Source organism: Peromyscus leucopus, chromosome 3 (genome assembly GCF_004664715.2).
Source record: "Peromyscus leucopus breed LL Stock chromosome 3, UCI_PerLeu_2.1, whole genome shotgun sequence".
NCBI classification, from domain to species: Eukaryota; Metazoa; Chordata; class Mammalia; order Rodentia; family Cricetidae; genus Peromyscus; species Peromyscus leucopus.
Genome location: NC_051065.1, coordinates 38,924,878 through 39,501,593, shown reverse-complemented (window position 1 = coordinate 39,501,593; position 576,716 = coordinate 38,924,878). Strand labels below are relative to the sequence as shown.

Here is a 576,716-nt window from a genome sequence, read left to right as displayed (position 1 = left end):
CTCATCTCTCAGGTTTCTACCAATAATTAGCACTTTGTAGGAAATCAAACACAAGGGACTGAAGAGCCTAGAGGAAAAACCTCTCCCTTGGAGAGGCTGCTTGCTGTTTGTTTGTGCTGCTGGGGATTGAAGCCAAGGTCTCCTCATGCCATGCAAGCAAACTACCACCGAGGTTCACCCCCAGCCTTTGACATTTTCTTTTGAGAAAATGTTGATGCATCTTTCTATAGGGAGGGCTAAAAGGAAGGACCAGGAAGAAAACATTTAAAAACTTTCCAGCCAGGGATAAATTGAATAAACATTGAGATTCAGCCAGTCCTCGTTTTCTAATCATCTCAAGCAAGCAGCTTGTGGGTTTAGCATGAATTTATAGGTACCTTGCAAAGAGAACCAGACAGCACAGGTATCTCTCTGATTTACATCTGCAGTAGCTGGCCCTATATGCACTTGAGATGATGTGATCATATTCTGCCAAACTGAATGGCTCTTGTGTGAACTCTGTGTGGACTGTTTACTGACTATAAACACATCTGATATTAAACACATCAAAATATGAACACTTCTTCTGTGAGAGTGTAACAGACAGTGTATGAAGCTCTGGCGGTGAGAGCAGAAATGCTGTAGTCAATTGTCCAGGATAACTGGGGCCAGTGTACAAGTTGATTTAAATAGAAGTATTTAAAGGCAAAAAACTGAAATCATAAGTTAAAAGTGTTAAATGCAATGGAGAGTTCTTGAAAGTTTCTGTGGTATATTGCCTTTTAAAGAAAACCCACACCTCAGAATAGAAATTTAATCACAATAACAGAAACTTCCCAGGTCAATTCCTTTCAAATACTGCTGCTTTGCACATACACCGTGCTTTACTGTATCAAGGCAGCCTAGTGCAATGATTACAGATAGTGACACCACTAATACTAGCAAGGTGAACTTCCTCAAGGTTACACACTAACCCTGTGGTCTTGGATAAGCTTCTCCGCACTCTGTGCTACAGTTTCTTCATTTGTAAGGTAGGAAGGAGAATGGTACACACCTCATAGGATCGCCTGAGAGGTAAGTGAGTTAAGTCACAGAAAACACTTCGAGAAGCGTCTGACAAGGAGTGAGGACTACAAGCATTAGCTCTAGGTTCCATATCTTGGCTACTTTTTAATTTGTTATTGATAGTAAACTTTGCATGGTTAAAGTTTATTAGTGTATTTGCCAGTGATAAAAAGACAGGCAACTCATTGACTTGTGGAACCCAGGGAAAGGCCAAACAGTACAACTCATAAAAAAGACCTGGATGCATCTGCTATCCCAGACCTCAGGAAGCAGGACTCAGAAACCCTGTTATACAAGAATGTTGGCCCTGCCCTTTCTGAAGCCAGCCTATTTGTCTAGTTGGAGATGGGGTCACCATGAGGAACTGTCTGCTTCATTTGTTCCTAGACTGGAGCGCTTGGTAAGAGAACCCTGACTTGCAGAAATGCATAAGGAGCAGGAGAGAGAGGGTGGTGTTAACGTTCTCACTGTAAAAAGTCCACCATAGGTGCCTCTATATGAATTCTTGGCCTCAGGCTGAGGGGGCTGTTTGGGGCAGTTGTGGAAACTTTGACAAGTGGGTCCTGGCTGGATGAATTGAGTCACTGTTGTGGTGATATTTCGTTTGTGCACCCCAATAAAGCTTATCTGGAGATCAGAGGAAAAGGCCAGCCGCTATATTAAACATAGAAGTCAGGCAATGATGGCACACACCTTTAATCCTAGCATTCATGGGGATCTCTGTGAGTTCAAGGCCACACTGGGAACAGAGCCAGGTATGGTGGCACACACCGTCGAGCCATGTGTTCCCATGCCAACCTGCCGTGATGGACTGATTCCCTTCAGAGAGCCAATCAGTCTTCCCATGCTTCTTTCCTCACTGTTTGTTCTGTATTTGGTCACGAGGATCAGAAAATTGACCAATACTGCCAAGAAGTAGAGTTTTATACCCCACCATGATGGTGGAGAATGGGAGAGGAAGAATAGATGAAGTTCAAGAGCTACTGGAGTGAAAAGTTGGTATTTACCCCAGCAGGAAGGATGTTTCTTTCTTTTCACATGTCAGAAAGTCCACCCTGTTATGCAATTCAATGGATTCTAGTGTATCCGTAACATTAGGAAAACATCAAACTGCTCATTCTAGATCACCTTACCACTCCCTAAACAAACCCTTTACCAGTTACTTGCTGTTCTTCCCACTATGAGCCCTACAAAACAGCATTCCATTTCCATACATACACATATTCCGGATACTCCACACACAGGGAAACAAATCATATGCAGCCTTTTGTGTGTGGCTTCCTTAGCTTAGCCTAGCAGTTTAAAGGACCATCTCTATTGTAGTAAGTAAGATCAGGACTTCTTTACTTTGAGTAGCTACATAATACTTCATTGACTGGGTCTACTGCATTTTGCTTACTCATGGAGCAGCTGTTGGATGTTTGAGTTGATTTCACTTTTGACTTGTATTAATAATTCTACTATGAACATTCACATGCAATGTTTTTATAGATGTAAGCTTTCAATTTTTTAATATGAACCTAAGAATGGAATTGTTGGGATGTATGGTAGCTACACTTAATTTTGACAAACTGCTGAAGTGCTTTCTGAAGCAATTGAGCACTTTACATATCAGCTAGTTCAAAGCTCTCCACATCCTCACCAATTATTGTAACTATCACCTTTCCCCCTTAGATTCAACCTAATGTATATGGTAGTATGCTGCATGGGTCTCACATTTCCTTGATGACTAATGAAGCTGGGAATTTTCATGTTATTGGTGGTTTGCGTATCTCCATATATTCTGGATATCAGATTCTTTTTAGAGATATGATGTGAAAACTTTCTCCTGTTCTAACACACACACTTTTATTTTGAGGCAGGGTCTCTCTAAGTGGCTTGGGTTGGCATTGAACTAATGACCCTCCCACTTTACACTTCCACAAGTGTTGGGAAATGCAGATACATATCATGATACCTGGTTTCTATTTTCACTTCATTGAAGTTATCTTTTGAAACACAAAGAGTTTTTAGTTTTGATAATATTCAATCAACAAATTTTTGCTTTTGTGATTTATTCCTTTAGTGGCCTATCTCAAAGACTATTGCTTTATTTATGGTCACAACGAGTCTCTATTTTCTTCTAAGAACTTTATAGTTTTATCTAAAATATCTAGGTTCTATTTTGTGTGAATTTTTCTGTATGGTATGTTGTTAGGACCCAGCTTCATTATTTTGAATGTGATTATCCAGTTGTCCTGTCACTGACTGTTTTTATGAATGAACAGTTAAAATTATATTAAAATCAAAACTTAAAAATGTATAACTAATGAATATTGAAAAATAATGAACCAGCAAAAAGGAACATCTTTCCAGGAGAAAGGAAGGGCAGAATGCTGCTGGAGCTGATGCTGAGGGAAGCAACCCAGGAGGTGAATCTGAGAGGTGGAGACTACACTGGAGCTGTCTGCATGGTAGCGAAGAGATGGGCTGGGTGGGGATGAGTCTTTCCTCCCCTTGAATGTCTGTCATTCTGTGGGAAGTCAATGGACCACGTGTTTACTTCTGGGCTTTCAACCCTATGCTATTCATCTGTGTGCCTATACTTACCCTCATGACTGTGGTTTTAGAAGGTGTGAGATGGGAAGTGGACCTTCTCCAACTTTGTCCTCAAAATTGTCTTTAGAGTCAGCTAATGTTTTGGTAAGCATTGTATTGAATTTGTAAATAATTGAATCTTCAATTTGCCTTCTTAGTAGTATCAAGTATTGAGATACACGAACACAAGATGTCTTTCCCTTTAAGTTGCATCAACAGTATTTTCTAGCTTATAATAGCTCAAGTATTTTATTTCATCTGATACTAATGTAAATGGGATTATTTCATTGACTTGTTTTTCAAAGTGTTCACTGGTGGAGAGAAATACAGCTAATTTCTGAAAGTTAGCCTTGGATCCTGAAATCTTACTGACCTTGTTATCTATAATCAATTTGTTTTTATTTCTGTATATAAATTCCCTAGGAATTTGTGTATATAATATGCTATCTGTACATTATAAAATAGAGATAGTTTCATAGTCTGGATGTTCTTTTTTTCTTTTTCTTGTCTAATCTCTATATCAGGAAAGATTATTGACCACATTTTGTACATAGGTAAACTATGGACAATAGCTAAAGGCTTTCATTACTTACATAGCTTGAGTTTTAATTTTGATGATGATTTCTGTAATGCTCAGCTATGCCTTGCACTTCAGTTTCTCATTTGAAAACTTTACAAATTGATCAAAACAAATCAATAAACACATAGCGACAGTTATATTTACTGTGGAAGAAAGGAGCAACACTCTGTGATTAGAAATAATTGCTAAGACATGACTCCCTGAAGAAATTACAATAGAATACAACTTAAACCCTGAGAAAGAAGCTCCCCTCTAAAGGTCTTTGGGCATCTGTGAGGAAAAAGGAGATGGGAGAGCTTGTTCATCTCTACCACTAGACTGAATATCAGGGCCAATCTCTGACCGAGTCATCTGTGAATCCCCAGAGTACATCACCAGGCCTGTACATTACAGGTTCTCAAAAGTAGCTGTTCAATAGATGACTAATTGGGTTTATGGTCAGGTGGTACATGAGGCACCAACAATTCATCTTTTTTCAGCTGCCCTGGTTTCTGACTTCAAATTCATGTGCCACTGAGTGCACTGTAGTTCATTTAGTTTCACAACAACTCAGAATGGGGCCAAGGATCTGAGTACAGCCTGTGTTCTTTCGTTGCCAGACTTCAGAGTCTGGGATTTCCTTTTGGGGGTGTCGAGAAACAATTTCCCCTTATATGACTGAGACAGCATTATGGAGGACTAAGAGGTGAAGTGTGGGGATAGGGGACAAAGTGACAGGCATAGAAGATGCTTACAGAGGCTGGAATGGTTCCGTTTTGATGTTTCATGTAAGCTGAGCCCTTGCCTCAGAAGTCAAATGCTGGGTTTCTGTATATCAGGCTAGTCACTTGCTTCCGAATTTATCTGGACTTTGTGAGTGAACTAGGTGTTCCCACAGTCTTCTTTGGGAGACCTTATTTCTGACCAAGAACATTTCTTTGCTGAGCCTCGTGGTGGCTCTCTTGGTAACCTCTTCTACATCTTTATTGACAAATGTGGCAAAATTTGTCTTGATTATTTCAGTCTAGATATTGATACTTTGCTAGATTAAGATCTCAGGGAAAATTCTGTCTGGTGTACTCCATCCTAGAAAACTCAACACATAGTGTCCTAAACTAAACACTAGTCTCTGCTCTCATCTGTCACCTCCTCCCTCAGAAGCTGAATTCACTGTCAGTGTCTGACTGTAATATACCCATCTTCCTTTTGGGATTTTCTTTTTTTATGGTCTGTTTCTGAAATTCAGTCCCTCACATACCACAAACATTCATCCATATTTCATCTCTTAGCTTCACATCATTTTATTAGTCTTATAGTTATACCTCTCACTTTTAAATCTTTAACCAATTTGGAAATAGCTTTTTCTATAATCAGTATTAGTGAGTTATCTGTAAGTACTCATTCTATTGTTTTTTAGGTATTTATCTCCAGTTTTAGATGAACATATTGCCACTTCTAATAAAGACCACATTCCCATACAGTTAGGTGGGGTTATCAAGTAACACAAAAAAATATGCATGAAGTAACTGGAAAGAGTCTTTAAAATGTAAAATATACTACCTTTCTTCTCTTGATTTTTTTCTATTATAAACCTAGAAATTATGTACAGAGTTTTTGATTGGCAGCCTTCTTGGGCCATTCAGAGGATGGCAGAGCAGAAAGGGCCCACAATTCCACCTTTTCCTATTAATTGTGACAATAACTCTGATATGTGTCAAATTCTTACATATTTGTGAATCTATTGCTGATAATTCTGCAATAGTGTTCTGTTTTATATTACTTCTGCATCAGAAAACATGTGAATTTTATTAAATGCTTTTTTCTGTACTTATCAAAGTGGTCTTTTTTTCTCATTTGACTATACCTGTAAGGTCACTTTAAATACATCAGTTATAAAATTTCTTGCTAGATTTTACTCTAAAGTTTAATCTAAATGTCTATAATGAGTTTCTCCTATATTTATATCTTTTTTATTAAAGCCAATATTAATTATCCAGAGTAAAGATAAATAAAACCTTTGGCATTCCCATGTATGCACATGATGCACTTTGCTCATATTTACTCTACTATTTTTTCTTATCACCCTTTCTCTTTTCTTTCTTTCTTCCTTCCCTTTCCACATTCTAAGTAGCCCCCCTCAAATAATTTTGCTTCTTTTCCCTCCACTAGATTCCATATATGAGAGAAAGAATCTGATTTTTTTCTTTCTAAGTCTGGCTTATTTCTACATGACATCTCCAGTTCTACCCACTTTCCTGCAAAAGGACACATCATTCTCCTTTATGGTTGAGTAGAACATCATGGTGTGTATCCACCATATTTTCTTCATCTCTTCATCTATCATCAGGCTGATTCCAAAATTTGGCTATTGTGAACAGCCTATAAGCCAGTTGGGTGTAATAGCTAGAGAGTTAAAACACAGCTGATAAAGTGCGTGCCTTACAAGCATGAGGACTCCAGTTCCACTCCACAGCCCACATACAATGCGGTGACAGTGGTGCATACTTGTAACTCCAGCCTAAGGGGCAGAAACAACAGGGTCCCTGGGGCTTGCTCACCAGCTCTCCTAACCAAAGTGGTTAGCCTTGGTCAGTAAGAGATCTTGTCCCAAAAAAATAGCTCTGTGCAATGACACCCAAGGCTGTCCTCTGTACAGTGAACAAGTGCGTACCTTAGGTACACACACAGAAAAATCAACCTCAGGGATACAAATGTGTCCTTAGAAAGCTGACTCAGACTCTTGGGGGCATATACCTAGAAGTGATGTGACTGGATCACATTGAACTGACACCCTGGTGCCCATATTTTTTAATGTGGCTTTTTTTTTTTTGGTAATTGGCTTTCTATCATCTATGGGGTAAATTATTATTTTCTCTTTGTGTGTGAATCATGAATGTCTATTTCTGGTCTTACAATAGTTAATGATAATTTAGTAAATTTTTATTCATGCTTATATTGACATCTAAAGATGACATAGATTACATTTCCTCCCTAAGAACTAAGAAGATGCACTAACAACACCTTCTCCTTGATGACTGCTCATATGACCTTTCCTCACCACTATGCTACCCCTGGATAATCGTGACATAATTTTGTCCTTTGTCATGATCCAGTCTAACTAAACAAAAGTCAACTTTCCTGTGCTCTTGTCACATCTCTATTTGTTTGGCTTTCTGTTGGAGGACAGACTGCCAGTGTCTCTGAGAGGTACAGGCACAAGACCATTTGACACATTGATACATTTAAATGATTGATTATTTGGTTTTCAAAGTCAAACGTTTCATTTCAGTTCTTTAAAGAAAGTGTGTCTGTCTTCTTTTTAGTTTTACTCTTCACAAAATCTGATTTTCCTTTCTTTTGATGTCTGAAATTTTCACCAAATTACATTTAGAGTGCCGCCGCTGCCTTTTTCTTCTCCTCCTCTTCCTTTGCATTATTCTTTTGTGTTGTATCCAGCACAATATATCTTTTCCATGAATGTCTTCAGTTCTAGGAAGTCTTCATCTTTTCTCTTGTTCTATTTCATCTTTATCTGAATCTGTGGCTCCTACCAGATGGTTCTCACCTTTCTCTCACAGCTAGATGCTGTTTACTCTTGGCCTCTTTGTCCTTTCATGGAATCTTCAAGGAGGGTCTGTGGTGATATTTTATTTGTGCTGAAATGTGATGATATTTTATTTGTGCTTTAATAAAGCTTGCCTGGAGATCAGGGGAAAAGGCCAGACGTTTTAAGTAAACACAGAAGTCAGGCAGCACACGCCCTTAATTCTATCACTTAGCTAGCAGGCAGGGTCTCTGTGTTCAAGGTCACACTAGGGAACAGAGCCAAGCATGGTGACACATGCCTTTAATCCCAGTACCAACCATAGAGGCCTGGAGGTCTATACAGACAGACAGAAAGTGACAGAACTGTGTAGGAAGAGGAAGTGAGGCAGCTGGGCTAAGAGAGCCAATGAGAGGGCAGAACAGCAAGGCAATAAAGGTGTGAGTAGACAGGAAGTAACTCAAATTTGGAAGCTGCAGAGCTGGTGAGGTAAGGTTGGCTGGTGGCTTTCCCTATCTGCCTGATCTAAGGCTTTCAGCCCTATATTTGGCTCCGTGTTTTTTATTTAATAAGACCATTGTAGAAATTCGTCTACATTTGGCGCCCAATGGCTTAAGTTTCCACCTAAAACCTGAAAATACTAATAATCAATTCTAAATGGAGCCAAAAGCAGGTTCCTGCTTCATGTCTCCTGTGGGCGGCAAGACACTGCAACATGCGGGCTGGAGCTACTCTATGGCGGGTTCCTAGTGTTCTGGCTTGATCTACAGCATGGCGGATTCGCACCGAGTTACACAGAGGTTTCCTCAAGCTGTGCATCATGGTGTGTGGTGGTGGATCTATATCTATATCTATATATATATATCTATATCTATATATATCTATATCTATATATATATATATATATATATATATACACACATACACACACACACACACACACACACACACACACACACACACATATATGAGGTTTCTGGGCTACAAGTTGCTGGATGGAAGCATAGACCCACTGCCTCCCAGAGTCGGCGGTGAGCGTGGTTCCTCCAAAGCTGGTGGTAAACTTACCACTGCCATGTTGGAATGCTTAGGTGGGCGGAGCCAGCAGCCAGGCTACTGCCTTGGTTCTAGCCACACAGTTTACTTCAAGTCTCTCTTGGCCGGAAAAGGATTATAGATTCAAAATAAGACAGATTCAGATATAATAAACCCTAAATAATTTACAATGTATGTAAAAATGTACGTTGGCTTGGAAGAGAGAGGAAAAGAAATATAGACAGTTATATAAAAAAATAAAAAGTTTTAAAAAATAAAGTCTTTAAAAAGAAAGTAAAAGTAATATAAAAAATAAGCCATGTAAAGATGGAAATCACACAGACAGTTTGGATTATATTGTCTTTGGGATTTTTAACTGCAGAGAGACATTTAATTGTAAAAACTGCTGAGTTAAATCAATATGTATATTTTAAAGGGATCTTGATTTCAAAATTTATTTCTATGGATATGTTGCTTTGGAAAAGAGGTTCTCCTTTTGTTTCCACAGAAGATGAGAGCCTGTGGATTGCTTCCAGGCTAATATGGTTTGACCAGCCAAGACCCCCTGAGAGGTCTCTAGATGATCCAACATTCAGAACAGCTTCAAGGCAACTGGCTCAGAGAATATAGCCTCACAGACTACTCCAGTCAGGACTTGACCATAATCCTAAAATTTTCTTTATGTCCCCATAAGACTACCAGTGCTCTTTATCAGCAGGAAGTAGCCTAAAAATCTATGCCCACATTCCCAAAAATGGATTATGAATGTTTATCTTCGTTTAGATTCTTGGTTACAAAATTGTTATTGGTCATAGTCAATATCTTTCTAAAAGAAGAAAGGGGGGATGTGATATGGAAATATAGGATATAGATATGATAGGATAAAAGGGCAGATTGTTGAACCTACTTTTAAAGAGCAACTTGTTTAAAATGTTTTATATTGGTATAGATTTTAGTTTATTGATACAAATATAAAGTTAATTTTGTTATATTGTATGTATATTTCTACTCTTGTTTAAGGTATTATGTTTGTGCAACTCATTTGAAATTGTAATGGATAATTAAGAAATACAGATTAATAATTAGTCTTCTATGATAGTCAAATTTATAATCGTGTTAAGTTTTCTAGGTATACATAGATATAATTCAATTAGGTAGGTAATCTTCAAACACTTCAAAGACCTAAAGAATATGGCATTTAAAATGTTTTAAAAACTTAGACTTTCTGGACAATGAGACATGTCTGCTCCTGGCAGCACTGATTTACTTCAAAGAGAAAGATGGGCATCAAAGACACTCCATATGGAGTTTATCTTCCTCTTGACAAAAATAGCCATTTGGGCAAGAAACTGTTCTTGCCTGCACTGCTTGGCAAAATGTTGTATTGACTGGACATGCAGGACCCATAGGAAGGGGACCATTGAACTTTGCAAGGCAAAATGGTCCTTCAGGTTCCTGCTTCTCAGAAGAAACTTCCAGACATTTTACAGGACACAGAGAGAAGTGACTGAGAGACTCTAGACCTATGGGCTGAGAATGGATGCCCCAACATTACAAAAGAACTTTAGGTGACCGTCCAGGCAGCCAACTGTCTCTGTCATTCTAGATTTTTTGGAAGTTGCTTATAATGCTCTTCCTGCTTACTTAGATAATACTATATCCTTCTGAGGTCTTTGATGTAGTTAAAGACTAGTTATAATTATGGTTTTCCTTGGTTATGATAAAAAGGTAGATATAAAACTTTAGATTCACAAATATAGGATAGATAAAATATTTTCTTTAATTTTACAAAATACAAATAGACTAGATATTGTAACTGTAATTCTTGCTTGAAAACTGTTCTATTATATGTAATTTTACTATGTTGAAGTTAAAACCTTCCTTTTAAATGTAAAGAAAAGGGGAAATGATGGGTGATGGTGCTCTGTATGCTGCAAATATGTTATTCTGATTGGTTGATAAATAAAATGCTGGTTGCCCAGTAGCCAGGCAGGAAGTATAGGCAGGATAAGGAGACAAGGAGAATTCTGGGAAGAGGAAGGCTGAGTGAGTAGACACCAGTCCACCATCCAGGGAGCAGCATGTAATGACACACAGGTAAAGCCACGGAACATGTGGCAACATATAGATGAACAGAAATGGGCTGGATTTAATTGTAAGAGCTAGTCAGTAGTAAGCCTGAGCTAATGGCCACGCAGTTTTAATTAATATAAGCCTCTGTGTGTTTACTTGGGTCTGAGCAGCTGTGGACCTGGTGGGACACAGGAAAACTTTCAATACAAGGGTCCCTTGATGTGTTCTTCAAGCTCACTAATGTGTTCTTGGGCATGCACAATTCTGCTATGTGACCCATTGAGTTCTATTATTCTATCTTGCAAATGTCCTATTGGCTTGGTTTTCAGAATAGCCTTTTTCTGCCTCGCACTTCAAATATTCCTTCTTGTAACTTTGAAATTCATGTACTTGTCTGTTGATTTAACATTTTAATATATTTCTCTAATCCTATTTTTATGAATATTCTATGTTTATCTTTATTTTGTAGTGTTTTAGCTCACAAGATCATCATTATTCATGGTTGGGATCATCTTCTGACTTGATAGTCAGGAAGCCTTCTGAATGCCCCCCAGAAGATCTCTGTAACCTCTTGTACCTGCCCAGTGCTTGAAGGCTGACCTCTACATGCACCATCACAGGTTTCTTTGCCCTTAGTCTTCCTACTGGGCTCAGCCACTAGGAAGCCCTAGGCAGAGACTGTCAACCAGGAAGTGGGTGAGATCAGGAGCACCTGTCCCTTGCTCCTCCTCATGTGCTATCAGACATGCCCTTGTCTCCAGATCAGCATCCCCATCAGCTTTCTGCAAGGGCTTTATCCTTGTGATGTTGATACCACTTCCATCCCACTTTAGATATTGTAACATGCTAGCCACAAATCTGAAAATAGTCTTATAATTCATTTCCTCAAATTGTCCATTTCAATATTTCACTGATTCCCACTGGGATCCTGACTAGTAGATTCAGTTAATAACATCTTCTTGGAGAGAAGAGCAAAAGATTGTCAGGCTCAGGCTGGTGCTTCCCCAAGTGAGGTTAGAAATGAGGAAAACTATACTACATGTTTTGGGGAAGTGCCTCATGATGAAGAGTCCCTTGTATAAAGGAACTCAGATACTCCTTCATCCCCTTCTATATCCTGGAATTCAGGCCCTCTCTCCAGAAGAAGCTCGGATGAGATAGATGCAGGATGTTGTCAGTATTCAGCTATGGAGGAGTCTGAAGAGGAGCAAGATGCCCAAGTGCATGTCAGTCCACCTGCGCTTCCAGCTGCTCTTTACCTCTGCGACTTCACGAGTCTCCAGGATATAGCCTACAAGTCCTGTGGCAGGAAGAGGGGAGGCAGTACTATGCTGAGGACAATGCCAGGAAGATAACAGAACTAGAAGTTGTCCTACCAGTATATCCGTATTTACAACCTGAAACCATAGTTCTTCATCTGCCCTATTCCAAAGATAGTCACTTCTTTTCAAAGAGTTTATTACAAAAATTGTTAAGGTATAAAGCCAGTTCTGAGCTCTTCTTCAGCTTGTCTGGGGTTTGGTTAGGCAAAGAAAAGCATGAGTAGGATTGCTTGGTTCTGTAATTAAACATGGTTGCTCAACAAATATTTGTCTTCAGTTAGCACTGCCAACAATTATTTGCCCAGAACAAACTCCTAACTGCTGTTGTTTAATGGATTGATAATGAACAAGGTCAACTCTCAGAAGTCATTCAGTCTGTCTTCCCTAAGAAAAGAACACTATCTGGATTTTTTTTATCTGCATTCAGGAAGGTTTGTGGCTACCTTCTCAGCTTAGACCTACTTCTTACTTCAGCATTCCAGTGAACATTCTAATGTAGCCACTAGGGGATTGTTGCCCTTTGACAGTTTTTGGCTACTAGTCTATAAGTGTGTGCGTGGAAAAGTTTCAGCCTTAGTTGAAACAATAAAAGAAAAAGTCATTATAAGGAAGGACTCAAGGAACTATTGTATGAATTGTTTATGCTGAAATAACTCACTGTCTTACTCTAACTTTAAGTGATAACTAAAAAGAAAACTGAAAAAGTAAACACAAGGAAGAACTACACAGCAATTACAGTATGTTAGAAAATTTGGGGCAATATACTAGATGTCCTTTTGATAAATTCTGGTGATTGTAGATCCTATACAAAGGAAGTACTTGTAAAAGGCCTTGAGGTTGAATGGAATTAATTAAGACATATTGCAAACATTACTGTTGGGATTTCTTATCTACAAGATACTGTTTATCCTGTTTTAACAACAGTGACATATATCTGGGATAATTAATCTATCTAATCACCATGAGAATAATTAAATAATAACTGGATTTTTTTAAAGTGCAAAAATCATCCTCTCAGCAGTCCTGAGAAATAGGTATTATTGTTATTCATACATTGCAGACAGGAAAGTGAAACTCAAGGTGTCCAAGATTACACAGCTAATAGATGCTTGTGTCGGGACTCACATGCAGGACATGTGGGTCTAACTATATGTATTCCTATTTCCACTTCCCTCTGAGACACTACAAGATGAGGTTAGATCAAATCTGTTTATGTGTGGTGGTATTGTGTTCCCCAAAATATTGTGTACTCTAATAAATTTATCTGGGGTCAGAGAACAGACAGCCACTAAATAGAAAGGCTAGAAAATGGTGGCACTCACACCTTTAATCCTAGCATTCCAGAGATAGAAATCCCTCTGGATCTCTGTGAGTTCAAGGCCACGTTGGAAATAGCCAAGCATGGTGACACACACCTTTAATCCCAGAAAGCCAGCCTTTAATCCCAGGGAGTGGTAGTAGAAATCAGAAAGATATTCTGGGCATGAGGACCAGAAACTAGAAAATTTTGGCTGGTTAAGCATTCAGGCTTTTGAGCAGTAATTCAGCTGAGACCCATTCGGGATGAGGACTCAGAGGCCTCCAGTCTGAGGAGACAAGACCAGCTGAGGATCCGGCGAGGTGAGATAGCTGTGGCTTGTTCTGTCTCTCTGATCTACCAGCATGAACCCCAATAACTCGCCTCAGGTTTGATTTTATTAATAAGAACTCTTAAGATTCCTGCTACATCTGGCGCCCAACGTTTGTGTTACAAATTCATGAAAAAGCTGTTTGCCTGTGGCCTTGTGAGCCCCAGCTCAGGCTTAAGCTACACTCAGCCGGTTGTGGTGGTACACGCCAGTAGGATTTGCTGAAGAAGACAGAGGCAGGAAGATCCCAAGTTTGAGGCCGGCCTAGGAGGTTTGGGAGAAGCTTTGGCCCAGACTAAGCCACAAACAGTGGTGGGACCATGGAAGCAGTGGCTACTGTTCCACGTTGCCAGCTCCTTCTCATCATGTTGGTGACTGCGGTGATGCTGCTACCTGGGATGAAGGGTTTACTGCTGCTGGTTCAGAGAAGAATTGCCAGGACCATCGTGTTACAAGAAAGCATCGACAAAGGTCAGTTTGGAAAAGTTTGGCAAGAAAAATGGTGGAGAGAAATTGCTGTGAAGATTTCCTGTACTAGGGAAGAATGTTCATGGTTCCGAGAGAGACACATTTATCAGACCGTGATTGCTCCAAACCACAGAGGAGGCCAAAAAAAAAAAAAAAAAAAAAAAAAAGTCTGCAGGAAACCATGACCACACCTAACAGTGACTTTGAAATCTTCAAAAAGATGACAGGATCCTACAACAATGATTCCACATGGACTATGATAAAGCCATTAAGCCGATTAACACCATGAAAAAATCGACTTTGGACTACAAACTGGTCAGGACAATTTCGAGAGGACTAGTTGAGATGATCCAGCCTGACAGACTACTCAAACAAGGACTTGAAACAAGCCCTGAACTTTCCTATTATGCAGAGACTGGACAAACGATACAGGACTTGATGATTAACCCCAAAATTTTCTTTTCAAGATTCCCTAAAGATATCTTCACCCCTAGAAAGCAAAAAGAAAAAGAGAATATAGATATGAGATAGATCATCGAATCTACTCTGAGAAAAAAGATAAATAATAGGATAAATAGGTAGATCACTGAATCTACACTGAAGAAAAAGGGGAAGATACAAAAATGACAAAAGGTAGACTACTGAATGTATTATGAAAGAAAAAAGAATATGGATATGATAAGATAAAAAGGGAGATTATGAAATCTACTTTTAAAAAGGAACTACTTGTTTTAAATAAGATAAGTAATGAAAATTTTTTGGTCTGAGTTTTTCAGATGTTACTGGACTAGACATTGTTAATATATATAATGGAGGTTTTATCTGAATCTGTCAAATGTTAATGGACTAGACATCATTAATGTAATTTTTGGCTGTATATATTGTATATACTTATTGGATAGTTTTTCTTGTATTAGTTATAAGCTTTTTTAATTTTAGACAAAAAGAGAGGAAATGTGGTGGTATTGTGTTCCCCAAAATATTGTGTACTCTAATAAATTTATCTGGGGTCAGAGAACAGACAGCCACTAAATAGAAAGGCTAGAAAATGGTGGCACTCACACCTTTAATCCTAGCATTCCAGAGATAGAAATCCCTCTGGATCTCTGTGAGTTTAAGGCCACGTTGGAAATAGCCAAGCATGGTGACACACACCTTTAATCCCAGAAAGCCAGCCTTTAATCCCAGGGAGTGGTAGTAGAAATCAGAAAGATATTCTGGGCGTGAGGACCAGAAACTAGAAGCATTTGGCTGTTTAAGCATTTGGCTGTTTAGGCATGTGGCTGGTTAAGCTTCAGGCTTTCCAGCAGCAGTTCAGCTGAGAGCCATTGGAATGAGGACTCAGAGGCCTCCAGTCTGAGGAGACAAGACCAGCTGAGGATCCGGCAAGGTGAGATAGCTGTGGCTTGTTCTGTCTCTCTGATCTACCAGCATTGACCCCGATAACTGGCCTCGGGTTTGACTTTATTAATAAGAACTTTTAAGATTCCTGCAACATTTATGGGTTGATGGATATGGCTAAGCTACCATACCTCTTGGAAGAAGACCTTGTTTATCATTTCTCATTGTTTCTACAAAATCAGATTTTACAGTAGCTTATGTCATACCACCAATAAATGAAACTGGTGCTCATCAACCCTAAATGTTCATTATAGAAACTTGACATCATTTTTATTCATGTAGAGTTCATTAGCTCAGATTTCTTTAATAGTGCTTTTAGGAAATGAGCAAATGCTTCTAGAAGAGGAAAAATGAAAGTAGTGTACATTTCTTAAGTAGTGAAAAATCATCCCTTCTCTTTTGTAATAGTATCTGGTGTATTTATCCATAAACTCTCCTGCTGTTTTTAGGGAAAATTAATAAAAATACATGTTTTGGAGATGAGATAATATATTCTGGCTGAAACTACATGGAGCTTGGCTTTTGTGGATTTAGTGAACAGAAAATGTGGGGAACTGTGAGACATCAGAGCAGACACCATCCAGTCCACGGAGACAAATGAGCTTTTGTAAGCACAGTGAGAACTGTGGATGGATGGACAGGACTCCTGGAGTCTTGGCTTGTTTGTCAGAGGGTAAACATGGGACCAAAGTTCTGCTTCTGCCAGGATTAATCATTTTCTTCTTTATCTGCATCAAAGTTCTTTGATATAGGAGAACTTCCTTTTTCAGTTGGACTTGTTATATGTTCTGATTTCAATCAATGATAGTAAATATTGACTTTTAAGGTCATTGCTTACCTGACAGAAGAGGGTTATCATGAAAAAAAAATCCCACTTTCAGAATTTTTACTCCTTTCCAAAAGAGAGAGACAGAGAGACAGAAAGACAGAGAGATTGATTTATTTTTTTAAACCTTATTAAGAAAAGAAAGTTTTGGATTTTTTTCATTTTGTTATTTTACAATATTTAAATAATTTTTCTTGTTTCTAATTTGGTTTTTCATTGCAATTGTTGTGAGCATAGAGTTTGAAATAAAAATCCTGAGCTGGTTTGTGGCTGCAACATTGTCTGGTTTCCTAATATTGGGTAAGCTCTCAAATTCTATAAAAAGAGATAATAACAAGATCTGCATTTTATAAAAAATTTAGTTCAGTGCCTGGAACAAAAATCTTCATAAACATTATCTATGCTATTATAATAGTTAAAAATGTATACATATGCAAATTATGGCACAGTTTTGCATAATCTAAAAACTTTGCTACCAAGTACAGAATCTAGATGTAAATGGGCTCAGCAATTTTCTTAAAAGAACAATTCTTTAAAATCCTTAAACAAAGATATTATTTGTACAAGGAAATCTAACTTGTTTTAAATTAGTTAGGCATAGATGCCAGGTCAGCTTGAATTAATAGTCTGAAATAATAAATGTGCATTCACTTCAGGGGTCCACAATACCTAATACACTCACTGCTCCTATCTGGAAGCAGTGAAATATTAGTCCAGTGTTTCAGTTTTCTCTCATGTGAATAGCTAACTGACCCACCTTTCACTCAAATCAAGTGTCTTCATGTGGGTAGGTCCTGTGCTGGATCCTATTCTTTTCTTTCTCTCTATTGGTCAGATCTTGTGTCAACAGTACCTGTGTGATTGTGATGACTTTAGAGCAAGCTTTGATAGTCAGCCATGACTCTTCCAACCCTATCCCTTTCTCCAAAGTTATCTCAACTCTCACAAACCCTTTTATTTCCATAAATTTAGCATCAGTTGATTAATTTGTGCCTTTTCATATCAATTGTAATAAATGTGTTCTAGAAGTTTTCCATTTTACCTAAAATTTCAAATCTATTTTCATAGTTCTGATACCCTCATGTTGCTAGAGTTTTCCTGCCTTGCCCACAGCCAGGACAAATCTCTGTCACCTGCCAGTCCCACAGCTGCTCAGACCCAACCAAGTAAACACAAAGACTTATATTGCTTACAAACTGTATGGCCATTGCAGGCTACTTGCTAACTGTTCTTATAGCTTAAATTAATCCATTTTTACAAATCTATACCTTGCCATTTGGCTTGTGGCTTACTGGCATCTTCACATGCTGCTTGTCATGGCTGCGGCTGGCAGTGTCTCCTCCCCCACCCCTACCCCTGCCCCCTGCCCCGCCTCCCTGTTCTCTCAATTCTCCTGTTAGTCCCGCCTATACTTCCTGCCTGGCCACTGGCCAATCAATGTTTTATTTATTGACCAATCAGAGTAATTTGACATACAGACCATCCCACAGCACCCTCATCTTCTTTTCTTTTTCATCTTTTTTTTTTCTGTCAATAGGCTCTGTGATAGTAGCTTTTGTTTTTCTTGAGACAACGGATTACTTGTATTTCTCTTTAAGTACTACTTTAGTTTCATGACATAAAATGTATTATGCACTATATTTTCATTATTATTCAGTTCAGTGTCTTCTAATTTCCACTATCATTTCTTCTGGGCTATAAGTATTTTTAAGAGATGTGCAAACAGATGGGAATTTTCTAGTTATTTGGGAGGGAGTACTGCTGTTGACGTCTAGTTAATCCCACTGTAGTCAGAGAACATGCTCTCTAATTTTGACCATACGAAGTTTGTTAAAGCAGCATATGGACACATTCACCTTTGATAAATGGTGTCTCAGTTATGTAGGGTAGGGTTCTCTACATATGACAACCAGCCACTTGTGTTCTTCATTGAATATTTAGTATCACTTTTTTTTTTTTTTTTTTTTTTTTTTTTTGGTTTTTCGAGACAGGGTTTCTTGTGTAGCTTTGTGCCTTTCCTGGAACTCACTTGGTAGCCCAGGCTGGCCTTGAACTCACAGAGATCTGCCTGCCTCTGCCTCCCGAGTGCTGGGATTAAAGGTGTGTGGTGCCGCCGCCGCGGCGCCACCACTGCCCAGCTTTTTTTTTTTTTTTTTTTTTTTTTTTTGGTTAGTATCACTTTTTATGATAAGGATTTACTAGCCTCGACTATCTGTTTTGTTCTTGTAAATTTTTGTTTCTCTGCTCACGTTTGCCCTTTGTTCATTTAGTCCCTTTGATGATGTAAAGTTATAGCTGAGAACCATGATCTGCACGGCTGAGGGCTGAAGTGTCATCCCACAGTCTGTGTTTGAACACCTGCTTCTCAGATGACCACACTGTCCTGGGAGGTTGTGGGACCTGCTGGTAGAGGTGAACTCCTGGGGGTGGGCTTTTGAGGTCTATAGCCAGACCCAGCCTCTGCTCTGGTTTTCTATTCCCTAATGGCCACCATGTAAGGAAAAGCAGTTGCACGAGCCCCTTGATGCAGTACTTTCAGGAGCTGTGCCTTCTCCTCTCCAATGAACAGAAATCCCCCGAACCTTGAGCTGCTTCTGTCATGTGCACCATCACAGTAACGAGAAAAGGTCGCTGCACCAGGTGTGAGGGTGCACACTTGAGTGGCAGAAGCCAGCAGATCTCCAGGTTCTATATAGTCAACTGGAACTACATAGAGACTTGTTCTCAAAACTTAAAAAAGAAAAGTTGATTGATACAATGAGACAATAAACAAACATCTAGCCTAAGTTTTCTCATCTTATCAGTAATTGTTCAGCAAACACAGACCTATGTTTGGGATTATGACAGATGTGTAAGCTAAATATGATTGTTGCTTGAATTCACTAACTTGTAGAGTGCTTTCCATACTGCTTTGAATTTCAGCATGTATGTCTTCAGTTGATACTGTTGCCATCAGAAAGCCCTAGGGTGCATCATCAGCTTTGGGACCTGTGGTTGATAGAAGCCGGGGGAGACACAAAGAGAATACTTGTGAAAACCTGCAGGGCTTTGAGAACAGTGTTATCAAAAGTATGAAATGTCCCAATGAAGTGGTCACAAAGGACCTTAAAAAGGCATTATGGGGCACTTCTTATATAACAGAAGACTAGAAAATGTAATTAATGGATGATTTAGCTGGGGAAGTGTCCATGCAGGGGGCTGATATTGCTACATAGGACCTTTTAGTTGCCTGTATAGTAAAGATGGAGAAGAGATGAACCAAATGTAATGTGGTGGGCAGAAAACATGGTGGGTATAAATCTGATCAGATGCCATGATCTCAATCAACCCCAGCGCTGCACCAATCATTAGGATGTATTACAACAAAGAAGGAATTTTACAGGTGTAATTAAAGACCCTAATTAGTAACTTTGAGTTGATCAAAAAATGATTATCCTAGGCAGGCTTGACCTTCACAGTTGAGTCCTTAACAGGGACTATTCACGTTTTATGTGGTGGGGAGCTGGAGAGACAGATGACTTAACTGATGAAGAGCCTGTTTTACAATCGCAAGGACCTGAGTTCAGTCCCCAGTACCCAAGTAAAAGTCCAGACCGTGTGGTATATATTGTAACCCAGAACTGGGAAGGCAGTGTCAGACAAATCTATGGCTCTGCCATCAGCCTAGTGGGTTGGCCAACCCCAGGTCCTAGTGAGAGACCCTGTCTCCAAATAGAGATGGATGGCTACACCCAACATTGACCTCCATGCATGTGCGCGCGCGCGCGCGCACACACACACACACACACACACACACACAAAATACCTGCACATACACACACACACACACCTGCACCCATGCACACACCAGGAAGAGGGGAAGGGATTAGTCCTATTTTATGAAGAGACAGCAAGTGTCTGCATGGCAAGAATGTGAAAGTAATATGTAAGATCTGAGGACAAGAAAGGGTGACAGCGGTTATCGAGTCCAAGCACATACTTTCTGGAGTCAATATCCAGGAACTTGGGAGCAGATCTTTCTTCAGTTGAGTCTGCAGATGGGGCTCCAACTTGCTAACATGCTGCTGGGAAAACCACCCAAGCCACAGCAGATTCCTAATTCACAGGAACTGTCAGAAAAATAAATTTATGTTTTAAACTGCTTTGTTTGTGACATTTTGTTACAATCTTGTATTGCTTAATGGCAAGTGTTCATTCTGAGAACTGCATTGTTATGAGATTTTTGCCATTATGCAAAATCATAGTCTATTTGCATAAACTAAGATGGGTCCCAATGTCAGTAGATTATATAACGTTATAGGATCACTGTTTTATGCACAGTCCATTGCTAAAAAAATTTGCTATGTGCTGTAGAACTGTACAAATACACACACACACACACACACACACACACACACACACACCCCTAACACAGCAATTGTTCAGTTTTAAAACAAAGGAAATACAAGAAGTCATGTTTTTTATGTTTGAAAACAGAAAGCACATCTATTTTCAACCTCTTAAACTTGGTCAAATATTCTTTAGAAAAGCAACAGTTTCTAGGGAGAGTGAGATTCTCAATAGGCACTGCACCCACCAGGCCTGATCTCAGCTTGAGTTCCCTGGTGGAAGAAAAGAACCCATGAGCTGTCCTCTGATCTCTGCATGCACATTGTGACATGTGTGTGCCTGCAAACATATACACACAAAATAAATAAATAAAATAGAAATGGATGTAATGTGATTATATTCATTGATACATATATGAAATTCTCAAGAACAAAGAAACTTAATGAAAGAGGTATTAGTGGTGGCTAACCACTTGGAGCACTTGCCACTCTGGCAGAGGGCCTGGGTTTGGAGCCCAGCCCCCGTATGGCAGCTCACAACCCCTGTAACTCCATTTCCAAGGAATGTGATGCCCTCTTCTGCTGTCCATGGGCACCAGGCACACACATGACATACATACATTCATGAAATACTCACACATACACATGACAAACATTTGTTTTTAAAGAAAAGCTGCTGAGCAAATATTAAACCCAGGACTGAAGAATGATTTATATGGACACTCACTGACTTTCTCAAACAGGGGTAGGTCCTGTAACTACTCACAGCTCCCTGTGAGCACTGGGGCTTCTTAGCTGGGTATTGTCACACAGCATCTTCATAAGGACTCAGAGTTGGGAAGGAGTTTATCTTGATGAGCTGAGGCTGCAACTTTCTTAAAAATCGTTTGTAAAAGGACCAAACTTTAATGCAATTCATTTCAAGTTTACAAAACATTTAAGAAATTTGTACTGATGGAAGTGTTGTCCACAACCAAGAACAATTGACCATTTCCAAGGGGTAGCATTGGATTTCTGTTAAGCCATTTGATGACACGTGCCAGATTTTCCCCCCAGAACAGCTCTGGACCAGTGATTGCTGTCCACTTCCAAACTTTCAAATATCTTCCTGACTTTCTTTCTCTCCTCTCTGAAGGATGGGGTAAAACAAAACAAAACAAAACAAAACAAAACAAAACAAAACAAAACAAAACAAAAGTCAAATAGCTTGTATTTTGCTGCAAAGCTCTGGTTCCAGAAGAATTTATGATACCGTGGAATGGCAAACATTTTACATTGCTCTCCAGATCAATTTTCTGACTTAGGTACTCCTGGCATCTCTACAGACTTCTTCAACCATGAAGGTAGCAAGGGGGAAGGTTTGGGGGAGGAGAGCTGACCAGTTGCCTCCTTCTTATTGACTTTTGTGGTCCCCATTCTCAGGGGACACATGAAGCACATATATGTGAGATGAGCAGTGTGCAAGCATGCATGCATGGCTGTCATGGTGACTGTTTTGAGCACTGACACAGGCTTCACACTTGTTTTATGGTGGGATTAGATATCGCCCAAACCACTAACCACTTAAGCAAACATCTGCTTGCTTTGACGTCTTGGTTGAAATGCAATTCCAAGCAGACATTCAAGCAGTTTTCTTCCTTAACCTTTCTTCTCTGATTTGTACATAATTCTCTTCACTGAAAGAATTTTGGCCTTCTATAGCCAACCCACTTCCCTGACTTAAGAGAAAAATACAGAGAACTCTGTTACCAAATACAGAGGTGTGAGGAAAGAGAAGTGCACTCTGGACACTGTCAAAACAGTTCACAAGCTGTTCCCTCAGCATGGCAGCTGCGCCATGCTTCAGCCGATGAGCAGCCCCAGAGAGCCAGCGCACAGGCAATAAATAGGCTTTTGCATGTCCTTCTCAGCATGGGCTCAGCCTCTGTGCAGATGTAGACAAAAGGAATGAAAAGCAATCCATTACCCAGACACATTTCTCTCAGAGAATGTTCACAAAGGGAAATATGGGCTTATATTTCCCCCTTCTCCAACTCAACCAGAAAATGTGCACTTTCTTAAAATGAAAGTGCCAAGGAAGAGTTGTGTGTATGTGTGTGTGTGTGTGTGTGTGTGTGTGTGTGTGTGTGTGTGTGTTCTTTCTCTGGGGGAAAACCTGCTCATCTTTGGGTTTTCACCACTCATAAATTATCGAGTTATTTCTCACTTATGGCGTAAATATCAGTCTACTTGGTATATGTCCCCACACATCAGCTGAGACTGAGGAGAGCTAAATTTACAAACATTAAATCAATAAGCATGTGTGAATGGGTGAACAGCGTGACATCCCGTAACTGAATAAGGCCAAAGCATTACTGTTAATCATATGTTTTGCAACTTCTAAAGTTTTTTCTTCTAATTTTATAGTGTTGCTAGAAGCCAGATGACTAACTTCCTTCTGTCAGAAGAAGGGAGCAACATACCTCAAAATAGGAAATGAGAAATTACCCCAAGAGATAAAGCCACCATAATGCCAAGTGCCGAAACCACTGGAAGATACTGGATTTGTAAAAAGGGAATGATGCTTGAAGTTCATTTAGCTTCTTGTTATTAATGAGCAGTCCTGGAACAGACAGGACTGCCAGGTGTCTCATGTGAAAATACCAGTTCTACAGATGGAGAGTGGGGAGGTATGCAGAAACAAATGGATAAAAATAGCATTTCCTGTCCCAAGGCTCCCCTAAAATATGTATCCAAAGCACTGAGGACAGATTGACAATCTCCTTTCATTAGGAAGTGTCTTTCTGTAGACACCAAACCCTAGCATGGGAAATCATTTTACTTTAACTAGAAACAAGTGTCATGGCATATAGGCTGAGTGTTTGCCTCAGCTGAACTACCCATGTCCAGAAATTTTTCCCGAGGACTGTATACTGTGTGCACCACTACAAGATGAGAGATGTTTGTGACTACAATGATGTTGCCAACACTGTGTCCTAAAGGCTCCTATGTAAATACAAACAAGGCCATGCAAGGAGGAATCTAAGCTGCCAGGAAACACTCACAGGGTCTCTGTAAATGGAACTGCAGGGGTAGAATGTGGCTGTGTGAAGGGAGAAAGAAATCATACCATTAACTGGAAGACAGGACAAATTACCTGAAGAGAAGTGAGGATCCTGGGTGGACTGATTCATTCCCAGCATATAGACTAGCTCTCCACCCCTATTCTGAATAAGCACTGTGTTGACCCCACCACTCTCTCTACCACCATTACCATGCGTGGAAATACGGCTTTTCTCCACTGGATGAGAACAGGCAAGAACAGACACATACACAAGCCACTCTAGGAAATTTGTATGGGGAACCTAGAAAAACTAGCATGTCTGTTTTTACAAAGGAGTGGATAGTACAGTATATGAATAAGACCAGAGACTTGAAGTGGGAAGTCCACAATAAGGACACTATGTGATCCCCAATAAAAATCAAATGATTTAGGAAAGACAATGAAATAAAAAAAAAGGAATATCAAAATAGATTATGTGAGTATATGAAAATGTCAATACTAATAAAAGAAAAAAACGTAGATTACATTTTCAAAGATAATTGGGAATATATTTAAAGACTATGCCTGTCTTTTAAGGCATGATATGTCTCTGGAAGAATACATTAAACATCTACAACTGCCCGGCCTCCAGGACTGGGAACCAGATGAGAGAGAACGCCATTTTCACCACATATTTCTATCATCTTTTTTCTGGGAGCATGCATCACAGCTAATTTAGTATTAAGCTCTGCCTGTAAATTGAGAACTACTCTTGTGCTCAATAAGGAAAAATAAGAGGAACAATAAGAGAATAAAGAGATATTATAAGGTAAAAATATTATTCATCAATAATAGTTTTGATAACAGAAAATATGCAAAGAAACAAAAAAATACCACTAGTATGGAATTGATTTTTTTTTTTAAAGCCCCGTGTGTTAGCATTCAGGCACCTATACTGGCCTGCCCTTAGGGTCCTGACAGGATATACCTCAGCTGCAGCCATTAAGAGCACCCCCTGTGTGCATTCGCTGTGTTTCCTTAGAAAAGGGGGGCCTTGTACACCTCCCATCTCTGCTCTTCTCCCCAGGGACTGGTCTCTGCCCCCTTCTCTCCCCTCCCCTCAATAAACTTCCCACGTGGGCCCTGTTGTATGGAGTGACTCCTTCCTGCTGCCCTGACGTTCTTTAAAAATACAACATTGTGGGCCTGGAGACATGGTTCGGTATCTAAGAGCACCTGCTATTCTTGCAGAGGACTGGAATTTGGTTCCCAGCATCCACAGGGTGGCTCACAACTGCCTATAACTCCAGTTCCAGGAGATCCGATGCCTTCTCCTGACCAGACCGTAGTCACGCGCGCGCGCGCACACACACACACACACACACACACACACACACACACACACACGCAAGCGGAGCACATAAATACGTGCAGGCAAATACTCATGTTCATAAAAAAACTTTTAAAAAGCAAGAGAGGATGCCGGGCTGTGGTGGCGCACGCCTTTAATCCCAACACTCGGGAGGCAGAGGCAGGCGGATCTCTGCGAGTTCGAGGCCAGCCTGGTCTACAGAGTGAGTTCCAGGAAAGGCGCAAAGCTACACAGAGAAACCCTGTCTCGAAAAACCAAAAAAAAAAAAAAAAAAAAAAAAAAAAAAAAAAAAGCAAGAGAGGAAGTGGAACAAGATGACTGGGTAAGATCCAGTCCATGCAACAAAAACAAACAAACAAAAAACTGCTAAAGAAATCAACAGGAGACCACAGTGCCTGCTTTGAATAAAATCAAATAGAAATTCATACTGAAGAAGACAGAAAAAAAGAAGTTCCCATTCTCCTCCTCCTTCAACCTCAAGCAGACTCCTGCTTCAGGCAGGCAGAAAAAGTAAGTCTAGGCTTTGAGCCTGAACGTCAGGATTATGCCTACTACAATGAACGCCAATGTGCCCTGTGATAGTGGATGCCTGCAGACTGAGGCCCTGACTTTCATCCTTCCACTGACTGACAGCTTTTTCATCCCTCCTCCAACTTCAGCTAGCAAATCAGTCAGCAGGATTCTACCTCCTCAGAACCAGGGCATGAACAAGAGCACAGGGCTTTGTCTTGGAACGCAGTGCCAGGCCTGTCATAGTGTGTCCCAACGTCTGTTAGAAACTGAAGGCCAGAGCTCACAAATGGAGCTTCTCAGTTGCCCTGTCATCATGCAGCAGCCCGTGTGTCAATGGAACAAACTTGTGTTTTGTCTATATTGTTTCCAGCCTTTGAGTGGGTCTGGGGTACACACACTCCTCTTTCTGAAACTGCATGCAGCTCCTAATGGCTATGAGACCCAGGTGTGACTCAGCTTAGCATCAGCCTGAATGAGCAGTAGTGTCTCTACCATCAGCCACTTCAAGTGAGGGTAACATGGCCAGTACAAAACCAGTTCTCATGCACAGGACCCTAGAACCACCACCACCACCCCATGCACACGCCAGACAGAGGCCTGAGTCTTAATGGAATGGATGACTACTTTGGCCTGCATTATGAGCAGCTGTGACATGGACCACAGTGTGCCCCTGAAATTTAACAGGTCTCACAGCTGTGAGACTCAGGCACAAACTTTACCAGGTGAACAAGAAGCTACCTTTACCAACACTACCCTATCCTTGGTAGCATGAACATAGCAGTAGACCCCATTCATTGGGAGTAGGAAAGGATGACAGAGTTCCAAAATCTGCTAGGAACTTAATGCCAGGCTCACGAGACCTAATTCCCATGCATTGACATCATCCCCTCTACCCATGCCTACCTGCAGAGACAGGCTCCATACAGCTCCACACTCAGGGGAGACAAGTGGCTTCAGTCTGTTAGACTTCTTTTTCAGCTACAACAATGTGATCTGTGTTCACAGACCACAAGTGAGCTAGTTCTCTTTTTACAGCTTTTGGACCCATGAGTCTATCTCAGCAGTATACTATCCAGAGCAGGGCTGGCCTTGTTTCTACCCAAATGTTGTGCTGGCCTTGGTGGGTTTTTGACTCTGGGTCACATCTCAGCAGCATTGGCGGCCAAAGATGATAGGAGTCTGAGGCTGAACCACCTACAATGATTCTGTCCATAGATCCTACATTGACCAATCACAGGCCAGTAACCACAGGTGAGGAATCTGGACCTGCCTTGGCTTTAGGGAAAGTCCCTCAAGCCACACACCAAGCTCTTCCCACAAGGACCTCTAGCTGCCAGGATCCACCCACAGAATACTCTAACTGGCCTAACTGCTGGACCCTGCCCCCATCCTACAGAGTAAAAAGCCCAATCTCTGGACATGAAATCCCACCAATCTCCACCCTGGAAAGCTCCACCCTGAAAAGTTCCACCCTCTTCCCAAGAAGCTCTATATAACTCCTCTATTCTGTTCAGTTTGCTGCTGTTTCTCACCAGAGCAGAGGCAGCCACCCTCCTGGTTTTTTCCCCTCCCAATAAATCTCTTGTTGTGTAGTGTGACTTTGTGGTGTTCCTTGGCTTCCAGCTGCCAGGATACATTTCCATCTGAGCTGCAATGCTTACATTTGGTACCGTGACTCAGATAGGCTCTCCTAGTGCCTGTGTTTCCCCTCACAGCCTAAGCTGCACTGGGACCCCAACCCTCATCTCCAGTCTAACCAAAACAGACTCACCTATGGCTCACCATTGCTCAGCACCCCATCCATCAGCAGCAATTAGGTAAACTTCTCCTTTGGTTGGTGTAAATGTTTCCCTGAGTCTGAGGAAGTGACTGTTGAGTGTCTAGCACCCCTCTGGTATGCTTGGAGGTGGAGTACCTCCAGCCATGGTCTTTAAGCTACCGCTGGCCCTCTTCAGCTGACCCCATCTCCCACCCTTGGAGCTGCACCCTGTAGTTTCCTTAAGCCAAATTAGGCTGCTGTGCTCCTTCCTGTCCTCTTCTCCCACCTTCCCCCTGGAGCTGCCCATAATCCCACAGCTTCTTTAGGCCCTTGTGGATTTTGTGACCCCATTCCCAGATGCTTTCCTATGGATAAGACCCTTCTCCTAGAGCTTGGTTTTCTCTCACCTTCTCAATTCTATGGAAGCCCCGCTACCAGGCACCTGAGTCTCTCCACTGGCTTAGCTTGTAACCCCTGTTGAGTGTGGTGATGACCCACTGAATGGCTTGGTCCTTGTTTAGTCCTCCCTGAGTTCTGGAGATTCCCACAACTACAAGCTGCAGTGACATTTTCCTTTTCTCTTATCCTAGGGAAAGTGTCTTCCATATCCTCTTATTCCCCCTTGGGATGCCTCTTATAGAACCTCTAGCCTCTCTACCTGACACCTGATGTAGAGGGCACTACATTTATTCACTTTTGCAATCAAATTTGTCCTCAATACCCCTTAAATAATCAATTTAAAGGGCCACCTAATAGCACCTTAGATCCTAATACTGTGAGCAATTGGGGAAATGGAGAGAGACTTCCCTATTTCCTATTTCTTGGCTCCAAGCCCTGTTTGTTTTTGTTTGGTCTGCCCACCACACACACTGTGTAAATTTCCTGTCTCTTAAGTTGCCATAGATGGATGTATAAGTTTGTTGCAAAGTGGAAGCCAGGAGTGAGACCTAGTAGGAGAGGAAGAAAGCACAGAAGTAGGCCAGCATCAGCGTGCACACACTCTGCACACACTCTTCCTTGGCTGGTGCTTCTCTCAGCTCCCTCCTACAGCATCCTTTGTCGATAGCCAAGACTCAAACCTTTATATCTCTAGGCCTTCTTTGTTCTTAGTTTACTAGATTCAGTTTTACAGGGATTCGGGTGTCTTTTAGGTATGAGTAGATTGCACTCTAGTATTGGAATAGTGATAACCCACAAACTGCAGACTAGCAGCAAATCTGTCTTGGATGTTATCCAGTACTGAAAGAGTGGAAGTGACTGCAGGCCTCTGATAAGTAGCCTTCTTAGAATTTCTGGTAAGATAGGCACAGAAAAGTCACACTAGGGAGACCTAATAAATTCCTAAGCCTTTAATGACCAGACTTACTGCATACCAACAAGTAGAAAGTTCTTTTATGAAGCCATTGCCCTGTCTAATACTTGAAACAGGGTGCCCTACACCAACCAAGTAGTAATCAGTGTGGCAAAACTCTCAGACAAAGAATTTGATACAACTGCTTCAAAGAAGCTCAGTACACTGCTGGAAAAACACAGAAACAACATGGCATTCTAACAGAGAAACTTAACAAGGAGGTAGAAGCATTAAACAATCAAACAGAAAGTCTTGAGCAGAGAAATTTATCCAGGTGAGTTTGAAACGTGATAGGAAACATCAGCAGAAGGCTGCATCAAACAGAAGGAAGAATAATTGAGCTCAAAGCAGCCTATGTGAGCATACATAATTAGAAGACAGAAACAGAATAAGCAGCAGCAACAAGCTTACAGGAACTTTGGAACAATATTAAAAGAGCACATGTTCAGGTCACTTCAGAATGCCAGAGGAGTCAGAAGCTTCTTTGGTGAAATAATCTCAGAAAACCTTCCATGACGCTTTCATTGTGTCCCATGAGTTTGGTTATGTTACACATGTCTTTGATGTTGATGAGTGTCTCTGTATGCTGTAGAAGGATGGATTCTGTTTTCATATCCATTCTGTTAGCCTGTGTCTTTTTATTGGGAAATTGAGTCCATTGATATTGAGAGTTACAAGTGACCAATGATTGTTTGTTATTTTGTTGGTCGTGGTGTTGGTGGCAGTAGTGTGTGTGTGTGTGTGTGTGTGTGTGTGTGTGTGTGTGTGTGTGTGTGTTTCTCTCCTTTTGGTTTTGCTGGTGTAAATTTATTTATTACCTGTGTTTTCATGGGTGTAGCTAATCTCCTTGGGTTGGAATTTTTCTTCTAATACCTTCTGTAGGGCTGGATTTGTGGATAGATTTTGTTTAAATTTGACTTATCATGCAATATTTTATTTTCTCCATCTATGGTGATTGAAAGGTTTGTTGGGCATAGTAGTTTAGGATGGCATTTCTTGTCTCTTAGAGTCTGCAGTACATCTGTCTAGGCCCTTCTGACTTTTAGAGTTTCCTTCAAGAAGTTGAATGCTATGCTAACAAGTCTGCCTTTATATGTTATTTGGCCTTTTCCTCTTGCAGCTTTTAATATTCTTTCTTTCTTCTGTATGTTTAGTGTTTTGATTATTATGTGGCAAGAGGACTTCCTTTTTTGATCCAATCTATTTGGTGTTCTGTAGGCTTCTTGTACCTTTATAGGCATGTCCTTCTTTAGGTTAGGAAAATTTTCTTCTATGATTTTGTTGAATATATTCTCTGGGTTTTTGAGCCAGGATTCCTTTTCTTCTTACTCCTATTATTCTTAGGTATGGTCTTTTCACAGTGTCCAAGATTCCTGGCTCTTTTATGTCAGGAATTTTTTTAGATTTAACACTTTCCTTGACCAATATAGCCACATCTTCTATTGTAGCTTCAACATCTGAGATTCTCTCTTTCATCTCCTGCATTCTGTTGGTGATGCTTCTGTCTATAGTTCCTGTTTGCTTACTTAGATTTTCCATTTTCAGAACTTCCTCAGCTTGTATTTTCTTTACTATTTCTATTTCCATTTTCAGGTCTTGAAGAACAATTTTCTTTGTTTCCTTCAATTATTTGTTTTTTCTTGGCTTTTTTTTTTTTGAGGGATTTATTCAATTCCTGCATTTTTTTGTTTGTCTTTTCCTCAATTTCTTTAATGGATTTATTGATTTCCTCTTTAAGGACATCTACCATCTTCATAATAGGAACAACTTCCTGAACAGAGCACCAATAGCACAGGCAGCAAGACCAACAATCAATAAATGGGACCTCAAGAGCCTGAAACAACTGAAAAGCTTCTGGAAGGCAAAGGACAAAATGGCAGCCTACAGAATGGGAAAAGATCTTCACCACCTACAATCTGTCCTGCCTGCAAAATGTGCTGAGGTAATGGGGGCATAGAACTTGTGGGAGTGACCAACTCATGACTGGCACAACTTGAGGCCCAGACACAAGAGGGAGCCCATGCCTGACACTGTCTCGATGGTCAGGAACTAGAGACTGGACAAAATAGAACCAAGTATGACTGACAACATCAACATCAACAACAACAATCAATGGAGTGATTCCTAATGACAGACCAGTGCCCAGCCCAATTCTCATCAGAGAGGCATCTTCCAGCAACAAACACTAGGTCAAGCAGGCGAACCCCTCAAAAGATGGGGAGGAAGGATTACAGGATCCAGAGGGGTAAAGAACACCAGGAGAACACAGTCCACAGATTCAACTAAGCAAGGCTCATAGGGGCTCACAGAGACTGAAGCAACAGAGAACCTGTATGGGTCTGAGCTAGGTCCTCTGCATATATGTTATGGTTGTGTAGCTTGATGTTCTTGTGGGACTCCCAAGAGTGGGAGTGGGGGTGTCTCTGACTCTTTTGCCTGTGCTTAGGATCCTTTTCCTCCTACTGGGTTGCCTCATCCAGTCTTGATAGCAGGGTTTGTGCCTATTCATATTGTAACTTGTCATGCCATGTTCAGTTAATATCCCTGCTCTTTTTTTTTTTTTTTTTTTTTGATGAGAAATGGAGGAAGAGTGAATATAGGAGAGAGGGAAGGTATAAGGAGGGTCTTGGGGGAGTGGAGGGAGGGGAAACTGTGATTGGGATGTAATGTATGAGAGGAGAATTTTTTTTTTTAAAAAAAAAAAAAAAGCAAAACAAAACAGAAAAACCCTCCCCTGCCTAGAAAGGTTGCCTATGTCCAGGTACAGGAAAATCAAAGACACTAGTCACACTTAATTTAAGGAAGTCTACTCTAAGACAGTTTATAATCAAGCTTTTAAGGTAAAGATGAAGGATCCTCTATGCCTCAACAAAACAATAATACAGGGATATTCCAATTAACCTGACTGCAAACTTGTTAGCAGAAACTTCACAGGCCAGGAGAGCAGGAGTGAGATTTTCACAGCTAGGAAGAAAAACCTGACAGCTGGGAATGTGTGACCCAATAAGGTTATCGCTTTAGAAATGAAGGAAAAATGAAGACATTCCCAAACAAAAGCCTAAAGAGTGTATCTCCACCAGACTTGTTTGCTCTATAAGAAATTCTAAAGTATGTCAAACATCAAGTAAGTTTTAAAACTGAAAGAATTAGGTTGATAAGTGAGAGTATAATCTAAAGTAAAAAAAATTCTACATAGAAAAGGAAGCAAACAATGGAGTGGAAAAAACAACCTATAGGAGGGAAAACATGTTCACATCATATATGTGGCCAGAGTTAGAGTCCAGAATGTATAAGAAATCCCCCAAATTTAAGCACAAAATATGAAAAGCAAAACAAAAACAGATTAACTAATGTGCAATGGCTCTGAAAAGGAATTTCTCAAAAGATCTACAAATTGACAGCAGGAGCATGGAAAAAATGCTCAGAATCACTCACTTATGGTCAAGGAACTCAAAATCAAAGCCATAAGAAGATGCCACCTTATCCCAGTGAAAGGCTGCTATTGAGGAGAATATGCCAGAGACTCTGTCTCTAAAAACAAAGAAACGGGGGGGGGGGAGAAGAAATTAAAAAGAAAGCAAGCCCATAAACAAACAAATTAACAAATACTCATTGAGGATATGGAGAAAATGGAGCCCTTGTATATTAATGATTGAAATGTATGTTAGTTAATAAAAAAATAGTAAAAAAAAAAAAAACTACTTAAGTTCCTTGAAAAATTAAATTTAGAACTTCCAAAAGACCAAGGAATGCTGATAAACATATTTCACAAAGAAACAAAATCAGTTATCTCCAAGGGACGTTTCTACTCCCATGTTTGTTCAAAATGATAGAGAAATGACCAAGAAATGTGACCAGCCAACCATCAACCAATGAACAGATAAAGGAAATGTAGTACATATAGATGATGGAATATTATTCATTCATAAAGTGAATGAGGCCCTGCTATTTGGGACATGATATAAACCAGAAGTCCACAATGTTAAATGAAATCCAGGCACAGACAGAGAAGTACTACATGATCTCATTCATATGTGGAATTTACTTAAAAAACAAAACAAAACAAAACCCAAGATCTCATCATGTAGTTCCTCTGTCAGCATGTAGACCTTACTATGTAGACCAGACTGACTTCAAACACACATCTACAAACACACATCTAGCTCTACCTCACAAGTACTGAGATTAAAGTTATGTGTCTGGCCATCTGTGGAATTTTAAACAGCTTCTACCATAGAAATCGAAGGTAGAATGCTGGTAGCCAGAGGCTGGGAAAAATGATGGGGGTTACATGGGAACAATAAGCCCAACAGGTACTAAGTGCAGTTAGGTGGAGCAGGAAGTTTTGATATGCTGTTGCTTAGCAAAGTTACTATAATAATAAACAGATAATAATGCATGGTACATGTTAAAAAATTAGAGGGAAGAATTTTGAAAGTTTCTACCATTAAGTAATAAGCCTTTGAGGAGATCCGTATGTTTAATCTGATTTAAACATTATGAAACATATACATGGATTGAAATATAACATAATGTCATATTTACATGCAGAAATTAGTGTTTTATTGATTGACCAATAAAATGAAGAAATCAGAGAAAAATAAGGGACATTATTAAAGATACTAGAAGAAAAATTTCCAGAGCTAAAGAGAGACAGATCTCTACACTGGAATTCCCATTGGGGGTGGAGATATAACCCAATGTTGACCTCTTGTTTAGATTTATGAGGTCCTGGGTTTGATCTAAGTACCAACAAAAAGGGAGTTACTTTAAAAAAAAAAAAAACTTTCTACTGTTGTAAAATATAGATTCATGTGACTATAATTATAAAACTATCACTACATATTAGATTCTTACATGTTATGTAAGGATGTAAATTCTATGGCACTAATACTACAGAGAGAAAAAAGCAGATAGGGAGGAGTTGAACCAACAAAAACACGAATTAGAATGTTTTTGGTGAGGGCTGCTCTTAAGAAATTCTAATGTCAAGTGGAGAAAAGGCCCATAAATGGATAAAATCAGGAACTTTCAAACTCCAAAGATAGAGAAAAGATCACAAATACTTTTACAAAAGAAAAAGTACTTTTGAAAAATGAGAGTCAGACTGGTAGTAGAAATGCCTTCAAATATGTAAGGAAATATAAAATACTGTGTGGTCTGGAGATGTGTAGGAAGCTTGTCTACAGAGAAAGACAACAGTGAAGGCTGGGCCCAGAGAGAAGGCAACCATGAGAGGGAGAACCCTGCTGGCTTCATGCTCCCTGCCTGCAGCTCCCTTCTGAGCTACACAGCAATTTTTTCTTTGCCTTGACTCAGTGAACCATCCTCTCTTACAAACCAACCTCCTCTACCCTCCCACCCGCTTCCTCTTTCTTTTCCTCTTACACTTCCGCCTCCTTTCTCAACTCACTTTCTTCCCCTTCCTCCATTTCTCCTTCTTCCTCTTCATCTGCTTACAGTAAACTATCACAGAGAACCTGAAAACTTCATAGCCTGAACCCATCAGACAAATCTCCATAGTTGGGATGACTGACTTGTAGCCTGAGTTGGTTTACACGTTGTTAGTTCCCGGGCAGTGGCCAGCATGCCTCAGCACCGCCCCACCCCCACAGGCTTAAGTCATCACCTGTCACCAGGTGTCTTTCCACCATGTCACACTGCACCTCTTAAAAGTGCCTGTCAGTCACAGTTCCTCATCTTGCTCCTGTCTGTCTGCCTCTCTCATGTCCCCACTCCAATAAGGCCTTTCCTCTTTTATTCTCCCCTTCCCCGATAGACCCCTTGTACTGATGCTGTCGCAGCGGCCTGTTCTCTCAGGGGTACACCTTGGCAGGGCCTGCTCTCTCGGGGGCCTGCCCTCTCGGGGGCCTGTCCTCTCGGGGGCCTGCTCTCTTGGTGGCACACCTTGGCAGGGCCTCCCGGAAGCACCCACTCCGCTGCTTTTTGTCCTTTTACACATGATCTCAAACCAAGTTCTAAACTGAGAGACAAGAATCGACTTTGCTTCCCACTGATGTTAAATCGAGTGATGTGACTTAGAATCTGACCATTTCATCACAGGTAAGTTGTAGCCTCCACCCAAAAAGGGAGAGCTGTAACCCCTATGCTTACCTTTGAAAGAAAGGAAACCACATGACGTGTTGTCTGCAACCAAGCAGATTCCGGAGAGAAAGAAGAGAATAAGGTACACAGTCACCGTGCCGGTTCTTAGAAATACTCATCTGGTAAACAGTTGTCCCTTTGCTAGGAATGAGAGAAGGATGTGAGGAGGCATCAGTGCTATGAGAAGAGGCATTCCTCTGCAAGGACTGGGACCTGCGCTGGGGAAATGGCCCTCTGTGGACCCTAAGCCAGGTGGAATTGCTGGTCCGCTACTGTTTTATTTTTCATGCACCCAATGCAGCAGTAAGTCTGCCAGTGTGGAAAAATAATGGAACAGTATCAGGAACATTGTTTAAAACAGAGATTTCTCTGTCTAGAGTAGGTCTAGGAAGTTGACACATATTCTTGACCAAGACTTCTCTGTTTCTCTTTTGTGAATTATAGGCAATAATCTTATCTATACCACAGGTATTTACAACCTTGACAATAATGCAATCAATTCCAGGTCACCAAATGCAGCTCCTGGCTAGGGATTTTTTTTTTGCTAAGGAATGCTTCATTGTGTTTTGTCCATTGTGGCTAAGATAATGTGACAGATGCCTTCTTTAATAACAATGAGGTTCCTGTAGAAGTCATTCTCCATGAGCCGAGAGTACACGATGGAATCTTGTTAAAAGCTTGAGTTCTTCTGTCCTTCTCTTCCAGTCACTCAACATACACTGAAATTGAATCCAAGAAGTTAATGTGATCCACTCCCCCTGAAGAAAAATGGATCAAAGAATGTCAGCTGTGTATCGCATAATAATGGTACAGTCAACAATGAACAAAAATGTAAGATGTGGTCTTATAAGACTGTGGTGCCTAGTGACATCATAGTTGTCTTTGTTTGTGCAGAAGTAATCCATGATGCTTGCACAATGATGAAATCATCTAAGAATGTCTTTTTTGGAATGTATCCCTGTTGTTTGTCAGAGAATTACTGCTTTTGACATTGAAGCTCTTACAGGAAACATGACTTTGCCACAGACTAGGGGCTATTGGGAGAGGTATAAGAAATAAAGATGCATGTATACTAGAGTTAGATATTATTCTCCAGCCAAGATAATGTGGCACAAATGTTTATTTTGCAGATCATTCTACCTAATCGAAGTGTAGGCTCATCTTTACATAAAGCAGGCAAGAACATCATTTCTAAAAGCGATGCTATAGAGTGAATACAGATCTCTCCCTCCTCCCTTTAATAAGACAAAGAACTTTCCTGGCATGTCCAATTTAGTAGTGAAAATGAGATTTGTCTTTAGTGGTGAGAAATCTCAATGCCATCTGATAATTGTGGTTTGCATTATTCAGAGTAATTAATTGCGATAGACAATCCCAAATCTCTGGGGTTTAACACAATAAGAGTTTGTTTCTCATTCTCATCACAGCCCAATATTGGCCAGGAGAGCTCTATCTACCATGACATCTGGAACACACAGTCTCCAAGGCTGCCTCTATTGGGAGGTAGAATGATGGAAGTGCATACCAGTTCCAACTTGCCTCAGCCTGGAAGAGAGACAAAGACCATTGGTAAACTTAGTAATCAGCCCTAACCTAACCGAAAGAGTAAGCAGGAAGTGGACAATGAAGATATAAGCTCATTTCAGGGGGAAAAGGAAGTATCCAAAATAAGCACTGCTTTCTTTGTAATTGTTACAGGCACCACCGCAGAGAGAGCACAGGAGTATTTTGTCTGTTGCTGCCACAGTAGGTAAGAATGACTCTTAGCCTGTATTCCAAATGAACAGCACTTTATTTTTAGCAAGGCAGTCCTACTGCATGCAGATTCTACACTTTAAACTCTTACTATCCATGATCCAAGTGGACAATCAATGTGCCTAAACTAATATTCAGAGATTCTGGAGCACTTTTCTTTTCTCTTTGCTAAACCTGTTAGGGAAATCTGATTTTGAATGTAGGTGACTTATTTACAATAAGTCTTTTAATTTCAGAGACTCACTAGCTGGGATTATTTTTTTGATTCTACTTTTATCAGCAGGCATTGGAAAACCATTGATAATACCTCTTAAAAGATCATCGTACACCATTGTTTAAGAAATCTTTGAAGATTTCCGAGTTGAGACAGATGGTGCCCCTCAGCAGTAACATAATCAATACACACCAGTTTGTTGATCTTCTCCATGAATCATAAATCCCCAGGATTGACTGAGGGAGCCTGTGCAAACCTTCCCAAGTCCATCAGATGTGCCATGATGTAGCCAAAGAAGCAAGTTACCCTATTGTAGGAAGCCTGTATTATATTGGCAATGGAACCACAATGTACACACTTTATTGTACTTGCAGATAGAAGAAAAGCTCTCAGAAAAAGGGTGCCAAGAAGTTGTTAGTTCTCAAGTTTTGTACTTGAAGTTGTACTCATTGCTTTACCCATAACACCTGAAGATGGACTTGTCCTGTTATGTTCCTTTTTCTTTTAAGAAAAGCATTGCCTCCATATTATCATAAAAGAATTTGTTTAAAAAACAGCAACATGGGTAGATCACTGCTTTAGAAATACTATGGCTGCTTTCCTATTTGTTTTCAGGGCAGTCAATGGCACCAAGACCACTAATGTGCAGGAGTGTGTGCACGTGTATGTGTGTGCATATAATTATATTTATATAAATGTATAATTTTAGCTTTTACTCAGATTTACACTTAACTGAAGAATTTTAAATTATGTTTTTGCATATATATATGCAAAAACATAATTTTATATATATATATATATATGGATGTGATGTTCTTGATCATGCAATATATTTGCATATGTATGGGCACATATGTATGCAGGTGTGAGTGTGTGCGTGTGTGCGTGTGTGTGTGTGTGTGTGTGTGTGTGTGTGTGTGTGTGTGTGTGTAGCTGGAGAAGAGAATTGGGGGAAGAGAATGGCAGGAGGAGAGACCACAGCTGCCACCAGGACAAGGAAGATGTAAGGTACCAGTAAGCCACGAGCCATGTGACAAAGTATAGATTAAATAGAAATGGGCTGAATATAAAAATAAAAGCTAGACAATGATAGGCCTGAGCTAATGGCCAAGCAGTTTAAATAATGTAAGAGTCTGTGTGTTTATTTTATAAGTGGGCTCCGGGACTGGCGGGACTTGGTGGGAGCTGGAGAGAAATTCTACAGCTACAAATGGTGCCCAACGGGTTGTCAAGAGTTTCCACCTAAAACCTGAGAAAAAAGATTCTAAAACGGAGCTAAAAAACAGTTCCTAGTTGTCTCTCTCAAGTTAGTGGCAGCCTGCATGTTTGACATGCAGTATGGCGGGAATGAGGCCTCTGCAAGTGGCACATTTTACGCTGCCTGGTGGATTTAGCCTTTGCTAGTACAAAACAAAAAAAAAAGAGGTTTCTGGGCTACATGCTGCTTTACATAGACCCACTATTTCTGAGAGTTGATGGCTCCCAGAGCTAGCAGAAAACGTACTACCGCCATGTTGGGAAGCTAAAGTGGGCAAAGCCAGCAGCCACAACAGCCACAGAATTGTTTCAGTCTTAGAATGCTACAGTTTAAAGCAATAGGTTCACAATAAGACTGATTCAGATGGAATAGTTTACAATGTATATAAAAATGTACATAGGCTTGAAAGAAAGAAAAAAGGAATATATACAGTTAATAAACAAATAGATAGTTTTTAAAAATAAAGTCTTTAAAGAGACAGTAAAGGTAATATAAAAAATAAGCCACGTAAAAATAGCTATCACACAGAGAATCTGGATTATGTTCTCTTTGATATTTGTAACTAAAGAAAAACATTTGATTGTAAAAGCTGTTGAGTTATTCCAAAATGTATATTTTAAAGGTACCTTGACTTCAAAATTTGGATATAAGGATATGTTGCCTTGGGAAAGAGGCTCTGCTTTTGTTTCCACAGAAAGCAAGAGGCTATGGATTTGTTCCAGATTAAGATACATCAGGTTTGACCAGCTAAGACCTCCTGAAAGGTCTCCAATGACACCAAGGCCCAGATGATCAACATTCAGAACCATTTCAAGGCAACTGGCTCAGATGATATACCCTCACGGACTACTCCATAATCTTAAAATTTTCTTTGTATCCCCATAAGATACAGTGCCCCCTTCCAGCAGGAAGTAGTAAGAGAAACTATGCCCAAATTCCCAAATATACCAATCTGGCTTTAGAGATGGAATTGGCTCACTCCTTCTCTAAACCCAGACATATTGCTAAAAGAAAAGGTTAAGAGATTCTTATGTCCCAAATCAGAAGAGCCCTCTGGTGTGGGACAGAGAAAAACCAATATTTTTATTTAAAACAGGTTGATTATAAATACAATCTCAGTCTCCCAAGTTCTGAGATTGTAGACTACACAGATTCTTGAGTTCGAACTTACAATAGTTTTTTATTTTATGTCTTTTTTTTTTTCAGAGCTGAGGACCAAACCCAGGGCCTTGTGCTTGCTAAATCCCCAACCCCTCTTTTTTTATTTTAATGAAGAAAGGCTGAACATTAAGAAATTAACATTCAATTTATCAAGTTAGCAAAAAGAGAAAATAGGAGTCTAAATGAAAGGAAATAGAAAAATAATATGTCAGCTGTAGTACTGAGACTAACTCCCAAAAGACAAGAAACAAAAGAAAACCCCCACAGCTTCTAATCACATCATGCTTGTCCTCCTTCCCCTCTTCCTCCTCCTCCTCCTCCTCCTCCTCCTTCGTCTTCTTTTTTTTTTTTTTTTGAGACAGAGTTTCTCTGTGTAGTTTTGGTGCCTATCCTGGATCTGACTGAGACAGGAGGATTGCTGTAAATTTGAGGCCAGCCTAGGTGACAGAGTGAGACCCTGACTCAAGAAACAAAACAATAAGCTAGGCATGGTGACACATGCCTTAAACTCCAGAACTTAGGAGGCAAAGGCAGAAGATCTCTATAAGTTTAAGGCTAGCCTGGTCTACAAAGTGAGTTCAAGGCCATCCAGGGCTACATGACAAAACTATGCCTCAAAACAAAATGACAAAACAAATAAAAAATAATACAACAAAACAAAACAATAAATAAATACAATCTCTTTCTAAAAAGGGGGGATATGATATAGATATAATAGGATAAAAAGGTAAATTGCTAAACCTATTTTAAAGAGCAACAACTTGTTTAAAATGTTTTACATTGGTATAGATTTTAGTTTATTGATACAAACTTAAAGTTAATTTTATTATACTGTATGTATATTTCTACTCTTGTTTAAGGTGTTGTTTGTACAGCTCATTTAAAATTGTAATAGATAACTAAAAATAGATTAATAATTAGTCTTCTATGATAATCATACTCATAGCCATGTTAGTTAAGTCTTCTAGGTATAGATAGATATATTTCAGATAGATAGGTAATCTTCAAATACTTCAAAGACCTACAGAATATGGCATTTAAAATATTTTAAAAATTTAGACTTTCTGGACAGTGAGACATGTCTGCTCCTGACAGCACCAATTTACTTCAGAGAGGAGGATGGGCATCAAAGACACTCCATATGGAGTTTCTCTTCACCTTGGCAAAGATAGCCATTTGGGCAAGAAACTGTTCTTGCCTGGACTGCTTGATCAACTGGGCATACAAGACCCATAGAAAGGTGACCACTGAACTTTGCTTGACAGAATGGTCATTCAAGTTCCTGCTTCACAGAGGAAACTGCCAAACATTCTACAGGACACTGAAAAAAGTAACCAAGAGACTCTAGCCCTGTTGGCTATACACAATGCCCCAACTTTACAAAGGAACATTAGGTGACTGTCCTGACTGCCAACTGTCTCTGTCTACCTTGCAAGACTCCCGAAAGTTGCTTACATCCTTCTCCCATTTCTCAGGTAATATTATATCCTTCTGAGGTCTTTGATGTAGTTAAAGCTAGATACAATTTTCCTTAGTTATGATAAAAGATAAGTTAGATATGAAACCTTAGACTCACAAATATAAGATAGATAGGATATCTTCTTTAATTTTGCCAAATAGACTAGTTATTAAAAATAAACTAGATATTATAACTGTAATTCTTGCTTGATAATTGTTTTGTTATCTGTAATTTTACTATGTAAAAGTTAAAACCTTCCTTTAAAAAAAAAAGAAAAGGGGAAGTGCTGTGGGATGTTCTGTATGGCATAATAATAATAACATTGTGTGTGCCTGTATTTCAGCTGTAACCATCTTATGGTTTTAAGAAAGGGTTAAAACTTACAAAAACAACTATTTGGCAAATGTGTTGCTCTGATTGGTTAATAAATAAAACACTGATTGGCCAGTAGCCAGACAGGAAGTATAGGCAGGACTAACAGAGAGGAGAATTGAGGGAAGAGGAAGGCAGGAGGGAGACTGGAGCTGCCACCAGGACAAGGAAGATGTAAGGTACCAGTAAGCCACGAACCACGTGACAAAGTATAGATTAATAGAAATGAGCTAAATATAAGAGTAAGAGCTAGATAATGATAGACCTGAGCTAATGGTCAAGCAGTTTAAATAATATAAGCGTCTGTGTGTTTATTTTATAAGTGGGCTACGGGACTGCCAAGACTTGGCAGGACTCGAAGAGAAAAACTCATGCTACATGTGTGCCTGTGTTTGTGTATTTGGAAGTCAAACATAGCCATCAGGTGTCTTTCTCAATTGCTCTCCACATATTTACTGAGGCAGGGTCTCCTAGTAAAGCCAAGGCTTGCCAGCTCTGCTAGTCCAGCTAGCCAGTTGGGGACATCTCCTGTCTCTGTTTCCTAAGCACTGGAGTTGGAGGTGGGCCACCATACCTGCCAGGCATTTATGTGAGTGCTGGGATGTAAGTCAGTTCCTTGTGCTTGCTTACATAGCAAGTTCTTTTTTCTTTTCTTTTTTTTTTTTTTTTTTTCAGGCTAACTTCTGGTTTGTTTTTTTTTTTTTTTTTGAACCTTTTTTTAATTAAGAAAATTTTTTCATTCATTTACACACCAATCTAAGATCCCTCTCTTCCTCCCCCACCAGCCTCTCCTTCCCAACCTACTCCCCTCTCCAACCCACAAGAAGGCAAGGCCTCCCATGGGGAGCCATATCCAGTAGAAGCAATTCCAAGCCCTTCCCGCTGCCTCAAGGCTGCTCGAGGTGTCCCATCACAGGTATTGGACTCCAAACAGCCTGCTCATGCACCAGAGATGGAGTCTGATCCTACTGCCAGGGGGCCTCCCAAGCAGATCAAACTACACAACTGCCTCACCATGCAGAGGGCCTAGTCCAGTCCCATGTAGGCTCTACAGCCATTGATCCAACTTTCATAAGTTCCCACTAGTTTGGTTTTATCATCCCTGCCTGTTTCCCCATCATGATCCTCATGCACTTGCTCATAGAATCCCTCTTTACTTTGACTGGACTCTTGGAGCTCTGTTTGGTGATTGGCTGTGGATCTCTGCATCTGCTTCCATCAGTCATTGGAGAAAAGTTCTGTGATGACAGTCAGGGTATGTACAGGTCTGCTCTCTGGGGCAAGCCAGTTCAGTTCAGGCACCCTCTCCACTATTGCTAGTAGCCCAGGTTGTGGTCATCCTTGGAGATTCCTGGCAACTTCCCTAGCACCAGGTTTCTCTCTATACCCATGATATCTCTATCATGGTGTCTCTTTCATTGTTTTTCCCCTCCCTCCCTGTTCCAGCTCAACGATCCTATTCCCTTATGCTCTCATTCCCTATCCCCTACCCTCCATTGCCCACCCCTCATCCTCAGTATACTCATGGAGATCTCATGTATTTCCCCTTCCCATGGTGATCCATGAGTCCCTCTTTGGGTCTTCCCTGTTAGTTAGCTTCTCTGGAGTTGTAGGTTCTTCTATATCTATTATTCTTAGGGTTGGCCTTTTTATGGTGTCCCAGATTTCTTAACATTTTGTGTTATGACTTTTTTGGCTTTGGTGTTTTCTTTGACTGACTTGCTCTATTGTATCCTCTACACTAGAGATTCTATCTTCCATCTCTTGTATTATTTTGGTTATGCTTGCATCTGTGTTTCCTGTTATTTTACTCAGATTTTCTATTTCCAGCATTTCCTCTGTTTGTGTCTTCTTCATTGTTTCTATTTCAACTTTGAGATCTTGAACTGTTTCCTTCACATGTTTAATTGCTTTTTCATGGTTTTCTTGGCTTTCTTTAAGGAATTTATTGATTTCTTCCAATTTTTTGTTTATCTTTTCCTCAATTTCTTTATTGACTTTTTCCAATTTTTTGTTTGTCTTTTCTTCAATTTCTTTAAGGGAATTTTTCATTTTTTTTAAAGGCCTCTAGCATCTTCATGAAACTATATTTAAGGTTACTTTTTTCTGCTTCTTCTACATTGTGATGTTAGGTCTTGCTGTTGTAGGAGGGCAGGGTTCTGGTGATTCCATATTGCTCTTTATGTTGTTGTATATATTTGTGAACTGATATCTGCCCATCCCTTCCTTTAACAGGTGTAAGAGATGCCTGTGTCTGAGCAAGCTGCTATTGGTCCACTCTGTGCTTGCTGCGTCTATGTCTTGGGGGCCCCTCTGAGTCCAATCTTAGTTCTTGGTCTAATTGGAGCTGGCAGATTCTGTATCTCAGGGAGCTACTCTTGCCCCAGTCTGAGCTAGCAGATTCCATGTCTCAGGAAGCCTCTCTTGGTCCAATGGGAGCTGGCAGATTCCTTGTCTCAGGAAGTTACTGGGGTGGCAGGCAGATGGGTTTTGGGATAGGTTGTGGGTATTGTAGATTGCAGGGTCTGATAGGGGGTTATGGTTGGGGAGCCTGGGTGCAAGAGTTTTTCCTGCTTGTCAGCAACTACGGCAGAGTTGGGTGGGGTTTCTGGGGACTGGCTTTGCCCCAGGTCCTGGGTTCTAGAGGTAGGACTCTCTTGGTGGGAGAGGAGTCACTCACCTCTTTGTCCAATAGGAGCTGGTGGATTCCTTGTCTCAGGAAGTTACTGGGGTTGCAGGCAGATGGGTTTTGGGGTAGGGTGTGGGTCTTGGAGATTGCAGGGTCTGATGAGGGTTTTAGTTGGGGAGCCTGGTCGCAGGAGTTTTCCTTGCTTGCCAGCAACTGGGGCAGAGTTGGGTGGGGGTTCCCAGGGCCTGGCTGTGTCACAGGGCCTGAGTCCTAGAGCACATAGCAAGTTCTTTATCCATTGAACAATCTTCCCAGGCCCAATTTTAAACTTAAATTTAATAGAGAAAAGGTGACAGTTTTGTGCTATATCAGTTGAAGAATTTAGAATACCATTAAGTTCCTATAGATCATCTGCATTTTAAGAAACTTTTCAAGGGGTTGGAGAGATGACTCAGAGGCTAAGAGCACTGACTGCCCTTCCAGAGGACTGGAGTTCAATTCCCGGCAACCACATGGTGGCTTACAACCATATATAATGATATCTGGCACCCTCTTCTGCAGAAATACATGCAGACAGAACACTGTATACATAATAAATAAATAAATCTTTTTAAAAATGAAAAAAGAAATAAAAGAAAGTTTTCAAAAATTTATTTCAGCCTTCTAACTGAGTGTGATGCTTTGTCTCTGAACTTTCATTTTTTCAACTATGAAAGAAAGAAAATGAGATTATGTACCTCACCTGTATTGCTGTATTGAATAATTAGATTGTCTTCATAAAGAATTTAACGTCAACTTGCAATTAAAGTTAATATTTACTTTGCACGCAATGAGACTGTTGACACAGGTGCTGTCCATGGTTCTGAGATGTGCACCATGACAGTGCAAACAGTGTGAGTGCTCTGGTCGGGTCAGTCAAGGAGCTGATGATCTTCCGTTAAGTCAGGCTCTGTACAAAGCTTTACTTAGTTCCTAGACAGCTTTTCTTAACTTAAATTATCCTGTCTACCTTTTGCCTCCGGGCTTTTCTCATTCTCCTACTTCTGTAAATCTTATTCTTACTCCATGGCTTGCTGTGTAGCTGTGTGGTTGGCCCCTGGACTCCTCCTCCTTCTCTGGCTACTCCTTCCTTTTACTCCTCCATTTCTTTTCTCCTCTTTTTTTTCCAGATTTCTCCTATATATTCTCTCTGCCTGCCAGCCCTGCCTGTCCTTTCTCCTGCCTTGCTATTGGCCATTTAAATCTTTATTAAATCAGGTGTTTTACACAGGCAAAGTAACACGGCTTCACAGAGTTAAATGCAACATAAACAATAGTAACACATCTTAAAATAATATTCTGCTACAGTTAGTGTTTTCTATTTGGAGTGCTTCTGAATTATATCATGAAACAGGTATAATTCCATTTGACTGTTGTGGGAATGATGGCAATAATATAAAATGTAGCTATACTATATACAATTGTTTATGCCAGCATGTCAAACCCAGGATTCTATCAGCTATATTGATAGTAAGGGGGATGAAAAGTCAAGAATTGAGCAGATCATGATGCAGTCAGCCAACCAAAAGCAAGGACTCAAGCGAGTGCTCCAGTTATGTAGCGCCAACGGTATGTGAAGCCAAAATGAAGAGTTTAAGAATCAAGATGGGCCAGGAATATGGTTCAGTGGCACAGCATGCGTTCAGCATATGTGTGGCTATGGACTGACTCCCCAGCACCCAAAATAAAGAGTCCAGATAATTCCATCTGGGTGAAGACACAGGGAGAAGAATGATAATAGGAAGTAATGAAGACCCTGCATGGCAAAGGAAGGGTGGTTTGGAAAACAGGAGGTGGAGGCTGGTTCCTCTTTCTTTAAGCTCCCTTTGATTAAGCACACGGGTAGGCTGCCTCCACTTAGTGACAAGGATGGAAACACTGCTGTTTTAATCACTTCAATGGTAAAGATCAATCACTTGCTCTCTCCCAATCAAAGTTTTTATCATGTCTGAACATAGCAGAATAAACTCATGCTAGCACAAGAAGAGTAAAGTGAGATGGCATAAAGCACCATGCATTGTCCAAGACACTGGAAGTACTTGATGTATGTGGCAGTGTGAATAGGAACAGCCCCTACAGACTCATTTGTGAATACTTGGTCACTAGACAGAGGTGCTAATAGGAGGTGAGGTCTTGTTGGAGTAGGTGTGGCCTTGTTGGAGGAAGTGTATCACTGGGGTGGGCTTTGAGGTCTGAAGTTCAAGCCTGGGTTGGTGTATCTCTTTCTTCCTGCTGCCTGTCTATCCAGATGTAGAACTCTCAGCTCCTTCTCCAGCACCATGTCTACCTGCACACTGCCATGCTCCCCACCATAACGATAATGGAGTAAGCCTTTGAACTGTAAACTAGTCCCAATGAAATGTTTTCCTTTATAAGAGTTGCCATGGTCATGGTGTCTCTTCATAACAATAAAACCCTAACTAAGGCAATATATAACAGTGGCTTCATACTTGAATCACAAATGGTCTTCAGTTCTTTTCCTGGCTTTACCATAGCCCCAATTACATCAAAGTTCTAGGGGGAAGTCAGACATTGGGAATTGAAGAACTTTTCCTGATCCTTCAATGTCAAAATCCACTAAGTTAGATCAATATCTATCCCCTCTTCTCCAATTTCACTGTCTAAACACAAAAATTTAAATGTCCATGAAAGGGAACTCACTATTGGAATCTATTTAATCTGATAGATACCATGTCTATATTACATTCAATTATTAACTTACTATACTATTATAATATCCAATAGTTGATAAGCTGTTAATTAACAAACAATAGCCAAGATTTTTTCAGATATTATACCTATGTCCTATAATTTTATTTTATGTTTTACTCACCTTTTATGAGAATAAAAACAGGTAAGATATTATATCTAGCTTACTGCTTTTTCCTAGAGCCTGGAGTGGTGAGTGGCATACACAAGTGTTTGCTAAATGAATAAATAAATAAACAGTTTTCTAACCAAGAAGATAACTTATTTTCATCTTATACTCATACATGCTCACTTTGCCTAAAATGGTATCATCCCAATTGATCACTACCCTATCAGGTCAACTACAAATGCAAACAATGCTGTACCAGCAAACTGATTATTTAAATGACAGATAAATTTCCATAAAAACACAAACTCTCAAAGGTGACTCAAAAATAATAGAAAGCATAAAGAGACATCTTACAAGACACTGAACTAGTAATATTAAAACTTCCCACAGGAAAAATCAAGCTTAGATGTTTCATTTTGTTTTCTTTTGTTTTTCAGTCAACTCTATAAAGCAATCATTCACACATTTCACAGACTTTCAAAATTAGAAGTAGGGAGCACAGATTTATGGAGCCAGTGTTATCCTGAAGCAAACCCAGATAATCAGAAGAAACTATACACTAATGATCCTCAACAAAATAATGGTGAACTGAGTTCATATAAAAGGATTATATAATTTGACCAAATCGGTGTGACTTGAGAAAATCAAGCTGGTGCAACATACAAAGGCATTTAATATAGAAATATATACTATAGTAACCTTATATAAAGGATATAAACATAATATTGCATATTACTATATATAATAATCAGTTATTGTCTATTGTGGTTGGTTTTAATATCAGCTTGCCACAAATTAAAATCCCTTGACTAGGAGACCTCAGCTGAAGAAATGTTCTGATCACCTTGACTGACTTGAGAAGATCCGCCCTAATTGCAGGTGACACCCATTGGCAGCAATCCAGATTCAAAGGGCACAGCAGAAGGAAGGCTGTTTCTCCCTTTGCTCACTGGCCTTCCCTCTTGCTCTGGGTTAATTTGGCCTGTTCCTACCCGCTGACTCCTTCACTGCTATCAGGACCAAGTTCTCACCATGGACTAGGGACTTTTGGCTCTGCAGGAATCATCTGGGCTCTGGTACCAGATTGGTACTGCTGAGGCATCCCACCTTGTAGACTGAGCTACTGCCGGTTGCTGGGCTCTATCCAGTAAGAGAGCTTCATCATGGACTACTCCAACCGTTGAAGCACCCAGCCTCAAAGACCAAATAACTACTATGTTCTCAGCTCTCAGATGCGACTCTGATGTTACTATTTTAAAGACTGACTTAATAGTAATTCTTTAATGTATATCTTCATCCCACCAGTTCTAGGGAGCCCTGACTAACACAATATTATATAGTAAATGACAGCCTAAGAATAGCCCCACAAGAGCAGATGTCCATCACACAACAAATGCAGGGACAGCATCTGGTAAGTCCCAAACCTTTCCATGACAAACGTGTTTTCACACATTGGATGTCACCTGTACAGACAGCCTGATGTGGCAATTTTTGCTTGCATTAGTAAACAGATACATTTGGGGTGAGGCTGGGCATAGTGCCACTTAGAAGAAAGGAAAATGATTTAATTCAGCCCTGATACCCTATAACGTCTAAATGCCATGTCTATCTGGTAAGTATCCCACAGAAATATCCAAAGACAAGGATTCTTGAGTTGGCATGGTCTGGTCTTCTACCTAGAGTCCATTTCCAGAGATTTGATGTAGCCACCTAGTGGGAATTAATTATATGGTACTAAGACCCACATTATGAAGGTCTTACGTTTTTCTCTAAATAAGGACATGAAAGATGGAAAGAGGGAATTAAGGGAGGGATGGCAGAATCCTCTGCTCTCACATTTTATTTTAGCTAATTAATTAGGTATGGTATATTCTATGTGTATATGTGCATGCCCATGTGTGCCCATGTGGTGGTTAAAAGGATCTTTTAACACTCTCCACCTTATTACGTTGAAACAATGTTTCTCATTGAACAAGAAACTCACAATTTAGGCCAGGCTAGCCAGTCAGCAAGGTCCTGGAACCTGTCTGTCTCTGCCCTGCGAATAACACTGTTATAGGAACAGGCAGGTAGTCAGGCCTCATTTTTGTTTTGTTTTATTTTCGTTTTCCAGGATCTCATTATGTAGCCCTGGCCAGCTTGGAATTTAGTTTTTAAACCATGCTGACCTTGAACTCACAGAGACCTGTTTGCTTCTACCTCCTGCATGCTAAAATTAAAGAAGTGTGCCGTCACCACAGCCCATGCTGGTTTCTTCTGTGGGTTTCCACTCTGGGATCCTCATGCTTACACAGGCAGGGTTCACACCCACTGGGCCATTTCCACAGCTCTGCCCACTTGCAAATTTGCAAATTTTTCATTGTCAAACTATTCAGATATTACAAAGATTCAGATGTGTATCTAAAAGCAAAAGGTTTCTAGTTGTGTGGTGTGGTGTGTGTGTGTGTGTGTGTGTGTGTGTGTGTGTGTGTGTGTGTGTGTGTAACTAGTTATTTATGGGATAAAATAACTCTGTGCCAATATAATTTAGTATTTGGAAGGACCAGGATTCTTTGTTATTACTTTAATGCCCAGAGAAGTGCTTTGTTCAGAGTACACTGAAGGACACATACATCTTTTGAGTGTCAAATATCATATGCCTGCATCTTTCCCAGTCCCTTACCTGTCATTACGTGAAACTTTTATGACCGTTTGCAGACAAAGGCCAACAGCACAGAGAGGAACAAAGAAAAGCTCAGTAAAGAGCAGATCAGCAGTTTAAAGTCAGCTGAGAAATTCAACTCTGAGGCTTCAGAATGAATGGCAAAGAGTGTGGATTTGGGTGTCATTGAAACATGTGAGTCATAAATATGAGCTTCAAGATCCTTGGTTCCTGCTCTTGCTATTGCTGACTCTGCATCGGCCAGTAAGTGCACTACAGAATCTCATGGCCAGCATTTCATCTATGATTGTTTCTTTACCTGCAGAACCAATCTTCTACATCGTACCCTTCTTTTATATATAATATTTATATCAAATATCACTAATGAAAATAATTAGAAAAGCAAATAATAGCTATCAATTGCCAGTCTAAATAAAGATGGCTTATTGAAATATAAAAAAGACCTATGATTTCTCCATAGCAATAACAATCTGCATCTGTGGAAGACTCTAGTCTGCTCAAAGAATAATTGTATATACTTTAATTACTTCTTTAATCCTTTTAGAAACCCCTGGAGTCCTGTATTGCATCTATAAAATTTGGGGAATAATAATTTTACATCACAGAATTGTTTGAACAAGTCCGGGCACATGGAAGTACTCAGTAGATATGAGCTTTATTAACTAGTAAATAATCTGTTTTTTCTCACACCTTAGCACCTTGTGGGCTTGTTTTTAGCTCCTTTTCTGGCTCTGCCACCCTTTTTCATGACATCATAAAAGCCACATGCCACATGTTAGTATGCCCCACTTTGAATGGGAGATTTGGATGCATTTCAGCCAATGAAGTGCATCCTCCCGCCAGCCTTTCTTGGACACTTCTCAGCTGTCTCACCTCTCCTCCCTGCTGCTGTTCACACCGTGCTTTCCTTAACAACATTCTTGATATCTGGATTAGACCTGTTAACTCATGTCTCTGTGGGCAGCAGAGCCATCTTTACATCGTCGCAGTGATGTATGCTTTGGGGGTAACCTTCAGGCTTGAGTCCTAGCTCAGCAGTTGCTGATGATGAGTCTGGAGTCATTCACCAGCCATAGCTTCAGTCTCCCCATTTGTGATATGGAAATAATGAACATTTATGTCTTTTGGATTTATTTCATTTTTTAGCTGTTACATTTTCTTTTTAATAATATTTTTATTAATTATCTGAAAATTTCATACAAAGTATTTTAATCATATTCACCCAAATCCGCCTGTAACTTCTTCCCTATCCACCTCCACCCTCCACCTCCCTACTGCCCCAACTCCATGCCCTTTTTTGTATAATAACCCATCAACTTCAGTCTGTGCTGTCCGTATATATACTCCTGGGTGTGGGTCCATCCAGAGAAGTGAAGTGTGGTTGACCTACTAGGGGCCATACTCTTAAAGAAAACTGACCTCCATTCCCCAGAAGCTACAGAGTGTTCATAGCTCCTCAGTGAGGGGTGAGGAGTCAGGAGCCCCTCCCTTCACACTGGACACTGGCTGGCTTGGTCTACTTTGGTCACTCCACTCTGCCCATTCTCAGTGCTTCAGTCAGTCGTGATTGTCTGCACGACCTACCACCCACTGCACAACTCTGCTAAGTGGGCACAGTGCACTGGGTTTACTTTTAAATGATACAATGAATAGAAAAGGTTTACTCCTGTTCCCAACACAGCAGAAAGTGTGTAGAGACAATGCTAGTAGAGATTGCTGTTTTTAGTAATAACAGCATTTGCCTTCCTAACGTCTAGCCCACTCCCTGAAATTAGTCTGAACTCATAATGATTCCACACTTCCCGTGACAGTGACTTGTTTAGAATTAGCAATTAGCAGCACACCCCCGCCCCCCGCAAGTTCTTCCAGACAGAGGGGAAAGTTGGCTGGGGAGCTGTGGGAAAGACTTTCTTATTCCCAGGAAAGAGCTGTAAAAAAGAACTATGGTCCTTAGAGATGTGGATTGTTTCATTGTCCTCTCTGCTACTGTCATACAACAGAAGTTTATATGTTTGACAAAATGCATGTTTGAAAAAATTTTAAGCTAGACATCTTTTTTCAGCTTGGTGATCTCAACTGCAGAACTGTAAAGACATAATGTAGGGTCATTAATGAGAGTCTGCAGTGTGTCAGTGCTAAGTCTCCCATAAATGTCCGTGGTTTGACAGTCACACTGTGCACTGCCTTTTCTTTGTCTGGCATTCTACAGGACTTGTTCATGTCTTGTTGCTAGTTTGTGGTTAACAAAATCATCTATCTATTCAATAAATGAGATTAATACAAATTAATACCAATTTGCAAATGGCACTTGAAAGGTAGTCCCAGAATTCAGAGTGTAGCTTTTAGACATTTTAAATGAAATGGATGCCTTCATGGATTATGTCTGCAAACACCAGATCTGCTGTACTGGGTAACTTTTAACAACACAAGTGTTGTTTTGTTTTATTTTCAGTTCTAGAGCATATGAGTCCAATATAAGGATACCATGATTGATTTCTGGTGAAGGCCTGCTTCTGGAGGTCGACGTCTTACCATATCTCCAGATGCTGGAAAGAGGCTAGGACGCTCCAAGCACCGTGAACACCTGCTTCTGGAGATTGACAATGTCTCACCATATTCTTGAATGCTGGAAAGAGGCTAGGACGCTCCCAGTCATTTCTCTCAGAAGTGCACCAACCCCAGTGACCCAGTGATACTGTCTTGATTCAGGGAAGAGTTTTGGCACATGCATTGTGGAGAGATTCAATCCATAACAATGTGATGCAGGCAAGAAGAAATAGGGTTTCTATTTTTAATATAAAACCTAATAGTTTTAAGAATCATAAATATAAATGTCAAGGTATATAAAATACCATTTTTATTCATCTCCCCTCCTACCCATTTGTCTCCCAAAGTCCAAAGTTTCCCTTCTTTTTTCACGACTTTCAATCTAGATTCTACATATAAGAGGAAAGATGTAATACTCATCTTTCTGAGTCTGGCTTATTTTGCTTAAAATGTTAATCTCCAGTTTCCCATATTTTCCTACAGATAATGTAATTTCTTTCTTCGTTAGTACTGAATAATGCTGTTGTATATGTATACCATATCTTCTTCATCCATTCGCCTGCTAATTGAATACAATAACATGTATATACAGATATTCCATTGTTTGCTGACTTACATTCCTTCAGGTAAATATCAAGGAATAGTATAGCTAGATCATGTAGTAGTTATATATTCAGTATTTGGGGAAACATCCATATTGATTTCCATGCTTGCTAGACTAATTCACATTTCCAGCAATAGTGTACAAGGCTTTCTCCCCTTGCCCTCTGCCACCTGCATCTTTACCAGTCTTTGTTATCATTTATTTTCTTGATAATGGCCATTCTGACTGATGTGAGAATGTCAGTGTTGTTTACATTTGAGTTTTGGAAAGGGGATCCTGGAATAGACATTTCTCCATAAGTTATGCTTGCTGCTCCCACTCCTGGAACGGTTCCTGTCCATCAAATCCCTATAAGCCTTGCCTCAGGTATCAGCTCTCTTAGAGAGATATCTCAGACTGATTTGAGCACCTCTGTGACTCCATGTTATCTGGGCAAGTTTTAACCTAGTTCATACTGTTCTGAAATTCTTCGTCCATGCCTACCCTTCTGAGTTCTGAACTCCTCATTGCAAAGATGTTGGGATCTACTTGGCACCCTTGACATGAAACATCAGACTCAGAAGAATGCAAATAAATACCTGTTCAATGTGTATTTAATAGAACTGACAAAGATGGCTAATGCAAGGATGAATAACAGAAAAATAATCAAGAACAACCAGATGTGCCAGTGGGCAGTGGCTTTGATTTTGCTTCTTCTGCATTTTCAATAGTCGTTGCTGTGGTCCTGAGAGTAAGGAGGCCAGTCAGGCATCTGAAACCAGAAGAAATCTCCCTTCCTTCCCGTTATTTTCCCAGCTCCCCTGTCAAGGCATTGAAAAAGTAACAAATGAACATCCAAGGCGAGATGTTTCAGGCCTTTTTTTTTTTTTTTTTTTTTTTTTTTGGAAACACACCGTCTAGGGCTTTGCTCAGATTTTCTGTGAGAAAGGCCTCGAGAGGGATCACTGACCTGGAACTTCTTGACATTCTCTAGGCAATTTGAACACAGAGTAGCATTTGAGAACCGTGCCTTGACTGTTAAAGGAAAGAGTAAAATCATGAGCTATCCATTGACACTGAGTGCTCCTGGGAAATCAAGCCACTTCTCTGTCTACTGTAGACTTACCTATAAATTGGTGCTGGGAGTCATTCTTTCTGATGGTTTACCTGTAACTGAAACTGTTGACTGATGACTGCAGAGTCAGGCTTTGCTCCAAGTGTCCACTAATGCTAGAAGTCAGGGAGCTCCCAGGCTTGTGTTCCTGCCAGCTCTTACCAGCTGAAGAGCTTGGAAGAGCTAAATGTCAAACACCCAGAACTTTTACAATCTGGTTGTAAAACTTATTTGCTTGAAATGGGCCCAGGTTGAGAATATTTATTACCACAAAATTGGCAAATGCCACAAATTGGGGCTTCACCTCCAACAGTCTCTAGAGAGTTGCTGTCCAAAACAAGGTTGCCCCAGGCCATTCAAGTCAACCTCTCCATCCCAGCCAGCCTAGAGAATACTGATAAAGAAAAATGCTTGTCTTTCTTATATTCTCAATTTTAAGGAATGCAACCCAACTTTTCAGTTAGGGACTGGCAGAGAGTGAGATGTCTTGAAAACACATTTGGGGACATGGAACATGGAGTGGACTCGAGCAGACTCATACATCCCCACAGAGTCCTTTGCAGTGCTTCTCATTGTTCTTCCTTGTCGTCTTCAATGGTGAAGGCTGATACAGTTTTTTACTGATCAGCATATATGCATGTACACATAATCTCATATTTCCTTTATAAGACTCTTTAGATACTGAAGTTTGTGGTCTATATGAATTGAGGTCTTTGTAAATAAAATTAAATTTTGTATACATACATACATATAATTTTACATTCTAGGGAACTAGTGAATGCATTTTGAATGATGGAATAAATCCTTCTAATAGGTGAAAAATTATTACTTGTGTTGATTTTTTTAATTAATACTATTAAAAACTACTTAAAAATTAAATTGTGTGTTTAGCAGTTTTATTTAATTAGTCAAAATAGGCAATGAAATTTTAACCAGCCCCCCACCCTGTGTGTGTGTGTGTGTGTGTGTGTGTGTGTGTGTGTGTGTCTTCCCTTCCTTCCCTCTCTCCTTGATGGTGTTAGAGATCTAATCCAGGGCCTCTTGCAAACAACTTACTGCTGAGCTATGCTCTCTCAACCAACCCCTTTAAAGCCCTGATTTTATATCCGGTCAAGAGTGAAATAAATAGATATGGAGACTTCCCAGATGCTGTAGCAATGATCCTACATACGCCTTTTCATCCATTAGGTAAACAATGTTGAGGTTTTATCTGATGTTACATGTAACTAGCTTACAAACTCAACAAAGCAAAATGAATTTTAAAAGGTTATTTAAAAAGAAATGGTGAGTTAGTTTTTTGCTTACTGTGACACTTCTTTGGGGAAGGATGGCTCAACCACAAAAAGACAGTATATGAAACAGCAACAAGACTTTTCACAGCAATGCTTTTCAAAGTGTGACCCACAATCCCAGAGTCTGAAGACCTTTTCAGAAAGTCTTCAAGATCAAAACTCATTTAAAAAAACATCGTGTTGTGTCTGTCTCTTCACCAATGTTTATGTTTGCCTTGTTAGTGCAAAGATGCCTTAGTACAAGCCAAGTTGTACTAGTCATCATGGAGTTCACCATCATGCACTTGGAGTTCACCAAAACCTAGGGCCATTTCAGAATGTCCCTAGTGAAGCAGTAAAAATGATTAGCTCTGTGAAGATCATGAGGATTCAGTCTGTGAGAAACATAATGTGCTTGCAAGGCACTGGAACCCAAAGGTTGTCTCAAGCAGAGAATTGCTCCATTCCAAGCTAAGCTATTTTGATGGGATCTTAGTTTAATCTGACAGAAAAAGTAGCATATAAAATACGTCCTTTGAAGCCTGTCACAAGGGAAAACTGGAGATGTTTGTTCCAAATGATAGAGTTTGAGCTTTCAAGTGAAAATTAAAATTTTGAAAAGTTCATATTTGCCAACATGAACTTGGCAGATTATCAATACTTACCTGCAAAATTGAAAAGTGAAATATACAATAAGTTGGGAGATTTTTGCAATCCAGCAAAACTTCATTTTTCCAAATGACTATTATGGGGTAGGTTTATAGAATGAATAAAAGATTATTTAAAATAAAAATTAGACCAATGAATTTCAATGTGGTAAGACAGGACGAATTCATAGATGTGGTTTCAAGTTCTGCATTGTAAACTGACCTTCAACTAACCTGCATTCATTGGGTTTGGCTGTAGTATCAAAAGCAATACCACAATTACATAAAAAGAAATTAAGCCGGGCGGTGGTGGTGCACGCCTTTAATCCCAGCACTCGGGAGGCAGAGCCAGGTGGATCTCTGTGAGTTCGAGGCCAGCCTGGGCTACCAAGTGAGTTCCAGGAGAGGCACAAAGCTACACAGAGAAACCCTGTCTCGAAAAACCAATATATATATATATATATATATATATATATATATATATATATATGGAGAGAGAGAGAGAGAGAGAGAGAGAGAGAGAGAGAGAGAGATTAAAACTGTCTTCCTTTTCCAAATAATGTTTGAGGCCCAATTATCTCTTTATACTTTAGCCCAAAGTAGCAAACTGAAATAGATGGGATGCAGACACAGATATGAGAATCTAGTCATTTTCATTAACCCAGATGCTAATAGACTTGCAAAAGGAAAAATTATATTGCTAAACTTATTTGTTTTAGAAAAATAGTTACTTTCACTAGCAATGTTTTATTTAATATGTAGTAGATTCATATTTCTTTTTCAAAGATTTGTTTATGTTTATTTTGTATGTATAGGTGTTTGGCTTTGCATATATGTCTGTGTACCATGTATGTGCCTGGTGTTCTTGGAAGCCAGAAGAGGGTATCAGATCTCCTGGAACTGGAGTTACAGAATGCTGTTCATGTGGGTACTAGGACTTGAACCTGGTTCCTCTGCAAGAACAACCAGTGCTTTTAGACACTGAACAACCTCTCGAGCCCCAGATTTATAATTTTTGAGTGATCTCATAGGAATATCTTTACTTAAATATATGCATGTATACAATACATATTAATATATTAGTCTAAAAAAACAAAAATTACCATGAAGTTTAATTGGTCTCTAACAGTGAGTTGTTTGACTCCCTGTCTTTGAGCTCTCAACTGGATTTTAAGATGTGAATTTGAAAGCATAGTTCACAAGCTGCTTGTGTGAAGATCATTGAAAATAGAATTCATGGTAATCCCCACTTCTCTGTGGCTTCAGTTCCCCTGGGTTGAAACATGCTTCAAAAACATCCCATGGAAAATTCCAGAAGTAAACAATTTATGTTCTGAATCAAACACCATTCTGAGTAGCAGTATAAAATCCCACGCTGACCCACCCCATCTGACCGGAGGTCTTCCTCTCTGGGGTTGCTGCTTGCCTGGCAGGCATATGGCCAGGTTGCTCATATGCTCATGCATATGAGATCGACAGTTGAGCAGTGTGTGAATACCAGTTTGGTGCTATCGGTGGTTTTCAGCACTCACTGTGTATCTCAGAACCATATAACTTCAGATAAAGGGAGATTAGTCTACAAATATAGAAGAAATAAATATTCATGGATCCTCTCCACATTCCTGAATGAAATAGGGCAGCATGGAGGTGCCAGAAAATCTTCCAATTTGTACTAAGCAAGACATGCAGGATCCTGCGCTGGTCGGAGGCCTGAAACCTATGTCCAAACTGGCTACACAGTCATTCAAAACTCGACATGCTTCTTGGAGCCTTAGTCTCCTGCACCATTTACTGAGTCCATGAGCTTTCCACTGTGAATGATGACTGAGAGAATTTCAGATAAGTAGTCTTGAAAACATCCCATGTGTTATCATTTCTCATGCATTAAATGAATGACTACCAGGTACAGTAACACATGGTTTTAATCCCAGTACTTGGGAGGTAGAGGTAGGAGGATCTCTGTATGAGTTCGAGGCCAGTCAAGACTACAGAGTGAGACCCTGCCTCAAAAACAAAACAAAAATGACTAAAGTATATATGGCCACGGTATCCTTAACCCTTAAAACTAGTTCTAAGAGCAGTCTTTTAAAAATACACTTAGATTGATCTATTATCTATCAGTTAAAAAAAAAAAACTCACTGAAGATACTTTTGTCCTTAATGAGTATTAACTGAGTTCTGAACCCAAAGTGTATTTTCTCAAAAGAGTAATACCTGAAAAATAAGATAAAAGGAAAACATTAAAAGAACAAATGTAGACTCACCCCCCAAATAAATAACAGTTTACAACTCACATAAAATGAAGCTGTGGGTTAGGGGCCCCTGAGACATGAAAGCGTTTTAAACTGAGAGATGATCTTCCTGCTTGGGCACTGTGGCAGGAAAGAGATATACAGCCCTTGAATGTTCCAATAAGCCCCAAAGTCCTATACTCCATTCCCTCAAACTCCCTGGAGGCAAGGGCCAACTCAACATTCATAATGCTCACTCATAAGCAGTTCTCTCAGAGTTTTAAATCATAAAAGCAAAACCTTCAATCTGTTATTCACACAGATACTTTGAACTGCTGTTGTGCCTCTGCTCTTCTTAGGAAACAGCAGGGCTTGCTTTCCTACGTTTACTCTCGGTGACAGATTTAAGTCATCCAGTAATCCTGATAAGAAACTGCTGTGTGTTTTTTCTTTCCGCTACAGATGCTGTCCATTGTTCAAGAAAAGGCAATTACCCAGTTAAAAGGGAACATGGATGAGCTGGGGATATAGCTCAGTACTTGCCTAGGATCGGGGTTTGATCATTCCAGAGCTCATATTGAAATAAGCAAGGGATGATGATACAATTTTAATCCCAGGGCTGGGAAGGCAAAGATAGGTGGATCCCTGGTCTCAATGGTTAGCCAGAATGACCTACTTGGTGAATCTCAGGCCAAGGAGAGGCTCTGTCTCAAAAAATTAAGATGGCACCTAAGAATAACACTCAAGCGTGTTCTATGAACTTCATATGCATGAGCACATATGAATATGCACTCCACATGCACACCTGCATGCACCCCACACATACACCTGCATGCATATTCCCACAAGTGCACCTACAAACAAACACATACATAAACAAAAAGGGAATATGGATAATATTAATAGGTCATAATTATTGGATTTGCAGTGACTCCAGCAGTTTGAAGAGGGACATGCACTAACATATATTTTTACCATAAAGACAGCATCACAGGGTTTTTACCATAAAGACAGCATCACAGGGAAATGAAAATTTGTGCTTGGATCCAGTCTCATGACCAAGCCTACCCAGGACTTGGGTTCTCACAGCTATTCCATCCTGTTTTCTTGCCCACAGAACCAAAAGAAAGAATAATGATCCCAAAGAAGAGAGGAGGGGAAGCCCTTGAGTAAAATATTTAAAGACCAGTGACATTCTTCAGAAAATTAGTTTAATATTTGATAATATGTCTAGCTTTTATTAAAAGCTTACTTGATTGACTTAACATCTAGTTTAACTTGTTGTATCTTCATTTGCAAAGGGTAAACACTGCCTTTGTGTGTTCCCTTTGCAACTGCATCCACTGGTCAGGGCTCAAGGCAAGCTCTTGGGATTCTGCAGTAGGATGGAGCTGCGCAAAAACAACAGAGAGGCCTTGGGCAGTGGGGCTCTGGCCATGCTAGAAGAGACCTGAGTAGATGATCAGAGCCTGTTGTTTACAGCAGGCTGAAGAGGTCTGAGAATGCAAGAACAAATAGACTCCTGGGCTTTCCAGGGCAACCGGCTTAGCCTATTGGTAAGTTTCAAGCCAGTGAGAGACCCTAGATAGATTGCATCTGAAGAACACTATCTGGCTTTCATGTACACATGCACACACAACTGTACCCTTTGCACACACATGAACACGTGCACATACCATTCATACATACATATACACATACAATGACCTTTGAGCTCATTCTATATTCTTTACTCTTGAGCACCACTGTAGCTCTTGAAGACAATACATTTTCTTATCTTAACATTTGAGAGGAAAAGAGGTGTAAAGAAACTAAGAGAATTGTGCTTTAGGATTCATTATAAGTGAACACATGCTGGATGCTCTTAAATGACAGTGTTTTTCTATTCCCTCTCACCCTCACACTTCAAAGCAGAGACTGAAGCCACAGTTGCTCATTTCTCTCTTTGTGTGCATTCTCCAGCTCTTCCCCAGTGAGGTCCTTCTAGTGCCTGTATTCCAAATACTGACATTTCTTTTCAGACTAAAACTTCCTTGAATCATGTGGGAACTGTGTGACCGTGGACTTGAGATGAACAGAAAGAATGTGCTGCAAAAAGCTGACAAAATAATCTAAGCAATGTAGCTCAAGGGAATGTCTCCAGCTAAGGGAAGGGAAGGGAAGCTCAATGTTCTGGCAAGTGTGCCTTAGCTCCTTTCAGGGGACATCCTTCATTATTATTAAGCTTCATCTCAGGGAATGGAAGAACTCTATGGGGGATTGCCAGTCAAAAATTCATAAAACAGTTGGACTATATAATATCTGAGTACAGAGGAACTTTTGCCTAAAATTGAACACACAGTAAACAATCACTGTATACTTGGTGATGTGGTGATTGAGCTCAAAAGCATTCAGCTAAAATATCTACATGGTTGTAACTTAATTTATTTGTAAAATGAGTGGTGTTTTTTCGGTGGGGTTTTTGCATTCATTTTCATCTACACTGTTTCTCGGCTACACTGATTGGCATTTCCAAACTGCTAAAGGACAAAACACAAATCCTTAAAAGCACAATGTGTGATCTAGACCTGGACAAAACCACAACACCTGCCCTCCTAAAGCAGATGATCCAGAATCTGTGTCTTGTCCAGGGAGATTAATATAAAATGTTAGGCAAAGTGCTTCCATCAATGAGAGTTGCTTTTTTCTTTTATTGAAAATAGATTCTTTTTCATATAATATATCCTGGTTACAGTTTCCTCTCCCTCTACTCCAAGTTCCCCATACCTCCCCTCTCATCTGAATACATCCCCGTGGTAGTTTGAATCCTATTGTTCCCCATAATCTCACAGGGAGTAGCACTATTAAGAGGTGTGGCTTGGCTGGAGTGGGTATGGCCTTATTGGAAGAAGTGTGTCACTGTGGGGGTGGGCTTTGAGGTTTCCTGTGCTCAGGATACCGCCCAGTGTCTGAGTCAACTTCCTGCTGCCTACAAGATGTAGGACTCTCAGCTACTAATCCAACACCACATCTGGCTGCATGTCATCATGCTCCCCACCATGATGATAATGGACTGAACCTCTGAAACTGTAAGCAATCCCCCTCAATTAAATGTTTTCCTTTATAAGAGTTACCATGGTCATGGAGTGTAGTGGGTAGCCATTACAGCTTTGCTCTGGAAGTTCCAACCCCCACTGAGGCTTGGGTAACTGTCACACCTACAAGGCGGGGCCAAGGGAGGGCCCTGAAGACCCGAGATCCAGATGCATCGGCTCTGTTGGTTCCTGAACCCTGGACTCTGGAGGTAGACTGAGCAGAGTTCTCCAGAGAACACTGCCGGATTGCACTATACCTTTCCCAGACTCTGTAAACTATTCATTCACTTGTAAGTTACCCCACAAAATAAACCTCCCTTTTAACTACGTGGAGTGGCCTTAATAATTTCACCAATAATGGAGTCTTTTCATAGTACTAGAAACCCCAAGACAACCCTCTTTCTGCCTCTCATTAGAAAACAAATAAGCTTCTAAGGGATAATAATAAAATAAGATAAAACAGCAAAGACATATGAATAGGACAAAACAAACAGAAGTAAAAGAGCCCAAGAAAAGGCACAAGAAACAGATGTAGATGCAGAGACCCACTCCTTCACAGAGCCTGTGCATTCTGCCTCAGTCTCTGTGAGTCCATATGTGTGTCAGTCCTGTTGTGTTTAGAAGGCAGTTGCTTGGTGCCCTCCATCCCATCTGGATCTTACACTCTTTCTACTCATTCTTCTATAGGGTTTCCTGAGCTCCATGGAGGGACTTGATGAAGACATTCCCGTCAGGGCTAAATGTTCCAAGGTCTCACACTCTCTGCATATTGCCTGGCTGTGAGTCTCTGTATTTGTTCCCTGATGTGGGAGGAAGCCTTTCTGATGGTGGATGAGCAAGGTAGTTAGCTATAAGTATAGCAAAATGTCACTAGGAGTCATCTTATGGCTACATTCCTTTAATAGAACAATAGTATTAGGTTTTACCCTATGTCCTTGGGCTATCTAGTCTCAGGTTCTTGGTCACTCAATCAATGTCAGGTATGGGTTTCATCTCATGGAATGGGCTTTAAATCAAATCAGATATTGATTGGTATTGGTTACTCCCACAAGCTTTGTGCCTCTATTCCACAATCAAATCTTATGGGCAGGACATTATTGTTGATCTGAGGGTTTGTGGCTATGTTGATGTTTATGTTTCTCCTTTGGTCATGTGAAGAACACCTTCTGGTATCAAGAACACTAGAACTTCACTATGGGTGAAGGCTCTATGTAGGTACCAGCTCAACTCTGTGTTTAATGACTTGTGTAGGTATTGTTTTCAACAATAGGGCCTTACCATCAGTTTATGGAATGCAAACTTTAGCCTTGGCAACAGCTAGGGTTGTTTGGGGGTGGGTTTCCCATGGGACCCCTTTGAGCAACAATTTAATTAGATGTCACTCATTTTCAGTATTGGAAGCTTTATTTGTTAGCAAGAGATGTCCAGTTGGAGCGCTGTTGTAGGATATTTGATCACACTGTGTGGAGATGCATCTCTTTTCTTCTTTGCCTGCCTAAGGTACCTTCTGATTGATTTAATAAAGAGTTGAATGGCCAATAGCTAGGCAAGAGAGGATAGGAGGAACTTCTGGGCAGAGATAGGAACTTTGGGAGGAATCAGAGGTGTGAGGAATTCTTCATCCATACTTGGAGGAAGTTGGATGTAAGGTATAAGGAGAGGTAAGGGACCACATCACAGAACATAGATTAATTTAATGGGTTAATTTACATTTTAAGAGCTGGTTGGGAAGAAGCCTAAACTAAGGCCAAGTTTCCATAGTTAATAAAAATTATCCATGTTATTATTTGGAAGCTGGCAGTTGCCCAAACACCCAGTCCCAAATAACCAACTCAGAGGTTCCTTATAAATGCTTGGCCAATAACTCAGGCTTGTTACTAGATAACTCTTACACTTAAATTAACTCATAATTCTTATCTATGTTTAGCCACATGGCTTGGCACCTTTTCTCAGTATGACATTCTCATTTTGTTTCTCTGTGTTTGCTGACAAATCTCTGACTCTGCCCTTCCTTTTTTCAGAATTCTCCTAGTCTGGGTCTCATGCTCAATCTCTTCCTACCTAGCTATTAGCCAATAAGCTTTATTATTAACTATGAACATAATCCACAGCATTTCCCTTTTTTGTCTAATTAAAGGAAGGATTTAACCTTAACATAGTAAAATTATATACAATAAAAACAATTATCAAGTAAAAATTATAGTTACAATGTATATTTGTATTTGGCAAAATTAAAGAAAATACTCTATCATCTATCTTATCTTTGTGAGTCCAAAGTTTTGTATCTAATTTATCTTTTATCATAACTGGGAAAACTATAATTATAACTATCTAGTCTACAACTCCACTAAAGACCCTAGGAGGATGAAATCCTAATGACAAGGACATCAGGCTGCCTGGACAGTCACCCAAAGTTCCTCTGTAAAGTTGGGTTATCCCAGTCTGGCCTACAGGTCTAGAATGTCTGACAGACTTTCCTGTGAAGAAGGGAATTCTGAAGGACTGTCCTACGTTGGCAAATTTTGGCAGTCTCATTTCCTGCATCCTACTGGTCCAGTTTGGACAGTAACTGTCAGTAATTGAGGGAAGGGCAGTTTCTTTTCCCAAATGGCTAGCTTTTGCCATAAAGAAAACAAACTCCATATGGAGGTTCTTGGATGCCCATCATACTTTTTGAAGTAATTAGTGTTGCCAGGAGCAGACATGTCTCACTGTCAAGGAAAGCCTAAGTTCTTAAAACATTTTAAATGCCATGTTCTGTAGGTCTTTGAAATTTTGGAGATTACCTACCTATCTGAAATATATCTCTGTATGACCTTGAAAACCTAACTAACATGACTGTAAGTTTGCTATTATAGTTGACTATTAATCACTATTTCTTAATTGTATACTGTATTTTTAAGTGAGCTACATAAACATAATATCCTAAACAAGAGTAGAAATAAACATATAGTATAACAAAATTAACTTTAAATTTGTATCAATAAACCAAAAATCTATACCAATGTAAAATTGTTTTTTGGATTAAAATAGATTCAATAATCTATCCTTTTATCCAATGATTTCTATATCCTCCTTTTCTTTTCAGAACAAGATTCTTGAATCTAATCTCCTTTATTTAGCTTTTTTCCTGACCATTATCCATAACAACTTGTAACCAACCCCCCAAATTATGACAAACATTTATAATTTATTTTTAGGAATGTGGGCATAGTTCTCTAGACTATTTCCTGTTGATTGGGGGTACTAATAATCTTTAGGGGACCCTTAGAAAATTTCAGATTATGGTCAAGTCCTGACTGGAGTATTGTGTGAGGATAAATCATCTCAGCCAGCAGCCTTAAAGCTGTTCTAGATGCAGAACTCAGAGGAAATCGCAACAGAGGTCCTGAGACATTGGATCATCTGGGCCATCCATTCCCATCAGAGATTTTTCAGGGGTCTTACTTGATCAAACATGATTTTTCTTAATGCAGAATGAATCCAGAGCCTCTTATTTTCTGTGAAAATAAAAGCAGAACCTCTTCCCAAAGTAACATATTTTACTTAAATTTTGAAGTCAAAACATATTTAAAATATATAGGTTGGTTTAATCCAGCGGCTTTCATAATCAAATGTCTCTCAGCAGTTATCATGTTTTCATTAGCTGTCAAAAAATTTAAAGACAACATAATAGCATACAGTATCCAGACTCTCTGTGCAATTCCCATCTTTACATAGCTTATTATATTTTTCTTACTCTATTTCTTTTTTAAGGACTTTCTCTACTCTTTTTCTTTTCTCTCCCAAGCCTACATATATGTTTAAACACACTGTAATCCATTTAGAGGTTTTTGTTTGTTTGTTTGAATCTGTCTTTACTGCATTATCTCTATCTTTTGCTGACCACATGAGCCTTTAAATTGCTAAGTGGCCTGGCTAGGACCAAAGCAGCTGGCTTTGCCCTGCTCCTTGGTTCCTTGAGAGGCTAGTCTTATTGTGGAGGCTTGTTTACCACCAGCTCTGGAAGCCATGTTTACCACCCAAATTCTAGGAAGTTTCTGGGTCCACAATGCCACTGAACAGCATGCCACCTGCTGCTCATAAACTCCATTTAAGTGTTTGGCAGCAGGGCCTCTTAAAAGAGCTGCCCATTTTTGCTGCTAATGCTGAGTCAGGAAGTCGTCTCTTAAAAGAGTCATACCTCTGCTCACAGCCAGCAAACAAAGCCCATCAGCGAAAATGCAGCTACCAAGAAGCCATACTTGTCTCTGTTTTTGTGTGTCTAGAACCCCCTTCTAAGCCTTTTTTTTTTTTTCAGGTTTTACATGGAAGTTCTAGCCCCACATTGGAACGCCATATGTAATCGGGAGTTTTTGACCTGACCGCCCAGTCCCAAATAATTGATTCAGAGATTTAATATTACTTATAAATGCTCTGCCAAAGCTGTAGTGTACCAACACTGTTACAGCTTTGACCTGGAAGTGCCACCCCCATTGAGGCTTCAGTAACTGTCACGCTTACAAGGCAGAGCCAAGAGAGGACCCTGAAGATCCGAGATCCGGATGGGCCAGCTCTATTGGTTCCTGGATCCTGGATGCTGGAGGTAGACCAAGCAAAGTTCTCCAGAGAACACCGCCGGACTGCACTTCACCTTTCCCAGACCCTGTTACCTATCCCTTCACTTGTAAGCTACCCCACAAAATAAACCTCGCTTTTAACTACGTGGAGTGGCCTTAATATTTAAACAAATAAATAGCTCAGGCTTGTTACTAGCTAACTCTTATACCTAAATTAACCTATAATTCTTACCTATGTTTAGCCACCTGGCTTAGTACCTTTTCTCAGTATGACATTCTCATCTTGTTTCTCTGAATTTGCTGGCAACTCTCTGACTCCATACTCAATCTCTTCATGCCCAGCTATCAGCCAATCAGCTTTATTATTAACAATGAGCATAATCTGCAGCAGGCAGTTGAAAGAAAGACTAGCTACAGAGCTCCGTCTCCCCATTATTTGGCAATTTCATTTAGATTACCTTCATATATATGTATATTTTAGAAAGCTTCTAATGTATTAAGTTTCTATATTACCCCTCAAATGGCCCTTAATTTTACCTGTCTCTCCCATATTCCCTCCCTTATCCCCTTTTTATCCCTCACTCCCTACTATTCTCCTATTCCAGTCCCACCTCATCCACCTATAATTCTCTGTTTCCCTGTCCTAGGGAGATCTAGCTGCTCTTTCCAAGTTCCTTACTCTATACCTAACTACTGTGGTTATACAGATTGTAGTTATCATTGACTTAATAACTAATATCAAGCCATCACTTGTCTTATTGATTTTATCCATTCTGACAATTGTAAGATGAAATCTCAAAGTAGTTTTGATTTGCATTTCTCTGATGGCTAACATTTTAAAAGTGTTTCTCAGCCATTTGAGTTTCCTCTTTTCAGAATTCTATTTAGATATGTACCCTATTTTTAATTGGGTTATTTGATTTCTTGATATCGAGGTTTTTCAGTTCTTTATGTACTTTGGATATTAGTCCTCTATGGATATGCAGTTTTAAAAAATATTTTCCCATTCTATAGGCTTGATGCTCCGTCTGAATTTTGGTGTCCTTTGCTGTGTTCTCAGTTTCAGGAGGTCCCATTTATTAATTGTTGGTCTCAGTGTCTGTGCTAACAGTGCTCTTTTCAGAAGTCTTTCTGTGCCAATGAGTTCAAGGCTATTTCCCACCTTCTCTTCCACTGGGCCCAGTGTATCTGTTTTTATGTTAAGGTATTTGATCCATTTGGAGAAGAGTTTTGTGAAGGGTGATGAATGTGAATCTGTTTGGATTCTTCTATATGCAGCCATCCAGTTTGACCAGCACTGTTATTGAAGATTCATTAGTGAGTTGCTCAGTTTCTATGAGTTTATTTTCACATCCATTCTGTTAGTCTGTGACTTTTTGTTGGGGAATCAAGAACACTGATGTTGAGAGATATCAATGAGTAGTGTTTGTTGACTCCTATTATTTTGTTTTGGTGGTTTGTGTGTTTTTCTCACCTCTTTTGATTGCTCAAGAAAACTCCTGTGTTTTCTTGAGTATGGTTAACCTCTTCAGACGGAAGTTTTTCTTCTACTGCTTTCAGTAGAGCTAGATTCATAGACGGTTACTGCTTAAATTGACTTTATAATGGAATGTCTTTTTTTCTCCATATATTGTGACTGAAAGTTTTGCTGTATATAAGGGTCTGAGCTGGGAGCTGTGGTCTCATAGTTCAGGCCTTTCTGGCTTTTAGGGTCTCTATTGAGAAGTCAGATGTTATTCTAATAGGTCTGCCTTTATATGTTACTTGGTCTTTTTCACTTTCAGCTTTTAATATTCTTTCTTTGTTCTCTATGTTTAGTGTTTTGATTATTATGTGCTAAGGGGAATTTCTTTTCTGTTCTAGCCTACTTGGTGTTCTATATGCTTCTTGTGCCTTTATCGGCATGTCCTTCTTGAGGGTAGGAAATTTTTCTCCTTTGATTTTTGTTAAAAAATATTTTCTGGACCTTTGAGCTTAGTTTCTTCTCTTTTCTCTATTTTTATTATTCATACATTTGGTCTTTTCATAGTGTCCCAGGTTTTCTGAATGTTTTAAAATCTAATGTTTATCCACTTCTTCTATCTTATCTTTAACGCCTGAGATTCTCTTCTATTTCTTGTATTTTGTTGGTAAAGCTTGCCTCTGAGGTTTCTATTCAAGTTCCTAAATTTTTCATTTCCAGATTTCCCTCAGTTTGAATTTCCTTTATTGATTCTCTTTCCACTTTCAAGTCTGGAACTGTTTTATTCATTTCCTTCCTCTCTTTGTGTTTTCACAGTTTTCTTTAAGGGATTTATTCATTTCTAATTTAAAGACCTCTTTCATAGTCATAAAGGTTGTTCTGTGCTTCAGCTATGTTGGATACTATGTAGTAGGGTTGCTGGACTCTAGCGGAGACATAGTGGTCTGGTTTTTCTTAATTGTGTCTTTATGCTGTTGTCTAGACCTCTGGGTTTGGGATAATTGTAGTGCTAGATTATGATATCTGTTTTTGTCTTTGTTTGGTGTATGCTTTGTTCCTTGGTTTCAAGCCTGTCAAAAGCAATAGTTTTTGTTGTGTCTTCAGCAATGTGACCTATGTTTTGCCACTCCGATGTAAATATAGCTTTTCTTTTTTAAAATAAATGCAGGAGAAAATTATTTGCTGTCTGCTAGACCTAAGCAAGGAGTCATTTGCCTTATTGCAACTAGCAACCATGCTCCTGGCTGCCAAGATAACTTGATGGAAGAAACAGTCTGTGAGATAGAAATCTATGGTCCCTGGTCTTTTGTGAATTGCTAACTCAACCAAATCTGCAGCCATCCTACCCAGTAACTTTTGTTCTATGAGAACGTTTTATTATTGCTTAAGTCAGCTTGATAACATTTTAATTGATATTAGGAAGGAAACAAATGGAAATAATGAATTTATAAGGTCTTTTCAAGTTCAAGGACATTGTATTGGACAGAATACTTAATAAGAAAATTGACTCAGTCCATCTATAAAGGGGTGTGCAATGTGCCTATTTGGGGTTCAGGTTTATGCTGGTTAGTTTGTTGTTGTTGTTATTGTTTTTGCCAATTTGACACAAGCTAGAGTCATCTAAGAAGAGGGAATCTGAATTGAGAAAATGCTTCTTTGAGATTATCTATGGCAATCTATGTGGCATTTTCATGATTAAAGATTTTTGTAGGAGGGCCCAGCCTACTGTGGGAAGTACTACCCCTGGGTAGGGAGTCCTGAGTTGTATGACAAAACAAAGCAAGAAATCCATGGGGAACAAGCCAGTAAGCAATGTGCCTCTGTTCTCTCTACTTCATTCAGTTCCTGCCTCCAGATTCTCGCCTCGAGGCACTGCCCTAACTGCCCTTCATGATGACTATGTAAGTCAAACCAACCCTTTCTTCCCCAAGTTGGCTTTGGTCAGTGTTGTCACAGCAACAGAAACCAAACTAGGTCAAATTGTAGCCAATATATAATTTCTGAGTTGGGTAGTTGATGTCTCTCAATTCATTTCCATGAACTCCTGTCCTCCCAGCTTCACTTCCCCTTGTATACTTTCAACAAGGAGTTCAATGGAGCTCAGTGTAGAGTGCTTTCCTAGCAAGGCTCTGGATTTGATCCCCAAACACAAAAACAAGGAAGCAAACGTTAATAAGTAAAACAGTGGCAGAAACTTGTAAATAAAACCAGATCATCATGCTCACTTTTATTTAACTGTCCATTGGTGTGACATTACTATTATAGTCTCAAAGATCCCTGTTTATTTCAACAGAAGAGTTGCAAGCCTATCAGTTTAATTTTACACTGTGATCTTTATGTGGTCCTCTACCCATGAGAAATAACTGTATTATAATGGGAAGATTAATGATAGTTGAGTAGTTTACATTTCAAATTAATAATGTTGCAAAGTTTTCAGGAATGAGGGAAGGGGTGTCCACAAAAGGGAAATTTGAGAATTAGTCACAAAAGTAAACTTTTTTTTTCTTCTGAATCAGGGTTTCTCTGTATAACTCTGGCTGTCCCAGAACTAGCTATGTAGACCAGGCTGGCCTCAAACTTATAGAGATCTGCCTGCCTCTGCCTCCTGAACACTATGATTAAAGGTGTGTGCCACCATTACCCAGACTGTGTTTGTTTTTAAATAACATTCTAGAAACAAATTAATAGAAGCACACTTGGGATCATTTGCATCTTATAATTAAAACTGGTCCACAGCTCCACAGCCTGAGTTATGTGCCTGCTTCCGATAGAGTCAATGCCAAGAGATACTTCTAGAGTTGCTGCCAGGCAATGGTGGGCTTGACACACTAAGGACCTCTCGCCCAGGAAGGCCAAATGACCTTTCACTAGGCTGTGTGAACTGGGTGTCCCAGTAGTCTAATTAGAGGGAAATAGAAAGAGAATTGAGTCATCAAGTTGTATTATTCCAAACTTGAATGAACTTTGATCTTAGCAATCAGTTCCATACTGATGCTCAAGTGGGACTTAATTTCAAACAACACAATTCACTGCATAAAATTAGAGTGTCAGCTTGGTTTGTTTTTGCAGCTTTGTTTATGCTTAATAAAATATATCCATCTGAAATAGATGAATGTACAAAAGCTTTACATGTCTTAGTATTTATTTATTTAAGTATACATTTAATAATGTCTCAGCTTTATTCCTCACCAAGAACAAGTTACATGTGTCTTGTTTCATGTTCCTTGGTTTCTTAATAAAAGGCGGTAATCATGTTATGAACTTAAGTAGATTTAGTGATGATTAAATAATTTGATGTATGTTGTGCACTCAGAAAAGCTCTCAGAATTATAGTAAGTGCCCAAGATTATATCTACTTCTATACTATTACTAGTATTACAAATAAAGTATTACAAATCAAGATTCATGGGAATGTTTCCCCTTTGAAAGGTCCAGTAGTGCTTGATGTAGATCTTTCTTTTCTAAGTCACTGTTAGAAGCTTGGTGGTCAGTCTTTGGCCTCTCAAAAACAAGGGCCCAGGTATTATAATGAGTCTTTTGGGGCTTATTTTTAAGTGCTTATTATGCCCCTAATCCATATTGTCCTTTCTTCTTTGTTCATACCCTTAACTTAAAATCTCTTGTTTAATTTTATGTGTTTTTTAGAACTATCCCAAGTCCATTTGGGAACAGAAGGTATTATATATATAAAAATCAACCAAAGTTCATGTTCTCTGTTGGTCTGTATGAAAGCAAGGCATTTCAAAGACAACAAGGCTGACTAGACATGTTACCTCACATGGGGGAAATCTCAGAACTCATTCCCTGGACCGCGAGGTATTCTTTCAGAAATAGAGGTATAATCCCATTGATGACAGCTAGTTCTGCCCATTCTAGAAATATTGTAGTGTTTGCTTAAGTTCTGTTAAACAAAATCATCACTCCAATGTAGCACTTTCTTCATGTTTCTAAAAATCTGTTGGACAATTAGTTCATTTAGGAGACTTAACATTTGTCTCTTTTAAATTTAGATTTCCAAGTTTCTGGTAGTTTACTTTTTGACAGAAGGAAGGACATGCACCTGTGGTAAGGAGGCCTGTTATCCTTGTCCAGAGAACAGAGTATTCTTTGTGATGGCAGCCATGCAGTTCCTGTTTCCTGATCTTTCTGCTCCATTTTTTGGGGCCAGGTTTGTACTTCAAGCATTTTGTACTCAGAGAAATGGATCCCCCGCAGGAGAGCTTTTGCTGCCGATTAGGATTTGTTAAGTGAGATGAGAAATAACATGATTCATCTCAGGTGTTGAAATTTGCTACTTATAGTCACTGGGAAAAATACCTGTCCGTGTATTCAGAATTCTTACTTTTAAAGCAATTAGCACTTCACATCAGAAGTTGAGATGAGAGAGAGAGAGAAAGGAAGTGATAACTCCACCTACAGTCTCATCCATATCCATAAGAATGATTACTCTCCAATTATAATTTCCTATCAACCCGACCTTCAACTTCCATCTATTTTTTTCTCCCAGCTGTATTTCTTTAATGTACACTTACCAAGAGAAAAACAGGACCTTCATATAATTGCTTTTATTTTTACTGGTTCATAGTTCTAATTTTTATTTTTTTAAATTTTACTTGAAATTATAATTATACCATTCCCCTTCTATTTCTTCCCTCCAACCCCTCCTATGTACCCCCTACTTTCTCTCAAAGAATTGTTGTGTGTGTATCTGTGTGTCAGTGTGTGTCCATGTGTCAGTGTGTGTGTGTGTGTGTGTGTGTGTGTGTGTGTGTGTCCTGAAGAATGCTGAAAGTGGGAGAAGCCTGCCTCAGGGAAGAGCCCCCACTGGCTCTCTAAGATCACATGGTCAGTCTTTAGATCAGACATATTCAAATAGCATTGTGCAGACCAGGAAGATTGCGTCTGCATCTAACTTGTGCTGTTATTGCTTTGCCAGAGTCTCTAACTAGTGATCCTTCTGCTCCACCTCCCCTGCTGGAATGACAGGCCGGCTCTAATTGCAACTTCCAGGTAGTTCTTCTGCTCCTACACATCCAGCCAGTTCAGATATTATAGCCTTGACTTCTGTAAGTGAACGATTTCTCCTTTTTATTAACTTTTGTCATCTCTACCTGCTGGTTGGTTATGGTCTATCAGTGCAACATTTGTTCTTACCATCTTAGCATCTGCAGCTTTGTGTAATCAAGGTCTACTGTCTGCAGCAGCATACAGTTAGATGGTTACAAATGGCTTGTCACAGTATAGCACTTTTACAATACAGTTACTAACACTGAATTTCTTGGAGACTGGCATTCAATAATTTTGGCATATAAAAGTTTGAACTGGGGGTTGGGACAATGACTCCATGATTAATGAGCACTTGCAGTTCTGGCAGAGGACCTAGGCTTGGTTTCCAACATCGGCATGGTAGCTTACAGCAGTCCCTGACTCCAGTCCTAGGGGATCAGGTGCCCTCTTATGGCCTCTACAGGCACTGGGCACACACTCAATTCACATACATCATACATACAGGCACTGTCTTAGTCAGGTTTCTATTGCTGTGCAGAGACACCATGACCATGGCAATTCTTATAAAGGAAAACATTTATTTGGATGACTCACTTAGAGTTCAGAGGGTCAGTCCATTATCATCATGGAAAGGATTATGGTGGTGTGCAGGCAGACATGGTGCTGGCTACATCTTGATCAGAAGGCAACAGGAAATGGACTGTCTGTCACACTGAGTGAAGCTTGAGCAAAAGACCTCAAAGCCTGTCCCCACAGTAATACGCTTTCTCCAATAAAGCCACACATCCTAATAGTGCCACTCCTTATGAGCTTATGGGGGACAATTATATTCACACTACCACAGGCACAGATGCAATGTACATACACACATACATACAGACAAAACACTCATACATATAAAATAAAAAAAAAATCTTTAAAAATAAGCTTTTGTTGGCCAGACAAGATGTTAGAGGTATTTTCCACCAAGCCTTGTGGCCTATTTTAGATTCTCCACATTCACGTGGTGGAGGGAGAGGACCTATTCTCACATGTTGTCCTCTTACTTCCACGTGTGCCCTGTGGCACACTTGCACACACACATTTTTCCTCTGATCTGTGAATCAGCTTAATATAAAATGACACGTGCTGAGTTGATCCGAATATTATTAATAGAGGTATCTGGATGTGTTTTCTATCTGCTTCCCTCCATATTTACTAGATTATTATCCCAGTACTACATACGCCCGTAGAAGCAAGGCTTTTAAATCCAAAACTGACATTCTCTAATAGAGATAGACAGCATTTGAAAAGCATTAGGCAGACCAAGTTAACAGGGTCATGTGGCTTGTTTTGAGAAGACTTTCTTACTACCCCCAATGCCTTCTTTCAAATAGATTGAATCTTCCCAGAAAAGAAGTGCAGAGTCATTCACTAGAATTTTTTTCCTTAAAATGTGACATTTTAAATCACTTTAAATCACTAGAGTAAGTTTAACAGATTTAAAAATATATATCCTGTTCAAAAAACTTTTCAAGTAGGGCGGTGGTGATGCACACCTTTAAGCCCAGTATTCAGCAGGCAGAGCCAGGAGGATCTTTGTGAGTTCAAGGCCAGCATGGTCTACAGAGTGAGTTCTAGGACAGCCAGAGGTAAACAGAGAAACCCTGCTTCTAAAGACTATATATATTATATATATATATATATATATATATATATATATATATATGCATGCAGTTTTCTTCTACCTTTACTCAATATCCTTTCCATATCTGTGTATCTCCTGGAAGTGCTCTTTGCATATGCAAACATTTACTTGTAGTTCAGTGTTTTTATACAGGATACTCTATGTCTGTCTATCTGCCCATGTTGGGGAGAGGCAGGACAAATCTTTCCCTCTATCCAGCCCTGCTTTATTTCATTTCCAGAGTAAACCAGTATCAATATCAATAGCCTTTCATTGCTCAAATTATGACAGAAATTATATTTTTCTGAGTTTTCAAAATGGGAGGAGATCCTATACTTTATTTGGCAATTATCTTTTGCTATACAATATATGGACCCCTCAAAATACAAACTATGAAGCTTACTCTTTTTTTCTTTTGAACAACTAATATTACAGAGAATAGATATACTACTAATAATTTCTACTAAAATACCATCTCATTTCTGATAATATTGCGACAAATACTCTTGTATGAATTTTACATTTCTGTAGTCTTACTTTAAGAGCTTGTCAAAGATGCCACTCTTTGCTTTCTGAGTTTCCCAACATGGGACGTCTTCAGCAAGATGGCTATCTAGAGATTTCCAGGTGTGGCATGTACATGCAGCTACGTCACATGTCTTGGAAAGCAATCAGGTTTGGCGTTACTTGTAATTTGCCTGCTGCTTTTATTTGTGAAATGAAGTTTGTAGTTTTCTCTACATGACTAGCCTATTGTACTTGTATTGTATATATTAAATAAACTCTGCCATCCTCTGCTGTCTACTAGACTGCCTGTTTTTCTTCCATTCTCCAAGTGATTTCATTACTTGCTTACCTGTTCTAATTGTTTTTGTGATGATAGCATTATAGTAGGTTTAATTTAATATTTGATTGGCTAGTCCCATATCAAGAGGCCTTTATCAATAGGGTATTCTTAGTAATTCTCCGATACTTTAAATTATCCTTTCAAATGTTATTCAGCATATATATCATTAAGTTGTGTTTATCACTAATTTGTATATAAATATTTTACACACATGAATATGTGTCTATATGCGTGTGTGTGTGTGTGTGTGTGTGTGTGTGTGTGTGTGTGTGCATGCATGAGCAGGTGTGCATGAGTATATGTGTGTGCCTGACTGGATATGTATAGTTGTGTGTGTGCATGTGGAAGCTAAAGGACACAAGTACCTATTAATAGCTTAATAATATTATTAAGGATATTAATATTGATATTGGATGATCTCCTCAGGAATGTCATCTACCTCCTTTGAGACAGAGGGATAAACTGGCTGGTCAGAGAGGCCCAAGGATTCTCATGTTACTACCTCTGTAGTCCTGGTATTGATTTCAAGTGCAGACCAGCATAGTTGGCTTCTTTTCCATGAGTTCTGAGGGTTGAACTCAGGTCATGTGTACATGGCATGCTCTTTCCGAACAGAGCTGTCTCCTAGCCCTTTCTCAATATTTCCATGTTCCCTTTTACATGTGTGACCAGGTATTGCTCTTTTAGAACATGCATACATTGCTTTCTTTTGCCTTCATCAGGCTTCTTTTTCTTCCTCACTTACTCTTCTCCATCGTCGTCGTTGTCTTCTTTGAAGCAGCTTTGTTTCTGATAGCTTTTCAGATAGAAGTATTCAGAGGTGAAATGGTGAGGTGCGGAGGAGGGCCATTGCCTAGGAAGGCTCGGTTCAGCTCCATGTCACATTGTATCCATCCTAAGTACTTTGGGGTTTAGATAGAGTCAGTTGTTTTCCAGGTAACATCCCCAGGGGCAGGCTGGCACAGTACTGGAATGGCAAGACACTTCAATTACATGCCAGCTCTAATAGATGGACACTGTTGCCTGTTTTTCCTTGTGAAGAATGATTCTGAAAACATTTCTGACAGTAGATTTAATATTAGATTTGAATTTGGTTTGGGCTGTTATTTACTAGCTGTCTCTAGCACATCCTAGGCGTTCAACTAGTAATCACTCGCATGAACCTCTATTGAGTCCTTTGAAGTTCACTGAACCTGACTATCTGTATCTATAGAATGAAATGGTAATAACAGCTCTGTGCCTTTACTGTGAAGATGAAATGAAATGAGTGCCTTTGCATACAAATGTTTTCTCAGCAACAGAATGCTACAACAATGTAAAGTGTAACATGGAACTGAAGATTTCACCACTGAACTGCAAAGTGATACATTGCACACTTCCTGCACTTCTGTTTCTCTGTTTTGTTTCCTTTTTAATAGTTTAATGTTAAATACTGAGTGAGAGACGCTTCAGCAGCACCAACCATTCACTGGACTTTGGGGCAGCACATGGGTTTGTCTAAACAGTCCATCAACCTCAATTTTGTATATATTTTCTAGTTTAGTGGTTAGGTCAAGTAGCATATATGGTGATATTTTATTTGTACTGAAATGTGATTTTATTTGTATGTTAATAAATAAAGCTGCCTGGGGGTCAGAGCTAATATCAAGCCATAGCAAAGCTGGGCATTGGTGGTGCGCGCCTTTAATCCCAGCTCTTGGGAGGCAGAGCTAGGCGGATCTCTGTGTGTTCAAGGATACAGCCATCATGGAGACACATACCTTTAATCTCAATACCAACCATAGAAGACCGGAAGGTCTGTACAGACGGGCAGTGACGAGGAGGTCCTGTGGTTGGGTTTACAACCAATGAACAGGCAGAACAGAAAGTCTATATAAAGACAAACACACAGGAAGTAGGTCTCTTAGCTGAAGAGGATAGCTGCAGCAGTGAAGGGTAAGGCTCTTAGCTCTGACCTCTTGGGCTTTCATCTTTGCATTGGCTCTATGTTTCTTATTTAACAAAATAGTTACTTCTACATTTGGCGCCCAACATGGCAAGAATCCAATAAAAACTGCTTGGCTTGGCTTGGCGGCAGGTCCAGTTTCCCGCCTGGGTGGCCTGGCTCCCTAGCTCGGGCCCAGGTCAGCTTAGGTCTCAGGCCGGACTGACCCCAAGTGGTTACCCACAGCTGGAGTTACTTGCTTAAAGCTGGTGCTACAAACAGCCTGCCTGTAAAGCCAATGCACATGGTCGGAGCTTAAGGAAGCTGGAGCCCAGGCTTGACTCGGCTCAAGTGGGAACATGTGGCTGATTTAAGCTTTTAGCCAGAACTTGTGGCTATGCTTTCTTGCACTCTCTTGCTCTCTCTCTGGATTCACACCTTGGACACTAGGTTTTGAAATTCTCTCAGATTTCTACTGTGCTATGAAGATTTGGTAAGTCAATTAAGATATCAGATATTTTAAAGGAAACTATTTAAAAGAGAATTTTTTTCCACATTTAAAAAAAATGGGTTTATGTGTACATTGGAATAAAATTGGGCTTTCTTTGAAATTTTAGGCAGTCTGACAATGGAACAACTATATGAGAAGATTAATGTTGATCAAATTATGCACTTTATTACTTTTCTTATCCTCATTTTACTATTTAAAAAGATAGTCAATTTAAGTGCCAGGATAAAAGTTTTAGAAAAACATGTTATACCTGTTAAAATGAATTATAGAGAAATTCAAATTCAGACTGAAAAAATTAACAGTGAAGTTGTTTCAAGATTGGATCATAAGGTTAGAGAAAGAAAGCCTGTTTTCATACAATCACCCTTAATTTATCCGGTAACCGTACAGCAGTTACATGATCAAGTGAATACACAAAATGTTTGGGCTCCAATTGAAATGTTAGATTTATAAAGATTTAAGGAGGCAATAGTATCTTATGGCATTCATTCCCCATATGTAAAGCAAATGTTAAACACCTGGTCAACTTATAATAGGATTATACCACAGGACTGGCGGGAGCTGGCACATGCTGTTCTGGAACCCAGACAAAGGCTCCAGTGGCAAATGTGGTTCAAGGATGAAGCTAAAAACATAGAAAAACAATGGAGGAATAAAGGAATACAAGTCTGCCAGGATCCGCTTGTTGGAGAAGGCCAATATGCTGCAGTACAAACACAATATTTATATGATACCCAAACCTTAATTCTATGTCGAATGGTGGCCTTGAATGCATGGGACAGAGTTGAAGAACCAGGAAAAAAACTGAGTCATTTACAAAGGTTATACAGGGCCCAAAAGAATCTTTCACAGATTTTTTTTACAAAGACTGGCTTCAGCAGTAAAGAGAATTGTCCCGGATTCAGAAGCTAGTCAGATAATAATTGAATCTTTGGCCTTTGAGAACGTGAATGCAGCATGCAAAATAATAATCAGGCCATTAAAGGCAAGATCTGCACCCTTGGAAGATTGGATTAGAGACATGGTTAATGTTGAGGCTCATGACCATGTTGATAAGTGGGTAGGAGAAGCAATTTCAAAAGGTTTGAGAAATGTTAGATGTTTTGGATGTGGAAAGCAAGGACATTTGAAAAGGGACTGTAAACAGGTCATTCCTAGAAACAATGTTTCTTCAAGAAACAATGGCAACAGAATGCCCCTTCCTTCTGGAGTATGCAGAAGGTGTGGTAAGGGAAAACACTGGAACAACAAATAACGAATGTAGATCAACAAGGGACAGGCAAGGTAATCCTTTGCCTTGGGCTTCAGGAAACTCCCAGAGGGGCCTCAGGCAGGCCCCCACAGCAAATCCAGTTCAAACCTTTCCTGTAGTCATAGAGGAAACCCCTACTCAGAGCAATTAAATAAGCAAATGCCTATTGGAATAAATCATGCTGGTAGGGATGATGAAACAGAGAGAATAGAAAATTCAGGAAAAAAACATAAAGAAAAAATTTTGGCAAACTTTTATTAATGAACAAAGACCAAAATTAACAATAAAATAAATGGTGTTTTGTTGTCTGGTCTGGTAGACACAAGTGCAGACATTACCATAATTGTACCAGAATTTTGGCATCCAACTTGGCCTCTTCAGGAGGTAAACGTTCAACTGTTAGGAACTGGGACATTATCTCAAGTGAAACAGAGTGCAAAATGGCTAAAATGTATAGGTCCAGAAGGACAGAGAGGAAAATTAAAAGCATATGTGGCTAACATAGCTATGAACCTGTGGAGTCAAGACTTGTTGCAACAATGGAATACTCAGATTAACATCCCTCCAATCTCAGAAACAAAACATAAACTAGCACGTGTTTCTGAGAGAAATATTAGAAGATATTATTCTAATGAATGGTCACCAGCCATCCATATTATACAAGAACAGGGCACAACAACTGATGATCTTCCTAAGACACCAACAGCTCTACCTTTAAAATGGTTAACAGATAAGCCTGTATGGGTTCAGCAATGGCCTTTAACAACAGAGAAACTCCAGGTTTTAGAAGAGCTGGTAGAAGACTAGTTAAATGTTCAGCATATTGAAGAATCAACCAGTCCTTGGAATTCTCCTGTATTTGTTATTAAAAAGAAATCTAGTAAATGGAGAATGTAACAGACCTTAGAGCAATTAACAAAGTAATTCAGCCAATGGGCTCTCTACATTCTGGAATTCCTTTGCTTACTCTGTTACCAAAAGGATGGCCTCTCATAGTTATAGATTTAAAAGACTGTTTCTTTTCAATACCCTTACAAGAAAAAGACAGAGAAAGATTTGCCTTCACGGTGCCTACTTACAATAATTCTCAACCGGTTAAAAGATTTCAATGGAGAGTCCTCCCACAGGGAATGTGGAATAGCCCAACCTTGTGCCAATATTTTGTACAACAGCCATTGGAAATGATACATAAAAAATATTTCTAAATTTATAATTTATCATTATATGGATGATATTTTACTAGCTGACTCAAATGCAGATACTTTAGAAAGAATGTTTGAAGAAGTAAAGAAAATTTTGCCTTGCTGGGAATTACAAATTGCTCCTGAAAAGATACAGAGAGGAGATTCTATTAATTATTTAGGTTATAAAATAGAGCTACAAAAAATTAGACCCCAAAATGTGGAAATTAGGAGAGATTGGCTACAGACTCTTTATGGCTTTCAAAGATAATTTGGAGACATTTCTCATCTATGAACTATTGTTGGGGTAAAAAAATGATGAACTGAATAGTTTGTTCAAAACCTTAGAAGGTGACAAGGACTTAAATAGTCCAAGAGAATTATCACCTGAAGCTGAGAAAGAATTGGCCTTGGTAGAAAAGAAAGTACATGAAGGGCACGTGGATCATATTGATCCAAAGCAGGATTGCATTTTGGTTATTTTACCTTCTAGGCATTCTCCTACAGGAATATTAATGCAGAGGGAAGATATTATATTGGAATGGGTATTTTTACTAAATAAACCAAATAAAAAATTAAAAACTTATGTGGAAAAAAAAATCTCTGATTTGATTTGGAAAGGAAAATTGAGACTTCATCAATTAGCAGGAATAGACCAAGCAGAAATTGTTGTACCTTTAACTAAGGAGGACATTGAAAAATTATGGACAGAAAGTGAACCTTGGCAAAGAGCTTGCAGTAATTTTTTGGGAGAAATTAACAGCAAATAACAGCGATAGAATTGATCTTATAAAGAGTGTTGATTCGATCTTGCCTTGAATTGTACAGGAAAAACCTATATCTGGAGTTCTTACATTTTATACAGATGCCAACAAACAAGGAAAGGTGGGTTACAAATCAGAAAATTTAAGTAAAGTGGTTCAAAGTCCTTATAATTCAGTTCAAAAATCGGAACTGTATGCTATTCTGTTGGTATTAATGGATTTTTCAGAACCTCTCAATATAGCAACTGACTCTCAGTATGCTGAAAGAGTGGTATTACATATTGAGACTGAAGAATTTATCCCTGATGCTTCAGAATTAACTTCACTATTTATTCAATTACAAGATACAATCAGGAAAAGGAATCATCCTTTACATATAACTCACATCTGATCCCATACTGGTCTGCCAGGCCCTCTAGCAAAAGGCAATGATGAGATTGATAAATTATTGGTAGGAAATGTGCTGGAGGCCTCAGAATTTCATAAAAAACATCATGTCAATAGTAAAGGTTTTAAAAAATATTTTTTCCATAACCTGGCAACAAGCCAAAGAAATAATAAAGAAATGTCCTACTTGTTCCTTCTACAATCAAACACCATTACCAGCAGGATGTAACCCAAAGGGTACTGGGAGGAATGAAATCTGGAAGATGGATATGTTTCACTTTGCAGAATTTGGAAAATTGAAATATGTACACCATACCATTGATACTTATTCAGGATTTCAATGGGCAACTGCTTTGAGTTCTGAAAAAGCTGATTCTATAATCACTCATTTGCTAGAAGTTATGGCCATCATGGGTATAGCTGTACAAATTAAAACTGACAATGCTCCAGCATATGTCTCTGTTAAAATGAAACAGTTTTTTGCTTATTATAATATAAATCATATTACAGGCATACCACATAATCCTACAGGTCAAGCAGTTATAGAGAGATCAAACAGAACTCTAAAGGATATGCTAAAGAAACAGAAAGGGGTAACAAAAAACCCCACAAATAGCCTGCATAATTCTCTATTAACTATGAATTTTCTCAATTCTAATGAGAAAGGAACAACAGCTAAAGAGAGACATTGGATAATAGAAAAAAAACTACAGAATTAAATCAGCCTATATACTTTAAGGATGTGCTGACCTCAGAATGGAATCCAGGATATGTGTTATGTTAGGGATGAGGTTTTGCTTTTGTTCCGACAGGAGAAGATAAGCTGTGGGTACCATCAAAATTGATAAAGGTTCGATTTGAACAAGAGAGACCTCTTAATTAGAGGAGGTGATAGTTCATCAACCAGCATGACCATTCAATTTAAGACTAACTCATACCATTAACACATGCCTTTTTATTTAATCAGATAATAACTAGTTGAAACGGAACATCCCCAAAATTAGTCTTGGGGAAAGGTTTTTGTTTTTGTCTTTTAGGAGAATGAAGGCTAAGGAATCTGAAGAACACTGGACAAATGAGACAACTGATGAAAAAAGACAAATCATCTATCCCAGGAAACAGAGTAAAATGGCCTATTGGTATATCTTCTATAAAATGTTATGTCTTCCTAAATGTTTGTTTCTGCTCTTCTCTAAAGACATTTAACACTATTGGTCTTCTTGTAGTCCCAGTTCAATTAAAATTTAAAGCTGACTTTGGAGTTGGAGAATGGCTCTCTCCTTCTTTAAACTCAAGCATGTTGTTAAAAGGAAAATGCAAACTCCCTGTATCATGCCAGAAGAAAAGAGCCATCTTCTGCTATGGGACAGGAGAAAAACCAAATTAACTAAGGGAATATTCTATTACTAATCCCAACTCTTTTATTCTTTAAACTTTTCTTAAAGTATGAATTTTATATCAAAATTTACAAGATTTATATATATTTATATACATTTTAAACTTTGTTAAGATATGAATGGTAACCGGGCGGTGGTGGCGCATGCCTTTAATCCCAGCACTCGGGAGGCAGAGCCAGGCAGATCTCTGTGAGTTCGAGGCCAGCCTGGGCTACCAAGTGAGTTCCAGGAAAGGCACAAAGCTACACAGAGAAACCCTGTCTCAAAAACAAAAACAAAAACAAACAAAAAAAAAGATATGAATGGTCATATAGAGTACTAACTAATTCTAGAAAAAGGCTTCAATTAGCTGCATATATATGTCTTTGTGTTCGAGTCTCTTATCAGTTTTCTGCAGGAAATCACGGCCAGGCCTAATATCAACTGAAGTCTCCAGGAAGAAAATGGGGCCCCACAACAACAACAATTACACGTGGACAATAATAATATCACTAAGCTGACAAACATCATCTATAGATCAGCTTTGAACTACAAAGTGCTCAGAGCAATTTTGAGAGGGCTAGCTGAGATGATCCCTTTTCAAAGACTACTTGAATAAGGACTTAAGATAAGCCCTGAACTTTGGCATTATACACAAACTGGATAACGAAGGATATAGTTGCCTTTCCTAGAATTTGACAAATAACCTAAAATTTTTTTTTTCAGGATAAAGATACCTTCACCCATACCCAGTAGGAAGCAATTTTAAGAATATGATGCCCACATTCCCAAAGAGGTGGTGTGGGGCTGGTGGTTTTTTGGTCTTTTAATGGGTTTTGGGTCTGGGATAATTTTCATTGTTTAGGGGGGTTGGTTACAAGTTGTTGTCAAGGGTTAGAAAAAGGGCTAAGCAAAGGAGATTAGATTTAAGGTTCTTGTTTAAAAGAAAAAGAAAGAGACAATTAATAGTTTTAAATACATTGGATTGGATTGTTTTATATAATATACAAATTATATATATTGAAATTGATATTGTTAGAAAATACTATATGTATATTTCTAATTGTACTTATACTGTTCATTTAACAATGTAATGCAATTTTCTGATCCTTGAATGTTATTAATAGCAACTATTAGGATATAAAGAAATGAAAGTTAGTAGTTAAACATTATAATAGAACTTGTAGTCATATTAGTATGTTTTCAAGATTGAGCAGATATATTTTAGATAGACAGGTCATTTTCAAACCCTTCAGAGATCTACAGAATATGGCATTTAAAATGTTTTAATAACTTAGAAATTTTTTCTTTTTGTTATGACTATATGACATGTCGGCTCCTGGCAGTACCAATCTACTTCAGACAGTATATGGGCATTGAAGAAAATGCATATGGAGCATTTTGGCAAAAGTTAGTCACTGGACAACAATATATCCTCAAATCAACTGCTGACAACAGGACAAAATGGACAGACTGGACAGAAACAAAGGACTACTGATTGTTGCAAAACCAAGTGTGGTTATGGCTTTATCAAAAGGCATCTTCTGAGGCCAGGACCATATGGCACCATCCCTGAAGTGGCCTTCACAATCTGGAAAAGGTACAGTGCCCTTTTCTTTGAAGGCAGCTGAACAGGCAGTGGGCTGATTGCTTCTGATGTGCAGTGGAACGACAGCTGAAATAGTTATTCTTGAAGAATAACTAAACTCACACCTCTCAATAGTAGACTGGCATTTAGTAGAAGGATATGGAGAAGAACAGGATGCTGAGATGAAGCCACACACACACATAGCCAAGAAGAATGGACAGCTGAATTAAAAAAACATCAACAATTTCCAGAATTTAAAATCCTGAATCATGACAGGACACTAGTGGAATTCAGGTGTTTCTGATATATGGACTTCTCTCACCCAATGTGAGGGTGACCTTGTGTACATCCTACTTCACAAATGTGTCTGTCAGATACGCTAAGCCTATAGGCTGAAGATGATGTCCCAACACTGTGGAGAAACCTCAGGTGACTGTCCAGGCAGCTGGCTGTTTGTGTCAACTCACATTTTTTTTTTTTTGGAGGCTGCTTGCATGCACTTCTTGTTTTTACTTTTTATTAGGTAATATTATTTCCTTCTTGAGTCTCTGAGGGAGTTGAAGATTAGTTAGTTATAGTTGAAGATTAGTTGGTTATAGATGAAGATTAGTTAGGATAGAAAGTGAATTAGGTACATTTTGGACTTACCAAAATAGGATAGATAATGGAATTATTTTTTCTGAATTTGTCAAATACAAATGGACTAGACATTGTTTAGGTATTTATTACTTGTATATATTGTATATAGTTATTATACTTTTGTATATAGTTTTTCTTATGTTAGTTATAACCTTTTTCCTTTCTTCTTTTTATTAAAATAGAAAAGGGAAAATATGGTGATATTTTATTTGTACTGAAATGTGATTTTATTTGTATGTTAATAAATAAAGTTGCCTGGGGGTCAGAGCTAATATCAAGCCATAGCAGAGTGGGGCATTGGTGGCGAGCACCTTTAATCCCAGCTCTTGGGAGGCAGAGCTAGGCAGATTTCTGTATGTTCAAGGATACAGCCATCATGGAGACACATGCCTTTAATCTCAATACCAACCATAGAAGACCTGGAGGTCTGTACAGACAGGCAGTGATGAGGAGGTCATGTGGTTGGGTTTGCAACCAATGAAAAGGTAGAACAAAAGTCTATAAAGACAAACACACCAGAAGTAGGTCTCTTGGCTGAAGAGGACAGCTGAAGCAGTGAAGGGTAAGGTTTTTAGCTCTGACCTCTTGGGCTTTCATCTTTGCATTGGCACTGTGCTTCTTATTTAATAAGACGGTTACTTCTACAAGCATATATGACCATAAAATTATGTTTGACATTTTAAAATTTCATCTCCAAGCAGGGTGTCGTGGTGCTGTTGCACCTAGCCTATTGTGCACCATGAGGAACAACACTTACGTGTTCCAAAGATTTTAATAACTCACCACATAAGGGGGTCATTGATTGATCAGGGCTGCAGAACAAGGACTTAGGAGGCTTTTTCCTCCTGACAGCCCTGATCAAAGGGGCAGAAGTGGGATTTATAAACACAAAAATCACAAACACTTGTTGCAGTTACAGTTACAGTTACAATTTTCACCAATCAGGATTTGGAGATTAGGGCTTCCTTGAATGTTCCATCATTGTCAACCAGTAGACATGCAAGCCTTTCAGTCCAACCAATCAGATTCATTTGTTCTGTCTGTTGTTAGGAACAGTCACAATGGTTCTAGATGCATAAGGTCTATGCCTATGCTTTAGGGAGGAGGAAGGTCAGCTTTTGGGGACCTGGGAACCTGAATTTTAGTTCACCCTACAGATAAAATGGAGTCTGAAGTAAAAATGGCAGTAGTCAGACCAAGGTGCTTTTGCCTGCTCCCTTCGGTGCATGCCAAATCCCAGTACTTGGGAAGCAGAAGCAGATGGATTTCTATGAGTTTGAGGCCAGCCTGGTCTAGCTGGTGAGCTCCAGGCCAGCCAGTCTGCAATAGTGAGACTGTCTCAAAGAATCGTTGCTAGGCTAGTAAGTAACAATTATTCTCATTAGATCTCTGAAACATGATTTTCTTCTCTCTTAAGTTCAAATTTTCTTCTTTATTTCTAAGTTGACAATAACTAGACCCTATCATTTTGACTTCAAGTTCATCAAACTGCCAGAAAATGATGTCTAAAATACCTGCAACTAAATAAATTGCTGCAGATCAACAAATCATGTCTGCTATAATCAATAGTACATATTACATGATGCAATCACTAAGCCATAGTCTTCATTATATTGAGAGTTTATATTTGAGTTTCTATCTTAAAGAATATGCCATATATGTACTTTTTAACTCTCCGTGAATCAATTGTGAGGTATCTATCTATCTATCTATCTATCTATCTATCTATCTATCTATCATAGCTATTTATCATCTATCTCTACCATCTGTCTATCATCTATTTATCTATATAGCTAAACATCAGAGAGAACACATATATGCATAGAAAGAGATTAGGACAATTAGTTGTTGCAATAAATATATATAACAAATATTAGCAAACTTAAAATATGGTGGAAAGGGTAGCAGATAAGTAAGGTGAAAAAAATCTAGAGATCTAATATAAAACATAAGGACTACAGGCAATAAGAATATTATATGTGCTGTATAGGATTCATACTAGTATATGTATGTCCCCCCAAACAAAAATAGAAATGGATAACTGTATAGACTGATATATACTTTAATAACCTTCCTCACTATGGTAACTTTTATTGTCTATATACATCCCATAATAGCATATTGTATACCTAAATAGTAGTAAAACTTATTTTTAACAACAATACAACTTACTTGGTAAAAGACTTCATATTAATTTTCATACATTTAATTTGGGCGGCTGGGAATGTGACTCAGTGAGTAGAATACTTGCCTATCGTACATGAAGCAGTGGGTTTGATCACCAGCTATGCATAAGGTGAGCATAGTGTGCATATCTGTAATTCAAACACCCCAGAGAACTTACGGTCAGCTATACAGGGAATACAGGCGATCCTAATGAGAGAGGGGGTGGGGGGACTCTAGTCTAGTTTATCCTTCAGCTGGAGCACTAGCCTATTGAAGGTCATTTTGAGGTCGACAATATTTTTCAGTGGTGACATCCTTCACAGCCCTCTCTTCTGTTGGAAACTGTCATTTCCTCCTTTTTATTTCCTTTTCCTTTGACCTGGAAATCACAGGGCAGTCTGTGGTGCCACACCTTTATCAGTCACCCACTGGTGACTCACTCTGAAATCCAGTGAGAAATATTGTCGCATAAGCCCAGAACTGACTTCCCAGAAGGCACTGCTTAGTGACATACAAAATTTAGGATTTGCCCCTGAAAGAAAAGCTCCTGACTCCACATAATCAACCAGCCTTTTAGTCATGGATCAACTTGTCCACCCAGGTCAAAGGGCTGCATCCCTGCATAGAGGGATGTGGTCCCTTCACTGGGAAATCTTAGTCCTTGAGACTTCTAACTGAGAAGCATTTCTCACTTCGAGCCACATGGAGTTCAAACTGTTTTGGGAGAAAATCCTCTCCATGGTATTTGCATGGCTGTTCATCTACCAAGGGTGAAGGATGCAGGGTGGCTAGACTGTGTTCTCAAGAAGAGAAAATGAGTAGCCATCCTTTTATGACATGGATAGTTAACTGTAGGAGTATTTCTGAGCACTATTTGAGAACTATACATTAGAAGACCATGAAATGTATTTTCTCTTTGCCAGCTTTCACTGGCACACACCAAAGGCCTATGATAACTCACACTGAACAGAAAATATCTTTATAATATCTACAAATTGCTATAAATATCTTTGACTTGAATTTCACCTTCACTGAAAAGACAAGCAGTTTCATTGCGTATGCATTAAATTGTAAATTATTTTTTAAATGAAAGATTTTTGTGATTGTCAATATTTCAAACACACTATGGAGTAAAGTTGTGTAGACTAAATATTCACAAGTTGAATTAGTAAATGAAGACCATGCAGGCAGTTGTTGTATGAATTAAATTAGGGAAATTCCAAGAAAGGAAGAATAATGCCATAAATAATTCTGTGAGTCTTATTAAAAATAATGTAATGTAAAAGTCCATTGACAAAAATCTAGATTATGCTTGAGAAATCAGAAGCTTTAACAGTTACAAAACTGGTCACTGCTAGGACAAAGTTGTATGCATTTGCTGCTTATGCTGCATGTTCTTGTGAAAAATAATAATTGTGACAATTTTAAAGGCTTCAATTTATCCAAACTACCATTTGTATAATTCATAAAGTACTAGCTCATTGTATTTTAAAATAAATTATAGCTGTAATTTCCAATAATTAACTTACATTTATTAGATTCATGAATTGCATTAAGACCATATATTGAATTTTTGCATTTATGAGTTCTCATGAAACAACACTCAAAGTGCTTTAAATAGTCCAAACACATGAGGGCTAACTGTGCATGCACAGGACTGGGGTTTTGTTAGAGGGTTGAAAACAATGCAAAACCTACATGCCATCAAACCATTTGTACCACTCAATTATTTATAAAACCACCTGGCTTTCAACACATTCAACCACAGACCCAAGCTAATTTACATCTTCACGCTGAAGCTCTAGTACTAGCCGTATTGTGAAAACCTTCTCTAGCAATTTAATGTCAAACTTGATATATTTAGCATATTCCTATGAGTTATATAAATGATAGTGAATTGGCTAACTTGAGGTTTTAAAATTACTTCTTGCAATAGTTCCTGTGACATTGGCAGGAAGTGTGTAATGCTATGTTTTAACAGTGACCAATTTTATAAAATTTTCAATGTTATATTTCTTTAAATTTTAAGGTAAATTTTGTAAATGGCCTTTTACTTATTTAATCCTTTAATATTAACAAATTTCTCATTAATCTGGGGGAAAGAGATATGATGCCAAATCATGTAATTCTGAAAGCTTATCATTTTGAGCCATGTCCATATTATAGCCATTAACTAAAAAATAAAGACAAAAATATCCATTGTATCTACTGTGTGAAAAATAAAATCTCGTAATATCATAGGCATGGAAGTTGCTTATTATTTCACATTTAGTACTTTGTTTGAAACTGACCCATGTCCCATTTAAGATCAAAGTTCATGCAACTGGCAAGTAATGGTGGCTTTATTGTGTGTCTCTGATGTGTGACGTACACAAAAAAGGAATTCATACAGATAAATTGTTTGGAATGAACAAATTCCCTCTAATCCTTAAAGACTTTCTCAAATTCAAATGAAGGCAAAGAATGAGAAAAATAAATTACTAGAGGTAGACAATTTTATCCCCTCCTCCAACCCCCCAAAAAAGGGCACAAATTCCTAGTTCTTGAACATTTTTATGCCTTTCAGGTTGAGTTTCATGGTGTAAGACCCACACATCCACTAAATGTGACAGACTTTTATCAGTGTGCTGAACAGGCCTGTGTGGCCAGACTTAAACATTAACTCTGATATGCTGTATTTGGAGGAAAGGGCAATAACTCACAATTAGAAAGCCATGTTCCCTGTAACCTGCACATAGTCAGATTACCTCCATGCACACCTGTGTGCCACACATGGGTCCAGCCTGTGATGAGGGCAGCAAGTTGGATGCTTCACAATATGAGCTCAAAAGGGAAGCTCACTTTAGAACAAGAAAAGCCATTTATCTACATGTTTCCTTCCCACCTGCCTTTCCAGGGCAGGGGATGAACCAGGCAGACACGACAGAGGTTTCTTTCTCTCTTCTACCACTCCCATCAGGAGAAAGAACTTGTCCACATGGCCTCTGGGAGCCACAGGAGAGCTGCCCAGGCAGAAGGATTTACTATTGGAATCAGCATGGTTAATGGGATGCACTTCTGGTTGAATGCATAAGTCGTTTACTTAGTAGAAACCTTGAAAAGTTGCCTGCCTGTCTGGGGGAACTTGAGTTGTATTGGCACACAGCCACTCACATGTGCCTGTTCCAGCCCCTGGGATAGTTGCAATGAGAGCTGTGTCAGGTGGTTGCTGTGCTTTGAAAGTTTTTGTCCCTCCAGGTTCCTGTTGTCAACAGTGTCCAGGAGAGAGCTAATGGAAAGGGTTTAGGTCATAAGGGCAGAGAGCCCAGAATGGATCAGTGAGAAGAGTTTTGCTATCTCCAGTCTTCTGCTGTGTGTGAACAGGAATCCCCTCCACAGGATGTAACATTCAAGGCACAATCTAGGAAGTAAAGACCAGGACCTCCCAAGCACCACATACCAGTGCCTTGGTCTTGAACTTGTCAGTACACATAAACACCTGTTATAAATTATACGATTATACAAAATATTCTATGGCTTTATAAATCAGATTAATTTGGTAAAACCCAAAATACTTACCATATGATCCTTTATAAGGAAAGTTTCCTAGGTCCTAACCTAATCTCCAGCCTATAGCCATCTCCAAGGAAAATAACATCCTACTAGGATGTTTTGAGACAAAGTTAATTATAATTACATGAGTAAAACCTCAGTGGAAATGTGACAATTTCTCTGTAGGCACTTTCACCAGGTGTTCAAGAGCTCCCTGAATCTTTAGCTGTAACTTCCCATTCGAGTAAGCCTGCTTTAGTTGGCTGGACGCCCTGTTTGCATAGGCCTCTGTTGATGACACTTTGGTTGTCCCTTACTCCTACTCTACTCTCTTGTAGCTGAGGGAGTCCTCCTCCCTGAGACTGAGCCCAGGTCTCCCCAAGACATTTCTTATTTGCTGAGACATTTTCTAGCATCATTGTCACTGTATCTGACTGTTTTCCAGATCATGATCCTCCAAGTACCAGAACCATGACATTCATGTTCTCAAGATATTTATCATACCAGAGTCACATATTTCTACCATTCAGTTTTATGTATGTTTATTCCACTCAGTTATAACTCAATCATTTTGTATCACCATGGCTTGGCACGGTACTTGGCATATTACAACTGAACTATATTTAATTAATTCATTACATACAGTATAACTGCTCATAAGCAGGGAGATTTTTACAAGGAAATATCTCAGAAGATTTCTTTGGACAAAGTGGGCAGATCTCTCCAACCACCCCCCACTCTGTGTATGTGTGTGTGTGTTACAGAAAACTTACTTTCTAAGCACTGCTAATCTGAAATTGAACTCCAAAATAATTGTTTTTGTAGTGAAAAGTCTGCAACAAGGTCATGTGCTCTGCAAGCGCCTATTGTGTTTTCTATAATCTCAGGTGTAGTAAGACATAGATAATGTGGGTAGTGTTTTCTCAGAGTGAAATGTTACTGAATAATTTTCCCATTACATCAGTATACACAGCATTGAATCCAACAATATTAAACAAATCCTTCTTTTTTATTTAACTATACTAGAAGGCTTTCAGGAAAATATATTATTCATATATAATTTTATTATGGAAGTAGCATGCTGAGGATCCAAACAGAAAACACTATTAACACTGTTGTTTTAGAGAGCATGGGGATCCTGGCCTCTGTTTTACAGTGCTCCAGACCTTTTACTAAATAAAACTAAAATTCATTAAGCTGAGTATATTGCTCAGTGTCAGAGTTCCTGTTTATAATTTATCCTGGATTTGGTCACCACCAAATAATAATAATTAATAATAATAATAATAAAATAATAATAATGATAATAATAACCAAAAGCAAATTAAAATGTATCTTGTCTCGAATGTCACTTGTGAAAACAAGCCTGTCTCAGCTCACCAATGCTGTCAGACTTTATCAGATAGTCTGCACTGACAGAGGACAGGCGTAGGCTGTTTCCAGTGGGAGTCGAGGGAGGGACACACACACTCTCAGTCGGCAGTGTGGACGATTGTTGCTGGCTCTGCGTGGCATTCCCACCTTTCTTTTGGTATACTTCCTTCAGAAGGCCCACCCTCCTCCTACGTGGGCTTAGATGCATGGGTCTCTGCAGTGGGCTGTAGGAGAGATGCCCCAGACTGGGACAATCACACTTCTATTATAGCAACTGGTTTGAGCTTTGACCTGTGACTCTTGGCCAGCCCAATCAGATTCAGTCATCTCATGATAAAACAAGCCTGGACTGGCTAGGAGCCATGTTGCCAGGGTCTGCCCAAGACCTATGTCATTTTAGGAAAGAAAAATAAGTAGTAGAGGATGGAGAGTCTGGCAGCATTCTTTCAGCTGTTATATGGCTAAAACTTTCCCTGAGCTTTTCAGTATTCATAATCAGTAAACAGCCTTTTCATCAAAATAAACTGAGCTAAGGTATGCTTAGCTATAACCAAAAGGTTTTGTCAATTCTAATCTACAAATAATATTGTAAAGAATTTTAAAAATTACCTGGAAATCATGTCTGTGAAAATTCCAAAGAGCTCAAGTTAATAGAAAAGTGAAAGAAACATAAAGAGAATTAATGTAGAGATATTAAATATCTGTAAGAGGATTTGAGGCAGCTTTAAAATTTAACCAAACCACCATAGAAAAATTCAACTCACTTGAGAATAAGATGTGAGAGATGATATCATATTTCCTTTTCAGTATTAATTCTATAATTTGACTATTGTATAGCATTTCAGACATGCTCAATAACATTTTGAATATATAATTAACACTAAAGTGGGAATATAATTTTTCATTACACAATTTAAGAGCTAATTTATTATGACAATTTCTTATTATGAAACAGTGTACATGTATGAAAATGTATTAGAAACATTACATTTATAATTCAATACATAAAAACAACATATAGCAACAAATACCAGTGGACCTACCCAGCTAATCTGTCTATTTAAAACATATATCAATATATACTTAAATCTCCTGTATCTTTCCTTAAAATATCTTTCCCCTTCCTACAGATAATTAACATTTTGAATTTGTTATTCTTATACATTTCTTCCTACTCTACTTTATACCTGTGAATGCTTAAATAACAAATAGTATTATTTGGCGTCTACTTAAGCTTGATTTTGGTTGTAAGTCCAGCCTTTAATGGCTGAGACATCTATCCAGCCCAATAAAGGTATATTTTCTTATACTGAGCTTGCTTGTTAAGCTAAATGTTAAATTTGTGAGAGTAGTTCATTTGAGTGGCTCTTTATTCCCATTCACTCTAGAACACTCTAGTGGAATGTTCTATTTCAAGTTCTTCACAGGTTGAGAACCTGGCTTGGGTTAAAGAATTCCCTCAAGTTATGAGGCTGCCCACTAACCATGTTAGTCATGAAGAGCGAGCATAGATGCTTCAAGCTTGTGTATGATGAATGATTCAGGGAACACCAAACACAGTCTAAGCTCATCATAGTTTTGTAAATATTAATTGCTAATTTTGTTTCTATATCTTATTTTAAAGGTTCATAGAAACATATTATATTGTAACATTTCAATATGTTGATAATGTCCACATTTCAATATGATTTCTTTATTGTGAATCCTAAATATTTTTATTAGAAGTTATTAAAAATATCTAAGCATTAACCTAAGAGGAACCCCAGGATCTCATCAGTCCACAAAAGAGGTTTGCCACACAGGCAATTTTGAGAATCTCTGCTCCACACCACCTACTTCTTAGTATCTGCCTGCCTGAGAAAAAAACGAGTGTGTACATCTTATATAGAGCTCCATGGAAATGTTCCTGGCAATGTCACTCATAATCACAAAGATATGGATGATGCACCATACATGAGGATACTGCTTTAGCAATGAAGTAACCTGATCTGTGGATGTGGCTCAGTGCTCAGAAACTCAATATATGTGCATAGCATGTGTGAGGCCCTGTGTTTTACTTCTTGCACTAGAAAACATGCAAATTAAAACACCCAAATTAACTACTGACACTCTACAGCATGAATGAACTTCAAAATATTGTGCTAAGCAAAAAGCTAAATATAAACCTAAAAATGTTGTGATTCTGTTTACATGAAATGTTCAGAAAAGTCATATAAAATATCATGAAATGATGCATAATAATGATATGTACATTGTCCTTCCAATGAATATGTTGGAAAATTTGTCACCTGAATTTTTTCTTTAATTTTTTTCTACATTGTTAGCAATCCTGTGAATCATTTTGTCTGGAACTCTCAGACTTTTCGAACTGTGACTTGGGACATTGAGGGAACAGGAGACTTCATTGTGTGAGCTGGTAACAGTGGGATTTCAGGCTTGTGACTTTATTATACAGGCAATTCTATTTGAGTTAAATTACATGTATTTCAGGTTATATATAAAATACAACATAGCTGCAGCTTTGAAAACACATTGTTTCATGCATTCCTCACAGAGGAGAACTAACATCTTGAAATATTTTTGTTCAGTTGTTGCAGTTTTTCTATAATTGCCATAACTCAAGCTGGCCTGGAACTCTTTATGTGGCCAGGGCTCTCCTGGATCTATGTCATCCTCTGAGATACTAGGATTACAGGAATTTGTCACAAGGCTGAATGACATTTGGAAGTGTAAGAAGGGGTGAATCATTTCCCACTGATCAGTTTTGACTAAAAACTTTGCACCTTGCTGCCCTCCACAAACGGCCTACTTCTGGAGCTATCCCTCTCAGGATTCATTACAAGATGTGACCCCCATCTGACCCTACATGTCATGACTCCAGTTAGATCAACACAGTGGACAAGAAAGTCCTTCCTGAAATCATTTGTTAACAACTTAAGCAGCCACCAATTTAATACAAACCATGTTAATACCCACTAAACTAAAACATGGTTACTGTCCAAATCAACCTCTGTTTAGCTATGTTCAAAAAGTTGACAGTCACTCTCATGCAGTCTACAGAGAGATAAATGTGATGGAGGTGCCAGGAAAAATAGAAAGGGTAATGGTTTCTAAATATACGACTTATTTTTCCAATTTTTAAAACTTATTACCATGTGAGCTGGTTTCCAGGTTCTGAGAATCATGGAAGAGGCTTATGAATGTAAGTCTGTGGGGAGACACGATCTGATTTTATTGTTTTATGTCATTAACCAACAGCTTCGGAACATGCATTGAAAAGCCCACTCTTGCTGGGCGGCGGCGGCGGCAGCGCACACCTTTAATCCCAGCACTCGGGAGGCAGAGCCAGGCGGATCTCTGTGAGTTCGAGGCCAGCCTGGACAACCAAGTGAGCTCCATGAAAGGCGCAAAGCTACACAGAGAAACCCAGTCTCGAAAAAACCAAAAAAAAAAAAAAAAAAAAAAAGAAAGAAATTTTCTACTCACTCCACATACTATCCACAGATCCCCCCTCCTCTCTCCTCCCACCCCCCCAGCCCTCTTTCCCAAGCCACCCTGCATCCCCACATCCCCCAAATCGAGGTCTCCAATGGGGAGTCAGCAGAGCCCAGCATATTGAGCCTAGGCAGGTCCAAGCCCCTTCCCACTGCACCAAGGCTGTGCAAGGTGTCACACCATAGGCACCAGATTCCAGAAGCCTGCCCATAGACCAGGGACAGATCCCGATCCCCCTGCCTGGGTGCCTCCCCAACAGTTCGAGCCAAACAACCATCTTCCGTATCCAGAGGGCCTAGTCCAGTCCCATGGGGGCTCCACCGCCACCAGTCCACAGTTCATGGGCTTCCACTAGTGTGGCTGGTCATCTCTGCACGTCCTCCCATCATGATCTCGACTTCCCTGGCCTGCAGTATCTCTCCTCTCTTTCATCAATTGAATTCCCAGAGTTCAGCCTGGTGCCTGACTCTGGATCTCTGTATCTGCCTCCATCAGTCACTGGACAAAGGAACCAGAATTTCTTAAACCATAGTTTTAAAGTTGGGTGAGATGGTTCCCATGATGTCACTACCATCTGTCAATATTAAAATCAATGTGGGAAGTTTTTTTTTTCCTAGTTCATTCTTTCACAGAGGGTCTAGAGATTTGGGGATGGGCCACAGCTTTTTGCATGCATCTCCTATCATGCCTTGTAACCTTTGGTATCATCATAGACAGATACTTTCATAAAGTATAAACACAGAATACCACTTGGGAGTTACCCTGAGCTTCTAAACACCCCATTTCTGTACATATCTCTGGGCCAGTACTGGAGTGTCGAGGCTGATCTGCAAAGCCACTTTGAGGAGCACAGTCCTATCACCCTCCCCACCTGGGGCCTGAGCTTTATCTCCTGTCCCATGCCCCACACGGCCACCAAAGAGGACGTGCAAGGACTACAGAAATGGTAGATGTATCAAAGTGCTGGGTGAGCTGCATACTTTGTTATCTATGGATTCCTGGTTTTACTTCATATTTGACATGTAAGGACCTTTTTTTAAAAAAAAAGCAGTTCTGCTCCACTACTGTATTGAAATAGATTCCTTCCCCAACAGTCCAGCTCTCCCTCTCTCAATTGGAGTGGATATATATTGGTTTCACCAAAAGTTACATGGAAGAGTATTTTAAACCACAGTGTTTATATCTGAACAACAGCCAAAACTTAAACATATTTCTAAGATGAAAATAACTCAAAACTATATTAATAATGAATGGTGATTTTGTCTATGAGATATATTCATAAAAGTGAATAATCCTTTGCTACATTTAACAACATATTCTCACAGCCATGATATTTGAGCCAGAGGTACCAGATATAAAATTAAATATAATGTATAATGCCATTTATATAACATTTTAAAATAGGCAAAAAAATCGTTCTGAACACCTTGCTGAGACTCCAGTCCATGCCTTGGGCAAGAGCAATTGCTCAAAGGGCCATGGAGACTTTTGCCTAAAACTGTGTGGCTGCAGTTTACTCAAGAGTACTCCATGACAGTGTTCTGTACCTCAGAGTCAATCACTTAAAATAATTATCCGTATGGGTGTTTGTATCTGTGTCTATGTCTGTGCATCATGTGCATGCCTGGTACCTACAGAGGCAAGAAGAGAGTGTTGAATCTCCTGGGACTTGAGTTACAGCCAGATATGAGTATCGTGTAGGTGCTAGGAACTGAGCTCTGGTCTTCTGGAAGAGTGGCCAGTGCCCTTAGCCACGGAGCCATCTCTCTAAAGTGAATGAGTAGGTCATATTTTATACTTACGTTTCTTTCACACTTCAGTGATATGTTTATTTTCCACTTTATTCACTTAAATAAAAAAAAAAGAAAGACTTAAAAAACAGCTTCCCTAACTGCCACAATTTGCCGTCATCAGTGATGGCAAACACATCTGTCCCTGTTATTTCTGTCTCCAATCCATCACTGAATCTGTTCTGAAGGCCTATAGATGTGAGTCCTGACGCTCATCAGCTTCGTTCCCCTTGTGTTCTCTGCAAAGCGTGAACTTTCCTTGCCTCTCCTTGACATCTACTGGCGTAATGGGGATGATCTTTTAGGTGCACACATCGACTGTGACAAGTAGGTAGTGGCTTCCGTGGCTTCCTGCCTCACCATTGTTTTAGGGTAGAGACCACAATCTTCACAGAGCGATGGCTGCTGCCTGCATCGGTAGCTGCACCCACGTGTTTGTTCGCCAGGAGCTCTGTTTCCTCTTCCACCATGATTCTTTCTTGCACAAAGATGCTTCGGCCTGAGAGCTCTTTTCTTCTTTCTGAAGTCAGCTCCTTGCACATCTTAGTGTCAGTCTCTTCCTCAACCAAACCAATGCTGTCCTCTTTGTTCCTGCTACTTTTTACTTCCCAAGAGCATGTATCAATTTTATGATTCCATAATTGATCATAGTAATTGGTATTTGTCTCTCCCACTGAAAGGTAACTTCCATGGGGCAGGAATGCATTTCCCCTGAGCCTAGCAAAGGGCTTTGCATACCATAGTTTTTCAATTATCATGTGTTGAACTAATGAATGAGTCAATGTACTTTTATAGCATGTTAGAAACTGCGCTGTAAATTAGATTAAATCATTTACTTTTGATATATATTTAAAAACCGGTGAGAAGCCTGAAACCTCTCTAACTCTTTGGCATTCAGCCTTCTGTCCCTTACTACATTATGATCACATGACCCTGAGTGTTCCCATCACTAGGTGCTCTGATCTGCTGCTTCAGCCCGCAGCAGCCTTCCTGTTTCTTGCTGCTTTTCCTGAGCCTTTACTGTCCAAGCACAATGCTGCTTCAGGGCCTTTGGACTCTGGTTTCCTGGCCTCACCGTTCTTCCCACATGTTCACATGGCCCTTCCACATGAACAAGTTTCAGCTCCCCATTCATGCTCTCAGAGACGCTTCTCTTGGCCACTCGGTGGAGAGCAGTCCCTTCGCCCTATAAACTAAACTATGCACTCCTGTTTTGCTTCACCCCTCTCCCAACACTAGTTCTCTGTGGGCTGGCACCTAACTCTATCTGCTGCTCTCAGCACGGCGCCCAGCACTTTGGTATATAGGAAGAATTTGGCAAGTATAATTGAATGACTGAACATTCGCTTTTCTCTTCTGTATGTGACAGTTCTATCTGATAGTCTGCAAGTCTGCACTAATTCAACACCTAGCCATATGTATCTGTGGGTTACTTAAAAAGTCATTAATATGACTGAAGAATTCAAATTTTAATTTAGTCAGCTACTAAACTACCATAATGGCGGCCGCGGCTATAGCAACCCAACCTAGGTTGGAGGAAGAGGAAGTTCTCCCAGGTCTGCCCCAAGCCGCGGTGGCCATGTTTTTCCTTCTGCCTAAGGCTGTAGACAGTAATAGGCCAGCAGCCACTGGGGTCAGCTTTCGCCTGATTTGGGACAAGCTATTAACAATTCTAATTTCTCCCTTGTGAAACGGGCGAATTTTGCTTCTTCCGGTAGTGAGGTGGTGGTGGTAGAATTCCATTAGGTCAAGGATCTGCAGCCTGTAGCCTGCATGGCACAGAGCTCCAGTCTAATATTATTATTAGGTGTGTGTGTGTGTGTGTGTGTGTGTGTGTGTGTGTGTGTGTGTGTGTGTGTGTGTGTTATACAGCTGTTGAACTTCGGGGGGATTTGAAGTATAGGAGACCAACAGGCAGTTAGGCTCTTTCTGCCGAAACTATGCTTGGGTAAGAGGAAGAAAAAATCGCCTTCTGACACCCCCCTCCCAAACTCGGGCTTGACTATCCTTTCGATATTACAGTTTCCGGGTTTCTGTACAAGCAGGCTTGCTTATCCCAGCTTGATGGTGAGCCGGGGACGGTGGAGAAATGCTTTAAACCCTGGCAGCGCTGTCCTCCGGTTTCCGGATGCTGCAGGGCTCTTGCCAGCCGTGCTCCGTGAAAAACCTGCTTCTGAATGATTTCACTTCTCCGCAGTTCTGCGTGCGACAGCTCATTACCACCCGCTTCATCGCTGCTGCCAGCCACTCCTCTGCATGCCTTCCCCTCCCCCACCCCAGCACAGTGGTCATACATGGCTTGTAAAGAAATAAACTTGGACTTAAAATTCACTGCCCCCATGTCCGCCCTAGGAGTCCGGTAGCAAAGCGTCACAGCAGAGTCTGGCGAAGCGCGCCTGTCCGGTCCCCACGGCCAAGCAGCCCGACAATCTGGCCCCGCACCACTCCAGGTGGCAACCCCACGGTCTCCCTGTCAGCCTGGCTGCAGATGAGGACCCGGGCGGGGGGCAGCGTCGGGGCTGCGAGGCCTGGCTGGGAAGGGCGCGCGGAGCACCGTCGCGGTTCTGGGCTACGCGCGGGCGGGTCATAGGGACAAGTGCTGGCCGCAGGGGCTGCGGGGCGGCGGGCCTCGAGGGGCGCGGGGAGCAGCCAGCGCAGACAAAGAACGGCGCGGTCCCCGCGGCCCTCGGCTTCCCCGCGCATCCTCGCAGAAGGGCAGCTGCGGGCCCAGGGCTTCGCCTCCCCGGGCAGCCCGTCAGCCTGTCCGTCCGTGGTGACTTGTCGTTTTGCAGCGACAGAGCAGCCCTGCCCTTCCGGACCGAGCGGGACGAGGGCAGGGGATGCGTGTGAGCCGGGCGCAGCCCGAGGTGCCAGCGGAGCCCGAGGGGCGGGGACGGGAGCGGGGGCGGGGGCGCGGCTGGGACACGTGTGGCGACGGCGGGGGGGGGGGGGGAGGGGGCGGCGCCCGGGGCTTTAAGAAGGTGTGGAGGGGGCGGGCGCTTTCCCAGGCCCGGCCGAGGGGCGTCGCGCACACAGGCGGCGGCGCTGGGAGGCGGACGACAAGCTCTCCGCGCCCGCGACTCCGGCCCCGCGCTCTCGCTCCCGAGGCCCAAAGTAACTTCGGGAGCCGCGGTCTCCCGCCAACTTCCCCGCGGGCTCGATTGCCCGGAGCCGCTCGGCTCGAGCCCGCGGCCGGCTCGCCTTCCCTGCGCGTGGCTCTTCCGTGCGGGTGGCTCCAAAACTGAATGAGAGAGCGCGCGGGGCGCGCGGCGGCACGGAGCGCGGCGGCATGGAGCGCGGCTGCTGGGCGCCGCGGACTCTGGTCCTGGCCATGCTGCTGGTGGCGACACTGAGGGCGCACGCGGCCACCGGCTACTACCCGCGCTTCTCGCCCTTCTTTTTCCTGTGCACCCACCACGGGGAGCTGGAAGGGGATGGGGAGCAGGGCGAGGTGCTCATTTCCCTGCATATTGCGGGCAACCCCACCTACTACGTACCGGGACAGGAATACCATGGTAGGTACCACGGCACCCCTATGCGCCACCGTGGCCCGCGAACGCATCTTTCCATCCTCTTCCTTCTTTCCAGGGACCAGCCAGTCAGGGACCAGGACAACCCCCTACCACAGCGGGATACGCTGCCTGGGGAGACAGAACGAAGTTAGTGGAGAATGGAGTCCTGAGTTGGGATTTCAACAGTCCCCTGACACATCTTGGAATGAACTGGCGCTTATGTGACATGCCACACAAGCCCTGGGTACTGCTGCCTTTCCCCCTCACTCCCAGTTCCTGCAGCTGCCGAACCTGCGCATCTTATTTTCTTAACTCCAGTACTTGGATACCAGACTTTTGTCCCTTTCTGAGTCCCCTCTGGTGGGTCCCCAAGTGGCGCTGGGGTTGTCATTGGGCTTTTCAGGCCAGCTGCCAAGAGATTGGAGCGCTCTGGTCTGTGGCTGCCCATGCTGCCCACCAGCCCGAAAGTTCCCGCTGCTCTGCAGCCAGGAGTCCCTCGCGATCTACTGAGTGTGAGGCAGACCTCAAGAAACAGCGGCTGTTTCCAGCCCTTTATTCTTTCAAAGGGTCTTTTAAAATACCAGTAATTGATCATTTCTCTCATTCCTTTCGTCCTTTTAGCTCTGGTTAGCTGTTAGCATTGTCTGGGTGATTCTTACTAATGACTTGTATCCACACAGCTTTAACTCCCTGGTAGGGCTGCATGCCACTCGCCAAAAGCGGATCCCTCTCCAAAGGGATCATTATGCAGCCCTTCATCGAGGTTAAACATTACTCAAAAATAAAATTTAGCTACAAGAAGAATAATTTAATGTAGTGCATATATTTTTAAATCAAGTGGAATGTGAGGGAAATAAAAATATGTTTACTTTCTGTATTCATACTGAGACTTCTTCAACAATGATAGAAACCATTAAATAGGAAAATTTCCACAAAATATTTATACCTAATGAAATAGAAACTATTGTTGGGTGAACTCATGCCATCCATAGATGCTGTCTCTGATAGGCTACAGGTGTTGACATAGCAGAAGGTTATCTATGGGCGGCTGGCATTTTACATGGATTTGCATGTGAATACACAGGAGTTTTTTGTTTCAGAAAACCTTCCTATCTGCCCCCAAACACTTAGTCTAAATACATTCACCCTAGATATTTAAAACAGTGCTTTAACAACTTTCTTGTGGTGTGGTGGCTGTCTGTGGAATTTTATGAAATTAATTTCTGTAACTAGTCTCTTTAACAAACGGGCTTATTTGTATGTGCTCTTCTTCCGAGGATTATCTGGCGATTTTTCTGGGGTCGTGGAAATCTTTGAAGTGGAAGGAACATCCAATATGATGACAACCCAGACCTGACCCACAGACTGAGATTGTTGTCACTTGGTGTGACCCTAGGCAGAGGTGCTAGCTAGCCTTCTAGCTGAGAGAGTGGTAGGTCAGTGAATGAAGGCTGACCTAGAAGGTGCCACTGTCCAGTTGTGTTGGAAGCCTCTGATGACAAAGCAGTATTATCCCACACTACACAGATCCTTTGTACTGTCCCAGTCAAGAAAGCTTGAATAAAAATAAATATAAATAAATAAAAATTAAAAAATAAAAATTAAAAAAAAGCTTGAATAAGAATGCCATCTGTAGCTTTGGTTTGCTATAAAGTTAGCAGATAAACCTGAGATTGACTGTGATCACATCACTAAGCCAGGAAAGGGGTGATGTATTACTTCTAATTAGGCATTGTAGAAACAGGTCCCAGATACCCTCTTTTATGCCACCAGAAAGGGTGGAGAGATTTTATTATGTACCTTGAAAGGTCAAATTATTATAGAGAATAATGGCATTTTAAATTCACATTAAATATTATATCAAAGTTTTAGATTTGGGAACTAGCGATATAGCTCCAGGCCTTCTAATAGTTTTTCCTATAAAATGTTCTACAGGTAGGACAAATGTTTAAAACTGAAGTAATACTTACATAAGCCTTTAAATTTTAAACTTCTGGAAATGAAAAAATTATAGCATCTGTAAGAATTGACTCGCCATAGGAAAACACAATACGTTTGTGGCTGACTCATTTTGATGCATGTTGGAAGCAGAAGGTCATTTGGCCAAAAAGCCTTCTGATGTGAGGAAATCTGTAAAATACTGGCTTGAGGATTTCTTTCTAGCCTTCTAAATCTTTTAAATGCAGCACTTACATTGGGGAAAAAACTGGGTTTTCTTGGATTTCCACCGAGATCAGCGATTTGGATGAATGGTGTTTGGGTGGAGAGGTGGTAGTTTTGAGGTTTTTCCCCAAAGACTGCATTAAGACAGAGCTGCTGTGTAGAACGGTACCAATCATATACCATCAGTGGAGGCTTGTGTTGGCTGACAGTGTGTAATACAAATTATCTATTCTTGTATGAAATATGTGTATTTACAGATTTCTGTTGAAAATCTTTGATGTAACAAAGGCAGCAGTACAGTGCTGAAGAAGTTGATGCCTGTGGCAGAACTGTCAAGATTTGTAACGTTAAGTAGTAAGCCTGCCTATTTGAAGTCATGGAGCTTATTTAGTGAGTTTTCAACTCGTAACACACAGGTGGCATTAGGTATCTCCTTTCCCATCTTCCTATGTGTTTGTAAATTCTGTTATACGAGATTCTTGATGGCATTGTTAGTCATGACCAACTACGATGTCTTTTCATGAATACACCACAATGCATGGTTCAGCAAAAAGGCACCACATACTTCATGTTGGTTTAGAAAGATCTCAGAATTAGAATGATTTTGCTTTCTAGAATTTATTTTTGAGGGAGTACAAGTCCAAAATTATGTCCAGTTTCTCAATGGGATTTCCAGACTTCAAAGGAAATGAGAGCCTAGGTGGTCCAGTCACATAGCCTTTCTCTTCCCCACCACGCCCAGCTATGCTCTGTTTTTTCCCGGGAGCAGTGCAGTTCGGTGAGATGTGTGAAGGCTGAGCTGAAGTCTGCACCCTGCTCCCTGGTGGAAATACCTCTTCCTCACACACACCCTTAGGTGCATAATTACCGTGTGTCTGTAACCCTCTTCCTGTCATCCAGTCAGTTTATAGAGAATTGTAAATGTTAAATTCTCCCAGTTTTAATTAAGACTTTACAAAGATTTTCTTCCCTTTTTGCTTGGGACAACTAATATCTCTGGGGAAACAGATAATATGCTTTGGGACAGAAAGCCTTTTAAACACCCGTGAATTCATGTCAAATAAGAACCTGCCCACCATATAACTGATATTACTCAACCACCTTGGGAAGAAGAGGCCAGGCATACTATAAGAGTATCGCACACCAAAGCCAAGCATAGGTAAATGAGTCTGTCCCAATATTTCAGGACAACTGACCAGGATATGTAAATAGACTAGAATCCCTACTATTTGGTAGCATAAACCAGAGGAAGTATTTCATTTATCCATGAGGAATAGGCTCAGAAATACCGACTGAGGGGAAAACAAGGATCAGAATTTACCTCAAGTAGAATCAAATGGGTGATGTGGCTGGCGGTGAAAAGGAAAGGGAGAATTTTATTTCGTTTACTTGTCCCAGCAGCACTATCAGTAATTTTGTGATTCCATATTTCCATTCCATCATTTTTCACAAGTGATATTGTGGGGAAGGCTGGAGAATTAATTTCCTAATGCCCAGCCAGAACATTCCTTTTAAAAGGTATAATCAGGATGAAGTATTAAGGGTTCTTTGTTGTAATAATTAAAGTTATTACTTTAGTGGATATACGTGCTTTACAATCAACTGGTTGGTATTTAAAAATTTCTCTTCAAAGAAAGCATAATGTAGTGGCCTTTCAAATACAGAAATACAATCTTTTTTAGACACATATTTTGAAAACACTCCCAGGCTTCATTCCTTTTAAGGGAATGATTTTATTTGAATGAAAGTAATTGGGGTTGCTAATGTAACTACTATTGATTGGTGTATGGCTATTTTTCCTTGTTATGTTTTGGAGTCCGGAGTCAGCATGTTTTAACTGTTAAACTCATTAATCACATGCAGTTTCTAGTGAAATGTACCTGTGTACTGTGCACATATGTCTGTGAAAAGTGGGCATTTTAAAGAATTCGGATCTACTTGCCACACATTTTATCTTATTCCCTATTTTTTTACACATATTTTATTGACATAGTTACGATTTCTTTCTGAAATCATGTCAATCTTGCTTTGTGTAATTTATATTTTGTGTGTTTTAATTCCAATCTTAAGCTTTAAACAACAGGTATTTGCAATGATAATCTAAAACATCTCATTTGGATGGAACTTGAGTTCCTTCATAGCACCACAGTACTAGAAATTATTTATTTAGAATAATTCCCTTCATTTTTGTGAATATTTATTTTGAATGACTATTTTATTTAGATGTTAAAAAATAAAATATAGTTGTGCTTCTATAGTCATGAACTGCCTTACTCCAGTAAAATTTTCTTTTTATTTTTAAAGAGGATAATGTATATTTTAACAGGTTTCTAAAGTAACTATTAGTAGATTTCAAAGTTTTCATTGACTGATTTAGTTAAAAGAAAACATTTAAGAGTGATTTTTAAATTTGTTTTCACACTTGGATTGGCTTCATAGGATGATCTGTGAGCCTCATTAATTACTTATAAAGATTACACATTAGGCCACAATTTTATTCTGATAATTTATAATGCTACATTGAATAATTATTAATTATAATTAATTGTCTTCAGTCTTCCCAAGTATTTCCTTCAGAGAAGCTCCACATCTGAAAATTACGAACTGAGTGGCCAGTACTTTGTGAACATTTAATTTAAAACATTTGCAAAGTCCCTCGTGTCTTGTAGAAGCAGAAAAATTGGGGTTCTACAGAACTCAGGAGAAGAAAGAGGGTGCATCAAGACTGACTCACAGCACTCACATCAGGGGGCTCATAACTCCACCTCCAGAGGACTCTGACACCCCTGGTGTCTGGAAGCACCTGTACCCACCCACACACAGACACATAATTTAAAATAAAATCTTTTTAAAAAACAAAGATTCTTCATGACTATAGTAAGATCACTTTGAGCAGAGAGAAGAGGCTTTGACTTATGTCACTGTATTGACATAAAGCATATAAAAAGAAAATAAATGTATCTAAATTTTAATTTAAATGAAAACATTAATCTATCATCTCCTGATTAATGAAGTAAGCAAACCGAAATATACTTTCAGGCTCACCATTTTAAACAAAAACAAATTGTAGAACACATTTTCAGAAATTGGGATTGATTTTTAAATACCAAGGTCTTGCTCAGCAGTTAAGGGTCTAGATTGCTCTTGCAGAGAGCCTGCCTGAGTTCAGTTCACAGCACTCACATCAGGGGGCTCATAACTCCACCTCCAGAGGACTCTGACACCCCTGGTGTCTGGAAGCACCTGTACCCACCCACACACAGACACATAATTTAAAATAAAATCTTTTTAAAAAACAAAGATTCTTCATGATTTTAAAAGAAGAAATCTATATGCAAGACATTCCCCATGAAGTCACCTGTCTTTGGGAAGTAGCTTGGAGAGCAGTTTTATTTTTACTCTAAGTACCCCCCATGCCCAGATCATTGAGTTTTTTGAAGGGGTTGACTGCTCTGCATACTGGTTGATTAATTATTTTTTAAAATATGTGCTTCTTGAAAACTATATACATTTTTTTCTTTAAAATCTAAATCTCATAGGATTCAACCATAGAAAATAGTTTGAAGGTTGTATGTATAAAAAGTACAAATGTTGGTTTAAGGTATGAGGTTTGGCCCAGAAACATTTAAAACTCTAGTTATCCTTTAATGCCGAATGAGTTTTCTTTAGACAAACAAAGCTTTATTTTAAAAAATCCTATTGATTAAAGGATTACTTTTTATCTGCTATGCTGACAGGTTTGAAACAGCACTAATCGAGACTACTGTCCACAAGCTGAGGGACCCGAGAAGTCATGAAACTCGTCAAGAAGTGCCCTGTCCTCCATCCTGTCCACTTCCTGCCAGCTTTCCCCTGGCTTCTCTCCTCAGTTTCCGATGGCCTTGCTACTTCCCCATTATAGCCTCCTGCTTTCCTTTTCTTCTTTCTTTTTTCTCCATCATAACTGTTTTTCTTAGTTCTTTTGTCTTTTGATGCTTCAAATTTCCCCTTGTAACTGCTCCTTTTGCATGCTCTAAGTATATGCGAATGATGTCATGACATTTACATCATATATTATAGTCACTGATTATTTGCAATAACTAAAGTGGGTATGTAGGTTTATATAATGCTACCTTAGAATATCAAATTTTCTATTTTTATGACATTTACTTGCCCATTATGGTGCAATTTTTTAAACAGTAGGTTATTTCCAGTAGAAAAGCAACTGCTTTTTATACTATAAAATCTTTCAGACTCTGGGAGGTGGTGGCACACACTTTTGATCTTAGCATTCAAGGAGGCAGAGGCAGGTGGATCTCTGTGAGTTCAAGGCCAGCCTGGTCTACAGAGTGAGTTGCAGGACAGTCAGAGCTGTTATACAGAGAAACCCTGTCACAAAACAAAACAAAACAACAAAAAAACAAAAATAAAAAGAACAAAAAAAATCTTTCAGTTTGCAAGCCTGTAGTTATTTAATTCTGAGTTACCTGTTCTCACTCTGGTCAACCTGTAGAATATGAGGAGAAAGCAGACACCCTAGTACTGACTCACACCCAGCCCTGTTTCTAATGTAGGAGTAAGTCTAGTCATATTTCAGAGTTGTAGTCATTATAAAAGTGTAGCAAGATCCTGACACACAGTAGGTATGACTGAAAGCACTTTGGTCATCTGACATGATGACCCTCTATGAGATAAGAATTGTTCACCCATGCCTGTCCAATTTTGTTTTGCCAATGTGTGGCACCCCTTAAGGGAAATAATAGATTGAGCATATTGAGGGTAGTCACAAAAGTCAAAAGAAAATCTACTCTTCACCAAATGAGAAAGTGCTTCCCATCCCAAATTAATACATGACTTCCCTACAGTTAAAAGGAAGCTGAATATATAGCCTTGATCCAACCCAAACTTTTGTTGGTTTAGCCAATTCCTAACTAAAACCTTACTATTCCTGAATTATCCTTTTTAGTGGCTATAACACTCTAGATATGTGTATGTGGCTTGGTCATAGTCTGGGGAGGCTGAGAGGATAAAGACATCAGTTTAATGTATTTTATCAAATTCTATTTTATAACCTATTAAATTATGTAAAATAATTAAAAATGTAATTCTATTTCTGCTGAATTAGAACCGAAAGATACTGATTTTGACAGTAGATTCAGAGTTGTTAGATCAAAGATTGACTGAGAAACTTAAGTTCACAGTTGTCTGGTGGTAATTGGAAGGGTAGTACATTTACAATAAAAAATACACTAGTCAGGGAGGCATTGGCTCTTCAGTATATTCTTACTTGACTGTAGCAAGACTTACTTGACTGTAGCAAGATATGGATGACAAGTAATTATTAGGTTGTAGGGAAGTATGGAGTTAGATGGTCTCAATGTCAGATTCTATGATTTACCAGCTACTTAACCCAACTCCTGTCAGCAGGTCTGGGTGGTATCATCTTCTCTAGACTGTATTGGAGTAAGAGTGCCCTGATTTTAGACTTTGTAATCCTCATTTGGTGGTATACATTTATTGTTTTCACTAAAACTCCCCTTCATGTTGTTCAGGTGAATTTTGTGTTCAGTCAAATATGTCTCTCAAGTCTCTCTGAAGTATGGTCTAGTTCACTGATAGGAAATAGAAGTGGGATCTCTAGGAAGTGCTTGGTAAAATTGGCGAAAGGAATCTTTAAAATGACTCAACAGCATTACCTATTTCTCCTAGTGAAGTATGGATGCAGCAATCTTATCACATGGCCGTGTGCTAACAATGCTCACATGCTGATATTTGTACCAGCCCTGAAATAATGTTTAGGTTTCAGTATTGTAAGAAAGTACTCTTCTTTTACCTGTTGGTTGTGCTCCTTGTATTAAACTCTGAATGGCCTGATCCTCCATCGATACACTTTCAGAATATCCCTTAAAATATACTATTTATGCAAGTTTCAAAGACTTACATTTTATGTTAATGTCACTTATACTTTGGGAAAGTAACCTCTGCTTGACCCCCAATTTCTGGAATTTTTTTATATACCAACAGTTTATGTTGCTAGTTTCTTTCACTGAACTCTATTTCCTGGTATTCCTATCTCTCTAAAGTGCAGTGTCACCATATGTAAATCCTGTTGACACTTAAAACACAGTAGATTGTGACATGGTTGTAAATGTGAGTTCTGCCCCAACTTTAACCTTGTTTGTTATGGATGGCTTAGCCTCTAGGACCAAATCCAAGCCTGTCATTTCTCTAGTTTGTTCCATATTGACAGAGGAAACAGACATCCCTGCCCTACCTTCAGGAACATGCAGTCTCCCATTCGGTTCAGGCACCTTTGTTGTGAGTGCTGAGATATCCTATTGATAAGATTCAGTTCTTTTTACACTTCCTTTTCCTGTATAAACACTTCCTGCATTTTCATACTGCAAAACATGATCTGTTGTGTGCACTGGTTGTGATGGGAACTATAAGGAAATTAGTTGGTCCTCAGTTCCTAGAAAAAAATAAAAAGGGCTGAAGAGTTGGCTCAGCGATTAAGAGTACTGTGCTCACAGGGAACATGAGTTCAGCTTTTGCCAGTTACATTTTAACTGCTCAAAACTGAATGTAACCCCAGCTCCATGGGATAGCACACTTCTGGTCTCCAGACACGCATACTCATTACTTGTGTGCATATGCTCACAAGTACACACATACACATATACACAATTAAAAATAAAATAAATATTTTTAAAAAATGGATTTCCATTCCCATTCTAGGCACTGATACTTTCTGGAAAAATAAATAAAGAACTCAAGAGACTTTTGAATAATTAATAACAATACCAATAATAACTTATAACAACACTAATACTATAATATAATATAAACAACTAACAGTACCAGTTAATATGTGCCAGACACCCCATCTAAATGCCTTATGTATGTTAGTTCATGTATTTTACTATAGCATCTTGAAGTAGATACTTATATGTCCCTTTTATGGATGCAGAAACTGAGTCTCTGAGGAGTAAGTATTCTGTATATGACTTATATGCTGTTATTGACAGTTCTTAGTCCATTCTGCCCCAGAACCTATACTTTTATGCATTTAATTTTAGAAATGATGTTTATTTTATGAAAAGAGAAATAACAGAAGTAGTTAACAGTCATTTCAAGAAACAGAAAATAAAAAAAAAAACTGGAAACAAAGTTTGTTACTTTGAAGTTAGTAAATGAAGAATGCACAATCTACGCGGAAAGCTGACACCCTTGTTAAATAGACTGGACAGAAACTGTCTTCAGATAAAGCCTCGGAGAGATGCAGCTGGTATGTGTGTCCCCCAAGAGTTAATGTGCCTTCAAAATGTGCTGATAGAAAGTACAAAAAAAGTCCATTTTTGTTTACATTTATTTTTGACACTTTGAAATTGTAACTTTTAGTAAGACTTTTTAATAAGTATGATTGTGGTTTTTGTTTTTTTTTTTTGTTTTTGTTTTTTGCTTCACCAGTAGGATCTTAATATCTAAAGAATGTTAAATATTTTGATATTAGAGACAGACATTTAAGGGAATTTTGGTTGAAATTTATTTGTGATATATTCCTTTCTTTAGGAATTTGTGTTAAATGTTACCCACTTGCAGCAGACTGAGTGGCATGCCACACATCAGGGTCCTTGTTGGCAACACTTGACATTGGTTCTGCCATGACAGCCTTTCATCAAAGTCCAGATGACAGATTGATAGGAAAAAAAAAAACAGTGAAACAGCATTTGTTTTGTACTTAACGTTGCAGTTATTTTTCATACATGAATCTCTTTATCCTTGTCTCCAAAAGTCTCACCTCCTGACTGAAGGCAGAGCTCAACTCCAGGGTTGAGGTGGGCATGGGAGAGGACCGCAAAGCTGTGTCTGGTGATCAGAATCTGACCTTGCCTCAGACTTCCATTAATATGCAAATGTCCTGGTCATCGAGCCTAGCAGTTTATCCAAAGGGTTTGATGTCAGGCTTGGATTTTTTATAAGTCAACTCAAAGGGTAAGGGCCTGATTCGGTCTCGGGTTTCCTCTTGTGGAACACACAGGTTGTCGGAGGGCCTGGGGTCCATTCCTGTGTTCCCCAGGAGAGAAAAATTTACCTCCTTCAACTTCAACAACTCTGTAATAGCCTTTATTAAAATACCATAAAAACACGGAAGCATTCTGTGTTTAGGCACCTTTTCTCAAGGCTGACAAGCTCGGTTATGTCTCCTTCTGGCATTTTCTGAAGATTTGTGCTGAGCAGCAGCTCAGAATGCCATCCACGAGCTTCCTGGGAGGTGGGAAAGGAAGTCACAACATGGCTCATCAAGAGTTCTGACCTGTTATTACAAGGGTTAACCTCTTCAGAATGTTCCCTTCAAATAAGAATGGCTTATTCCAGACTGTTGACGCACTCTCAGACAATTTGTTGTGAAATATTTTAAACATGTAGGAAACTACAGTAAAAGAAACATTCAAAATTGGTGTCACTAATGAGTACCCAGAGGGTAGCCATCTGCATTTGTTGAAACAAAATACAAATATGGTTGACAGCAAACTCTTCCCATTGGTTAAAATATTCAGTGCCCCTAGAGTTGATCTGCCCAGCTTCGTTCTGCTCTTCCTTGCTCATTCTACCCCCGATAACCAGTCATTCCCAAATGTTTCTGCAATATGATGAACAGCATGGAGCCCTATCAACACGTAAGAGCAGGGAATCTTGAACAAGGTGCAGGATCAGTTGGCAACATGTAGAAACAACCAATGGAAAACTGTATAGGTTTGTAAAAGAGTATCTTGTGTATAATATGAAAGGTCCTGGAGGACATGATACTAATTGGAATAAGCTGGGAGACAAATGTGGAATTCAAAATGTTGAACTCAGAAGTAGAATGCAGCTGGGGTTACCTGAGGCAGGGTCGGGGCTCAGCTGACAATCAGATAGGAATAATTCAAGAGCTCTGCTTATATTGACAGAGGAGATAACACACACCTGAAATCTAGTGGTGGAGGGTGGGGCACAAAACTGACGGAAGAGGTCTGAGTGTCGAAAATCAGCATGGGCTGAATAGTAAGACCATATCCAAAAGAAATAAACAAGATTACTGCACACATAATTACCGTAGCTCGTAATATAGTGTATATATGCAGTGAAGTTTAAAATATGTCAATGTCTGAGACGAGCTTGTTGGCAGGACACTTGCTGCAGATGTGTAGGCCCGGAGCTTGGTTGCTGGCTACACAACAAACACCATTCACAAAAAAACGAAAAACAACTCAGAAAGGGCCTTCATGATTTTGGCTAATTTAAGACAAATAACTGTTCAGTAAGAAGGAAAAAAAAAAAAAACCGTGAAAGAGTTAGCACCAGAACGTACAGGTAGTATTAAGCATTTATTTTGCAAATATGATAATGTATCTAAACGTTTCTTGTGAAATTAGCCTAATTTAAAATTTTGTGACTTTTATCAGCTACCATAGGGAGGAAAGGATGCCAGACTGCTCTACCAGAAGCAGATTTCAAATGTGGCTAACATTGAATTAACAAACGGAAGGTAGGTGGTGTCTGGAAGGGAAGTCATGATACTGTCTCAAAGGTCCGGTAGGGAGCGTTGCTGAAGGCCTCTGACAGCAGCAAACAGGTCAGGCTTCCCACAGTCGATGTGAATCTTCTCCATCCTTTCATCTGCCATGGAATCCTACATTCAAATTCCTGGGATCACAAATCACAGTGTGCTCCCTGGGGCAGGGCAAAGGTGTCCTCTTGTTACACATAAGGATCTAGCCTAAGGGAAATGTAGCTGCCTTTGCAGTGTTGTGAAGATGTCTGGGTCTCCTGGATGTTGATTGTGGAGTTGGGATGCTTGTCTGCCTGCAGGAGCCCTGCTTCCTTCTCCTGCCCACTGTTCTTCACTAGACCACCAGGGGTCTTGCTCTCAGGTTCCTTCCTGGGAGTATAAAGGCCTTTGAGAACGCACATGGCTCTCTCTTCAGTATCACTATCAGAAACCCACCTCTGTATTCACTTGCAAATGTCAAAAGACTTCTCTCAGGACCAAAGCAGAACTTGTCACAGTGGATCTGACACTTTCTCAATGGACTTCTTAGATGTCACAGGCTCTGACTTTCTTCCTGCCTACCTGGCTGCAGTGTCTGGGGGCCAGGATTCTCTTTTCTGCTTTCTTTATCTACCCATTCTCTCCAGGACGCCATCTCTCCTAGTGCTGTAAGTGCCATCTACACATTGTTTACTCCAAACAAGTCCTCTGCCTACTGTTTGTTACTGTGACTTAATGTCTGCACTTGGCTGACTGCCCAGAGCTTCCTGCATCTCTCTTTCATGACATACCTTCACAGGCTCTTTCTGGAGTCTCCCCAACCCTCCAAACGTCAGCTTGCTCTCTGGAGATGTTCATTCCCCCAATCATTGTCCAATGCCCCACATCTGACCCCCCTCAAAGGCTTCCTGGTTGTATATTACAACCCTCAGAGTCTGCCCTTACTCTGCCACCTCTCATCTGGCTACCACAACCAGCTTCTTCTCACCCTCCTTGCCTCTGGCTTGTGCTCCATGGGGTATCTAGCTAGGACCAGGCTGATGCTGTTCTTTGCTGCATACTGTCTACCAGGTTACCTCGGACAGCCCTATACCTTTGCCTTCTTACCCAGCATTCCATTCAGTTTGCCATTTTACCAGCACAATTGCCAGAATTTGAATAATAAATTATAAGGTAATTTTATCTATATCTTTTGTTCCTCCTATCTCCTAGAGAAAAAGATAAAAAGCCCTTTGCATGATGTGACCTACAGGACTTGCAGTTCTGTTTAGCATGCACATCCCAGGATAACCTCACATTAGTTCTTTGTAATTCCAGCCGTAGTTAGCTGTCACCCTGGTGAGACCTCCCCTGGCCACACTACACAGAGCTGCAGTCTCCTTCTTCCTAGTGGCCATGTTTCCATTGGCTGCTTTATTTCTCTTTGCTAGACATGTCCTTGAACAAAAGTCATGTGTAGGATTCCTTTAAGAGTTATAATTGCCAGTGATAATTCCAAAAAGTAATTAAAAAGATCTTTTATGAAGATGGATTTGGATGTACAGTTTCTGCTTTGGCTGTTTGAATGGACGACATCAATGTTTAACAGATTTGAAAAGCCTATTTCCACTTTCCCATCCTCCGTAGGACAAAGTTCTCATGACTTCTGTGAGACTACGCAAGACTATTTATAGTAGCTGTTGGACTGGCTTCGTTTTAACTATATGTTAGTATATCCCAAATGTTCTCATAGCAATTAGTAACTACAATTATTAATAGAAACCATAATGGATTTTAAGTCCTTCTTCCCAGAAGCTTCTTCTCTGTGCTGTACCATAAATAAATCTGAAGCAATCTTCATGAATGGGTAGATAGCTTTTATTTAAATTTTTATCTGAATAGGAATAAATAATGAAAGGCAAACTAAAATAGTTTCAACAGATATGCAACAACCTTATATAAAACACATAAAAATAACAACCTAGAAGCTGTACTAAAAGTTCATCCTCTAAGGAAAATCTTTTTGACTAGAGATAATTGTCTAGAGTGATGAGCAGCTGAGATGTGTGTTCTATGCTTTTGCATCAATGAATTAACCCCTTGGTCCCTAAGCTTTGTGGCTTTGAGCCAGTGACTCTTGCCTTATCTGTTAAATCCTTTGCTTATTTTTCATTTTAAGAAATTATTTGATAGTTTCATCCATTTCTGTGATGAATTTTAGCTGATTTCACCATCTAGTCCCCTCTCTCTTCCATCCTATGCCCCTGCTGCAATGTCTCTTTTTAATGTGTCTCCCTCCAGCTCGAATCCTCCCATTGTGGGTGCGTGCACGTGTGTGTGTGTGTGTGTGTGTGTGTGTGTGTGCACGTGACAGAGAGAGAGAGAAGAGAGAGAGAGAGAGAGAGAGAGAGAGAGACTGAGCTTAGTTAGCTTCTTGCTCAAGTGTTGGTGGACCGTTATTTTCTGGACCAAGGGCTGCATACACCACTGAAGAAAATGTCACCCCTCGCCCAACAGTCATTATCTGCCAATAGGATCAGAGAGGGGGATGGGGCCTTATGAGTTCCTCCACTATGCTTTTAAGTATTGATTTTAATAACTTGCAGGTAATGTTAGCAATCCTTTGTGATATATTCTGTAAGTATTTCACCAGTTTTCCTATATGGATTTATTTTTATATAATCAGGGGAACATGGACTTGTCTTATATGTGTTTCTGCTTAGATAGGGTAATAGATGTACATTGTTACTTCGTTAATGTTGGACTCATAGTCAAAAGCACAGTGACTCAGCCTGAATGTGCCGCCTCTGTAATGTGTCACAGCCTTGCTGTTCTTAGAGCACTGGACAGAGCTACAGCTCCATCTTGGGAGTCCATTTACACATTGAAATCATCAAAGGAACCCCCAGGAGACAAGTGGTAGCAAAAAGATTGTGAAAATGATACTTGTTTACAGTTTTATAATCTTTATAACATTGAAGTCAGAATCCTCTGTTTACTGTGTTGGAAAAGAATGTTCTATGTATTGCACAAAGAAGCACTCAAACAAAACAAAAGGAAACACAATTTCCCTCTGCAAAAAGGGTGTGTTGCTGCCCACACTGAGCCAGCAAGTACATGAGACAGGAAGTTCACTTAGGTTTTCTTCTAACACAGGTGGTGACTGTGTCTCCCACTGATGGGAGTTGGAACTCAATCTGCCATTTGGCTGCTTAGTAATTGGTGTGAAGGAAATGAAGGAAATGGGGAGGGACCATCAGCTCCTGTTCATCATATTTTGGGAACACAGCAGGACCTCTGTATAAACAAAGCTTCACTGAGTGGGAGAGTCTAAAAGTTTTAAGTTCCTTTATGTAAGTTTTTCAAGATGGGAGAGATATGGAATATTGGCCCTTGACAGGCTAGCCACCTTTGATAGAACTTTTTGTTTTTTTTTTTTTTTTTTGGTTTTTTTTTTGGTTTTTCGAGACAGGGTTTCTCTGTGTAGCTTTGCGCCTTTCCTGGAACTCACTTGGTAGCCCAGGCTGGCCTTCAACTCACAGAGATCCGCCTGGCTCTGCTTCCTGAGTGCTGGGATTAAAGGCGTGCGCCACCACCGCCCGGCTTGTATATGAACTTAAAAGAGGAGGCAGCTTTGTTTGGCCTCAGTCGGGAATGTATGTGTTGGGACCTCAATTTTATTTTGTCCACAGATGACTAAGAAAGGACCATGGGATTTGATTTGATGCTGGAATTCTAAGTAAATTTACAAACCAGAAGCTTGTTCATAAGAATGGACAGTACATTCCACTGTGAAAATCACACAGGCCGAGTCCTCTTCCTTTCAAGTGATAACTTCTTCTAGTCCCCCCTTTTTATATGTGAAGTGTCACGGGGAGGTGGTGACAGACAAGGCCATGTGTATTGTAGTGCGCTTATTTTGGTCTTGTGTTTTCTGACTTCAGTTTTATAAAGACTACTGAAAGGTTCTCATATCCTTTCTCCTTTTTCAGAGGACCTAACTTAATAGCATATAAATATTTAAAACACATGAAATAAAACTGTCTAACATAAGTATATTTTATTAACATTAGTATACATAGTAAGGGGCTCATTATAGTTCCATACACATATAGAGTGTGTAATGTGTTTGGACCTTGCTTGCCTTTCCTTGCCCCTCTCTCCCACGGATCTCCTTCACCCCCTAACTAGTCCTCCTGTTGTTCTCAAGTGTTTGTGTTTGTGTCTGTGTGACCTAATGAGTTTTCTTAGGGTTGACCACATGAACATGGGTGGGCTTCATTTACTGGGACGAGGACATTTTACCTGTACCACAGAAGAAAATGTCTTGTTCTTCTCCAGCTACCACCAACTGCCAGTAGATCCTGAAGTAGGGGTGGGGTCTCATGAGCCCCCCCTCCACAGTAGATTGTTGATGTGACACAGCGTTACACAAGTCTTGTGAGATCACCCCAGCTGCTGAGTCATGAGTGCAGCTGCCACGCCCAGAAGACAGCACTCCACAACACCACACGCTTCTCTTCTCTTCTTTGTAAAATTCGTTTGTTTTGATATGTATGGGTGTTTTGAGCACCACTTGCCTGCAGGGCTCATGGAGGCCAGAAGAGGATATCAGGTCCCCTGGGTCTAGAATTGCAGATGGTTGAGAGCAGCCGTGTGAGCCTGGGGATTGAATGTGGATCCTTGTGCTCTTTACCATTGAGCCTTCTCTCCAGCCCCTGGCCTTATATTCTTTCTGCCCCATCTGTGATGTTCCCTGGCTACGAGGGGTTGGTATAGATGTCCATTCAGGGATTAGTACTCAGCAGTCACTGATTCTCAGCACTTACCAATTATGAGTCTCTATACTAAGCACTGCCCACTACAGAGAGAGCTTCTCTGACCAGAGCTACCAGCAGCTCTAATCTACACAGAGAAAATAAATGTTTGTAGAAGGCAGTTTGGCAGGAACAAGCCTGTTTAGCCTAACAGCAGTGGTAGCTCCCCACTAAGCAGCCTCCCTTATGCTGTGAGTAGCAGGAGCCACTGACAGCCTCTGTTCACTGGAGAGTTGTGTCCTGAAAATCTGTTTTAGTTTCAAGCTGAACAGTCACCTGGGGCCTCACTCCTGGTCCATCTTGGGGGTCTGGTGGGTGAAGAGCATAGGAGTTGCCTTAGAAAGTACAACTAGTTCACAGGTCTCTACATTACCCCTCACTCCAGTTCCACGGGAAGGGACTAATGTGGTCAGGTGGCCCTGACTCCAGTTCCACAGGAAGGGACTGATGTGGACAGGTGGCCCTGACTCCAGTTCCACGGGAAGGGACTGATGTGGACAGGTGGCCCTGACTCCAGTTCCACGGGAAGGGACTGATGTGGACAGGTGGCCCTGACTCCAGTTCCACGGGAAGGGACTGATGTGGACAGGTGGCCCTGACTCCAGTTCCACGGGAAGGGACTGATGTGGACAGGTGGCCCTGACTCCAGTTCCACGGGAAGGGACTGATGTGGACAGGTGGCCCTGACTCCAGTTCCACGGGAAGGGACTGATGTGGACAGGTGGCCCTGACTCCAGTTCCACGGGAAGGGACTGATGTGGACAGGTGGCCCTGACTCCAGTTCCACGGGAAGGGACTGATGTGGACAGGTGGCCCTGACTCCAGTTCCACGGGAAGGGACTGATGTGGACAGGTGGCCCTGACTCCAGTTCCACGGGAAGGGACTGATGTGAACATGTGCACAGGGTAATGAGACTTGAAGAGGGAGAGCAGAGCTGGAGAACTAGTGAGAGCAGGGAGGCGGCCTGGGCAAGAGAAGGCTTTGTGTTTCGTCCAGATGGGTTGGAATTCTGCTCCACCACACTATGCTTTCCACCTGTGCGACAGCACCCATCTCTTAGTGTGAGTGGAGGACATCCATTCCACATGGCATATGCTCCATGAATGGGAATTGTTACCAGAGCACTGCCAACAAGGTGGCTTTGAAACTACAGGACACAGGACTGAATTGGGCTTGGGTGCTTGGGTGTGGGTACAGAAGAGACTCCAGGTAGAAGTAGTTAGTGGCAGTTTGGAAGAACAACCGTTTTGGAAACACATGAAGGTTCCCGTGGGAAGGTTCTGGATTCATTTTGCTGTATTATTTTCCTGGGGGAAAAGATGTGTAAGTTACTATAGGACAACCTTTTAATAGTGGGTGGCTTCTTTTGTTCATTTAATGCCTGTATCTGGGAATGAAGGACGCCAAGAAGCCTGGTTTCTGGACAGTTACAGTTGCCAGTACTTTCCTAGTGCACTTATTTCTAATCCTGGCTAGTCTAGCTGGTGGTACAAAACACAACCACTACACCCTAGCCATTCAGCTGGGTGCTACAACACCACAATGCCTTTTAAAAGTATATATTTTGTATCTTTAATGTTACAGTCTGTGCAAAAATTAAATTAATTTTTCTTCATAAGTTCTCAGTGTAAGATCGTAAGGTTATAGAAATAATTCAAATTCTAAGAATAGGAAAAGAACAAAGACCGTGGTTTGGCTAAGTTTTTACTATGCCCTTATTTAAACAATTTAGAATTTTAATTTAGGGGTATAAAATAAAATCTTTTCTAAATATTGAACACCGTTGACACAAATGCTCTAGATTTCCAGATTTAATTGAAACAAAGGGCTCTGCTGTGTCAGTAGCAGAAGAGAAAAAGGATTGCACTGATCCAAGCAGCTAATCATGGAAATACACAAATAAATGGGTTATCACTACTGATACTGACATTAATTTCCTATGCCCAATGGCCTATTTAGAATAGACTCCTAGCTTCTAAGATACAAAGGTTTCAAGGACTGAAGTATATCACACACGTTTAAAACATACAAAAATGATGGTTTTATTATATTGTTTCCATCGGAAAATTGTGGTTTTTATGAGGGTGATGCTGTAACATCCTGACTTATTTATTCAAATTGTCATTTTAAAAGGCCACACAATAATGTATTTTCTACTGCATATGTTGATGAAATTGCTCAGGGCAACCATTTCCTTCTTGAGGACAAAGGCACTTCATTTGTTTTGAGTTCTTTTCAGACCATATTGAGATGTATTAATGCATTCCCTTTCTTTGATGCACTTGTGCTATGGATATATTGTGAGCACCACTTTTAAAAATCTGTATTATTTTGATTTAAAAATACACATTATAATGTTTGAAAATTCTTGGCCCCAAGGTATACACAAGAAACAAAAGTTCTCTGGGCCCAAGTTTAGCACAGTGAATTCCCATGAAAATGTGTTTGGAGCAACACTTTTTTATACAATATAGTGTCATGCAGTTTTCAGTATTGTTTTATAGAAATTATTTTATTTGTTATTCATGAATGTATAAGGCAGTAATAATATTTGTGTACCTATGTGTATGTGAGGTGTGTGTGTGTGTGTATGTGAGGTGTGTGTGTGTGTGTGTGTGTGTGTGTGTTTGTGTGTGTGTATGTTCTTGTGTGTGGATATGCAGGTGGAGGCCAGAAGACATTGGGTATCTTCCCTTATTGCTTTCCACCTTACATCTTGAGATAGATCTTTAGTTTTCTTACTAAACTGGTAGATTACAGATTTCACTATATTGTCTGTCAGGGAGCTCTGGAGATCCTATCTCTACTCTCATGGCACTGAAATCATGGGCTCTTGCCACTGGGCCTAGCATGAGTTCTGGGGATGCAAACTCAGATTTTCTTGCTTGAGCAGCAGACATTTTACCCACTGATCCATCTCCTTAGTCCCAAGATGATATTCAAATATAGATGTTTTACACAGAACATAGTATGAAGAAGCGACTCCCCAAGGTCACAGTGCTAAGCAAAATTTAAAACAGAGGAGCCTGGGTTTGCAATCCTGAGTTACCTTTGCTGTGTCAGCCTCAAATAATCAATCGATCAATCAATCAAACAATCAAAGAATGTGCCATCAGCAGCGTATTATATGTTTGTATTTCTTTGCCTTTGAGCTTCTAAGACTGCCATTCCTGCTAGGCATGAGTCATCTGGTGAACCATGTATTTCCTTTTCTTTTAGGCATTTTCTTGCCAATTTCTTTTTGTTTATTAGCGCCACAAAATATAAATTACTGAAAATGGGGTCAGAGGACCTTAGTTCATCAGCCTTTTGATTTCTAAGCTCCACATTAGCTGCTCCACAGATAAAGCTGAGACAGGTCAGCCTCTCTCTGGGATGGTCAGTGGCCAACCAAAGCTTTAAAATTGGTTTTGAGTTTCTTAAACTTTAAAGCTTGCAAAAAATACAATGTTTGAGGGGAGAAGCTTGTTTTCATTAGGACCTGTTTTCTCTCACAGTTGTCCTTGCTTACCATAGCCAAGTGCGAAGCCTAAGGGGCTTGCTTTCTGACCGGTGTGTTTAAACGCCTGTTCATTAGCACTAGTTGAAACCGGCATCATGGACAGTCTCTTGAAGAGTGTCATCTGTGCTGATGGTTTCACAGGGTCCTGTGAGACCAAGAGTTCTGACTTGTGAACGGAGTAGAGCTGTCATTTATCTCAGTGAAAAACAGCCAGGAAAAGAGGTACAAAAGGGTAATCAGGAACTAACTTTAAGGGAATTGTTGAACACATATGCTAAAAATCTTGTCTTTGGCATAATTCAAGCCCTATGCCAAACCTACAAAGGATTCATGAAGTCTTAGCACAGAAGTTGGTGACCAGGAAACACATATGTGCTATAAACTGGAAGTCTATCGTGACTGCGCTCTAGAATAAGAGAATGTTGGTTGAGTATAAGTGCACTATTGGGCACTTATATTGGGCACTTAATATGCACCATCATGCCTTAGTGAATACTTGTGTGAATACTGTGAGACAGGTGTTTTTCTGCCCAGTGGAGAGGACAGGATTGTAAAGAGCTTCATCTCTGTGTGGACTTTGTTGGCAGAGTGAGAAGTTGAGCATCAGCAGCTCTCCAGAGCCTCATACTCATGTTCAGCCTGTGAACACATTGTATTCCTTGTGTACAGGTGAGGGAGGCAGATTTGGGAGAGGCAGGTTCACATCCAGGAATCTTAAGTCGAAGGTTGGCTCTGGAGGATGCTGCCCTCCTGCTTCCAGTACTCAGGGATGACTGTGCCCTATATTACCATCCTCCAGGCCACCTCTAATGCCTTTTAAAATCCTCTATTAAGGTATTTATTGTGCTTTTATGAGGATTTTCTGCAGATTTAATGTGTTTCCTGTGTCACACAGACATGTGATTGTTACTTAGCCAACAATACATGAAGATTCGAAGTCTAAAAGCCCCCATCTGAAAACATCCAAATACATGTAAACCTAATACAGGTGTGTATGCATGTGAGGGGAGGGGGTCAAGGGCATTCAGGAAGCTGGACCCCCAAATGGAGATAAGCAGAAGTCACAGCAAGGTCCTGCTCTTCAGTGTGTGTGTGTGTGTGTGTGTGTGTGTGTGTGTATGAGAGAGACAGAGACAGAGGGAGACAGAGAGACAGGGGAGGGGAGAGAGATCGATTGAGATTCAGTTCAAACAGATTGACTACATCAAGTAATTTGAACTCCCTAGGAATATCTCTACTCTCTTTATATTACAATCATGCAATGCAGCTTTATTAGACATACAATGTTGTCTTATGAATGTTACATATAAGTTAATACAACAAAAACCAACCGTACTGAGATTGAGGTGACCCCTTAGAATTAGATAACACTTTATTGTAATTAAAAGTCAGAGGACATACTTTTTTTTTTTTTTTTTTTTTTTTGGTTTTTCGAGACAGGGTTTCTCTGTGTAGCTTTGCGCCTTTCCTGGAGCTCACTTGGTAGCCCAGGCTGGCCTTGAACTCACAGAGATCCGCCTGGCTCTGCCTCCCGAGTGCTGGGATTAAAGGCGTGCGCCACCAACGTCCGGCTTTCTTTTCTTTCTTTTTTTTTTTTTTTTTTTAGGACATACTTTTTTAGCTTCAACCCCACAGGTAAGTGTTATGACACCAGCCATTTTTTTTGTTCAGCAAACTATATATAAAAGAATAACTTGTTTTCCTTCACAGATTCATTATTTCCTGGAGTTCTGAGACAAGTTGAAAAGTCTTCTCTCACTTGAGACCTTTCAGCTGTGGTTTCTGTGGTCTGTTTTCTGATGAGAACGGCGTAATGAGCGTGAGCGAGCCCTCGTGTCCCAGGTGGCGTCTTCGCGGCGCCTGTCCTTTGTCCTTCCGTAGCTCCTAAGTGTTCCTTCTGCTTCGTGGTGAGAGTCTCAGTTCCTCTTATCCAGGCTCATACTTCCGATCCCAAATATGAAAGAGTAATTTTTGTTTGACTTAGAAAGGTGCGGTGGGGTCTGGACTGGTATTTTGTAAAGACACCAAAATACCAGTCCAGACCCCACCGCACCTTCCTGTTTTCCTTGGACTGTCGTTTTTAAGCGCATGCTGTGGAGTTGCTAGCCGTCCTTCGCTAACTCCCTAGTGGCTCCATTCTTTATCATCTGCCTGGAACAACAGACCTGTCTTTAACCTAGCCACCTCCTTTTCAAGGCTATATTGAAATCTTAGCACCTCAAAAGCCTTTTTAAACCAATGATAACAGCCCCTTTGGGGAGAAGACGTAAATGTGGGTTTTTTTAGTTATAGTGTATCTTCATATCATAACTATACTTCTATTCAAAGATTATAGTTTATCAGTGTGATCTCTAATTTAAAAGTTTGAAACCAAGCCACAAAGAGATTATATATATATATATATACATATATATACATATATGTAATATATATATATATATATATATATATATATATATATTCACTGTGTACATTTGAATTATACCTAGAAATCTTCTGTAAACAAGTCCTTCTTTGTCACATTAACTGAACACACATTTTTCTGGTCAGATTCTTTAATTTTTAATTTTGTTTTTGTTTTTGTTTTTCAAGACAGGGTTTCTTTATGTAGTTTTGGTGCCTGTCCTGGATCTCATTCTGTAGCCCAGGCTGGCTTTGAACTCACAGAGGCCACAGAGGCCTGGCTCTGCCTCCTGAGTGCTGGGATTAAAGGCGTGCTAATTTTTAATTTTTATTTTATTTATTTTTTATACTTCTCTCATACATTACATCCCAACAGCAGTTTCCCTCCCTCCACACCTCCAGTCCTAGATCCACTCCTCCTCCATTCCCTTAAAAAACAAACCAGACCTCCCAGGGATATCAACTGAACGTGACATAACAGATTACAATAAGACTAGGCACAGTCTCTCCCATCAGGGCTGGACAAAATAACCTAGTAGGCAGAGAAGGGTACAAAGCTCAGGCAAAGGAATCAGAGATTCCCCTGCTCTCACTGTTAGGAGTCCCTCAAGAACACACAGGTACACAACTGTAGGTCTACGCAGAGGTCCTGGCTCAGATGTGTGCAGGCTCTGTGATTGCTACTTCAGCCTCTGTGAGCCCCCATGAGCCCTGATTAATTGATTCTGTGGACTGTGTTTATGTGGTGTCCTCCACCCCGCTGGCTGCTACAACCCTTCCTCTCCCTCTTCTTCCGGGTTCCCCTGGCTCTACCTAGTATTTGGCTGTGGGTCTGTTCCTATCAGTTTCTGGATGAAACCTCTCTGATGATAATTGGGCGAGGCACCCATCTATGATTATAGCAGAATATCATTAGGAATCATTTCATTGACTTTTTTTTTTTTCCAGTCATGTTTGGTTCTATTTTGGGTTGGTCTCTGGGCTGTCCAGTCTCTGGTTACTGGCCATCCAGGAGCTCCCTCTCATGGCATGGGCCTCAGGTTGGACTGTTGGGGGATTTATTAAGGCAACTCCATGTAGATAAAAAGAAGATTGATTTTGGGATAACTTACAGCCAGTAAAGGGGTTGATTACAGGATCCGGGAAAGATGAGATTTAGTCCAGCCGGGTTCTCTGGAGAACTCTGTCTGCTTGGTCTACCATCCAGCATCCAGGATCACAAGGAACCAAGAGAGCCAGCACATCCAGATCTCGGGTCTTAAGGGCTCCCATCTCGGTCCCACCTCAGGGGCAGGTCATAGGTAGGCATTGTAATTACTGGAAGCCTCACTAGGGGTAGTACTTCCAAGTCAAGGCTAGAACAGCTACCCACTACATCTCCCCCTTTTGTCTAAATAAGGAAGTTCTAACCTAATACAAAACTGTATACAATAGGAATGATTATAAAATATTGTCCAGGAGGAATAAGGGATAGTGACCTAGATAAGATAAGATACAACCAACACGAACAACATCAAACAAGAAACACATACTAAAATCCAGAGAAGTCTGGAACATAGGTAAATGGCATGTTACAGAGATCATTCCAAAAGGTGTCCTATCCTAAAGAACCTAAATCTAATACTTAATATGTTCTAGCTAAAATACAAGAAGACTGTAACTATAACTGTTAGTCTTCAATCCCATCAAAGACTTGAGGAGGAATATAATAATACCCGAGAAACGGGAGAAGGATGAAAGCAACTTTGGGGAGTCTTTTGAGAGTAGAAAGAGACAGCTGACAGCCTGGACAATCACCTGAAGTTTCTCAGCATCATTGGTGCATTCAAATTGGCTACAGGCCTAGAGTATCTGTCAGACCATTTTACTGTCAACAGTTGAGGCAAGGGCAGTTCTTTGCCCAGTAGGCCATTTTGTGCCAAGGTGAAGACAAACTTCCAAAAGGAAATGTCTCAGAAGCCAAACATTCTCTCGGGATCAGATTGGTGCTGCCAGGAACAATTGTGTCTCACATTAACAGAATTTCAAGTTATCAAAACATTTAAATGCCATATTCCCCAGGTCTATGAAGTGTTTGAAGACTATCTATCCATCCGACATATGTTTCTGTAAGTGTGGCTAACCTAACTAACATAATGATAGAGATGACAAGCGTAGGTGACTATAAATCTATAAGTCTTATCTACCTAAATAACCTAAGGACTAAGACTTCACGTAAACAGGGTAAAACAGTCTGTAAGCAAATGTACAGCAAAAGGACAATGACTTCAAAATTGTGACAATACACAAAATAGCTAAAGCAGAGGTACGAATGTATAGTGCAATATGACAATAATCCTAAATATATATCAATATACCAAATATCCTAAGCAGAGGTAGAACATACATACAGTATGACAAATATGTTAGGGATTTAGCTCAGTGGTAGAGTGCTTGCCTAGCAAGCGCAAGGCCCTGAGTTTGGTCCTCAGCTCTGAAAAAAAAAAAAAAACCAAAATAATTTTACATTTGTATCAATATACAAAACATTTCAAATAAGAGTGGAAATATATGTATATTATAACAAATATGGTTCTGTATTTGTATCAATATACAAATTATCTGGAATAAGAATATAGAAATAGTTTACATTTGTATCAATATACAAGAATCCATAACAGTGCAATTTATCTAAGGCTGATATCTACTAAATGAGTTTACTAGTATATACGATAATCTACCTTAATATCCTATACCTATCCATTACCCTTTTTTCTTTTCTTAAGGGGAATACCAAGTCCAATGTTTTCTTCCATCTCCAACTCTGTAACCATTATCCATAACCCCCAGAAACATGAAACCTTTAGGAAAAGGGGGCATCGTCTCCTTAGAATTGCTTCCTGCTGTTCAGAGGGCAATAGTATCTCTGTGGGGTTCCATAGGAAAGCTCAGATAGTTAAGTCTCAGTTGAACTAACTGTAGATTCTGCAGCCAGTCTCAGAACTCTGCTCAGTCTACCATCCAACATCCAGGATCACAAGGAACCAAGAGAGCCAGCACATCCAGGGGCAGGTCATCGGTAGGTGTGGCAGTTACCGGAAGCCTCACTAGGGGTAGTACTTCCAGGTCAAGGCTGGAACAGCTACCCACTACATTTGACCAGTCATGGGTTGGCCACTCCCACAAGTTCTGTACCACCACTGCCCAGCACATCTTGCTGGCAGGACAGATTGTAGGTTGATTGTGCCTAGGTTAATGTCTCAGTCCCACCCGCTGGGAAATTTTTCTGGTTATAGAAGATGGACAGTTCAGGCTCCATTCCCCCATTACTGGGAGACCTCACTAGAGTCACTCTCTCATAGATTCCATGGAGTTTCCACTGCACTAAGTTTCTACATCACCCCCAAGTGCACCTCATTCCAGTTGTCTCTCCCTCGCTCCATCCCTGCCCCTGGGTTTGAGCTCTCCTGTTCCCATCCCCACCCACCCACAGTCCACCTGAAAAATCAGTTCTTTTTCCCTTCCCAGGGAGATACTTGAGTCTCCCCTCCTCTTGGAGCCCTCTCTTGTATAATATCAGAGGGACCAGCCTTAATATTATACATCCCAGGGGCTCAGGAGAGAGAACTACTAACAGCAAGGACTATTTTCAGGAAATAGAATCTCAGTACACCGAGCTCTATAGTCTACTTGCTTTAATTCCTCTGGCATAACATCCTGTATACACAGTGTCAGTTCTGTTCTTGTGCCTAGCTCCTTTCTTGCCTGATTTCTCTCTACACATATCTATTGCTCCATCTAGGTTCTATCTTAATTCTCTTGTCTCAATTCTGCCTCATCTAGGTCCTTTTCAGCTTGTTCTTACCTAGCTAGTACTTCCCCATCTGGCTCTTCCTCATCTTCCAACTCATTCCTCTAGTACTCTCTTCTAGCTCTTCAATCTAGTTCTTCCCCATCTCAGTTTGTTCCTCTCAAGTTCTTACCCATCTAGTTCTTCCATTCTCTTTTCTCCCTTGGCCCTCCACCCCGCCATGCCCTGGAAGTCCTGGTATATATACACTTACAAGCAGTATTCCCTTAGCAGTGAAAAGCCAGGCTTCCAGGGTCAAAAGGAGGGGTGATAAGAATCACAGAGAGAGGCAATAACCATTAATTATCATTTGCAACCCCAAAGGGAAGTGACCAATGGGGAAAAGAATTAACTAAAGGCCAAATTCGGGTAATATCTAAGAAGAGGGATCTTATGTGCTCAACTATAACCTCAAACGTGATTGGTAGAAAATGTTAAGAATCTATAAGTTGCTAGGTCCATGGGAGAAAATAAAACTGCCTTCTATTTTCCTGTGGCTCCTATCTGTCCAAGCTATCTGCCGTTTTTCTGCAGGGTAGGGGAAAGTGTGATCAGTTGCTAGGCAACCTGTGTACAGCTAGATGCCTCTGGTGATAGTTAAAGGGAGATCTGGAACTAGAGGTAAGGTTTGGGAAAGGAGGAAGTAAAGCTTAATTGGCATATCTGTCAGGCCTTCTCAAACAGGTAGCCTGGATGCTTAAGTCTGTTCTTAGAGAGTACAGAGGTATCTCTGATAAGGTACTTTCCTCCATCTGGGGATGGACCTGGCTGGATGCTGCCAATGACGATTATTACAGGGAGGCTTGAACTGGGGTTCTGGCTGTGCATAGCTGTCAGTGCACAAGGTTATCTAAATATTCCTAGAAGTGATTATTAGGTAAGGAGTTAGAGGTCTATAAAGTTAGTAAGGCTGTAAGGAAGGAGGGTCCGAGCTAAATTGTGTAAAGCTATTACTTAACGTCCACCTGACCTAGGTAGTGTCTCCTTGTGGAATTAAGTCAGGAGACTTGCATGTGGGCTGTTATCACTCTTAGTCCTTGAGAGTGGCTTAAGGGAGATATCTGATTCCAGAGAAAGCCTTTCCTGAGCCTGTTCTCCAAATACCTTGAATGTGTATGTCCAAATAGTGATCAGTCCACACTGTTAGCCCTTCTTAGGGAAAAGTCAACTGGGAAAACTATGAAGGCACACATGATTTTCAGAATACAGCTGATATATAACAAGCCAAGTAACACCAAAAGCTCCTTGAAATTTGGCTTCCTCTTGAGGAAATCCTTGATTCCTTCCAGGTAGTGACTTTGCCATAACCAGCTGAGTTCTTATGATATATTTCTGCAGCCCACAGCAACCCTTCTTGTTACTTAGCCTCTCTGGGTCTGTGGATTGTAGCATGATTATCCTTTACTTAACAGCTAATATCCACTTATAAGTGAATACATACCATGTTTGTCTTTCTGGGTCTGTATTGCTTCACTCAGGATGAAGCAATCCATTTGCCTTCCAATATCATGATGTCATTTTTTTTTAACAGCTGATTAATACTCCATTGTGTAAATGTACCACAACTTCTTTATCCATTCTTCAGTTGAAAGACATCTAGGTTGTTTCCAGTTTCTGGCTATTATGAATAAAGCTGCTATGAATATAGTTGAGCAAGTGTCCTTGTGGTAGGATGTAGCATCCTTTGTGTATATGCCCAGGAGTGGCATAGCTGAGCCTTGAGATAGATAGAGTCCCAATTTTCTGAGAAACCTCCATGTATGGGTGGGGACCCCTTAAGACCTGAGAGGAGTATGTGCTTGCTCTGTTCTATACCTCAATGTCTTGGATGTTGGTGCTTTGGATCAAGGCAGAGCTCTCCTGAGAACCACATTGGACCATGCCATACCCTCCTGGATTCCTCAACCAACTCCTTTATGCTTGTTGTGAGTTAACCCCAAATAGATTCCTTTGATTATCAAATAGACTCTGTGGAATTTTCCCATTATCACCATATTGATTTCCAAAGGGGCTGTACAAGTTTGTGGTCCCACCAGCAATGGAGGAGTGTTCCCTTTGCTCCACATCCTCTCCAGCATGAGCTGTCACTTGTAGTTTTTGTCTTAGTCATTCTGACAGTTGTGAAATGGAATCTCAGTCATTTTGATTTGCATTTCCCTGATAGTTAAGGATGTTGAACATTTCATGAAGTGTTTCTCATCCACTTGAAATTCTTCTGTTGAGAATTCTCTGTTTTGACCTGTACCCCATTTTTAAATTGGATTATTTGGCTTGTTGATGTCTAGTTTCTTAAGTCCTTTATATATTATGGAGATCTGTCAGATGGGATTGGTGAAGGTCTTTTCCTGTTCTATAGACTGACGTTTTGTCCTATTGATGGTGTCCTCCACCTTACAGAAGCTTTTCAGTTTCATAAGGTCCCATTTATTAACTGTTGATCTCAGTGTCTGCGCTATTAGTATCCTGTTCACAAACTTGTCTCCTGTGCCAGTGTGTTTAGACTACTCTACATTTTCTCTTCTTTCAGGTTCAGTGTATCTGATTTTATGTTGAGGTCTTTGATCTACTTGTACTTTAGTTTTATGCAGGGTGATTGTAGGTGGAAGATTTCCTGTGTCCCGGCCTGCTGGAGGTTGGGACAGATTACTCCTACTTGCGTCTCCTAAGTAAACACACAGAGACTTATATTAATTATAACTGCATGGCCATGGCTCAAGCCTTTTGCTATCTAGCTCTTCTATCTTAAATTAGCCCATAACTATTAATCTATATATTGCCACATGTTCCATGGCTTTACCTGTGCCCATTACATGTTGCTCTTTAGGCAGCTCACTGGCATCTCTCTCTGCTTTCTTCCTGTCTCTTTAGTTAGAATTTCTTGCCTAACCTTATTCTGCCTCATCATTGGTCAAACAGCTTTATTTATGAACCAATCAGAGCAACACATATTCACAGCATACAAAAAGACATCCATAGCTAGAGTTTTCCTGCCAGGCCCACGATCAGGACAAATCTCTCTCACTCGCCAGTCCCACAGCCGCTCAGACCCAACCAAGTAAACACACAGAGACTTATATTGCTTACAAACTGTATGGTCATGGCAGGCTTCTTGCTATCTACTTCTTCTATCTTAAACGAACCCATTTCTATTAGTCTATACTTTGCCACGTGGCTCGTGGCTTACTGGTACCTTATATCTCACTTGCCATGGCAGCAGCTGGCAGCATCTCTCTGCCTCAGCCTTCCACCTCCCAGAATTCTCCTCTCTCCTTGTCCTGCCTGTAGACATCCACAGCAGGTTATAGATATGGATCTATTTACGTTCTTCTACATGCTGACTTTTAGTTAGACCAGCATCATTTTTTGAAGATGCCTTCTTTTTTACATTGTATATTTCTGGCTTCTTCATAAAAAATCAGATGTCCATAGGTGTGTGAATTTACATCTGGGTCTTAAATTTGACTCCATTGATCAATCTATCTGTTTTTATGCCAATACATGTGGTTTTTATTACTATAGCTCTGTATAGCTTGAAATCAGGGATGGTGATACCTCTGGATGTTCTTTTATTGTACAGGATTGTTTTAGCAGTCTGGTTTTTTTTTTGTTTTTTTGTTTTGTTTTTTTTGAAGCTGAGTATTGTCCTTTTAAAGTCTGTAAAGAATCGTGTTGGAATTTTGATGGGGATTGTGTGGAATCTGTAGATTGCTTTTGGTAAGATTGCTATTTTTACTATGTTAATCCTACAGACCCATGAGATGGGAGATCTTTCAGTTTTCTGATATCTTCTTCAATTTCTTTCTTTCAAAGACTTGAAGTTCTTGTCACACAGATTTTCATTTGCTTGGTTAGAGTTACCCCAAGATATTTTATATTATTCATAGCTATTGTGAAGGGTATTGTTCCCTGATTTCTTTCTCAGCTAGTTTGTTATTTGTGTATAAGAGGGCTACTGATTTTTTTTTTTTGTTTTTAGTTTATTTTGTATCTAGCTACTTCACTAAAGGTGTTTGTCTGTTGTAGAAGTTCCCTGGTAGAACTTTTGGGGTAACGTACATATACGAGCATATCATCTGCAAATAAAGATACTTTGACTTCTTCCTTTCCAATTTGTATCCCTCTTGATCTCCCTCAGTTGTCTTAGAACTTCAATTACTATATTGAATAGATATGGAAAGAGTGGACAACCTTGTCTTGTTCCTGATTTTAGTGGAATTGCTTTGAGTTTCTCTCCACTTAATTTGATGTTGGCTATAGGCTTGCTGTAAGTTGCCTTCATTGTGTTTAGGTATGTCACTTGTATCCCTGATCTCTCTAGGACTTATCATAAATGGGTGTTGGATTTTTGTCAAAGGCTTTTTCGTCATATAATGAGATGATCATGTGGTTTTTCTTTCAGTTTGTTTATATGATGGATTATATTGACAGATTTTTATATATTGAACCATCCTACATCCCTGGGATGAAGCCTACTTGAACATAGATGATCTTTTTGATGTGTTCTTGGATTCAGTTTGCCAGTATTTTTATATCTATATTCATAAGGGAAATTGGTCTGTAATTCTCTTTCTTTATGTGGTTTGGGTATCAGGGTGACTGTGGCCTCATAAAATGAATTTGACAATGTTCCTTCTGTTTCTTTGTGTGTGTGTGTGTGTGTGTGTGTGTGTGTGTGTGTGTGTGTGTGTGTGTAATAATTTGGGGAGTATTTTCCTTGAAAATCTGGTAGACTTCTGCCATAAAACTGTCTGCCCCGGGGTTTTTTTTTTTTTTGGTTGGGAGACTTTTCATGACTGCCTCTATTTCTTTAAGGGCTATAGGTCTATTTAAATTGTTTATATGATTTTCATTTAATTTTGGCAAGCAATATCTATTGAGAAAATTACCCATTTCTTTTAGATTTTCCAGTTTTGTGGTGTACAAGGTTTTAAGGTATGACCTAATGATTCTTTTGATTTCCTCAGTGTCTGTTGTTATACTCCCTTTTTTGTTTCTGATTTTGTTAATTTGGATATTCTTTCTTTGTCTTTTAGTTAGTTTGGATAAGGATCTATCTTGTCTATCTTGTTGATTTTCTCAAAGAACCAACTCTTTGTTTCAATGATTCTTTTTTGTTGTTATTGTTCCTTTTGTTTTAATTTTTTTTATTTCAGCCTTCAGTTTGATTTTTCCTGCTGCCTATTCTTTTTGGGAGAGCTTGCTTCTTTTTGTTCCAGAGCTTTCAGGTGTGCTGTTGGTAGTATGAGATCTCTTCAATTTCTTTAAGTGCTATGAACTTTCCTCCTGGTACCACTTTCATTGTGTCCCATAAGTTTGTGCATTCATTTTCACTGCATTCAAGGAAGTCTTTAATTTCTTTATTTCTGCCTTGACCCAGCAGTCATTCAGTAGAGAGGTTTTCAGTTTCCATGTAGGCTTTCTCTTGTTTCCTTTATTGTTGAAAGTTAGCTTTAAGCCGTGGTGGTCTGATAGGATGCAGGGGGTTATTTCAATTTTCTTGTGTGTGTTGAGACTTGCTTTGTGACCAACTTGGTCAGTTTTGGAGAAGGTTCCATGAGCTGCTGAGAAGAAGGTACATTCTTTTCTGTTTGGGTGAAATGTTCTGTAGATATCTACTAGGTCTTTTTGGTTCATAATGTCTGTTAGCTCCAGTATTTCTCTGTTTAGTTTTGTCTGGACAACATGTTCATTGGTGAAAGTGAGGTAGTGAAGTCTCCCACTATCGATGTGTAAGGGCTGATGTATGATTTAAGTTCTAGTAGTGTTCCTTTTATAAACATGGATGCTCTTGTGTTTGGGACAGAGAATTGAAAAATTATCTTGGTGGATTTTTTCTTTGATGAGTATGAAATGTCCTTCCTCATCTTTTTTTGATTAAGTTTGGTTTTAAGTCTGTTTCAATAGATATTAGGATGAATACACAAGCTACTTTCCTATGTTCATTTGATTGGGAATTTTTTTTTTCTAACTCTTTACTCTGAGGTAATGTCTATCTTTGATGTTGAGGTGTGTTTCTTGTATGCAGTAGAAGGATGGATTTTTGCATCCATTGTTAGCCAAAGTCTTTTTTATTGGGGAATTGAGTCTATATTGAGAGATATAAATGACCAATGGTTGTCAATTCCTGTTATTTTGCTGTTGTTGGTAGTTGTTGTTTGAATCTTAGATGGTCTTTTAATTAAAAAAAAAAAAAAAAAAAAAAACCCAAAGCCAGATATCAGGGTGAAAGCTGAAAGATCGGAGAAGCAGAATAGCCAGCCACTAGTTCTTACCTCTACGAAATCCTCAGCCTCAAGAGAAAGAGTTCTTGTTTCCTTAGGCCTTATATATACCTTTCTCTGCCCTGCCATATTACTTCCTGGGATTAAAGGCATGTGTGCTTCCCAAGCAAAGGCATGCAAAAAGATATCAAGTACTGAGATTAAAGGTGTATGCCACTACTGCCTGGCTCTGTTTTCTCCCCTAAACTGGATCAATCTCATGTAACCAGGTGTGGCCTTGAACTCACAGAGATCCAGGTGGATCTCTGCCTCCCAAGTGATAAAATTAAAGCTGTGTGCCACCACTGCCTGACCTCTATGTCTAATCTAGTGGCTGGTTCTATCCTCTGATCCACAATATATCACCACAGGTAGTGTGTGTGTTAACTTCTTTTGGTTTTCCTAGTGTGGAATTATTTATTTTCTGTGTTTTCATGTGTGTATTTTACCTCCTTAGGTTGGAATTTTCCTTCTAGTACCTTCCATATGGCTGTATTTTCGGATACATGTTGTTTAAATTGGACTTTATCATGGAATATCTTGTTTTCTCTATCCACGATGATTGAAAGTTTTGCTGGGTATAGAAGTCTGGGCTGGAATATATGTTCTCTTAGAGTCTGCAGCCCATCTGTCCAGATCCTTTTTGTTTTTAGAATCTCTATTGAGAAGTAGGATGTAATTCTTTTTTCTTTCTTTCATTTTTATTTAACATAATTTTTTCATTGAATATTTGGGAATTTTACATCTTGCACCACCCACCTCCCAGTACCTTCATACCCACCCCTTTAGGGTCCCTCAAAATAAAATTAAAAAAAAAAATCAAACCAAACCAAAATAAGCAAGCAAACAAAAACAAACAAACAAAAAATGAAAAAACAACACAAAACAAACCTCTTCACTCCTCCATCTTTCCCGCCTGTCTAACACTAACACCTCATTCATCCTGGTGGCATCAGGAGCTGCAGTGGACCATGCAGTATAATACCCTTTTGTCCAATCAGCTTTACTTGCAAATGTTCATTGCAATGAGTCGCTGGTCTGGGTCAAGGCCTCTGGTTTCTGGCACACTATCATCACTGGACCCTCACTGAAAGAATGCTAGGGCCACCCCATGTCAGGAGGTCCTTTGGGTATAGTTCCACAGGACCCGTCCCTTCACAAACTGGGTGTTGTAGTCGGAAGATTCTCTTGTCCCTTAAATTAACCCATAATTCTTATCTATGTTTAGCCATATGGTTTGGTACCTCTTCTCAGCCTGCCTTGTCATCTGGCCTCCTCTGTGTCTGGCTGGTGACTCCTCACTCTGCCTTTCCTCTTTCCAGCATTCTCCTAGTCTGCTCGCCCTGCCTATACTCCTGCCTGGTTACTGGCCAATCAGTGTTTTATTAAACCAGTGTGCAAGAGCATTATCCCACAGCAGAGTCTTGTTGGCATCTACCTTTAATCCCAGCCCTTGGGAGGCAGAAATGGGACGATCTCTGAGTTTTAGGCCAATATGGTCTACAGAGGGAGTTCCAGAGAAGAGAGAAGCCCTTTCTTGAAAAACAAACAAACAAACAAACAAACAGGAAAAATGGGCCAGATGTAATTATAATAGGTCTGCCTTTATATGTTACTTGGCTTTTTCCCTTGCAGCTTTTAATATTCTTTCCTTATTCCGTATGTTTAGTGTTTTGATTATTATGTGGCAAGGGGACTTTCTTTTATGGTCCAATCTACTTGGTGTTCTGTAAGATTCTTGTACCTTTATAGGCATGTCCTTCTTTAGGTTGGGAAAATTTTCTTCTATGATTTTGTTGAAAATATTTCCCGGGCCTTTGAGTTGGATTTCTTCTCATTCTTCTATTCCTATTATTCTTAGGTTTGGTCTTTTCATATTGTCCCAGATTTCATGGATGTTTTGTGTCAGGAATTTTTTACATTTAAGGTTTTCTTTGGCTGATGAATCTATTTCTTCTGTTGTATCATCAACACCTGAGCTTCTTTCTTCCAATGATGTTTGAATCTGTAGAGAATTCCCTCAGTTTGTGTTTTCTTTATTGCTTCTGTTTCCATTTTCAAGTATTGAGCAGTTTTATTCATTCCCTTTATCTGTTTTGTTGTTGTTGTTTTGACTTTCTTTTAGGGATATATTTATTACCTCCAATTTTTGGTTGGTCTTTTCCTCGATTACTTTAAGGGTTTTATTCATTTCCTCTTTAAGGACCTGTATCATCTTCATAAAGTTGGTTTTAAGGTCATTTTCTTGTGTTGTAGCTGCATTGGAATGTTCAGTGCTTGATGCTGTTTGGTTGCTGGGCTCTGGAAGCAACATACTGCCCCTGATGTTGTTGACTGTGTTCTTTCCCTCGAGTTTAGGCAACTGGATTTGGGGTGATTATAGGTGCTGATTTCTGAGTTTGTCTTTGTTGTATGGGTGTTTTAGTCCTTGGTTTCTGTTTCCTCTTTTGTCTTCTGGCCAGAGAGACCTGTGGTTGAGATGATGGTCTCCACTTAAATTCATGGATGGAGTTCTGGTGGCCAGCAGGGATGTGGTGGCAGGGAGAAGTGGGGTGATTGGGGTTGGGCTGGGCAGGCACTGAGTGAGGATAGTGTTCGGGAGGGCAGACTCCCTGCTGTTCTGGTGGCCACTGAGGCCTCTGGTCAAGCAGGGGGCCTTCACCAGAGCTGGGGACAGGATATGGTGACAAGGAGGGGCAGGGCGGTTGTGGTAGGGTGGGTAGGAACTGAGATGTGGGGACAGTTTGCCAGTGGGAGGCCAACTTGGAGTTCTATTGGATGGCATGGTGTCTGGTCCAGCAGGAAGCCTTGCTGGAGTTGGGGGCTGCTGGGATATGGTGATGAGGAGGGAAGGGCAGGTTGGGGTAGGGAGGGATGGGGCTGACCCGGGGTTCTGGCTGTGGGCTTGGCCTCTGGTGGAGCAGGGGGCTTTGGGTCAGATTTTTAAGTTGGTTTTTATCATGGCTTTTTCTTTCTTCTATGAGAGATCAATTCAAACACTTTTCACATTTAAATCAGTTTTACTTTGGAGTAGCTGAGTTTGACAGTGTCTGTTGTACAGCTAAGGGGAACGCTGATGACAGATACAAGCTCAGTGAATAGCACTGATGTTGCAAATGCATCTTCGAATGTGCCTGATCACATGCAGTGCAGTGCTTCATGATCCTTGAGGGATGTAGATACAGAGTGAGTAGTGGATGAACTGACCTGAGCAAATCTTGAAACAATAATCCTAAACATGTTACAGGAGAAACTCTGTAAGAAGTAGTCTAAAACGCATAGTTGAACTCAGACAAATTAAAGGAAATCTTTAGGTGCCAGAGAGAGGAATAGCTGAAAGATTTAGCAGTTTGAAACAATGGTAGTGCTAGGGTTCTGGAGAAGTCCCACAAAAGATCATCATCTTCATATACAATTGGAAAGAGTGTTTATTATCTCGAGAAAGTTTCCAGCATGATGGGGCCACCCATCCCACACAAAGGCAAAATGGCCATGACCCTGAGAGGAACTTGTAGGGTCATTTTAAGCACAGCCAAGGGGAGGCCCTAGAGCGTTAGGTCACTTTAGGTATCATTGGCTTAAGCAAGTGGCAATAATATTAGTATGCTCTAATTGGCTAGGGCTAGCCAGGGGCTATTAAGGCTACAGCTATTCCATTTTTGGGGCAGGCCTGGACAAGTCCCAGGCTTTGTCCTTATGTTTTTATTACCTTGAGCTTGCTGACTGTGGCTCAGGCCTGGTCTGGCATGATACTGCATGAACCAGGCCTCCTCCTTTTCCTTTGCTGTTGGGGTATTGGAGACTGATTATTCCTGGCTCTCTCAGAAACTGCTTGCTCAGTCTCAGAAACTGAAATTGAGGCCTGGTCTCTGAGAGAAGACTGAGCAGCCTGTTAGGGCATCTGCTTGGTCCTCTCAGGTAGCTAGTGTGGCCCACTAATGTGCTCAAAGTCTAAGAATGTTAATTTCTGGGCTGAAGTTTAAGGCCCCCTATGCCCAAATGGCAGACCTGAGCTCTTAGCACAAGGCTTCAAACAGCATGGGGGCTTTCTTGCCACTGCATGAGAATCAGAAAGTCCTTACCTTTCAAATTTGCTTTGCCATAAGGAAAAGGGATCTTTTCTTTGTTCTTAGACTGGAAAAAACCTGAGGCAAACAGAAGCTACATTGTTACATGTAGGGTCCTGACCAAGCCTTGCTCATGGCTAGAAACCTGAGCTAAGAAAGCAGCAACAGCAACACAACCCTGCATTTATCTGGAGTTCCAGAAGAAAGAGAGTAACAAAGAAAATAGATGTCACAGTCAAAGGACAGAGCATTTTCTAGGAGTCCCCAAGAATTAAAGTACAAACTGAATGTCACTGAATTAATTCAGATAGTTTGTGTGATGGTTAATATTGATGTCAGCTTGGCAGCTTCTATAACCCCAAAGAAGAGAAACCACTGGAGATGTTTGTGAAGGAGCTCTAGACTGGATTAACTGACGGAGGACTCAATCTAAAATGTGTGCAGTACTGGACTACAGGATGGAGTCCAAGCTGTGCATAAAAAGGAGGAAGCTAGTGAGCATCAGCAGTCACACTCGCTGCCTCCTGACCACAGACACAGGCAACCAGCCACTTCGTGACTTTGTCTTCTCCAACATGAAGATGTCTCATAAACTCTAGGCCAAATTAAACCTTCTTTCCTTGAGTTCGCTTGGCCAAGTACCTTGTCAAAGCAATGAGGACAAGAATTAATATGGTACAGACTCACCATGAACCACCAAGTCAGATCCATTCTTCTGCCACTGGAGAAAAGAGTTTTGAATTAGAAAGTGATTTGATTAGTTTGCTTACTTTAACTTTCTAGAGAATTCTAGAGAATGAAATCTAATAGATGTTCATAGCACCGTATTAAAATGTCTCATGGAGGTGCCATAGGGTTATGTGAGACTTCGAGCTAGTAAACATTTTGGATGCCATTGAATGTTCTGTGTTACAGTGAGTTAAAACCAGGCTTAGAAAAATTGGTTGTGTTACTCAGGGTCTCATCTAGGAATATGTAAGGCTGGTATCCAGGCTTCTTGCCAAGTAGTTATTTAACACTGAATTAAATTATAAGCTATTCAAAGAGTACAGTTGATCCATTTGAATCAACTTCTGTGATATACAAATGCCAGGCCCGAGCTTCCTTTTCTGTTTTCCATGAGAAGATGGTGTGACATGGCTAAGCTCTTGACATTTTCTTTAGGTGAAGAAACTTTAAATATTTTATATTACTCTTTTTGGTTGTGTTTCTGATATTCTCTAAATTAATTTTCTTTAAAAAATGAGCATAAGTTGTATATAGTAGTGTAAGCCTGTAATCCAGATACTCAGGAGGATTGCAAGTTCCAGCCTCCCCCCTGCCCTAAAACTTATCAAAACTGTCTCCAAATTTATGTAAAAAGAGATCTGAGAATATACAGCTCTGTGATACTTTGCCTAGAATGTACAAGACCCCCTATTGAGCCCCTAATAACACACACACACACACACACCATGCATAAATATATAGGAAAACATTTACTTTTTTCCATGTGTTTAAAATATTGAAGTTAACCTGTATATAGATTAATGATTTCTCATTTCTGTTTTAGTGTCCATAATACAAGTTTTTATCAAGATTTAAGCAATTTGATAATGCAATTATAAAATCTGTTTGCAATGTATTAATTTTATGTCTAACACCCATCTTATAAATTCCATGTGAGAGCATAGTCTCACAAGTATTTGGAATTTTTGGTTTTTCATGTGTTTTTTTTTTTCTGCATTAGTGTTACTAAAGTCTCATTTGAGGGGTCTACAATGGGGGAATGGCTAGAAAGGACACATGAGGAAAATCAGTTGAAGTTAGTTTTCAGTAATGAAAGGTGGGGTAAGTTCTCCCCCTTCCCTCTCTCACACTCCATTCTCTTCCACGGTGTCTTGTGGCTGTCACCATAGCATGTTTGTGGCTTTATTTAACCACTAGAGAAGACAGGGTTAGGATAGGAACTAAAGCCAGTGAGTTTGATCATTTGTTTTAGCTAAACATTTCACCACAAACTGCTAGCTGAGATTACATTCCCACTTGGTATTTAGATTGGCATATTTAATGTTCTTTGTATAAAAGTGTATATGTGTATGTGTGTGTGTGTGTGTGTGTGTGTGTGTGTGTGTGTGTGTGCTTCCCCTACAATTGCCTCAAAATATCAGCACTGCCAAATTTTTTTTAAGAGCATATCTGACTGTTTTTAGTGAATCTGTGGAGAAGACTTAAGTCTTCATTCTTTACATTTTCTAAAGTTATTCTGAGTCCTTTTGTACTAGGGCATAGAGTGCAGTATACTGAGGGCATGGATTGTCCTTGCTATGGGGAGTTGTAGATGGGGCAGTATGTTAGCTTTTTTGATGGGTGATGGTGTTCTGCATGTGTGAATGTGTTGCTCCCATTGTTTGATAAATAAAATGCTGATTGACCAGTAGCCAGGCAGGAGTATAGGAGGGATAAAAAGACAAGAAGAATTCTGGGAAGAGGAAGGCTGAGTCAGGAGTCACCAACCAGATACAGAGAAAGCAAGATGTGAAGGCAGAACTGAGAAAAGCCACCAAGCCATGTGGCTAAACATAAATAAGAATTATGGGTTAATTTAAGTGTAAGAACTAGTCAATAGTTAGTCTGAGCTAATGGCCAAGCAGTTTTAATTAATATAAGCTTCTGAATGATTATTTTATAAGTGTCTGTGGGGTCTGTGGGCAGGGCCAGAGAAAACTTCAGCTACACGTTTTCAATAAACTGTTTAGGATCCAATCAAGAATTGGTCTCCAGAAGCTTGTTTTTGGCATTAAGTTCATCACTGTTGGTTCTGATATTGGAACAAACCCCTTTCTAGTCAGCAGGAGTCTTGGAACTTGGAGCTGCCCACAAGATGGGAAAGAAAGGGAGGAGTCTGGCATGGGTAGTTAGTCCTCACCAGTAACAATGGGAGGTGAAGGCAATAGTGGTTGTGACATCATTTCATTGTAAAGGGCTATGGCCATCTAGTAGGGTTATACAGCAGAACAAACACAAAATCAAACCTTGTGATAATGTTAGAGGTCATTAATATGCCAGATACTGTTTTTCCCATTGATGGAATTAAGAACAAAAAGCAAGAGGCATGCTATTAGAATATTTCTCTGATCCTTCTACACCAGAGTTACAGAATAGGACTGTTTGCCTCTTCATGTTTAAACACTCAACAGAAGAGGTTCCCAAACTCCTGACTATGAGCAGCTGCCAAGGTACCTCAGCACTTCTCTCCCTGTTGCTTTTGACGGGCAATGCTGAGACACTAGCTCTTTAGACCTGCACTTATTTCTAATGCACTTGAACGAATTCCAGTGACATATTTCAGTTTCCCTACGGTATCAAGTTTCTAAGGAGAGAGAAAAAGAGAGAGTTGGGAATTTATATGAACATATCCATTGAAATACATTTTAGTTGGAAACTGGAAATTAAAGTCATTAGTTCATGATTAAGTAACAGAGATGGTAACATTTAAAAATTAATTGAAGTACATTTATTTGAAATTGTTATACAGTACATTTCCATATCTCCAAAATCAACAATTAAAGGAAGGTCGAGGATTTGTGGCACATGCCAGTAGCCTGCAGTCTGCAATTCCAGAGCACAAGAGGCTGAGGCAGGAAAGTCACTGGAGGTCAAGCCAGCTGGGGCCTTATAGTAAGACCTGGTCTCCATGAACAACAAAATCCATGAATCCCAAACACGAAGAATCAGAGTTGCTAATATACTTCAGTTTCCTGCTCACTGATTCTTTTCTCTTTTTGTTTTTCTGAAACAGGATCTTACTCTCCTATCTCAGCATTTTAGTTTCATTTCTGTTGCTGTGATAAAGCATTCTGGAAGAGCAGGTTAGGGGGAAAAGGGTTTATTTGAGCTCAGAGTTCCAGGTTACCCCCTATCACTGCAGGGAAGTTATCAGAGGCTTGAAGCAGCCAGTCACATTCACACCTAAGAACAAAGGTAATGAATTAATTCATGCTTATGCTCAGAGTACTGTTTCCACTCTGATATAGTTCAGGATCTTTTTGCCCAGGGAATGATGCCATCCACAGCAGAACGTCTTTCCACCATAACTCATTTAATCAGTATACTCCCTCACAGACATGCTCATCTTGATTGAGGTAGTCCTCCCTTAAGACTCTCTCCTGAGGTGATTCTAGACTGTCAAGTTGGCAACTGACACTAACCATCACACCCAAGTACTGTTATTATGGGCATATCCCACCACACCTCCCCCTCACTGATTTTTGCATTTTTTCTTCCTTAAATTTCATTAGATAACATAAAAACAAAAATGGATCAAAACAAAACCACTGGTATTGAACAAACTCTAAAATGCAATAAATATCAACAACAGTCAACAAAATTACTGTCCTGAGCATTAACTTGACAAAAGTCACAGTGGGAATGTGGATTGCTCAAATAAAAATTATCTGAAAAAAAAAAAAAAAAGAGTGCTTAGCCAAAATTTTAGGTCAATGGTGGCATACACCTTTAATCCCAGCACTCAAGGCAGAGGCAGGAGGATCTCTGTGAGTTCAAGGCCAGCCTGGTCTACAAATTGAGTAGGACAGTCAGAGCTGTTACACAGAGAAATTCTGTCTCAAAAAAAAAAAAAAAAAAAGAAAGAAAGACAAAATTATCTGGATATGTGAATATAAGTGCATTAGACTTTTAAAATATGCTTTATTAATTATTTGAGAATTTCATATATTTATATAATTTATTTTGACCACATTTACCCTCATCCCACCCATTAATCACCCCAGGGTCATTCTCCACCTTCCTGCCCACCCCCAACTTCATCTCCTATAGGCAGAGTTTTCTTGTGTCCGAGCAGCTGCTTCCCAAATAACCAACACAGAGACTTAATATTAATTATAAATGCTCGGCCAGTAGCTCAGGCTTGTTACTACCTAATTCTTACCTTTAAATTAATCCATATTTCTTATCTATGCTCTGCCATGTGGCTTATGGCTTGTTACATCATTTTCTATACATTCTGTCTCTTGGTCTGGCTGGTGTCTCCTTTTACTTCACCCTTCTTTCCAGCATTCTCAATTTGGCTCTCCTGACTAACCTTATTCTGTTCAGCTATTAGCCAGTTATCTTGTTTATTAAATCAGTTATAGCGACATATATTCACACAGTGCAAAGGAATATTCTACAATATCCTCTTTTAATAAAACAATTCACTGAGTCCTATACCGATGGGTATGGGCCCATCCACCAGAGCAAGCTTAACCTACCAAGGGACATACACCTAAATAAAGCTGACTGACTCTCCATACCACAGAAGCCATCATTTGTTAATAGCTCTCCAGTTAGGGATGGAGACTCATGAGTCCTTCCAGGCTAGAATGTTGACTGGTTTGATGTACAAGTCTTGTGCAGACAGCCACATCTGCTGTAGTTCATGAGTGCAGCATTCTCTTGAGTTCTTCTGCTTTGTAGACGTCATATATATTTTTTCATATAAAATAGATCTCTAAACTTAGGGCTTTAAAGTCAAGAAGGCCTAAAAATAGAAACTTCTGAGAGCTGAGTCACATAAACAAAAAAAAGTATTAAGGACTATGTGAACATAGCAAAAGGTTTGATTTAATTTGGGAAGACTTGATCAAAGTCGAGCCAGTGTGTGGGAGAGCAACTGTACAGCAGGCCCCTGTGGGAGAAATGTGGATGAAGACTTCCATTTAGCCAAATACTGTTCATTAAGGCTGTGAATTATAGATACTTGTAATATCTGATGTCATCATTTCAGAAAGACAAGAGAATTATGAGATTTAAAATGCACACAAGATTTGTTTTCCTTCAAAACATGTTTACTTTTTAAAATATTATTCCTAATGTCTAATTTTACTTACAATTTAACACCAATATATTAATATTTATATTATTTGCTTACTGTTAAAAAAGGTTGCTTCTTGCTATACCAGCAGAATCTATTGGTGTAAGTACATTGATTGCTGCTGATCTTCACAGATAACTGAGGAATCCATTAATTAAAAATAACAATAAAACCCATCTATAGTTATATTGATACATAATCCTCTTGTGATAATATTTTGATATATATATATATACACAAAGTTTATTTTCAGTGATATTTCTGTATTCTCTTTGATACAGAAAAGAGATTAGATCATCATATACTATACACTACCATAAAGCAAATGTTTCATTGTAACTGTCCTTAGAGAACCCGAGTCATGAGCTGGTTGTGGCAATGCACAGATATATCTCATCACTTGGGAAGTTATGACAGAATCAAAAGTCCTATACTTGGCTGCAGAGTTAAACCCTGTATCAGCAAAACAAACTCCTCCAAATAAGTTTTTAAAAGACTTTTAAGAGGAAAGGACTCAGAAATTGCAGAAATTTTTGGATAGCAGGAAATATTAGGAAACATGTAAGAAGTTGGGTGTGGTAGCAACTGCTAGTAAACTCATACAGGAAGACAGAGGCAGGGAGATGTTGGGAGCTTGCTAACCAGCCACTTTAGCCAATTGGAGAGTTCCAGTTTCAAAAAGAGAATCCATCTCAAAGAATATGGTGTGTTGTGGTTGGTTTTTAACTCTTTTGTGGGGCCCACCACCCAGCTCCCAAATAAATCACATGGAAGCTTATTCTTAATTATAAATGCATGGCCTTAACTTGACTTGTTTCTTGCTAGCTTTCCATAACTTAGATTATCCTGTCTATCTTTTTCCTTTGAGCTTTTCCCGTCCTCTTACTTCTATAAATCTTGCTATTGCTCATTGGCTTGCTGTGTACTTGGATGGTCGGCCTTTGATGTCCTCCTCCTTCTCTGGCTACTTCTTTTTCTCCTCCCAGATTTCTCCTTCTATATATTCTCTCTGCCTGCCAGCCCCACCTATTTCCCCTGCCTTGCTAGCTCTTTATTAGACCATCAGCTGTTTCACACAGGCACAGTAACACAGCTTCACAGAGTTAAACAAATGCAACATAAACAAAAGAAACACACCTTAAAATAATATTCTACAACAATGGTAGAGAGCCACTGAGGAAGATATGCTGGTGGAGAGCCACATGGGGACAATGACCTTTGAGTTTACACACACCACCACCACCACCACATCCTAAAATTAAAAATAACAAACCTCTAATGAATGAATTTGATCTTCTTTGGAGGTGAACCTCTGGGGATTAGGATTGAAGGTAGAATCTGCCTGAATGGGGTCATTGTCCACTGTTCTTTCAGAAGATACTAGACAGTGTCATTTCCTTCCTCCTCTCTCATCGGCAGAGATAGTGATGCCCTTCTGGAGATTTCCTAACTCTCCATAGCTAAAAGAAATAAGGTATTTCAGTCTTATAGGCTGATAATAAGTGCTAACTCACTAAAATGATCAGACACCCATCATATATGAGGAAGGAGAATAAGAACAGCCTGGAACATAACCTGTCATTATTAGTGTACAGAACGAGTGGTTTGACATTTAACTAACACATTCAAGGCATTTCACTTTCCTGCTCTGTGCTTTGCACACACCCTGTATTTAGTGTTTAGCTCTACAATGCATGGCTGATGCCCAGAAGTTTGCTTTTGTACTTTGGTGCCACAATAACAAACACAGCAACTTCCTATAACCCTCTGGGCTCATATGCTTTAGAGAAAACCATGTCCATCCAGGCAGCTGCGTAACACCGTAAGTAGATACAAACAGCAGAAAGCCATCCCACGGTTGTGAAGATTAACATTTAAGAGCAAACTCACAGTCTAGGAAGTTCACCAGATGGTTCTCCTCCTTGCATCTGCACATGTTGGAAGCTAGCTGACCAAGGTTTCTTTCATATGGGCAGCAGTCCTACTCATGAGCTATGAGAGAAAAGGCATATAGAATAATACAGCTATGAATGTTTTATAAAGTGGCCTCAGAGAATTGGTCCATATTTATGCAAATGCTTAAGCTTTAAAATAAATGCTAAACACTTTCAGGCACCAGGCAAATGTGTGGTTTTGCCATTTCCTCTATCAAGTTATCTAAAGGTATTTCCCAATACTTCCAACCACCAGAAGAAAATTATGGGACTTATGAAATGTGGTATTATCAATGTTCTTGCAAGGCACTAGCATTAAATATTAAACATTTAAATGAGGAAACACTGATTAATTCATAGTATTCTGAGCAGCTTATAAATGTTTAATACTCATATTTTGCCTTGATTGGATATTATTTAGCTGAAACCACGGTCACTGTAGAAGTATTCTGTTATTATTTATAATTGCAAGCCCACTGTATAAAAAGATTCTATGGCAGATATTATTCTGAACCTCATGCTACTTTTGGTTAATTATTTCATATGATATAACAAAATGAAAAATCATCAACAATACCCATGAAACATTTTGAACCTTAATTGTCTCAGAAGGTGAGGGTTAAGTTTGCATAACTTCCACGAAGTGAACGCACCTTGATGTTGAGTTGTCCCTGGTTTTAGTTTTGGGTGGTCTGTTATTTATTCAGTAGATACTATTTAGCATCAGCTATGTACATGGCCCTGAAGAAACAGTAAATAGGAAACAGGGGGGTCAGGGTCACTGTTTCACAGTGTTCTGAGGGCCTACTGGATTTAGAAGTTGCAATTATCTCACTGTTATTTTCTCATTTATGGTCAGTGCTAACCACGGCTGCAAATTTCAGATATTCAGTGACTTTTTTACATTGAGGGGTGGGGAAGGAAGAATTCCCGAGGAAGAGATATTATGGTGTGTCTTACAAGCAGAGTGACTACAGGCCAGAAGCTGGAAGTGTATTCTTGGCAGAAAGGACCACACTAGACTTTGGGGACTGTCAGTCCAAAGGAGCGTGTTAACCTGAATCAGTTTTGAAGTCAAAATGACATTCCAGATAAGAGATTGTGCTCTCTCTATAGTGGGATTAGCCCTTGGCCAGTGTCTAAGAACCCCAGAGAATAGGTGGTGTAACCTCACTATAAAAACAGACCGAGGAATTTACACTCCGTGTAGTAAGGCCCTCCCATGTGGCTACCTTCTCACCTTGTGGCTGACTTCCATACTGGCTTACTTCAGAGGTAATGGCCCTCCTAAGCTTCCACCTGTGAATCAATAATAAACTTATTTTGAAAACAAAACAAAACAAAAAACAAACAAACAAAACTAGCAGAAAAAGACTTCTGATAATAAGATTTCTTTTTCAACTTTAAATTTTCTGTGGAGGGGGTGGAAGGATATGCATTCCGTGAGGCACATGTTGGGAGTCAGAGGTCAACTTGCTAGAGTTGGTTTTCTTTCATTAGGTTATTTTCAGGGACCAAACTGTGAAAAAGCCCAAAGCAGCAGAGAAAGCACACTTAGGTTCTGGTCCACATTGGAAACAAAACCACACAAGAGAACAAGAGGCAAGAGTTAAGTTTTCTGCATCAGGGTACAGTCTGATGGGCCCATGCAACAGGGCCTCATGGCAACGAACAGGGGCTACACTATGGGGGAGGGGCCTGGGAGGGAATTGCACTGTTAAAGAGATAATTATTCCTTCTACTTCTTGATCATAGCTTAAGGCGAACTCGCTTTTCTGAGAGGGGCTCCCTTGGATTAACTCTTAAGGGAGCAGACAATGTTGTGTCTCTCTAACTAGAGGTCTAACTTCTCAAAGGGCCTCTTCTGTAAGTGCCACTCTAGGACACTGTGGGTGTCTAAACCATCTGTAATCTCTGAAAAGTGTTTCTGGTTACAGGAAAGTAGGCTATAAGTACGCAAACATCTAGGTTTCCTAAACATCAATTATCTTGATTGTTACTTTCAGTTCATGTTTTACTTGATCAAGAACTACATACATGAGCACTGTATCTATATCACTCCAACCTACTTGTGTGCCCCCATTCATGATATCTTCTTTAATTATTGTTGTCACACAGTAAATAAATTAATAAATTAGATGTAATAATAAAAAGACAAATTTTAGAGGAGATGATAATACATGCACATAATTTTAGCACTCGAATTGAATCCTTAAGATGACTTTAAACTGAGGCCAGCCTGGGCTAGAGTGAGACTTTGTCTTAAAAACCTGTGGGTAAAGAAATATGTATAGAGTAAATGTTTAATTTTGTATTAAAAGTTTTAAGAGGTTAAGAAAATGGGCTGAGGGTGCATCATCAGGACATATCCTTGCATGAATACAGTTGCATAATTGTTTTGTCGAGGTTGGGAATCCTGAAGGACTGTCTCATGTCAATCTGTTTTGTCCTCTAGTGCTTGTCTCTGGTTTTCAGGAGGTCCCCAGCACCCTGGGTCTCGATATTTGACAGTATAATTCAAGGGTTCTTTCTATTTGTGGCTTGTCTTCTTTCTCAGTGAGCAAAGCTCTCCATATGATCCCTCCTCTAACTTTAGTTGGAGGATGAACTGGAGGTAGTGCCAAGGTAGATACTTAACAAATAACAATCAAGATAACTGAATTACAAGGCTGTCCATGGCTTTAAAACAGAAGCAACCAAACCTGAATTCTTCGGAGCTGAGATTGTAGTCTTCTCAGGAAACACAGATGGCAGGCTCTGCAAAGGTGGATAGTAGTCAGGCTGGAGGTCAGTCTTACCATCTCCAAGAAACAAGCATAGAGCCATTTCTAACCCCCAGAATCTTGCTGCTGTTGTGGCCTTTGGTGGTGCATCAGATTCTGAAAAACTCTAGTTGAATTGCTGTTCAGCCCCTGTGTCTTGCCACCATGGGAGCCATCACACCCCACAATCTAGGAGCCGGCGACTCTGTCTCTGATAGAGTTTCATCAGTCAGGAGTCCATCTTCAAGAGATGGTAGTGTAACTGCTACACTTGACTTCCTAAGTCTTCATGTCCCCCAGTAATGTCCCCACACCCTTTCCTTCTTTACTGATAGTGAGATATAAGGGAGCTCTCTAATGGCTGTGCTGTATTCCAATGTAATGTATTATATATGCAACTTAACTTACTCTTGATTTGAACTAGACTTGGCTGATACTGGACTTCTGGTCCTATTCTTTAAGCCCCTGGCAGATAGCAGCTGCAGTATTTCTCCCTAGAATTGCCAGAGCGTAATTCTTCCTCTGTTACCCAGGCTACCATGCTCCGACAACTCTATAGTATAGAGTTGTATACTATAGTATAGTAGTATAGTAGAAACAGATATCATTATGGATTACTCATTTATTTATTAGTGAAAAATGCCACTGCTACCCTTCCTATATGGCCCAGTGTACAGTCCCACAGTTTATCTCCACTTTCCTCTAGTAAGTTTCTGGAGGCAGTTGGTCCATTCTGGAAGTTCAAGGGCCTAGGCAAACACAAGTCCCATTGTAGCCACCAAATCTGCAGGAATATGTTCTTGACAGAATGTGCAGCTCAAACCCTAAGGCAGTTTAAATAGGTCCAATATTATCTTACGATCTAAAAAGACTTGAATTTCAGATAACTGTCTGTAAGGGCTAAAGGGAAACTAGTAATGTCTAATTTATTGCTTAAAGTCTTTTAGAATTCCTTAGCACTTAGTTTGGCTAATATACTCACTTCTCAGAAGTATTTTCTCTTCAAATTTGCATACTTAGCTCCAGTGTAGCCTCAAGGAGGTCTCCTTTAATTCCCATTCTCATGCTGCTTCCCTTCATTAAATCTCATGAGCAGAGCTTTGCATAGTTAGTCCAAGAGGCTGGTGATGAGTATGGAAGTTTGCCTCTAACTCAAGGCAGATAGCACAGTTTTAATCCAGGTTGTGCCTCAGCGCCCTGTTTGATCTCTAACTCACTCTCCACCCCTTTCACACTCCTTATGACAGAGTTAAACCTGCCTTCCTTCTACCAAGAGCGACTTCTTTCTAATGGGGGAAATTAGATTCACATTGATGGGATGTTTTAAAAGGTTGGTTTTTTGTTTTTTGTTTTTTGTTTTTTTGACAAGATTTTACTGTGTGGCCAAAACAGACCTGGAGCTCACTGTTTAGTCTAGACTGGCTGGAATTTATGAACCCTTGTTTCTGTCTTCCAAAAGCTGGGGTTACAGGTATGTACCACCATTTCTGGCTTTTGGTCTTCTCTGTCATAGATAGTGTACTGTGATCACTTTAGGAGAAAGTCATTGTGATCTTTGAGTCATGTTAGGGGTGCAGTTATTGCCGCTTCCATCTGCACAATGAGAATAAAGTGAAGTGTGTTTGATGTTTGAGTCTTGAAATAATTCCATTTGCACTTCTGTAAATTAAGACACAAAGTAGTAGTTCTCTAACGGCAATGATTTGGAATACCTAGTAAACATTCAGATTCCATGGGTCTTCTTTCCTTCCGCTTCCACTTCTTGCCTACAAATCTTGTTTTCTTAGATCGTTGGTAAGGTTAAAAACCGGTAGTCTCTAAATGTCCTAAGTGGGCTTAGGAGATGTGTCTTTCATTATACTAAGTGAAACATGGGAAGGTGAATGTCATATAATCTTACTTGTGGGTGACATATCCCAGGGCCAGTGAGGAGATGCTAACAAAGAATACAGAGTCATTTAGAGATGTCCCTTCCTGGCAGTGTTCTGACCTCTGAAACATTATTAACACTTTGTTTTGATTATAACATTTAAATTTAAGAGATTATTTGCTCTCCTTTTAAAAATTAATGTATTTTTAGCAATTTTAAAAAGCAATATGTGATTATATTCTTTCTCCTACAACTCCCACCAGAACCATCCTACCTCCCTACACACACACACCATTTTCCTCTGTCTCTCTCAACAGAAGAAGAAAATGAAAACTAAAAAAGCTTTAAAAAGCAATAAGACAAACATAACAAAATGTGGAGTCCATTTTGTGGTAGCTAACTGCTCCGCAACATGAGCATACCATGGAGTGTATTTATCTCCCTAGTGATGATACTCTATTGGAGAAAAATGATTTCCCTTTCCTAGCAGGTATTAATTGCGAAAAGGGTCTTTGCTTACCAGCGAAGTAGTAGATGAACATCGTACATATACACCTTAAATTGAATGAGCAGGTATCACATTTATAATGGAAGATTTTAGTTTAGCTTCAATAGTGAGAACTAATTTTCATGTGGCTAGGTAAGGTTAGAAACTGAGACTGAATGAAATCAGTAACATGAAATCTAAATATGTAGATATACTATAGAGAAAGAAATAGCTTTAGATACAACTTTGACTTACAAATTTGAATGCAGAATGGAAAGTACCCAGCTTCTTTAAAAGGAAAGAAAGCCCCGCCTCCTCGGTGGCTTTTTGACAGTCTATGGCCGGCCTGTGTGCTAGGCACTGCTGTGTTGCTGTGAGGAGACTCCCGAGGAAGGCAACTCAGAAACGACAGCATTTAACTGGGGCTTGCTTACAGTTGCAGAGGCTTAGTCCATTGTCATCATGGGTGTATGGAATGGGGGAGCAAGACAAGCATGCAGGCAGACCCTGAAGTAATAGCTGAGAGCTACATCTTGATCTATAGCAGCAGGAAGAGAGAGACTGCCCTGTGACACACTTCCTCCAACAAGGCCACACTTCCTATTCCCTCTAATCCTTTCACATACTTCCACTTCCTGGTGACTAAGCATCAAATATATGAGCCAATGGGGTGGGGGATTCTTATTCAAACCACCACTCTTAATGAGTTCAAGTTTATATAAAGTTTATATAAAGTGCTTTCACTATTATTTAGAGGAAAGGAGGGCTGGAATTTCTCTTTTCTTTTCTTTAGTGACATGAAAACTCTCCTAAGGTAACAGTTTTCTCTGAGGAAATGATATGTCTTTAAAGAAATTCCATCAGTGTAGTTTGGGCCTGATGACCTCAGGGCAGGATATCAAGAAAAGTAGCCAAGAGCGCGGTATCATCTATGAAGGAAGAATTGGCCCATTAATTCTTCTTGAGTAGAACCAACTCAGGTCCTCCTTGGCATTTTGAAAAAGGAGGTTATTCTTCACATAACAATGCTGTTTCTTTGCTTAGATTGGTCTAGAGTATTCTTCCTGTGTTAGATAATAGGAGGAGATTACCATGAACAAAAAGTGTCCACAACTGAAATCCTAGACAGTGACTTCAGTAACAAAACCACTAGAAACCGGTTTCAGAATTCATTTCTGGCCCATTTGTCAGGAAATATACTTAACTGAGTCAGGAAGCAGTTGTTTTAATTAACAATTTGGCTACCAAAGGTCAAGATTTGGTTATCTTATCAGAAATCAGAGTTCATTTCTTAGACGATGTCTAGACAAACTCGGTAGAACGCTGTAAAGAATGAGAGATCAAGGGTCCACATCGGGACAGAAATGTGGAAATTAGAGCTGGTGAATAAATGCTAATAAGTAGGGCTCAGAGAGTTGGCACAGTAGTACTCTATTTTCAAGTTTGTGCTTTCATTGATGGCTTCTAACAACCTCACTCTAAGTATGGATTGAAGCCCTGCCCAATGGTAACTTCAAAGTTTGATAACAGATTGTACATAAAACACATGCCAGATGATAATCTGAAACAATCAACATTTTTTAAATCTAATTACTAAATTATTATATCCCCAACTTCACCGAGGAGGAGAGTAAAATTCAGAGTTCATGGCATTCTAGATAACACAGCCAATAGAGAGATCAGCTGGGTCTCAAAGCCTGGCATTCTAGATGACACAGCCAATAGAGAGCAGCTGGACCTTGAAGCATGGCAATCTAGATGACAGCCAATAGAGAGTGCAGCTGGGTCTTGAAGCATTCTTGCCTTCTAGATAGTCTCCCCTCTGCTTAGTAATTTATGAGGTATCACTGGGAAAATTACAATCATTCTTTTTCATGTTTCTTTTCTTTTGAGTGAGTTTCTACAAAATTGACCTTCAAATGTTTAATTTATATAGCCTATATACATGAAAATGATATAAATATACAGTTTGTTGAGTGGTTACAAACTGACCACTGTAGATGAATTTCTAAAGGTCTTATTAAATAAACACAGAGCCAAATATGGGGGTGAAAGCCTTAGAAATCAGGGAAATAGGGAAAGCCACCAGCCAACCTTACCTCACCAACTCTGCAGCTTCCAAATGCGAGTTACTTCCTGTCTACCCACGCCTTTATTGCCTTGCTGTTCTGCCTTCTCATTGGCTGTCTTAGCCCAGCTACCTCACTTTCTCTTCCTACACAGCTCTGTCACTTTCTCTTTGTCTGTACAGACCTCCAGGTTTCTATGGTTGGTACTGGGATTAAAGGTGTGTGTCACCATGCTTGGCTCTGTTCCCTAGTGTGGCCTTAAACACACAGAGACCCTGCCTGTTAAGTGATAGTATTAAGAGCGTGTACTGCCTGATTTCTGTGTTTACTATAGTGGCTGGCTTTCCTCTGATCTCCAGGCAAGCTTTATTAAAGCACAAATAAAATATCACCACATTTCAGCACAAATAAAATATCACCACGGAACACATCTGTGTAACAATAAATACAGTTTTTAAAAGTTTTGGATTCAGTTGTTATGAAGAGTTTGCTTCTTGCTCTTCTCATTTAACATGACAGTCAGGTGTTGGTCATGTTAATATTTAATACTACTCCCCCAAAACGTGTTTCAATGACTGCCTGATAGAGCCTCAAGTTGGTACACAACAACCTGTGTAAACTTTACTGGACATTCAACATTTAGGGTTTTCTAATTTCTCATTTTTATAAATAGCATGGAGGTTATAATATTGGGCATAAATCTCTGAGTGTGCTTTGTTTTCTTAGGATACATTTCTGAAGTGTAATTACTAGGTCAAAAAGCATGAATATTTTAAGGCTTTTGACAGATTAACAAATTATTCCAAACAGTTCTACCATCCACCAGTATCCTTGAGTATGCATATCCCTACGCTAGAGCTTCATGATTCAGAGAGAGAGAGAGAGAAACAGAGACAGAGACAGATGAGAGACAGAGAGATCTTTTCAACTTCAATGGGATTACCTGATTTTTCTTCAATTATTAGCAAGGTTGACATTCTTCATGTTTATTTGGCTGCTAATATATTTTTCTATTTTATATAGGAATTAATGTAGAGCCACAAATTATTCCCTATTTTCTTTGGAAGATAAAGCTTCCTGAAGATGTCATTTTGCCTCAGAAAAAATGTGGATAGTTATGAGATAAGCTTTCCCTTCACAATTACCTTTCCAAAGTATTCATGGTTGACAAGAATGTGTTCCATTTCCTCAGCACTGCTCTAGAAGAGTGAGATGATATTCGAGTCTTGACATGCTTCTTTATAAACAGGTTCCAAGTGGCTGTCTCACAGCTCTCTGGGGTCTTATGCAAACACTTACTTCTTGAAGAGTCTCGAAGTACTTTTATTGAATCTAAAAAAGATTATGTTGGAAAACGGTGTTTACATAGGTAAAACAACACATCCATATTGTTCAATTATGACTAGGAATTCCTACTGACATTTTCTTTATATAGAATAAAATTATGAAGATTTTTCACTTTTTGAGAAAGAAAAAATGTGAGATTTAAGGAAAATTGCACATACAATTAAAATGTTACATGCCAAAATATTTACAATTGGCTTTCAGTTCATAGAAAAGTTTTGATTAGGGTTAGCTTTTAGGCTTTAAAGATTTATTAAACTTTTTGAAAATATGAGAGAAATAAACTATAAGAAGATTTGAGAACTTTAGGAGCCACTTTTTCTTCCTTAAGCAGCTTTTGTTTGAAGGTTGTGAATTTTAATGTGATAACAGAGAATTCATTCACAGACTGAGGGCTTGTGGGATGGAGTGGGAGATCTATAGCTCCTTGCCAAATGGCTCTCCATGTGCCTCTACCCTGATCCGGGTTGCTGAGCAGCTGGAGGGCTGGCAAATTGTCCTGTGTTTCATGTAATGTGGACAAATAACCTACAGTTCTGAGCTATTAGGACCAGAGAATTTTAGCATATTCATTTTAATCCCTATGTTAGGATTCTGATCTCCAGCTGTTATAAGCATTAAGCCATTCTTTCCTCTTTGGGAACTAAATTTACCAGGATAGTCCCTGTAGCTTAGAGTATGTAGATCCTAACTTGGAGCTTTAGCTGTTCTTACTCTTTGCTGTACATTTTGATGTCTACTAAATCAAGTTCTTACTAGTTATTTCTTATGAACAACTATTTTCCATGAAGTAAAGCCATGAATGAGTTCAGCTTTCCCTGTATTCCCCCTTCTCCCTCTTCCATCTCCCACCCGACTTGATCCTCCAATTCCAGTACTCATCTATAACTATTGATTCTATTTCCTTTTCCTACCTCAGTCCCTGTGAGTTCATGTGTGTCGATCCTGTTGTTTTTAGACGGCCCTGTTTCCTTGACGTCCTTCATCCTCTCTGGCTCTCACACTCTTTCTGCCTCCCCTCTCTTAGGGTTCCCTGAGCCCTGGAGGGAGGGAATTGATGGAGACATCACATTTAGGGCTGAATGTTCCAAGGGCTCTCACTTGCTGCCTATTGTCTGGCTGTGGATCTCTGTATTTGTTCCTATCTTCTGTAGGAGGAAGCTTCTCTGATGATGGATGATCAAGACACTGATCTATGAGTATAGCAGAATGTCATCAGGAGTCATTTCCCTGCTATGTTCCCTTAGTAGAACAGAAGTATTTGGTTTTAACCTAAGTCCCTGGGTCACCTAAGCAGGGTCACATGTGGGTTCCGTTCATGGAGTAGCATATCTTGCAGGCAGGGCACCATTTTAGATCAAAGGGTTTCTGTTTGGGTTGGTGTTTATGTTTCTCCTTTGGTAGCAGAGTACTTTCCTATACCAACAATGCTAAAATGTAGGGGTGAAAGCTTTATATAGTCACCAAGGCAACTTCTTCATGTTCAAGTGTTGTGTAGGTGTTATCGTCAGCCTTGCTGTCAGTTTGAAGAGAGAAACTTATAGTCTTGGCAACAGCCTGGGTTGTTTGGAGAGTCCCCATGGAACCTCTTTGACCAACAACTCAATTAGTTGTCACACATTTCTGGTACAGGAAGCTTTGTTTTGTTACAAGAGATGTCCAGTTGGGGATCTGTCTCCCCCATTATTTGGTGATTTCATTTAAAGTGCCTTAATATATGTGTATTTTAGGATACCTCTACTGTATTAGGTTTCCATGCTACCCTTCAAATTGCCCTTAATTTCAGCTTTCCCTATATTCCCCCTTCTCCCACTCTTCAATCTCCCACCCGACTTGATCCTCCAATTCCAGTACTCCCATCCATCTATAACTATTGATTCTATTTCCTTTTCCTAGTGAGATCTCCCTTACCCGCCCCCAACCCCAAGTCCCTTACTCTGTATCTAACCTCTCTGTTTCTACAGATTGTAGCTTGGTTATTAGCTTAACAGCTAATATTCACATGTGAGCAAATATATGCCATATTTGTCTTTTGGGGTCTGGGTTACCTCACTCAGGATGACGTTTTTCTAGTTCCATCCATTTACCTGAAAATTTTGTTTTTCTGATGGCTGAGTAATATTCCATTGTGTAACTGTACCACATTTTCTTTATCCATTCATCTGTTGAGGAGCTTCTAGGTTGTTTCCAATGATCAGAAATGGACATGGTTGAGCAAGTGTCTCTGTGGTAGGACGAAGCACCCTTTGGGTATATGCCCAAGAATGATATATCTGGATATTGAGTTAGATTGATTCCTGTCTTCCTGAGGAGCCACCACACAGATTTCCATAGTGGCTGCACAAGTTTTCATTCTCACCAACAATGGATGAGTGTTCCTCTTACTCTATCTACATCCTCACCAGAATGAGCTTTCTCTGGTGTTACTGATCTTTGCCATTTTGAGAGGAAGTCTCAAAATAGTTTTGATTCACATTTTCCTGATAGCATAGGATGTAGAACATTTCTTTAAGTGTTTGTCAGCTATTTGAGTTTTCTGTTTGGGAATTCTGTTTAGATCTGTACCCCATTTTTAAATTGTGTTATTTGTTTTCTTGATTTCCAAGTTTTTTGAGTTCTTTATATATTTTGTATGTTAGTCCTCTATTGGATGTATAGTTGATAAAAATCTTCTTCCATTCTGTAGGCTGCTGCTTAGTCCTAATGACAGTATTCTTGCTGTGCAGAAGATTTTCAGTTTCATAAAGTCCCATTTATTAGTTATCAGTCTTAGTGTTTGTGCCAACTATGTTCTGTTGAGAAAGTCTTTTCCTGTGCCATTGAGTTCAAGGCTATTCCCCACTTTCTCTTCTATCAGGTTCAGTGTATCTGGTTTTATGTTGAGGTCTTTGGTCCATTTCGAGTTGAGTTTTTGCAGAGTGATAAATATGGATCAATTTTCATTCTTCTACATGCAGCCATCCAGTTTCACCAGCACCATTTGTTGAAGATGCTGTCTTTTTTTTTGGTGTGTATTTCTGGCTTATTTTAAAAAATCAGGTGTCCATATATATATGAATTTATGACTGGGTCTTGAATTTGATTCCACTGATCAACCTTTCTGTACACATTTTTTAGATTGCTTTTATTATGTGTATGCCATCTCTTTGCAAAAGTAGGTTATGCCTAATGGCAACAAGTATGTACAGAGATATATCCATAAGTAAGACAAAGTAAAGATGAAATTGATGTAAGAAACCACAATATAAAATGGACAAAATCTTAAAAGAAGCTTGCAGTAGAGCATAGGAGTCAAATTATTAAAAATTGAAATGTAAGATTGTTAAAGACTGAAAATTAGAACATACTAAAATTTTAAAACATTGATTAGTTAGCAGACACTTGGAATTTTAAGCAAGAATATAGTTATAAACAGAATGAACCAACAGAAACTTAGAAAAACCTATGCAGAAGAAATAGAATTTTATCAGGAAGAGGTAAGGTAGAAGTGTGTGTGTGTGTGTGTGTGTGTGTGTGTGTGTGTGTGTGTGTGTGTGAGAGAGAGAGAGAGAGAGAGAGAGAGAGAGAGAGAGAGAGAGAGGAGAGAAAGACAGAGAGAGAAAGAGACAGAGAGAGGTAGAAGAGGACGGAAGGGAAGGGAGGGAGGGAGGGGCAGAGATTGTACAAATGTAAGAATGTAAGAGATCTCTGTTTAGCTGGTCTCAATTCTGTGATGAGAAGAAAAGAATGTTGGTCAGAATAGACATTGAAGGTGTGTGTTGTTCAAAGATAAGGTGAACAGTAGTCTAGAGTTTGGGGCCATTGTTTGTAATTTTTTCTGTATCCAAATAATAAAGAGTTGAAATAAGAGATTATTCAACTGAGGCATGAGTGGAGAGGAAATGTAGTAAAAAGAGTCCTCCGATCAATGTGTGGGGAGTCAGAGTAGAGAGAACGTTGAAAGACTGGTTACAAAGACATAGAAGCAATTCACGAGAGGGAGATAGTGTGAGAGAGAAACAGATTTGAGGTGTGGGAAGCATTTATGTATTAAGAGAAACAGTGGCCCGGCTGGGAGCAGGCGAGGCAGAAGCAGGCGAGGCAGAAGGACGCCGGGAGAAGAGAAACGCAAGAGTTCTACTTCTTAGGTTTTTGTGCCTGCTTGTTGGCTACACCGTTTGGGGACATTGAGAAAGTATCATATTAGAAGTGGAAGAATAGAATTTTTATGCTCCATGAGGCCACAGGAAGTCTCATACATTTTTCCCCCTCATCTGGCACATTGTAGGAACTCAGAAATAATTGTTCTAGAAATAAGTTATGATTTATTGCCGGGCTGTGGTGGCGCACACTTTTAATCCCAGCACTCGGGAGGCAGAACCAGGCAGATCTCTGTGAGTTCGAGTCCAGCCTGGTCTACAGAGTGAGATCCAGAACAGGCACCAAAACTACACAGAGAAACCCTGTCTCAGGAAAAAAAGAGGAAATAAATTATGATCAAATAGAACTTTAGAAGAGAAACATTAGAGATCAATTTATGTGTAGTTAATTCAAAAAGTCATAGTAAAGAAGTACAGGTATTTATTATATACATGTAAGAAAATGTCATAATTAACCCATTATTTTGTGCAATTAATATACACTAATTAAAAAAAAAAAGTACTAAGGGCCTAGGATAGAGCCTTAAATAAATAAGAGCTTATGGAGGGGTTGTTCGAAAAGGATGAAAAGGCATCTCATTCTGCAGGAGAAAACAAAAGCTGAGGGTCATGGGTAGAGGCTAAAGGAAGGGGGTCACAGTGATACATGAGAGCCGGTAAGATAACATAAGGATGACATTGGATTTGAAAGCTAAACTTCCTCATGAGTTTAGTGAGAGTTGTACTGTGGACTTGTCTGACCCAGAAACTATAATAACATGATTTCAAGAGTGGATAAAAGGTGAAGAAAAAAGGGATGATCTGGAGGCAAATGGTGTGTACAGTTAGACCAACCAAAGTGCAAGAAATTCAGGAAACCAGAGCATACTTTGACATAACTAAGATGCAGAGAAAATTCATTGGCTTATTTCAAATGTTTGCTGAGAACATTTTAATGCTGGAGAAGTAGCCTATAGATGGCTTTTAATGTATGTATTCACTGTGAAAGATATCTACAGCTCTGTATTTTAGCTACAAACTGCATATGTTAAAACTCAATTAAATATATAGTGAAAATTCTGTTCCATGTAGGGTCCTTCCCAATGTAGCTGCTTCTTCAGAGATTGTTATCTTGTCCAGGAGCAGGTAAGGTGAACATTTTTTTTTCACTGCCACCCGGAAGAATATACATTTTGATTAATGGAATTCCTAAATCACTGAAGTGTCTTTTTTCTGCTTCTGTTGGTTATCCTGGATCCTGAGCCACAGTATATATGCTGCCTCCACTACCAAGCAGATTAATAGGAGTGCAGGCTACCCACCAGTGCTGTTGCCTAGCAACAGGAGGGGATGCTGATTATCTGTTAAGTTTTGGCCACAACATAGTGTAGCTCCAGGAGGCTTGAGCACAGTGGCTCCATGGACCTTTTCCATCATCACTGGGTGCTTTGGTTGTAAGGTTGTGGGTCTGATGATGTTTGGAAGATGAATTTGGAAGAGAAGTGGTGGGATATAGGATACGATCATCTGGATATATAGATAAGCATTGACAAATGGGATTAGGTTTTTGGCTACATCTTAAGCTTCAAGAATAATGGGCTTCTGGCAAAGGATAACAGACAAAATAGATCCCATAAAGACAAGAAATAATGTGCTTGGAAGAAACATGGTTCTCACTGAATATGAGGAAGTAGGGGACAAATACCAGATAATCTACAGAAGGAAAGATTAGACAGAGAACACACTATGTATGAAGTATATAAGGAACCACAGAGGGAAAGATACAAGGAATAAACATGGAATTGTAATATGAGACAAAGATTTATCTCCTAACTTCTACTGGTATTTGGAGGTGTTGTGCAAGGTTGATTAGGTTGTGGTTGTCAGCTGTCCTAGAAGATTTGAGACAAATTCTGCAATGTCATAGGATGGATGAATAGTAACCCTTAGAAAATGAGGGTTTTCTTTTTTTTTTAATTAGTGTATATTAATTGCACAAAATAATGGGTTAATTATGACATTTTCTTACATGGAGCAGTGGGCAGGGACCAAGCTGTTGAACCTTAGGTATGAGTCTTAGTTCCCTTGCAGGAGCCATTTTCTCCCCTACAGTTCTATCTCTCCACAGAGCAAGTAGGAAAGAAAACCCACAAAATGGTTCAGTCAGGAGGGAAACAATGCATCTATTTGGGACTGGTTGTCAAAATCTGGGCTCATGGGCAGCCCAATTGGAAGAGGAATACCCTTTGGCTATGAGAAGCTTAACTTAGGTGCACCTCCTGTTGCAAGGAGGAGGGCCTACTTCCAGCCAGCTTCAGGCAAACTCAGCTTATGGGGAATTCTGCTTGTCTCAGAGGTGGGATAGACTGTGTAGTTGGAATATAGAATGGAAGGAGAGTGTTTTAGGTATATTAGAACCTTCGCATATTTAGTCTACTCATGAAAGCCCCATTAAAGTTTCAAGAATTTTGCAAGCCAGTTGTTCAAAAGTGAGTATGAAAATTTAAAGTATGGAAAATTCATATTTAATTATATTAAAACAAAGGTAATACATGCAAATGCCTCATAAGTTGCTAGTTGTTTTATATATATCTTATGCTTTCTGTATAGTAAGGAGAAATACTCTAGGGTGGGATAATGAGGCTGTTGTCCTTCTTCCTAGGGTAGTGTCCAGTGAGGCGACAGTTGGAAGCTTGAAATGAACCACAGTAGGAGTTGGTAGTGTTTACAAATTCCACAAACCAGAGCCTTGTGCCCAGAAGGGCAGCTGTCACACATTGCCAGTGTGCCCTGCCCAGCCCCCTCCAGCCTTGCCATTTTGTTATGCTCCAACCTGCTTTTCAGTGCCAGTGTCTGCATCTCTGTGCCAGAGGACTTCTGGAAGGCCACACTGCTGCTCCCGCATGCTCTAAGCTTGAGTTAGCTTTTTCTAGGAACTGCCGTGAGCAGGGTGGATGGGTGTGTATGCCCCAGATTTCTTGATCCTTGAGTGGGATGATTGTGGTTTTTTTTTTTTTTTTTTTTTTTTTTTTTTTGGTTTTCCGAGACAGGGTTTCTCTGTGTAGCTTTGCGCCTTTCCTGGAACTCACTTGGTAGCCCAGGCTGGCCTGGAACTCACAGAGATCCTCCTGGCTCTGCCTCCCGAGTGCTGGGATTAAAGGCGTGCGCCACCACCGCCCGGCCAAGGGATGATTGTGTTTTATACTTTCCCCAGTTTGTTCACAAGATGGCATTTCTTCTGTCTGCTCTGATATTTGTTGTTGGCTGTCCTCTTTTCCTTGTGTCACTTTCTCTGCTTCTAAGGTGGTTTCCCTTTCCCTTGTTTCCAGTCTGTCTCTAGAGAGTTGTGTGAAGGCAGGAGAGCAGTGAGCTCGAACACCTGCTTTCTTTCAGCCCTCAGGCATGTGAATGGTTGTGTCCTTTTCTAAGCTTACAGTGACACATTTTCATGTTCTGTGCTTTTCCTGTCATTTCTCATATACAGCGGGCCTCAGATGTAGTGTCAAAGTCTGTGGTGCACATCATAAAGAACACATGACTGCTAGATAGCTATGTTCAGGCATGGGCTGTGTGCTGTCGCTGCGTGTTCAGTGCTAGTGAACTACCATATGTTCAGTAGTGTGTCTTTAAACTGAAATTGGTATAAACCAAAGTTATGTACTAACAAATGAGTGAAAATATCACCTGAAGCTCACTTGAAGCTAATCCTAGATGTCAGTCAGACTCTTAAATTGCTACAACAGAATTCTCCAGAAAGCAAGCGAACAAACGTTGACTCTGCTTCACAGTGTTAGCAGGCTCCATCCACATCCGCTATGATGGGAAGGCTATGGTTGAGCTGAAGTTCATGTCATGATGGCCATTAAGCACAGAATGAAGGACGATAGGAAGGGTCAGGGTGAGGAACCCTACCCCTGCCAGCAATCTGTGCCCTGCTGCTTTTTACCACCCTCCAATGGTATCACAGTATGAATCCATCAAGGGGTCAATTCATTAGTTAGGTCAGAGTTCTTATGATGATCTAATTTACCTTGGAAATGTCCTCATAGAGGTGCACTTTGCCAGTCAACACATTTCTTCAATCCAGTGGATAGCAAAAACTAACCATCATTCCTTGACAACTTTAAAATGCAACTACTATAAATAATGTGAGTCCATTGTATGCTGTGGGGGGTTAATGAAGACCCCAGCCAGTCAACTCTTGTTTTTACCTCTATCAAGAAAATTACTCAAAAACATCAAAATCAAAAACATCACACGCTGAAGCTAAGCAGATGCAAGTCTACACATCTCAACATCCTACTATACAGCTTATTTGCATGCTTCTATAGTAAAGTTTATTTGAAAAATAGGCAACAATGAAAAAGGAAGTTATTGAGGTCAGGTGTGCAGTACCACTGTGGAGAAATGTGAACACTGGGTGTGACAGCTCCATTCTCCAGCCATGGTGCTGAAATGTTTACATGAGTTCCTGGAGCACTAGGGCTCCATTTCATGGGTAACACATGTATTACGGAAAAAGTTTCCAGAAATTACAGGTTAATTTTTTTTTTTTTTTTTTTTGTCTTTTTGAGACAATGTCGTGTACAAGCTAGACTACTTCAAACTTGCTATAAACAGAGAAAGGCCTTGAACTCCTCATCTTTCTGCCTTGGCTTCCCAAATGCTGGGATTATAGGCATGTAATCCTCCACACCTGATACCATAGACTATTTCATTTGATGTTCTGTTATAAATTCTAGAAATTCTAATGACCTACTAGTCAACAAAAAAGAGAGGTACAGCTGGCATTCATCAAGGACGCTCCACATGATATGCTAATTTAACTTCATTTCTTCATCTCCAGTATTTTTATTATGTAGTGCAGGGTAATTGTCTTCATGGTATACTAGCTTCAAGGAAATATGTAGCTTCTTTTTTATGTTAGTAGTTTCACGACATACAGTTATCTCCTTTACCAAGGATGTCGGCGTGGGGCTCTGACTTTGCTCTGGAGTGTTCACCCCCAATCCTTTGCAACCTTGGTTTCTCTCCCTCATTCTGAATTTGTTCAGTCCTCACCACTGGCATATGTGAGGTCTCCTAAGAACAGGTATCCCGTTACTTCCCCATCTTCTAAGTGTTCTTGTGTTGTTTACACCATAAGGCAACTGCAGAATAATAAAAAGCAAAGTGGCATTTTACTGGAGCAAATTTCTTAATGTAGCTTCAGTTCAATCTTGTTATGACTTCCAGTCCTATGGATAGTTGGCATTAGAAACTCTGTTTCCCAGGAGCTGTCACTGGGGCCTTTTCAGACTGCTGTTGCTGCTCCACCCTGAGACCACCTGCCTGACAACTGTCTGGATGGACATTGTTGAAACATGCAGACTCCTTGGTCTTATTCCAATTATACAGAATCCTGGAGGGGTGGGATCTAAGGACTGTGATTTAACAGGCTTCTCAAATAATAGGAAGTTCAACTTATGAAAGTAAGTTAATCTTTGGGAGACTTTAGTTGGTCAATGTTTCTATCAAATTCTCATTTTTTTTTTTTTTTGGCTTCAGAATGTTTTCATTTGTCAGGTTGGCAAATGTAGAATAAGTACATCTTATAGTTTAACTGATATTTAAAAATATGTTTAGAGCTACATTTTAAGCCTTTATGTATACAAATAGTTATAACCAATATATCTGTTTATAAAAATGTATTTCTATGTTAGCTTGCCTTTCAATCCAACTCTGCTTTTCTAGGCTAAGTCTTTAACTTAAAATTTAGGTCAGTTTTTTTTAAAGAAAAATTAAAAGTTAAAACCAAATATGTGCTAAGGCTAGATTAAGATTTACTTAGAAAATCTGCACTGAACCCGAGGCTAACCATATTCTGAGAAGCGATTACTCAGTTGTTGGCAAAGATCTCTGATGGAACCAGTCTTCAATAACTGATCACTCCCCACCTTTCCAGAGTCCTTGGCCCAAGACATTTCCTGATTATTCACACTTGGAATTTTTCTTTACTCTTATCCTTGAAAAAAATAGACCATAGCTGTATTGAAGATGCAATTTGTCCTTAGCTGCAAGGGATTTGTTGTTTTTTCAAAAGAGATTTTTAAGCTTAGCTGCAAGAGATTTGTTGCTTTTTAAAAAGAGATTTTTATTACTCATCAGACCAAGTGTCACATTGTGAAATACAAAGTGCAGCATTTTTCATTGTACCCACATTATATATAATTACATTTTAATGTTACATGAATTATCTATGCATTTATTCCTTCTTCTGAAAATTACTAAATAGCTCTCAGAGGCTGTCTATCAATGTGTCATGTAAACGATTTTTAATTTAATTTTTTTGAAAATCATTTACTTGTAGTATATTAAAAGTGCAACTAGCCATGTTGCACTTTCAATACTAATATTGAAACATTCTCTTTTATACCATTTGCTTAACATTATTCTGTTAATTTCAGTATTAGCAAATATCAATTTGGGATTTTATTAAGTGAGTTTTGAAACATGGATTAGGGATTCTACTAAAAGTGGATTAGAGCATCACTCAGATGTGACTTTTGTAACTGTGCAGATGGCTTACCATTGTACCCTGCTGCCAAGAGTGGCACTTTACAAATATTTGTTTAATAAATGAATGAGTTGAGTAACAAACACAATCTGATTATAAAGTAAGTGGGATGCTTTTAAAATTTGCCTTCTACAACAAATCAGTTACTGTTGTGACTTTGAGAATCAATTTAATTTTCTATATGTCATATGTATTATTTACTCAGTAAATATTTAATGTCTTCTTTGGTCGTTAGCTTATAATTAGCTGAAGTACATTAAAATAAACCAAGAAAGAATATTGTAGAAAAACCTTTAATAAAACTTTGTAATGTTTTATAACTACATTAATTTGAACTGCATCTATAATGAATTATATCAATCATTGGTTATTAATACCACTTGGTCATTTTATGCCATAACTGGTATGTGGCATTCACTGTAGTAGCAGCTGTATCATTTCACATATTTCTGAGTAAGTGCACAGTTGTTGCAAATGTGAAAACACTTTAAATATTAGAAATGGTGTAAACACATATGTTGAGCAAGTTGCACTAACAAGAATGGCTTTGTGAGTTGGAACACGAGTTCAAACACTCTTTAGTTATCTTTGCTTGAAACCACATTCAGAGAGACAGAAGAGATGCTTATTAAAAGAACATTACCTAAGAAGATAGAATAAAAATGGCATGATTGCCTCTTTGTGACTATTGTCAGAGCTTTAAACATCTGATCATAGAAAAACATCACACGTATTTGTTCTCTTTTGGTACAACTTATACACTTACCTGCACATCGCTTAGGAGATTGCTAGATTTATTTTTACTTATTTTTCTCAGCCTAGAAAATCTTGGTTGACATCAATGACTCAAAAGAAATACATTCCTACAACTTCTATTGAAGATTGGGGCCAGTAAGTTTCCCCAAATGTTTTCTTTTAAGGTGAATCTTTGCTTAAATTTTACTAAGTCATGATGTTTAAAGATAAGAAGTTCTTTGCTTTAAAAAAGCAAGAACAAAAGGATAAAAAATGCTGAAAACCTGAACACCACATTCCTATTCACATGACTTTAATAATTTATTGAGTGCAGGGCCAACAATATGAAATTTTCATGTATGAGCATCAACCAACCTCATATAAAAGCACCATGAAAAATAAGGTCAGAGATAAATCACAAATGCCAGTGATTCTTGGCTACAATTTTTTAAATTATAGTTAAAACTGTTATTTATAAAGCAAGAGTATTTTTGTATTTAGAAACTAAACAATGCTATCATTATATTTAGAATTAAAAAAATCAGAATTGTAATAGTCAAATATAAATGTCAACCATAAAATCATCTCTGTTCTTCTTTAGGTGCAAGTAAAAGACATATTTCTTCTTTATATTTGAGATCTAGTGGTCTCAAATCTAGTGATTAAGGAATTTATGTATGGGATAGACTGCATAATCTGTAGATTTCAAAAATATTGTTTGGGTCCTCAATGCAGGTTCTTCATTCTGATGTGTGTCTCCCTGTGTGCAGATGGAATCTCATTGGAGTAATGCTTTTTACCCCAAGGTTAAGTTAATGTTTTGAGAAATTGTGTGTGTGTGTGTGTGTGTGTGTGTGTGTGTGTGTGTGTGTGTGTGTGTTGGGTAGGAAGATTTCCAGACATTCTTAGCTAAAAATTTGCACTCTTTTTTAGCTAAGAACAACTTAAAGAAAGAAATATCTTTCTTACTGATGGTGCTGGAAGATGAGATACACAGAGTACATGTAGTTCATCTGAATCTGTAATAAATGCATTGCAGTTGACCTCCCAGAGGTGCTGGCTCCCTTTTCCAGCCTATAAAGGGCACTTCCCATGCCCTAGAAAGCATTTTAATATATCATTAAGTGTTGCAGATGACAGGTCTTATCATCTGCCACAATTCCTGGATCATCTCTGGCTTCTCCTTTCTGGTGGAGACAAAGTTGTAAGGATGTTGACAAAGCATTGTTCCTCTCCTGTTTGGAAGCATACTGACCCAGGTGTAGCACAAATTGTTAGGAGGTCTTATTAATAAAAACAAACCTGGAGCCAGATATTGGGGTGAACGCTGAAAGATCAGAGAGAGAACAAGTCATAGCCAACCTCACCTGGCCAACTTCTCAGTTGATCCTGTTTCCTTAGACTGGAAGCCTCTCAGTCCTCATCCAGAATGAATCTCAGCTAAACTGTTTCTCAAATGCCTAAAAGCTTAGCCAGCCAAATGCTTCTAGTTTTTGGTCTTCACGCCTTATATATCTTTATGCTTTCTGCCATCACTCCCTGGGATTACAGGTTCACTTCCAGGGATTAAAGGCGTGAGTCACCATGCCTGGCTGTTTCTAGTGTGGCCTTGAACTCAGAGATCCAGGCAGATCTCTGCCTCTGGAATGCTAGGATTACAGGCGTGTGTGCCACCATTTTCGGGCCTCTATATCTAGTGGCTCTTCTGTTCTCTGACCCCAGATAAGTTTATTAGGGTGCACAATATTTTGGGGAACACAATACCACCACACCCAGGGCTCTTGGGCTTTATTGTTTTGGTTCTCCACACTGCACTTACTGCTCCCCAGAGGCCATTCCTATTCCTTCCTTTGTTCCCCAAGAAACAGTACAGATCTATCTGAAATGAAAAACAGGAGTAATAAAGTAATAAATGGCCATAATAATAATTGGTGTAGCAGGTATGGGGTGAGGTGCATTCTGAAGAATAGCCTTCTGGGTCATATTCTTGGACATACACTTCTATGCCTAGGGCTTGGTAGCAACACTGTCCACTGCCTTCCAAAGAAGTTCAAGCCCAGCCTCCCTCTTAGTCACAAGGGAAATGGCCTGCTGTGTTTACGTCGAAGATGGGAAGCATGGCTTCCACTTCTGAAAGATACCTTATATGTCAGTTAAAGCATTCTACTTAGCTCACCCACCCACTTGCTATCAGCTTTCTCATTGGTAAAATAATAGTGCTTATCTCTAAGGGACACTGAAAAGATCAAAAGCTTAGACTAGCATTTGGCATGCAGTACTACCAATATCATTTAGCTGTTGTTATTATTAAGAAAGTGACTGTTAAATGTGAATACAAGCCCACCTTTAGAGGTGGTCTAGATTAGCAGTGTGGAAGGAGGAAACAGTGAATATGGTACACTTCATGGTGCTTCTCCAAAGAAGGATGGGCAGGAGCTTGCTCTAGGTAGACAGTCACTCTTCCACCGTGCCCCTTTTATTTGGTGTTGGGAAGTGGGTAAGACAGGAGTCATCTCACTCTGTTCTTCGCATAAGCTGACCAGAGATCATTTCCTCTTGGTTCATTATTTAATTTTTAAATTAAAAATTTAAATGTGTATAGGTGTTTTGCCTCGTGTATGTCTGTGTACCACGCACACCTGGTGTCTGCGGAGCCCTGTAGAGGGTGTCGGTTCCCTTGAACTGGAGTTATAGCTGGCTGTGATCGACCACATGAGTGCTGAAGAGCAAATCCAGGTCCTCTGGAGTAACAGCCCGTGCTGTTAACTGCTGAGCCACCTCTTCAGCCCCTGGTTCCTTCCTTAAGAGCCCTGGGTTCAGTTCACCACTATGAAGTCACAGCTTCCCTCAGCGAACTTGACTCCAGTAATTTTATATATTTACCAGAATTTTAATTTATATAATTTAGTAATGTATTATCATTTTCTGCTGTTAGGTTAGTATTGAAATGGCTGACTTATTTGAAACTATTGAAGGAAGCCATGTGAAAAATGGAATTATGGGAAGTAGTTCAAGGGTCAGGTTCTTACAGAGCTTTCAAATGGCAGTTACATTGTGATCTTAGTTGCCCTGACACTCAGGTCTGGTGGCACTTTAAAGAAAAATCAGTAATTGAACACATGATGTCGATGATATTTTGCACAAATAAACTCAGTTTGTTTCATTTTCAGAGAAATATGCTTGTTCCTCAGGCTTTTTAATCTGCTCTGTATTCAAAAGGCAAACAAGGTTCTGTTCATAAGGCAAAATGCTGCAGTGATATTTTCAATATTGATAGTACTGCATTCTGTTGGTGTTTTCTGGCTGTGAAATACATTGAGATGAGAACATCACCACTAATATTTAAATATTAATTTCAACATTTCTGCCATTTCCCCTTCTTTGATGTTTGTCATCTTGAGAAAACCAGAAACATCACCCCAAAGAGTGTGTGCTTCCTAGCTGCCCACGCTAAAGGTCTTTTGTATAGTGCGGTGATGGAATGAACTTGACATGAGCAGAGTTTAATGGACTTAGAGCATTTGTGGCCCAGACACTTTGGGGTAACATGCAAACAGCATCCAGCATCTAAATTTATGTTCTTAAAGACTTCCATCTCATAATGATTTTCTGCAAGATTGGTATTAGGTTCTTACTGGGAATATTTAATAGAAGCTATAATAGATAATAACTGGCTCTATAATTTGTCATTTTGAGACAGAGCTGCTCTCTGAGCCACTGATAAGGACTGGATTGTGTCTCTACATCATGTTTTCATTTTGCTGCCACAGCCCAGCATCCATATTCATAGTCTCCGGGCGCTGAGCTCACTGGCCGCGCCACACAGATGTAGATGAGGCACGTATCACCTTCTCAGGCCTTTGATCGTGTCTTATTTTATCTAATGGCATGAAAACTTTAGAATGAAGAAAATGGTATAAAATATCTTAGAGACAAAATTATCACAAGATTAGTGTGGCATGTACATAAAATATGTACCTATATTCACATACGAGGTACTTGTGAACATAAGAAATACTACCATGTTTAATGCTAAATTCTACTGAAATTTTCTCAGATACTCAGTATTGTGATTAATTGCTGAATTACATTTTCATGAAAAACCCTTTAAACCTTCATATTTTATATATTCATATGAATAATACTTTTTTCTAAATTAGTTAGACTTCAATTTCAATTACTCTGGCTACATTGTTTTGCTCTATTCTGCCAATATATCTTATGTTGTGACATGTGTCTCTATGAATCCAACAAAACCGGGTTGGAGCTCTCCTGCAGTTTCTGGGACCTTAGGGTTCTTGGGGAGGCTGAGAAAGCTTTCCCCAGGAAATCAGACAGACATCCCGAGGTAGATGGCTTCTAGCTCACACCTACAGAATGACTGATATTTGAACAAAAGGTTACAGGAAAGTCAGGCTAGGTGAGAGTGCCTTTAATAGCATTAAAGATAGGATGCACAAAGCCCATTCTGGTGAGATTGGATCCAAGGGTATTTCCGCTGAAATTTCCCTGGTGGAACTGATTATGGCATTCACCTGAAGGTCTTTGGAACCACAGTTCAAATGTAGGGTTCTAATTCTGGATAAGAGGAAGCTTGAGGTGTGGAACAAAGGGCAATGCTATCTACTAAGGCACATTGGCTTTCTGATTATGGATGATAATACACTCATTATTTCAGCCCTAAAAATACTAGCAAGTTCAAGATTCTACCTAAAATCCATAATGTAGTTAATTTGTCTATACTGAAGGTACCTAGTGCTGTTCACAACACCTTAATGTTATGAAAAATACAAAAATTGGCTGCAAGGAGATAGGTATTACCTAGGAAACAGTTTTCCAATTTTTATCATGAAAATCTGTAAGACTGCAAGTATCAGTAGATCCTGTGGCAAAATAGATTAAGGGGGTATGTAGCTAGAGTTCTTCTGCCTTGCCCACAGTCAGGAAAAATCTCTATCACCTGCCAGTCCCACAGCCGCTCAGACCCGACCAAGTAAACACAGAGACTTATATTGCTTACAAACTGTATGGCCGTGGCAGGCTTCTTGATAACTGTTCTTATAGCTTGAATTAATCCATTTCCACAAATCTATACCCTGCCATGCAGCTTGTGACTTACCGGCGTCTTCACATGCTTCTTGTCATGGTGGCAGCTGGCAGTGACTCCCTTTTCCTTCCTGTTCTCTTAATTCTCCTCTCTGTTAGTCCCACCTATACTTCCTGCCTAGCCACTGGCCCATTAGTGTTTTATTTATTGACCAATCCGAGTAATTTGACATACAGACCATCCCACAGCAGGGGTAGGTGCTTAAAGCCATGAATTATTAGTTAAGCTTTTTTTAAAAATTGAATTTAATGTCTGAAAGGGTAATGGGTAGTCCTATCTTGTAGTGTGTTTGATTAGGTATCTGTTAGACGTGTATAGTCTAATAATAGTTTATTGTTAATATAATCCAAATATTAAATTGTTGTAGAATTTTTCCCTATCCTAATGTGTCCTAAGTTGTATCTCTTAATTATAACTTTTACTTATACAAAGATGTTTCATCCATAAATAGTTTTAAAGAGAACATTTTATAATAATACTTGTGGAACATTTTAAACTATGTAATTCGGGATGGCAACATTCTGAATCAGTATCAGAAAATTAGCAAAATTTCTCTAGTGGTTATTAGTATTGGTGTCTTTCACCTTCTGAAAATGGATTATCTGTATCTATACAGCACACATACTCTCAAAGTGACTCCTATATAGTTTTTTATTTTAAAACAGTAGTTATTTCTGCCTTTTATTAGTCATCTTCATCAATGGATCAAATATTATGAGACCTATGACTGTTGTAAATTTTTGTGTTAACTCGTAGAGATTGAAATAAATTTTCATTCACAAATGCTAGCTTCAGTTTCTTCTATCATGAGCCAAATCAATACTCCATGTAATAAGTGTTTCCGGTCACTCATCGGGAGCCACTTTTAGGCTTTCAAGATTATTCTCTTGTTTAGTTAGTGGCAGGTGTGGCTGCAAATGATGAGCTAAGATTAAAGAAATGAAAATAGATCTTGAGTGGTTTGTCCCAGAAAATTCAAAGAGAGTGGAGTCAAGTGAGGAGGGTCCACGAGCACTAGCACTGGACTGACAGATGTAACCTGAGGCAAAGGGGTGGGGAGTCTAAGGGGCAAGGAGGGAGCGAGGCCTTGGTAAAAACTGCCCCTTGAAAAGGTGGAAGTGTGGACTCGGGAACAGCAGGGATGGAAGGAGGCTGTGTCCAGAGTGGCCTCAAAGCAGATACAGTGCTTTATTAACGTGTTTTCTTTTTAGGATATCCTGGCAGGTTAACTAGGGGTTTTAAGCAGAGACAATTCTTGTGAAAAAGAAAGAGAGGCAGGTGAAGGGTGCTCACTGCCTGTGTGGCCTCTAGTCTCCAGTCCATGAGGACATGTGGGCTGCAGGCCTCCTGAAATTTTTGCATGAGAATAGGAAATCCAAGCTGGAGGCAGTGTTGATGCTGGTTTTGTTTTTTAAAGAATGTTAGCATTTAATGAACCTTCTTGTGTGGCTTCAAAACCTTGACACGGGCATATCCAACACTGCTATCTCTTCAGCTCTTCTACTGACGAATTCGGTCCTCAAGATCACAGGCTGCTTCGGGAGCTCCCTGTTCCCTGGAATTCAGCAGTAGCCTGACTGCACCACATCAGTGATGGGAGCAGCTCCAGTCTTGTTTTTTGCAGTATGAACCCGTGTCTGCTCGCAAACCACTGTCCACAGTTTATCCAGGTTGACAGTTGGGCAGAAACTCTGGTTCTGCTTTATGTGGTAATGTTCACTCCAGCTTCCTGAAAGTTCCCAGCTGGTGTTTGTTGAAGCCAGTCCTGCGGTGATGTATGCCCCCAGCATTTTCTTTGACTCCTGAATGCTCATGATGCTCACGGCTGGGTCCATGGCTGCGGATCACGTGGCACCATAGTTTCTGTGTCTTCTTCACAGAAGTCAGAGCGATTAATTTCTGTAGTAATGGTTACTAGTGTGTCTGCAGTGGGGTAGAGTGACGCATTGATCAGAAAGAGAGGTCTGAAGTTCTATGAGAGTTGGGGCAACATTTCTTTCTTAAAAATAAAAATGAATAAATAATAAGGGGAAGAGATAGAGGGGGGCACAATGCACATGTGACGCAGCGTCTCATCTGCTCAAAGACGGGGAGATGGAGGCTTGTTGTACACTGTCAGCAGAGTAGCTTTTTTTTTTCTTCCAAAAACGAATTTTCCCTCTAAAAAAATACTTTAAAATCTCATGTCTAGCAAACAGAGATTATAATCAACTTGTTTTAAACAAGAGACTATTTTCTCTTAGATGGCCATGTAAACATTCTGCACATGAGAACTTACATGTCAACCTGCATTTTTTTAGTTTTACAAACGTTTTTGGCTGGTCTTCTGGTTAGCTTCTCTCTGCATTGCTCTGTCTTGTGTTCTGGAAAACATTTTACTTATTTAAAGAGCCAGCTTTTCTCTGTCTTTTTTTCCCCATGTGTATTTTCCAAATGGAATTCAGCTGACCTAAATCCTAAAGTGTAGAATTTATAGCATGGTTCTCAGGAAAGAACCTGAAGAGGAGACAACCCAACATTATTTTTTGTGAATGGGCTAGTCACTATTCATTCAGTAAGTATTTATCCAGCTCTTAAAAGTGTCATGACTTTATCTAGACACTCAAGATGTTTTACTGAACAAAACACCAGAAGTGCTTACTTTGGTGGTTACATTGTTCTATAGAACAAGACTTATAATAAATGTAATTAAAATACTATGAGTAGCTACATCAATACACTTTGTTACACAATGATAATTACAGAAAAAAGAAGAGAAATGTAGACTCAGTTAAGGGAGGCTGGGAATGTGGGGGGAGATGGGCAGGGTTGTCTGCAGTTTCAGATAGCAGTCAAGACAGGGTGGCATTTGAGTTGAAACTTGAAGGGGGTGAGGGAATTGGCCCTTCAGTTTCTGGAGGGAAGGAATCTCTGGCGGTGGAGATGGTTGGTGCCATGACTTCTGAACCAGGAAGCTGGGGTGCTAGGATGGAGCAAGACAGCAAGGATGACAATGCGGAGGAAATCCAGGAAGAACAAGTAGTACTTTGTAGGCCACTTCTTCTGAGGTGAGGGGACACTGTAAGGACAGTGGCATGATCCATCAGATGTGTGCTGTTAAAGAATCCTACTGATCTGAAAACAATCTGTAGAGGTCAGAGGAGAACTAAGAAGGCCAGGCTACTGAAATAACAAAACAATCCCTGGAAGAGACAGTGGCTATTCAAAGCAGCAAGATGTGTGGCCAGATCTGGAGTGTGATTTGGGATGATTTAAAACAGAGCTGGCAGGATTTGTTGGAGGACTGTGTGAGGGATATGGAAGGAGCTTGATTCCAAAGGGGGCTGAACTATTTGAAGTCTGAATAAGCAGAGGCTGGTATTGCCAACAACTGAGCAGTGGGAGGAGGTAGGTGTTGAGTGTTGGTTACGTGGAGGGTGAGATCTTGAGATGCCTCTTGGATATCCAAGTGGGGATGCCAAGCAGCAGCTTGTTGTGTGTCTAGAGTTGAGAAAGAGGCCTGAACTGGGGATAGAAATTTGGCAGTAGTCAGCTTATGGATAGCATTTAAAAAAAAAAAAAACTAAGGAACAGGGACTTGTGTTTCTCAATAGCTCCATTTCTTTCGCTTGGTGTTTAGAAGTGATTTATCAAATTTAAACACACCTAGAAGTGCCAAATAATGGGTATTTGCCAGATCTCAGCATGGATGGGGACTTGTACCTGCCTGGGTTGGCAAGGGAATGAAGAAAAAGCTGGGTGGACAGGGCACTGGGACGGAGCAGCCCCAGCCCCCTGGAAGCTCAGTGTGTTTATTGTATACAGTTGAACAGGGAGGCTAGACTGTTGTGCACAGCTGAACAGGGAGGTGGGGGAGACACATTCAGACAGACAGGGAGGACAGGGTTCATGGCGTAGAGCTGGATCAAGCAGACAGGTTTAGCTAGCCTAAGTAGGAGCAGCCTGTAAGGAGCAGTCTTCAGGCTGTAAATACTCTGGGGAGAAAGCTACAGCAGACAATTTTCTGCAAACACTGTGAACATCTGCACTTGGTTCCTGGAGGACGGCGTGGTCATCCCTCTGAGCCTCACCCGAAGAATGCTTTTTCCCACAGGTCCTTGACAAGACCTTACCCCTGTGAATAACACACATTCACTTAGGACTTCACTCACTCAGGACTTTCTCCACTCCCTACAGGTATCTACATCTCTACCAAGAAAATAGGACCAAATGAATCCCAGACTGTCTGGGCAGTTCAAAAATGCAGACCTATCAGGCTGTAAAGGACGATGCAATACATGAAGCTGCCAGTGAATTGGTCCATCACTTGTCATCGTGGGAAGGGACTTTTGTTTTAGTGGGTGGGCACGCTCCTTTGGGACCAGTGTTAAATTTCTGAGAACACCAGAGAAAAGAACTGTCACCCATGTCAGCCTTTCTCCAAGAGTTTTCACATGTGTTTTACACAAGCTCTGAGTAGATAATGGAAGACTCATGGAGGGAGGCAGATATATAAGCTGGAGATGCTGCTTGGCGTGAGGTCACTTGCTCACAGCTCTGATTCAGTGGGAATGTCCAGAGATGGAGCAGTGGTGGGAGGGTAGATAAAGGGTCTTTGCTGGCCGCAGACCATTGATGTGGACTATCCAGGAACCAGATGTTCACAGACTACTGAAAATGTAGATGCCAGGAGCTCTGTGGAGAATTCTGTTCTCAGTGAGAAAAGGCAAGGCCGTGGTCAGGGCTTGGGAGAGAGAAAGGAAGGGGAACTGCCTTGTGATTATTTACTACATGCATAGTATTGTCTTTAGAAGTTAGAGATTCATAGTGGACACCGTGGCTTTTAATTCTCCCAGTATACTTCAGTGTCTTCTTTTTCATAAATGAGACATAGAAGACACTCCAGTCATTTACCAGTCAGTGTGGAGAGAGCTAAAGCTCAAATTCAGGTTTGCCTTCAATAGCAAACAAATATCCTTGTGGTTTCAGTGTCTTGGAACCAGGAACTGGAGCCAAAGTATAATGGAGTATAGTAGAGCCCATTCCAGCCAGATCTAGATGCATTAGAATTAATTACTGCCTCTATGATTGCAGGGACATAGAGTGAGGGCAAGTAGGGAGATAAGGGTCCCAGGAGTCACTGCCGATTAGGTGTCACTGTGAAGGACACTTAGGACAATGTTAAAATCTGATGAGGAATAAGGGTATCCTGACAGGAAGGAACTTTCCCCAAAACCTCCTAAAGCCAGGGCACACAAAAATGATTGAAAAAAATTGATCTTGGTCAAGAGAGCCGAGTCTGTAATCTCAGCTCCGTGGGAAAGTGAGGGAGCATCATAAATTCAAGGGTAATCTGGGAACCTTAATGAGATCCTGTGTCAAAATGTAAACAGAAGGCTGGCGGTATGGCTTGGTGCTTTTAAGAGTACAGGCCTAACATGCTGGGGGGCCTAGGTCAGTCCCCTAACATGCTGGGGGGCCTAGGTCAGTCCCCTAACATGCTGGGGGCCTAGGTCAGTCCCCTAACATGCTGGGGGACCTAGCTCAGTCCCCTACCAAACTGTCTCTCCCTGTCTCTGTCTCTCTCTGCCTCTTTCTCCCTTCCCCTCTCACTGAACTCACTGATACAGAGGAAATCAGCTTCCACAGAATCAACCATGGGCTTTGTGCTGAGCTAAACAGACTCCGAGACCCTGGGGTTAGGATATTATTCTGCAGATGAGGAAATTTAGACAGAGAGATGAAGCAGTTTTCCTAAGCCCACGCAGGCATGTGGTAGCAGAGGAGGGCGTGATACCTGGGCCTGGTCCCTTACCTTCCTTTGCTCAGGAGTCATCCCCTCCATAGTCTTTCACTCTTTACAACAACTTTACTGACTGCTGAGGTTTTGGCTTTATTTTTCCTTCATGCATGTGCACAACCCAGTGAAAGAGCTATAAAATACTGGCCAGTGTGCCTGCCACTTTGGGATCTGTAGAGAACAGAAAAACAAAAACAAAACAAAAAAACAAACAGGAGAGAAATGAAATAAACAGTGCTGTGTCAATGTTTACTTTGAACACAACCTAAAAATCTCAGTTTTAGGGAGGAAAATCTCAATTGAAGAAGGATTCAGGCCAGGTTGGGTATGTCTCTATGGTTGTCTTGATAGCTAGTGGACTTAATCCCCAGTGCGTGGTGCCCTGAATTGTGCAAGACTGGAGAAAGCTAGCTGGACAGGCACAGACAGGCAGGTAATGGCATGGACACAGCTGTTTCCCTCTTCACTCCTGACTGTGGGTGTGATGTGGTTAACTGCTTGAGTTCCTGCCTTACCTACCCCAAAATGGAATGATGGGCTGCCACTTGGAGTTGAAAGCCTTCCCCTTGCTGCTGCTTGTCAGGGTGTCCTGTCCCAGCGACAAAAGTAAAAGTAGATTAAGAATCAGAAACATTTGGTGTCAGCCCTGGCTGCTGTCCCAGATACTGCTCATGTTTATGCTGGGGTAATAACAGTACTGCCCTCACACACGCTCTGACAGTTAAATAAGATGCATGTAGATTGCTGAGCTAAGAGCCCAGATGAGTGATTTATATTTCAGCACTGAAACATACTATTATTTTTTATTAGGAGATGGAAAGGCAATGTATTCGAACACCCAGTGCCATTTGGGAGATGGCGTGATGTGAGGCTATTTTATTATACACGTGTCTTGTTTGATGCTGTATGATATGAATGTTTCAGACCATTTATTTCTACTCACTGGATGTCCTGGAGTTTCATTTAAACCATCTCATCAGAGTTAACGTGACTGGCCATTCTCCTTATTGCCATCCAGTGGAATGACAGCCTTGATCTGTGCACTACCAAAATAATGTCATTACCTCCCTCTGCTGCTTCTTCCAAATGCCATCATTTTTATCTTATCAAAGATAGGCAAGAAAGCACCATCATAGCAAGGAGGAGGTCGTGATCTGTTTTTAGGGTGGGGACCAAGACGCAATTTTAAGAGGCCTAACACAGAGATTGTGACAAACAAATTGATTTAATCTAGCCTTCAGAGGAACGTTCAGCTTTGTGGCTGTGAAATCGTGTGGACCACTCTAGTAGACTTTGTTCTGAAACATAAAGCACACAGTTGTCCCTTTCTTGTTCACAAGAGGAGCAGACTGACTCATGCAGATTAGTGTGCTTTGCTGAGAAACTTCAGGGACCCTACGACAAGCAGCACAACACATTTCTTTGCTCCTCATTCAGCCAACGAGAGATTATTTCCACAGTATGGAATAATGTTTTTAAAAAATGTTTTCTCAGAATGCCAGAACTCCAGCCATGCTTTGATAGCCTTCAGGGGTGGGAGTAGAGATGGGGGAGGAGATCTATTTGATGGTACATTATTTTCAGATTTTTAATTTAGCTAGAAAATATGTAAATAAATGCAAAAAGGTAGGACTATGAACTAAATTTAGTGCCAGCAATTATTATAAACATTGAAGTTGTGAGGTTTTATGTTTCCTCTGTAGTTTGTGTGTGTGTGTGTATGTATGTGTGTGTTTATGTGTATGTGCATGCACATATGTACATGTCCACTACAGATAGAGCAAAAATAACTGGTTAATTGGTCCATGACTACACCTAATACTCCAGAGTGTATCTGATCACTCTCACTGTACTAACTGAAGTTTCTTTTCCCCTCCTGTATCTTAGTTGCTATCTCAACAAGCACCTTCTTTGACGGCTTGCTGGTGACGGGCCTGTATACCTCTACAAGTGTCCAGTCTTCTCAGAGCATTGGCGGCTCCAGTGCCTTTGGATTTGGTAAGCTATCCTGTTAGAAGAAACCAGTTATGTCATCTTTTTTGTTCTGGAAATACCAGTTTTAAAAGTCTTCAGCTTTTGTTACTAAAGAGAAAATAATATAAAATTGTTTGTGTATGTGTATGCTTAAAATCAGGTGTGTTGAACTGTTGGAAGTACCCAACTAACCATGGTCTTGGGAGACAATTTTCCTTTTCTACATTTCTTCCTTTCTCTTTCTCCTCTCGTTCTTTCTTCCTCTTTTTCTTCTTTAGTTTTGAGCATACATGGCTTCTTCACGTCTATTTATTATGCTTTATTCTCACTCACTCTGCTCTCTCATTGTTCTCTCTCATGCTCCTCCAGTCTTCCAGTAGGTTCCCTTTTCTCCCCCATTTAGTTCTCCCTTCTAATTTCTTACCATGTACATCCCATTACTGTCTATTTCCAACCTCCTTTAAGGTGTTTTCTTCACACCTCCTGATCTACTTTCTAGTTTCATGGTCTATAAATAAACACACAATTTTAAATCTAGGTTCTACATATTTGTGAAACATACTGTTACTTTTTTAAACCTGGCTTGTTTCACTATAATGCCTTTTAGTTGCATCCATTTTCCCAGATAGGTTTGTGATTTCATTTTATAGCTGCATAAAATTGCATTGTGTGTATGTACTACTCTCTTTTTTTCATTCAGCTGTTGATGGACATCTAGACTGGTTCTGTTTCCTGTGTTGTGAACAGGGCAGCCATCACCATGGATGCACAAGTTTCTCTGTGGTGTGCTAACTCAGAGCTACTCTGGGATATACCCGAGTGAATATATGACAGCTCTGTTTCAGGGTCTTGAGGGACCTCCATGCTGATTTCTATTGTAGCTTCATGTGTTTACTTCCCACCAGAATCAAATGATGGTTACCATCTCCTAACATCCTCACCAAGGAATGACAGCCTTTCTGTCCTCCTCTCTATCATGGTTATTCTTGGTCCTGTGGGGTTTGTGTAAATTTTTGAGTTTTTCACTCAGTTTGATGGCATTTACTTCGACATCCATGCATCATTCAGTTTTCAGACATAGCTATTCCAATTTGGTGGTAAGTGAAAAGTTTCACACTGTTGAATAAGAAAGCATTGCATAAACTAAACTCATCAGTACTTGTTAAAATAACTTAACTCTATGGGTATTTATGAAAGAATGTCACTTAATACTTAAATTACTTAAGTAAAATGTTTGTCCTTAAATCAGAGATCTGGCAGAAGGCTACATTAATCACAGAGGATTCTCCATTTGGAAATCTCCCATTTGCCCATATGCTGCAGTATGCCAACCTGGGATTAAATAGACACTACAGAACATCAAAAATGCATATTTAATATCTGTTTATGTAAGACCCCAAATCATTGCTTTTATGCTAAAATTGTAAAACTATAAAGAGCTTCCTCCAAAAGCTACCATGTACTCATGTTATTAATTACATAAATATTTTCCCCTGCAAAAGCTCATGTCCAGAGCATCAGAGCTGGTGCCCCATCAATACTTTGTCTACCAAGATAAGGTTTTTGGCCTCAGAGTTTAAAGGAACTGGTAGGCACTTCACTGTCATGCTTGGTTGTTTGACATTGGGAATGATCCCATGGAAAATTTTGATCTGCTAATATCGACTTCTAACGCTAAAACTCAGGAGGAAACTTTCTTCTCAGGTATAAATAGTCCACTTATTTAGCCCCATCCTTTTTGTGCTCCTCAGAGATGAAGTGTCTAGCTATAATCATATTTATAATATTTGTGCATAAATGTTACCACTTTATTATAGCAGAACTGAACCATGTGGCTGCCCAATTTAGCTGATAAAAATTCAAGACATCCAGTTCAATGTGGATTTTAGATTAATTTTTATTTTATATATGCAATATTTATATTCCAGGCTCTACCCTAGTACAGTCCGGTTTCAAAAGCTCTGGAGTTATGGTTTGGTAACTTTTAACGCTCTTTAGATGTTCTAATTATTTTTTAAATTAATTAATTAAAATGCTTTTGTTGCCCCAGTTAGCTTTTTTGGTTACTTTTCCTGTTGCTCTTACAATCGCAACTCCAGGGAGGAAGGGTTGATTTTGGATTGTGATTGGAGGGTTCAGCTCGCCATGGAGGAAGTGCTAGTGGCAGGAGCCTGAGGTACCTGATGTGGCATCAACAGTAAGGAAACAGAGAATGAGGAATGTGTGTGCTCAGCTGGTATTCTCCTTTTAATGTAGTTGGGAATGACGCTGCCCACTTTACCTAGTCAGGATAGTGCCTCACAAGTATGTCCAGAGGCTTGTCTCCGAGGATGCTAGGTTCCATCAAGTTGATAATGTTAAACACCCCAGTCACCCAGGTTGGCCTTGAGTCCCTACAGTGCTCCTGTCTCAGCCTCCCAAGCACTGGGAGTGCAGAGTGAGTCACTGCGCTGGCCTCTTGTGACTTTATCCAGGATGGAGACACTGCTGGATCTTCTGCTATTCAGCATCAGCATCGCCTACAATACATCTGCACAGTTCTAAGATTACTCCAGATGGGGTGAATCAGAAACTGGGGTGTGAGTGGACAGGGGAACCCAATCCTCATTTTAAAAAACTAGTGTCTTGGGTGATTTGATGTCTATTTCCACTAATGCAGTGGATGCACAGGTAGTAGTTAAATGCCCATATATAATGTAATAGCACGAAGAGGAAACTGATGGGATATGAAATCTAAGAAAATTTCTGTTATGGAGTAGTTTAGAGGTTATGGTGGGAAGAGAATGAAGTGACGTGGTTCATTCTTTGATGAAGAACAAAAGAGTTGCTGAATACACAGTTTGTCATTAGACTCTGGCTGTTTTGATGGAATTTTAAGCATGGTTTGCTTGGCATTTCCAACATATAGGATTAGTGTGTGGTATGCTTAACCAGCTGTGACAAACAAGGGGAAGGAAAGCATATAGCATATGAGCTTAAATAGATTTTGGATACTCTTTTTTCCTACTTAGAGTTAATTTTAATTGTATTAATTACAATAAAGTTGCAGCTACTCTCCTGAATATCAAATGCATATAAGAACAGTCCAAGTAAGGCCATAATTATTCTTCAGATACCATTGTAGAAACGTAATTTTACCAACATAACTACAGCCTTTCATGCAAAACAAGAATTCTTTAAATAAAATGCATGCCTTGCTGACCAAAAATAGACAAATGCCTAATAGCCAGAAATACATTAAAACAATAGCTACGCAAAGATGGCATTGTGCACGGCGATGCGTGCTTTGAAATGCCTCATTTTGCTTGTCAGTGTAAGAAAACACTCTGCCCCGGGGAAGTGTGACGCTTAATTATGGATTTCTCTTTGTGTATCCCAGGGAAAAAATAAGAAAAGCTCCTTCCCCTTGTCTTTGGCTTTGAATTCTATCTAGCTCAATCATGTAAATCTTCAAGGCTTATTGTGGTTGCTCAGTGAAGGGGGATTTGAATATCCTTTCATATAAATTGTTCCTTTGCCAGAGCTGAACTCCATTTTACTCAATATTTAATATTCTGGCTCTAAAACTGGAGATTTGATTCAGTTTTTGATATTCTCGCTCTTAGATCTGAGAATCAGGTTGACATAGCAGATGCATGGTGACTACACTTGCAGTTAAGTCCCTGTAAACTTACCTGATCGGCCATCACATCTACCATGTTAGCAGTTGTGTGATCAAATGTTGGGAGTTCCGGGTAGCTTTCATTTATCTCTTTTTGGGTAGTACTAGTCATTTAAGCTATAAAACTTTTAAAATGTCAGGATTTGATGAAATTGAAGCTTGTTCGGAGACTTTAGTGAACAGATCCTAAAGTGTGTGTGTGTGTGTGTGTGTGTGTGTGTGTAGTGTGTGTGTGGGGGGGCGCTTTAGTGAACAGATCCTGAAATATGTGTGTTGGAGAGGACTTTAGTGAACAGATCCTGAAGTATGTTCTTTTTTACTTTTTTTTTTCTCTTAAGCATTCTTTGAATCACATTTTAATGGCTATTAGTAGATGGTTGTAAATTAGCTCCAATACTACCTTTAAAATATTAGCATGAAAAGTTTTTAACTTTATTGTTTGACTTTTTAAAAATATTATTTGACACCAAGGTATATTTACAAAATATCTGTTTTAAGACAGATCTATTAATACATGGGTCTCAGGTTCATAAAAAATATGTGCTTCATCAATGGATTTAGATTTCATGCCAAGGTTTCATTGCTACAATGCAAATTTTTGTTACTGCTTTGTTTTATTGACACTAAAAATAAAGACAGAAGGGCCTGTTAAGCTAACTTTCGGTTATGCTTCATAATAGAACTAAGTAGAACTGTTACAACTTTACAAGTTTCACTTAGAAGCCCTTGTTCCTCCAACCATTTGATGAAGTCAGTCAGTCCTAGCTGGTCTGTCTGGGTCTGTAAACCACACACATTGTGGATACAGGCTCATATTTAGGGCTTATTATTTATCTATACAAACAAACTGCCACAAGCAATTTCATTAGGTAGGGCCCCATGTGGTGGTCACAGTCACTTGCTAGCCTAAATTAAGTTAATGCTTTATACCTAAAGATCTGGTTAAATGTATTTTGTCTGTGTCTTCGTAGAGAGATGTGAAATAAATGTAATATGTACATCGTTGTGTAACTGAAAGCATGACCTTTATTGGGTCTGGTAAATGATCTGTAATTAACAAGAAAACTCTAGGTTAATTAAACAAATTACTCTAGTCAGTAGGACAAGGAGCAGAACTGACAAGGCATAGTACCACCATTAATTTTTCCTATTTGTTGGGTATTAATCCAAGCATGGCTTTATTCATTACCTTTGGGTATGCTAGCGGCTATTGCCATCATCAAGAAAATCTTATCTGGTTAGTATTTGACATATACAAAGAATTCAGAGATATTTCCTGACTCCTAAGTAACTTGAAAATCACTTACTATAGGGTGGGTGTGAGGAACTTAAAGTGGAGTGATTCGTCAACACCTTGCCAGTGCAGATGAGTAAAGGGCACAAGGCCTGAGCTGAGGTGGAGGAGCAGGAAAAGCAGTCCCCTGTCGTAGCTTACTACGTGATCTCTGGTGTGGGGCAACTCAGCTTCCCTACTTGTTTTTTGCTAACTTAGGTGACATATTCACCTTCTACAAACCTAGGTGTTTATATTTGAAAAATCAGAATAACAAAGTGGCCCACCTCACAAAATTATTTTATAGGTTAAATGAGATCATCCATTCCAGTGCCTGGTATATATTATATGCTCAAAGTAGGCATTCTTTAAAGCTTATTAAAAGTGAGAATTATTTCTGAGAAAGGCAGTAGATGTTCACTCTAAATGGATGTTTCCTTACTTGAAGAGTTTGGAGCAGGAGTGTACCTCAAGGAGAGCCAGGCTCACCCCAGCTGTCAATGTACAGGTGGGAAAGGAAGGCTCAGAAGCCCAACTGGTATGTGTGACACAAGGCGGAGCAAGCCTGAGGACTAAAGCCAGGTGTTGTGGCATCATGACCAGTTCTCAGAGGCTCTTAGAATAGAATTCAGGAGGGGCAAGATGGCTCAGTGGGTTAGTTCCAGCCCCAGGACTCACATGTGGAAAGGGACAACTGAGTTCACAAACTGTCCTCTGAGTACCACACATACTATAGCACGTGCCTTCCCCCAAATAAGGAAATCATGTTTGTAGCAATAGAAACAAGAATCCACACACTCTATAGGTATCATTTTAAAGTGTACATTTCATTGCTTTCCAGTGTCTCTACAAGATTTTACACTTGATTCCACCATCTGGAGTCCAGAATAATCCAAAAGGAACAGACCCCCGTCACTCTCCAGTTCCTCCACCTTTGTCTCCAGCAGCTACTCTGCCTTCTGTACATGTGGTTTTCTTGCTTTAGATGGTTATTATAAGTGGAACTATGTAGTACATGGCCTTTTTTGCTTAGTCTGTTTTCAAAGTTCATGTTGCTGTCGAGCATTCATTTTTATGATGACCAATATTCTATTATATGCATATTTTGTCTTCTATATAGTGTGTGAATATGTGGAAGTTACCAGCTACCAGAGAGGTGTGAATTTAGAAAAAAAATATTTAAAGGAATCACAAAACAGTAGGGTCATCAGAATCCTTTAGTACTTATCAGTCGCTGTACAGCCCCCATAGATTAAAATTAATTAGCATGTCTGATGACTCTGACCTGAGAATAATTAAACTTGCAAGACTCATTTATCGTCTCCTCTCCCCTCCTGCCATTTGTTAGGCCATTGTAGTATGTTTTTGCCTCAGCCCTGTGGCCTCAATGTACACTGTGGAATAAACAAGCAAGGCTCATCCAATCAAGCTCATTAGCACAGGGATTTGAACCCAAGACTCATTAGCCACAGTGCAGCTCTGCATGAGCTGGAAAAGGGGGCGTGCGCACTGTTTGGATGAATACCCTGTCGCTTCTCTGGACCTCCGTTCCAGTTCACTCACTCTTCTGAGTCATTATAACACACTTCCTCTCCTCCTTGACTGCTTTCCTCTGCTAACCCTTTCTTCTCTGACTTCTATTGTCCCCTCCAACAGTACCTCGGGTTCACGTATGTAAAGCTGACAGGCTGCGGAGATGGTGCAATCAGCCCACGGCTTACCTTGTAAACCTGTGGACCTGGGTTCCGTCTCCAGAACCCAAATTAAAAAGCTGGGTGCAGTGGCACGTGCTTGCGATCCCAGTGCTGGAGAGCTGCAGATGGGGGATCCCTGGGTCTCACTGGTCAGCCAGATTGGCCCACTTGGCAAGCTGAAGGCCAGCAGGAGACCTGTCTCAAAAAATAAAGTAGACAGTTCCTGGGGAACAGTACCCAAGGCTGTCTCCTGGCTACCTTGCACACACAAATCAGAATAAGTGCAAACAAACAAAGGCACAACCTTTTAGGAGTTAAGGAGACAATTCAGTCCCATGTATATGCAGAGGCATGTGGGTATGCAGAAGGAGGAAGTCGCTGTCTTTAAGTTTCAGGGGATTCCTAAGTTTGCATAGAAACCTGTATACACAGGCATACACACATCTACAATGACAGATATATAACTCATCACTTGCCTGGCTGCCACTGTGCTCTCTCCTTTCTGTCCTAGAGCTGGTGGGCATCAGCACTCTCAGGCACAGTGACTGGTTGTCATTTGTAGAAGAAAAAGAAACAATGAACTTCCTGAGCCCTTCAGTCCAGCCTCATATTTTGGGATAGGCCAGAATCAATATTGCATTGTACTTAAGTTCTTACTTCATCCCTTATCTCCTTCCAGAAATGACAACTCTGTAGTTCTTTAGAAATATATTATAAAATTATTATTTTTAAATTGAGTGTATACGTGTGTGGGTGTGAGGTGTATGGTGTGTATGAGTGTAAGCATGCATACACATGCCACAGTGCCTGTATGGAGGGCAGAGAACATCTAAGGTGTTGGCTCTTAATTTCTACCTTTTTGGAGGCAGGGTCTCTTTGTTGTTTGCTCCTGGGCATGCCAGGCCTATGAATGCTTTAGGCTCCCTTGACTTTGTCTCCCATCTCCCTGTGCACACTGGGATTACAGTCCTGCATCCTCACATCATCTCCCTGTGTACACACTGGGGTTACAGTCCTGCATCCTCACATCATCTCCCTGTGTACACACTGAGATTACAGTCCTGCATCCTCACATCATCTCCCTGTGTACACACTGGGGTTACAGTCCTGCATCCTCACATCATCTCCTGCACACTGCAGTCCTGCATCCTCACATCATCTCCCTGTGCACACACTGAGATTACAGTCCTGCATCCTCACATCATCTCCCTGTGCACACTGAGATTACAGTCCTGCATCCTCACATCATCTCCCTGTGCACACTGAGATTACAGTCCTGTATCCTCACATCATCTCCCTGTGTACACACGGGGTTACAGTCCTGCATCCTCACATCATCTCCCTGTGTACACACTGAGATTACAGTCCTGCATCCTCACATCATCTCCCTGTGTACACACTGAGATTACAGTCCTGCATCCTCACATCATCTCCCTGTGTACACACTGAGATTACAGTCCTGCATCCTCACATCATCTCCCTGTGTACACACTGAGATTACAGTCCTGCATCCTCACATCATCTCCCTGTGTACACACTGGGGTTACAGTCCTGCATCCTCACATCATCTCCCTGTGTACACACTGAGATTACAGTCCTGCATCCTCACATCATCTCCCTGTGCACACTGAGATTACAGTCCTGCATCCTCACATCATCTCCCTGTGCACACTGAGATTACAGTCCTGCATCCTCACATCATCTCCCTGTGTACACACTGAGATTACAGTCCTGCATCCTCACATCATCTCCCTGTACACACACTGGGGTTACAGTCCTGCATCCTCACATCATCTCCCTGTGTACACACTGGGGTTACAGTCCTGCATCCTCACATCATCTCCCTGTGTACACACTGAGATTACAGTCCTGCATCCTCACATCATCTCCCTGTACACACTGAGATTACAGTCCTGCATCCTCACATCATCTCCCTGTGCACACACTGGGATTACAGTCCTGCATCCTCACATCATCTCCCTGTGTACACACTGAGATTACAGTCCTGCATCCTCACATCATCTCCCTGTGCACACACTGGGGTTACAGTCCTGCATCCTCACATCATCTCCCTGTGTACACACTGAGATTACAGTCCTGCATCCTCACATCATCTCCCTGTGTACACACTGGGGTTACAGGCCTGCATCCTCATGTCATGGGTTCTGGGGGTTAAAACTGAGATTATCATGCCCAGCAAGCACTTTCCCCACCAAGCCATCTCCACAACCCCTATTCTAAGGTTATAGTAGGTGGGGTGAATTTCGAAGGAACATTTTTCATATAAAGGTACAGTTCCTGGCTTTAACTTCAGTACCTTTCTCATGTTTTGGCTCATACAGTTGACACTGAAAATGTTAAGAAGTAAGATACTTATTTTCTTCTTTTAGGCAAAAAGCTATATTCTAGATAGGATTTATCAATTTCCTGGTTCCCTAATAGTTTGGATATTCTGTTATTATTCATGTTTATTAATCCCTAATACTTTGGATATCCTATAGACTCCATAAGAATTTTGCTCTGATAACATGAGTACCTGGAAATCATTGGAGGAATGTTGAAATGTAGCCCTGTGTACTGGCTGGTTTTGTGTGTCAGCTTGACACAAGCTAGAGTCATCGGAGAGGACGGAGCCTCAGCTGAGGAAATGCCTCCGTGAGATCCAGATGTGAGACATTTTCTCAATTAGTTATTAATGGAGGAGGGCTCAGCCCATGGTGGGTGGTGCCATCCCTGGGCTGCTGGTCCTGGGTTCTATAAGAAGCAGGCTGAGCAAGACATGGGGAGCAAGCCAGTAAGCAGCTCCCCTCCATGGCCTCTGCATCAGCTCCTGCCTCCAGGATCCTGCCCTGTTTGAGTTCTTGTCCTGACATCCTTCAGTGGTGAACAGCAATGCTGAAGTATAAGCCAAATAAACCCTTTCCTCCCCAACTTGCAGTATGATCATGGTGTTTTGTCACAGCAATAGAAACCCTAACTAAGATACTCTGAGATGAATAATTCTTCTAGGTCTCCGTTTCTGCTCAAATGAATATGCTCAATATTGGAGTGAATGAATTTCTTATGAATAGAACCAAGAAATACACATTTTACAGCAGGTTATGGTAGAGATTGTTGCTATGTAAGTTATGATTTTTACATTTTAATTGTGTCTACTAGTGTTAAAATTTTGTGAGGTGTGTCTTTCTCATGGCATGCTCAACCCTGGTTTCTGTTAAAGACACCACTTTCAAGGCCCTGTGATAGCATGAGGGATGGGCAAGAACAGGACAGTGGATTGTCTGGGTGCTTTCTTATGTGCCAGCATTTTTAAGAATTCTGAAAAATAAAGTTCAGTAAAATTAAACATTATTTCTCCTATGAAAGCAAAATTGATATAGTTTTTTTTCCTTCTAAAATAATAAATAGTTTAAAACACTGAAGAATCTTGGTATTTTGCAATAAGAGAACCTTATTTCCACAGGGATGTGTCAGTTTTAACAGGAGGCAGGCTCTAAGTACTGCTTCAGGGGACAGATGTAGAGGGCTGACTTGGCCCTTGCTGCCCACCTGTAATGAAGTATTTGCTCTGGAGACTCTCCCCTCTCTCGTAAATGTGTTTGTGTTTATGTTAACAGTGAATTATTTACTATTCTAGTTGATGGTGGAGTCAGAATGGAGCCTAAAAATGAGGCAGACTAGTCTCATGCAATAGCCAACTTTATTTAGAACATCAAACAATTTATACTCTGAGGGTTAAGAATCACACGAGTAAAGTGTACTATCACAAGGACAAGCCACCTATGGCAAAAACATGTTTTTCCACAGAAGCATATAAACATTTAATTGAATCCATTACACCTAGGAGGAGCACATACCACATTCCAAGAATAATTCTATGCTTTGAAGAAACCGAGGTCTTGTTTCCTTGGAGTTTTCTCACAAGCATTCAGAATTCTCCTATGACTCCATTCTTGGCCCATGTTCTGACTTAGGTAAATGACTTAAATATACTCAGATAAATTTGGCTACTTCTTTCCTGGCAGTTAAATCTAAGAAAAGTAGATTTTATTATGTGTAGCTAGAGTTTTCCTGCCTGGCCCACAGTCAGGATAAATCTTTGTCACCCGCCAGTCCCACAGCCGCTCACACCCAACCAAGTAAACACAGAGACTTATATTGCTTACAAACTGTATGGCCATGGCAGGCTTCTTGCTAACTGTTCTTATAGCTTAAATTAATCCATTTCCATAAATCTATACCCTGCCACACGGCTTGTGGCTTACTGGCATCTTCACATGCTGCTTGTCAGGGTGGCGGCTGGCAGTGATTCCTTCTGCCTTCCTGTTCTTTTATTTCTCCTCTCTGTTAGTCCCGCCTATACTTCCTGCCTAGCCACTGGCCATCAGTGTTTTATTTATTGACCAATCAGAGCAACTTGACATACAGACCTTCCCCCAGCACAGCCAAGTGCAGACCATCTCAGACACCTGCACTCAGGCCCGTGGTCCTAATCATCCTCTATGTGGACCTGCTGGGTAAAGCCACGAGGAACCCGAGAACGGGCTTCTACAGGACATACAGAACATCCCACAGCAATTATGCTGTTAATCCCTAGAAATAATTCTAGAATTGTCTTTGAAATAAATATGCAGGTGTGTGAAATTAAAACCCCAGCATGAACTAGGGAGTATTTCTGGATGCAGCTCTAGAATTTGAAAATAGAGGAGTGCAACGAAGTCACCTCACCAAAGGAGGTGCTTCCTGCTGTCTCCCGGTTAGCAGTTTTTATCCATCCCTCTTGTGTTCGATTTTGCATTTAGCCAAACAGAATAGACATGCAGGCTGTTCTCTGAGGAGAACACAGAGCTAAATTACTGTTTTCAGAACTTGGAGTGTCTAAGTGGAGAGATACTTTTTAATGTGGGAGTTGCCATTTTGGAAAACAGAATAGCAGAGATTGTTAATATCTTGGTTAAAGTTCAGATGGTGCCGCCCTGCCTACTTCTCTTCCTACATGTTTTCATACATCAGAACCATGTTGTTGCTATTATCTAGTTAATTGTGCTATTCCTGGTTCCCTTGCAGCAACGTTTCTCTCCACATAAATTCTAGTAAATAGCAAATTAAAGGTGGAATAAATGTGACTGTCAGAAATGGCATCCAGAAAGGTGTTTTGTTGATGCTTCATCTTCGTTATAAAGTAATTATTTCCATCATGAGAAGAATCCTTTTAATCCTGAATGACTAGCTGACATTTCTAACAGTAAAACAGAAGCAGAAAAATTTGTTACTAATAAAAGAAGAATTCAGCTGGGCTTTTGGTTTCCTCTGGAAAGAAAAGACTGTGACCAGGCCTAGAAAAGTTCTGAGGCTGACGAACTTGACCCCCTGCCTGGTCCTGTTCCTTTTCTTCCTTCTTGTCTCCTTTTCAGTGAGACACTGTGGTCTGTCATCTCTTAGAATGGACTTTAAAATGCTGTGTAAACAGCAGCTTTTCCCACATGGAGCTTCTTGCAACCATCGATGTCTTGTAATATATCCATAGGCCCTGTGTGGGGATAAGGTGATTACTGCTCTTAAGAGCCGTATTCTAGCTTAATAACTTAAGCAGTATTCTTTTAATATGTTTTTGTCTTGAAAAATAATCACAAAATGTAAAATTCACTATTTTGTACCTCATTGAGTTATTCTTGATATAGCAGTTTTTATGTAACCACCACCACTAGTTTGCAGATAGTTCTTCAGCATCCCAACCCCCAGTCCTTGGAAACCACTGGACTACTTTGTATCTGAATTTGCCCAGTCTGGACACTCATGTAAATTCATGCAGATGTAGTTTTTCATGAGTAATTGATTCACATGTTTTTAAGGTTCATCTACAATGACACTTATTTAAGAACTTTATTTTTACTTATGACTGAATGATATTCCATTCCTGGATATTCCATATTTATTTATCTATCCAGTCTGTTAATGGATAGTTTAGCTTTTATGAATAATAATCATGTGAACCTTCATGCACAAATATTTGTTGTGTGAATGTAATGTTTTGAATCCTCTTGGGTATATGGCTGGGATTGAACTGCTGGGTCATACAGTAATTCTGCTTTAGTTTAAAAAAGTGTCCAGCTGTTTTGTATATCAACTGCATCTTGCTTATTTTTTTAAAAATGGAACTGTCCAGTTGTTGCCTATAGCAACTGCATCTCCTTACATTTCCACCAGTAGTGTATGTGTGCAAGTTGCAGCTTGCTCACGTCCTTGCTAGCACTTGCTGTTTTCTGGGTTTTAGTTTGATGTTCTCTTTAGTCACTGCAGTCTTTGTAGGTATGGACTAGATCTTGCTGTGGTTGGTTTCATTTTGGTAATATGTGAAGCTCAACCTCTCACATGCTTGAGGTCATTTGTGTGTCTTTGGAGGAAGTCTATTCTAGAACCAATTTTTGATTGGTCCTTTTGCTAACTTATGTCAGCATGAGCTTCTTTTATCTCCAGAAATAAATCTTCTTATGTCATAAAGAAACAGTTTTTCATGCAACAATGTGCAAAGAACAGTTTTAAGGAAAAATACATTGTGATGAATTGTTTTAGTCCTTCAGTATAAAGGATGACTGTGGTTGATATATTGTGCACTCCAATAAACTTATCTGGGGGTCAGAGAACAGAACAGCCACTATATTAAACATAGAGGTCAGACAGTGATGGCATACACCCTTAATCCTAGCATTCCAGGGGCAGAGATCCATCTGGATCTCTGTGAGTTCAAGGCCACACTGGAAACAGAGCCAGGTCTGGTGGCACACACCTTAATCCCAGGATTTGAGATCTCATGTCTTGCTTGGGAAAGACATATGCCTTTAATCCCAGGAAGTGATGGCAGGAAGCAGAAAGGTATATAAGGTGTGAGGACCAGGAACTAGAGCTTTTTAAGCTTTTAGGCTTTTGAGCAGCAGTTCAGCTGAGATCCATTCCAGTGAGGACTCAGAGGCTTTTAGTCTGAGGAAACAGGATCAGATGAGGAGTTGTCGAGGCGAGGTTGGCTGTGGCTTGCTCTGTTTCTCTGACCTTTCAGCTTTCACCCTGATATCTGGCACCGGGTTTTTTATTTAATAAGACCTCTTTAGATTCGTGTTACAGATACTCAATATTAGAATGTTAAATACTTTTTTCTCTGTTTTATGCATCCTGAACAGTCAAGAACTGTGCATATAATTTAAAAAATTAAAAACCACAGAGGTAAACAGTTGAAAGTAGATATAGAGAGGCTTTTAGCCTTTACACAACCAAATGAGCAGCCAGTGCCCAGTACAGCAGAAAAATCTTGAAAGCACAGATTATTTACAAAGACAAATACTCAACACATTCAAGCAAATATTCAGATTTCTAACAAAAATGCATAATTAAAATTGTATTAGATATAATTTTAAAACTACCATGGATGATTAAAATTATGTGTATTTCACATGAACATCAATGCTAGAAAACAGATGTTTCTGCTGGTCTGAGTATCTTGATTTCATTATCTAAAAAAGAAATATAAAGAGTTTTTAAGTGTGTGAATGTAGTGTGTGTGTGTGTGTGTGTGTGTGTGTGTGTGTGTGTGCATACATGATTGTAGGTGCCCATGGTGACCAGAAGAGAGCATCAGATCCCCCTGGAGCTGCCTGCTATGGCTGCTGGGAACAGAACTTTGGTCATTTTCAAGTGCAATAAATGCTTTTATCTAATGGGCTCTCTATTCAAATCCAGAGAAAAGCAATTTAGATCATGTAAATATTTTGTTAGAATGTTCAAGTACTATGACACAGTTCTTTTGCTGTGAGGTATCTATTATAAATTCAAGCAAAATGAAAAATATTGATGATTTTATTGTTTATCAAGGCGTTATTATGATGCGAAATTTGAAAGTGCACAATAACAGGATGACAAAATAAGTACTAAGGAAAAAAGAACAGTGCACTGGCATGGAATTTTTGGTTTTTAATAATAGCTAATTGAATGAGGAAATGTTTTAAAATATAACTGAAATAAAAATACAAACACACAAGATTCCAAATATATAAAAATGATGACTGTTTGAAAACCTGGAAATATTAGTGATGTTGAATTGATCATTGGACATTGTATACATGTGTCAAATTAAACTGTACCCCCTGAAGATGCACAAATCTGAGTTAAGAAAACACGTGAGCGTATGGGAGTTCACTCTGCTTCAACAAATACTTGCAAACTCCCTCTGCAGTCACCCACCAAAAAGCTGGAGAAGACTCAGCCTGATGTGATCAGAACTGGTGTGGCAGCTAAAATAAACTGACTAGACATGCTTTGTTTATTTTTTATGAATAATTAAACGTTAGTTTAATTCACTTGTTTAAAGTGATCAATCCAGTGAGGATGGATGGGCTGATGGGAGTTTTCTTGCAGGCTTTTATAGTGAAGTGGAGGTTAGGCAATAAATTTAAAATGTCAGTTTTCAAATGTCCGCCGAGTGTTCTTTAAACATAAGTGTTCTCACTGGCTCCATGGTTGCTTTGTGTTGTTGTACTTAGCCACACTTCAAGTTCTGACTTTAAAATAGAGCTAGAAAGGTGTAGTCAGACTTGTGCAGTCTGAAGCAATGTTCTCAATCTTTCTAATGCCGCAGCCCCAACTGTGAAATTATTTTCATTGCTACTTCATCATTGTGATTTTGCTACTGTTATGAATTGCAATGTAAATGTCTAATATGAGATTCCTGTGGGGGTTGTTGAGAACTTCTGGAGTACAGGATCTTAGACTTCATGATTTTTAGTTTGTGATTTTAACAGTTTCCTTTTCCATTGTACTTTAAAAACATCATTTCTTTTTTATGTGTATGTTTTGCATGCATATCCTTGTTCATATGCAGTAGATGGACATATGTGTGCAGTTGTGCTAAATGTATTTCTTAAGCTTCCTTTCATCAAGCGAGTCTGGAATATTCTGTTTAGTCTGTATGCAAACAATTTTTAGGGATATACATTTTCCACCAGTTCATTCCCTAAAGTTACATTAATAGAGAAGAAAATATTTAAATTAAATAAACAAGAGTTGAAGAATGAACCACATTAACAAATATACTAGCTCCCACCACTGGGCACAGATTGAACAGAAAGGCCTTAGAACCTATCCCTCGTGTACAAGGCTGATTTTTGTACACTTGAGGCCAACTGAATGGATAAAATAAATTATCTTTCTTAGTTATAGTCCCATGCTTATGTGTGAGTACTAGTCTAAGAAGCTGATATTTTTTTAATTTTATGCATATGGGTGTTTTGCCTGCATGTGGGTCTGTGCACTGCTTGCATGATGACCATGAGGCCAGAAGGAAACACTGGATCCTCTGGGACTGGAGCTACAGAAAGTTGTGAGCATCATGTGGATGTTGGGAATTGAACCTGGGTCCTCTAGAAGACAGCTAACTAGTACTCCTAACTGATGAATTGAACTTGGGTCCACTAGAAGACAGCTAACTAGTACTCCTAACTGACGAGCTGTTTCTCTTTATTTTAGGAGTAATTTAAGGTATCAAAGTTTGATTGAAGCCATACCAGTTTACATTTTTGACATTTTGTTATGAAAAAAATTACACATCACAGTTAAAGAAATTTATAGTAAACAAACATTATGTGGAGTTTATATGTAGTGGTATGCACATATCTGATAGATATGAGCTGTAACTGTAGACAAAGGATAATGTAAATTCATATCAAAGTAAGTATTAACATAATCTGAGAAAGTTCTCTCATGCCCTTCTCTCATTGGTTCCCACATCCCTTCCCAGAGGCAGTTGCTGTTTTGATTTTATTCTACTGTGGATTAGTGTTTCTTTTTGTAGTTGGAAGTTTTCCTGTGTTCTGCCTGGTCTGCAGTCAGGACAAATCCTTCTTACCCTCCAGTCCTGCAACCACTCAGACCCAAGTAAACACACAGAGGCTTATATTATTTACAAGCTATATGGCCTAATGGCTCAGGCTTTGCACTAGTTAACTCTTACATCTTAAATTAACCCATTTCTATAAATCTATACTTTGCCATGTGGCTCATGGCTCGTGGCTTACATCTTGCTTCTAATGGTGGCAGCTGGCAGCATCTCCTCTGTTCTGTCTTCTTCCTTCTTCCCTCTCTCTCTCCCACCCATAATTCCTGCCCTGCTACTGGCCAATCAGCATTTTGTTTATCAACCAATCAGAACAACACACATTCACAGCACACAGAACGACATCACCAATTATTTCCCCTTTTCTTTCTATTTAAAAGGAAGGTTTTAATTTCAACACAGCAAAATTACATATAACAAAACAATTATTGAGCAAGAATTATAGTTATCTAGTCTATTTGTATTTGGCAAAATTAAAGAAGATATCCTATCTATCCCATATTTGTGTGTCTAAGGTCTCATATCTAATTTATCTTTTATCATAACCAAGGCAAATTATAACTATCTAGTCTTCAACTACATCAAAGACCTCAGAAGGATAGAATATTATCTAAGTAAACAGGAAGAGCATTGTAAGCAACTTCCAAAAATCTAGAATGACAGAGACAGTTGCCTGCCTGGACAGTCATTGAAAGTTCCTCTGTAATGTTGGGGCATCCATCTTCAGCCCACAGGTCTAGAGTCTCTCAGTTTCTTCTTCCTGTATCCTGTAGAATGTCTGGCAGTCTTCTCTGTGAAGCAGGAACCTGAAGGACCATCTTGCCTTGCAAAGTTCAGTGGTCACCTTCCTATGGATCCTACATGTCCAGTTTATACAACATATTATCAAGCAGTTGACACAAGGGCACTTTTTCTCCCAGTGGCTAACTTTTGCCACAAAGAAAGCAAACTCCATAATGAGTTCCTTCTTCAATGCTCATTATCTTCTCTGAAGTAGATTGGTTCTGCCAGAAGCAGACACGTCTCAATGTCTAGGAATTCAAAATTCTTAAAACATTTTATATACCATCTTCTGTATGTCTTTGAAGTGTTTGAAGATTACCTATCTATCTGAAATATATCTATGTATACCTAGAAAACTTAACTAATATGACTATAAGTTTGATTATCAAGGATGACTAATAATTAATCATTTCTTAATTATACATTACAATTTTAAATGAGCTGCACAAACATAATACCTTAAACAAGAGTAGAAATATACATACAATATAACAAAATTAACTTTAAATTTGTATCAATAAACTAAAATCTATATCAGTCTAAAACATTTTAAACAAGTTGCTCTTTAAAAGTAGGTTCAAGAATCCACCCTTTTATCCTACCATATCTATATCCTATATTTCCATGTTATATCTCCCTTTCTTTTTTTAGAAAGAGATTGATATGAGCAATAACGATTTGTAACCAACAACTTAAACAAAGATAAACATCCATAATCCATTTTTTGGGACTGTGGGCATAGTTTTCTAGGCTACTTTCTGCTGATAAAGGGTACTATATTCTTATGGGGATCCTGAGAAAATTAAGAATTATGGTCAAGTCCTGACTGAAATAGTCTGTGAGGCTGCATTGTCTGAGCCAGATAGAGAGGGAGAAAGGAAGAAGACAGAGCAGGGAGATGCTCCAGCTGCCACCACGAGAAACAAGATATAAAGGTACCGGTAATCCACAAGCCACATGGCAAAGTATAGATTTATAGAAATGGGTCAATTTAAGATGTAAGAGTTAACTAGTGCAAAGCCTGAGCCATTAGGCCATATCACTTGTAAATAATATAAGCCTCTGTGTGTTTACTTGGGTCTGAGTGGTTGCAGGACTGGAGGGTGAGAAGGATTTGTCCTGACCACGGGCTAGGCACGACACAGGAAAACTTTCAGCTACATCTTTTGGCACTTTAAATAAGTACATTCATTCAGTATGCACTTTTCTACATGACTCTTAGTCATTTGCTTTTGAGACCTCTCCATGTTGCATTTAGCAGTAGTTTGTAGTATTCTGTTGTTGGGTAGTCTTTTTGTTTGTTTTTATATTCTTGTATTGGGTACCTAGACCTGCTTTAGTTTTTGGTTGTTATGTATGCAGCTACTGTGAACCTTCTTACACAATTTTTGGTTGATATTGATTTAATTGTATTGAATATTTGTAGGCATTGCTAGATTTTATTTTATAAGAAATTGTTAGCCAGGCGGTGGTGGCGCACGCCTTTAATCCCAGCACTCGGGAGGCAGAGCCAGGCGGATCTCTGTGAGTTCGAGGCCAGCTTGGGCTACCAAGTGAGCTCCAGGAAAGGCACAAAGCTACACAGAGAAACCCTGTGTCCAAAAATCAAAAAAAAAAAAAAAAGAAATTGTTAGATGTTTACTCTAGAAGAGCTGTATCTGTCTACGCTCACTAACAGCAAGTCAGAACTGTGCTTGTTCTGTGTTTGGTATTGTCAGTGTTTTAATTTTGCTTAATTTGGTGAGCAGATGTTAGTATCTCATTTTTTGGGAGAATTCTTTTCCTGTCAGACAAATCTCTACCTTCTCCATACAAGGCCACAACAACAAACCTACAGATCCCACAAAGCCTAACTTAGGGAATCAGTGAGTTTTTAGGATTTACTTACAGAACTTGGGTAAGAGGCTACTTATAGGGAATGCAAGACCCTAAAGCAACCTCACCAGAAAGTTTTCACCCAGCATGGATGATGAATTTCCCACTGCCACATAGATGATGTTTTCTTCAGTTTGCCTCCCTAACCTGCATACTTGGTTTACTCTAGCACCGCTTGAGGCTACACACAGTTAGGGAAGAATTGCAAACAAATGGCTTGAGGAGCAGCTGGAGTCTCACTTGAGAGTCTGATGACCCCATCCACTCCCTCTCTGAAGGAAAATCAACAGCCAACAGGTGGGATATTGTTGGGCTTGCAAGCAGGCACAACTGATCTGGTGAAGGTGACCAATGTTCTGCTTTAGAACACTCATTGAGATCTTAGCTTGCAGTTTCCAACCAACTAAAGATGTTGAGCACCTTTTCAAGTGCTTCTTGGCAATTTCTGTCAAATGTTCACTTCTTGTGTCTTTTGGATAAGTGGAGAATTAAAAGAATGTGCATTTATTTTCTGCAAGTTTTGGATGTCCCACACAGGTATTGGCATGGCCCTACTCAACAGGAGAAGCTTGAGTATTATTTCCTATCGTGAACTACATGGGTCCAGCCCCTTGATAGTCCCCTCCCAGGGTCCGGGAAGAATCTACAACCAGCTAACAATTAATCTTTGATGAAAAGAAATGAATCTATGTACACGAAACTCCTTAGTCCATACACTTTATTATTTTGTGTCGGTTCTCTCTCTCTACAAGCATATACTCTGCTCTCATTTTTAGCTCCTTTCTTGGCTGATTTCTTCTTACATTATCTGTTGTCCCCTCTAAGTTCTATCTTAATTCCTTCTTTTAGTTCTACCCCTTCTAGGTTCTCATCCATCTAGTTCTTTCCCATATCAGTCCTCTCCCATCTCCTTCTCTCTTATCTTGTTCTTCCCCATCTGGCTCTTCCTCATCTTCCATCTCATTCCTCTAGTACTCTCTTCTAGCCCTTCAATCTAGTTCTTCCCCATCTCAGTTTGTTCCCCTCAAGTTGTTACCCATCTAGTTCTTCCATTCTCTTCCCCCCACCCCCACCCCGCCATGCCCTGGAAGTCCTGGTATATATACACTTACAAGCAGTATTCCCTTAGCAGTGAAAAGCCAGGCTTCCAGGGTCAAAAGGAGGGGTGATAAGAATCACAGAGAGAGGCAATAACCGTTAATTATCATTTGCAACCCCAAAGGGAAGTGACCAATGGGGAAAAGAATTAACTAAAGGCCAAATTCGGGTAATATCTAAGAAGAGGGCTCTTATGTGCTCAACTATAACCTCAAACGTAATTGGTAGAAAATGTTAAGAATCTATAAGTTGCTAGGTCCATGGGAGAAAATAAAACTGCCTTCTATTTTCCTGTGACTCCTATCTGTCCAAGCTATCTGCCGTTTTTCTGCAGGGTAGGGGAAAGTGTGATCAGTTGCTAGGCAACCTGTGTACAGCTAGATGCCTCTGGTGATAGTTAAAGGGAGATCTGGAACTAGAGGTAAGGTTTGGGAAAGGAGGAAGTAAAGCTTAATTGGCATATCTGTCAGGCCTTCTCAAACAGGTAGCCTGGATGCTTAAGTCTGTTCTTAGAGAGTACAGAGGTATCTCTGATAAGGTACTTTCCTCCATCTGGGGATGGACCTGGCCTGATGCTGCCAATGACGATTATTACAGGGAGGCTTGAACTGGGGTTCTGGCTGTGCATAGCTGTCAGCGCACAAGGTTATCTAAATATTCCTAGAAGTGATTATTAGGTAAGGAGTTAGAGGTCTATAAAGTTAGTAAGGCTGTAAGGAAGGAGGGTCCGAGCTAAATTGTGTAAAGCTATTATTTAACGTCCACCTGACCTAGGTAGTGTCTCCTTGTGGAATTAAGTCAGGAGACTTGCATGTGGGCTGTTATCACTCTTAGTCCTTGAGAGTGGTTAAGGGAGATATCTGATTCCAGAGAAAGCCTTTCCTGAGCCTGTTCTCCAAATACCTGGAATGTGAATGTCCAGAGAGTGATCAGTCCACACTGTTAGCCCTTCTTAGGGAAAAGTCAATTGGGAAAACTATGAAGGCACACATGATTTTCATAACATAATACAGCTGATATATAACAACCCAAATAACACCAAAAGCTCCTTGGAATTTGGCTTCCTCTGGAGGAATTTTTTGATCCCTCCAGGTAGTGACTTTGCCATAACTAGCTGAGTCCTTAGGATATATTCCTGTGGCCCACAGCAATTTCCCAGCTCTTTTCCTTCTCAGCATTCTTGACTGGCACTCTAGGATGTGCACCCTTCCCAGACTATTCTCTTCACACAGGGTCTGTCTGTTCTCTCCTGTAAAGATGACTCCTATAGCATAGTGGCCTGCTTTGGGACATTTCCTTGTGTAATTACAGCATACTCTGTCTATATGTGCCCCACCCTCTTGTGCTGGTCCCCTTCCTCTTTCAAAATAGTCTTCTTTTCTACTTTCATGCCCTTGGAAAAAAAGCTTTTGACTCCACATAGGAGAGAAAACATAATATGTTTCTTTCTGGGTCTATTGTGCTTAAAATGGTGATGTTCAAAATCCATCCATCTTTCTGCAAATTATAAAGTCTAATTCTGCTTTATGGCCGCATAATTCTCCATTTTTTAACTTATTTATCCATGATTGCCATTTGGTTCTACTTTTAAAAATAAGTGTTTAAAACTATTGAGTTACAATATTTTTAATATACCCTGGTGTCCTAGTTGGATTTAGCTATAAAGGACACAGACCTAGAGTTACCTGGGAAGAGGGAACTTAAATAGAAGAATTGCCACAACCAAATTGGACTATGGTCATGTCTGTGAGGCATTTTCTTAAATGCTAATTGAAGTAGGAGAACCCAGGCAACTGTGGGTAGTGCCAACCCTAGCAAATGGGGCCTGGGCTATGTAAGAAAGGTGTCTGAACGTTAGCCTGGAAGTAAACCAGCAAGCAACATTTATTTCTGTGGTTCTGCTTCAGCTTCCTGCCTTGAGTTCTTGCTTGGGCTCCCCTGCATTATGGGCTGTAACCTGTGAAGTGAGAGAAATTCCCCTCTTCTGTAAATTGATTCTTGCTTTGGTGCTTGTCACAACAACAGAAACCAAATGAGAACAGCTGCTGCTGGTCTAGCGTGCTTAGTTTGGCAATATAGTTTTCTCTGTATGCTTACCTATCCTTTGTCTCAACAGTGTCTTAAGATTTGTAGAAGTTTTAATTTTCTCAGTTCTAACCTCCCAGTTTCTTTCATAGTTGTTACTGTGTATGTCCTGTCCATGAAGCCATTGCCTATCCCAGTGTCCATCATTTTTGTTGTTAACATGTGCCCTGGATGATGTGGCCTGACTGTTGAAATGGAGTTAACTTCAATTATCACAACCTTTGGGTGAGAAAAGAACCAGGGACTGGGTCTTGTGTGCAGTATTGCTGTAGGTTTCTTCTTAAGCATTCTTGTCTAAGTAAAAACACACAATCAGGACCCTTTCCATGCTGTGGCATTAGGTGTGTACATTTAAAAGATTTTCATCCCACATGTGTAAGCTTCTAACTTTAGTGCCACTTTATAAACTGAAATTGCTTCGGACCCCAGGACTACTCTGTGGTGAGCCAAATGGGCTTCAGGACACTTGCTTTCCACCAGAGCCTCATGCCAGAAGCCAAACAGATGGCAAACTAGGCAGAGATGACCCTCGGCGCTCTCATTAGAGCAGTTGGGGAGATTTTAATGGGCCCCCGTTTGCCTTGTGCTGTATTTAATACCCATTGAACTGCCACTCCCCCCTCCCCATTACAAGTCAACAACCACCGTGTATATTTGAATAAGGATTATCAAACACAATTTGCCCAGAAGATGTACAACCCTCTAATGCTAATTAGCCAAGTTTAAATAATCACAGAGTTCTGCTATAATTGGAAAGAAACACTGTTTTGCTTGCCAGTGCATAATCACTAATTAACAAGAAGATAAAATATCCATGCAGCAGTCATATCTAGAAGACTCTGTTAACAGTTAATTAACAGATGAGTTGGTGCCAAGTTGATGTTGGTCGGAAAGTTCACAGATGAAGTTCTGTTCCATAAATATATAAATATGCACACTTCATAAGGATGATGCTGTTGAGCCAGAGCAGAGCATGGGTGGGGTAAGCCTTCGTGGTTTTGGCTTAGCCTTCCTATGGTTAAGGTCATGGCCACTACATTAAAGAAACAGTGCTTATTTGGTTCTGTGTACTTCAGACAACAACTGCTGGTTGCTGCACTGTTGTTTACAAACAAGATTTGAAGTTTGGTTAATTTGCTTTTCTCTTGATCCTAATAATTTCCTGGAATTTCTTAGCCTTAAACTTTCCCCATGAAATTGGACCATGACCTCTGCATTTTTCTGTTTATTATAATCGGGTTTGAGTGCGTAAAATGGATAACTCAAGATCCACAAAAGAGAACGTGAAAGCTTGACTGCTTTTCTTTCTTTCTTTTGTTGTTAATTCAGGGGAGCAAGGGTTACTAAGATGTTGTTCTTCAAAAGTATTTGAGAACAGACATTAACCCTTTGTTTATAAGAGAGAGATTCTCATATAGCCCAGGCTGGCCTCAACCTTGCTGTGATGCTGAAGAGTCCCTCAAACTTCTGATCCTCCTGCCTCCACTCCCAAGGGCTGGGATGACAAGTCTGTACCACCACGACCTGCACAAGACATTTTAAAAAGTTAATATTATAACTGGAGTAGCAGACCTTTATGCTTTAATAACATCTCTTTAACTTTCTATTTATGCTAATGATGAATTTGCATTATTATATACTGTTTGAACATGTGAAAGTTTTAAAAGTTGCCTTAGGTTAGGAAGTCTTTCAGTTTCTGGGCAAAAACTAAAACTTCACTTCTGTCTATACTACTCATTCAAAATGTTTCTACCGTGAAGACTACTCTACAGGTCAAAGCTTTTGGATTTAGAAGCTTTGGAACAGGAGAGAGGGCAAATACACGGCAAACTGCGGTTTTGTTGACTGGCTTGGTAACGAACATGTTTATCAGTTTCTTTTGCAATAAAGGAAAATACATAAGGAAAAGGCTGTAGCTGGAACATTTTGATAATTATAAACACATTTAACACATGGAGAGTTCCGGGGGAATTATTGAGGTAGTGGCCTTAGTAAATCATAATGTATTCTTTTATAGTCCCTTCTCAGCTATATCTGAGGATAGTTTTGTTTTGTTTTGGTTTTTTTTTTTTTTTAAATTATAACATGCAAAGATGTGGAGGTCAGAGGACTACAGGACATTGGTTCTCTCCTTCTACCAGGTGGGTTCAGGGGGATTGAACTCAGGCAGTCAAGCTTAGCAGCAAGTGCCTTTTCCCATTGAGCTGTCTCAAAGCCCCTGCATAGAGTTTCTTTAAAGGATTAATGAAGGAGAATCCTACCCTGTGATGGCTTCACTTCCTGCTCTTATTCACTCCTCTGACTAATGTTGGGAATCACTCAACCAGTTCACCAGTTCATTACACATCCTTCCATCTTAGTGATTCCTGGTTTTAGAGGACTCTGTGCTGCTCTGCCATGACTGCTTCAACACGCCAGGCGTTGGTTCGTGAACTCTGTGACTTTGTGAGTGTGTGTGTTTGTTGGCTTGTGGCTGCAGAGAAGTAGGGATACCCTCCGCCCTGCACAGTGACATTAAAGCCCTCATGTCATCAAGTCCTTCCCACACTGAGTGTTGGTATGCGTTCACGTTCAGATGCCTGTGTGGGTCAGATCTTAGTCATGTAAGATTTCACCTTCTTCAAGAACAAGCCATGCATTAATTTGGCCACAGAACAGGTTGCACTGAAGTGCAATTCCAGCATGTCCCGGTGCAGCTTTGGATTCAGCCGCTGATTCTATGCAGTAAGGATGTATGAACACTAAGAAGGTAGCTAGCCGGCTAACTGGTAGATCTGGAGATAGACACAGGAGAGTGAAGCACCTCAGCCTGGGTGTCCAGATTCCTGGAATTCTAACCCTCTGGGTTCAACTGAAGCATTCTGTACCTTTTTGGGATCTCACAGCAGGCTCTTGCTTGCTGCATGTTGCACCCAGATATTCCATCTTCCCATAGCGGAATAGAAAGGAGACACCTTAATTTCTTTCTCTGTTCCCCTGTGGTATCTTTTTCTCCTCTCTCTACCCATGAATGGGTTGTGTACCAAGTTCCTTCTGACTTGTCTGTAACCCCCTTCTATATGACTGACCAGTCATAGAAACCTGTCCCCAATTATCTCTTCTCTTCCAAAGTTCTTCTTGTTGGGCTCAGAACCAAAGACACCTTTGCCTAAGCCTTGCTTCCTTGTGATCTGTCCAAACACAGGTTACTGACGACTCACAAGGCTGTTCTGAAATGCATTATTTCCTACCAGCCTGCCCTTCTAGAAGTGGCAGTGCCATGGGAAGACACAGTAATTTTAATTTTAAACTAGATGCCTAATTTATGTGCCCGGGCATGAAAAACAACAGAGACAAAATGAATTATGAAAATTTGGGGGGTTGACATTTAATCTTGCTTAAAACAGGGACTTACTCTGTACCCCTGACCTCAGAGACATCTGAGATCCTTCTGCCTTAACCTCCCAAATGCTGGGCCTGAATTAGTCTTGAACAGCTATGGATCGAAACCACGTGAAAAAGTTGTATTGTGTTTATTATTTGTTATTATTAGTGATTGTGTGTGCATGCACATGTGCCATGAGTTTATATGGAGGTCAGAGGAGTTTGAGGGAGTCGCATCTCTCTGTCTGCATGGTCTTGGGATTGAGCTCAGGTCATCGTTTTGACTGGCAGCAAGTGTCTTTGCCTGCCAAGCCATCCTGCTAGCTCCTTCAAACCATTTTTAAAGTAATTTGTAATCTAACCTAAACTTTTAAAAAGTTTGGTTCCAGAAATCTAAAAAATTCTAATAACAAATTCCATCATGAATAACAGAAATATGTTAATGCAATTTTAATATAGGAAAAACAGATTATTTCTGAGGTGTGTGTATAGGCCTTTCTCCCCAGAGTCTGAGCATTAGGCCACTTCCTGGGATAGAAGGAGACTCTGGTCAGCAAGGAGGAACTGATGTAAGTGGTGCTCTGTTCACAAGGAAGGTAGAGGGGTGTTTCCATTGGAGATGACTTTCCTGGCGCGTGTGGAACATTTGTAACAGATGTAATCAAAGAAAAGGAGGCATCAACTAGACCATGGGGTCATAGACGGGTCTGAGAAAGGAGAGCCTGGAGGGCTGGAGTGAGGAAAGGGATATAATTCTACTTAAACTAAAAACAATAGGAAATAAAATTCTAAAAGTATATTAGAATATTTGAAGAATGTTTTAAACCATGGAATATGGCTTTATGCTTCCTAGTCATGATTTTTCTTTTTAAATATTTTGAGATGTATTGTGAATTCCATATTTTAGAATTCAGAAATATATATATTTATTTAAATTTATAGATTAAATAGATATTAAATTATATATATTTAGATTTATAAAGTAAATTTAACATTTAAAAGTTTAAAAAAAAAACCTAAAAAATAACCCTAGTAGAAATTGCTTGTGATCTTCTTAGTGTGGTTCTGTTGTCCTCATACACATCTGGAAATTGGATCTATTGAACCAGATGTGGGGAAATATCACCTGCTAAGGGTGCACAGTCAGGGGAAGTGTTTGTTGTCGGAATGCACTCTGCATGCAGGGTACTTTCTCCTCTGTGACTCACCCAGTTATCACAGGCCTCCCGTGTAGTAGAGCGATCCGAGATTCAGTGTGACCATACAGGAAATCAGATGTTTGTGGAATGTGTGACAGACAGGAAGTGGGGCAGATAGTGAGGACTCAAAGAACAGGAGCAGGTGGTCAGAGCTGGGAAGGAGGAGCTAGTGCTTCCGGGTGTAAATTCTAGATGAAGAACTGGCCAGCCTCTCCTTTGAAGTATCGATAAGGAGCTAAGGAAGATGTGGCAGGAGAGCGATCGATCCTCTAAGTGTGATGCACACTTAGGTGTGATAAGAGTTGGCTGAGCCAATGTGGAGTTCTTATGGACCCATTGGACATTAATCGTGTGCCTCATGAGGAACATGAAATACCACAGTCAGCTCAGGAAGACAAGGACCACATCCTAACCAGCATAGTTGTGTGATATGCTGTAATTTACAAATCACTGTCATGCTGGAATTCCACTTAATGCAAGCTGTAAGGTCTAAATGGTACACAGTCTTGTTTTTTTTTTTTTTTTTTTTTTTTTTTTTCGAGACAGGGTTTCTCTGCGTAGCTTTGCGCCTTTCCTGGAGCTCACTTGGTAGCCCAGGCTGGCCTCGAACTCACAGAGATCCGCCTGGCTCTGCCTCCCGAGTGCTGGGATTAAAGGCGTGCGCCACCACCACCCGGCAGTCTTGTTTTTAAACAAAACAGGGTATGTGTTCCTACTCAAGTGTAATGGCTGAGGAAGATTCTAGGAGATAAATAACAGAGGCTATGAGTTTCCTCTCTAGCAAAGTGAATTAAAGAATTCTGTGTACAATTGCTGCTATCCTCTTTTGGACTCAGAAACAATGGAGCACAAGAGTCATATTGTATTTTATATTGCTCAGCTCTCTAAATATAGGCTTGATTGCTCAAATGCCACAAGGGCCTTGGTGTCTCCCTGTGATACCATCGCATGATGTAGGACATACCAAGGACAGCCATTTTCTGTCTGATAGACACATTAGAAGTACAGTAGAAAATGGCAGTCTTACGTAACTAGATAGAGCACTTAACATAGTTATCAGAGCTGGAGAGATGGCTCAGTGGTTAAGAAAGAGCACTGTTTGCCTCTGTAGAGGATGCTGCTTCAATTCCCAGCATCCACATGGTGGCTCACAACCATCTGTAATAGCAATTTTCAGGGGACCCTAAGTCCTCTTCTGAGTTCTGCAGATACTAGGCATGCACGTGGTACACATACATAATCCAGGCAACACACTAATGCATGTAAAGTAAAGATAAAATAGTTCTCAGTATTTGAGCAGAGCCAGGACACAGGTGTTCTGCACACTGATAGAGCCCTGAGGTACATGAGCAGCAGAGCATGGAACCCATTGCCAGAGGTGCCATGTACAGAAGGACATTACAGAACAGAGGAATGCATTAACAAACGGTCACAAAACTGAAGAAAGAACTGCATTAGCAGCAACCGTTTGGCCAGAATTCAGAGAGTCTCTACCACAGGCTCCAGCCACTTATACTGGACTGTCCTGTTTTTAGACAGCTCAGCTATATTCTCTACCTGCTTGGAGGAGACTGGGAATGTTTGCAGTGCCGACTTGAGTCAAGGTTTACCAGTGCTGCCTGGAAGAGCGTACTGTTCCTCTCTAAAATGGGGTATGGGGGTCTTTGTAATTAGTGACAGGAAGCCTGCCATCTGTCAGAATCTTTGCTATTCTCATTTGTAGTTTCTTTTCCCTTCTCCCCTTCCCTTCTTAATGGAAAGAATAATACATACGTCTTGAGAGGACTTTCTACCTCCACCCAAGCCTGGTTCTGTTAGCAGTGACAGACATTAGAGCGCCTCCATTTCTAGGCCTGCAACAGCCCTTCCTCATTAAACCCTCTGACTCTTAGAAGTGTAACGTTTTACAGAGCTTTTTGTACTTTCCAGGAGTCTTGTACTTTAGCTCTCATGTTCCACATTATGTTCATGATTTCGTGCTCAGGCCAGGGTGGCAGAGGTCCAGTCTTGTGCTGGTGCTCTTGTTGGTGGAACTGGCTGTTTTCTTGCTATGAGCATTCCATGTAGCTCAAGAGTGGTTGGCCAAGCTGATGTCCTCCTAATGGTGTTAGATCAGAGATGTTTTTACTTGTCTGAGCTCAGGTAAAGATTGTCTTTACCTTCCAAAGTGCTGTGGGATTGTAGTCTGAGAACAATTTAAAAACGGCAGGAATTGCCCATGCCCTGACTTTATCACCCAGGATAAGGAGAAACTTGTATAATTGGCCAGTTCAGCTTCTGTCTTTTCTCTTATTAGAAACAGAACTGGATGATAAGATGTCAGAGCAAGGGGCTGTTTGTACTTGGTATGCTAGGGTCATGGATTAAAGGTCTATGGCCAGCAGACCAAACGGGGATGTCAGGATACTCCCAGGATGGGAAAAGACCAGGATGAGGATGGTGGGTCAATAGGACGCGTACAGCGCCTTCAGAGTGGCACGGATTGCACTTCACACAAAGCCTCCTGGGAGTGGTGCTGGGCGTGGGTCCTATGCGAGGAGAGTTCAGGGCTTTCCCAGCTGCAGGGTCATAGGACTTCACCCTTCCTGAGCATAATGGCTCTACAGAAGCCAACAATAGGCTGGTAGCTCTAAGGATATCTTTTTTCAAAAACTTAACTATACTTTGAAGTCATCTGCTTCACAAGATGTTAAATAAATGGTTTTTTGGAGACATGTTAAAAACCTGGATGGAATTAGGCAATACCAAATGTTGTTGTAAGTATATGACCACCAAGGGAATGCAAAGGCTAAGGCAGTTTTGTTTCAGCTTTGGGAACTTTCTGTGGTTTTCAGTAGCTAGGCGCAGATTCTTGGTCTCAGCCCCATCAATGGGAAGAGGTTGATGAACATGTCAAGAGCCCTTGACACTTGTCTAGCTTTAATTCGTGCATGTGTGTTTGTGTGTACACATATGCCTATGTGTCCGGAGGGTGACATTGAGAGTCTTCCTCCATTACTCTCCATTGTATTTTTAAAACATATTTTATGTTCATTTATTTGTGTGTTTCATGGTGCACACCCGGAAGTCAGAGGACAGCTTGCAGGACTCAGTTCTTTCCTTCCTCTGTGGGTCCCATGGATAGAACTCTTGTTGTTAAGCTTGGCAACAAGCATCCTACTAGCTCAACCTCTCACTGGCCGTGTTATATTTATTGTTTTGTTTTATTTTATTGGGGGTGTGCCCGGGTCTCCCACTGAAGCTGAGCATGAAGATTTGGCGTGCCTAGCTGGCTAGTGAGCCCCAGGCATTCACTTGTTCCCACTTGCCTAGCACTGGGATTGCTCTACAAACGGCTTTTACATGGTCTCTGGGCATCCAGACTCAGGGCCTCATGCTTGTACAGCAACTGAGCAGCCTCCTCGGCCTGTGTGTGTTCTTAAGTGATGTGGTACAGGAGCGTTCTGATTCACGTGCCAGTCTGTAGAGTCTGGGGAAAGAACACGTGATGGAACTGTCATGATGCCCCGGATACCTGGATGCAGTAGAAAACCCCACAGAATAGAAGAAGGATATGGAAAATCCTGGCAGTTCATGGCCAGTGACTGTGTTCTCCAGTAACTTTTGGTATATACAAATATCATTGACGCATGCCTTGTCGAGCTTTCTCTAGAGCTAGTGGGCTAGTTAACGTCTACTCAGTCTTCCATTTGTATGCCCACTTGTAATGAAAGGTGAACACAGTTTTCCCAGAATGCTGCTGATGATGTCAAAGGTGAGGGTCTAGAAGAACCTTCATAGTTCTTCATAGTCTTGTCAGTAAATCTAGCTACCCACCTCCCTTACCACCAAAGACATGACAACATATTCTAATTAAAGCAAGCATGGACTACCTCCTCCCAAGTGACACTCCTTGAATGTCCTCGTCTAGACTGTGTTGATCTCATGTCTGACCACAGAAGTCCCTTATTCAGCCAACAGCCAGCTCTTAGTGTTCCATCCTTCTGCACATCCCATCTGTCCAGCCAGAGTAGACCACAGAGCCTAACTGGGCCACACCCACAATTCATTTTCCTTTTTACTTTTTGTTGCACAGGACCCTCAGTCTTCTCACAGCATTTTGGATATTCATTATATATAATTTCTCTTCTGCATGTCTCCTTTGGATTTGATATCATTCATTGTACCAGGAACAGGCTCCCTTCTCTTCCCTTTAGGTTGTCTTAGTCTGTTTTGGTTGCCCAACAACTACCTGGTTTGGGGGTTGAAAAGGAAGAAGTTTATTTAGCTCATGGTTCTGGAGGCCAGGAAGCCCAAGGGCGGGCACTAACATCTTTTTGACTCTTGGCAAGGGTCTCGAGATACTTGGGTTCAGAGCAGAAAGCTGCAGAGCTAGGGGAGATAATAAGAGAGGGCTGAGGACAGGGGAGTTACCAGAGGCGGCCGATTGTAAAGAAAACAGTTTTGACTTGTTTGTTTGTTTCTTCTTGCCCACTTATTTCATCTTGATTTTAGAGAGCATGCTGGCCACCCAGGGTCCCTTTATAACAGAGTACTCTCACGGGAACCAGTGAAGTCCAGCAGGAAAGAGCTTATTTCCTCTCTGACTTCCATCACATCTCAACTCTGACATTGGATTTCTGGTGGTGACAAGCCATATTCAAACTGTAGCACAGCTGAAATGTCTAGGCAGGCTGCTTCTGTTGTCCTAGCCGACTCAGCACAGGGGATCCAATCCATCCCTACTTCTTGGAATTTGTGTCAAAGGTCAGGCTTGGGGTGCCAAATGCTGAAGGTGAAAAGCAAGTGGATTCTCAATTCCTTCTATCCAGCTCTTCAGCTGCTGCCTTGTGTTGGTGGCCTGATTTCTCTTTGACAACCAAATCAAAACGTTTGAGCCCAGGAGGTTCTGGTGCAGCTCTTCTGTTCCTTGTTAAAGGCTCCTAGGCAGTACTCTGGATACAGACATTTGAACAAAGTGGAAAGTCGCCTTGGGCTGGTCCCTGTATTTCCTTCAGGATGTTTTTATGTACTTTATTTGTATTCAGTTTCATGAATTTATTGGTTCCTATATGTATTTTCCCCTGTCCACTTTATATTTCCAGTACATTGCTAGCAAACAAGTTCAAAGGTGGCAGCTGCCTAACATTATATGCTCCATTGCACCTAGTATGAAGGCAGATACATTGTGGGTGTAGGATTATCAGTACTATACATGCATCCTTACAGAGGCTGAAAAATTATGATGTTTCATTAGGGACTGATAAGTCTCTGGTGACCTTAATTGTTATCACAATTGTTGGTTCACAAACAGCTATGCTTATCTCATAGCTGTTTCCTAGATAAGATTGTAACATTATGGGATTTGCTTAATTAGAATTACTTTTTCTGGTCTGAATATCAAAATGACTTTCATGTTTCACAAAACAAATAAGTCACCACAGCTTAAAATCAAGATGTGCATTAATTTGTACATGAAAGATAATCCCCCAATTGAAAAAGGCTAATTGGGGTTAGCTTCTGTTAGCAAAGAATCATGAATGGCTTTGATAGATGTTTTAGCATACGGATAAAACCCTTTTGCAAACTTCCTGTGATGGAGACTGTCTGTAGTCGATATCCTTTCAAGAATTTGACGAATAGCAGAGAAATCTTATCATGCCTAAATGTTTCTCCATTTCCTTGTGATATGGATAATGAGTTCCCTGGTCCATTAAAGAAAGCTGATGGCAAGCATACCACTGAAACAGTTTGGACATGTTTCCTCCCTTCCTTCCCCTCCCCACTTACTTCATGGAGTTTTAAGAGCAACACAAACAAGAGAAGTTGCTTTCTAATTGCATTGTCATCTCCCACCGAGTCTCTTGGTGCTGCTCATGACTAAAACTCATCAGCTGAGGCTCTAATATTTAGGTACTTTGCAAAATTTATTTTAACATCTATCTACTTTCATCCTTAGAAATACAATTTCTTTATTGAAAAGAACAATGGCCATTGAAACAATCATTCTTTTCTTCTTATTTAAAGGCCTGGTTAATATGACATTGCATCTTTTATTGAAAAAAGTTCACTGAGTTTGGGTGGGATGCGTTGTAGATATGTAACTATATGGTTCTCAAATCAAAATTTTAGTTTAAGACATTTAGAAAGCTGTTATGACAATACAGAAACACGAATAACAAAACATGGAATTAAGATGAGGATAAGAACATTTTAAAGAGATAAGTGCAGAATCATCAAACCAGTTGGTGGGAACTAGAGAAGAGGGGAAAGTGGGAAGATGAAGGGAGGACTCAGGATAACAGAGATTTGGAAAATGACCAGTAATGCTAACAGAGTCACCATGGTAACTATACCAGGGCTTGGCTCAGAGTAAATGTGCAATTAGGGATAGGAGAAGTGGGCACATTTAAAAGAAAACACTGTGGTAGGATGGAAAGGTAAGGCTGTGAACACAGACAGAGATCAGAAGTCAAGTTTAGGTTGGGAGGCCCTCTGGCTCTTTTATGTTGTTTCCCTTGATTCCACTTTTGGAGTTCTCTATTGTAGGATATTGGTATGCTGTGTGAAAATGTATTACTGTGATTGGTGTAATAAAAAGCTGACAGACCAATAGCTGGGCAAGAGGTATAGGTGGGACTTCTGGGCAGAGAGAGAACTCTGGGAAGAAGGCACAGCATGGAGAGATAAGGTAATGAGCCATGTGACAGAATGGAGATTAATAGAAATGGGTTAATTTAAGTTATAAGAGCTAGTTATATAGCTAGGAACAAGTCTAAGCTATTGGCCAAGCTTTCATAATTAATAATAAGTCTCCATGTCATTTGGGAGCTGGCTGGTGGGACAGAGAAAGACTTATTACAGTATTCTATGCTTTGGTTCATAGAAAAATATTTAAAGTAAGTCAAAGTTTGTTTAGAGAGCCATTATTGATGGATTGGATGATTGGTTGGTTCATTGATTTATTAATTGATCTATTTGTGAGATCATCACAAACAAGGGAATGTGTTGCTTTGAATACAATATTCTATGAAACATGGTTCTGCCTTTACAAAGTTCAACATCCAGTGCATCATAGTGTGCTTAGCATGTCTGTTGGTGTCTAATAAACCACTGAAAAGTTGCTTAAAACAGTATTGGTTATTTAAGTGACCATGGGTCTATAATTTGCCATGGTTTCATGAGAAAGCTTATCTCTATTCTCTAAGGCATTTGCTAAGGAGAAATATCCAAGAGGACTTATTCTCTAATAACTCTGATGCCTCTGCTGAGATAGCTGGAGTATATATAGCTAATGCTTGAGTTGATTCTGAAGGACAAATACAGATGACAAGTAGGTGGTGGAGGAGAAAGAACATAGAGAATGTCCCACGGAAGACTAAGACACAGGATATAGCATGACATATTCCTGGGATGTGGAGTAGGTCAGTGGCATTTAGAGTCAAGGGAGAGAGGGACAGAAATAGAAGTATGTGATTAGAAGCATGTGATTCATTGCAGGAATGATGTTTATAGAAATTATCAGGGGCCAGATCACAAAGGGTCATGTTTATTGATTCAGAAAGCACCCAAAGTCCTTTCTCCTTTGAGTAAGATATTGACAGCTAAGGATGTTGAGAAGTTTACAGGACATGAGAAGGATCAGAGAGAGGGCTGCTACAGCAATCAAAGGTGTGGAATGAGTTCTAAGCAGTGCAGGGCCAACAGGGTTCAATAGTTTGTGGTGAGGAAAGATAAGGAAAGAAAGGTGTCCATTGAGTTCAGCATGAGGAATGATAGATAATGACCTTGGTAAGATCAGTGTAAATAGAAGCAGGGACCAATTGATGGTGGATTGAACACAATAGGAAGTGACGTATTAGAAGAAAAGGGAACAGTTGGTAGGATATTGAGGCAAACTGGTTGTTCTGTTCATGGTGGAGAGGCCTTGGCATAGTTAAAATAGCCATTAGACAGAACTCCATATGTTCTGAACACTAAGGAATTATAAGTATCTGAAATGACAGAAATGATCATTACATGCCATACATGTATTGAAATGTCACACGGTGCCCCATAAATAAATAAAGCTACTGTGTATTGCAACCAAAAATAGAAGCCAAGTCTAACACATACAAGTCTGATAACCCATAATCTCAGCATTTGGGATGTGGAAGCTGGAGGATTTGAAGTTCAGGATCCTCCTTGGTTAAACAGTGAGTATAAGGCTGGCCATGGTCACATGGAACCCCATATAAAAATAAGTAAAGAAATAACAAATTTTAAGAATAACTGATAAATAATGAGCAAAATATATTCATTGCTGTGGTGGTTTGAAAGAAAATGACAACCAAAGGGAGTCCTCACGTTCAGCTCCTCTGCGTGCCCAGTTATCCTGTTCTCATAGTTTTAGGAGACTCTTATGCTTTTGACCTGGTCATCCTCCTCTGTCCCTTTTTCCTCCATCTATATTCCTCCAGGCTCCTTACCCCTGGCCCTGATAAACTCTACAAGAGATCTGCTTTACCCTTTACTGAACCTCTGTCTTCCTTTCTTCTCTCCGGCCGCGCGGTTCTGTGTCCTCTGTTCCAGCCTCACCCTTCACTCCTCCTCTCCTCTCTGCCCATCCAGTTCCGTGTCTGTCTCTGGAATTCCACTCCAGTCCTCACTGCACCTGGTTATGTAAAAGCCCTATTGTCCTCAGTCAGTCTCTCTGCCATGCCCCTAGGCATGGAGGAAGGAGATGGTCTGAGCTTCATTTGCATAAGAAGCAAAGCTATTCATCTCCAGCCAGCTTGTCTCCTAGGCTCAGTGGGGGAGTTAGTTACCTAGAAGTTCAGCAGGTCTGAGGAGTTGAACTGTTTGCCAAATGGTCTGGGAATATTTGGGCATGCAAGAATTTCATAGCAGAAGACAGCTGAAATACTAAAAGCTGGATAACACCAAATATTCATAATAAATGGCTTGCCTTTTGATAGACCCTTGGCCAGTCAAAGTATAGATTTAATATACAGCTGAATCTCTTTAATATATTCTTGCGCCCTGCAAGAGGAATGAGTCATAATCTCTCTCACATATGAGCTAAAAGTAAAAGTGTAGCTAAAAATAGTTTTATAAATATGTGAGTTTCTTTTCAGTTTTAAACGTCTACTCTATGTTTTAAACCTTTTACAAGTCTTTTAGTTAGAAATTACACTTCAATGTGCAACTTTTCCTTACCAGAACATGTTATGCCACCTTCCTGATGTGAGGGCAGATGCTAAAGTCACCTGTTTCTTAGGTCAGCTGCCTGTCATCCAGCAAAAGCACAGATGAAGACAAATAGTCTCAGCTTTGGTTTCCATTAGTAAAAAATATCCTGTTTCTGCAGCTTTTCCTTCCAGTGAAGAGTGGAGTCGGTGTCTCATTTAAGCACGCTGTAGCATTAGCTTGTGAAAAGTGCTTACAAAGTGATTTTCTGTTCTCCACCCCCCCCCCCAACATTGCAAAGGTATGTGGGTGAGAAAAGTGGCTCCAGGGAAAGGGAATTAATGGCTGGAATGGGGCCATCTGTGAGATGATATGTGGGGAAGGTAGGTATTTAGAGAGATGTCTCATTTTTCCTACCCATGTCTCAGTTGTCAAATACTGAACATTAAAAACACATCCAAAATAAAATTGGTCCATGGGAAAGACAGCAATCAAGATTATCAAAACCTCAGAAAACGATGAGTTATCCCACCTAGTCCCAGCACCTATGAGAAGGTGCAAAATGATGAAAAAGCCCATGTCAGTGTAGGGAAGGGGATTCCTGTCATGGGAACTCACGTGTTGCAGGAAGCATAGTTGTTTGTGTTTGACAGGTCATACCCTTCCCAGAATGAAAATGAGACAAGTACCTTGGCACTGGATGGCTGCATATAGTGTGTTATCCTTCCAGGGCATGGTAACAGTGTGGTTGGGTTCTGTCACTGTGGTGGACAGTCTCAATGACCCTTGATGAAAACATCAGAGGATAAAGAACTAAGAGATGCTCCTCCCCACCTTTACTAACTGCAGTTGCCTCTGTTTAGCGTGTAAAATATAAGTGAAAGGAATAGTAACAATATCACTAGAGGTAGCTAATACTGATACTTGTTTTTAAGTACTTGTGTGTATTGTCTCTATTCTATAAAACATACTAACAAAGAGAAATACTTTAATTTCTGTGGAAATTAAAATGAATTGGTTTTTTTTTTTTTTTTTTGTGTGTGTGTGTGTGTGTGCTTTCTTTTTTTCCCTTTATTAAGATTTCTTTTTTTCCCTTTATTAAGAAATTTTCTTTGGTTCATAGTTCATGTGTTTCCATTCATTTGGCTATTTTTTTTTCAATAATTGAGTAAAACCGAAATTTATTATAAGCCACAGTCATCCTAGGGACCTCCATGCTATATATATAGCCTCCATGGTTCTATGGGTTGTGGTCTGATAAAATCCACTTATGAGTGAGTACATACCATGACTGTCTTTCTGGGTTTGTGTTACCTCACTCAGGATGATTTTTTCTAGTTCCATCCATTTGCCTGCAAATTTCATGATATGTAGAACTGAATGGTATTGTAAAATAAAAAAATAAAATTTTTTAAAATAAGAAAAATAAATAAATAAATTTAAAAAAAGAAAAAGAAATTTTCTACTCACTCCACATACCATCCACAGATCCCCCCTCCTCCCTCCTCCTATCCCCAGCCCTCTTTCCCAAGCCACCCTGCATCCCCACATCCCTCAAATCAAGGTCTCCCATGGGGAGTCAGCAGAGCCCAGCACATTGAGCCTAGGCAGGTTCAAGCCCCTTCCCACTGCACCAAGGCTGTGCAAGGCGTTACACCACAGGCACTGGATTCCCAAAAGCCTGCCCATGCACAGGGACAGATCCCAAACCCCCTGCCTGGGTGCCCCCCAAACAGTTTGAGCCAAACAACCGTCTTCCGTATCCAGAGGGCCTAGTCCAGTCTGATGGAGTCTCCACAGCCACCAGTCCATAGTTCATGGGCTTCCACTAGTGTGGCCAGTCATCTCTGAATGTCCTCCCATTATGATCTCAATTTCCCTCTCCTGCAGAATCTCTCCTCTCTCTGATCAATTGGATTCCTGGAGCTCAGCCTGGTACCTGGCTGTGGATCTCTGTATCTGCCTCCATCAGTCACTGGACAAAGTCCATCAGTCACTGGCTCTATGATGACAGCTAGGTTATTTGCTAGGCCGGTCACCAGAGTAGACCAGTCCAGGCACTTCTGGACCACTGCCAGCAGACCAAAGTGCGGTCAACCTTGTGGATTCCTGAGAGCCTCCCCAGCACCCTGCCTCTTCCTAGTCCCATGATGTCCTCATCTATCATGGTATCTTCCTCCCTGCCCTCCCACTCTGTCCTTGTTCCAGCTTGACCCTCCCATTTCCCTATGTTCTCATCCCCCACTCCTTGCCCTCAGCCACCACCCCCCCCACACACACACCCAGTCCACTCATGTAGATCTCATCCACTTCTCCTTCAGAGGGTCATCCATGTGTCCCTCCTAGGGTCTTTCCCTGTTAGCTAGCCTCTCTGGAGTTGTGGGTTACAGTCTGGCCATCCCTTCCCTCACATCTAGTATCCACTTATGAGTGAGTACATACTATATTTGTCCTTCTGAGTCTGGGTTACCTCACTCAAGATAATATTTTTTAGTTCCCTCCATTTGGCTGCAAATTTCATGATATCATTGTTTTTTACTGCTGAGTAGTACTCCATTGTGTATATGTGCCACATTTTCTTTATCTATTCTTCAGTTGAGGGGCATCTAGATTGTTTCCAGGTTCTGGCTATTATGAATAATGCTGCTATGAACATAGTTAAGCATGTGTCCTTGTGGTAAGACTGCGCATTCATTGGGTATATGCCCAAGAGTGGTATAACTGGGTCTTGAGGAAGACTTATTCTTAATTTTCTGAGAAATGGCCATACTGATTTTCAGAGTAGTTGTACAAGTTTGCATTCCCACCAACAGTGGAGGAGTGTTCCCCTTGCTCCACATCCTCTCCAACATTGACTGTCATTGGTGTTTTTGATGATAGCCATTCTGACACGTGTAAGATGGTATCTCAGAGTTGTTTTGATTTGCATTTCCCTGATGACTAAGGATGTTGAGCAATTCCTTAAATGCCTTTCAGCCATTTGAGATTCTTCTGTTGAGAATTCTCTGTTCAGCTCTGTAGCCTATTTTTTAATTGGATTATTCAGTATTTTGAAGTCTAGCTTTTTGTGTTCTTTATATGTTATGGAGATCAGCCCTCTATCAGATGTGGGGTTGATGAAGATCTTTTCCCATTCTGTAGGCTGTCATTTGGACTTATTGACCATGTCCTTTGCTCTACAAAAGCTTCTCAGTTTCAGGAGGTCCCATTTATTAATTGTCACTCTCAGTGTCTGTACTACTGGTGCTCTATTTAGGAAGTGGTCTCCTGTGCCAGTGTGTTCCGGACTACTTCTTTCTTTCTTTTCTATCAAGTTCAATGTAACTGGATTTATGTTGAGGTCTTTGATCCACTTGGACTTGAGTTTTATGCATGGCGACAGATATGGATCTATTTGCAATCTTCTGCATGTTGATATCCAGTTATGCCAGCACCATTTGTTGAAGATCATTTCTTTTTTCCATGGTATAGTTTTGGCTTTTTTGTCAAAATCATATGTTCAAGGTGTGTGGATTAATGTCAGGGTCTTCAGTTCGATTCCATTTGTCCACATGTCAGTTTTTATGCCAGTACTAAGCTGGTTTTGTTACTATAGCTCTATAGTAGAGCTAGAGATCAGGGATCGTGATTCCTCCAGAGGTTGCTTTATTATACAGGATTCTTTTAGCTATCCTAGATTTTTTGTTTTCCCGTATAAAGTTAAGTATTGTTCTTTCCAAGTCTGTGAAGAATTGTGTTGGGATTTTGATGGGGAATGCATTGAATCTGTATATTGTTTTTGGTAAGATTGCTATTTTTACTATGTTGATTCTACTTATCCATGAGCATGGTAGATCTTTCCATTTTCTGATATCTTCTTCGATTTCTTTCTTCAGAGACTTAAAGTTCTTATCATACAGGTCTTCCACTTGCTTAGTTAGAGTTACCTCAAGGTATTTTATATTATTTGTGGCTATTGTAAAGTGTGATGTTTCTCTGATTTCTTTCTCAGCCCATTTATCGTTTGTATATAGGAGGGCTACTGACTTTTTTGAGTTAATCTTGTATCCTTCTACCTTACTGAAGGAGTTTATCAGCTGTAGGAGTTTCCTGGTAGAATTTTTGGGGTCACTTATATATACTATCGTATTGTCTGTAAATAATGAAAGTTTGACTTCTTCCTTTCCAATTTGTATCTCCTTGATCTCCCTTTGTTGTCTTATTGCTGTAGCTAGAACTTCAAGTAATATGTTGAATAAGTATGGGGAGAGTGGAGAGCCTTGTCTTGTGCCTGATTTTAGTGAAATTGCTTTGAGTTTCTCTCCGTTTAATTTGATGTTGGCTGTTGGCTTGCTGTAAATTGTCTTTATTATGTTTAGGTATGTTCCTTGTATTCCTGATCTCTCTAGAACCTTTATCATGAAGGGGTGTTGGATTTTGTCAAACTCTTTTTCAGCATCCAGTGAGATGATCATGTGGTTTTTTTCTTTTCTTTTCTCCCCCCCCCCCCCACAAAACAGGGTTTCTCTGTGTAGCTTTGTGCCTTTTTCCTGGATCTCTCTCTGTAGACCAGGTTGGCCCTCAAGTTCCAAAGATCCACCTGCCTTTATGGTTGTTTTCTTTCAGTTTGTTTATATGGTGTATTACATTAACAGATTTTCGTATGTTGAACCATCCTTATATCCCTGGGATGAAGCCTACTTGATCATGGTGGATAATTTTTTTGATGTGTTTCTAGATTCGGTTAACCAGTATTTTATTGAGTATTTTTACATCAATGTTCATGAGGAAGATTGGTCTGTAATTCTCTTTCTTTGTTGATTCTTTGTGTGGTTTGGGTGTCAGGGTGACTGTAGCCTCATAAAAATAATTTGGTAATGTTCCTTCTGTTTCTATTGTGTGGAACAATTTGAAGAGTATTGGTATTAGTTCTTTGAAAATCTGTTAGAATTCTGCCCTGAATTCATCTGGTCCTGGGCTTTTTTTGGTTGGGAGACTTTTAATGTCTGTTTCTATTTCCTTAGGGGTTGATGATCTGTTTAAATAGTTTATCTGGTCTTGATTTAAATCTGGTATGGGGTATCTATTTAGAAAATTGTCCATTTCTTTCAGATTTTCCAATTTTGTGGAGTACAGGTTTTGAAGTATGGCCTGATGATTCTCTGGATTTCCTCATTGTCTGTTGTTATGTCTCTCTTTTCATTTCTGATTTTGTTAATTTGGATGCTCGCTCTCTGCCTTTTGGTTAATTTGGATAAGGGTTTATCTATCTTGTTGATTTTCTCAAAAAACCAACTCTTTGTTTCATTGATTCTTTGTATTGTTCTCTTTGTTTCTATTTTATTGATTTCAGGCCTCAGTTTGATTATTTCCTGGCATCTATTCCTCCTGGGTGAGTTTGTTTCTTCCTGTTCTAAGGCTTTCAGGTGTGCTGTTAAGTCACTAGTGTGATATTTCTCCAACTTCTTTATGCAGACATTTAGTGCTATAAATTTCCTCTTAGCACTGCTTTCATAGTGTCCCATAAGTTTGGGTATGTTGTACATTCATTTTTATTGTATTCTAGAAAATCTTTAATTTCTTTCTTTATGTCTTCCTTGACCCATTGGTGATTCAATTGAACATTTTTCAGTTTCCATGAGATTGTAGGCTTTCTGTAATTTTTGTTGTTGTTGAAATCTAACTTTAAGTCATGGTGGTCTGATAAGATACAGGAAGCTATTTCAATTTTTTTGTATCCGTTGAGATTTGGTTTGTGACCAAGCATGTGGTCGATTTTGGAGAAGGTTCTATGGGGTACTCAAAAGAAGGTATATTCTTTTGTGTTAGGGTGGAATATTCTGTAGATATTTATTAAATCAATTTGAGTCATAATGTCTGTTAGTTCCCTTATTTCTCTGTTAAGTTTCTGTCTGGAAGACCTGTCCATTGGTGGGAGTGGAGTGTTGAAGTCTCCCACTACTAGTGTATGGGGTTTGATGTCCGATTTAAACTTTAGGAATAATTTCTTTTACAAAGGTCAGTGCTCTTGTATTTGGGACATAAATATTCAGAATTGAGACTTCATCTTGTTGGATTTTCCCTCTGATAAATATGTAGTGTCCTTCCCGATCTCTTTTGATTGATTTTAGTTTGAAGTTTATTTTATTAGATATTAGGATAGCTACACCAGCTTGCTTCTTAAACCCATTTGATTGGAAAGTCTTTTCCCAGCCTTTTATTCTGAGGTAGTGTCTGTCTTTGAAGTTGAGGTGTGTTTCTTGTATGTAGAAAATGGATGGATCTTGTTTTCATATCCATTCTGTTAGCCTGTGTCTTTTTATAGGTGAATTGCAACCATTGATATTGATGGATATTAGTGACCAGTTATTGTTAATTCCTGGTTTTTTTTGGTGGTAGTGCTGTATGTTTCCCTTCTTTTGTTGTTATGTATTTGTTGTTATGGGACTATCTATTGCCTGTGTTTTCATGGGTGTATCTAACTTCCTTAGGTTGGATTTTTTTTCCTTCAAGTGCTTTTCTATAGGACTGGATTTGTGGAAAGATATTGTTTAAATCTGGTCTTATCATGGAATATTTTGTTTACTCCGTCTATGTTGATTGAGAATTTTGCTGGATATAATAGTCTGGGTTGGCATCCATGGTCTCTTAGTGTCTGCATAATGTCTGTCCAGGACCTTCTGGCTTTTAGAGTCTTCATTGAGAAGTCAGGTGTTATTCTTTTGGGTCTGCCTTTATATGTTACTTGCCCTTTTTCCTTTGCAGCTCTTAATATTTTTTCTTTATTCTGTATGTTTAGTGGTTTGATTATTATGTGGCAAGGGGACTTTTTTTTTTTTTTAATCCAGTCTATTTGGTGTTCTGTAGCCTTCTTATATCTTTATGGGCATTTCCTTCTTTAGGTTGGGAAAGTTTTCTTCTAAGATTTTGTTGAATATATGTTCTGTGCCTTTGAGTTGGTATTCTCCTTCTTCTATCCCTATTATTCTTAGGTTTGGTCTTTTCATGGTGTCCCAAATTTCCTGGACATTTTGGGTCATGGCTTTGTTGGCTTTAGTGTTTTCTTTGACTGATGAATCTATTTCCTCAACTGTATCTTCAATGCCAGAGATCTGCTCTTCCATCCGTTGCATTCTCCTGGTTATACTTGCATCTATAGTTCCTGTTCATTTACTCATTTTCTACTTCCAGCATTACTCCATTTGTATCTTCTTTATTGTCTCCATTTCAATTTTGAAAACTTGAACTGTTTCCCTCACTTGTTTAATTGCTTTCTCTTGGCTTTCAAGGGATTTACTGATTTCGTCACATCGTCACATTTTTTATTTGACTTTTCCTCAATTTCTTTTTTTTTTTTTTTTTTTTTTTTTTTTGGTTTTTCGAGACAGGGTTTCTCTGTATAGCTTTGCGCCTTTCCTGGAACTCGCTTTGGAGACCAGGCTGGCCTCAAACTCACAGAGATCCGCCTGGCTCTGCCTCCCGAGTGCTGGGATTAAAGGCGTGCGCCACCACCGCCCGGCATTTTTTTTTTTTTTTTTTGGTTTTCCTCAATTTCTTTAAGGGAGTTTTTCATTTCCTCTTTTAAGGTCTCTAATATCTTCTTAAAGTCATTTTTTGTGGTAGATATCTCCTGTTTCTTCTGTGTTGGGATGTTCAGGTCTTGTTGATGTAGGTTCTGATGGAGCCATATTGGTTTTATGTTGCTGACTATTTTTGCACTGGTGTCTACCCATCTCTTTCTCCACTTGGTGCAAGCGGTGTCTGTGTCTGAGGGAGCCTCTCTTGGTCTGATTGATACTCTTGAGTCAGGGGGAGCTCTTGGTCTAGTCGATGCTGATGGACTCTTTGTCTCAGGGAGCAGCTCTTAGTCCAATTGGCGCTAGTGGGCTCTTTCTCTCAGTTCAGTCGCATGCTGGCAGGCTTTGTATCAGGGAACAGTTGCAGTTTCTGAGGAAAATGAATTATTTGAGTGATGTACTCCACATCTCAGAGGCAGTAAACTAACCTTGTTGTTCTTCATCTCATCATCGCAAGAGAGCCATCTTCACTTTTGAAGAGGATGTTGTTTGATAAAGTTTTGTAGATTCCTTGAGTTCAAGCTTATTTAGACATCATTAACTGCATTCCTAAATCTCAGCCTTGGGTGTATTTTGTTAGTAAAAGCCTGAATTTTATCTGGATTTCAAATATAGTGTCTAAAATAAAAACAACCCTGGATCTGCCTGATTGTTGGGAAAGAGAAATAATAGAAAATCACTCTTGAATTGATCTGCAGTCAGAAGTATACTTTATGTTGGGAGACAAAAATTGACATTTTTTTTTTTTCCGAGACAGGGTTTCTCTGTGTAGCTTTGCACCTTTCCTGGAACTCACTTGGTAGACCAGGCTGGCCTCAAACTCACAGAGACCCGCCTGGCTCTGCCTCCCGAGTGCTGGGATTAAAGGTGTGCGCCACCACCGCCCGGCTAAATTGACATATTTTTAAAAGGATGTTGGGAATTTACTTGAAGACAGGAAAACAAATTTGATACTATTTATTTGTTGAATGCTAGTGTTTAAATACCTCATCCCAATCCTGGGCACAAACGGCTGTATTCTTTTGATATATGTGTTGAAAGTGACTCTTTTCTTCTTATCAGTTGTGGTCCAGAGAAGGATTGCCAAATGATATAGGTTTTCGACCTGAGTGTAAGATCCTCACTTTGACAGGGAAGACATCAGGAATAATAATGAGCCAGAGAAGTTATGATCCTCACATGAATGTGTCGGATATGCAACAGGAAATAGCTCAGAAGATTTGTGGCTCGAGACACGTCTAGGAATGAGCTGTTGAAGCCTGAAAATAAATGAGATCACACTACAGGGAAAAGGAGAAGAGACGCCCCCTGGGTATCAGTAACCTGAGGCTTACTGATACCCAGGGGGCAGCAGATGGATTTGAAAATGACTGGAGAAGAGGCAAGGGACAGAGAGGGGGCACTGGGTGAACAGGCACCCCAGAGCAAGGGAAGAGAACATCTCAGAAAGAGGTGGAGTTAGCAAGTTGGAGCGGTGGAGAGATTGAAACAAATGAAGTCTGAAAAGTGCTTACAGATTTAGCAACCTGAAGGTTGTTGATATCCTAGTTAGATAATCCACCTAGAAAACAGTAAGTGGAACTAACTGATTTTTAAATTAAAATTTAAAGCCTGAAATAATAGACTTTAACTAAAAATATATTATGAGTTCTAATATCTGATTTGATTATTTTTCATATTTTGAGTCAATTTTTAAAAAGCATTATCATTGTATGCTATTTATTTGGAAATTGTTTATAGTTGAACATTTTAGATGAAGATTAGTAGGTCACCTATTCATACTGAAAATAAAACCAGCCATGCATCAGGCTTTATTCTATTAACATTCCATGTAATTATAATAAGAATGATTACTAATGTCAATAGAAGGTACAAAAGTAGTAAGACCTTAATGATAGTAATAACTTACATTTGATAGCATTTTCTACTTCTATGTACATTCAAAGATACAATTTGATGAATACCTTTAGAGGGAGAGGTAGAACAGTGACTAGGGAAAACAGTACTTTTGGTACTCAGGGCTTTAAATAACATAGTAAATCCCCAAATAACACTGTGTCTTTATTCTTTGTGAGTTCTCCTTTGTGTAGAGCTTTTCACAGCTTGCTGTAGTGGACACCCCCACATATACCTTGGTTATTTTGTTTGTTTGTTTTTTAGGGTAAAGCAAACATATTTGGAAGTTTAAAATGATGTAACAACTTAAAATCAATTTGCTTGATGAAATGCATTTCTTCTCTTCTTTCTGTAGGTTAGTCCTAGAGAGATGCCAGTAATGGTCAGTTGTTAGGCAAAGCAAAGAGGTGAGGCTAGAGCTGTCAGTCCCTTGGGAGTATGTACTCAAATAGCAGCACCATAAGCACTGTGGGATTTCATTTGCAGTTTTCTTTTGAATGCTGACTCAAGAATTTGAGCTGCAAAGTGGCTTTTATGTGATATTATGTTGATTCTTGCAGCTTGTCTCTTGCATACTTAACATATGAATTATGCCCCCAGTCTCTTGAGTCTCTTTGGAATCATCCTACTCCAAGGAAATTTCATTTAACAAGTCCTGGAGTGACTTTCATTCATTAATTATGGAAGAGGGATTCAGGGTTTTGAGCTTTAACTGGTTGCAATTTTTGACATTTCTAGACTATGACCAGAAGAAATCCCAAGTCTTCTGTATGTTCTTTTCAGAGATGGTCAGTTAAGAAGTAAATCTTGGGTTCATAGCTGTTTTGTAGCTTTTAACAAAGCATTTGTGTTTGTTTAGGTTGTGATTAATATCTAGCATCTTTTTGGTGTGATAGCATTAAATCTTTGTTGTTGTTGTTTAAAAAAAAATTTGATAGCAGCTTTGTTACTGGGCAAAAAGGTCATGAGACACGACAAAATCTAGTAGCAGAGCTTTATTAGGAGGAGGGGAGGGGGACGGAAGAGAGTAACCAGGCCTGGGAGGGAGACACGCGTGCAGAAAGAGAGAGAGAGTGGGGGAGGAGAGAACAGAGAGCAGAGAGTGGAGTCTGTGCCCAGCTTTCTAAGGATTCCCATGCACGCAGGTGGGCCTACGGAGCTACGCCACGCATGCGCTGATTTCGTGGCCATGCTGCCATCACGCAGCGCACTGATGACGTAAGACATAAGCCCCCTTACTTAGCTACCGAACTGCACATGTGCGGTCATGCAACCGGAGGAGCGGCAGAATCCTAACATTTGTACTAACCCATATTCACTGCTGCAACAGTATTTCAAAATGCAGTCTGCTGAGACCCCTAGAATTTATTGTTAAAATATTTTTAAGTACCATGGTCAGAGGTGTATGAATAATTAGTATTACATGTTGTTAGACTAATTTCTAATAATAGGAAAATGGAGGTAACATTTCTGAAAAAGTGCTAGCATTTAAAGCCTCTGATAGAAATGGCTGAATATACCATCAAGTAAGGCCAACCTCTGGTAGAAATGGCTGGATTGAGTAATGCCAAACTGCATATCAGCAGTCCATTTCCTTCTCATTGGAAATGATGATAGATTCTTCATGACAGTAACTGCTAATGTGTTTACCTTTCTCATTATCTTCTCAGCCATATTAATGCTAAGATTTGCTCATGATTATGAGATGATTCCAGTGTCTTGAAACTACTTGTATATCCAGCTAAGATATCAAGAAATTCAGAAGGACTTTGTCTTGAGAATCGGTGCCTGGCTTTGAAGGTCTTGATAGGGAGAATAGGATGGTAGTTTGGATGTTGAATCTGGCCCTAGTCCACAGCCCCATCACTTCACTGGCTTTGTACAGATGTGTCCTGAAAAAGCTTTTTTAAGACAAATGTTACAGAAGTTTAAGGTGATCAGCCAATAGTTGAATTGCCTAGAAGGCATAAAATAATCAAAACTCTTCATAGGAAAGTAAGACAATACAGATCCTTGCATTTTGTAATTACGAATGATGACAAAATACAGTGTAATGGAACCTATAGTCAAAAAGCCTAAGTAGTCAATAGAAACCCATTGGAGATGACCCAGACATTGAATTTAATGAAGATATTAAAGCAGCTGCTATAAATATATACATGGATCTAAAGAAAAATCTGTCCAAATCATTAAGTAAAAACACTATCAGTGAGTTTAACACATATCTTGAGAAATGGGAACTATAATAAAGGAGGCAGGACCAAGGAGGAAGCATGATCCTGCCCAGCACCATGATGTACTGAATGGGGCAAAGAGGCCCACAGGTAGGCCTGGGGCAGTCTACCCTAGGCACTGTTATGGTGAGCAAATGGATGGTGTGTTATGGGAGACAGACAGAAACAGAATAGTTCATGCCCTGTGGACAGAGGCATATCTGAAGAGGTGAAAATGGTGAGGAGCAGGCTGATGTGGGTGTCTTGATTGCTAACCAGGGCCATGGTGATGCCTGGGTCCCATATCTGGGCTCATGGCCCTGATGCAGCCTCAGCTTGTGTTGATGTCCATGGCTCCTGATATCACTGAAGGCCAAGAGGATAGGGCTGCACAGAGTTGGCCCTACTCTTTCGCGGGCTGCACACTAGGGAGAACTGGTCCTGCCCCTCACCTGCTAAAGCACCCAGGAAAGAGGACCCTACGCCTCACCTGGGCAGCACAATAGAGCTGACCCTGTTTGCAGGGGCATGAGTGAGCTGGACCTGAGGGCCCGAGAATGGGAGAGCAAGTCACACCTGCCATGTGGTGATGGAAAGATGCCTCTCCTTACCCTTGCCACCTGCAACAGGTGGGGCACCTGATTCAACCCTTCACCAGCTGCAGCACTCAGGAGAACAGGCTCTGCGCCTCACCTGGGCACCACAGTAGAGTTGTCCCTGGGGTCAGGGGTGCAGGTAAGCCTGCCCTGAGGGCGTGAGAGGGGCATAGCTGGTACTACCTCCCTCATCTGTGGTGTAGTGGTGGGGGCAAGGGGAAGATGCTCTCTTCTTTGCCCCTACCATCTCCAGCTGATGAGGGAGCTGACTCTGTTGGTGGGGGTGGGGGTGAGCATGAGAGATCTGGCTCCACCCCTCATCTGCCATGTGGCAGCATGTGGGGTAGAGATGCTCCCCATCTACACCTAAGGTGGGTGGAAGAGCTGGCCTAGAGTTGCTCCTGCCCCGCACCAGCTGCAGCATTCAGGAGAGCAGGCCCTGCACCTGACTTTTGCAGCACAGTAGAGCCGACCCTACTAAGGGAAATGTGGGTGAGATAGTCTCAGCTGTGAGCATGGGAGAGCTGTCCCCACTACTTGTCTGTCAGCCCCTCTCCCTTCCTTGCCACCCGTGACAGATGGGAGCTGATGCTCCCCCTTACCAGCTGCAGCACTGGGAAAAGTGGGCCCTGCGCCGGGGCGTGTGTGTGTGTGTGTGTGTGTGTGTGTGTGTGTGTGTGTGTGTGTGTGTGTGTGTTTTCAGGTGAACCAGCAGAGAATTTGAGCATGGGAGATCTGGCCCCACCCCTTATCTGCCATATGGTGGTGTGTGTCGGGGGAAGATGCTCTCCCCTCGCCCATGCTGCCTGTGGCAGGTGGGAGAGCTGGCCCTGAGGTCATGAGAAGGAGAGCTGTCCCTGCCCCTCACCATCAGCAGCACTCAGGAGTGTGGGTGAGCCAACCCTGAGGGCATGAAAGTAGGTGAACTGGCCCCTTCCATTGTTCATTGCTGCCATGGATTAACTTGCCAGAGCAATGCTGGAGAGCTCACCCTGGTGGTGAGGACAGGGAACAGCTGGCAGGTTGACCAACCCTGAAACTACCCAAGCCCAGAACCAGAGTTATGGGTTGACCCACCCCTAAATCCACCCCATCTGTGATCTGCTGGAGCATGTGAAGGGGCTGGTCCTGCAGATCCAAAGCTGCAGGATCTCTATGACTCAAAGAAACAACAGGATAACCAAGAGGAGTCCCAGTGAGGGCCCAGCATCAATAGTGTAGCAGAAGCCAGAGGCCTTGAACCAGACCAATGAGTCTTTGCAGTGAACACTTGCAAGTAAAGATGTATAAACAAAGGGGTTTACTGTGTGACTCACTGTGTCACACTACAGCTTCCATGATGAGATTGATTTTTCCTTTTCTTTTTTTCTCTTAAATTTTATTTTATTTTTTTAAATTTTTGTGGCCGAGAGTGGTGTTTGCAAGGACAGAGGGTGGATATGAAGGGACAGGGAAATGAGTGAGATTGAGATGCATGATGTTAAAGACACAAAGAGTAAGTAGGAAGATAAAAAAATAAAGGAAGCAGATGGAAATTCTACAGCTGAAACCTGTAGGAGCTGAAGTGAATGTTTCCCTGGAAGCTCTCAGTATGCTAGATATGACATGTAACACACACAAATCTTAAATGATCTTACTAATAAAAAACACAGAACCAGATATTGGGTGAAAGCTGAAAGATCAAAGAAGCAGAAAGAAGCCACAGCCAACCTCATCTTGCCAACTTCTCAGCCAATTCTGTTTCCTCAGACTGAAAGCCTCTGAGTCCTCACCTGGAAAGGTCTTAGCTGAACTGCTTAAAAGCTTCTAGTTCCTGGTCCTCAGCCTCAAGAGAGCTACTTCCTGCATACTCACACCTAAATGCCTTTCTGTATCCTGCCATATTACTTCTTTTCTCTGTCTAGCTACATCACTTCCTCTCTTTGCCCAGCTCTATCACTTCCTGTCTGTCTGAACAGACCTCCAGACCTCTATGGTTAGTGCTGGGATTAAAGGTGTGTACCATCACACCTGGCTCTTTTCCCAGTGTGGCCTTGAACTCACAAGAGATCCAGACAGATCTCTGCCTCCCAAGTGATAGGATTAAAGGTACGTGTGCCACCACTGTCTGGCCTCTATGTCTAATTTAGTGACTGTTCTGTTCTCTGACCCCCAGATAAGTTTATTGGGGTGCACAATATATCAACCACAATGACATAAGAAATGGCCAGTAAACTTTAGGACAGAATAATAAGAGTTATCTAATTTGCAGACTAAATAGCATGTAGTTTGAGGAAAATCTTTAGGGGTCTGAGGGAGAGTGGTGAATGACAAGAAGAGATTGAGAGTTAGACATAAAATACTTTTTTGAAAATAATGACCCTAGGCCAGGTGGTGATGGTGCATGTCTTTAATCCCAACACTTAGGAGGCAGAGGCAGGCAGATCTCTTGAGTTTGAGGCCAGCCTGGTCTACATAGTGTGTTCCAGGACAGCCAGGGCTACACAGAGAAACCTTGTCTTGAAAGAACAAGATATTATTATTATTATTATTATTATTATTATTATTGACCTTTAATTCCCTCAATTTAATGAAGATCATTAATTTGCAAACCCAAGAAGCTTAGCAGATTGCAAGTAAAGGAAGTTTATACATAGACATACAGTGGTCATCTAGAAACCAAAAGCAAAATAGATTCTCAAAGCAGCTCAAAGGAAATGCATACATGCAAAACATGGCTGTATCTTTCCTGTCAAAAGCAATGGAAGGTAGGAGATTCGATGAGACCTCTGAGAAGGAAGAAACCTGTGCAAGCAGCATCTGTGTCCAGAATAACTGTCTTCAAAATGTAATTTTAAAAGGTACTTTGAGATAAAAGAAAACTGAAACAAATGATCATTATTACATCTGTAATACAGGGGATTCTAAGAGATAATTTCCAGATAAAGGGGAATAATTAGTAGCTGGAAATCTAGACCTGTATGAGGAAGGTCTAAGGAAATACATATGGGGAGGCTGTAGCTCAGTGACAGTGCTTGCCAAGCAAGAAGAAAATTGTCAGATCAATAGCATGTGGTGGAGATGGGCAGAGGAAAAGAAGAAAAGGAAGGGAGTAAAGAGAAGAGGAGGCAAAAAAATCACTGAATATGCTATAAAAGTAAATGAATATAAAATTTGTTCCTGGGTTGCAGGAAATCTTATGCTCATACAATTAATTCATCATGTAATTATAGCATATATAGATAAAATTTTAAATAAATAAATGTTAGTACTCTGATCAAAGTTCAACACATAACACAAATGCATATGGCTATTGATATTTATAGATATGTATGTATAAAGAAGAAAACAATAAATATAAAATATAAGCTTAAATTATTTATTGCATTTAATTGTGCCTAGCTATTTATACTTCTTGCTCCACAACTTTAAGGTCTACACATTACAAAATATATAGTGTTATTAGTACTTCCAAACCTCTATACATAGAAAGGGCATGTAAAAAGTAGTTAATTTAAACCCAACAATATAAAAATCACATTAAATATAAATACATTAGCGACTTCCATTAAAAAGGCATAGATTATTAGAGTGATCTAAAAATCAAGACCTAAATATATTCTGTCACAAGAGGTATAATTTACACAGAGAAAATAAATATAAGCTGTAAGTACAAGGATGGGAAAAGGCGTATCATATAAATAACATGCATAAGAAGCTAATGAGATTATATTAATATGACAAAATGCCAAGGCAAAGATAATGACAAAAGATAAAAGAAAAGCTGAGTGAGCAGAAGACAGGCAAGCCAATGAGAGGAAGTATTGATCATAAGGAACATGAATGGACTACTCAGCAGAACCTCAAAATTCATAAAGAAAAACCTAGAATAAGAAAAAACCTGAACCAGAGATTTTTAAGTTTAACTGAATTCCATCATATGTCAGGCAAATGTGGAAATAGCTGTTAATGCTCTATGTTGTCCGGGTAGGACTGTCAGGCTTTTTCTGAAAATGTAAGGATAGTGACTTAGAAACAGGCTTTATTCTGGTTTCTGTACATTTTTAGTAACAAATTTAGTACAGTCTGTTTGGTTTATTTTGATGTGAAGGTATGTTTAGGATAACATTGCATTGTCTTTTAAATCTTTTTGTATTATACTCAAGTGGTATTTGTAAATTGTAAAATTACTGACATGGACCTTAAATCTTTCTTTGGATAGTCAATGATTCTACCAAACGTTGAGTTTGACCGTCTTAAGGGTGACTTTTCAGTTGGTTACTGATTTCGACTTCACCGATTAGAAAGAGCTCCTTGTGCTTCAGGCTACAGATGCAGGCTGTCTTCCCTGCTCCCTGTATTGTAGTCTACAGATGCGGGTTGTCTCCCTGCTCCCTGTATTGTTGGCTACAGATGCAGGCTGTGCTCCCTGTTTGTGTCCCTGTGGGGCACCATCCCACTTATGCGTGAAGGTGGCTTCAGGGTGCCTTTGGGGAGGGCCGTTTTTTTCCTCTCAAAACAGAGCTTTGAATTTTGTCAGGCACTTGGACAGAGCGGGAGGGCTCTTGGCGCCAGGAGGAAAAAAGGCTTTGAAAGGGGAGGAGGGAGGACATAGCAGATGGATTTGGCTGACTTCACCGTTTTGCCCAGGGTTGACTCTGGTTTAGAATATGAATTAGGTAGCTGGTGATTGGTACACATTTTGGTAGATCGTTTTCCCCTTGTCCTGCTTCTCTGTGAAATAAAATCAAGAGTATATCTACTTCTTTGTTATTAAATACACATCATAGCTGCCTCTTGCCAAGGGGAGACTAAATTTTAGGATGACACAGGAAAATTTTCCAACTCAGGAGCACCTTGGTGACTTTCTATATAACATTAACTGTTGATGTAACCAACAATCTTATTAAATAAGAAATACAGAAACAATGTAAAAGAGAAAGCCGAGAGGTCAGAGCTCAGAGCTAAAATCTCACCCTTCCTCCTGCGGTGTCCCAGCTTCCCGAAAGAGAGCTATATCCTGTCTGTTTGTCTTTTTATAGTATTTTGTTCTGCCTTCTCATTGGTTGTAAACCCAAACATGTGACTGCCTCGTCACTGTCTGAATGTACAGCCCCCTAGGTCTTAAAGGCATATGTCTCCAATGCTGGCTGTATCCTTGAACACACAGAGATCTATGGGATTAAAGGCGTGTGCCACCACCGCCACACTCTTGCTATGGCTCTAATAGCTCTGATCCCCGGGCAACTTTATTTATTAACATACAATCAAAATCACATTTCAGTACAATTAGATTACCACCACAATTAACAGGTAAGAATTGTAGGCCACAGATTTACTTGAGTGTTTCAGTTGAAGAAATACTGATATTCCCTATAGGGTTTTGGGTTATTCCTACTTAAATTTTTATTCTTTCCTTATTTAATTATAGTAGTTGCATAGTCAGCTCAGTACATGGATCTAGCACATTTTAAATGGCCTATAATATATATTCAAAAACAAAAAGTAGCACAGAGTCTTCATACTTTCTTGCCCAGAGGACACATAACAAACCTGTGTGTGTGTTTGTTCTTTTTCAGCAAGGCAATATAATGAACTAATCTTTCTCTTAAAGGCTGACATTTTGGGGGACTATTACCAAACTGGGAAATAGAAATGATCTGGTTTGTCGAATTTCTCTTTTTAAATGAAGGTAATGCCTCATAGTTTAAAACCACCATGTGCTGCAGTGAGAGCATATAACTAACATTTATTTCCTAACAAGATCCACACAGCAGTGTTCAGTTAAGTTCTTCAAGCAAACATTAGCTGCCACGTCTTCAGCTACTGCCATGGTTAAGTAGCACCTATTCAGTTTGGGTCCTGAGTCTGTGGCAGTTTCGTGTCCTTATCAGGTCCCATTGTTCTATATACTTTGTTTTAAGCTAGTCTATTTTGTGTATCCCCTAGTTTTATTTGACCATGACATTGACATACCGGGCAACTTAAGCCTCATAAGAATTCCTTCTCTAGATACTTAGAGGCATCCTCTGGTTCTTTGCCCAATAGGATGTGTTGGGGGTGGGATGAGGCCATGCAGACATCACAGGAAGCAGATATCACAGGAAGCAGACAAAATGATCCATAGGTAAATGTGAAGGGAACCTTAGAGTTTCTACTTATATGTTTCTTTTATCATTATCTTATCTTTTATGGTTTCTATTTTGAAGTATATTTTATGTTTTTGTGTAATGAGTGCACTCTTTTATAGTATACATGTACTAGGGTACATGGTTAGCTAGTTTGCTGATCACTGTATTTCCCAAAGCCTGTGAAGCCTACAAATGCCTTTATGTTTATTTAAAATATGAAAAATTTAAAAAATTAACTGCTTAGTAAAATATTCATTTTGGTTATATAAAGGATTTACTAGGGTCTAAATAATTTTTGGAATAAAATTGCAGAACTCTTGCAAGTCTTTAAAAACTGCAATTTCTACAACAAAAGAAAGTAACAGCTGTGGATGTGGCTGTCCCTGCCCCCTCCCCCTGTTCTGAGTTTAAGAGAAGCTTGCAGCTTTGTGTTGAATGAGATGTGAGCTGTTGGCTGTGATAAGCTCCTTTGGCTTCATTTTGAGACAGGGTCTCACTCTGGCCCCAAACTCATGGTGACCCTCCTGATTCAGCTCCTGAATAGCATCATTATAGGCATGAGCCACCATGTTCAAGTAAGGCATCTATATGAGGCCATACTGGGTTGAGGTTAAAGTCAGTCTAGACCCAGTTTGTTGAGTTTGCGTTTGTTGTTGTTTTATCATGAACGGGTGTTGAATTTTGCTGCTTACCTTTTTATATGTCTGTTATGGTGAGGATGTTTTCACTGGTTTTGTTGGTATGTTGAACAACCTATGCATCTGGAAATAAATCTCACTTGGCCAAGGTGAATAATCCACTTAATATGTTCTTAAATTTCCTTACTGTATTTTGTATGTAACTTGCTGAGGGACACTGGCCTGTAGATTTCTTCTTTTGTCTGGGTTTGGTGTCAAGCTAAGCTGGACTCATAAAATAAGCTTGGACATGTTCCCTCTTCAGTTTCTCTGAAAGAGTTTGGGAAAGGTGAGTGTGTGTGACATGTGACTTAGCTAATATCTCTCTCTCTCTCTCTCTCTCTCTCTCTCTCTCTCTCTCTCTCTCTCTCTCTCTCTCTCTTCTTTGTTCTTTCAAGACAGGTTTCTCTGTGTTGTTTTGGAGCCTGTCATAGAACTCGATCTGTAGCCCAGGCTGGCCTCGAACTCACAGAGATCCACCTGTCTCTGCCTTCCAGGTCCTGGGATTAAAGGCGTGTGCCGCCACCACTGCCGCCACCGCCATCACCACCACCCGCCTTAGCTAGGGTTTCTATTGCTGTGAAGAAACAACATGACAAAAAAGCAGCTTGAGGAGGAAAGGGTTTATTTGACTTCCACTTCCATATCCCTGTTCATCATTGAAGGAAGTCAGGACAAGAACCTGGAGGCAAGAGCTGATGCATAGATCATGGAGGATGCTGCTTACTGGCTTGTTTCCCATGGCTTGCTCAGCCTACATTCCCACAAGCTCAGGGATGGCACCACTCACAATGGGCTGGGACCTCCACCATCAATCAATAATTAAGAAAATGCCCCACAGGCTTACCTACAACACCCTCTTAGGAAGACATTTCCTTAACCGAGGTTCCCTCCTCTCAAATGACTTTAGCTTGTGTCAAGTTGACATAAAACTAGCCAGCGCAGTATGTCTTCTGTGTGTTGTTGTAATTCACCCATGAAGCATCTGGTTCTGAGCTGTTTGAGATTATCAATGACCCCTCCCTTCCTCCCTCCATCCATCCTTCCCTTTCTTTCTTCCTACTGGATGTTCAAGTTACATATTTATTCATGATTTGGGCTGATTGTTTGTATGTATCTAGGAATTCATTTATTTTTGGTCATTCAGTTTGTTGGTGTCTAATGCTTTATGAACATTCTCATTTTTTAAAAAAATGTACTTAATTTAAAATTTCAACTCAGTTTTTGTTGACTTTTTATATTTCTATTTTTGCTTTTATTTCTTTCCTTCTGATGGTTTTAGCTTGGTTTGTACTTTTGCTATTATTTACTTAAAATAAGTAATTTACTTAAGGAAATCTGTCTCCTGGACCAATACAGGAATACCTGGAGGGCATCAAGCTAAGCAAAAATAAGACAGTCTTGGAAGGACAGAGCTTACATAATTACTAGTATAGGCAGAATCTAAAATATCCAAGCTCATGGATCCAGAGAATCAAGTGGTGGTGGTTCCAGGATGGGGCCAGGTGGAACTGCTCTCCATGGGTATGAAGTTTGGGGGATGTAAGATGAGTAAGTTCTAGGGATCTGACCTCCATCACTTGCAACCTATAACAGCACCATATTACATAGTTAATATTACTACACTAGACTTAATGTTTTCTCAAAATAGTAGACATCATGGTGGATGTCCTTATTGTGGTATAAGTGCATTCTCCCAATGCCACATGAGTCTGGGCCTCAGATGACACTAGACTGAGACCTTGGGCTGGTTTCTTTGAGTTGCAGCATGTATGTGTTTTAAGTTAGGGGAATTCAACTACACTGGAGAGAGAAGAAAGAATAAAATGAAATGGTATGAATGGTTCTTCCCACATATGCGTCAGAGCACACAGGCACACATCTGCGTGAAGGACAAACTTTATGACAAATACATTATATTTCAATAAAGTTATTTAAAAGCAAAAAGATGACTAATGAGAAGGCTTAATGAGATGGCTTGGTGAGTAAAGGTACGTGGTACCAAGCCTGATGACCAGAGTTCAATCCCAGGAGCTCTATGGTTGGAGGAGAGAGCAATTCCTGCATGCCATGGTATATGTGGACACACACAAACAAATGAGTAGATAAATCTCAAGATATTTTAAAGACAGAAAATAGAAACATGGAGGAAAGACATTTTGAATTTGAGGGATGCCCATATTATGCTGGCACCTTAGCATTAGTTTCAGTTGTCATGCTTGGTTGAAGTAAATTCATTGCATGTTCTGTAATATTTGTAGGAAATTGGCCTGTAGATCAGAGGTAGAGTGCAAGGCCATGGCCTTGTGGCATTACATGGAGATGCTCATATTTCTTCATAGTACTACATCTTAAGTCCCATATTTGCTTATCAATCTCTATTGTTGGGGCTTTTAGGTTTTAGTTTCTTGTCTTCTTTCTGTAAGTAAATAGTGCTTATAAAGTAGTTACTAAATTTATCAAAAGAGACTGTTGAACTCTATCTTCTCCTTCTGGTCCAGTGAATATTATATATATTATACCTGTATCTAGTGGCCTAAGAGCAGACTTTGAGATCCAGCTTTCCAGTGGGAAAACAGGCCCTGCTCTGCAGGGCTTGCCAGTTTCTGTGGTGTAAGGCTTCCCACTGTGGCCAAGTTCAAGTTGCCAATGTGATGCTACTGATTCTGACATAGGAAGAGATGTGTGTGCTTGGCCTTCAATGACCAGGATGGGCCGCCCCCGCTGTCCTGTGGAGCTGTTTCATAGAGCTGTTGTGAAGATTTACTGTGGGCAAAGTAAGGTCATAGAGTAAGCCTCCGAACTTGTAGTCCTTACTGGATTCATTTCTCTGGTCCTCCCGCCTCACCTAAGAGTTCCTTAAGTCCCTTATTATGCATTTGCCAGCGTCTAAACATTTAGAGCTCAGCACTCTCAGAGGACCCATAAAACAGTGTGGCTCTATTCACTGCCATACTACACATAATAATTGACTGGCTACACATTGTAATTAAATAAAAGCTTAAATACCTTGAGTCCTTAGGGAGCACAGTGTAGAAGTATTAATGTATTTGCTTTTCACAGACTGCATGATAGGATGAATATTAAGTGTTTTGCAAGTTTAGTATAAAGTTATTTGGAAGGTTTTTCTAGTCTTGTCATCATTCATTGCCTACTGCTATTGCTAGAAACATCTGGGGAATATTAAATTTTTCCATTTATCGTTATGATATAATGAATGACATATGCCCAATTCAGTTTATTACACCTAGGCATGCATATTTAAAGCCAATAAAACAAGTGATTGCATGAATGCCTTTGGAGGATGGAGTTTAATCATTTATTTACGTAGATTTGATATTTTGTTTGCAGGAATTTGAGGAATGTTTATTGCTGTCATTGCACACATTTAAGAACTTGAAGTGCACTTGGTCTCCTGTGCTGGTGTCTGGCCCTCAGTGTGGTGCCTGTGCAATCTGTCTTCATTGTGTGAGCTAACATTTCTTGAAACCTCTGTCACCATATCCTAGGTTCTGACTGCTCAAATTTGGGACAAGTTTCCTATGTATTTGATATGATAGCAAAGTTACCCTAGGTTTTATGAATAGTTCAAGTTGCTTTGTTATGGGAAATAGAAATACATTAAATGTACTATTTGTCAGTTGTTAAAAAATATACAATCAACTTGAATTATATTTAATCATGGTATCAAATGTGACATGCATAGAGATTCCATGTGAGCAGAATATCCTCATGAAGAAACTGACACTGTCACCAATTGCGTCAACCCCAATCCTGCAGTCAGTGTGCAAAGTATTCATCATTTACTCCTGAAAACAACAATTTAATATCAGTTATCTTCTCTACTTTAAAGAAAAAAGTTTTAAAGGGAACAAGAATTTCCTGCACTTTTCAATGCCTGTCTTTGACAGTCATGAAATTTGAAACTATCAAATGGAGGTTTTCCCTCCAGTCCCTTTTCTGTATCCTCTGCGGAAGCCTGTGCTCAGCTTCACTGTATATAATAAAATGTAGAAAGCTCTCCCCATTCAGGGCTAGCATTCATTGCTAAAGCCAGTTAGCTACCACAATCATTAGTAAATAAGATGTTCAGCCCATTACCAAGATCTGCTGTGATAAAGCATAATAGCTACCAGGGTATTGCTGCCTTAGTGTTTCTTATAACCATAGTGATAAAAACAAGGTGTACCACCAACAGCTCCATGTAGAGACAGGGAAGGCTCTCTGACAAGCTAGCCATCGTATGCCAATGATATATATATTATGGCAAGCTAGTTATCATATGCCTACATATGTACATCTATGTATACATACATACGTACATACATATACACACATATATATATATGGCAAGCTAGTTATCATATACATATATATATGTGTGTATTATACAATGACAAGCCAGTTATCATATGTCAATATTGTACATATATAAAATGGCATGTGCTGATATGATATATATCATGATACATATGAAATAATGATATATATATATATATAATGATATATACAATGACAAACCAGTTATATGTCAATCTTATATAATGACAAACCAGTCATCACATGCCAATATTTTATATATGTATATATGAGAAGCCAGTCATCATATGCCAATTTTATAAACATATAGATCTATAATGACAAGCCAGTCATCATATGTCAATAGATAGATAGATAGATAGATAGATAGATAGATAGATAGATAGATAGATAGATAATGAGAAGCCAGTTATCATATGCTGTATTACTGATGTTTATGATTTGTGAGTAAACAGTTTGAACCCCCTACCGAAGCAAACTTTCTAGTACCCCTGTGAAAATGTTGTAGGTATAGAGAATCTAAATAACCACACTAAGGTCACTCTGTCTTGTAAAGAGGCAGAGATAGAAGCTACCAAGGTTCCAGTCCAGTTGTATACTCTATAGACAATGTTGAAAACCAACCAGGTACGTACATAATGCATATCATGCCGAGTTAACGACAGGTAACATAGAAGGATGTTTGAGCATTTGCCAAAGATCACTGACAAGAGCAGTTAGATCAAATGTTACTGCGTTGTCAGTATGTTAGAAATGCCATGGAAGCTATTGCTAGACATAAATATAAAACATTAAATAAAAAGCTCAGCAAATCCCTAAAGAAGTAGCTGTTCCCTCTTTGCCCCCTGGTGCCTGGCTAGAGTGGAACAATGGCTAGTATGTTTTCTTCCTCTTGTTACTTCAAAGCCTATTTTCCACCCTGGATCTTTCTGATGAGTGTGCTGTTTTGTTCTCTGCTTGTGGGTTCTCTGAAGAGCCCAGGAATCAACCATAAATCATTCACTCAGTGTTTTGGCAGTGTGGCCATACCTCCTACCTGTGTGTATGAATACACATGCATGTGGGGAAGTGTGCCTGTCTGTGTATTTGCTACCCAGAAGTCAGGCTTGGGTGTTATTTCTCAGGCACCATCTACCTTATCTTTTGAGATAATCCTGCTCTGCTTTCAAAACATGTCTCAAAATTTATATAATAGTTTATTAAACTCACAAAATAGTTTATATTTTCATGATGCATACAGTCACTTGCTTTGGTCTTTTTAATATTTGTGCCTTTTTAATAACTGGCCTCCCATTGTCTAAAAATATATCATTAATCCTTATTGGCAGAAGTCCAGCATCCTGTCCAGCCAGACCAACTTGTAACTCGTTGACAAGTTTCAGACACCTCCTGACACTTTCTCTAACACTCCCTGGACAGGCACAGTGGAGAAATCTGGTCAAAGCCTTTTACTCTCTTCCTCCAATCATTGTTATTTTTTTTTTTTATCTCCTTATTGACTCTGAAGAGTAAAGTGAGAACCTAACAGTCTGTCATGAAATTTCTTAATCCTTGAATTCATCTCTGGCCTGCTGCAGACCTTCAGGTAGCTGTAGCCACACCTTTCCTGTAACTGTGTTCCTTTCCTAGTAACATTTCTTTTCAGGGAAGGGAGCTTAGTGGTTCTATTTGTTTTTATTTTTGTTTGCTTGTGATGCTTGTATAATTATGTTTTATTTTGTTCTTCTAAATTAACAGATAAAGCTAAATGTATTAGAATTTCTGAGCATGTATATGTTTACTTTTACTTTGCAAATTATATTTATACTAATATTCTAACATATACTACTTATAAATTTGATATTAAAATTAAAAATATCTAGTATTTCATTTCCAATCATAAAAGAATATATATGTATATATACATACACATATACATATATATATATATACATATATATAAAACTTTTTGTTAACGTGGGTGATTGTCTTCTCTATTGTATACTATAAAATAATCCATAGTCTAAGCTTAAATTTATTTTTATCAAAGACTATCTAGAAGTTATGTTAACTATATGTCTTAGTTACTTTTCAGTTGCTATGACAAACACCATGCCCAACTTATAGAAGAAGAAAGTATTCATTGGGGCTTAGGTAGAGTGAGGCCATGGCCATCATCATGGGGATCATGGCAGCAAACAATGAGACGGTTCTGGAACAATAGCTGTAAGCTTACTTCTTATGCACAGGTAGGAGGCAGAGAGAGCTAACTGGGAGTGACAAGTACTTAGGAAACCTCAAAGCCTGCCCCAATGACACATCTCCTCTAACAAGGCCACACCTTCTAATCCTTCTAAAACAGTTATACCAACTAGGTACTCAAAAATATGAGTCTATTGGGGCCCTTCTCTGTAGATGTAACCAACCGTCTTATTAAATAAGAAACACAGAACTAATGTAAAGAAGAAAGCCAAGAGGTCAGAGCTAAGAGCCTTACCCTGCAGCTAGCCTCTTCAGCCAAGAGACCTCTCCGAAAGAGACCTACTTCCTGTGTGTTTATCTTTATATAGTCTTTCTGTTCTGCCTTCTCATTGGTTGTAAACCCAAACACATGACTGCCTCCTCACTGCCTGTCTGTAGAGACTTCCAGGTCTTCTATGGTTGGGATTGAGATTAAAGGCGTGTGTCTCCAATGCTGGCTGTATTCTTGAACACACAGGGATCTACCTAGCTCTGTCTACCAAGTGCTGGGATTAAAGGCGTGCACCACCACCGCCAGGCTCTTGCTATGGCTCTAATAGCTCTGACCCCCGGGCAACTTTATTTATTAATATACAATTAAAATCACATTTCAGTACAAATAAAATACCACCGTACTTCTCATTCAAATCACCATGTTTTAACAATAATAAAAGAGGTATAATACATGATTGTAAAATTACATTAAAGATAAAATGTTGATAAAGCTTAAAAGGAGCCATATTGTTAAAAAAAATGATCATTTGGATTAATCGAGTGAGAAATAAACTTTAAAAAACAGTCATTATTAAAAGAAAATGAAAAATTCTTGATATGACATGGCTATTGTAATCATGAACTAACAGCATCTGTGGTTATCTGCCCAGACCTACACAAGATCATGCTAGCCAGAGGTTTGATGGACAGGGTGGATGATCTCCAGGCCCTGTCCCATTACAGAGAGCTGCTATCAGTGGGTAGTTGCAGGTGGGAAGGAGAACCGTTCCTTCTGAGGATTTAATGACGGGTAGGTTTCCCATGCTCCAGTCAGTGGCTCTACTCCCACTCACATATGAGTAGGCAGTATTAACTGGACTTATTGGGTTATTAAAAAACATAAAGTAGGGTGGGGTTGTTGGATAGAACATGGGAGGTATTAGAATGAGGAAATGGAGTAGATATGATCATATTTAATTGTACAGAGTATAGATTTTCAAAAAATTAAAGAAAATGAAAGATGTAAGGGAGAAAAAAAACCCAATGTATCTTTAACAAATAACTTGCCTTTAAAAATGGAGGAGGAGTGGATCTGGGGGAGAAAGAAGGTGGGGGGGTGTTACTGGGATGAGTCAAAGGAGGGGAACTGTGGTCAGGTTATATTAAATACAAAACAAAAAGAAAATTGACACTGCCAGGTTCCAAGTGACTGCATATTCAAATAATTCCCGAAGCACTTGAAGTCAAATCATTATTCTCTGTGTGACTTCAGTTCATAGATTAGTGCAGTTTTTAAAACGATATATGCTCCATTCCTATTTTCCTAATCTATCTTAAATCTAGGGACTAAGAATATATTTGTAGTCATTTAGATACAAAGGATATGAAATACATGTTTCTGAGATTCAGTATTCTAATCATTGCCTTAGTAGAGGATGAATTTTAATAAAACTTAAATAGAAGTAGTATATATCATGTGAAAAATGATTTTTCTTAAAGGTAGCATTGCCTTATTCAGGAAATACTTGGGTACTGTGGGCCTAGAAAACATGAGAACACTGAAAGATGAATGAAGTCCATTTTTTAATCAAGCTTCATTCATTGTTATTGCTTTCTTGCTCAGTTCTAGGATTGAACCCAGGGCTACCTGTCCATGTTAGTTAAGTGCTCTATCATGACCTATATCCCCAGCACTACTAATACATTTTTCTGGTACATAATCTGCTACTATGATGTATAATACTAAGTATTATAATACTAAGTAAACTTTATTATAATACATATTTTAAACTATACTTCTTAGTATTGTATGTGACCTAATGTTCTACTAATCTAATAATCTTTAATTTATGCATAGTTCTATATGAAAATAAAGATGAGGTACTAAATGAAGTACTTTCACTAGGAAAAATGATTTCCTAAGTCATTAGGAAATTGATAGGAATATTGGTTCCTGAAAATAATTTTAATGATGTAGTAATCACCCAGCATTTATGCAGCACTTAACTGCATGCAAGGCATTGTTCTAAACACTTTATATGTTAACTTTGTACCTAATTAAGCAAGTAGTGTTGCTTTACATGTAAGTTTCCTGAAACACATAATTACCATACAATTTAACAAAGACATAGTGTGTAGAAAAAGAGAAATGCAAACTGAGGATGTTTGGCTTGAGAATCTTATCCTTACTTCCGTGTGTCTTTGGCTGCTCTAAAGTAGATGGTCTATAAACACACAACACAATGAAGGAAACAAAAACAGACTACAGAGTTTGGCTAGTCACTTACCAAATAATGATTGAGTGGTGGTGTTCAAAATCAGTAAGACCACATCATTTCTCTTAAGAACCAGCGTAACAAGGAAGTGAACTATGGTAGAATTTGTATTTAGAGGATGCTGTAGCAATATACATCTGATTTTGCTGTGGTAGCAAATGAGCCTGAATCTCATCTTGACTTGAATGCCATGTGAACCAGATGATACTAGGTGAGTTATTCTCCATGCTGCTCCTCAACAGCTGAGGCTGTTTTCAAACTGTGGCCATCTATGCCTCAGCATTGTCATGAAAGCAAAAGAAGAAAGGAATATAGATGTCTCCTATCTTCTGCTTTCTGCTTCATCTAGGAAGTGGTGCATTGCAGTTCTGCTCAGGTTCTGTTGATGAATGGCTGTAAAAACCTTGAAAAGCTTGAAGACTGTTAACCGGGTAGAGGCAATGGTGAATAAGGATGATTGACTACCTTTAATACAGGGCCCCATCCTACAAGTTCCACTTTGTCCAATTTTAACCACATTTGTCCTTCCTTTCTAGGGTGGAAGCATGTAGCCTGGTTTCCCCCATCAGACTCCTCTCATGAGAATTGGATAGTGAAGTGTGCAGTATGAGGGAGACCTGGGGGACAAGTGTCAATATTCTTTAGTAGCTGGGGACTCTCATTCTGGGAAAGAGCTGGTGGAGGTTCTGCTACTTCCCAGGTCTGGGCAGCCACTGGTGTTGGTTTTACATTGAGCTCTTCCCATGGTTTGTTTCATGGTTTTGTGCTCTCTTGCAGTTCAAGTTTATCTGGCCCTTCTGGAGTAACTGGATCCTGTTTATAGGATTCCTTCAATTAGATTGAGTTCTGTGGTTCATAAGTGAGAATGTCATTGTACACAGGGCCTTGTTTAGGTAACATATTTTATACAAATTTTCATAGGAACACCCAGAAAAGAATATTTTTAAAAGCATCTTGATTGCTTCTCAGCCTTTAGCTAAGATCAAGTGTAAAATGCTTCTCAAGGGATTGTACCTATACAGAGGAGGAGAAAGGGTGGATGCAGACAGCACTTCCCAGGTAGGGCAGTGACAACATGCTGGTCACAACAGAAGAGAAAAGGAGTCACTGTGCCTTGGAGATAGGCATTTAAAGATGGAATGCCATGGGGTTGTTTAACAAAGATAAAATGTTTGATAGAATGGTTTGTTGTAGAGCTGGTACTATGTGGTAGCAGTTATAGGTTATTTAGAATTAGCCTTGCTAGGGACACTTTTAGGCCAGCCAGTCTGAAGGCACAGTTAAGATCATCAAGTCCTGCTTCCACGTGCAGAGACTTTCTGGGTCCAACAATGGTTACACTGCCTCTTATTTACCATCTTGGCTCAAAATTGATGCTTAGCTTGAGTGAGCTGCAGCTTGTTTAAAGGAGAGTTTTATGTGAGTCTAATAGAGACAAAGACTGAAATACAGTTTTCAGTTCTGCAAATTAAAGTTTCACCTCTTCTTGAGCACTAGCCTAGTGGCTATATGCAACTTGGCATATAAAGATGACAACTGATTCATGTAATCATTTCTATATTTCATTGATTAGATCTTATTATCCATGTTACTAGATTTGGAGAGTTTATATAACTTGCTTAAGGTCATTTCACCAAAAAGTGACAGGGCAAAAGTCAATCAATGGACTGATGTGAAAAGCTCACCACTCTGAGCTTCTAGAAAATGGGGGGCCGGGCGGTGGTGGCACACGCCTTTAATCCCAGCACTCGGGAGGCAGAGCCAGGCGGATCTCTGTGAGTTCAAGGCCAGCCTGGGCTACCAAGTGAGTTCCAGGAAAGGCACAAAGCTACACAGAGAAACCCTGTCTTGAAAAACCAAAAAAAAAAAAAAAAAAAAAAAAGTATTATTTCTCAGGGTTTCTAATGAACAAAGGGGCTAGTCTTTGTAAAAAGAATAAAACGTAAAAACTTTGTATCCTTAAGATACAAAGCAAAAAATAAAAATAAAACAAACCAGTAAATATTCACTGTTACTGTTTTTCTGATGACCTCATACTTTTCTAATTTTGAAATCAGGAAGTGCAGAGATATGAAGATGTCAGTTATAAGTCTTGTATTGTTGGAGCTGCCATGTGGATCCGATGGACGTTCCTTTGAGAGTGAAGAGGGCAAACTTGAGAGAGTTGAAGGAGGCTCCTTCATGGTGTTGATCCACCATGCTGCAGTCTCAAGCTTGCTGCTCTGTTGAGCCCTCAGTCTGGCTTCGGTTTATAATTCAGCACACCTCCTCTTTTTTATTTCTTTGGCCTATACTATACAATATAACTCTTTACCTAGGTAAAAACTTCTTAACTAGTGGTTAAGTTGTGACTCAATCATAAATAAGATGAGGTCAGAGGACTAAGTTGGCACTGGGTAGTAAGATGAAGTATTATTCTGGACAGGTAGCTAGTGTGATGTGGTTAGAGTGGTGCCTGTTGGGCAGGCAGCATATCCTAGCTGTCCACAAGCACACAGCTGTTCAGGAAAGAGCCTATTTGGTATTAGGAAAGAAGGCAGCAGAGACCTTTGTTGCTCCAGCAGATCAGTGTCAGTTAAGAAGTGTACATTCCACTAGCTCTTTGGAAAGGATGTTGATCTGCAAACTCAGTATCTGTAAACATCTAAGCGTAACTGGTTGGCTTTGCTCCACAGGGGAGCAACTGTGACTTAAAGCTGTCACAGACTTGGGATCTGCTCCAGAATGAGGTACTACCATGTAAGCCTGTAGGAAGGGGGCCAACAGACAAGGTGAGACAGAAGCTGAACCCAGGCTCAGATGCCCTTTACTAGCTCTGCTCTTCTTGACAAGGCACTCACGCTCACTGTGTCATGGTTCCGGAACTCTAAGATGGAAATGATAATAATAGCTAGCATATATAGAACTGTGGGTCAAACAGTCGTTTCATCTGCACAGACGTCCGGTCATTCTCCCCACCCCACCCCCATTTTCTTGTTGAAGAACAAAGAGACTGAGTGACTCTCCTAAGAATCCCTAGTTCTTTGGTGGTCCCATAGATCTGTACGTGAACAGTTGCTTTCAGGGTCTGTGTGCTCAGCTTGACCTTTTCCCTACTGCCCCTCCAGTAAAAACAAGGTAATAATGTATTCCAAAAGACTCAGAGAAGACAGTAACTGGCAGTGCTGGGAGGAACAGACTCAACCTGGGGACCCTGGTGAATGAGGAAAGGACCAAGCTGATTTAGAGTAGGCTCTGTTCACATAACTGATAAAAGGAGTGGAAACTGTACTTCCGTAGGTATTGTTAACATGTTCATCACCATACAATTCCAGAATGATTTTATAATTTTTTTGTTTCTTGGGCTGAAATATGAAAGCAAAAGTCTCCAATGCTTTAGAAAATGAGCAAGCACAGTGCACACCCCTGAGTCTGAGTGTGTACTGTCTGCCTCCCCTTCCAACCTGCAGCTTCACAGATAAATGTGAGCACAGTGCACACCCCTGAGTCTGAATGTGTACTGTTCGCCTCCCCTTCCAACCTGTATCTTCACAGATAAATGGCAGCAAGGGTGTTTGGGGAAGTTCTTGGATTGCTTTCCAGTATATAAAATCCTGTCATGTTTTGTTGAAGTGTTTTGTATATCAAACCAGCAAAGATTGCAAACAAGCCAAATTCTGTAAGCAATCAGCGTTGAGTTTTCAGGTAATAGGTTATAGGATGACTGAAAGGAACTCCCTAATTCATTTTCTCCTTTCCTTTAAAGAGCAGGACTAACTTCCCAACCTAGATTTTCAGAACAGTATTTCATTAACTGATGAAACATTTTACATAATGAGCACAGGATGAAAACAAAGGAGAAATAGAAATAATCAACTTATGTATTCAGGCATTTCCGTCTTATACTTCTTAAGTAGTTATAAGACAATAACTGTAGTGGGTAGCCATTCCAGCTTGGTTCTGGAAGTTCCAACCCCCATTGAGACTCTGGCAACTGTCACGCCTACGAGGCGGGGCGAAGGGAGGCGCCTGGGGACCCGAGAGCGGGATGGGCCAGCGCTCGCTCTGGGCGCTCTCTCGGTGCCGGGACGCTGACCAGTGCAGATTGACTGTGCAGAGCTCCGGAGAACACCGCTGGACTGCGTTACACCTTCCCCAGACCCTGCGACCTACCCATTACTTAATTTGTGAGTTACGCCATTAAATAAATATCCTTTTAACTACGTGGAGTGGCCAAAATAATTTCTCCAATATTCCAGAACCAAGCTGGAATGGCTACCCACTACAAATAACTTTACTGAACTTCGTGACAAAACATTCTACTAAGTGTTCCTAAAGTCTTAGAAATAGCAAAATAACACTTTCAGTATTTTATCAGTTTGATTGGCAGCTACATTTTTCATATATGATTCTGAAGCCCTTTGTTTCATGATTCCCATGCACAGAAGTTTTCATCTGAATTGCACAAAAAAACAAACCAGGACATGTCCTTGGCTCTTGATGCTTGCTAACTATGGAAACTACACAGACTCGAGTAACCCATATTTTTAATCCATGAAGCCTAACATGAATTTAATTTTCTCACAAGATTGTTATTTTGGGTACTAAAATCTTCAGTGTGGTTTTTGGAAGTGAATAAGCTGTATCTTGTGAGACTATGCACACTTTATTTTAGACACGAGGGCTCATAGAACTCTTAGTTACAGTTTTGAGGACCCCATGGTATGCACACTAAAAGACAGAGAAGTATTCCTTGGGGGAAAATGGGTTCATACAAGGTTTAGTCACAGACTTAAAATAACTGAAGACACATCAGGGAAAATGACATCCCAGATTGCACAGAAGTGTGTGTCACTGCCTTAAAAAGGGATCATGGAGGCAAGTTTAGAATAATTAAAGACATCATGAAGTGAGCCTTGCAAAGGTGTGATACGGATAAAGGAAACTGCTGTGGGTTACTTTCCTACCACAACTTTCATAAGAAGACAAATACTGGATAATTTAAACTAGGAATCTAATGGTTTGTCTGACAAGGAACTGAAACACCCGTACTCCATAGAAGGAATGTGTATGCTAAAGTTGTACTGATAGCTGATGTAGAAATTATAAGTAGTCTATGAATATTCTGTTTTTCAGATATGTGTATAAAACATCTAAAAGTAAAGGGTTTTAATGTCATGGGAATCAAGACAGTTACCTTATCTTGTAGAACTTCAGAATTTGTGTGGTAAACTAGTGTCCTTGTCCCATGTCAGATCAGGAGACCCACACATGTTTATTTTTACTGAGAGCCAAGCTTTCTTTAAAGTATTTACTCAAGGGAAGAGATTCTATGTGAAATGTTTTGTTTGATAGTTTCTATATAAAAACCACTTATTAAATACATGACACACATATGCTTTATTTTCTCCCATTTTCTTAAGAAATACAGCATAATTAGGCTCTTCTATTTTAGATCTTTTCCCTTTACAAGTATGATTAAAAACTCAACATGCCATGATTTCCTGAATGCAGCAGGAAAAAACTGTAAATTTAAATTTATTATCATATTCAGATTTCAGATATCTCAAGAATAAGATTCCAGCTCGCATACATGAATTATATGTCTGTTGTGACACAGAGGCACAGAGGAGACCGTGTTGGATACTGTGAACTGTGTTTTGTGGGACAGTGGAAGCTGTCCTGACTGCTGTCCTTCCCTTCTTGTCAGCAGGTCTGCATTTGTGCAAAATCCTCTTTCTGTTCATTCAAATTGTCCTGGGAACACTCTGGAGCCAGAGGAGGTCTTAGTGCTCAAGACCAGCAGTGCACAGATGTCAGCATGATGCTTGACGGGGGCACCCGACAGGGGCTCCACATCTGTATGTGCACAGCTCATAAGAAAGGGAAATTGCAGCTTTCCCTCCAAGACTGACCACTACTGTTTCTGACTGCAGCAAATGCTCTGGTTGGACTCCAGGCTCCTTCGCTTACTGTCTTATGGCCATGAACAAATTTTCTCAGTGACCTAACTGGTAAAATAGTGTCGGTATCATGGTCCCAGGTCATAGAAGTGTTTCTGCTGACATGCATTTTCACTATTTTGTACATGTGAATCACATTTATAGTTTGAATTTGCATTTTTATCAGTACCATCCAGTTAGCACTTATTTTCTAGCTGGTTCAGTTATAACATTAGTTTATTACACCTTTCTCACTCGAGTCATCTCGGGGTAGTCTGTCACTTCCACTTAGTTTATGTACTTTCATATGGCTTAGCACAATGTTTGGTGCCAAATAGGGTTTCTGTGAATATTAGATTTTCCCCTCTGATTTTTAGTTAAGTAAATATATTTCTAATGGTTGTAGCTCTGTGCAGTTCTGGACAGGTAGATATAGGTAGAACCCTGGAACTTGCTGGCCCATCTCAAAGGAGGTAGACAGCCTTCTAGAGGGATGGCACCCAAGGTTGTCCTTCTGCCTCCATATACATCATATATACCAAATCACATGCATCCACACACATGCACAGACACAAGGGTCCAGAAAACATGCATGGGATCATTTTAGGAGTAGTGGACAAGAATATAGATATTTTACATTATTACAAAGGCCATTTGGATACTTTTAAACTGTATTGAAATTTTGATGGTGTAAATAGTTTTAACCCTAAGCTCAGAATTGTAGATTATGTTAATAGTAATAATAATATTAATGTTATAATTATTGTATATAATTATATAATGTTCACTATTGTATTAGAATTTATAGCAACATATAATTATGGTATTATACTATAATTACTTAATAATAATGTTAATAATAATTTTCAATGCAAGTTATTAGCTACAAATAATAGTTGATAGGTGAGATTTTAAAAATCTCTGCATTCAGGTTAGAGGTGACACTGAACAGTCAGGTTAGAGAGCTACTGTCTTAGACAGCTAGATTGCAAGAACATCATTCTGTAGAATAGTCACCTAGGACAGCCAGCTTACTAATTTCAGTCAAGTAATATGTGACCTATACACTGACTCACTCTCTAAGAGCTTTGAGGAATGAGGAGATCCTTGGCCATGAATCCTATTACCAAGGCTTTGAAATCTTAGCCTGTTCCATTCATTTCCTCTCCCACATGATTATAGCTGGAACTTTTGCTGTACTTTGTGGCCAGACCGACTCTTACAGATGTGTCATTGGGTCCCTGCCTGACTGGGCGGGGAGTGGCAGTTCCTGATTCATGGCCCTTGAATCTCATATTCTCGTAACCTTGTGGTTTCTCTGGCTTGATGAATTTTGTCTAAGATGCAGCTTTAAAAAATTGAAATGAGAAAAGAACATAATTTTTATATTGCAAAACTAGCCTGTTTCTTCTATTTCTTAGATCAGTTGTAACCTATTCTGTCCAACTTTCTACTGAGAAGATTCTGTTTCATTTGTTAAAGAAATGCACATGTTGTGCTTTCTAGTCTTAATTCTAAAGTTATTTGTGTATTTAAACAGAATATACATATTGAATATGCAAATGGTGAGATACCATGCTGTATGCTTGGATGCAAAGATTGAGATGGAGTCTCTCAATAGACCCTGTGGGGTGAAAGTCACATGTTACAATGGAAGTTACAGGTGGACTGCTGTAACATGTAGGAGAGGCACCTACCCGAACATGGTGCTGGGACAGTGTGGGGAGGGAAGTCTTTGAGGGTGAGGGTGGTCGGTATATCATTAAGCCTGACATGCTGACTTCTCTTCTGGTGTTAAAAAAGCTGATTGATCCTTCCCTTGAAGAGGACATAGGAGTGATTCTATCTGAGATCAGAGGACATATACTTCTCTGTATGGTGACCAGCACTCAGAGCGCAGGCCCAGTGGACACTTCAGGGAGAATGAGAGGCCAGATTATGCTGAACTTAAGAATGGATGCTGAGAGCTGCATGTGTCTGGAGTCTGATGGAAGCTATGAAAGGGAAGCAAGCAGGAGATTGACACAATCATGTGTTACCCTTCTGAGAACTCATTTTGGTAGAACAGGGAGAGAGATGGGGCAGAGAACCTGTAAGGAGCTATTGTGGAATCCCAGGAAGAAACAATGACACCAAGTCCAATTAAGCAATGAGAACATCACACACCAAAATAAAACGTAGAAGTGCTGAATCTGTAATCAGGAAGATGAATTACTAGAAAGAAATGTGTCTTTGTTTTTAATCAAGAATTGAGAAACTTTTAAAAGCATGGCCAAAGTAAAATTAAATAAAATATCGACTATTCACATTGTGTCAGGTGCTAGAAGAATATGAATTAGTAGATCTGATTTTTTTTAAGGAACAAAAGATGTAGTGAAGGACAAGAAGCAGAACATTCCAGATGCCTTGTAGTATGTTGGGGTTAAGTAAAAGACTCAGCAGAAGCCTGGGGAAGAACATCCTGGGATTTCCTGGAGGTGAAAAGAGGCTAGTACATCCTGATGTAGGGTTTTCAAGGTGAAAGAGAACAATTTTAATTAGAGGGCATAGTTTGTGTTAACCTAGGTGAAGGAACCACTTGATATTTGAAGCAGGCAATGTGCAAGGTGGTGGGAAAGACTCGGAGGCTGGCTGTGCGAGGCCGAAGTTGAGAGAGAGAGAGAGAGAGAGAGAGAGAGAGAGAGAGAGAGAGAGAGAGAGAGAGAGAGAGAGAGAGATCCATCCAGAGAGAGAGAGAGAGAGAGAGGTTCATCCAGAGAGGGGGGGGGCGGTCCATCCAGAGAGAGAGAGGTTCATCCAGAGAGAGAGAGAGAGAGGTCCATCCAGAGAGAGAGAGAGGTCCATCCAGAGAGAGAGAGAGAGAGAGAGAGAGAGGTTCATCCAGAGAGAGAGAGAGAGGTCCATCCAGAGGAGCTGAACCTCGCCCTGTGTATCAGCCATCCAGCAGGAATTTCACCCTTGGAGGAAGTGTTCTGTTCTTTGCTGCCCAATAGGCAGCCACTAGATACCTGTGGCTGCCTCATCAGCAACTGGAGAACTGACTTCTTTATTTTATCTACTTTTAATCAAGTTACTTTAGCCATTTTAGATGGCACAGGTCTAGACAATGTGAATAGAATGAGATGTTTGTGGGGAAATACTTAGAATTCTGTTGTACAATTGTGGAAGGCAGGAAGAAAACTGGTGCTTGTCATAAGCAGAGTCAGCTAGCTGCAACATGAGGCATTGTCTTAAGTGTTGTTTGTTGTGAGAATTAAACACACTTCATGTTTTACCTATGATCTCTAAACTTTTTATATCCATTTACCAAAGTAGTCATAGTAGGTTTACCTCCAGGGACTGTGAGCTCCCCTAGCCATGAATTCTTGGTTGTATTGGCAGTACCAATATGTTTCCTCCTGTCTCACAACAAATTTAGGCATTTATGATGTAAGGGGCCAGAATTTCCTTTTTTTTTTTTTTTTTTTTTTTGATTGGAGAGATTTGCTTAATACCACAAATCCAATAAATAAGAGAAATTTGAAACTTAGTTTCCTATTCTTGGCAATGTTTTAGTTTTCAGCTAATATGTGTGTTTTTTAGATAACTTTAAACTCATAGGAAAATTAAGTTTTAAAAGTACACACATAGCCCTTGCCTCCACCCATGAAAACCCTCTTGCTGACATCCTGCCCTACAGTGGCTCATTCATCAAAATCAATGACCCTGTACCTGACAGATCATTATCACTCAGAGTCCATGACATTTATTAGGGTCCACTCTGGGTATTTTATGTTCTATGAGTTTTGAGCATTTACATAACAAGATGGATCCATTGTTGAAGCACTGTGTAGAACTGCCCTTCCGCCCTTAGACCCCCATGTTCTGCCTTCCCCTTTGTCCCTCTCCAGGCCCTGGGGAGCACTCGTCTTTGAATTGTTTCTGTAGTTTGCGTTTTTCTAATGTGATGTCTAGCTGGAATCAGAAATCCTGTAACCTTTTCGGATTGGCTGCTTTCACATTGTACTATACATATTTCACTTTTCTTTATACACTTTCATAGTTTGTTCATTATTTTAGCTAAATCATAGTTAATTTAATCACCCATCTCCTGAAAGAACTTCTAGTTACTTCTGAGTGTTCGCAATTATTAACAAAACTGCTTTAAAACACTTGGTTTTTGTATGTGCGTGAATGCAAGTTTTCATTTCATATGGATGAATGGTAAAGAAAACCACTCTTATGTGTTATGGTAATAGTATTTTCAGTTCTATGAGAAAATTGTCTCCTCAAAGGGCTGAAGAGTTTGTGTCCTCACCAGCAATGGGAGAAAGAGCTCAGTACATACCTGCACCAGCAAGCAGTATTGTCCGTGGTGGAATTTGGGCTGCTGTGACAGCAGATAGTTGCTATGTTCTTGTTTTGATTTGCAGTTTGCAGTGGTGTATGGTGTTGAACATTTTTGTATGTTAATTGCCATACGTATTTTCTTTGGTACAGAATATCTTCAGGTATTTTGTCTATTTTCTAAATAAGTTGTTTCCATATTGTTGAGTTTTTCATCAGTATTTTTATTTGTGTTAAAATTAAGAGAACTGTTTTGTTAAGAAGGATCAAAGACATCCATAAAATATCATGCCTTGGTGGGTAGGAAGGACTGTTTCATTTTGTTTTCTTTATAACATCCCTCTCTTTCTGTCTTACAGGGATCATGTCTGACCACCAGTTTGGTAACCAGTTTATGTGCAGTGTAGTTGCCTCTCATGTGAGTCACCTGCCTACAACCAACCTCAGCTTTGTCTGGATTGCCCCTCCAGCGGGCACAGGCTGTGTGAATTTCATGTAAGTACCTAGTGTGTGTGTGACAAATGTGAGGAGTTACACAGAGTAACTATTTAGTTACATTGTGTCAGTAGGTTTGACTTTAATTAAACTATTGATTGTAGTGTTAAAAGAAGCCAAAGCTGGTTTTTAAAGTAGTCAGTCTTCAATTAATTTTTTGTTTTTTGTTTTTTGTTTTTCAAGACAGGATTTCTCTGTGTAACAGCTCTGGTTGTTCTGAAACTTGCTCTGTAGACCAGGCTGGCCTTGAACTCACAGAGATCTGCCTGCCTCTGTCTCTGAGTGCTGGGATCAAAGGTGTGTGCCACCATCATCCAGCATTTCAACTAAAGTTTTATCTTAAATATTTATTTATAAGCTCCATATTTATTCAGTTCCAGCTGACAACAATGCTTAATAAACTAGAGCAGGTAAGAGGAGGAGAAGAATGGCATGGTGAGAAGTTATTAAAGGGCACAGGATGTCACTGAAGACGGGTGTTACCTAGTGCAAGGATGCAGCAGTGTGAAAAACGCAGCTAATGTGTTTCCTCTGGCTGCAGGGAATGTAGTCCAAGCCTGTTTGCTCTGTGTTTGGGTAGAACATCATGGTAGCAGGAACAGGTAGCATGGAAGATTATACAACTATTGAAGAAGTTGGGGTAATAGAGAGAGAGTAGGAGATAATGGGGATATGAGAATGAATGTCTGTCTTTAGCTAGCTTCTACCTCCTAAAGTTTCTACAACTTTTCTACATAGTGCCACTTTCTGGGGACCATGCCTTCAATCATAAGCCTATAGGAGACATTTTAAATAAAAATCATAACTGTAAGACAGTGTGACTTAAATACTGCCATCATTAAAAGTAAGTATATGGTCTGGGTGTGGTGGCACATGCTTTATCTCTGTGATCTCAAGGCCAGTCTGATCTACATAGTGAGTTCCATGACAGCCCAGGCTATGTAGAGAGACCCTGTTTCAAAAAACGTTTTGTGTAATTTTATATATATATATATATATATATATATATATATATATGTATTATATATGCTAATTAACACCATTTAGTTATTCTGTAATATAAACACATAGAAAAACCAAATTGCACCCCAATATCAATACAGTTCCTATTTGCCAATTTAGAAGCAAAGCTAAAAGTAGAGTGATGTGCTGTGGGATGTTCTGTATGGCAAATGTGTTGCTCTGATTGGTTAGTAAATAAAACACTGATTGGCCAGTAGTCAGGCAGGAGGAAGTATAGGCAGGACAAGGAGGAAAAGAATTCTGGGAAGTAGAAGACTGAGTCAGAGACACTGCCAGCCGCCACCATGACAAGCCACATGTGAATATGCCAGTAAGCCATGAGCCACGTAGCAAGGTATGGATTTATGGAAATGGATTAATTTAAGCTATAAGAACAGTTAGCAAGAAGCCTGCCACGGCCATACAGTTTGTAAGCAATGTAAGTCTCTGTGTTTACTTGGTCGGGTCTGAGCGGCTGTGGGACTGGCGAGTGACAAAGATTTGTCCTGACTGTGGGCCAGGCAGGAAAACTCCAGCTGCAGTGATGCCCCTGAACGTTAGGTGCAGGAACTGTGCTGTGGTGCATGTGTTGCTGCTGGGCACCCTGTGATCAGTTGTTCTCTGCAGTTTGACAGTTGTAGTTTTATGTAATGGTTTCCATCTACTGCTAAGAGAACTATCTTTGATGATAGGTGAGAACTATGCTGTCAGTGGGTATAAGGACAATTTTAGAGTACAGTTCAGAATTACAATGGCTTAGTAAAGTGGCAGGGATATGGTCTCCTGTAAGATCTGTATCCTCACTGGCCCTGGCTGGGTTTACAGCACCAAGCATGACTGCCCTCCTGTTGAGTGGGCTCTAAGTCCAGTTTGACAGCTGTTGGTTGCAGCCAAGACATGTACGCCACTATTGCACCTGCAGGCATATCTTGCCATGCTGGTCATTGTTGTGGTTCATAAACATCGCAGCTAGATAGGACTATTGATTGTTTCCTTCTTTTTGCAGTTTGCATAGGTCCTATATGAGGTGGAAAGATTGTAAGAGCCAGAGGAACAGGAATCCGTCTGCTGTGGGATTGTGTTTCCTAAAAATGGCAGGGAAGCTTAACCCATGATACCTCAGCAGTATGGCTGCCTAGATAAGATCTGAACAATGACAACATGAATAGACATGCTAAAATGGGAGGGTAAAAAATCTCACAGGGCCCTCCCTCTCCATAGACAACACCTAAGCAACAGGAAGGGGAATGTTAGAAAATAAAATGGAAGCAAATACAAACAATGCTTCAAGGCTTAGCATACTGCTTGGAAAATGATTGCAAATTTAGCTTTGAGCTTTCTGACCAAAAATGTGTGTTTAAAAACTGCTAAGTGAGTTAGCTACTTTTGTATAGCTATGACCAGAGTATCTGGGAGAACAACTCACACAGGGAGGAGTTTCCCAGGAGGGAAAGAGAAAATATGATAGCGGGTGATCTGAGGTGGTGCTGAGTCAGGTACGATTTTGAACCTAAGGTTCTCTCATGGAGATAGAGTGGAAGTTCTTCATAACAGGACAGACACCACACTGGTGACGGCACCTCCTCTCCTACCCAGCAGCCACCGTTCCTCGTCCTTCCTGTCTGACTTTTACTCATGTCCCTCACTGCATTTTGTTTTTATTTCTAACATATGGTCTTGTTCATTTAATTATCTTCTTACCACTAGAATTCAAGTTCCTTGAAGGCAAGAATCTTTGTTTCTTTAGTGATTTGCTCCAACAGTCTAGAATAGTTCTTGGCACACAGTAGTAACTCACTGAATATTTGGCAAATGCAATAACTCAGAGACAGAACCAGCTGTTCAGTGGCAGTCAGGCAGAACAGAGGTAGAGGATATCATTGATGTTTCTCTTCTAACCTCATGCTTAGGCAGCAAAATCCATAAAATTAGTATATACCAAAATTTACCACTAACTCTCCCCCTGACAGCAACGGGTCAGTGTTGGGTCTCCCGTGGCCACCCCTGGTACTGACCACATGCTCTTCCTGCCACTCTGATGGGTGTGACCCAGCTGACAATATCACAGCCATCCCATGCAGTCAGGTGACTTTTGGTCCCATTGCCTTCTTCCGAGGGAAGCTCTTGTATTTGAACCTTTTTCTGTAGTACCTCCTTCAGGGTCACTGCAGAAGTTGCATACCTGGTCAGCCCACTTCTCCACACTCTGTCCTGCACTGTGGACAGTCTCAGGTACAGTGATGACTCGCTGAGCTTTGGAGACCCTGAGCTGCTCTTCTGAGGCCTCTGGTGAGAACCTGCAGCCCTTTCTCAGGCTTGCTGTTGTCTTCTTTTTTAGCTCCAGGTGAGCACAGCATAGGAGAGCTTCCTGAAGCCTCTTTCGTCCTGCTTTTCTCTCTCCCTGGGCTGTTTTCCCCCAAGTCTAATTGCTGACACATTCCTCAAGACTTGTTCAAAACCTTTTCCAATCGAGGGGAGCAGTTTTTGTTATTGTTTTGTTGTTTGTATGTGTGTATGTGGTAGTTGGTACAGTGTCTGAGTTATGTGATCTCAAGTTACATGATCTCCAGTGTCACAGTTTATTTTAGCTCAGTAATGATCCCTGCCTCTTGCAGCATGCATATATAACTTCTTACTTCCAAATAAGAATTGCTTTCTTTTTTTTAATTTATTTTTTTATTTTCCGGAGCTGAGGACTGAACCCAGGGCCTTGCGCTTGCTAGGCAAGTGCTCTACCACTGAGCTAAATCCTCAACCCAAGAACTGCTTTCTTAAAAGGCATAACATACAGTGATGGAAGCAGTATAAAACTGACTACTTAAATAAACTTAGGTTTTCTTTTATGTTTTTTTTTTCATAGTGAGGCTTGAACCTATAGCTTTGACCATGCTATCCAACTTCTCTACTGTGAGTTATAATAAATCCCCAAATTTAAGTTTTCAATTGAATCTATTTAAAAATATTAAAATATGATTTTTGAATATTTTTATCACTGTGACCAAATACTTGACAAAAAGCGACTTATGGGAACAGGATTTATTTTGGCTCAAAGCTTGAGAGAATAATGCCCATCATGGCAGGAAGTGCCCATCATGGCAGGAAGTACCCATCATGGCCAGTAATACCCATCATAGTGAGGAATGCCCATCATGGCCAGGATGTGCTCATCATGGAGAGGAAGCACCCATCATAGCAGGGAAGTGCCCATCATGATGAGGATGTGCCTATCATGGTGGGAAAGCCCATCGTGGTTGGAAAAGTGTCCATCATGGAGAAGTGCCTATCATAATGTGGAATGCCCATCATGGCAAGGATGTGCCCATCATGGTGAGGATGTGCCTATCATGGTAAGGATGTGCCCATCATGGTGAGGATGTGCCCATTACAGTGAGGATGTGCCCATTACAGTGAGGATGTGCACATTACAGCAAGGATGTGCCCATCATAGTGAGGAAGTGCCCATCATGGAAAGGAAGTGGCCATCATGGCGAGGATGTACACATCATGAAGTTCATGCCAATGGGAACTGTGGCTCGGTCAAGAATCAGAGAAAGTTCAGTCTTTCCCACTTTTCCCTTCTCATCCATCCCAGCCATGGGATGGTGCTGCCCACATTCAGTGTAGGTCCTTCCTCCTTAGTTAAAGTTCTCCAAAAACTCTCTCAAAGATTTGCCAAAATGTGGCTCCTACGTGATTCCAAATCCAGCCAGTTTGCCAATAGAGATCACACATCACAAATTATTTTATGATCTCACTGTTCCTAAAATGTGAAATTTTGTTTCTTCTTAGTTTTTTAAGTCTTATCTCTGTTTTCTTAACAGTCTTTCAGAAAAAATCCATTTGTTCAGAATAAATTTTTTGACTGAAAAGAAATGCAGTCACTCTCAAAAATAGTTTCAAGTAAAATTTGATAATACAGTTTGCACTTTCTAGGATTCTCCATAAGCAATTACTTCGTAGAGTATCTGTCCTTGGTGCATGAGATTCTCTCATTGATCTCATTCCCTGTCACTTGTGAGAAACACAGGAAAGGGAGACTGAACACGGACTGTTGAAGCAGTCTGTTTGCATTTTCCTACCTATATTCTATATATATGTATACAGACGCATACTATATATATGTATATATGTACACTGATGCATAAATAATTAGTATGTTTCCAGCAATGCTAGAAGGTTGTTAATATTTAAATGTTGGCAATATTCAATATTAATTTTAAATACCAAACAAAACTAAAACTGTATAATAACCTATGGTATTTGAAGGTAAATACACTATGCATTCTGTTTTTCAATTAGCCTTGAAATTAGAGCTTTGATTTGTGAAGGTGGGAGAATTCTTTTTCTGCTTTTTACTTAATTGACATACAATGTTAATACTTCTTTGTAAGGTACCATTATAGTTCAGTCACATGTATATAATGTGTAAAGATCAAACCAAAGTAATTAACAATTATATCCTCAAAGATTATCTTTCTCCTGTTTTCATTTTTTGCCTATTCCTGACTTCGTGTGTGTGTGTGTGTGTGTGTGTGTGTGTGTGTGTGTGTGTGTGTGTGTTGTATATAAGGAAGCCAACCTCCAGTTTCATTCTTCATCATCTGTCCACATTGTTTTGTTTTGTTTGTTTGAGACACTGTCGTCTCTCACTGGAACCTGAGGCTCATCAGTTAGTTCAGGCTAACTCATGGATAAGCCTCAGGGAACCACCTGTGTTTGCCTTCCAGTTCTGGGACTACAAACCAGCATAACCATGCCTCAATTTTTATGACTTTCCATGGGTGGTAGGGAACCAAACATATGTCCTGGTGCCTGTGTGGTGAGCATTTCACCTTGGGGCCATGTCCCCAGCCCCCATTTCTGACTCTTTTAAATGCACTTTTATTAGTCAACTATATATCCTTGCTGTATAGGTTTAAGGGTTTTTAAAATAGATTTTCAATTTTAAAATGACCTTTACTTACTTATTTGTAGGAGTGATAGGGGCATGCACATGCCACACCCCATGTGTGGAGGTCAGAGAATAATTTGTATGTGAGTGAGATTAAAACTAAGATCATCAAGCTTGGTGGCTAGCACCTTTCCTCGCTAAGCCATCTTGCCAGCCCTAAATATATCTTTAGGTATTTAAAGTCATAGGTTCCCATTCTACTTTCTTCCTTTTGTGGTTTTATTGTATTACTTAATGTCTTATAACAGATGGAATGCTAGCTTTGAAGACATTCAATAACTAGTATCTAACTTAGCATGTACATAGTCTTTGTAAGACTGATTGAATGGATTGTACACTCAATTTTTTAGTCTCAGCATAGCCAATCTATGGTTTTTTTGTTTGTTTGTTTGTTTGTTTGTTTAGTTTTAAACAACCAAGTCACTCACATTGAAACCTTTAAAATAATTCTGTACCAAGAATTAGATACATTTGAACTGAAATTCAAGACAATTCTATAATATGTTATGTGTACCTTTCCAATAAGTAAGAAATAGCTTTCTGTTTGAAAAAAAACCAAACACTTACAAATGCAGCATGCGGGCTGCATTTAGTGCCTTTCTTGTTAAAAAATAATGAAGTTGGAGACAGAGGTGAGGGCACCCTGAGGATAAAGGGTAGGCTGTACTGATGCATATAGACAAAAAGCTACCTTTAGTTTAACATCACTGTTTGCCACCTATTGGTAACACTGTATAAATAATGTTGCCTCACAGTCTCCTCACATTTGTGTGTTATGGCTGTACTGCTTATCTCTAATTTTATACTGGATCATAGTCTTCAGTGACTAGTAAGACTCAACTAAAAAGAGAGGGTAAGAGAGAGGAGGAGAGGGGAGAGCACGGGTGGACAGGAAGGAAGGATGCAAGGATGAAGCAAGAGAGTGAAGGAGGAAGGAAGAAGCAAAGAAGAAATCTTCAGACCATTTAAGCTTAAAATTATTGCAAAAGACATCAAGGAAATAATAATGCATGCCATTCATTAAATGGTTTTTATATTTCAATCCAATAATTCTCATAAAAATGGTACCCACTTTGGAGAATTACTGTCTCAGTTTATAGATGAGGACATTGAAGTATAGAAATGTTAAATAACTAGCCTTAAGTAACTCTGTGAGCAAAACAACCTGAGGAAAAAAAGTAATTTCTCCCCAAATGATCACTTTCCTGTTTTATTATAGAAAATAATTATACTTAAGCCATTTAAGTCAGATAGAGTTTGCAGAGTAGCATCGGAATATTTCCCACGTGGCCAGCAGGTGTTTCCTACTCTGTTTGACATGTGTACTGATAAGATGAGCAGCACAATCACCCAGTTCATCCAAATACCAAGAGACACAAAAACTGAAGACAAAATGAACTGAGGTATTTTCTATTTAAGATAAACTTGGGTCAGCAAAGAAGGACCAGGGAGGAACCATACTTGAACATTGATATTCCCAAGGAAATAACTTCTAGAGGGTTGTTTTTAAAGTACTCTAAACAAGAAGCAAAATTTTCATTTGAAAAATTGAAGACTAGCAGCTTCTGAATACCTGGAGCATTGCTTTCAGTGCAGCCCTGATGCTTTTAATTTTTGATGGGAGCCATTCCAGCCTGCCTGGAGAATCTCTCGAGAAAAACGGTTATTGGTTGCCTATTTATTTCCACCCATCAAAAGGAAATCCCACAATTATATTTGCTTTGTTACTTAAACATCTGAAATAAGTCAGGGACCCTGCATGTACCTGTCTGCTGGGAGTTCATTTGTGCCACAAACAAGGGTGTCAGCAGTTGATATGTATGGATTCTACTTGGATCTCAAGACTGCATGCAGTTTGCTGCAAAAAAATAAATTACTTCTCCTGTAAGTTTGAAATGATTATATCCCTACTGTGAGATAAAACTAGAATGCTGGTTTTTGAATAAGGAATTTCATCTGTAAATCACAATTCTTTTTTTTTCCCTGATGGTCTGATTTTCTTTTTTTATACACATCCTCCAATTTGAGACAATTATTTTAGTGCTGCTCAAAAATGTACCTGTGAATGACAGGATAAAAAGTATATTATTCATCTGTGGCAGGAAATGTTGGGAGCCTGGCTGCAGTTCTCGCCTCCCGCCGGCCCTGCTTTTTATCAGAGTTGCACAGACAATTAGGTAGGACGAGGTGACAGTCTAGAATGTGCTCTTAGAGATCAGCACCTTGGCAAATGAGGTCAGGGTGGTTCTTGTGTTTTAATTTTTAATTGAGAAGAGTATGGTTGAGAATAATATATACATCAAACTCCAAGAAGCGTTGAAGAAACCAATTGTTACATTAACGATGTGACATATTTTAAAAGTTTCGAAACACTTGAAGGTGAAAACAACTGTCTTCACTTTTCTTTTCTCTGTTTCTTTGTTTCTTCACCCAGAAATTCACAAGGTAAGCTTGGTTGATTCTCTTAGGATAATCTCCGGGGGTCTCCTCAGGACTGCCTTCTTTGCATCACTCATGAGACTGCCAGAGAAGTAGCAGCTGCCTCTCAGTGCAGGAGATAGATCTGTGGCTGTGGAACTCTACCCCAGGATGAATAGCTGTGCTAGAGAATTTGTTCCTTCCTGAAAATACCTGCTTTTCAGACAGTTGGGAAAGTCTGTGGCAAAGCCCACTTCTCCTTGCTTGGCTTCCCTTGATGAGATGAGGATGCTGAGAGCACTTAGAGGGTTTGGAGCCAGAGCCCCCCTCTCAGCAGAGGCCTGTGGCTGACACATGTCACCAGGAACCTCCTGTCTGTAGAAGGAGACAGTCAAAGTCTGTGCAGCTTCCCAGGTCACAGTGAGAAACGCCTCTGACACTAATAGAAATGCCCTATGTGATGTTTGTGGGGATGTTTAGGTTAATTCTCTATTTTTAGAATTTATTTAGCCAGTTTTAGAAGCCCCTAGTGAATTTTCACCCCAAAGTTTAACATATTTAAAATTAGCAATGACAATGATGTTGGAGAAACAGGTAAATAACTTTTCCCCATGGCAGCAGCCACTCAGTGATTGGCCAGTGTCTGGAGGGTTGGGTCATACAGCAAGCACCACTGTTATGTTTGAACTCTACTTTTAGTCCAATATCAGAATATTAAATCATGGGTACAAATGGCAAATAAAAAATTTAATCCCTCCATATAAAAATTGAAATAATTTTGTCTTTTATAACTTACTTGATATGCACATATTAGTATATATGGGCACCTACATACTCAACCATATGCACATACATATATTTTAGAGTTGTTTGGAATTATACTTTCTAGCATAGTAACTACAAGCTATGTACAACTGTTTGAATGAAGTTAATTCATAAAATTTAAAATGTAGTTCCTCAGTACTACCAGCTACATTTCACAGCCTCACTCACAGCATGTAGCCAATAACTGTTGTGACTCTTGTTGACTGGCACAGATACACACCATTTTAGCCCTTGCAGGAAGTTCCCTTGTATGAAACAGGTTTAGAGAATCTGCTGGATCATATTCTCCTGTGGCATTACCTTGACATTTATGGAAAGTAACCATGCATTTCAAAGTACAATAGGAGTTCTACACAATCTGTTCTTACTAGGTGTGAACTAGGTGATCAAATGAGCTAGATCAAGTTCACTCTTGTGAACTTGACTTGCCAAGCTTTAACCTCACTAATCAAGGTGGTTTTTCCTGAAAAGCTTGTTACCTAATTGCTCATTTTAGGTTCATTTGCCAGTATGCACTTTCCATGGTCTTAAACATGGCTGTGTCATGGTAGCTGAGTGTGATGGGTGAGCAGTACCTTCGGGTGCCCCTCTCCTCTTCTTTTCTACTTCTCTCCCATTCTGCCAATCCTCTCCCACCTCTGCCACATACTTTAGACCCTACACCTTCTAGAATGTGTTCTTCCCCATGGAAACTTACTCTCATGTGTCTATTGTTTAAAATGAGCTCATTTGGAGGCCTAATTATTATGAATATAAGAGCAATAATGGGATTTAGCGTGCTATTTGATGGTGATGGTGATGAGAAGAGTAATATTATATTAACAGTAAAATACCATCTTCCATGTGCTGGCATGTGCATGTCAGGCATCCTAAGCTCCCTCACACTTCCCAAGCCAGGAGTTCCTAAAGGGATTGCACAATAAATTTGACTCAAATTTTAACATTTTACCCACCATCCTATACTACCATCTTATAGCACATTGAAAATGGGATTCATGAAGACAACATAGTAACCTGGGAGATGCTTGGAATGTGGAGTGAAAAAATCCTAGAGAAATGTGTTGCTATGATTAATTTCCAACACATTACAGTTGAGTTTGTAGAGGACTTCTGGCATCATGGAAAACTAAGCTGACACAGCAGGAATTTTTCCTGCTACAATCATGTAGAAATTGGAGCTAAGACAGCAAACTTTGAGATCTTCAAGAATGGCAGGATCAGATTCCGGAGAAAAGAGAAATGGCTGGGTTGACTTAAGGGGCAGAAGCTGAGGCTGTCATGTTCTACTGATATTTGAATGTAGACTTAGGCCCCAAGTTTGGCTTTCTACCCTGTGTAGACCCGGAACTGTGAGAGCCCCTTTAATGATGGTATGAAGTAAGAAAGGATGAGAGCTGAAAATAGGTCCTCCATATGAAGCATCCATTTTCTAAAACACAGAGAAAAAAGTTTTTTATCTTCTTGGAGTCATCCATAAAGATAAGTTACTTATAAGATGCTAACCCCTCAGCATGTGAAGAGTTGCTCTGATGGTTAATATTGACTATCAGCCTAACAGGACCTACTGTCACCGAGGAGGTGCAATTCTGGCATGCATAGGAGGGATTATCCTGATGAGGTTAATTGAGGTGGAAAAGCCACCCTCAGATTTGGTGGCTCCATTCCCTGGGGTAGATCCTGGTCACCAGCATCCACTACTCTCTTCCTCCTGACCATAGTTGTGAAGTGATAAAAGGTTCCAAATGTCTGCACTGACTTTCCTACCACAGTGGGTTGTATCTTGAACTATGAACCAAAAATCGGCCCTTTCTCCTTTGAGTTGCTTTTTTCAGGGTCTTTTTCTTTCTTTTATGCATATGGGTGTTTTGCCTGCTGTGCATGCCTGTGCACCACATGCATGCAGTGCCCTTCAAGGCTAGAAGAGGATGGCAGAGCCTCTGGAATGGAAGTGATAGAGGAGATGACTGTCATGTAGGTACTTGGAACCAAACCTGGGTCTTCTGGAAGAGCAGCCATTGTTCTTAACTTCTAAGCCATCTCTCTAACCCCTTCTTAGACTATTTTGTCAGCAACAGGAAAAAAGACTAATATGGCAGACAGTAGTTTTATATCAATTGCATGCTGTCAAATACCATGTTAAGAAATTAACATCCAGTATAAATGTTAGAAGGAGGTAATACAAAGAGTGAGAAGAAGCATCCTTAAGGAGATAGTGGAGGCGAATTTTTAGGACTAAGGAAAAGTAAAACGTTTTTTTTCTACCTAAGCAAGATAAAGTAAATTAGCGGTGATACAACTGATAATGAGCCTTCAGAATATTACAACCAAAAATACCAAAGGCAACTAGAAAAGAGGTGTATTACCTGTAAATTCAGCTGGACAGTGGTCTTCTCATCTGAAACAAAGGAAAAATATCTTCAAAGTAGTAAAGGAAAACAACCATTATCCTGGGGTTCTGTGCCTGAAGTGTGGGAAATATGAAAGCAAAATAAATATATTTTCAAAACTATAGTTTAAAGAGTTTTGCTGTACAGACCATTCTGAAGCAAGATTTTTAGAGAATATGTGTTAGTAAAAGATAAATCCAGAAGAAAGGTGGAAATGCAACACTTCATGACATGAGGCACACATGAGGAGAAAAACTATTTGGTGTTTGTCTAGAATTTAAAGAATAAAATGTGGAAATAATTGAAGAGATACACATTGACAATTACTTTAATTACTGTAGTTGGACCTTTTTGTCAAAACCATTGGCTCCCCAATAATGACATGGAGATTTATTATTAGTTATGAAAGCTTGGCCAATAGCTTAGGCTTGTTTCTAACTAGCTCTTATAACTTAAATTAACCCATATCTTTTCATCTATGTGTTGCCACATGACTCATGGATTTTACCTCTCCTCCTGCATGTCTGTTCCTCCTGATTCAGGCTGGTGACTCTGCCTTTCTTCTTCCCAACATCCTCTATGCCTGGAAATCCTGCTTAGCTATTGTCCATTCAACTTTTTATTAAACCAGTCAGTGACACATCTTCACAGTGTACAAAAGGATTATTCCACAACAAATTGTTTTAATTTTAAAGCAATGAATAATCAAACTACAATGCAGCATAGTGTTTGAATTTGAAAAAGGAAGAAAATAAAGTATTAAATGCTCTTAAGTTAACTTAAAAGATTATAGCCTTAGTTAAAGATATAAAGATTAAAAATGAATATGAAATTAGAACTTTCAAAGCAAGGAGACTGGGAAAGGATTAAACATCATGTAACCAATCCAATACAATAAATGAAAAAGGCAAATTTAAAAATTATGGAAATATAAAATGTAGCAGATCCCTGAAAAAGCCTGAGTCTGTCAATAACTACAATGACCATAAACAGGTAAAAATTTCCATTTGAAAATAACTTTCAGGATGTCATTTCAAAAATGTAGCAATATGTTGCTTCTTAAAGTCAAACCTAAGCACAAAGCTACAAAAACAGAGATAAAAAGAAGGCATACCAGGCAAATACTATACAAAAGTAATGAAGCATTGCTACATTAACGGGAAAAGCGTAAAAATGTGTTATTAAGGCTAAAGATAACTGCTTAAGAACAAAATAGTTTTCCTGTAAACAGAGCTAAAGCAAACATTTAAAACTGAAAAGTACCTTTTATTTAGCAGGGTGCTGAGTACATATTTTCAATATTTAAATTTCAAATAGCATTATAAAATTCTTTAGAATATGTTTGTTGAAAAGATGAAAGAAAAAAAGTTTTGGAGAAGACACAGACAAAAGGGAATTCTTATAAATGCCTGATGGGAATTTAATTACCAACTGTCATGGAAAATATTTTGGAGTTTCCTAAAAAACTCTAATTTTTAGAATCCCCAACCATATACCCCAGCCCACCTGCTTGTGGTTGCATATTCACAGGTAATAAAGTCAACATGTTGAAGTAATGTCTATACCCTGGTGTTTATTATAGCATTCTTCACAATCTCCAAGATGTGGAAGTAACTTATATCTACCAACAGATAAGATCATGTGATATGCATGCACACTGGACTGCTATCCCGTTATTTGTAATGGGTTATGTTTATGGAGGGAAATGTACTAAGTGCAGTAAGTCAGGCTCAGACAGAAGCAGCACATGATCTCACTTATATGTACATTTTTAAAAAGTTGAACTCTGAATTTCTGAGTAAGTAAGGATCGTTATCAGAGGGTACAGATGGGCTTGGGTGTGGAGGGAAGAGTTTTTGGGTTTTTTTTTTTTTTTTTTATCAAATGACCAAAAATTTCAAATAAAAGAAATAGGTTTTGTGATCTATTGTACAGAAAGCTGGATAAACACAGATAATAATAGTATTATACATTTCAAAATAAGTGAATTTTCAGTGCTTTGCCATAGAACATGAGTAAGCAATTATTAACTCACTTTACTCAATCATGCAATATCATAAATCTATATCAAGACCTCACAATCTGCCACACAAGTGAATATAATGTAGTTTATCAAGCCAATGTAATATTAATTGGGATTAACTATTGTAACTATTCATTGAATGGGTATGTGAATGCATGGCATATCAGAAGATTATGCATTCATGGTTTTTCCTCCAGGCATGCACTGGGAACAGCAGGTTACCTAATATGTTAGTTGTTTTTGGGCAGTATTAATTTGGTCATTTGATAAAAATCTCTCAGCAGTTTAAATTTTCTGATTTATAGTTTTCTCTAACAATTCCAAGGACATTGCATAGATTATTTTAAGTATTAATTCTGATATTTAAACATTCTAGAATACAGCTGTATTTATTTAGTAAACTGACTGAATTTTTGAATGCTACTTGAACTAATGTAAAATTTAAAGTTAATGTTGTTGACTGTGTTTTTAAGCTGAATGGTCCAAGTCCATGGAATCATTTATTGCTTTACTGAAGATTTATTTTTAAAATTTTTGAGGAACTACATGTGTAAAACACAATTTCTGAACTTATATTTAAATAATAATGTCAGTATATGCTTAAAGTCCTTTCATTTATGAAATAAACATCAAACAAAAACACCCCCTTATAACACTGAGGTATACTTAGTCACTGACACTGGTAAGTCCTAGGCTGGAATCATGTGTAAGGGAGAACATCTCCATTAGTGTTTATGGATGGGATTATGAAGAATGCTTTCATGATCTTGGCTTCATATTTCAAAGAGCAACATTCCAAAATTTTTAGGAAAGGCTGATGGTGAAAAGGCTTCTAATTAGAACGGTACACTGTAGTTGCAAGGAAGCTAAAATGATAGGTCCCTTAATCAGACCCCTGTTCTAACTTAAGCAAATATGTTGAAAGTCTCTAAAGCTCAGCCACATAAGCCCTTCTTCTCAATCCGCCTGAAGGCATTAATGCTCAGATGGAGACTGCATCCTTATTTGCTAAGAGCAGAGATGGTTACAAAAGAGCTTTTCTCACTCCAAGGATAAAAGCTGGAGTATACTTTAATTTTGGTGACTGCCTGGCTCATCTCAGCACCATAATACTGATTTGGCTCAAACCCAAAAAGTAGCAAGTCAGTACTTACATGTCTATGGATCAAAATTAGATGAAAAATTGCTGTTTCTCATCTCCAAAGCTATTTGCTGCACATTTTATAACTCTCAAGATGCCTTTTGTAATATGTGATAACAGAGCCAACCACAGCATCTGCCTAGGAAGAGATTACTTTAATTATGGACTCAATGTCCTATTTTCTGCAAGTGATCCCCAGAGACGGGCTTCCCGCCGAAGGAGAGCTGCAAGGATACACATAAAGCCCGACATCAGCCCCAAAAACGTAGCTAACATGCGACAAGGGCACCCATAAACTACCTTCATTTCCTAGTCTGTGCTGTGATGGAGGAGTCCAGAGTGATAGGTTTTTAATTATTCTAGCATCTGCTGTTATGACTCCACATGGTAAGGGCAAGGTGAGCTTATCAGGGAACAAAACCTCAGAGGATTCTGCACAGGAAACGGACTGTATTAAACAGTGTTGGCATCATTCAAAAATCACTCTGTTTTTTTGTTTTTATGTGTGATTTTTTTCTTAACAAAGAAACAAAACACTTTAATTTCTAATAATTCTTAAATCATGATGTTGGATATAACATACTTTCCTTTCATGTTTTCTTTCCAAGCTGAAAAAAAATGTATGTTTCATTAGTTTGCTTGAGTATTGTTAGAAAACAAAGCTAAGGGGTTTACCCGTCAGTCCAGTTCTGGTTAACATATTGAATGCCTTGTTACTGAGACTCCTTTGCCATCAGAATAATGAATTTCATTTAGAATCAATGTGGATAGCCTGTGTTTGTCCATGAACATTCTTAATAACATTCCACTGACTCAACATGGTTGCTTAAAGAAAATTGTTACCTTATTTTTATTCATCACAGGACAAACAGGCTCATGGGGAGTCTTCAAAAGCATAGCCTGCACCCACTTCCAGGTTACATGGGATCCCATCTGACTTCTCAAAAAGTATAACTGAAAACAATGTATATTTGACATTTTTTAAAGGCTGAAGATTACAGAAGACTAACTATGGGAATTAAGTTTAAACTTAAAAAGAAAAAGAAAAAAAAAAGGCATTTACGCCAGGATTTGGCATGGAATCATTTTGTGGATTTTGTGTGTGTAAGAAAGAAATTAACCCTTACCCCCCCGCCCAAAAAAACCCTTTGCCTACAATCACATTAGTTAAAAATGTCTAATATTTAAAGAAGTTTTATAGTGACATTATCTTTTGGCTTAGAAATAAAATATTATTTTATGCTTCAATAGGGAAATTGAAATCAATATAAGGGAATTTTAAATGTAATCTAAAGCACTGAAATAAATATTTATACTTTCTTATATGCCCCATACACTGGAGAAAAAATTTTAAAATATGTTGAAACAGATAATTAGACAGAAATTTTTGTACTGCATAAATTTTGTAGATGGACCATTGAATCTACATTAAATACATACCAGTGCCCCTGAGAAGGAGAAAGGTCAGCATTCGATTCCATTTAGCTCCGTGTGATAGGAATGAAAGCCATTCCTAGCTGTTGGGAACAACCACACTACATCATCAGCCACAGGAAAATAACTCAGAATTCTTTCACAGTACTGCTGGCTTTGGAGCTACACATTTCTCTACTTTATGCCACAGACTCCAGACTTGCTGTGCAGCTGAGCACCCCACACTAAGGGGAGGACTGCAGTGTGTTGCTGCCACTCTTTAAGGACAAGGGAAATCAGTTTTCTCTGAATATTTGTTCTGTAATTTCAATCCTATGTTACATGTGATAGCTTCCAATTAAACTTTGGCCCATCCTGTTGTTGGGCTTAGGTGGTATCCAGAAAGGCCTGACCTTGTAAAAATGAGGAAACTGGGTTCTAGAGACAGGAGCTCACCATCATGAGCTCCATGACAACCTTCCACAGTACAGCCCAGGCTTCTCCTTTCCTGCTCACCACCTGCTGTAGACCCTGTCCTCTGTTCCCCAGGTCCTCACTATTTCCAGGCAGTAGGCTGAACCTATATGTTAGAAACAACTAAACAGCCACATTGTCACAGACTGGTATTGGATAACTGATTAAGATGGTGGCATTTCACTTGGATTTTTTACTCTCCCATGACCTTGTATTCTGGGTTTTCTGCAACAAGTTCAAGTTGAAGTAACTATATCTTCCTGTTACACTATCACTTGCACTTTATGTTTGAGATTTCTTTCTGTGCTTGTGGGGTAAAGCTTAGGATTTTCTGAAGTCATCTAGAAAATTGGCTCATATAGAAAATCCCACTGATGAAATACTGTCATATATAAACATACTGACTTTAAAAATAGCAAGTACCCTGCCCTCAAAGTACAGTGGTGCAGAAATGGTCTCCTGCTGATTGACTCACTGTCTCTATTTCCATCTGAAGATACAGTTGCTTGTATTTTTAGCCTTTATTCTTCAAACTTAGTTAAGAGAAAATCATGGTGAATTGTTTAAGTATACTCTTGGATGTATTTTTCTCAATTCTCATTCAATTTATTACAAGACATGAAATTGGCAAGATTGTGGGCATTATTAGTCAATAGGAACAAAAGATTGCCTAAGGATCATCAGAGAAAATATGCCCTGTATTTAAGAGAAAGCATTTCCAGTGGCCTTCCAGGAAAACCACTGTCACATACATTCATGTCTTCATCACTGACATGAAATAGAGCAAAGAGCTTGTTAATTAAGTTCTCAGGTGATGTTAAGTGGAGAGATATTTGTTACACAGTATTCATGAGGAATCACACAAAATTCGAAATGTCCCTGGAGATTGTTAGAGGGGATAGGAAATAAAAATGTAAGCAAATGTGAGAGGAAGCAATTTGAAACACTGATATTATTAGCTGGAATTAGAGAGCAATAACAGTAGAAGAGTCTGAGGTGACAGTAAGTAGGAAATCAGATAAACACTTGAAATGTAATATAGCTCAAACACTACAGTATGTAGGACCTTTGTAGTGAGGTTCCGTAGAGGGAAATTGGGTTACCACTGATTCGTCCATGATACAAGTAAGTCCTCATTTGTGCACCTCTCCTTCTGTTGTCTGGGATACTGGGTTTCGTTTTCTGAAGTTCACGTTTGGTTAACTTGGATATTCATACATATTAAATTTTCAATAGCTCTGATGGTTAATTCTTAATACTAGACAGTCACACTTTAGGAAGAAAAAGAAAAGATTATTGCGCTCTATTGATATATGGTATGTCAGATAATCCTTATATTTACCCCAGGCGAAATATGGAGCACCAAGCCTTTATGCTCAACTCTTTGCGCGCTTTTCTTTAGCTATAAGGTCCAGTTCTCCATTCACTACCTATCTCGCTGTTGAACTCGACTGGATATAGCATTGCACCATGGGCATTTGTCTGTTCTGTGCGTGACTGCCATTTATACGGCTCCTTCTACATTCATTGGTAATTCACGCTAGGCGCAGTAGTGTGTCCTCCATCTCTGCATTTTGTAGGATCCCATTGGCCCTATGGGTATGTGTGGATCACGGACGGCATACTGGCTGGAGTCAAGTCTAGAGGCAAGAGTACGATGTGGGCATGGGACACCTGGAGTGATGTGTGATAATGTAGGTCCACTTTCCCTCATTTAGGGTGTGTGCAAGTATGTGATGCGCCTAGGTGACTCGTGTGTACATGAACTCAGATTTGGTTTATTATATCCAGTGTGATTTCGAGAGCATTGCCAGTGTCCCTACATATTAGATGGTTTTAGGAGAACTGATGACTGAAAGATTATGCGCCTGCCTTGGAGCAATGGGGAGACTTATGTATGTAAGGATATAAAACACTGTCTCCATCTTACGATCATGACAGATTAGAGCATGACTCGCACCATTGTCACAAGGGTTGCTTTCGTTTGCTGGGGCTCCTTTTCTCTCCAGATGCCTGTCTCCGACTGACACATCCAGGTGCGGGACGACTAGAATTGAACACCCAGCTTTCATATCGCAATAAGTGTTTTTTTTTGTGGCTGCAGTAAATGTGTAGTGTAGCTCTGTGATCGAAGTCGGCATCATATCGCTGAAGATTACTGATCTATGGCTTCAGGCTTTTGTGGCATTGGTTCTCGAGACCTCGAATAAAAGCATTCGGACCTTGTACAACTCCTTAAGGCTCTCCCATTCTAGACAGTATCTCTCAATATGAGGTGAGGGTGCTTAGAGAGATGTGTTTCCTTACTTTCTCTGGAATGGAGGTGGTCAGTCATTCTGTGGAGGTCTAGTGTAACATTGGTAGTGTTGTGGTGGTCAGTTTATTAATATCACTATAAGAAAGTCGATGAAGTGAATTATTCAGCTGAACACATGAATGCCAATAGAGTGTATAGTGCACACGTCCAGTAGCATGAGTCTAATATGCCTGTGTTATCGCCTCAAGACATCAAGCTACTCTGGTTCCCCTCCTAGGTTTCAGACCTACCTGTTTGTGGAGTAGTCAGTGGGTTCTATTTTACAGTCTTGGCTTTCCTTCAGTGGTGCGGGTACACTTACACACGTGTTAGTTTAGAAGCGTGTTTTGTAGAGCACATATAAGATTAAGGTAAAAATAACATGTTATCTTGCTGTACTCTTTAGTGTATGCGCTTCTAGTTCCTCACATTCGTCATGGAGCTGTTTGTGTCACAGCAAGCATAGGAACCCTAACTAAGGACTAGCTTCTTTCATGTAAGTGATCTGGAACTCTGCTGCCTTCCTCTTGAGACCATGAGACTGGTATACTCGTCTGTTATTCTCGCATTGAACGTGTTATGCGCTAAGAAATCCTGATATGTGATGATATAGGATTGGTTGGTTAGGTGCTTATGCGAGTATGCCACGCTCTGGCGTCTGCTTGTATCTGTAGTTTTGTATTTCTATGAGGTTAATATATCGTTACAGGACGAACATAAATCCTAGTGACTGTGTGTAGTTTTAATTCCTATATAGACTGCATGCCTGATTACTAACATCTCTCAGATGTGATGGGCTTTGTGGTTGTTGTATAGTAAGGCTGGAGAGTCCATATCAAAATTTGTGTGTTTGTATGCTGTTTGAAGTACCGTCTAGTGATTGCACTCGAAGAGGTCCATCGTGGTTGTGAGCTCTTTATATACCACACCGGTCAAAAATAAATAAATTCCTCTCGTGCTACTTTCGTCGCTCTTTCCCTCTCTGGCAGGATCAAATGCAGATCTTATATTTATTTTAATTATCATGTGACTCATTCAGACTCCGTTGGGCTCTATTCGTCCACACCTCTATAAAGAGGTGATCTGTTATATAGTCTTCTTGGCTCGCTCCAGACAAAACAGTAAGTTCAACTCGGAAGCCTCTCAGACTATTACCTCCGTTCAATCTCTCCTGCTCTCTTTCTCATAGACAGTGAGAAAGTCATATGGTGAACTAATGTTGTGTTCTATAACATATCTCCACTTAGAAGTTCTCATATATGAGATTCTGTAACGTTGCGTCAGACCCGATGAGTTCTGTTTCAGGACATTCTTGGCCATTGGCTTGTTTAAAGACTTTAGTGATATCACCAGGCCTCCACTACGTAAGTCAAAAAGATGTTGTCTCTATATATATGGAACTCTCTGTATTTAAGCAATTCTTTCCCAGAACATTATCTTTTCTTATATACCCCCACATCTTATTTCTATTGTATGTTGGAGTAGAGATTCTCCCGAAGATCTATTGTGTCACTTCCCCCTCATAATCACACCTTAATCTTATACTCGGCAAGTATCCCTAGACTAACACCATTCCACCTTGGGCCTACTCTCCCTCTAATATAACAAGACTATCAAAAACTTAATACATCCTGACAGCGGTTCCGCAAGTTGTGGTCTCACTCTTTCTTGTTTGGAAGTAAACAAACTATCACAACGGTACCAAGGATATTAAGAGAAAATGTATTTTACTAAATAGCCTATCCAATGTCTAGCGCACCCACTATTAGAGTAAGGAGTGAACTTAGAGTCCACTTCCCCTGCGCGCTCTTAGAGACATCACCACCTCACCAGCTAGATCAGTTTCAGCTGTCGAGGAGCTGCTACTTCAGGGCTCCCTTATGACAATGTTATAAAACCCTCTCTTTCTCATAATAGTGGCTCATTTCTTTGACCAACACTGTGTTCTCTCGCGCAATACGCCTGATCTGTGGTGCTATGGAAGATGGGGTTGTGGTGTATGTTTTTCTCGTGGTATGCTTGGTGTGTGAGTTGAGTGCTGCCTGCGCGAGCATCAAGACTGCCACAGAGAGGGGTGCTTGGTGTTAATGTCTTCTTCAGTGTTCGAAGTACGCTGGTCGTTATCTCGCCAGTCATGATTACTCCTATGCCTGGCCATCAGTGACAGGCCATGTGCCTGTCGTGCTCGCTAATGTCACTGCCACAGCGCTAGCCCAGCTCCTGATGGACCACATGACACAATGCTCACAACATCGCGGACTGATGACCATGCACCTATAAACTCGCCATAATGGAGAGAAATGATCTCTCACGCAGAACGGTATTGAACACGCCGCGTGGCGCACACAAAAGAATGACCCCTTATGTCTCCTCATACTCACTGAGCGATTCCTAGCTTTGGACCTATGATCAACGTGCTCGGAGCCAGGTGAATGGTTGTGAGGTTGCAGCACTTGCCGTGAGGAGAAGCTTTTTCTTCAGAGGCCTAGGTTATTTATGGCGACACTTCCTGCAACGTGGGAGAGAGAGCATGTGGAGCGCTACTTCTCGAGCTCTCTATCCGACTGTGTTCGTGACGCGTCTGGTTGCGTGCGCGCTCGCGCTCCGCGCGCTCGCTCATACTTCGCGTGTGGTGCTTGCGGTTAAGATTGCAGTAATTGTGATGTTCATAACGCTTGGGGCAAAGTGGGCACAGTGATATATGATAGTGTGAGAGCAGAGGGCCCAGGACATGTCAGCCAAGGAAGCAGAGTGGGAATTTGATTGTTGCTGGAACAGGGGTTGCCTTGAGGGGGGAAATGCAAGAGGTGGTGGTCACACCGTGGACTGAAGTAGTTCCTTTTGAGCTTAACTGCGGAGTAGTAATTTATTACTTTAGAGACCGTTCCAATACATAAGCTGCATATCGTCTCCTTTAATCACACCTACTCCATCTCCTTCCACTTCATGGTATTACTGATAGAGTGTGAGATACTAGCTGGGCTCAATAGCTGCTCAACGCATGAGCTGGCCTAGAAGAGAGAGTGTAAAAGCTCTGAATTCTTACCGTAGAGTATAATGAAACTTGTAATTCTCGCAAGTGTCACTCAATGTTTGTGCTTCTGATCTTCACACTGCCAGATGACTCGCATGGGCTCTCGCGTTCTCTCACGTTCTATTCTGTGTGTTGCAACTCTCATAGCTCACCATGTATACTGGACTCCTTCACTATGACCTTCGAGTAAATGATCTTGAAATTCTTGGATCTCTCTTTCTATATCCTGGTTACTGATTCAATGTATGTTTCGTAGACATGGGAGAACCAAAGACAATTTTAAAACCATATCGGGTGTGTGTGATTTGGGTTGGATGCCAGGATTCAATCGGTTCGGTGCAGTGTTAGTGAGGTCTTATCGATACGACTTACCATTGCGGACAGTCTGGTCATTGTCAGTTCCCTTAGTCGACTACTCAGTCTTCTGGTTTCATATGGTCGCACGACCTATCACACTATCGGAGAGCAGAACATAGGCATATGAGGACTGTAAGATCTCAAAGGTGACTCAATAAAGTAATACCCACAAAGCAGTTTCTCTATAGCATCACAAGTCAAAACTCCGGCACATGAGTCCCATTCTCTCTCTTGTGGTGTTTTTTAAACTACTCAGTACGTCCTAACTTCCGCTGAGTTGTCTAGTCCCCGTGTTGTCCGTCGGCGCGCGTATCATCATAAGTCCAGTAGGTATATAGTATAATATCACAAGTGAGGACTCACCATGCGCGATTAACATATATATATTTTCCTTTTTTGTGTGGTTATCCTACATGGCGCGCGACTCTATCCTCTTATGTCTTTAGGACCAGTTGCAGCACTTTGTTCAGAGTTCAAGATGGCGTATTCGCGGGTTTAATGGAAGCTTACTCATGGCTGATCGGTCTTGCCTACTCAACATTACCTTCATGGGTTCTCGTTTTTATCCCTCCTCACTCGTGCTCTATTACAGAACCTGTTAGTCCTGTGATCGGCTGCCACGATCTCTGATTATAGGTCTTACTTATATGTGCCGACGACATTCGTCTGCTTTGGTGGTCTAGACAACCCCCAGCCAACTGTCTTGCCTGATAGTTCATCTCCCTCTCCCTCTGTCATACCCTCTACAATCTTAATACTCCTTCGCCTCATTATGGTAACCTTCATCTCCAGGAGTCTCTCGATAACGTGCCCAGTCGCATTGACTGCGATGGAAGTGAGAGGAAGGACTTATTTTTACCATTTGGGATGTGGATGTGGTTCCAGAGGTCTCTCCCTCCCCGGGCTGAACATTGATTGTTCACCAGTTATAGCTAAGGTAGATACTTGATATTTTTTTCCTACTCCTTGCTGGCTTATCTTATTTATGAATTAGGTGTGCAATCCATGCATGATACAGGGAAAGCAGTAAAAAAATCTTCCTATACCTTTAAAGATGCTTTATAAACTTGTACCTGATGGGCTAATATTAGAAGGTATCCCTGTGACATAATCCCAAGTAACCGGATGACTGGACTATTGCATGAAAGTCACTTATGAGATAGAAGATCTGCATTCCTTTGTTTATTACATTAGCTCTAGTACATGTTTAAAATAGACAAAAATTAGTTCGAGACCAAAGGATTACTCTCGCACATGGTGTAATAGTTCTAGGGGTAGAGTCTAATGTGACAACCAATTTTAGCCTTGTGATGTGAGATTCAGGCTTTATAAGTATATAGTTTAGTTTAATACACACTAATATCTAGTCTTTTGTGTGTCTTACTTTGTAGTATTTGCTTCTCTTCAGTGTGAGCTCATGTATGCATTACATGGATGCACTGAGATAGATGCTGTAAGAGGGTCCTTGTATATGAATGAGTATTATCGTATCTCATCCTATTAATAACATCCTTTTGTTTATAGTATTATATAAGCACTTTCACCTCATCTTCGTTCTATTATTGCTGACTCCTTATATTGTAGTGACACAGAGTGGGCAGACTGGTAAGACAATGTAAAAAATCAAGTGTTTATTAGAAAGAGGCTTATAATTTCTAAAATATAATTTTTAGTTAAAAACATAAGTTCAACATATCCAAAGCTCTTAAAACAGTAAAAAAACTAATGGTTTAACCTCTTCCATTTTTGAATGAAGAATATGACCCATATGTATTGTTTAAAGGCGCGGCGAAGGTAATTACCCGCGGTGAGATGTTTGTGAAATGATAGGGCCTATGAAAGCTTTAAATATGATACAACTACCAAAAATATCTATTGTACTTTTCCAGAGGTTTTAATCATATGAAAATAACATTATAATCACTGAGAGAGAGAAAGCGGTCACACTGCTGGAGGAGCAGGACTATGACTTCAAAGCCAGGTAGGGTACACGGGGGGTGGACTATTAAAAAGCATTGAAAGTGCTAAGTCGTGAATTCTGACAAATTTCATTTCACTGTTTCTCATAAGCATAAGCAAAAATTCAAAAGCACATATGGCTATACATTAGAAATTGCATAGCTTTGAGAGAAAATAAATTTTAAATAAGCTAGAAGATGCGTCCGGATGGCGGCTTCAATCTGTCCGACAGTCTTTCAAGAGACTTAAAAAATTGTACCTGCATAGAACCGAACAAGAAGGACTATTTCCTTTCCGCTTGCAGCTTTTCTTCCATTTTTAGCTGGTTAAAAAATATATAAAAAACAAATATATAACTGATGAAATATATAAAAATATAATACACATAATAAAAGGCTGATCCACCATCGACCTCATAGGGTACGGATAAGCCAGGCTGTTGTCTTCATACCTAATGCCATTCACTAAGAGTCTCGTCAACTGAGACCTCAAAGAAGATGGGTCATATTGTTTCACTTTACCATCTTGGAATCCCTGACCACTTCAATCCTCAAGGTCGCGGAAGTCGTGTTGAGAAATATATATTGTGGCTTTGACGCTTCATTCACAAACGCGCGTGAATATCATTTAATCGATGAATTAGAGTATATGGTAAATAATACATCGTGGAAAAAGCAATTCTATAGTGTATTCCTGGGTGAATCAAATATTACAACCAGTATGCGGTGGTCGATAGTATAACATATATAGATCTCACATATCTCTTGCAATAGTCTGCGCAAAATGCTTGAGTGATTGTGTGTTACTAGATATACTACGCAAGAGAATCTGCATAGAGAAAAAATGCCATACAAGGCTAATCTTGATAGAGAACGTAGACACATATAATTGTCTTTCTAACTCACTTTCTGCAGCTCATATTTAAGATTTAGGAGTTTAATTTGTACAGGAGACCTATATCCCTATTTTATTGTTCTTCTGTTACCCTATTTTCTTGAGCAGTTGATAAGATTGTAACATGTAATATGAACCTATTTCTTCATCGCTGGTCTAAAAGGTCACCTCGGCTTCCTAGTTTTATGTACTCATATACACCATGTGGAACGACCCTCTATATGATGTTGCAGAAACAGGTCCTATGAGTGTACTACACGGTGATATACTTACACCCATATTTTAAAGGAACTATCTATTTTCAACAGCTGGAAATTACTCTCGCCTAGTAGCTTGCACATCTCTACAGTGAGCTAAGTAATCCATTGACAGATTGGGCCTCGCTTGCTTTGACAATGCTTGTGGGGTGAAGATATGAATTCACCTTGACAGCCTCGAGTGCCCCGCATAGTGTAACATGGCTATCCTAATATTTTCTAATTTGATGCAGGTGACGATGTCAGAACCTCTGGGACTTCCCATTACACAGATGGACATGAACAAGGTTTCCTTTTTCATACAGACTCTCACTTACTTTCAGTGTCATCTACCATCTATTTTCAGTGATAGACAAACATATCTCTCCCAGTCGCACAGCATAACTTCATAGGACCAAAATATCTATTGAGATTTACTCCTCTTTACATAATGGGAGCGCATTCTAGTATAAATCAGAGTGTCCCCGCGCAAGTAGTTGAGACATATTAAATTCAACAAGAGGATCTGTGGTTGCATGCGTCGTCCTTTAGCCTCAGAACTGTGAACGCTCAGACTATTTAATTGCTCAGTCCACTAATATACCACCAACTAGTGCACCGCACAAGATAAAGAAGTGAGTGAAGAATAACAATATTAGAAAAAATGCGGAATAGTTGGTAAGAATTTTAAATTCCATCTAATAAGTAGGAGTTATTACATAAGAAGGAGTTTCTGAATTCACGGACTCCATCTTCTTCTATCGACTAGGATGTGTGATGAAAGGTTATAATTCTCTCATGTCACAGGAGAGTCTAATTTAAAATATACATGCGTATTGAGATACATTTTATAACAAGTGGAGAAGAGCTCGAGAAAGCTTCCATTGGATGAGAGTATTTAATAACCTATTGAGAATTATTCTAGTGGGATTAAATTTTCACCCTTTATAAAGAAATTTTGCCGGTTGATCTTGTGAAGATAGCCTTGGCGCGAACCCAACTCTGCAAGGCGGATTCCCTGTAACTTCGCCGCTCATGGATCTAGTGTTGGAGTACGGCAAGTAGATGAGGAAAGGACATTAGATGGCAGTGTTGTTCCCTGAGATCAGAACAACAGCCCTGCTGAAGTGTGCTCCGGTGATTCGTGTTACTAAGGAGAAGATCAGGGCAAGCTTCGCGTCAAGTTATGGTACATCTAGGGGTGCAAATTGATGCGCTTACAGCCATTATAATGCTGCAGGAGTGCCTGCGAGATTCTATAAGCCTTGTGGAGTTGTCCCATGAGCCTTGAGATTCTGGTGTGAGCGCATATCTGGACACAAAGCTGCTAGCAACCTTGATAACAGGTTGTTCAGTGGCGCCTGCCCGCCTCCCACTTGGAGAGATCAGCATGAGGCCGTAACTAGCGGAACCCAGTGAAAACCAGTTTACCGGGATCTGTCAATTATCATACTTAGGTGCATAGGTAGTCTCTCAGCAAGACTGACGCACTGTTGAACCAGTAAATACGACTCCGAGGTAAAGCCACCTCAAGAGCTATCGTGTCCCAGTCTCACTCGCGTTCGTTCTAGTCTCTCGTCTCATGAATTGGTTGTATTGATATATCATTCACTCAACGTCACCCACACCTCTTATATCACTTTCCAGCACAATCCCATTTCTAAAGAGTCCAAATTATTATGTTTGTAATCGCAGGCTCTGAGAATCCCCATCGTCTCAACATGATGCTATGGGTTGCATTCTCATATTATGCATAAAGAATACATGGAACGTTTTATCTGAAGACATCAAGTCGAATATAGAATGACAGTGGTGAAGTGTGAAGGAGAGGGTAAAATGGCTGCATTAAGTTAAGCCCTAAGAGATATAGGTTGAAGATATTGTTGAGAGTGTATTGTGTTTGTTGTGTTTTGAGCGATTATTGAGATGTGTATTATCAATAGCAAGAGGCGCTGATCATTTCTTCTGAGCAGCCCTGTGCGCATATGGATTGGTAACACAATGGTAAAATCTTCAACTACATTAGTCATGTAGCCATACATTTGTGAGCCTTTTTGAGTCGTGTGGAATCTGAGACGAGAGCTAATTTTAGCACTGTGTGAACTAACCAAAACCTCGGACTCAATGGCGCTCTTCTAAAACATGAGACAGTCGATTGACTCTATTCTTGAGCCATATAATAAGTAGACTCCGACGTGTGGAACTTCACGGAGTGTCAGGTGGTTGGTGGTTCCTTGGTGTGTACCCGAATAGGTTAAGCTAATTCTTAGAGTGCATTTTCCTTGAATGGTATACGCGCGCTCTTTACATCTTCTGCCTCATTATGTAGTTCAAGTGACGTCGTCACTCCTATGGTGATCTCCATTATACTCTATAAGCGCACTCGTGTTGAATGAACAAACTTGGTTCTTTGGACTGTGTGTGGACTAGCTTCAGATGTCCACGTGTTTTATTTCTGGGATGGTGAAATACGATCTCTTAATTGGCTGATTTATTATTACTCTCTTGTTCTCCCCATCCCTGTCTCCCCTCCTGTCTGGGCCGTCACTATCAAAATCCTTCTCAAATCTCCCACATGTCTCAGCTCTGCTCCTGAATAGTATTAATAACCCCTCATATATATACTTGCTTAATTTATTATGTTTCATCCATGTATTTATCAACCCTCTATTTTCTGGTGATATACTTCTTTATGTTACTCATAATAAATCAGATAACTAATAAACTTTCTCTGTGCAACATTTATTCCTCTATTTCTAGAGCCCATCTTTTCTTTAATCAGGTTCTTTGGTGTGTGAATTTCTTCAAGAGAACCTCGCTATTGAAAAATCCAGATTATATCAAGAATAAGACCCATTTACTAGCAGAATTGTGATTTCTCTTTAAGAGAATTAAATAAAGTGAATACACAATATCAAATATTTTATATCATAGCCCACTGAGTCTACGCCTCATTTCATCTTATAACTGCCAGCTACTCTCCCAATTGAGCTAGTTATAAGAGGTTCTAGGTGTGCTAATTAGGTTACTTTGTAATGAAAGTTCCCAGGAGTCCTTCAGTGCATGATGTACCATTAGTGTGTTCTACGTAGCGAATATATGATATCATAGAGGAAAGGCGCCTCTCTCCGCCTCTCTTCTAATGTTCAGAGTGGTTTGAAGTGTGTGTTCAAATTCTAGTCTCTCATACTTTTTGGTTACTAGAAGGAAACGTGAGACTTTTTAAGGATTGCACAGACATGATATAATGACTTGATTCTTTTTGAATAAGACTCGTCGTCTTCTCACCCTAGAGGCTCGGCCGCTTAGTCAGCGGGATTTTGGGGTATTTATTCAAGTTCCGTCATCCTTCTGACTGATGGAAGATTTTCCTGTCATGTCGTGATCTATCTTCTTGCACTCTTTTTTCCTGTCAACCTCCATGTGTGCCACTCCGCTGAATACAATGTCTGCGTCGCCGCATTCCACCCTCCTTTGAACAGGGAAAAACTACCAACTTCCGCTGTGAAGCACGCACTCCGCTGTATATATTGTATATTATACATTTTTTCTTGGCGTTCTCAGATTCAGACAGGAACACTAGTTACTTGTTTTTGACTTCATGTAGAGTTAGATTATAATGCCAACCTTTGATGAATATAATACAAAGGAGATATTGGTCACTTCCTAGACTAATACAACATTTATTGAGTGACCTAGTGAGTGCCAATCCTACAGCGCACAGCAGAACGAGACAGTGACAACTGGCCTGGCGTTGAGACTTCTGAGACCTCAAAGCTTAGCCTCCTAGGTTGCAACACAGTTTTCTCTCCAACAATACCACATCGCTACTCCCAACAGGCTACACCATCACCAATAGTGTCCATTCCCTATGGCTATGGATCCCATTTTTTATTCAATACACCAACGACTTCCATGTGGAAAGTCAAAAAATATTTTACCGATATAATAAAAGAAGTGTGTAATCTTGTGGCATGTAGGAGTATAGGAAAAAGGCCCTCTTATCAGGTGAACAGAGTAGCGGAGCAAACTAGTAGAGTGGAGAACACCGGCAGCGCGCGAGGAAAATAGGCGAGTTCAAGGTCGTGTTACTCATACGATAGATGTACTCGAGTAGTGTGAGTCACAACGTGATGTTAGATTAAATCAACACTCGTCTGTCCTCTCTCTCTCTCACTGTGTTAGCGTCTCTCTCTCAACTTCAGTTAGCTCTCTCGCTCGCACTCTCTCATGGGTACTCCTGACCCTGCTCCCCCAAAAAATGCAATCTGTAGATTAAAGTGGCTATCCGAAGGGGCAAGCTCGCTGAAGACTATTCTTTTGTTCAGGTCTCTCCAATATTAACGCGACATGAAAGAGTGATTCTGTTGCATTCGTGGTACTCAGTGGTTATGAGCGCTGGTTCGAGTGGGTTTCATTATTAAGATAGAATTCATGACTTTTATTATCATCAAATAGATCACGAGTGCAATAAGTGGATGACAGACTCCACTAATACTGCCTCGTCAGTCTGACACTAGAGGCGTGAGGTAAACACAGGGTGGACTCGTACTCTATTGTCACAAGGCTCAGCCTATGCACTCATTTATGAAGATTCCGTTTTTGCTCTTATAGATGGCAAAAAGGTATGTATATTACACCTTAAGAGACTCTCAAGTTCGCTCTGAAAGAAACTAAGAGCTCTAAGACAGAATACGGTGTGTGGATTGCCTCTACGTCATGCAGTGTCATAAGCTAAAATGGGGCATAGCATATTGCTCATCCATCTCTCTCCACGCCTCCACAAGGTTCAGGGACCACCATGCAAGAGAGGTATAAAGGTAGTAAGAGCCAGAGCTTGGGGAGCACCAAGGCAAAACAGTTTCTTCTAACCGTGACAGGTCTGCTTTACTCATGGACTCACTGCAGCTGTGGTTGCTTGCACAAGACTTGCGCAAAACCAACCCTTGATCTTGTCAATATCCCCGCTGAGGGTAGGGGGATCATAAGCCTCCATCCCTAGCTGAGGGACTATTGACAATTGATGGCTTCTAGGAGAGGGAGAGTCAGTTTTCTTTAACTGTGTGGCCCTCGTTGGTTGACCACACTCCAGTGGATGGGTCCATACCCATGAACAGCACAAATTAGATTCAGTGGGTTATCTATATGTAAAAAAAAAAAAAAAAAAAAAAAAGAGGATATGAAATTAGGAGGGGTGGGAGATGGGAGTGGAGCTAGAGGAGTTGGGGAGGGGATGGCTAGGATGAAAATACATTGTATACATATATGACATTCTCAAATTATTAATAAATATATATATTTAAACTAGCTATATCAGAAAGCCAAAGATGTACAGACAAAATATTTGATCCTATAAGCCACTTTTTCTTCTGATGCTTCTTTTTCAACAAAAGGTCTCAGTGTAACCCAGGTTGGTCTGGAGTTTGCTATCCTCCTACCTCAGCTAGAGAAGTGGTGGGATTTTAAGTGTGTGCTACTGTTCTAAAATGGTTAGTTATTGTGTAGATTAGGGCCACATTTCAACTTCCTATTAACATAGAGGCTGGGGCTCCATGAATGTTTTTATTGTGATTGCAAATTGTAGTGCTCTTATTAGATGATGATAATCATGGGAAGCATGAAGACAGCTGCCCAGATCCCACACTAGAGAAGGCTGGTAAATTCTGAACCCTCCCGGATGTCAGGACTGAAGAACTGCTCTTCTTCCCTGTATTTAGGGTTGGTTTGTATTGACCTTTTTGGTACCACCCATGACTACAACAAGTATATTGTCATAAGAATCCACTTATTTAGTCCTTACAGTAATAAGTGAACCCCATCTACATGGGAACAAACTGAAGCTTAAAGACATTTATTTCTCTAAGATCATAATATTATAAAATGTTCAACTAAGATTTTATTGCAGAGTTTATGTTTTTTACTGTAGCACTTGGAAATCTCAGCATTTCATTGTAGGCTGGAATCATGGCTTAGCATTGAAAAGCTCTCTATTGTTATAGAGGAACTGGGTTTGGTTCCCAGCACTCATACAATAGTTTACAATTGTCTGTAACTCCAGTTCTAGGGGATCCAATGCCCTCTTCTGACCTCGGAGGACACCAGGTGCACATTTGATACATATACATACATATAAGCAAAACAGTCACACACATAAATAAATCTAAAAGCAAAAAACCAAAACCAAAACCAAAACAGTAATGCCCTCGAGTTCCCATCAGAGCAAGAGCAGCTTAGGAGAAGGAGCCGCAGAAGGAAGAACTGTTCGAAACTTGCTGAGCAGTGGCTGAATGTTGTATCCAGAGCTGTGTAATCAGAGATGCCTCACAGGCCATTACTCTCACAAGTGAGCTAGAAGGCTAAAGAACAAAACATTGGCTGGCTAAGGCAAGAATCGCTGTGCATGTAGGACCCACAGACAAAGATTTTAACCCGTGACTTATTAGTATAATTAATGATTTGTTGTTTTCTTGCAAATGAAAATGAGTTTGTCAGATGTAGTAATTGAGGGAGCTAATTACACATAGCTGCACAGGCCTGCCTCAGGCAGAACTGGGTGTCTTTTGGCTTTCATCTGTAGCCTCCTTTCTTGGCAGCACTTCCGTCCCTTTATAACCCCGTCTAGACCTCATATGCCCAGATTGTCATGCTTCCCTTATCATTCCCTTGCAGAAAAAAAATCAGTGTAATGAATGAGTTCACAGTAGGGTTGATTGGTAATTTAATAAACTTCATGGTCTGGAAATTTTTGTATTTACAAAAGGGATTTCACTAAATATGATGTGGTATTCTGGACTGGAGACTGAGGTGGAGCGGCATCATCAGAAAAGCTGGCAAAATTGGAATGATGGTTGCTTGGTGTTAAATGAACCATGATTGTGTTCGTGTCAATATTAGAATCTGGATGAAGGGTATATGGGACTCTTTTGTACGGTCTTGGTAACATTTCTATATATATCTAAAATCATCTAAAAATAAAGTATTTACTGCATAGAATGGATCTTATAAAGATGCCAAGTAATATTCAGAAATAAATTATGAAATTTAAAATATAGAAATCATACTACAGAAGGTAAGGCCATTTCTGCAGCTTTTCACACATTTATTTGCTAAATACTCTTGGTCAGTAAAACATTAGCTATCACATTCTTGAGTCCTGTGGTCTTTGCACGTTAGGAAGTATGTCTAGGTTAAAGGTATTGTATCTATTCTTCCAAGTGCAATAAATGACTACTGAGTATTGGATGGGTCGGTGTCTTTGTATTGAAGTTGCAAAATAAGCACAGCCATTTTCTCCTCATGGAGAGGGGTGACTGATTCTGAAAGTCTGAATTAAGCAAGCATGCACTGATGATCTGGGAAATGAGTAAGAAAGACCAGGGTCACTAAATTGCCACTGTTTGAAACACCAGAAGAATAAAACTCATCTGGGTTTTAAATACTCATATAGGCTTTGTTCTCTATGTAATGGTAGTGTGATGGGCCATCAGTATTTTTTCTGTGACATAATTTAAAGGGATACATGCTTGAATACATAACATTCAGCCCAGTAACCGTAAGAATTTACTGTGTATAACTCTAACAATGTGAAAACTGGGTGAGTATTGAAAAGTCACAATTTTCCTTTTGGAATAGATTGGCTAGTTAGCAATTTGTCAGATGAGATGTAATAGAAGCTTGTTCTATTATTTATATAAAATGATTGGTTTGGCAGTTTCTACAACAATAAACCATAATGAACTACAGAAAATGAATGTGATTCTTTTAACCTTATACAAAAAGGTAGAATGTTTACAGGAAGGCAGAAGTTGACATTCCAAGAGCTCAAGCTGTACTGGACAGTCTTCCTTGTAGAAAGTAGTTGACATAGCACGTGTTCACTGGGACACAATGTGATGCCTGGCCTTTATTTTCTTACTAGCTGTCCAGGGCTGGAGCTCATAATAATTTTTAAAAAAAATTAAATAAAATTTTCTACCACTTAACTTGTGTGCATGTGTGTGTGTGTGTGTGTGTGTGTGTAGGCTAACTTTGTCTTCCCCAGTCATTCTGCACAGCAGCAGCAGCAGCATCGTCATTGTTTTTGTTGGTTTTATTTGAGACAGGGTCTCTCAGTGAACCTGGAATTCACCTGGTAAGCTAGACTGGCTGGCCAGTGAGGTCTAGGGGTCAGCCTGCCTCTGCCTCCCCAGTGCTGGGATTGCAGGTGTATACTGACACTCCTGGCTTTTGGCATGGGTGCTGGGCATCTGAACTCAGGTCTTCTTACTTGTACAGCCATCTGAGCCATCTTCCAGCTCCTGTGACTTTACATTGGACCATATTGCCATCTGCTTTTGTCTATAGTAAAGGATTGCTTTTTGTAGAAAACTTCCTGAGAGGAGATGATTGGGTGTTTGCCAGAACAGGGTCCAGAAATGGAGTCACACAAGGGAATTCTGAGTGGCGTGAGAAAACAAGAGTCTTATGACCTCATTTCTTCAAAAACCATGGAATTAATCTTGGAATATGCTTCCGTGCTCCTTCCAGGTGAAAGAGTGAGTTCACTTCAGATTATTCATCACTGCTGACTATTGTTACTTGTTTATGTGCCTCTGTGGAAAAGCATGAGTGTTTTTTTTTTTTTTTTTTTTTTTTTTTTTTTTTTTTTTTTTTTTTTTTTTTTTTTTGCCTCGTGTGGTTTGTCTGGCACATGCAGCTTTTCCTTGTGATTATACACTTCACTCATGTGACTCTTCTTAACCCTCAGAGAGTAAATTGTCTGAGGCTCTGAATAAAATTGGCTATGGCATGAGACTTTAGTTCACCTCATTTTTTAGGTTCCATTCTCCCAGATTCTACCACCTTCAGAGTGAAACAGGTATCCATACCTTCCCGCAAAGGGGAAAGAAGACTTCAGGGGTTCTCAGGCTTCTAGTCTTTATTTTCCGATCAGTTGACCCAGACTTTAGATTAGGATTTTGATTTTGAGGTTTGGCAGGTTACCTTCTAACTCTGTCAATCCCCATTTAGCCACACTAGGTTTTCTTTAACAATATTCTGCTCAATTCCAGGAAAGACCTTTTAAATAACACTATATACTTGAACTTTTACTACCCTAAGAACTGTGTTAGCCACACAAACGAAATGTTCACAGAAAATGTTCTGACAAGACAACTTCCCCAAAGCTGAGGCTTTAGAGCCAGTGAGGGCTTTTTATACAGATGTTAAACCATGCTTTTCCTTCCTTACCAAAGCAACTAGGAAACTATGTATAAGTGTTCTTTGAAAACTGATTTCATTAGTAAAGCTGATTGGCCTTATGGGATATTATTTATGATTAAGCGTTTAGACATGAACTAAAATTGAAATATTTCTTATATATCAAAGTGTTTAGTACTTAGTTTTATAAACAGTAGGTTCAGTCTCATTACTGTAATTTTGCTATGGGCTGAGTCATAAATACATATATTAGTGTCCTTAACCTCAGGAATTTGATGCTGTTCAGAAACAGTTTTTGTTAGCATACCTATTATCTAGTAGTAAAAGGCTAGAGAAACTACTTAGTGGTCCAAGGAGAGTTCCCTACAGCAAGGGATTAGCCAGATCACTGACAGTATTGCCAATGTTGAGAAGTTGCTTCTATACCAGCCTGTAAATAAATGCCTCTCCCAAAGACACTTTAAAAAATGCATCATTTCTGGAACTCTGAGGCTTGCCAGAGAATCCTGCTTCATTAAAAAGCTGTTCTTTAGCTGGGAAGGTGGCCCAGCTGGGAGAGGCACTTGTGCCAAACCTAACAACCTGAGTTCAGTCCCCACAACCCACATGGTGGATTGCAGCAAGTTTTCTTCTGACCTCCATACACGTTATGACATACATTTACCTCTCTGCCCCTCCCCCTCCTACACATGCAAATAAGTAAATGTAAAAAATATTTAATTAGATGTACATGGAATTTGTATCTACAAAAGAAAGTGAAAATTTGAAATAAATGGGACCACAAAGATCTGTTTTAATCTTTAGTTAGGAAAAGGAAGAGAACAACCAGCTGGCTGGTAGTAATGATGCTACAGAACATAAGATGTTACTGAAGAGCCAGGACAGTATACTCTGGCTCAGAGTAAACATACAGTGCTTTACTTCTTAGGGTATAGATGTCAAAATGTATAACACTTAATTTTGAAAACAGTATGTTAAGTGTAGATACTGTAATTTTGGTATGGGTGGAGGTCCTACAAAACGGTAGTTCTCTAGCTGTGCTCTGAGGAGTATCAAGTACACCGGATCTCATTGAGGATGGGCCTGTTCATCTCTACATTTAAATACATTTCCATTCCTAGACTCACTAGTCTAGATTATTTAGTCTGAAGATATATTATTAAAACATGAAAAGTACTTCTGCCTAGCAACTGTTGACTTACTTCACCCACAATAACCGTCTTCACTCTTACTGGCCTTTACCCCCTCCTTTTTTCAAAGCTTTCCATGCAAAAGCATGTGGTCTGCATTGCCCTTAAGGAATTTCATATTTTCCTCCCTGGTGCAACTGTCTGTTTTGCATTAGGTTACTACCTTAGTTAGTGTTTCTGTTGCTGCAATGAAACACTATGAGCAAAAAGCAAGTTGCAGAGAAAAAGGTTTATTTGGCTTACACTTCCATATTGCTGTTCATTATTGAAGGAAGTCAGGACAGGAACTCAAACAGGGCAGGATCCTGGAGGCAGGAGCTAATGGCCATGGAGGGGTGCTACTTACTGGCTTGCCTCACATGGCTTGCTCAGCCTCCTTTCTTATAGAACTCAGAACCACCAGCCTACAGGTGGCACCACCCACCATGAGCTGGGTCCTCCCCCATTGATCACTAACCGAGAAGATGCCTTACTGCAGGATCTCATGGAGACATTTCCTCAGCTGAGGCTTCCTCCTCTCTAATGACTCTAGCTTGTGTCAAGTTGACACAGACTAGCCAGTACAGCTGCTAACAGCTCTTACCAGATATTTGCTGACATTTGGATTGCTCCAAAATCGGGCTGGCCAGGAGCAGAGCCAGCGATATCTTCTCCATACTCTCCCAACATGGCAGCCCTGCAGCTTGCTTGAAACAGTGAGGAGCCTGAGTTTATTCTGCTTCTAGTAGTCCAAAGTAAATGTATCTGTGGGAGAAAACAGACAAAAAAATCAGCCTTCACCCAGAAAAACACCTTAAGCATTCTTCTTGGATAATTCAGTGTTATAATTTATCAAAAACAGTACTTCCAACTGCTCTTGGGTGTACTTGGAAGAGTTGTAGTCTTGCCTGAGCAGGGCTAAAGTTCCTCTCTACTCATGCTGACTAATTTCAGGGGACTTTCAATTCATCATTACATCAATAATTTAACATATTTTCTTTCATCTAAATGTGTCCTGGGGCAGGTACGAGATAACTTATATACCGTAAGAAGAAAGAGTTCTTTCTTGCAGTGCTCAAAGTTACATATGATCTGCAGAAATTAAACTTTAGCTTAATTGAAATTTGGTTGTAATTTGAGATTTTATAGCTTCCTTGGGCCACCTGCTGCAAATTTTAATGAACCATTGAAGGATTACAGTATTTACAAATGCCAATTTAGTTCTGTTCTCTGATATTGCAAACATCACAACACTTCTTTTCGTTTAATGTTGGCCTCACAAAGTTGCAGATATCCCCCAACATACCTGTCCACCTTCCAGAATGTTTGCACTTTGATTTTTTGTTAATGCGTGTTATATGTACACACTGGAGGGGTGTGGTGCGCTTGATGATGCTTGAGCACAAAGGTCAGAGGAGGACTGAGCCTGTGATTAGGCTGGTGGCCATCAATCCCTGTGACCCTCCTGGTTTTAGGTGTGTGTGCAGTTGTACGTGGCTGCTTCCCTAGGTGCTGGCCATGTGTGCTCAGGTCCTCACACTGGAACAGCAGGTGGTCTTATCTGTTGAGCCATTTCCTTAACTCTAGCTTTTTTTTAAAAAAAAAAAAAAAAAAAAAAAAAAAAAAAAAAAAAAAAAAAGATTTATTTATTTATTATGTATACAGTATTCTGCCTGCATGTGTCCCTGCAGACCAGAAGAGGGCGCCAGATCTCATTACAGATGGTTGTGAGCCACCATGTGGGTGCTGGGAATTGAACTCAGGACCTTTGGAAGAGCAGCCAGTGCTCTTAACCGCTGAGCCATCTCTCCAGCCCCTAGCTTTTGTTTTTAATAACAACTTCATTTAGATATAATTAACATATCTCAATGTCAACTCTTTAACAAATGATTAAGTTTTCTTTATTATAACCACAAAATTATGTAGTCTTTATTAAAATTTTCAAAATATCTTTTCTCACCCCAAAAGATACCTTGTACACATTAGCGGTCACTTCCACTTCTCTTTCTCTGTATTTTCTGAACCCAATAACTGACCTCCTCTCTGTACATTTGCCTATTCTGGACATTTCATATAAATGGAGTCACACAATGTGTAGCCTTTTATAACTAACTTTTTTCATTCAGTATATGTTCATGGCCTCTCAACATTATAACATGAAAATTAAGTACTTTGTTCCTATTTATGGTTGAATAATATTCCATTTTATGGATATGCCACATCTTATTTAGCCATTCATCTGTTGGTGAACATTTGTTTCTACTTTTGTCAACTATTTGTGACACTCCTCAAAATATTTGTGTACACATTTTTTTTTTTGTCTGAACATAACAATTTTAAGTTGTATGTGTGTGTGTCCCCAAACATGTGTGTCTGTTTCCATGTGGAGGTCAGAGGTTAATGATAGGTACCACCCTTTTTCACTGTCTGCCTTCTATTTTAAGACAGAATCCCCCTCTCAACTTAGTTCACTCCTTAGGAAAGACTGGCTGGCTACCAAGCCCCTGGGAGTCTCCTAGCCCTGTGCCCGACCTTCAGAGTGTACGTGAGTACTGTCGTAGTTGGCCTTTTGTGTGGGTGCTAACAATCGGCACTCGGGGTCCTCTGTTTATGCGGCAAGCACTTTATCATGCCTTCACCGCAGGCTCAGTGGCTCTGTTTTTCTTTACCTCAATGCCACACTGATTTATTTACCGTAACTTCGTGGTCAGTTTTGAGTTCAGGAAGTACAAGTTCACGAATTCTCTTCTTTGTGGAAATCATTCTGATTCTTCAGAGTCCTTTGCATTTATACTAGAATTCGGGACCTGTTTGTCAATTTGAGGGTTTTTTGAGATGCATTGCACTTAGCTTGTAGATCCATTTGGATATTATTACCATTGCACTTCTTGTTATTACCAATGCACTTCTCATGTTACCGTGACAACTTAAAGAAGCAAGGACTTGTTTTGGCTCCCGTCTAAGAGCACAGTCCTTTCTGGTGGAGGGGGCATGGTGGCGGGAACATGGGCCAGCAGGTCACATGGCCCCTGAGTCAGGAAGAGGGAGGAGTGGATTATGGGCCCGGTTTGCTTTCTTCCTTCTTCCTTTGTGTTCATCCAGGACTCCAGCTCGTAAGACTGGCTTCACAAAAAATGGAAAGTATGTCTCCTTCTGTTATCCAAAAGATGTCATTGATTGTGTAAAGGTCATTATTTATCCAGAGTGTTTTGGAATTCACCAATGAAGTGATCTGGGCTTAAGATTTTATTGTGCAAGTTTTGGGATTTTGATGTGTGTATGTGCCTGTTGGTGACTGCACATGTGCACTGTAGTATGTGGAAAGAGCTTATATACAGAAGCATGTTTCTCTGCCAGACAAGTGGGTTTTTTTTATTAATTACTTGAGAATGTCATATAATGCATTTGATCATATTCATCCCTGAGCCCTCCCCTCAACTCCTTCCAGAAACTCCCTCTTATCCCTATTCCCTCAAAATGTTGTCATCCCTTTCCCCCCATAGGAGCATTACCCTTAGAGAAAATTGACCTTTCTTTCCTTGAATCCATCAACTCTCAATAGCTGCTCAACTAGGGCTGGCACTTATCGGCTCCCACTCCTACCCTCCATGATGGAATGTGGACTGGATTGATCTGTGGTGTTGAGAGGACAGCATCGTTGTGAGTTCGTGAATGCAGCTATGCTGTCCTGTCCAGAAGACACTGACATTAAGTGTGCATGTATGTTGAAGCTGGAGGTTGATGTGGATTTCTTCCTCAATCATTTTCTACCTTCGTTTTTGAGACCGAATCTCTTGATGAGCCTGGAGCTCACTCAGTAGTTAGGGGACCTGCCTGTCTCTGTCCCTCATTGCTGGGGTTACAGATATATCCCCCCATGCCCAGATTTTATGTGGGAGCTGGAGACACAAACCTAATTCCTGTTTGTATGTTTGCAAGTGCTGTATTGACTGAAACATCTTCCAAGTCCCCATTTATTTTTTTAACTTTAAATTGCAAAGTCAATCTCTTTTACTTAAAGAACTATTTACATTTTTTAACTTCTTGGATAAATTTAAGCACTGTCTATCTTTCTAGGGAAGATATATATTTCATTCTAGCTCTCTGGTTTTCTGTAAAAAGACTTTATGCTCCCTTGTATGCCTTATTTCTTTGGCGTTAGAGATAATGCCCCAAGGCCCTTCTTCCTTGTAACGCCCAGGCCATTCTGAGGTACACAGTGGGTTCCCATTCACTGCAGAATCAAGGAGTGTATTGTGTGTATTTTGTTGGTGTTGTTGACCAGTGATCGCTTCACTATCTTGACTCTGGGTTGTTTTTCTTGCTACACTTTTCTCCATTACTTCCTGAGAAAATGTACATATGAGATGCTTTATTCCTTCCCTCTGAGGGACAGATGTGCTGGAGCCACACTGAAATTAAAGTGCTATTTTCTAAAAAAGCGTGCTGGCTTCCGGGTGACAGATGCCACACCTGGGGATGTTGTATTTGATTTTGAAAGGTGCCTTTTTCTTTTCCTGGAAGTTCTTGGATCTTCCCTTTATCCTTGTTGGCTTTCAACTTTCTGACCATTTTATAATGAACAGAATGTGTCTGCCTCACTTCCCCTGCCAGGTTGTTTCTGACCATCTTCCTCCCTTCAGCCCCAGGGCTCAGTTCTATCCCTTTCTGACTTAGTGTTTCTGGAACAGTAGCTCAGGGTTGTTAGTAGTTTCCTAACATTTGTTTCATTTTACCCATACAAACACTTCACTTATGTCTATTCTCAGATTGTCATAATTACTCCCTGGCACACCTAGTCAACTTGTATTTAACAACTAAAAGTAAGTATTATACCCATATTTGAAAGTTTCACTGAGTATTTTCATACTGTTTTTATATGATCAAGTCAGAAGCCATTAAAAAACAGTCTCAAATCCATGATTATTCTATTTATATAACTGATTTTATGTGAAAACTTGTCAATACTTCATTATTTGAGCTGTATAGATACTTCAGAAAAGCAGCTTTACAGATACTAAACAATAATATAAAATCCCATAGTAAATATTAAAAATAAATTCAAATTCCACAAAGTGCTCATATACCAAAATAAATTCTAAGTGGACAGAAGAAACTTTAAAATAAAATGGTTGCAAATATATATTTAGCTGAGTTGAGAATGAGAAAGTACTTCTAAGCATGAAAATCTTGCAGCAATATTAAGAGGGATTTGAAACATTTTATTACTTGAAAACTTAAAACATTTTTTTCAAATTTTAAAATTGTTTTATTTCATTTGTTGTGTGTGTTTCTGTGTGATGTTTGTGTTATGGGTGTGCACCTGTGGAGGTCAGAGCACAACATATGGGAGTCAGTTCTCTTCCTCTGCCATGTGGGGTCCGGGAGTTAAACTCAGGTCACGGGACTTGAGGAAAGTGCCTTTACTTGCTAAGCCATCTCACCTATCCCTAAAACTTTTTCTTAAAAAATAAAAGTATAAGGACAACAAAAGACCAATAATAAACTTCATTAGAAATATTAGCAACAAATATAGCAGTGACTAATAGCCTAAGCCCTTAAGGAATTCTCATAAATGTGTTAGGAAACCATGAAATTCTGTAGCACAAGTATGGACATGGGTAGTTTTCAGAGCTGTACAATATAACCCCAAACTCCCCAAATGTCCCCACTAACATCCAGAGGTTGGAAATTAGAAGTAACACAATGCCACTTGACTGGAAAGGGACGGCCTGGTAGGGGTACTGGAGATGAGCACTCTCCTGTTTCCTGGGTCAGTGATGAAGAGCACTTGCTGCTCTTCCAGAGGGCCTGAGTTTGGATCCCAGCAGCCCTGTCTGGCAGCTCACAGCCACTTGTAATTCAGCTCCAGAGAATCCAGTGCCCTCTCTTAGACTTCGTGGACACCCACATGAGACACTCACCCAGACACACACATACACTCAAATGGAAATGATCTGTTTTTTAAACTGAGAGAGAATGGTACACTTTTCCAGATAGGTTGTTATGTGAACTGTGACTCCCAGCTTAGTGAGCTTGGGCTGCTGTTCATAGCTGGGTAGCACATGCAGGAGATTTGGTTCCTCGAGGCCTTCTTGTGACAGCTGCCTCTCCCATATGCACCCATGCTGTCTTGTGCCACCTAGAGCTTTGGTGCCTCTTACTCTTCTTTTTACCTCCTCTGCTTTAGTAATATTTGTATGTCATAATTGTACATATTTGGGTATAAACTGATTATATAGCCCATACATACCATGTGGAGTAAGTAAAGCAAGCTAGTTAAGATATTTATCACCTAAATACTTAGCACTTCTCTGTGGTGAGCACATTTGAACCCTCTTCTCAACAGTTTTGTAGTGATGATTTGCTCACTCCCTGTGCTGTGCAGTAGATTTTTGTTTTAAATTTCACCGCCTTTCCTGACTCTGGTACCTTTTGGTGCTCATCACCCATACCTCCCCCAGACTCTGTGACCACCATCCTGATTTGCTCTTTGTGCTTATGCATTATAGTTATTACAAATGTGATAACAGAAATTCTCTGTGCTTGGTTTATTTCACTTCACATAAAGTTCTTCAATTCCATTCCTCTTATCACAAATGGCAAGATATCTTTCTATAAGGCCAAAATTACATCCTGTTGTGTGTATATGTGTATCATATGTTCTTTATTCCATCATCAATTTCAGAACATTTAATTTCTTCTTTGCTATTAGGGCTTATGAACATGGAAAAGCAAACATCTCTTCAACAAACTGATTTCAGATTTTCTGAATTAAATACCAGCAGTGGTATAGCTGGATCATAGGATGGTTTATATTTATTTTTTAACAACTTCCATTCTGTTGTGTGCTATGGCTATGATTTTATATCCCTATCAATTCTGAGCAAAGCTTCTCTTTTCTCCAAGATTGTATCAACTCCTGTTATTTTTGTGTTTTAAGAAATTGTCATTCTAGCAGGCACAAAGTGCCATTTCATTGTGGTTTTATCTAACATGCATGAAGTGTCGTTTCATGGTGCTTTTAATTTGCATTTCCCGATGATTATTGATCAGCTCCCATTTGAAAACAACTGCCTAGGAAATTATTCATGCAGATTTAGACACCAGTGCACAAAGAGGCCACTACAGCTGTAGTGTATGCAGCATAGGAAGGCTACATCTCAAGTGAGTAGCAGAACTTGGCATCATCTTGTGTTCTATTAAGGGCCATGGAGGTTTGCATCATAGTCTAATGAGCCCATGACCCCAGACAATGTGGAGTGGGACTTGAGTCCCTGTTTCTAGTCCCTGAAAGGATCCTGCTTGAGGATTTGAGGTTGAAACCTAAGTTGTAATGGAGGCCTCAATATGTTGGAGATGGCAGGACCATGACACGTCACTGAAGAAAGCTACAGACATGGGGTGGAGCCACTCCGAAGGTGGCTATGTGTGCTGCCAGTAGCAGAACCCAGATGAGTCCATCACAAGTCTCAGATGCCAGGCGTGCTGTTGTAGGGTTTGCTGTTTTCCCTGCTGGGCTACTTGCTTTGCTTTTGTTTCCATGCTCTCCTTCCTTCCTTCCTTTTGGAATGGGAATGTTTTTCTATGGTTTATAGGGGCTCACAGTTAAAAAGTTTGTCTTGAGTGGCAGGATCGACTTTAAACCTTTTAACATTGTCCAGGCTGGTGAAGACCATTGGGACTTTCAAGATCGACTAATGAATTCAGCATCATGAGTTGAAAATGAGGCCTTAGGGGAAAGGAGAATGATGTTATGATTTAAAGTGATGTGTTTGAGTGTCAAGTTGAGTTGTAATGTTTAATCTTCATTGTTAACTTGACTGGATTTGGAATCACCATGGAGGCACACCTCTTGGCATGTCTGTGAGAACATTTCCAAAATGTTTAACCAAAGAAGGAAAACCCATATCCTGTGACAGGATTTCTATCCAAGAATTCAGTGTTCTGATTTGACCAGCAAGGCTAGAAATTGCACTCTGTATTAGAACTTCCCTTGGCTTTGACTTTGCCATAAAGCATTTAACAGTCTTGCCTTTTCACTCTTTTAATATCCAAAATAGGTTTGCTATTTTGGTGTGTGTGTGTGTGTGTGTGTGTGTGTGTGTGTGTGTGTGTGTGTTTAAATTCTCTTTCAACTTAGTATCAGTATTTTCTGAAATAACTAGTTAGAATATCATTACCATAATTACTTATATGTTTATTGAAATTTTCATAGGATTGATCCACCCTGAAGAATAAGAAGTATGTACTTTTCAATTCTGTATCACAAAGCAAACACTTGAGTAAGGTCAATATAACCCTTGACCCATGGTGCAAATCCCTGTCTTCCCATTACAAATCCGCTGTTTAAACTTTAGGAACTATCCAGCTTGAGCTGGAGGTGCAGCTCAAGTGTGGTGTGTGCTTGCCTATGACTAGCATAGCTCTAAGTTCCATCCCCAGCACCGCACGAAGCTAAGTATGGCAGCAATGCCTATTATCCTAGCAGTTTCCAGGTACAAACAAGAGGACCAGAAGTTAAAAGACCATCCTCAGCTATGTAGTCCAGGCTGTAATACACAAGATCCTGTCAGTTTATTTTGTAGATTAAGAAAAGGAGACTCAACCAGGCAGTGGTGGTGCACACCTTTAGTCCCAGCACTGGAGAGGCAGAAGCAGGCAGATCTCTGTGAGTCCGAGGCCAGCCTGGTCTATAGAGCAAGTTCTAGGACAGCCAGAGCTACATAGAGAAACCCTTTCTCTAAAAGCAAACAAAAAAAAAAAAGAGATGCACAGAAGCTAAATGACAGGGCCTGGATCATGCCAATAATGAACAGGAGACCTAATATAAAAGCCCTGCTTCCTGTGTGAAGCTGGAACTCTTTATCATGCTTGGAGGTGAGAGCACAATACTTTGCATGGCTGTTTCAATACAAAATTATCTTTTGTTTCATGTACTTAAATTATTACTAATTTAATTATTAAAATATCTATATGTAGTATTTACTTAAATTGTTGCATAAATTCTTTGTTCTTTATCTTGCTAAAAAAAAATTATACCTTACTTGAAAATAAGACATTTGGTGATATCTAAGGGCAGACAGACACTGTAATTACTGAATAATAGTGGGAATCCCTGCAGGTGCCACACAGGGAAGTGAGCCCTGAGAAGAGATGAGAATGAAAACCCCATGCAGATAGACTTTGTCAACCTGGATCAGACTTCAGGGAGTCTAATGTCAGGGAATTCATTGTTAGCATCTTTAAACCAGAATACAATTCGGGAAAATGTTTCCAGGCAACAAGCAGTCTAATTCCAGGTGCACAATAATGCTTAAGGTGTGACTATGTAGAAACTCTTTTATAAAGTATGTGTGACCTTGAGGGTGGGTTCTATAGCTAAAAGGCCTAGAATCTAGTGTGGTCTCTGACTATAGCATAGAGGTCAGCAGGCCATAAAGTACGTGTGACATCTCCACTAAGGATGGGTAATGGTCTACGGGGGAAGAGTCTGGGATAATCATTCTGGGGAATGTGGGTGAGGTCTGCCTCTATAGCAAAAGGATCACCATGTTGTTAACAAAATTCACTCTCAGCTCTCTGGATGGAATGCAGGTATTTGATTTTTATCTCCTCCCTTGAGGAGATACTCCTGTGTGATTAACATTCCTGGTGCTCTTAGAACTTCTCTGTGAGTACAGGGACCTCTGTGTCCCCAACAGATAATCACCATCATACTGAAATCTCTTGTTTTCTAGGACAAAAGCATTTAGCTCTTTGACAGAAGGTAACAATGCTATGGTTATCAACAAAAGACCAATGGAAATTTGAAAGGAAAATATTATGAAATACAGTGTACATCTACAACCCCAGCACTGAAGAGGCTACAGGAGAAGGCTCTTGAGTTTGAGTCTAGCCTGGGCTATGTAGCAAGACAGTGATTTTAAAAGAACTAGATGCTGGGCAGTGGGGGTGCATACTAATCCCAGTATTTGGGAGGCAGAGGTAGGTGGAGTTCTATGAGTTAGAGGCCAGCTACAGAGCGAGTTCCAGGACAGCCAGGGCAACACAGAGAAACTCTGTCTTGAAAAATCAAAGAAAAAGAAGGAGGTAGAAAAGCGACTCAATGGTTAAGAGTGCTTACCGTTCCTGCAGAGGACTGGAATCCTCTGCAGTTTCCTCATGCCCACATCAGATGGCTTACAATACGTAACTCCAGTTCCAGGAGATCTGATACCTTTGGCCTGTGTGGACACCCGCACCTTTGTGGTGCAAATGAACACATGTAGGCACACATACATATACACTAATAAAAAATGCACCAGTCCTTTGAAGAATCGGCGTAAGTCAGTACCCTCAAATTAGAAAGCACTGTAATCTGAAGATGACACTATTTTTTTTCAATTTGCTTTCTTTGAGATATTTTGTCAAACACAGTTGACCCCCATTCTATATGCTCTCTGAACTGTGTCTTGGCAGTAGTTTAACATTCTGATATTACAAGAGGGTAGCTTTACATAGCTGATTAATGACTATCCTTTCCAGCGGTGAAGGAATAAGTCACTGTAGCCCCTCCTGGGTGCAACAGCAGAGAAGGGAGGAAGCAGCCACCATTGTCCTCAGGTGTAAGATGGAGCAGCTGCTGCTGTCCTTCCCGTTTATGTGAGCAAGTTGGATCATTCCATACATAAACAATCATATAAATATGATTTATTTCATAAATAAATAACAATCATATTAAACCTCTTTAGCATCCGTTCTTTGGTAATTATTGGATGGTAATAATGCACATAGAGAGCAAATTTTGAAGTGAAAAATATAGTTTTGACTTCCTTCTATGTTCAAGTCATGTGAATGGCTTCTTGATTAGGGTATTTTTAAATTAGTGATCCCCCCCCCTCCAGAAGCTTGAACTCTTTTGAGAGACTTAAGTGTCTAAAGAGTGAATATTAATATCTTTAAGTGACAGTAGTTATTTCAAGTTATCTCTCTTCACATATGGAGTGTGAAAGCCAGATGCTTAAAGAAGTGGTCCAGCGTCTGACAGCACATACTTGGCAGTGTGTGGTGTTTAAAACTGGCCCTTCTCAGTGTAACCAGAGCCTTAGCCCTGCACAGGAAGTACACACATTTAGTGCTCACATGCCGCGGCCCGCAGCTACTCCAGGAGTTCAGTTAAGATGATACTGCCTCACATAACTGCACGAGCTATTTTTAAAAACTGAATGTGGTGATTATAATGAACTTCTTCATTTGGGGAATCTATAGAATTTGTCAGATGATAAAATTGAACAGCCAAACATGATTTTAAAGTTACTAATTTAATGGGGACTCTTGTTGGCAGGCTTGCTTTAGAGATCTATATGTCTCCTGAGAATGTAAGTACTCATTAAAAACATTTTGAGAAAATTGGTCTATACTCCAGAACACTGAACAATGAGGATATTTTCTGATATCATCTGAAAAAATTACTGTTAATTACAGAAAATTAAGCACAAATAGTACCAACATAGTTATTAGCACCACAGATTTGATGAGTTTTTCTCCAAAAGGAACTATAAATTATATAACATAACAATTATGATAGTGAATAAGACTTGTCACTGTATCCCATGGGTATCTACTCTTAAAAATATGGGGTATATATTCCTGAAAACATATTGTGGGTTAAAAATTGGAGATCTGCCTCTCAGAGTCTTTTAATATTTCTTGAATGTGTGTGTGTGTATGCACATCCATATTATAATACATACATTTCCATGGATTATTTAAAATCAGACTATCATGAATAATTTTGTAGATCTAAACATGTTCTGCATAGGCCTGACATCACCAGCACTGGCGGCCTGTGGAGGACAGGGCAGTCATCTCCTGGGATGAAGCAATGAGGCGTGTGTGCTCGCCACCTGTGTCTCTGCTTATTGCAGACCTTGAAACTCCTCCTGTATGGTGGGACATATCTATGTGACAGTCATCTGAGTGTCCTAAAGGTTTATAAAAGGAATGGCACCCGTCATTATTGTCTGTCTGCCTGCATGTGTGCTGTGGCTGAGAATAGAGAATAGGTAGGTGTTAATGTTAGTGTTGATTTGTTTGTTGTTTTCCAGGCATGCTCTCACAGTGTAGCCCAGATTAGCCTCCAACTCACTGTGTAACTCAAGATTGCCTGCCTGATTTTGTGGCATTCATATGCTTTGGCTTTCTGAGTGCTAGGAGTACTGGTATACAATGCCACACCAGAGCTGGTATTTTAAAGAACAAATTTCCTATAGTTGCTGGTTTTGTGGTCAAGATTCTAACTAGAACCAGAAAATAAGGTAGTTTATCCATAAGATTAAACTAAAAGGATTGAAGTAGAGCCCAAGCCAGAGCAGATATGACTTCAAAGGACAGACCCTGAAAGCAGGCACTCCCTCAGCAAGGGACAGAAAGCTGCCACTTGTCATTTGAGTTGGGTTAGTGAAAATGTAATATGGTGCTTAGAGAATTCACCACTGGAGTTCTGACATCATCTCCAGTTTTGTGACATTTGTAATCATGCACTAGTTCCATGTCTCAGGAAAATGAGAAGAATTTTACAATCTTCACAGAGTTGTTGTCAGGGTTGAGTTGATTTAGGTAGAGCCTAGAACAGTGCTTAGCAGTTGGCAAATTTTAATTCTTAATGGATGTTACAATAATAACTATGGTATATACCAGCTACGCTGTTATTGCTATAGCTATTGCTTTTCCTAAAGAACTTGGGATAATTGCATGGAGCACATGGCATGCAGTGCTCCTTGAGACAGCTTTTAATTACTGAGCCATTTCCTCAGACAGCAGTAACTAATGAGAACCTACTCAGTCCTGGTACTCTAGTTGCATGGATCAGTGCCCAAGCACTTCCTGGTGCCTCTCCCTCCTGTGGCTTCCAGGGAGACTCCTGCAGGAACCACAAACCTGAAGTCAGGTCCCATCTGCCTCGAACAGGCAGTGTGGCCTGCAGTAAGTCTTCAGGTTCCTTATTTCTGTGCTGTTGAGAGCTGGAATAGCCCAGTGGCTTTCCAAAGGCCTCAGGAAGATGTAGGGAATGGATTATGCAGAGCATGTGGAAGAGGGGCTAATTCTTCAAAAGCAGGAAGTTCAGGTTTCCTTCTTGGAATTCCATATGCATTTGGTGAATGAAAACCACTGCTAAGTAAGCTTTGGCTTCTTTGGAGTAAATACCCAGGAGAGGTATAGCTGGGCCATATGTTAGGTCTGCTTTTAGTTTTGTGAGGAATATCTGTGGTGACTGCCACAGAAGCTGGACTGGTTACTATTCCCACAAGTAGTGTGCACACCATAGTGTCTACAACCTCACCAGCATCTACTAACCTGGATGGGTAAGATGGAATCACAATGTAGTTTTCACTTGCATTTCTCTGGACAGTGGTACTGAGTGGATTTCGTATTTCTTGACTACTAGTATTTTTAAGAATTGTTCATCCATTTCATTAGCCCATTTGTTAATCTGAGTTATTTAATTTTTCAGGGTGGGTGTGGGTGTGGGTGGGTGGGTGTGTTCTTTATCAAAGAGATCCTTGCACATCAATGTTTTATTCATGAGGCATTATTCACAGCAGCTAAGCTATGAATCCAACCTAGGTGTTCATCAACAGAAAAATGGCTAAGGAAAAGACCATTTATAAACACAATGGAATTCTTCCCACACATACAAAAGAGTGAAGTTACAATGTTTGCAGGAAAACAGACATGATAGAAGATATTCACACTAAATGAATTAAGTCAGTCTCAGAAAATAACAAATACTTCATCTTTTAATTTCAAGTCCTAGACTGTGGGAAAATAAAACCTTATATGTATAGAATACATGAAAACAGAAGCAAAACTACCCGTGGAACAAAGGAGGTCAGAGGGAGCTGGGGTGAGAAAGAGGGGGCGTAGGGCCTGGGAAAAATAGACCTAAAGTACCTTATATTTTTGTATGGAAATTGCCTTTGTAACCAGGTTTTTGTTTTGTTTTGCTTTTTATTTTACATCCCAGTTGCAGTTTAATGAGTTTTTTTAAAGACAAATTATGTTTTTTTTTTTTTAAAAAAAAAAAAAACTTTTAAAAAATAGAAGTTTTGCCTAGATGAACTCAAAGGTTCCCTCAGCTGCAGCTACTCTATATGTGCTAAAACGTTTGGTTTCACTGAACCAAAGATGCCGAAATAAACCTATGGATAAAGGCATTAAATCCCACATCCGAGGACGCTGGGTAGCTGGAGGCATAGGATGGAGTACCAAGGCTCTGCTTTTTCACACTCGAGACAGAGGTAAGGGCAACTTCTGTTGTGGGCATCTCATCTCAGCGCTCTGACACGTCCTGTTTGTGCAGAGCTGATGCTAATTCATTCAGTGGACAAAAAGCACAATTATAATAGGAACATCACCTGCTAACAACAGTTCTCTTAAGCACTATATGCTGTAGAGGTTCTCTTGCTGGTTAGTGATTTCTGAAAATATCCATTTCAAATTAAATGTTTACAGTTATGGTGCAGTGTTACTGTTAGAAGTAGATGGGAAATCGATCTCAGAAGCACTTGGTTCAATTGATATGGAGAATGGGTGAGGTAAAAAGTCACCACTTTTTCTCTGGACAGAAAACCTGTACTGATTAATGACTCCATAGGATATGTTTATAACTTGGAATAGCCAAATGTTTAGGCCTCATTTCAATTTTCTGAAAGTAAAGAAAACATGTATGTTTATAAATACATACACACACAAATACACACAGAAAAATGACATCTCTTTATATGCCATTTTGATAATGATTAGTATATAACAAGAACTTGACTCCTTTTGTAAGCTTCACATATGCTATTAGTTGCAGACTACCCACAAGCTTTCTCACCATTTCTGTCTCCTCTACATTCAAGGCTGCCTCTATTGTGCCATTGTGTGTATGTGTGCTAATTAAGGTATACTTTTCATAGTTGCACTGCTATAGAATGTTAGTGTGGAGCCATATTACCTATTAACACTTCAGCATGGACTGTTCCCTCATTATTTTCAGATAGTTGAAACTTGATTAGTGGCACTAGGGCACAAGAACAATTCCATGGAGAACAGAAATCAGAAAGGCCCACAGCATGAAGTGAAAAGGTTCATCCACATGGAGCCAGGCGGTCCTACTGAATCCAGCGTAGATTGGGATATTGACCAAAGGGTGTCCTATGGAGGAGTAATGAGAAGACCAAGGTTTGCACTCTCAGGAGTTAACCAGTGTGTTGTCTATAATCCATCTCCAGCAGATGTCGGCAGAATCAAATTATTTTTGTCCTAGGGTGATTTGGGCAATAGTAAAGATTTAATGTTAATATGTTTTTAGATAGTAAATGTATTTTGTATGGCTTATTTTCTAAAATCAAGTTTCTCAAGGGAACATGATTTTCAGTTCTAATTTCATTTAAATAATTTATTTCACCTCAAAATAATTCTTTTGAAGGGAAAACAGCTCACATATAGAGAACAAGTAATTCTTCCTTTAATAAGGCATTTCCAATTATAGCCATGGAATAACAAATCTGCCATGAGGATGCTGGTTTTTTTTTTTTTTTTTTCAGTGTTCCATATGCATAGTTCTGATTAGGAGGGGAGATGTATATCTCCTGCAAATGTGAATTACACCCAGTGGGTGGGGGGAAAAGGTGTATTTTATCCTGACAAATTTTTTTATTATTATAGAAGCTCAAAATAGCCCTCATTTTTGGAAAACATTATTTTAAAAATAATTTTTTGCCTTATAAAAATAATTTTTTGCCTTAATTCTCTATGCTATGGTGACCATTATTTCAAAAATCTAAAAGCACTTTCAGAGAATCTACCAAACTTATTAAGTGTCCTTCCTTTACTTCTACCCTGCTTTGCTCACGCCTGCTATTTCCAAAAGAAGCCTGCAGATGTTACATTGTCTTCCTAAAGACCTGCAGATGTTACAATGTCTTCCTAAAGTAAGATGTTACAGTGTCTTCCTAAAGTAAGACCTGAAGATCTTACAGTGTCTTCCTAAAGTAAGACCTGCAGATGTTACAATGTCTTCACAAAGTAAGACCTGAGGATGTTCCAGTGTCTTCATAAAGTAAGACCTGCAGGTAACAGTTGGCCCTGGGGACTAGACTTAAGCCTTCATTCTGTTGTTTACTTGCACTATTCGTTTAAAAATTGTATCTGCAGATTTCAACTTATTTTTAAGAATACTTTAATATCACATATAGTATTAAAAATAATCTTTTCCTACTCAATTTCCAGGGCTACTGCGACACACAGGGGCCAGGTGATTTTCAAAGATGCGTTAGCCCAGCAGCTATGTGAGCAAGGAGGTAAGAGCATGTCTGCCTTGTTTATGTTAGTTGTGTCTAAATTATTCATGGCAGATCCTATGTCTTGTACACTGAGCTGGCATTTCATTAATGTTGCTTTATCATGATGTTTTAAAATTGAATTATTGACCACTTCATATTCCTGCTAATTGTTTATTAGTAAAGATTGACTTCTGAACATATTTACTGTCAGCAAAAAAAACAAAAAAAAAAAATGTGTCCTATTTTCATAATATTTCCTCCTGAGTCACTTTTAGTTGTCCTAGAAGTGACAAATTTTAGTAGTAATTGTAAAATTGTAAATCCATCCCCTTTAAATTTCTAGTCATATGTGTTTCTTATTATTACTTTACACTATAATATCTATGTGGTATTATCATGAGTTGCACATATATCTATGTATTTAGATAGACATAATCAGTAGGATTTTACCTAAGTAATGTAATATTTGATAAGTTGTTACTGTCAAACTTCTTTTTTTTATGAAGGAGAATTAAAGTTTATTAAAGACATTTTTAAGCACCAGGTTAAAATAAAAAAAAAGGCACTTGGAAAGAAGAGCATGGGTGTGGGCTTCTCAGAGAACAGTCACAGTGATAGTTGCCATTGTTGAGGTTTTGGTGGCTTCTGAAGTTACATTTTTTTTATTTTATTTTACACCACCATTCAGTTCCACATAATAGCCACAGATTCCCCTGTTCTCCCCCACTCGTCCCCTCCCCCTCCCCCCAGCCCACCCCCCATTCATTACTGTCAAACTTCTATTTGCTTACAACTTCTTCACTCAGAAAATTTCCCTCTATAATTTCAAAAACCTATTGTCAGTATTGTTTGGTTAACTTGACTATTCTTCTATAACTTTCAAGAATGCAGACATTAAAAATATGCCTTAATAGGCAAACTCAGGAATTCTATCATAATATAAATATTTTTCCACATTATGAAAATATTCAGAATACCATAAGGCAGGGAACATCAACATCATGAAAAATATATATTGCCAAAAAAGGTAAATCCAATTCACATTTACCAGCCTCTAAAAATTAAATTCTCTTAAGCTGTACAAGTTTAAGTCTGTTATTTTATCATTGGGTTGGACTATTTAAAATAAAATTAAAAGCTTAGAAAATTAATGGGAAAAATCCTCAGTGAATGAGAGCAAAAGCCATCTTATATCATAGTATAGCACGTGCACACAATTGACATCTGGTCGATACGGTGTTGTTAAAAACAGAGCCCAGGCCCGAAGGCTAGCACTGAGCTCTTCAGTAGCACATAATCCACAGAAACCGTATTGGCGCAACCAAGATAAGGCAGTAAGCCTAAGGAGAAGGTGGCTTCCTGCTGTCAGGAAAATAGCTGGTGCTGTAAACCATGTATTTATTTTGGTTCTTTCTACTTTTAATTAAAACATTATTTCCTCAAATAAAATAACATAATTTTGCAGGTAATGACTTTTTATGCATTACACAAAGAATGCCTAATATATTTATGAAAGGAAAAATAACCTTCCCTATATACCACAACACACGGCCTTTCATCTATGATGTATTTTAGTTTGTTGGTCCTAATTAAATTAAGCAATTCAAACAAAGCAATTTTGTTTTGTAAAGCATGGGACCAGGAACATTTTAAGATCATATTGTGAGCTAAAAATATTGAGAAAGTAGAAGTATCTGAGGACAGGATGCCAGCAGGTCAGCAGCCTTGGTCACTTTCCTTGGAAGACTTCTGCAAATGCAGTCCCAGGAGCACCAGAAAACTACCTAGACTCACATCCCCACCTCACTTACCCTCCTCTTAGTCCTACCTTAAAACCACCTGAGTAAGCCTCATCCCATAAGCCCAGTGCGACATGCACCCCAAAACTATCCCTTTTTCCTTGCCGGGATTAACCTTTTATGTCTTTTGTTCTGGCTGACTGGAGCTTTCAGATACACATGGGGAGGGGGGAGGAGGAGGGAGAGAGAGAGAGAGAGAGAGAGAGAGAGAGAGAGAGAGAGAGAGGAGGGAGAATGGCTTGGCAGTAATGAAGTTGTGATGTTTCTATCTCCATCCATTATGGTCACAGGGTGGCCTTGTCTGAAGCTGATGTCTGTAAGATTGTTTATGTTCCACAAGAGAGCACCAAGGCCCTGCTGCAAGGGCTAGACCAGCTGCTAGATGCCAGGGCTGTTCTCTCTCAAGGCTGAGGAGAGAAAGCTAGTGAGCAGTCATTTACTTTTGGGTTTCAGGCTTTACAAGTCCTTTGCAATCAGGGAGGTGTGGTTGGAACTGTGCCACTATGTCAGTGGATGTGACCTTCTCCTTTAGAGGAGGCTCAGCAGTCACATGGGAAGGCTCCTACTGGAGCAGAGACTCAAGCAAGGTCAGCCTATGAGATGACATGTACGAGCTATTCCGTAAGGGAGAATGTGATGATTCTTTCTTCTTAAGCTTGCCTGCGTTTTCTAAAATTTTACAATGAAATTATATTATTTGAGTTATAAGAAAATAACAGAAATTCTCCCTACCCCCAAATTACAAAGATGAGGTTTACCTTTTGAAGAGGGAGGGGCACTTCTGCTGAGCAGGTGGACTGAATTATTTTTCAAGAACTGGAAAGAAATACAGAGTACATGTGTCGCTCCTGTACAATGACTGCCCTGACTCTCCACGTGTCTTAATTACCTTCTGAGTGTTCATTTTCCCCACCTGGAAGCCTCTGGAAAGAGGAATCATGCCTTGATTTCTTTTTCTTTAACACATAATATGCTTGTCTTAAGGTCTACACTTAATAAATGGTGAAGAATCAGCGTAAGGTTTTCCTATTGGAAACTCACTGCCTCTCCTGAGAAGCCTTTCCCATGGAGCACTGTGGGGCAGGCTGGCAGTCACAAAACAGTATTCCTGATCTTGTTGCAAATGTAAGTTCTGTCTATTAAAAATCTGTAAGTTAGGACTGGGGAGATGGCTCAGTCAGTCGTGTGCCTACCCTGTAAGCACGAGGACCTAAGTTCAGATCCCAATGCTCACACAATAACCCAGGCACAACATGCATCTGCAGCTCCAGCCCTGGGGTGGTTTGGAATCAGCCAGCCTAACTGAATCAGCTTCAAGTTCAGAGAGAGATCCTGCCTCAAAAATAAGGTGGAGAATGGTCGAAAAGACACCTGCCACTGGCTCCTGGCCACTATACCCATGTATACACATATACACATGTGCATGCATACCCACATGCATGTGTACACACTCACATGAACATAAACATATACATACATATAACATATTCATCATACACACAAATAAATTTAAAAATTGTTCACAGATTTTTCATTTCATCTCCAATGAATTGCCTTAGATCGCACCTTAGTATCTTTATATCATCGTCTGTTCTGAGATTCTAGAAGTAACAGTAAACACTCTGAGGATGGGTTCTTCTGACAATCGTGGTCCAGACGACAGGCAAGAGTATCCTCATCTTTACCCTGGAGATACTGCTGTACTGCTTCTGCTGTTTGGGGTGTGTGTGCGTGTATATGAGGGTGTATACTCACCCATGTTCATTCACTGGCAATAAAAAAGAACAGAAATAGCTAACAGTCCTCTAGGATTATTGAATGTCTACTGTGGGTACCAGCTTTGCTAGGTTAAGTCGTGAGGTGTGTCAAGGAACAGAGCATAGTTGGGTAGGAGGCAAGGGAGAAGGTGACTACAGTTTTACACAGGGTGGCCCCAGATCAGGTAGGTTTCATGAGAAGGTAATACTGGAGCAAAAATTTAGCATGTGCCTTTCCAAGAGACTGCCCAAAATATCACTAAGGTTTTAAATACAAAAATGGTGGTGAAGTACTGTTTGGGGTACTCAAAGTAAAGAAGAAAATTCAAAATAAGCTAAAAACTTGGAAGGAAGTGGAAGAGACCAGTCCACCACAAGGATTATTATTGGACAATCGAGAAAGATGGAATCATTAAATTCATGCTTGCTCCATAGCCTAGGTGTCCTAAGCTTGCCTGATCCTCCTGCATCCACCATCCAAATGCGTGATTGCAGGCTTGTGCCACCACATCTGGTTCCACGAAAATTTCTGATTTTAAAAATTAAATTTTGAAAATTCACATGAATTACATGCACCTCAATAAAAACAGGCACCATTGCCAATATCCTCTGAAAACTCAAGGAAAAAATCTTATTCTTTAGAGGCTTATAAATCAAGTGTCCAGTGTGAAGCTGATGTGAGTAGGTCAGCATGGCTGCCACTGGACCAAATGTGTACACAAATCATGGCCAAGGATGGAGCAGGGAGAATAACAGTGTTAGTGTATGTCCACTGGCCTCTGGGCTTTTTGGCATACCTTCTTTAAACACGCACATAGATTATTTAGCAAGGCTAAGTGCCAGACTTGTGCTCTGCAGTACCCCATATAAAGGTGCATGCCATTTATAAATCACGCTGGGATCCTCTGTTGTTGACTTGATAGCAGTGGCTAAAACTGAAAATGCTTTCTAGCAGGAAAAAAAGGGACAGATCTGCTTTCCACCATGTGGAGATGCTTGCTATGGACCCTGGGCTCTGGTCATAGGTTCTATTGTTTCATCCAGACCTCAAATTCTTTCCTTTTTTTTAAATCATTTGTATTAAGGATTGTGAAATTGTAAACTGTGAGATAGAAAGGATGTAAAAGTTGAATAATCAGACCCATAAAGTAGACAAGGTATAAAATTTAGAAGTGTTTCTCAAAAGCCTTAAATGTACCTATCAGAGTGGGGTATATCTCAGTGGTAGAGCTAATAGTGGTGGTCAGCATAAGGCCCTGGGGTCAATTCATGCAATGCAATCAATCAATCAGTAAGTAATATTTTAAATATCATTTGTAGGGCACATCTACCAGAGTCTGCCCTCAGTGATACCCTTGTTATTCAATATTTTAAATTAGTAAGTATTTTTCCCAATAACCTAAACTGCAAAATCTTCATTAAACCAGCCTTCTTTCACAATATTAGTCAGAGTTGTGTTTTACATTGCCTACTTTCATTGTTGTAAAGAAAACTGATTCACTTGAGTGTTCCCAGTGTTAAAGATTTGCATGTCAAAAACATCTGTTTCCCCATGGCTGTTCTGTAGCTTGAATTTTATTGTAGCAGCTACAACTTCTGTTCCTGGCATCCCCAGGCTTGTGATTTAGACACAAAGAGAGCTGGATAGGAGGCTGGGGAAGCCATCCAGGAGCTGCAGTCCTGCTTCAGGGTCTGAGAAAGTACCCAGTATAGGAAAGAACTGAGGCCCCCCTGGGGCTCTGACAGAGACAGTGTCCCTGAGTAACCCAAGGCTGGCAAGATTAAGAGGAATGGCAGAGCTGGCTCACATGGTCACAGTAAAATTTCTTGCTGGTCCCTGGGTGGGTCTGTCTACTTTTTACGTTCCCTGGAAAGGGGTGTTTTAGATGGATGCTATTTTTTCAAGTTGATTGAACAAGGGTGTAAACAGCCTTCTTTGCAGTTCTGGGGGCTGTATATACTCCCACTTGACAGCTTTATCTGGTCTGGAGTCAAAACACCAAGATTTATGCTTGAAAGGAACTTGACATTGGCTGCCTCTGAATGCCCATAGAGCCAGCTTTCCACTCAAACTGCTATATAATCTGCTTGACTCCCTCATATTTTAAAGGACAGAAGCTAGATTTGAGTATATATAATTACTTGGGAGCGAAATTGCTGCCAACACACATCAATCATATTTTCATTTTTCCTTGTGAAATATTATTTCATACAACTTGTTAATTCATTCTTATTTTGATATATGTATGAAAATATACTCATGTCATATAACAAATTAATATAGGTCTTCATAAGTTTTTAAGTATTGGAACATATTCATATTAATTGGCATATATTGTGCTCTGTCCTCAGTAGGCATATGTGGGACTGTACCAGACCCAAGGGAGTTGTGTGACAATGTGAGAGAGTCATGCCCTGCTCTTAGATGGTTTGTAGCATATTGATACTAGTCCAACCCACAACTGAAAAACTAAACTATGCATATAGAAAAACAATCAGTGGAAGGCTGTTCTCCAGTCTCTTCGGAGGCCCTTGCTTAACAGTCCTGTTTTTTTTTCTCATAGCTTCAATGTCTTACTTTTCAAAAGTGATGTTTAAAGTACATAGGCCATCGCTCTTGGGGACAGGAATTTCATCTTTGTGTGCATCCTCTGACAGCGTTTCTCCCTCCCACTCCAGCTTCTTGAAAGAACACCAAGTGTCCTCGGGGTTCACTCCGAACCCTCCTGCCTGGCACCACAGGGACCTGACACCCGCAAGGAACCAGCCAGTCCAGGGTCCTGCTTGATTTGCCTCCTCTCTGTTTCTTCATTATTCCTCCACCACACAGTGTCGGTGCTGGGGCCGCGGGGTTGGGGGGGGGGCGGGTTATGGGAAATCCTGAACTTCTTATCACATTGGAGTGACCTCACACCTCTGGTTTTCATCTCTGGAACTCTATCCATTTGTTCGGTGCTGACTCAGTAAGACAAAGCAGTTGAGAGCATGGAACGTGGATCTCTCTGCATTTGTGTTTCTGTTCTGCTACTGTGTAGCTATGAAGCTTTCCCTCGTGTCAATATCCTTGTCACTGGAGTAGGAAGAATTACAGTTCTTGTTTTCAAGTCATCCCATCTCATTCCTGAGGCCTGGTCTTGTAGGTCATCGAAAAGGAAAAGAGTGGAGGGGTTAAATGCTGCCGAGGTCTGTGTGGCATGATGGCTGGCGCCTTGGGGAGCATTGTCCTTCTTAATTGTTTTAGTCACTTCTCTGGTCACTGTGACAAAACGGCCTACAAAAGAATCTTGAGGACGCCCTTGGTTTCACTGACAGTTGGAGGTGACAGACCGTCACAGTGGGAAGAGGACAGCAGGAATATGCCGCAGCTGATCACCTCATACCCACCATCACAAAGCAGGGAGATGAATGCCATGTCCAGCCCACTTTTTCATTTGTGGATAGTCTAGGGACCCCAGCCTGTGGAATGGTGCCACCTGCGTTAAGGTTAGGTCTTCCCACTTAAATTAAGCCCATCTAGAAGCTCCTTCACAGAATGACACTCCATGGATTGAGTCTCATCAAGATGACAGTAACAATGAACCATCACAGAGGATGACATTCAGATGCCATTTTACTGCCTTCCACTCAGTTCTAACCTGGACTTTGCTTTCCTTGGACTCTGCCTCTTTTTATCGCAGTATCACCCCAAGCGTTAAACAGAAGCCCAGGGAACATCTTTTGCTCACCCTTGTCTGTCTTCCGTGCTTATACCAGTGTGTTTAAGATAACTTATTAGTCTTAGTATTTCCTAAAACAGCCTTTGTTTTTTCTGTAACTACCAGCACATTTTTGGTTCAGTAGTTCCAGTTATTCCTCGACACAAACTGCCTTCGTCATGTGAGTGGTTCCAGTAGCCAGCCTAGTCTGGCTTTCAAGGCCCTCTGTAGACTGCCCTGTGTCTCTTTCCCTCCATTCTCTTCTTCCTCTTCCTCTCTACTGCCTTCTAGTCGCCCTTGCCTTTCTCCTGGCTGTTGTTTAAATCCTGATCACATGTTCTGGGCCTTCAGGTTAACGTACTACTGACTTTTCTCTCTTCCATGAATGAACTATATTTTTTGAGTTCTCAAAGGTCTAGAATTTTTTAATTATACAGCAACATTTTAAAATAATTTACTAACAACTCCTATGGCATATTACTTTATATTCTTATTTTTCACTCAAAAATTTTATTCACATCATGACCAATGTTTTGAAAGCTATGTGACTGTTTCTCCAAAAATGTGTGTGCATAAGGATGGTAGGACAGTGAGTCCAAGGGTTAGTCATTCCGTCCTGTTATTGATAGCTCATAAAAGAATCACTTACCTGAAAGAGTTCTCTAAGTCATAAGATATAGTTTTGGTCTGATCCTATTCAATTTATTTTAGGATATGAAAAAAGGATAAGCTGCTGTAGAACACAAATCAAATTGAAGTGGGGGTGAGAGAGGGATAGAAGAGAAAAATAATTGCTAATACTGCTGGATTCTGTGTATAATTTAGCGCTTTAAATATTAAGTAATCTTTTATATTGATCATAACTATTTCCTGAATACAGGGAGAACTATTTTCATTCTAAATTTATAACATTTTTGGAAGTTTAATTATCATACTTGAAGGTCAAATGGTGCTTTATTGCAATAAAATACAAAAAGTAATAAAGAAATTATTCCTGGGGAGATGAAAGTCTCCGATCATAGCTCATTAAATACTAACTTCACAGACCATGTCTAATTTGTCATATTTAGCTTTGAAAATTTAATACATTAGAATTTCAAATTAGGTGAAAAGATACATGAGACAAAACTACCTAGGGCCTTTGAATTCCAAAATGATTTAGGATGTAAAGTTCTGGTAGCCTAATGCCTAAATTTGTGTAAATTACCTATCTGTGTGTGTGTGTGTGTGTGTGTGTGTGTGTGTGTGTGTGTGTGTGTGTGTGTGAATATATATTGCTCACCTGATTCAAAAATGGTCTTAAGCACTCAGTGATGTTAACAGACAGCTCAATTTCAGATTTCTTTTTTTCTTCTCAAACATTGAGGACTTCATTGTGCTGAGTACTTCACTCAATGAATTGGCTGGAATTTATTAGTGCTGCAGTGTTTTGAGTCCCGTGTTGACTTAAATCTTTCCTCTAAAACAAGCCATTGACTGGTAACACCTTTGTCAAGAGGGGATTAAGTACAATCTCGTTTTCCCTAGTATGCCTAGGCTACTGGGACTGTGTGAGATTTTGGTAGGCCCAAGCTTTAAAAGAGTATGAGCAAATTTCAATTCTTGATTTTCACTCTGCATTAAGTGGCTCAGTTTTCTTTCCCTCCTTTTGAGTGGCCATAATTCCCTAATGGATACCTAGTACAGAGCTTCCTCCTAACTCTAATTCAGCCTTGTCCAATGGAAATATGTCAGCTTATGTGTAATTTTAAATCTACAGTGGCCACATGCAAGAAACAAAAATAAAATAGTTAATTTATTTAACGCAGAGAAAATGTAAAATATTAAACATTTCAATATAACATAGACAATATAAAATTGTTAGTAAGATATTTTATATTATTTTTTCTTGTGCTAAGACTTGAAATCTGGAATATATTATATATGTGGAATGCATTTAAATATTAAATATCTGGCTTATTTAAGATTTTATAAATTTGCAGTTAGAAGTAGCATTATATGTCTGCCTGTCCTTAACTTCTTAAAAGTCTTCAAAAACTGGATTGAGTATCCAAAATGCTCATTTTCCTTTATATTCACATATTGACACAATTTGTTCATTTTTATGAGAGTTTATCTAATGTTGGCGCAAAGCATGCGTATATGTCAATACTGTGTACAAATAAATTCTTTTATTTTTAGCAATCTAGTATTGTGAATATGTAACTTAGAGTGATACTGTACAAAATGAAAAGCAACTGTAGTATTATTTAATATAACAGAAAGAAGCCATGATTGATATCTAAGGTTTTGCAGACAGTTTAGATAACACTGGGACTTACAAGTTAAAATCTAACATTCTTTCACATACAGAAATGTGCAACATCAATACATTTCTAGTTTATTTTATTTTTTTGCATGTGTGAGTGGTATATGCTGGGATGTGGTGGCCAGAGACCCACAGTGGTCCTTCCTCGCCCCTCGCCTTATTTTGTAAGATAAGGTCTCTCACTGAACCTGGAGCTCACTCTTTCTGCTGCACTGGCTGTTCAGTGAGTACCTGGGGCTGCTGACCTCTGCCCTCTAGTGCTGGGATTACAGATGTGCACCACCACATGTGGCTTTTCCTAGGGCTGCTGGGGAGCCTAACTCAGATTCCCATGCTTGTTCAGCAAGCGCTTGACCCACTGAGCCATTTTCCTAGCCCTATACATTCTAGTTTTCAAGGCCATTGTCATAGAACACACCTGTAAACCCAACATTTGATCGCTGTAAGTTTGAGACCGGGGTGGGCTACATAGTGAGCACCAGGCCACCTTGGACTATAGAGTGAGACCCTGCACACCAGAAACAAATTCAGTTTCAACACAGATTCTTCCACTTCTCCAGCTAGCTTGCAAGTCAACTATTCCTTTCTTGGAAGCTTTCTGCTCAGCCTATTCATATGCAGTGTGACATGGGAGAACATGCATCAGTGTGCCATAGTCTGTCTTTGATTTTTGGATATTTGGCAAATATTCCTTTTGTTTGGAGAAAAACCTTCATTCAGAGAGTTAATTCATTGAGCCATTGTGGGACCCCTGCAACTTGGTCAATAAGTATCAACATAAAACACAAAATCTTTAAATGTGTTATGTTCCATTTTGTAAGAGTTCCACAAATGGCTTTAACAAATTTAATCATGGTACTCTCCATAGAATCTACTGTGTGCACATGTGCATGTGTGTGTGTGGTTTTTTTTTCAAGATATGGTTTCACTATGTAACCCTGGCTGTCCTGGAACTTGCTTTGTAGACAGATTGGCCTAGAACTCAGATCCACCTGCCTCTGCTTCCTGAGCACTGGGATTAAAGGCATGCACCACCATGCCCAGCTTAGAATCTACTTTTTAAAAGCACACACAAATATATTCAGTATATTACATGTTAAGCTGAAGCAATATGACACTCACCAGTCTCATTTTAAAATATTGTTAATTCTGGATTCTTAGTCTAGCATAACTAAGCCACTGCCCATTGTGAGAGAAATTGATTTTTCATGTCTAGTTGAAATTATTCTTTGAAAGTTAGAAAATACTTTTGAGTACATGTATTATGACTCCTACACTTAGATAGTGAATTGACATTTCCTCAGATTTGGAAATCATTGTGGCATGGTGGAAATGACTGTTAGCAATTTGAACTGGGCAGGGTCCTATGAGACAGGGTTTCTATGTAGCCCCGTCTGTCCTGGAACTCACTCTGTAGATCAGGCTAGCCTCAGAGTCACAGAGATCCGCCTGCTCTGCCTCCTGAATGATGGGACTAAAGGTGTGTGCCACCATACCTGGCTTAGCATTTCTTTTCTTAGTCCTGCAGAGTAAAAAGTCCCTTATCGTGTGATGTATTTCATGTGAGCTCGGTTCTGTTGCTGCATTTGTGGTTGCTTGTCACTGATTTTGCTTCTATCACAAACCAGTCATCATTCTCTGTTCTTCTTTTGTTCCAGCTCCCACAGAAGCGAGTGCTCAGTCTCACCTTGGTAAGTATATAAGACTCTGATGCCATTAGCTTAGTACTTGGTCACCTTGCCCCCTCCCCTTCTGGCTATATGGGCACATGCTGTGGAGTGGAAACTTCCAACTCTCTGGTTCTCTGACCTTCACTGGGGTCACCTAGACTCAGGTTCCAATGGTGCTGGAGCAGAGGGCCTCCCAGGGAAGCCAGATTTCATTACAGATGGTTGTGAGCCACCATGTTGTTGCTGGGAATTGAACTCAGGACCTCTGGAAGAGCAGTTGGTGCTCTTAACCTCTGAGCCATCTCTCCAGCCCAGCACCCTCATTCTTAAAATCCTGTTCAGTGCGACCTTATGGCTGAGTGTCCAGAAGCTGAGTTTCTCCAGAGCACCTGCCCATCATATCAGAGTACAGAGGCAGGAGCCTCAGGTGTGGACAGAGTGGGCTCATTTTAAACTTACGATTTCTGCTTAAGTTCTTAGGTTGAAGTGGGCAACCATTCAGTCATTTCTTCTGATCTAGAAGGAGCTTTTAAGTGGTTACTTTCTTTAAAAAAGGAACCCATGGTTTCTAGCAGTGCCATGTACTCTGTGGCCCCAACTCTTCAAGGCAAGGCAATGGGATGGTTAAAAGCACAGATTCTGGAGTCAAACTGCCTATGTTTATCCTGTCTTCGTCATTTGCTATAAGTTATGACATTGATCAAGTAACCTGTCTGTGCCCACATGTAAAATAGAATCGATAACAGTAACTACCTCACTGGTTGGTATGTAGATTAAGTGAAATTTCAAATTATATAGTAAAAGGTATCCTAGTATCTGGTAATAAATAAATATAAAATGTGTTTATTCACTAAAGCTAACCTAGGGGATTGTCTCTAGAAAACAAGTAACCATTAAGAGTTAAATTTGTCATGTTGTGCCAGTGAAGACTTATTTTAAAAAGCAATTTCCTACCCTTCGTAATTTAATAAGAGTGAAAGGAATCCTCTTTGCTAGTCCCAGTACTTCCAGGCATCTCTTACTGTGGGGCCTCAGATAGGTCCATTATTTGTCTCTTGGGCTTTTCCTTTCAACCTACAAACCCAATTAATTTATTTTTCTCTTTGGAAAATCTGCCTTGAGAAGCTCTGCTTTTATGTAATGCTACAGCTTGGGGCTCCTCTTGGCAACTGAACATAACTGCTTAGAAGCATGCCTTCTGGCAGCCACGACAGGCTGGTGACCCACAGTGGTGCAGTGGTGTCTTGGCCAAACTGTGACCTGAGAGAGCTGTACCCTGTAGGCATGTCAGACACCACATCCAAGTGCTCAGAGGGATCATTAAGTCACCCCCATGCTCAGAGCCATCACTAGGTTCTCTCCAGTGGATAGCCACTTTCTCCCTGTTCTCATGCCTCAGGCTTCGAGGAGGAACAGCCAGTCCTCCTAAGTACATGCTGATTTGCGGGTTTCCATGACTTCATTATATGCTTGCCTGCTGTCAGGGGGTGCAGACTGCCATAGGTAGGATGTCACCAAAGAGAATTTGAAATTATCTTCCCTGATATTTGGAAGAGATTTTAATTACCCAGTGAGTTCAGAGAATTGTGTGACTGAGCCCCTAAAAGCAGAAAATATCAACTTTGAAAAACATAAAATTTGTTAAAGGGTCTCTGTTAGTCACATGATATGATTTTAATTTTTCTGAAAACTAACTACATCAAACAAAATTGTAAGGAAAAGACCCAGAGGATTCCTGTTAGCCAAAACTTCCTGCACAAGCCCCAAAAATCTGATGAGAATGTTGTTAAAGCAGTCATTAATTTCTCCTTTTGCACTTTGAACACACTTACATCATAGCTGGCTATGGAATCATTTTTTTCCTTTGCCCACCCTCTTTCCAGAATAAGTAGGCACTCTACAGTTTTTGAAGATGTTCTTTGGCTGCCCCAAATCCTAATGCTTAAAAATAAGTGTTGAATACAACTGCAAGGTAGTGCTACTACTATATTTACCACCGTGGCTGGCACCCTAGCATTCTCCCTGATTTTTATTTTTTTTTATTTTATTTATTTTTATTTTTATTTTTTTTGGTTTTTCGAGACAGGGTTTCTCTGTGTAGCTGTGTTCCTTTCCTGGAACTCACTTGGTAGCCCAGGCTGGCCTCGAACTCACAGAGATCCGCCTGGCTCTGCCTCCCGAGTGCTGGGATTAAAGGCGTGCGCCACCACCGCCCGGCTCTCCCTGATTTTTAAATTGACTCTGTAGTTTTATGTATAGATAATATTTTCAGTGCAACTCGGATGGTTAGTAATTCAGCTAAGTTAGCAATTCAAAGCATACTAAATGAATAATGAGTGAATGTGGGGAGTTCTAAAAATCAAGCCCGGGCAATAGGGCTGACCAGAAGGACAAGAGAAAATGCCTCAGAAGACTAAATGGTAGCTGTTTTTGGCTACAGTAAATAGCCAGAATTCTCCATCCTATTCTTCCATGCCTTAGTGAGCAGAAACAGGTTTGCCCAGGCTGTATCTTGGTAGACATGATATGGGTCAGGAATGAGTGACGAGCTCTGTGTAGCCTCTTTGGTCTTCCTGCCTGTGACCACTCAGTTTCTTTTTGGGAACTCTGGGTTGCAGACTTCAAGAAGTGTAAACAGCAAGGCCTTCATCCTCAGCATTTACTGACAGAGAAACTATAACTAACTGCTTATTTAAAAGTCAGTTTTAATTTAAAGTATGGCTATGTTTCGTAGATGCAGCATGTTAACACACATAATAGCTAAATTCCCCTCCATAGTGTAAAATTCTTCTCTAAATTCTTTCTCTCATAGCTGAAATACACAGTGACAGTGTGATCCTACGGGATGACTTTGACTCCTACCACCAACTGGAATTAAATCCTAATATATGGTAAGTTACAGGAATGGGTTGTATTTTGATTGGAGAAATGATGCTGAGTTCATTTAAAGAAAAAATTTTCTCCCTCAAGGGTCAGTTACCGAAAATTCACCCGCTCTTGAGCACTAATGTGTTAATGAGAGCCATTAACTATGGCACAGACGGGTACACGAGCTGCAGTGTCCATTTGTTTCGTCTTTAAAATTGAATGTAGGTGTTCTTCCAACCCCCGAGTGTGGTTGGGTGGATATTTAGTTTTATAAAAGTTTCATGTTTTATTCTAGTTTATTTTTCTGTTGCTGTAATAAACACCATGGTCAGAAGGAAGCTGGAGGAGGAAAGGGCTTATTGAAGCTCACACTTCCAGGTTCGTCACTGAGGGAACTCAGGTTAGGAACCTGGGATGGGACCTGAAGCAGAGACCGTGGAGGAACACTTCTGACCAGCTTGCTTCCATGATCCTGCTCAGCAGCTTTAAATAGTGAGGCTGCCTGCCTAGGGGTGTCCAACATCGGGCTGGGCTCTAATACATCAGTTAACAATCAGAGCTGCCCACAGGTCAATGTGATGGAGACAGTTCTTCAAGTAAGGTCCCTCTTCCCAGCTGTGTCACATGATAAGATTAGCCATCACGTATATACAGTATCATGCTGGAATGTTTCTAATAATTATTGCTGAGTAGAAGAAGGAAGATGTCTTATCTGAAATGATAAATGGTTTCATCATAAATTGTAATAATCTCTCGTATTAGCTCTCCTCATTACCTACACCCCAGTCTTGCTTTAGAAGGCTTTTAAGTATAAATTCCAGGGATTTTTGAGAACAACAAAATAATGAACTCCGATTCAGTCTTTAGAAAATTTTGTATATAGTTTGAAATCTAAATGTGTTGGCTGTGTGTTACATTTTTTGCTGACCTTAGAATAGGTCTGTCAATCCAGATCTTTTTGGAAGACTCTCTGAATTTTGGGCTTTTTGTTATGTTGTATATGATTGTGCAAATAAAAAGGAGTTCAAAAAATGATAAACTTCGAACATGGAATGAAAGCCCAAGCAATAACAATACTCAAGATTAGAAAGCAGATGACCCTGTTACCTCTGAATGTCAGCATATGAAATCACTCTGCTGTTTTGTTTATTTTTACTGTTTTAACAAATATTTTAGTGGCACAATCAGTTAGCATGTTGTACTCACACAAATACTTAGCAGTAATTATTTAAATGGGATTTCTTTTAGAAGTTGCATTTCTTTCAAGTAGATAATAGTTCAATGATGATGTAGAGACACATCATTGAGAAGTTAAACATCGTGGACAGGGATACTTAAATGTAATAGTATAGGACCCAGAAGAGGATTCTCTGGGGAAAATCCTAATATAAATGTCTTGAAATAAATAGAAATTTGTATTAAGAAGAGGCAAAAAGCAACAAAAAAAATATTTTAAGTAACTTTGTCTGACCAAGAAAACTTCTTCCTTTTCTCTTGACATTTATCTCTCTGCATTCCACTAATATAGATGTTAGCAGATGATTTGTTTATTTCAAGGAAAGTTCATTTCTGTCAAGTTAGCTCATCGTCTTCAGTTTTCTTGACAAATACAAACTGTGACTTTTATGCGAGTCAAAATCTGTTGTTTTTTAAATCAATGAAATGTGATTGATTTTACTTCAACCATTTTCATGATTAATTGGGTATGATCTTTCCTGGCCGAAATTATGGATTTTATGTCTCTTTTACTTATGCTACCGTTTTTTCCACGTTTTGACACTTCCCCTTTTAACCTTAGAACCAGCACTCTAGCGGCCATGCTTCTGAGCAAGCTCACCCCTGCTTCCTGTTGCAGCCCCTTCACTCGGCTCCTTTAAGAAAACATGGGCCATGGCGCTCCTATTTGAGAAGGCATTTTATGAAACTAGAAATGGCAGTCTCTGAGATTAGGCCAGTCTGGTTTAACTTCTGAACATGTAGCTTGCTAACTCAGCACCCTGAGAAAAATAAAGAGCTCCCTTCTTTCTGGGACCCCCATTTCTTGCAGCAAAAATGAGGCATTGAGAAGTGAGGGAGTTCTGCTACCACGCCCAGGCATGACAGGTGTGCGTAAAAGTTTCTTCCTCTCCCAATTCATGCTCCTCTCCTCCCTCTCCCCTTTCTTCTCCCCCCCTCCTCCACTTCTTTTTTCCTTGCTTTCCTTCCTATCCATCTGCCATATCCTCCTCCCACACTCCTCTTCTTTCTGTGATGGTGTTTCTACAATGGACTATATTTCTTCTAAACCCAGACACCAGTCTTAAAGATGACCTTAATCCATTTACTTGAGTCCTTCCGTCTTCTGTATCACATTTGCATAAAAACAAACATCAAATTAAATATACCTACGTTGCATTATCTGTGGATGCAATGAAAATGGAGTGATAATGTGCAGAATCACAGGTAAGGACAAAGAGTATCTCCAGGCAGCTAGGACCCCTTAAAAATAAACATAAGCTCCATAAGCTCAGAACCAAAACCCGGTAAACTCAGATATTCTAGTTTGTGTGTGTGTGTGTGTGTGTGTGTGTGTGTGTGTGTGTGTGTGTGCGTGTGTGTGTGTGTGTGCTTGCACGCGTGCATATGTGTTTATACCTGTAATGAGAATGTATATGTGTGTGAAGGTCAGAACAACCATGGATATTGGTCCTCACTCTCTCTCTTGTTTGAGATGGGGTCTCTGTTGTTCCTTGAGGAGTGTACCAGAGATCGAGCCCGTGAGCTTCTGTGAGTTCTCTTCCCTAGTGTCTTGCTAACTCAGATTACACTGACTGTGTAGTCTGTGATTACAGACATACACCACTGTGCCCTGCTTTAGGTGGGCTCTGGGGATTTGAACTCGGGTCCTCATGCTTGCTTGGCAGGTGCTTTACTCACTGAGCCATCTGTTAGTGCCCCTTAAGGTTTTTAAGAAAGTGGCAAAGCCTCACCTTGATGTGAAGCCTTCTGGCTGGTTTTCACTCTCATGAATTCTGTTTACTCGGTTCACATTTGTCATGACTTTTGTCCTTTATGATATTGTCTTTGAGTCTCTTTCTGTCACAAAGCAATCCAAAATCTGCTGGAATCCTGGTGATCACATGGGAAGGATCGTCCCCATGCCATCTCTGAGTCTGTGCTCATACCACACACACCAGAGAGGAGCAAAGTGCTGGGTACGACACTTAGGGCCACATTCCCACAACTAAATACCTCACTAAATAATCTTCCCGAAAAGAAAGATGTGACACTTATATCAGTGTGGTCCTCCATGTGGTTCTGGAAGCTTCATGAGCATTGTTCAACTTGTAATTCCTATGGAAGTTATCAGAAAAATCAGAAATAAACTGCAGCTGTAGCTGTATGATCTGTATGGACAATCCAAAAAAGAGAGACACGAAGAAATCACAGCTGTACCTGTGTAATCTTAGATCCATTCTAAAGTGCAGTCATTCACTTATTTGCTCCTATTACTTTCTTCTAATATCCATTTTCCATTCTACTTCATGCAGTTTTTTACTGTCTCGTTTGATGTCTTATTACAGACAACTATACATGAGCTACGAAGAATAAAAGCGATATTCCCGTTATCGTGAATAAAGGGATAGTGCTCTGCCAAGTGTTTGATGACAATGACGTGGAATCAGGAAACTGTGCGCAGTTTAGAGATTTGACTTAAGACATGACCATTTCATTTGGTGAGAAGATCTGTGAATAAAAGAATATAAACAATAATGAGGCCTTTCCCTCTCTGTTAGAATTCTGTTCTTTCCCTGGGGCTGCAGACTGTGGAAGGAGTTTCTCTGTCCTTCTAGAAATTATTTGTGCAAACACAAGTGTAATTATGAATTTCATTCACAAACTTAGAACCAGGAAGGCACAGCTTGCTTTATTCTTCTGTAGCCCCACTTAATCACTTTTCTTTTCGCCCGTTCGGCCTTAATTTTGTTCAATTCTGGCTTGCCCTCTGCCACTTGTCTAGATTGTAGCTAAGTCTCAGGAGTCATATTAGTGCAATGGCACATGATAAGTAGGGATGCCCCTGGTGCCCAGACGTGTTTCTGTAGATGCCCTCCAAGTCCTCCATGGCCAGCTCTAGTCCTTGATACTCACAGAGAGCTTTCTTCCTGGCCTAATCGCTCCTCCAGGACAGTTGCTGCTTCTATTCCTCTATAAGGGCTTGGGAGCTGCTCTTTGTTTCTTAACTAGGGAAGAGGAGGCACTATACCTCCAAGATGCCTTACTGCACTCAGCTGTGCTGATGTGCAGCCTTTGTCCTTCTGCCCGCCCTGGGGTACATTGCTTCTGTGTCCCAGGACTTCCTCTGGGCCCTTTATCTCTCCCCATCCCACCTACTTCTGGTTGCTTTGTTTGAGAGTTAAATTAGGAACAAAGAGAGCAAGCAGGCAGATAGAATGGTTGCTCAGACTTAAGAGAGACCCACTCTCGCTTGGCCCATATGGTGGGCCACATGCAGGCCTACTTCTGAAGGACAGCAATGCCCTCAACAATTCTCAAGTGTCACTGAACCTGAGGGGGTGACAGGGAGCCTTGATAGAGCAACAGGAGCCCATTAATGCTGCTGATGGTTCCCTGTCAGCAAGTGTGCTCAGCACAGCTGCATTGCTGGTGACAGAGGGATCCACAATGCGCTCACCGTGCAGAAACAACCCTCTGAACCCTGTCCCCACAAAAGAGTGGAAATTTCATGACTAAATTTAAATCTAGAGGAAGATTAGGAACCACGACTCTGAAGGGCTGTGGATTAGCTCAGAGGTAAGACATTTACTTCGCATGCACAAGGGTTTAGATTTGAATCCCTGTATCTCCAGAAACCACTAGTATACTTCATCTCATTAACACTTGGGTAACTAACTACTACTTCACATTGGTGTGTGTAGGGTACTTTTTTTTTTCCTTTTATTTTATTTTACAATACCATTCAGTTCTACATATCAGCCACGGATTCCCTTGTTCTCCCACCTCCTGCACCTCTTCCCTTCCCCCCAGCCCACCCTCTATTCCCACCTCCAGGGCAAAGCCTCCCTCAAGGCCTGAGATCAACCTGGTAGACTCAGTCCAGGCAGGTCCAGTCCCTTCCTCCCAAACTGAGCCAAGCGACCCTGCATAAGCCCTAGATTTCAAACAGCCAACTCATGCAATGAGAACAGGACCCGGTCCCACTGCCTAGATGCCTCCCAAACAGATCATGTGACATCATTATTATGAAGCAATGATGATCTTGAGAAAATATATGTTACATAGATGTGCCAAAATAGAGATATATGCATTTCGGTTGCATAAATTTATCCCAATTAAAAAAACTCACCAAGCTTTGGTGAGATGGCTCAGCAGGTAACAGTGACTGCCATGCAAGCCTGATGATCTGCATTTTCTCCCCAAAACCCAGGCAGGGTGGGAGAAAATGACTGCAGACTTGTCTCCACACTTGCACTGTGGTTTGCACATCTACACACAATAATAATAAAATAAGAACAGAAGAAAGCAAAATAAAAGTAATAAATAAAGTATATTTCTAACTTACAATGAGAGAGAAATAAGGAGGGAGAGAAAAAGGGAAACAAAAATAAATGAATTTCTAAAAATGATTAAGTTGAGTTACAAGTGTGTTTTTCCCCAGGCGATTTTAAGTCAAGGAGACATCTTTGTTTTCCTGAAGTTATCCCTTTAATGCTTGTTTTCTGAAGATCGCAGATGGCGTCTGGGGCTGTAATACCCTGGATGCTCTGGTGGGAAGTACAGGGCTACTCAGGAACCCAATGATAGATGGTAACCAGAGGACTGCAGGTTTCCCCTCCAGCACAGCAACAGAGCAGCAGTGACAGCAAACGTGTCCTGCGCCTGGGCTGTGAGAATCCTGTCAGCTGTTACACTCCAGAAAATCCCAAAATATACAGCTGAAAGATTCCAGACTCTGCTATGGCTGCATTCTCTTGAAATTACTAATTTGTCAAAGCAATTAATATCAGATAGAACAAAAAAGGATGATTTTGTATAGTATCATACTTTTCCACTGAGAAAATTATTGTCTAAAGAAAGAGTATAAAACACTGGTCTTTGGCTGAGATGAGTCATTCTAGTGGAAGCTGCATCAGTAGGCACTCAGCCAGCACGCAGGAAAGGCTGGACATGTGGCTGCTGCACTTTGTAGTTCACCAGCATGTAGGAGACCCCATCACACCATAAATAACGAAACAAGAGGCCTCCGCCATTCAGTGAGCAGGTGTGAGAAGTACAAGTGGAGTTTCACGATAATCAGGGGAGAAAAAAAGGGAAATTTGGTACAATTGTCTTATTCAGGTTTGCTTGACATTTTACTCTGTGTTCAGCAGTCCCAAGGGCAGTGAGGCTGAAAGACAGTGGGGCTTGTAGGGAGAATAAACCCTATATGTAGCTTTTACAGGATAGGTGACGCAAAGAGATTGTGAACAGATGAGAAACGGAAGAAAATACATTCTACGGTGACACACCCTTGCCAGAACCTCTGTTGTACTTGCTGAAGAATTATAATTCTATTTTTGGACACAAAGTACAGTACTCTGCTCTTATGTGAGTCTTTTGCAACTTTTCCTGTTATTCTCTCTCTTGTTTAGTCTCCATTTTTTTCATTAATAACCTTTTCCTTTTATTACAAAACTCTGTCTCATCTTCTGCATTTAATCCCTTTCCCTTATTATTTTTTGTTGTGATGTAATTGCTCAGGGACAGTCTTTATCTACAGTAGAAAGGTGAACCAGGAAGGTACCCCACTAATGCAAGAAGGTAAAATCTGGAGACTATTCCTTCCTTCTTTAGTCTGTGTTTGAGATGACAGAAACAAGAGCTCACTCAATGGAATTAAATGTCAAGTACATTTGAAGCAAGTGAGAAAATATTTCTTCAAGCAGTATGTTGTAGAATTCGCCATAGTAGGAGATGAGAACACCGTGTGCAGTAGTACGTTTTTAGAGGGTTATTTTTAACCTATTTGTCATGTGCCTGTTAATGAAGAAGAGATCAGATTTTTCAACTCCCTAGTGAAATCGGAAGACTTCTCTTACCTTCCACAGTGAGAAGTAATGAGAAAGAATGAGCTATAAATGGAGTTTGTCATGTTCACATTTGAGGCATGTTAGCTCCTTAGGAAAAAAGCATGATATACTTGAAGGTGAGATTATTCTTAGCGAGTGAATGTACCTTGCTGTTTTTCTAAAACATTCTACATTTACAATGAGTACTGAATGGTTTTTGAAATTTAAAAAGCTTGATTTAAAAAAAAGCTTAATTTTTAATTACTTCAAAATGGTTGCATAAATAGTTCCCAAATAAATGGCCATACTCTCTTTAGTACAAAACATCGCTATTTTACAAAATAAAATTGCATGTGGTAGCACGTGCCTGTAATTCCAGCACTTAGGAGGCTGAGGCAGGAGAGTTGCCATGAGTTCAAGGCCAGTCCAGCCGAAAGAGTGAGTGCTATACTCATGAGAGATACATAGCAAGACATTGTCTCAAAAAGCAAGTCAAATACAAGAAAATAAAATATGGTCAAAGGCTGTGGAGGCTTCACAGAAAGCCCCAGACTCTGGATTGTTTAAGGCCCTTGATTTGTGGAGCCACACATCAGCTTCTGTCAGCACCTGGTGATCTGCACTGGGGCAGAGGCACATTATCTTTGGATCAAAGGGTTATAAGAATAATTTTCTTTTCTTTTTCCAGTTTTAAAGAACCTTTGTGAACAAGACAAATAATAAAATTATTTTAACATATTTGTACAAAAATGCTGGTGAATAGACAATTCTGGCTCACTGAATAGCAAGCACACTGTTTCTTGTGGGGTGGAGAATAGAATTGACCTCTTCAGAAGTAATAAATTATGGATAGATAATGTGTTGTCCTAGGTCTTGAGGACAAAGGCCATGTATCTCAAATGAGAATCTGATGATAAGTGATTGTCAGTTTCCAGGTGACTAACTCGTTTCAGAAGAGTGTCTGACTAAAGGCTGGTTGAGTTCATTCTGATCTGATAGAGGAATGAGTCACGTTACTTGACAACTCAAGGAAATAATATTTCAATTACTTATTTATTGTTATCGGGATGATGTCACCACCAACCATCCATAAATCTGCAATTGTACAAAAGAACCCAGCTTTCTCATTAATCCTCCCCCTCTTTCCTGTGTCCCAAGGGCCTGCTAGTCACTGCAGTGTGTGTGGGTCTCTGTCTCCAGAGCCACATGGCACTCCTGATTCTTCTGGGCCTGATGAATGGATTAAAACCAGAACAAATGATATAATTATACTTTTAGAAGTGTGCTCTCTACTCAAATACACATCATATAAAATTTTTGTTTCAATATAAAAACATAAATACGTAAATAGGATAGAAAAATGCAAGCTTCACTCTCACCGGGTCAAGTACAGTGAGGGCAAAACCCCCTTCCAAGGGCTTCTTCATCTTTCATGATGCAGCTTTGAGCCTAAATAGTTTTGTTGAACAACCTTCATAGTTACTGATTGTTTTATATTTGATTGTAAAAGAAAGAAGAGAGAGGAGGAGGAAGAGAATGAAAATATAAACATAAAATAGGTTTTGATTAGTTATTTATCCCAGGATTTCTAGCAGCCAAAGTCTCATTGAACTTAATTCTTATATACACCAGTCCTGTGAATTCATTCGGTGTTTTTCTATGAAATCCACTTCATTGTCTTATTTTTATAGGATTTTTTTTTAGTGAAAGCAAATCTCTTTATCTTACAAATAAAAAAAAATAACTTTAAGAACAGTCATTACAGAATTTCAAAGTAAGCTATGGCAGTAAAAAAAATGACAAGCATTCTTTGCAGCACACACTTCTTTTATAGAACTGGAGTTCTTTTCTCTTACTGGCTGTAATCAGGGGCAGCTGTGGATTCTGGTCCTGTTTCACTGTTTATCAAATGCTGGTAACAATACCCAGTGATGTTTCAGGTCCCTCTAATGTGATGATCTGTGAACTCTAAGAGGAGGCTCATGTGGAACCTAATAAATAGGCCCAGAGAGGGTTTAATAAATTTCAATCTCACATCATCTTTGAAAATTACATGCATTTCCATTAAAATGTGTTCTGATCATATTGTTCTTGATGGGTATATTTTGACGTGAACAGTTCATAATGTACCACAGTGTCTGTTCAATTCTTATGTGCAGCTTTTTCAAGCTGGGGAAGTAAGAAAAAGGAGAAAGCGTCCCTTGAATTAGAGAAATGTCCTATATTTTTGCCATGGGAGGTCACATTCCTTTTTAAATTGAGAAACAAAAGCCTGTTTAACTGGGATTATGTAAAACTTCCTCCTCCCACACATCTGGAAGACTATGCTGCCTGACTCTACAAAGCCTGATTTTCCTCAGAAGGAGCTCACAGGGAGAAACCGGTTATGAGGCCATCAGTTCAAATGTCAAAGCAAACAGCACCTTTCATTTCCCCTATGAGCCTCAGTAAAGTTGGGCTACTTGTCACCAAATTTAATTCCAGTTCTTGGAAACCGGCTGAACTGTTCCACTAAAGAAGAAGAAAATTCCAGGCATCCAGAGGTTTTGTTGTTGTTGTTGAGATAGGAGCCTAGGAAGAAGGAACACATAGCACTTAGGAATTGTTTTGAAATCCTTAGTTAGCCAGGAATTATTTTATGTGGTTAATTACATCTGTAGAGTTTTAAAATCTGCCTTTTCCTTCAGACGTGGATCACAATTATCTTCTGAGAAACTCTAAGTTTCCTTTGTTCTGTTCTGTCTGGTTTCCCTCAGAATTGTTCCCTCTTCTTGAACTGATGGCTTTTCTTGCCCTTTGTGGTAATAGGCTTCTTATGTGGACATTGTACAATGTACAATGATAGAAAAGAAATGTTAGAAAGGTCATGTGATGCATTGACTATCAGGAATTTCACATTCACAGGCTGCACAGGATGTTTAGTAACAATTAGGGAAAGAAACCCCACTGCCAGGAAAACATGGAAAATTTAAAGAGTTAGAGTTGAGGGAAAGTTATTCTGAAGGACCATGATGATAGTCTGAGCTCAGAAGCCAGACTCAGGACAACTGAAGTGCTCCCCAGGGGTACAGTGTTGGACCCCTCCTCTGTGTGTGTACCCTTCCTAGACCCCCTGCCCATAAAAATATATACGCTTATGATTTCAACCAGATCCTAAGCTGCCATTTCTGGGAGTCTGGCTCGTCATCTCCAGTTGTCACTGCAGCTAGAGAACATCAGTTTGCAGTGTAGTCGTTCCCTCAGTTTGTGCTGCCCAGAGAGAGAGGAACTAGTCACATGAGACCGTTGAGCATCAGAAGTATGGCTTGTCTGAATTAAGATAATTACAACTTGAGGGCTACTATGAATAAAAGACTATCAACTATGCTATTAATAATTTTCATGTTAATTACATGTGAAAACATAATTTGAATATATTAAATCAAATAAAACATCTTGAAGATTCATTTGTTTCTTTAATTTGGGCCTTACTTCTTCTTTGGTTTGATTTTGCCATGCTAGGAGTTGAGTCTAAGACTCTGAACTTGCCAGGCAAATGCCCAGCTACCAAGCTACCTTCCCTGCCCTGTTTCTCTAGCTTATAAGGCAGCTATTAGGAAGTGGAAAATTACGTTCTTTTATGTATTCATGAGGGTAGAGAGGCATACTGTGGCATACATGTGGAGTAAAAGGAAGCTGCATGAACAAGTCCTCTCCTTCCATCATGTAGGCCTCAGGGATCACACGCAGGCTTGGTGGCAGCAGCCTTTCCCATCTGAGCCCTCTGTCCTGCCAGCTGGAAGGCAGTTATATGGCCCCTGTGTCTGTCTTACTGGGTTTACTTTAGTAGTCCTAGTCTATTGGGCCTCCAGTCCATCATCTGTACAGTGATTTTCCTGCAAGTTGGATTTGTCTCGTGGCTTTGACTTTGTAAACAGAACAGTTGGGGTCTGACATAGTTCTGTAAATTACTAGTTATGTTACCTGGACAATGGTGTCTCTAAATTCCAGTTTTAGCATCTCTAAATAAGAATAAAAAGATTGGAGGGCAATAGTTTTAGGTGACTGATGGTTTGTTCGTAGACTGCCTAGCACAGAGCCTGTCAGTCTCCCTGTCAGTCATTTCTGAAACCCTCTACTTTCTGCGATTTGCCATCTTTCTGTGTGTACCAGTTTGATTCCAGCCATACTAACCCACTGAACTAACAGCTCAGTTTATGGATCACAAGTTCTGCAAATTCTTTTCCCTACACACATTGGCCTTTCTTACTTGCTTAGTTTCTAGTTCTCACTTAGAACCAGTTCAGAGGCTACCTTCTCCAGAAACTCTTACTTACCCAGTTTTGAAATGTTTCCACCACAGTCCGTGTATATTTCCATTTTAAGGACAGAGTAACTGTAGAAAAGGTTTAAATTGTAACTCTTCAACTGTGTAACCTTGAATGAGTGTCCTTTCCTCTCTGAAGGTCATTATTCTTTTAGTAAAAATGAAGACAATAACCTGTGACCTCCAAGAGAGTGTCACACACTTTTGGTGCACTTTAGGGCACTCGAGTATATAAAACAATGCAACAGCTAGCTATCATTGCACGGATACCCTCTATCAGAACTGCTTATTGACTCTTCTGCCTTTCCATCTAGAGTATAAATGCTGGAAGAAGTAGCATTGAAGATCAGTCAGCCATTGCTAAAGCTAAGCACAGTGTGTTAAAGTTAAGACTTCTAAGTCCTGTACATGGTGGTATTAAACAGAAGAATGCAGTAATAAATGATAAAAGAATAAACTACTTGCAGCTCAGAGAAGGGTTAGACCTGACCACCTAGAGGGATAGGCATTCAGGGTAAATTAAAATAAATTGTGTTGACAAATGCAGTCAGACTGTGAGAAAATCAAGCAAAGGACATTTAAAAGACTTTGACAGGAAGCCCACTGATTTAACCCATCAATCCCTGGGGAAGGCTTTGTTCCTCCAGGTAGCAACCCTGTGAGTGACAGCTGGCACTTGGAAATCTTCAAGCAAGCGTCTAAACAGGGTAGCATGCCTTTAATGTTTTTTGAGTTCTGGGGATATGAAGCACAGTGTTGAACAGTGTCCAGAAAGAAGAGCTGCACCCCGGCTGCTTCCTCTCCCCCTGTGTTTTCATTACCCCCATTATTCTACAAACCAGGGCTGGTCCTCCAGATGCTTCACACCTCCTGTCTAATCACCGATCTCTAACTCCAGCTGTTAGGCTGTCTACATCAGGGAGGTCTAGAATGCATGCTCTATTCAGATGTTGTTTTCCTTATATATGGTTGATTCGGAAGTCCTGGTGAACACATAGAGCTAAAATGATTACTACAGAAATTCAAATAGCCAACCTCAGATTTATATAAATAATAATATTTTTTAGTGATGGTCCTAGAGCAGTGTTCTCAACCTGTGGGTCTCAACCCTTGTGGGGATTGAATGACTCTTTCATAAGCGTCAACCTAAGACCATCAGAATTTACATTACAGTTCATAACAGTAGCAAAATTACAGTTATGAAGTAACAACAGAGGAATTTTATGGTTGGGGTCACTACAACATGAGGAACTGTATTAAAGAGTTCCAAAATTAGGAAGGTTGAGAAACACTGTCCGGGAGCTGATGGCAGATTGCAATTATGAATTCTGAATATTCTCTTATTATTTTCTCTGTCATGTTTCATGTTTCTCTCAAGCTATTTCATAATGACAAAGATTAAATAATTCTCATCTATCACTAATATAAGAAGCCCATTCCATATCAATGAAAAAAAATCTCAATTTTTTAAAATTTAATATATATCAGATCCCCTGGGACCGGAATTACAGATGACCACCAGCTGCCATGACGGTGCTCTTAACTGCTGAGTCATCTCTCCAGCCCTTCCCCCAATCTAAATTTTATGCTGTTCCTTTTAATTAGAAATACAATAAGAAGAAATTTATATAACATCCTCTGTACCAGGGGGAAGGGAGTCAGATATACCAGTTTTGTAGCTACCAAAAAGGGTAGAAATTCACAAGAAATTAATAGTGATAATAATTTCACTAATAATAATAAGGTAATACCTCATGCATATGATGTGCCAAGCAGTATTATGAGATTAATTTTAGGACTTCTGATCTTAAGAATACTTCTGCTTATGAAATTGTGTTGCATTCAGTTATCCATTCAACCAGTACTTATTAGTACTACATACAGTAAATGAACATGCCAAAAATAGATACAAGCTGTTGACTTCCTTCTAATATCAAAGACGCTTTATGAGACTTTTGTGGCACAGTAATCAAGAAAGGATTCCAACTTCCTGCTAAGATTTACAATACAATGAATGACACCGTAAATCCTCATTAGAAATTCCTTTCTGCTTCTTTGAAAAAATCTAGAGATAATTGTATTGCTGATCTTCTAGTGTGGGCACAGCTGGAGAGGCTGGCATGGCAGCCCTTTGCTCTAGACAGTAGAACCAATAAGAAGTCCTGAGATTCATTTGCCATGTTTATACTTCTGTGCTTCTGCTTCTTGCCCTCGGGGGCTGCTCAGCTCTCTCTCCACACTGTCTTGCTGTCTGGATGGGAGTTGCTGTCCCCTCCCTGAAAGCATAAACCAGCAAGAGGGTAACAGTGTCTGCCGAGCAGAGGGCAGAGTGCCCTTTCTAGAGCTAACCTTTGTCACCTGGAATGGGAAGGTCTTTGAAAACGTTCTCTCTGCATCTCATAAAGCTCTCATGTGGTTTGAGGACCAGATTGGGGGGGAGGGGAAGATCTTTCTTCCTGCATGTTAGATGTGTAATAATTGTAGGTGGACATGTTACAGTGTAGAGCATTATAAATGTTACTGAACATATCCTAAGTCAAATACTTTCAGTTTCTACTAGAGAGACATGAAAAATATACTTTGATCCTGTCTTACATTTTTATTAACCACCTCATTTTATAGTGATAAACTATAACTGATAATGTAAGTCAGTATCCAAAACTTACTTGTATTAGAATCTGTGTATATTCCTTAGTCATATGTAGATTTCATTTGATTCCATTATTTTTAGCATAGTGGAATGTAAAATGTAAGTTTGCTTGAGAATAGTGATTTAAAACACTTATACTGACCATAATACAAGCTGTCTATTTGTGAGACACATTTCTGTTTTAGAGATGTAGATTTTTAGTTTATTGTGTAAGTGTATGTTACTTTATTTTTAACACTTGAAATTGCTCTTGTATTGGGCCTATTGGACTTCAATATCTTATCTATAACTATTGGTAATACCATATCCCATTATTAAGGCCTGTTATCAGACTGCTTCTGCACTATCAGTTTCTAGATACTCTCATTTAATTGTCACAGTGGCTAGTTGAGGTCAGTACTGTTATCGTCATTTTATTCATGAGGTAATTGAAACTTTGGGAGAGTTAAGGAATTTCCTGCCACTACAAGTTACTGAAAGAACTAAGGTTTATTCTCAAGCCTTTCTGGCTCTGTGTCTTTGGAAGCTTGTCAGTATCCAGTATACCATGACTGCCTATGCAGTGACAATTTGAGCCAAGTAACAATAACTATCATGCATTTCCTTATCAGAGCAAGAAACCAACTTGTACTGCTCAGTTCTCAGACTGAGAATGCATTCTGTGTCCCTGCAGGGCTGAGTGTAGCAACTGTGAGACTGGAGAGCAGTGTGGCACGATCATGCATGGCAATGCTGTCACCTTCTGCGAGCCATATGGTCCCCGAGAGTTGGTAAGTATGTGCTAGTGAACCAGCCATTTCATTGCGGTGCTTACTCTGCTTTTTGTCAACAAAAGCTTCTCTTACGTTCTAAGAGTTCAGATGAAAATTTGAAGTATTATTTGTACTATTATCGATGTCTCAAAATTGGGAGAGGTAGTTTTATGCTCATTTTCAAATATAAAAATGAGGGTTCTGTGATAAAAACTGGCAGCATCAGTATGTCTCACTCAACTTGATTGGTTACTATAACTAGATGAATTAAAATACAGATATGATTGTGTATATCACATGTACATAATACATGTCATAGATAAGCAAATTGTAACTAAGTTCTTATATAAAGACTTGCTCTTACTATTATTATTTTCTCTTTGCAAGTCAAGAGTTTCTTATGACATTACTTTAAAACTTTGGTTCCTAACAATAGATGAACTTTGATGGGTTTCTTTTTTAAAGAATTCGCTGAATAACTGAGTTTGTTTTTAATGTCATTCATGCCAAACGACACCAGAGTAGGCTACTGTCAATTACAGTGTTAGCCATTGCTTGAGAAGGTAAATTCTGGAACTATATGTGCAATGAGCATTCTAAATCAAAAACAGAGCAACCACTGACCATCATCATCCGGCTCGTGGGCCTTTTATTTTGACTGGGTCCTCCTTTCTGACATGATGACTGCATTCATTTTACGTCCTTGAAAAGGATATCAAAGCATTGTTATATCAGGTCCTGGCTCAGTCACTCTGCCATGTTCTGACATGTTCCTTGTGATCCCTGGTGCCTGGCCGCTCTGCTCCCTGGTGCCTGGCCGCTCTGCTCCCTGGTGCCTGGCCGCTCTGGTCCCTGGTGCCTGGCCGCTCTGCTCCCTGGTGCCTGGCCACTCTGCTCCCTGGTGCCTGGCCACTCTGCTCCCTGGTGCCTGGCCACTGCTCCCTGGTGCCTGGCCGCTCTGCTCCCTGGTGCCTGGCCGCTCTGCTCCCTGGTGCCTGGCCACTCTGCTCCCTGGTGCCTGGCCACTGCTCCCTGGTGCCTGGATGCTCTGCTCCCTGGTGCCTGGATGCTCTGCTCCCTGGTGCCTGGCCGCTCTGCTCCCTGGTGCCTGGCCGCTCTGCTCCCTGGTGCCTGGCCGCTCTGCTCCCTGGTGCCTGGCCACTGCTCCCTGGTGCCTGGCCACTCTGCTCCCTGGTGCCTGGCCGCTCTGCTCCCTGGTGCCTGGCCGCTCTGCTCCCTGGTGCCTGGCCACTCTGCTCCCTGGTGCCTGGCCACTGCTCCCTGGTGCCTGGATGCTCTGCTCCCTGGTGCCTGGATGCTCTGCTCCCTGGTGCCTGGCCACTGCTCCCTGGTGCCTGGCCGCTCTGCTCCCTGGTGCCTGGCCGCTCTGCTCCCTGGTGCCTGGCCACTCTGCTCCCTGGTGCCTGGCCACTGCTCCCTGGTGCCTGGATGCTCTGCTCCCTGGTGCCTGGATGCTCTGCTCCCTGGTGCCTGGCCACTGCTCCCTGGTGCCTGGATGCTCTGCTCCCTGGTGCCTGGCCGCTCTGCTCCCTGGTGCCTGGCCGCTCTGCTCCCTGGTGCCTGGCCACTCTGCTCCCTGGTGCCTGGCCACTGCTCCCTGGTGCCTGGCCGCTCTGCTCCCTGGTGCCTGGCCGCTCTGCTCCCTGGTGCCTGGCCACTGCTCCCTGGTGCCTGGCCGCTCTGCTCCCTGGTGCCTGGATGCTCTGCTCCCTGGTGCCTGGATGCTCTGCTCCCTGGTGCCTGGCCGCTCTGCTCCCTGGTGCCTGGCCGCTCTGCTCCCTGGTGCCTGGCCGCTCTGCTCCCTGGTGCCTGGCCGCTCTGCTCCCTGGTGCCTGGCCGCTCTGCTCCCTGGTGCCTGGCCGCTCTGCTCCCTGGTGCCTGGCCGCTCTGCTCCCTGGTGCCTGGCCACTGCTCCCTAACAGCCCCTTCTCCTTCTCCCCCTACAGCTTCCTTTTCACTTTCATTTCAAAGTCACTAACTTTAAGAGTTGCCAAAAAGATTAGCTTCCATAGTAAAGAGGGAGAAAAGCCCTGTGTATATAAACAACTAAAAGATTTAGTTATCATGATGTGCAACCCAATTAACTTTGCAGCATGTTCTTACTTCATTCTGCTTGAATACCCTTCTAGTGGTAATACATATATTTAACCTATTAAGGATATGAGCTTCAGAACATTGATAAATGGAATTTCCAGTTGAAACTAGATCACAAACAGAATTAATTAGATGTAAATTAAAATAATAGGTACTTATAATTCAAGTCTCACAAGGTGTTATAATACCTGCAGATAAATGTGACTCTGGTAGTGAAATTCTTTCTGAAAAATAAAATAAATTTGCCAGTACACTTTAAATAATATACCATGATTGAATTAATTATCTATAAACCTTAAAATAAAATTAATTTATCATAGTTAATTGAGCTGAGAATAACTGCCTATTTGAGGAGATGCTCCATTCAGTAATATTTCTGAAAATATTGGCAATGGGAAATAAAAGTATCTTGTATTATAATGCCAGAATTCATATTTCTGTAAATTCCTATATTGAGTAAAAACTGAAATATCTAGTTTATTTGATCAGACATGAATTTAATCCTGATTGTTTCTCTATAGTCCCATATGTTCATTATTAGATTGATATCCCAGTTGGTTAGTTTTGAGTTGTGTATGTGAGATTAATCTTCACTCACATATTAACCCTGTAATCTCAGCACAAAGGCAGAGAGGCAGAGGGATGGTGAGGCCTGCCTGTCTCAAAATGTCTAATAAGATAGAAGAGTGGTTTGCAGCTTTGTATTCCCATCCTAAGTATTTCCTGAAAATGAACATGTTCTGCAGGTTCAAAGCAATAGAACTGACAGTAACAACTTCTATTTAGTTTTCAGTAAGTTTTATACTGCTTTAGTCTCCTCGAGGCCAAAGTATGTGTAGTATCCATGTCATGCTCATAGAAAGCAGTCCAATCAAATGAAAAGTGAGAGATTCAGTTGTCAGTATCATATTTACTAAAATTCGAACGTTTTCATGGAACTCCAAAACTGAATCCAGTCGAAGCTGTTGTACATGAGGACTGATATGAACCCTGAAACACTGCTTATTAAATGATGGACTTGCTTGTTTTTCATAATCCAGTTCCTATGGATTTATGAAATGAAGAACCACAAGCCAAGGTCTTGGTCGGTAAAGGCTTTTGCTTTGGATCTACTGAAAAAGCCGCCCGTGTCCCCGAAGTCCTGGTACGGGCTCTAGGTCTGAGGTCCCAGGGCTGGTCAGGCTGCCCTACCCAAGGAGGAACCCAGCAGCAGACACATAGGTGGTGGAGAACCAGGGAAGGCATTTGCTACAATGTGACTAACACAGGCTAGATGTCCAGGGTCCTAAGAACTGCCTTCTGGGGCTCCAGGACCCGACAGGAGATGATGGCAGGGTGTGGCCAACATAGTCAGGTCATCTTGATCTCAGGTCTGGTGGTGTGGGTTCTGCTGGCACTGAGGGAGCTGCAATGTCTTCCTGGAGCCATTTTGATCCTGTTATAAAATGTTTGCCTGCAAAGCTCCTTGCTCCTGGTATTTGAGATAAGATAGAAATAAATTTAGAGCTGAACAAACAAAAACAATCCAAAGGAGCAAAATGGAGTTGTTGGGATGGTGAGTGTGGCCTCCTTCAGAAGGCTGAAAGGAGAGAGCAAAAGACAGTAAGTACAAAAGGACCCACTCGTAAACCTGCATTCTTCAGACTTAAATTGTCATGTCATTAACACCTAGGGTCACTTGGAAATGGTGTCTGTGATCATCTCTGCATTCTGAGAACCTCTGTTTCCATCACTGAGTTCTGTGGTATCCTCAGACACTCGGTTAACTATTCAAGTCTCAGGTTTTAGGTGGTGATGCTGAACTTCATTTATTTCGCTAATGTAAATGAAGATAAAGAGAAGTGTATTCTCAGAACTTGGGATGAGTTATGTTGCTCGCTTTTTTGAAGTACGTATTTGCTCACAGTGCTGTGGGATCTGAAACAGGCCCTCACACATGCTGGGCAAGCACTCTAATGCTGAGCTGCGTCTCATTCCTACTGTGTCTTTCTAAAAAAGATTTTTCCTCCCACAGCTGAAATGTGTTTTAATAACAGTGGTAAGCTGGCCTAAAAGACTATTAAATTCAGAAAGATGGAGGGCATAATAAACAGCCTTAGCCTACGGTGAATTATCAAGGTTTGTTTAAATTGTCAATCTGTTTGCTATAGTTTGAAACATACTTAGTTGTTTAAGAGCACTGAGATTTGGTGAAAAAAATCCCATAACACATTCATAATTACTATATTATTTATCTAAACCTCATAGGAAGCCCTTTTGTTTCCATAATGTTAGACATAAAGGCTTAATAATGTAAAATTACACATTTGAAATCACTATTAATAACTTATAAAACCCAAATCACAAATACAGATAAGTGGATTTTATCTTTTTTCCTTATTTTCATCTGTCCCAATATTTTTTGTGTACTGTAGTGTTTGTGTGAGAGCTCGTGTGTGTGTGTGTGTGTGTGTGTGTGTGTGTGTGTGTGTGTGTGTGAAGGCCAGAGGTCCTCAATTGTTCTCCACCTTATTTTTGGAGACATGGTCTCTTGCTGATCTGGGAGCTAGCCAATTCAGGTAAAATGACTGGCTGGCAAGCTCTAGGGATCTACTTGTCTCTGCCCTGCCCCTCCCCCAGCTTCTGGGTTATACAGCTAGCCCCTTCATGCTGACGCTCTTAGACGGGTCCCGGGGATCTGAACTTGGGTCCTCACGCTGTGCAGCAGACACTTGATTAGCCTGGCTTATGTCCAAGGCCCTCCTATTGTTTTTGTAGCTGAAAGTTTTACTGATGTTAGGGGTACACAGTAATGAAATCAGCATCAAATGTCACAGGAGTCCTCAGCCTTCCCTGTGAAGGAAAGAATATAGAATCAATGACTATTCGAAAGCCAGGGTCGACTCATTAGCCCTTGAAACTTGGCAGTGTTTCAAGCAGTAACTTGCTACTCAGTAGCAAAGGTCACAGCTGTGTGACTTGGTCAGACAGGTGACCCAGCATCATTTATTATGTCACCAGGACAAGTATTAGGATTCTCTAGGATGCTCTGGGCACTAGCAGTGGTAATAACCATCATTTATATATAATATAATCATTTTCATTTACATAATATCACTATTTCAAGGAAACGGTTTCATGATTCATCTGGGAATCTATTCAGTTACATGAAATCATTCAATTTATGTGAAATTAAAAGAAAATTTCTCTGTTGGTAGTGTACCTCTTTAGATTTTAATATGAAATTATCCAGGTGGAAACCCATGAGGGCAGATAGTTAAACTTACTTTAAAAGCTATGGGGGGAAAGCAGATTTCTTTTCTAAGTACTTTATTGTCCATATTTCTCTGATATCTCTGCTGGGAGGAAGGAGACAGGAGCCTGAGGTCTGGACATGACAGGCAGACTCACATTAAAGACAGCTAGAATTCCCTGCTTCCGTCCACCCAGGGATTCGTGTTTGGCATTCAGTAGGAGCTCACACTGACTCTGGCTGAAGGCATTATGTAATTTCCCTTGCCAGCCCCTCTTACCTTTGCCGCCTACCCCCGGGAGTTTACAGTCACGTGTTTAAAGAGGTGTTTGAAGGTATCGGGTCATAGAAGAAGGGAAAGCAAGGCAGCATACTGTGCCTGCTTACTGAGCAAGCCTTCACACATTTGCTGTTGCGAGAGTGAAGGCTTGTGAGGCATCCAAACCTCAGTGTACAGTGTTCGGGAGCTCAGCAAAATGAGAACTTAGATTGCATCTCATTAGAGCTGTGTGCCTGCTCCAAAGAATAAATAAATAAATAACTTTATACATAATCATACATGTGTCACTCCTCTTTCCAGAGTGGAGAAGTTTGTCAGTGAGTTCTTTGTGACACCACAATTAAAGAGAAATGTGGGGAGGCTCTTCCCAGGCCCTTGTTCATAATATGACCCCCTCCCCTCCTTCCCTCTCACTTCCTCTCTTCCCTCTACCTCTCCCCTCCCTCTTTAATCTTAAGAAATATTCATAGGTTGTACAATTCTTTTACAAAGTTGTAAAATCATTACCATAATCAGTTTTAGAATATCTTATTATCTCCCTCTCAAAGATTATGGCATTTAAATTAGCTATTTTAGTTCTGTTGACTTAAAAAACTTTTGGTTACATGTATCTGCGTTGTGTGCATAGGAACAGGGTATGGGGGTGCCACAGTACACACGTAAAGTCAAAGGACACCTTGCTACAATCAGTTCCATCAACCAGGTCCCTGGGCCTGAACTCAGCTCAAATGATCAAGTGTCTTTAACCACTGAAGCATATCACTGCCCCTCTGGTTACTCTTAAAAATCATCTTTTTCTAGTCTTTTACTCTTAATTTATGTCTCATTTTTTGTTTGGTCACCTTTTTATGAGACTCTTTGGCTCCCAGGCTGGTGGTGAGGTAGAGGGAGGTGATGGGCTGCATGTAGTTCTTTCAAAAGCCCTTCTGGAAAGTCCCTTCAGTGGCACCCTGAGAATCTTACTATCCAAGCTCAAGTCGGGGTCTCTCACAGTTTGCTCCCCAAAGGGGACTAAGGAATCTGTCTATGCTGCTGGCATACTGGTGAGCTTGAGGAGCAGCCGGGAAAGGGAAACCTTTGCAGCTGGATCTTTCTTGCTCTCTTGCTCCCAAAGCCTTTCTCCCCCCAAGCTTGTCTTCCTCTCACATTCCTTGTCTGATTTTTGTGTTTTCTTTCTAGACCACCACATGCCTAAACACAACAACAGCATCTGTCCTGCAGTTTTCCATTGGTAAGTGTCTCTCAGCAATTGTAGCATTTTACATAGAAATATACAACTGGCCCAGGCACTCTTAGGATTGGTAAGAGTAAGTCTTTGTAGCAAATAATTTAAAAAGTGAAATTTAATATCTTAGGATATTACACTTCATTCTCACTCTGTGCCAGGAGTGAATGGTATTAAAAGTACTGCAGATAATCTATAACATTTTAAAGACTTTATTACATTCCATTTATTTATGGTATATATATACACGTGTGTGTAAACCTTCCACAGATGGATGTGGTTCACAACTTACATATGGAGGTCAGAAGACAACTTGATGGAGTTGATTTTCTTTTTTCACCATGTGGATTTTGGTGATCAAACTCAATTTTCAGGATTGGCAGCATCACCTTTACCCCCGAGTGGACTTCACAGCCCTGAAATATTTTTATAAAAGATTACATATGGATTTTGAATGTATTGGGTTACTCTATTGTGGCAGAAATGCCTTCCTTGTCATGTCTGCTCAGATTAAGATAAACATACATGTGCTCAATTTTCTGAGCTCTGATGGGTAGTAGAAGAGATACTATTAGTAGCCGAAGGAAACTAAGATTTTATGTTTGACATAAATAACCTAAGTTTAATTTTGGTGTAATTAATGAAAAAATTACTGTATCTGAAAATATTTCTTCTAAGGGCTTCTTATGAAAAGTGAAAGTTCCTACCCAAAATATTTAGTAACAATCTGCCTTTTAATGAAATGGTAGTGCTTTTGCTATCTATTCCATTCTTTTTAAAATTTTATAAATATGTGCATGTATATATACACATGTGTGTGAATCAATAAGCAACATGCATACATTTCCAAAGAAAATGCTCTAGAAAAAGAGTCTGCCTTCTCAATGAGACCCTGGTTTATCTCTGATCTGCTGCAGAGTTTGCTGACATCTGATAGCCATAGGCAGTGTTCTTTAGTCTCCACCATCTGGACTGTCCATCTTTGGAGATCAGCCTCTGACAGAAGGACCCTCTTCCTCAGCAGCAACCATTCCACAGTGCATGGCCATGTCGACAGCCAGGAGCCCACTGTGGTTGACTTTCTAGTATACACGTGTTACCCTTCCATTGGCCAGCCTCATTTCAGCTTGTGTAGGTGTACGAGACTGCCTCATTAGAGTTTGGATTACTTCTCACATTAATAGTATAGCCCACAACATTCTACAGACAAATTAAAAGCACATATTTATTTTTAAAAAAAAAATGCTAGTGAAGATGAGAAATAGTGAGTTTTTAACTTTTTTTTTCAATCTGTTAGCATGCCCATCCTAAGTTTCATTATCAAAATGAAATATAGTTCTTTTTATGGTTGTAGTTTGACAATAACAAATTTTTTAAACTATAGCCTGGCAGGTATCTTCATGAATCTTAACTAAAATTAATGTATTCTATTTATTAAACCATTAAAAAGTCAAAATAAAAAGAAATTACAGTTTCTGGTTTATCTGTATTGGGGGTGTATTAGTCAGGGTTCTGTAGAGTCACAGAACTTATAGAATTAGTATGTATATATATGTGTGTGTGTGTGTGTGTGTGTGTGTGTGTGTGTGTGTGTGTACATATGGGCAATTTATTGGAATGACTCACAGGCTGTAGTCCTGCTAATCCAACAATGGCTAGCTGTGAATGGAAAGTTTAAGAATCCAGAATTTGCTCAGTCCCAACAGGCTAGGTGTCTCATCTGGTCTTCTGTATATGCTGAAATCCCAAAGAAGTAGGCTCTAATGCCAGTGAAGGAATGGATGTGCTACCGAGGTGAGGACAAGCAGGCAAAAAAAAGAGCCCTTCCTTCTTCCATTGTCTTTATTTAGGCTTCTAGCAGAAGGTGTGGTCCACATTAAGGGTGTGCCTTTCACCTCAAGATCTGAATCAAAGGCGTGTGTCTTTCAGCCTTAAGGCCCAAATCAAAGGCGTATATCTTTTCATCTCAAAGGTCCTGATAAAGGTGAATTCACTTCAAAACAAACAGAACATCCCTCACAGGTATACCCTACCAGGTAGTTCATTCCAGACATAGTCAAGTTGACACCCAAGAATAGCCATCACATCGAGTATTCTTTTTGTTAAAAGTAAACATGAATTTCAAATATTATGTTCAGGCAATGAAGGACCACAAAGGAATCCATAATTCCACTAGATTTTTCATTTTAATCAAGGGAGATAAGATCTAGTATCAATTAACTTATTCTTCATTATAGGAAGGAAAAAAGTCTACTTTTATGAATAACAGATATGAATTGATTCTCTATTTCCTTCACTTTTCAGTCAGACCAACAGCTTTGTAGTATCAGTCTAATAGAACTGATGAAAAGGATCAAGCAGGGAGAGTTAGGGAGTTGGCTAGAGAGTGCAAGGTTTAGTAGATGACATTCAGAACACAGGATAACTCCAGGCCAAGGTCTTTGGGTTAGACATAGCATCTGACTTCGCCCAGACTTTGATTTTCCTACATGTTCACCAAGTAGCTTGTATAATTTAGAGCAAAGATTTGAATCCTGGCTCTGATATTATGATACAGAGTAACAGAACTGAAGAGAAATGGGTCTGTGAGAAAGAAAGAGAGATTCACGTTTATAACCTACAAAGTATGTTTTTAAAATCTTTCTGGGTGAAGGTTTTAAAATAAAAAATGAAATTGTAATGTAGCATTGGGGAAGAAACAATATATTTAGTTAGAGAAATTTTAACTTATTGCTTAGAAACTTCATTGGGAAATTTATTTACCACATGTTGAGGCTAGAAGTTTTCAGGTGTAAAGAAGGGTTAAAACAATGTAATAACAAACCAATACCTACATTGTGTATGATGTTGTATGGTAAATATAAACATTATATGCTGTGGATATCACTCTATATAAATAAAACACTGATGGCCAGTGACCAGACAGGAAGTATAGGCGGGACAAGGAGAGAGGAGAATTGGGGAAACAGGAAGAAGGAAGGGGAGACACTGCAGCCACCGCCAGGACAAGCAACATGTAAAGATGCCAGTAAGCCACAAGCCACGTGGCAAGGTATAGATTTATAGAAATCTCTTAATTTAAGATATAAGAACAGTTAGCAAAAAGCCTGCCACGGCCATACAGTTTATAAGTAATATAAGCGTCTGAGTGATTATTTTATACGTGGATTGTGGGACTGCGGGGCTTGGTAGAACCTGGAGAGAAGCTCTCCAGCAACAATTATAGTTGGAATGATTTCCAGAAATGGCTTTATGTATCTCATGAGCATTCATTTATATGGATGTTTATGAGGTAGAAGGCAGTGGCACCATTCTGTTGACAGGGATGCATGAGGGCTGCATCTAAGCATGAACATAAATCCTAAATGTGTCATAAATGTGTGGATTCATTTCTAACTTTACAGCCCGTAGTAATGAAATATCACAACAGCAACTGAAGTTTAATAACTATTTCAGCTATACCCACCTCCAAAGTTATGCAGAGTCAGTTGTGCATTGTGAGTCCAGCATTTCTTTATATATCTTGGTATTCTCCAAATCCACACTATTAATGTACTTATAGTCAGTTTCAGTGCCACTACTTCAGAAGGCACATCACATGTTCAGTGTTTATTGTATAGAATCATTCAGATTATATATAGGTAATTTATAAAGAATTTCATTATTATTTATGAGGTCAATGATGAATTATATTCATAATTAGCAATGTTTTCATATTGTCCTTGTAAACATTTCCAGTTATGTTACAAATATAATCCAAAGGAGTACCAAGTGCCTTGGAGACCTGTATACAGAAATTGCTTACATTACTAAGGAATGTCTTATTAAAGTTCCTTCAAATATGTGTAATGTGGATAAATATTACAGGCATACTTAAAATGGTATATTTATATTATTCATGTATCTTCATGCATATAAATAAACATATGCACATAAATAAATAGATATGCAAACACTCCTAAATAGAAGATTTTGAGCATTAAGAGCATTCTGAAAGCCAGTTTTGCAAGCTAAAATTTCTTACATTATCAGTAGCTAAGCCATTTTAAAAAGTGTCCTGAAATACTCTAAGAACTTTTCATTTTTCCATTCCAATGAAAGATCTTGTTTCCATTTCTGTGCTGAGGCATCGATTTGCTGCAGTCCTCACTTGATTCATTAGATTCCACTTGTGGAATTTATGGTTATCGCCTTAGGGGCATTTACCCATTTCCCTTAGATTTCCTCTGGGATAGGAAGAGAAATTTGAGCTGATGCCCTTGCGAACCATTATCGTACAGATTTCTCCAAACTGTGTTCCTAGACAGAATTCTGCTTCTGAGGGAAATGCTGGTGGTTCTTTGTATCTGTCGTTCATTTAACAGAGTTTTACTGAGTATTTGCCCCTTGTTGTCTTGAGCTAACTTTAGTTATAGTAAAAGAAAAAGTGAGAAGACAGTATTTTTACAGGAGTCAGCTAGCGTAGTGGGAGGCACTTGATTTGCAACAAGAGCTCTCCAATGCCAGATTGTTACAGTAGTGGGTGACAATTCCAGGTTGTTACAGTAGTAAGTGTGTACAGATTCAGGATCGGGGCACAGTCAGTCCTTATGGTGGTATAATTCAAAGGCAGAGGTTGTGGGGAGCTTTCTAACTAGAAAAATCCTGAGAGTCAACAACCAGAGTCCCTACCAGGTCAGAAGAAGGCACAATAGGCGATGAGTTGAACACAGGCAAGGAGAGAAACTAGAGTACCCTCCTAAAGCGGGACTGGCTTGGGCAGATGTGAGCAAAGTCAGGTAAATTTGGGTATAACCAAAGAGCTAGTTCATCTACACTGCAGATTTTAATGTTTATTAGAGGGCTAACCGAGAATTTTTAGTCAGTTAATTGAATTTATTTAAAATGACATAATTCCACCACTCGGGAGGCTAAGGCATGAGGATTGAGAGTTCAGGGCAGGCTGACACACGGAGCAAATTCAAGGCCAGCCTGTGCTACATAGTCAGATCCTGTCTCAAGAAAAACCATAAATTTTTTTAATGGCATAGTTTTAACAGAGGTCTGCAAAAGGGCCTCTTAAACAATAAAATATAATTGTCCTGGTTATCTTCAACTGTCAACTTGACACAGCCCCAAATTATCTGAGGGAGTCTCAGTTTGGGGATTGCCCCAATAAGATTTGTCTATGACATGTCTGTGGGTCATTTTCTTGCTCGCTGGTTCATATAGGAAAGCTTGCAGTAGTGTGGGCAGTACCATCCCTTGATGCATAAGGAAGCTAGCTGAGGTCCCAGAGAGCTAGTAAGTCAGTGAACAGAGCAGCTTCTCCGTGGCTTCTGCTTCATTTCCTGCCTGACTTCCTCAAGGATGGATTGTGACCCAGAAGGGAAAGCCAAGTGAAACCCTCTCCTCCCCACATTACTTCTGGCCATTGTATTATCACACCAGAACTCAAACTAGGACAATAAAAAAGGGAGTTCTTTAAGAAATTTGTTTTTATAGCTGTGTTAAGACTGAACTTAACATTTGCTTGATAGAAACTTGCATTGAGCCACTGTATGAATATACTTATTCACTTCTACCCAGTTCTTTCTTTAGATGAATAGGAATCAATTTGCCAAATAAGAATTAAGGTAAATAGACACCATAAAGAGCAACTAGTGTAGGATGGGGAGGTAGTTGGCTCAGTGGATAAAGCACTTGCCATCTAAGTGTAAGGACCAGACATGTATCTAAAAAGCTGAACAGGTATGCAGCCACTCGTAATCCCAGAAGGCAGAGGTAGGGGATCCCCGTGGCTAGTTGGTTACTTAGACTAGCACGAATCAGCACATTCTGATGTGAAATGCACTGGAAAGTGAACATGGAAGACTCTTGGCATCAACTTCAAGCCTCACCTACATATATGTGAATATACACACATACACTCACATGTATACACACCCACCCCAAAAACAAAAACAAACAAAACTGATGGCAGGACTTGGGCAAATCTGTCTTAGCATTGTGATATCTTAGATCCAGAGCTGGGACTCACAAATAGAAATTTACTACCAGAGTGACAAGTAGTCTTTCCAGTGACATCAAGGTGAGTGCTAAATCGGTGTGATTCAGGCTTTCGTGACAAAAGTGGCTTCAGAGAAATTATCTGAGGATGTCCATCAATGGAGATGATCCTAAAGAAAACTAAGAATCACCAGTAAATTTTGCTTCTACTGACAGAAATAGGCAGAAATATATACTCATGTACTCTGCAGAATGGAGTTATTGAGCAATTTTAGAATATCTAGCTTGTTAATAATTCATAAAATTGATTACCTTTTAAATTTGGCTTTATTTATAGATGTCTGGGCTTTTGGGGGTTTTTTTGTTTGTTTTTATTGGATGGTTGTATGTCTGTTGGTTATTTGATTTTATTTTGAGGAGTTGTGTATGTGTGTGTTTATATTGGGAGAGAGAGAGCATGTGTGTGTGTGTGTGTGTGTGTTATATTAGGGTGTTATTTGTGTGTTTGTATTTTTTATATTGGAGGGATGTGATCCTCTGTGTTTTTGTATTCCTTTTTTGTTTGCTTTAATAATCATAAAGCAGTGAAAGATCATTAGATCAATATAAGCTTTATGTTTAGATATGAAGATATGAAAGAATTCTTGAGCCTGAATTTCTTTCTTTCTGTACTACACATGCCAAAGGATCTTTGAGATAAACAAGAGCTGCCTGCTTTGTATGAACATGCTTTGAAAACTAAACACAGGAATAATCCCAAGTTTGAGGTGCTCTTCCCTGAACTGGAAATTTATGAAAAAGAAATGTGGCTTCATTTTTTATTAAATAAAGAAATAAAATGCCACTTGTGTGAGAGATTATAGTTCGTGTAGCATAGAGAAGCTGCTCATCTTTCCCTTGAGCCCAATTCATAAATGTCTTAATTACTCAGAACTTGATTCAGTAGATAAATTTTCTCAGTTCTTTTAGAGCAGGTAATTCAGAGGGAGGAGAAACTGAGCCCTCCATACCTTTGTGTGAATCACTGCTCATTTCCTCCATGAACTTACTGAAATTATATACTATATTTCATATTAGAGGCATGTGCATTTCAATGCAAGACTTGCTCTCCTTGCTAAGTAAGACCTTCAAGAATTCTGACTGAATAGTGAAACCTCATCTGAGACAGGAAATCTGAATCATACCAATGACATCTCTGGTGACCTGAGCTCAAAACAAATATCAGTAAAATGTGGAATTTTAGAAAATTTTAATGGCAAAATTAATTTAATGCCATACTTTATGAAATTCAATACATGCTTTGTTTGATTATAAAATTATTGAGTATAAACTATATTAAAACTACATTTAAAACTTTATTTTCATGTCTCTAAGGATCTATGTCCACACACAAAACCTAAATATGTGTATATAATACTTCTGAAGAGAATAAATATATCTATAGGATAAATATATATAGAATAAATTTGTATATGTATATTTATAGAACAAATAGTATGTATAGACTACTTCTGGATTGAATTGATAACTGTGTGAAGCTGATTTTGTCCCAGGATATCCTGTCTTTCATCGCAAGAGTGGCCTGTGCCTCTATAGGGCTTCTATGTCTTAAAAGACTAATTTAAGTTAAAAACATACATGGTTCATTTTGAAATATACTTATATATTTTAAATTCTTTTCACACCAAAGAATTAAATGTTATTTTTAAAAGAGACTATTTTATCAGTTAAAATACTGCAGTAAAATTACACTAAGTATGCATTTCTGGGAAATTTTTAGATTAATTTTTAATTACTAAAACCAGTAACTAAATAAAAGATAAACCTCATATAAATTAAAGTATTCTATTGGAAGGTAAAGATATGTCCTTTCTCTTGAAATATTCACTGTGTCACTCATCCAGTGATCATCTAATACCAGCAATTTATTCATAACTACATTCTGCTAGTATTTATCAGGGTTTTTCCTCACAGAAGGAGCACATAAGTAGATGTAGAATGAGAAGTTGATCATCAGTATAGACAGTATTCTCTCCAGTACCACTCCTCTGAAAACTCATTCTGCTGCCCCAGCCTGATGGCTCTGGACCTCCAAGTCCTCTGAATTTCTTTTGTGATATCTGCTTCACTCTGCCTTGACTGGCCATTTCTATACATCTTCTTTACCTTCCATTGCTTTGATAACCATCAAGGACTAGGGAATGTGCATCTCTTTGTGGCTTTAGATACATGTGAACTAGATTGAGTTTAATTCATGGGTGTAGAAAGTGACTTAGTGGTATTCCACATTTGTGCTTAGTATCATTCCTGACTTCTGTGGAAATGGAATAGGCTAAGGGAAATCCAAGAACAATTCAGATCTTACTGTGAACCAGTGATTTCAAGTTCCTTGTTGATTAATCAAGAGCACTTGATAAAGGACCCTTCTATCACAGAGGGAAGCTCTTCAGGAAGTTTGCTATATATGATGTACTGCACCTGTAATCACTACAATAACTAAGAACATTATCAAACCAAATATATGCATCAAAAGATCCCATACTACCCCTTAAATACATATAGTTATGTCAACAAGAAAATAAAACTTCTTTGAAAGTTGATTACCAAATAGTTTGGGCAAGGAGAGTTTCTTTGTGAAAAGAAAGCAAGTTGGACAGTACGCAACAATGATGGCAAAGCGATTCAGAGCAGAAGAAAGCCAAAGAGGCCTGCCTGGCAGGAAATCTTGGCAAACCTGACACAGTTTACATTTCCTGTCCAGGAGTTCCCCCAACATTGTCTCTGGCAAAAGCTCTTTTATGTGGCATAAAAGGGAACTGGAAAAGGATTGGTACCTGGAAGCGATTGAGGGAGGTCACAGCATTTGCCACATACACAAATTGCAAGAGAATCGATGTGTCTTTTCCTGTGATAGGTGTGGCAGTGACGATGGAGAAAATAGGGATAGGACTGAAAGGGAGAGAGGCACAAAGGGGGTGACAGCTGTTCATTTTATATCCTGTGGTCACTGTCCATCTGCCATAAACTAGAAGATGTCCTCTAACAAGGTTTCAGCCAGGAAGATGACTAAGGAACAAGATATGAATAAGTCACACACGGTCACATTTCTTTGCAAAGTCCACAGATCCTGTTCACTGATAGATTCAACCCCAAGCAGAAATCATTGCTCCTTGGTATCCTCATTTAAACAATAAACAGATGAAACAGAAAATGGAAAACACTTGCATTGAAAGCATGGTGTTTCTACATTTGGGGCATTTAAAAGAAGCATGTTTTTAATACCTACAAAGTATCCTTGAGGTGCCATTAATTTAAATATTTTACTTTTTCTCCTATTGCTTAATATCTATTTGAGTAAATGCTTAAAATGAATCTTCCTGTGTGCAACAATCCTTTCTACATTATCCTGTTTCCTCAATTATAAATATAAATTATAAATATAACTGTACTTATAAATTATAAATATGCCATTTTCTCCAGGGTATTTTTAGTGGGCAAAATGCAATGTGGACATTAAACCCTAGATTTCCATACTTAAATAATTATTAATTGATAACTCAATGCTAACCAAATATTATAGACATACTCATTTCTCTAAATTGACAACTTCTATTAATAAAATAATGTTGTATCAAATTTATTAACTTTGGTTGTCCTATTTTACCAAAATTGAGTTCATGTGTTCTTGACAGGTCCAAGAGTAGTTCCAAGATTTACCTTTGTGTAGAATGGAACTCTTTTTAATTAAAGTGATTATCTGTGGGGTCCTTTCAGCCACAATTCCCATCTATGTCATTTGAACTTAGAAGCCCCAGGACATTTCCTGCCTGGACTGCCACAAAAAATTATCTGATAGAGTGAGCATTCTTTCCTACTCAGCTTTTTACCCATGAATCAAAATGCTGCCTCTTTGGCCCCAGCCCCTGAACTTCAGTGAGGCACAAGCTGCCAGCTTTTCATGCAGGCACAGCATGGAAAGATCAAGCCTGCCCTCCATGAAATTCAGGAGCAGCCCTGCATTGGAGGATGTGTAACACCATCAGACATGCGATCTGCAGCTAAGAGCATACCTACTGGAAACCAGGTAGACTGCTGGCTCGGCAAGGACCATCTTCTTTCTGAAGCCATTCCTTTGCACATATTTTAATTCATGATCTAAGAATCTGGTAAAATGACATACTTAAGACAAAACTCGCATCTTTCCTGGTAGATTTTCCCACTTGCCTGAAATAGTACATTCATCCCATGGTATTCTGTGGTAGCTGATATGCAGTAAAATAGTAAGAATAATAAAAACAATTTACTTTGAGGTATTAGACAAGAAGCTAGATTGCTACTAGAGAAAAGCTAATTATATTTTTATATAAGTTCTATAAATTATATCAGTATGTAACATTATAATAGTGTAGGTTTTGTAGTAGGAAAGGAACAAAACAACATGAAAACTAAGAAATACTAAACTGACCTGAAAATGACAATATTTTATGTTTAAAACTGGGGGTCATAGTATAGTTACAGATTGTAGGTTAGTACTTTTAGACTTGACTTATTAAGATATCACTCCTATAGTAATAGTAGGTTAGTTTGGTATAATAATAAATGAACCAGTGCTCCTAGAATGTTTATTGCAGGCTCTGTAAAGATGGAAATAAAACTTTAAGTATAAGATAGCCATTTTCTACACTATTATTGTTAAAGGATGAATAAACCTGAACAGCTGCCTCCAGTGACATTCATGGCACTATCAAACAATGGATCGTGTACCTAATGGTGGTCTTGACTCGGCAGAATTATTTTAAAGAAAAAATCACAAAGTAGCAAATAAGCTCTTACTATTTTTTTTTTTTTGATGCTTTGGGGGATACTGTGATGGTACCCCTACCCTCACCCACACAGTATATCATTAAAAAAAGCACTCATGGCTTTAAAAATAAAAAAGCATAAGATATAATTGACAATTATTTTGCCAATGGGTTCATGCTGCCCATCATATTTTCCAATTTCAGTTTAGAGTGAGGCAAGTCTCTTCATTGATCACTGCAGCTGAGTGTAGTAGGCGACTTCTGGGAGTGACACTGTCTAGCCTTTTAAAAGCTTTCCTCAAAGTTGCTCATTCATCTCTTTCTCTCCAATCTCAAGCAAATGGCCCTGCCCTCCATTTACTCATCTTGAAAGATACAGGGGCATGTTGATCCTGCGAAGATTTGCTCCAATCATAGCAAGGAGCCCTAAGCAGCCAGACTGCAGGCATGCCATAACTTTATGATGTTTTTACACCTAATGCTGTTATTTACATGCAGCGCCTAGAGCCTGCTCATTTCAGGGGGTGAATGAGTGATGGCAGCAGGATAAGAGTCCTCCACAGGGCCCTGTTCAGACACTCCTCGAGCCTGCAGAATTTATGGCCCCACTCTGTTATCCAGAGGCATGATTTCGCCAGTGTTCTTCCCCATCTATCAATTCTGTGAGATGGTCCTCTCCTCCTTCTGAGGCTCTGGGCTGCATTTTAAAAGGCAGATTGTTTTTAAAGCAGAGCTTTGGTGGGGAGGAGGCTGCTCTCTGCAACCACTGCTGGTCCCCAAGAGGACAATAACTCCCTCTATTGTGTTCTGCTCTGATCTGGTTTTCTTTGCAAAGTTCTGGGATTAGTGGGAAAAGACATAACCATGTAAAAAACTACCCAGGCCTTGAGAGACGAAATGCCAATTGATTTATCCTGTTACTATAAAAGGGGGAAGAAATAGAGAGAGCTGCCAGAGATAGGCGCTCACAATCCCTAATCTACAATTTCATGTTATGAAAAAAGAAACCTACAGGAAAAGCACAAGCCAGGTTTGTTTTTTAATATATAAGGTGGCAAACCTGGCATGACTTAAATTCATTTGCCAGCAAGACTTGACTTGAGTGATTTAAAGCTATTTATAGCCTTTACTTCTATGACAAGTGAATATGCACACATTTCACTGCAGAAATATCAATGTACTTGATTAGAAAGTATTGCCTCAGCTTTACTTGGGGTGTGCCATAGTGTATGGTATATGCACCATGTTTCCTTTCTGAAATCTGTAAATTTAATAAATAAACTATTTGAAATCTATTATCCACTAAACCTCATGGGATTAAGAACCTATATAGTTCTCTTCCCAAGGAAGGAGTAATTCATCAATGTTCATTAGAGGTTACTGATATTTCTGACTTTAGATGGCCTTGATTTTACACCAAAAGCTTGTACAAGTTGTTTATTTTATGTCAGCTGCCAAGACAGCTAGAAAGAAATGAAAGTTTTTTAAATTAATTTTTAAAAGTTTCTGGCTCCAGGAGACATTTACAGTCTTCTCCATGTGTGTACAGGATAGTGAATGAGCTACTGAACAGTGAGCAATCCTGTGTTGTGCTTCAAATAGACTAGACTTGACTTGCACTTATAATTGCAGTTTGTTCATGTACTAGTGTATTCTTGAGAATATCAACTCTACAACAGCTCTGTGGAGTCCCCAGTGGATCAGATTATCAGAGAAGTACTCCAGTGAGCAGGTCCTGGAAATATCAACTCTACAACAGCTCTGTGGAGTCCCCAGTGGATCAGATTAGCACAGAAGCACTTCAGTGAGCAGGTCCTGGGAATTGCTGGTCCTCTTCAAGTTGTATTAAACTTCTGGGGCTCATGAGACTTTATCCAGGTTCAGCTCCAAAAGTGAATATTTCTTATGTAAGCAAACAACTGCTTAAATGTAATTTCTTTAATTTCAACTGAATGGTAATGTGATCCATTTTCTTATCAGAATATTTTAATTCAGTAATAGAAAAAAGAATTTCAGAAAATTTTAAGTTCTTTCTCATATATTTCTGTACACCTATTTATTTTAAATTGGCAAATAGATTATATGCATTTGCTATGTACAGCGTGTTGATTTGAAGTATCTATATAAACACACATAGTGGTGCACACATTTAACCCTAATGCTTGGGAGGCAGAGGCAGGTTGATGTCAGTAATTTCTAGGACAACCAGAGCTACATATTGAGACCCTGTCTCAAAAACAATCAATCAAACAACAATAAACATATCTACAGTACAGATTCTTCACATTCCAGGATGACCGGATCTAGCCACACACATCCCCATTCTCTTTCTATTGTCAAAATACATTTTTCACTGGATCGTGCTATGCTCAGAAAAATAGAAGAAAAAGTTGGGGATGTGGATTGCTGCCCTCTGGTACAAGGGCTCTTAGACATGCATGAAACTCAGGAATAAAAATGTTGTGTTTGTTCTCTGTAGTAGGGGTTCACAGTTTGTACATTTAATTTACAGTTTAGAGGGGCATGGCAAGGGTTTCTCTAAGGAAAAAAATGTAAAACTGTAGAATTAAAATCAGGTACAAGTATAATTATGTATTTAGAATGAAAAATTAGAACCAGTTTCAGATTTTTAGGAAGTAGCAGTTCTACAGACATTACAAAATCAAGAAATAAAAACCTCTCTGATAATTTTTTGGTGGCCTCATCATGTTGATCCATGTCCATTGGCTGCATGCTCTTAAGATATTTTATAATATAACAATCAATTTTGTAATACTTTTTATTAAGAGCACAGAGAGGTAATTCTGTCTCTAGTTTTTGATGCTTAATATTTTATCATACCTATTGCTTTTTAATAATGCCATTTAAATTTGGAGGATAATTATTAAACAAGAAAAAGTCTCATTTAGATTTCAGGGTATTTTTAACTTTCTCTGTGCAGTGACTAATCTTAAGCTAATATTTGAATTGACGTCATTCATTAACCAATGTGTCATCATTGTCTTTGAGTCATGGTGCTGTGTGCGTCAGCACAGTGGGCCGTAGGAGTTTCTGATAGCTCTTTTCATACTGGGAATAACTATACTCTAAAATAGATGCAAACTACAGAAGAATGTCAGAGCAACCCACAATAAATGTATCTTCAAATCAGTTTTTCCTTACATAAATCCCCAATGCAACCATGCTTGCCATCACTACTGGCTGTCATGAGGCGTGGCGTGAGGGAGCAGTAAGAATGCAGACAGCAAAGATTTTAGAATACTATTATGCAACACATTGCTAGAGCCCTCAGAAGGGCCTTGGAAGGTGCCAATACATGCAAGACAGCTTAATGGTAAATGCATTTCTGTCAATACTAAACATGCTAGAATTACATGCTGTATTTATATATGTTGCATTAACTCATGTGTCTGTATTTACATTTTGATAAATTATTTCACTTCTTTTTATTCTCCTGTTAGTTGCCTCTGCTTTTCCTTTTAAGTTTCCATTGCATCTTTAAGGCACTTCTATATCATAGTCATCTACAGGAACCATGAAGATTTCTACAAACTGCTACATTTGGTGACCCGATTCCTAATAAGTGGTACACATTAATGTGGGTTTTGAAGTTAAGGATCTTCTTTTACATTCAGAATATTCTACAACATGAGACTTTATAATACATATATAATGACATACATTTTGATGTTGGTATAAAAACATGGGGAGGTGATGTCCATGCCAAATGTTCCCTCTACCCACCCTTGAGTAAGTACGCCCCTGGCAACACTTTGTAAAAGAAAAGTGTTTGTCTCCTTGATTGCTTAAATGTTTTGCCACTGTGTTTTAACATCTTAGAATTGGGAGTAAAGAATGAGCCACAAGTTAGCCAGGAATGCATTTTGTCAGGAAACATGGTTATTATGTTGACTGTCTTAGTTAAGGTGACCTACACAAGAAATGTAGAACTGGTTGCTGTATCGTTATTTTACCTTTATCTTTTATTTTATTTAATTGTTGATTTATGTCACCAAAGACAATGTTAAAACAAGAACAGAGATGCAACATTGGCAATTCATGTGCCGTTGTAAACAGATTGTCTTGGTACAGGTTTAATAGACATCATTGTGCTGTCCTGGCACCTTCGAGAGTTTCCATCTCCATTCTGGTAGATGGAGGCGGTACCTCTCAATTCCCTGTCCTGCAAAAAGAGGAGCTCCATCGGAGCCAATGGTGATGCAGTGCAACAAAGGAATTAAATCCGGGGTCAGTGCAGGCAAAGGTTTCTGAGAGTTCATTCAGCAAAGGCCTGAAGTGTGTGAAGGAGCCCAACAGAAGGCATGGCCAGTTAGGAGCCATACATACAGCTCTCTGGCTGCAGTAGAACCTGCATGAATGTGGTCAATAAAGAGTGCTTTACCTCTTAGGAGAGAGAAGCTGGTCTGGGATCTGTTTTTCTTGAATGACAGCTGAAGTCAAGGGAAATAAGACTGGATAAGAGTGAAGAATTCTGAGTCCACACATAACCCTGACATTAGCGCTACTTTTTATAGTTTGTTGACTCATTAATTAAGTGATTGCTTATCCCGTGGCCTGGCTTCCATTAACAAAGGCAGAAAGGCAGAAAATTTCTTGTCCATTTCTTCTAAATCATAATAGGGACAATACTATTTACATTAGACCAGGGCTAAGGGCTCACAATTAATTTTAGTTACAACTTTTAACTGAGTAAAGTGATTCAGACCAAGCTTACTATAAAATATTTTTAGAATTACAGTGATGTGGAGTTGGGGTGTAGCTCAGTGGTAGATTTCCAAGTCACCATTAGAAGTCATTCATTAGGCTACAAGTGCAATTAACCTGAAATCCGATATTTAATTTTGATGTCTGTATCATACCAGGTTAACAGCTTCTTAAAGTAATTTCTTTCAGTTTTGATAATATAATTATATCATTTCCCCCTTCCGCTTCCTTCCTCCAGACCCTTTCAATACCTCTTCTTGCTCTTTTTCAAATTCATGGCCTATTTTTCTATCAATTGTTGTTACATGGGAAGGGGCAGTATTCCTAAATACATAAGGACAACCTGCTCAGTCTGTATAATGATATCTGTATGTATGTTTTGAGGGTTGACCATTTGGTATTGGATAAATGATTGGTGTGCTCTTCCTGAGGAAGACTATTTCTCCTGCTCTCCGCATTCATTAGTTGCCTATAGTTTTTGTGTAGAGTGGAGCATCATGGGCTTTCCCCCATCCACATTAGCATGTCTATTGCTGTTGTCTTTGTTGGCTCAGTTTTCACATAATTAAAATGATCTAAGTTGGAAGCTGGGGAGATGGATCCCTTGATGAAGTGCTTGCCTTCTAAGCACTGAGGACATGAGTTTGATTCCTCAGAACATGTTAACAACAAAACAAAAGGCAGACATGGTGGTGCACATTTGCTTCAATCCTAGCACCGGGGAGGGGAAGCAGACAGATACCTGGGACTTAATGGCTAGCCATCGAGCTGCAGGTCAGCAAGAGACCTTGTCTGAATAACCAGATGGACAGTTCCTGAGGCTGACAGCTGAGGTTATCCTCTGGGCCTCCACACAACGATTGTGCTGTGTGTGTACACACATGCACACATACACAAACAAAAATTATCTGAGCTGGAAATTTTTTGTATGTTGCTCCTTTTTATGGAACATAGCAATTTATAAAGTCTTTTTGAAATAGCTGCTCATGGGTTTTTAAAACAAATGACTAATCAAGAAAATTAAACTTTTGTGTTTGTTCTGAGAGCCCAGTTAGGAGACCACCACAGGGGTCTGGGTGAAAGATCCTGTCCTCTAAGGAGGTGTTGGTGGAGTAAAAACAATGGCATAGAAGAGTCCACAGAATTGGGTGGCTATGAGAATAGAAAAGAGGAGAAATGGACAGGGAATATGAGATAATGTCCATCCAACAGTGTCTGTCTTCTCAAAACAGGCTGCCATACACTTGGTCTAGGGGCTAACCAAAGAGAAGTGAGATTATGACCATGATGGTGTGTAAGGTGCTTGAGTATTTGTATTTTTCTCTCTTTATCAATAGCAAAGCAATAACAGTCTTAAGTCATGATCCTAAGTAGAAATAAAGGCACAGAAACCACTCTCAACATGCTCTGGTCATGTGAGGCATGTTCAGACATTGGGATATGGTTTAAAAGAAAAGGAAATGAAATGGCAATGGGTGCTTTGTGTACCAAGAGTATCATGAAGTGGGTTTTGATCTTCCTGGTTCTGATTCCTATGTACTGGCTGTTATGCAACCAAGTTAAGTGGGGGTGCATAGTGTAGTGCCTAGAAATGGGGGTGCATAGCATAGTGCCTAAAAGTTCACAGCTCTTTTCCTGGGGTGTGGATTTTTATTTCTTGGTGGGTATTGTGAAAATTTGAATAGAACAGATTTTCTGTTAATCTTTGCTTCTGAGGACTGTACAGTCCAAATTTTAACTCAGTTCCAGCAGCTATATAGACTTTATGACTTCGTATCTCTTGTGTCCTGATTTGTCTACTGTCCTAATCTTAGCACATCTCCTTTTCTTTTCTTATTTTAAGTAGATTCAATTGCTAATATATTTACCTGCCTTACTAACAGGCAGATAGGTTACTGTCTTGGAGTCATCTACATTTATTTTGTGTGTGAACTTAAAGCATTTTCACTGTAGAGCAGGGAAAAACTCATCAGGCAAGAATTTACAAGTGGTGGCTCACAGAGGCAGAGCAAGATTGTGGTTGTGACCCTCCCATAATTGTTGCCCAACAGATAGCCAAGTTAAATCTATTCATGTACCAAACTGTCTCTACAAAAGCTAAGGAAATATGGTAAGAGACCGTAATGTCTCCTTTAGTGTGACAAAACAAGTTATTGCAGAATATAGGAAGAAGATGGTTTCTGCAACACCTTCCTCTAAAGTCACAAGCAACCCAGTCTAGAGCGTGATGCACCTCTGCCCTGTGAGGGAAGGGGCTGAAGATGAAGTCCAGGCCTTAGGGTGAGACCTAGTACTAGGTCCACCTTGGTAAAGCCCAGTGGTAAAGTGCCCACATCCTGTGCCAGGTGGCTGGGCTTAGTGGGAAGTTTACAGATAACAATGCTAGGTGTCTCTCCTCCCCTCCTCTAACATCAGGTAGACTCCACCCACTGGTGGGAAGGCCCTGTAAGCTAGCATGGGGTATATTTCCCAGCCCAGTACCAGACCTGAGGTTTCCAGGCTCAAGCAAGAACTCACAGGCAGAGCCTCTAAAAGGCTTGGCACTGGGCAGACTCCTGGATCTCAATGGGACAAGCCAATTTCTTAGACCGTTTCCAGCCATGGAGTATACCTGAGGTACATTCATCCTTCCCTGAGATGGTGCAGATCCTTGAACCTTCAAGATGAAGGTGTAGCCCAGTTTAGTACAAGCCAAAGAACTGTTTCCAACATTGGGAAGCAAATGACCATGTCAGTCCTCACTGACAGGGATTTAGAACCGTCCCAATGTCAACCTGCATGGGACAAACCTTGTGTTTCAGCTTCTGTCATCCCCAGCTGTGGTACCAGGCTTAGTGCACCCCTGAACAGGTGCAAACCCCGAGTTGTGAGACTCAGGAGTGACTAGCTAGTGTCGGGCTTGGTAACCAAGGATCTTTCTTCATCAGCACCACCCCAACATTGGACAGCGTGGTGGAATAATTCAGGACTATTCATTGCGGGTAGGACAGGACAGGAAACAGGAGACCGTGCCCTGGAACACAGTCCTTGGCTGAGGAAGTTTAACACTGAGCAGAGCCCAAAAGCCCTAACTCCCAAGGTCTGCCTGTGGATGGAGACTCTGGAACAACTTGAGTCAGGAGAAGATACGTGGCTTCAACCCATGCTACAGCTAGCATTTCCTCTTGTTCCTGTTGTTTGCTGTTTCTGTTCTTTTGTTGTTGTCTCTGTCAGCAAAGATGTCTATTGGAGATTGAACCCAGGGCCTCATGGGTGCCATGCAAACACTCTCCAAGCCATAGCCCATTTCTATTATCATGTTAAATTGCCATCATTTCAAAATAGCTTGTTACAATCAAAATGTGTTCTTTGTAAGCTTCACAGTCATCACAAAGCAAAGATTCCTCTTAGCCTCACAAAATAATAAGCAAGAAATCAAACAAAACACCCTGCAGAGTAATTCACCCAACCACAGGAAACTGTACAAGCCAGAGTCAGAAACTGTAGGGGATGTACTATGACTCTTGGATAAAAGGTAATTAAATTTAATTTTATCTCAGGAACAGATATGATCAAGTATTTCTTCCTTTTTCTAGGATAAATGAATTTTTGAAATGGAGTCTTAAAATGTTGATGAATAGGTTAAGTAGTGTGGACTGAGAACAGCTTTCTGGATGTCTGAGTTCCCTCCTCAGCCTTCACAGCAGTTCTGTGAAGTAGGCTGCCATTAGTTTTCCCAGTTTGCAATAATGGAAACCAGGGCACAGAAGTATCAAGTGTCTTTCCTGAAGTCACACAGCTGAGAGATGTGAAAGTAAAGATTATAGGCGTGACAACCTGACTCAGCTACCTGATCTCCCAACCCCTAACCCTGACCTACACAGAGCAACTTGTAGAAGATTTATCAGAGGCAATTGCACTCTAAAACATGGGAAACCAATGCTTCTGATTTTGATTTACTACATATTAGATGTCTACTGGAGATGGCTAGTAGCCCTTGGATCTCTTGAGAGAAAATCTCTTGAGAGATACAAACCTAGATATATCAGTTACTTTTCTCATTGCTGTGAAAATAATACTTGACAAAAGCAAGTTAAGGAAGCATTTGCTTTGCCTTGTGGTCTCAAGTCCAGTTCACTCCATCAGGGAGGGCGTGGTGGCAGGAGTGTGAGGCAGCTGGTTACGGTGCATCACGATCAGGAGCAGAGATGAATGCCGGCGCTCCATCACTCACGTTCCCCTTTTTATTCTGTAGAAACCTCAGCTCATGGAATGGCGTCACCCACCCACATTTGGTGTGGGTCTTCCTGCTTCACTTAATCCAACCTAGACATTTCTTCCAGAAAGGCCGAGAGGTTTGTCTGATAGGTAATTCTAGATCCTGCTTGTCCAATTGACAAAGAGTACTAGCCATCACACTAGGTCATTATGGTATAGATTTTAATAAAGGCCTGAGAAGTAGGTAATAGAACCTAAGGGGGTAAATGTAGAGAAAGAAAGGATTAAAGCAGTATGGGTCTACTAGGAAATAGAATGGTAGTCACCAAAACCTGAGAGTAGGGATGGCGGGCGAGGTAAAGAGAAACACTAGGCAAAGAGTACAGTCTCAGTTGGGGGAAAAAAGGCAGGATAGCCAGAGAAATACAGAAAATATGAATATATAAGGCAATGTGGAATGTGTAGACTTGTATGTAAAAAAAAAAAAAAAGACATTGCCATCACATGTTCTGTCTCAATATATAAATCCTATATCTGAGAACAGGATGTTAAATTTAAATGCTGAGAAGCTATAAAGACAATCCAGTGTTCTTGTACATAACTTGAGGTTTTTTTAAGTAGCACAGATACAAAGAGACAGTGGCCCATCTCAGAACATCTCAATGAAGGGTAAAGGGCTGCTTCTTGCTGGACAGTTTCAAGGTAGTATCCAGCACTTTTAGCACACACACAAAAGAGATGACTTGTATTACACTGCAGTGCAGATGTGTCCTAAATCAGAGGTGAAGTACTGGTAGAATATCTGTCATTTAACACTACAGTCGTGAGTGCTCATTGTGGTGTAAACAACAGTTGCTGGCTGTTTGTCTTCATCAATTTAAAATTGAGAACTGCCAGCTGAGACAGCTAGACAGAGGATTAATAAAGTCCCTTTACATAAAATATATGGTCCCACCTCAACCACTGGGCACGATGGCCAACTGCAGCACTATGTGGTGACCAAATTTCTTGGGTTCTGTGGCATCCTCAGTAAATTTGAGAAGTTCATTAATTTTGTTTATTGACACTAAAGTTTATCACTCTGTGAGTAAAACTGAAAGTGACAGATTGTTTTATAGGCCGAGGAGAGCCACGGAAAATGCTGAAGCTTTTGTTGCTGCTGTTGCTGTTTCTGAGTCAAGGTCTCACTATGTGGCCCTGGCTCTCCTCCAACTCTTGATATAGACCAGGCTGGCCTCCAACTCAAAGAGACCCACCTGCCTCTGCTTCCTGAGTACTGGGATTAAAGGCGTGTGCCTAGCCTTTGAACTTTAGACCCATTTTACCCAACATTGTCTCTTAGATCATAGTTGCTACCATGGTTTTCAGTGATCTTCCTTCCATTATCCAATCTTTAATTTCTTGCACAGTTGCTATTTTAGAGTGAGTGATTGCAATTACAGTGGTCTGGTGTAGGAGAAATGGATCTGCAAATGAGGATATTTTGCATTTGACACTTATGGTCTGATCTTACAGTTCAGACTTGTCAATTTGACATCTTCAATGTGAGAGGGAAATACAGAGGTACCTGTTTCAGATGCATGAGGCTTGCAGAAGCAATAATTGAATATCACGTCAGGGTACAGAAGTTCAGAAGTAGCATTAAGCACCAGAGTATGCAAGAATGCAGTAAAGAGTTACCAACTCCTCTCTCCCACTCGAGGGCTAAGCAACCATCTTGAGTCTGGGAAAGAACAAATCTCACAATACTGACTGAAATCTATGTGAGAATAGACATGGGGGGGGGCGACTTCAGTCTCAGCAATTTATGTAAAGAATGGTTTTTATACGTGTAGCAACTTCATTCTGAGTGGATATGGGATGGGATTTCTCCACTGGCCTGGTGCTACTTGGAAGGGTGACTCAGGAATAGCCTCTGAGTATGGCAGCTCTCCAAAGACGAACACTTCTCCAGAAGGTGCTCCCACTGGCTGGCGGTCCTCATCTCAGTTCCTTGGCAGGCCACTTGTACCCTGAACCCAAGTTGTGGTCTCCCAGGTGTCCACCCTTCCATTAGAATCTTGATGCACTTCTCTTCAGAGTACCTGTTTGATTTCTTGATGCTGCTGAGGATTGCAGAAAGGACTGGGGAATTGGGGTTATAAACTGCAGGAAAACTCATTCACTTACAGAAAGAACACCAGTCAGTACTGGTGAGGACAGTGAGGCTGGAAGTGGAAGGGGGGGCTAATCACAAGTACAGAAACCTGGTGAGAGATAATGAGGACCCCTTGACAATGGTGACATGGACATGGATTAAAGAACTCATTTTAGATAGGAGAGAATTTTTTTCATTTTTTTATTAAGAAATTTTCTACTCACCCTACATATCACCCACAGATCCCACCTCCTCCCTCTTCCTACCCCCCAGCCCTCCCTCCCAAGCCACCCCACATCCCCACATCCCCCAAATCAAGGTCTCCCATGGGGAGTCAGCAGAGCCCAGTGCACCAAGCTGAGGCAGGTCCAAGCCCCTCCTTGCCCCACCAAGGCTGCACAAGGTGCCACACCGCAGGCACTGGGCTCCAAAAAGCCTGCCCATGCACCAGGGATGGATCCTGATCCCCCCGCCCAGGTGTCCCCCAAGCAGTTCGGGCTAAACAACTGTCTCCTGTATCCAGAGAGCCTAGTCCAGTCTCATGGGGGCTCCACAGCCACCAGTCCACAGTTCATGGGCCTCCACTAGTGTGGCCAGTCATCTCTGCATGTCTTCCCATCGTTACCTCAATGTCTCCCGCCTGCCGTATCCATCCTCTCTCCCATCGATTCCTGGAGCTCAGCCTGGTGCCCTGCAGTGGATCCCTGCATCCGCCTCCATCAGTCACTGGACAAAGGCTCTATGATGACAGTTAGGGTATTCACTAGACCGGTCACCAGAGTAGATCAGTCCAGGCACCCCTTTGATCACTGCCAGCAGTCCAAGGTGAGGTCATCCCTGTGGATTCTTGAGAGCTTCCCCGGCACCCTGCCTCTTCCCACTCCCATGATGTCCTCATCTGTCACAGTATCTCCTTCCCTGCTCTCCCACTCCGTCCCTGCTCCAACTTGACCCTCCCATTTCCCTATGTTCTCACCCCCCATTCCTTGCCCTCTACCAGATAGGAGAGAATTTTAGGATCCAGTGGCAAGGAAAAGTGAGTTCCCTGCCATAGTCAGGAGTCAAATGTCTCTGTTTCATAGTTATGCCATAAGTTTAATCTCAAAACATTGAAATGGTAGCATAAGAAACCCGACAGAAATAATGATTGTTATCAGGCTGCCTTGGATATCTATTTGGTATGTGTCAACATTCTTTCTATGTTTGATTTATAAACAATTTGCAGGATTTTGCATTCTGTATGTAACTTTTGGGTTATTATTCTTTCTTTCTCAAGGATTCACCCAGTCATTTACTTTTAAGCACTAGGGCACACAAAACACAAAAGAAGCATGCAAATAGCATCTAAATCTTCAGGCTAGTTTGGAATTTCCCTGAAATACCATTCTCTGCCAGACCTCATTCTGGTTTGTGCTAAAGTTTGTCCCACAAATCCTGGCAGCTTCCATTTCCAGCCTCACAGTTTGATATTTATTTTAATCAGCTGTTCGTGAAAGGTGGAATTTAGCAACAATTACAGTGACATAAGGTGGGTTTCTGAGTAGATCAGGGTAGCCGAGTGGCTTTCTGTTAGATACTCTTTTCTTTCATCCTCTTTCACCTACATTTCAGCTGTAAGAATAAATCTAAGAAGACTGGTGTTTGGCCTTTCAGCACATTGCCAGCTTTGGCAATTGTAAACTGACTGGTTTTGTACTAAACACCACTGAAATGAAATAAATTAGTCTGCCGAAAGCTTGGCACCCCTGACTACTGCAAATATAAAACCACCAACAGATGCTATTTGCTGAAATGGAGGCTCTTCTAGCAGATGGATGAAAGTTAAACACAAATTGCACTGTTTCTTTTCCTTTTGGTTCATTTGTTTTTATTGCAATATAAAAATTCTGCTATATTAGTTACAGTAAACTTGTAGCAAATGCTTCATGGCTGTTTTGGGATTTCTGAGATCTTTGAAATTACACTCAGACCATTCTTCATTATATGAACTCATTGAAAATGGAGAATCAAATTCTTCATCAGTTCTAAAACTTCCTTTGGTATTCATACTCCAATATTGAAAACAATAATGAGAAGTAAGCACCAAATGCTCACAATGGAATGTCATGCCTCTGTCTTAGATATCAGGAACTAGGCTGTGATAAAGTCACACCTATCACATCTCCAATAGTCATTAGGCATTTAGAACTAGAAAGTTTTTACAGTATCTTATTTCCTTGTATACTGTTACATCATTTAGATAGCCCATAAACAAAGAGAATGGTGACTCTGTTCTCCAATTCAATGACTCATATACCATTTAAAGTAATCACTAGCAATTGATATCAATTCTCAAAAGCAATAATGGCATTATTAATCATTCAAAAAATTTAGATATTTCTTGCCACAGACCTGTTTTCTAATGTAATTTAAATAGTTCATATTCTCTAGAGAAATCTGAAATTTATCTTTTGTACCTTCCTTCTGGTTTCAAAGATTATTTATTAAATCATATTTATGATAATAGAACACAAGAAATTTCAACATTGTAGAAGTAGTAGAATAAACACAAATATTTTTAAATATTTATAGGAAGGATCCTTTGTAATTGCGTTGTTTTTAATCTTCAGAATCATTGGTATTCTTATTTACAGGGTCAGGATCGTGCCGATTTAGTTACTCCGACCCCAGCATCATTGTGTCATACGCCAAGAACAGCTCTGCCGACTGGATGCAACTGGAGAAAATCAGGTTTGTTACCATTAAAGTATTTGCATCCTATATGTTGTGAGTAGACTACATTCCTCTGCTTGCTGCACTCCACCCCTGACATTTTTCTTTGAAGTACTTAAGTCATGAGTATACATATTATGGCCTGTCCTACTTGAGGGAGATGTCGCTAGAAATGTAATCTTCCCATTCATAACTTCCTACTGTTAGTACTCCTTATACCAAACTGTTTGGGGTTGCAGCACATTTTGGACTATAACTTTTGAGAGAGCATCCTTTCCCACATAACATCACCAGCTGTGGCAGGCAGGAGGTGAGCTGACTTTGGCCTGGCATACAGACCCGAGAGGAGGTCCAGAGACTGCCTGCCTGCATCCGTTTCTTCCACGGTGATATGGGTTCATAGCTACTAGGCCTTTTGCATCTCATGTAGTTCTGCCACTTAACTTCTTATGTCCCTCAAGCGCATCTTTACATCCTGTATTTTCCTTCCTTCGAGAGTTCTCCAATAAGAAAATGAAGTAGGAGACTCCAGGTGGAAGGAACGCTCTGATGTTGGAAAGATTTGATGGTGTTAAAAAGTCCCCGATTGTGTTTATTACTGCCATCGAGTTTAAGCCATGAAATACATTTCAAAGTGGATAATTAATTGCAGGAATAATATGCAAAAGAAAACAATGAGACTGGCATGTTGCCTGCTGTGCTGGGGGCCTTAGCCCCACATTTGTATTAAAATGATTATGGTGGCCAGGTTAGTTCTTCAATTGAAGAAAAATTTAAGTAGAATATTTCCCAACAGTTTTGAGACATTTGTTTTCTATCAGCTCTTTTCTTTAAGTTAAAAGAATGATAATCTGTTTAGGGAAGCAGAAGAAATATTAGGTTGATAATCTTTAATACTTACCAATTTGTACAAGGCTTCTAGAGTATATTAAAAAATAAAACCCACATATCTAAGCTCTAATCTTACAAAACTGAGGAAGGTAATTCTAAGTTAGGATTTTAATAAATTATTTCCTCTATGAATGGATAAAATATAATTTATGGATGGTTACTGTATGCTGAGCTCTAACATGCTGTGTCAACTTTATGATAACATTTGCTCTTCTTTCTAATTTGTAGAATTTTGAAAATGCATTCATATTAGATACTTAGGCATCTAAATGGCTGTAAGCAAACCAATATACATATAGAAATTTTACCTATATCCCCACAACTTTTCTTCTACTATCTTATATCATGACCTAAATAAATTATAATGTATATTTGTTGCTGGAAAAGAGCTATATGCTTCTGAAGTGATAAATGATGAAACTACACATTTGATTGCACATATGAAGATTACATTCAGCTGAGTACAATAATTTTTTTCATGAAATGGCACTTTCAATTTTAGGCTGTGTACCAAGCCACCATGCTCATGTATGCAAATTCTCCTTACCACTGGGGATCAGCATGAAAGTTTTTTCTAACCACTATCTTCAACTGAAGTATATTCTCTTCATCAGTTTAAATTCTTTTGAAGCTAAAAAAAAATAATACTCACCATGAAATATTGTAAAAGAGAATTGAATTGATTACCCCCAAAGGTGAGAAACACCATCTATAACCACAGTGACAATTCTGAAGATATATATGTGCTTCACTGGTGAGTGAAAAATATGGTTTTTTTCTCCAGCCCTTCCCAAACTGATTTATAGCAAGCCCAGCCTACCACTAGTTTGCATTTTAGCACCATTTTTAATCTCAGCTAAAACGACCATTTTTACAGCAGCAGATTTTTACTTTGGTAGAATAAAATGATTAATAAAACTTTTATTATATAGCAGAGATAGATCCTAATAGATGTGATATAAAGGTCTTATTAAATTATATCTTTTTCAAAGATTGACCAAATACAATTGTAAATAATTATAAGTGAATACAGTCATTAGATGTAAAAAATGTATCTGATGACTAAAAAAATAACAATTATAAAGACTAATCTGTCGTATATATGTGTGTATATGTATTTAAACATATCATATGCAGTGACCTCTATTCAATGCATAATTTCAAAACATCAATATTAATTTCTGTTTTTCTTTTCAAGTGAATGATTTTAAACAGAACATCTACCATTGATTTTAAATAGAACATCTACCATGTGCCGGAACTCTTCTCGATACAATTTCATTCTTTTTGTGTAATCATAGCAGCTGGGCCACTGCCCCTGCCCTTGCTCCCTTCTTGGCTTATTTGAACACACTTAGTACTTTCTTTGTGTCAAATATAAAACCCTCAAAGACCTTAAGTATATGCCCTGTTACCACTTAGTAGGAAAGCTGTAGCAAGCAGCAGAAACTGAGGGTTGGACCATGGGCTTATATTTAATCTACGGTGAACATTGCATGCTCACGGTAAGGCAGTGATCCTAACTGTGCGTGACCTCCTCTTTGCACCATGTTTTCCAGAGCCCCTTCCAATCTCAGCACAATTATCCACATCCTCTACCTTCCTGAGGAAGCCAAAGGAGAGAACGTGCAGTTCCAGTGGAAGCAGGACAGCCTGGATGTAGGTGAGGTGTACGAAGCCTGCTGGGCCTTGGATAACATCCTGGTCATCAATGCAGCCCACAGACAAGTCATTCTGGAAGACAGTCTCGACCCAGTGGACACAGGCAACTGGCTCTTCTTCCCTGGAGCAACGGTCAAGGTTTGAGTGCTTTCATTTCTTCTTCCTTTAGAAACCCAAAGCTCACTGAACAGTCATTTCAAGATAACTTTTTCCCAAGACAACTCTGAGTATTAACTAACATTCTTCTATCTCATATATTGCCATTTAAGGTTGTGATATTTTGTAAAAAATGTTTGTTTACTCATTCATTTAACAATTGTTTGAGAACTCAGACTGGGCTTGAACCCTGAGAAGATAATCATAAAAGGGCAAATACACTTCTCCTATTTTGTGGCTATCATTTTAGTGGAAGCAGATAGACACATAGCTGTGCAAATACAGAACAGACTAGTTGTCATTTGCTGGGAAAGCTTAGAGTTCTGAGGCAGCATTAAGTCCAGGTGTGGGGATTTGGAAGGTTACCCAGAAAATAGGGAAGGCAAGCAGATGCTGCAGGGTGGTAGGGTGGTTGGAAGGTGGCAGGTGGGAGGAGGACTAGCATGCCAGGAATTGGAGATCTCATGTGTAGAGGTCTGAGCTGGGTTATTGTGTCTTCCACACATTTGTGTGTTGCAAGATGATCATATTGGGCTAGAAAGTAGAGACCTTGTCATATCATAAGGATGAAGCACTTGTGAATGGGGATTAGTGTCCCTGTGAAAGAGAACTCTTTGGCCCTCAGCATGTGAAGCCAGCAAGACTGAGGGAGAATGTGTAGGCACTTACTAAGTCTTCCAGAGCTCTGCTCACAGCCCCTGACTTCCCATATTGTTAGAAATAGATGTTCCTATTTCAGTTTTCCAGGCTATAATGGTTTGTCATAGCAGCCCCAAACTAAGACAGAGTCTAGGTCAGCAGTTCTCAATCTGTGGATCACAAGCCCTATCAGATATCTTGCATATTAGATATTTACATTAGTATTCATAACAATAACAAAATTACACTTATGAAGAAGCAACAAAATACTTTTATGGTTGTGGGTCACCACAACATGAAGAACTGTATTAAAGGGTCAGCATTAGGAAAGTTGAGAATCATTGGTCTTGGTGGTGAGTGCATAAAGCAAAAACCCTTAAATGGAGTTCAAAATAGCTCTCCAGTATTTCTTGAGACTTGTAGTAAGTAGTTCTAGTGTATGGCAAGTGAGAAGACCTTGAAGATCTGCTAGCTGCTGTAGTATTGGAACTCTATCTGAAGATCGTATCTACTGGGGTACTTTAAATAAGAGTCAATCATATTTGGTACCTGAAATTGCTCTTCTAAAAGAGTACACTGAATGAAAGGAATACATGGAAAGACCAAATAGGCTGCTTACAAATCATTCAATGGGAGATCTTGTTAGGCAGAAGAAGTGTAGACATAGTCCAGATTTTGTAACAAGTGAATGTTCCCTCCTCAGGTTGGGAACTGATAAAGAAAATAAAGGGATGGTAGGTGTGAAGGGCAAGGTTTGGGCAGCAAGATGGACAAGGGTTACTCACTGAAACAGAAATATAGGAGGAACAGGTTCACAGGAAGGTTAAGGGTTACTTGAGTTTGGACACATAACTCTTGATGTTCTTAGAGCCAAGCAGCAAATGGTTGGCAAGAGATCAGAGGCATGGGTCAAAAGTTAGGAAGGTGCAATGTTGGTAGTTGTCACCGATGAGTGGGATAGCAATCATGAACTTGCCTGATGAGAGTCTGTGATAAAAGAAAACAATATGAAAAATGTTATTAGGCCTTCAACTGTGTCCCACATATCGCTAACGTGTAGACATAAATTACAAATTCAGGTTACAGATATTTTTGTTTTTTAGCTGTGGCTTACTGATGCAAAACAATCCTGTGCTAGGTGGAAGAAAGGTCACAAGAAGGAAAACTAAGAGAATATGAAGACTTAAAATATTTTACTTGTTTGTGTATGTAATATAGGAAATTAACCTAGGACCTTATGCATGCTAGGCAAATATTCTACCACTAAGCTATATCCTCAATTCTCTTCTTACTATTTGGGCTAGAGGTACAAGGTCTCACCAAGTTGCCCAGGTTGGCCTTGAACTCACCATATTGTCCATATAGGTCTCAAACTTATGGTGCCTCTGCCCTCTGCCACCTCTGGCTCTTCTTCTTCTTAGGTATCCAGGATTAGAGGCCTGTACCACAAGGTACAGCTTGCTTGCCCCCTTTTAATAATTTATTTCAGGAAGCTGAGTTTGAGTTTGGTGCCTTAGACTACTTTGCTTGATATTTATGTCAGTTGAACAATACATTGAGAGTTGAAATATCAGTTGATTGTTTTATCGGGGTTTTTTTTTATTCTGGTTATGGCTTTTAAGGCAGGAAAATCAAACAATATCATTATTTGATAATTATAATATTTGAAACAAGAGTCTTTGTAGAAACACTTGTTTTTAAGATTTTACAATTATGTTGATTATATCCTATTTTTAGCATCTACCCAAAGGAATCTGACCTCAATGAATAAATATTCATTATCAAAAATAAAAAAAATAATAATTTGTTTCAGTACTATACAAGAAAAAGGATTGTAAATTATTTAGTGAAATCTCAACACAAAAATTCTCCTTCTTCCTCAAGTGATCAAAACTTGTAGTCATTTTGGCTCAAGGTGATAAGTTTACACCTGTCTTGGAAATAGGCACCCCTCAGCTCAGTTCACAAAACCATCCCGCTAGCCTCCTTACTGAAAATCTAACACAGTTCAAAGCTGCTTTCCCTTAGAAAGAGTTTGCCTAGTCTTTTGCATAGAGAACTTTGTCATGATACTCTATGGGATATTGTCTGCCACTGTGTTGAAGAGGGCTCTCTGCTGTCTTCATCTACACTAACAAGCAGGTACTGAACCCTTTTCCAGCAGCATCATTTATCATCTGACTCTCATCCTCTCTACTAAACGATTGCGTTTATGCCTTGTATTACCAACTATTATACTAATCTAATTAGCTGTTTGGTTTCTTAATGTGTGCTTTGGTTCTACCCATGGTAGAAATGAATTAGGTCTGCTTTTGCTTCAGTAGAAAATTTAATTAAATTAAAACTTTGAGTAGAAAATGCTTTTTTTTTTTTCCTCTTTGGTCTTTTGTCCCACTCATAAGCTTACTAACCACACAACTGAGAATTGCCAAGAGACCTTGGTCTACTAAGAAAAAAATGTCCTGTGGTAATGATTTATTTCATTGTCTTTAAGCCACCTGCCAGATAGAAGTTCTTCTCTGATGTCTCTTTTGAAAACTTGAAGTAAATGCCATAGTCGAATCTAAGAATTTGTCCTTTTAACTTATTTGAATGACCACTCTTTTTATTTTGTTTGAAATATCTCAAAATGAAAACTGTTGTTGGTTGTTTTTACTCTTTCTCTTTTCGGGGCCTGCCTCCCAGCTCCCAAAAAATAACACACAGAGGCTTATTCTTAAGTATAAATGCCCAGCCTTAGCTTGGCTTGTTGCTAGCCAGCTTTCCTTAACTTTAAATTATTCCATCTAGCTTTTACCTCAGGCTTTTACCTTTCTCTGGCTACTTCTTTTTTCCCCTAGATTTTAGATTCTGTATATCAGCTCTGCCTGCCAACCCTGCCTTTACTTTCTTCTGCCTTGGTATTGGACATTTAGCTCTTTATTAGACCATCAGTGTTTCAGACAGACACACTAACACAGCTTCATAGAGTTAAATGAATGTAACATAAAAGTAACATACCTTAAAATAATATTCCACAATATTCCCCCTTTTTATCTAAATAAAAAAAAGGGCCGGGCGGTGGTGGCGCACGCCTTTAATCCCAGCACTCGGGAGGCAGAGCCAGGCGGATCGCTGTGAGTTCGAGGCCAGCCTGGGCTACCAAGTGAGCTCCAGGAAAGGCGCAAAACTACGCAGAGAAACCCTGTCTCGAAAAACCAAAAAAAAAAAAAAAAAAAAAAAAAAAAGGTTTTAACTTTAACATAGTATAACTACATACAACAAAAACAGTAATCAAGTAAGAATTAATTTACAATATTCAGTTCATTTATGTTTAGCAAATTCAGAGAAAGCACTCCACCATCCATCCATCTTAGTAACTCCAAAGTTTTACACCCAATCCACTTTCTATCATAACTAAGGAAAACTGCAACTATAACTATCTAGTCTTCAACTCCATCAAAGACCCAGAAGTATGTAATATTATCTAACAACAGAGACATTTGGCTGCCTAGACAGTCACCCAAAGTTCTTCTGCAAGGTTGGGGCATCCATCTTCAGTAGTCTACAGACCCAGAATATCTGGCAAACTTTTCAGTGAAGCAGGAAGTTTGAAAGACTGTCCCACCTATATTGACAAAGTTCATTAGTCACTTTCCTCTGTGTCCTGCAGAATGTCTGGCAGTTTCTTCTGTGGAGCAGTAATTTTGAAGGACTGTCCTGCCTTGTTTTGGCAAAGTTCAACAGTATTTTTCCTGTGTCCTGCATGTCCAGTCTACATAGCACATTTTGAGCAGTCAAAGGCAAGAGCAGTTTCTTTGCCTAGTGGCTACCCTTGCCACAATGAAAGCAAACTCCATAAGGAGTTTCTCAATGCCCATCATCTCTGAAGTAAATTTGTGCTGCCAGGAGCAGATGTGTCTCATTGTTGTGAAAAACCTTATTATAACAAAATATTTTAAATACCATAATTCTATAGGTCTTTGAAGTATTTTAAGACCATCTATCTAAAGTATATTTCAATATGATCCTGAAAACATACCTAACATATCTGCTAATTTGATTGTTATAAATATCCACTAACCTGTGTTTCCTGATTATCCTATATAGTTTATAATAATAGATTTCAAAAACTGGAGTGTCACCCTACATTTCCAAATGAACTGCATAGGCACAATACCTCAAACAAAAATGGAAACATACATACAATATGTTGTAACAAAAATAACCTTAAATTAATGTACAAAATCCATTAAACAAGAGTAGGAACATTTATACAGCATAACAAAAATATCTTTAATTTGTATCAATATTCTATATTCCCCTAAATGATAACAAACATCCATAACCCACCAAATAACCAAAAGCCACCCACACCCCCCAACTCTTGGGAATGTGGGCGTAGTTTTTTTCTAAACTGCTTCCTGCTGGCTGTGGGCAAAGGCATCTTTGTGGGTCCCTACGAAAATTTTGAGGTAATGACCAAGTCCTGGGAAGACAAGGAGTTACATTTGTTAATAAATATCACCTGTCAAGATTCAGGAGGTCTTCCCTGATCAAACCTTGTCCATATTAATCCTGAAGAATCCACAACCTCTCATCTCCTGTGGGAACAAAACTCCTAAGCATTTCTTATTTCCATTTGAAAAATACATTTTTTACTTCTTTTTTAAAGTTAAGACAGCTCTAAAGTATCTAGATTGGTTCAATTTTGCAGTCCTGCTCACAAGCCCATGACTGTCCACAGCTGTCTCTTGCCCATCAGCCTTCAAAAAATTCAAAATCAAAATAATACTATACAGAATTCAGACTCTCTGTGTATTCCCCATCTTTACATGGCTTTTTTCTTTTACTTTCTCTTTTAAGACTTTATTTTATAAACTGTTCATTTTTCCTATGACTATACCCTTTTTCTTAAGCCTATGCACATTGTTAAACACACTGTACCCTGTTTAGAGGGTTTTTTTTTTCCATCTGGACCTTTTTTTTACTGTGTATCATTTAGCCTTTTTTTACTTCATGAGCAAACTTGAGACTGCTAAGCAGCATGGACCTCTGCCCATGACTTTGGTGGCTGGCTCTGCCCACTTGTTGGATTGTGAAAGTCAGGCCTAAAACCTGTGGCCTCATCGGAGGTTCATGACCAGGAACTGCATTTAACCTTCCTAGAGCTCTAGAATGTTGATGCTTGCACTGTGACAGACATTTTTTTCTTAGTTTTTTTGTTCTTACCTAACATACTGGCTGCTCACTGTCTAGCAGAAACTCTTAAAGGAGCCATATTTTTTTAAGTTTTCTCAGGCACTATGGAAATTCAAGCCCAATGTTGGGCACAAAAATGTTGTTGGTTGTTTTTACACTTTCTCTTTTGGGGGTCTGTCACCCAGATCCCAAATAAATCACACACGGAGTCTTATTCTTACTTATGAATGCCAGGCCTTAGCCAGCTTTCCTTAACTTTAAATTATCCCATCTAGCTTTTGCTGTGGCTTTTTCCCTTTCTCTATTTCTGTAAACCTTTCATTATTTCTTTTTTTATTTTTTATTTTATTTTACAATACAATTTAGTTCTACATATCAGCCACAGATTCCCTTGTTCTCCCCCCTCCCGCCCCTTCCCCTTCCCTCTAGCCCACCCCTCATTATGCTATATAGCTGGGTGACTGGCCCCTGATGTCCTCCTTCTCTGGCTACTTCTTTTTTTCCCCAGATTTATCCTTCTATATATTCTCCCTGCCTGCCAGCCCTGCCTATTTCTCTCTCCTGCCTCGCTATTGGACATTCAGCTCTTTATTAGACCATCAGATGTTTCAGACAAAGTAACACAGAGTTAAATGCAACATAAACAAAAGTAACACACCTTAAAATAATATTCTACAACAGAAAACTTTTTCTTTGACTAGATGATCCAGAATACTAAAATAAAAGTTGTTTTTTGAAACTATATGAAATTTACTTATCAAATATTAACTCTTTCCTTAGTGGCTTCTGAGATGAACACAGAAGACAATAAAACTACTTAGAAAACATGTCAGTGCGCCTGTAGGTTATGAGAGTGTTTGAAATGTTGCTGTATTTTGGCTTTTAATTGTAAGGATTACATGGGTTTGCTCAACCTACTTTGTCTTTTTATGTTTATTAAATATTACTAAGGTAGTTACATTTTAACTATGTCAAAAAAAAAAACCCTCCCATGATTAAGAGGGGGGAAAAGTGTGTGTTGGGCGTATGTGCACATGTGTGTGCATGTCTGCATGTGTGTACATGTGTGTGCGTGTGTGCATGTCTATAAAATTCTCTTAAATGCAAATGTTGATAAAGTAAAACAGTTATAGATAATACACAGTTGTGACAACTAAATTGTCCAGCTGCTGATCTCAAAGACAATGTTTAAGGTAATGGGTCAAAAAAGAAAGAGAAAAACGAGTCATTGTCACTCACAGTAAGTATTTCTCTCATCTTCTCCAGATGTTTCAATTTCTCTGGAAATATTTACTATTTCATCTGAACTGTCATTGTTTATCCCAAGTAGAGCAAAGTGCCAAAGACTAGACAGCTTAAGGAGTCCCATGATCCAGGGAACTGTAGGTATACCTCACCAGCTTAAATCTCCTCTGGGCTGGTAGAACACTGACGTTCTTGGTCTTTAATAATTAATGTGAACTGCATCCATAAGAATACAGCTTTTACTGGAGAACCCTGTCTCATGTTTTATGTGTTTGTCAAGTAGTGTGAGGTATTGAACCTGTAATCTACATCCCCAGCTCTTTGCTGCAGGTTTTGATTTGGTAAACGGAAGTAGATGGTAAAAAATCTCCCAGTTGGCCACATATGTTTCTCTTTCATCCTTTTGTGCCCACAGCCCTGCCTGCTGCATCTTCCAGGCTTTTCCCAGAAAATGTTCCCACATAAAAGGAAAGGTGTGCCACATTCTGTTGTGCTTCTAATTACCATCATTATTTTTCATTTCCCACGAATCCCGAAGCAGCCCTTTGTTCGCTACCAAGTACACGAAGCTTTAAATGCCAGTAAATACTCTGGTGCATTTGCTAAAGCTCCTCAGAGTGGTACCTCCTTAGCAACCACGACACAGGAGCAGATGTGTACTGAGCACAGGAAAAGCCTAAGGCCACTTGCTATTACATCACCTGTTTCACCTGCTGGCAACGGTGATTCTGTCTTCTTTCACAGAATGAGACTTTTAACTTCTGTATGTTAGAAACAAAAGATTGAGTGTCAGTTTATACTATTCTAAAGTGGGTTATGGTATCAGTTCATCAATACAGTTGTTAGGATGGGCCTGTCTGGCAGCTGTGGGTGCTCACATGACACATGTAAGAGTCAGAGGGACCACCTGGTGAGAGGGAATGAGTAATCTCAAGGCAACTTCTGAGCACCAGCTGTGAGTGACTTTGGTCTAATCAAGGATTAAAGGACATGAACCAAATATTTTTGCTCTTCCCATTTAAAACTATCAAGTTTCAGGATTTTATGCCGGGTAAGGTTCTCACACTCAGGAATGATACTTGCAGTATTGTGAAAACTGTGTGGATCCTTGACAATAACGGATGAAAATAACAACAGTAGCATAACTGTAGCTATGATAAATGGTAATTAAGACAGCAGTTGTACTGGTAGTATTTCATGAAGGCTTGTACTACAGGCACTGTGAGGAAGACCTGACATCAGCTTTGTGTCAGTGCTGATCAGCACTGGGAGACCGGGAGGACACTGACAGCGCAGTGTTCAGTCTGCTTACCCACTCCTGAAATGTCTCAACAAATCCATCAGGCTCATCTGTTTCCACCTTTTCAAATATGCATCTTGCAATTTGAGAAGATTCTTAGTTTTAGACTCAAAGGAATGTGTTTCGTGTACGTCTGCAGGGTCAGCCCAGAGCTGCCACAGCTGCATGCTTCCCATCCTGTGCCATCAGAGAGGAGGGCTGCAAACGTCAGCGAGTTACTACTCCCAGGAGAATCATGGATAAACGAGCTAGAAAGAGCTACGCTTGAATCAGAAATTCTTCTATTCTCCCCATTCTTTAATACAACCCCATGAAGAAGATTTTCCGAATGAATTAATACGCCATGAACATGTGCTGGTCAAGCAGATGTTTCACTCTGTTGTCTCTTTGCTCACACTTTTGATGGCAGGCACAACTTTTATCTTGAAAGTATAAATCATCCATGGCTTCTCGCTGTCTTGTGTTTGTGCATGTGTGCATGTGTGTGTGCACACGCTCATGCATGTACACAGGCATGTATGTGTGCATGTGAAAAAGATGAGCAGAAGGAAGTAGAGTACTTTGTTCACTATCCGTTATAAGTGTTTCTCTCTGCTCAGCGAGCCTGGTTCCTCTGACCTTGCGGGGACGTAAGTCACTGGTTTCTGTCAGTGCTGCTGGAATGGACCTACAGATTAAAAGCTGACATAGCTGCTGTCCCATGTGCTTCTCGTTTTTAGGAAACCTTTCCATTCTGGTTGCCCTACCTGCTGATCTTTTTCTATTTATTACCCAGTTGCCTAGAGTTCTAGATCACCCCTTGTATGTGTTTATGTCAAGTTGTGTTGAGAGGTAACTCAACGCTACCTGCCACTGATGCTGTTAGAATGATTGCCCTTGGGAAGAGCTATGATTTGAACACATGCATTTGAAAAGGAACTCTTTTAAGAAGCAGTTTATTGGAATTTTCAAGTTCACACCAAGGATTTGGAGTTACATTCAGTCACAAGCTTTGGAAGAGGCGTGTCATTGTCTCTTCTGTCACCTGACTTCTGTTTGCCTCTTTGCCACATCCATCTTTGATAATAAGGCGGTGGCGACACTTTACTCGTAGAATGAACACAAAAGGGCCTAAGGAAGACAACAGCCAGTAGGAAAGTCAACAGACCATTAAAGAGAGCCATTAAATCAGAACAAGAGAGTTTGTTTATTTTCTTATTGCTCTCATGCATAGTGAATTTAACAGACTTGTTGCTCCATTGGACGGAAGGCAAGTCCCCAAACCAGGATTGTATCTTCACTGCCAATGTCTGCTGTCGCCCCTCGAAGGCTGTTATTAATTGTCACAAATAGCTGAATCATCAGTGGAGAAGAAAAATTATGTTCAAATTAAGAAAAAAAATGTAAATGAATTTGGCTGAGAATTGTTAAACCTTAATGAAAGTTGAGGCTCGTGAGGAAAACTAAAGTCTGACAGTGGTGAAAGGGAGAAGCCAAGTCATTTTTGAACCTGCCTTCCGGGAACAAACCCCTGAAGAGCGAGGCCTGCTTGACGCAGGTGCCCAGCACGTCTTCCAGGTACCACTCCACTCAGTACCCTGGAAAGATGGCTCAACAGCTGACTTCACAATTTTGTTTTCTTTCAAGGTAAAGGACAAATAGGAAGCAATGAGATTTGCTTGGCAAAAATATGCTTTGCAGATCGCTCTTCTTCAGACTGTCCAGCATGACTGTGGGACTTGTGTACTGAGTTTCTAATGAGGATAAACCTGAGCACAGTGAGACTCGTGGCCAGCCATGTTCCCATGTCTTATTCCATTAGGAGTCTGAATGATAACTGTGATTTCCTGGCTAGATTCCAGCTTGGTTAATTGCATGCTGTCTACCCAGATTCCCTCTGCTTGGGGAACTCTTCATCTGGATTGTGCTGCTCTTATTATTGTGTTTCCCCCAAGAGGTGGATACATATTATAAAATGCGCCAGAATATAATTTGTTAAGCTAATAAGAGTACTTTGGGGATGAAGGGTTAAGTGTGGAAGTGTGCTTTTCACAATCTCCCCCTAGTGAGGTCTATTTGTATAGTAATTAACATGGAATAGCATCAGTGAAATATGGACATGAGCCAGGTCACCATAACAAAAGTGTAATGTAGGAACAACTAATTTTGATAAATTCTACAGCAGATAACCATTCAGACAAATCCCCTGAGCCAGATGTGCCTTTTGCTTTTGTCTTGTTTTATTTGCAATTAAAACTGATATTTTTAATCTCTGATAAAGATGGCACAGTATTCAATAAGTAAAGCTTATTTTTTCTGTATGGTAACATTTCCATCATCTTTGTGTGTGTTACATCTCCTAACAAAATAACTTTCATGGTAGCATTCTTTGAAGTAAGGCTTCTTAAGCAAATGACTAAAGATATGGAACAAAAATAAAGGGAAAAGTAGTTTTTATGATTTCCTAATATTGCTATCTTTAAACATATTCCCTATGGCCTCTTATCTATTCCTTATCCCCATTTCCAAGACGAGGAAGCAGAGGCTCCAACATGTCAAAAGGCTTTGACTTTGAAGCCAAGTACAGTTTCATTGTGAGACGTGCCTCTTGCATGCCAAGCTGTGCCCTCCATCTGATGTCTGCATATTGGGCCTTAATTTGAGAAGGCAAGTATGAAAACCCAACACTGAAATCAAGCTGATCACCAAAGACAAGGCTCACAACTGTCCTGTGGAGGTTCGCGTGGTTATTCCTCCTCTCTGTCACCATTTCAATTTCAGAGTTGATACTATTGCAAAGTAATTATACACTTGTCATAAAATATACTATAAATTGGGATCTTTGTAAATCCTACTATAGTGTGGTTCAAATGTGAATGTTTAATGATCCCAGAAAATGAGGGAAAAAAAACAGTCTTTGGGCTCCCTGAAATCCCTTCACCACAGTTGAATCTACTGTGTCAACTGAATAAAACACAGGGCAGCCCTCTTGCACCTGGACTGCACTCACAGCCAAATTTTCAGGTTTGGAACTGGCATTAAATTACCTACAATTGAATGTGTGGAAAATAATAGAAATTTATTTTGTCTCAAGAGAAAACTGTTCTCTTCCTATTAGGGGTTTTCTTTTTCTTTTTATAGTGGATGTCTGTACCTTTAAAGACCACGGAGCCAGGATGTAGGAAATATGTGATAAAAATATAACATATACAAAGGGCTTCAGAACACAATATGTAGGCAAATGGCCAGTCCACTTCAACCACCACACAGCACATCTTACTTTCATCAGGAAGTTCACATGCCAGTGTATTTTATTTCCAGCCAGACACTGGCTAATTTATGGCTCTGCCAACAATGCCATTTTAATTAATTTTATTCATCTTATTTCTCTTTCCTGTGCTCCTCATATCTCATCTGTTTGCATTGCCTAAATTTTAATTAAAAATCTTCTCCTCTCTAAGGAGCAATCTGAAGTGGCAAAAAATAATCACTTAAAATATTACAGTCATTAAAAAATTGGCTGTGGTGGAAGCCAAGCATTTTCAATTTTCCTACAAATGATGTTTTAGCTTCCTTTTAAAGTGCACTTTGTATCTGAATTGTCTGCCACCAGCCAGCTTGGCCATCAGAAATGGTCTTCCAGCTGGGTGGGCTGAGTGACAGCTCCTTAATGGAGGAAATGGATGGCTCTCGGCTCATGTGGAGGGAAAAACACACCAGGCAGGTTTCTTTCCATCTGCTGCTAGCCCTCTACAAGCTGGCATTGCCCAAATGTCCAGTGTACTCCTTTCAGCAAAAACGGTGCCATCAAGAAGTAAATTGTGAGGCTGTAGATTCCTAAAAGAATCATCAGGGTCGTTAGGCCCTAGAGAGAAAGTACTAAGAGTCGCTCCATGTTCTTTTTTTCTGAAAGCCTAATTAAACAATGGTAGAGGTGATTTAAGTACCTTTTACAAGTGCAGAGGTGAAGTCATTAGCATTTGCAGCAGAGCAGAGGGAGCAAGCTTAGGGAATGCTAGCCTGAATTGAGGAATTTTCACTGATGTTTCCTGCTGATGCCTTTTTGAATGGCAAATTCTTGTCACTTAGTTACACTGTGTTCTGCTTGTCAAATAAAGGACATTCATTTAGTGGCAAAGCAGAGAAATGCTTTTATTATTTTTTTGGCTGAAGAAAACACATAAAGACATAGGGATATGAAAATTATAGATTCATTGCTACTTAAGTATATATGATTTACCAATGCTAAAATAATGAAACAAGTAATTAATGTAATAACTGATGGCACATAGGAAGGCCCAAAAACAGAAAAATAGAACTAGCCATAGAATTTATGCCTTATTTAGCCCAAATAGATGAGCTAACTTATTATTAGTTATTAAATGTCAGCTCAACTACTTGGCATTTTGTTGTTGTTGTTGAAGTTGTTTAGGTTTGTAATTGTTAATGCACAAAAGTGAAATGAGTTTGAATTGGTGCTAAACAAAAGCAGCTGGGTATTAAAATGGAGAACAATTTTTTGGAACTTCATAATTTCAATACTTGTTTCACTTGGATTTTTAGCATACTGGATTTTGATGTCATTCAATGAAAGTTCATCTGTGAAGAAAGGTGGTGTTGGTCATTTCATATTCTTGATTTTCATCTGTTAGGAGATTATTTGGTGATCTTCCAAAATGTTGAAGGCTTTTTAAATGCAATTGATGGTTTTTATCTGCTGTAATAATGTGTGAATGTTTGTAGTATTTTTTTACTATATTGTATCATGGAACCTATTCTTGTATAATTTTCTAAAGGTCTTAATTTGATCTGAGGAATTTTGATAATTTTTATAATGAGAAACAAAAATATATTTAAATTTCTTCTGTTTCTCAATCAGCTACTACTAAGACTGTAAAATATGATAGTACATATCTTTTAAAAGTGTATATTCAGAAATAGATATTATTGGCACTTAGAATTTAAAAAGATATGCTGTCAATCCCTGAGTTTCTCATAACATATCAAGAGAGCAGATATTGTTGACTCCATTCTGCTGTGGGGTGTTCTGTATGTTGTGAATGTGTTGCTCTGATTGGTTGATAAATAAAATGCTGATTGGCCAGTAGCTAGGCAGGAAGTATAGGCGGGACAAGCAGACAAGGAGAATTCTGGGAAGGGGAAGGCTGAGTCAGGAGATGCCAGCCTGCCGTCCAGGAAGCAGCATGTAATGGCACACAGGTAAAGCCACAGAACATGTAGCAACATACTGATTAACAGAAATGGGCTGAGTTTGTGTAAGAGCTAGTCAGTGGTTAGCCTGAGCTAATGGCTCAGCAGTTTTAATTAATATAAGCCTCTGTGTGTTTATTTGGGTCTGAGCAACTGTAGGCCTGGGCAGGACCAGAAAAAAACCCAGCTACACCATTCTTCACCCTGAAAAGCTGAGGCCTAATGGGCAAAATGGCTTGTGCCAGCCCTTAGCCATCAGGTAGAAAAAAATGTGCTTTATTGTGCCTTCTCATCCCAACCTCCAGAGTCCCTGAGGATGGATGCAGCACCTGAGTTTTCGTTCTGTATCAGCTTGATTGTTTTTGGTTTCCAGTGGTTTGCTTTTCCCAGCTTTGATTTCCTTGGTTCATGTTAAGTGCTTCATTAATAAGTCAGACTGGAGGGAGACGTTCACATAGCCCCTAAGCAAGCAGACCCTGGATTCTCCTGCAGAGGCTGAGAAGCCCTCTGGAAGCCCAGGAACTGTCGCCTATGGGATGCATCTAGACTTCCTTTGTTAGTTTGGAACCATGATGATTTCAAAACATTGGGTTCCAAGCATTCAAAGTCCTATAATCAATTTCAAGATCCTTGAATGAGAATACAACACTAGCCTGGTACTGCACCCAGTACTCATATATGCAAGGCCTGCAGATGACCAACTTCTTAGAGTGTAGGGGACTCAATAGGTCTATTGCTCTCAAGTAACTCAGGAATTCACCTCTTGGAACAACCACAAAGACACTGGGCTCACTTGAGAGGAGAATCAGGTAACCAAGTTTACTATTTAAACCTAACAGGATGTTTCCAAGGCCAAGCCTCGAAGCTGGCATACAGAGAGCTCTCCTGTGTCTATCTGGTATTGAGTATTGGTTAGAAGAGCTCTAAAGAAATTTTAAAACAGTATAAAAAAAATGACACCCTTCTGTCTCTCACAGAAACTTCTTGAAGACAGATTAGTTTTATAGCCTACTAATATGAATATTTGTTGATAATGACTTAAGTGACAATTAATTTATTCATATTGCTATTTTTCATACTTGTCATGGTGAACATTATTTGTGTTTCACATGGTGGCAAGAGTGTGTTTTCAGTGAGAAAGTGTGTACTAGACACTGACTTTCAGTAGTTACACAGTTGTAAATGATATGTTTAGCTACTGAAAAATCCTTTGAAACATGTTTTCATTTTTCTGTTACACCAGTTTATTTTGTGAAAGTAGTTAGCAATAAGCTACCAAATTTTATAATGATTTTAGTTTTATATTAAAACTGTCTCAAATATACTTGTGCATCAAGTATATTAATAATGTTTAGAAGGACAGAACTAAATTACATAGTTTTAAAATATTAACAAAAATTTATGAAGTAAATGAAACCAACATTTAAATAATTAAATGGATGCCTAGCCAGAAATGACAAAGGCTATTATTAGGTGAACCATTCTTTAATTATAAAAACATCTCATTCAAATTATATTTCTTTTCACATGTGAAGGTATTTTACGTGTGCCATTTCCTTGAATATTGCCATTTCCACTGATGTCTGAGTCTGTGTATTAGTTTCAGATACCCATAGGCCACAGTGGATTGGGGTTCTGACCGTGAAGAAAGTCATGAAGGCCCACACCTGGGACTCAGTGGGTGATTTTGGGGAAATAACCTTTGCTGTGCTTGTTAGCATTGGTTCTCTTTCAGGTGGGCATGGTGGGGAAATCTTTAAAATTTATCTTCATTTGACAATTTCCATTTACTGTCATTTGAACTAAGTTCTACCTTTTGATTGATATGTCCATGCTAGTGATTGTATAAAGTGAGTTCAGTTTAACATCCATTGCATGTAACAAGAGTCCCAAGCAGTCAGTGCTTGCCATGTGGAAGTATTAGCTAAAATGATGGCAGGGCCCAGAAGACATGCGTGTGTCTTCTGCTGTGGACGGCTCCCTAAGGATCATGTGCTGCTGCTCTCTTGAACTTCTGAAAACCATTTACTATTCCACTTCAGTAGCAAATCTATTCCACCCCTGTTGGTTTTACCAGCTCTAACCAGTTCAGTTTCTAGAAGACCACTGAGAAAGCAATGTGTCAGAGTTCCTGGTGTAGCTGTCTATGACCTTGGTAGCCAGGCTCCCGTCTAATTGTCAGACTGGGCTAACATAACATCTTTGTAGCTTTTTGGTTGGTTGGTTGGTTTTGGTTTTTTTATTTTTTAAAAATAAAATATAATTAAATTATTTACCTTTTTTCCCTCCAATCCTTCCCATGCAATACCCTCTACCTTGCCCAAGATTTCATGACCTCTTTTTCTCTGTTATTTTACACATGCACACCTAAATATATAAATATTTATAGTAGGCTCAGTCCATCTTATATTGTTATATTGTTCATATGTAGGTGATTTCAGGCTGACCACTTGGTGTTCAATAACCAACTGCGGCTCTTACCTACAGAAGACTAACTTTCTCCACTCTCAGCATTCCTTGGTTGCTGGTAGTTCTTTGTCCAGACTTTGGGTCTTGTGTGATTTTTTTCCCCTTCCAATAACTTGACTGTTGGCATTGTCCTTATTCAGGTCTTGGTTATACACCTGTGCTGTTGAGACTCCATGGGTCTCACAACAGACATCCTGTTCTGGCTCTTACAATCTTTCCAACCCTTTGAAGATGCTCCCTGTGCCTTAGGTGCAAGAGTTGTGTTGTAGATGGATCAGCTGGGGCTGGCACCACATGATGGCTTGTTCTCTGCATTTTGATCAGCTGTGGTTTTCTGTGATGGTCTCTGTCTACTGCAAAGAGAAGCTTCTCTGACGAGGGATGAGAGCTACATTTGTCTGTGGGTCTAAGGACTCATATTTAGAATACAGCTCAGAATTATGCTGGTATAGTAAAGTGGGGATTACAGCTTTGTTTTGATGTATATATTTGTCACCCAACATAGATCTCTATCTGTCCTTTAAAGCAGATGAAGGTCTGCTCATCTGTAAAGTCTGCTTGTCTGGGTACCCCTAGAGGTGATTATGACCAGCTCTTATACACTTTTATACACTAATATGCTGCCTACCATTGAGTCCTATATCTGATATTTAATATTTCTCAACTAAACTACGATTATTTTTGTTGTTGTTGTTGGTTGGTTGTGCTGATAATTGAACAAAATTCTTCACATGTGGCCAGCAACTATTCTATCAATAATTACATCTCTAGTGATTTATGTGAATACACATACATACACATCACACACACACACACACACACATATATGCACATACATCACACACACACACACACACACACATATATGCACATACATCACACACACACACACATACACATGCATCACATATACGCACACACAAATGAAATAATTTTAAAATAAAAAATCATCGCCATGGCATTACTTCTTTCATACAATGAGCTGTTTAACATGTTTTGAATGCCTACATGCCAGTTGCTGTGTTGAGACCTGGTGAAATGTCCCTGCTCTGTAGAGCCATTGGCATAATGGGTATTTTTGTCCAGTTGTTTTTCTTCATCTCTACCTCATTTTAAGAGTATTAAAGATTAAATGAATGTTTGCCCTTAAACATGTTAGCATTTCCCTTTATGATTTATTACCAAAAAGCCATAATAAAAGCTTCTAATTTTGAGAAGGAGGCATTCAGTTTACTTAGCTCTAGATTTTCATCTTGTCTTTGACCATTTACATCAAGCTGAAAAACATATGCTGAAAAATAAATCACAAGAAATTATTTTTCCTTTCACAAGTGTTTTGTCAAAGAGTAACAGAGTTTGTGGTTTCCAAGCCACTCACTGGAAACGTGCACTTCTCAGTTCTGGTCAGAAACTTTTACTGAAAATATGGCTAAGAATATATGACCTGTCAGGGATGACTGTGACCTTTTCAGTATCCCATGCTTTCATTAGCTGGCTATTCTACTCATATTCCACTTACAGACAAATTGCGAAAGCCTTGAATGGCAAGTTAGAACTATATGGAATATTGAAAAGGTCACTGTGATTTAGCCTATAACCACAGAATTGAAAATACATGACAAGTCATTATCAGACTTAATTCTCACAACAAGGGCTGTGGTAAAGATGGGATATTATTCCAATTAAAATATTCTTGTCTCATACTAAAGGCTGAAATGGCAAAGCTCAAATGCCCTCATGACTCCTTTTGTGTGATGACTTAATAAGTTAGAAAGAGATTATAATTGAATTAAGCAAGGCGAAAAGGAGGTAACAAGCCCTTTTGATTTGCGAGTCCATCGTAGAGGGAATAATGTAATGACTTTCCTGAAAACTCTAATTATACATAAGTAAAACAGATACAAAACCAATTCAACAGCCACCCCATGCTCTCTTTTTTTATCTACAGCATAGCTGTCAGTCAGATGGGAACTCCATTTATTTCCATGGAAATGAAGGCAGCGAGTTCAATTTTGCCACCACCCGGGATGTAGATCTTTCTACAGAGGATATTCAAGAGCAGTGGTCAGAAGAATTTGAGAGCCAGCCCACAGGGTGAGTAATTGTTATCTCCCATGCTGTGTATACCACCTACCTTAACTCCAGTAGACACGTTTTAAATGCATATCGTCAAATAGCAAAAGCATGCTGAAATCAGCACTGATGATTTTTATCACAGACAAGCCAAAAGGGGGACACTTATCCTGAGTCTCTATTAAGTAACAAGGTACTTTTATGCATACTTAAAAAGTTGTGATTGCAAATACCTCATGACTTCATATATAGCTCATATTATTTAGCTTTTACTTGGAGAAAAAAATTTTCAATATTAGAAATCAAAGTATTTCCACCACAATTGTATTGAGATTTTTCAGTTTTCCTCCTGGCGACTGAGACTTACAGATACTACTACCTGATTTTCATTGAAATGTGGCTTTGACCCATAAAAAAGCTACTTGGGGAATATAATTTATCTTTGGAAGACACATAAAAGAGGTATTTGGGACTGGGGTTCAAGGATGGGCAGCCAGAAGCACTGAGGGTGTTTGGCAGTCGGTGTTTTCTTGATGTTTTGTCTGATCTGCCTTATTCTGGGACCTTCCTGCCTAAGATCACTTACTAGGTGAGTGATGCTCTCAGAAGTTCCAGTTTTTCTGGGGATATAGCTCAGTAAATGAAAATGTTTGTCATGAAAGTGTGAGGACCTGAGCCACCCATGTAGAGTGAGCATCTGCACCCAGGGCGTTTGTGAGAGAATGGGAAAGCCCTGGGAGCTTGTCTGGCCAGTGGAGAGGAAACAGCAGAGGCCGTCTTAAACAAGATAGGTGAGGCCTGATGCCCGAGCTTGTCCTCTGACCTCTGTGTGTGACCATGGCACATCCATACCCCTGTTCACTCACACCCACACCCACACACATGCACATGCAGAGAGGCCCAACAGGGAGACAAACTTTGAGTTCAAAGTCATCAGGAGGCTGGGGAAGAAGGATCCTGAGTTCAAAGCCAGCCTAGGCTTTGTAGCAAGATCCCATCTTAAGATAAAAAGCTCAACTGACGAAAGTCCAGAGTCAGAGAGGCAAAGGGTATTCATAGGAAAGATGTTCTAGAGATTTCCCACCTGGACTTTCCTTTCATGTTAACTGTGTGAGGAGCTGGTTATCTATAGCAGATTGACCCATGGGCATGTCTGTGGGGGGGTGGGGGATCATCTTGATTGTTGATTGATAGAGAAAATCTTTGCCTAGTTGTGGGTAGCAGCATTCCAGGCCAAGGTCCTAAGAGCTGAGCAAGCTAGCTGTATGGAAACAAGGAGGCTTGCGTGCACTTATTTGCCCTGCTCTTAACTGTGGAGTAATATGACGAGCTGTTTGAGTTCTGCCTTAACTCCCTTTAATGGCGGTCTGTAACCTAGAGTTGTAAACCAGATAAACTTTCTTTCCCCTAAGTTGCTTTTGGTCAAGATATTTTAATTGCAGCAACGGAAATAAATGAAAAATAATAGAACAGAAATTGACTTTATATCAAAAGATACCAAACCTACATTAGAACATGTAATAATCCAGAAACAAAGCTGAGATATATATACATGATTACAGATCAAGCATTTCAGTCTAATAAAAATACTAATGTTGTAAGAGTTTTTGGCTAAAACCAAAACATCATCATCACAAACAAAAAGGCTAAAAGGAGACTTATGAGGTTGACATTAAGGTTTTTTTTTTTTTTTTTTTTTTTTTGGTTTTTCGAGACAGGGTTTCTCTGTGTAGCTTTGCGCCTTTCCTGGAGCTCACTTGGTAGCCCAGGCTGGCCTCGAACTCACAGAGATCCGCCTGCCTCTGCCTCCCGAGTGCTGGGATTAAAGGCGTGCGCCACCACCGCCCGGCGCTTTTTTTTTTTTTTTTTTTTTTTTTTTTTTTTTTTTCTGAGACAGGGTTTCTCTGTGCAGCTTTGTGCCTTTCCTGGATCTCTCTCTGTAGACCAGGCTGGCCTTGAACCCACAAAGATCTGCCTGCCTCTGCCTCCCGAGTGCTGGGATTAAAGGCGTGCGCCACCACCGCCCGGCCGACATTAAGTTTTGAAGTGTGAAAGGATCATGAGAAGAGAACCCAGGCTTTTCTATATCTGGAGTGAAAATTCTGGTTTAATGAACTTGCCAGATGTGGTTTTATTGGTCTATCAAAGAATGCTGATATAATTATTTTTATCAGAGCTTCAGGGGAGAAAAACTTTTAACAAAGTCAAATTGATGTGTGGAGCATTTATATGTAGCGTGAGAAGTGACAGAGAAAAGCATTAGGTTATGTCGCTTGTCTGCAAGTTTATTGCTTGTTTGTCTCAGTCTTCCGGTAAACCACTGCCATCCAGAAACACAATTTGCCATTAGACGGTCACCTTCTAGAGGTAGCAGGCAGATGGTAAGTCCTCCATTCACAGAGTGACCAGTTGAATGGATTGTATTCTGAGAACTTGGAAAAAAATCCTAATTAAATATTAATAGAGATATACATTCATACGTTTTACCTGTTTTCCTTCCATAAGAATTAGAGAGTAAAAGAATATACTATCCTAATAAATAGTATATTATAGTTATTTTTGTACACATGGCCAGGGTGGAAAGAAAATGCCAGTCACTGTGGCAGTGCTTTTGGAAACCATTTCTCCAGTTTCTCATGTTTTCCTACTATTAGAATCTGAGCATTTGATCTCCTATCACAAGGCTGTGAGCATGTGCTTGCACGTCACTGGTCTGTCCCAGCACTGATGGGCATTTTCTTTTAGGAGAATGTTAAAGCTTTAGTTTTGTTTGTTTGTTTGTTTGTTTCTAAAGAAGACACATCTGTTACTTCAGGGGGGAGATGCTCCAATAGATACACTGATAATTTATGTGTGTCTTTCTGAACTTTACCTTAACCTTACAGACACATCATTTAATTAACAGCTACAGTGTCTCACCTAGCTAAGACTGTCTGTAGGTGGGAAAGAGCTTGGTAGAATGACACATTGTTACAAAATGTAATTTTTATATATGCCTTGTAGTCTTGTATGTTTGTACTATTTAATTATCTTTTGAAGACATATTTTGTCACCAGTATGTCCATGACACAGCAGAATCTGCAAATTAATGACTATTAAAATTTTAATCAATATAGCACGCTCCATCTTCACCACCTGTCCCAAATCCTTACTCTAAGTCCTTGAAAATTACAGAAAATGAGAAAATGAATCTCTGATGAATGATAAAACAAGAAGGTATCTCACTAGGTAGGCCAGAAATTTTGGAAGACTTGGGGGAGAGAGGCTGTGGGGATGGGCATGAACCTAGGATCTGAGAGGTGAGAGAAGGAGGCTACTATGGTCCAAAATGCTCATTGAGTAAGACACCATATATGGCATTTCAGCTTTGCTCCTGGTATGGGTACTGGGTTAGGGTGGGGCTCTGAGTCACTGCTGTAGGGACTATTGAATGACTTCAAATGCAAGCTCCTGTTTCCAGGAAGGAACAATGAAAGTGGACATCTGGAAATGAGCTTCAGAGCAGTGAATGTCCATGGTAATCCTCATCCATAGTGCCTCACCTACCACACAGCTCCATGGTGATCCTCACCCATGGTGCCTTACCTACCACACAGCTCCACGGTGATCCTCACCCATGGTGCCTTACCTACCACACAGCTCCATGGTGATCCTCACCCATGGTGCCTTACCTACCACACAGCTCCATGGTGATCCTCACCCATAGTGCCTTACCTACTGGGCAGCTCCATGGTAATCCTCACTCCTGGTACCTTTACCTACTGGGCAGCTCCATGGTGATCCTCACCTGTGGTGCCCTACCTGGCGTTTTCACACTGACAAAGTACAGAAAGCAGTTTCAAAAAATGATGTAGTTCAGTGATTCCCAACTGTGGCTCATGGCCCCTAGAAATTACTAGATATCTCCCAATTATAAATATATGTCTAAGGACAATATATGTTCAAGGACAAATTACTAAACTGGGTATTTTAATCTTGAGTCTTTGCATCACACACAAGATGAAGGAATGTAGAGGTTGGGGAAGTGGCTCACTTGATAGAGTTCTTGCCAAACATGAGTGAATGCTGAAGGCTGATCCCCAGTGTCCACGTTAAAAAGCCAGGCATGGTGCCATGCACTTGTGATCCCAGTGTTGGGGGGAAGGGTTGGAGATAAGAGAATCCCTGGACCTTGCTGACCAGTTACCCTCACCCAGTCAGCAAGCTCCAGGTCAGTGAAAGACCCAGTCTCCTGAAAACAAAATGGATGGCTCCTGAGGAACAGCACTCAAGTTTGATCCAACCTACATATACACATGTGCACACACAGGTGCATGTGTGTACATGTGAACACAGGAGCATGCACACACATGGGAGTAATATGTCATATATACTGAAATGGTATTTTTAACCTGAAAACATTAACACTTCGAATACAGTTTGACAACATGGCTATTGAACAAAACAGTAGTAGTCTCCCCGGCCCCAGGCCTATGAATTCCCTAGCCATGGATTTTAACCATGTTTACAGTGCCAGGCATAGTCCTTCATATGCAGCAGGCTTTAGCACAGTGTTGCCACTCTGTGTGGTAGGCTGGTGGTGTGGCACACGGGGTTGAGCGCTGGCTTAGAGCATCGCTATCCCAGCGCTATGAAAGGGAGCCAGCTGGTAGAGTGTTGGTCTGTTTGGTTTCTCTGTGCCCTGCAACCAGTGGGTGGTATCATCAGCAGTCATCGTACCACCCAGTTATGATAATCAACCAAGAGAAGTCGTGATACATGACACATAAATGCTCGAACATGGTAAAAATTAGCTGTTATTCACCCATGCTTACTGTCAGTAATATGATATTGCCAAAATGATGCTCAAAAATTATATTTGTATTATTTAATTAAATATGAAAGAAACACAAAGTAAATAGACCAATAAATTAAGTCTTTCTCAAAATATACAAGTAAAATATGTCACTGAGAAAAAAATACTTAATAGCCTGATGAGATGGCTCAGCAAATAAAGAACATTCATGATATGCTCAGTCACAGGAGTTCCACCCCCAGAACACACAGTGGAAGGCCCTCCACACAGGCTGTCCTCTGACCCACACACATATGCATCACACACACACACACACACACACACACACACACACACATAAATGTAAAAATTAATTAATTTAGATGATAGCTGGATTTGTTTAGAAGTCATATAAGATGCTCAGAGAGCACTGGACAATCAGTTACAAGCTGCTTAAGGGCATTGCTTCCCACCTTACCTTTCCTTTGGTCTACATCCTAATACTGCTTTCTTAATAATAGAATGGTTTTATATTAAAAATTAAGAAACAGTAATTTTAAAATGTCTAAAATGTACACTAAAACTGTTCTTCACATAAATTCTAAGGCAGTGCAGAAGACCTACAGAAAAATAAAACACAGATTTTTTCTGCTAAATATCTCTTCATTTGTAGTGGTTTTAGTAATAATGTGTTATATACCATAACAACCATGATTGTTACTCTGATGATTGTAGTAAAAAAAGAATAAAACATTCATTATAGTTTTAAAAAACCTTTTGAACTGCATTTATCCTATTTTAAAACAAAACAAACAAAATGGTGTTATGTTTACAGGAGAAAATGAAGCTAATTTACTGAGACTCTGGAATGTCTGAGTTAGTGTATGCTTTTCTCTAAGCAGACTCCAGTCTAGGCCATGTTATTGTTGTAGAAAACTCTGTGTCTTCTAACCATTGTGAAACTAGCATTCCAAATTAGTGCTATTCTGGTCATGTATGCTTAAACATGATGCATGTAATAAAAACCAGAAACAAAATTGAATGTGAGTAAAACATGGGGAAGCAGTTGAAGAGGAGAATCTTTGAAATGCAGGGCATGCTGCGAAACCTTCATCTAGGGCTCACCACTTACCTTCTCCTATGATGTAATGATAGAGGGGAAATCCATAAATGCAGTGAAGATGGGAAGACTCATTGAAGCCTCAGTACACACCTTGCTAGACTTCAGAGGACCCCTGCTGGAGATAAACCTCATGAATATAAATTAATGTGGAAGGGTCTCCACCAGTGCCACATCCCTTATTAAATATCAGAGACTAGATCCCAAATAGGAGCCTTACCAATGAAATGAACTTTTTCAATCTCAGAAAATTCATATGAGGTTTAGAAAACATATAAATTTGGTAAATACAGACTCAGCCAGCCTTTGTTCTGTGTCCAAGCACACACCTAACGTTTCTAATCTGTAGGTGCTTTAACTCATCCTGAAGAATGTAATAAAACAAGTTTTCACACATAACATGAAATGTTCCATTCCTTTAGTGCCCTGTATGCCAGTATTGGTGGAGGAACAACTGGCTGACATGGTAAACTTTTCCTTTGGTTTCCTCTGAAAAGTCTGTTTGCTAAAGAAAACATATGAAATCAAAATCCAAAGCCCCCTCATGTGGATTCCCGCTCCGCACTGTTAAACCTTGGCAGCGCTCATCAGCGGCTGTTCCCCTCATAAACTAAAAGGCACTGTGTGAATCATGTTCTCCCTGTTACATCTCAACTCAAATTTTAAAACAACATATTGATACATTAAAAAGAACCTTTTAGTCAGTAACTATATTAATCATTTCAAAAAGATTATCTACCAATTTATTTAACCAAACCCCCTGCTGATAGACAAGGAATGCTGTAACAAACATTCTTGTATTTATTTAAGTGTTTATGGATGATAAATCCCTAAAATGGAAAAGGAAAATTAGAGATTCAGATACATATGAGCACTTGTACATCTGTGTGTATTGTGTGATTTCAGTTGGCAAGCTTCCCTCAGAGACTGTATCGTTCTGGAAATTACCGAGGTATGAGCTGATTAAAAGACAGTTAATCCTAACAAAGCATCCTAAATCAGCTGATAAGGCCACTAGCCTTCCTGCTAAGAAACCTCTTTAGATTGTTTTTGCTCATTAGACTACGTGTCTTTGTGACACAAAAGATAGTCTTGTTTTAAAGCTATAAATTAAATATTATTGTGACCTTAGTATTTCTGAAGAACAAAGTTGCCTTAGGCATTGTATTGATTTGAAACTTTTTTCCTTCCCTCAGCATCACCTCTGACTATCCGTAATAAATAATAGATTCAAATGTATTTATAATAAATAAGATAGGGCTTTTTATTTTTATAATTAGTCATAAAGGGGTAAATATAAAGTGGTGTGTTGTAGAGAGCTCGTCCCTAGGCAGACGCTCCTTCAGCTGCAGTTCACAGGGAACAGAACTGCAGTTCTTCAGGGAGAGCCATTTAAAGCACAGAGGATCAATACTCCTGTTGAGGGAACTTGCCATACCATCCAAGAAACTGCTAAGACTGTACAACTCCTCGGGTAGCCACTGCTGGGCTCACAGATTGGGTTATAATTTCATTTCATGCAATTATTACAGTAAGAAAAAAATCAGGACTGTGTCACTTTTTAACTGGAAATGACCGCAGTTTGGGGACCACACCGCTGGAGCCTGAGTCCAGCGAGCTCACACTTTCTCCCAGAAGGCCTTGGTAGCACTATATTCCACCATGAGCACTTTGCCTCTGAACATCTTTGAGCTGGTTTATACAAATTCATGAAAGAATGAACGTATGCTCTAACAGGCTCCTACTGAATTTTTAATAAATGCAGGCTAATTTATTCAAAGCAACAAGACTTTTATAAAAGGTCTAATTTGTAAAACTTGAGAAAAGCACATTGCTTTCATCTTTCTGTTCAAAATAGGCTGAATTGTTTGTGCCATTTGATTATAAATATTTGACTACCAAAAGAGATTGATTTCACTTTAGTTATCTTACAACTAACTGTTTTAGTAAGAAAAATAAAAACTAATTTATGGTAAATTGGGAAAGATTGAGTTTAAAATAAAAATTGAAAGTACACATATAGTCTGAATTATTGTCTGTGGTTAACATTGTGAAAATAACTCATGTAGATTATTCTAGAAAAGTAATTAATTTACAACAAATAGCTAAGGAAAAGTAGCTACTGAACACATCTCTTACATTAATAGAAGAGTCTTTTAGTCTAAGACAATTCCATCTTTTTCAATTCAACTTTTCACTTAAAACTACTCTAAAGCAGACAGTGTATTTAAAGAGTTGTCTTCTGCATCATTTATAATTTAAACTCGCTATGTGGATCAGCAGGCTGAGTGGTTTAATTGGGATAAATGGAGCAAGTAAAAGACCAATGAGCCAGTGTGGAGTCTTCATGTATACATCACAAGCGGCTCCTGGTTAGTTTACAAGTGAATCATTATTATGAAGAGCTATTTCAAAAAGTTACTTGTGCTCCTTGAAAGGTTGACATAACTTTCTAACACATGCAGAGAGAGGGAGGGGTGGTTCCTAAGATATAAGTCTGTTATAAAATAGAATGGGGCCAGAAAGATGGCTCAGCATCATTTGCTGCCCAGGCTGACCACCTGAGTTTGATCACCAGAGAGCTCACATGATAGCTATCTTTTGACCTCCACACATGTGCCATGACATGCATGTGCACACAACTGATCAATAAATAAGCCCGAAGAGTTACATGACTCATCCTGGCACAGTTGGAAGTATAACTATAGAGATGGCCACAAACTGAGAACTAGGCAGTTAGCCTGAAGCAAACTGCTTAACATGTATACCCTACTTCTCAAATTTTTGACAAGTTATTATGTGAATAATAAAAGGCCAAAAATAAGTACTAGAGAAATGAGTATCTAAATAACTCAATGAATATTTAAAATCATCCACAAATTTAAGAGATTAAGCTTCCATAAAATAAGCCATAAAGTCTATAAAGTTACATGTATAATTATACATAATTTTTTATTGTAGTTTGATTTTTTTTAATACAAGTCTCACTATATAGCCAGGGCTGGCTTAGAATTCACTATATAGCCCAGGCTGACCTCACACTCATAGTCATCCTACCTTAGACTCCCAAGTTCTGGGATTTCAAGCATGTGTCCTTTGCCAAGTGATGTAATACACTTTTTAATAATTCAAATATTACTTTCAAAGTCTGTTGCCAGTTTGTGGTTCTGTGGTTGTATACTATGTTTGTTTGATGTTAGTGAAAATCATTTCTCTGAGTAGTCTTTGCTTTGGAAACAGTGAAACAGTCAATTATACTTGAGGAACTTTGCAAAAGGAATTAAGTTATCATGTTCTTTTTAACTAGGATGCATCAACATTTTATCTGAAACAGCTATCATTCTATGTATTTCCAGCAGTTTGTTTACTTTATAAAATTTAATGAAATTGATGTCCCTCTGTGGAGAGATGAGGTTGCTGCTTAAGCACGTTGCTTAGAGATGGTTTTCAACATCTCTTAAGTGTTGGTAGGAGAAATTATGGTAGATAATCATAATTTCCTAGAAGGGAACATGTCATACCTTAGGATAAGCAGTTAGTACTCAACAACTAGTAAGCTTTGCTTTTTGATTTACAAAACTGTCTCCTTTTAATAATATAATCAGTTTAGTTTTGACAGAGATAGACATTTGGACTAATAGCACCAGAACCCAATGAAACTCACATGTAGAGTAGAGTATTATGTGACTAAGTGATATTTTAGTCATTTTGGAACAGAATTGTTAATGGTGCTAGAATAGCTTGTTATCTATATATGAAAAGTAAAGTTGGATCTCAACTTTATTCCTCACCTTAAAATCGATTTCAAATAAATTAAATTTATGTAAATGTGAAAAGTATAATTTTAAACTTTAAAAAGAAAGTATAAGGGAATACCACTATAACCTCAGGGCAAGGATTTATTAAATAGAACAGAAGATACAACTGAGATAAAAGATGAATTCTGCTATTAAAACTTTTTTATATGAGCATATGTATGTGGTCTGTGTTTATGCTTATGTGTGGGGACACGTGTATAACACATATGTGTGGAAGCCAGAGGCTGACCTCAGGTTGCTCTCCACTTTATTTGCTGGATCAGAATTTCTTACTAAACCTAAAGATCTCCAGTTAGCAAATTCATCTAGCCAGCTTGCCCTTGGGAGCCCCTCTCTGTACCTCCCAAGCACTACATACAGATGGGCATCCACACCTCCAAGCTTTTATGTGGGTAGTGGTCCTCCTGCATCTGAACTCTGGTCCTCATGATTATGTGGGTAGTGGTCCTCTGCATCTGAACTCTGGTCCTCATGATTATGTGGGTAGTGGTCCTCTGCATCTGAACTCTGGTCCTCATGATTATGTGGGTAGTGGTCCTCCTGCATCTGAACTCTGGTCCTCATGATTATGTGGGTAGTGGTCCTCTGCATCTGAACTCTGGTCCTCATGATTATGTGGGTAGTGGTCCTCCTGCATCTGAACTCTGGTCCTCAAGATTTTGTGGGTAGTGGTCCTCCTGCCTCTGAACTCTGGTCCTCATGATTATGTGAGTAGTGGTCCTCCTGCCTCTGAACTCTGGTCCTCATGATTATGTGGGTAGTGGTCCTCTGCATCTGAACTCTGGTCCTCATGATTATGTGGGTAGTGGTCCTCTGCATCTGAACTCTGGTCCTCATGATTATGTGGGTAGTGGTCCTCTGCATCTGAACTCTGGTCCTCATGATTATGTGGGTAGTGGTCCTCCTGCATCTGAACTCTAGTCCTCATGATTATGTGGGTAGTGGTCCTCCTGCCTCTGAACTCTGGTCCTCATGATTATGTGGGTAGTGGTCCTCCTGCCTCTGAACTCTGGTCCTCATGATTATGTGGGTAGTGGTCCTCCTGCATCTGAACTCTGGTCCTCATGATTATGTGGGTAGTGGTCCTCCTGCCTCTGAACTCTGGTCCTCATGATTATGTGGGTAGTGGTCCTCCTGCCTCTGAACTCTGGTCCTCATGATTATGTGGGTAGTGGTCCTCTGCATCTGAACTCTGGTCCTCATGATTATGTGGGTACTGGTCCTCCTGCATCTGAACTCTGGTCCTCATGATTATGTGGGTAGTGGGTCCTCCTGCATCTGAACTCTGGTCCTCATGATTTTGTGGGTAGTGGTCCTCCTGCATCTGAACTCTGGTTTTCATGCTTATGTTCCAGTTGCTTTATCCTTTGAACCATCTCCCCAGCCCTGTCTATTAAAACTTTTAATAAGCAAAATTACATAAACAAAATAAAAATTATATATATATATATATATATATATATATATATATATATATATCCAAGAAAAATTACAGTCTAGAAAAAACTAAATATTTCAGATCACAAGGAAGTGAGAGAAGAGTGAGACTGTAATGGAAAATAGACAGAGGAGAGGAACAACTTCGAGAACATAACTTCAGCTGGCCAATCATAAACATGATAGGATGTCCAAACTCATTAGTAGTCATGGACATGCAAAAGTTAGATAAAAATCTCCCTCCCATCTACCAGGCTAAAATTTAAAGGCTTAACAAAACCCAAAGATGGCACAAGCTTGTTTAGAAACAGAAATCTTACATCTTCCTGATAGCAACATAACTTTATCCAACTAGTTTGAAGATTGGTGAAGTATTATCCATTCTACTTACACACACACACACACACACACACACACACACACACACACACACACACACCTTCTCTCACATTTTTTCTCAGCTGAAAGTTTTGTGGAAGCTCAGAACACAGACAATTATCAGAGTTGCTGTTTTCTCGGTTATCTTAAGGTGCACAAAAGTTATGCCACTGCACGTGCAAAAAAGCAAATACCAATGCACAATTGCCATGTGTACCATGTAGGATTAGACCCCATGTCTCTCATAGACATTACTAAAGGATGGCTGCTAGGGGAGGTCTGTCCATGTGTGTGAACATTTAATACAGGACCTTCCACACAGTATCTCTAGTAATAACCAGAAAAATGTAAATGGCCTAAATGTCTATCATAAGTTTTTGGTCATTGTCCTAAAAAGTCTCTTGGCTTCTATTATAGCTGGAAATATATTGTGAGGTTTCTGCTTTAGGCACTCCTCAGACAGACTTGCAAGGAGGAGAAGATCAGGGAAGAGATGTTTGGAAGCAAAGATGTGCAAATGCTATCTTGACCCACTCATTTAATCCTATAAATCTTGAAGACATTGAAGCCTTCATCCAGAGCCAGGTTGATGGAGAAGCTAATGCCCAGGTGGTCATGCAGGGGTGGGTCTAAAGTGATGATCTTTTGGCAGAAAACTAAACCCCGAGTCTTCAAACTTAAATATGGTTCTCAAATTAGTCATTGTAGTTTCAGGCTTTAAGATAGACATAGGGAGTTTGTGAATGAAGGGACAGATCGCCAATCTGAAGATAGGAATGAGGGAGGCCAGGGTTAGGAGAGACCAAAGGGAGTATAAATTGTCTCACATGATGGGGCAAGGCAAGGCTATCAAAGGCAAGGAAAGTGAAGATGGTCCAAGTAAGCACTGGGTTATGCTTCATACACTCTTTCGATACTGAATTCTTTAATGTCTCCATCATTACTGAGCTTCTGCTGGACATTGGCCCTGAACTAGATATAAGAACATAGAAGTAAGGCAGCTGCCTAGGAGTTAGCGTGTCAGGGATGAAGAGGAACATATAAACAAAATGTACATGATATCACAAAAGATCAAATATGAGATGTGGTAAGGCTGTCTATGGGAAGCTATGTAGACAAAATAAGTGAGTCTAGGAAATGCTATGTAGAGGACATGTTAGGGAAAGACTGTTCATCAGATAGTAAAGGCATGGAGGCCTGACAGAAGTGATTGTAGCAACTTTAAATTCCTGTTATATAGCCAGGGCATTTGGCACAAGACAGGAAGAAACATGTAACATCCATAGAGATAAGGTCAGAAATGTGTTCTTGGGTCAGACCAATCATGACCACATATTCTGCATTAAGGAGTTTGAAGTTTGTCTAGACAGCCATAGGAAGCCATTGAAAAAAAAAAAAGCAGAGACATAAACACATTTTCATATTTGAAAAAAATTACCCTGGGTGTTTATGGAATAGTATCTGAACTTCTGTTCCTCTATTCCAATGAGTTATTCAAATGCATTGTCTACTCTTCATAGCACACACCCTTATGAAGACCTGGTGATATCTGTACTGTTGATAGTGTCAGGGTTATACCCAGTTCTCAGCCTATACTCTTAGGATTGATCAACTCCTAATCCAATCTATTGCTAAAGAAAGAAATAAACTCTAGGGTCCAATTACATGTACTGAATATAGTGCCTATCTTTTGTTGGCTGTCCTTAACATCTGTATATTTTAGTTTCCATTTAAAATCAGGATGTCTTTACTGTTTTACAGAGTTCTGTGAAGATGATATTAGGTTAGTGTGTGAAGTCCCTAGAAAGGGTCTAGCACATTAGTTGGCACTCAATAGAAGTCAACTGTATTAATGCTCTTCTGCACTCCAAGAACCTGCTTGGCAAGACCTAGTGTATACCTCAGCTCCTTACGGAAAACTCACTGGACTTTTCCAGGCACATATGGCTTTTCATTCAAATACACATATGTAATACTTACATATAATACATATATAATATATTCTTAATATACAGACTGTAATCAGAAGTTTTCCTGTTTCCCGCCTGGTTCCACAGCCACTTGGACCCAAGTTAACACACAGAGACTTATATTACTTAAAAACTGTATGGCCTAATGGCTCAGGCTTCTTGCTAGCTAGCTCTTACAACTTAACTCAGCCGATTTCTATTAATCTATGCATTGCCACGTAGCTTTGTGACTCACCGCTACTTGTACAATTTACTTCTCCTGGTAGCAGCTCACAGAGTCTGTGCCGCTCTCCTTTCTTCTCCTCTCTCCAGTTAGAATGTCCCGCCTAACCTTATTCTGCCTCGCCATTGGCCAAACACCGTTCTTTATCAACCAATGAGAGCAACACATATTTACATTGTACAAACATCCCACAGCAAGAGACACCATACAAGCGTTTGTGATACAGTTCAAGGGTGAACTGTCTTCCCTGGTTGACTCTTGCCTCAGTGTTAATTTGGTTCTATAACTTAAAAGTAAGAATTTTAAGAATAAAGACATTCTGTGGGAGATGGGGGGTCAATTGGAGTAGAAGGAAGAGGGTGGATTTGATCATTATGCATTATATCCATATATGATATCTTCAAACCGTTAAAAAAGAATAAATACTTTCTTGTACTAGAATATGGCTGTAGTCACAGAAGAGGCAAAAGTAAACACTGTTGACTAAAGTTGATAAGTAGAAGTGTAACTGAACAGTATGGGTTTCAGGTTTATGCATTGCCCAGAATCTGCAGTGCCATATCTTTACACAGATTTATCCATCACTGAATAAAAAAATTCTATATGAAGTTGGATTTGGTGTTACCACTCTTAATGATTCTTCTTCTTCTTTTTTTATTTAGATGGGACATCTTAGGAGCTGTTGTTGGTACAGAATGTGGAACCATAGAATCGGGTCTATCACTGGTGTTTCTCAAAGATGGAGAGAGGAAGCTATGTACTCCCTACATGGATACAACCGGTTATGGGAACCTGAGGTTCTATTTCGTTATGGGTAGGTACAGACCAGTGCTTTTTCCTACAGAAATAATATTGCTTGTTATTTATCATATATCATGAAAATTCGTGGAATCTGAGCTCTCATGACAAAATAAAGATCTGTGGTACCCACCCCTGCCTCAGTACTTACTTTAAAATAGTTTGTGCATTTAAATATCTAGACTTCATTTCCTTTAAATAATATTCCAACTGTCTCTCACTTTATTAAAAGTAATTTCTAGAAAATATTAGTAAACAAAGTTGTAATAAATAATTAATATGCCAATCTAGTTTGTTTGTCTATCTTTACCCTCCTGATAAAATGTATTTGAAATTAGAATTTCAATAGTAAATCAACCCATCTTGTTGGTGCCATCTTGTAAAGAAAGGCATTCTTGACATACCATGACTAAGGACAAGATGCCATGCCTTCCTCTCACCTCCCTTCCTTAGTCTCAGCGACATGGTGCATGAAATAACAATTAGTGAAAAAAGAGACCATGAATTTGAAGGAGAGTGGAGAGGGGTATGTGGGAAGGTTTGGAGGAAGGAGTTGGAAGGAAGAAATGTCTTAATTACAATCTCGAAAATAAAGATTCATTTTTTAAAAGAGACAATGGTAAGGGAGCAAAGAACAAAGTGGTCCTTTGTCCACAGCCAGAGACCTCACCACTCATCAAGGAGAGCCATTCATTTACAGGAGCATCTTGTTATTACCCAACACTGCTGTTCTGGGAAGCAGAGGAGGAAATGGTGTATAGTACTCCATCATGTTTTATAATATTCTCTAATTTCCAATAAGTTGAAAAACACATAGAAAGTATTCATAAAACATGCTCATTATAGGTTATAGGTAGAACAAATAAATAAAGTTGGAAAAATAAGCATAGGTTAATTAGGGGCTTGAAATTTGTGGCACCTGGTTTTAAAGGAGGCAGGTATGCAGAAGAATTTGTATTAGCCATGTTAAGTCTGGGATTTCTAGAATACCACAAAGATAGAAATTCTGTCCATAGTTTCGAGCACATTTGAAATCACTCATACTCCTTCTCCACGAATGAGCACTGAATAAAGGAAATGGGCTTTGGGCTAAACTTTGAATGTTGAGCTAATTTCCCCAGAGCTACTAATAGTCCAAGACATGAAAAACAAGGAAATTTTTCCCAGTGGAGGGAGAAGGAACTAGAGACTGTAGAAGAGCATAGAGAGGAGAAAGGAGGCGGGGGGGGGGGGCTCCCATGGGATTACAGGGGATCTGCTGTATGGAAAATGCCATGGAGGGGGACATCAACCAGGCTAAAGGCTGAGAAGCCATGGTGGCTTTGGGGAGGGCACGCCCATGTAGAGACAAGAACGCCATCATGCTAGAATTAATTAGGAAGGTTCATGTCACTGAAACAGGGCCACGCCTGCAAGAATTTCATCAGAGATAAGCAAAACTGGAGTCAAGATCTTGAGGAAGCAGACTCAAGAGAAGCTGGTTTTCAGGAAAAGATAAAGCAGGGCAGGATAGGAGACAGTAGGGTGAGTCGGAGATGGAGAGGAGAAAGCTAGACCCGTAAAAAGATTCTCCAAATGTAGTAGCTGGGAAGAAAACAAAAGCAATGTGAGAGGGGACTTAGGATGAGTTTATAAGTAACCTCTCACTTGGTGTGTGCTCTGGAAAATGAATGGCTAGTTTTTATCAGTTCTAGATCTCATTTCCTCTCAAGCAATTTATGATGTGTTCAATCCTTGGTTCATATCAGTTTTAATGACTATCACTTATGTAAAACTTGTACAACTTTCAGAATTCAGTTAAACCCCCCTTTCCCTTATTTATCTGTTCACTTATTCAGCAAACATTATTGAGGATTAGTATCCAGTACAGTGGTTTAGAGCTGAACTTCAGTGAACAAGACAAAATAACCTAGTAAATACCATTCATTTTTACTATCTTTTTATTGTTTCTCTAAAAATGTTTATTGCATATTTAGTTTGTTCTCAGATCTTTTAGTTCACACTGTCTTTTTCTTTTGGATTTTTTACTACAGTATATCACCACAATACAGTTAGGGCTAATTATCCTTCTTATGAGGAGTCTTCCCATATGCTGTGATCTCTGTGGATGTGTGAAACCACAGGTCCTAAAGTGCCTTTTCTATATGCTGTTTTCTTCTATACATACATGCCTATGATGAAGTCTGACAAGTAAGCTATACATTAGGCATAGTAAAAGACTAACTAGAAGAATTAATGGTAAAATAAAACAATGGGTTCGCTCAGAGGGTCAAGTGCTTGCCTTAAAAGCATGAGAATTTGAGTTTGGATCATAAAAAGCCAAGGGCAGCAGTGAGCTCGCATAATCCAGCACTGTTGACAGAGATGAAGGATCTCTAGGGATTGCTGAGCAGCCAGTCCAGATAATTGGCAAGTTCCAGCTTTAGCCAGAGACCCTGCCTCAAAAAATAAGGTTAAGAGCAATAGACAAAGATGCCCAAGATTGATTTTTGGTCATGGAAACATGAATGTGTGTGCATACACACACACACACACACACACACACACACACACACACACGCACACACGCACACACGTGCACACACACACGTGCACACACACACGTGCACACACACTCCTCCATGCATTCACATACAAGTATAATAACTGTTTTAAAAGCGAAGTATCTGATGAATATTAGTAATTTCATGTCATGCTTGACTCTCGGTAATGCACACTAACTACTGTATATTTGTCTTGTTTTTTTCTCATTAAATAATAAACTGAAGTCAAGATATATTTCCCCTCCTAGTTTAGTACCCTGAAAATAGTAAAATCCAGCAAAATCAGTTTCCTCACACAGTGTCTATAAAGCTATTTAAAGCACCGTTTGGGTATTCTGAAACTGACCATCCATCCAGCTTTTATTAAAATCTTTCTGTACTTTAATTGCTCTACAGGATGCCTCCTGAGCCCTTCTTTCTACCACGCATCAAAGCTTCATAAGCTAAGCAAGATTTCATTTCTTCCTGGAGGAGTTACTGTCACTGAACTTCACGGGACTGACAGATTGCCCTCAGAGGGTTCTCTCAGATAGACTCTGTCATCATCTTAACATCTTGACTCCTCTCAGATTTCCTTTTCCATTCTGTTCTCTGTGAGCATCCCACATGTGTTTCTTCTTAGAACAGCAGCTGCTATTCACTACCATCCTTAAAAGAGCAGAGAAGATGCTGGGAACAGTTAATGAAGTTGCAGAGAATTGGTCATTTGGGCTTGTGCCTTTGGATGTGGTACACTAAAATCATACAATGTGACTTTTTACATTTTCAGTTCCTTCTTGGTTATTTTTAAATGTGTATCCAATGGTTAATAGAAAAAAATGTTTTTCTAAAGGAGAATTTTGTTTTCGTATGGATCTTTTCCTCAGGCACCAGCATTTACAATAACTTTAATAACTGCTTTATTACACTGACATAATGAAATGCTAAAATAAATGATACCAGTATCAAAATCATAATATTATCTATAGGTTGTTGGCCTATAATAAACATCTGTTGGATGTCCACATTATCACTATATATACCTTCCCTATCAGTTCAGATTACATAACTCAGTATATATTAATTGTGTGATAATTTTAAAAGGCACATTGTATGTAGCATGCCAAATTCTAAGGCTTTACAAATACGAGCATCCACAGTTTCCCTGTGTGATGTTAATGCAGGGTTGAAGTCAAACAGAATGGCATCAGATGCAGATTTACATGGAGGCTATTGTAGAACCTCTCCCGGACTCGGTCCCATCAGCAAAGTGATAAGTGTACTTAATCCTTCAAAACTGTTGTTATGAATTGGAAACACATAATATTGTATTTAATTTTTCCTGATATATAACATGTAGTAAATACTGAATTAAGAGTAGGTATTATTGCTCTTATTCATACTCTAGTTGTCTAGTTAAAGACAAAACCAGTTCAGATAGTAACCTCAATACTCTATGGAACTAAAAAGTTACAAATTGGGAAGAAAATTAGTTACCAGACAAATTTCTTTCTTCACTAGTAGCTGAAGTGTAACTTCAGTGTCTAAAGCTAGAATATATAGAATATAACACTCCCTAAAACTGTTCGGCCAATGTGGACACAGATTTCCTACAGCACCATCGATAACTCACTGGAATCCCATATGCCCAGAACTACTCTAGGGACCCAGCAGAAGGACAAGGGCGTATGCTAAACTTCCTCTTCCCTGGCTTAGCTGCGTACTCCAGCAGCAAGCTCATTCGTAGAACCTTCCAGTCCTCTGCTGTTTGTCTTATAGACACTAACTTCTCAATGAGCAAACCAGCTTCTTGTTGCTTCTACCAATGTTGCTCAAATGTGTCAAATACCTTATAGAATGAACTTAGGAGACAGGATTTGTACAGTACAATTCTAATAGATCACTTCTAAAGCCAAACGTGCCTGTTAAGGTGTTTGTTTGGGATATTGAAAATGGTTGCTCTTAGATGAAAGAACAATGTTTCATAAATGATACAGCTTCCTCATTGGGATGGGCTCTGCATGTGGCCTTAATGGGGTAACTATAGTGAACTGCTGATATTTGTAGATTCAGATAACGAATTTCCTTAAGGGCCCCAAAAGTGTGACTTGGAGACTCAGAAAAGGCCTATGGGCCAGTCACAGTTCTCATTAACAGGCTATGAAAATGTAATGGCTAATGTGATGAATTTCAGAAATGCTTCTGCATGCCTTTACTCTTATGTGGCTATGCTGTTATGAATGGCAGTGTATGGAGCTTCTAGTTCCCCATATCTGCTTTTAAAACCAGATGAGGCAGACAGTTGATAGAAGCCAGAAAGACCAAGGATTATTAATAATGTATAATAGAGGAGAAAAGACAGAACATGTACTCAGACTATGCTATCATCAGGAGCCTCTCACCCACCTTTCCATTCTAATGGTATATCACTTTGTGTGACCATAAAGTAGAGTGATAGAGAGCAAACTATACCATATACCTTTCACTAATCAAATGAAGCACAAAAAATATAAATGTAAAAGTTAACAAATATACATACTTAGAATACAAATATATCTGCTAAAATACCATCCATGATCATTGAAACATCTTCATAACACCATTTCAGAAACATTTGATACAGGGAGTCACCAAACTTATTTTCATATAAATGGACTTAAAGGCAAAAATCACTTAATCATCTCAAAAATAAAGAAAAGGCCCTTGACAAAATGGAACATGATTTCATGATAAGAGTCCTAGAGAGTAGGACTAGAGAAAACATACCACAGCATAATAAAGGCCATGTATGACAGACCCACATCAGCATCTTCCCGAATGGAGAAAGTCTTCATTAAAATCCGGACCAGGACAGTGCTGTCCAGCATCCCCGCTGTGCTTCAGGGCAGCACTCAAAGCACCGGCTGCAGCTAAAGGGGAGAGAAGGAAATCAGGGTACAAATGGGGAAGGAAGAGGCCAAATTATTTCTATTTACAGATAATATGATATTATACATAAATGCCCCCAAATTTCTACCAGAAAACCATAAACAATCAACAATTTCAGGAAAGAGACAGGGTACAAAATCAACTTACAAAATCAGTTGATTTTCTGTACACCAACCACAAACACACTGAGAAAAAGATCGTGGACACACTCACAGTAGCCTCAAGGACAGTAAGTCGTAGAATAAATGTTACCAAGGAGGTGAAAGACCTCTGCAATGGAAACTTTAAATCTGTGAAGAAGAGGTTGAGGAAGACATTAGAAAGTGAAAAGACTTCCATGCTCATGTGTTGGTAGAATTAATATTACAAAACTATCATTCTATCAAAAGCCATTTAGAGATTCAATGCAATCCCAATCAAAATGCCCAGAGCATTCTTCAGAGAAATAGAAAAAAAATCCTAGAATTTGTTTGGAACCACAAAATAGACCTCATAGCCAGTACAATCTTGAGCAAAAAGAACAATGCTGGGACGATTAGCATTCCGAATTTCAAGATGTATTATAGAGCCACAATAATAAAACAGTGTGGTAATGGCAGCCATTTAAAGGTCATGATGAGCAGGTTCTCCAGGGACTGGGGAGATGGCAAGCCCAGGTATGATGACTCATGCATGTAACCCCAGCACTGTGGAATTAAGAGACTGACAGAGCCTCGAGACCTGCAAGCCAGCCAGCTCAGTGAAAGACCAGCAGAAGGTGACACATGAGGTTGTCCTCTGGCCTGCACACATAAGAACAGCAACACCTACACATACGTTCCCACACACCAAAAGGGCACACGTGCATGAGCGCGCGCGCGCGCGCGCGCGCGCACACACACACACACACACACACACACGCGCGCGCAAATCTTAATTGGGTTGAATCATAGCCATGTAGTACTACTCAACACACACTGTTATTTGAGTAATTCCATTAAACAAAGAGTAATATTGGCCTTTCCATGTCAAGTCTTTGATCTGGAACATGGCTCTCTGAGCTACCTCCATCAATTAACTCCTTGGGTCCCATTGTCTTTGTGTAAAAGTATCCTTAAGTGACATATAATACTTTAATTGTTTCTTGCTCTGATTTATAACACTGTGTTTGATATTTGGGATGCAAATTGGTTCTAACCCTAAATTTTTTTTTCATGCAGGAGGAGTCTGTGACCCTGGAGATTCTCATGAAAATGACATTATTTTATATGCAAAGATTGAAGGAAGAAAAGAGCACTTCACACTGGATACCCTTTCCTATTCCTCCTATAAGGTACAGATGAGGACCGTTGTGCCAGATGAGCCTCCTCATAACTTTCAGGTTGAAGCCACATCCATAAAGAACATGCTGGGCACAGAGGACTCGTCTCTTTGCTTGCCACCCCAGGAAATTACTAGATTTTTTTTTTAAAGTGACTTGAGAATTTTAACATTCATTTTTATTTCTGATACAAATGAAAACTCAGAATTTGTCAGGAAGAACAAAACACAGAAACAATAACGCAAAACCCAAACCTCTGACTGACAGTTATTCCTGTCCCTGAGAAAGCTGTAAAAGTGACTCTAATTATGCGGCTTCACAGCCTTGCTTTTAGACATAATGAGTAGAGTCCCGCATTGGAAATCTCCAGACAGAAGGCATCGCAGGAGTTCAGATGACTGTTACCCTTACATTTTTCTTTGCTAATTAGAGCTACAGGATTGCCCTTTTCCCTTTGCTCTCTGGATATAGGACAGGTGTTATTTCTGGTTATTTACAAACATCTTGAAAATTATGTGAGATGCTTGTCATGGGTGTGAATTTTTTTCATTATATCAATATGTGCTGGTCTCACACCACACTCATTAGTAGTTTTCTTTCCACATTGATAGCACTGTGGGTACATTACAGAATTTGAGGGCTAGGGAGAAGCCTCCATCGATAAAGTACTTGCTCTGTAAGCAGTAGTACCTAAGTTCGGACCCCAGAACCCAAGTGAAAAGTTGGGCATACTGATGCATACCAGCAGTCCAGATGCTGGTGAGGTGGAAACAGGATCTCTGGAGCTTGGCCAGCCAGTCTAGCTGAATTGGCAAACTCCAGATTCAGTGAGAGATGTTGTCCCCAAGGGGGAAAAAGTGAGGAGCAATAGTTGAGGAAGACACCTGACTTGAACTGTGGCCTCATGTACAAATTTGTACACTCACCCATATAAACACATACACACAAAATAAACACATAAACAACATAGGGAGCAATCAGAGAAAAATATTCACGTTCAACATTCAATTGTAAACTGATTGCACTTGGAGTATCATTGTGAACTACTTTTCTAGCAATTATTGGTGGATTTTACCTGCTCTGGTCTTGTGAATTCTTCACGCCATACACATAGACATAAATTATTACATATTGATCTATTGTCTATGGCTGTTTCTGTTTTGAGTCTTATTTTCAAAGTTCCTAGCTGAGAAAAATATTTATATTATACAAAACTGCTTTTGAAAGCACTAACAAAGCTGGACGGTGGTGGTGCACACATTTAATCCCAGCACTCAGGAGGCAGAGCCAGGCGGATCTCTGTGAGTTCGAGGCCAGCCTGGACTACAGAGTGAGTTCCAGGAAAAGGCGCAAAGCTACACAGAGAAACCCTTTCTCAAAAAAAGAAAGAAAGAAAGAAAGAAAGAAAGAAAGAAAGAAAGAAAGAAAGAAAGAAAGAAAGAAAGAAAGAAAGAAGAAAGAAAGAAAGAAGGCACTAACGATAAAGTCAAATAATTATTCAACTGCCTTAGTGCTGTGCTAAGGTAGACAAAGTGGATACACATTGTTAATATTCTGATCCCGCCCCTTGGTGCCTCCCTGCCTGTAAAAGGAAAAACTCTGCCCTTTCCTCTCCCCTCCTCTGCTTTTCCCACGAGGTTCACACCCCTTGCCCTTCTGCCTCTCTCTATTTCCCACCAAATAAAACTCTTTACTGAGGGCTGTCTGCATGGCATCTCTGTCTCTCACCCGCCGTGGGGCACCTTGGCTCTACCCACCAGGACCTCCCGCATACAATATCGTAACACGCATACTTGATCAGTCACACACATGGAACCCCACTGTTCACACAGGAGGAATTTTAAGTGATTGAAATGAGTTGCCCTTGAAGATAGAATCTTCCACATGAAAAACAAATATAGCACAACAGTCATTGCCTAAAGCTCAATGAATTACAGTTATGTATTCAGTGATTGCTACATAGAATCTAAGAATTCACATCAACTAAACAGGAAGGATTGTAAATAATTTGAGTTTCCTTTTTCTGGAAGGTTCCATCTTTGCTTTCTGTCGTCATCAACCCTGAAATTCAGACACCTGCTACCAAATTTTGTCTCAGGCAAAAGAACCACCAAGGGCATAATCGGAATGTCTGGGCTGTAGACTTCTTCCATGTGCTTCCTGTTCTGCCTTCTACAATGTCTCACATGATACAGTTTTCTATTAATCTGGGGTGTGGAACGCATCAGCCTGGAAACAGGTAGGAAGCACACTTTAGTCCTGGTCCATTGGGAAATGAGCATGTGTGCACTTGGCCAATGAATTAGAGAGAATTTGTCAGTAGATTTCTGTATGGGTTTTTAATACAATGTGTATTAACAAAATATAGATTCCCTCCTCACTAAAAAAGTTATTCGATTAATAAACAGGATGGATGTGACTGGGTAGATTTTTTGGTGAAAATAGCTTCATTCTGAGAGCTTGATATAAGGTATCATGGGTGTTTGCACATGCCGTGGCAGCACCCATTATAACAGACTGACGAGAGAGAAAAGGTAACTGAAGACAAGATCGACCTCTTGGTGGCTAGTGACCCCAAATAATAGGTATGGAAGTCAATTAGCACTTCAAGGGCTATGACTTCCCCGTTTCACTTGCGTAAGTGTTGCTCAGATTCTCTGTAAGAATTTTTCTGGTCTCACATGCACAGGATGAAGTGGCAGTGTGTGAGACATGGTAATTGCCTTGCTATCTATCAAGTTCAAAACACAAACCCAGGTCACTGTGTGTTGTCCTTCAAATATAGCTTTTATGGCAGCAATCCAACCACTTGCCCTTTGAAGGCTGGTCAGACTCTAGTGAGACACAGCACAGTCCCATACTCGTTGACTTATTTAAGGTATTTAGCTAGAAATAAAAAGAATCATTTGAGATCTCCTTATCCCCCTTTTGTTGTGGTTTCTCTGCTATTACTAGTGTCAGCTTGGAGTTTTCCACCAACCATGGGCGTTCCTGGACGCTGCTCCACACTGAGTGCTTGCCTGAGATCTGTGCGGGTCCCCACCTCCCACATAGCACTGTCTACTCCTCTGAAAACTACAGTGGGTGAGTAAACACGCTCCAAGGTTCCATTAAAAGGTTGAATTCGCCGGGCGTGGTGGCGCACGCCTTTAATCCCAGCACTCGGGAGGCAGAGCCAGGTGGATCTCTGTGAGTTCGAGGCCAGCCTGGGCTACCAAGTGAGTTCCAGGAAAAGGCGAAAAGCTACACAGAGAAACCCTGTCTCGGAAAAAAAAAAAAAGGTTGAATCCATATTGTGCAATAAAAAACAGTGAGTAATTTGAAGAGTAGGCATTTTATATAATAGTTAAACAAACTGACTTCTTAAGAGTGGTATTATGAAAATAAATGCACAAATATTTTTGCTAAATCCTAGCATGACCACACTTTATGAGATCAGTTATCCTTTATGTGTGATACTTGTGTTATGGACTATATGCCTCATGGTTATTGCTTTTTAAAAGATATTGTATTGCCAAAATACAGACTTAAAATGAGTAAAAGAAAGATAACTTTTTAAGTTAGACCTGGGTCAGATCTTACTCTGCTATGTGTAATGGTGGTCAGTTTCACTTTCCACGTAATTTAAGGTCCACCACACACCCTTTTGTGGACTAGTATAAAATTAAAGACGACTCTGTAAAACTTTGCCAGCTTACAGAATAAGCACTCGTTACACAGTAAAATATTTACGAGGCCGGCAAAATGAAGACACAGACTGCACAGGTGAGGGTAAATACCTCCTTAATTGTGGTGTTCGTGCACGCGCACAGAAGCAGGAAACTCACAGGCGTGTAAGTTAATTCAGAAGATGGGCACACAGCTGCAAGGCTGATGCTGAGCTAAATTTCTTGCAGGTGGAACCGAGTCACGATTCCCCTCCCCAACGCGGCACTCACCCGAGACACCAGGATTCGCTGGAGACAAACAGGAGTAATCCTCGGGAACATGTGGGCAATTGATAATGGTTCGTGTCTGCGCCTGTCACAATCACAGGCCATTGATGTAGACTCTTCCTGGGCTTTTGTCAGTCAGCGCACACATCCCATTTCTAAGTCATGGTCTTGCGATTCATTAACCAGCCTTTCTTCCCTTCCTCCTTTGCATTCCGTTAGAAGCCCGCGGATGCACAATCAGAAAAAATAGGCTGTGTAGTCAGCAATATTAGATGCTGAAATGTTTCAACATACGTAATTTTAAAATGCTTAAATCCCTAAAATTCAAATTCACAGTTGATGACAAAGGATAGCCTAACATTTTCTTGAATTTTATGCAAAATTAGCATAAGTACCATGCTGCATGTATTAAAATAAGACCCATTCTTCTTAATAACTTCCATAACATCTGGGTCGCTTATCTTCTGGTTCCAGACATTACACAGAGAGGTGAACATTGTCTCTAAGATACTCGAGAAACCTACCCTGTTTTCATAAAATGGCATGAAAGAAATATTTGGATATCCATAAAAACTGTTGACTGGAGAAAATAATCTCTCAAAATATCTACCTTGATAGAAACATCATATTCGTTGCCACCTATGTCTAATATCTAAATAGATAAGAACAAATTTATATAATTTCACTTCTTCAGCATAATATAAATGCACTGAGAGCATAAATTTCTTTACTATAATTTCTCAACCAAGTTTTTCACTAGAAGATAAAACACTAAAAAACTTGGAACTTCAGATCCATGAGCCTTTACCTTATGAGTCCTGAAATTTCAGGCATGAACCACCACAACAAACTTACATAGTGTCAGGGATCAAACCCAGGGTTTCATTCATGCTAGGTAGGTACTCCATGAACGGAACCACATCTGTGGACCAACAAACAATTTTCGAACACAGACGAGCATACTTTTTGAATATAAGAAAGGAATAAGCCAGACAACTTAAAATGGTTCACAAACCTTCTCAATCTTGATCCTCGTGGATCCTTTAAGACTACACACATCCCTTCATGGATCTGTCCTCTGCCTTAGACTTCTATCATAAAGTACCAGGGACAGCACAAACACTACAGGAGCAGAATCTGAGCAGCCATGTGATGATAAAGTAAATTAAGCTATACATATATATATATGTACACCGAACAATGTGAACACTAAAATAATACATGTAATCATGCACATGAACACAAACATAGGGCTAGGCACATAAAATAAAGAAAAAACGCTATAGGATGCATTGTATATGAAAAGCATTAATCATGAGAAGAAAATTGGATGAAGCTTTGACCAGGAAACAAGCTCACCTACCATCCACTGAAGTGATCTGACATTACTAGGATCTATGTTTCCTACTAGGGACCTCTCAGCTGATAACTAGGAGAGAAAAATTGGTGGAAGGAGAAAGATTTATTTGGTGCTGTCTCTTGAGAAAATAAAGACTCTATTCTTAAAAAAAAAAAAACCAAAAAAAAAAAAACCAAAAAACTGTTGACTGGACTGTCGATCATTTCCACACAATTTAAAAGCCAGTATCACTGTGCTACAGTGTACATGTATGTGTGCAGTTAAGAGGCAATATTTTAAGCCATTAAGTTACATGGCTTTTACATTGTTATTAAACACCAATAGTGTTTGCTTGCTTATTTTGTCTTAACTTCTAGATAGATTTGTAGGACATATAAATTTGAGTAAAAGTTTATACTACAAGGAAGAAGAAGGGACCTGGAGAGGAAGACACAAAGGAATAGAAGGAAGGCAGAATGTCAGTGCTTAGGCAATTTAACATACCCCCTGACTTGCTTTCTCCTATTTTATAAAACCATAGTTTAATGCTGATTTTCCATGAAACTAGTGTTCTCTTTCTTTCTTTGAATAATTTAAACTCTGAGAAACTAATTGCATAAGGTTCTTAAATTGAAGATAACTCCCAGGCAAGATAGCTTACCCATATGCCAACATGAAGTCTATGTGATCTATATAAGCCCATGATATTAAACCTAGTATATAAACTAAACTATCTGAGGTTTAATTTGTTAAAATAAAGTTTCTCCACTGGTAGAATATTTGCATAGTATTTTAATTACCACAGCTGCTAATGGGCTCCAGGGTACGTGCCTACTGGGCACTAGGATATGAATAGATTTTTCCTAGTGTCATTCTATTTAAGAGTTCTATAATGAATCTTTATTACTTTTAATAATCACAAAAGAAGTTGAAAAACTAGTAATAAAGTGAAGGGCAACTATGAGGAAATTAAGAGTATAATGAAACATATGTGTGCCTATGTGCAAGTGGCCCCAGTTTCCTAAAGAACAAGCAATCCCAGCATGGTTTGGGTCAGGGAGTGTTTACTGACCACTGCTGACCACCCAGCACCATGTCTGAGTCTCATGGGAAAGTGCACATGGTGCGTGGCGGAGACACAGTGAGGAAAGATTCCCTTCAGTTCCGCCATGTATGAACCTCTCCAAGAACAGGCTCCGGCCCCAGAGTGTTCACAGGATAGGAAGAGGACCCACATGTCTCCCAGAAAGAACACCCCTGCCATCTCTCCCATTTAACTATCAAACCCTAGAATTACATCAAGGAAATCTAGAGAAAATGTGGAGAATTGTGTCAAAGGAGATACATGGAGAAAAACATTAGCACAATTTCACAATTTCATTGAGCACTTCAGAAATAATCCTGAAAATATTGACAAAATGGAAAATCCTAGGGTAGGCTGTTTTTGTCTTTTTTTACTTCTCTATGTTGATGAAATAATGAAGTCAGGAGAGGATGATAATTGAGTGTAATTTTACTGTCTTTGAAAGCCTTATGCTATTGATGATTTTGTTTCAATGAAGGCTTTTCAATCTATGATGTGGTGTTGAGGCCCCAGGCAGCATCCGGAGTAACTGCCTGTTCTGTCCCTCAGCACATGGTAGATAGTGGAGCCTTCTGGAAGACAGGGCAGGAGAGCAGTGGTGGCTATGGTGATTACAGCCGCATGATGCAACACTTCCTGAACATGGCACAGCTACTCTTTTCTCTGAGAAAGGTCATCATCCCACTTTATAGAATGGAGACAGTGAGGCTTAGTCAGGATAAATCATTCACCCAAAGTTTTCCCGGCAAAACTAGAATGTAAACCCATGATTAGCTGATACCTACAGCCAACACTTTTAACCAGTGTGCTATCTAATCACTTCTAAGTAGGCAGTTTCCTTCAGCAAGAGATGTTTGCATTGCAACTCCTTAGATTTTTCTGCACATACTAATTGGGTACAGGGATTATATGCTCCTGGGAGTTGAGGCCACAGCAAAATTTATTTTAAAGTAAATTGTTGGAGTATTTTGATGTGACTATAGGACAGAAAAGAATGTGATAATTTTTCATGCCTAAAACTGAGTACTGTAAACCCTTAGCAACCACTGCATCTCTGCTCCTAATTGGTTTTCTCCCATTATACTATTGGTTATTGATTATGCTCAGTATAAAATTCTTATATCTTTATTTGTATTAAAGTCTTACTACCTCAGATACAACCTTGTAGGCCTTTTCACTATGCAGAAGATTAGATTTTGAGTCTACTATCACATTGTCAGTCAATTCAGCATTTAGTGGGGAGACTATACATTATGGAGAAAGCTTTGCTCAACAACAGATTCTTTTTTGTTTGTCTGTTTTGTTTTTGTTTTTTGAGACAGGGTTTCTCTTGTAGTCTTGGTGTCTGTCCTGGATCTTGCTCTGTAGACCAGGCTGGCCTCCAACTTACAGAGATCTGTCTAGCTCTGCCTCCCGAGTGCTGGGATTAAAGGCGTGTCCCACCACCACCCAGCTCAACAATAGATTCTTTTTTTTTTTTTTTTTTTGGTTTTTCGAGACAGGGTTTCTCTGTGTAGCTTTGAGCCTTTCCTGGAACTCGCTTTGGAGACCAGGCTGGCCTCGAACTCACAGAGATCCACCTGCCTCTGCCTCCCGAGTGCTGGGACTAAAGGTGTACGCCACCACCACCCGGCTTTTTTTTTTTTTTTTTTTTTTGGAACAATAGATTCTTAATGTTGTTCCATATTTCCAGGGAAGAAGAACTAATATTTAGAAATATATAATGCTCATCTATGATATTGTATATTTTCTCTCAGGTAAGAATAGAAATTATAGTTGTGGTCTCTCCTCTTTGTGATGCATCAAATAGATCTTTTATTTCTCCCCGAAGGAGATACACATTACAGGACATCCAAAGCACAAGCACTAGCAATCTGTCTGTAATTGTTGGGGCAGAAGACATTGCAGTAAGGAATATAAATTACACAGCCCTGTTCCTGTGAGTACAAGCATTAAAATCTTCGAAGAATTATTTATGGAAATTAAAACAGATCCAGCATATTGTGACTAAGTGTTCACACTGCCTCCTGGCTCCCTGCATGTCGCCTCAGATACACACAACAGGCCGTGTTTCATGGTCATTGCTTTCTAAAATTATATTGGTAATTATGTCAACACCTTTTACATGACTTCTTTCTCCCTATAGTTTATATAGGTCCATCGTGTCTCAAATTCTGTTCTGGCAGAGGACAATGCACTCGACATGGTTGCAAGTAAGCATTTAAAAATTATGTTTGGTTGTCCCTTTATATATACACATTATGTATATATACATATATTGAGGCCATAAGCCATTTAAGTGTATTTAATATTCTTTTTTAGAATTTGAGTTATTCTTTAAAAACTAAAATCAGGTTACTCGATGTGGAATCAGTGTGTGTGTGTGTGTGTGTGTGTGTGTGTGTGTGTGTGTGGTGTGATATGTGTATGTGAGGATGATGTATATGTAAGGTGTATGTGCATGTGTTGAGCAAGGGAGTATATGCAAAAACAGGAGAAGATATAGAGTGTCCTCATTCTATTACTGTCTTGTCTGTCTCATTCCTTTGAGATGGGGTCTCTCACTGAACCTAGGACTAGGCTAGCAGCCAGCAAGCCCCGGGGCCTTCTGTCTCTGCCTTCCACATCCCCTGGATTGTAGTCATGCATGGACCACACCTGGCTCCTACATGTGCTCCAGCAACTGGACTCGGGTCCTCATGCTCATACAACAAGCCCCCTTACCCACTGGTCCATCTCCCCAGTCCTCAAAATGAGATTTAAATGTAACTTAAATTAAAGTTACAATTTAAATTATGTAAATTTGTAAAATTGGTTGATAAATTTATATTGGGCTAAGTTGTAAAAGCTGTAGTATCCCTCATGTAAATTTGTAACAAATCCAAATCCCTCATAGCTGGATTGTTAGCTTTTCTGTGCATTTTACAGAACAATGGTGCTGACTATGAAATATTAAGTAATATACTAATAGGGTAATATCCAGTTGCCACCAGTGAGTTGTGTTATATTAATCCCAAGAACAGTCACATTTATTATGTCATTTCTGTATTAATATTTAATTCTAGATCTTTTGTAAATTCCTGAAGCCACAGGCCATCTTTGTCATAGAGATAAGTTCTCAACACCTCAAAAATAATTAATTATTTAACTAATTAATGAATAGACAATTTACAAGAGAACTTTGAACCTGCATGTATAGAAATTATGAGACAATTGTAAACACTAGGATTAATGTGTCAGGTTAATTTCTAAAGCTGTATTTTATTGGATTCAATTAATAAAGAGATCACTCTGTACAATTAAATATTTTGTGAAGTATGTGAGGAATTGAAAATTTTCTATTTATACTTTAAAACTAAATATGAACATCCAATGTTTTTTATTGGAAGAGTCTTGTGTGCACCCAGAGGTGTGTGAGTTTTCAACTCTGTGTATGTTTGCACGCATGTGTGTAGAAGTCAGAGGACATATTGGGGTGTCATTCCTTAGGGACCATTCACCTTCATTTTCAAAACCAGGTCTGTCTCTCTCTCTCTCTCTCTCTCTCTCTCTCTCTCTCTGTTTCTGTCTGTGTGTATATCTGTCTGTTTGTCTTTGTCTGTCTGACTCTGTGTCTGTCTGTGTGTGTTTGTCTCTATCTCTGTCTCTCTCTATCTCTGTCTCTCTCCCTCTTCCTCCCCTGTCCTTGGGTTTGAGGCTTCCCAGCTAGGCTACACATGCAAGCCCCATGTATATGGGGATCCTCCTGTCTCTGCCTCCCAAAGACTAGGATTTAAAATGAGCACCATGATGCCCAGTTTTCATGTGGGTGCTGGGACCACACTCGGGTTCTTGTGCTTGTGAAGCGCACGCTTTGCCAAGGGAGCCACCCTAACTTTTGAGATACACTCCTGCCTCCGAGTTGCTCATTAACTCTTTAAAACACCGGCTGTTTTCCTCAAATTGCTGTTTTTTTTCTATTATCTATAATGAGGTCATCTTTTTTTTAATGCATTTCACATGAGAAATTAACACAAGAGAAATTTAAATTGCAGGTCTATGCTTTTAGAAACTTTTTTTACATCAAAAATTATCAGGAATAAACATCTTCTCTTTCTCAAGTTTTACTGAGTAGTTTGACAATTGGAAAATTGATTTTCTCCATATTCTGGTGATATTTTATATAATAGTGATTACCTTAGTTCTTCTGTGGGTAGGCTAAATTTAACTACTGCCTCTTTTTCTGTGAATATACGGTTTATTGAGTTGGAACAAAAATTACACAGAAAAGAAATTTATATTCAGTGTATTCTTTGGAAGCAAATCTTGAACTGGGGGCTTCCCCACTTAGCTCTAATCATCATTATCATTATTTTCTTCCCCACAACACTTTCTGGCTTTTGTTCACCTTGAGGCTGAATTTCTAAACTGAGGTTCACTTACCTAGGGAGCCCAACCCTGTTGCAGACCCTAGTGAGAAGGGACTATGGTTCACTTCAGGAGTATTACCCGTGTATCTCAACAGTGGAAGGTTTTTTCTGACATACAGAGTGGATATGTGGCCACGTTTGGAGGTAGGTAGATGAACCAATAGTGGTCATGTTAGGAGTCTGATAGTTCCTGTCACTCCTAAGCTGCCAGTGTGATTGTTGGATAGCAAAGAATCTGCTGATTGTCTTTAAGCACAAATGGAGTCTCTGTTGGGATTCTGTCCCAGTTAGACAATCTTTTTAAAAGTAGACTTTCAGAACTATTTTATGGGAAGAGACTCCAATGTGCTCTGCATCTAAATGGCCACCCCTTTGTCCCAATCCAGTTGGAAGAGAACATAGTTAAGATGCACAAAGGTATATTTACCCTGAGATGCACTCTGCTAGACTTATTGGGAAACAAATTCCAATTGCTTGCCATGGTAAATCACACTTACACTTCTTGTGCGTCCAACTTAGCTGATGTTTTCTAGTCTGTTTGGAAATTGCTTGGTGACTCAGAGGATGAATGTATCCATGAAATAACATGTGTAGAAGCTGAGGCTCATTAACATGAGCAGTAGATAGACATTTTCTGTCCTTCATTTTTCCCTAAAGCTGTTTGTGTTGCCAAGAAAACCCTTGAACTTCATGCTGTATTAGTGCTCAGCATTTTAGGGCTGAGCTTCTTTGTTACCTGACAAAAATGGTATACTTGCAACACCAGAAAATACAATGTACATCAAATTTGGCTTTTTATTTCCACTTGATCTCACATTCTGTAGACCTTGTAGAAGGCCATTGTAGGCCTTGATTTCAGAAACACTGCCAGAGAGCATTCTCTGAGTTGAGCCATAACATCTACAAATTAGGACACTACTGTGTGGGAAGGTTGTTTCAGATGTCAGGAAGTTTAAAGGCTTTAGTAAAAATGCACCTTCACCAAAGACACTGATTTCATTTTATAAGTCAAAACTATACTAAAGCTAACTAAAGTATACAAAAAGTTTCCTACATTCAAATAATAATTCAGCTATGATAAAGAAGTTTACTTATTGCTAGAAGATGGAGAGGGTACAGCAGATGAGGGGGTCCCTGCAGGTGTCACACAGGGAAGCAAACCCCGTAAAAAGATGAGAATGAAAACCCGGTGCAGATAAACTTTGTCAACATGGATCAGACTTCAGGGAGTCTAATGCCAGGGAATTCATTGTCAGCATCTTTAAACCAGAGTACAATTTGGAAAAATGTTTCCAGGCAACAAACAATCCAATTTCAGGTGCACAATAATGCATAAGGTGTGACTATGTAGAAACTCTTGTATAAAGTATGTGTGACCATGAGGGTGGGTTCTATAGCTAAAAGGCCTAGAATCTAGTGTGGTCTCTGACTATAGCATAGAGGTCAACAAGCCATAAAGTACGTGTGACATCTCCACTAAGGATGGGTAATGGTCTAGGGGGGAAGAGTCTGGGATAATCATTTTGGGGAATGTGGGTGAGGTCTGCCTCTATAGCAAAAGGTGGGTGAGCAGATAGCAAGAAGGTCACCAGGTCGTTAACAAAATCCACCCCCCTCCCCAGCCTTCTAGGCAAGAAAACAGGTATTGTATCTCCTCCATTGAGAAAAGGACCCTGTGTGTTTAACATTCCTGGTTTTCCTTGCTGCTTCTCTGTGAGTGCAAGGACCTTTGTGCCCCCCAGCAGGCCACCTGGCATAAACACAGCTCATTCTCACTGGGCAGTCAGGCATTAGAGAGACAAGTTGCTCTTTCTTGAACCACTACTAAATTGGGAGCCATTGAGAAGCAGCAGTTCTACTGAGGACTTGCATCTAGGTCAGAGGTGTGCAGTTTCCCTTTATAATGCCAGACTAGGTATGAGATGCTTAAGGAAATACTTGTTTTCAAAGCCTCAAAATATGTAAAATAATTCATTTCACAATGTTACATTTACCTTTGTTCTTGGAGGAAACCCATTCTAGATATTTTATAAGAAGTGTTTTATGTTGTTTCATAAAGTTTATGAGCATTATGAATAAAATCATATGTGCTTACAAGGATTTTAAGTTGTCAATGTGTGCAGATTTGGGCTCATTTTAGATAAGTGCTAACACTGGTCAGAAGTAAATGCTGAATTGTTTTAATTGTAGCTTGTTACAGTAGGGCCCTTCAGAGATTAAATTCTCCTAGAATATGTACAGTCAATTGGCCCCTATCAAATTTTCAGATTTAGTATTCTCCAAAGACCAGTGAGGCTTGTTTACTGTTCACTCAATCCCTGGTCTCTGGCACCCAGACACACCAACAAGCTCATGAACGTCCAAAGGATGGACTGTCAAGCTCAACAAGCTCTGAAGGACCCACAGCTTAAGACTCACCTCCAGTTCATTTCTTTCAGGTGTGACCCAGGATTTTCTGGCCCAGCTTGTGAGATGGCATCCCAGACATTCCCAATGTTTATTTCTGAAAGCTTTGGCAGCTCCAGGCTTTCCTCTTACCATAACTTTTACTCTATCCGTGGTGCTGAAGTCAGCTTTGGTTGTGGTGTCTTAGCCAGTGGTAAGGCCCTGGTTTTCAACAAAGATGGGAGGCGGCAGCTAATCACATCCTTTCTGGACAGCTCACAGTCTCGGTGAGTGTGAATTGATTTTCAGTTGTGCTTTTTTCTTTTACCAGGTAGATTTATCTTCTCATCTTTAAATAGGCTAGAAGGATGCTTAGTTTATTTAGAATTAATTTACTCTAGTTTTTAGTAAACTAGAAGATTCACCAGTGACTTTGAGCTACTAATGACTGACAGTTTTTTAAAAAATATGAGATGTTCACATCAAAACTGTGTTCTTAAGCCAAAGGCTGGTTAATTATTCATGTAGTTTATTTATTTGACAGCTTGCAGGGGCTGATTAGATTTACTCTGCATTGTCCCTTCCCCCAATGCCTGATAAATAATGCAGAAAAGGAATGATTGGCATTTTAAGTGTGTGTACACAAGTACATAGTATACAAATAGGCAAGAATATAGATTTATTTTATGGATACAGCTGTATATATAAAATACATACAAACCTCTTCACTTATTTTTACATCTCACAGTATAGTCACTTATACTTATATTTTATAAAACAGTGACTATAAACCTACAACTTTTGAGAAGTTCATTGAAATGTGTTTGAAATTCTTTGAAAACAAAACCTGTTTATCAATAAGAATGTTAATGTGCTGACTAATTATGAATGACTTCTGTCTAGGTTTCTCCAGTTCACACTGCGGCTGGGGAGCAGGTCTGTTCTGAGCACGTGCAGGGCCCCTGACCAGCCTGGGGAAGGAGTTCTACTGCATTATTCTTATGACAATGGGATAACATGGAAACTTCTGGAGCACTATTCATATCTCAGCTATCACGAGCCCAGGTATGTCAGGATACATTGACAAAGATGGGTAGTGTAGTATTTCCTTCCTGGGATGAATCACAATTCAGTTTTACAATTTTGCAGATGGCCAAATTGTATAAGACTGCATATTCTTCTGTTATAATGAACAATTGGTAAACCATATTTTTTAGTCTATGTGTTCCAATGATTTCGATACTTCAAAGAAACATGTTCTTATATTTTGAAATGTGCATCTAAGGAAACTACTTTGGTGTTTAGGAAAGAAATATGACCAGTAGTGCTATGCTTAATATAATATAAGCTATTAAAAATATTTTTATATGATGCTTATTTATAAATACTGTTAATATTTGATAACATTTTGTTATAATAAATTACACATAAACATTATGATAATTCATTAAATCTGATAACCAATTGTGTTTTAAGTTTTTCACACACTAAAATTAAGTAGTAAGCACAAGTAAATTTTTCTGGCATGTGCTGAGTCCCCGACAATGGCATGTATATAATACATGTACATTGTTAATTAATAATAATAATTAATACAATGTAAATGATATAAATATAATCATTTCCTTCAGCCACTTTTATTTCTCTGCTTTTGTATGTTTTATGGCTATATAACATCCTTCAGTGTTGACAGAATGGTACCCACAAATGTTTCAGAGACATTCCACCCTGCTAGAATATACATGAGCTTTGACATGAAAATCCTCTAGAAAGAACAAAAGAGGAAAGGAAGGGAAGCCTTAAAGTAAGGTGTCAGTATGCATACGGTCAGAGGTGAACCTTGTGTCTCACCCACAGTCATGGACAGAGCGCTCACACTGCTTCCTTTCTGGGAAGTACCTTTCTCCTGGGATATGAGGAGGCAGGCTTCGGTCCTCAGAGTTTGCCCTGGCACCATGGACCAATAATGCATGCGACATGTTTTACAATTTTGCCAGGGGCCACTCCCAATTTTAATCATTTGCAAATAAGATGACACCTTTGTATATACAGTGAAGTAGTGTGCAACAGAGACAATCAATCACTGTTTGTAACTGAAATGTTACACACTTTGACAAATTTTAAATGTCCCAGCTGTGTTGGATACTTTCTTCATACATGTAAAAATGTACAGCTAAAGTCTCTTCATCCCTCAGAGATACACAAGTCCTATGAAAATGTCCCAGGGACTCTCCATAGTTAATATGAACCAATCAATTAAATAAGAAACATGATAAAATCATGAAGAAAACATCATCCTAAGTGAATTTGACCTAATGACCAGCTTTTTTCTGAAAAGGATGGACAGCTTCAAAATTCAATAATCATCTATATAATGAAATTTCATTAATCTTTGTTGACATGAAAAATAATGACATATTCAATGTGCAAAGGTGTGTTTAATTTGCCCACCAAATGGGAGCAACATTCTTCTTCTAAACAGAATCAAAGCGGTTCTTCAGTATTAGGAATGTGTATATCTGAGAAATTGAGATCAGACGAAAGGTTTTCTTTTTCAGAAGAATGTGGCAGTGCCAGCAAAACACTCGTTTTCTACATACGAAAATCTAACCGCAAGACTCCTTTCCCTCTCTCTCTCCCTCACAAATATTAATAAAAGCTGACATGGCAGAAGTGGAATTTGATATATTCCAGGTGCTAAATTATATTCTTCATAATAAATAATACAAACCATGAAAATTTTTCATAAAATTAAATATATCTTGATGCCTTTAGCCATTTAGTCTATTTTATTCAGTATAAATTGCTTCCTGTAAGGTGCTTTGCATTCTATATTATCTCTTAACATCATAGTTGTTCAGAAATGAAAATGGGCCATATGCTGAGCTTCTAGCTGGCTCACCACTATGATTCATTCAAAAATAAAGGAACTATCTGTTTATGTATAAAATCTGAAAGCTCATAATATGTCTAATCTGAAATAAAATCTTGTGAACTAATTGGTACTTTTATTAGTGTAAAATATTATAATTCTGTTAAACCCTAATTTTGTTTCACCTTGTTTCTTACTTATAAGTGTTTGTATATTCTAAAATTACTTAAAAAATCAAATCTTGGCCAATTTTTATGCCTTGATTATTTATTGAGTTTGATTCCTTATTTCAAGTTACCCAATTCTGTAATATATAATTATAATACATAATTATCAGACTTTAAAAAAATAATTTCATGGCCAGGCAGTGATAGTACATACCTTTAATCCTGGCTCTTGGGAGGCAGAGTCAGGCAGACCTCTGAGTTTAGGGCCAGCCTGGTCTACAAAGGATAGCCAAAACTACACAGAGAAACCTTGTCTCAAAAAACAAATTCACGAAGCCTGGGGGAGGTGGCTCAGTGGATACAAGGTTGACTCCCCAGAACCCACATCAAGGCTGGTCAAGTATGGCAAGTGAGTGCAGCTCCAGTGCTTGCAAGGCAAAGCTTAGATTATCTGAGTCATGCTGGCTAGTGAGACCAGCAGAACTCATCTCCAGGTTCAGCTAGAGACTGCCTCAACAAATACAATGAGAACTGATCAATCAAGCAGGTCACCCAACGTGAACTTCTGGCTTCTACACGCCTGTGCATTCATCTGCACACATATACAAACACACACACAGGCCAAAAAGAAAGAAAAATGATACACCACCACCCACAGATGAGCAATTGAAGCAAAAGTTTAACTTAAGTCTCTGTATTCTCACTGAGTAATATTTTAATCCAAGTTTCCATAGCTATTCCAACCAGCTGCTCTAATATGTAAAGAGCCATGACGTCATTAAAATCCCCCACCCTCTTGGCAGATGTGATGTGAAGTAGAAGACCAAGGATCAAGAACCAAGGTTTCCAGGTCTTCCAGCCATTTAGCTTCTGCTTAACCCCAAAAGGGCTGCTTGGCCTCCCTCTCCCTCCCTCTGTCAGTACTCACTGGGGACATGCACTGTCACCATGTGTCAGCGACTGCTTTACATACTGACATGTGGATGAAGGATGGACAAAAAGGTTTCTAGCCCTGGCCATGATGTTTCAGTCCTAAAGTCACATGTGCAGATGTTGAGACACATAAGGCACATAAAGCAGCTTTCCCTCTGGTTACAGAGTCATCAGCCATTAGCTGACAGCACAGGACCCTGACCCAAGAGTCTAACTATAGACCAAGAATTGTAGCTCCTCAGTTATGAAAATATTGACCTCTTTGATTACTGTTATGTGCATATACATAAAATATTCTATTTTTAGCTATTTTTTTAAACTCATTTCTGTTCATCAGAGAGCTTGACTGCATTTTAAATTATTAAAATAGAAAGAAATTATAATTTTCTAATAATATGATGCTAATCAAAATAAATTAAGTCAATGCCTGATATTTGCATTATTTCAACCAGTTGAAATATATTTCAATTATTTAGTTTCATTACACATATTATGAATAAATATTTGTGCCTGTATAATAAATACTATTAGAAAAATAAAAGTGAAAACTATCAAAAATGCTTAACTTAGCTATCTACTTATATTAACTGTCATCTAATTAGTTCTATTAATAAGAAGGTTATCAGATTATAAAAATTTTGAAACCGTGAATGTATTTAGATATGTCTTTCTAGTTTAAGTTTTATAAATTTATTCTTCTGTGTTTCTGTATTGATTTTCCATTTTTTTTAAATGTGTTTTCTTATGTTTTAGAAAACCCCACCCAACTGTGACTGTTTATATAACCAGTGGTGGCACTCATATTCTTCTCCCCATATATTTCTATACAAGCTGTTAAGGGAAAAATAGATACTAATTTTCAGTAGATAAACCACATTTCCAAGCTATAGTTTTAACATTTTTTTGCATGAAAAAATGAGAAACAGTCTCATTTCTCAGTAAAGCTAGGCTTGGACAATGAAATTTTAAATACTTCAAGTTATCTATATAGTCACTTGGCCTAAAAGTGAGTGAAGTTTTTCTTTTTCTTCACTCACTGAAAAGAAGCCTCCTCAGACCCTCCAGCATGCGGTAACTGCAAGCATCTCTCCTGGAGTTTAACTGTGTCGATGGAGACAAATGTTCCCTTTGCTGCTCCTTTCCCATCTCACCAGTGTGTGGGTGTGAGCAGCATGGTCCTGTGATTTATGGAGCTTTCAAGCCAATGTCATTGCAGAGGCAATTAAAGTGTGGTTTCTGCTGCTGTTACAATAATTGCTCCTTGAAATTAGATATTATTCTTAATTTTCACCACTTGTCAAATACAGGTTTGTTGTTATGATGTTGGGGCACAGCTACTGACCTATGTTCACAATGGTAAACTCAGAGGACCAAGAGAGCACCATGCTCCCGTCTGCCTCACAACTATAATGTGTCACAAGCTACTCATAATCAACACTTTGCCACTTTAACAACTATGTTTTAATGAGTTACTTTCTTTGAGAGCCCATGAATGAAAATGAATCACATTTTTTGATATGTTTAGAAGAAATTGTTGGAGAGGTGCAACAAACCAAACATCTCAGAAGAGGGTATGTGACAGAATCATTGTTAGTACCATGCTTCAAGGTCAACTGTCCGGACTAATTTTTTTTTAGTATATCCAATCTTGGAGATTAGAGTTTTAAATAATTCAATTTATTCTACTACTGATTTGGCTTGGAAGTGAGGTTTGTAGTATAAATATTTATAAATTAAGACAGCAAGATATCTGAATTTTAACTCTTTCTCTTTAGAATAATCTCTGTAGAACTACCTGATGATGCGAGACAGTTTGGAATCCAGTTCAGATGGTGGCAGCCACACCATTCTTCCCAAGGAGAAGATGTGTGGGCTATTGATGAGATTGTCATGACCTCTGTCCTGTTCAACAGCATCAGTCTTGACTTTACCAATCTTGTGGAAGTCACTCAGTCTCTGGGATTCTACCTTGGAAACGTTCAGCCATACTGTGGCCATGACTGGACACTTTGGTAAGGATTATTATTACAATTTGCATTAATAAGCAGAGCACATGGATGAACTATTAGTTCATTCTGCACTTAGTCTATTGAAAAATATTGACTGAACATGGTACATTAAAAAGTTAGTACTGGGGCAAGAGAGATGGCTCAGAGGTTAAGAGCACTGGGTGCTCTTCCAAGAGGTCCTGAGTTCAATTCCCAGCACCTACATGGTGGCTCACAACCATCTGTAATGGTACCCAATGCCCTCTTCTTCTGTGCAGATATACATATAGACAGCACTCATATACATAAAATACATTAAAAAATCTTTTATTTAAAGTTGGTGCTATATTTATGTCTTCAAAATGAGGACAAAAAAACATAAAATTCACAGATTTGAATAAATATAACATTTCATATTAATTAATTTAAGATTTTTGTCTCCAAAAATTATATATAAAAACACTCAAAAATAGTAATAATTAAAGTGATCACAATAGTATTCCTTCATTGAGGACTATGATGATCATACTCTGTGTGATATTACATTAGTGACTGGTTTATTAAAATTTCTTACAAGAAGTTCAATTTTCATGCTGTCATATGAAAAGTTCCAGAAGCTTGTCAACCCTGATTTATTGACTTACATGTTCTTTTTAATCCTTTTTCTCATCTAGTTAATGACACCAGTGGAGGTTCAATATTGAGGGATATCCTAATTAAGATAGTCATTGTTTTTAGATTCTCCTTCCAATGGTCACTTACAGATTTAATTATATAACAAACAGTAAGTAAATAATTTTAAGTATAATTAGTACTTCATTAACACCACGAAAGATAATCCAACAGTGACTAACAGTGTGAGTAGCTGGTGACTTGACAGGGAATCCCCACGGTCCCTCAGAAGAGACGACCTTAGAGCCTGTCAAAGCAGTGCATGACTGAAATCCTGGCATTTGAAAAGTGGGAGCATGGGGATCAAGTTCAAGATCATCCTCAGCTATACAGGGGGTTTCGGGCCAGCCTAGGCTACTTACATGAGATGGGGGCAGAGGGTTCAGAGACAGAGATTACCTTTGGGAATTTGAGAAAGCAGACATGATTTATCTCACTGACTGGAAAGTTGAAAAACAAGGAAATTTCAGACATGTGGAAATCCACAGGAAGAGAAATCCATCTATGAGAAATTCTGTGGAAAAGAGTGCTAAGACAAGAATTACTGAGGGCAGTGGTGTTGGAACCCACGTGTTGAGAAGATGAACGTGTATCAAGAATGAAAGCCAAGATATGTTCAGAGAACCCAAGAAATTCCCAGATTAAGACTTAGGTCTAAATGATCCCACAGCCTTCGCCACTGCGCCCACTGCCCCTCTCTAGATTCTTTTTAAACTGTAAGCATGACCAAGGAATCACTTCCTAAGAGACTTTTAATTTCTATTGAGTCATGATCAGGCCCATTTAATTTCCTCCACATGAGTCATGCTGAATGCTAATCATTGCTATTGCCTCCAGAGAGTGTATCATAAATGACCCATCAGGAACCTTATCATAATTAGAGGGAAATTTTACACACCAGTGCACAGAAAATTACCTTTGATTGGAACTGTGCATGTACAGTCACATCTGACACACAGCAGGCTAAAATTCTAGCATTGAAGTGACAGCTAATGGAATGGAAATACAGCTGGTCACTTTTGCTACAAGCATGTCAGACTAGACACAGTGAAATTTCTACTCAAACAACTAGAGATTGTTAAACCACGTGTTCTATTTGATAGCCTCAGGTGACCTGTGTGTGTGTGTGTGTGTGTGTGTGTGTGTGTGTGTGTGTGTGTGTGTGTATGTGTGTTTCTCATTTCTCGGCCTATAGTTCCAAAAACTCAAATAAAAGAGGAAAAATGAACAAGAAGATATGAAATACAGACTAAAATGAAATGTAATAGAATTTGATGCTTCTGAAGTTTGAGTGGCCTGAATTAACAGTTACTCAGATTGGTCATGTATCATAAAACATGTGAGACACAAGATTGTGTAGTAAGATATTTTTTTCAGCACTTAGCTATAACAAAGAGTCATATCATGAATGCAAGTCCTGTATCATGTTTATTTTCATAAATAGTTAACATCTGCTCAAATTAACTCCAGAGTTGCTGAGCATTTTAACTCAACATTTGAGTTGAATGCAAGATAACCACAGTTTAATTTTTGTGCTTTGATCAAATCCTGTGAACAATATCCTTTCACACAAGTCGGATGAACATTCTTAACTCACCACTGCTTTCATTTGTGGAGATTCATTTACTTTATGAAAATACAATCATATTAATTCCAGAAAACCAGAAGAAAATAAAAATAATTGTGCTATCCCCATGGGCACCCTGAGCAGCCCTGTAGGAGTTTTATTAACAGCAGCATGTGAGCAATGCAACTTGACTTTCTGATGCTCTCCAAAGCAAACCGGAGTTCTCTTGGTCGTGAGACATCAGAGGAGATACTCTGGCAGTGATAATGAGACTAGAGAAACACATTAACCATTTTTAAAAGGACATGAAAAACTGTTTACTGTTCATTAAATTGAAGCAACATGGAAGGTCTCAAACTGCTCCCATTTTCTTGGTCAATGAGTTAGAATAAAACTCTTTTTAATGACACTGTTTCTCTATTCTGCTGTTGAGAAAGACATTGTCTAAAATTGGATGCAAGCTTGTTTGGCACTGTTTTTCAGAAATACTTAATTACAATATAGAAATTTGGGAGATGATATTGCAAACTATGTATTATTCTCCCCCAGTCCTTAACAGTAGTGATCATTTTTTCATTTAGCATCTTTTGAGCGTGTTATCTTATTAAGTAAAAATTCTTTAAATGCATTTGAAAGCATAGCCTCTACCCTGCAGTGACCTTGTTTCTCTCAAGGGAAATGTAGACACCGTCTGTACTGAAAGACTGGTGTTAAATTAATGATTGTTGGCTCTTCCCAGCTGTGTGTTCATTTGGTTCTCATTTTAGACTCGTGACTTTCCATGAGCATGGATTGTTGTTACCAAGGCTGTTCTCCAGGGAAAATGTGGACAATTGCTTTTTCATTATAACTATAGTTAATATGCTGTAAATCACTTAGATTATGCCATTCTAAACCACTTTTTTTTTCAGTAGGGAAAGAAATTGCTTCTCATTCTTGGCAATGCTTTCCTTCTATTCATTAAATCAGAATCTGTATCTGCTTTCATTTTTTAAAATAATTTTGAAATCTCTTACAAATATTTTTTAAATCTTTTCCATTGAGATAGAATCACATCACTCACCCTAACCTCTCTTCCTTCCAGCCCCTCCCAGCTACCCTCTCTCAAATGCTTCTCATGACCCTGTTGAAGTTGACAGCCTCTTTTTCTTTGATTACTATTGTTACTTACATACATGTATGTATGTATATGTACAAATATGTCAATATAAACTGCTGGGTCCATTTTATTGTATATATATATGGTTTCAAAGCTGACCGCTCTGCATTGGACAGCCAATAAAGTAGCTGGTCCCTTGAAAGCCTGACTCTCCTTCTCCCTAGAGTCATTTTTTTTTTGCCTGGAGTTTTTGTTTAGGAGGGGACCCCATGAAAATTCCCACCTACCACATAGCATTTCCATCAATAATACTATTTTTCTGGTCCTGTTTATGTAGATATTCCTAGGGGAGGCTGTTCCACAGCAAACTTCCTGGTGTTCTGGATCTTTTTTTTTTTTTTTTTTTTTTTTTTTTTTGGTTTTTCGAGACAGGGTTTCTCTGTGTAGCTTTGCGCCTTTCCTGGAGCTCACTTGGTAGCCCAGGCTGGCCTCGAACTCACAGAGATCCGCCTGGCTCTGCCTCCCGAGTGCTGGGATTAAAGGCGTGCGCCACCAACGCCCGGCGTGTTCTGGATCTTACAATCTTTCTGTCCCCTCTTCCATGATGTATCCTGGGCCACCATGCAGGAGCCATAGATGTATCTGTTGGATCTGGGCTCCCCATGATCTGTTGATCTCTGCATCATGTGTAGTTGTGGTTCTCTGTGATGGTCTCCATATGCTGTGGTGGCTTCTCTGATGAGGGGTGATAGCTACACTTATCTGTGGGTGTGAGGATAGGGTTTAGACAGATAGGAATTATTCCGGTCACACAAAGTGGCAGTATTAGTCTTTTCTACCTTCCATGACTGCACTAGCCCCAAAAAGCTGGCTGGGTTTCTAGTATCAGGCATGATTTCCCTCCTGTTGAGTGGGTTTTAAGTCCAACTATACAGCTGTTGATTGCCACTGACATTTGATTGGCACTTACTGCAGTTTTATGTATATCTTGCCATCTGGTCCTTTCTGTGGTTCCTAGTGTTGCAGCTGGGCAGAACTGTTTCTTTCCATCCTTTTGCAGCTTGAGTAATACTTTCTGGAACCATGGGAGTTAGACCACAGAAAAGAGGCTTTCAGGTCGGTCAGATCCTGCTTGAGTCATAGGAAGCCTGTGTCATAGAGGCACACCCTCAACCCCTGAGAAGCAACCAAGGCCTACATAGATAATCTATGCTGTTGGAGGAACTCATAAACTACACTGAGCAACCATTTGAAGGGAAGTGGTTGCATGATGCTGGAGTTTTTGTTAGACTGTGGTTCTTGTGGGGAACACAGTGTATACACACACACACACACACACACACACACACATACATGCATACACACACACACTATATAAATATATATATGTGTGTATATATATATATATATATAGCTAAATACAAAATAATGATTCCTTAAAGCTTTATCAAATGACCTTGATGTTATTTGTTCCTTGTCCCCCCTCTTCCTCCTTTACTGACCTCTCCCTCCCCCTCCCCAGTTGGAATCCCCTCCACATCACTCCATATCCCACCTTATGTCACCTGCACCCTACTCTCCCCCTCCGAAGGCACCCCCAGCTATGGTCCCTTTATACTTGACTGTTGTCTGTGGTTATTCCATGTCATATATTCATATCTGAGGATCTGGAGCTAGGAACCACAGATAGGAGAGACCATGCAGCCTTTGTCTTTCTGGGTCTGGGTTACCTTGGTCAATAGTCACATCTTAGGGTCACAGTGGAACTATCTGAGGTTTGCAAAGATTGCTCCTGACTGACACATTAGTGATAATATCAAAGGATATTAGCATCCCTTTGTCCCAGCTAATGAGCTGGCTCGATATACTGAGTGCAAAGACATTGTTCCCATATAGTTTTAGTTTAGCACATGTACAGATGTGATTGAATGGTTGCTGTAGCGTATAGGGGTTGGTATAGTAGAAGTAGAGACTTTGAAGTTATACAAGTGAATTCAGATTCTGACACTGCTGCTTGGAAATTTGGAAACTCAAGGCAGGGAGGTTTTAATTAATGAGGAATTTTGAGAATCTATTTTGATTGAACATTGATTTAAGAAAGTTGCACTGAAGCAACTCATGAAAATTAGGATTACCAAAGTCTCATTATGAAATAATGTAAAAGCAGACATTTCTGACTTCTCACCTTGTCTTTGCCCTGCAGCACATCCATAACCTAATGACTTCTAACCCCAGCCACTGACCTATCACCTGACCTCATTCCAGTAGGAGCCCTTAATAATGAGTTAGGAATCAAGCATACAGTGAGATCACCCATGGGCACATTCTACTGAACCTTCTAGAAGATGACATTCTAATTGTCTCGTTTATTTATATTTTATTAAGAAATATTTTTATTCATTTTCCATCCAACCACAGGTCCCCTCTCTTCCCTCCTCCCACTCCCCTCTAACTCCCCCCCAACCCACCCCTTCACTCCCTCCTCCAAAAAAGGTAAGGTCTCCCATGGAGAGTCAGCAAAGCCTGGTGCATTCAGTTGAGGCAGCTCCAAGCCCTTCCCCCTGCCTCCAGGCTGTGCAAGGTGTCCCACCATAGGTAGTGGGCTCCAAAAAGCCAGTTCATGCACCAGGGATAGATCCTGATCCTACTGCCAGGGACCCCTTAAGCAGACCAAGATACACAACTGCTCTAATTGCCTCATTTTTATATCACCAAACATAATCCCCACATCAAAATAGTAACACCAGAAATTCCGAGACTATATTTAGTTTTTCTGAGCTTCAGCTTTTCAACTATAAAATGAGAGCGATAATATCTGTGAAGATTAGGTGGGAGCACACAGGAAAGTCCGTGCCACATTCTGTCTCTGGCTGTGTCACCACTGTCTGACTGAATGGAGGAACCTGTCTGTATGCTGTGCTCATGTCCAGAGTGTGAGAAGCATTCTTGGATTTCAAAGATGAATAGACATAATTTTGCCTGGTTAATGTGAACAAGCATGTGTTTAAAGAGAGCAAAGTAAATGTTTTAAGTAAGATTTTACATATATAGACTAGATTAGATCTGAAAGGGGAGAGGTATACAAAAGAAAGGTTAGTGAGCATACTTAATGTTCTCAGTATTTTTATATCAATCACCTCTATCACTACCATGTGTGTTATCATAGACGAGATCCAAGGCGAGTGCTGAGTGGTTGGGTTACCAGGAACCCAGACTTATCCTCACTGTGACTAAAAAGAGGACATCTGCAGTGCAAAGATAAAGTACTGTGCCTGATAATAATTAAAGCAAAAGTTAACACAAGTTAAGAAAATCTGTCATTTGCCAATCATTAGTGGTACTTAAAGAAAAATAGATTTAATTAAAACAAGAATTAAGACTATTCATGACTTAAAGAAATGTTTATAGGCTTTAAAGATCCAGTGAACTCATTCTCTTCATTGTGACTAATGTTACTTTATTTTTAATTGAACCTTTCTTTTTCTTTATATAAGGAAATCATGAACTCTTGTCATGTTAGGTTTATGTTATGAAAGAGAAATGTTTTAAAGTTTGACATGAAAATAAAAAAGGAAAATGAAGAACAATGTGAAGAAATTAAAATTAAGGTAGGAATGACAAAAGATACCAAGGAGAAGTGGGTAGACGGGATGTGTGTTGGCATGAGAGGACACCCTTTGAAACTCAGCAGCTTTCCCATGAGCTCCTGGTAGCACAGTCAGCCCTGGAAACTAGAGATCTAGAGAGAACAGCTACAGAGTGGGTAGCAGCCCAGCTCAAAACCATGCATTCAGGACATTCAAAACTTTGTGTTAACACCTCATGGGAGGTCAAGAAAAACAGTATGGACAAGAGAACAGTATTTGCTTGTATACTTTATTGAAAGCAGGAGCTACATGGGCAGAACTCCAGGACTAAAAAGGATGCTAAATGCCTGTTTATCCCAAATAAATGAAATGAGATTCATTGAGTCAGACATAGGAGTGCGTGTTTGTATACCAAGACACTTAGCAGGTTGAGGTAGGAAAATTGCTTGAGACCATGAATTCTGGCAAGGCTGGACAAAATAGTGAAACCTGACCTCAGAAGAATAAAAAAGACTAGAGATATGGTTCAGAGGTTAAGAGCACTTGCTGATCTTCCAAAAGACCCAGATTCGGTTCTCAGCACCCATGCTGGTGGCTCATTTCCTAGACATCCTCTTCTGCTGGGAGCCTGCAAACACATGCACATACACAGAGACAGAGATCCACATCAGTAAAAATAAAAATAAATGTTTTAATAAAAAGTAAGTAGGGCTGGGGATGTATAGCTCAGGGAAAGATCAGTTGCCTGACATGTGTAAGACCTGAGTTTAACCTCTAATTACTACAATAGATATTTTACAGCATCTACAATAGATAGATAGATAGATAGATAGATAGATAGATAGATAGATAGATAGATAGATAACAATTCCTTTGCCACGACTATTAGCACAGAGAAAAGCCATGATCTTTTGTTATATAATAATCATGTACTAATAGAGCAGAACTGAGTAATAACTAAAATTTTCAGATATATATGTCAGAAACTAACTTACTGTTAAGGCATTTCTAGACTTTAAGAACCTTCTAGAAACAACAATAACTTGTAGCATTGGATAACTAGCAAGATTTTCCAGTGGACCTAGAAAGCTACCATCAGAACTGTTTATTCAAATTCCTAATGATTCTGTAGGAAACTCAGACACACACACACACACACACACACACACACACACACACAACACACAAACACACATACACACACACAGAGGGGGGGGAAGGAGGGAGCGAGCATTGGACATACTTTTTTAATGACATCTACGTCTCATTTTATTATATTTTCATTATTTTTAAAATGTGTTTAGTGGAAGTTGAGTCTTTTCCACCAATAGATTTTCATTGCTTTATTCCATTGTATTTATTGGTCTATATAAAACTTGCCAAAGAGGTGGCTTGACACTAATGTAGGGATTGTGTTGTTGGTAAATATGGGCAAAGGAGAGGTCACATTAGTACTTAGGTGAAACTTTAGACATCTCTAATTCCTTAGGGTATATAGATTTATTATTATAAAATATTGTAAATTATATAAGATAAAATTATTACTGAGAGTCCTTTGTAAAATTGATCTATAAAATGAGAATAATAGCCAAGTAAAATTCTTTAGGATTTTTCTTTAATTAAACATCAACCTATAATTTATATAGAAATTTCATTATTCAGTATTTTTAAGCAAGTGTAGACTCTTTCTACAAAGTCTATTAAAAAGAGCATCAAATCAGCTAAAACTGCTGATGAAGACAGTCAGATGAGGCAGCTCCAGAAAGCTGCGTGGACCACTGCTTCACTATAAATGATTAGTCTAGGAATCATAATGGATGGACAGGTAAACACACAGCAAGTCACTTCCTGTTACTCTCAACAGCAATGAAGAATGTTCTCAGTACCTCTAAAAATTGTTAATATAATTGATTATGACCCTAATAGATTTACAGGTGATTCCCTAAACTGCAGCCTATTTATTAAGCTTTTTCACTCTAAAGGTTTCATTTATTGATAGACTAATTTTATACATTTATTAAGCTTTTTCACTCTAAAGCTTTTCATTTATTGATAGACTAATTTTATACATTGAACTATTTATTGATGGCATCATGGCATGGTTAATACAGAAAGTGTAGCAGTTAGTATTGATGATGAAGATAGATAGAAAAGCCCTTTGCTTGTACAGCTCATGTTCTAAGGGAAATGGCCACAGTGAACAAACACCCATAAGAATGTTCTAGATGATGATAAGGCTGAGAAGGAAAGGGAGTGGAGTTCTGGATTACATGAAAGGAAAACAGGGCTGTTTAGAACAACAGTGAGGAGAGCCCTCTGGGGAGGCATAGTGTTCAGAGTAGTGCAAGAGACCATGATAAGAATCTGGAAGAATAGGGGGTCAGAGGGACTCATAAAGAAAGACTATGGGACAAGCGAGGAGCTTGGTTGTGTTGTGACCCTGTAGAGCAATGTGGAATACTGGGATTGTTCTAGCAGCTATCAAAATCCAGCAAATAGTTTGGAGCAGAGATGTAACATGGTCGTACTTAGACTGTTAAAAGTCATGGTGGCTGAGCTGTTGAAAGTGGCTAACAAAGGCAACAGGAGAAGCAGCAGGAGTTCAGGCAGGTCACCAGCACCATCTGCATGTGCTGTGCTGTGCTGTGCTGTGCTGTGCTGTGCTGTGCTGTGCTGTGGTGTGCTGTGGTCTGGTGTGCTGTGCTGTGGTGTGGTGTGCTGTGTGTGCTGTGCTGTGCTGTGCTGTGCTGTGCTGTGTGTGTGCTGTGCTGGTGTGGTGTGCTTGTGCTGTGGTTGCTGTCTGTGTGCTGTGCTGTGCTGTGGTGTGGTGTGATGTGCTGTGGTGTGCTGTGCTGTGGTGTGGTGTGCTGTGCTGTGTTCTGGTGTGCTGTGCTGTGGTGTGCTATGGTGTGATGTGCTGTGGTGTGATGTGCTGTGGTGTGCTGTGGTGTGCTGTGCTGTAGTGTGCTGTGCTGTGGTGTGATATGGTGTGATGTGCTGTGCTGTGGTGTGATGTGATATGGTGTGATGTGCTGTGCTGTGGTGTGATGTGATTGTGTGTGCTGTGGTGTGGTGTGATGTGCTGTGCTGTGGTCTGGTGTGCTGTGCTGTGGTGTGCTATGCTGTGCTGTGGTGTGGTGTGTGTGATGTGCTGGCTGTGGTGTGCTGTGCTGTGGTGTGATATGGTGTGGTGTGCTGTGGTCTGGTGTGCTGTGGTGTGATGTGCTGTGCTGTGCTGTGGTGTGGTGTGATGTGCTGTGGTCTGGTGTGCTGTGGTGTGCTATGCTGTGCTGTGGTGTGATATGGTGTGATGTGCTGCGCTGTGGTGTGCTGTGCTGTGGTGTGATATGGTGTGATGTGCTGTGGTCTGGTATGCTGTGGTGTGATGGTGGCACTGGACAAAGGGATTCCTTCATCTATTTTGGAGGACATGTTGATGATCAGGACCTGCCTAGGAGCAGATATGATAGCTGATTCCCAAGATTCGGTCCTATTGATGTCAAGGAGATAGGTTTTTCAAAATCATTCATTTCTCCAAACTTAGATTGTCCTAAATATCTTCTTTTGTACTGAGAACCTAAGGACAGTCTCCACTCAAGGAGGTAACCACAAACCAAGTTAATGGGTTGAAAAACTTACATTTGATGGGTCGGGTCTGTGGTTATGCCTGGCTTGTTGAAATGGAAATTCAGTAAGCTGATACAATTTTTTTCTGCATACAGTGGTTTACAACATCCCTCGGTAGACCTTGGGTCATGTGGCTGGTCAGGTTCTGCAGCCTCCAGCTCTCCTGGCCACCTCTCACTCAGTCAGTCCATTACCTCTTTAGCTTGCCCAGCTCTTTCCTCCCTCAACACATCACCATGGCCCAGTCTGGGCCCAGTGTCAGGCCACCAAGCTTTGTCCAAGTCTGGAAAACATCTATCACCTCTAAAACAGGGCAAGAAAGTTGCAAGAATGAAATGTCTATAAACACATTTTGCCAACTTCATTAGTTGCTGAACTTAATAAGATTTTGTGATACTGGAAATAATATTAGGGAATGGATTCCTGAATATGCTGAGAAATTACAGCCAAATGTCTACTAAATTACCTGTAGCCAAAGAAAATTCAAAAGCAAAATTACAAAAATAAATCTGAAGATGCTTTGCAACTAAAGGTGTTTATTTAATGTAAGATGTGTGTATTTTAATCTATCTGCTATGATGTGTGGTAGAATTGCCACAGTTAAAGGTCTCAGAATCTCTCATAAATGTGTTGAAAGTCTGTGCTTTAGTTTTCTCTGAACAGTGCCTGTGGCCTACATAGTTAAGAAAAGAGACTTTCAGTGCCCTTTCCTGTGTTTTCTCCTCTCTTCAGCTACACCCTCCCCGGGGCAGACAGTGCATCCTTCTGAAGTGAAGTGCATGGAGACAGGACAGAGCTGGGCGAGTGTGTTGACAGAACAGTGGTGACAGAGGATTAGATATGGATCCAGCAAGTTCATGTCTAGGTGAACTGACTCTCAGATGCTATGATTACAACAGTCAGAGGCTTCAGGCCGGCCAGAAGCTGGGGAGGAGCTGGAATAACCAAAGTTTCTAGGTCACATGAATTCATCAAAATGGCAGGGAAGTGCAGCAGCTGAAAGGGATCTCTGACAACTGTTACACACACACACACACACACACACACTCACTCTCTCACATACACACCCATACATACTCACTTTCTCTCACACACGCTCATATATTCATTCTCTCTCTCTCTCTCTCTCTCTCTCTCTCTCTCTCTCTCTCTCTCTCTCTCTCTCCCCTCTCTCCCTCTCCTCTCTCTCTCTCTCTCTCACACACACACACACACACACACACACACACACAGGTTCATTGAGGGTTAGCAGAAGCCACACCCCCCACCCCACCCCACCCCCACCCCACCTCCATCCATCAGACATCTCCTCTCTGGGAACACAACCTGTCACCCAAAAGAGTGTTGTCTTTTTCTGCCACAGTTTACTCCCACTGCTGAACATTTCCTTCAAAAAACACTATGAGATGTAAAGGGGGAAAAAAGGCCTCACAAACTAAAACTTGACCAAGGACTTCAAAACCATTTTATATCAACAATTGTTGGTGGCTTTTAAAGTGACTGAGATTATCTCCTGGTATCTAGAAGTTGGGTGAATTGTCCTCAGGCCCCAGGAGACACGGGAGGGTGAGTGGGCTGCAAATGAAACTCCAGACAGTGGAACAAGGCAGGAGGAGCCGCTCCCTGGGGATCCCATCAGCCTTCCCTTACCTGTGCATCCTACAGTACCTGCTGTAAGTCCACAGTGCCTGGTTAGAAAGACCAGAGCCACTGTTTACAGGACTGACAGCCTCTCTCTCTGGAGTCCCATCGCTGTCCCTTCTGTCTTCTGTAAACTGAAGTTATCCAGTCCTTCTGGGGAAGGGGGTGACTGCTAAATTTTATGCTCCGTTTTTTTCAAAGAGAAGTGCTTCTCTATAAAAGCTCAATAAACAGCAGCCAAGTAGCTGGAACTATATAGACATTTCTACACTGAGAGAATGAGCACAGGAATGAAGAAACTGTAGAATAGAAACTTCACTTACTTCCTTTTGGAATGGTAAAGATAAGAAAGGAAAAGCAGTTGGAAAGAACAAAACACCTAAAAGCAGCCTGAAGCAGGTGCTAAGAACACATGCACCCCAAAATAGCTTTAATTGCCAGCATAACCCTGAAATGTCAGCTATACAAACAAGAAGGGGGGGTAGCCACTTAAAAACCCACAGACTGCAAATGGCCATGGAATAAATACATGACAAGAAAAAAACAAAAGCTGCAAATTAAAATTAATAATAGCCGAGCTAGGAGCACAGTGATACTACTAATATAGCTGACATATCATACATCCTCAATGTGTGGAGAACTTTTCAAATCAACAAGGAAAAGATTAACTCTACTTCTGGAACATGGGAAAATACACAAAAACTACTGTGCTCCCCACACAAATACAGATATCTCTTCAATATCCCTACTAATCAAAACTGCAGATAGACAAGAGGCATAAAGTAGCTATAATGGACGCTTCTGCCAATCTGTGATGCCACACTCACACCAGTCACTCACACCAGTCACTACTAATGGAGGACCGCCTGGCAGTGGGAGTTGATTTAGTAAGCAATTCTAATTCTAGGAATTTATCCCAGCTAACTATGGATAAGTACCCAAAGACCCACACAAATACATATTATATAAGCATTGGTTATAAAGGCAAAAAGTGGAAATACTTCCTCAAAATTCCATACATAGATGCTGGCTGCCTTCACTGACAATTACAATGCCTTGTCGTATTTTTTTTCAGTATAGGAAGATGATAATAAAATCATTGTAAAAAGGAAAAGGCAAATCTATGCAAAACAAAGTGTGTGTGTGTGTGTGTGTGTGTGTGTGTGTGTGTGTGTGTGTGTGTGTAAAAGTCTAAGGCAAAAAATGTCTGGAAATATGTATGTCAAAATATAAATAGTGGTCTCCTCCCCACCACAGAATTGCAGCCACTAAAACATGAGTACATCTGCTTTGTGATATAGTAATGTAAAAATGACAGCTGAGGTCAAATGCCACCTTTAATCCCACAATATCAACAAGGTTTTCTGTCAAATCTTTAATTATAAGAACAGAACCAAAAGGATGGGTGGTACCCAAGATTAACTGACTGACATCTCCTGCAATGGACTGAAATGTCTGACAAGAATCCAAACAAACAAACAAACATGTGGCACTTCTGTAGAGCTCTTCCTTCCTGTGAAACTATTAAGGAAAAAAATCAGAATATTGTCTATGTTTCTAAGAAATTTAAATAATGCTGCCATCTTCCCCCATGATATAGTAATGGAAATTCATCTATATTAACTTTCTTTAAAAAAAAAAAAAAAAAAAAAAAAGTTGTCCAAAGTGGCTGAGTCCATGGGTGACTCAGCTAGTCCATGTAGATTTGCTTCTCCCTTACTTTGGCTGACTACCTCCACATTTCAGATACAAAAGTCTCTCCCACCCCCCAGAGATGGAAAACACACCCTGAAAATAAACAAAGTGACTTTACTCAAAACTCGCCAAAACCTTGTCTGAGTTGGTTAAGAATTTAAATAACTAGTTTTATGAAGCCTTCCTGTTCCCTCATTCAAAGTCCTCATTCCCCTTTCCATAATGGAAAGGGCTTAGAGTGGATGGGCTTTCTATAATGCTTCTGCTAGCTTCTTATCAGCTGTGTAGCCCTGGGACAACTCAACCTCTCAGTTTTTCCCAGTTAAGGCTCCCAGATGGTCTTGACTCAAAGGTCAAATGAGATCACCTACCTCTTAGAAACCCAAAGTGTCCCACACAGGTTACTTTTGTGAGATTCTAGCAGAGCTCTGCATCTTAGGGGCTGCTTAGGGGAGTGAGATATGAGCTCCTTCCTCCCCTGTGGAAAAGACTTCCAATCTGATCCTGAAGTCCGCTTCCCTGCTATCCACAAGAGGCAAAGTGGGGAGAGGCAGAGGGGCTCTGCCACAAAGTAAGTGTTGACCTTTGGCAATCAAGTTACATTGCTGTGTTATCCATTTGGCAAGTGTTACAGAGCACCCGCAAGTCTTCCTGGGTGCGAAAATGCAGAGAGAGATAATCCTGTCCAGTGGAAAGAGATATCCCTACTCTCTCATTAAATATTGTAAGTAGATACAGTCATTTTTAAAAGGTGTTTCTTTGAGACACCCTTGCAACATCACTAATGAAGCCAAACATCCTGATTCCCAGTGCACTGTGTCCCCAGAATTTCTCTCCAAAATGCTGATGTGGGCTATTCTTTACATCTCAGTGCTTGCTACAGAAGCAGTTCAGCTCATTTCTGCCTTTATAAACAGATCTTGACTTCGGCATGCAGCAAAGAGGAGCAGTTCTGCAAATGAAGGGACTCAGCCCATCAAATTCTCTTCTTCTGAAACCCCAGCTGAATAAGAACCCAGGGAGGGAACAGCAGGCCCAGTACCCTTGGCTCAGATCTTTCATAAGTCAGAAACAGTCGTGTGACCATGAATGGGCTAGCGTTTAAAGTGTGGATACCTGTACTTTTCTTCTGTTGTTTTGTTTCAGATTGAGGCATCAGGATAGATATCATTCAGTACTGAAGTGTGTCAGACACGTAGGTTAGAAATGCATTTGGTTCTAAGTTAGAACAAAAACAAGACTGTCTCATAAACAAAAGTAAAGACACTGATTTGTTCTTTGCAGTGAGCAGTACTGGGATAGACAGCCCAGGGTGGAGAGCACAGGCAGTCCACAAGGCTGCCAGAGTCAGGCACTCTCTACCTCTTGTGGTACAGTCTCAGCTGGAAGGACTCCATCCACAGCATGGCCTCATGGTTTCCACCAGATGAGAGCTGCCAGGCTAGAGAGGTAGTCTGCGGGAGCAACAGGCAAAGGGTATGGCAGCCCATTCCATCTCTGGGAGGAGTTGGGGAAGGGAAAACCATGATCAGAACATACTGTACCAAAAAAAATTATTTTCAACTTTAAAAAAAAAAAAAAAAAAAAAAAAGCTTGAGGTAGATCTACCCCAGAATCTTCCAGTTATCTCTAACTGATGAGGACGTGTGGTGCACACAGTGTGACCATCGCTGAAAGGTGATCTTCCACTTGCATCTAACTGATGAGAAAACAATGGTGCACACAGTGTGACTGGCTGAAAGGTGGGGGAGAGAAAGAAAACTGGCTGGCAGCTGCATCCACCTGCCCACAAAGATCTGCCACAAACAACTCAGGACACCTACTTAACAGCTGATAGATGTAGGTGTTAAGCAAGAATTTTGTTGTCAATGCTTAATTATATACTTTTTAATTTGTTTCTTTCTTGGTATTCTAGCAACTTTAAAATCTCTCTCAGGTGTGTTTTTACTCTCTTGCCAAGTTCATGGTTACCTTTGCAACAGTGCAAAGAGGAGGTACAGTGTTTGTAAATCACACCATTTCCTTCTGTTTCTGCATGAAATGAAGACACTGGTGCTTCTCAGCAAGGAGGCTGTGGAAATGGTCTGAACTGTTCTCAGATGCTGGGTCAGGAAGTGTTGACCTGGCAGAAGTGAGAGCCCAGTGGCTGTCACCTGCAGACCCTTGGGGTCCTGTGTGGCATTGCACGTGAAGATGTCCAGGAGACAGGGTATCTTTTAACACAAAGACAATTTAAACAAAGCCTTGTTGTCTGTCTAATAACCTCCATCTTAAATAATAATACAAAACCACCTAAGGCTAAAACAGCACTTAATTTTCACAGGAGAAAAAAATGTTTTAAAGTTGGAAAACCTTTATGCCAACTAAAACATAGGTTCAAACCTGTATGGCTCATTACTGTTTTTGTTATGTCTTTTATTTTGCCAATATTACTAAAAACTTACTTCTAACATTTTACACTTTTAGGATTACATGTTATATTTTATAACATGGAAAGAAGTCATGGCTTTATATTCTTACAACACAAGATCACTGTATAATAACTGAAAGCTCATGGTTTATAAAATGGCTGTAAAAGAATTTATTTCAAACTGCAATACTTCCCTCAATCTTAGAATAATTGAAAAGCAAGGGCTTTGGAGCTCCGCAATGCTGACTTCTGATTGAAACTTTATCAATTACTACCATTTACCATTTACCCTATTTCCTTATCCATTGAAAGAAATAATTGTTCCCACTATACAGCATTACTGTAAGCTTGAATCTAAGGAAGATAATGTGGGCATTGTGCACAGCCCAGTCTTAGGACTAGGCTGAGACTCAACAAGTGATAAGCACTATTGTTAATGATGAGCAAGTTGTAGCATTTTCTATTTCTTAGCTACATTTAAAGGCCAGCAGTAGTTAATATGACTTCTCTTGAACATTCTACTAAACTAGAGATTGAGCCTTTCTGTTTTCTTTTCATATTCATCGTTCAAGTGGAAAGTCTTAGTTTAAAACTGATAAACAGTAATTATTAATTATTGGAGAAAGTTTATATTTTATAACCTTGATTATAAACTTCTAAGTCCATTATGAACTTACTACAGATGGGCAATAGTCCAATTATTAAATAATGCCTTGGAGGAGGTGGTTGCATACTCATTTGTGCATGTGTAGATGGAAGGCAGAGATAAACCTGAGCTGTAATTCCTCCAGAGCCATCCACCTTGATTTCTGAGACAAGGTTTCTCTGAGATCTGAGCCCACTGATTTGGCTAGGATAGATAGGCGATGAACCTGAAATCTACTTGTCTAGACCTCCACAGCACACCACCACATTTTGCTTTGTATGTGGGTGCTGGAGATCACACTTAAGTTCTCAAGCTTGTGGAGCAAGCACTTTGCCCTAAGTGATCACCCCAGCCCCCCATTTTTAAATAACATTTTAATCTCTAATATGATCAAGTTACAATAGTTACTCCATGTTTCTTGGATTCCACCAAAGATCATGAAGTATATTAAATGAATCAAATATTTCACAGAACATTACATTAATTCTTTTGGACACATCGACTATGTGTGTCACTACTTGAGAGAATTATTGAATGAATGGAAGACACAGTGTGCTGGTAGCTAATCTGAGTGCAGTTGACCTAGGGTAGCTTACATTGACCCATGTAACTAAAGTTAAAATGTGTCCATAGTTTAATCCTGGATAGACTACAAATCCCTTGAGAATTTTTCCTAAAAATGATAATGCTTTTGTCTGCCTTCAGACATCTTGCCACTATAGTTACAGGATGCTCACTTGAAGACCAAAACAAGAATTTGACTGACTTTGGACACAAAGATTAAAAATGTGTACAACATTTTCAATATTGAATTCATGAGCATTAAAAATATTTTGAAAATAAGCAAAACAAAAAATTAGTAAATTGTCAAATTTTCCACCACCACAAACATTCTAGTCAATGACTTTATGTGGTATTTTGTGGATAGTATTGAAACCTAATCATGATGTGCATTTTAATATATTTGTATCATCTTCATCAATATTTGAAATATAGAGGGTATTCTGCCAGGTGCCCATTCCAGGTTACTTAAACTTTCCAATTTCCCTCTAATTAGGCTCTGAGATAACTACCAATTACTAATAAAAGTAACGATTTAATATTCACCATGTTTTTATAAAATTGTCTTTGCATTTAGAATTATTTCATTGAGATAGATTCCAGCTGCCAAAATTATGAGAGTAATATATGAGTTCTCAGTTCAGATACATCTGACAAACTATACGTATTAACATTCATAAAGGTCTTCTTTGTTATAAATTTAATTTCTTAGACTTACTGAAATCTATTCTACAACTTGGCAAAGTTTAAATAAGTAAAATGAAACTGTTTGGGCATACAGAATGACAACTCAATCTTTCTCCAATATATCGCTCTGTAGAAGTATCCAATTTCCATCTTGTTTCTTTCAGTTTTACGGGAGATTCTAAACTTGCCTCAAGCATGCGCTATGTGGAAACACAGTCAATGCAGATCGGAGCATCCTATATGATTCAGTTCAGCCTGGTGATGGGATGTGGCCAGAAATACACTCCTCACATGGACAACCAGGTGAAGCTGGAGTACTCAGCCAACCACGGCCTTACATGGCACCTCGTACAAGAAGTACGTGTTTTCTCTAATGCTTGCAATTGCTATCTTCTTCCTTTAGTTGAAAAAAAAAAACCCGCATTATACAGCCTAGAATTGACATCAAGTTAGAACCATCACAAAGAGACATGCCCCACCCACCCACGTAGCAGATACCAAAGAGCAATTGGAAATAAAATAAATAAGCATAGTCTGACTGGATACTCTTGGATAGTGTTTTGAGTATTATTTCTCTAACTCTTTTCCTCAGAAAACATTACTCTTCTTCCCCTATGGCATGTTTCAATCTCTTTTCCCAACCATGGGGAATGTGGTACCTTCTGACCTTAGAAACAAACAAATAAGAACTATAATCTAATTTTGGTAATAAATTTACTTTACATGTGACACACATACCCCAATAATCTGACAGTGCCATAAATGCAAAAATATTTTAACACATAGGATAGATTTTACAAATGCTAATGTTAATAGGTCGAAATTAATCCTCATCTATTTCTATTTGTGGTGAGAACTGAAAGATGTTTAATTCTATGATGAAATCTCAGTTGTAATTACTTCCCAAATGTTTTAAATGTCACAGAAGGAAAAATCATGAATTTGGTCCCTAGTTCCAAAAGCTAAGATTATGGCTTTAGCTTTCTCTGAGTTCTTTTTCTCTTGCAGTAGGAGATGAAACATCTCCAGCAGGCAAAGGGAGGGTGACTTTAACTTTTGCCTCTTTCAGGAATGCCTTCCCAGTATGCCAAGTTGCCAGGAATTTACATCTGCTAGCATTTACCATGCCAGTGAGTTCACACAGTGGAGGAGAGTCATTGTTCTTCTTCCCCAGAAGACCTGGTGAGCAAGGATGTCCTAAACATGGCTGTTACTTCCATTTCTCTTCTGTTATCATGATCTGAGTGTGAAGATAAGCTCAACAGAATAGTAAGACTATTTTCTCTCCATTCAGAAGCCCAGTCTTGCTTTTATACTCAGGTTTTTATAAAATGGAGCTAATGAGAAATATGAAAATTTGTTTTTCCCAGTGTTTCTGGCCTCTCTTCTTGCCCAAAAATTTTGCTTTTGCAGAAAAGCCAATGAGCCTACTTCTTTACATTTAACATTCAAAATGAAATGATACAAGGGATCTAGAAATACAAGCAGTTCGCATTGCAAATTTATTTTCTCATTGCAAAGCCCAACATTTTACAACAAAAGCTTAGCACACATTCTTTTTCTAGTCACATTTTTTTAGTAACAATAGAAATCATCCCTTGGGAGGAAGAGGCCTCAGTAAACAAGGAAGAAAGAACAATCAAGAAGGGGGAAGAGAAAAATCATAATAGTTTTTTGCAGACATTACATTTTTTCATCTTAGTCTGGTCAGTCAAAACACTGCAATATTATTGCCTTTTTTTCATTCAGTGCTATGGATAATATTAAAGTCTTTTGTCAGCATAAGCTTGTCCAAAGAAAAAGCCTTGGGCTGCAAATTAGGTCTGAATTCTCAATATAGCTCCACCAGTGATCAACCAGCCACATGATCCTGACTGTTACCACCTACCTCTTCAAGATGGAGCCCTGTGACTGGACTGTTTTAATTAGTTTGTCTTAAAGGTTCCTCACCACCCTGGACTTCTAGGATTCTGGTATATGTGTAGAAGAAAAAGCATAAACAAGGAAGCATTGTATCTTCCTGTGGCATATGCCTTCAGTGCACTTTTTATGAAGAGAAAATGACTAAACAAATCTTTCTCTGATTGTTTTCTATATAAAAGTTAGGTACCTCACAAAGGCAATGGGCAGGTGACAACCCAGACTTACTTTATAACTTCTGTTGAAGACTGAATGGCTGCACTGTGTTAAGAATGGCTCCTTGATTGTTTTTAGAGTACATCATTATGTCAGTTGGAATAAAATGCTTGAAATTTGATTTCCACAGGGTTTTTTTTTGTCCCACTGTGAGCCATTTCCAAGATATTCTATTGATGCTTTGTATAATAAGCCCTTGCTTTCTTTAATATTCTACTCTTTTGTGTCTACTGCTGGGAATGTAATCAAGATTTTGATTTAATTTCAATGATATTCCAAGCATGTATTTCAATGAAAGCATATGTAAAACAACACCTCAAACAATTGAAACACTGATCACTCTGAGTGCAAACTTCTGAGGGCTTTCAGTCTTCATTGCTGCATAATTAAATTTATTTCTCTCATTATTAAGAAAAACACCAAAGTGATTTTACTCATGAGCAGATATGGTTCGGTTTCAAAATGGCACTCTTAAGATAGTACCAATAGTGTGTTACAGAGATGTCTTTTTACCCCTAGAAACATTCTAAACTATCATTCTTTTTTAAATTTTTATGTGTTTGAGTGTTTGGGCTGTATGGTGACACCTGTGTGCCTGGTGCCCTCAGAGGCCAGATGTCATTAGGTCTCTTGGACCTGGGGTTATTGACAGTGGGTCCTGGGAATCAAACCCAGGTCCTCTGGAACAGCAGCAAGTGTTTTTAACCACTGAACCATATCACCAGGTCTGAGTCAGAAAAGGTTACTCTTCATCAGTGTTACCTGAACTCTTGAAGGGAAATGTGGTGACCCTTAAACTCTACATTTATTAGAGTGCCTGTGCTATAGTAGATGTCTTTATGGAATGTTAGAAAATTAAATAGAATTTTGATTCAAAGTGCATCAATGTACTAAAAAGGTGGTTGCTGTAAGACGTATATGTACATCTATGTCACAGAAACAGAAGGACCTTTGGTATCAGGAAGAGGTCCAGCAGGAGGGAGAGGGGGAAGGAGAAAGATGAGTAAAGTGCAGTGACACTGTACACACGTGGGAATGCCGTGAAGAAACTTACTTGGTGTGCCAATTACACTTCTCAGATAGATTGTTTCCAAACAGAACCAAGTACTGCTCGTGCTGCCATGTGCCTCTAAGCACATGTACTCAGAACCAAATTCTGCTTTCCCCGTTTCCTTTAGACTCCTTGGGAGGGAAAAGTGAAATATTATGTTAAAAACCATCAGCCCAGGATAGTAGTTATTTTAGTATTCACTTTGACTCATAGTTAATCTAAATATTATTGCTACATGAAAAAAGCTCTAAGTTGGTTGTTGCCATTGTTTCTGAGTATATAATGATTAAAGTCTCTACCATAAAGATTAAACTTATTTCGTCTCCTCAGCATCCTTGGTATTTTTTTTATTAAGCTTATTTTAAGTTTTCACAAACAGCATTCCACTGGGGAAAGAAACAGTTTGGTTTGAAGCAGTGTTATTTCTCTGACCAAATCATTGTTCTGCTGTTTTGACTCAAACATGGATGCAAATATAAATTGAATACATTAAAGCAAGCATGGTCCTTGCGTTATCCTAGGTGTGTTAACTTTGTAGAATGTGCTTGATCGGATAACTGTCCAGTGGAAAGAGCTACTGGATACACCTGCTCAGAGAAATTACACTATATATGAACTGAACATTTGTTACCCAATGAAAATTAATTTCATTTTTATGAGGGACATTTACATAAGAACAGGGCCTAATGAGACCCAAACAGCTGTCAGTTGCTGACTTCATAAACAAATCAACACCTAACGACTGAATGAGTTTCAGAATAATTGGACAAATGCAATTACAGGAACTCTAAAGGTGGAAAATACAATTTAGTTAGCCTTCATTTACCTTGATTCTTCAGGTTACATAAGCATGGAGAAATGAGTGGATGCCAGTATACTTTGGTCTTGAAGTTTATGGGAAGAGGGGGTATGCCTCAAGTTTTGTTGCTTTTAGAAATCCATAGAATTTGAAGTTTGGATTTTAAATGCAAGTCAGTGTTATTGCATGACCTCTTCAGAGATGATGGATGGATGGATGGATGGGTGGGTAGATGGATGGGTGGGTAGGTGGGTGGGTGGATGGATGGACACCAGACAGACAGATAGGTGGTAGAATGGCTTGGCAAATGAAGTATTTGTGTTGAGGACAGCATTGAACAATGATGCACCTGTGAATCAGTGTGATCACACCTCATCTTCCCTCATGTGATTAGCTGGAGATGGCTCACACAATTAATTTTTTTCCTCACTAAAAACTAATCCAATATTCAACCTCTTTTTCCTGGCTTTCCTCTTAATTGACATCAATATGTGGAGTATATTTAAGTGAAATAACCTTAAGCTTTCTATGGTTAGGACATACCTCTTCAAGAATTCATGAGCATGAATTCTTCCTTAGGGAAAAACTTAGATGCACATGTGGCTGTAAGAATATAAGCTGGAAACCTAAGAAGGGTTTCTCAACACCCCTACCCAATTTTACTACTGCAAGTAGAAAGCCTCAAAATAATTTTCATCAGTGCTGTAAAGGCATCTAACTGTGAAGACAATAAACTACCACTTCAGAGTCAGAGACTTCAAGGGATCCTAAAAATCAATTTGTCCACAGTGAGGAACGAAAAGCTCTGACCGTTTGGATTTCTCACTAAACATCACACAGCTGCTGAGCTGCAGAGCTGGAGTCAAAGGTGTCTCATCCTGACTCCTGTGCATTCTTCAGTCTTTTGCCTTTAGAAGTTAGAAACACACTCCGCTTCTAGCCTGTTTGACTAATTTTTAGCACACTATTTTTTGAGCACCTAATTTATTCTGTCCCTGTACAAACTATTTCGATGAGTACTGTGCTTGTCTCCAAAAAGACCATGGACCAGTCCGCTGGGACTCTGGGTCTGACTCAGATTATAGTCAGTTTTAAAAGAATAGAGCACCTCTCCTTTTCATGATGAGAGTGGTCCATGAGTTTTGTTTGGTTCAATTCTATAGGGCACTATGTTTGTCTTAGCCAGCGTTCACAGCAACTCTTATAAAAGAAAACGTTTAATCGGGGCTTCCTTACAGTTTCAGAGGTTCAGTCCATTATCATCATGGTGAGGAGCATGGTGCCATGCAGGCAGAGGTGGTGCTGAGAAGTAGCTAAGAGTTACATCTGGATCCATAGGCAACAGGAAGAGAGAGGCTCTGGGCCAGGTATGGGCCTTTAAAACCTCAAAGCCCATCCCCAGTGACATAAGGCCACACTGCCTATTCCTTCTGAAGTAATACCACTCCCTGATGGCAAAGCGTTCACATATCTGAGCCTGTGGAAGCCATTCTTATTCAAACCACCACGGTACTCTGATGGAATCTGCATTTGTTGTAGGCTTCTCTAAAAGCCAGTTAGTTACAGAACTATGAAAATCAGGTGACTGTTAAATTACAAACATAAGCCTACTACCATAGAGATGCCCCATCTACTGGAGGCCCTCAGTGAGCCCTGGAACCATCCGCTACAAATGAAAACACAAGTTATTAGCAACAGATTATAAACAAAGTAAAAGCTTAGTCTGGATTTTAGCAAGCTGTTGCATACTTGTGGTGTGATTATGTGTGATCACTATGGATTATTATGGATCATTCTGAGACAGAGCAAGTGTGTCTGTAGAGTGTGCTAGGGAGTGCTGTAATCACCAGAGCTAAGCACTCACAAGAATTCTGTGAATTCTTCATTGCTGGTGCTGCTGTTTATTGTGGCTGTTTTAGCACTTTGACTAAAAAGAATTCATCACAGATCTCTGTAAATTCCTAAAGGTGAATTTTTTTCTGTAATTTTTTATTCGTTTTTATGTTTTTATTTTTATCAAGTATTTTTTATTCATTTTACATATTAATCACAGATCCCCCTCTCTTCCTTCCTCCTGCCCCCCCCACCCCATGCGCACGTCTTTCCTCCCAACCTACCCCCTATTCCCTCATCCGACAAGGTAAGGCCTCCCATGGGGAGTCAGCAGAGCCTGGCACATTCAGCTGAGGCAGGTCCAAGTTCCTCCCCCTACATCAAGGCTGTGGACTAGGCCCTCTGCGTAATCTAGACAGTTGTGTAGCTTGATCTGCTTAAGGGACTCCAAGCAGTAAGATCAGGATCCATCCCTGGTGAATGAGCTGGCTTTTTGGAGCTCACTACCTATGGTGGGACACTTTGCACAGTCTCTGTAATTTTTTAAAAAATGTTTTCAAGTGGTCACTGATTTTGAGCCTTTTTTGTATGAATCTCAAAATATCTTTAGACTCTGACGTCAATGCAAATATCTGTGTTTAACTTTTCATCTCTATTTAAAGTCCACTGGCCCATGAGACTCAAGCAAGTTTGTGTTTCAGAAATAAGTACATCCTCACATGCAGATAATCTTCTTTCTAAATAGAACTTTTCAGTGTGTCTTCTCAACCCCAAAATTGCATTCTAAAGTTTTTGTTTTATATTCTGAACCAAACGAAGTCTGCCAATAATGACTGGTGTGCTTGTTCTGAGAAATAGTTTTACTTGGGGTAAAATATTTCATATTCTCATCTGTGAAGGACATGTTTTATTTAATAGGTAGCTTTTACTTTCGAATGTTATTTCTTTATTTCTAGAATCAAATTTTCAAGTAACAACAGAAAGTCTGGCCCTCTATTTTTCTTTAAAATGCTTCAACTAAATTAAGATTAAAGCACAATATAGGCAGGCTCTTTTTCAACTTTCTTTCATAATAGAATTGTTGAATTGCAAAATAATTGAGTGGAAATTAAACCAAAAAATATTGGGAGCCTAAATAGAAGTTCCGGAGACTTTGTTATCAGAAAGGTGCTGAACTCTGGTGTTCTTAGTGAGAAACGCCGTAGTTCAACTGATACTGCCTGCTTTACTCCTAGGTCCAGTGCCACCCGCTTCCGCTGGAGCCAGAGCTATTATACAGCCCAGGATGAGTGGGCGTTAGACAGCATTTACATTGGGCAGCAGTGCCCCAACATGTGCAGTGGGCACGGCTCATGCGACCATGGCTTGTGCAGGTATGTGCTCCTGAGCGTACGGTCCACTCCCGAGTCTCAGGCTTGGTGTCTGTGGGTTTATCTCAGCGGTTATTTTCCCAGTCAGTGCAAAGACTCATAAATCACAAAATCGCCAAAAGAAATCGAATCTCCCTCTGCTCTTATTTTACATGTAAAAGACACTTACATTCATGTGAAGCCATATGTATTCTAAACCTCTACATCTAAACTCCAGACAAGGTCTGCTGGGTTAATTTGAAGGCCTTGCTGTTATTTCCCGCCTATCCCTCATCATCTTCAATTAGTCAAACACTTCAGAACTCTCTCCTACAGCACTTCAAGGTTGTGCACATGGAAGGAAAGTAACTACACTTGAATACTACAAGACCCCAAAATACGTGATTTAATCAGAACTATAAAACATCACCAGAGTGACATGTTAACTAAATGAATGAACCTACATATATGACATTTTTAAAGCAATGGGGAAATCCCAGTCTCTCTTGCACAAACATAAGCCCATGTGTCATTCATTACTTCTTAATCTTAAATTCCACAATTTTTACATAATATCTGTAACTAAAGATTCTGCCCATTTTGAGGAATATGAAAACTGAAGATAGTACCATATCATATATACATTAATGCTATAGGGATATCTAGTGTAAGGGTGAGACCTAGGGGAACATGACATGTGGGGACACCTTAAGTAGTCATTGTGTGTCTGATGACTTGGTTACTTTCACTGTTCTCATAGGTGTGACCAGGGATACCAAGGAACTGAATGCCACCCAGAAGCTGCACTTCCTTCCACAATTATGTCAGATTTTGAGAACCCAAACGGTTGGGAATCTGACTGGCAAGAAGTTATTGGGGGAGAAATTGTAAAGCCAGAGCAAGGCTGTGGGGTTGTTTCTTCTGGATCTTCCCTATACTTCAGCAAGGTATGCTGGGGGTTGGAATGATCCATGAGGGCAGTGGCTGGCTTGACATGAGACTTGTTCACAGACATGCTAACCTCCACAGCTACAAATATCACATAGTTTTACTGTCCTTCGTGCCCTGGCTTCTGACTGGGCTATTGTGACATTGGGAAACTCGTTCTATTATTGATTTGAGTTACTGCAAATACAGGTTAAGCAGTTTAGAGTTCCTACTATGCTCATTTTGTTCTGTGCAGTGCTAGAGACTGAACTGTCAGCTCTGGCATGGTACGCAAGCATTCTACCTCTGAGTGACATCCTGGACCCCCTCACCCGCCAAGGCTCTGGCACTTCATTTAAATCCCAGCTTCTCTATGCTCCAGTGCTGTGTGGGCTTATGTCTTGAGGGCTGTTGACTAGAGCAGGCTTTTAATCTGTCCTCACTCTGCCCTTTTAGACTATGTGAGAGGGAAAGATTAGGGCAAGAGATGCACAGGGCTAGGGATGGAAGAGCCCGGAGGTTAGGGAAGCAATTGTGTGTGTATGACTCAGTCTGATTCTGCCACTTCCAGTTATGTGACTTCAGGCACATTACTTAATCCTCTCTTCACTTAGCCTCCTCATCCATAAAGTGGGCACAATGGAAGAGTCCACTTCATTAGAGATCTTGTGTAGATGGAGTTAGGGTCAACGGTGTAGAATTTGTGTTTATTGAATTTGTCATCCCATGAATCTTAGGACTGTGGTTGAAGGAAGTAAGAGTGACTGTAGGAAGGAAGTGTTCCTGTGGGGAGGGGGCTGAGCAGCTACTGTATTGAGCAAATATCGTATACTAATCTCATCAGAAGACAAACTTCACTCATGAGCTGTATCATCTCTAGGGTTAAAAACAGACGCTATCCCAGGCCGCCTTAGCCAAGCTAAACTTTCATCTATCTCAGGGGCTGTTCTGTCTTAGTTTAGCGGCTGCTGGTAGATTCTACTGATGTGTAGAATGCTCCATAAAGCTTGTTCATGAAATGTTCACTTCCCTCGTTGCAGCACCCAGTTAGGCATTCAAATTAGTAAATATCAACAAGGGACTCGATGCCAGGCACAGGCAGAACTGCAACAACTGCTTCTCTTTGAACACCCCCAATCCACGTGGATTTGCTAAGGGAAGAGCGGAACCTCCCTCCTCTCCTCCGATGCCATAGTCCAGGCAGACCATTCTTTTCCAGTCTGCTCTGAATGGTCTCCAGTAAAAAGAAAAAGAGAGAGAGAGAGAGAGAGAGAAGACATGGAGCAGGCTCCAACCTGAGTGACATGTCTAGCCCTAATTATTGACAGCTGTTTTTAGGATGTGCAGTGCTTAATACCATTACTTTATAAAAGGGGTTATAGTCACCAATTCTGGAACAATTAGAAATGTCTCACTATTTACATCCTATAGCAAGTAGACAGGTTTGGATGATATACCACAGGGCTGATACAGTGCAGAATTTGTTTTGGCAGAAATCCAAGAAAAGTTAATTCATGCAAGTGCAAAAATAGGTTCAGGTTTTGTTTTGGTGCAGGTGCAAAACAAAGACTCTGCAAGAAAACAAGACAGAGAAGGATAGAATTCAGGATGGATCCACTCAACATTTCCTGGCCATTGACACTGAAAATCCTACCATCACTAACTTTAGAGATAATATTCAGTAAGTGACCAATACTCAGTAGAAACATGAACCCGAAGAATGGGAGGCTGTGCTTGCTATCAGCATCTGTTTTAAAATAAGATTATAAATATTTCACTGGCAAATGTGTGTGTACATGCATACATGGACATTTTAAACATAAAATGTCCGGGGTTACAGATTAGTATTACATCCACTTAATTCAAGCTTGTGTTTTCTAAAGTCAGACTGTCTTGGTGAGCTGCATTTCAGAGCCTGGGTGCTGGCTCCCCTTGTGGAGTTTTTCCTCTGCATTTTGGTATTCTTGTCTGTAAAGACAACTGTTGGGGGTAGTCAGTGAGTGCAGATAAAGAGCAAAGAGTCACGTTGGGCACAATAAGTATTAGCCATCACTGTTATTTATATTAAAGTAAATTATGAAATGGGATCATTGAATTTCCCCACATATATGCCCTTCTACTTAAAAAATCATCATTTCAAAAGTAAAAATGTTCCCTGCATCTCTCAATCCAGCCTTCCCCTCTGGGCTTCTGTAAAAATATCTCAGGACCTTTTATTTTTATTTTCCCTTTTTTCTCTAGTAACATCTACCTCTTTAGAATTCTAAGTGGAAAATTTATCTTAAACTAAAAGAGTAGAAAATCAGATCCATGCAATCAAAACAAGGAAAACTTAGGAGGGTCTGTCCTCAGGGATGGCAGTTACACATATACTCACAGGCTATTTTTCTATTCCCATGTCAGATTGACTGTCACTCATTCCAGAGGGAAAGCAGGGAAGGTTTCCAGTTGGTTCCTCACTGTCCCAGGAGGAGTGGTATAGAGTGCTGCCTGCAATGACCAGGCTGTGTGCTCACTAGTTTGGGAGAGATGAAGCCAGTAGCTGGACATTCCCCATTGTAGAGCATTTTCAAATGATCAACACGCGGAAGAGTTGTAGGTCATGTACCACCCCCTAAATTAATGCTTCTAAAACCCCTCCATCCTCTCCCTCGTTCACCACAAGTGTCCAAGTTACTCTCCAACCTGCCTTCCCCACCTGCCTCACTAGTATTTGTTTCCAGCTGGGGAGCTTCCATGGCTAACGGCTGTGGCTGGCTCCCTGCCTTCGCTCTGATATACTGCCCTGCCTTCCACCTACTGTGCATTCACATAAGCTGTGCCATATCCTGCTGAAAGGTTGCTGCTTCCATGCAGCCTGCAGGAGCTAGGGCAACCATACCAGGCCCTGTGTTCTTAAGAGTCTCTCTGACCTGATAAGTAACTGGTGTGCTCTTCCTGCCTTTCTCACAGGGCTGGGCAGAATGCAGTCACACTAGCTGAGCTGAGCTTTAGATAAAGTGACCAGCTCCAAAATGCATGCCATGGTCTAGGTTTACTGTCAGTAGATCCTCAAAGGTCTCAGGAGGTCTGGAATTGTTAAATGCCATGTGACCCAAGGAGACTCCGTAAGGATCAGCTGGTCTGCAGCCACACCTGTCATGTTGTCTCTGCACAAGTCTATGACTTCTTTTCGTGGTGTTTTGTGTAACACAGTTATTAGAGAATTAATAGATTTAACTAAAAGTAGGAATTCTAAAGAAATGGTTACTTTTAAGTAAATACAAGTTTGTCTCTCGTGGCATTTTGAATAAAGGAAAGAGTGAGACACAAAAGGTTTAAATTCACTGCTTTTTAGAGGCTTTGTTGTGAGTTCTGTTCTCTCTTATCTGATAAGATTTGATTTATTCTAGCTGAATGCTTTAAGTAGGAAGCCATTTAAGCTCTAGTTTGTTTTTCTTCTACAAACCATTCCTCTTGTACAGACTCAGGTATGAAAATACTAGAATGTCTGAGGTGTTTCTCACAGTATTTCAAATCAACTGGAGGATAATTTTCCCACTCTGGAAATGAAAACATGCACAGCCTGTTACTCCAACACAGGTACACAGGCCCATAGCACATGTGCGTGTGTGCATATATGTGCATGAATCCATAGATCAGAAAAAAGTAGGAAAACTTCAAAGCAATAATTAACTACATCGTATTCTATATTCTGACAAAAATTTTGTCATTAGCCTTTTTTTTCCTTTTTTCTCTTAATTCCTTTGAAACAATGTTCAACATTTCAGGTCCCTGAACAAAAGAAATGATATGTGCTATTTCTCTATGAAAACATATTTTCAGTGCCAAACAAAATATTTGTGTAATATATCCCACCATTTCTAAAAGTCTTACAAAAGCAGTTTCCAAATCCCTATGGACTAACTGTCACCTGGAAGAAGCCTGTGCTGTGGGTCCACAACAGACCCTGTTCCAAACAGCTAATTGTGATAATTGGATTTGTAGAATTCTCACCTTAGAGCCGTTTCCTTCCGGCTCATTTCCACATGCTGTGTTTTTCATCGATTTTTGCTAGATTGAAATTAACCTGCTAACTCTTGGAGTTTTTCTCCTCCTGTGGTGGTCCTGGGGTATGAAAAAATGAGGTGTTTCTCATTTACCATATCTCAAACAAACAGTTTAAAGCAATACAAAGCACATACAACAAGAGTTCCTCAAATTCACACTGGACAGTGAAAGGATTAAAGAATGAGCCCCTGCACTGGGGTCAACCTCAGTCGTCATTTGCAGGCAAGCATCCCGGTTTCTCTTGGACTCTTAACCAGCCTCAGGGCTCTCGATGGCAGTAAGCTCTCTTAATCATTCCACAGAGAGTCACCCCTGCCAGTTCCTGGGACAGAAGAACTCTCCGAGGAGATGAAACTAAGGCTCGGTGTGGGCGTGAGGGGTTTCACACTAGTCTGTATATATCATCTCAGTTTCCCTTCCCAACATCTAGTTGAACTCCCATGCTCCCTGCAAGACCAGAAAAGCCTAATGATGAATTAACTTTGGCAAAACCTAGCTAGGCAGGAGATTCTCATGATCAATCTTCTTGTACCACCTTACCTTGAAGCGATTACACAGGAGGGACAACCTCTTGTCAGCCTGTGTCTGATCCTCCCAGCATGCTGAGGTACAGGGACTTACAGCAAGAGGAGGAAGTGAGCTATTGGATTTCAGGAAAGTTTTAACCCTTTAAGACATAAGAGACAGTTGAATGGTTTAGAAGCTTACCTAAATGGCACCTCCCAGTGCCTCTACTTGAGGATGAGCAAAGTAAATGGAGAAAGGGAAAACTTCCTTTTTGTCAGGAAGGTTCTGTCCTGCCCACTTCACTGTGACTTGCTCTGGAGATAAGGGCTGTGAGCAGGTCTCTGGGGAAAATATGCCTTCAGGAATTCAGGTAGTGTACCAACACAATACACATGCTGTTAAATCCAATTGTCACAACTCTATAAGGAAGGTATTATTACCTTTGAAGAGAATAGGGACTCAGAATGGCCACAGGCTCCTGAACAGAATGAATCAAATACTGAGAGTCAAACCCAGCTCCAATTGATTTACAAGTGAATCATAGTATCAGGCTCAGCCAGGGACCTGGGTTCAATCCCCAAAACCCACATGAAAAATAAAGTTCAACACAAGCCTCCCAGCATTCAGGAGGTGGAGGTAGGTTGAAGCCACCATGGTCTACAATAGCGAGTTCCAGGACAGCTAATTCTGCATAGTGAGACTATGTTTCAAAATTTAATAATAATAAAATAAATGATAAAAATGATTAATTAAAATAAGAGCAGACAGGGATGATATCTACTTGTGCTCTCAGCACTGGGGAGGTAGAGACAGGCATCCTTAGAGCTCACTGGCCAACCAGCCAAGCCTAGTTGGCAAGTTCCAAGCCAATTAGAGACCCTGCCTAAAACTAAACAAAACAAACAAACAAACAAATAAAACAAACATGGTGTTGCCTAAGTGTTGGTGCCCAGGCTTCTCTTCAGGCCTTTGATTTCATAAGCACACTTGTGCACCAAGTCCATGGTCTTTCTTCTCCATTACTCTGGCATTAGAAAACTCAGAAAGCAAGGATTGAAAGTGTTTTGAGTAATTTTGCTCTATTTTTTAGTACTCTTTGGCATAGTAGGAAATTCTCAAGAGTCTCACAGCTGGGTCTGGGTATTAGTGATGGAGATATGAAGTGAGTGTATCCAGGAGCAAGAGCCACAGCCACAGGGTCTCACACCAGGGTCTGGGGATCAGTGATGGAGACATGAAGCAAGTGTATCCAGAAGCAGGAACCACAGCCACAGTAGAGAAAAGAGAAGATCAGAGCTCACGCTTCTCATATTAATTAGGACCAACACTGTCTTCTGTAGTGCAGGGTGCTCCTGTGGACTTGAAACCAAGCTATAAAATGCCAGAGAATTCCCAAACCATTGACCAGGGTTTTTCTGTCCTTTGGAAAGGCTGGGAAAAGACAGCTGGTGAGCTGGGATCTGGACACGTCTTGGGTGGACTTTGTCCAGTTCTACATCCAGATAGGCGGCGAGAGTGCTTCGTGCAACAGGCCTGACAGCAGAGAGGAGGGGGTCCTCCTCCAGTACAGCAACAACGGGGGCATCCAGTGGCACCTGCTGGCAGAGATGTACTTCTCGGACTTCAGCAAACCCAGGTAACCTCCCACTGGTGGGCCTTCCAGTGTGTTCCGGGCATGGTGGATGCTCAATTGTTATTGAAATGTCTCTAAAATGTGACAGTTCCCAAAACAGAAAAACTCATAAAGACTTGACAGGAAGGCCAAGTGTAGAAAACGTTCGTCTAAGATATTAAACAAAAACCACTTGTACTCACATTCAATTTTTTAGATATGTTAGTTGGATATGGTGGAACAAGCCAGTAACCAAAGCACTTCTGAAGGTAAGGCAGGAGGAGCTTCCTGAGTTCCAAAACAGCCAAGACTCCTGTGAGGTCTTGTCTTAAAAACAAAAACCCTTTTTAAAAATGTTCTTAGAGATTTGGGGAAATTTTTGACTACAAGAAAATGACTAACTATTGATACCAAGGACATTCTGAGCTACAGCAAAGATCCACACCACTTCGCCTTTGGAAATTTTACTTTCACTCTGTGCGCACACAACATATGCTCATCTGTTACAATTAAGCAAGATGGAGATTTTCTTGTTCTGAGTTTTCACATGACTGTCCCCTAGGATGGTCCTGGACAGTGTGTGGCCAGGTCTTTAGAGTTCAGATTTTTAAAGCTTCCTACTTACCTATCCAGGCTTTGATTTTGATAACTGGAGAATATATGGGATGAACCAGCATAGGCAACAGCTGATTATGAGTTTGGAGCAATAATTCATAATTAATAGTAATGCCTATATATATATATATATATATATATATATATATATATATATATATATATAAACTTGGTGCTTTTGTGATTATGTAGTATTTGAAATTCTGTTTAATTTTATGTTTCATGTGAACATAACATAAAACTACACATATATACACAATCAGTGACCACATACCAGTGCACAGAGACACGTCTGCACACACACACACACACACACACACATATACAAACTCAGTGATCACACACCAGTACACAGAGGCACATCTGCACACACATACATATATGTGCATATTCAGGGATTACACACTAGTGCACAGAGGCACATCTGTACACACATACACATATATACACACTCAGTGATCACACACCACTGCACAGAGACACACATGAACACACATATGGCACCAGTGCACAGAGATGCACATGCACACATACATGGTGTACACACACCAATGCACAGAGACACATGAACACATAAATGGTGTGCACACACCAATGAACAGAGACACATGAACACATAAATGGTGTGCACACACCAATGCACAGAGACACACATGTATGCACAAACAAAAAGAAAAAGAAAAAAATTATTTGTGGAAATTTTTATGGAAGGCTAAAAAAATTAACCAGATTCAGATTTCAAATGACATTAAACTGATTAAGAAACTTTGAACCGGAAGCTATGAGGAAAAACATGGCAGCAAACAAATAAGGAAATTAGGAAACGGTTTTAACAGACAATACTGAATCTATCTGTGAAGAAAATGACAAAATGCAGATGTCCTCCCGATAGTAAAAGACAACAGTAAATGGGAAGCAATACAGAATCCATGAAGAGGAAAACTGAAAATCACAGCCACACTATTTGCCACCATGTATTTGACTATTTAAACACACTAACAGTTATCCTGATATCTAGACTTCACAGTCTGTCTCACATTTGAACAGTCTGTGAACTAGCAGTCCAGGACTGAGCTTTCTTACTACAGAAGGGACGGCAGCCACAGAAAAGCACAGACTGTTGCCTGCTTATACGTGCACACACACATGTACATGGCGCACTCACACACATGCAGGCGAAACGCCCATAAACATAAAATAAAACAGCAACAGATCTTTTAAAAGCTGTGACCTAACGCTGAGGAGCCAGTGAGTCAGTCTGTTGAAACACAGTTAGAAATGAAATGGACAGATAAGGACTGAGCTTTCTTACTGCACAGGCCTGCTGTGTGGTCTGTCCACACTCGGAGACTTCTGGAGCACCAAGGGATCAAAAACTAAACCTCCTCTCCCTTCTGCCTTAGTCACTTCACCAGCTTTTAAGAACAGCGCAGCTTTTGCTTTCCCAGCCATGAAGGATTTGTTTTTATGCAGGTTTGTCTATCTGGAGCTCCCAGCAGCTGCGAAGACCCCCTGCACCAGGTTCCGCTGGTGGCAGCCCGTGTTCTCGGGGGAGGACTATGACCAGTGGGCAGTCGACGACATCATCATCCTGTCAGAGAAGCAGAAGCAGGTTATCCCAGTGGTCAACCCAACTTTGCCCCAGGTATGTCTCATGTCAGAACACCACGAGCAGAGGACTGGCACAGAGGACTGGCACTCTTTCTCTAAAGAGTGACTGACTTCCTCAAGGACCTGGGTTGGTGGGGATTGGGTCACATGAATCTGACTGGTCTTCTGTGGCTGCCGTCCCTTCTGTAGTAAGAAAGCTCAGTCCTGGACTGCTAGTTCACAGACTGTTCAAATGTGAGACAGACTGTGAAGTCTAGATATCAGAATATCTGTTAGTGTGTTTAAATAGTTAAATACATGGTGGCAAAATAGTTTTGGTTGTTAAATCATTGAGAGGAAATTTTGGTGTGTTTTTATGTTAGTTTAGTGGCTCTGGATTTTTCTGAGAAACGTGAATGGTACATGGTCTACGTGTCATGAACTGAACATGTCTTCCTTGTTCTCAAAGATATCAAACTGTCTTCCTGTTTTATTTTGTATTGTCCCTATTAGAACTTTTATGAGAAGCCAGCTTTTGATTACCCTATGAATCAAATGAGTGTGTGGTTGATGTTGGCCAATGAAGGGATGGCTAAAAACGATAGTTTCTGTGCTGCCACACCTTCAGCCATGGTGTTTGGAAAGTCAGATGGAGACCGATTTGCAGTTACTCGAGATCTGACCCTGAAGCCTGGATATGTGCTCCAGTTCAAGGTATTTGTGCAATAGGGCTCTTTCTAGCATGGTAAAGAAGTGAAAGTTCTCCCACTTTTATATGCAAAACTCTCAGAGAACACAAATTTTCATATTCTATTAAAGAGGGGACACACTTGAGTAAAGGCCCCACAGTCTTAGGGTGGTAAATCTCTTCAGCTATATTCATGAGGGAAACAGTTGGCTAGTTTTCAAGGAGTCGCAGAAGTTGTACTACAGCATTATGTTGTTCATGCAACTCTTCCATAATTGAAAATAAAATTGACTGTTTCAATCTGAGAGTGATGTAATGAACCCCTTACTTTCAAATCATTCTAGGTAAGTCTTGTCTGTCTCACTAGTGGTTTGGGGCTTATGTTTTTATTACGTATTGGTGATCACGCCTAGGACCTTGCACATATTAACCGAGCTCCAACCCTAGCCTGTACCGTATGCACTTACTATAGCATTTTCTATTTCCCTTCCTGTAATTTGGTGAATTTTCACTCTGCCTTTCGTCACTTTCCTTAAAGCACATTTTTTTTACACTGGATAATATATCAACAAAAACAGTGAGAATTTACCTTGACAAGCTCTTGTCTCAGAACTTAATCAAAATTTCATTGTGTTTATTTATAATAAAATCCCATTGGTGAATTCTGGAGTTGAAAGCAATGCAGTTTTAATGAACTAGCACAACTACATGTTCCTTATGTTACAACAGGATACAGACACTAAATAATGTACAAGAGGAATTATTAAAGAGATCAGATGTTTGTGGGGGGCTCTTCAATATAATTTCCACAGACCTATACACAAGGTAGTTAGTCATAAATAGGAACAATTTATTTCCTAACATCAATTAGGAAATGGTGATCTGCCTTTGTTCATGTTTTGATATTAAATTGCAATGGAAAAACATCAATAACAGTACATGTGTTTATATGCATGTGTTGGTGACACTTGATACTAATATAAAATCATATTATAGATTTTAAAGTGTACTATACCACCTCTCATCTGATACCTCTTCAATTTAATTAATCCCAAATACCATGGTAATGTACACATTAGGTTCTGCATGGGGAGAACTGTGTACCCTTTGCAGTATATCATGTTATAATAAAACAGTCTGAAATAGGAAGTGGGAGAGAACTTCTTTTTGTCTTTTAATTTTTACTGATTCTTTGTGGATTTCACATTATGCATCCCAATTCCACCCATCTCCCCATCCTCCCTCCCCCCCCATGCACATTTGCCCTCTGCCCTTGCAACCTCCTACAAAACAAAACAAAATTTAAAAGAAAAACCAAAAATTAAACCAAAAAAAAAGGGGGGGGGGACAAGGAGCTCACTGTGGAAGCTGTGGTGTGGCCCATGAGTCACACAGTTCACACCGTCCCTTTGTCTTCATTTGCAAGTATTCTGGCCTGGTCCAAGGCCTGTGGCTTCTGCTGCACTGTTGATAATGAGCTCTCACTGGGGTTCCTCTTGGATATCCTGTTGTTGTCCTGTGTTGTGGGGACCATGCTCCAGCAGTTCATAGATGAGGTGGATGTTAGGATGGGCCAACTCATAGGCCTAGTTCTGGGCCTGGGTGGTAGCTGGGCTGGTCAGCCCACCAGCTTTTCCAGAGGGAACTTCTTAATATGTGATCATTTCAACTATATAACCAGAATACATACCTCTAAATAAACGGCAGAAAACAAAAGAATAGCTGTGCTAAGGCAGTGGCTATTGCATATTTTACAGCTTTTAAACAATGTCACTTTATGTTTATAGTCGTCTGACTTGGGCAGAACATCTCAGCATTGTGTTATTTAATTGGTGCTATGACAGAAACTCCGCTCTTTCTTGACACTGGATTTTTTTTACTGATCTTGGACAAAACAAACAAATAAATAAATAAGTGAATGAATGAATGAATGAATGAGCATGACTCTTGTTTTACGGCAAGCAGAGGTAGCCCTCGCTCTGGGTAGCCATGTTCTGAAGGACAGCTGCTTCTCAGGCTTCCTACCTGTTTGTTCCCTCTGGGAATGAGAATGAGAACATTTCCTGAGTCTAGAAACACATAGGACAAGAGCTTGTCTAGCTCTCTGCTGAAATAAAACCTTCCAGAATTTACAGAGGGTTTAGGTTGAGTCTTAACTGTATCCTTCTTACCACTTAAATGTCATGCCCACCTTGGTAGCAGGGACCCAGGCTGCCGTTGCTCCTAAGGTGATGAGCAGTGTCTTTGAATGAAAACCTGTCTTACCCTGCCCTTCTCTCTAACAGTTGAACATAGGGTGTGCCAGCCAGTTCAGCAGCACTGCCCCAGTTCTCCTTCAATACTCACACGATGCTGGCATGTCCTGGTTTCTGGTGAAGGAAGGATGTTTTCCAGCTTCAGTAGGCAAAGGATGTGAAGGGAACTCTCGAGAATTGAGTGAGCCCACTGTCTATTACACTGGGGACTTTGAAGAATGGACAAGAATCACCATTGCTATTCCAAGGTCCCTTGCATCCAGGTAAAGCATCCTCTCTCGTTGTGTGCCATTGTGTCATACAGTCTGGCTGTTCCTACCCAAGTAGTGACTTGAGGCAAAAGGTTAAGAACTGAAATAGAATTGCCAAAATAGCATAAGTAGATGGTGAAGCCTATTAATTCACTCAAGAAATATTTGTTTATCATCTACCTATGCCAAATGCAATTCTGGGCACTGGTATATAGCAGTGAACAAAAGATGTTAAGGGTTAAAAGAACCACATCGCCTTACATCAAACTTTTGCCATTCATAAATTTTTAATGCTCTTTACATAGAAAAGTTGAAGTATTTTGCAGTGTAAATGGTCACTTTAAATAGAATACTAAAACAAATAGTAACATAGAAAATTAAAAATGCAGTGATGGAGGATAAGATAAATGGACTAAAACTTTAAAGTGAATCAGTTTCAATAAAAGGGGGAACTAATTTAACTCTCAGCTTCCTGGCAGCTAAGAAGCAGTATCGTTTCATCCCAATGGTAAGTGAAAATAAATAAATAAATAAATAAATAAATAAATAAATAAATAAATAAAAGAAGAAGAAAAGCAGATACATTCTGATTTTTTGTAAAGACATGTTTTTCAAGGTCCAATATTCTAGAATAAATTTTATAGCATTTTCTATCAGATATAGTAGGTAAAAGGGAGAGATCATTATTTTTTCACTCTATCATTTTAGAAAAGATAAATATTCTTCAAGCAGACACTTCCTAATTAAATTCTGGAGTGTAACATGAAGTGTGCCTTAGTCAGGCCTTTGACCTCAGAACTGAAATGGTGGAAGACACTGTTTACATTGCTTCTTGATAGTGTAGCATAGAGAGCTGGGGCAAGCACTGGTGTCATTCAGCAATACTCCAAGAGTCTTATTTCCTGGAATAAGATAGGCTTATGCCCACATTCTTCAAAATTTGACAGATGGCCTAATTTGAAAACTGACCTAATAAATTGTGAACGGATGAAACACTTGGCTTTCTAGAACCAGGTGCATTCCCCATGTTCCATGCAGTGAGCTAAAGCATGCACCAGCTTCAGGCCCGAGTGCAAGAGCAGATTTTTTTGTCAACCTATGCTGGACACATTATGTAAGAAACAAACTTGTGTTGGACTAATTCACGGGGTTTGGAGTTGTTGGTTGCCAAGGGTAACCTGTCCTGCACTCTGCTATGGCGGTGATTAAAGTAGCATATTCACAAAGCTGCTGAGCACTGTTCTTTCTGTAACATTTTTCACCTAATTGATCACAGATTTACTGAGCATGAGCTAGCTACTCAAGCTATTTGTATTGTCTGCCTCCGTCATTAGTTAAGTGTATAACCCCAAGAACATGCACTATAGTTGTTGGTGGGCAAATGTCTGGGATGCTTGTTTGATCAAAGACATAAAATTCTGTATGAGTCGAACCTTGAAGCATAATCTTTCAAACCATCCACTAAACTGTTTCAATCATCAGATCCATGTCAAGTTACATGTAACTTGTCTTAAATGTCAGTGTTATTTTGTAGTTCAGCAGAGAAAAACAAAGTGGAGAACAAGAAGAACTGGGAAGTGCATGGCAGTCAGTTACCTGGCCCATAGGAAGACTAAACATCACCACAAAGCTGTTAATTCACTCTCCTTTAGCCAAGAGCAGTGTCTAGGACAAGAGTTTCCTTCTCTAAGGCACTTCTCCCTGAGAGCAATTCTCCTGCCCATTGCTCTCCGCTCCTGGTTTCTGCCCTGTATACCTCCATCTCTGAAGGATCAGCCTATGTAATGTTTACCATCTGGGATGGCCACGTTGTCTTGCCTCCCATGAAGCTGTCTCTATCGGAGCAGCTCTGGTTTTGTTTGCTTGTTTGTTTTCCTCACCTCAACCACTCCCTTAATGATTTCTGAAACCATGGCCCCCAAACAGCTCTTCCAAATATGTAAGCACCAAGTGGACCACTTTGCTGCAATGACCAGAGTATCCAGGCAATGAAAAACATCACTATGAAAACAGAAAGTGTCATCAAGAGTCAAAGAACACAAATCCAGTGGTGATTTCTGAAAAATGTGGCTAAATCTGTAAATTAAAGTTTCTTCACTAGTGAGTAGAATAGCCCAGTTGGTAAAAACACATATGAGATATTAGGAAAGCCTGACCTTTGTAGCAGGAATCTTAGAAAGTCTTATTAATGAAAACAAACCTGTAGCCAGGTATTGGGGTGAATGCTGGAAGATCAGAGAAACAGCACAAGCCACAGCCACCTCATCTTGCCAATTCTCAGCTGATCCTGTTTCCTCAGACTGGAAGCCTCTAAGTTCTCATCCAAATGGATCTCAGCTGAACTGCTTCTTGAAAGCCTGAAAGCTTAACCAGGATCTAGTTCCTCGTCCTCACGCCTTAAATACCTTTCTGCTTCCTGCCATCACTTCCTGGGCTCTTGTTACCACACCTGGCTGTTTCCAGTGTGGCTTTGAACTCACAGAGATCCAAACGGATTTCTGCTTTGGAATGCTAGGATTAAAGGCATGTGTGCCACCATTTTCTGGCCTCTATATCTAGTGGCTGTTCTCTTCTCTGACCCCAGATAAGTTTATTAGGGTGCACAATATTTTGGTGAACACAATATCACCACAGGCCTTCACATCATTAAGTAGGCCAGCTTTTTGAGGTTCTCAGTATTTTCTTGGATTTTAGTTTTTGGAAAAATAAAAATCTTCACCATTAGAATCCACCTTCCTGATTAATTTGGATTCCACCCAAGTTACTGACTAATGGCATTTGTGGCTAAGAGCCTTCTGCAAAGAGTAGTTAAAAATGTTTGTACTTATCCTAAGTAAATGAGCTATTGGGTTAATTTTTGCAATATGTTAAGCTCATGAAACTCCAAAGTACAGTGTTCAAAAGCCAAGAATACAAGTGTTCAAACATTGGGGCTATTTTGCCAGGATTTTTCAAAGGAGCAGTTTGCACTCCTATGAGCCACCAACTGCTATGAATACAAAGTAGTGTAAATCATATTATATTCACTCAACTAGGGCAGCACTGGAAGAAAACCTGCAAGCAACTTATTGCAAAGGCTGTATCTCCTACATATTAATGTGAAATCTACACATTATTTTCGGCTAAGCTTTGTCTTATTGCCTTCTTCCCTTGGATGGTCTGACAAGTTCTTTATCATCATTATTATTATCACCATCATTGTTATAATAAACATTTTTAATTATTTCTTTTATTTTTGAAATTGTAATATAACTACATCATTTTCCTCTTCCCTTTCCTTCCTCTAAATCTTCCCATATACCCCTCCTTACTCTTTTTCAAATGCATGGCCTCTTTCCTCATTCATTGCTGGTGTGAGTGTAGCTGTGTGGGTGTGTGGGTGTGTGTGTATTCCTAAATACATAGGTACAACCTGCTTAGTCAGTATAATGTTACTTCTATGTATGTTTTGGATAAGCAATTGGTATGCTCTTCCTTGGAGAAGACTATTTTCCCACTGGGCACTCCTTGGTAGCCTGCAGTGCTTTGAGTAAAGTTGAGCTTTTCCCCGTGCGAGTTAGTATGTCTGTTGGCCTTATTCAGCTCCTGTTTAGGTAGACATGTTGGTGAACTTTATGGATGTAGAGTCTCACATTCCTAAGAGACACAGTCTCACACAAGCTCCTTGTTTCTTCGGCTCTTAAACTCTTTCAGCCATGATCCCTGAGCCTTGGGTGTAGGAATTGGGTTTTAGAGGTGATCGGTTGGAACTGGTCTCCATATCTCTGCATTTTGATTATTTGTGGTTTTCTGTAATTGTCTCTGTTGCAGCTTTGAAGGTACCAACTTTCTTGTGTTCAAACCCAGTGTTGCATCACTGAGAGCAGGAGCAGGCATCAGGTCTGGGTGCAACGCAGAGAAATGTAAACAAGTGCACAGTAGTGGAGCCTTGGTCAGTTTGACACTCCCGACTCAAGGCAGGAAAGGCAATTTTTCTTTGTGCATTCACAATTAACAATGCTAAGAGGCATCCAATCTGGTCACTAGGAAATCACAGAATAAGCATCTTAGAGATCTAAAGATGAGGTGAGAAGGAAAGGGGGAGTGACAGGTTCCAGTAGAGCTGTCTGTCAAGCTCTTGCCTTCCCTTGTCCATACCAAATAGCCAGAGTCCCTTCACATGTCCCAACAAAAAACAACCTATTTGATGACCCCAAGAACCTGCCAAATAATTTGTTGTAAAGAAGGGATCCAGAGAGAGCATCATGACCAGTAAGCATAATCAAAATACATTATATACAAGCATGAAATTGTCAAATTATAAATAAATTACATTTTTTTTCTTTTTTTGTTTGTTTGTTTTTTTGTTTTGTTTTGTTTTTCGAGACAGGGTTTCTCTGTGTAGCTTTGCACTTCTCCTGGAACTCACTTGGTAGCCCAGGCTGGCCTCGAACTCACAGAGATTCGCCTGCCTCTGCCTCCCGAGTGCTGGGATTAAAGGCATGCGCCACCACCGCCTGGCTACATTTTTTTCAAATAGCTTCTCAAATACTATCCATAAAATTAACACGATGGAGGGGTGAAGACTGACTAGAAAGGATAACCTCTGGTTATTCCTGAAAGAGCATGGGGTGAGAAAACATGTGAAAAAAAAAAACCTGTAATAGATCTGGCACAGAGGTCCTCTGTAGAAAAAAATGTAAGACCATTGTGTCTAATCCCTTCTGGGCATTAAACTATTGATGCTGAAGAAGAAATCAGGCAGTTTGAGAAAGATTTGAGAGATACTATATGAAAGGTCGGTGTGCATCCCACGGCATGCCACTCAGGAAGTCCGACTCTCCTGAGTCATTCTGGGCCTTTCTCTGTCTGCTGAGATGTGGCTGTGCTCCTCCCAACAGCAAGACCAGATTCCGATGGATCCAAGAGAGCAGCTCTCAGAAGAACGTGCCTCCCTTCGGCTTGGATGGAGTGTATATATCTGAGCCTTGCCCCAGCTACTGCAGTGGTCACGGAGACTGCATCTCGGGTGTGTGTTTCTGTGACCTGGGATACACAGGTAAGGCCAGTATGTGTCTCTGACAGTTTGCTTGTGAAAGTTCATTCTTACAAAGAAAACATATTCTGGGTTTGTCATTTTCTGTGTCTAAGAATCCTAGAACTGGCCATCCAGGCACTGAGCTGCCAAGTGTTCTGTAGTTTCAAGCCAAGGAGCAAGAAAACCTGCTAAGTTCCACTCCCCAGAGAGGACCTGTTTGTTAATAACAGCAATCATAACGAACATTGCTTAGGGCCCTACATCATGCCAAACTTTATAGTAAATACCTTTTACTTTATCTCATTTGATTGTAAGAAAAATTGTTCCATAGTACTGCTAAACACGTCTACATTTGAGGAAACTGAGGCAAGAGAGTGGATTTTTTTAAATAATTCTTCTTGGGTCCCATAGCTGGGCATTGCTAGAGATGGGCCCTATGCTCACAGTTGCTCTCTAAAACCCAAGCCATGTTCTTAACGAGATGCCTTCAGGGTCCTCCTCTCTCTCTCTGTCTCTCTCTCTCTCTGTCTCTCTCTCTCTCTCTGTCTCTCTCTCTCTCTCTCTCTCTCTCTCTCTCACACACACACACACACACACACACACACACACACGAAATATACTTCTCTATATTTAACTACAATATAAATTACTAAGCCCAAGACTGTCAAATGATAGCTTTATAAGAGAAGTTTAGAGGTTTTTTGTTTTGTTTTGTTTTTTGCTTTTTTTTTTTTATAACATCCACCTTTGGGTGTTGCCATAGCAAAAGTTTTGAGAGAGCTGAGATTAAAGCATAAATTTGGAGAAAATACCTTAAGCTACAAAATCTGCTTCTAAAGTTTTCCTGGCAGCAACATCAAAGGCCCCTTCCCAGCTTGTTGATACTCAGTCCTTCATCTGGCCAGAAACCAGAAACAGACTGACTTGCTCTTGCAAGCCTTCTGTGTCACATATAGTTTCGAGGACAGCATTTTTTAATTCTTTATCATGGATAGGATCTCTGCTCACACAAGCCCCCTAGGTAGGAGCACCCATGGAGATCCAATATTCCCAGTATTAGCCTTCTTTAAAAATAAGTGAATAGCAAGGGCTGGAAAGATGACTCTGTCTTGCAGGGTTTAATTCCTAATACCTACATCGGGTGGTTCACCACCACCTATGTCTGTAACTCTGGGGAATCTAATGCCTCCAGCCTCCACAAGCCCCTTACTTGCTTGTACAGACACATATACGTGCAAGGAAACACACATACATATGATTTTTTTAATTAAAAAAAGTATTTTTAAAATGTTAAAAATGGCAAATTTCATTGATTTTTGTTATCTTTGTAAGGAGGTCTCATGTAGCCCAGACTAACTTTGAACTCACTAGGTGGCCAAGGATAGCCTTGAACTTCTGATTCTACTGCCTCTGTCTCCCAGCTGCTGGGATTCTGGGCACACAGCACATGCCTAGCAACAATTTTTATTTTTAGTAATAATGTCTGTCTTTAGGCAAAGAGTTGCACAGTGTGGACTCTTCCTTGCCCATGTATCAAGTGTATCTTTTCATCCTTAGTGATCCCAACAAAGATTCTCTATGTTTCTTTTCCTGAAGCTGCACAAGGAACCTGTGTGTCAGACATCCCTAACCACAGTGAGATGTTCGATCGGTTTGAAGGAAAGCTAAGCCCGCTGTGGTACAAGATAACAGGAGGTCAGGTTGGGACTGGCTGTGGGACACTCAACGATGGCAGGTCCCTCTACTTCAATGGCCTTGGGAAACGGGAAGCCAGGACTGTCCCACTGGACACCAGGAATATCAGGCAAGTTGTTGATTGGAACATTTCTTCTGAAGATAGTAGACTGTTGTTGCTGAGAATCTTGCATAATACTTCTACCTATGGATTATAATATGTAAAAAAAATGAAGCTTAACTTAAGCTGTATAATAAAATATATGGGTAATGCAAAAAAAAAAAAAAATCACACCAGAGTTCGTTAATCAGCACACACTTAGCGTCAAGCCTCCATGTCTAGTATATAATCACCTTAGTTTACAAAAGTTCTATGTTAATCTGTAAACTCTTACATGTTCTTAATGTAAACTGATGAAGTAATTTGAATTTGATGTCCAAAAATGATTCCTCCATACACTTAGGTGGTCCATTTGTGGTCACTTACTGAAACTGCCCCCCAAAATTTAAATGACTGCCCTGCCACCTACCGGTCAAACCAAGAACTGTTTGGCTCTGAGGTCAAATGAAATGCTAGCACACCTAAATGAAACTGTGCTTTTGACATCAATTAAGTTATGTAGAACTAGAAGGAAGAAAATGAGGAAAAAATAAGTTTTAGGCATGGGTTTTACTAAAACTCTGGTATTGCCTTTCATATTTTTTCTTCTGTTAGTCTGTTCCATATTCTTTCAGCATCCTGTCCTCAAAAGTCTGCATGCCCAGCAGGATTCATTGGTTGCCATGGGCAGAGGCATAATTTACATCACACTGAGTGTCAGGTGTGGAAAATTTAGCCAGCTCACTCTAAGTCAATATTGGACAAGTGACTGTTTGTCCTTCTAAATCTTTAACATCTTCGTGGGAAACTCTTTCTCTCATCTTGAGTTTCCAAGATTACTTTATCTAGATTTAAAAAAAAAAAAATTGTCATGAAATTACATCAGCTGTCACAATGAAATAGGGTTAAATTGTTTTATTTTCTTTACATTATTATACAGAATAAAGTCATTGCTCATATCACTTAACTTTTTAAGTGTTGCCAAATTAACTTACCATTATCAGTATCTTCCTGCCCATCATCTGTCCTTCTGACTTTAGAAGTGATACTTGAGAATGATAGAGGTTTTGTTTTTCCTTTTGATTGTAAGCAAACTAAAGTTTGTATGTTTTTTCTCCCAGACTTGTTCAGTTTTATATACAAATTGGAAGTAAAACATCAGGTATTACGTGTATCAAACCACGGGCTAGAAATGAGGGTAAGCTGAAATAAATATTTCTTAAATTTTTGTAAATTAGTTTTAGTTTTTTATGTGTAGAGGCGTGTATGCATGTATATCTGTGTAACATGTGTGTGCCTGGTACTTTGGAGGCCAGATCTTCTGGAACAGAAGTTGCAGACAGTTGTGAACCACCATGTGGGTCTGGGACTGGCACTGAGGTCCTCTGGCAGAGCAGCCAGGGGATTCTTAACTGCCGAGCCATCCCGCAGCCCCACGCTACTGTTTCTATAGAAATTACAGCAACTTTGGCTAATTAGCCTTTTTTCCTCCCAAAGTCTGGTGTGGATTTTACAAAATGATTCCTGCCCTCTGTTCTGCTTCGTGGCAAGAGTTGCTGTGTGGACCAGGAACCCCGCAGCTTCTCCTGGAGTTCCTTAAGCCTGAAACGGTGGCTGCCCCGGGGCTAGCAGAATCAAATGACATTTGTTTTAGTGAATTCTACTTCCTTATAACTCTCCAGAGAGAGAAAAACAATAGGAGAGAATTTTGCATTCAGTGTAAGGGCTAAACTTGTTTACATAGAGAATGAGTGAATTGTATATCAAATTCTACTTCTGTCCTTGGACATTCTGGAGGGGACAGAATCCTTGTACATTAGTTCTTGGTAGCATTAAATGTTGACTTTTCTGAGTGCCTATTTGCCATAGATACTGTCTTAGAACTGTCTAACGGGTGTGGAGAGTGAGGCAGAGTGGCCCAGGAACTTGTACACAGTCATACGGATAGCAAGTAGACAAACAAGGATCAGAACAGCCAACTCCAGGATGTATGCCTTTGGCATCATGTGACCCTCCCTTCTCTTGACCCATGCTCCATTCTCACTAGGCTCCCACTGTTTCTGCCCCAAGTTACAAGGGGTTGAAAGAAGCACAACACCCTTGACATGTAAATGGCTCCAGCAGCCATGTGGATATACAGGGATTCTTTCTGGAACCCAGCATGTAACAAGTTCTTAGCACAAAAGCCACAGGCTTCTCTGGTGGATCCTCCTCCAACTTTAATCTTAAAAATTAAAAATCTTTAATCTCGGGTTTTACAGCATTACCCTCTAAGTTTGTTACTGTGTCAGACTGTGGCTATATATGATGCACTGGACAAACAGTACCTGCTAGTCGACAGACAGACTGGGGAGGGCTCTGGTCAGCACTAATCATCTCCATACCATCCCTGTCTAAGGTTTAAATGGTTTCCTGTGACTGTCTTAATACTTTTGCTAGTAATTATTCAAATCATCCGTTTGCTGAGGAAGCAGTCTAGAAACTTCCATAGGCTATATTGCATTCCTTAATCTCTTCTAAAGACGTATATGGAGTCAGATATTGTTGTGGGTCCTGCAGATGTAATATCACTACAATGTCACCACAGATACATCAGTCATAATGAGCTAGGTTATGCTGCAGTAGCATATAATCCCTTAAAAATAAGAGCAAAATGTTTTCTCCACTGTGTTATGTTTCCTTCATGGATTCAGCACTCAAAATACCAAAAGTCTGCTGGGTGGGAGCTGGGTATTGCCAGCCATGTGGCAGAGAAAAAAGAGAAAGACAGGAGACAGAAGGCCGCCATGTGTAGGATGGGAAATGCCAGGATAGCATGAATGGCCACCTAACAGGCAGCTCTAGTGAAAGAAGTCAGGTCATAAACAATAAAGAAAAAAATAAAGAAGTTTAGATTGCAAGAGGAAGACAAAAGCAAATCAAATGCTTTTGTTGCTGATTTTACTAGAACAGCCCGGCTACCAGCTCACCAAACAAATGAGAGTTGATAAATTTAATGCAACAGAAGCTTCCATGCCTGAGTCTTTTGAAAAATCCATATCTGTACCCATATTTGTATATAAGATTTAAAAAGACTTTGTGGGAAGCATACACTTACCATTGACACGAGGCTCACTCTACACTGGTTACAGATGTCATCCGCACCGTGGGGTTAGTTCCCCTGAACAAGCAATTTGTTCTCAGCTAGTCTTGAACCATCGTATTATACATATAATTCACATCCCATCAGCATTTCTCATCCTTTTATTGAAGACTGGGTGTTAACATGTAAATCTGACTAAATCCTTGAACAAATCTCTCCCAGTGATGAAAGTGAGAATTTCTTACCTACTCAAGCTGAAGCACCAATTTACATATTTGGAATTAAACTCTAAATTAGGCTGTCTTCAATAAGACTAGGCAGGATGCAGATGGAGTTGTGGTTTAACAGAGAAATGTCTTCCATGATTTAAACATTCAGTAGATGACTAAAATGACTTGACTTATTCAAACGTGCAATGTGTTAGATGACACAGAAATGAGGCTTAGCAACCGGCATCAACTGGATGCTGCCGCTCTCCTCCTGACATTACTCTGCCCTCTACTTGTCTGGGAGGCCCTACCTCATCACACTTTGGAATTAAGGCTTCATCTCTGTAGACCTCATTGCTGCACATAGGTAGACATGACTCCTGAAAAAGCTAATGAGAGGAAAGGTAGCAAACAGGCACCAAATGGAGGTCACACCTCCTGAGCCTTGCCACTCCATTTGATAAACACCTCAAATCTTTCAGAATTTGCATTGCTAGCATGCAAGTTCTGACTGAGCAGCAATGGGATGGTATGCTGCTTAGCAAGTTATAATGAAGAGCAAGTGGCTGAAAATAGCAAATGTGTTATCTACCCTGTGGCTCCTGCAAGGCAGGAAGACAGGAGCAGACACTGCTGAGTGGAAGGGCTCTGGGTCGGGACCTCTCAGCACAGGCAGGGGACAGAGATTAGGAGACTCTGCTGGAGGCTGGATGGTCTGTTTCAAGAACAGGCCAAAGGTTTTGGCTGGAACAGCTTCTCTCCATCCAGACATGTCCACAGACTGTTAGAATATCCTACTACACGTACATCATCATCTGCAGGGCAACAGATCTAAGAGAGCAGGAGGAACCCCCAAAGCCTTCCATTTTTCTTTTGTGCTAAGAAGGGCTCTCATATTGTTTAGCATCACTGCACTACTGAGCATCACTACAGGCTCAATTATAATCCCTTAAAGGCCTAATTTCAAAAACCACCTTGACTCCTACCAATTTCTGTTAGAAGCAAGCTATTAAATCCTTCTGAACTCAGAGAGAAGAGAGTTAAGTCCTACTTTTTAAAGAGAGAAGCATCGAGGAATTTGTGAGTATACTTTTAAAGCTATCACAGATCATTTTCAGATGATGCAGGTTACTGGTCTTGGACTATAGTTTGAAGAAACTAGAATGGACCAGGAAGATTTTATTCTCATGGTGTTTCATCTCTAACACTTCGCCTTCTAACATGTCTGCCACTAGTCAACTACTTCCTACCTCCTCTCTCCTTTTCCCCTTCCTCTGCAGTCTCTTTTCCATTACTTATCCAATTGAGTATAAATTACATTAATTCAAATTAGTAGCCACAGAAAATGAAAGTTTTGAAGTGTCTACACTCTTGGACATCCAACATCACCCTAAAAAAGTAATAAGACATATTTTGAATAAATATTGAGTTACTGAGTATTGCTCTGTTCAAACAGCCCCCAGTTTGACTCAGATGAAGGCTAGAAACCCTAGAATCCATTTTCTTCATGAAGTTATGTGGCTGTCATCTCTCCTGACATGCAGGTGTCCCCTCAATCAATGGCACTTCTAACTCTTCATCCCTGTATGCGACACTGAGCACAGAGAGGCTCTGTTCTCTGAGTATCTTTTACTTTCATTCAGCCTGGCAGATCCCTCAGTTGTAAACAGATGAGACTGAATTCTCTGCAGATCTCCAGCTTTTAACATCTTTGTCGTTACTGCTCCTGACACCATCACGTGTCAGATGCAGCACCCGAAATTTTATGTACTGTCAATTTGCACTGAACAGCTTTCTCTTTTATCATAATATTTCTCAAAACTTTGTGCTAATCAACTCTTTATTATCTAATATTACAATGGGTTGAGGAGTTCTAGTTAGTCAATATACCATAAGTGATTCATAATTTTTTCAAGAGTTAATATATAATTTAAAAATAATAACAGATAGAACTTTACTGAGCATAATATCTATAAATGCTTAAGAAGTAGACTGGTGTCTCCAACTATTATTATGAATATTCAGTACCAATTTTTCCCAATTCACTTTTTATTGATTCTTTGTGGATTTCACATCTTGCATCTCAATACCACTCATCTCCCAGTCCCTTCCCATCTGCCCTCTGCCCTTGCAGCCCACCTCCAAGAATAAAAATAAATAAAATTTAAAAGGAAAGAGAAAAGAAAAAAAGCGAAATCTCATTGTGGAAGCTGCAGTGTGACACAGTGAGTCACACCGTCCTTTAGTCCATATATCATTACTTGCAAGTGTTCATTGCAATGAGTCATGGGTCTGGTTGGAGACCTCTGGTTTTTCCTACATCATAAATACTGGGCCCTCACTGGGACTTCTCTTTGATATCCTGTTGTTGTCATGGAGATCCTGCAGCTTTGGGTCTGCAAGATTGGCCCCTTCATGTGCTCCAGCAGATCATAGATGGGATGGATGATGGAATGGGCCAACTCTTAGCCCTGAATCTGGGTCTGGGTGTTTGCTGGGTTGGTCAGCCCACCAGCTCTCCCTCATCCTCAATATCAGAGTGAGCTCTCCAGCCCTGGCTAGTTCACCCTATGTAGTAAACAGTAAAGGGCGGGGCTTATGTTCTCCCGGTTGGCTCACCCACACCTACACCACCAGGGCCAGCTCTACTGTGTTGCCCAGGGGAAGTGCAGGGGCCACTCTGCCCAGTGCTGCAGCTGGTGGAAAGCATGACCTCAGAGACAGCTCTCCCACCTGCCACAGGCCTCAAGGGGCATGGGGAGGTGTGGAGGGGTTCTCTCCCTTGCCCACTCCACCATATAGCAGATGAAGGGCGGACCAGATCTCCCACACTCATATTCTCAGGACGGCTCACTCCTGTCCCCGTCAACAGTGTCAGCTCTCCCGAAGCGAAGGGGAGGGGCATCTTTTCCTCACCCTCACCACCACATGGCAGACAAGAGGTGCAGGGCCAGCTCTCCCACGCTCACAACTTCAGGGCAGGCTCACCCACACCCTCCTACAGGGTTGGCACTACTGTGGTGCCCGGGCAAGGTACAGGGAGGGCTTGCTCTCCTGAGTTCTGTAGCCTCAGAACTCTGTACCAAGTTTATGAATAATTGTGGAATAAGCCATTAGATACATACCCTCTGCTGTCTCCACAGAGATATTTCCTATGACTAGAACTGATTTGTATCCATATATATTATGTGTGTGTGTGTATACATGTAGTCCCACAATCTTATCCATAGCGGTTTTCTCCTCTGTTGATCATGACCTGCCCCTGTGTCCCCTTTTAAATAACAATGTTTCTTGAGAAGTAGCAGGGAAGCACATGAGGCCTGTGGCCCTCTAGTGTGTAGCTCCCATATCCTGTCAGCCTGTGGCAGGTGGAGGAAAGGCAGATAGGATGAACACAAGGAGATGTGGCTCAGAGAACAGGACGGAGAACTGGCCGTGGGGAACATGAGTCTTGCTGCTGTATCATGAATAGTCTGGCCTCACTCGGGTTTACTGACCAAGGTCTGTCAGAATATGGAGTGCCGTTTGAAGGGCTGTTCTGCCTAACAGGCTTCCCGACCAACTGCCCAGCACTTCAGCAGCAAGGAGTGCAACTCATCTTCCATCAGGGAAGTCAAGACATTTCTTATGAGTATGTAATGATGACCTGAGACTCTGTAATGCTAAATTTTAAGTACATGATCTGGAGTGGGTTGTTCTGTTTCCCTAACCAGCCCACTCATCACTCATACAAAGCTGAGCGGTCTTTAAAGGAGCTGATATATTTCTTGTCTCCATTTACTGGGAGTTAGTGCGTTAGGAACTGTCAGGAAATTGATGGGCCTGTGAATCCTCTAATTTATGCCTTGGAAGTTAGATGGATGAGCATCCCTTCTCTGAGACACAAGTTGGAGTTGCTGTAGTTTTGCTGTTTAAAAAAAAAAAATACTGTTCCTTACCTCTAAGAAGCTGTCCTAGTCCCTGGATCTATGTCTTGTACCGCAGGGCTTGTTGTTCAGTATTCAAATGACAATGGGATAATCTGGCATTTGCTGCGCGAGTTGGATTTCATGTCATTTCTGGAGCCACAGATCATTTCCATTGACCTGCCACGAGAAGCGAAGACACCCGCCACAGCTTTCCGGTGGTGGCAGCCGCAGCACGGTGAGTCACTGCTCTCTCCAACTTCACTGGTGGCTTCTTTTTTAATCACACAGCATCCATATCCAACTTGTAATGTATATGTTTGTTAATTTACTGTCAATTTCCAGACAATTTGATTTAAAACCGTGGTCACAAAGATACTCATATTGTGTGTAATGAACCCTTCTCCAACTGCTGCTTTCTATCTGATTGCAGGGAAGCATTCAGCCCAGTGGGCTTTGGATGATGTCCTTATAGGAGTGAATGACAGCTCTCAAACTGGATTCCAAGATAAATTTGATGGCTCTATAGACTTGCAAGCCAATTGGTATCGAATCCAAGGAGGCCAAGTTGATATTGACTGTCTCTCTATGGACACTGCCCTGATATTCACTGAAAACATAGGTATATATTGCCACCACATAACAGAAGGATATTTGATTAACTACAGGAGTAAATTAACTAAAACTCAAAGGAATTTTCTTTTATAAAATTAGGTGCTTAACTTAGGTGCGATGTCCTCTAGAATAGCCTGGGAACCTGTGCCTGTTGGAACTTTCTTTCACGGAACATAGTAAGGAAGAAGATGACTTAAAGGCAGAAAAATATCTATCAGAGGACATTCCTATGTTTTGCAGTTTACAAAATTGAGAGTTTATGACTCTGTGAGTCCCTCTTAAGATAGTAAAGGTCTTCAAATTGACAGCCTGCCATGTTTCCAATTCTGTGGTAACTATAAAACAGCAAGTGTGAGAAGAAAAGCCAATGCATATCTGAGGCACTGACCACAAACCATTATTTGGGTTTGCTGTAGGAAATGTTGGGAGCAAGCATAAGCATTATAGAAGAAGTGACCATCACTATATGCTGCCTTTGAACCTTTGCTGTTGTTGTTGTCTTTGGTAGGAAAACCTCGGTATGCTGAGACCTGGGATTTTCATGTGTCACCGTCAAGCTTCTTACAGTTTGAAATGAGCATGGGCTGCAGTAGGCCCTTCAGCAGCACCCACAGTATACAGCTCCAGTATTCTCTGAACAACGGCAAGGACTGGCATCTTGTCACCGAAGAGTGTGTCCCTCCAACCATTGGCTGTCTGCACTACACAGAAAGTTCAATTTACACCTCGGAAAGATTCCAGAACTGGAGGCGGGTCACAGTCTACCTTCCACTCTCCACCAAGTGAGACTTGTCATTTGACTACATGTTAGGTTTCTGTCACCTAATTTGAAGATAATGGTGATTCCACTCAGGAATAGTGCTCTTCCGGAATAGCTTAGGAAGAAGCATAGTACAAGGTGTCTAAATATAACTAGAGAGTTCCAGAAGTTGTGGTTACTTCTTTCCACAATAATTTCCTCATTGGATTCTCAGCTCTGTTACTCACTGTGCATCCAGTATCTTGCATTAAGAATTTTCTGTGGGGCTGGAGAGATGTCAGTTAAATAGTACAAAAAAATAAAATTTCTGTGTTAAATACATACAGAGGTGTCTATTTTCCTGGCACAATTCAGATAAGACATGCAACTGAAGGATGGGAGAAAGCATAAGACACTGCAGTGTGTTAATATTTGGTCTGAAATAGTTTTCCATGGACTTCCAAAGCTTAAAACAGTGCCTGCCTATCGTTCATTTGCTCCTTTTTGACACAACATCTGTTGAATACCTAATGAATAAACTGATGCTAGGACCCAGCTACATTATTTAGGATAACACACAGCTAATCATCTGTTTATCATGCGAAATGATAACAGAGATGCTGCACAAGATCCTAGATAATCAGCCTAGAGGTGTGGGGGAGGTTCCCAGAGGAGCTGATATCTCTGCTGAGTAAGACTGATTAAGGCTTATCCAGGAGGAGAGGAACATGGGAGATCATACCTGCTGCTATAAAGCAGGACCAAATTTAGAGGCCAGAGAAAGCAAGAGTTGATGGGGAAAGTCAAGGATTTGGTGATGCCAAAACCTAATTGTGAGGCAAGTCATAGCAACAGATAGACTGGCACTGAAGAAGAGGGCAGACGGTGGGAGGCCGCATTCATCATTGGTGGCTTGGTCTTGACAGTGCACATGGCAGGTAACCATACTTCTGTCTTAAAGCCACCGTGCTAGTCATTGCCTCAGACTGAGGGAGAACCTGTATTGAGAAAGAAACAGTGGTACTTGGAATGGCACTACCAAGAGTCACCCTTCGGTGGAACGTGTTCTGTCTTCCAAATACCAAGTCTTTTTCCATGCAGCCTGTCCCTTAGCAGTGGCTGTTCCTGTGTGGTAGGGCTGCCTCTATTTCTGGAGAAAGTGCTTTCATGATCCAGTGTGGGGCTTACCTTTCATGGCTGTGCCAAGATGCCTGCAGAAGCAGTTTAAGGAAGGCAGCATTTATTCTGAGTCCCAGTTCCAAGATCAAGTCCATCCTGGCAGGGAGTTACAGCAGCAGGGGTGTGAGGCCACTACTCACACTGCAGCCACAGTCAATTGCCAGCAGAAATGAACGCCTCCACTCTGCTCTCCCCTTCCCCACCCATGATCCTGCCTGTGTTCACGCCTCCGCTCCGCTCCGCTCTCCCCTTCCCCACCCATGATCCTGCCTGTGTTCACGTCTCCGCTCCGCTCCGCTCTGCTCTGTTCTTTTCTTACTCAGGCCCTTCCCCATCCATGGTCCTGCCTGTGTTCATGCCTCCGCTCCACTCTCCCCTCATTCAGGGTGGGGCTTCCTTCTTCAGTTAAATCCTCCTGGATGCACCCTCATAAATTCACCCAGAGGTATGTTCCAGGGCGATTTTAAATCCAGTGAAGTTGACAATGGATTTTAGCCATCGTGCTTAATATATTCCAAATAGCAGACTGTAAACATGATAGAAAATAAGGAGCTATATCCAGTTCTTGGCTTTAGAAACAGCATGTTAAGAAATAACATAGAAAACACAAGTATGATAGGACCCTGTATACTCTGAGAAACCATTAGGGTCAGTGGAATGGGGCCCTCACTGCCAAAACGATGTAAGTCCCCGGTTTCTTTGTTGAGCCTTTGCTAAGTAACAGTAGGAGCCTGAAAGCAAAGACTGAAATTCTCTGTGAATTTCAGAACATAAATCAAGATTTCCAGATAACTTTTCTATGTCACACATTGACTTCCCTGTGAGAGAAGTGGTGAAATGTTTGGGTAGCATGCATTCTGTTCTCCTCTTTACGGGTCAAGAGGAAAGAGCATTTAGTACTTAGTATGAAAATAAGTGTCTCAGGGACAGAAAACTGTGCTGTAGAAGAGGGTGCTCATGGGAAAAGGGAAATAGAATAGCTGTCCATGCTCCATGCTTTCAAAATTGCCTATCAAACCAACAGTGTTTTGTTTGTTTGTTTGTTTTTATTTTGTTTTGTTTTTTAGTTCTCCCAGGACACGGTTCAGATGGATTCAGGCCAACTACACCACAGGAGCAGATTCCTGGACTATTGATAATGTTGTACTGGCCTCAGGGTGTCCTTGGATGTGCTCAGGACGAGGAATTTGTGATGCTGGACGCTGTGTGTAAGTTAATAAAATGCAGTTTCCTTCTTTGTGGTGGCACAATGAAACTGGCGTGGGGAAGCCATAATAAAGGCTGCTGCCTCTCCTCTCGTTTCCTCGGCAGGTGTGACCGGGGCTTTGGTGGGCCCTATTGTGTTCCTGTCGCTCCCCTCCCCTCCATTCTGAAAGATGACTTCAATGGGAACTTGCATCCTGACCTTTGGCCTGAAGTGTACGGTGCAGAGAGGGGCAATCTGAATGGTGAGACCATCAAATCTGGAACATCTCTGATTTTTAAAGGGGTGAGTGAAGTTCTGTGTGTTCCTCTATCATCTCCAAGCCGCACTGCCCCACACAGATGCATTCTGGGTCTCTCCTGCGTCTGTTATCTCATACACAGTTACCGCCTTCTAGTGCACACCCTGGGTTTTTTTCCTCTCTTGCCTCCCCACTTCCATCTTGTCTCTGAGGTAAGGTCTTGCTGTGTCTACTACATTCATTGTTGTGGTCCTTTGGACACAGCATTGTTTCTCTCTTTGGAGATCAAATTCTTCTGCTAACTTTCTGCTGGAATACATAAGAATACATGTGTGCATAATCGTTAGAATTTGGTTACTAGGAGTAGCATTTCCTATTATTGAATTTTTATCTTATAGTATTTTTAAATGATTTTATGAAATCTTTCCCTTTGTTCTTTTTTTAAGAATGTCTTCCTGCCAGCAGTCTAACCTTCCTTACAGGTGACTAGAAGAAGAGAGGGCCATTAAGTCATGTTAACTGGCACTCTCAGACCTTCTTAATGTTCTTTTGTCTTCCACCCTAGATGTCTAGTTAGAGAAATGCTAAGCAGCAGAATGAAACTCTGCTCGGCTGGCACCTCTGCATGTGTGAGTGCGTGCCACATCTCGTCCCTCTCAGCAAGGAGAAATTGACTAATCTGGGTGTGCAAATGAAGTCCTTGACAAAAGTCTGCATGTGTTTCTGTACAACCTTAATGAGTCATACCGAGCACTGAGAAAATTAGACACCCTGGAACTTTTTCAATTATAGCTAATAGATGCCAGTTAGCATGCTTGCTTGAATCCAAATTCCTCCCAAGTTTTGCATGGATAGAGAGAAATACTTATTGACCTGAGAGGTATATAAGTCCCCAAGAGTGCTAATGGACCAGAGACAGTGAGACAGCCCATCCACGATGGAAATTCCTGGTATCTTTAGTCTCATCTAAGGATGTAGAGCCCATTACCTCCAACTGACTTCTGCCCCATTCCAGGCAGCTCACTAAACCAAAGAAGAGAAGCCTTGCAACTTTCCATGCTTCAGAGGTCTGCCTGATAAATTTTCAAGCACTAGAATTAACCTAGTCCTTAAGACTTATGAGTAAGAACGGCATGTAGGCTGTTTTCCCTTCAGCCATCCAAATGCAAGAGCAGCCAAGCATTATGCCTTACATGTATTATCCATCAGCTCTACAAGATGCAGACAGCTCGGTGTGTGCCATTCAGCAGGCTGCAGTTTGACCTACAAAGTCATTCTTTCATGAACGGGGATGATCGTCTTTCTTGCTATAGCTTTAGGAGTGCTCTCCACTACTAAAACCGCTTGTTGAATACAACAGAATTTTTCATATTTGGTACAGATGGATCTGAACCTAGTGAAAGAATGAAAGGGAAAACAGTATGAACCAGAATCTACAGCACTGAGGGTTGACGGTTCCACACATAAAAGTCACTGTCATCCAGTAGTGGTGCACTCCTTTAATCTCAGCACTCAGGAGGCAGAGGGAGGTGAATCTCTGTGAGTTCAAGGCCATCCTGGTGTACAGAGCAGCCAGGGTTACACAAAGAAACTCTGTCTCAGAAAAAAAAAGCAAAGAAGGAAGGAAGGAAGGAAGGAAGGAAGGAAGGAAGGAAGGAAGGAAGGAAGAAGGAAGGAAGGTCAGTATCAAGTGCTGAGCTAGACTATAGCCAGCATGCAAGGAGCCTTTACACCTACAAGTCAAGGCCACAGTCTCCTAGAAAAAAAGCAGTGTAACGTGGGTCCTTGTGCAGTGGCTAGGCTTGCCCTTGGGAACAGTTTCATATTTACATTCCATAACCAAGGGGGGAGTAATAATCCTGTATCTTACTGTCAGCAAAGGATATTGTTAGCAGAATCTCTGAGCTGTCTGAGGATGCCACCTTTGTCCACATCCCAGTTTCCTTGTGACCCTGAGCTAGAAAAGAACTCACAGCACTGAGCTTGCAGATGCCAAAGGGAGAGGGCTTGAGGGACAGGCATTGATTACGCACTGTGACAAGGCCATGAATTGTTAGACATGAAAGAAAAACAAAAATCATTGGTACATGGCCTTTCAAAGCTACTTTCAATCCTGGAAGTTTATGATTATGGTGTATAAAGAGGTGAGAATAAATGAGGTGGCATTTTTCATTATACTACCCAAATAACTCTTAGATTCTAAATTCAAAATGATATGGTTTCTTCTTTCTATCCAAATCAATAGATGAGTTAATAGACTAAACATTGTGTTCTCTCTCTCTCTCTCTCTCTCTCTCTCTCTCTCTCTCTCTCTCTCTCTCTCTCTCATTTGCAACACGAGAATAATCTTTCTCTTAAGAAAACTTAATCAGTAAAGTGTCTATTAAAACCCAGCATGTTTTAGGCACTCAATATGTTTGCTGTTTCAGCTATTAGTGACAGTGGTCTGTATAAACATAAAGTAGAGAAAAAAAAGTTACTTTTCCTCGCTAATACAGCATTTAGTCCTTGTTAGTTGATAATAAGGAAATCAGTTGGTACTGTCCCAGCCACAGGCTACTGAAAAGTCACTTCACTCAGCAAGCTCAGCTGAGAAATTAAAAGCCTGTCTGGACCTTGGGATCTTTGCATAGTGAAATGTACTGGCTGTCATCACAAGCCCCTATATACATGAACAAAACAACCTGAAATGTCGATCTCAGGCCACCAGAAATAGTTAATTAGCAGAAAAAATTACTAAAGCTAATGTGATCGTTTTCCTCGTTGTGTGGTTTCTCTGCATGAGTGGTTGCAGTCTAGGCATGGGGACCTGCCTTCGCTCTGCCTTATTTAACTCGGCCAACTGGGGCGTTGTGTCAGCCTGAATGAGAACCTCCTGGGGCTGGCAGAGCAGGCAAAGCAGTAGTGAGTTCCCAAGACTCCTTGGAGCCCTGCAAAAGTCAGCTATTAGTTCTTGGCCTCCAGCAGGAGCACTCGGCACATTTTTCATCTTTTTCCTCCTTGCTTCTTCCACAACACGCTGTGATCAAAAGAGACTATTTTTAAAATGCCAATAGTGGACAGCACTATCATTTTTGCACCACTTTTAATAATAGCCACAAAAAAGAGTATGAATTAGAGGTTGGGGTAATGAAATTGTGTTCCTTAAAAACTGAGAATAAGGACAGTAAGAGAAGGAGAAGGTCTCTTCATTTTGTCCTTTGAAGCTAGACAAAACATTACTGCTCATCATATGTAACTACCATTACATCTATGTAACTATCACTTAATTAATGCAAGGTAAGTATATAAAATACAAGTCATTCTGCAAATGACATAAGGTTCTTTTCTCTTTTATTTTCAGGAGGGACTAAGAATGCTTATTTCAAGAGACCTAGATTGCACTAATACTATGTATGTCCAGTTTTCACTGAGATTTATAGCAAAAGGTAAGCTATTCCCATGGTATGTGTCATTTTCCTTTTAGAAAATTGTCCTGTGCTCAATCTCTCCCCCACAAAAAGCCCTGCTAAGGGCCCTGTTCACAAATGATCTTTACACAAGTTCCTCTTACAGTAGGGGTGCAATAAGTGCTGTCCTAAACTGTTTATATAGATGTGGTTACTGTGCTAGCTGGTAAACTTGCCAGCATGTCCTTGAATCCCGCCATCACTGCTTTCTAGCTATCAGAATTTTAAATTAAAAATTATTAATTTATGAACATTTGGGGTTTATTTTACAGATGTGAATCTTCCCAAAGCACTACTTAGTTTTTGACTTTTCATATTTAATTGAATATTTTTCTTTAAAAATAGTCACTACAGATATAACATTTTCAAGTGATTTTTGTTTATATTCCCTTGACTTAAATGTTTCAACATTTGCAAAATTGTGATGTCAGTAGAATGAATAAGTTTTAATTTGGTATCTCCTAGATATAGGAGAGAGAAAGAAAAGAAGGAAGGAAGGAAGGAAGGAAGGAAGGAAGGAAGGAAGGAAGGAAGGAAAGAGAGAAGGAGAGTGCAGGCACACATGTGTGTGTGTGTGTGTGTGTGAGAGAGAGAGAGAGAGAGAGAGAGAGAGAGAGAGAGAGAGAGAGAGAGAGAGAGAGAGGAAGAGAGAGAGGGAAAGGATGTCTCTAAGAGAAAGGATGTCTACATTTGGTGTACTTTTAAAATATATTCATTTACAAGTTCTGCCTACAATCACTTTCAGTTGCCACTTAAGTATTTGGAGCAGAAAGTCTCCTATAAAAATATACACAGGCTCATGCACTGATGCCCAAAGAGTCAGCTCGGAGCAGACTATGTCCTCCTCACAGTGTGCTCTATGTCTGTGCTGTCTCCTCCCTAGGTACTCCAGAGCGGTCTCACTCCATCCTGTTACAGTTCTCTGTCAATGGAGGAATCACCTGGCACCTCATGGATGAGTTCTACTTCCCTCAGACAACCAGTACACTTTTCATTAATGTTCCCTTGCCGTACAGCGCCCAGACCAACGCTACAAGATTCAGACTCTGGCAACCATATAGCAATGGTAAAAATGCATGCATTCTATTTTGATCAAGACTGACGGCCATGTGTTAATGTTCTTGTTCCTAAGACATAGAGAAAGGATTCCCTGAGAGGCACACTGGCTGTGCATACCACATTTTACATGCTTCCCTTTTGACCATTCTCATTGAAAATTCAACTTTATTTTATCCTTGTCACCTTGTCATAATTAACTGATAAATTCTTGTTTTAGTTTCTCTTCATTTGGTTTTGGCTGAAACATCTTCCCTTTTACTCACAGGCTGGCCCAAAACTCATTATATAGCTCAGAACAGTTTTGAACTCAAGATCCTCTTGCCTCAGCCTCCAAGTTGCTGGGATTACAGTATGAGCCACGGAATTTCAGTGTTTTGTTTTGCTGTGTTTTTTAATAATCCATCATTACCATTAGTTACTCACCAGTAGCAGCTGTTTTGTTGAATTCCTTTAGGAATGTACCATTCTTCTGAATGGCATTTCCTTAGGGAAACAGGTTATTGTAGAATCCAAGAAAAAGCCAGAGGAACTTAAACCAAGCAGGCGGTGTCTTACATCCCAGTCACAGCCCCTGGCTTCAGTGTTACACCAAACAAATACAGCATTTAACAGCATTTTACGTTTACACAAGATTTTTCCAATTTCTAACTTTGACTCATTGTTCTTATAACTTATAGTTCTATTAGTATTGAGTCTAAAGGACCAATTTTGTCAAAACACACATCTAACTGCCTGTATAAGTACAATTACACCATATTAAGCAGAAATAACAAGAACAGGTAAGAAAGATATACTTCTGTCTCCAAAATTTAACCTGTATATTTCTTTTATAACTACTAAATAAAAAATGAAATAAAATTTCAACATGTTATAAGATAAAATCATGGTAGATTTCTAAATGGATTTATGAGATGATATAAAGTACATATGAAATTATATAAAGTGTACAGGTTATAAAATATAACATATATATTTAACCTGATATTTTATATGCATGAATCTTACTTAAAGATCAAACAAAACTGAAAAAGAAATATACCCAGTTTAAAAATCCAGAAGATGATGGGCCTCATGTTATATCTGAAATGAATATTTGTTTTGTATTCATCACTTTCAAACCAAGAAAATGAAAGCAAGCTACTGGAATTAGGGTCATGATGGGTGTGAAGGGAGACAGAGGTGGAGCGTTTCATTTAAGAACCAGGCTATTGCCACAGGCCCATGATACTCAGCCGACTAGGACAGTGCGCATGAGCAAACTGCTCATCAGCCCTCCCTGAGATTAGGACGGCTGTTCGGTGCTCTGTTATTTAATATGGTTGCAAGCTTATTTTCCTCACACTTTGATCGCTGTGAACACGCTGCCATGTGGCTTGTGAGTTTCATCTGGAAAGCATATGCTGAAGCTGTTCTCGCTGATTTTCTTTCAATGAGCAAATCTGATTTTCTTCTTTGGAAAAATTTTATTTATCCAAAACTGTCTCAGGTAAGAAAGAGGAAATCTGGATTGTTGATGACTTCATTGTTGATGGAAATAATTTGAACAACCCTGTGATGCTTCTGGATACGTTTGACTTTGGGCCCAGAGAAGACAACTGGTTTTTCTACCCGGGTGGTAACATAGGTCTTTACTGTCCATATTCTTCAAAGGGAGCTCCGTAAGTATTGAGTTGAAAAGCTAAAAGTAAAGCCATTGCGCCATCCAAATCAGGAGGAATTTTTGCCTAAATTATTTCCTTTTGCTTCTTTGATAACCAGTGAGGAAGATTCAGCCATGGTGTTTGTTTCCAATGAAGTTGGTGAGCACTCCATTACCACCCGTGACATAAGTGTAAATGAGAACACCATCATTCAGTTTGAGGTATTGACTGTTCTATTAGAAATACTTTAAATTTTATCTTGAACAAAGCCTCAGCAAGAAGAGGGAAGTCTTAGATAATTTCATCCACTGTGATTTTCTGGTTTTGTATAAGGCCATAAAAGGCTTGTGTGTCAAAACTTACTTTTAACATCAGACCAATTTATTATACTAAAGTCTGTTTCAGAAATAGCGTTACTTGTAACATAGATTCCCTCCCAACTACTAGAATAAGTGTTGAAATTAATTACTTTAAAATTATAAAAATGTGTAAGAATGCTATTGTGGTCTTGTTATTTTTCACAGATCTTATATAAAATTAGAATTTCTTAGGACGTAGGTCAATCTAACTATAGTCTATAATGTACCAGCATACTCATAGAATGTTACCATGCTACTGTGAATTTTTCATTTAAAACAGTGTCACACTTTTTACAGTATTAAATATACTTATGTGTAGTTGACATTTCATGCATTCCTTATATTTGTCAAGAAAGTAAATCCATAATTAAAACATTTTCACATTAAAACACTTGAGTAAAATCAACAGAATAAAAGGTTTGTTGTGTTCTTGGTGGTGAGTGGCATTACTCTGGTATCTATGGGTTAAATGCTAAGAAAAAGTAGCACTTTTGTCCAAAGTTCAACAAGCCTCAGTTGTTTGTTCGTCAGAAGATAAAGGGACAGTCACACCCTCCTTCTGTGTGTTCTTCCCCTCCACGCCCACTCACATATTAATAATCAGTTATTATAATGGCATGATGATAAGAACATGTTCATCTACACTGGAAAGATGAGATCTGGCCCAGAAAGAGTCACATGCATTTAGCAGAAAGGGGATTATCAGGAAGGAAGGAAAAGAAAAGGTCAAAGGTTACAAGTTTGCCATTAGATTTGAAGAAGAATGTAGTACCAAAGTCCAACATGTGGGTTAGACTTTTAGGTACTGTGTTACCTACTGGAAATTACAAAGCAGATTTAACATGTCGGGATAGAGTTTAAGATACTATGCTACATACTGGAAATTACAAAGCAGATTTTAGGTTCCCTTACCACACACCAGGCATATGTGTGTACAAGAATACATGCACAAAGTAACTACAGAAGTGAGTAGATTGATTTTCTTAACTGCAATTGTCATTTCACCACATACACTATCTCAAAACGATGTCCATCTTGAATATTTACAATTTTTGAAAATCTTTACTGGTGTCAACAAAAAATAGCAATGCTTGTATTCTATTTTGTTTTTGTATTGAATGTGTGTTGAAGTTCAAAACTTTTGGAATTATTTATAAGGTGTCATAAGAAAGAAAATAGAAGGTTACTGCTTAGTAAACTGATAAGGAAGCTAATAGTTCAGAAAGAAATACTCTTTTCATTATTATTTTCTTGACTTGATGGTGATTTTAAAAAAATGAGCCAATGGTAAAATTTGGAGTTAGCTCAGCCTTTTCCTTGTCCATTTTCTATTTCTTATAACATGAGAGAAAATGGTTTTTATGAGACCTTTGTAGGCTCCTTATGAAGAAAATGTAATTTGAAGATAATATATAATATTACTTGTTCAGAATAGATCTTCCAGAGTTACATATTTCGGTAAGACACTTCCCAGGGGTTAAAGGGGCTCCAGGAAAGATGGCCGCTGTCAGGGCTTGTTGCTCTGAGGTAATCTGTGTCCCTTTTTCTTCCCTCCCAAGATCAATGTTGGATGCTCCACGGATAGCTCATCTGCTGATCCAGTCAGACTGGAGTTTTCAAGGGACTTCGGAGCCACCTGGCACCTGCTGCTGCCCCTCTGCTACCACAGCAGCAGCCATGTCAGCTCCTTGTGCTCCACGGAGCACCACCCTAGCAGCACCTACTACGCAGGGACCACCCAGGGCTGGAGGAGGGAGGTCGTGCACTTCGGGAAGCTGCACCTTTGCGGGTGAGGGTCTGACGCTTGGTGCCACGTTTCTTTTCCGTTTGACATTTCTAGTTATCATTCACCTGCCGCCATCAGGAAGAAAGTTCCGCTGTGTATTTCTTTTCAGCTCTCACTTGAAACAAATCAATAGACATTTGAGCAGGAAAAGAGATAGGGTAACTACTCATGCATAGTTTGAGGATAGACTGAAAAGCGTGCTGTGGATTGCATAGCTTGAGATCCATTTCCCAGGCATCCTTAACAAATCAAAAGGAAGCAAGATAATACATTTTTCTCATTATCTTGGCCCTCTCCCCACGGGCTCTCACCTCACACTATCAATACAGTAAAAATTCAGTACATTCATACACATCCCTATGGGCATGTATGGAAGCCCACAGCCAATCCCTGGTGTCTCCTAAAAGGCGTCAGGACTTTTCTCCTTGGGCATTTTTACTTTTTCAACCTCTCTCAGCATTCTTGTAGCATTATACAGTCTCTTCTGTTGAAAAGCTTTTGGAGATAAAGGACTTCGACTCTCAGAGAGAGGACGTCAACAAAGCAGCCAGCCTATAAATGTATTTCTTGTCTTTTAGAACAGTGGGTCTCAACCCTCCTAATGCTGTGACCCTTTAATATAGTTCCTCATGTTGTGGTGACCCCCAACCATAAAACTATTTCGTTGCTACTTCTTAACATTGACATTTCTGTGAGTTATGAGTTATAGTGTAAATATCTGTGGTTTTCCCACGGTCTTAGGCCACCCCTGTGAAAGGGTCGTTCCACCCTTTACACCAAAGGGGGCATGACCCACAGGTTGGGAATGCCTGTTTTAGAATAATACTCATTCTTTCAGTGTATGTCAAAAAGAAGAAAGTACTACTATCATACTTTTGAGATGGAAAGAGATGTTTAATCCTTGTGTGCAACTAGGCATAATTAGACCTCTTCTGTCTATAAGCAAAACTAATACTTAGTACTCTTCCAAAAGAGTTAAAGTACATTTTCAAAAGTTAGCGTCATCTTGGAGCATAATCCACCTGCCCCTCATTACTTCACTAAAGCGGTTTTCATAATTTAGAGCTTAAATACTTTCTGTTGTTGACTATGTCACTTGTTACAGCATGAAAGCAGTGTACTTATAAAACACCCAGTGTTATCTTCACATGCAAGCATCACTAAACAGAATGACCTCTAGACTCTGGGGTGAAAGTCAGAGGGGGCAAAGAGAATCTTTGGAGCTCACAGACATTTAGACCATTACCCAGCTTGGTGCTGAGCTCCACTGATTATCGGAGCTGCTCATAGAAGAGACAGACGGGGACAGTGTCTCAGCAAAAAAGAAAGAAAGATCTGTCTGAAATCAGTAATTTTTCTCTTAGAACATGGAAGAATTTATTGAAAAGACACCAGAGATTTTGTGATGCTTGTTTTTATTATCTTGCCATCAACATCAAGTAGATCATGGTTCTTGTTCCCTGGAACTCTTGATTCCAAATTTCCTAAAAAGAACATCAGAACACTCACTTAGACCAGAAGTTCAGAGAGCACTCCTGGACAGACTGGGCATAGAAAGGCCTGGGGATCAACCATGTGGGCTCTCTTAAGGTCTGAGTGTGGTGTCACCCCGAAATTCACATGGTGAAATCCCAGCCCTTAAGGTCATATTATTAGGAAGTGTGGCCTAGGGGAGGTCATTAGGCCATAAATGGAATTACAGCTCTCAAAAGGGAGGTCCCAGAAAACCCCTTTGCCTCTTGTACCATGTCAAGACACAACTCAGCTAGAGGGCACCAAGTGTGGGCTGTAAAGCAAGTCCTTAGCAGGCCCTTAGCTAGCTCCTTGGCCTTGGACTTCAGCTTCTGTAGTGATTTAAAAAATAAATGTCATCATTAATAAGCTGCCGGATTCATGTTATATTGTTATAGCCATTGAAGCAGAGTGAAACAGACACTTTTGACCAAAGTGGTCCCTCACCTCCATCATGTGGATGCTGAGAAGTGCCCAGCCTCTTCTTCGGTGGACTTCTGCTCTTCTCTGACTTCCTAGTTAAGAAAGGACCCAAGGATAGGTTGTGGCCATGATTGTGGTGTGCCACTTAAGACATTCAGCAAGTTTCCACATGCAAATAATCTTACCTGAAGTATTTGAAGTAAGCCTGTGGATGGAAGGCAGAGCAGAGCTGCCCACATCAAGAAGCCCAAGCTGTAGGGCCATACCTCACTGAGGTGGCATCCTCTGGGCCAGGCTCACATGTAAAGCATAGCAACCTATCTTGGAAATGTGAGCAAGGGAAATACAGACAACTCTATTTCACCCACTGGAGGAAATCCATTTTTTAAAAAAGACCTTCATAATACAAAAAAATTGAGACTGGTGTGTTTATATATTCATGTCATTTTATTTCTACAAAAAGGAATTAAACTGGTTAGGAGTCATGCCCATACTCAGAATTTGTCTCAACCCAAACTATTTTTAACCATATCTGTCTGTGGAGGGAAGAATTTGTCTTCATAAGACTGCCTCATCCTTGTCTCAAGAAAAGAATTAGTCCTGTTCTTAAAACCCACACAAGCATGAATTGCTAGAGGGCAAACGTGACATTTTCTCTAACTCAGTGAACCATTCCTTGGTTGTATTCAACATGGGACATAATAATACCACAAATACTAGCTGCAAAGTGTGTGTGCATGTGTGTGTGCACGTGTGTGTATCTGTGTGTATGTGTGTGAAAATTACCATTTTCTGTGACTTAATGGACACTGATACACACGTGGTCACACACATACACAAATATATACTGCTTTGTTTTCAGTGTCATGTTTACAAATTTTTACATTTTAATTAAAATATATTTGTATCACTTGCCCCTTCCTTCTCCTCCCTCCAGCCCCTCCTATGTCCCCTCCCTCCAAGTCCGTCCACGCCCCTCCTCTCAAATCAACAGCCCCTGCATACTGTTGACATCCAGAATGTAAGTGCTGAATTCCACCTAATTCTCTTCACAGCACCGCCGTGTCCTTCCACTCTAGAGTCTCTTTGTCTTGAAAATGTCCTCACTGTTTCTGCTTTATGCAGTTTCATAATGAGTCAACCCAAGTCCCTACTGATGGAGACAGTGCGATGTGCTCGAAATTCTAAGTGTATATTTTAAAAAACAGACTTTGAACAGGTGCCGGCTTGAGAGCAGGCTGACATTTACAAGGAGGATGGCGGTGAGAATTTTTCAGAATAAGATTTCAGCCGAAGGGAACCACAGCAAAACCAGGCTCTTTAGCTCATTTGTCATAGCGTTTGCAGTTTCTGTGCCAAGGTGGGTGAACACTAATAAATGCCCAACCAAGGTGGTTCATCTGTATTCAGGACATTTGAATAAATAAGTTTAAAAAAATCCATGTAGGCTTTCATTAAAGGAAAACTCCAACCATTTCCCTCAGCTCAGCAGTCTGAGAGTTCAAAAGGTAAGGAGTGCTTTTGCCAAGACTAAACTGACAAGCTTAGGAGAATGTGGTTTAATTATGCACTGGCATTTCAGGGGCAGTTTCGGGTTCTTGATAAAACAGATGAGAACTTGACTCCCTCTGCCTCATTCTCTGCTACACTGCAAAAGCTAATAAACTTCCTTTTCCTCACCCATTCCCAACCCTGTGTTCACTTCCAATTTGTTCCTCAAATTAAAAACTAGTGTGATAACTAGAAGATGGATAAATTTATGGGGCACAAAAATAAATGCCCATGACCTATTTAATGCCTATTCTCTCTAAAACAATCCCATCTTCTTTGAACTGAGTTTTATACATGTTTTTAAAAATACGCTATTTCTGGACTTCCAGTCAAATATATAGATTATTTCCAGTGACATAATTATCATCAGTAACATGATGAAATAATTCACTTGCTAATTTTGGTGATGGTGATGATTTGGGGGAGTAGGGGCAGGGCAGTGATTGGTTGATTGGTTGGTTAAGTTAGTTTGGGAGTTTTTGTATTTTTTAAAAACAGGATCAATGCTGGCCTAGAACTCTCTGTATATCCAGGCTGGCCTCAAACTCATGGGAGTCCTTCTGTCTGCATCTTTCAGGTGCTGAGAAAACCAGGCATATTTGCTTATTTTTTTTTTATTATTTAAAACAAAAACAGAGAAAGGGGGCATAACAACCAGCAAACCAAAAACAAATCTGATTTTCTTACATTTTTCTCTTAAAATTTGCTGAGCAACTACTGTCTCAGAAACACTACACTGAGCGCCATGAAAGGGTGTAATAAAGGATCAGCTCCTGCGAGCTCGCTGCCAATCAAGGAAACGGGTGTGTTTTAAGTAATTCCAGCTGGAGTACTGTAATAATGGAAATGCCATCACAATTGTGGAAAAGCCTGACCATGTACCCTAAGACCCAGCAATTCCACTACCATCCTGCCCAGAACTGAAAATAGGTACTTAAACAAATACCCTACTCCATATGTTCACAGCAGCCCTGTCCTCAATAGCCAAAAGGTTGCAACAATCAAACCAAGGAATAAGGAAAGCTGGTAAAGCCCCGTAAATCCCCGGGATGGAGCATTAACAGGAAGGCAAGTCTGGTACTTGCTAGAAGTGAATGGACCTTAAAAACATTAATGCTGAATGAATATAGCTGAACACAAACCATATGTTGCATGGTTTCATTGCTGTGGCATACTCAGAATGGGTAAATCCACAGAGACAGAAAGGGGCCTGAAGTTGCTAGGGAAGAGTACATTGGGAAGGGCTGCTGGCGTTTCTTCTCAGTGCTGGAATGCCTTGGAACTAGATAAAGGTAGACAACATTGTTGGTGTGGAAATGTCACAGAATTCTACATTTTAAGTGGCTCGTGGTTGATTTTATGTTTCAGGGGTTTTACATCAGGTTTTTAGGAGATTAGTTATGCAAAGTGTTGACAGTAGAGAGAAGTCTTCACCAAGAGTTGGAAGGGTAGGAAGAGCGGGTCCTTTGTTCACTAACTGGTGAAATTCAGAAGATTCTAGAGAAACAGTGACCCTACTGTCAAAAGAAGAATGGTATTTTCCTGAAATGGCGAATCTCATTTTCTTTTGTTTTCTTTAATCATGTTTTCTTCCTCTTGAGTTAATACATATGTAGTAATTTACCATTGTTTATGGACCAAATGTGCTAAAGATGTATTGTTCTGTTGAATAACTTTGAGACCTTTGTACCTTGTTTTCCAGCTCTGTGCGTTTCCGCTGGTACCAGGGCTTTTACCCTGCTGGCTCGCAGCCAGTCACGTGGGCCATCGATAATGTCTACATTGGTCCCCAGTGTGAAGACATGTGCAGCGGGCATGGGAGCTGCATCAACGGAACCAGGTGCATCTGTGACCCGGGCTACTCTGGCCCCACCTGTAAAATAAGCACCAAAAATCCTGATTTTCTCAAAGATGATTTTGAAGGTAAGCTTCTCTCATAAATTCTGTGTCATTTTTGGAAGAATTTACATGTAAGCACAATCTGTGACGGTGAATTATCCACTCGTGGATATTCTAACAGTTATTGTTATGACTGCAAATACACAAAAGTCCATTTCTTTTTTAAATGTTATAGGGTTATACTTTCAAACAGTGGTTAGTGAGGGTGAATAAGACTTTAATTGATAAATTAAAGGTTATTTTCACCACTTTTTATAAAGTTTATTTTATTTTCAGTGTATAGGTTGGATCATTAATATCCTGAGACTAATGATGGAATAAGTTATACATATGAGAATCTATAAGAAAAATCAAACAAATTTCTTTAATTAATTATATTTAACTTTTAAAATGTAATTTATTAGCTCTTGGAGAGTTTTGTACAGTGTATTTTGATCATATTCACCCTCCCTCCTCCAGCTCTTTCTATATCCCTTCCCAGCCAGCTTTGAGTCCTTCTTGTTTCCAAGTTTCTACTGCCCAAACATTCTTGGATGTGGGGCTTTCCCCCGGGGAGAGGCCTTACCAGGGGCTACACTCTTAGAGAAACCTGCTTCTCCCTTTCTCAACAGTTGACAACTGCCAGGAGCCCCTTGGCTGGGGTGGGCGTTCGTGCCCAGCTCCCTTCTTCATTCTGGAACTCGGTTTGCAGGCACATTCAGGTCCTGTGCACCCTGTCACAACTACCATATTTGGACCACTTTCTACACTACATCTAATTTCTGACAAATGGCAATTGAGGAAACTCTTCTAAAGGATAAGCTTGGATATGAGAAACAATTTTTTCAGAAATAGAGTTCCATCAGCTCTTCAGGCAGCCTCTCCTCCTTTTCCACACCTTCATTTTGTACACAGAATTTGACATCACTACATGTGATGGTAATGTTACAACAGAGAAAATGTATATTATAAACTAATGATTGGGGGAGCATCTAAATTGTAGATGCACTGTTATCAAAAGTTGGATTAAACATCTTCATATGGTGGTTGAATAATGTAGTTAGACCAAAAGACTGTTTTCTTCCAATTTCTATAAGACTTTTAATAATTCATGGTTTTATAATATATTTTAAAACTAGATTTAGGTACAAACATATGAGACATTACACTGCCATAAAACATTTGAACTATTGATATGTGCTACAATCTAGATGAACCTTAGAAATAATACAATAAATTTTTAAAAAGACAAAAAAAAATCCATTGTTTACACTGTTTATGTGAACCATCCCAAGTAAGCCAGTCCTTAGAGGTAGACTAGCCAGTGCCAGGGATGCAGGAGAGAAGGAAGTGACTGACTGATGAACACAGGCTTCTTCTTGGGGGATGAAAACCTTAAAGTCGTCACTGTGAAAGTTTTACATCAAGAATATACTACATGCCATTGGATTATTCACTTTTAAATTGTTAATACGGTAAACATGTTTTGTGTATTTTACCAAAAAACAAACTAAGGTGCATATCTCAGTAGATTTGAGAACTGGCTTTGAAAGATATTTAACAGCAACTATTAAATTATATTTAAATTTCTTTGATTAAAACAATCCATCTTCTAAAGCTACTGTGTTATTCCTCCCTGACGCTGCCCTCACTTTAGAAGGGCACTGTGAGGACATTGTGGGTGGGTGTGCACCGCCCCGCCCAGGCCCTCTCCTGGCCTCATTCAGTTCCTGACTAACCAGTTCTCCTTCTCTTGGAGAAGCTTACCTAGGTAAACCACAGATACTTAGGAAAAGACCCTCCTCTGACATGTGAACCTGTATATTAGTCAAGGCCAAAAACTTTGAAGAAGTTCATATTATAAAGAGTCCTTTTATCCCTCCAAAAAAAAAAAAAAAAGAGTCCTTTTATCCCAAAATTCAATGTTTATGGCTTTGCATTTTAAAACTACACAACACATTGGTCATGTTTCTTTGAAAATATAATGCAACTACACTTATGGTCACAGGTAAAGCACATTTTCCACTTTCTCAGGTCAACTGGAATCCGATAGATTCTTATTAATGAGTGGTGGGAAGCCTTCCCGGAAGTGTGGGATACTTTCCAGTGGGAACAACCTCTTTTTCAACGAAGATGGCTTGCGCATGCTGGTGACTCGGGACCTGGATTTATCACATGCTAGGTAACTGTATCGTACAGTTGTGGACACAATCCAAGCAGAAGCAGGGAGCTCTCCAGGACAATGCTTGCCATGCTGATGTTAGACTTCTCTCTGCTCAAAGTCTCCAGAGTTCACATAATTTCTAGTTCAAAACAGACATTTGTTCAGTACCTACATCAGATGTAAAACACAGCTTAAAAAAAAAAACAACAAAAACCATAGTATCTGTAACTGTATAATCTTGAGGCTAGAAAATGACAATTTTTAATTTACTTTAACTTCAAGAAAATAATATTGCATCTTCTTTATCCATCTTCTACTGACTACTTTTTTCACCAGCTCCTGAACCCTGGAGAAAATATGTACATTTATTATATCATCTTAATAAGAAGCTCAGTTGAAATGCGATACATCCTCAAGTTATTCATGATTAATTTTATCTCCATTAGCAAATTTAGTTGAGCATATTTGAAGTGCAGTCTTAGTATGCATAAGCCCAATGCCTCACTAGCACTGTAAGAAGTCATTTTCTAAACTGAGCCTAGTCACTCAGGGAAACACATTTTAACCGGCTCAGAGGATTATGCCCCGTCACAATGTATATCCCTTGATCATTTGATGAGCCAAAACCTCAACAGCAAAATATAAGATACAGATGAACGTGTGTAAAATGCAACCCTGACCTATTTTTAAAAGAGCAAGGAAATCGTGTTTATTTTTAAAACACTTCATGGTACTTTAAATATCAGTCCTAACATCCCCTCTTTCTCCTGACTCTCAATTATTGATTATAAATAATATAATTCACAGAAAATACAATTCCATCTAAAATAATTTTATAGTTACTAAAAACAAAATTGTATTCTATCCAATTCTAATGCACATAGTTTAATTTGATATTCTTTATGTCAGATTCTTCAATAGCATCCAAGTCCTCTAATTTAGAAGTTAAGTTTTTCTAAATAAGTAATTCTGATATAATTTCTAAGTAGTAATTTGGTGTTTCTATCACTAAATTAATATAAACATCTTTCTAATACAAGTAGATAATATACCTCGTTTTTCCTCAGTAAATACTGTTCTGATTCGTGCAAACATCACTAGGCACTAGTAATGCATGTTTTCATTAATCAAATGTTAAAAGCTGCATTATATAGCTCATCCAGTTGCATGCTGTGTGGGATTTGCATATATTGACCTTAAAATGTTCAGTGTAAGATCTCAGTATTTTCAGAGCCATGACATAAATAAATAGAAGTTGAGAGAATTGTGAGGAATGAATGGTTCTGTGTATGATACTGATAGTGTTTACTATCAGTCCTGTTCTATTATGGAGTATATGTGTTGAATTTGACATGAAATTTATTCTGCTTTACCAGTTAGGATAGTGGCCAGACCAGGCACCAGCAGCTTGCCTGCCAAAGATAACATGTGAACCAGTTTTCATTGGCACCCCAGCTGCTTGCTGCCACTCTGTCCACCTCCTTGCCAGCTAGGAAAGCTGCCACTGGCTGCCTGCCACGGTTCTCAGTGGCCAGTATCATCCATACCCAGACCCAGCAACAGTCAGAGTCTGGCACAGCCCACCGCCACCAACAACCCATACTCACGCTTCCCTTTCCCTTGGCACAAAAGACAGAAAAGAGGCCCAGGCTTAACACAGATCTTCCAAAAGTGGCCCAGTCTCTTGAAAGAGGAGCTACCACTGCTGAATTTAAATGTAATAAACCAGTGACAGAATATCTGCAAAGCTACCAGTAAACGTGAGAATGGGTGACTTTGCTAGTAACATGGTATCTGTATTCTGTATATTATTCTAGTTTCAAATACTGATGACTGAAATCCAGTTGTCTTCACTAGACAACAATACACCCTCAGACTTGAACAGCCTTTGGATCTCTCCCAACATCTTATAAAGTAGCCAAGGGATGCAATGACACTCAACTCACTTTCCTCGGGCTCCTTGGAAAAGAGATTCAAGATACAAATATGAGCCAGAGTTGCCATTTTTCACACTTCACATTTAATTAACTTCCATTCACATTAGAAAGGAAAAATTAAACTTCAAAGTCATTGCTTTGGACACTCATTAAGTCATCATGTTTATTAAAGCCATCCATTGCTCTCTACTGCTCTGGGTGCTTGCCTTTTGTTAGTGATGCAGATTTCTCTTTGAAGTCCAAGTCTACAGTAAAGTCTTCTGGTGTCAGATTTGTGCAGTTCTTCGTGAGACTGGGATGTGGTAAAGGTGTTCCCGACCCCAGGAGCCAGCCAGTGCTTCTGCAGTATTCCCTCAATGGTGGCCTCTCCTGGAGTCTTCTTCAAGAGTTCCTTTTCAGCAACTCCAGCAATGTGGGCAGGTACATTGCCCTGGAAATGCCCCTGAAAGCCCGTTCTGGTTCTACACGCCTCCGCTGGTGGCAGCCATCTGAAAATGGACACTTCTATAGCCCCTGGGTGATTGACCAGGTCAGTCTCTTCAGAATTATCTACTTTAACTTTTATGACCTTAGAAAGCGTGTTAGTCCAACTTCATGCTGGTTGAAGCCCAGACAGTTGAATGACTTGCCCAAGGGCACATAGCTAGATTAGATATGGTGTTTAGCTTTCCTTTCATTCTCTATCCCCCAATTGCCTATGCCTATAAAAATAAATGGCACAACAGAAGGCCTAGGTCATGCTCAGAGAGGACGCTGCCATATGGGTAAGGGGACTTTATCAAGCGTGATACAAGGTTATAATTCTCTGAAAAGGGAAGCATGCAAATTAGCATTGGTGCCGCATGCAGTTGTGCTCAAATCCTCTCCTCCGGCCTTTGATAGAAATAAATAAATAAACCTCCCCCAACATCTTTCTGGACTGCTGTAAAGGATCTTCATACATAATACAGCATATCAAACAGAATTCAGAGAACCTGTTCACAAACAGTAGCGCTCATGCAAGGAATTGCAACTGAAATGCCTCCGGGCACGAGTGTCCTTAAATAGAAGTTTTACATGGAAAATAACCACAGGCAAGCCAAGCTTGGCTCTCCCAGCTTGGGGACATGTGCTTTCCAAAGGCACAATTTGGCCTACGAATGGCTGTGAATGGTTTTGTCAGTCCTTTGATTTGTTTTCTGCAGCTCCTTGCCAGATGGGCAAGCAGACCACAGAAACAAGAGCATTCTGAAAGGCCCTGACACTGTGCTAGTCATACAGCACCAGTGCCCAGGCAGCTGACAAATCAAAACAAACAAACAAACAAATCAACTGAACTCTGCTGTACATTAAAACCAAAATCTGGGGTGTTTTAAAAATGCATTTCAGATTCTTATTGGAGGAAATATCTCTGGTAATACAGTCTTAGAAGATGATTTCTCAACTCTGGACAGCAGAAAGTGGCTGCTTCATCCAGGAGGCACCAAGATGCCTGTGTGCGGCTCCACAGGCGACGCCCTGGTCTTCATTGAAAAGGCCAGCACCCGCTATGTGGTCACCACAGACATTGCTGTGAACGAGGACTCATTCCTACAGCTAGATTTTGCTGCCTCCTGCTCAGTCACAGACTCTTGCTATGGTAAGTATTCCACATCCAGAGGGACGGAAGCCTGAGTACCTGTGACTGTGGGTGCTATTCAGAACCTCTGTCACGGGGTTAAGAAGATATCTCAGGAAAGTGCTTACTGAGCAAACATGGGGATCTGAGGTCAGCTTCCCAGCACCCACATAAAGGGCCAAGCGTGGTTGCATATTCCTGTAATTCTACACTGGGGAGGAAGGCAAAGACAGGCAGGTCACAGGAGCTCACTGGCCAGCCAGTTTGATTAATCAGTGAACTCCAGGCTCAGTGATTAATCCCCATCTCAAAAAGTAAGTTGGAGAACAGTGTCAACCTCCAGCTTACACACGCTCACACACACACACACACACACACACACACACACACACGTATATGAATATATACACACAATTAAGTACCCAAGTGATAGTGTTAAGAACACAAATGATCATAGAACATTTTAAGTTCTTGGGGTATTCTTGAAACTTTTATTTTTTTTGGACAACATGATGTTGTAAATAGAGTATTTTTAAAACACTGTGTATAGATTGTGTTTTAGAAACTTACTTTCTACCTGGGGCTGTAGCTTAGTTGGAAGACTGCTTGCCCAGCACCCATGAAGCCCCGAGTTCACTCCCCAGCACTGTGTAAACTGTACATGGTAGCACTTGCCTTTCATCTGAGCACTCGGGAGACTACAAACTGCCATCAATGCATGGTTTGGACCCTTCACCTGAATTGACAGAGCCCTGGGCTTACTGAGGAACCGCAGACCCATGCCACCTTACAGGATGCTTCTAAGATGATGTGAGCCCTTGTTCTTTCTTAGATCCGAGGGAGTGGAAATTTGAGGAGCTTGGTTTCTTTCAAGTTTCTGTGTAACCAGATTTCCACATTCTCATGATTTTGAACTTAGGAAGAATCCCAGAAGTACTCTTTGTTCTTCAAACATAGTTAACACTAGTGGGGGGTGGAACTTGTGAAACCAAAGATGGACAAGCAAAAGGTGCATACTCTGCATCCAGTGGGTGCATTCTGTGTGGACAGATGCCTTAGAACCCAGTAGATGACTGAAGGGGGTGCTCTATGGAATGAAACTGATAAGATACAGTGCGAACTCAGGGGAGGGGACATGATGAATGGTTGTCCCTTCCACTGGATCTTCAGCTGGCCTGGGTTTTAATGGTAGATAGAGAAGCCATCTCAAACTAGGTCAGCTAAATGTCAGCTTATGTAGAGAAGCAGTAAAGAAAGCTCCTGGCCCACAGGAAAGCTGTGGGAGAACGAAGCATACTGGCCCTACAAGCAGAAGTATAGCTGATATTCCAGAGTCCCTACCCTCCAGTAACTGAAGGAGCCAATAAAGACAGCAGAGGGAGCTAAGGCAGCACCAGGACCGGATCTGGCCCGCACCGGCCAGTCGAGTGTGCCGCCACCACGGGTGCACACGGCCTCCTGGGAGAGGTGCGGTGAGGAAGGAAATGAGGGGACAAAGTGACGAAGTGGAGGTAGCCACAAATTCTGGAGGACCTTAGAGAGCAGGTACAGAAACTTGTGCTTGACACAGCCAAAGACAGAAGACAAGTACAGAGGCATCATCCTCATTTCGGCTCTGCTGCTGCAATGGCACACCCCAACAAAAGTCAGCTGAGGGGAGAAAGGAGTTCATTTCATCTCACAGTCCCAGGTTACAGCCCATCATTGTGGGGAAGACAAGACAGGAACATCAAATAGCCATGTCACAACAAGTCCAGAGCATAGAGAAACGAACGCATATGTGCTCATTTGATGTTTGCTTGATCAGGGCTGTTTCACCACTTCTGTATAGTTCAAGACCCTGCCCAGGGAGTGGTACTGTCCACAGTTGTCCTGTCTAGGGAGTGGTACTGTCCACAGTTGTCCTGTCTAGGGAGTGGTACTGTCCACAGTTGTCCTGTCTAGGGAGTGGTACTGCTCACAGTTGTCCTGCCCAGGGAGTGGTACTGTCCACAGTTGTCCTGTCTAGGGAGTGGCACTGCTCACAGTTGTCCTGTCTAGGGAGTGGTACTGTCCACAGTTGTCCTGCCTAGGGAGTGGTACTGTCCACAGTTGTCCTGTCTAGGGAGTGGTACTGCTCACAGTTGTCCTGTCTAGGGAGTGGTACTGCTCACAGTTGTCCTGCCTAGGGAGTGGTACTGTCCACAGTTGTCCTGCCTAGGGAGTGGCACTGCTCACAGTTGTCCTGTCTAGGGAGTGGTACTGTCCACAGTTGTCCTGTCTAGGGAGTGGTACTGTCCACAGTTGTCCTGTCTAGGGAGTGGTACTGTCCACAGTTGTCCTGCCTAGGGAGTGGTACTGTCCACAGTTGTCTGGCCCTTCCTCTATCAACCATTTTAAGACAATCCCCACAAGCCAACCTATTGCGGACAGTTTCTCATTGAGACTTTTTTACCAGGTGATTCTAGCTCATCAGGTTGGCAATGAAAGCTAATCATCACAGGGATTGTGATGTGTTTTAGGGGAGATTAGCTCTGTGAAGTAAATAGAAAGGAATCCTAGTAAATATTGTATAGCAGTGATCTCCGATGGGGGTGTGGGGGAGGACAGTGATGAGTGCAGTGTGGTATGAAGAGAAGTAGAAAGGAAGGAGGCAATATGAGACAATGAAAACAACCAAAGAGCAGCAGCTTCCAGGATGAGCGAATAGGCTCAACACAGGGAACACAAGAGAGAGGAGTCAACTTTTGGAAATGATGTCTAAACTTTAAACCCAGAGAACTAGTGTCAAAGTATTATCCCTGATGAAATTTAGTGATTAATAACATTTGTTTGTTTATGGGAGGAAATGGTGTGGTTTTCTTGGTTCTGGTGACAGGATTTCTTGGATCTGTAATGAGAACCTGTCTAGATTGTTCTTTACAATGTATTCAGTGTCTAGGGCAGTGCCAGAATCAGCAAGCACTGGCTGAATGAGTAAAATCAGTTTTGAGACATGAAACTGGTAGGTATAGTTGCATCCTTAGTACGTATGTGTGGAATAGGAGGCCAGAAAGATGTCTGGAAGAATGCACAAAGCTTGCCTTGTACGCAGATGAGTCAGAGTGAAAACAAGATAAGGAGGGCTGGAATAGTGATCTCAGATGAAAGAATCAGAGAGCAGTCAATAATGTCTGAGACATAAGGAGGACACACATGATGAAGGCCAAGCCATTGTCCATACTTAGAAAGCTTACAGAAGCATATGGGTTCATGCTGGCCACACAGAATCACCTGGGGTGCTTCAGGGTCCAGAAGACTTGGGGAGGAGACTCTGGCCATGAAATGCAAGCACCAAGAGTTTCTCAAGGTTCCCAGAGAGTTTCAGTGTGCAGCCAAGTCTGGAAACCGTTAACCTTAGAGAAAGCAATTCAGCAGGGAAGTGGGAAAGGAGGCAGCTTACAAAAGCATCCGGTAGCCAGAGGCAGAGCAGAGAAGATGGAGAGAGAGTGAAGAATGTTTAGAGGAAGAAAAGGAAAAGAAGGAAAATACCTTTCTGTAGACCCCAGTCTGGCGGCTTGCGTTAACACAAGTCCCTTGACTTTCAGATATCTCTTCATGCTTCTGACTCCCCAGTGTGTTCCTTTGTATAGTAGAGTGAAAGATATAAGAAAAGAGATTGTTTGATTTCTAAGAAGTGTCATTCATAACGAGAGCAAAACTGACATAACTGGCCAGAATTTTTGTAGGGTGGTCAAAATTTAAAAGACTGGAGCTAGAGAGATGGCTTAGTGGTTAAGAGAACTTGCTGTTCTTACAGAGGACTGGGGTTTGTTTCCCAACACCCACACTGGGTGGCTCACAACTGCCTGTACCTCAAAAGAGGATGGAATGCCCTCTATGGGCCTCTATGGGTAGCCACCCAAACACACAAATAAAAAATAATTCTGTGTTTAAAATTTGAAAAGACTGCTCAAATTTTTTACACATTTAAAAAGGATTTAAATTATTAAATACATCATTGACAAAAGAAGGACATGAAATTGAGGGGACTTGTTGAAGGGTTTCAGTGGGAGTAGGGGGGGTGAGACAGGGTATTGAGTGAACAGGACTAAAGTTCATCGTGTATATTATAAAATACACTACTGCTCATATACTCATAGCAGTATATGAAGCAATGACTTTGTTGTAGTGTTTCTAAAAGGTTCTCGTTACAATGAGTAATTCAGGAAAAGTAACTTTATTTCACTTCTCCTTAAAAGGAGTGTAGTTCAATATTATTTATTAAAATTAGCAATAATGGCCAGGCATTGTGGCCCACATCTTTAATCCCAGCATTCAGATCTCTGTGAGTTTGAGGCCAGCCTGGTCTACATAATGAGTTCCAGGACTGTGTGAGAGACCCTGTCTCAAAAAAAAAAGGGGGGGGGGCGCAATAATGTAGAGAGAGAAAACCAAACTGGCAATCGTTTCCAAAGTCAGAAACATGAACACAGGGGAAGATCAAACTATTTCATCACATTTAAAACATATCGTACTCACAGTAGGTTCTCGTGGTTGGCGTGCAGGCGTGCTTACATTGAGAACACTACTTCCTGTTTCAGCTGTCGAACTGGAGTACTCGGTGGACCTTGGGCTGTCGTGGCGCCCGTTGATGAGGGACTGCCTGCCCACCAATGTTGAGTGCGGCCGCTATCACCTACAGCGGATCCTGGTGTCAGACACTTTCAACAAGTGGACCAGAATCACTCTGCCCCTCCCTCCCTATACCAGGTATTGCTGCTTCTGCAGGCATCACTCCAAAGTGATCGGCTTGGGTAGGTCAGGTTTTAGCCAGACAAAGTTTAAATGAGATGCATGAGAATTTGTTACTTATTTGAATATAAATTAAGGCTAACTTAAGAAAAGTGGAAGTCAGTTTTTATGGTGAAGTTGTTGTTTTCCCTAAATCCAGGCTTTTCCTGACACTTAATGCTAATAATTGTTTTGAATAATGGCTTATACAAAAAAGCAACCGCAACGTAACAGCTTCTCCAACTTAATTTAGAGATGCCAAGAACCAGCCATTTAAAATAAGATGATTGGATGCAAAATAGATTTAAATGGAATCTGCCATTTAAACCACTGTCAATACAGTGGTTACTGATTTCATATAAATGGAAATAGCAAATAAATGTGTCCTACCATTAGCCTCTGCTTTTCAAATTTTATTTTGGTTATTACTTTGGAATTTATCACCTGCAGAAATGTCTTCTATGAAAAGCACCAGTGGGAAATTACTTGGTTTGAGAAAAGTGCCTGGTAAATGCTAGTAAGTAATCTGAATTATGTGTGCACTTATACTCTGGTGTGAGTAAGTGGAGGGTTGACTTTTCCCAAGGGAATAGTGCTCTATGATTCCTTCACCATCTAAGGTGGGTGCTAAGCGTAGGAAAGCTTTACAATCGTGATTGGCACTCCTGGTCCCTCTTGGGAAAACTGGTCACCTGCTGCCTGCCGTTGACAGAGGAAGAAAGCAACCAGCACAGCGTGGAATGAGAGTTATAGTTCAGCTCATTATTGTCCTGTCACCCCCCTGCAAATGAAGAATGAATAAATCCTCCTGGCAAACGACCATAAAATGCGACCATTCATCCTGGACGTACCTTTTCCTGGGATTATCATAAAAGGAGTGGTTCTGCCTCTAACAGCCTACGGCTGCTTTCCAATTGCTGGCTGAGAGGCAGGGGACTGTAGTAACTGAGAGACTACTGCCAAGCTTAAATGGGATACGTGAGGTTTTGTTGCTCGTTAAAGGTATTGCTGTACATGAATTATTAAGGTGGTCTTAATAAGTAACAGGAAAAAACTCCATTAAGGCATCTGTCTTTTAAGTCTTTATGAATTCTATGAATTATTACCCAGCTACTTGGCAGCATTTTGCAAATAAGTGACATTATAAGATTTACTTCAGCTAGTCATTATACCCTTGAGATGTCTACTGAAGAAAAGTAATTATTCCTCATATTTTAATCTGTCTTTTAATTGTCTCTTGCACGTACTCACAAGAATTTTGACCCTTTCAAATGATACATGAAAAATCAGATAATCATCTATTTCCCCCTGTTACCATATTGAAAATACACAGTTTGTTTCCTATATTACCCTCAGGGCTCATTGGTGTACAATGGTCTTAAAGGTGACAACACACCCTCTGAGTAATTCGGGAAGAATGTGTGTAGATGAAGCCCAAGCTAGACCTACTTCTTTGCATGCTTTGCCATATGCCAAAGAAACATGAACGTCTCAGAGTACTGCCCCAAACACATGCAAATCTCTCTCCCGCCTCCACTCTCAGCCCTGTGACTTTTTAAATGTACTTTTCCTTGTTTTAAATTAAACTGAATTGGTGGTAGAACACCTGTGTTTACCATACCTGGGGCCCTTGGTTTGATCTCCAGCACAGATAGGCTGATAGCTAGGTAGGTAAGCAAGCAGGCAGGCACACAGATAGCCAAGAAGTTAAAGTAACTGACTGCCTAAAAGTCTGGGAATGTAGTGAAGTGTCTATGCGATCTGCCAAGCCTGAGTTTGTAGCTCTTTGCTATAAACAAGATGGTATTGACAGCTTACAGCCACGTGCTAAGTAAGGGTTAGCACTGACCATGACCACAGGACTTTTCTACTATCTTATGTATGGCTATCAGGAGGATCTAAGGATTGCTGGTAATGGGAATGAATGGAAAATGATCGCCCACAAATTGTCATCAAACATGCTGAAATAGCCAGTGGTCACCGATAGCAACTGTTCATCCATTCAGTCATATTTTTTTTAAATGTTTTTAAGTACATACCTCAAAGAGTTTTCAGTTCAGTAGAAGACAGAGAGGCATTTACCAGAGATAACCCGAACTCAGAACTAACTATAGAATCCAGTTGTGATATGATGGAATACTGGAAGATAGTGTTGTAAGACTGACTGTCACAGGGAAATAGGATTGGTCAGGAACACAGGGAATACTTTCTTGAGAAAGGGATAACTTAAATAAGATCTGAAGGTGAACTGGGTAAGGAGAAAGGGCAAGAATGCTCCAGGCAAGTAGAATGCCCTGGCGTAGCTGGAAGTTGGTATGTGCGTGTTCAGGCAGAGAGAAGGGAGGAAAGTGAGATGTGAGATGGTATCAAACAATGAAGAGCAGGGTGTATTAAATATGGGGCTTTCTTATAGGAACGCTTCATCCATTAAAGTGTGCAGGAATAAGGAGGCATGGTGAGATTTGCATTCAGAGAAGCTTATTTTAACTGAAGAACCTATTAGGGAGGTGAGAGCCTGGGAGGGCAGACTGAGAGTGGTGGGATGGGTAAGTGTTCTGGGGACACTTTAGAGAGGAGTGCAGATGGCACAGGGGTGAGCCTGATGATGAAGAGGACACTGTACAATGAGGGAAGGGGCAGCGTTGAAGATACTCCTGCTCTTGGACAGACAGTGTCAAATGGGTGCAGGTGCTTCTTCCTGACAAGGAATACTGAGACTAAATACAAGCTATATCATGCTCTGCTGCAGGATCATGCTCTGCTGCGGCCATTGCTGTGTTAAAACCCAAGAAAGAACATGGCATCATTCTTGCCTTCACTCTTTGCCATATGCAGTGGTAAAGTTAGTGGTAAACCATCCGTAAAATCAAGATGAATGAAAAAGCATTACCAGAGTAATGGTACAATGTAGCTGGAGTTTTCCTGCCTTGCCCATAGTCAGGACAAATCTTTGTCACCTGCCAGTCCCCCAGCTGCTCAGACCCAACCAAGTAAACACAGAGACTTACATTGCTTACAAACTGTATGGCCGTGGCAGGCTTCTTATAGCTTAAATTAATCCATTTCCATAAATCTATACCTTGCCATGTGACTCGTGGCTTACCAGCATCTTCACATGCTGCTTGTCCTGGCGGCGGCTGGCAGTGACTCCTTCCACCTTCCTGTTCTTTCTTTTCTCCTCTCTGTTAGTCCCACCTATACTTCCTGCCTAGCCACTGGCCAATCAGTGTTTTATTTATTGACCAATCAGAGTAATTTGACATACAGACCATCCCACAGCAGTACAACACTTTCTTAACCTCTCTTCCTACAGAGGATGTAACCTGTTGGAAGAACTGAAAATGATTTGTGCTATCTGTAACTTAAAGTTTTGCTGGAACAGTCTAAAATACCACAGATGTTGAAAACTAGGAGATTGTGTTGAAAGTGAGAGTTAGAGAGGGTTTTGTGTAGAGATGGACCCTGGCTTTGAAGAATTCAGTGAGTAAGAGGAGAGCATTCTAAACCCAGGGATCCAGGTGAAAAAGACAGGGACGCTTGGGCCTGAGCCTTAAGAGTTACTGTTTAAGCAGGAAAAACATGGGGGTGGTGACTAGTGGAGTTGGGTTTACTTACAGAAAGTGTTGAAGCAAGGCAAGAGAATAAGACTCAGGAAAATGGGGCTGTGGAGATAATTCAGCTGGCAAAGTTTCCTGCTGTGCAGTCATGAGGACCTGAGTTTGAGTCTCAGAACTGAGGAAAAGAAGCCAGACACGGTGGCACAGAATTGGAATCTCAGCACCAGAGTGAGACAAGCAGATTTGGACTTCTGGATTCATTGGAGAGTCACCCTAGCCTGCTTAGCAAGCTCCAGGCTGAGGAGAGACCCTGTCTCAAAAACAAGCTTGAGAACTCCTAAGGAATGGCACAAAGTTGTTCTGTGGCCTTCACACATACACCCATATACACACACACTCTCTCACACACACATGCACACACACACGTACCTACGTGAATGTACACACATACTGCTATAATATAATATATAATATGTTATGTATATGCTTGAATATATATTAAAGACTTGGAAAATGAATTATGGGGTGTTCTGAGCTTGGAGCATTCGTCTAAGAAAAATTTGCAAAGCAGACTCAAAGAAGTGGCAAACGTGCTGTGAAGACAAATCCAGGCTGCAGTTGAGAGACAGGAATGAGGCCCTTAGTACAGGAGATTTCAAAGAAATGATCCAAAGCACACTCACTCACTTCTCCATTGCGTGTGAAGAGAAGACTCCCACCTTGGAAGTTGGAAATCTAGTGATGGTGATGTAACTGCATCTGCTCTCCACAGAGAACAGATGAGTGGGCATGGCTCACAAAGGAAGCAAGAAAATGCGTGAGTCAGAGCCACGTGCCATCCGCAAGCCACTCGAGATGTGATTGCCATGCAGGAGAAGATCAGGGACTTGGCCACAGAAAAGAAGAAAAAGGGGTCCAAAAATTTTAGGGTTTTTTTTTTTTTTTTCAATTTTTAGTGTCTTCGAAAGAATAGTTTTAGAGCTACTGAAAATAGTTTGGCCCAGGAGTGGATTTAACTACTGTATGTATAGTTATGGTGCTAGGAAAATTGAGTAGAATGATGCTATGAGTTATTGAGAAAGACTGGAAGAAAGATGGGATGATGTCAAAAATCAGTTTCCTACCCCTGATCTGAATCTGCCTTCCTCTTCATTACTAACCAGACTTAGAAATAGCAGGTAGTTCAGGTGGCATGGGTTCTTGAGATGTCAGCTGAGAACCAGGTGAGTCACTGGAAGGGCAGGTAACTCAAATCCACTGAGAAAGGGCAAAAGGGAGTGGCCACAGTAGGTTCAGGTGAGACTTGGCTATTTTAAGTCAAGTTGAAAGTGACCCACTCCTAGTGTCCCCAATCAATGACCCAGCTGGCACCATCCTCCTTAAAGATTAACTGAACGCTTTGGAAGCCGGGTGCCTCAGGGACAGAGGGGAAGCGACTAAAAATCTGTAGGAAGTTAAAAGGAAAAGCGAGAAGTGCAAGAAAAGCAAGTGTGTGGAGGGGCAGGGGTGGTGGTGACGAGGATGGAAGTGAAACAGCTGTAGAAGGGAAGGCTGCTTTTCTAGGACATCCCCACATACAACTCCAAGTAAAGAAAACAGACCCAACCAGTAAGTAACATTTACTGTGTTCTTCAAATATCCAAGAGAGTCGTGAGTTTGTTTTGTTAAAGAGATGCCTTGCAGCTGCCTGGATACCCCTTATTTCTGTCTGTTGTTATTCCAGGACAACGGTGTGTTTTGAGAGGCTTCATTTGCAAGCATTCATATAACTGAACAGCATTCAAAATGTTAAAACTAGCCGGAGAAATACTTTACCAGTCTTGAATGCCATCCTCTCCTATCATTTGATGAGCATTTATGAGCATTGTTGCTATGCTTCTATGAACTGTTTGTTGGGGTTTGGGGTTCACAAAACAGTGATTTTTACGTAGGCCGTAGTACCACTGAATCCCTCATATGCAATACATTGCTATAATGGCATTCCTGTTAATAGGTTAAACCTATGTCCATTTATTCTATAACAGAGACACAGCTGCCTTTGAGCCATATGCAGTGCCAACTTATTGCCAAGTTTTTAATTGGAGAATTTGATATTTGACCGGTGCCATACATATATGTGAATCGTCAAGATTGCTTTCCCAGCTAAATATAAACCATCCCCACAGAAAAGATATGTTTAAACTATAGAAAATCTCTTGTATTTGGTGATTAGTCCAGTTTTTGGACTAATATTGAGGCTCTCAGTGGGTTTATTCAGAATATTATAGTTTTTGTTATTGCTTTCTGTGATTTTTTAGCCCAAATGATTTTAAAAATTATTTTGCTAAAAGATAAGAACCATTCCTTTTTATTTCTAATTCCAAAATAAAAAATTTCCTGTTGGCTTACATTTTATTTATTTAAAAGGCAAATGTACAAAGCTAAAGAGAATCATGTACTAGACCCCCATGTACTTACTAGTTTGAATGTACTACCCACATTGAGTAGCCCCACCGACTCCTAATGCCCTGCTATTTTGAAGTAAATTCTAGACATTGTAGCATTTCGACTACAGATATTTCAGTGCACATTACTGGAAGAGAAGAACATTTTAGACCACAGCTAAAGATGGCAATTTCTTGTTTAGAACTTCAATACTCATTTCTCAGATTTCCTTATCTCACAAAGTATGTCATGAAGTTTTTGCAAGTCAGTATACAACTCAGGATACTTGGTTGAAATATCTCCTAAGCCTCCTTAGCTTCTAGCTCTCTTCCTCTTTTTGTAGACAGGGCTGGACAGAGCGAGTTCATTTGCTTTTTTCCATGTCACACAGGCAGTGGATGAACCTAGATACAACAAAGTTCACTATTTGTTTCCTCTCAAGAGAAAAGAAAAGCCTAGTGGAGTGGTTCATACAAAGTCTCCTTTTGCTAACCTATTTTTTATGAGTTGTGATAAAGTTTTAAAAGATTACCTGATAGAAATTCAAAATAGTCCTAGAGGCTGGATAAATGCTATATAATAATACTTATTATAAGTCAAGCGATCCTTGTCTCATTGCACTGCTTTGTTAGTGAATTGGTGTGTGACTGAGGTCACTGGGTCTCGCCATCTCCATGAGCAGAGTGAGGGCTAGCCTGAGTTCCTTGTGTGTCTCTTTGAGAGTAAAGATAGCATCAGTATGAGGAGACTGAAATGACCAGCCACAGCTTCGTTCAGATCAGTTCTCCTCACCGTGATGAAGACAGGAAGTCTTCCTGGGTGAACGGAGTCATCCTACAGAAGTGAAGAGTATGAGATATGTCCTGACACCCATTAAATTTGGTGTGGCCACATCATGGGGAGACGCACGGAATGACCACACATAGAAACTGTTGTCTTCAGTAACATAGGAACTGTATAGCGGTGAACAGTTACTAACCTACATTTTTTGAAGCACTTTTAATGTGTTGATGGGGAGAGAGTGGTATAAATTTAAAAAATAACCAAAAGGAGAGATTTCAAGGGTATGTGAAAATAAGAAATTTGCTATGGGGCCATTTTTCCTCCAACTCCAAGAAGCAGCATCTGGTAGCGGCCATCATTCTAAGGGACCTTCAGGATAAGCAATGACACCTGCCAAGGGATGTGCCAAAGCACTCGTAGGTCTTGGTAAACATGAACTAATTAATTTTCACAACACCCTTGTGATTCAGGAAGCAGCATTCTCTTAGCTTTACAGATGGGAAAGTGTCAGCATGTAGACCTAAGTGATTTGGCCCCTCTCACAGTGAGGCTAGGCAGGGCTGGGAATAAGTTGTTTTATTAGAAAGGCTTAGAGGTTGAATTCACCTCCAGTATTCTCATTCTGAACTGTTACTGCACTTCTTTCCTTTAGTGAAAGGACTCCTTCCTGCAAAATAATAATGATGATGCAGGCACCTCTGCCCATGAGTATGTGATGACTAGATATCGCTATGCCTAACAATATAAAACCCTTGCACTTCAAAAGTGGGTCTAAGAAATTGTCAAATTTGTCCTCCTTGTTGTGTCTAAACATTTACTTGCTCACCATGAACATAGAACTCATGGTGCCAGAATAAAAATTAGAGCACTCACTTATCTTTAGACCCGTTGGCCAGCTCCAGTTTTAGTACAGTCTTCACATGCCTCCTACTGATTCCTTTTCTGTAGAACTCCAGAGAGTGATATAGACTGGAAAAGGTGGGGTTCAGAGTCTGTACAAAGGTTGTCACCTCCAGCAATTCGTCTGGCTCTTAAATCCTCTACTCAGTCTTTCTGTTCAGAGGCTGTCCAGCCTGTGACTGAACAAAGCCGGTGATCAGAAAGCCACCCCTACTAGGCAGCCTGTGCCGCCTCTCAGCTCTTCTCCTCCTACAGTCACCAAACTACTGCTCCACACAACTAACCCAGCTCTCCCCATCCACCCTGCAAGGTGTCTTTTATTTGCTTTTTCCAGAAATCTTTATTACTATTGACTTAATATTCTTTCAGTGGATGTTTATGAAATCCCATTTGTAAGTGTCACAGACAATGAAATGATAAATAGGGAGGGTAATCTAACAAAAGAAACTGCTTTAAAATATAAGGTGGCAAAGGCTTTAGTGCAACATGTTTATGATATTAAGAGAACAGGGAAAATGTATTACTTATTATTATCTATAAGCACTGAGGAAAGACAGCAATATCCCCTGCCTTTCAGAAAACTTGTAGTCAAAACAAAAGACAGAATAAATAGGTGCATGTTGGCTACATATCAGAATGCGTGGTTATGAGCTATGAAAATGTGATCCTCCACAGTATCACAGGATGTTGCTGTATAGAAACAGAAATAGTAATGAATTCAGTCATTTAAAAGAGCCACGGAGTTGCATAACACTGGTGGGGGAGGGCAACAATACAACATTGCTCCCTGTGGAAACAGTGGCCCCTGAATATCAGCTCCCTGTCCCATGGAACACTACTCGGTAGTGAGCAAAGGGGATCTGCCCCAAGAGCTGCCTTATGAGTTAATGTTCCAGGAAGGAACCGTGTCTCCCGAAAACATTCACATGCATGCATGATGGTGCTAAATTGTGTTAAATACCACGGAAAGAACAGATTGCAGAGAGTCAGATGAGACAAATGCCATTTTAAAAGGGCCCAGAAGAAAATGTCTCTGTGAGGACTAACACTTCCAGTGAGACCCTGGAGAACCCATAGGGGAAGACCAAACAGAAAGAGAACTCACTGGGGAAACTCGCATGCAGAAGGGTGGGGATGACTTTGGTGTGCTCTGGAAGATGAGGTGAGTGATACTTTCTGATGATGGCCAGAAGAAGGGAAGAGAGGCCCCCACTCAGGCCCAACCCCATGGGCCAAGGGCTTAATTTCAATGCAACAAAAAGTGATAGGAAAGATCTGAGTTGAGATGCTTCTGCTGAGGTTGTGGGAACTGGAGAGCAAGAACTGGAGAAATCAGTTTGTGCCAAGATTCTCAGGACACAGGTTGGACTGAGCTGTTTCCCAGGATGAAAAATCTGAGTTCTACTCTGTTGTTCTCTTTTGATTATTTACTAAACTTTATGTAAGTGTTTCCCTTAGAAAGTATAAGACTCTTGCTGTTATTTTATCTTTTTTCCTTCCTAAAACAAATATTTTCAAATCAAAATATTAAGTCTTTTAGCATAAAACATGCATGGCTCAAAAAAACACAAATTATTTCTTCCACAAGTCTTTAACGTTTGCATGAGCCCTGGGCATTGTTTGGATTTTACTGCCATCTAGTGCCTCAGAACACACATATGTTTGTGTTGCGGAACAAGATGCTCTCCAAAAGTGAAGAAGGAAGTACGTTTCTGCTTCTGGAATGGAGAATGTCCGGGTTACTTTTATTTATTTCACTTTTTAATCAACATAAAACAAGCCTAGTCTTACTTATTACCCCCTCTCTTCTCTACATATAATTACCTGGGGTTCCATTGATCTCTCTGTTTTATGTTCATGCCATCCCCTAAGGCTTCCATTAGGAGAATTCCTCAGGGATGCTGAGTGAGGGGGATGCATGTGTCCATTGCACAAAAGTACCTTGCCCTAGAGAGCAGGGGAGAGCATGAAGCCCAGCCCACATTCTGTTCTAAAGTTAAAGGCAGAAGGTTACAGCTGCTCGAGGACAGGCATCTTTCTTCCAGTTTAATAACACAAAAACAGCCCTGGTGTCTGTACAATGGCTGCCATGCAAAAAGCAGACCTTTATCCTTCCCTTGGGGCTTCTAGTTTTAGGATTGGATTTCGCCTCTGATGTAGTCTTCTTTTACAAGACCCAGAAAGACCCCTGGGGCAAAATACATGCTGAACCTATTTGTTTGGCTTAGTTTTGTTAACTAGAGGTTTGCATAGGCTATTGCAATAATGAATGTTCTTTTCAAAATAGGAATGGGAATGTGTGATTTGTGTTGCCCTCTTCAAGCTTACTAGAATACATTTTCTTTCTCACTGCATTCTTCATTGTAAATCTCTTCTTCTTCCAAGGTCTCAAGCCACTCGTTTCCGCTGGCACCAACCAGCACCTTTCGACAAGCAGCAGACATGGGCAATAGATAATGTCTATATTGGGGACGGCTGTCTAGACATGTGCAGTGGCCATGGGAGGTGCATCCAGGGAAGCTGTGTGTAAGTTGGAATGTTTCTTCTGTCTAAATATCTTGATTTGTATTCCACCCAGAAGGTTTCTAAAACTGGATTTTTCATCACTGCCAAGTTACCTTAGCTTTTGAGTTTTCCTGAAATATAATATTGAGCTAACAGTGGAATTGGTGGCTATTATAACTACATTCTTACTTAGTGATTAGCACCTGAACAACAGCTAAATTGTCAAGAGAGAGCCGAATTATAATTGACTATATTACTTTTTCTTCCGTTTCTGTGATACATTTGAGACTTGAAAAAGATGATAGAAAACTTTAGGAGTTCATTATATTCTCACCAAAAATGATATTAAGTCCAGATACAGGTAAGGACATGCATTTGCTGAGGTTTAGTTGAAATTTCTCATGTCATTTGCATAATAAAATATAAACCTGGTCAGTTACCGGGCATATTTGACAGAGCCTGCTCTATCACTCTCCTAGATCTTTAGCATCTTTGGGAGAATCTACTTTTAAAGCATTTAGATGGATGTGTATGCATGTACACACATGTGCACTACAGCCTTTTGTGCTTTGTTTTCTAAGATTGTGCTATTTGATTGTTAGTGTAGAGAAACTAACAGAGAAATCATGTTCTTCTCTGCTAATCTTCATGTACATAGGAAATCCAGCCCGTGATTAATGATTGTATCCCATATCCAGGATGACTCTGAAGAGCCCTGGGCAGCCTTCCAGTCCTGTCCTGAACAGAGAACTGAGAACTCTGTTCAGGGATGGCGGTGATTATCCGAAGCATCGTCTGCTTTTAGCACACAACCACTTGGTTCTTAAATGGCTGGAAGCTTCTGTTTAAAGAACAGTTTCATATATTATTATCACCCAGCAATTTGGTTTGGCAGTTGTGGTCCTATAGGCTACCCAATGCTGTTTCACGTGAGATAGGACTTCAGTATGTTGTTTAAAGTTAGTTGATTCTTTCTTCCACCTGCAACCACTAGTCACTCACTACTTTAGGAAAGGCTGAAGGAGGTTAATTCACAGCCTGTCTCTAGCCTCTGGCGTTGTTAAGGAAAGCAGGTGATCTTTGGCAAGCTTTGTGACTCTGAAGAGCAGCAACCTTTCATCATCCTGGCCTAGGAAAAGGTTGGCTTCAGTAATGTGTGAATTCTCACAGGGGCTGTGTTTGATGTTGACTCTGCCTTTCTCTTTTTCCACACCCAGCTGTGATGAGCAGTGGGGAGGCCTGTACTGTGATGAGCCTGAGACCTCCCTCCCAGTCCAGCTCAAAGACAACTTCAATCGGGCTCCCTCCAGCCAGAACTGGCTGACTGTGAACGGTGGGAAACTGAGCACTGTGTGTGGAGCTGTGGCTTCCGGACTGGCTCTGCATTTCAGTGGGGTAAGAGTTGGGCTGAAGTTTGCTCAGCTCCTCTCCCTCCGCTGAGTCCCCGAGTCACTTTTGAAGCTTAACAGGCAAATCAAGATGCAGTAGCCCTTAATGCCTAGTCAGGATCTGAAGTTTCAACAGCGCTAAGCATTTCCAGAATGTTCCTACCCAAAGCTTGTGCTGCTGTCAGCACAGGGAAGATTTAAAAACACATCTTTAAAGGACTTGCATGGTTTCCATGCTGAGAAAGGGGCACCCATACAGTGTGTGTGCTGGGGGCTGGGGGGGGGGGGGGGCTCTGTCTGGATGAAGCCATAACTGAAAACTCTTGAGTTCACAACACGTTTGAGATTAAAGAGTCAAAAACCTGGGAAATGAGCTTCAAAGTTTCTTGAGTGTATTAACAACTAATTGTTTATAAGTCACCCCAGAGAGAGTAGCTTGTTGGTAATTACTGAACATTTGCATTTATAGCATATTATTTTGTGAGTGGCAGAAGCAATGTTGGAAAGTTTTCCTTTGAAATAAGTTATTATCATTCTATTTTGCTGCCAAATTTTAACTTTTTAAATGTCTAATTTCTCTAATATCATGATTAGATAGGCAAATTAATTTTAAAAAATAACCAATTCACATTCAACTCTTTTTTGCTGCACTCTATCATAGAGTTTATATTGTATTTATATATTATTTATATCCAATTTTTACACAGAAGTAACAAAAGTGTATATATATATCATATTAATTTTTCATAATCGACAACACTAAGAATGTTTATTCAAGATACTCTTCTGCCTCAAGTAGAAGTGGGAACGGCCAGTATTTCCACATATGTTCAACTAACAAATACCTACCAAGATTCATATATTGATAATTGATAATTGATAAATAAATGGCATTTGGTGCTGGTGAGAGATGGCTCAGTCAGCAAGTGCTTGCTTTGCATAAAGACTTGGATTACCAACATCCATGTAAAAATCAGGCATGGTAGCCTGTGTAAACCTAGTGTGGGAGGTGGGGAGGGGGGTGAAGGTGGGAGCTGGAAACAGCCCACTCCTCAGAGCTCACTGGCCAGCAAGTCTAGCCAGTCGGTGAACTCCAAGTTCAGTGAGAAACCCTTTTCTAATTGGAGAGTGATGGAGAAAGATAGCCAACATCAACCTCTGGACTCTACATGCACGTGAACATGTGTGAACATGCATGCATGTGAACATGTAACCTATACACCCATGTGCATATACACTCACACAGAACAACCACAGACATACACACAAATTTAAATAAATAAATTTTAAAACATTTTAAAGGGCATTGCAACTATCTCATTATAATTAAATTATATAATTGTTTCAGTTGTAGTCATTTTAAAATTACTCATTAAATAGTTACCTAAGAAGGCTGGAGAAATGGCTTAGGGGTTAAGAGCACTTGCTGCTTTTCCAGAGGACCTGTGTTTGAGTCCCAGCACCCACGTGATGGCCACAACTGTCAGTAACTACAGTTCCAGGGAATTCAACACTTATACTCACACAGACATTCTTACACACATGTAAATGAAATTTTAAAAATAGTTATATCAAAATGTTACTTCATTAGTAACTGGTGCTTTTTAGTAAATGCTAACTAATAATTGAAAATAAATTAATAAAAGTTACTGTAATTCCAACATTTGCTTTGCCTATAAAAATATATTAAAAGGAAACCTCCTTAGAATATATGACATTTGGTTAAGTAAGTCTTGAATACTGAAATTTGAAAGTTCAACAAACATGAGCTGGGCACCATGCTAGAAGCTAGTGTGAGAGAGATAATAACATAATCAAAGGGACAAAATCAGAGAGAAGCTGTACTCTGCGATCTGCAATCAAGATTCCTTATTGCTGCTTTTTCTCTCTTCTGTTCCTTTTTCTTAGGGCTGTAGCCGATTGCTGGTCACTGTGGATCTAAACCTCACTAGTGCCGAGTTTATCCAGTTCTACTTCATGTATGGATGCCTCATTACACCGAGCAACCGTAACCAAGGGGTCCTCTTGGAATACTCTGTCAATGGGGGCATCACCTGGAACTTGCTGATGGAGATTTTCTATGATCAGTACAGCAAGCCTGGGTTTGTATCTGTCTCAACTGCAATAACTAGGCTATCCAGCTTGGGAAGGCTCCCAGTAACCAGATGTCACCGACTGAGGGGACCTCCAACTTACTCATCAGTAAAGGACACCTCAGAAACAGGCAGGGAGAGCTTCCTGGGGTACATAATAGCTAACCAGGGCTTTTATTTTAAGAACAAAAGCTTTCCCATCCCAGAATAAGATTAATTACTAGATTGTAATACCAACAGTAAATAAACAGTGCAAAAAAACATGGAGGCTGAATATATGATGATTTCATAAACACCTGGAGAAACAAACATTTGTTTACAAAGTATCTTCTTCCCAGTATGTATAAGACAGTAAGATGGCAGTATCCTTAAGATGCCTAGAACCTATGTCATCCTTCTTTAAAGACCCTGAGCAACCATCATACTTGGGCCTTTAAAAATATTCTAGAAAGACCAAAAGCAGTCAATGTAGCTAATTAGACAAGCCAAAGAGGGGCCATATGTGGGGCTTCCTTGCTGTGGTCTCAGTGACTCTGTTGGCTGAGGAAGGAGGATCAATGGAGGTTACACACTGAAGACCAGCTTGGACAGCATAGTGAGACCCCACCTCAACAACAGAAGGGAGAAGAAAAGGGAAATGAAATAAAAGAAAGATGTTGAATCAGGAGTAAAACTCCTCCCCTCAAGGATCAGCAATCTGTGGAGATGATGGGAAAAATTGTAAGACCCAGAGGTAGTACATGACTTCAAGGATATTGAACACACTTCAGGGCAGGCCCTATGACCTGCTGGTCAGCCAATAGAGTCTGCATGGACTCTTTTAATAGGGAAGGAGAATAAAATGTGGAATTGGGTCAGGAGGGAGGTGGGGAAGGATCTGGGAAGAGTTGGAGGAAGGGGATGAATATGATCAAAATATATCATGTAAAATTTTCAAAGAATAAAAAAAGGGGGGTTGGGAATTTAGCTCAGTGGTAGAGCACTTGCCTAGCAAGCACAAGGCCCTGGGTTCAATCCTCAGCTAAAAAAAAAAAATGTATTTGTTCAATAACTTTTAGTGCTGGGAGGTGGTGGCACACGCCTTTAATCCCAGCACTCGGGAGGCTGAGCCAGGCGGATCTCTGTGAGTTCGAGGCCAGCCTGGGCTACCAAGTAAGTTCCAGGAAAGGCGTAAAGCTACACAGAGAAACCCTGTCTCGGAAAAAAAAAAAAAAAAAAAAAAAAAAAAAAAAAAAAAAAAAAAAAAAAAAGAAAGAAAGAAAGAAAAAAGAAAAAGAAAAAAAAAGATAAATGTTAAAAAAAAAAAAAAAAAGTTTGGGCTGTGGTGGCTCATGCCTTTAATCCCAGCACTCGGGAGGCAGGGGCAGGTGAATCACTGTGAGTTCAAGGCCAGCCTGGTCTACAAAGTGAGTTCCAGGACAGGCTCCAAAAGCTACTCAGAGAAGCCCTATCTCAAAAAACAAAAAAATTTTAGCCGGGTGGTGGTGGCGCATGCCTTTAATCCCAGCACTCGGGAGGCAGAAGCAGGCAGATCTCCGTGAGTTCGAGGCCAGCCTGGGCTACCAAGTGAGTACCAGGAAAAGGCACAAAGCTACACAGAGAAACCCTGTCTCGAAAAACCAAAAAAAAAAAAGGAAAAGGGTAAACTAATTGAAATATTCCTATTTCAAGGGAATGAGGCAGAGAATGAGAGAACAGGACACCTACCATTGTCCTCTGGCCTCCATGCATGCATGGACAGGAACGCCCACACACTCACACATGCACACACACCACATACTATAGTACTAATTAAAAAGAAGAGATGGGCAGAGGGGCTTTAAAACCAAGAGACGTGAGGAAATAAAATTTGGAGAGACCTGCCTCAAAGATGCTGGTCTCCAAGCATCCAGTAACCACATTTGAGGGTGTGGGATTCACAGACTACATTTTCCTGCCCTAATGTCAACACTCACTAGTTCTTCAGTGTCCAAAGAATGCACAGACTGAAGTGTTAGTAGCCGATTACAGACATCCTAGTTGGTCTCCATTCAGAACACTATCTACTATGCTAGGCACTCAAAAGAGCAGCAGGAAGGCAGAGCTCAGGGGTAGAGTGCTTGTCCAGCATGTGCAAGGCCCTCAACACCAAGAAATAAAAAAATCAACAAGGAAATACCATGTCAACAAAAGGAAAATAATTAAACCTCTTTAATGTGAAAGTCAAAGACTTGAGTGACTATTAATGCAGCCCTCAGTTTTAGGATCCATCCAAGATTAACTTATAGGAATTTCAATGCTAAGAGGCTGCACTTTAAAGACAGGTAGATCAACAGATATAAAGACCATGCTCTCTGCACAGATAGAAAACTAGTCCTGTGAACTCTGAATATAAATCAAATCTGTGGTTCTATTGCTGGCTTTCAGTGAATATGTTTAATTGTAATTGTAAATGTAAGCCTCGTTTCTATATCATGAGGTTTGTATTGGAGCATTGAGCTATGTGTCCTTGGTGACTAAGTCAGAAGACATGCCTAGTCCTCCCTCCTTCAGTGTTTCTTCCCCTGCTCTCACTGAAGCACATTAGCAAAGCATTGTCTATATCACGGGCAACTAAGACCTGATTGCTTTTAGGCTGAGGCTCCAGCATCCTCCTACCACAGCTAGTGTCCATATTCCAAGCCTGTTGCTGGCATTGAGCAGATTATAGCAGAAACCAACCCTTATGTGACAGGAAAACTGAGGTCAATATTGGTTGTATCTCCCAAAGTATGTGTTCTGTAGACCTGCAGTTACCTTCCCAGGGATGCAGATGTCCAAGGTCCACAGGCAGCACTGAGAACTCTGGGGTCCTCACATTGTTTACATTCCATTAATGACTGGTAAAACAGCCAGTTAATCAGGGTCCACACACAGGAATCGATGGATTGTTTTAAAAGGAAGAGTAGGGAGATGGAAGTGTACCTGGGAGGAGCTGAGGGGAAGTTGAGGATGAGTATGATCAAAATACATTCTCAAAGATTTAATAAAATTATGTTTAATTTGTTTTCAGTGACTAGGAATATGACTAAGTTGCAAGCACATTAGGAACTAAATTGAATCCCTGCTATCCATTTAAAAGCCAGGTCAGGTGGTGCCCACCTGTAATCCAAAGGTAAACACAGGGGAGGTAGACAGGACTGCTGGGGTTCTCCAGCCAGCCAGTCAATCAGAGAGCTCCAGGGGCAGTGAGAGACTATCTCAAAAACTAAAGTGGAAAGCAACTGAAGAAGACACTCAGCATCCACCTCTGCCCTCTACTTGCCAACACACGTATTTGCATGTGCAACTGTACACACACACACACAGTTTTAGGTAATGTCCTCACTTCACTGCCCTGGGACATCCAATATCTTACTGCTGTTTCAGATCTCCTCATATGAAATATTTAACCAACATTTCCCCACCCTCATCATTTTCTGTTAGATTCGTGAATATCCTTCTCCCTCCTGATGCTAAAGAGATTGCTACTCGCTTCCGTTGGTGGCAGCCACGACATGATGGCCTAGACCAGAATGACTGGGCCATTGACAATGTCCTCATCTCAGGCTCTGCCGACCAGAGGACAGTCATGCTGGACACATTCAGCAGCGCCCCAGTGCCCCAGCATGAGCGCTCCCCTGCAGATGCTGGCCCTGTTGGGAGAATTGCTTTTGACATGTTCATGGAGGACAAAACTTCAGGTGATTTCTTCACTAATGCTGGATGAAAGTACATTGAAATGCAACTGTACGTTTGTGGGGCGTGGGGGCGCTAATCACAAGTGAAGTCAGGCCCTTTCCGAGGTTCTGATGAGGTGCAGAGACCAGAGCATCATTCTTCAGTCTTCCTGTTTAACACTGTGTCTCATCTGTACTGTCAGATACATGTTTTAATAAATATCAGTTCATTGATAGGGTAATTGTGGGGGTAGGGTATTTTCATTTCTGTTTCCTATTTTCGACTTTGGATGGAAAAAAAAAACATTTCCTGGCCTATTGTGGCTGTCAGTGGTGGTGGTGGTGGTGTGTTTGGATCAGGGCCTTACTCTAGTTCAGTTTGTCCCAGAACTCACCATGAATCTCATGCTGACCTCAAACTCACAGTGATCCTCCTGCCTCATCCTCCTGGTTCCTTTATTGACATCTAAGGGCAGAATGTTGTATTTTCTATGAGTCAGGCACATTTGCAATGGCATTTCATGTTTCAGATCATGTCTGGGGTTCCACTTGCTTCTCATTCTTCATCCTCAGCAGGGACTATTTAGTGATGCTGGCAACCTGCAGGAACTGCACACCATTCTCATCTGAATGCTTGTCATTTTATAACACTATAGTGAGTTTAAGGTGGTATCTTATATTAAGTCTGTGATTTTGCTACCCCATTTGCGTTGGTTGTACTACATAAAATGCAGTGTGGTCAGATCCATGGGTGATGTTTGAGGGTCTGTCTCCACCTCACACTGTAAGTCTACCCAAAGTTGCAACAGCCAGTTAGACAGTAAGGCATGGTGTCTCATCCTGCTTAGCTCTACTGTCTTGCGCAAAAAATTATATGGCCAATTTTACCATAATGAGAACTTTCCAGAGAAATAGCATACCTTGAGGAAAATTTAATTTAGGAAATTTTAATAACTTAAAATACTTTAAGTTAATACTTTTAATAACTTAAAATAGCAATATTTTATTGTAAAAGCAATAAATTGTGTTCAAGTCATGAAATTGAGAAAACACTGAAAACCATGGGAATGAAAATTAGACTCACTGGCAGATAACAATATCAGTATTTTTAATATTCTCTTAATGTTCTATATTCCTTTAACAAACATTTTTAACAAAGCTAGGGTCTCAAACGTGATCCTATATGTATTTTGCAGCTTGCTTCTTTTTTCCTGTGATTTTTGTTGTTGTTTGGGATTTTTTGTGTGTGTGGGGGGGGTTCTTTTTCTTTTTTGAGTCCTTATTGCCTTAGAAGATAAATTTCTACTAGCTTTAAATGTCATTATGCTTTATAATTTGCTATTGGTGACTATTTCGGCTAACTAATTTTACTTCAGTTATTAGGATATCATGTGACACTAGCATATCATGTGATGCCATGTGACAGCTGCAAATAATGACCAAATTCACCCTGGCAAATGGAAAAGGCTCGAAGTGTCCTTGACTTCACCAAGTGTTCCTATTCCCTGAAGTCACTAAGGCTTTGACTGGGACTGGGTACACACCTGTAATCCCTCCCTCAGGAGGCTGGGGCAGGAAAGGCTGCTTTGAGAGGCTGTGCCTCAAAACAACAGAAAAGGAGCGGGGAGGGCAATGGAGAGAACGGGGAGGAGAAATGGGAAGAAGAAAATGGGTAGGAGGAAGAGGAAGGAAAGGGTAGGGGAAGGAAGGAGAAGAAGGGAAGGGGGGTGGAGAAGGGGAGGAAGAAGGGGAAGGGAGGGAAGGGGAGGAAAAGGAAGTTGTCACTGAGACTTGCTATGTAAGCAAGATCTGATTCAGAACTTTGCCAAGTTTCTCATCAGTTTTTCCCTGTGTAATAATTTACGTAAGTAAGTTTACACTCAGAATAATTTAAACATTACTTCTGTATTAACAAAAGCCAGTATAAAGCAATTTTAAGTAACTAATATATATGCTTGTTTAGTTTGGCCCCAACTAGCGAAGAAACATGTTTCCTGGCACCTGCCCATGTTGCAGGAAATGTTTGTAGCAACTGGAACATCTGCTCCCAAAGCAGCTTCTGACAGCATGGAGGAGGTCGGTGGGTTTGCTGATGAACCTTCCATCAGAACTCCAGCACCACAGCATCAAACAAAAGGCCCCTCATAGAGAAACCAGCTCTGAATCTCTCTGGCATTGGAATGTTGGGTCCCATTGATTCTGGGCCCTATGTCTGTGACTCCAAATCCCTCAGAATGAAGACACAGATAATAGGATGGCCCTCAAGCCATGTGAATCCCAGCAATATGTTGTTCTGTAGACACATGTGCTCAGACCAGAACCAGACTCACTCTAGGTGAAGCCTGAGTTACTGGAGGATTGCTTGGTCTCTTTGGATCTCTGGGGCCGTCCACCTCTGCTGCTTCCAGGCCTGCCCCCAGCCTCCAATTGTCTCCACTGTAGATATGGGGCTGAATAAGACGCTTAGAAAGTTGTTTTGTTTTTTTGTTTTTTTTTTTTTTTCATTTCTAACTTGACTAGCTAACAAATATAATATAAAATCACTTCTTCCCACTGGGCATAATGACAAAAACAACCAACAAGAGTCTTCCAAATTTATCCCATCTTTAGATTTTTTTCTCAGTACGTTTTCTCAAAGAGTTACTGTTGATCTAGTTTAGAAAGGCTGAAAATTATTTTTAAAATACTTTTCCAGAATACTTAAATATACATACGTAAACATTCAAGTGTAAAGAACATTAGTGAGGTAAACAGCATTTTAGAGATAATCAGAGCTCCTTTCTTGCTGATATTGTTCTGTATTGTTGAAGCCTTCTTATGTAGCCTCAAACTTGCTATGTAGCTGAGGCTAGCCTTAACCTCATGATCCCCCTGCCTCCACCTCCAAGGTGCTGGGGTTACAGGTATACATGCCCATGCCCATCTGAATCTGAGTTTCTTAAATAATCTCTTTATATTATACCTGTATTTTTCAGGTTGAGTACAATTTAACAATTAGGATTCAAACATAGTCTCTATGACAAACTACACAATGCAAAGCTCAATTTTTCTCAAATATTGTCTGGGCCTCCAAGATTATTTGTTCATCTAATTAGAGTGGTTTCCAGGATCTAGCAAAGAAAGAAACAGGGAATCGCTTGCAATAGTTGTGTTATGTGTGTGGAATAAATTCTAATGATCCTTTGATAACACAGTACCTATAGTTAATGATAGACCATTAAACTGGACATGGTGGTTTCTGCCTGTAATCTCAACACCCAGGAGGCAGAGACAGGAGGCTCACCATTAGTTTGAGGCTACCCTGGGCTACCTAGTTCATTCCAGAACAGACTGAACTGTAGAATGAAACCCTGTCTCCAAAAAACAATAGGTTAGGTAGAGTGGATGGATGGATGGATGGATGGGTAGGTGAATGGGTAGATGGGTAGGTGGATAGATGGATACACATTTTATTTCAAAATAAATCAAGGAGCTAGGCATGGTAGTACATTCTTGTGATATATAACACTCAAGAGACTGAAATACGAGGATCAATTCTGAGTTTGAAGCCAGCCTGAGCTATATAGTGAGACCTTGTCTTAACCATCCCACCTCTCAAAAAACGCACTAGGTATCTGTCAGTTATTCTGATACCCATGGTTATAAAATGATGTTTATATTAGTGTTTGTGTGACATATTATATGTAAAAGAGATTTCTAAGATTTGATTAAAGTGAATGTTTAAGTCCTTGCTAAATCTGTCATCCATTTCTTTTTGTCTTTTTTTTTTAAGTGAATGAGAATTGGCTATTCCATGATGACTGTACAGTGGAAAGATTCTGTGACTCCCCTGATGGAGTCATGATTTGTGGCAGCCATGATGGACGAGAAGTGTATGCAGTGACCCATGACCTGACTCCCACTGAAGACTGGATCATGCAATTCAAGGTGAAATTATCATGCTCTCAATTACATAAATAACCATACACTAGCAATCTAACTAATCAGAAACATCGTAAAGATAAAGGTCATTTAATGTTTCATTGACTTAATATGTACTTTGAAAAATAAAATTTGTGGTTAAGGTAACATACAGCTCATCTAAATAATGCTTAATGATTAAAAATTGTACTTCTATCATCTAAATAATGCTTAATGATTAAAATTGTACTTCTATCATCTAAATAATGCTTAATGATTAAAATTGTACTTCTATACTATTTCAAGATAAAATTTCAGACTTTACATAAAAGCAAATATTTACAATCAGGATTATATGCTTATAGAACAAAAAATATTGGTTTAAAAAATTCAAGATACTGATTGCAACTTATTAAGTTAAATCACTATATATATACACATATATGTATATATGTGTATATATATAGTGAGATAGCTCAGAGGTTAAGAGCACTGGCTGCTCTTCCAAAGTGCAATTCCCGGCAACCACATGGTGACTCACGACCATCTATAATGAGATCTGATGCCATCTTCTGTCATGCAGGCATACATGCAAATAGAGCACTCATATACATAAAATACATGAATAAATAAATATTTTTTAAAGTATGCTGGCTTGGTATGGTGGTGCCCACCTGTAATCCAGGCACTTGGGAGACAGAGGCAGGTAGATCTCTGTAAATTCAAGGCTAGCCTGCTCTATATAATGAGTTCCAGGTCAGCTAGGGCTAATAGTGAAACCCTATCTCAAAAAAAAGAAAAGGTAAACTGTTTCTGTATGAGACTAAAGCTATAATTGTTATTTCTACTTTTCCTAGAAGCTATTAGGATGTTTCTGTAGAACAAAAAATTATAGACTATAACAGCATGATTAGAATTCGTGCCAAGAGCAGCTTTGGATAGCATTTTAGCCAGCATTTCTTCTGCTGTGTTCTGTCTACCTGAGTCCCTCTGTGTTTGCAGAGCTGACACATTGTGGCTGTTGCCATGTTAGAGGCATTGTGCTTCTCTTATCGCTTCACTGCATCTTGCTTGCAGGTGAAAGTGATTTATTGAGAGTTATAAATCGTATGACAAAATAGTGAAATTGGTAAGGCTGTTAGCAATCCTTCTTGGTCAGGTATTCTACCAGATGCAAGTGCCAGGCCATTAACAAAACAATTTGCAAGCGTGGGCGCAGGCCTTCCCAGGAAACCAGCCAGCGTGGCAGAGGCACAGGTTTCAGCTTCTCTCCCAATCCCTACACAATGTACTTGGCACTCTCTATACTTTGTCACCTTGGGCAAGCATGCCAATGTCCCAGGTCCATCAACAAAGCAAATAATGAATTTGAAAATACAGGGTGGGAGATATCATGGGATCTGTGCCTTTTTTACTGCCAATTCTTTGGAGATGAAATATGTAATATGGTTTTGATGCCTTGACAATCTTCATTTTCTGTTTATTAGATCTCTGTTGGATGCAAAGTGCCTGAAAAAATTGCCCAGAATCAAATTCATGTGCAATATTCTACTGACTTTGGTGTGAGCTGGAACTATCTAGTCCCTCAGTGCTTACCTGCAGATCCAAAATGCTCTGGAAGTGTTTCACAGCCATCTGTGTTCTTTCCAACTAAAGGGTGGAAAAGGATCACCTACCCACTTCCTGAAACCTTAGTGGGAAAGTAAGTCAAAAATTAAAATAAAGCATGGCTGCAGGCATGCAGGAGGTAAACGTGGGGACTGCTGTCCAGTCTCAAATTCTGAGTCCTCATGGGTAAAGTGTTTCTGCCCTAATGATGAACGAACTTCATGTTGTAATCCTGAGACTTGAAGATTTGGTCCTCACTTAATAGCCCTGTCACGTCCTCTTTTCTAAACCCCAGTGCCATCAATGATTGCCTTGGAGCCAGATGCAAAGACGCATATTAGCTATCTTACTGGCCTTGTAGACTGTAGTTCAACATAAAGATGTTTTCCAAATCCTTGATAGAGCAGGGAGCAAATCCCAACTCACGCTAGTTGCATAGCTCCTAACTTCAGGCCACTTGTATAAGATACCTCATGGGTTTTTTCTTTATTTTTATCTTATCACAAAGCATTATGTTCTGCACCTGCAGTGAAACATAATTAGCCTGGATCAGTGGTGACCATGGCAATTAAACCATGCTCTGTAAAGTCTGTAGATAAGTTAATTTAAGGAGATTCGAAAGATTCCCCATCTACTGTAAAATTAAGAAAAGAGATGCATTAAGCAAAACGACAGGCGTGCTTCTACTGAATTAATCATAGAGTCTGGCTAAGTCAAAAGGCTTCTGATGAAACAGATCATGATTTATGAGCAAGACTGAGCCTCTGAACAGGGCAGGTATGCACAGCCTGTCCAGTCCTTTTGACAACATCATCAGTGTCCTGGAATGGATCAGAAGAGCTCAGGCAGTTAAGATGCTAGGAGGTGAAACTGTGATGCTTTTAGCAGCAGGTTACAAACTCTCACCTACAGTGGCTCAATTAAAAATGAAGAATACTTTATCCTGGTGCTTGAGACCCGAGTTTGGTTCCCAGGACCCACACTGGTTGGCTCACAACTGCCTGTAGCTCCAGGTACAGAGGATCTGATGCCTTCTTCTAGCCTCCACTGACACTGCACTCATGTGACAAGCTCCACAGACAAATATGTGCTTCTACACATAATGAAAATTCAAACTCTTTCTCAAACACATTAAATCTATAACAAAAAAATGTAAAGATGAGTAGACTCTAGGACTGGTTGGTTTGCATATTTAAGAATGGCTTTAAGGACCCTTTCTGCCAAATCTGAGGACCAGAATTAGATCCCTCGCATACACATCCATACCCTGGCATACATGCTTGTACGTGCACACATATACACAAATAAATACAATAATAATAGACGGTGTATCTTTAAATGACTTCAAGGACACCTTGCTCTCTCATCCCTCTGACAGTAGCACTGGTGTTGTTCTCAGCTTGAAGAGGGTCCCCCTGTTGAATATAAGATGGCTGCCAGAAAACTGGACCAGATGCTTCCTTACCTGTGTCCAGTGGGAGAGAGAGAGGGTTGTATTTTCTTTCTCAGAGAACCAGAACAACAACCTCCTTGAATCCCATTGGTACAAATTAGCCCATTCCTAAACCACTTAGTAATTTGTGGAATTTTATTAAGATAATCATCTCTCAGTGAGTCATCTGGGGTGAAATGCATGCTGGGGAACCACCACCACAGACTCACTTATACCTTCTCTGTGCTCTCTCTCATAGATATCTCTGTCTCTTGGTGTGTCTCATATGTGTGTGTGTGTGTGTGTGTTAGCATATGTACATACATTCTGTATATAATTTACATAGTGCACAAACACAGCACTTGTTCCGATGAAGGACTTTTGCTGTTGTGTAACCCATGTACCTACCACATAAAATGAGATGCAGAACATTTGCATTGCCCTAGAAAGTTCTTTAATACACTTTATTTTAATATAAGGTTAATTAGAGCCTTGTTTTTTTTTTACCCAGAAGACAGAGAAGAACAATGATGAAATTAAAAATCTCTGGGAAATTGTCCTTTAATATAACACTTTCAAAATTGTTTTCTAATTACCACAGTTACCTTGAGAATATTAATAATCTTCAAGGAATTGAGAAGTTACTGTTTCCTGAATGCCTGAAGGCTGTATGCATGCTAACAAGACTGTCATAGGCTCCATTCACCTTCTGTACAGCTTCAGAAATGTAATTAGTCAATCTAAATACTCCACAACCACTGAAGTTCACTTCTTTTGTTCATCCAGTCAATAAATGGGCCAATGAATTGAATAAATAATTCTCAAAAGAACACAAACACAAATGGCCAATAAATATTGAAAAAAAAAGTTCAATATCCTTAGCCATCAGGAAAATGTAAATTAAGACTGCTTTGAGACTCCATGTCACCCCAGTCAAAATAGCGTTGAGATAGCAAATGAGAACAGGGAAGGTGGCTCAGTGGGTAAATGCCCTTGCCACCAAGCCTGAGGGTCACACTTTCATCCTGGGACCCCACTTGCACACTGTGACACACATACAGACACCAGATAGATGATGGATAGATAGATAGATAGATAGATAGATAGATAGATAGATAGATAGATAGATAGATAGGTAGGTAGGTAGGTAGGTAGGTAGGTAGATAGATAGATAGATAGATAGATAGATAGATAGATAGATAGATAGATAGATAGATAGATAGATATAGGCAGGCAGACAGATAGATAAATATAAAAAGATTTTTAAGCAATGACATCAAATGCTGGTGTAGTTATGGATAACTATGAAGTTATGAAGAATTAATATTCATTGTTGGGGGTATAAACTTCCACAACCATGATGGAAATCAATATTCAGACTCCTCAAAACATTGGAAACTACCATGTGGCCCAACTATACCACTCTAGGGAATATAATAAAAGGATGCTACAACAACATACCACAGAGATCCTTGCAAATCCTTGTTTATAGATGCCTTGTTCATAATAACCAAGAAACAGAACCAAGAAAGATATGGTACAGGCCTGGAGAGATGGCTTAACAATTAAGAATGCTGGGTGCTCTTCCAGAAGACCAAGGTTTGATTCCTAGCACCCACATATGTCCAGTGTCCTCTTCTAGTCTCTGCAGGCAGTGCCTACACATAGTGCACAGATAAACGGGCATGTAAAACACCTATACACATAAAATGAAGAATAAATATTTTAATGCAGTACAGACACATGATGAAATTTTATGCAGCTACAAAGAAAATGAAATCATGACTTTTGCAGAAAAGTGATGCAACTGGAAATCATTATACACAGAATAAGCCAAACAGTACGGGTTTTCTTTCACCTGCAGAACCTAGACTTAAAACTTTGGTGCATGCAGTATGGGGGAAGGCCACAAAGCTAGAAAGGAGATCATGTGGGTTGGGGCAGTTCCAAGGAAAGTGTGGGATGTGAAGGTAGTGGGATACACAGAATAATAAATCTGAAGTTGGAAGTAACTAGAAGAAGAAAAGGAACTAGCCAGAGGAGGGAGAGAGCATGGGGAGGACTGAGGAGGAAGATGAATGAGAACCAAGTGTAATGGTGCATAGGTATGAAGGTGCCATGATGAGATGCTTTACTTTGTATACAAACTCTAAAATTTAATTTTAAAAACAAGGAAAGAAATCTGGGTTATGACTATAGATGATACTGTAAAATAATCCTTGGCTTAAAAGTCCCCACTGGTTTTTATTTGTTTTGCAAGTTTGTACAGAATTGAGTTGAAAGCAGCTGCACAGTCCTGTTACTAGAAGTTGGAAGTGGTTAGAAAACATTTTTATTACTCATTTCTTCCATCAAGAATACCCTAAGTGTTTTTTTTCTCCTGAGCACTGAGTATATATGTAGTAAAATAGCTCTGAATACAGTTAACTTTTGTTCTTCGTTCCTTTGCTTCTGCCAATAGCCCTGTAAGATTTAGGTTCTACCAAAAGTACTCAGACGTGCAGTGGGCAATTGACAATTTTTACCTTGGCCCTGGATGCTTGGACAACTGCCGAGGCCATGGAGACTGCCTAAAGGAACAGTGTGTCTGTGACCCAGGGTACTCGGGGCCAAACTGCTACTTAACTCACACGCTGAAGGTACTGCTGGACCCTTCGCTTACAGGCTGTCCTATGACCAGTTTTCACACATGAGACTAGTAATCTGTAGCAAGGGTGTGTGTCCCTGTTTCTCTGTCTCTGCCCTCCCCGCTCCCCTCACACCTTGCTTGTCTGCCTTACTACTTTGCCCTGGCTGGCCTAAACTGGCTGTGGACCAGGCTGACCTCAAACTCATAGAAATCTGCAAGTACAAGGATTAAAGGCATGTGCAACTATGGCCAGCTTTTTTCTTTAAAAAAACAAACACTCAGTTTAAAGTCAGTATTTAACTTTTTTTAAAGATCCTACTTTAAGCAAATATAGATAGCCCCACAGACCAAACAAATTATCAAGCATGCTTAAATAGTGATCGAACTTTTTTCCAGAAAATTCTATGGTCTAATTTATTAACTACTGAAATATGACTGCATATTAACAATAGGCTTATCATTTTTGACACATTTGCTATTATATTCAGTATATTCAATATGTAAAGTAAATGTAGTTTCTGAACACAATTGCCACATGTGTTTTATTTCTGTAAATAAATCCAGCACATACATCATTTTAATAACAGAAAAATGCCTCAGCTAAAACAGTACAATTGCCAGAGATAGGTGCTCCCACTTGTAATCCTGGACTATACAGTGAGTGAATTCCAGGCCAGCCTGAGTTATAGTAGGATATCCTATCTCAAAAAAAAAAAAAAGTACACATCATTGAACCCTAGTAAATATTGAAAATAAAATTTAAGGACATTGCTTATTTATGTCTAAAGAAAAAAACCTAAGACTTCATGTGAACATTCAAATTTCATTACTATCTCTCAGATAAGAAATCATACTGAACTCCAGTTCAGTCCTCTAATGAGAGCATGTGTGGCTAGCTGTGCATTTCTGGCTCATGTTCTTACATACGAACATTCATTTATAAAAATTGTGCTCATTTTCTCACCATTAGTGAAGTAAAGTGAGACGGGCTTGTGTTTGCATGCCTTTAATTATAGAGTTGATTGTTCTACATTTGAGCAAATGAGACTTTATTTGAATCACTTATCTGCACAAAATAGAGCTCTCCTAAAGAACTGGAGAACTGGAGATAGAGATGCATATAGAGATTGTTTTTACTGCAATTGCAACTCCATGTCACCTAATCATACGATAAAATCAAGTAATTTCCCTTCTCTGGGTAATATAAAATTTCAGGGCTTGAAGGTCAGTAAATAAAAAATAGTATTTATGTGTTTTGTTTTAGGTATTCTGTTTCTGGGAAAGCTGGATTATTTTATTTCTTTGAACAGAAAAAGATTGTCTCATGATTCTAGCCATTATTTAAGTTACTCTGATTTTGCATTTATAACATATTAAAAATAATGACACACTGACCTTGAATCTACATTTTAATGTATGTTACACTAAAAGTTTACATTTTATAGTTTAAAAAAGTTTAATTATTTAATTTTAGCAGTTTAAATTGCCTTCAATATATGGTAGAAAGTAAAATTATGAACATAATTTACTGCCTTTCAAACATATCTTTGAAAAAACACTGAAATCAATTCTATTATTTTTAAGTCCAAGCAAGTTTGTTAGGTAAAGTACCATCGTTTCTACCTAAAGTTGTTATCTGTAACAACCCCCACTGCACCTCCCCAGACTTTCCTGAAGGAGCGCTTTGACAGTGAAGAAATCAAACCTGACTTGTGGATGTCCTTAGAAGGCGGAAGCACTTGTACCGAATGTGGGGTTCTCGCCGAGGACACTGCACTCTATTTTGGGGGGTCCACTGTGAGACAAGCTATTACTCAAGACTTAGATCTCAGAGGTGCAAAGTAAGTCACATTTTCTCATTTCTGTCCCAACTTCACAAACTGACACCAGAGTTACGAACATGTGTAGATGTCGTTATTCAGGACTTGAGAGTGGCATCTTTATTCCATCATTCTGATAGACAATATGTGCTTTCACTTAGATTCCTACAGTACTGGGGACGCATTGGCAGTGAGAACAACATGACCTCTTGCCATCGGCCCATCTGCCGGAAAGAAGGCGTACTGCTGGATTACTCCAAGGATGGAGGTATGTATGTTTCATGAATGACAGCTGTGCCTCGGACTGCATGTCCACACTCCATCCGACAACCCTCAGAAACATCTCTGCAGAGCTTTGCTAACGGTGATAATTATTAAGACTGGAAGACAGAGCAACATGTCTTGCTTGTGTTACATGTCCTGTCTATGGGACTGCTTCTAGGCAAAATCTACCCTCCCACAAGGGATTGAGAGAGATAGCACATTAAAAATAAAATGGTTTAATAGAATTTGTATTTTTTATTTATCTTTAAAATACTTGTATATGGTGTATCTTTGTCATATCCACAACCCATCTCTCCCCCTCCAGCTCCCTCCAGGGACTCTCTAACACATCACGTCCTCTTTTAAAACAGAATTTTTGTAAGATAATGAAAAGAAACAAATTTTGAATAATTTTCTGAGTAAAATATGATTTCAAAAGAATCCTAGGCCCAGCAAAGTGGTATACACCTTTAATTCAGCACTTGGGAGGCAGAGGCAGGCAGATTTCTGTGAGTTTGAGGCCAGCCTGGTCTACATAGTTAGTTCTAGACAGCCAGAACTACATAGTGAGACCCTGTCTCAAAAAAAAAAAAATCTAAGATGTGGGGGGCCACCCCACCCCCACATTTCCTCAGGGTACTCTCGAGCAGGAGCAGCAGGAATATTAGATAGAAATATAGCTAGAGAGAGAGAAACAGATAGAAACACAGGATAGCCTCGGGTGGGCCTGGATCCTAATCCATCGGGCCCTGACTGTCTCTGCCAAAGGACTTCTAAAGGAATGCCAAGGGGTGGAGCAAAAGACCTCCTCCCCCTTGCACAGCCAAGTGCAGACATCTCAGACACCTGTACTCAGGCCGTGGTCCAATCATCCTCTATGCAGACCTGCTGGGTAAAACCACTGGGAAACCCAAATGGGTTCCCACACTAAGACACAGCAAGAAACATAGCTGCATTATAGCTCATATATTCATCTGCCCAAATGATAACATAAATACCATAGGAACAAGAAAACCTCACCAAAGAAAATATCCTAAATTCATGAAACTATGTTAATAAAATTCTGTTTTATTATTTTGAAGTAACTATCAGGCCATTAATACCATAAGACAGTAGGGAAAAGTTGCTTAAGGGCTGGAGAGATGACTCTGTGCCTAAGAGCGCTGCTTGCCAGAGGGCCAAGATTTGGTTCCCAGCACCCGCATGGGGGCTCAAAATCATCTGTAGCTCCAGTTTCAGGGAACCCAACAGTCTCTTCTGGCCTCAGTGGGCATCAGGCATGCCAGCGGTGCACATTCATATGTATAAGCAAGCAAAACACTCACAGACACAAAATCAAAATAAATAAATCTTTAAAAATAAATTAACTAACAAGATCATTGATATAAAAACAATTTGAACTGAAAAAGTTAAAAATAATTTCTTTCAAAAGAAAATATGTTTTAGCAGCCTGTTATCAACTGTCTCAGCCAAGTCACATGTTTCAAACATGTCCTATCCCACAGTCCTATCAAGCAATAAGGCCAACTTCTTATCAGTCCAAATAATTACAAATTATATAGAATTATAATAACTATATTTTTAAATCTAGAAGCTACTGTCTAGAGACATGAATTTTTTTTGAGAAATAATGCCTCTTAAGAATCTAGAGCTGAGTTTTAAAGACAGATTATATCATTTTCTTCAGTATGTTTACTTTGACCAACCATGTCTAAATACCTCATATTATGATCAACTTGTGCTGAACCTGTCACCAGATTCCATTTTCTCTGCCTGGATAAAGATTTCTTTGGGAAGCTGATAGAACTGGCAATATGCTGCTGGTTTGTGGGTTGTTTCCAGATGTTACTGTGCTGACAATTATGTTTTTATAGGAATTACTTGGACTTTGCTTCATGAGATGGATTTCCAGAAATACATTTCTGTGAGACATGACTACATCCTCCTCCCTGAGGACGCCCTCACCAATACAACTAGACTCCGCTGGTGGCAGCCTTTTGTGATCAGCAATGGGATTGTGGTTTCCGGGGTGGAGCGTGCACAGTGGGCACTGGACAACATTCTGATTGGTGGAGCAGAAATCAATCCAAGTCAACTGGTAGACACATTTGATGACGGTAAGAGGAATTCTCTGAACAGTGTCCTCTACGTCAGCTGTCTGTGCAGGTGTCAGATGGGTCATTCCATAGTGAGCATGTGCAGGGTCTAGGACATGCTTCTCAACCTGCGTTTGCTGCTGTTGGGCCCTGCAGTTTATAAGTCTCCAAAGTTGGTCACTTGCTGAACTGTCAATTCAGAATTTAATGAATATTGCTAAATACAAAATGTTTTTATTATAATTTGTAATTGCAATACCCTGAATATTTTAGTCCTTTTAGTAATTTCTGTACCATAGAACACATACTGCAGATGCCTAGGAAGAAGTAGAATTTCTACCTAGAAAAACAATTACAAAGCGATCATTCCAGCAGCCTTTAGTAGTTTTGCCCTAAGCTTGGGCTCTCACCTGGGATTTATATATTAAGACAGTTAGATAAAATAAATAACTGCCCTCCATAGTAAACACAAAAGTAATTTAACATTGACCATCTTACTTGGAAAAAAAATAACAGATAGCATTGTTTCCCACTAATTAAACAGAAGGCTCTTCCCATGAAGAAAACTGGAGTTTTTACCCTAACGCAGTAAGGACAGCGGGATTCTGTGGCAATCCATCCTTCCACCTCTACTGGCCAAACAAAAAGAAGGACAAGACCCACAATGCTCTCTCCTCCCGTGAGCTCATCATACAGCCAGGATACATGATGCAGTTTAAAGTAAGGGAAAGTTAAAGTGGCGACTTCTACGTGGGCTGTGGAAGAAGGGATTTGTTCTGACAACTACAGACATGATTGATTTCATCCATTAAAAGATACTGTACTGTGGTAACACTTTACAAAGGCCTTTCTTCAAGTATGGTTATTTGAGCATAGATAATATCTGTGGTGATGCTAAGACACAGCAAGAGAAATAGCTGCACTGCAGCTCACATATTCATCTCCAAAATGAAAAGCTTACATGGTGCCTGGGACCCGTAACTCTCCCATGACACACCACTCCTCCTCCTGTGACTTTTATTAAACCTTTGCTTCTCCGGTGATTCTTTTTCAGTTTATTTTCAATGTTCTTTGTCTCCAATTTCACAAACCTGTACATTAGCACAGTTGCAGCTCCCAAAGCCTCAAAGAACTAGAGAATTTTTTAATCTTTTGTACTGCAGGGATCAAACTCACATCATCAGGCTTAACTATGGGCCCCTTTACCTCCTGAGCCATAGCTCCAGCTAACTATTTTTTAGCAGTTTCCTACACATTTCTGACTTGCACATGGACACTTCAGTTCAGTATGTGTCATGGCAAGTCAGCATCTTCCATCCCACACCAACTCCTCTTTCCAGTTACCCCGTCTCTGCTGACAGCAACACCACTTTCCACATGTCGTCACTTCCTGTGTTCTTCCCTCACCCCATCAGATCTCTTCTGCACTGTTATGTCCATTCACATCCATCAAGTTCCCCTCTGACTTCCAGTCTCTCTCCATCCCTAACTTTGAAGTCAGAGTCAGATTAGCTTTAGTAGCATAGCTCTTGGTCCATCCTTCCATTCCTCAAGTCTTTGGTGGCTTTCTGTTCTTAGCAAGTGAAGATCAAACACTTGTTTATCTGTATCCCAGGGTGTGGAACTCAGCTCATCACTCCAGCATCATCCCCCAGGATTCTGTCCCCTCTCTACTTGGGTCCAGTCTCCTGCACTCAGAGCTCTGGATTCGTGTCCACTCATACTTGCTCCCTCCTAAACAGCTTTTCTCCACTTCTACCCTCAGATGCTCTCTGTTTTTCAGGGTCGGCTCACATGCACCTATTGGATGGATTATTTTCCAGTTCATTTAATCAGCTGTGTTATATATGTGTGTCTTAGATTCCCACTACTACTACTGGGCTACGCTTCTTATTCTAACCTTGAATTTTAAATGTCTCATTTATGAGTTTTATGCCTGAAATTTTTAACACTGACTTCCCCTAATACCAGCAGTGAAAAAGGACTTGTTGATTAAATCAACAATTAGAACTTACATTTGAGTCACCAAACTTTATAAATCATTCATGCATTATTAATGGCTCAAATATTTAATTGCAGATAATACTGAAAAGGAGAAACAGCATTGAGAATGGCTATTAAAGTAATTAAATTTGTTGTTATCAGTTCCAAATAAAAACTTATAGCGGCATCAAAGCAGTTAAGATGTCAGTGGGCATGTTTTGCATTAGATACTTTCAATTTCTTTCCATAAATTCTCCTTATAATATTTTTTACCCAATTTAGCTTATCTAAATTTATGTAATAAGATATATTAGTTAAATTAGTAGAGATAATACCTTAAAATCCTTAATTCGCAGCTTCTTTGAAAGTTGAATGTTTTAATAGCTCTAAGAATGAATTCTTCATGCACCGGCAAGCTGCTTGTAAAACTTTCTCTGAATATTTGATTGCCCATTAGAGTCCTGATATTGAGAAATAGGATTTCTGATTAGTCACATTGGATATCATTTAGTCTAGCTTGTTTATTGATTGCTTCTGTTTGTTTTAGATTGTGGTGGGTTGTGAAGCCACTTCGTGTGGTGACCTTCATTCTGTAATGCTGGAATACACTAAGGATGCAAGGTTAGTGTAATTATTTTACATTTCTTCGAAACTTGAAAACAATTCAAACGTGTCTAATGTTAAGGTAGCCACTTGCAAAGAATCAATTTTGTGTATTGAAAGCGGATTGAAAGCTTTCAGGAGATTGGGGCTCTTGTAATGCCAGGACTGGGTAGACTGAGGCAGCCTGGCACACCTATGGAGGCCCTGTCAGCTCCTGTGTACATTCATATAAATATCACTAGCATAAATTTACCTATAGGTCTTCACATTTTTCTTTCAAACCAAAGAAGAAAGTCAGTTTTCACACTGGGCAGCTGCTGAGAAACATTACATCGAGTTGGTTCCTGGAGAACTATTTTGTTCATGTTGCTAATTTTCACCCAACTTTCAGAAAAAAATTTAATAAGCTGATGCTCTGAATGTGCTCCTGCTGGAGTCTTGCCTCCTACAGCACGTTAGCAGTGGCGAATGGAGCCTGACATGGGCGTTTCCCTTGTTGCTGTCTGCTACCATCACTTTGAAAACTTAATTACATTATGTTAAGTCAACCAGTTCTGAGTATGTTTCTAGTGAGAAGTTACTTGAGTTCATTCTTCTACATGCTATCATTTTATTCTGTTGTCTGTGAATACATTAGTGTGGTTTTACAGAGCTAATACACATCTAATGAGAAGTTTTTTGTTTTATATGCTATGAGAATTTCATATATATATATATATATATTATATATATATACAAGGTATTTTTATCATATCCACTCACTCTCCCCCCTCCAACTCCTTCCATAACACACCCCTACAGACCTTCCAAATTCATATTCTCTTTTTCTTTCTTTATAACCCACTCATTCCTATAAGAGCTGCTCATATGTGCATGAGTGTAGGGCCAACCCCTGGAGTATGGGTAACCTAGAAGAGGTTCTGTTTTGTGTTTTGGTGTGATCTTTTCTTTCTTTTTTTTTTTTTTTTGAAATAGAATTTTAAATAAATTTAAAAAATTTTAAATTTTGAATAGGTTTTAATTGAAGTAGAATTAGATCACTTCCCCTGATCCCTTTCCTCACTCCACGCCACCCCACTCCCAGTTCCTCTCCCTCAAACCTTTCCCATGAGGTATTTGGAGGGGATAGCTTTTATTTTTTATATAATGTATTTTTAATTGGGGTATAATGACATCATTCTCCCCTTCCATTTCCTCTTTTCCATCCCTCACTCCCTCTAAAATCTATGCCCTCTTTTTCTTTAATTGTTATTAATACAGACATGTATAAATGCATAGATATAAAAATAAAACGTTCTGGGTTCATTTAATGTCACTTGTATGTATATAACTTCAGGGTTATTTTTAAATTATTTGCAGTGATTCAGTGGTCTATAATTAATATGAGTTTCAAAAGAGGAAATTCTAAATTAATAAATCTTTAAAGAGGGGTAGCTAGAGAGATGGTTCAGCAGTTAAGAGCACTAGCTGTTCTCCCAAAGTTCCCAGCGCTCAGTGGTTCAGAACTATCTATAATTTCAGTCCCAGGGGATCTGGGACTCTTCTATCCTCTGCAGGAACTGCACACATGTAGTACACATGCATGCATGCAGGCAAACATTCATATACATAAAATAGAAATGAATCTTTTTAAAACAAGGAGGTTCACATGAAAATTATTTAATCCTATTCGAAGCATTGTCTGACGTTAATATGTCACCTACTCCTGCTGACTTGTCTGATGCGACCCTTTTGACTGCTGCAGCTCTGACTCCTGGCAGCTTGTGCAGACCCAGTGCCTACCCTCCTCCTCCAACAGCATCGGCTGCTCCCCCTTCCAGTTCCACGAAGCCACCATTTATAATGCCGTCAACAGCTCCAGCTGGAAGAGGATCACCATCCAGCTGCCGGACCATGTCTCCTCCAGGTGGGTTGCCTGCACAGGGAAGCCTAGTGGGACCGTCAGGCAGCCCTATGGTTCTCACAGTTCCTCATGTTGTGACTCGAACCACAGTTATTTCCGTTGCTGCTTCATAACTGTAAATTCGCTACTGTTATGAACTGTAGTGTAAATATCTATGTTTTCCAATGGTCTTTAGGGGACCCCTGTAAAGGGTCGTTCAACCCCCAAAGGGGTCCTGACCCACAGGTTGAGAACCACTGCTCCAAGGTCATGCAGAAAGATGGAAACAGTTTGAGCTATGGCCTGAGGACTCTAATTGCCATCCCGTGTCCCAAGAAAAGGAGCATATATATAAATTATTCATGGAGCTCATAGTTTTTAACTACATATCATACATGTGCAACACTTACTCACACATCCTGAATGGTAGATCCTACACAGAGACTGGAGTTGAAGCCAGTTCTGCCCTAAGCTTTCCACCCTAAGCTGTGTTGCTCATGCAGACATGCGTAGCTCCTGGTTACCAGGCTACAGAAAGCTGAGGATAACTAGGCCAGTGTGTGATTTTCCCCAGAGCAGCATTCACTGAAAGATTTAGAAAATGATACATTATTATACATATGTGTGTATGTATGTATATTTATATGTGTGTGTGTGTGTGTGTGTGTGTGTATAAATGATACATTATATGTGGAAATTCTCATAAATAGAAAGGATAACACTTGAGATTGACCGATTGATGCTGGCTTCCACACACATTGCATACGAGCACACACATGCATTTGTACCTTACATGTGTGTGTACATGCATATACCTAAGCAAAAGAAGAGAAAACTTTAGAGAAGATACAGCTTTCAGAGAGGCATGTGAGGAAACATATGCCAATTCTGCATAATGAACAACTCTCTGCTTTGGGGTACTTTGGGTAGAAATTTGAGCTCTTTCCTCAGATCTCCATTCCCACAGGCGGAGGCTGAGCAAAATAGGCAGAGTAACACCCTGATGCCTATCTTTGTTCTTTGGTCTCTCAGTGCCACACAGTTCCGCTGGATCCAGAAAGGGGAAGAAACTGAGAAGCAAAGCTGGGCCATCGACCACGTGTACATTGGAGAGGCCTGTCCCAAGCTCTGCAGTGGGCGTGGCTACTGCACCACTGGTGCGGTCTGCATCTGTGACGAAGGCTTCCAAGGTCTGAACCCCGCCTGGGCTGTCCCGAGGCAGGACACCGTGGGCTCCTTGTCTTACATACACAGGAAGTACACTAGGAAGTGGTTGGAAAACCAGGCTCAGAAGTGTGAGGTCAACAACCTTTGACCACTGAGTTACTATCTTTGGAATGAATTCTCAAACAGTCTTGATCTATGTTCCTGAAAGCATTCTTAAATTATTTTTTAGCTGGCCTACAAAATGCTGGCTCTTGTTATAATATTTACACATGCCCCCCTTCTTCCCCCCGAAATAGTTCCTCTTCTGCTCCCTGAAATTCAGTTTTAAAGGTAGACTGAGGAGTTAGGGGGGATGATTCAGTCAGTAAAGCACTTGGTTTGCAAGTTCAAGGACCTGAGTTCAATCCCCACAACTCACGTAATAAGTGGTAGAGCGTTTGCCTCGCAAGCACAAGGCCCTGGGTTCGATCCTCAGCTAAAAAAAATAGTAGCCATGGTGTTACACACTTGTCATGTAAGCAGGGATTGGTGCAAGGGGGGGGAGCACAGAGACCAGCTATGTATGGCGTTACACACTTGTCATGTAAGCACTGGGGACAGAGACAGAAGGTTCTGTGGGGCTGAGTTGGCCACTAGTCTAGAAGCTAATTCAAAGAAGGTGGATGACATTCCTGATGATGACATCTAAGGTTGTCCCCTGGCCACTACATACACATATACATGTGCATGAACACTTATGCACCTGCATATACACTTATACTCAAAGATGCCTCACATACATGCATGAAATAAAAGACTGAAATCAACTTGATAAATTCTGTACGTAATGATTTAAAGTTGTAAGTAACTGAGTCAGAATAAATTCACTCAGGACATCTTGTGGTGCCTTATATTCCCTGTCTTTCCCATTAGCTTCCTGTCCCAGCCACACTCAACACTCGGTTTCCGGCCTTTTCTTGCTGTCTCTCTTTAAATACATCATCAGTGTCAATGAGACTCCACCTCCCAAGATCCATCTACCATCAGTCCACAGTTGTATCTGATGATCTGAGTGTTCAGGTCACTGTGCCCCTAGAGGGAAAAACACTTCACACAACCAAGTTAATTCCTACTGCTTGGGCTTCTAGAGGCTGAATGTATTTGGGCTAATCTGGTCGGACATGCACGTGGTAGGAAAATGCCTGCCAGTCCTGCTTTACCTTCATCCAAATGTTTCTGCAGGTTCCAACCTATGTTATTGCATATTTATTATATATATCCTCATAGCTTAATAATTGCCATTTAGCAGAGCTGAGAAATCTTTGAACTTTACACTGTCTTGATTTTATTGTTTGCATAGACTATCCCCATTCTATAGAGTCACTTAGAATTTATGATAGTCCTATAAGTTACCTGTGGTCAAAATGACCATTCCCATTCAATAAATAAGGAAACTGAGACTCAGGGAGGGTAAGAGACTTGTAAAAAACCACAGAGCTGGTAAAGACAACCGGGTCCTGAATTTTTCTTTCCAATCAACCTCGCCAGTTCTCACAGCTGATTTATCTAAAGAAGATCAGAATTATACAACTTCCCCAAGAATATCATGTTAGAATATATATATTTGAATTCTACAGTGAGATCCATTTAAATTTCTTGGTTGATGCTATTTCTTTGCCTCCAGATGAAATGAATATGATTAATGTAGGCGCCTGCACAACTCTGATGTTGAAAATTACTTACCCACCTCTTTCCTCCCCTGTTATCACTGCTGCTGAGACCAGCTGAGTCTGTCTGGGTATTAGCTGAAGAATTTTAACTTTGGGCAAATTAATGAATCAAATGTCTCATGAGAAGGCCCAGCTGTCTGGAATTTTCCCTCTTCCCTGACCCAACATAAGTAGAGCCTTTTGATTTTGAACTATTGTGGGCATTTAGAACATGTGTACAGTTCAAATCAAGGAGAAATGTAAACATGCACACATTCACTCATTTAATGTCTTATACACCAGTATCTTACCTTAGTGGTCCCTGAGAGACATTTCCAGTTTACTTATTATTCATTTATTTATCCCAGCATCGTTGCTGAATACTGTGCTAGGTGCTAGCATCCAATGCAGAATTGAGACATAGACTGTGCTTTCGGGACTCATCAGGGAGAAAGTGGGATGAGACAAAGAACACAGCGTATCTAGTTTCTACAAAATTGTGATGGGACAAAAAGAAATTAGATTGGCCTCCTATGCAAGGGTGAAAACTCCCTGCTGAAACCCAACACTGGTAAACACACAGACCTGGCCAGATGCTGTAGCGTGTAAACAATAGATTAAGTACATTCACGTGCACATGTTTTAAAAAGCATTGACTCAAAACTAATGGGACTTTTCTCAACATAAGCCAATAGTTGCTTAAACACACGAGCAGTGGTTGCTCCTGGGAGTCTGAGTCAGCCCTAGTACTTCACTCTTCTTGCAGTAAGAGTGGCTCAAACCTGAAGCTTGGATATTGTCTCACTCTTGGAGAGTTATGTTTATTCCAGCTGATGCCAAACCCTGTGACCATTCCTCCTTTTCCCCAGGGGATGATTGCTCTGTTTTCAGTCACGAGCTTCCAAGTTACATTAAAGATAATTTTGAATCAGCAAGAGTCACTGAAGCCAACTGGGAAACGATTCAGGGTGGTGTCATCGGAAGTGGCTGTGGGCAGCTGGCACCCTATGCCCATGGAGACTCACTCTACTTTAATGGTTGTCAGATAAGACAAGCTGCTACCAAGCCACTGGATCTCACTCGAGCAAGGTGAGCAAACCCTTGTACCATATTCAAGACACAGGAACTGATCACAACCCCAAATCTGATCATGAACGCCATGCAAAAATTTCCACTAAGCAAGGAAGCCTTAATATCAAAGAATCATTGTGTGTTTGAACAACTCAGAACTATCATGCTATAAATTTATCATAGGAAGTCTTTGCTATTTCTCCCCACACAATACTAGCTAAGTGGTGATACTGTAGTAGAAATAGCTAAACATGATGGAGAGAATGGATAAGGAAAATCTACATAGATAACTTAATGTTAGCCACAGCAAAGTATGTAAATATAATGTGAAAATGTGTATATATACAAATATATACCTATGTTTGGCATCTATAATAAATTCAGTAAATAGAAATAAAGGATGATAAGATTTTCAATTATTCACATGTACAGGAACTGGATATTCATTAACAGAATAGAGTGAGCAGAAGCTGCATACATGTATTATAGAAGTGATGTAGGGAGACCCTGGAGATTCTTCACCATTTCCCCTTATCAGCCATTTTGCCAAAACCAGAATATGAGTAAAGATTCCAAAGTTTTAAAGAGCCACAATGCACTGGACTGGAGTTCCTGCTGAACAGTGGCAAGCGTCCAGGAGCCACACGGGTGACCTTATGGGGATATGTTTCTTTGTTTAAAACCCATGTCTGAGGGCTGAGAAGTTGGCTCAGTGGGTAAAGAGGCTGCCATGCAAGCATGAGAACCGCAGAACGGATACAAAGCCAAGTGTAGGAGTGCAGCTGTAATCCTGGCCCTGGGGAGGCAGAGCTAAAGACCGCCCAGCTAACTGAATCACAACAGCCAGGAGGAAAAGCTCTTGAAACAGCTGACATTGACCCCTGACCGCCACACACACGTGTGCACATCTACCCCCCCCCCCCCAAAACAGGTGCGTACAAACACCACACACCACACAGAGAGCTATGTCTTCTAAGGATAACGATGTCTGGGGAAAGCCATCTAACAGAGAACAGATGTGAGCCTGAGCCTGCACATTCTGCTTCAGCTTTCCTTCATCTGATCCAGAAAACCTTTCCAAAAATATACATGATGATTTATCCTTATCCAGATGCTATTCAGCTCAGAGCAATTTGTAAAAAGCTTACAGCACACATATTGTGATTGTGTTCCATGTCCTCAGCTGCTTGGCCCATGTTACAGAAGGTATGGGGGTGGGGAGGGATTCTATCCAGCAGCATGAAAAAAGGGACACATCTTTCAAAGTCAGAACTGTTTATTCATATCTGATTTTATTGTACAGTCACCCCTTGGTAAACATAGGAGATTGGTTCCAGAATCCCCCATGGATGTTCAAGTCCCTCTTTGATGTAGTACTTGCACTTACTACGCTAATGCTCCTGTGTAATTCAGATCATCTCTACATGATTTACAGTGCCCAATACAACATGTAAACAATGCAGGTGCATGGTACACTATCTTGCTTGAGGAATGACAGAGGAGGTGAAGACTGTGCACATTCAGAACAGATTTTTCCAGAATATCTTGTATGTGTAATTGGTTGAATCTTCAGGTGTGGAACCCACAGATACCCAACTGTATTATGAACTCTGGAATTAAGGACTTTAGGAAAAACAAAGATTGAGAACTTCTTCCTCCTTTAATGTTTCCAGCTTTCATCTAAAGTTGATTTCCCTGTATTTTCAGCAAAATCATGTTTGTCTTACAAATTGGGAGCACGTCCCAGACGGACAGCTGCAACAGCGACCTCAGTGGTCCCCACGCCGTGGACAGGGCTGTGCTGCTGCAGTACAGCGTCAACAACGGCATCACCTGGCATGTCATTGCTCAGCACCAGCCGAAGGACTTTACACAAGCTCAGCGGGTGTCTTACAATGTCCCTCTGTACGTGGCCTGAAGGGAAATGCATAATCTCCCGCCTATTCCTGTGAATCGCTGGGTTGGACATGGGAGTTGGGTGGTTATTGGGTCAATGCCATGAACTCAGGCAGTGGCAGAGCCAAGACATCCCAGACCACCAACATTGTGTTACTATTTTCCAGTAGGTCCAGAGGCAGATAACTAATCAAGATAGGAGGGCAAGAGGGTATGAGTAGAAAACTAAATGCAAAGACACTGTGCATATTCCCATCCTTTAAACAGTATTTCTTACCCTTTGGAAAACAGCAACCTTGAGTTGGAGTGACCATTTGGAAGTCTGGAGAACATGCTGCCATATCACCTTTGCTTAGCATTGTTCACCCAACTTCTAACAGAGCCTGTCACAGAAAGCATTTCATGTTTGTGGATAAACATGTTGTTTTTCCAGATAATGTTAGAACAAAGGGAAGGAGGGAGAAAGCTGGACCACTATAACTAGCCTTTAAGTTGCCAATAAAATTCCATACTGCTGAGAAGAGTACTAGGCACTAAGGAAATCTGGATTCTATTTTGCAACATGCTCTTGACTTAGGTTAGCCCACTGAAGCGTCTGAAATCTGCAGATCACCTACCAGAAGAAAGGTCTGTTTCTTAAACATTCAACCTCTGTGTCCTTCTGTCTATGACCCAGGGAGGCACGGATGAAAGGAGTTTTACTGCGCTGGTGGCAACCACGCCACAATGGAACAGGTCATGATCAATGGGCTTTGGACCATGTGGAAGTCGTCCTGTGAGTATCTGCTGTTTAGCATCCTGTGTCCGTTTCTGGCTTGAAGTTGCTTTGACCTGGCATGCTCCTTGATTCAGTAAGAAGTAGACCTGATGAGAAAGTCCCCAAAGGGCCACTTGTGGCTAACACTCTTCAGCAACTACAGGATAGTTCAAGTCAACAGTGAAGTCAAACAAAGCCCTGAATGTAGTTTAATGGGCTTTAGAAAACTTTGATACATAAAATGTTTATTTAAGGATTGGCAGGATTGGTCAAATTCAATAAAATAGAAGTCTCTGGGTAAATGGGAAATGATGTCTTATGCTTGATCTGGGTTGCCTTACAAAATAGAATGACTTCCTAAAAGAATGATCTGTGCTGGTCTATATACATAATGTTCATGGTGGATGAGCCCATAGTGAAGACCTATATCAGCCCCAGAGGCATTCTACATTTGAGGAATTTATTGTAACTAGAACAGAGAGTCTGTGGTCTCACATTCCTTCTGACAATCCCATCGCCCAAGAGTTAAAGGTGCCCTCCCCCTTGTCTGTCCCATGTAGAGGCGCTGACACCACTCTCCTCTGGCTGGGTTGACTGTTCCCTTGCAAAGAGATGACTTGCTTTTTCTCTAATAATCTAGTTCCTGTAAAACTGGGATGCTTATGTCTCGACGAGTTCGAACTGGTGGCTCCAAGTTGTTGGCAAGGAGAGGCGAATCTTCTCGGTAGATAGGTTCAAATGTTCATTCTGTTTACCAGATCCAAAATGAAATCAGTCATGTGGCTGATTTCGGTCATTTTGAAAGCAAATTTCAATCATTAATTGGTAGGAAAACTACCGGATTTGTTTTCTTTCAATCATAGCCATGAGCTGAATTCTCCAGTCTTGAGCTAGCCCTTGTCTTAGCTGTCACTGAGGCACCTGCTTGCATGGCATCCATATCAATCCCAATTCCAAGAACAACCCGGTCCCCACACACGCTCCCACTGTGCGCGCTGCTGCTTTTGGACCACTTGCTGGGCTCTGCCTCCTCAAGACAAAAAAATCTAAGTTTACAATAACAGTCAGACCCTTGAATCTAAATATGAGGCTGGTGTTTTATTTCGCTATTGATTTCCTCCAACTACATTATTCCAGGAGAGTAGAATAACTTGGGCTCTTAAAGACTGTAAACAATCACATATATGTGTGTGCACAGGAAGGAGAAAGAGAAATGTTCAATAGACCAGAATCCAATTCTAGAGCCATGATGCCCTGAGCTCTCTCCCTTTCACGGATGCTCAGAATCCCTGGGAAGCGGGCCTTCCTCTGAAGGAGTTGCCTCATCTGCACTAAAAACTGAGCATCACTCTTTAAAGTGCTTTGGTGCTTCTTGTGAATTGACCCAGAGTCAATAATCACATCTCTTTCAAGCCTTCTGCCAAGACAACCTGTATAAACAGGGCCTCTGGCGCCTGACAAAAAATCAGCTCCCCTAGAAACTTCAAAACTTTCCCATTCTCAACAGAAAGCAGAATGCTAAGTCTGTCCTTGACAGGTGCGCAGATTCTCAGAATACCACGCATCTGATTAGATACTTTCCACTCCCGCCCATTCGAGCCCCTGTTGTCTCCAGAATGTACTATCTCAGTGTGGTGTAACCCCTTCACAACTGGAAAACAAAACTCAGTTCCCTGTTACCTGCTGCCTCAGAGACTCTCAGATTTCCATCAGGAAGCCTTCCTGCCTGTCCCCAAGAGAACCTTCTGGAATACCTGGTGTTGGTATTAATTTTTGTAAGCAACCACCAGCATCATGATACTGACATAAGACAGAAATTCTTATTACATTCTGGAACTGGAATCTCTATTATAAGACTTCATTTTCATTCAGTCCCAGAGTTTTAAGATTTTAAAGACTTATCACTTGCCAGGATCTGCCTGCTCTGACCCTGCATCATTGCCTCAGAGCTTTAGGATGCTAAACCCTTGAACAATGAGAACACCAGCATGGGTGTGGGGTGTGACAAAGCTTGTTTCACTCCAAGTCTTTCAGTGACTCATCGGGAAATTAAAACTTTACACTTATACTACATAATAAAAGTACAGAAAATTTTAGAAACAAATGATGTATCTTTAGTGACATCTCAAAATTTGTTAAAATTATAGAAGTACTGTATTTCCCTTATTTTAGAAAAAATATATATTTCACAGAGCTCAATTCAAAAAATGAATCTTAATAGACATATTTCTAAAGAATTCTGTTTTAGGACTATAATTTTATATTTTTTTTCTCTGTTCCTAAGATAAGATTTAATGCCACTATAACATTTCAAAGTATTTCCTTTTTGTAAGAATCACAAAAGTTTTAAGACAGTCACTAATATATACTTGGTAGCTTTCTTTGTAAGACAATTTATTCATTTGATGAGTATATGATAGAAAGTTCCAGATAACTCAGGAAAATAAACTATAACAACCCTGTTGTCCTTCAACTCTGAAGACATATAGAATCTAGCTGAGGCTCATATTATTCATAAATACTACAAAATTTATTATGGAAAAAAATGTATATTTAAGAAGAAGTGTAGAATGTGTCCATAAAGCCTACTAGTGAATCGAATTTTCTTACTTGGCTATACTTCCCAGCAGAACCTTTAGCTGTATGAGCTAATAATGTTTATTACCTCTCCCCCATGGAGAAGGAAAAGTAATCTGGGGCACATACATGGGGGGACAACCTAGTTGAACATGCAGACAGAGGTGTTAATATGTTTTTGCAACATACATTTCAGTTAAATAACTTTTAGAATATATTTTCTTTTCCACATGACAATGCTTTAATCTAGCTTTAATGTCATAGTTTTGCTGGTATGTATATGTACCAAGAACAGATGCTAAAAACCTCTAGAAAGAAAAGCTGTGGCCATGCATGGTATCTTACATTGAGTAATGTCCTTACTGCCCATATTAACCAAGGACATGTGAGTTTGATGAGAACAAATTCAACACCTTTGAAAAATGTTTCAAGGTAGCACTTCCTAAATAAATATGACACATAATATATTCTTAACTTAATGGTTTAATTGTAAAAGACTATATGTGGAAAGATTTGAGCATCATAAACATCTGACCAGCCTCAGACTACAAAGATAGAAACCTCCCTTTTAGCATTCACCAAGCAAAGTCCCTGTGCTTGTTTGAGGATGTAATCCAGTGCAATCCAGTGCCAGTGAGACCTGAACATGGAAGCCTTTGCGATGATTAGCTCCTGCTAATCTGTCTGCACTGAACTGGCAGATCATTTTTTTCCAGCCTCACTAGTTTACAGAAAGATCTCATTCCATAAAGTCTAAATGATATAGCATAACACAATCATCGCCAATCGGGTGAAACTCACTTGCTAGCATAGGATATTTGTTTCTCAGTAAATGTTTATGAAGACACTTGGGCAGATCCCTCACAAGATCCATGCTAGTAGGGTGCTTCTTAGGGTAAAAGAGAGTTAGTTGTCTCAACCCCTTTTGTTGGGCACTCACACTTCTATCCTAAGAATCTCCCTCACCCAACTATGCATTCCATTCACACATCACATTTCCTGTGTGCGTGTCTCAGTCACAACCTGTCATGTGTATAATGAACTGGGCTGATTTCTGCATGTGTACCTTGAAAGCAAATCACCAAGTAAAAAGTTAGCCTTTGTGAATTGAGCAAATTGTTGCCACATTTATTGAAAATTGAAAACTAATATGTTGCTAACTTTGGCTCTAAACACATTTATCAGATTTTAATATAAGTTCCATCATGACCATCCCCTCTTGCTATTCATCATCAAGATACTGTCACATTTTTGGCACAAATGATTTATGAAGATGAGCATATTACATTTGTTGCAAATCATATTTTCCTTTATTAAATTTGACTGTGTTATCTGATGTAGAAGACGTCTCCATTAAAGCCCATTCCTTTAATCTCCTCGGGTGTTAACAGTACCTAAAATGTAAATAATTGAAAACTCAGATAAAATTTACAGTAGATATTAAATGATTAATTTTTATGCTTTATATGTAACATTTATGCCAAATGTAGTGTTATAGCTACATGTACCTTGACATATGGTTATGAGCAAATATTGCATGTTGCATTACATTAAAAAGTTAAACATATCTCTATATTGGGTATAGAAGGATAAGAAATAACATGTTGAATTTTTATTTTCAAAAGAGATGAAAAATCCTATATTGCGCCTAAACCTGATCAGACTTTTATGACTAATCACAGTGCTGCATGCGTTGAGAGGCATTTTTTAACTTGTATTATATTTCATTATTTGCTGTCACTGGTTTTCTGCTAGAGTAAGGTAAGTTATCCTCACTACTCCTGGAGATTGTTTATTGTTCACTCTTCCAGTTTTACAAAAGCTAGCTGAGAATTTCTGTAGAAGAGCCTTTACAAGTGAAAATTTTCTAGAAATTCAGTTATAGACAATATTGGAATACATTGGAACATACACATAAATTCAGCTAAATTAAGAGAAGTCTGGGATATATGCAATATTGGATGTAGCAGCATAGGCTGGGGTGTGGTGATCATCATTCTCTCGTTGGGCGACTGTGCCTGGCTCTGTATTAGACATCCTTGAAGTGCTCACAGTTAATAAACTCTGTATGAGAAGTGGAATTAGGAATGTACACAAAAGATCTCTAGTCTGTAGTTAATGTCTTTCAAAAGACCCGTTGGGCAGGGGATTTGCATGAAGGTGCCTTGACTTACCAATTTTAAGTTAATAATTGACAGAGTGGGGTAGCTTTACTCTTAACACTTGTGAGTTCTGGGTCATGCCCATTGATAAGAAGTCCTCTATTTCACAAATGTCGAGACTTGAGAGTAAAATGGTTTGTTAAGATTTTTCATTTAATCCTGATGTCTCTTGAGGTGTGTGGTCAAATATCATCCTCATTTCCATTTAACAGAAGAGAAATTTGCAACTCCACTTATTGGTATGGATCTTTCTGAAAGTACATGTCCTTGAAATCGGGCACACAACTTCCTCTGTGCCCAGTGATTAGTCTGAATGGCAGCGTCCATCCTAAACTCACCCAAATTTCTCTGAAATATACAACTGTAGTCACTGGATTCTTATTTCTGCCTTCATATAAATTGTCATTTTTGTACATATTGCTGAAAATAATGAGTTACTGATCAATAAAATACCTAAATTTCTACAAGCTCAAATTCTTCTAATCTTCCTGTTTTGCCACATCCTTTAGAATTCATGTTTCAAAATCAGACTGAATTGTTTTCATAATAATAAATGAGCTAATATTGTAACTGTAAAAAAAAGTAATGGTTCAAAAGAGTGAAGAATCAAAAATTCCTTAAAGATCTCACAATACCAATATTTTCTGTACAGAATCAGGTATGCATTTTCTAATTCTATATGCTATCTAGGTCTTCAAAATCCCTGAAACAATGGAAATTTCAGTCAGTGTTATAGGAAACTGCTGCTCAGAGAAAACTCTCTCTTCTTTCAATGGCTTGACTTGAAGAATTATTTAAAGACCTAGTTCTATCTATAACCAAAGCAGATTATCATGTCCAATGCTAGATTGTACCTCAAAACAGCTTAAATTGAGCTTACAATTAGAAACTCCTTTCTCCTGTGGTTGCAATGGAAAAATGAATCTTGAGCTCAGTTGCGCCTACTATGACATTATCTCAGATATAACTACATGTATCAAAAGCAAAAGTAAGTTGCCCACAAAGTAAACCAATACAAAATTTTAAATGTGTTTAAAACTCATATGATTAAAACTGCTTTAATACACAGTCTTGTAAGTTGGACATTTTAGAAGACAGAGTAGCTGCTTAATATTCACTTAGGCTTATTAAATGGGCCTAGAATCAAATGACATTCTGTTATTATCATTCCCTGTGGTACATGAACAGGCTTATGAACTGTAAAAGCCCACCTCATTAGACTTCAGTGCAAATGACTCAAACTACTAGTTAGCTACCAGTACACTTTGAAAGTGTGGCTGCTTAAATACAATTATATAAATGCCAGACATCTGAAGCAAACACACTTTAATGTACATATGAAGGATCATGGTAATCCACAGATACATAACACAACCTGACTCAAAACTCCTATGCCCAGTGAATTAGAATATCCCCTAAATTAGTAAACCTCTTTAAAAACCTACCGCCTGCTAATATTTTTCTTACACATAGAGATGGAAGTTTTAAAGCAGTTCTATAATAAAATAACTTCATATAGAATTTTCTTTGACACTATTAGCAGCTTCAGTTAAAGTTAAGTATGTCTTTATTCTCATATGTACAGGTCACAGCCACATCAATCTAATTACAATGAGATAACTAAGTATCTTGCTTGTTTGGGGTTTTGTGTAAAATATTTAACCATTTTAAATTTTCTTTGAATACTTTTGTGTTTGAACATGTTTTGACAGAATAATTTCATTGCTTTAACTCTGCAATTATTCCTTATAGTTAATGATTTACAGCAGGAATCCAATCAGTAAGTCACCAAAGGTTCAGTAGCATGCCTTGACACCCACGGGTCAAGCAGGAGGTGCAGAGCTGTGGTTGGGGGTGGAGAGAGCTGGACAACAGCCCCATATTATCAGACGCTTACACGTGGGAAGCAAATACAGGAGTTCAGGTTCCGTTCCACAGGAAACGGGTGCTGTGGAGTTCAGAACAGAACAGTCACTGTTGAGGGGCGCTGTGAGCACAGCAGCAGACACACTGGAACAAAACCAGTCGAGGGTGTGATGTTAGAGGGTGGCCAGTGCAGCTGGTGGAGACAGAGGCAGCTTTGCGTAGAGCAGTCTGCATTGGTGTGGATCAAAAGGAGCAATCTAAACAAGATTCATCGTGAGGAGGACATGAGATGCATGGCATCACTAGTGTAGAATGTTGTTATGAGATGTAAGAATTATGGGCAGGTTTTTAATAAAACAAAGCCAACCTCCGAAGAAAAGTTTCCTGAGAGTGTATGCACGAGGTCTAGTACACATGCATACAATCTTACAGTTATCTTAGGTATAAATTGTATGTTTCATAGCATTTCAGTTTCTGTTCAGTGGAAAATGGAGATACAGAGGTTGGTTTAGGGACCATAATGATAATGCAGAGGACTCAAAGTGACCTCAGATGCTGGCGGGAAGACCACAAGTGCCAGTCCCAAGATGTAGTGAATAAATAGAACAACACTTTCTCTAGTGCTTGACTAGCTCAGTGCACTAGTCATTGTCTGTTTGCAAGACTTGACTTGACGTCAACAGCAGTTACTGCTCACAGCAGCTAATAAACGTGGGTGCACTTCCTTCATCTTTCCACTATGACATCGAAACTGATTAACCTAGAGTAATGCACACATCACCATCATTTGCAAGTAGAGTGGGTGTGAAGGCTACCAGAACTCAACATCTAACATTGTTTTCTCTTTTTCTCCAAAATGTCTCTAGTGAATATTCATTTTGGCTTTGTAGTTCCCAAAATTTTGATAATACAGAAATCCTAAGTGGAAAGGTATTAGCACTTTACTTTTATAAAACATGCCTCAGTTTCACATCTGCCTTTTGTCAGGGTCTCGGGACAGACATTGCTGCTGTAGAGCTGATGTGTGATCTCCTTGAGATTCTTCCTGTAAATCTCTACTAATAACCAAACACCACTACTAAAATTCTCTCGTCTTAAAGTTTCTACATTTTCATAGCTAAGTATAGTGCCTAGAAGATATTGTTAAAAAGCATCATTTTATACCTTGCTAGTATAGTGATTATTGATAAATTATCCTCTCCCTCTACCCTAATTCAAGTTCCTTTTCTATTGCCCTTGATGGCAGAATGCTATCACTGACGTCATCTCTCACCACATGCGTGAGACCATGCATTCAAGAACTCCATACATTTGGAAGATATTGATAGCTTTGTACTCAAACCACATGCTAATGCCACATATAAATATATTTCCCTCCAGGTCAGGGTATGAAATTACAATTCTTACTTTACTGATGTTATCGATCATAAAACTTTTAAAAAATAGGTGAGAGTTGGGGTGCAGGCCTCTAACCCCAACACTCTGGGGGCTAAGACAGAAGAATCATAAGTTTGAGGCTAACCTGGGCAGCATAACAAAACCCTGTCTAAAAAATGGAAAATACCATGCCAAAGCATTAGTAACTGTCACCGAAACTATTATTTAGCTTCCTAAGAGTCCTGATATCCATTTTCAGTATATTTATCAGCTTCACGTATGGTATGTGTAGGAATGTGTGTGTATAGATGGGGAGAATATAAATGCACATCTATATGGTTATACATTCAGTTACACGTCCTTAGTATTTTTAATGACCACCTTTTTAGTATCATGTCTCTTTCACCAAGACATGATTATTGAATATAACCCCAGGTGCTTGTTGAGATAGTGGAGCCTAGCATTGCTTCTTCCTTGTGTGCCCTGAGAGTGAACAAACTAGGAAAGTCTAATTATTCTGTCCCTAGGTGGTGAAGTCAGCATGATTTCTGAACTCTAAAAGTTTTCTAATGACTGTCAGGTTGCCTTGGGACCTTAGATCAGATCATGAATGCAGTGATGGGACTTACATGCTCTTTCTCCTTTCCCTCCCCGCCTGTGCCTCTCTTGTGATTTTTAACAGCACTCGAAAACAAAATTACATGATGAATTTTTCACGGCAACATGGGCTCAGGCACTTCTACAGCAGAAGACGAAGGTCACTTAGGCCACACCCGTGAAGACGCCACGTTGATTTCCCTTACAACATGCGATGTGTTCCTTCTCGTTTTTTTTAAACTCCTCTCACTGCTTCCAGTATGAGGAAACATCTATGGAGGACTTGGCTGACAGAAAGCCCTTCAAGACCGAGTGTACACCACTTTCCCACACTGTGAACTAATGATGAGTGGCTTCTCTGTGCATAAGTAAATGTTTCATGTGGTGCGTCCATGGAGATTGTGATCTGTTGTAATATCAGTTGCAGTGTCAGTATTAAGAATAAGAAATAGTTTAACAGGCAAAGAAGTTTAAGCACAAAGTTTTAAAGATTTTATGTTTAAAGTGGCATTTTAGCACAGTATTTAACATTCCTTGCTCACCGAGCTACTTACGTAGACTGTATTTCAGCTTTGCGTCTTGTTTCATATGATTAAGTTGTCAGTGTTCGTCCTTTGTACTCTCCTCCACAGTACAGCACATTGAAACCATGTCTACTTGCTATGTTGTGATGATTTGCTGCTGAACTATGATCTACTTGTATTCTGCAGGAAGTTAATTCAAACACCTATTCAAGATGATTGCTGTAAAGACACTGTTATCTCCTTTAATATGCTCTTTAACATGTATGTTGATTTAGCATCATTTTGTGGATAGTAAAAATGTTTGACCTTGAAATATTTTCTACTTAAAAATTGTGGATGAACACCCTATCTCCCTCCCACAATGAAGTTCTGATTACCTTGTCTAAAACCATTTTTTCAAGTGTTCTGTGGCTATCTACTAACAGTGACTGCCATTTTGTGTCTGTGATAACAAAGTGATTTGTAACATGGTGGATGTTCTCCTCATTGTGTTCTCTTCATGGGTTGTTTTCCCTGCGGGTCATATTCATACCTTCTGGGGAAGCTGAGTCACACCAGCACCCTGTAGCCCCAGACTATCCATGAGGCAGAAGGCTGCACTCCAGGGTGAGCCATGCTAAAAGCCCGTGCTTAAATAAAAATTATGTCCAAAATTCAGCTCAAGCTCGTTTGTATTCACTTAATTTTTATTGTGAGAGAGAGAGTGTGTGTGTGTATGGAGGTCGGGCAACAACTTACGGGGTTGCTCCTCTGCTCCCATCTTGTTTGAGCCAGGGTCTCTCGTTGCTCACTGCTACACAAGCCAGTCTAGCTGGCCCGTGAGCTTCTGGGGATTGTCCTGTCTCCACCTTCCACTTTACCACAAACACAAAGGGATTACAGAACCCTGCTGCCTCGCTGAGCTTTCGTATGGTTCTCAGGGTCCAAACGCAGGTTCTCATGTTCCTACAGCAAGCACTTAATCCACAGAGCCATCTCAGCAGCCCTTCATACATTTCTAATTTCTACATAGAAATGGTGAGCCAAATAATGTTTGGAAAAGATACCAAGTATTCCTACTAGTTTTTTGTTTCATCATTGGTAACAGCACTATGAAGCCACACTTTCAATTTAACCATGTTTCTTGAGTGTGTTTCTGGTGTATGAGTGTCTGCATGTCCATGTGCACATGTGGAGGCCAGATGTCGCATGTCAGGTGTCTTCCTCAATCTCTCCACCTTATTTTCGAGACGGGGGCTGCCTGTCTCTGACCCTTTCCCATCACTGAGGCTCCACACAGGTCACTTTTACATAGGTGCTGGGGTGTGAACTCAGTTCCATGCTTTTGTAGCAATCACATTACCAACTGGGCCATCATTCTGGCCCCAACCATTGTTTTCTTCATTCAGCTTTTTTTTTTAAACTTATCATTCTGTAATAGAGAATTCTGAAAATAACCTAGATCCCAAAAATTTTGTTAAGTGCTAATACAAGTCATGGCTCATAAGAGGTGTCCTGTATCCACTCAGCAAACATATGTTGTTTATCCTGTGCTGGGCACTATTCTAACTGTGGAGGCTTCAGTGGTAATTCAGATATTGCCCCTGCTTGCTTTTAACATGTGCCATTGGGGGAAAAAAAACATACTTATGTTATTGAGGGTATTTTCAAAAAGATGTTTTTCAATCCTGGGAAACATTTTAAGTTTAGAGGATTCAGCAATAATAAACTTTTCCATTATTTTGGACATCTCAAATGTTGAATTTAATTACATGCACAATGGATGAATTCCTAACGTATTAAAAGAAGAATACATGCCTTGGCTAACAGTGTCTTTTTAAACACTTAAATGTGAAATATAAGATTAAATAATGCAATAGGTAGAAATGAGACTCTTAAATATGAGCTAGAACTATGGCTTCAGAGGATATTTTCCCTAGTCTGATGATTTTGTTTATGAATTTGTTTATTTATTGACTATTACCTGTAGTTCTCTATGGGAGGAGTGATAACACATAGTATCTCTTAAGAAAATTCAGCTGTAGGGTTGGTCCAACAGCCAGTTCTCCCCTGTCCTCACCACCAGGAGGAGCTCTCCAGCATTGCCCCAGCTAATTCACCTCTTACAGCAATGAGCAAGGGGTGGGGCTGGTTCTCCTCCTTTCGTGCCCTCAGGGTCGGCTCTCCCACACCTACACCATCAGGGCCAGCTCCATTGTGTTGTCCAGGAGAGATACAGAGGCCACTCTTCTGAGTGATGCAGCTGGTGAGGGGCAGGGACAGCCCTCCCACTCTGACCCCAGGGCCAGCTCCTCCACCTATCTCAGGCATTGATGGGTGGGAGGTGGGGGGAGGGGGTATCTCTCCTCTGCCCATGCTACCCCACAGCTGCCCAGGCCCAGAACCAGGGTTATGACTTGGCCCACCCCAACATCTACCCCATCTATGATCTGCTGGAGCACATGAAGGGACCTGACCTGAAGACCCAAAGCTGCAGTACCTCCACAACACAGGGCAACAACAGGATATCCAGGAAGAGTCCTAGTGAGGGCTCAGCAAAGACAGAAACCAGAGGCCTCGAACCAGACCAATGACTCTTTGCAATGAACACTTGCAAGTAAGATATATAGACACAGCAGGTTACTGAATGACTCACTGTGTCACACTGCAGCTTCCATGACAAAATTTTCATTTTTTCCCATTTTTTTTCTTTTATTTTTTCTCTTAAATTTTGTTTTCTTAGATTGGGGGGGGGCACAGGGGCAGAGGGTGGATTTGAAAGAACCAGGAAATGAATGGGATCGAGATACATGATGTAAATAATGCACAGGATAAATAAAAAGGGAAAAAAGAAAAGCATTGGTAAAATAGACTTCTTAATAAATCTAATAAATAAAAAATAAAGAAAATTCAGCTATATAACAGGGTGGTTGTCACTCCAGTTACGTGGGTGTGCCTGACTTTCCAGAACCTACACACCTGTAGATGAGCTTTGTTCTGCTGGAGCACAAGCCTCTCACTTCCATTCTCCTCTGGAAACCACTGTCCTGTCCTGAGTTTTACTCCTTCTGATGCCATGTTAGGTGATATTTTTAAGTCACAAATAGAAATAGAAAGTCTGAATTTTGTGTGTTAAAAGCTACATAAATGGAGAAATATACTCTTCTTACATGTAGGAATTCTCATTAAGATTTCAACTCTTCCTGAGCTTATCTCAATATTCAATACATCTTAGCCAAAATCCCCACAGGCATTTCTATAGACATTAACAAACTGATACTAAAATCTGTAAAGAACTACAAAAGAACAAGAAGAGCCAATTACTCTGAAAGGAGAGAAAATTGAAACACTACTTTATGTACCTTACTGTAAAGCCTGTCATCAAGACAATATGGTACTGGCATGAGACAGAACGGAGGACCAGGAAGATGGCTTAGTGAGTAAGATCACCTATCCTGCAAGCATGAAGACATAGTTCTAATTTACAACCATGCTTTTTAAAAAGAGCTGATAATGGCTGTGTGTGCCCATAACCCCAGCAGACTTAGGAGATGAAGACAGTAAAGAATCCCAAGAGCTTGTTGGCCGGCCACTCTAGCCAAAACCAGTAAGCTTCACAGTTGGGTGAGAGACCCTGTCTCACAGTAATAAGGTAGAGAGTAATAAACTAAGACACCTACCACCCTGCTCCAACCTTCATATGCAATGCACGCAGGCTTATGGAGATTTCGTGGACAGATGCCGACTTAGTATATATTTGCTCAGAAATACAAAGTCAATTGAGTGACAGTTCCAGCAAATGGAGTTGGCATAACTGGAAGGCCAGTTGGAATGTGAAATTACATCAAAAACTTATGCCATATACAAAAGAAAAAAATTCCAAATGGATCATAGCCCTAAATGTAAAACCTAAAATTGTAAGATGTCTAGAAGAAAGCAAAGGATGAAAATTCTGAATTGGTCAGTGACTTTTATGTGCTACATAAAAGGATAATTTATCAAAATTACACTTTTCCCCTTTTTAAAGTGTTGTTAATATAAGTAATATATAAGCTACAGAATGAGAGGAAATATCTACAAAACATGTTTAGTAAAGAATTTTTCATCTAGAAGGTACCAAGTTATTCTCAACACTCATAAATTTTAAGAACATGACCCACTAAGCAAAATTAGGCCAAAGATTTTGCCACCTTAACAGTGTGTATGAGAGGAAAATTAACATGAGAATATATTCAATATTGTCAATAAAATTAAAACCACAATATGATAACACTGCACATTAATGAGGGTTGATAAAACTAGAGAATACCTCCATACCAAATATTACCAAAGATATAAAAAGCCTGGAGCTTCTTCTCTTATGCTGATGTGAGAAGAATGCAAAATTATGTATTCATCTGGGAAAGTTTTTCAGTGACTTAAAAGCTAAGTATACACCTTGTATGACTTGCCTCGTCCACACATAGTATTTACTCAAGAAAAATGAAAACTCCAAGTCGTTTATTGGTAATGAGTAAAGAATGATGCCAAGATGACTTATCATTCAGATGAAAATTGTAAACTAGGTCCTCAGTTTAAATTTAGACCATTATAGCAAACTCCAAAAGAAACTATATTAACAAGGATCTGGACAAGGGATAAAAATATTACACAAACCACACATATCACAAGGAAAAACTGAGGGGTGCTAATGGTTTAGATCTGAAATGCTTCCCACAAGTCTGTGTTTTGATAAGTTGTACCCCAATTAGCAGCACTGTTTAGGGGTGTTCTGCTAACTTTGAGGGGGCAGACCTAGCTGAAACCTAGCTGAAAGAAATAGGCCATGGCAGGGAAGGGCTCAGGAGTCTATTGTCCCTGGCCACTTTCTGCTCCCTGGCCCACCTTAACACACACTGTTCTGCTTCTCCACATCACCATGAAACAATGAGCTGAAATAAATCCTCCTTGTTTCTGTGAGTTTTTTTGGTCACACCAATGCACAGGTAACTAGTATAGAAAATTAGTATCAGTAATGGGGTCATTGCTTTGAGTAAACATGGCAAAGCTGGAGGCATCACAATACCTGATCTCAAATTGTACTACAGAACCACACATTACTGGCACAGACACAGACATGTAGGGCAATGACACAGAGGACCCAGAAATAAAGCACAGTGCTACACCCTCTGATATTTGACAAGGTATTTGTTCTAGTTTGCTTCTCTGCTTCAGTGGCAAAACAGACCAAAACCAAGTTGGGGAGGAAAAGGTTTGACTTACAGGTTATACAGTTCATCATGGAGGGAAGCCGAGGCAGAGACAAGGCAGGAACTGGAGGCAGGAACTGAAGCAGAGACCATGGAGGAGTGCTGCATATTGTCTTGCTCCCACTAGCTTGCTCATCTTCTTTTCTTATACAAGCCAGGCCCAACTTGCCCAGAGAGGGCACCACCACGATGACCCACACCCTTCTACATAAGAAAATGCCCTCACAGACATGTCCATGTGCCAATCTGATAGAAGCAATTCCTCAATTGAATTTCCCTCTTCCTAGATGACTCTAGCCTGTATCAAGTTGGCAAAAATTACCAGCACAACTGACCCCTTGTCACCTTGACACACAAACACATCACTATTAAGCCACAATTACATATCACATGCTAATATTAAAATATAAAATGTAGTCCAACTTCAAAAACCCAAGGCTTTATATAAAAATTCAACATCTATTGACTGTGGGCTCCTATATAATCTGAAATAAGTTGCAACTTTAATTCAAAAGGGGAAAAAAAAACAGGGTACAGTTAAAATCAGATCAAAGCAACCTTCAAAACCCAGCAATGTAAACAGCTCAATGTTCAACATTGGTTACTGGCGATTTTTTTTTTTTCCAAAGGGCTTAAGCAGCTCCACTTCTGGTCTGCCATCCATAACTCACACAGTTTATCTCATAGGCTCAGTCTAGCACAAGACACCTGCTGCTGTCCTTAGTGGGCATCCTAGCATCATGAATATACCGGGGTCTCTACTGCAACTGAGATTGCTCCTTCACCACTGACCTCTTTAGGGACTCCAGCTCTGCCACATGATGCCATGCCCCAGTTCTCTCCATGACTCATTCATTTCTACAAAACCATTACCATGTTGGAAACTCTTAGGTAAATACCAAGTTTGACTTCCAGTTTGAGATGTAACCTTGTTGCCTCATCTGGACCACAGCTTCCATGTGCCAACCCTGAGAAAATACTTCCAAGAACATTTCACCTTAGTGATGCTGGTCTCTAATTAATCATAGCTGATTTTCAGTCCCAGCATCAGCTGTTCCAGGAAAGCAAAGGTTTAACTTGCATAGATTCTTAATTTAAATTTATCACACAAAAGGTCCCAACAGTCTTCCCTCTGAAATGTCACTCACAAGCCAGACCTCTCTTGTCTTCACTGCCCTCAGCATTCCCATCTCCTGAGCCCCGACAGAACAGCTCATTAAGCTCTGAGTACTCATAATGACTTTTCTATCCCCAAGCTCCAAATTCTTCAACAATTCTCCCCCCCCAAAAAAAATATATATATATATATATGATCAGGTCCATCACAGCAATACTCTTTGGTACCAATTTCTGTTCAAGTTTACTTCTCTGTTGCTGTGATAAAACACAGGCCAACTGTGCTGCTGCAGAGGGCCATGTTGATGTCCGTGGTCTGTACTGCCACCAGAAACTATGTGCAAGTCCATGATCTGTGCTGCCACTGATGGTAAAGGGCAAGGAAGCTTCTTTTTGCAGTGGTATTGATGACTGCAGAGTCACAGTTGAGAATGAGAAATATAGAAGGCTTCTGTAACAATCTCTCTCCCCGACCCATCCCCACCCTCCCAAAAAGAAACTGTCTCGACAGGAAGTGATTGAAGACGACTCTTAAAAATTGTGATAGGCAGGCTAAATTATAGGTCAAAGGTTATGTGGTTGGGTTAGAGTCCCAATCCCTCCATTGGAAGTCGTGTCTGGTTGCAGGGATGCTTGACTCAGGCTCTGTATCCCCCATTGCTAGGGGTCTTAGCTAGGGCCACCTGTTGCTGGGTCTGCAGCTGGGGTCTTGCTGTCTCTGATACCTTGGGGCAGGGGGTGGGTAGATGTTGAGGCAACAACACAGACTCCAGGAGTTTGCAAGCAATCTCATTATTAAACAAAGGGCTGAGGTATTTATGTATGGGCTGTTTGGCGGGCTTTTGCTTCCAGGGTAAGGCTAAAGCACTGGGCTATGCCTTAAGCAAACAGTGAACTGTGACATACACTGAGAGCACTCTGGTCAGAGGAAACCTGACCCATAAGCTCTAAACCAAAAAATGATGATGTGCATCCTAGAACCAACCAAGAAACACCACGGCAGATGGAAGTAAAAGCCTGCCACACAGCCACACATTGTTTAACAAAGGAGATTGCTTGCAAAGTCCTGGAGTCTGTGTCCTTGCCTCCGAGTCTACCCACCCCTGCCTCCAGGTATCAGAGACAGAGAGACCCTGGCTGCAGAGTGAGCAACAGTCACCCTCTTAAATTCCTGGGAGTTTCCATTGCACTCGGTTTCTAGCTCATCCCAAAGATGGCCCTGATTCCAGTTGTCTCCCAGTACTCTCTCCCTTCACCCTCCTCCCACCCACCTGGTCACTCCGGTTCCCATCCCCATTCCACTGGCAACATCTATTCTATTTCCCCTTCACAGTGGGATTCACGTGTCCCCCACCCTAAGCCTTGTTACTTAGGTTCCCTGGGACTGTGGACTGTAGCCTGGTTATCGTTTAATTTACATCTAATATCCACTTATGAGTGAGTACAATACTATATTTGTCTTTCTGGGTCTGGGTTACCTCACTCAGGATGATGTTTTCTAGTTCCATCCATTTGCCTGCAAATTTCATGATGTCATTGTTTAACAGCTGAGTAGTACTCCATTGTATAAATGTGCCATATTTTCTTTATCCATTCTTCAGTTGAGGGACACCTAGGTTGTTTCTAGGCTCTGGCTATTACTTTTTATTTCTATTTATTACAATAAAGCTGCTATGAACATAGTTCAGCAAGTGTCCTTGTGGTAGGGTAGAGTGTCCTTTGGGTATATGCCCAGGAGTGGTATAGCTGGATCTTGAGGAAGGTCGATTCCCAATTTTCTGAGAAACCACCATATTGATTTCCAAAGTGGCTGTACAAGTTTGTGCTCCCACCGTCAGTGGAGGAGTGTTCCTCTTGACCCACAAATATCACCAGCATGAGCTGTCACTTACGCTTTTGACCTTAGCCTTTCAAATAGGTATAATATGGAATCTCAGAGTCATTTTGATTTGCTTAGCCCTGATGGCTAAGGATACTGAACATTTCTTTGAGTGTTTCTCTGCCATTTGAGATTCCTGTGTTGAGAATTCTCTGTTTAGATCTGTACCCGATGTGCTGGGGTAAAGGCGGCACAGAAATTATGGGAGTAGCCAATCAAACGACTGATCCAGCTTGAGACCCATGCCAGGAGAGAGAGCCCCACCCCCAACCCCAGCACTGCCTGGAGGGCCAGGACCCAGAGGCTGGGTGGCCCAGAGTCCTAGGATAGAACCAAACATGACTGGCAATAAAAAAAAAAAAAGGTCAATTAAATAATTCCTAATGAAATTGTGCTGTATTCATAGATTGGTGCCTAGCCCAATTGTCATCAAAGAGGCTTCACCCAGCTACTGATGGGAACAGATGCAGAGACCTACAGTCAAACATTAGATGAATCTCGGGAATCCTGTGGAAGAGGGAAAGGGTAGCGATAACGCCCCGGGCTACCACCACCTGTTCACCATGTCCGAGCGAGGGGCTGTGGATCGAAAAACAGAGACAAAAGACAGCGGGTCATTCCCCTAAGCAGAATGCCAAATGCCGAATGCTGATTATTGAAAGAGGGGAGAAACCTTAAATACAGTCTTACAGCACAATGAGAGAACCCCAGAGGGCAGAAGTTCGCTACAGAACGTTCTACAATCTTGCATCTAAGCTGTTAACGCCCAATATGCAGGATACACAAACAAGGAACTTCCCTTAGCATTCAGAAGGGTGGATACCGGCGGGGAATTAGCATAGGGAGGACCTCTGGTCCAGGTCAGCAAGCAGGCAACGGCTTTACTCAATATGGGAGGAGACCAGTGCCCTACAGGAGAGGAAGAATTGTGGGAGCCAGAGGGACCAAGGACACCACAAGAAAACCTACAAAATCAACTAGTCTGGGCTCATAGGTACTCACAGAGACTGAACCGACAACCAGGGAGCCTGCATGGGACTGACCTAGGCCCTCTGCACATCTGTTACAGTTGTGTAGCTTGGTCTTGTGGGATTCCTAAAAGTGGGAGCAGGGGCTGTCTTTTACTCTGATACTTACTTTTGGGACCCTTTCTGTGGTGATATTTTGTTTGTGCTCTCACAAATTATAGCTTGCTGAAAGATCAGTAAAGGAGCCAGCCACTAGAGAGAGGCCAGGCAGAGGAGCACCTTTAATCCCAGCACTTGGGAGGGGGAAACAGCAACCTTTACTGATCTTTCAGCATTTACCCCAATATCTGGCTCTGGGTTTCTATTATTAAGACCAATTAGGATTTGTGCTACACCTTTTCTCCTACCATCCAGCCTTAGTAGGCGAGAGCGTGCCTAGTCTTACTGCAGCGTGATATGCTGTGGCTGGCGCATATCCATGGCAGGCCTGCCCTTTTCTGAAGAGAAATGGAGGAGGAGTGGATGGAGTTGGGGAGAGTGGGGTGGGGGAGAGATGGGAGAGAGGGAGGGAGGAACAGAGGCGAAACTATGATTGGACTGGAAGAAAATAAATCAATTAATTAATAAAAAATATGATAGGGATCCTGAAGTGTAGCTCTTCATAATGGCCTCTTTAAGGAGCTGGCTTTGGGGAGTTTGAGCAGGCTCCATTGAGTGTGTGGGCAGCACAAAGTGCACTAGGTCTGTTTTTCCTTTTCTTCTTTTCTTTGGGGGATGTCACGGGGGTGGGGAGACCTGGGAAGACTGGGAAGTGAGTGTCATCATGGTGCATTATGTGAAGCCCCAAATAAACAATAAAAATATTATGTTGGGGTGGGGGGGGACCCACAGGCCGAAACCAACTTGGGAAGGAAGGTTATAACTCATCAAGGGCAGCTGAGGCGGCAGCCTGGAGGCGGAAGCTGGAGCGGAGCCCACAGTGCTGTTTGTTGGTGGCTTGCTCCCTGCTTTTCTTACTCAGCCCAGGCCCACCTGGGATTTCACTACCTACAGCGGCCCTGCCCTTCTACATCAATTATTAATTTTAAAATGTCCCACTGACATGCCACAGGTCAATCTGATGAAAGCAATTCCTCAATTGTGTTTCCTTCTTCCCAAGTGTCTTTAATTTGTTTCAAATTCGCCCAAACTAACCCGCAAAGCATCAAAATGTGCATTAGAAAACGCTTCTCCAGCAGGTAGTGCTGCAGGAGACATCCACATGTAAAATAGTGAAACTAGATACCTGTCTCTCACCCTGAAGAAATGCAGTTAAAATAGATCAAAAGCCCTAGTGTAGATGTGAAACTCTAAAAGTGCTAGAGGAAAAAATACAAAAAAAAGGTACAAGCTTCAGGCATAGGGAAGAAATTTCTCAGGAAACAACTCCAGGAATTGACCAATAGGGCTGGGGAAGTCAAAAGCTTGTGCACAGCAGAGTGAAGACAGTCTACAGAAGAGGACAAAACTTTACAAACTGTACATCCGACAGGAGATTAATGTTCTAGAATCTATTTAAAAAATACAACAATAAAACACCAAAAATATTATACGACCAAAAAATGGGCTACTAGACTAAATACAGTTCTTATAGGAAGAAATAGAATAACTGTTAGGATCACATGTGCAGCTTGGGGTCTTACATTATCAGGGGGTGCTGGCGACTACGTATGCGTGGCGAGGTCTCGAAATCTACACCTTAAAAGCTGGATGCAGACCCCACGCTCTCTCTCTCTCTCTCTCTTTCTGCTCTCTGTTCCCTGCTCTGCTCCCCTCCTCCCCTACCCCAATACTGATACTGGGTTCTGTTGTGACCGTGACCTTTCCACAAGGTAACCAGCGCTGATTATCATCCTTTCGATAACCAATAAATATTTGAAGAAGTATTCAACATCCTTCACCATCAGGGAAATTAAAATTTTATTTTCAGTCAGGCATGATGGCACTCCCAGCACTTGGGAGGTAAAAGCATATGAATCTCTTTGAGGTTTGAGGCCAGCCTGGTGTACATAGTGAGTTTCAGGGCAGCTGGGGCTACATAGTGAGACCCTGAACTGTTCCTTTATATACCTCTGGGGGGGGGGATGTAATCTGGTACAGTCACTATGGAAATTTGTAGGGTGTTTCCTCAAGAAAAGTAAAAATATCAGCTAGAGAGATAGCTCAGTGGTTTTTATTAAATAAAAACAAATACATAAGAAAAATTTGACTATGCATCAACAAGAGAGTATGTTATTTTATAATAAAGTATAATACGGCACAGAGTATACCTATCAAGAAAATAAATGGCACAGGTATAAATATAATACAATGTCATTTATCTGATTTTAAAATTTGCAGATAAATACAACATATTGCTTATGAATACTTGCATGGCAAAAGTATAAAATGAGGGAATAAATGCAAATAGAGCAGGTATGTCTGTTGCTGGAGGGCTTCTCTCCAGGTTCCACCAAACCCCGCAGTCCCACAATCCACGTATAAAATAATCATTCAGATGCTTATATTACTTATAAACTGTATGGCGTGGCAGGCTTCTTGTAACTGTTCTTATATCTTAAAAAAACCCATTTCTATAAATCTATACCTTGCCACGTGGCTGGTGGCTTACCGGTGTCTTTACATGTTGCTTGTCCTGGTGGTGGCTGCAGTGTCTCTCCCCTTCTTCCTGTTTCCCCAATTCTCCTCTCCTTGTCCCGCCTATACTTCCTGTCTGGTCACTGGCCATCAGTGTTTTATTTATATAGAGTGATATCCACAGCACTTCCCCTTTTCTTCTTTTTTTAAAAAGGAAGGTTTTAACTTTAACATGATAAAATTACATATAACAAAACAATTATCGAGCAAGAATTACAGTTACAATATTAAAGAAGATGTCCTATCTATCTTATATTTGTGAGTTTAAGGTTTTATATCTAACTCATCTTTTATCATAACTGAGGAAATTACAACTATCTAGTCTTTAACCACATCAAAGACCTCAGAAGGAACATAATGGTACCTGAGAAATGGTAGATGGATGCAAGCAACTTTCGGGAATCTTGCAAGAGTAGACCAAGACAGCTGGCAGCCTGGACAGTCACCTCATGTTTCTCAGCATTGTTGGTGCATTCAAATTGGCTACAGGCTTAGAGTATCTGACAGACCATTTTCAGAAGCAGGAATTCTGAGAGACCATCTTGCCCTGTCTTGGCAGAGTACAGTGGTCGCTTTCCTTGTGTCCCGCTTGTCCAGAAAGGACAGCATTGCATTTGTACTGTCAGCCATCAAGGCAAGGGCAGTTCTTTGCCCAGTAGGTCATTTTGTGCCAAAAAGACAAACTTCCAAATGGAAATGTCTTAGAAGCCCAACATTCTCTCGGGATCAAATTGGTGCAGCCAGGAGCAACTGTGTCTCATGTCAACAGAATTCTAAGTTATTTAAATGCCATATTTTCTAGGTCTATGAAGTGTTTGAAGATTACCTATCTATCTGAAATATATCTATGTATACCTAGAAGACTTAACTAACATGGCTATAAATATGATTATCATAGATGACTAATTATTAATCTATTTTTTAATTATCCATTACAATTTTAAATGAGTTACATAAACATAATACCTCAAACAAGAATAGAAATATATATATATACAGTATAACAAAATTAACTTCAAGTTTGTATCAATAAACTAAAATTTATACCAATGTAAAACATTTTAAGCATAAACTAAAATCTATACCAATGTAAAACATTTTAAACAAGTTGTTCTTTAAAAGTAGGTTCATTAATCTACCCTTTTATCTTATCATCTCTATATCCTCCTATATATCTATATCATATCCCCTTTTCTTTTTTAGAAAGATCACATTTATAATCAACCTGTTTTAAATAAAAAATATTGGTTTTTCTCTGTCCCACACCAGAGGGCTCTTCTGATTTGGGACACAAGAATCTCTTAACCATTTTTTTTAAAGCAATATGTCTGGGTTTAGAGGGGGAGTGAGCCAATTCCACCTCCAAAGCCAGCTTGGTATATTTGGGAATTTGGGCGTAGCATCTCTTACTACTTCCTGCTGGAGGGGGGGCGCTGTATCTTATGGGGACGCAAAGAAAATTTTAGGCCTATGGGGTAGTCCATGAGGCTGTATTGTGTGAACCAGTTGCCTTGAAACTGCTCTGGATGTTAGATTATCTGGGCTATGGTGTCATCGGAGACCTTTCAGGGGGTCTTGGCTGGTGAAACCTGATGTATCTTAATCTGGAACAAATCCACAGCCTCTGGCTTTCTGTGGAAACAAAAGCAGAACCTCTTTTCCAAAGCAACATATCCTTAAATCCAAATTTTGAAGTCAAGGTACCTTTAAAATATACATTTTGGCATAACTCAACAGCTTTTGCAATCAAATGTTTTTCTTCAGTTATGAATATCAAAGAGAACATAATCCATTTTCTCTGTGTGGTAGCCATCTTTACGTGGCTTATTTTTTATATTACCTTGAGCCTATTGCTTTAAACTGCACCATTCTAAGACTGAAACTGGCAGTGTGGCTGCTGGCTCTGCCCACTTCAGCTTCCCAACATGGCGTTTTCCGCCAGTTCTGTGAGTCATCAAGTCTCAGAAATAGAGGGTCTAAGCTTTTATCAAAGCAGCGTGTAGCCCAGAAACTTTTTTTTTAATACTAATAAAGACTAAATCTACCACACAGCACCTCATTACCGCCATACTGCTGGTCAAACGCAAACACCAGGAACCCGCCAGTAGTTCAACCCCGAGTTTTGTGGTGTCTAGCTGCCCTTATGAGACATGAAGCAGGAACCTGTTTTTGGCTCTGTTTAGAATTGGTTATTAAATATTCTCAGGTTTAAGGTGGAAACTCGAGCCGTTGGGCGCCATTTGTTGCTGGAGGGCTTCTCTCCAGGTTCCCTAAGCCCCGCAGTCCCACAATCCACGTATAAAATAATCATTTGTAGCAGAAATTCTTAAAAGCTCTTATTAATAAATCAAACCCGAGGCAAGTTATTGGGGTCCATGCTGGTAGATGAGAGAGACAGAACAAACCACAGCTATCTCACCTCACCAATTCCTCAGCTGGTCTTGTCTCCTCAGACTGGAGGCCTCTGAGTCCTCATCCGGAATGGGTCTCAGCTGAATTGCTGCTGGAAAGCCTGAAGCTTAACCAGCTACATGCTTAACCAGCCAAAAGCTGAACCAGCCAAAATCTTCTAGTTTCTCGTCCTCACGCCTTATATATCTTTCTGTTTTCTACCACCACTCCCTGGGATTAAAGGCTGGCTTTCTGGGATTAAAGGCGTGTCACCATGCTTGGCTATTTCCAATGTGGCCTTGAACTCACAGAGATCCAGAGGGATTTCTATCTCTGGAATGCTAGGATTAAAGGTGTGAGTGCCACCATTTTCTAGCCTTTGTATCTAGTGGCTGTCTGTTCTCTGACCCCAGATAAATTTATTAGAGTACACAATATTTTGGAGAACACAATACCACCACAATCATTCAGACGCTTATATTACTTATAAACTGTATGGCCGTGGCAGGCTTCTTGCTAACTGTTCTTTTATCTTAAATTAACCCATTTCTATAAGTCTATACCTTGCCACGTGGCTGGTGGCTTACCAGCGTCTTTACATGTTGCTTGTCCTGGTGGTGGCTGCAGTGTGTCAATCCCCTTCTTCCTGTTTCCCCAATTCTCCTCTCCTTGTCCCGCCTATACTTCCTGTCTGGTCACTGGCCATCAGTGTTTTATTTATATAGAGTGATATCCACAGCATATGTAAGGTAGGATGACAAGTGGAAAGAGCGAGCCAGGAAGATAGCCAAGTGTTGAAGAGTGCTTACTGCTCTTGCAGAGGACCCCAAGTTTGTTTCCCAGCACCCACATTGGACCTCTCACAACTCCCTGTAACTCTAACTCCAGGGGACCCAAGGCCCTCTTCTGGCCTCTATGGGCAATTGCATACACATTTGAATACACATACAAGCACACATACATGTAAGTAAAACAATTTTTAGAAGATTAGAAAGGGAGTGTGAAAGGCATTGGCTCTACCTAAAATGTTTTATCTTTAAAAATCTCAGAACATTAATAATTAAAGAGTTGTATGCACACAAAAGCTTTGCCTTGTTATCTATTCTAGTGTGAAGATAAAATATTATAGCCCAAAACAAAAGAGGATTTGTTAGGCAGATCCAGTGAAGGTATATATTCCAAGAATAGAGTAATGTATTCAAAATACAAAGTCAACAGCTAGCTTGACTGTGTGGGGAGCTGTAGATCACTGGGACTGGGGTGCTTATATGCCTGGACTTACTGCCAAGAACTGTGCCCCCCCCAGCCACTGTTAAGAGGATGCAGAATGAGAGAGAGAGGGTGATTTAATCAAGAAGCAGCCATGGGGAGCTGTTACAAGGCATTAAGTACATACCCTTCTATTCTGCTCTAACCAAAACAGAAAATTATTGGGATTAGAAAAGAAGCTGAGAAATCAGAATTATATATAATAGCACATCTAGAGTAACATCCAGGGAATTATCCTAAATTGTTAATAATTTTACAATGGTTTTATTTTTTTTTCAGATTAACTTCAAACTTCTCTCATAGTAAAGATAATAGCAAAAAATAAAAAGGCAAACATCTTTTTGTTCAGAAGGCAAAAATTACCTGTTACTGAGAAAATTCCAATTAAGTGGTAAGAAAGACTTCTTCCATGTAATCCTTTGGGTACTTATTATAAATGAATTTTTATGGTTGTTTTTATTCCATCATGGATGGAAGTTGATGCTGCTTTTATGGATGTGGCAGGCCATTCAATGACAATGGGAAACCCTGACATCCCCTGTGACCTTATTACCTATTCTTGTGTCTGGACCTTCTCTCCCATATTACTGTCAAAGCAGCAGAAAAGTTCAGGCTGGAAAATACAGTTCTTCCTAGAGAGTGCTGGTAGCATCTCATCTGGGACTGTGTAAATGAGTAATAAAAAGCACAAAACATTGTGTAGGAAATATTGCCTTATTAAACCAAGTGACAGGAACCTAACTTACACTGAGGTAGCCCCTTACCATCAGTGCTTACAGAAAGCATATGTATGGTGATGAGTTAGACATCTGCGTGTGTGTGTGTGTGTGTGTGTGTGTGTGTGTGTGTTACTATTGTACAGAACTACCTATGTGCATGTGTGCATTAAGTGAGGAGACCAGTAGTCAGCCCCAAGTGCCATCCATCTCCCTCTCTCTCCTTTCCTCTCCTCTCCCCCTCCCCTCCTCCAGAATCTCTCATTGGCCTAGACTAACTGGGAAATTAGTCTAGCCTGGCTGAGCAACGAGCCCTGGTGATCCACATGTCTCCCCACACTGGGATTAGAAGTGTATGTGGCTGGGCTGGAGAGCTGGCTCAGAGGTTAAGAAGTGTATGTGGCCATGCCTAGTTTGTTTGTTTTGTTTTGTTTTTTGTTTTGTTTTTAATGTGGATCCTTGATATCAAATTCAGGTCCTCATGCTTGTAAGACAAGCTCTTTACAAATTGTTACCCCAGCCCCAAGACAGACATTTTTAACTTCTACAAATTTTTCAGAAACTAGACCACGCCTTTAAAGGCTGGAGACAAACCCAGGCATTCTGAGTTCTAACACAATCTGTTCCAAGTTCATACTTTTGGTAATTTGAAGTTAATTCCTTGATATTCCTCTAAATGTCTTAACTATAACAATACCTAAATTCTAGTATCCTCTACATGGTGAGGTTGGTAAAACAGCAAAGGAAGATTGCCATCTTTGGGCTTCTCTTCCTAAAACAACCTCCCCAACAGACAGAACTGTCCACCACAGAAAGCAGCTTGCTGCAGTCCTACAAGTCAGTCACCTCAGGCTTAGGAAGACAGGGAACTCTAGATTTTTCAATGTCAGACACTGTGATAATAGACATTTATAAATTTATCTCACAAAAATTGTTCATATAGAAACCATAACTCTTCCTAAAGCTGTTAATCCCACTGGGTGAGAACGAGACCACTACCACAATCTTTGAGTCAATTTGAAGCAAGTTTTAATTAAATGCTGGCCAGGAAGATGGATTCTGGCCAGGTCCATCTCTGGATTCCCAGAAAATGGTCATGAGTCACGTTTTTGCAGAGACTTAAAAAGGCAAAACCACAAAGCTACCAGCTCTAATCAGGGGCAAGCATAGATTGTAGATGTAACCAACCGTCTTATTAAATAAGAAACACAAAACCAATGTAAAAGAGAAAGCCAAGAGGTCAGAGCTCAGAGCTAAAATCCTACCCTTCCTCCTGCAGTGCTCCTAGCTCTCCAAAAGAGACCTACTTCCTGTGTGTATGTCTTTACATAGTCTTTCTGTTCTGACTTCTCATTGGTTGTAAACCCAAACACGAGACTGTCTCGTCACTGCCTGTAAGTACAGCCCTCCAGGTCTTAAAGGCATATGTCTCCAATGCTGGCTGTATCCCTGAACACACAGAGATCTATGGGATTAAAGGTGTGCGCCACCACACCACCACCACGCTCTTTCTATGGCTCTAATAGCTCTGACCCCCGGGCAACTTTATTTATTAACATACAATTAAAATCACATTTCAGTACAAATAGAATACCACCATAATAGATCCTGACCTATTTGGGTCAAACTTGTTTAGGGGAGTGAAAACATGAACAACAGCCTCCAGCATTTCAGGAAGTGTCTGTCCTTCAGCAAGGGGTACACCGGTTAGAGGCACTTTTGTTTCCTGGATCTCCTAAGCACAGTAATTAAAGCTTAAACGGTAACTTTGGCTCTCACAAAGATTCACATTTTAGGAAGTTACCCCTCCTGAAATGTTTTGCTCCAGCAATGCCTTTCTAATGCAGCAGTAGGGTATTTTCCTAAGTGATTGAGGAATACGTTCTGTTAGGATGGCTTTGCCAATTGCTATAGTAACTAAGATTTTCTATTTGAATTGATTGGACATTGACTCAGTAATGTGGTGACTTGTTCCAAGGCTCAGGTCCCCATGAGACATTTTTATCTACAAACTAGTTCATTAAATGACTTGCCCTAAACTCTGATTCAAACAAATGCCAGTGTTCAGTTGGAGACTCCGGCTTGCCCCTTCATGATCTAGAAACCCCCATCGCCCCCAAACCCCACCTGCAAAAAGCCCAGTCCTGAACTCTTTGCAGCCCCACCCCCAAGTTACTCAAGTCCCTACCAAAGCACTCAGCTTTTGACCATACTTGGGCACAAACCTAGTTTGTGGCAGACACATCATCACCCCTGCCTACAACCTCTAAAATCTCCCTGCTTTGGTTTGTGGGCACTGACGGCTTCTTCAGACTACATTTCTAGGACTGAAGAACCCAGAGATCTACTTGCTCTCAATAAACCTGTTGTTAGACGTTTTCAGCTTGACCTGGCTTTTGGCATCGGCAGAGAAACTTAGTATTGGAGCAGAAAATCCATTAGCTAGTGCTTGATAACTCTAGGTGCCTGGAATGACACATTCAGTGGCAATATTGTTGTGCCCAGATCGTGACCCCCAGAGAGACCACCAAAGACGAGCATGCTGGAATGCAAAAGCAAGGTTTAATTTCTGGATATCCAAAAGCAATACAAGCCTAGGCAGGGACTTCGTCCAACACATCCAACGCAGTGGAGGCTGGAGGAAATGCCCACCTATCTGCAAGCTCTGCTTTTAAAGGGAAAAATCACAAGGTTACATCATTTAGGGGTGCTAGTACGTGTACAATTCTGATTGGCTCACTTCTAGGGACTTCTAGAAATTACTTCTAAGGGAGTGGTTGCCCGCCACCATTTCTCACTGGCTACCCTCAGGTGGGGGTATTTTGGTGGTCAGTTACCCTGGAAACCAGGGAGAGGACATTCCATAGTCTGGCAGGCATTACCTTGTGACTACCTTGTGACTTTGCACGTTTACACTTCCTGGTTTCTGGAATCTGAACTTGCTGGTTTCAGTAACTAATGGCCTATTCCCAAAAGGAGAAATCTTAGGCCTTAATTTTAGTGTGAAAGCATTTTGGTCTTATTTCTAAGATGGCTCATTTTGGTCTCACAATATAAGTGCTGCCCTGACAAGTGAGCATTCCTCACCAAGAGAATAGACCTGATTCTCCATGAAAAGAGAGACTCAAAAACTGTGAGAGATAATCACATACATTATGATTTCCCATTGTCCAGGGCTTTTATCTCGGCATTTTTTTTTTTTTGACCTCCTGGGCTGCTTAGGATTGGGGTAGATCAGGTTTTGTGACTCTATAGCTTATACAATTTGATAGACTCCCTTTTAGAAATTTAAAATAAAATTAAGTACAAAAGTACTTGTTTTAAAAGAGAAATGAAATCATAACCTATAAATTTATCAACCTTTAAAAAATGATAAACATCAAATTATCTGAAACCGCCAGACTTCCTCAAAAATAGATGAACCAGAAATACACAGATGCCACATAGAAGTTTTACATACAGATGAAGTCTGTATTTATTTGAAAAGCCAGTAACTAGTAATTTTTTAATTTAGTGAAGTCTGTAAGGTCACAGGTCGAAAGTGTAGCTAACATCAAGCTGATCACAGAAAACCACTCTGACACATAATTAAAGTCTCAGAACACCTACCACTGAGAGCTGAGATTTGACACTCCTCTGCAAGCTATCGAGAGGCTTGACCTGTCCACACATCCTGGGGCAGAGACAGAAAGACTGAACTCCAGCACGGAAGACGGCACACCTTCGTGTCTAAGCTGGGCACCCTGCTCCTCTGGAGGGTGCAAACAGCTGCCACAAAGGGAGGGGCAGAGCAGACACTCTGCTCAGCAGATGTGTCACAGCTGGGCTCCCTCCTGAGCTTAAGCAACATGTCTGCCCGAACCTCTGCTCTAGAATATTGCATTCTCTCTTTCATTGGAGTGAAAATTACCCTGTTCTGGAGAGAGACACCATCTCATTCTCCTAAGACCACTTATTCCACAAGAATCCTTGAAAAGACAATCC

At 40.1% G+C, this 576,716-nt stretch overlaps 1 protein-coding gene across 3 annotated transcripts; it reads left to right on the top strand.

The window, feature by feature from the left end:
* The first annotated feature begins 99,278 nt into the window (after positions 1 to 99,278).
* Reln (reelin) lies at positions 99,279 to 557,146 on the top strand. 3 transcript variants are annotated; one of them, XM_037203573.1, is made up of 65 exons: positions 99,279 to 99,795; positions 176,830 to 176,940; positions 251,658 to 251,793; positions 303,831 to 303,901; positions 315,101 to 315,133; positions 317,925 to 318,003; positions 332,659 to 332,755; positions 339,544 to 339,595; positions 364,072 to 364,168; positions 366,601 to 366,841; positions 384,832 to 384,977; positions 399,339 to 399,490; positions 406,124 to 406,236; positions 408,255 to 408,463; positions 409,180 to 409,308; positions 410,121 to 410,230; positions 414,729 to 414,795; positions 419,430 to 419,663; positions 420,280 to 420,441; positions 425,124 to 425,360; positions 443,693 to 443,885; positions 444,598 to 444,710; positions 450,583 to 450,720; positions 451,457 to 451,643; positions 457,611 to 457,816; positions 459,881 to 460,052; positions 460,511 to 460,711; positions 462,971 to 463,203; positions 468,072 to 468,229; positions 469,805 to 470,012; positions 471,104 to 471,180; positions 477,258 to 477,416; positions 477,612 to 477,800; positions 478,302 to 478,575; positions 480,779 to 480,919; positions 481,023 to 481,200; positions 484,500 to 484,584; positions 485,489 to 485,671; positions 487,151 to 487,322; positions 487,423 to 487,525; positions 489,223 to 489,452; positions 494,638 to 494,858; positions 496,848 to 496,995; positions 499,185 to 499,443; positions 500,283 to 500,532; positions 505,074 to 505,242; positions 515,313 to 515,453; positions 516,650 to 516,827; positions 518,729 to 518,922; positions 522,358 to 522,614; positions 526,363 to 526,517; positions 527,978 to 528,192; positions 531,992 to 532,169; positions 533,825 to 534,000; positions 534,141 to 534,247; positions 536,118 to 536,360; positions 536,884 to 537,059; positions 538,870 to 538,943; positions 540,670 to 540,831; positions 541,840 to 541,997; positions 544,532 to 544,751; positions 546,441 to 546,638; positions 547,306 to 547,404; positions 551,719 to 551,724; positions 556,051 to 557,146. In XM_037203573.1, the coding sequence occupies exons 1-65, from the start codon at positions 99,570 to 99,572 to the stop codon at positions 556,145 to 556,147; spliced, it is 10,383 nt and encodes a 3,460-aa protein (XP_037059468.1). In that variant the 5' UTR covers positions 99,279 to 99,569; the 3' UTR covers positions 556,148 to 557,146. The 3 variants fall into 3 exon arrangements, with proteins under 3 accessions (XP_037059468.1, XP_028746767.1, XP_028746766.2); XM_028890934.2 differs by lacking the exon at positions 551,719 to 551,724; XM_028890933.2 differs by lacking the exons at positions 551,719 to 551,724; positions 556,051 to 557,146 and adding an exon at positions 548,027 to 548,116.
* Positions 557,147 to 576,716: the final 19,570 nt, after the last annotated feature.

Coding starts and splice junctions, on each gene's coding strand:
- Reln (XM_037203573.1), top strand. CDS start 99,570: ATGGAGCGCGGCTGCTGGGCGCCGCGGACTCTGGTCCTGGCCATGCTG. Junction 485,672..487,150: donor CTGGCAACCATATAGCAATG/GTAAAAATGCAT, acceptor AAACTGTCTCAG/GTAAGAAAGAGGAAATCTGG. Junction 528,193..531,991: donor CCTGAAACCTTAGTGGGAAA/GTAAGTCAAAAA, acceptor TTCTGCCAATAG/CCCTGTAAGATTTAGGTTCT.